Raw genomic sequence first — 576,716 nt, forward strand, 5'->3', positions numbered from 1 at the left:
TCTTCAAAGTCCCTTTTGAGTGTTTCCATGGCCTGAGACCAATTCATATTTTTCTTGGAAGCTTTGAATGTTGGAGCTTTGACTCTGTTATTATCTTCTTCTTCTGAGGGTGTATTCTTGTCTACCTTTCCCCCAAAGAAATTTGTTTTGTTTTGTTTTGTTTTTTTGCGGCGCAATTGGGGTTATGTGACTTGCCCAGGGTCACACAGCTAGTAAGCGTTAAGTGTCTGAGGCCGGATTTGAACTCCACCCCCTCCAAGTCAGCACCTTTGGGCAAAGGCACCTTTGTCCTGTGTAACTTTAAGCTCTCTCCCTTGTAATTCCTTCCTTTCTGCTCTTCCTAAGCTAAAAATAAACATCTTTCAGTCATTTCTGACTCTTCATGACTCCATTTGGAGTTTTCTTGGCAAATATACTGGAGTAGTTTATCATTTCCTTCTCCAGCTCATTTTACATATGAAGAAACTGAGGCAGAAAGGGTAAGTAACTCACTCAGGGTCACACAGCTTATGTCTGAGGTCAGATTTGAACTCAGGTCTTCCTGATTCCAGGGCCAGCACTCTATCCACTGTGCTTACTTAGATGCCACCCAATGCCTTAGGCCTGTACCTGAAGACCTCCTGCCCCCTGCCCCATGTCTTTCTCAGATTGCAACATGTTCCTCATCCCTCTTCTTACAAACCTTGAAACCTGACACAAGGGAGATCACTGACTCTGGAGTCAGTGGACTTGTGTTCAAAACCCACCTCTCATATAACTATGTATATGACCTAGGGTATCATTTAACCTTAGGTCTCATTTCCCTCATCTTATTTGTAGAATGAAGTTGGACTAAGTAGCCTTTGAGTTCCCTTCTAGCTCTAGCTAGGATCCTATGAACTTCTTGAGTTCCCCTTTGCTAAAAACCAAACCTCAAACAGTGCCCTTGATCCTAACCCTTGACATCTCCTCTGGGAACTTGCTACCTTTTACCTTCTTTCATTTTCAGTTTCTCCCTCTTTATTGGCTACTTCCGTTCTGCCTATGAAATATGCTCAGGTTTCACTTGGTCTGCAAAGGCCTTCCTTCCCTGCTAACCCTTCAGGTTATCACCCTATTTTTCTCTTCTATTAATTGATGTATCATCACCCACTCACTCCTCACACCCTACAATCTGTGACTTTGAACTCCATTACTCTACTGAATTTGTTCTCTTCAAGAGAACATCTCCCTTGATCTTTCTGAAGCTCCTTATCAACCAGACCTTTTTGAAACACTCTCCTTCCCCTGGCTTCCATGGCAATGTTCTACTCTGGTTCTCCTTCCTATCTGAGCACTCCTTTACTGGGTTCATCATCTTCCATTTCCTAAGGGTATGTTCCCCAGGGATCTGTTTTGAACCCTTTTTTCTATTTTCAATTCAATTCTGCTTCTGACTCTTACCACCTATGTGACCTTGGGAAAATCAATGGATCTTTCTGGGCCTCAATTTCTCATATCAAAAAGTTATAGCTAAGGAAAAGATGTTCTTGATCTATGATTTTGTGGTCTTTGAATCTAGACATGTCTGGAAATGAAAGCAAGGACAGTGACTAGGACACCTAGTGGAATTACATTCATTCACCTGACTGAGGGACCAAAGCCATCAGTTACTAGGCTAAAGACAAACGTCAAGATCCAAGATGGCAGCCAAGAGTCTAGAGTCAATCCAGGCCTCAATACTAAGTAGTGGAGAAGAAGCCTTGAAATGGTGTCATGAGACCTAGAAGCTACTCTGTTTTCCCATTAACTTGTTATGTGGGGGCAGCTAGATGGCGCAGTGGATAGAGCACTGGCCCTGGATTCAGGTGTACCTGAGTTCAAATCCGGCCTCAGACACTTAACACTTACTAGTTGTGTGACCCTGGGCAAGTCACTTAACCCCAATTGCCTTACCAAAAAAAAAACAACCTTGTTATGTGACCTTTGCTGAGTCACATCCCCTTAGTAGGTCTGTGTTTTCTCATCTTTAAGATGGAGAATTTTTACTAGATTAGGGAATTCTTAACCTCTTTGGGTCAGATTTATTTTTTTCCTTACATTCTCTTTGGTAATATGGGGGAAGCCCTTTTCAGAATAATGTTTTTAATGCCTAAAATAAAGTACATTGGAATACAAAGGGAAGAAAGATTATGATTCATATTATGAACTCTTTATTTTACATTAATTTTAGTTTAATGGCTATATTCTCACTCTCACCAGTAAGTTGATTCCTAAGAGTAAAACTACATTTCTTACTCAGGGTTCTGAGTACCTTCGAGTAGTTGGTAATCGGCTTAAGCCTTCCTTCTGGTTCATTCTTCCCAATATTAATCACCATTTATCTCTTCAATATCATCTAACCAGTGCCTATTAATATTTCTCCAAAATCATCAATAATACTTATTAGCTCTCACATTTAACCAACTGACATCAACTAACTTTTATGAAGAGATATTTACTGAGAAGATATTACAAGAACATACATATACATATATTGCCCTGAACTGGGAGAATACATTGTCTCCTCTACCACTTCAGTTTCTGGGGAGAATGAGTTTAAGTTTAAAATAGTTACCACAAAACATTCGTTCCACCAAGTTTACTTCTGAATGCAGCATAGCTGATGGACAAATAGCTCCCTTGCTTGAAGAAACCAGCATTTCTTCTTCTACTACCAATTTTTTGTTGGGCTCTTTACCACTGATTATTTTCCCCGGGCATAGCTGCTAGCAAATTCTGGTATGAACTCCATTCCCGAACCTTTGAGTTTCAGTCTTTAAGTAAAGTTGATTTTGCCTCATGAGACTTGGCTGCTGACCGACTCTAGTATGGAATTCCCTACTTGAAAAGCTCGCAACATCATAGCAGTCTCCAATAATCTTTCACCTAAGAGCAGAAAGAATAGATACTATAGGGAAAGAAGTAATGGTGTTCCAGATCTTCTCCAGAGTCAAGAGGGGCTGAAATAAAGACCAGAATCCCCTCCCAGATAAACACATCTTCCTCCAATCATCTCTAGGAAAAAGAGACTCAAATTGCTTCCTTTCTATCCCCCCTCAATAAGAATCTTTTGTATGTATGCTCAAACCTGGCTCAGTAGTCCATTGAAGAGGTATCTTCTCCCCAAGCAAGACATGGACAGGAAACAGGCACAGAATCCTTGCATGTGCTATGAAGCAGAATGCCAGGTCCCTCCATTCTACATCATTATATAATTCCCGAAGCAGGTTCACCAAGTCTCTGTGTGCATGCTCCCAGGATGGTGCTTTCATAGGCCAGTCCTCCCTCCACGACATCAGAGTAAAACAAATAAACTACCATACCCTACTTCCTAGATGAAAGGAAGGGGCAGAAAGTCCTGCTCTATAGCCCTGAGGGCAAGATACTAAACAATGACAAGTAGAGTTAGACCGGGAATGCCCACTATCACTACTGTGATAGGCTACACAAGGCAAGCATGGTTAGGTAAGGATAAAGGGTAATGTAGCAAACTATCACTATCACCGGAACAAAGAGTATATGGGAGGGAGTAAGGTATAAGAAAACTGGAAAGGGGAAGCTAGGTGGCGCAGTGGATAGAGCACCGGCCCTAGATTCAGGAGGACCTGAGTTCAAATCTGGCCTCAGACGCTTGACACTTACTAGCTGTGTGACCCTGGGCAAGTCACTTAACCCTCATTGCCCCACAAAAAAAAAAAAAGAAAGAAAGAAACAAGAAAACTGGAAAGATAGGACTGGGTTATGAAGGGCTTTGAATGTGGAACAGAAGAGTTCATATTCGATCATGGAGGCAATAAGGAGCCACTGGAGTTTAGGGGTGACAAGATCAGACCTATGTTTTAGGTAAATCATTTTGGTAGCTGAACGGATGATGGATTGGAGTGGAGTGAACTTTGAGGCGGGCAGATCCACCAACGGGCTATTGCAGTAGTATGGGTGAGAGGTGATGAGGGCCTGCACTAGAGTTGTGACAGTGCCAGAGGAGATAAGGTGGCATATTTGGCAAAAGTTGCAAAGGTGAAATCAACAAGCCTTGGCAGCAGATTGGATTATGGGGAGGGGTGGAGTGAGAGATAGTGAGGAGGCAAGGATGACACTTAGGTTGTGAGCCTGAAAAACTGGGAAGATGGTGTTACTCTTTATAGTAATAGGGAAGGTAGGAGGTGAGAATAATTCAGGGAAAAAGATAATGAGTTCAGCTTTTGACATGTTCAGTTGAAGATGTTTACTGGAATCCAGTGTGAGGTGTCTGAATGGCAGTTGGAGATTTGAAATTGGAGGTCAGCAGAGAGATTGAGGCAGGAAAGGTAGATTTGAGAATCATTGGCATATTGTTGTTTGTCCTTTATGGTTGTTGGAACAGATTGTTCTCATCTGCCCATTCTGCTGGGGGAAGTCATCATATGCTTGGGGTAGACATCCCCCTAACTCATCATTGTATTTGAGGCCTGTTGGTTACCGTCAACCTGGTTTAGCCTGTCTGCCAAGACAGTTTACCAGGGTGTGGCCATTGCACATGCTATAGCTTTTTGGAGCCACAGGTGAGAGTTGAATATCAGTTTGGCAAGCCCTCACACCAGAGATGCCAGTATTCCTTGAACACCCCATACACTTTATAGAGATGGTAATTAAATCCATGGGAGCTGATGAAGTCACCAAATGAAGTAGTAGAGAGGGAGAAGAGAAGACCTAGGAAAGAACTCAGAGGGACACCTATGGTTAGAGCGCAAGATCTGGGGGAAGATCCAGCAAAGGAGACAGAGAAGGAGCAGCCAGATAGGTAGGAGGTAATCCAGGAGAGAGTAGGGTCCTGAAAACCTAGGAGGAAGAAAGGAAGATTATCAAGGAAGAGAGAATTAAGAAGGAGAGAGTGAATCACAGTGTCAGAGGCCACAGAGAGGTCACATAGAATGAGGACTGAGAAAAAGCCATGGGATTTGGTCATTAAGAGATCCTCAGTAAATTTGGAAAGAGCAGTTTTTGTGGAATGATAGTCAGAATCTGGATTTTAAGTCTTTAAGAAGAGTGAGAGGAAAGGAAGCAAAGGCACTTTTTCAAGGAGTTTAGCTCCAAGGTCAGAAGAAATAAAGGATAGCAAGGTTGGAAGGATCAAGTGAGGGTTTTTTGAAGATGCAGGAGCCATGGTATACTTGTAGGCTGAGGGCAAGGAGCCGGTAGGAGGGAGGGATTGGATATAAGTGACAGATTGAGGATGGCGGGAGGGAGCAATCTGTTGGAGCAGACAGGATGGAATGGGATCACTTGAACAAACAGAGGGGTTAGCCTTGGTAAGGACTAAGTCTCATCATGTGAGACAGAGGTGAAGGAGGAGATAGTGGCAGAAAGCATACGACTAATATGAAATGAAGAAGAGGAGAAGAGCTCAGGGTGAAAGGCCTCAACTTTTTCTGTAAAATTTTAGGCAAGAGTCTCAGCTGAGAGAATGGGGGAATAAAAGAGCCATGGTAGCTTTGAGGAGGGATGGAAAGATCTGGAAGAGCCACTGTGGAGAGTGGGATAATACATTGACAAGGGAGATGTAGAAGGATTGCTTAGCAAGAGTGAGGGTCCAGTGGAGACTGTAAACTCAATCTGTAATGGACTCAGAATGGTTGCATGATTTTCTCCACCTTTGTTCAGAAGCACATGTGTAAGAGTAAAGGAGGCAGATGGGAGTGTTCCAAGGCTGAGGCTTGGCATAGAGCAGTTGTTGAGATGATAAGGAGATTAGAGACTCAAGAGAAGAAGACAGAACAGAGCTGAATCAATTCACCAAGGGGTCAAGATAGGGAAAAACACAAAAACATGCCTTTTGGTTTTGTTTTGTTTTGTTTTGCAGGGCAATGAGGGTTAAGTGACTTGCCCAGGGTCACACAGCTAGTAAATGTCAAGCATCTGAGGTTGGATTTGAACTCAGGTCCTCCTGAATCCAGGGCTGGTGCTTTATCCACTGCGCCACCTACCTGACCCCACATGCCCTTTTCTTACATGATCAAATTTGCATTATGGCTCCAGACTTGCCTCTGGAGTTGCCACCTTTCTCTACCAATTTTTCTAGGAAGTTAATATTTCACTCATGGAAATAAACTGCACGAAGAACTCAGAAGGCTGTAATGATTGGGTAGAATAAATAGTAGACAAAATCTACCTCATTAACTTTTTTATTTATTTAAAGTTTGGAGCTCCAAATTCTATCCCTCTCTCATTCCCTCCCTCCCTCCCCTCCCTCTCCCCAAGGCTTCAAGCAATAAGTATAGGTTATACATGTGCAATTATGTAAAACATGACCATATTAGTCATTTTAAATAAAAAAGACTCAAGTAAAAAAAAGAAAGCACAAAATAGCATGCTTCAGTCTGTGTTCAATCAATATAAGTTCTTTCTCTGGAGGTGGATATTATACTTCATCATTAGTCCTTTGGGATTGTCTTGGATCGTTGTTTTGCTGAGAATAGTTGTCATTCACCATTGCTCATATTGCTATAATGCTGTCACTGTGCACAATGTTCTCTTGGTTCTGCTCACTTCACTATACATCAATTCATATGAGTCTTTCCTGGTTTTTCTGAAATCATCCTGCTTGTCCTTTCTTATAGCACAATAATATTACATTACATTCATATACCACATCTTGTTCAGTCATTCCCCAATTGATGGACATTCCTCTGATTTCCAATTCTTAGCCACCACAGAGTTGCTATAAATATTTTTGGTACAATTTTTTTCTTTTCTCTTTTTCACAGCTACTATTGTTAACTTGTTTCTCTCCATCATATTCCCTTCCCCATGATATTTACTCTATTATCTATCTTCTTTCACCCTATCCCACCTCAAAAGGGATTTCCTTCTGACTGCCCCCTCCTCTAATCTGCCTTCTCTTCTTTTACCCCTCCCTCCTTATCTCCTTCCCCTCCTACTTTCCTGCAGGGTTAGATAGATTACTCCAACCAATTGAGTGTCTATGTTATTCCATCCTTGAGTCAACTCTGATGAGATTAAGGTCTTTGAGCCAATTGTGATGAGTGTAAGGCTTATTCACTGCCTATCTTAGATATATTACTCCACCCAATTGAGTGTGTATGTTAATTCCTCCTTGAGCCAACTCTGATGAGATTAAGGTCTTTGAGACTGTTCTGATGAGTGTAAGGTTCATTCATTGCCCTGTTCCTCCCCCATCTCTCTGCCTACTCCATAACCCCTTTCCTGTTTCTTTCACATGGGATTTCACTCCATTCTACCTCTCACCTTCTCTCTCCCCCAGTGCATTCTTCCCACCCCTCTATTTTACCCTAAAGATGTCATCATGGGGCAGCTAGGTGACACAGTGGACAAAGCACCTACCCTGGACCCAGGAGGACTCAAGACCAAATCCGGCCACAGACACAAGACACTCTTCAACTGCATGACCCCAGGAATGTCACCTAACTCCAACCACCCCACAAAAAAAAGATAAACAAAAAATAAATACAGATATCTTTCCTTCATAATCAATTCCCACCTGTGCTCTTTGTCTAAATTTTATTTCTATCATCTGTCCTAATACTGATAAAGTTCTTATGAGTTAGACATATCATCTTCCCATGTAGGAATGTAAACAGTTTAACCTTTTAACATCCTTCTTAATTTCTTTTTCCTGTTTACCTTTTTATGCTTCTCTATAGTCTTGTATTTGAAAGTCAAATTTTCTATTCGGTTCAGGTCTTTTCATGAGGAATATCTGAAAGTCCTCTTTTTCCTTGAAGTCCTATTTTTACTCCTGAAAGATTATAATCAGTTTTGCTGGATAGGTGATTCTTGGTTGTAATCCCAATTCCTTTGCCCTCTGGAATATCATATTCCATGCCCTTTGATCCTTTAATGTAGATCTTGTGCTATCCTGACTGTGGCTCCATAGTACTTGAATTGTTTCTTTTTGGCTGCTTGCAATATTTTCTCCTTGACCTGGGAGTTCTGGAATTTGGCTATAATATTCCTGGGAATTTTCCTTTTAGGATAGTTTTCAGGAGGTGCTTGATGGATTCTTTCCATTTCTATTTTACCTTCTGGTTCTAGAATATCAGGGCAATTTTCCCTGATAATTTCCTCTTTCCTTGATCATGGTTTTCAGATAGTCTAATAATTTTCAAATTATCTCTCCTGGATCTATTTTCCAGGTCAGCTGTTTTTCCAAGGAGATATTTCACATTGCCCTCTATTTTTTTATTCATTTGGATTTGCTTTATTGAGTATTGATTTCTCATAAAGTCATTTGCTTCTGTTTGCTCAATCCTAATTTTTAAGCATTGATTTTCTTCAGAGAGCTTTTGTACCTCCTTTTCCATTTGGCCAATTTGGCTTTTCATGCTGTTGACATTTTTTCATGACCCTCCTGCATCATTCTCATTTCTCTTTCCATTTTTTCCTCTACCTCTCTTACTTTATCTTCAAAGTCCTTTTTGAGCTCCTTTATGTCCTGACACCAATTAATATTTTTCTTGGAAGCTTTGGATGTAGGAACCCTGATGTTGCTATCCTCTTCTAAGGTTGAACCTTGAGATCTTCCTTGTCACTAAAGAAACTTTCTATGGTCCTCACTTTTCTCTGACTGCTCATCTTGCCTATCTTTTACTTGACTCTTAACTCCTTAAAGTGGAGCACTGTTTCCAGGCTGCACTGTCCCAAGTTTCAGGGGGTTCCAGGTGGAATGATTTAAGGAAGGGCAGATTCTTCACTTACCTGGCCTGTTCCCTGGTCCATAGATAACCACAGGCCAATTTGCTAATTAACCTGACACTCTTCACAACAGCTCTTCCAAACCTTTTCAACCCTTCTCAAAACTACTATGGCTTCCCCTTCCCCCACCCTTTCAGCTGAGAATACTGCCTCATATTTTACAGAAGAAAATTGAGACCATTTAAGTTTTGCAAAGTACTTTACATAAATTATCTCATTTGATTCTCACAACTATCCTATGAAGTAGATGCTATTATTTTACATTTTACAGATGAGAAAACTGAGGCACCTAGAGGTCAAATGACTTACTAAGGGTCACATAGCTGGTAAAATATCTGAGGCAGAATTTGACTTTCAGGTCTTCCAGACTTCAAGTGCAAGGCTCTATCCACTGAGTCACCTAGCTGCTAAAGACATTGTGGAGTGGCTGGTTTTTACAGAGAAAGAAATTCTAAAAGAGCAGCATGCATTATTATCACCTTAATTCCTTCAAATAATTTGCGACTTTGTCTGTGTGGGATACCCTTTTTCCTGAACACAGCTACAACCCCTCCCCATTTGTCAAATGAATAGATTAATGAACTTCTGTGGGTACAAGCATTTATCACTCATTGGCTTTTTTCAAATTTAGCTCAGCTGGTCTTTGGACAAGAACCAGCCAGTCTCACTGTAAGGGCTGCATATATGAAACCTTGTCAGCTTTGAGAGTTAACATGTTAGAACGTGAGCTCTGACTAAGACTTTAAGAAATCCAGGGTTATCTCCAAGTCCCAGTTAGACCTTGGAGTAAGTCTTTGGAGGAAGGTCATCGACAACATTAATTGAAAATCTACTGTAGATACCGAAGACAAAAATAGGAATAACACACAATCCCTGCCCTCAAAGAGTTTATAATCCAGGTAGGAACATGGAATAGTCTTGTAAAGTATTGTTAGTATACTCACATAGTCTTAGGCTAATATCCACAGAAGGGAGAAGTGGTTTTCCTCTTTTATTGTATTGGTGGATGTGGGAGTGATTGTATGAAATTTTAGCCTCAGGTCTTTCCTAGTAACAATTAGCAGAGTCATTACCTTGTCCCCACTTTTAACTCCCTGGATCACTTCCTAGTGCTATCATTATGGAGTAGCCCAAAGGGCATGGACTGAGACAATTGCCATAATTACTTTTTTGTGTGTCTATATCTTGTTTCCACAGGTAGCTGTAAGCATTTTGAGGTCAAGGACCATATATTTGGATATCCTTCATAAAGTTCATAGCACAGTAATTTTTATATATAGTTGACACCCAATACATATTTGTCCAGCACTTGAATTGTCATTTGTTTACATGGTGAGAGAAGAGTAGAGATAGAGCAAATCTAGGAAAGAATATGGGAATTGTGAGAAGTTATTATTAATAACCAATAATTTGGGGGGAGAGTCAGAGTTCTCCCCTTCTTCCAAAGTCCTGACTTTGTCTAGTTTTTATTGAATCTCAATCACTGATGAGATTGCACTGACTCTCCTCATCTTGGTTAGACCTAATCCAACCTTGCAAGGAATTTAATCTAGGGTGGGGAAGTCCATTGTGTTCTACTGCAGCTTGGATGGAGACAGATATGTTTGTCTAGATGGCCAAAGGCTGGTGGTGGTCTGAGTAGAAATAATTTCTCTCTCTCCAGGGGTCACTCTCAGCCCCACATTGAAAAGGGTATACATTCTTTGAATTGATAGCCTAAAGCTATGGGTGGTCTGGTATAGAGATACTCAGCCCTTCATTTTAATATAGCCCATCTCCAATCATGTTAACCAATTAAATTTGATTGCTGTTTGATGAACCATCTACTGTTTTGAAGGGACTGTGAGTCTGCCACCATGATTGTCTTTGGTCTGAGAGAGATGGTCAAATGACCATCTTTTTATTAATAACCTGCTGGCCTTATCAATAAAATTATTAAATTACCTAGAAACTATGTCTCTCAACTTTTTAATTGTTACAGAATTAAACATCCATTTCAGGTTGGATTTCATGGGTTGCTATAACCTCTTTATCCTAGAGCCTATAGTCTCCTAGATTGATTGACTTTTTTATTTATGCTTTTCACTTATTCATTCATTCAAGCACTCATTTTTATTTTAATTATACATCTACTATAGGTTGTAAGCATCTACTGTGACTGGCTATGAAGAATCATAATGCTTGGTATTTGCTTAACAAATACTTAATCAATAAAAGGTGCTTAATGCTTGATTGATAAGGGTGGTCTTTGATCCAAGGAGTTTTCTATCTGATAATTATCAATAGTTACTCAAGTCTTTATGGTGATAATACATTCTTCTAACTGATTCTGAGATCTTCAAACTGGGGTGATCTTTAGCCATTGTTCTTTATCTTGTCATAGGCTTCTAGTTCAGTGTTTGGGAAACTCCAAAGGAAAGTGTGGGAGAGAAGTATTTGACTGGCTACAAAACTGAAAATCTACAGAGCTGTTGTGCTTACTTCATTGTTGTATGCCTGTGAAACCTGAACAGTCTATCACCACCATGCCAGAAAACAGAATCACTTCCTTTTGAATTGTCTTAGGAAGATTCCTAAGATTAACTGGAAAGATAGGGTACTGGACATGGAGGTTCTCTCTGGAGCTGAACTGAACTCTCAAGCATTCTAATTCTACTGCAGAGTGCAACTCCAATGGGCTGGCCATGTAGCCTGATTGCAAAATGCACATTTACTTAAAAAGACTATTTTGCAGAACATTTGCTCACACAGAGGCAGAAGAAGTGGTACAAAGACACTCTCAAGGTCTCTCTGAAGAACTTTAGTATTGATTGTGAGATGTGGGAGACACTAGCACAGGATTGCCTTGCATGGAATGCCCCTTCAAAGAAGGCACTGTGTTCCATGAGCAAAGTATAATTGTAGTAGTACAAAGGAAATGTGAGATGTGCAAATCTAGAGATATCTCCAATCCAAGTCTCCAAATGGACTATTTGTGTTCAACCTGTGGTAGGGCCTTCCAAGCTCATATTAGACTGATCAACCACAGTTAAACACATTGTAACCTTGAACCCAACATGGTGATGTCACAGGTTCTTTTTGAATATAAAGGACTAACAACAATAACAATAGGCTTTTAAGTGGAGTGGTCATCAATTTACTTATTTTGGATGGTAAATTCTTCTTTTGTGTAGTCTTCAGCCTTTTGTTTGTTTCCATGCAACCTTGTGATTTTCATGGGTAATTTTCAAACAGACCAACAGATGTTAGCTATATTAACAACACATTCATGTGGTTCTTACTTCAATATACTTCAATCAGACAATGTTTCTCTTACAGTTTTGTGAACTCTTTAATTATGGCTTTCTACATTAATCCTGTCTTTTTTATGTCTAGTACTGTAGATATTAAAAAATAAAATTTTACTAGTACATATTATTGAAGGTACAAACTGTATCCTTAAAATTGACCACATTATAATCCTGAGGCTAAAGTAATAAATTTGTCTGTTGAGTTTGACAAACATACATATATAATAATTATAGAACAAAGTAATTAGTACAAGATTACTACAGCATGAATAGTAAAGACAAAATACCACTACCTTCAGAGAAGGGAGAGGTCATTTCCAGTTGGGGCAAAGGATTCATGGAAAAGGTGCATTGAAAGTTTTACCTTGAGGATAGACAGGATTTCAATAGATAGATGCATGTCCAAGAAAAGAACTGCATTTCCCATGAGACTCCAGGCCTTAAGGAAAACCTTGAAGTTCTCAGGACTTCAATTCCCATGAGACTGTATGTCTACAGAATTGAATGACCCTGTTAGGAGAAGAACGGAGAATTCTTAGAATAATGGAGAGCTAAGTCTGGTGGTACCATGAGGGTAGTCCTTGTAGCTGGGGAGGCTGAGGCTGGTGGATATCTTGAGTGCAAGAGGTCTGAACAATAAGGGCTAAGCTGATTGATTGAAGATTTGCATTGAGTTGGGCACCAATGTCATGAGCCCCTTGGGAGCAAGGGGTCACTAGGCTGTCTAAGGAATGGTGAGGCATCTCAGGTTGGAAAAAGGGAGCTGGTTAAAGCTTCTGTGCTTATCAGTATTTGAGATCTGGACAGTTAGTGGCTGCTCTACTTCCAGCTTAGGCAAGTTAGAGAAACCCAATCTAAAAAAAAAAGATACTGGAGCTACGAGGATAACTTGGTCAAGGTGGTTGAGGACGTCTCAGAATAGTCTGCCAGATGCTAAGAGCAAACTGAGGAGGGAGAGAAAACAAAGGGAAGGTGAGGAGAGGTGAGAAGGAGGGACAGGGGCTGGGAAGAGAGAGGTGATAGATGATTACTTGGATCCCAATTTTATTCCAATTATTATTTTTTAAATTTTTATTTCTTTATTTCTTTAAGTTTTCAACCTTTGTTTAGATAAGATTTCAAATTTCAAATTTTTCTCCCTCCCTCCCTCCCTCCTCTCCCTCCCCCAATTAGTATGTGTGTGTGTGTGTGAGGCAATTGGGGTTAAGTGATTTGCCCAGGGTCACACAGCTAGTAATTGTCAAGCATATGAGGCTGGATTTGAACTCAGGTCCTCCTGAATCCAGGGCTGGTGCTTTATCCACTGTGCCACCTAGCTGACCCTCATATCAGTATTAATCAGTCTGATATGATTTCTTAAGGGTAGTGATTATAAGTTCTGTATATTAGGCCCTTGAGCTGTGAATTGAAGATTGTAAGGTCACTTGCTTAATCACAGGAAACTAACTAGAGGCCCTCCACCCTTGTTTTTCCTTGTTATGGTGACAAAGCCCAGCATGGCAGAGGTGACTAATTTACATGGAAAGCCCCCCAGCTATTTTTGTTGTCCTTCTGTCTGTTGTCATCCCTCTATTGCCCTACACGGGGAGGTGGCCTTGAGCACTTGGCCAATGATTGACCCTGATTGCCAGCCTGTGGCCTACCTTTCTACCAGCCCATTGGCCAATGTAGATGTTTTGACATCTGTTTATCAGCTCAGTCCATGGCTTGGTGGGACCTTCTAAAAAGTCAAGTTAGGTTTGTTAAGGTCTGCTCACTAGCTTGTTTGTCAACCAATGGGATTCTGCATTTTGTGTAGACCCTTCTAGAGGGTCAAGGGCAAAGTCTATCCACCATTAAGACTCTTTATTTTTGTTCTGTTCAACCCGTATTGTCTTGTTATCAAGCACTATAAAACCAAGACCCTGTAGCACCTCATACCTATCATATTGGCTAATATGACAAAAAAGGAAAATAATAAATGGTGGAGAAGATGTGGGAAAATTGGAACACTAATGCATAGCTGATGGAGTTGTGAACTGATCCAACCATTATGGAGCACAATTTGGAACTATGCCCAAAGGGCTAGCTAAGGGGCTCTGCATACCATTTTTTTTTTTTTTTGCGGGGCAATGGGGGTTAAGTGACTTGCCCAGGGTCACACAGCTAGTAAGTGTCAAGTGTCTGAGACTGGATTTGAACTCAGGTACTCCTGAATTCAGGGCCAGTGCTTTATCCACTGCGCCACCTAGCCACCCCCTCTGCATACCCTTTGACCCAGTAATAGAACTACTAGGTCTTTAACCTAAAGAGATAATAAAAAAGGGGAAAGGACCACATGCACAAAAATATAGCAGCTCTCTTTGTGGTAGCAAAGAATTGGAAATTGAGGGGATGCCCATGAACTGGGGAATGGCTGAACAAGTTGTGGCATATGAATATAATGGAATACTATTGTGCTCTAAGAAATGACGAGCAGGCAAATTTCAGAAAAACCTAGAAAGACTTATGTGAACTGATGCTGAATGAAGTGAGAAGAACCAGGAAAACATTGTACACAGTATCAATGACATTGTGTGATGATCAGTTGTGATAGACTTTGTTTTTCTCAGCAATACAGTGATCTAATACATCTCAAAAGGACTCATGATGGGAAATGCTCTCCACATCCAAAAAAGAACTGGAATCTGAATGCAGATTGAACCATACTATTTTTACTTTTTCTTTCTTGATGTTTTCCCTTTTGTTCTGATTCTTCTTTCATAATGTGACTAATGTGGAAATAAGTTTAATGTGATTGTAAATAAATAACCTATATCAGATTGCTTGCTATTTTGGAGGGGGGAGGAAAATTTGGAACTCAAAATCTTATAAAAAGGAATGTTGAAAACTATTTTTTACATGTAACTGGAAAAAAAAATACTAATAAGGAAAAAAAAAACCTAAGACCCTGGAGGAAGTGGACATTTCAGATTGGGAGGATGGTCTGAGGTCCACTTCATTAGAGAGGACCACTGACCCTTTAATATAGTGCCCTTGGCTCAGAGCTCTGTCTCAGTGGTTTTTCTTGCAGACTAGACAATTTTGAAATCCCTGCAGAGAGAGAGCGCGATAAATATCGAGACTTTGCAAAGTGGCAGATGCTTCAAGCAGCTTCATATACTATGAGAATGACTCTTCCCAACTGAGTCTGGCTCCCTCCCAACATTCAAGAGCACGAGGAGAGTGTTTCCTTCACTATTTTTTTTTATTAAGGGGTGCAACCCTAATCTATGGCACACGTATGCGGACAGTGTCTTCCTAATTCTTTGCCAATTGTTTTAGTTCTAATTAGATGTTTTTCTTATAAAAATGCATTTACTGGAGCAGCTAGGTGGCACAGTGGATAGAGCACCAGCCTCGGAGTCAGGAGTACCTGGGTTCAAATCTGGCCTCAGACACTTAACACTTACTAGCTGTGTGACCCTGGGCAAGTCACTTAACCCCAATTGCCTCACTAAAACAAAACAAAACAAAACAAAACAAAACAAAACAAAAAAACCCCAAAAATGCATTTACCTTTCTTAGTCTGCTACTATGGTACAAATTAGTTTAGATGTATTTATAGTCCTAACTGAGAAGCATGGGAATATGAACCCAATAGAGTACACCTTTAGTATCCAAATGCTCCAAATTGAACTCAGGAATCTATGTGAATCAGAACAGAGTTGTAGACAAAGTCAGAAAGGGTGCTGTAGGTGGAAGGAATGAAATGAGCAAAGGTGCAGTGGTAGGAAGGCACAAAGTGTGTTTAGAGAATGGCTGGCCAAGTCTTTGAAGATAGAGATTGATCTTAGACTTCTCTCTAAGGCTACAGGACAATACTTCCAGCTGTCTCCTGGACCCTCCTATATCTTCACTGGCAACTCAAACTTAGCATGGCCTGAACTAAATTGATTTTCCCCATGAAACCTATTTCCTCCTGATTTTTGTGTCAATGGCACCACTCATCTCCTAGTTTTCTTGGGAAACTTCAGTTATCTTTGACTTCCTGTCAGTCTCTCCCCATCCAATTTCACTAAATTCTGTCCTTTCAACCTCCACACTCACTTCTTTTCCCTTCTCTCTATTCCAAGTGCTACCACCATCGTTATCTCTCCTCTGTAGTGTTGCAATGGTCTGAGCTGATACCTTTAACTCATTTTATACACATAACCTGATTTATTTTCCTAAAACCTAGCTTTGACTGTCCCACTTTCTTGCTAAAATTCTTTTAAAGGTTTGTCGTTACTTACTGACATAGTTCACTCTTTAGCCAGCATTCAAGGTCCTCTGTGACTTGGCCTCGACCTACCTTCCCATCACTTCTCATCATGCATCCTACCCTAGGCAGTTCATACTCTCTGCTATTACTTGTACTGTATCTGCTTTGGAGTTCCCCAATTTCATGCTTCTGGCTCACACTGGTTTTTGTAGCTTTACCTATTTAATATGTATCCCTCTTTCAAGGGCCAGGTTAAATATCATCTGCTTCGTAAAACCTTACTTGCCTCTCCCAGCAAGAAATGATCCCTCCTGCCTTTTTTTTTTCTTTTTTTTTCTTTTTAGTGAGGCAATTGGGGTTAAGTGACTTGCCCAGGGTCACACAGCCAGTAAGTGTTAAGTGTCTGAGGCCGGATTTGAACTCAGGTACTCCTGACTCCAGGGCCAGTGCTCCATCCATTGTGCCACCTAGCTGCCCCCTGCCTTTTGAATTAATGTAACATTTTGTACCTCTCATCACATCTCCACATTCTAACCATGTGTTATAGCTTGTGTATGCATTGTCTCCCCCATTGTAGACTCTAAGCTCTTCGAGGGCAGGTTTCATTTCTTAATACAGAGCATTTAACAAATCTTTTTGAATTTTGAATACTCTATCCCTCACCATCTAGCAACTTATTACCTTCTTATTGATTAACCTCCATAATGAGATGGCTGATTTCCATAGAACCTCTAGAAATATTTGTGATATAATAGCTCACCTTGTGGAAAGCACACTGAGGAATCACATTTCTTATTTTTTTAAAAAAGGTTCTTTGCCCTTTCCTTCTCTCTCCCTCTCCCCCCATGCAAAAGAGGGATCCTGGCATAGTGGGGAATGGATGGGGAAAGGGAAGAGGAATGAGTATTTATGTAGCACCTACTATGTGCCAGACACTGTGATAAGCACTTTACAATTATCTTATTGCTCCTCACAACTCTGTGAGATAGGTGATATTACCCCCATTTTACAGATGAAGAAACTGTGTCTAACAGGTTGTCACTTGCCCAGAGTCATATAGCTAGTAAGTGTCTGAGGCCCAATTTAAACTAGATATTCTGGACTCCAGGCCCAGTGCTATATCTACTGTGGCACCCAGCTGTCTCTAGTTACTGACATGGTTATAAAAAGTTCAGGATGTGAACACTTATGGAGCTGGTATTCATGAGGTTACATGCTAACACCTCTGTGGGATTGACTTAAGTAATTTGTGGCACGAATGCCATGTCTGACATTTGCTTCTCTCCTATGCTATTATCCTCTGGATTGTAGCTTATTTCAGATGTGATCATTTCTTTTCTTTTTTGAGGGGCCATGAGGGTTAAGTGACTTGCCCAGGGTCACACAGCTAGTAAGTGTTGTGTCTAAGGTCACATTTGAACTCAGGTCCTCCTGAATCCAGGGTTGGTGCTTTATCCACTGCACCACCTAACTGCTCCAATTGTAGCTATTTCAGACCAAGCCATGCCAATGGGTGTATTCTCTATGTACCACTATGCCTTCCAATCCTAGTTTCTCTTTAATGGTCTTATTTTTGCCCATTAGAATATATGCTCTTTGAGCATAGGAATTGTTTTATTATTGCAATTCTTTTGCTTAGCACAGGGCCTGACAGTCAGCACTTAATAACTGCCCATTCACTCATTCTTTCATTTTCTCTGCTAATTTGTAGGCAGGTGGGCAGAAAATGGCCAGGGGAAAAATTAGGTCCACATGGACCCAAGGACCCTTTTCTTCATATGTTCTTGACAGGTTGTGAAGTCCCTAGACAGTGTGTAAAGCTTTTTTGCTCCACTGATGCAGTCATTGTTTTGATTTTCTCTGTGATCACAGTGACTCTCTATAGTCAAGTGCTCATTTTTTTAGCCTATTTCTTGACATTTAACTTGATGTTAAAGTTGGGCTCTGCTCATCTAGTGGTGGGGAGGCACTGTGTCAAGTTGGGGCTTTTTCATGCTGTTGTTTTTAGAGTTAGTTCTGGGGGTCTGCAAGTTTTCAGTCCTTCCAACATATTATCCTGGGACAGGTGTAGTCACTGCTCTCTGGATCTGTGCACAAACACAAGTAATGTTTTTTGCCATGAAACTGTGACCAGGATCTCTAGTGTGTTAGTGTTCCTCCTCACCCTGTGACTGGGACCTGGAATCAAGTATGGGTAATGCAATAGAGTCCTGCACCCAGTGCCATCAAAGGGTCCCTTGTATTCTTCTGACCAGGTGTTCAATTTTTTTACCATCTATGGGCTGAGAGCTCTAGAAGTAGCTGCTGCAGATTCAGTTGTCCCCAAGGCCTGTTGCTGGCTTGCATTGGGGTGTGAGGTCTCACTGCTGGCTTGCTGGGAAGAATTCATTTTGAGGTATTATTTTAAATTTGTTTGGAGGGGAATTTGGGAGAGGTTAGGCGAGTCCCTGCCATTTTGGCTTCATCTCTACCTCCTCCTGATTTGGTCTTTGTCGTAGCACTAACAAATTCATGGCTAGTTCTAATACCTGAGCTATTATATATCCTTCCAGGGAATGGAGAGAAAAGAGACTCAAAGAGCTGGAGACAAAGGGGTTCAGATAGGAGAGAGGAGGTACAGACATGGATGCCACTTCTTGGAAAGAAAACTGTATCATCATACAGCAGTTGTCTTCCTCCCCACGACATGGAACTTTTCAGTCCCAGGGAAGTAGGGGCAGAGGTGAGTGAAGTGATAAGCTTCTGGGCACTATAATGCACAAAGGGCAAGAGCTGGAGTTCTTGGACCAGTCTAATACTATAAGCAAGTATTAGGTATCTAGTATATGCAAGACACTGTTAGGTGCCAGTGACACAAAGAAAAAAAAAGAGGAAACAAGCCATGGACCTAGTCAAACCAGGGGCCGCAGGAGATGTACAAGAATGTGAGGCAATCACTAGAAGGAGCAAAGCCCCTTCCTTTCACTAGTATTTTAAGTCATGTGAACTTGGCAGATACCTGGGTTTTCTCCTTGTGAGAAGGTCCCCCACCCAGGGTAGGGTTGTGACTATATGGATTGGTAGGGAAGGTGGAGGCCCGTATTCCCTTTTTTCCCCTGGCTTTCTTTACTGTGTGTATAACATGGTTTTATTTCTGTTGTTCACAACTCTAAGGTTGTGGTCAATGTTCATGGTGCTCTGGTGTTTTCATTCACCTTGCCTCTCCTCTTCAACCTTTTGCACAACTACTCCTCTATTGAAATAGTTTCCTCCCTGGTCCTAGTTGACAGGTCACTACTTTTTTCAGTCTTTAAGCTCCCCTTTCTCTTTGTGGGCTCTGATACTGACCTCCTTTCTTGAACCTTTCCAATTCCTCTCTAGGACAGTAAACTGTCCTGGTTAACCTTTTACATCTTTGATAGGTTCCTCCTTTTTGTTGCATACCTTAAGTATAGATACATGTTTCCTAAGGCTCTCTCCAATCACTGAACTTTCTCTTTTGACCATTTCCCCTTTTTCCATACCCTCATAATGTGGATGTTACCTCCCACTTACACTGTCTACAACTTACTTGCATCATTTTTGGCATGTTGCCTCTCCCATTGAAACAAGACCTTCTTTGCATCCCAAGCACTTGGTAAAGTGCCTGGCACATGGTAAGAACTTTATAAGTGTTTATGGCCTAATCCTAAATTTCTATCTCCAAAATTTCAATCCGTATTTCCAGTTGCCATTACTCTGCCATCTTGGCTCCCCCCCCACCTCCTCCTGATTCGGTAGCAGTGGCACTTCAAGCTCAATAAGCAACAGGGAGCTACTTAAGATCTTTCTTCTTTCTTTCTTGCAGGCAATGGGGGTTAAGTGACTTGCCCAGGGTCACATAGCTGGTAAGTGTCAAGTGTCTGAGGCCGGATTTGAACTCAGGTACTCCTGAATCCAGGGCCGGTGCTTTATCCACTGTGCCACCTAGCTGCTCCCTCTTTCTTTCTTTCTTAACAGAGGAATAACAAGGTCAGGCTTGTGTCTTAAGATTATTGGGGCAGCTAGGTGGTGAAGTGGATAAAGCACCAGCCCTGGATTCAGGAGGACCTGAGTTCAAATCTGGCCTCAGACACTTGACACTAGCTTGTGTGACCCTGGGCAAGTCACTTAACTCTCATTGCCCCGCAAAACAAAACAAAACAAAACAAAAGATTATTTAGGTAGCTGTGTGAAGGATGCATTAGAGAGACAAGAGACTGGAGACAGAGAGACTGATCAATGAATCTATCATAATGATTGGAGTAAAAGGCAGTGAAGGCCTGACCTAGGTTGGTGGCAGTCTGTGGAGATAAAATAGAGGACTTGGCAATTAAGTGGATTTGAGAGTGAAGAGGGAAAAGTCAAAGCTGAACTGTCAACCTTGAGAGGCTGGGAATATAATGGTACCATCAATAGTGATACAGAAGTCAGGAAAAGAACCAGGACTAAGTGGAGGGAAATGAATTCAGTTTGGGTCACACTGGAGTGCGAAATTCATCTAGGTGATGTTAAGCAGGCAGTTGGAAATGTAGGACTGGTACGGAGGGAAAGATGTGGCTATATATAAGTATATAAATATAAAATATACATACATACATACATGTATTTTGGAGTCAGGTGCATATATATGTTGTCATGGGAAAGGATTATATGGGCAAAGGAGAAAGTGCAGAGAAGAGGGCCAAGGATAGAATCATGACTGGGGGTGAATAGGTATGTACGACACCTATCATTTTTGGGAAGAAACCAGCAGAGACAAAAGGAATAGGAGAACCAGCAAAGAATTGTATCATGGAGTCAATGGAGGAAGGTATACAGAAAGAAGTAGGATCAATTAATCAACAAGCATCACTGGTCAATAGTATCAAAAGTTGTAGCAAAGTCAAGGTAAATCAATACTGATAAAAGGGACTCAGTTTCCAAGTCCTTTTGATTCTACCTTTACAATAATTCTCCATTTCCATTATCATTCTACTTCTATTTCAGGTCCTTACAACCTCTATAGAATGTCTTCAGCTCCAACCGTGCAATTTCTAGCTATCCTTACAAGTTTGGTTCAAGTGTCACCTTTTCCCAAAGTCAGTCGATACACATTAAGTCCAACGATGAGCTAGGTACTGTGGTAAGCACTGGGGATACAAAGAAAGGCTCTTAAGAAAGCTCAGAGTCGGGGCAGCTAAGTGGCTCAGTGGATAGAGCACCGGCCTTGGATTCAGGAGCACCCGAGTTCAGATCCAACCTCAGACACTTGATACTTACTAGCTGTGTGACCCTGGGCAAGCCACTTAACCCCCATTGCCCTGCAAAAAAACCCAAAAACAAACAAACAAAAAAGAAAGCTCAGAGTCTAACAGGGGAGACAACACTCAATTTTGTAGAGATAAGATATATTAAGGAAAAATTGGAGATAATCCACAAAAGTTTTTTGTGATGCTCATAACTAGAAAAAGTCTTTCACCAGGACTTTCATAATGCTTTATAATTCTCTAATGTACTTTTATATTCTGTTCTGTCTTATCTTTCCACTATACTGTTAATTCTACTGGGGCATGGAATGTATTTTATTCATCTTTGCCTTGCTCATAGGACTTTGCAAATATTAAGTGTTCGATAAATATTTGTTGAGTAAACATACTTGAAAACAAATAATCAGTCATGTTTCTTAAAACTACTGACTGGTTAAAAAACTTAAGTGCTGTTAAAAAAAAAGGGCATTAACACATTTTGTTATTCAGTCTTCTTGCCCAAGGAAGAGATTGGTTGAATTATATATGCTTGAGAAGTTGGGAAAGAGACTTTAATGGTAAACACACCACTGACTTCAAAATGTGGTAAGCAGAGCTGGGAGATTACATGCTTGTGGGGAACAGTTTCCTTAGTCTGTGAGAAAGTAGTGGAGACTTTGGTAAAAGGTATAGTGGACATGTTGCAGGTTCACTCTAGGATGTTTCCTAGAGGTCAGGGGCTTTGAAAAGGTCACACTGTGTGCACACCCTCTATTTCCCCTAACAGTCCAGATGCTTGCCATGAGACAAGAGAAGGTCCTAGTTGCCTTATTTAATGAGACTGGGTGCTATAACATAACTGTATAAAAGAAATCTTAGGTGTTTTAACACTTTTTTCTAAACCTGGGTTTCTTAAACTCTTTCTACTTGTGGCCCCTTTTTGCCTGAGAAATCTTTATGTGGCCCAGGATACATAGGGATATAAAATAGGCATACATCACCTTTTACTGTTGTGAAGTTCTTCATGACCATGTGAGTTAGATTTTCCCCATCCCTTAGTTATAAGAGATTTACTATAGTTATAAGTGACTTGATTAAGATAATAATCAATATATTAACTAAAAAATTGTGATTTATTCTATTTAATATAGATTGCGTAAGGTTAAAAGGTTAAGTCTTTCCCCATATTTCCTAATTTTCCAATATCAAGCATTGGGTAATATCACAAGATCTAGTAGTCAGCAATGCTATATTTTAATAATCACGAGTGACATACTTTTCTATAAAGAGTTCACACTACTGATCAGTGGCCTGACCCACCCTATTGTTATCATAATGCTGTCATTTATAGTCATTTAGATAGTTCCTCATATTTCCTAAGAATATGTTTTAATTTTAGAAGTACAACTAATGATATAATACTGTACAAGTGTAACTTTGGAAGGGTATATAAACCCATGGATTTTGTAATTCTGGGTCTTTCAGGCCCAATGCCTGGATGACCGGATTTATTGGGAAGCTAAAACCCTCTCAATAAACCTATTGGCTTTGTTGCGGGACTAACCCTCTCTCAATAAACCTATTTGCTTCAGCCTGGAAACTTTGTTTTTGTTCTTCTGTCGGACTTAAAAAATTTTCCCGACAACCACCACAGTCACATGACCACATATGGTGCTGTGATCCTTAGTGTAAGAAGCCAGGTTCTAAAGCACCAGTCAGTAGAGCCACTTCTTCCAGGACCATCTGGCCCTTTGGATAATTGTTTCATGGAAGTTTCCTAAAGTATGGGGATAGTGTATTATTGTGGGAAAAGCAATGAATCTGAAACTGGGAGCATTTGGATTTGCTACTTAGCTCTGGTGTGACTATGAGCAAGTCCCTTCCTTTCTCTGAGTCTTGGGGCTCATCTGTAAAATGAAGGGGGTATACCAGTTGATCCCCAAAGCCTCTCCTAACTCTAAATCTATGATCCGAGGACAAATGCTTGTAAAACCACAGATTTGTATAATTCTAAAACTTTCCAGAAGAGCTAGCTGTGGGGAAGACAGATTAAAGAGAATATTCAAAGAAAGATGCTGAAATAAAACATTATCATGTTTCTTCACATATCTCATATGCTGGCTGGTGGCTATAGGGGAATGCAGCCTGTTTTGTTGGCCTCATATTTATAGTCCTTGCTGTTCTCTAGGCTCCCACCTAGTTGTAGCAAATGAGAGGTCTAAGTCAGTGTTTAAATGACAATAGGAACACAGGACAGAACCAAATAAAAGTGTTCGAGCAAGTAGATGATCAATAGATGATTACCATGGTTTGTGGTTTGTTTGTTTTTTTTTGGGGGGGGGGCAATGAGGGTTAAGTGACTTGCCCAGGGTCACACAGCTAGTAAGTGTCAAGTGTCTGAGGCCGGATTTGAACTCAGGTCCTCCTGAATCTAGGACTGGTGCTTTATCCACTGCGCCACCTAGGTGCCCCCTACCATGGTTTTTATTGCAAATCTTCCCCCTTGGAGCGGCTCCTCTGTATCCGGAAAATTTTGAGTTTCCACATGATAGAATACTCCCTAACATTTAGAAACCCTACTCTCTAGGTGCTGGGATGTCAATATTCATCATCTATTTAATTCAAAGGATCCCTGGGATCAAATAAAATGGTTTTGAGGCTACCTTTTATTTAGGCCTGTTTCTGCTTAGATGTGAGGAGTCAGTCTGTCTGAGCTACCTCACGACTGTCATAGGATGAATCTGAAATTCTCAACTAGAGAAAAACATGTGACTTCATAATCTGAAACCCCTAGGATGGGCTGGAATCAAACTAGTCCCCAGGGAAGTTAGGGTGGGCAATAATTGATCTTTTGCCTTAGTGATGTCCGAATTATTTGAAGAACAAGTACTGAAATAGCTAAAGGCATGTGTCAGCATGGAGGAAGCAAGTAATGTACAAATGAAATGATTAGCCCCAGAAGAGATTAGGTACAAATACCAAATTCTTAAAAAAAAAAAAATTCAAAGTTTTTTTTTTCTTTGGTCTGCACACAAATTCCATCTTCTTTACATTGTTCTCCTTTTGCTGGGTTGCTAGCAGGGTTATCTTAAGAATTACAAGTTGCAGGCCATGCAAATGGCAAGGTACATTTTGGGGATAAAATAAGCTGCTGTGTGTGCATGTGTATTTATTGGCAAAGGACTGCACAGAAGAAGTGGTGCTAATTATATCTCATGACCTAACAAAGGAGATGTGGTGGTTATGTAGTGACTGTGAAGAACAATGAATGAATGGCCCATGTCCTCAATTGGTCCTTCTTGTGGAAGACATAGGGGAGGACATGGAGATGAGTTCACAGGATGCCAATGACATAGCTGGACTGCAACCTGTACCCTTGGAGGGAGTCCCTATCACTGAACCACAGTCATTTCCCACTTTTGATTAGAATTCATTTACTGGGGGCATGAAATGATGTGAATCATACTGCAGGAATCATATTTAAATGACATGCCGAGAAACAAGGAAAAATATGATTTCTGAGGTAGTTTCCAAACTGCATGTCATATGTTTTATAAAACTTAAGATTCATTAATAAATGTTATTAGGGGTTTATGGCTATTCTCCTCATTAAAATGCAAAGAACTTTTATATTTGTAAACATTTATTCTTCTGAACTGAAAAAGGCTTGCATCAGCACACATTGTACAGCCTTGCAAATTACACAGAAATTGAAAAAAAGGTTTCTCGTTCTGCAGTGCAATGAATCTTTGATGTCCAGTGATCCGCTGCAAACAATGAAAACAAATTTAAACCATTTAGGAATTTTCTAGCACTTGACAAATGCATTTCCTTAGGGTGACCAAAGATAAGATCCATATGGAGGGGAAGGCAAATAAGTGGCACAGTTATCTGGGGGGCATATGTTTAAGGTTCATCATTTTTACCCTCTGACTTAAAAAAAGAAAAAAGAAAAAGAAAAATAGCAATGCTTTTAGTTTACTTTCTTCCTGTTTAAGAAGGATTCCTATTCCCCTTAGAGAATCTCTCTGCTAAATGGTTTGATTAAAATGAGTTAAGAACATAATTTATTTACAATTAACATTCACATTGTCTGAATATATTGAATAAGGAAAGGACTTTGTGAACAAATTCTATCGTGACTGAAAAACGTATGGTTGGAAATTCAGAGGAACAGGAATCTTCTATGTAAGGATTCTTTTCATTTGCCCACCAAGAAAAAGATAATGAATAGTTTTGGCTCAGATAGTCTACCTCTCGCATCCTTCCCACATCCAAGATGGGTCACAGTGTCCTGGCTGCAAAAAGGATAAGAAATATCGCTTCCAATACAGCTATTTGTTGTGAAGAAAAAATTCACTGTACAATAGAGCTTTGGATCTGATACAAGAATTCAGAAATATAAAACAAAACAACTATAAAAGTTAGCGGCATTTTAACAGCCTCCATCCAAGAAAGCTGCTACTCTGGGTCAGGTTGGTATGATTTCTGGTCATCTGGGGTCAACTGTGTATCTCTCTTTTTGTCCCTCTTCCTGGATCACTGGCCTTTCTTCGAATGCTATCACGCCATGACCAAATGTCCCAGGAGTCTCTATAATGTTAATAGAAGCTCCAAACATCAAGCTAATCAAGGACGGCAGAAGACAGAGGTGTCATAAAGGCTGATGGTCCAGTAGTGGATCAGCTACTGAGAACTTGCCCTTTCTAGGATATGAAAGTCATAGTGCTTCTTGCTTGTCCTCAGCTTAAACTTGTTAACTGAGTTAATTTGTTTCTTCAATGCATTTTGGGCAGCTGAAATGGAGGGGAATGTTGCTAGAACTGTGTATGTGGAGGCCAAGTCACTAGGTTTAGATTGTTCGGTCTTCACTGCACCATCTCCACTGCCACAGTAGAGAGAATGGTGGCGCAGCGGTGTCTGAGACTGGGGATCCCGGAGCCAGCGGATCTTGGCACCAATTTTAAAGAGTTCTCCAAAAAGTTTCTCGGCTTCTACGCGGGTTATCCCATCAGGTAGTTCTGTAATTTCTAAGACCTTTCCAACAGCTGCAATGAGAAAATTATAAAATTAAAGTATATTTGTTGCCAAACATAGAGAAGATTACTGAATACATAGATTCTGATCATGAGAATGATCTGTTTTTCTAGATTAATCAATCATTCACATACATAATACATATATATGTGTGTATATATGCCTATATATCTAAATAATGTTGCAAAGCCAACCAGTGAAAGCCATCATTTTATATCATTAAGTGCTTCTGTACATCATGCTAAAGGTGCTGAACCAGCTGCCCATGTCATTCTTGTCTCAGACGATGCTGTAGACCAGGGACATTTCACTTTTTCTGGGTCATGGATCCCTTTGGCAGTCTAGGGAAACTTGTGGGCCCCTCTCAGAGCCCTTAGGGAAAATAAAATATATAAAATTACAAAGAAGCCCATTATGTTGAGCAAGTTATCAAAATGCAAACAAAACAAAACAAAAAACCACTCAAAACTGAAGTTCATGGATCTCAGGATAAAGACCAAAGGCTGGTAAAGTAGGAGTTGAGGCAGGAGATCTAGAGTCTTGTTCTTTCACTAAATTAAACCAAATGTGACTCTGGACAAGTCATTTATCCTTTCTTGATGTTTCTTTCCTCATCTGTAAAACCCTAATACCATATTGGTCCCTAGCTGAGAAATGAAATCTCTTTGCAAGGGTGAATGTAGTCATATGCTGGAAAATAACACCAATGTTAGACTGAACTCAGGTTTTTACAAGTCAGATTTTGGGGAAAAGAATTGCCTAGTTTTAGACCAACATGGTGATACCCATCCTAATTACTCTAGAAGGATGATTATGAGATAGTGTTTTCTAATGACTGCTTCACCAGGCAGCCAACAGTAGAATTATGCCCAATTGCCCCAAAGTCATCTACCTGCTTCTCCTGCGCCAAGGTCAGTGGAAGCAGCCTTTTTAGCTTGTTTCCTTCCTCGGTTTCCATGTCTGCTTCCAGACTGACACTGAAGAGTGAGAAATAGATCATTACAAATACCAATTTTTCAGAAAAAGTATATGCTCCTAAATGTTTAAAAATAATGCAAACTTAAGGAAGGGTGCAGTAGATCAAATGCAATTTAGATTGTAAATCATTTAGGAAAATAAGAAGTAGCAATTATGTTCTTTCCATTCAAATCGAGGCTTTCCTTCCTGTCCCTGTCTTTGTTGAAGGGCAGTTTCCTTTTCTCATTATTAATGCCCTCCCCAATGATATTTTTCATAGGAGTCTTACTGTGCTCCCAACCACATGGGTAAGACTATGCTTTAAGCAGTTACCTATAAGCAACAAGTTTGCACTGACTCTTCCCCCCCCCCCCCCCCCCCGCTCCCATCCCTGCTACTTTCTGTGACTGATGATACCACTTTTGAGCAAGCTGGCTAGAGTACAGAGATGTTCTAATACAACGACTGGATTCACAATCTCAGTTTCATAAATCCCAAGCTCAAATCAATGGAACAATCTGGGCTAAGCAACTGTCTTCCCCACCTGTTGGCTCGGAATGTGTCCATGCAGAATAGAAGGAGGGTTATATTGCAGTGGTTGACCCAGTAATGGATACCTGGCATCACCTGGAAAGCAATAAGAATATTTTTCTATTTTTTTTTCTTTTTTAAAATTAACTTTCTAATTAGAACGAGGGAAAACTTTTTTTTTTGGTTGTTTTTTGCAGGGCAATGGGGGTTAAGTGACTTGCCCAGGGTCACACAGCTAGTAAGTGTCAAGTGTCTGAGGCTAGATTTGAACTCAGGTACTCCTGAATCCAGGGCTGGTGCTTTATCCACTGTACCACCTAGCCGCCCCCGAAAATATTTTTGCATAAAAAGCACCATAACATTGGAGGAATAAATAAATTAGGGTAAACAAAGAGGGGAAAAATCTTAAGGAAAAGCATGATATAAATGATAATGACAATATAAATGATATAAGAAGTCTTAAAGAATGACATTTTGCATATTGCCTTAGAACAACAGATTCTGAAGAAAAATAAGAAAGGAATTTGTCATAATGTCACACAGACTGTGAGGGCCTCATTTCAGTTTCTGGTAGGAATGGCACACTTTCTAGGGCAGAAAACCCAGAACTGTCTTTCCTCATTTCTAAAAACAATTCTAGGCATGTGATGTGATATATCAAAGAAGATTTTTAAAAGCAACAACACTGATTACTAGTGAGAAAGAACAGGGAGATGGAGAACAATTAAATTAATTCAGGGTCTACTTGATGAATTCTAGAATGACAGAATTTTAGAGCTGGAAGGAACTTCAGTGAATGTCTAGTTTAACTTCTACCTGAAAAGGCAGCCCTGTCATAGCCTGTCTGACAAGTGGCCACCCAGCCTCTGTTCAGAGACCCAGAATGAGGGGAAACCTGCTATCTTGTGAGACAGCCTCGATGGCCTCATCCACTTGGGGTGTGTTCAGTTAGCACGTCTTTGACAACAAGGCTAAATCTGCCTCTCTACAGCTTCTACCTATTGCTCCTGATTCTGTCATGTGTGCACAAACAAAACAACTCTAATTCCTCTTCCATATAGTAGTCCTTTGAATACTTAAAGATGTCAATATGCCCCCTTACCCAAGTCTTCTTTCTCTTTTCTAGGTCAAACATTTCCAGTTCCAGCCATATATCCTCAGATGACATGGACTCAAAGCCCTTAATCATTCTCCTTTGGGGGGGGGGGGCAATGAGGGTTAAGTGACTTGCCCAGGGTCATACAGCTAGTAAGTGGCAAGTGACTGAAGCTGGATTTGAACTCAGGTCCTCCTGACTCCAAGGCCAGTGCTCTATCCATTGCACCACCTGGCTGCCCCCGTAATCATTCTCACTACCATCCTTTAGACACTCTCCAGCTTATTAACATCCTTCCTAAATGTGATGTTCAGAGTACAATCTTCCAAGATAGGTCTAATGAGGGTAGAGTACAGAGGAACGCTTGCCTCCATATTCTTATAAGTATAAGTTATAAGTTACTCTTTTCTTAATGCATCTTTGGGCATTAAAGTAGGTTAGGGGACTAGATTCGGGGTGTTGTTACACTGGAAAATGAGGCCCAGGTGAAACAGGAGAAATGGGAAAAAAAAAACAACCCACTACAAATTATTTGTTCATGATAAACCATAAATTGTCCAAGGCAATAACTACTTGTTCATGCTCAAAGACTTACCTTGTCCAGGTACAAAAGGTCTAGAAAACTGGGGTACGATGGAAAGAGGTGCTAATGTTGGACAGATATTTTTCATATTGGAGAGCTGAGCTGGTGCTGGTGACTGGGCTGGTGAAGTTACCGGGCTACTAAGTTGAGGGCTGTGCTGTAACTAAAATGTGACAAGAAAAGATGTGGAAGGACCAGAAGTTTAGGTAGCGAAAGAGTATCTAAAATATGAGAAAAATTGGCCATAGAGTGTTTATTTTAGGAACATCTCTTTATGTTAGAAATTTTTATAGCAAATGAGATGCTATATAGCATTTTGTAAACTGTGAAGGGCCACATGAAGTAGGTTGCTATTACAATGATCATGCACTTAATGTTACAAAGTAAGCTTCCGAAAGAACAGTGAACACTACACTCACCTGAACGACATTCTCTAAATTGCTAAATTCTACTGCCTTCTGTCCTCTTTGATGATCACAGTAGTATTTGTTTTGTTTCCACTGAGGGGGGGAGTGGGCTCGAGGCTGAGAACTGTTTGGTATATTTAACTGCATCATGACCACTCCTCCACCAGGTGGTGGTACAGCTACAAAGCAGAAGGATGACTCTTAGCATAACATTCATGTTCATGTTTTGCTTACATTAAAAACATCAGGACTACAGCAAAAATGTAAATTACAGTGTACTTAAGTGCCGTTAATTCACTGTAGATGATTAGAACTTTTAACAGCATGTGTTTGAGAGAATAAAATTGATGAAGCAGATAAAAAGTCACCTTTACCCTAAAAAATAGAATGTCTATAATAGTTAAGGTAACTTTAAAGCATGATTCATTATTTTACTGTAAGACCTGACAGCACAACATTAAAAAAAATTCAATTCAGATGAACAAAGATTGAGTTTTGTACAAGGCACTACATTAGGTGCTGTGGCTGCAAAGACAAAAAAATGAAACTGTCTTTACTCTCGATTTAACCAATGTTCATTCATTCACTTAACATTTAAGTATCGATTTTGTGCCAGGAACTGTGCTAGATGCTGAGAACAGGAAGCCAAACGAAAGGGAAACAGGTCCTGCCCTCAAGGAAGTTAGATTCTACTGGGGGAAAATAACATGACCAATGATAAATTCACATAAACAAGTAAATACAATATAACTTCTTTAGGGAGAGGATTTGAGAGCACTAACATCAGTGGTGAGTGGAGAGGCCTCCTGAAGACAAGGACTTCTGAGCTGTGCTTGGAAGGTGCTAGAGATTTGGGAATTGTAGTGGAAGAAAGATAGTATTTTAGACATGGTTAGGATGATGATGTCCTTGACAGAAACAGGGAAGTTAAAGGAAAGGATATAGTTTAGGGGAAAGATAATGTGGTAGGGTTTAGGGTTCTGGACATATTTAGCTTGAACTACTTTTGGGACACAAAGGAGGGAGTGTCCAGCAGGGAACGGATGACCTGTAAAGTTTCATTATTAAATTGCTGTCGAACAGTTACTTGAAAACACATTTTAATAAAATGAACTTGAAATTAAATTTTCTATATGGTCAGTATTAAAGTCATGTTAAATATAGCACCAAGGCCCGTGCTTTTAGCCACTACGCCACCTAGCTGCCTCCCTCCATATGACAATTATAAAATCAGATTTCTTAAAAAAAAAAAAACCAAAAAAAGACCAAACCAAAAACCTGAAATATAGGCATACATGAAGGTTATGGGATAAAATATTTATTGTGAAAAATTAAATTCAAATAAATTTTATTCATTTTTTATTATTTCTTTTTTGTTGTTTTTGGTTTTGTTTTTTTGCAGGGCAGTGAGGGTTAAGTGACTTGCCCACAGTCACACAGCTAGTGTCAAGTGTCTGAGGCCGGCTTTGAACTCAGGTCCTCCTGAATCCAGGGTGGGTGCTTTATCCACTGCACCACCTAGCTGACCCATTTTTTATTATTTCTTGATCATCTCTACTAAAAGAACATTTATATAGGCTGCATTCACACTATATGACAGAGTATCAAAAATTTAAAAAAAGAGATTGAGACTAGTATTTGCATTTCTTATAGCATTCTGTATCTCTTCTGTGTAAGTAGGCTTTCTGTTATTTAACAGCTATTTCTTATTTCTGCCACTAAACTATAAATTCCATGAAGGCAAGAAAAGTAACAGTATCTTATTTCTCTTTATCTCCCTATTATTGCCAAATATGTGCTCCTCTGTCAAGGATTTGCACATAGTAGGTGCTTACAAAATGTATAACAATATCCTGATGCTCTCTACCAAGTCAGCAACATCTACTGGCCTATACTAGCTACTTTGTCTCACTCACCATTTATATACACTCTCTCTAAAACTAACTCTCTTTCTCTCTCTCTCATATATTTGTACATGTGCGTAGAAGAAGAGGGGAGAGGTTTATGCCTACATTTCTGGTCTAAATTTTCCTTCCAAGTACTCATGCTGCTAAGCTATAGAAACAACAATTGTGAATGGTTCCCTTGGAGAGGTTGCTATTCTAGGTGAATATAAAGTTTATCAAAATTGGGTCTGGAAGAATGTTAATGTCAGTTATCAGATATGCTGCATAGAATGGGTACAAAGATAGGCACATTCTTTGTACGAATATGTCATGTATCAAAATATGAGTGGAGTTAAGGTATTAAGACAGATTTAGACAGCATCACTAATAAATTTATACATTTCTCATTATATATTAAAATTAATTCAGCCAATATTTAATAAGCACACTTCCTCTATGTACAGCACTAGGCTAAATGCTAGGGTTAGAAAGATGAAAAAGTCACTGGTCTCAAGAAGTTTATATATCCTTGAATTGGGGAAATATGACATGACATAAGCATAGTACAAGGTATAGTGTGGTAAAAGGAGAGATGCAAAGTACTGTTGGAAAAATTGGAGAGAGAGAGAAAACATTTTCAGTTGAATCAGGGAAAGTTTCTTGGAAGTGATAGTATTTAAGGTGACCTTTAAAGGAAGAGAAAGATCAGTCCTTCAAGAGATGCTAGACATGAGCAATGGGTTTTCTAGAGTTTTAATGCATTCCATTCAATTTTTCTTTTTCAAATGGGAAGAAAAATCCCTAATTGTAGTTATTTAACTATCTTTCCATACCTGCACACTGGTGGCTTTGAAGTTGTTGGGAATTGCACGGTGAAGAGGTTTGAGGAAATTGTATCTGATCTGATCCTAAAGGCTGCAAATAACCTACAGATGAGCTAGGAAAAAAGAATAAGACAAAAGTAGAGATTTTGGTGCTTTTACAAACAAGTAAACATGTTTTAGTTTAAATTAGAAATTCAAATAAAAACTTCTTGAAAGTTAGTTTGCTATAAATGCCAAAGATAAACAACTTTGCTATTCTTCCTCAAACTACAAAGAAAAAATATTATAAAGCACTGGGGAAATTTCATTTATTGTTTCAATATTTTCTTCAAAAAGCAAAACAATTATAAAAACTAAATATTAAAAAGCACTAGACATTGAAATTTAACAGAATATTTCCCCCTTAAACTAAGTTCCCTATAACATATATAGAAAATTACTTTTAACAAAATAATAAGGTAACATAGATTAAAAGAGTTTCCTAAAAATGTTTATCGAGATACACAAGGTGCCCTGGAATAAAAATGACAAATGTATTTCTTTTTTTTTTTTGTATAAACAAATGTATTTCTTAATAAATGGTATGGATTGTCACTGAAATAATTAATAACATAATTCTCATAAGTATATCCTACTGGACAACTAGTAAAAATGATGAAAAATTGTTATATTAAGTGATTTATATACACATTTAAAAAAAAATAGTAATTTCTAGCCAACTGTAACTTCGCTAATTTGAGATCTGTGATAATCTGGTTGTTATTAACCTTTTTTTTTTTTAGTTTCCACTAATTGTATTTAAATTCATACATTTCTCATTATGTATTCAAATTATAGTAAATCCTCATGGTAAGTCCAAATTTACAGTGTAAGCAAATCAGGTAAATTTAAATTATCTAGAATTATTTTCAAGAAATTTTACATACTTCAGAAATACTTTTCTTTATCAACAATGGACTATTTAAAATAATTCTTATTTCAATTTATTAAAGTACCCTAATCTTAACTTGGCAAGTTGAAGTTACTGCATATACCTGAATGACATATAATTGTGCTGTTGTAAAAAAAATTCTATAACAAAAACTTAATTTTCCCCAATTACTGTGCATTAGTGAGTTTTTACTGAACTCTGCCAGTTGCAATCTATTTCCATTCAATAGAAAAACCCAAAGGGAACAGTAAAAGAATCTAAGTGGAGAGTCAAGCAGGTAATTAATTCCATGAGCAAGGGTTCATCTTGACAGAGGACCAAAATATTACCTAATTTGTTTTCTACAAAGACCTTCAGAAGAGTTAGAAAAGGTTAGATAAAAAAGAAAGCAAAGCAATCAACCTTTAAATGACATTCTTGGTGTAAAGTTTTAAGTATTTTGGTTATATACCAGAAAAAGCTGACATTACTGCATATAGGTATGACATCTAACATTTCTTCTCTTGAAGGTGGGAGAGGATGAATAGAAAGGGAGAATGTTTAAAATGTCAAGGTCCAGGTCCCTCAGGGACTTCACATTAAATAAGAAATTAATACAAAACCTTAAGGTTTTATAAAGGTGTTATTTCCTATGAACCCCCCAAAAATCATGTGAGGTGAGTAACACAGAAATCACAAGAGTAAAGTAAGATGGAGAGAAGAATAAGGGATTTGTCCATGGCAGAACAGTCATCACCAGAGGTGGGATTGGAAACTAGGTCTTCCTTGACTCCTAGTCCAGCATTCTTTCCACTCTTAGCTAGGAGTATTCAACTGGATCTAGAGGTTATCAATTTGAATTGTTACCTTCTAAGATACAACTTATTCATGTATGACCACTCTATAAATTAACCACAGGGTAAATTTCATAAAAATTTTGTCCAATGGGCCGGAAGCTTTCTTTACTTTCTCCTGACATCAAAAGGATACTAATGAAGGCCTCAGTCACTCTATCATCCCTTGCCACATCACCCTACCCATCTCCTGGTGAAAATGTCCTTGATGAAATTTTACTCCGGTCTTTTCAAAAGTTGTTTATTTGTTATACAGGACATCCTGAAAGTTATTAAGTTTCCTTCCTGTGCTTTTCTATTGCCTTTTGCACAATACTAATTTTCAGTTATACAAAGACTGTCCATATCTGGCTAAAAGTGGATATTTGTTTCTAATAGTCTGGGGTCCTTAAAGGAACTTTCCAATTTCCTGAAGGCTGGAATCTAGCCTGCTCTGCTCTTCCTATTTTTAAACCTGGGACCAGCTCAGAATCTGCCTTCTGAAAACCTGTTTAGCTAAGTACAGAGAAGAATATCATCAATTTCTATTTTACCTTCTGCTTCTAGAATATCAGGGCAATTTTTGCCGACAATTTCTTGGAAGATAATGTCTAAGCTCTTATTTTGATCATGGTTTTCAGGTAGTCGAATGGTTTTCAAATTATCTCTCCTGGATCTATTTTCTAGGTCAGCTGTTTTTCCAAGGAGATATTTCATATTGCCCTCTATTTTTTCTTTTTCATTTTTTGTTTGTTTGTTTTGGCAGGGCAATGGGGGTTAAGTGACTTGCCCAGGGCCATAAACTAGTGTCAAGTGTCTGAGGCCAGATTTGAACTCAGGTACTCCTGAATCCAGGGCCAGCGCTTTAACCACTGTGCCATCTAGCTTCCACCTGCCCTCTATTTTTTTTTTAAATTAATTTGGATTTGCTTTATGTCTTAATTTCTCATAAAGTCATTAGCTTCTATTTGCTCTAGCCTAATTCTTTTTTTTTTTTAGTGAGGCAATTGGGTTTAAGTGACTTGCCCAGGGCCATACAGCTAGTAAGTGTCAAGTGTCTGAGGCCGGATTTGAACTCAGGTTCTCCTGAATCCACGGCCAGTGCTCTATCCACTGCACCACCTAGCTGCCCCTCTAGCCTAACTCTTAATCAATGATTTTCTTCAGAGAGTTTATGTATCTCCGTTTCCATTTGGCCAATTTGGCTTTTCAAGATGTTGACTTTTTTTCATGACCCTCCAGCATCACTTTCATTTCTCTTTCCATTTTTTCCTCTGCCTCTCTTACTTTGTGTTCAAAGTCCTTTGAGTGCTTCCAAAGCCTGAGATCAATTCACATTTTTCTTGGAAGCTTTGGATGTAGGAGCTTTACTTTGTTATTATCTTCTTCTTCTGGGGGTGTATTTTGATCTACCTAGTCACCAAAGAAGCTTTCAATGGTCTGCTGTTTTTTCTGCCTGCTCATCTTGCCAGGCTATTTCTTGGCTTTTAAGTCCTTCTTAACTGCTTCTGGGATACACTGACCCAAGCTTCAGGGGGTCTCAGGTGGTACGATTAGGTTCATTCTCAGCCTGCCTGGCATGTAAGTAACCATGGGTCTGCTTTCTCTTTAACCCAGAAGCAGAAGTCTGATTGAAATCTCATTCTCAAGCTTGGTGTGCTTGTGCCCCTCCCACACTGGGCAGCTGCCACTCAAATTTGCTTCCTGAGGAACACAACAGTGCTCCTGCCTCTGGTCCAGCAGAGACCCGCACTATTCCCCACTCCAGACAACTGCTGGACCCCCTTACTGGTCCATGAGTCAAATTTCAGAAGCCACGGTCCCTGAAGATTACAAGGCTCCGGAGTTGTAGCCTGCTTGGGGCTGGATCTGCACCATGCACTGTGCTCCTCTCATCGTGTACAGCAGACAATCCCTGCTGCCTATTTAAACCATCTTCTGCTGGAAAATAATCTCACTCTTCTTTTGTGGGTTTGGCTGCTCCATGAGTTGTCTTACAACGTTTTTTTTTGGAGGTATATGGACAGATCTGTTGGGAGCTAGGAGAGTCACAGCCTTTCCTCCTCCATCTTGGCTATGCTCCTACTTTTAGGTTTTTTAAAAAAAGTTTAACTTTTTAATGTATTTTCAAAGTATATGACAGGAAGAGGAATTCTTTCTAATTGATGAGATCCTCTAGATGCCCCTGTTTGCAGATGATATTGTGGTGACCGCATCAAATTCAAGAATTACTAATTCACTTTCTTAATCACTTACCTGAGTTTGGCCTAATTATCCACAAGGGCAAAACCAAGAAGGTAAGGAATAAAGATTGACTATTGTCTTGATAAGTAGCGGGCCTGTTAATACATATACCTTCAATAGGCACTGCAGATAGATAATGAATTGGGCCTAGAAAAGCATAGGTAATTTGTGGATGACCCAAGCACATTCTTTTTCTTTTCTTTTCTTTTTTTTTTGCAGGGCAATGAGGGTTAAGTTACTTGCCCAGGGTCACACAGTTAGTAAGTGTTAAGTGTCTGAGTCCAAATTTGAACTCAGGTCCTCCTGACTCCAGGGCCGGTGCTTTATCCACTGCGCCACTGAGCTGCCTCTACCCAAGCACATTCTTCACAAACCCCAAATTATAAAACACTATTTTTTTATGGTGATGCTCTATGGCTTTGAAATATTGAATACTGTATTCTCCAAATAATCAAAATTGTAGATCATGTAAAGGAGAGGAGAGAGATGCATAGTAGGCATGAAAAATTGGCCAGTGTATTACACACTGTAAGTATACAAGTAAAAGTAAGTACACAAATAACAAGTGAGGTACACAAGAAGTGGCACAAAAGAAAGTAATCAAGGATATGAAAAGGAGGTGGGTAGCCATGTTATTGTTATTGTCTTTGGACTGTCCTGTCCTTTGTTCTTAAAGAGGACCAATGACATCACAAGGGTTACGTCCTGACTTACAACTTAAACTAGATTTAAGTGATGCAGAGCAGGGCAAAGTCATTAGCCTCAGTCTTGCCTCCCTGTGGCAAGAAATGACTCAAGACTGGTGATAGCTGGCTGGCCATGTTCAGAGTGAGGGATGACAAACAGAAAGCCTATATGCTGAACTACTTACTACCCATAAAACACCAAAAGACCTTAACATAGGCCTCCAGTACTTTTGGGCGACCTTTCTGGAGACTTCTGGGAGGGCATGGGCAACAGGCACTCAGAATTATAAGTACTCATAACAATGAGACTATAGACCTAAACAAGTACAGTATAAGTAGTTCAGGTTCATTCTTCTCTATACTATTAATCATTTTTCACTTTAACATTTATTAAATGATCCCTTCTTACTTACCCAGGCTACCACTGCTTGTGTTTAGGTCTTTATCACTGTGCTCTTGAACTAGTATAATAACTTCCTAAGTTATCTTCCTGCTTACAGCATCTCTCCAATCTAACCTACACTAAAGCTTAGGTTTGACCAATGCAATGTCTTTGTACAAGAAATTTCAGAAGCTCCCTAATACAGCTCCAGGATCAGATTAGGTTTCCTTTATAGCATGACTCAGGTATCCTCTCCTACCAAAAGTCTCGTCTGATCCTATTTGTTACTGTTCTCACTCTGTTTACCTATTAGTATACTTTAGTATCCATCAGTAGAACAGAAATTCCTTAAGGGACAGGACAACTTGTGTTTTTATCTTTGCACCTCCAGTGCCCAGCACAATATGCCTTAGATATGGTAGATGCTTAATGAATACTTTTGGAATCAGACCTGATTTTCTTGGTGTGTTATTTCTAATCTATCAAATAGCAAATAGCTTCAGGATTCTGATTCTAGTCTGGGGCACTATTTTATCAATCTATTTCTGGTTTTAATATTAACCAGTTTTGCCATCACTTTGTAACATGTCTGAAATCATATCTGAAAAATTTAACCCATATGCTCTGTTGTGCTTCTGTAATCAGGTCCAGATTTAGGCATATGAATATACTACCTTTATATACAGTGTTACTTTCCACCTCCCTGCCTGCCTTTAATTTCCTGTTTGTGCCTTTTTTTTTTTTTTTTTGGCAGAGCAATGGGGATTAAGTGACTTACTTGCCCAGGGTCACACAGCTAGTAAGTGTCAAGTGTCTGAGGCTGGATTTGAAATCAGGTCCTCCTGAATCCAGGGTCAGTGCTTTATCTACTGGGCCACCTAGCTGCCCCGCTTTTTTTTTTTTTTTTAAAAGAATACTCTTCCAAATCCAGAGTTTGTTTATAAGTTTTATCTCACTAAGTGTCAGTGATTCTTGATGAGGTCAAATTTGTCACCTTGTTAGGATCTATAAGTTTTCTTGTTTATTGTCTAAACTTTGAGTATTTTTATATAAACACATATGGGTCTGAGTTTTTATATTGCCCTTTCCTTGGTTTTTATCTCCTATGAATTTGTGGGTATCTCAACTGTTATTCTTGTTCCTTTTTTATGATTACTGCCTATAGAATCTAGTTTGGGGGCTATAGAGTCAGTCTTTTCCATATTCCTCCCAATTATTTGTTTAAATTTAAAACCCTTTTAAGCTAGTGATAGTCTCTCCGTACTTTGCCTTTATCAGAACCCAGTTGGAATATTGGTTTTAGTGTCCAAAGGACAGGAAATAGGATAATGAAGGGTCTTATGTCAGTGTCATAGGAGCTGTGGCATGGTAAGCCTGCAGAAGAGAAGGGCGGGAGGGACATGGTTGTGTTAATGTCGGTGCATCACTGCCGTATATGAGGGATTGAACTGCTTAGTGTCAGAATGTAGAACCAGGAGAAATGGGAAGTTGTAAAGGAACAAATGCAGACCTAATTTGGGGAAAATTATCCTAACAATTAAGAGTTTTATAGTATAAAGTCAGAATAATACCCAGTATCTCTCTGCATGCAGAAAACTCAATACACACACTCACACACACTTCCTCTTCCTGATCTTATGTCTTTCTTTTCACTTTTCTAGTCCTAGACAACACAAAAATTAGCACCCGTCAGAAATAATTCTGACTGTAAATTGTTTATAGATGATATAGCTTGAGAAAAATATTAAGATTTACCTTGTAGATGAATTGTTCCTTTGTAACCAATTGATAATGACGTAAAAAGTTTTTAGGGAAAAGGATAAAATTGAGTAGTAAAAGCAGAAAATCAGTTATAAATAATTTGTACTTTATCATCTCTCCTGGATGAAGGTATGCACAGAATAACGTTTTAGTTAGATAATAGGCTTCTTAATATATTTCATGTTGTATTTGAGACCAATCAGGCAAATACATTAATATCAACATGTTTTCCCTAGTCACAGAAGTTATTTACAAAACAGTCAATAGAGAAGCTGCCCAAGGGAAATGCCAGACTCCCTGAATGTTGAAATTCTTTGCAGGGCATCTTCATTAAGTCTTTTTCCTCCCTAAATCTAGGTCAGCCAAGCCCAGGGGTGGACTTCCCTAATTGTCCAGGTTATTTATAGCCTGAAGAAATCATTAAAAGAGGGAGAGGGGGAAGTTTGGAAGTTTTCCCTAAACAAATATTAAGCTACCTGGCTACAAAGCATATTTTCTTGCTGTAGTGAAGCATAAATCTCAAAGTCCTATTTTAAACCAACAGTAAGGCAATAGCTTGGTCTTGGAAAAGAACAGTTTTGGTTTTAATTTAAAATCATTTTTTAAAGAATAAGGTATTTAAAAGAATAGACAGGAATATAAATTAACAAGAAAGGCATTTTTAGTAGGGGCAACAGCAGATGTGAACAAAGAAGCTGGACTACATAGAAGAGACATGCAGGACTATAAACAGACTGACTTCATAGAGCAAACTGTTCATGAGGTAGTATAGGTATATAAGTCAAAGTGGAACTGATTAAGATAGACTGTTCAAGTTGAGCAGATTTCTCCAATCAACTTGCTAAAATTTTAAGGTATGGGTCATATTAGGCCTTGATCAAACTGAAGAGTTGCTCAATCAACTGATGTGACACATCAAGCTTCTTTCTAGTGAATGAGTGACTGACTGAAGAATTTGCCACTCTTCTTTGTGGCCTATAAACAGAGGGCTCTCAGCTCTTGAGATCTTGTTCTTCACCTTTTTGAGAGTTTCTAAGCTTGAGCATTAGGTCAGTGGACCTTTTAGAAAGAGAAAATTTTCTGATATAACTTGTTACTAGGAGAAGCAAAAATATAGTTCATATTGTTCCTATTTGGTATTCTACTTGGAGAGTAAAACCAGTAAGTTACCTGGACACTAAAGGTCTGACAAAAATGGAGTTTGCTTATTTAGCAAGCTCCAAAATATTTCAGAGGGAATTACAAGTTTTGGTTGAGGTGTGTGGGACTCGATGGGAAAGAAGGACTCACTAGAATGGCAGATAGTTGTCCTGACAATAACTCCAAGTTCAATTCTCCTCTTGGGGTGCGGGGTGTGTGTGTGTGTGTGTGTGTGTGTGTGTGTGTGTGTGTGTGTGTGTGTGTGGTTGCTAATGTGTTGAACAGTTTGCAATTGTATATTTATTTGTTCATGGATTCCTGTGAGTACTTAGCATCCTATGTTTTTCCTTTTATTGTTTTTTAAAATAATAAACATTTTTATTTGAAGATTTGATTTCCAAATTCTCTCTCTCTGTCCTTTCCTACACCCCTCCCTGTGGCAATAAGCAATCAGATCTAGGTTATACATGTGCAATTATGTAAAACATTGCCATATTATTCATTTTGTATAAGAAAACATGAATAAAAGAAAAAACTGAAAGAAATAAATTGAAAAAGTGAAAAATAGCATAGTTTTGTTTTAGAGACTTTATAGGATCCATACAGGTAAGGAATTAAGCCCTCAGGATGGGACCTGGTTTGTGTGAACCCAGAGCATTTGGCTATGGGTTATAGAGGCATACCAGGTTCATATGATAAAAATTCCTCAAATGAAAGTTTATTGATGGTCTAAAATCCTAGATTTGATTTGTTATCTTTCTAGGCAACTGGGTCTACTTTGATTTACAGGCCCTCAGCAGAGGTAAAATGGAAAAGACCATATAAAACTGAAGCCAGAGAGCAGCTCTTCCCTCAAAGGTATGTTAAGAAGAAAATGTCACCCTGCCTGTTTGTAGGTAAGAAGATATTTTCCAGGCAAGTTTTGTAACTAGAGCCTATGATTAAGGAGCTGGAAATACTTTCATTTCTTTTCAGGTATAACATTTACTGAAAGATCATGAATTATAAAATGAGTTGCTTGTCACTCAACCTGTCTTACTAGAGTTGCTGCAAGGATACCTAAGTGTTTTGTCAAACTGAAAAAGTTATTCCATAATAACAAACAACAATTACACAGCACTTAAAAATTTACAAAGCACTTTACATATATTTTCTCATTTAATCCTCATAATAACTCTGTGAAGTAGGCACAATTGGTGTATTATCCTTATCTGACTGATGAAGTAATTAAGGCTCAGGGATTTAAATGACTTGCCTAAGGTTATAAAGTGAGAGATCTAGGATTCCAATCTGGACCTTGAAGGCCAAATCCAGATTCCTCTCTATTATATGACAGCAGCTTTGCAGTATTATCATTCTCATCGATTGATGGTAATTCTATTTAAAAGGCATAGTTTTTTATATTTTTAAAAAACTGGATATTTTGCTTATTTAAAAACCTAAAATAACTGTCAAGTAAGTATGTCTGGCTGTGAAACTATACTTCTGTAAAAACTAACTGAAGATGAAACATTTTTTGGGAAAAGTTAATGTGGCAGATGACAACATTTTCTATTAGACTAAATTTCTTTTAGAACTGGTTTTCCTTCTAACAGAGGAACAATGGAAACAAAACTGACTTCTCATGAAATAAATGATTCCATTAAACAATTTGCTTTGTAATAATTATTTCAGAGTAGATTAGAAAAGACATGAAAGTAACAGCAAGAGGAGAAATAACTATTCAAGAGAAGAGTTTAAAAGAAAAAGTTAATGAACATTAAGTACCTACTATGTTCGAGACACTGTTAAGAAATGGAACAGAATGGTGGGCACTCTGAAATGATATTTATAAAGATATAAATAGGGGAATAAAAAAAAATCAGAAAATCAGGCCGAGAAAGGAGAAACAAAGAAAACTTTGGTTTATTTTTTTTTACACTGGCTAAGTATTCTATGAAGCTTCTGAAGCCTTCAAAAATAATAGTCACATTCTAATAGCATTTTGCTATTTACTTTGGAGACATTTTTATTAAACATACCACATTATCTTTTGTATTTATAAATCAGAAACCGTGGGCAACAATATATGGATAATAACTACTCTGAAACCTCAAAGGTACATGCATAGAGGTGATCCAGAGGTCTCAATATCTATGCCAGTAGCTCTGATCACTGTTTATGTTTGTTGTCTGAGGACCAAGTTTGGAAGGATTCTTTTTCTTAATCATCATCAATGATCACATTTATATAGCACCTACTGTGTCCAGGCACTGTGCTAATAAGCACTTTACAAACATCTTATCTGATCTTCACATCCCTGGAAGGCACCTGCTATTATTATATCCATCTTACAGATGAGGAACCTGGGGCAACAAAGGTTAATTAACTTGCCCAAGATCACACAGCTAGTAAGTAAGATATCTGAGTATTGAGATTGATTTCAAGTTTTCCTGACTCCAGACCCTGCACTCTATCCACTGCACCACTTAGCTGGTTGGCTCATAAAGTGATGGAAATTCTTTTTTGGCAGTGGGGAAAGATCCACAGCAACCCATGAAATGGATAAAAATAGAAAATGGCTCTCATCTATAAGGCCTTTTACCTCCATAACTGAATTCAATCCAACACATATGCACACACACATCTAGTTTGTGCATAGCACCATGTTGGCTTAAAGGGACAAAAATGAAACAGTTCCTGCCCTCCATGAGCTTATGTTAATATTGAGAGCCGTCATAATGGTGGAATAGTAGAAAAGGGGGCAAACAATGCTAAGAATTTATTCTTATGTCTATATTCTTTTTTTTTTTGGTGATGCATTTGGGGTTAAGTGACTTGCCCAGGGTCACACAGCTAGTAAGTGTCAAGTGTCTGAGGCTGGATTTGAACTCAGGTCCTCCTGAATCCAGGGCCAGTGCTCTATCCACTGCGCCACCTAGCTGCCCCATGTCTATATTCTTTAATTTTATTGTTGGCACATTTACTGTGTGATTTTTATGCAATGACTAATTAGAGATGACATACTATTATCTCCTTTGCCACTGTCACATGGTTTAATGTCAGAAAAGGATACAGTCTCATTAATCAAGAGGCCACTTTAGATGTGTTTGTAACACCCTTTATGCTACAGCCCGTCTTGATCCCCTACTAGTCACACCATCTGCTCAGCCACCTGACTGAAGGAGCACCAGAGCAGAGCCTTCCATTCACCAGGTAGCTGAACTACATGTATTGTTTTTCCCCATTATACTGTGAGCTCCTTAAGAGCAGGGACTTTATTCTTTCTCTATCTTTACCCCTGGCATTTAACACAGTATTTTTGCACATAGTAAGTACTTAACAAGAACCTCTTTTTCCCCATTCATTTGTTCATTTCTTGATAAGCTGTATTATGCATTATGTAATATGTATTACGAAACACATATATATGGCATACCAATGTCATCTGCAAGACATTCTAGAGGAAGATGAAAGATTTTAAGCATTGTTCTTGTTGCTCAGTTGTTTCAGTTGTGTCTGACTGATGGATCTGAAGTGAGGTCTTCCTGACTCAAAGCCCAGTGGCTCTATCCATTGAACCACCTAGCTACCCTAAAAATATAAATTGCCAAGTACATAGCAGATGCCATATAAATGTTTATTCCTTTCTCCCTCTCCCTCCCTGGGTGGATGAAATCCTGCACTCCTACTCTATTACTTCCATGTGTTGTTCAGTTGCGTATAATATGGGGGTTTCTTGGCAAAGAGTGGTTTGACATTTCCATTTCCAGCTCATTTTAGACATGAGGAAACTGAGGCAAACAGGGTTAAGTGTCTTGCCCAGGGTCACACAGATAGTAAGTGTCTGAGGCCAGATTTGAACTAAGGAAGATAAGTATATCCACTGGGCCACCTCACTGCACTGATACCATACAAAACTGTAAAAGTGTCCTTGGGATTAAGGGCTGGGATGATGAAGGTCAGAGTAAGAACCAGCTCAAGTCCAAAGACACAAAGTCTCACAGAAGGGCTAGTGGTTGACTGAATGGAAGCAACAGAGGAGCTAGCTATGTTTTTATTACCTTCCTAATTTAACTTTGACAAGACATATAGAAACAAATTCTAAGGTTTGTGACTGGTTAATTGGAAATGAACAGACACCTTAACATATCCAAAATCATATTTATTTTCTTTATCCCAAACCCTAAATCTTCCAAACCTCCCAATTACTACTGAGGGACCAACTTACTCCCTATTAATCAGGCTTGCAAATGAAGTATCATCCATGACCCCTCACTCACTCTTCCTCTATTTATTGTTGCCAAGGTCTGCAGATTCTACCTTCTATCTTCACAATGCACCTTTTTTCCCAGTCACCTCTCTGGGGCAGGCCCTAATGCCGCGGCCCCCCCGCCCTGGCCGCCCAATCTGGACTGTTGCAGTAGCCTTTTGGCTGGTCTCCCAGTCTCTTGCCTCTCTCCTCTGCAGTCCGTTCTCTGCTCAGAGGCCAAAATGATGTAGGTCTAACCATGGGCCCTCCCTTATTTGAACTCCAGTGATTCCTTATTGCTTCCGGGAACAAATATAAAATCCTCCATTTGGCTTTTAAAGCTCTTCACAACCATGATCCTTGCTACCTTTCCAGATTTCTTATACTTTATTGCCCTCCATGTGCTATATCATATAAGAACACTATAGCTTTCTTACCGTTCTGACACTCCATTTTTTGACCGTACCCTTTCACCAACTGTCTTCCTTGTCTCTACTACATCCCTGTCTTTCCTGGCTCCTTCAAGTATCAGGTCCTATCCCACCTTCTGCAAGAGGCTTTTTATAGCTCCCCCTAATGCTAGTGCCTTCCCTCTGAGATTGCTTCCCACCTACCCTGTACATACCTTCTGTCTACGTAGTTATTTACACATTGTCTCCCTCCACAGGAATAGAAGCTCCTGGAGGGCAGGAACTGTTTTTGCCTTTGTATCCTTAGCACTTAGTACAGTGCCTCGCACACAAGTGCTTAATAAATGCTTGTTTACTAGACTGGACCTGTTGATCATACCTGACTAGAAGAAGGAGGAACAAGATAATAATGAATAATTATGTGTAATTATTACTAAGAGAGAAAGGGGAGTTAGCACACAAAATGGTGGTGGAAAAACTGACTACATAAGAGGTCTGTGTGGCCTCTGGGAGGTTTAATAGGACTAGCAACCAAAGGATTCTTCATTCCTATGATCAATCAGAGTCACATTATATAATTAAACTTCCTGGGATGTATTTTTGGAAGTCTTCAATCAATCAATCAATCAATTAATAAGTAGGGGAAACAAATTCAAAGAAAGAAATAATCTCTACTTGTAAACACCTGGTATTCAACGATATAGGCCAGTGTATAATAATACAAAGTAGTTGACATGGTAGTTATAAGGTAGATGGGAAGGAGGGCACTAACAGTTGTGGGACTCAGGAAGGCTTCATGTAGAAAGTGATACTTGAGCTGCATCCTGACAAAAGAAAGGAAATGTGGAAATGGAATCTAGATATGTACGCTGTGCTGGACCCCGAACTTCTTTCTATAGGAGGGGAAGGATAGAAAACAAAATCAGTGTGGGTTCAAGAACTAACAAAAACAATGAAAAAATATCTGAGGAGAAAATGAACCTGTAGAAATGAGAACCTTCTAAGAGAACTTGAAGATGAAACTGCAAGCAAGAAAAGAAATAGATGAAAAAGGAAAAAAGCTAAGTGGTGATATTTTTCTAGTGATCCGTTTCCATCGAGGCCCACAGTGGAAGCATATCATTTGGATGCTACCCCATAAGTATCTGAGGTGTTCTGTGATTAAGGGGAAATGACACTTAAGATGAAGCCAAGAATAGCTAAGCTGGACTAAAAACATACAAAACAAATCTGTGCTGGAATGGAGACATCTTTAAGGACACTCAAGGATTGAGTTTCAAGTTATCTCAAGAAGAAAATATTCCAAAAAGATAGAAAAGACCAGAGGCTGCTTCTATCACAACAAAGTACCCTGATTATCTAGCCCATGAATGACCCACATCATGCCTTTCTCATCTTAGGAACATGGGTGCAGGTTGTAGAGAGGCAAAATTAGACTTCATATAAGGAAAAATTTACTAATAATTAGTGCTAGTTAAAAATAGCATAGGTTTCTTTTGATGGTGGGAGTACAGTCCCTTTCACTATAATTCTTCAAGCAAAGACAAGCACTTAGCAGAGTTCCTGGCACACAGTAGGTTCTTAATAAATGCTTCCTTTTTTGCCCCATAAAAGTATTTTATTATTTTCCAGTTACATGTAGAGAGTTTTCAACATTTGTTTTTATAAGATTTCTAGTTTCAAATTTTTCTCCCTCCCCATAAATGCTTCCTTTAAAAATATGCCAATCTTAATGGTGCTGTAAAGTCAGAAATAAAAGAAAACACTATGAATATCACTAGGGAGTTTTGACAAAAGTTGAAATGATGATGAATTCCTTCAATGTCGAAACAACAATTTCTAACACAGACTCTAATGGAATAAGTATGTCAATCCTGATTCTACTACCATACTGGAGACAAATGAGCCATTTGTAATCATTAAGACCTGACAACTCTTATCACCTATCATGTCTTAGTTCTGTACTCTGTAAAATAAATGAACACAATACCAGCTGCCCCTCTGGCAAACCCATAGGAATGGCAGGGAAGTAAATGAAACAATATGCAATGTGTTTTCAATTCTTTGGAAGAACAGTTCCTGATCTAATGCATAATTGCTCTTTTTAATGTAGTAGGCTTGCCAAAGAAGCTTCCTCTTTTTCTATACAGCAAAATTTGATCAAGTACCCAACAATCTCCTTTCATATCAATTGTTGGCATATATTATTTTTCTAATTCTATGTAAACAGAATGAGCAAAAGGGAGAGAGTATGTCTGTAATAAACAGATCTTGAAATCAGTTGACACTGATAAAACTAGAGATCCTTGCTGATACAGAAAGGGCAATGAACAGGAAGCTAAAAGAACTTGGTTATTCACCTTAAATTGTTTTGTTGACCAGGTGGGATGACACTATAGTAAACTGGCATTCCTGTGGTAGGCATAGGTCCTTGATTAGATTGATTAGGTATTATAACAGGCTGCTGATAAGTCTGCTGAGGCATTACTTGGGAACCTTGAGGCAGTGAAACCTAAAGTTGGTGGAGGAAAGAAGAAGTCCTTACTTTAGAGAAAGAAAGAAAACAATTTCCTTTTACAAACCCTGCTCTGCTACTTCCCACTTACAAATGTCTGAAGATATGCAGCAGCACCATGGGCCACCCATATTCTTTATAATACCAACAAGGAATTTATTCTTTAACTTATTTGGTTCTTCTTTCCCTTAAAAATGTAAATAAACTACAGTAATAAAAAGACTCAACTAAACTCCTAAATCACCCAACCAAACACAAAACGATATGAAAAATACCCAGGAGCAAAATAATAAACATACAAGCTAAGGTAGTAGAGTAGGGTCAGGATGACAATGTAGAAACCATACTTTTTGCTTTCTCATTATTAGATTCAAATTAAGCACTAAGAAAATTCTTTAACAAAACTTTGGATGTACCAAGTTCCTTAATAATGGGATTTGACCTGTACTTACCTTTCAATAATAAATACAGAATGGGTCAGAAGTCATGAAGTCACAAAAGGGTTTCAATATTTAATGACTCCTTTATTTTTTGTTTTTAATTTAACAATGCCATAGCATCACATACAGTATATATAGGAAATAAATATGTATATATGTATGCATATATATAGGAAATAAAGAAAAAATAATTTTCAGAGTTATTAAAACATCAGACCCCTTCATGATTTTTGGACCACCCTATATATTCATTTAGGCAGGTTTAGACTTCAGGATGACATAGTTTTATCTAGAAAAAATTAAGTAAAATTTCATTACCCATGTTTACTCTCTGGCCATTTTCTTTATTGGCATGTTAAAATGTACACCGCCCCCCCCAAATGCAGACAACTTGTGCTTTAAAATTCCTAGAGTGCAAGGGCTGTGCCTTACTTTTCTTTGAGTTCTTGGTAGCATTTACAGTGCCTACATATAGTAATCACTCAAAAAGGATTTACTAAATTTTCTAGACCATGGTGGATTATTTGGTATTATGCAGTAAAAGATTCTTAGTTATTTTTGCAAACAGTAACTAGGGCTACTAAGGCCTCTCTAAGTTTGATCCTATGTTCAAAAGTGTCATAATTTTAATAGTTCAACCTTGTCATCTAGACTTTTTCCTATGACATGTTTTTGAAATAGAACTAATCCTTCCCAACTGCATTGGAATTTCTTAATTACCTCACCACTAGATAAATTATCCAAAACAAAATTATTGGGCTGATTTTCTACTCTACATAATGTAACATAATCTAATCTTTCAAGAACGAAAGTAATTTAATATATTTAGGTGGCACTTTTGATTGCATCAGATTTAATATTTATGCAAAGATGATCTAAGCAAAATGAAAGACAGCTAAATGATTCATACTATTAGAATAAATTTGTAGCTTAAAGGAAAGGAAAAATAAACTACTAAGAAGGCATTTCACTGCACTTGAGAATGGAATACAATCTACTAGGGGAAAGCAATTTGAAAAAAATAACTTCACAGCTCAGAGTTTTGCTTTCTAAATTTGCTATCAAATTTAGTGGACAAAAGTATTAAGTGCCATAGCTGAAGGGTTTCTATAAGCTACCATTTGTTCATGTGAGGTCTGTCCCCCCCCCCCCCCCCCCCCCCCCCATTAAGTGGTAAGTCAAGAGGACTGAGGACCACTGTGGAGAAAGATAGGAATAGGACAAAGGGAAAAAGCACTCATTGGCTGAAACCAAGACTGGGACATGATTGGTGGAGTGTAACAGGGGCTTTAATTTTGTGAGGGAAAGGAAGGGAAAAAAGGGAGTTAGGGTGGAAAGGAAAGAAGAAAAGGACACTTGTTTCTTACACCTCAAAGTAACCTTTGTTGGCTTTGTTGCTAAGAAGTACAGGTCTTAGTGCCCAACAATAGCCTAATAAAGGCCATTGATCTCATCTGTTTGTTTCATTCCTTTATTTCAATTTTTCAATGTTCCTGTGATTACACATGATATTTCTTACATGTGAAAAATATGTGGCAATATTTAAAAGGATCACAGACAAAGTAAAAATTCTTTTTCTGTTTTACAAGTAACTTTTGGATGAGATTCAATACAGACCCTGTGAGACAGAATTGTTTCCTTGTACATTGTTCATCATCAGAGCTGTGATTTGCTTATGTTGTTATTTTTGCAGGGAATGCTCTTCTATATTCTGTCTTCTGAACTAAGTCCATCATTTCATTTAAGACATCATTACTTTAAGCTGAGGAATTACAATTTCTTGGAAGACTTGCTCAATTCCTAGCTTCTTATATTATAGTGAATATAAATTATTATAATCATCGTCTCTTACACTGCAGGGAAATTCCTTTACATTCATATTCTATGGCTTGTCCAGACATTCCCCAATCCATCAAGTTCCTTGCTAGTATGAAAAGTATTAGTAAAGCTATTTTGGCATAAAATTTGCCTTTTTATTATTAACCTCTTCGGGGCAAATGTTTAGCAGTAGAATCCCTAGGTTAAAGAGTATGGACCTTTCTCTTTCTTAGGATAATTTTGAACTGTTTTCCAAAATGGCCAGACCATTTTACAGTTCAACTAACAGTCTATCTTGTTATGTCTATGTATGTCTATCTTTCCACAAGCCTTCCAACACTGATCACTCCCATACTTTACTATCTCTTTCAATTTACTTTAGAATGAGATGACACCTCAGAGTTGTCTTGATTTATATTTCTCTGATAATTAGTGACTTGGTCCACTCTTTCATAGTCATTAATAACCTGCAATTGTTTTGAGAACTGCTTTTTCATATGGGGCAGGCGGGGGCGCAGTGGATAGAGCACTGGCCCTGAAGTTGGAAGGACCTGAGTTCAAATCTCACCTCAGACACTTAGCTATGTGACCCTGGGCAAGTCACTTAACCCCACTGCTTTAAATATCTGGGGCCATCTCCACTTGTCCTGATATATATCTTTTTTTGTTGTTGTTTTTTGCAGGGCAATGAGGGTTAAGTGACTTGCCCAGGGTCACCACAGCTAGTAAGTATCAAGTGTCTGAGGCCGGATTTGAACTCAGGTCCTCCTGAATCCAAGGCCAGCATTTTATCCACTGCACCACCTAGCTGCCCCCTGATATATATCTTGCCACTGGACCCAGATGGCGAAGTTGGGGACCTTGCATAGCCCTCCCTCACTTAAATCCAATTCACTGCAAGTTATGACCCCTGTGTTATGGTGCTCTTCCAGAATGAAGGAGAAACAACAACAACAGCTTGTTCATAGTTTTTGATTGGGGAATAGCTCTTCAAGTCTCATGTTTCTGATAGTTGCCTATATATTGGATATCAGAACCATATTAAAGATACATGATATGTAGATTTTTTTTTTTGCTTTAGATGCTTCCCTTTTAATGCTTAATGTACTGATTTTATTCATGCAAAAGTTTTTCAAATTCATATATCCAAATCATCTAGGTTATCTTTTATAATTGCTCTAAACCCTTGCTCAGGTAAGAATTTACTCTCTAGGCATAACTGTGAAAGGTACCTGATCTGGTTCTCTTCTAATTTTTAAATGACATGACCTTTAATATTTTTTAAAAATTAATTTATTAAATTGTCAAAAATTTATTTTCTCTCCTTCCCATCTTTCCCATCCATTTGAAAAAACAAAAACCAAAACCTTATCATATAGTCAAGTAAAACCAAATATTATTTATAAATAGAGTAGCAACATTTGTAAAGTCAAAGGTTAAGAGTAATTTTTCTGTCTCCTTTGGATAAAGAGAAAAGTCATTTGAGCTACAGGAATTTTATGGTCTTTTTAAAAGAACTATTAATGAAAATAGTCTACTGTATCCACCATGTTGTGATGATACTTTTGCTAAAAACAAAACAGCACAAAAACAAACGAACAAAAAAATCATAACCTCAACTTTCAGCGTATAAGATAGAGAAGTATGGCCAGACAGCTCATCTGAAAAAAAAAAAAAAGCTGAGAATTTTAGTGGACTACAAGATCAATATGAATCTACAGTATGATATGGCAGCCAAAAAAGTTAATATGAAATCAACCTATATCAAGAGATACACAGGTGAGGGAAGTCCTGTTATACTACTATTAGTAGACTATCATATTTTACTAGTGGTATACTAACATATATATAATATATGTATATATATGGGTAGTATATTATATACTAATTGTCAAGTCTTCTTATATTCTCCCTGATTAGACCACAAATGGAACATGAAATTCAGTTCTGAATTACACTGTTAAATTGAGGACTGTCTAGAAAAGGGCAAGCAGGATGAATGAGGGCCTTGATGTCATGTCATATGAGTATCAGTTGGGGGATGTTAGGCTTGGAAATGAGAGGAAAACCTAGGGGAGACATAATCTCTATCTTCAAGGATCTGAAGGTTTATCATGTGGGAAGATGGATTACTTATTCTGCATGGCTGTAGAATATAGACCTAAGAGCAAGAGGCTTGACATAAGGAAAAAAAACAAAACAAAACCCTTGCAAGTGGAGCTATCCAGATTTGGAATAAGCCATCACTGCCCACTGTGGTTCTCTACTGATTAGAGGGACTCAATAAAGCAAAGGCAGGCTGGGTGTCCACTTGTTAGGTGGGTTGTAGAGGAAACATTGGTTTAGGTGCGGCTTTGTCTAGTTAGCCTTTAGGCTCCCTTCACATGATGAAATTCTAGGATTTTTTTGGCTCTGCCATTCTTAAATCCTACTGCTTTTCCCTTTCAGACATGTCAAAGACTTTGGTAAAGGTCTAAAAAGAAGAATTAGATATCTGCTTGTGTATGCAGTTCACTAAACTGACCAACTTGAGGGAGAAAAAATACATACATCTGCCAGTGAAAGTCTGGTGATAATATTTTCTTTTTCTTTTCTTTTTTTGTGGGACAATGAGGGTTAAGTGACTTGCCCAGGGTCACACAGCTAGTAAGTGTCAAATCTCTGAGGCTGGATTTGAACTCAGGTCTTCCTGAATCCAGGGCCAGTGCTTTATCCACTGCACCACCCAGCTGCCCCTGATAGTATTTTCTAAATTTTAATAACAGAAATGGAAGGACATAGCGAAATGAAAGCTACAATAGATTATTTTCATTAGTAGTTTTTTCAAAAAAAGACCCTAAGACTCCTCCATCTAAAAAAAGATTTTTCACTTTGTCCAAAGAAGACATAAAGATGACTCTTAGCTTTGACTTTACAAGTGCTGTGACTGTATTTTTAAATATTGTTTGGTTTTACTGTTACATTTAAGTTCACTTATCTACTTATCCAAAAGCATAACTGAGTAAGATAGGTAACATACCTGATAAGATGGCACTGAAGGGTATGGGACAATCACACCTTGAATTTGATTTCCAATATTGTTTTGTTGGCCACTGACTAGATTTTGATTTTGGGATGGTTGAACTGCAACTATCCCTTGGTAGTTTTGCTGTTGCTGGCTGGGCATAACCTGGTAACCTGTAACGACACAAGGGATTAAATACTGCTTTAAATTTAAATTCATTACGTATAACTTTACATATCTGTGTCAAATATGTTGTCATAAAATAAAAGCATTTAATTAAGACAGTTCATTGGGTGGTGGAATTTTCTTAAACTCTTCTAAATGTCAGCAATTTAAAAAGTCTATTGTTCAATACCTTGTAAAAAGTTGAAACGTTTTATTTGAAACATTTTGTAATTTTCACCACCATAAGTTAGTGACTAAACCTATAGATCTTCACTCTCAGAAATTGGGTACAGTTCAGTTTTACAGGAAAAAAAAGAGTCCTAGACTTTACACAGGACCACTGTCTCATGATATTTAATGCAAACTGTCATGGTGCTTAATTTTTAATTAAAGGTCAGCTGCAGCAGCAGAGTAAAGAAACATCCTTGATTGCTGAAGTATTGTTTCTGGAAGGAAAGGCTGAACTAAGCTTTGAGAAGATGCACATCTTCTGAAACAGCAGAACAGAAAGTAAGCAAAAACTCTGTCTTCTTTCTAACAAGGAGAAAAATCTGACTGCATTGCCACACTCTTCATCATAATCTATAAGAGAAGCTTTTGCATTTCATCAAGTGTTATCTAATTATTTTTCAGGGTATTTTCTTCACTGCTACTGTGAAAGGTAGGTCTAAAATATAAATCATACTTTAGAGGAAATAGAGGTGGCACAGAAATATTAGGTAAATTGTCCCAAATTACCAAGAGAATATATATTAAAAATCTTCTGCAACAATAAATCCAGAATAGTATTATCTAATGTGGTTCAACTCTGAAGGAAAGAGAAATCCTTTGCTATATTGCATTATTAAGTATCCACTTAACTACATTGTTAATCCAGGTGTTTTTGACAAGACAAGAGGAGTCACAAAGATTCTGTGTTTCAGATATAATACCATCATTGTGGTAGACAGGAAACTTACCACCATTCAGTTATTTTGCTCAGTGATTATCTACTCTAAAGCTATTGGAGTGGGGATTAGGGTAGGGAGAAACAGTCTTAGGAACCAAGAAAAAGGTAAACCAAAATTTGGTGAATGGAATCATAATGAGATTTTATATAATGAAAGCATTTCCATAACAGTTTTATTGAAATGATTTCTGTAACAAACAATCCTTTACAAAAACTGCTTTCTTTGTCCTTATGGATAATTAATCTATGTAAAGGGCTAAATTCTATGATCCTACAAAACTGGTTATATGTTGTTCAGTAAATGTTCTTCCCTTTCAGAATTCACTGTAGAAGAGGAAAAGGGGAAGCAATCTTTCCCCAATTTTTTTGGTTTCACAATTATCTTTCAAACTCCCTTACTCTGTACCACAAACACTCCAAACTGTACATTAACACAATATCATAGATGCAAAAATCTAGGAGAACAAAGAAAGTAATGGTGATGGAAAGGGATGGAGGTAAAGGTGTGCAAGACACTTCCTCGTTTCCCCTATGTTACATATGACTTTTTCACTACCAACCTTAAGCAAAGAAGGCTTGGGCTCAGCCTTCTGAAGACCAGAAATGTCATTTCAAAGCAATATACCCATCACAGACATATCCACTGAAGTAAAAATGAAACAAACAGTAACACACCAGGATGCTCCGTGGAATTCCCGTAAGAGGATTTCACTTCTACAACAATGTCAAAGTACAGTGTTTGTAGAATTACCTGAATATATCATGAAGCAAACACCCAATGTCATTATGGTATTTCATAGGCCAACTCTAACTACCATGAGATACTTGAAGTAACAGCTTTTGATATTAAATCACATTATCTATGCACACACAAAACATATTCAAATTGTATTTGAATTAATGAAAAGAAAATGTGTGTTTTTCAAGACTTTGGCCTAAATGCTGAGACTATTTTTTGCCTTTCTTTGTATTCCCAGTGGTCAGCACAGTGCCTGGAACATAACAGGTACTTAAATATGTTAGTTGATTAGTTATTAGGTGGATAATAAAAGATTATAGGGGTCGCTGTGTGTAAAGCATAGCATAAAGGTCTCAAGAATTTTTTAAAAAAACCACTTTACATATTCACATTATTCACTGCAAAAGTAGTTGGCCCTGGCAATGTAGCAAGACCAAGAAATATGAAATGGACAACCCAGGAACTTTTAATGATGCCCATGCCACGGTATAAGACCTACAGGAAGGCTTCCAGCTCAGTGGGTTTATTTTTTATGGCAGAATACAGACAAAATACATACCAGATTGAAAGGTGAGGCATCTGTCCCATTAAAGCAGTGTTTTAAAATTTCTTATGTGCCATGAACCCCTTTGGAAGTTTGGTGCAGCCTCTGGACCTTCTTTTCTTTTCTTTTTTTTTTCTTTTTTTTTAAATGCTTCAATCTGTATTAGGTTTTTTTGCAGGGCAATGAGGGTTAAGTGACTTGCCCAGGGTCACACAGCTAGTAAGTGTTAAGTGTCTGAGGCCAAATTTGAACTCAGGTCCTTCTGAATCCAGGGCTGGTACTTTATCCACTGCACCACCTAGCTGCCCCCCGGACCTTCCTTTCTGAAGAACATTTCATTGCCTAAATTCATAACTGAAGGCATGTGCATTGTTTCCCCACCCAAGTTCACTAATACCCTGAAATCAGATCCTTGATCAAAAATCTCTTTATTAGAGGGAGTAGCCAGTTTGAAGAAACCACTGACCAGATGAAGAAATGAAAATTATTTACTGGAGACCTTTAGATTTTTAAACAGAAAATGACAAAAATTATAATTCCAGTAAAAATGAGTAAGCATAAGGAAAGGGATGAAATATTTTGGTACAATGGAAACATGTGGTCACTCATGATGAAGTCATTGTAAGTACTTCAGTCTACTAAATATTTATTAGGCACCTTCTCTGTTCATAGTACTTGATATGCTAGGGCTTGGGGGGTGGAATGGGGAAGAAAGGATACCTAAACTAATGGGAGCAAGTAAATAAATGTATTTTGATGACTATAATACAAAATAATAGTCAATTGCATTCAAAAGATAAGAAAAAATGTTTTCTGAGAAGATAATTTATTAATGATTTAGTGAAGACTTGGGGAAGGCTGCATGTAGGAGGTAGTTTATGAGGTAGGCTTTAAAGATGGGCAAGAAGGTAAGACTAACAGATTAAAGGAAGAAAAGATGCTAGTCTTGGTGCAGGGTAGTGTAAGTTAACATGGAAGTGTGGCCATACAGGGACAGAGACTAGTCCAATTTGGTTGGAAGTATAGTGTTACTGGATTGGATTTAGTTTGAGATGAGTCTGGAAGGTGGTTTCCCAATGTTGAGGCCCTTGAATTACAGGCAAAGGAATTTAAACTCTCTTCAAGCAAAAGGAAGCCATTTAATAGTTTTGTTTAGAGGATTACCAAGAAGTTTAAAAGTAGCAAATACTTTAAAGAGTTTCCCAAATAACTCATTATGATACATACTGCTGTATTATCTAAAATTATTGCTACTACTATGCTTTATAACTTAATTTCTATTATATCAGTTTTGGCAGCATTTATTATTAATTAATATTGTATATCAGTAAAGTATTGACCATGGGTCTCCCTAACTTCTCATGGTCTCAGGCCTTCAGCCCTACCTACATTGTCCTAAGAGGAAGAGCATGCACCAAGAGAGAGCATTTAGAGCCAAGAGAGTGGGTAAAGAGGAGGCAAAGAGAGAGTAACCCTAGGGTGGTCAACGGTTTTATTCTCTTTTGATAGAGGTGGGTCATTATACATTGATCAAAGCTGGTTAGCATCATTCAGTTTCACTGGTTGACAGGACTTGAGTATGGTCTAAATTAAAATGAACTTTACTGATAAGGGAAGAGTATGCAAAAGTCCATTATCTAGGTGTGGCTTGATCCCATCAGTTCACTGAGCTAGACAAAATAATCAGTCTCCATTTCATTTATTTCCTTGGGTTTGTCCCAGACAAGATTTGCTGAAGTTCCTCAAGAACTATGCTTTCTGGAGTGGGGGAAGGACTGAAACTGACCTCTGGGTTCCCCCAATATATTCATTAAGTTATTTTCTCACACTGCTTTTGTTGGGATTATTCCTTATCCTCCCTTAGCCACTACCATGTTTAGTCCTCAATCAAGTACATAATTGTCTATTACATTTGTATCTTTTGTGGAGGATTAACTCCAGGAGGACCAAAACTGTTCTTTGTTTTAGCTTTTGCATGCCTAATGCCATTGTATACTAGTAAAATCTCTTGCCTATGGTAGGTACTTAATAAATGCTTGTTGGATTGGAAGGGATGTACCTTACAAATCCTTTTAGCACTTAGTTCATACTATAGCATACACATTTTCTCTTACTTTAAATCTTTTGTTTCATGTATGTTTCATAAAGAGATCCTCCCATATTGATTTTAAACTACTGATTCTTGCATGCTATATTTGTTTGGGAACTAGACCTGTGATTTCTTTGTAGCTCAGAGGATTGTCCCTGCAACATCAAAGGGGTAATATTCTTATCCCACAACCATCCCACAGTATATGCTCTTAGGCTATGTGATTAGCCCCAGGTCCTGAACCCTTTAGGAATGGCTCTGAAACCTTATTCTGGTTTAATAAGGCTAATACATTGACATGCCATCTATAAAATATCATTAATAGCTCCCCTGTGCATCAAAGGGGTATTGCTCAAAAATGAGGTTCCCCACTTTTGATATGGACACGTGATCAGTCTACATGCAGGTTTCATTTCTTAGTGTTTTGTTTTTTTTTTAACAGCCATTTACATATGTTCCCCTCACAGTTGACCCTGTTTCTTCATGGAAATCTAATTTCACATCATTTTGTAAATACCTCTGTGTGCTGTGTCCATTCAAGGGGGTAGAGGGCTTAAGAATTGTATTGGCAGAGAAATTACCCATCATACCAGTGTCACCCCATGGATTTTGAAGTACTAAAGGAATATGGTCAAAAATGGCATTTATAGGCATTTCACGATTTAGAAACTACTTTCTTCCCAACAACCCTGTCAGGGAAGTATGAGTAAAGTGATCATCTGAAAGATTCAATGACTTTCTCAATGCCACCATGACAGATACAAGAGGATAACAACAGGCAGAGATTAGTGCTAGACCCCAGGAGAGAAGGAATCAGCTATGCCCCCTGTACTCAGTGAGCTTATTCATCTTGTGACTCAACTCCACACACATGGTAAGAGTGCTCTAAGGCTGCCATTATTTTTAATGATTCTACAAAATAAAGATTATTTGCTATGAAAATTAGGGTTTTCAGAAGTGATAAATACTTGACTTAAAAAGACAGTCAGTGCCTGGTTTGAATGCAGCCTGTTCTAACAGAAGGACACTGTGGCTTTTCCCACATAACCAATGGTTAAGTGGAACAGTAAAATTTGTCTTGTGAATCACTAAGGATCATCATTATTAAGCTAGTAGCTACAATTATGGTTCTGGCTAGAAAGGCAGTTGCTATGGCTCCCAGCAATAAATAAATAAATAAATAAAATCTGTTTTGAATCAAACTGCTTGTTTTCAACACTGAAACAGTCAATTTAAGACCTAAGTAAGGTTTCAAGTAAATTTTTTTTCACAAGTATTGAAGCTAAAGAAATGATTAAGAAGGGTAGCATTTAGTCTTAGTATTCAAAGATATGAACCAAGCAACTGACAGAGGGTCTGCAGTAAAACACACCAAGTGTTATACAGTGGCACCTATTATATTATAGTTAAAGTTTCTCAGATAACTGTCCAATCACTCTAATGCATCTGTAAGCTAAATAATGTAGGAATTCTTTCCACTGAGACAGACGGCAACCTATCCGTGCCTGTGTATCCTCTACTATTCACCACTTCACCACAGGAGTTCAGTCAATATGCTAGGTACTTATATGATTTCTTAACATTGTATAGATATCAATGAAACAAGCAGGTTGGCCACAGGTTCTTCCTTCCTTTCGCTGTAAGACAGGCACACATTTCTCTCATACTATTATTTACACCATGTCTGTGTAATTCTTCCTTTGCAATGTTTCCTCCAATGCCCTCTGGGTGAGCCTCAACTTTTAATTCTTCTGAGAATTCAGTACTCTAAGATATGTAGCCATACACGTCACTGGAAGAACATTGGTGTTAAAAAGACAGGTTTTTGTTTTAGGGAGGTTAGGATCAGTAAAAGAATTGTGCAATTTCCCAGAAGGAAATGTAGCCTGTCTTCCTTTTTCAGTTTAACTTCAGGACTAGTGTCTAATTGCAGTGTCTGTCCAAGAGACACATACTAATAGGTGACCTCTAGAAGGCAGACTGTTCTTCCAAATATACTGCATCCCTCATTAGAATGTGTGCTCCTTGACAACAGGGACTGTCTTATTTTTCTATGTGTATCTCTAGTGCTTAGCATGGTTTTTTGTATATAACAAGCACTTAACAAATACTTTTCTGTTCACTTATTCATTTGACTGTATATTGTAGTCTGGACAACAGACACTCTTCATCTACTTTTTTTTTCCCTCTGGGGAGACTGAGTGGGTCAAAATCTTCTAAATGACTACAGATTTCTTCAAGTAAAGGGATTTAAAGCAAATCACAAAGAATCATCCAATAGACAGGAATATCTGGAAAGTCTCTGTACCTCTAAGGAATGCTTCACCTTGGTTCTATGTTGGCCCTGCTGCAAAGCAGGGGCAAACACCTTTGGGAAGTATATATTTCTCTGTTTTATGTTTGCTTGATATAAATAATCAAAGAGTTAAACCAAATTATTGCTGTTCTATCTTTTCAAGACTCTGACATATGCATGGGATTATAAATTGCTGAAATAGAGCCTAAAATAGCTTATTGCTCTACCAAATCAAATGCTGAAATTTTGTCTAGATGAAAAAATAGGCTTATAAATGAGATGTTATTGATATCCTTTAAGTCAGTTTTTTTGGCTAATAATGAAGTCTAAGACCCCCCCCCCACCCCATTTCTTTGGTATCTTTCCTTCTTTTATATACTTTGAGAACTGATCTCTCAATTTTGGTGTGTTGAACAGCTTCAGTGTTCATTTGGTCTAATGCAAGTTGTTCTCCCCACCCATTTTCTTTAGTGCCTGAAGAAAACTTTCTCCACCAGCACATCTGGAAATGTAATGCTAGAGTGCAAAATGTGGCACCTTCACTATCCTTGAGGGGGATAAAAGTTTGTTACAGAAATTCTTACAGATCTTTTCCATTATTTTTTTGGGGGGGAAGTCTCATCTCATGCTTATGGGAGGATATTGTTTGTCTGGACAGGTTAAAATGGGAATGCACAGGCCATGAGGAGTACCAGATAACATCAGAAAAAATAAAATTGATTTATATCTTAACATATAGGAAATGACTAATGATGTAAGAGTCATTCCTGGAATCAGCTACTTATGGACAGTCAGAGTACTGACCTGAAGGAGAAACAGTAAAAATTAACACAAAACTAGAAGAAAAAAAAAAAAACAAGAGATGATCTGTACTTATAACTAAATTTTGATCAATTTAAATAAGTTGATGCTGAAAAAATAGAAAATTATTGAGGAAAAACTATTATTTATCAAAATTTTATAGAACTGTGTGAATAAACTTCTCTCATGAGGAGAAAAGGAAAACTGCCTCAATTATCAAACACTTGATTCCCTTTGTTTATAAAATCTAATGAAGATGATTACTTGGTATATACTAAAAGGAAGTTAAATGCAGAAATGCCTCACATGTCACAATAATTAGGAAAAGCATTTTTTTTTAATAGTAAAGTACTATAAACAAAGTAGATGCCTACCCACTGGTAACAAATCCTGGTTTGGGTGCATGAATGCAATAGGACATTTCAACACCACGAAATGATTAATGGAAATAATTCAAAGAAGCATGAGAAGACTAAAATGGACCTATGCAGTGTGAAATAATCAGAAACAGGAAAACAACAAAAATGACAACAATATAAATAAAAATAACAAAAAACCCAAACTGAATTCTAGGTAATTATCATTACCAAGCTTTGCCCTGGAAAACAGGTAAGAAATTGAGTCTCTCTCCTTTCTTTGCAGAGGTAGGGAACTCTGGTGGTGGAACATTTCATATACTATGGATTCTTAACTTGGGGTTTGCGGACTTTTTTTTTTACTAAATATTTTGATAACTGTATTTTACTGTAATTGGTTTCCCTTGTAATTCTGCATTGAAAAGTATTCTTCTGAGAGAGGGTCTGTAGGCTTCAGTAGACTGCCACAGGGATCCATGACACAAAACTGTTTTAAGACTATCTGGCATATATTGTAAACTTGGTTGCTGTGCAGTATATTTTGCTGGATTGCTTTACTTCCCCCCGCCCCCACTTTGGTTGGATACAAGGAAAGTTTGCTGGATAAGTGTATAGAGGTATCTATTTGAAAATGAAGATGATATAAAACCAAAAGAGATTAATAATTTTTTAAATCATGGAAGGTGGGGAAAAATTAAAAACAGCATTACCTTAAAAAAAAAAGAGTATTAAAAAAAAGTTTAAAGAAAGGCTTGTCAGAGACCCAATTAAGCCAAGTCAGCTAACTATTCAAATCAAAGGGAAAAAGAGTCAAGTCCATGTAGCTGCAAAGGTAGAGAGGGAAGGAAGATCCACTGTCAGGGGAGAAAATCTCAAGGTCCTGGAAAGAGTAAAAAGGATAAGAATAAGCATGACACAACATTCCAGAGTAGGAAAAGTATTTCAAGGTTTAAGAGTCTATGAAAACATGCTCTAAGTCTAATCAATCTTAACTTTTTCTTGCTCAAATGTTTTCAAGTTAATATTTGGGGCAGTTTTGTGTGTGATATGCCCAGATTTATACCACTAACCAAATGGGAAACAGGATCCCTTTACAGAAATTTGCTTACAGCCAGTATATCTGGAAAGAATTTACTCAGGAGTGTAAGGACAGGGTAATCTACCCAAGACAGAGCAAAAACATCCAGGCTTTCTGTGAGAGGTCATCAATATTGATATTATTTAACTGTCATTTTCCTTTGTTAAACGACTACAATGTTGAAATAGTATCCTCTTTCTCCTGGTACTTTCACCGACAAGCACAATCAATTCTGCAAAGCTGAGAGAACTGGGACAATACGAATGGATGGCTGAGACGCTTCCCTGGAGGGCTCCAAAGAATATTCTATTTTTAGCTCTATTTCACCTCAACGGAGAAGACAGCAGTAAAGTAATGCAGTATTCAGCAGAAAAGGGCTGAACTGGTTTTTACTTCAGAGATTTAATCTGAAATAACTTCTATCATAACAGAGCACATACTTAATAATTTTAACAGGAAATAATCTGAAAGAGACAGAAAAAATTAAAAAGAATATTTGGCCAAGAAAGTCCTAAATATGAAGTTGTAGATTCACTAGTCAGTGTTAATATTTTTAGAAGAATTGTAATTCACTTGTACAGAAAGATAGTAAGGGCAAGGTTATATGAAAGGCAAAATATTTTACTTACTCCAGGCCTTTTTATTTGGGGTAATGTATTTCACAATAAGGGACTATCTAGGGAATTGTGAATTAGTGTCACTGAGTTTATACATACCTTTCATGGGTCCGTGGACTACCAAGTTTTACTTCTAAATTTTTACTTCAGATTTAAAGTTTTCCTAATTACCATAAAGAGTATAGACCCATTTAACTGATGCGAGATCAATGGGGACTGTTTTGAAGGCCAGAGTGCCCATACTGTCATTAACTCTGCTACTTTTCTCTCATTCCTCCCTGACAAAAATGTCAAAGTACAGGTGACCCCATAAACTGTCAGGCAAATGGCGGGTTATTTCACAGGATAGTTCAGGGTGGTTTGGGGATTCTTACCAGATGCTTTTGATTTAGATTTCAGGTAAAAGACACTTAATGGAAGAAAGAAAAGGGATATTAAAAGAGCTACAGTTATAGTGTAAAGCCCAAATCTGTGCTAATTGCAAAATAGGTGTATAATGGATATTTATTCAATAATCCAGACAATGAAAAACAGGCAGTGACCAAAAGTTGTCTGCAAGTTACCCTGAAAATCAGTTGATACACCCTGGGCATGGAGTGCCTCCCCTAAAAAAACAAAACAAAACCAAGAATTTGGGTCAATTCCTCTTTTTTCACTCGATTCCCCTAGCCTTTTCAAATTAAAGTCTTATACATAAGACTCAACATGCAATAGCTTTGATCAGATAAGAAGTTACAATCATTAATAGGAAATTATAAAAATGATACTACATGGTTAAAACCACAAACTCTTGGGGAAGGGAGAACTTTTAGTTCTTGTAGCCAGTGTTAAAACAAAAAGACTTATCACAATTGCACTGCACGTCTTGAAGGAACCAAGTCACAACAACACATTAAAGTGTGCCACGCTGATCTGGTGTGCTATATTGCAGGGCAATTTGCCTGGCTAGAATTCTATAGCTAGAATAGAAGGGAGAAAGTTGGTATTTCCTAATGAGTCTGACATAAGTAAGACATAAACCATTTTAGGTCACCTTCAAACCCAACTGAATCAGTCTTGAATTACCTTCTAAACCTGCTTTGGAAAAGAAATCAAAGCAACGGCTTTCAGGGATTTTAAAAAAGCAAATTAAATCAGTGGTAATAAAAATTCCAACAGTTGTTTTTGGACTATGTTGAGTTTGATTAAAAGACATTACATGTTAGGAAAACAGCAGAACATATTAATATTTTAATACAGCATTTAAAAAGCAGTGAAATCTGAGTAAAAAGAAGCCAGGAAGCAGCTGAAAAAGAGACCGGTTCACTGTGAGAAATGTAAACCTCTCAGACAGTGCTACGGCCCCGAATCCAACAGCTCACAAATAAGGCCAATTATTCCAAAATATTAAACAAACATGGTTAAATGACAAATTCTTAAAAAATAAGGGTAAAACCAGCTATTTAAAAAACACCCATGGGATTATACACCTAAACACTGATACTATAATTATTTCATGAGGAGAGTTCATTTTTATTATTTACAGAGCTATATTCTGTATAGCAAATTAGAGTTAACTTAGTTATTTCATGGGGGAAGACATCACCTTATAAACAGACTTATGGAAATGGCTTTATATAAAACTACATTTATTACAATGATATATTGATCTGTATTTTGATTTATGACCATATATGTTACATCTCATCTAACAAATCAAGAAATATATCACTCACTAGTTCTAATAGAGACATTATTCTGAAAGGCTTAGAGAAACACAATACATCGTGTGGTGTGTTTTTTCCACATCTAACCTTGCTTTTAGTGGCCTTGATGTGAAACCTTATAACAAAAAAGGACAGCACATTCATTCCCAATATTAAACTGATATTAATCTCTTTTCTATTTCCATAATAGCCTTGGATATCCACTCTTACTGAAATAAATATTTATATGCTCAGATGAAAAACATAGCTGAACAAATCTTTTATATACTATGGGGATTTCTGCATTTCAAAGCTGAGGAATACCAAAATGGGCAGATAATTAGAGATATGTATTACAACTGATCGTTTCCAAAATGGCCTATAGAGATTTAATTTTTTAAGGTTATAATTCTTGATCATGAGCTTAAAAATATCCTTTCCACCATCTATATCTGTGTAAACAAGACAAAATTCATATATATTAATGTTCTCAATATTTTGTCTAAGACTCAAGACACTTTGAACCTTTTTCATATAACCAAATTCCCTCATAGTAACTTGCTTGTCTCCTAGAGATGGAAACAGGCTGTTACATGTCATTATATGGATTGATAACGCAGGGACTAAAGATGGAAAAAAAAAGGCAGGGATGAATGTGCCAAGCTACTTACCATCTTAATCAGACTGTGATGGTGCAGTGTTGGAAAAATCATGTTTTAATAAGTTAAAAATAAACATGAAATATCAATTTTACATATGAAAATGAAAATTAGTAAAATATTACAATTCTTACAATCTATAAAATTTGCAGTAGAACATGTCTTGCTCCTTCTCCAGAACACTGGCTTTTCTAAAAGGGCTCATCATTAGAACATGTGCATATACACACATATACACACACACATACACTCTTCCTCTCCCTCCTTCAAGCTTTTCTTGAAAAATGATCATTGACCAATCATATCAAGTTGAACTCCTCCAACCAAAATTATTCATGGCTATATATCATATAGAAAGACAAAGAATTAATATTGTTTGAAGGGAAACTGCCTGTTATAGAGGTATAAGTTTTGGGAGGTGGCTTTTTTGGTTAACAAGAATAAAATACCTCAATGTGTTCTTTCTTAAGGATATTTTAAAGAGGTTGTTTATTCTTCCTATTCAAAATGCATGAAAGTTTAATCTCTTTAAAGAATGACAGGACTCTAGTATGGAAACTCCTTTGACAAACATAGATATACATGGTAAGGGAATTGTCCATGATCATTTAGTTAATATGTATTAAAAAACAGGACTTACACTTAGGTTTTTCCTGACTCCAGGGCTGGCTATTCATCCACTATGGAGAGAAGAGTACTTTTGTCTGACTATTATAGTGACTTCGTGGGTTTAAAAAAAAAGGAATTGAAAACTACACATCTATAGATTATTTGGCACCACTTCTCTTCCTATCTTTGGATAAAATGTCTACAGCTATACAAAAGTAATTCAATAAAAGCATACACTAATTAAAAAATATTAACTATCAAATATAATATGTTAGAGTTCCAAGAGTTCCCAAGCATGGGTGAAATGATCATTAACCATTAGTACACCTGCAATGAGTGACTAGGAAAATGTACCTATATCATCTGGTGATTACAGAACAGGTAAAGGGCTATGCAAGGTTAGGAGTGAACAACGATGATCAATGAGACACTATCAGAGAGTTCCATTTCTCTAACCAGTCATATGTAGAGAGGCCATATAGAGAGTACTCTGCTGTTTCAGGTGGGCTATGGTAACTTTTTTTTTTTTTTTTAGTGAGGCAATTGGGGTTAAGTGACTTGCCCAGGGTCACACAGCCAGTAAGTGTTAAGTGTCTGAGGCCGGATTTGAACCCAGGTACTCCTGAATCCAGGGCCGGTGTTCTATCCACTGTGCCACCTATCTGCCCCGCTATGGTAACTTTTTAAAAGTCCCATGTGAAACTGAAGAGAAATCAGGGTGAACTACCACAATGTCAACCTCACCTCCTCAGGTCCCATAGGTATTTAAAATGCTACTGTCTCCACCATTCTCCAAGAAAATTACAGTAGGGTGTTGGAACAGCCCTTTAAGAAGCTGACTGAAATTTCCAATTTAAACACTAGAAGAAGAGCTCCTGTGAGAGTCTAGGTTATTGCTATACATCATGTTGAAAAGGAAAAAGGTTGGATTGGGGGTTTCAATAGCATATTGTTTACAGTGTTCTCATATTAAAAGGTGACTAAACTAAAATATAAAATACCGTGTTAAAACACAAGGATATGATTTACTAGGCTGCATTAGTCTTTCAAAGGCAGCCCCTCCTAGGGAGCAACTGCACAAGGCAGATCCTGCAATGTGACCTCTCAGTTTCCATCTTTTTTTTTTTTTTTGGTGAGGCAATTGGGGTTGAGTGACTTGCCTAGGGTCACACAGCTAGTAAGTGTTAAGTGTCTGAGGCCGGATTTGAACTCAGGTCCTCCTGACTCCAGGGCTGGTGCTCTATCCACTGCGCCACCTAGCTGCCCCTCACTGTTTCCATCTTAACCATAAAAATTCTGACCTTCCTGTGCCATTCTGCTAGGCTACAAAGAGGAGCTCTACTCTGCTAGCAGAGGGTTTCATGTCCTGCCACTTCCTGCATTAATATCCTATTACTGGAACCCTTTTTTACATCACCCATAAGGCTACAGGTGATATTTGACAACTGTATCAACCAGCCCCACGGCTTTACTGGGAGAATACTACATTCTTTCACACTGCCAAATGGCTTAACTTAAACACTGAAATGTATTATAACTTGCGAGTTACTATATTAATTATATTTTTTGTTTTTATTTTTATGGCTGAAATAAACAAAGATGAGAAAAGCAACAATAATGGCCAAGACTTGTGAAATAAATGCCACTAACCTGTCTGCTGTGCAGGCTGTGGCAGTGCCTGGTTTGGCTGTGTGTTATAATGGACGGAAGCAACTGGGCGATACTGATGTTGACTGGAGGGATACTGCCCTGGAGCACAGTAACACGCTGGCATCTAAAGCAGAAACATTTACAAAAGTCACATTTTTATATCAATAAATAATTTACTTCATTTCATTTATTATTGAATACCTGAAAGCTCACAGTATGATGGACAATATATAGAAGAAAAATTATTCTGCTATTTGAATAAATATTATAGAAACAAATCTCAAAAGTTAAAAAAAAAATGTTCTTTTACTTCTTACTCCCCCTCTTTTTTGGCCTTTCTGATGCATAATTAAAAGCCAAAGAAATGAGTTAAACAATTTTATCTCTCTCTGAGAACACTCTAGATTCTAGATTTCTTTTGAGCTAACCTGTCCTAACTCTCCAGTACATTCCTTAAAAATAAAAAACAATGAAGAGTCCCTAGGTTCTTCTCTAGAACTTACATGCTTCATGAAGAAGCCCTAGGAATTCTTGATTAGGGTAAAAGGGACTTAGATGAAATGGCTGCTGGTCAAGGAGAAGCTTGAAGGGGCAATTGTAGACTAGATTCATCTCTGCATGACCAGCCTTATGGTTATGACCGGGTGAATGAATAAGCATTTATTAAGCCCTTCTGACATGCTGAATATTTTGTCAAGCACTGGGGAATACAAACAAAAACAGTCCTGGCTCTCAAGGAACTCACACATTGAGGAAGTATAAAAGAGGCTGCATCTGTGGGATGGGCAGGAAGATCTGGAAGGCTTAAGGATTTGATGGCAAGCCCTGGGGTTATGACTAAACAGTCATAAAGCCAACATTTAAGTTCCCTCTGATAGTGTGCCTATGGGTGAAATAAGCAAGGAAGGGAAAACCATGTACCGAATCTTTTCTTATTCAAAGTAGTTTTGAGGTTAAATGTTAAAATTGCTTTTAAATAGTATGAATCAACAAATTCAATCAATATCTCTTTTTTTTTAGACATAGACATGTACATGTGATTATGAAGTAACAAACATGGAACCAATCTCTATTTGCTCATTATATGCACTAAAATATACATAATGACCAAAAGAGATTGACATGTTCCATAATACACATATAATGACAAAGAGAAGAGACTGATTCATATGTATGTTTCATTATATCTATATCTAAATAACAAAGAGATTGATATATAATGGAACAAATTAGCCTACTAAAATAGAGGCGTTCTTAACCTTTCCTGTGTGTCAAAGGCGTCTTTGGCACTCTGGAGAAGCCTATGAACCCCTTCTCAGAATAATGTTTATAAATACATAAAATATAATACATAAGACCACAAAAGAAACCAATTATATTGAAATGTTATCAATATATATATTTTTTGAAACCAAGTTCATCCCCAGGTTAAGAATCCCTTAAAAAAAGAGGAATAGTATCACGCTTACTCCAAGTATGTTGTCTTTCTCTCTGGAATGCATTTTTTATTAGCATTATTTCACTTTTCTAGGAAATAATAATTAAACTAGTGCTTTAACTCCATTTTAGAAAGTTTTAATTTGACCTAAAACATATTTGGCTATAGCTAAGTAAACTGCTATTTAATTTCTGCATGATAGTTGGTTAGAGGGGAAAACAAACCTGTACCTGAGGCGTGGGTTGCTGCACATATCCCTGTTGTTGGAGCATCTGCTGGTTTACAGGATGGCCAGAGGCAGTATAGCCAGTAGTAGGGATTGGTTGGCCAGGTGGGAGGGGTGGTGCTGGAGGAGGGGCTGGTGCCATAATATATCCAGACTGCTGGGATGGCTGAAGGACAACAGTAGATTGGAACATAGTGGCATGAGGGTCAGGAGTGTCAGCAGATGGCTGGCGGACAAGACTCATATGGCTAAACTGGGATCCAAGGTTGTCCTGCTATAGGGGCAAGATTAGAATACATTAAAATAATCATATGCATGCTGATATCAAGAAATTCTAAATACATTTTTTTGAGGAATTGGATTATATGAGTATTTACTAAAGTACTCATAAAGCATACTCCAGTAATTATATATAAATACAACACTGGAAAAATGAAAGGAAAAGTCTAGGATGGGATTAAAATAATTTAGAAGTTGTGCTTATTTTTTTAACATGTTTAGAATAAAATGGAAATTAAAACAAATGCAGAAAACAAAAATTTTTAATCTGAAATTAAAGAAAACTTTTTCAACTGTAGACCTAAATGAAGCCCTAACAATAAAACAAATGATTTTGGTACTGATTTACAATTTAAATTCCGCTGGCATTTAGAGCAAGGGCTCCAAAGGCCACGAAAGAGTACGTATCACTTGACTAGGCATGAAGTATTTTTTAAACTTAAAAACCATGTGCATAATTTCCTTTTTTAATACTCTGCTGCAACCCTCCATGCCAAAATAAAAACAAAGTTTGATGAAGTTTTGCTATCATTTTCTTGAATATTTTGTAAGGTTTCTTCTGAAGCTAAATAATTTATAATACGATAGTACTGATTTATGACACTATAGTAAATTTAAAGCTATGAACAAAGTCATTAACATTAATAACTTTTATGATAAACAGAAACTGTCCTATTTCTGTCTTTCGTAGCATTAGAAAGCACTTAGTGCAGAAGTTGTGTGTCATCTGACAAGTGTTTTACTGAATGACTGATTTAAAGATTAGAACACAGTTGAACTGGTTGGCTTCGAAAACAGAAGTGAAACACACAAATGGGGGTCTATCCTGCCAAGGCAGAATGTGGCAACAAGCTTATTTCCATTACTGAAGACAACACTGAAAATAAGTTGACACTAAAAAGATGACTTAAAAACCAGTAAGTTGAAGCTGAAATAATCAAAAGATAAAATTCATGAACTATATTTGAGATGAATGTAGGTTTGGCAAGGGAAATTCTATATTTAACAGCAGAATAAGTTTGATTGTGGGAAATGAGTTATACCAGTGCACTGTTGGTGGAGCTGTGAATTGGTCCAGCCATTCTGGAAAGCAATTTGGAACTATGTTAATGTCATTGCTTAAAACATTTTTGGAATGCTTCCTATGATTATTACCAACCTTCAGAGTTTTTGGCATACTGTTTATAAAAGCCTCAATTGTTTTATGAGCAAATCATCACTTGAGATTGGATCTGATTTAAAAAATAAACTTGAAGACAAGTATAATAAAATAAACCAGGTGCTTAAGCTGGGCAATATTGTCTTTGGGGAAAAAATATGCAACCATTAAAGTAATGAAAATGACTTTGATATGTGGCTTATAAATTGACTTTGAAGAGTTTTATATGAGGAGTCCTAAAACATTTTGAATGATGATAGCACTTTACAGAATAACTAGACAGACTCATAAGGTGCCTTACAGGGTCAACTGTTATGTGGAACTATGACCTCAGATATGTTGACTAAAAAAAAAATCAATCTCTAAAATTATCAATCATATCTTGTATATCTAGAAGTACTTATATCTATCTATGGCTTAACTTGGGCTGATGCTTCTCAGAACAATAATATCCCACAGAAACATTAGCAATAGTTACTTGATTATTTGCTATTAACACTACAAAAGAGGGCACTGGAGATATCAAAGTCCCAAACCAGAAGAAATCCACAATTTCAATTGCAACTAATGATTGTTAATGGCATGACTGGGAGCAAAATCAAACAAAATCTAACATCTGGGAGGAAATAAGTTTGAAAAGTGCTATTTTATGAGAAGTCTGGAAAAGACTAGATCAACACTCACAAAGTGATTAATGCTGTATTTCAAATATTTAAATTTTGGTCTACAAGAGATCTAGGTACTTCCTAAAGCTCATATATCCTTTATTCTAAAAAGAAACCACTTTTATTTTATGCTAATAACATAGAAAAAACATACAATGGCATTCATTACACATTCACCCACAAAAAAGAATGCAGGAGATGAGTAGAAGATATAATACCACAGTATATTGCTGGGTAGGTGAGACTGGCAGGAGCGGGGATGGGTAAGGGACTGTAGAGTACTGAACAGGCTGTGAAGAAGACTGCAGAGGCCGAGTAGGCTGAAGAAGTAACAGGTTTACAACAAGTGTTAATGTCAGAGTAAAATAAATGCAAAAATGGAAAGTTACTAGCTTTTACAATAACTTAAAAATAATTACAAATTTTCAATTCACTATCAGCATAATACAGAAGGCAAAATACAATACCAAGTGAAAAAAAGGCTACTTAGTAAAAACTTCAGGGAATAACATACAACTTCCCCAAAATCTTTATATTTATACAACTATAATATTTTATCATGATAAAAGTATTTCCAAGACTGTTCATTTTATTCAATAAGTAAGAGATTTAATTAAAATAGGTTATTTATTTAGTAACTGTAATTTCTATTTTTTAAACATCATTTTTGGTTTCAGACATTACTTATTCTTAATTCTTGCCTTGTGGAAGGTGGGCTTTGAATCAAGTTAGAGAATTAAAAAAAAAAAGTCTTTCCTACACTTAACACAAAATTCATGAAAACTATTCAAAGCTTGGGTAAAAATACCTGGAATGCATGATTCTACATTTTAAAGTAGGAATGACTTTAAGTGTTAGCTGCTTTCATATAACAAATGTAATGTGCCACGTGTATTAGGAAAAACAAATTAGATAACTATGATTAAAAAATCCACACCATTTCCAAAGCATATGAAGCATCTTCAAAGAATACTGGATTGTACTTTGCCCCACCTTATAGTTAACCAGTATCTCTCAAAAACTTGAAAGTATGCACATTACCAACCATTCTACCCATTTTACAGATCAAAGAATTAGACTGAGGCAAGTTAAATGTGTAAGAGGCTAAGCCCAAGGAGCCTTATTTCTAGTTCAGTACTCTTTCCACAAGAACACCAAAGTTAAAAAATGCTACTTTTACTTGAAAAGTGTGTAAATAGAATCTCTGTCCTCCAGAAGACACATTTCTGAACATAAGTGCTTAAAAGAAATCCATAATGAACAAGTTTAAGAAATGTGGTTAAGAAAACCATCTGAAAAAGGAAGTTGTCTCAGGATGAGCATAAGCATAAAACAAGAAATAAATTGGTGAAATATATTTTTATCACAAAGGCAATGCACTAAGAATATGTAAACAAAAACCAAACACGACCTCTTTCTAACACTCCAAATCCAACAAACTATTGAGGAGGTTCTCAGAATCAATTTTCAATTAAAATGAAAGGCAGAACTTAAGAGTCTAGCTATGACGCTACAACCAAAATATGAATACTTTGCTGAAGTAACTGGAGAACAGTACTTGCTTGTCCCACAAAATTCTGATACAGAAAAAGAATTATTAGATGACAATATGCCTCAAAGAGAATTAAGTGCCTGACTTTTAAGTGAAGGCTGCTCAAAGGGATCTTAACTCGGACATTCATTTAGACATAGCTTTTCTCCAGACATACTGATCTACTGTCCTACCACCAGAGGAAACAAAAGCTTTAGTTTTTTGGTGATTAAAAATCCCCAAAAAGTAATTAACTAAACACTAAAGTGAGAATTTGAGGTTTGTTTAGTTTGAAATACTAATGGGAAAATTGTTGGCTGGATGTGATTGACTAAGGAAAGGAAAATTCTGACATCACATAGAAACAATAACACTCTATCCTATTCCAAATGACTTTACATTTAAAAGTGGTCTCCTTAACAAATATTACAGTGTGGCTCACCCAAAGCCTTTAGAATTTGTAGGACTGCTAGAAGCCAGTAATCCTAGGGATGAATTATATGACAGTGTGCAATAAAATATTTGTAAAAGTAAAGAGCAAATAATACCCCCAAGTGTATATGAATACTAAATGTCTAGAAAATCTCAATATAATCCCAAGACTAGCCAATGAGATGAGCATCTATGGCTACGGTATTTCATACGCCAAGGAGGGCCTCCACACTCACCAGCTCTATGCCTAACTAACTTCATACATTGTTGAACACTTGCACTCACACCAGGAAAGCCTGTCACAGATTTCATGGCACACCATGGCTTCATCTCGATTACTGCTCTTTAAGGTATCTGTTTTCTGACTGAATTGCTTAATGTGATATATAGAACTATATCTGGTATCTACGACAATTAATGGTCATGGCTTAGAGATATAGACTAAACATGAACAACAACAAATCAGACTCCAGTTTCTTAAAGTTTCCTGCTGGCTTTTACCCCTTCAGCAAATGCTGAGAAATGCTCATATCCAAACAAGGCAAAAATCTGTCTGCTAAACCTCCTAACACAATGCTAAAGTTGTTTTAAAGGCACGCTAAACCATTGAAAATATTGTTTAAAATACTTTTTGGAATTTAGGATAATCTAAAATTAGCACATTGAAAAAAGGACTGCATGATACCAAACGTACAAGTAAACTCCTCTGATACAGGGAGAAGCAGAGGGCTACTGATGGCCAAAATAAAGTAACAGGGCTGATTCTGTTAGTTAGATATCTGGCAAAGCACAGTCTAAGGAAAACTTGTTAATGGCTTCATAGCCAAAATAATTACATATTCTAGCACTATCAGTCTTTGTGAATAGTAGAATAGTTTTTGGTGCCCTTTGCAATATTTAACCTGACTTCCAAACTGCTGAAATAAGTTTCTCTAGCTCCGGTGATTCACATAAAGAGCTTAAAAAAAACATGTGTATTAGTTTTTATAGCACAGAATTAAAAAGAATTCATTTAAAATGTAATTAGCTCTTTTCTATAGGCAAAAGGGGCACAGGAAAATAAAGTTTTATTGGGTTTATTAAAAAAAAACACCCTAGGATGTTCATTCAAATCTAAACTGTGATATATGTCAGATTTTGCAGAAGATTTAGTACAATTCCAACCCAACTCTTCTCTGACAAAGGATATGTAATATTTTGGCAACACAGCAAAAGAACCATAGACTTATGCCTCTAAGTTCTACAAAAGTGTTTTTATGAAATAAAATTTTTATTTGTGTTCCATTACTCTTGAAGGGTCTGGATTTGGCAAATTAGCTAGAGAGTCTTTGGGAATTAAAATTATCAGAATTTCTGAGCCTGTCCAAATGGTTTTTGAGGTAGGGAACAAGGATGACTTCTCATGGTGAGCTGAGCAACTCTACTCAGTTTCTTCTAACTGCTTAATATACCGAATTATAGTAGCAAACTGCTCACTTGTGTTTTCACTCAGCTATGTCTTTGTCATCTTTTTCTCTCCCTTGCAGACACTGTGAAACAGGGTTAAATACTTGTTGAGGATACTGATGGAAAAAAAACCCCACCACTACTTTTTGTGAATTCACTTAACTAAGGAGCACTGAAAGTTTAAAAGTGTGCCTCCTCTGAGAGTAACAGGACATCACTTATAAGTACTTCTGTCATGTGAGCAATTTTTGTGAAGGAGAAAATGGCCCAACAGTTAATGCAGAGTATTAAGTCTTTGCAATACATTAAGTATTGAAATGGAAATAGGGAGTCTTCCAGAAGAGACAGTAGGTTAAGGTTCTAGGAAACCCTCATTTTAATCAGTTAGTGAATCTATCCCCAAATTAACTGGAGGAAGGTAAACATGATATCATGTAAACGAGGGCATGTGCACCTGTGATATAATGTGATTGGCTGCTTGTTGTTGAGATGGTTGGGGAGGAGGAGGTTGCTGTGGAGGTCCAGGCACTTGAGTTCTAACAGGTTGCTGAGTCATGGGAGGGTTATATACGACTGGACTGCCATCAGGATTTATAAAGGGTTGACCTAAAAAAGGAGGAGAAATATATCTTACATTGGAAAAAAAAAGACTTAAAAAAGTATACCAAGTATATTTTCTAACAACACTGGTATTAGAAAAAAGAAATCATTTCAAAAGGTAAATGTTATACTTAGAGGGATGTCATCACATTTATAATCCATTAAGCATGCAGACAATGGCAAAATATTTGTATATTGCATTTAAATTGCATATTGTATTTAAATTAAACATCATTTTAATTATGCTTATTAAAAAGACAAATACTTTATTTTTTACTCTTATTTTTAACTTTTATTTTAAGTCACTTAAATGAGATTATCAAGTTATTTTTAAAGCTAACTTAAAAAACCACACAAACCATCCCAAACCTCCTCTACCTTGCCTTTCCAATTTAAAACTTTAACTGGGTTGTTAAATTATTCAGTATTTAATTAAGAGTAGCACTCACAACACAATTACTTCAAGCAAGTAACAAAATGTTAAATAGTAAAAACCTTAAAATCAATAAGGACCACAACTCCTTTAATTTTCTTATAGAAACACTGTGAACTTCTTGGCATGAATGAAATTAAATGTGTACCAATTGAAAGGCACAGTGCTAGGGGACACAATAAAAAAGAAACAGTCCAAGAATATGCATTCTACTAAGAATATTCAGTATCCCTCTTAAATAATGAGAAGCACTCCTAAAACTGTTCTAGGTAAACTATCGTCGGCTTTCTTTACTAGTCCTGGATATAGCTGGATAGGTTTCAACTTTGGTTCTGTTCTGCTACTTCATTTATTGCTGATGAAATGAGGCACAATTTAAACACCCTACATTAGCCAAAGCAAATATGGGGAAGAAACCCAATGTTCAGTTCAAGATTTGGCATCTACTGAAGTAGATCCTTTCGAAAAGGCTATTGAGTCAGGTCCTTACTGAATGTATCCACCAATTAGATTAGGCAATATAGAGAACACAGATAATTATGACGAGTAACTTAGTCATTTCATTGAATTTCCTATAAAGGGGGTGGTTGCTCTTTTTTCATTTTATGGAGGATCTTTTCCTCATTCCTGTTGGATTAAGATTAAAGTTTATACTAAAGTAACAGAAGCCATGAATTAGAGAATAAAAATCCTCTACAGGAGGAGAATTCCTTTTGTGTCTCCAGCCTCACTACTGAATATTTTTATGAAATAGGAATGCACAGTCGAATAATAAGAATACAGCTATTCTTTCTGGAGATCTGCCCAATCTGTTTTAGCTTCCAGGTTTTCTAGAAAATATCTCTAGTGGAGTATCAGATATAAACTGTGCTAATGATGTAAGCTATTCTCATAGCATAGGAGAGTCACCTTCAGAGAAGGGTATGTTTTAACTGGGAATAACATGCTATTTTTAGTTGATAAAATTTATTTATAATCCAAGTACTATAAAATAGAATCTTACATTCACCTAGCAAGACATTTAAACATTAATTCCTGAAAGGAAAAAAAAATAGGTATAATAAAGATAATACAAATATATTTCTTTTTATAATATTTATTTAGTCAATCCATTTGTATATATTTTATTTCTTTATTGGTTATTCTATAAGGGCTATCTTCTTTTGTACTCTTGTTCAATTTCCAAAAGTATCTACAACAGTTTTTTTTTTTTACCCATTAAATATTAACTAAGTAAAATTAATTTAAAAATAAACGAATACATTAGTCACATATAAACATAAGGTTGTTCTTTTTTTTTTTTTTTTTTGCACGGCAGTGAGGGTTAAGTGACTTGCCCAGGGTCACACAGGAGTGTCAAGTGTCTGAGGCCGATTTTGAACTCAGGTCCTCCTGAATCCAGGGCTAGTGCTTTATCCACTGTGCCACCTAGCTGCCCCAAGCATAAGGTTCTAAGAGATGGAGATAGGGATTAATGAATTATGTGTAGAGCTTGGCAAAACCCCTTAATTATTCTCAGAAAGTAGCAAATGTGCCAATAAAGTATAGCTATAAGAGAATAATGTCTCTCCCACTTAGAAGACTTCATGGTAATTTATGAAGAATGGCAATTAATTATATATACTTTTGTATATATTTTGAGTTAAATTAAATTTTGTCTGGGGGAAAAGTTAGGTACTTTTAGTCAGATTTGATCTAAGGTACTTTGTTTATTCCTAGAGTACAACTTACTCTTCCTACTCTGATCTAAAACATCATTCAAACTAGAAAAAAAAGACGCCATGAAGTTCACAATGGAAAAAAAATTGTTACACACATTTTAATTAAAAAAAAAAAATCAAGGTCTTAAGAGGAAATAATTCATGAAAAATGTAAAGATGGCAAAGACAAACAGAAAAAAAATTCATAAACATGCTTTAACTTATATATAACTCCTGAGTTCTTGACTAAAACATACATCCATATATGGATACCAACCTGTTTGTGGGTTGATCAGAATACTGCCAGGTGGTATGCCTGCTGCTTCCAAGGGAAGCAAAAAGAAGCTAGTGCTAGGAGGTGCAACTTGCCCACTTAGGCCACCATCAAAGGAAAGAGAATTACTAGTGCTGACAGTTGGATAGACGACAGGGGGGCCATGAGGTTGGCTGAGAGCTGTAACTGGAAGAGACTGCTGGATGTGAGAAAGAGAGCCCGTAGATGACCCTACACTATTAGAAGACTCAGAACCTAGGAAAGGAGTAATGAAAAATTGATTTTTTATTTAGATATAGAAATAGCAAAGTCATTTAAAAATGCAGACTTTAAAAATCTATCATATACTTTTAGATAGTATAACATGCAGTTACCATATAAAAACACTTTTGGATTGTCTGTTAAATTATATTCTTTTCTTGAGCAAGTTTATTACAGTAAGTAGAATATGGAAGCTATTTACAATAATAAACTTACATTGCCAAAGCATGCAATTCAAGCAGTCTTCTAATAAAACCGGACACCAAGCAGCCAAAAAGCACATCAAGCAAATTTCCAAAACATAAATTGACATAGTTTACCTTTTTGACAAACACCAAAGGAATGTATATGTTATAATTCCTTTTGTAATAAAAAGCATAACATATTCAAGGGCATAAGAACTTGTAGCTGAAATCTTTTTATGTAACCCAGAACAAAGACTGTTAAATAACATTACATATCCTTTTAAGTTACTAAGAACCGCATTTGGAATTCACATCATCTCCAATAATAGTCAACTCTCTTATTTTCCATGAAAATAATGGACAGGGATGGCATATAAAATGAAATTCAAAGAAACAGTAAGTAAATACTATTAATCATTAGTTTCAACTTTTCCACATTGAAGTTCTAAGTTAACTTCTAAACTAAGTGAATTGAATTTCAATAATTTCTCTATCTTTTGTCTATCTTCTGGCTAAAAATAATCAACAAAGTGGTTAAATAAATGGCAGGCAACTGGATAGGAAAATAGGAATGGCTGTGGATGATCAGCCTCTAAGAAGTGAAAGTTTACAGTACATGGAGAATTAGTATTTTTCTGGACAGTGGCACAATAATTATAGAAATTAAATTATGAAGGGTAGGAATATTGATGTAAAAATAGAAGAACCTCAAAGGTTGAGTCCAACCCCTACATTTTACAGAGAAGGAAACTGAGGTCTAAAGGTACATAGCTGGAGAGTGGCAGAGCTAGGATTTGAATCCAAGTGTCTGCCCCCAAATCTAGTACATTTTCAGGACCCCATTCCAAATCCAGTACTCTTACAGTTATACCATTAAGTAACCATAGTTGTTTAAATGAATAAAACCAAACAATATTTTTAACAGTGGTCACTGTCCTATTAAAAAGATTTTTTTTCCTTTAATGAAAAAAAAATTAAACATTTCTTTTCTTCTGAACCAAAAATTTACAGACATCAGTTCTACAAAACATATAGCATTTTCATGGTTCATTTGCAGGTGATTTATTTACTTTATCTGCAAGTTCAAATTGTGATGGATTTTTTTTTGGCTAACATGTATTTATTGTATAATTAGGTTTCTTATGTACAGAAACTCATCAATCTTAAACAGTATCTTTTCATGTACTCTACCATTAATGTATTTTTATTTGTTTTCTGAAAGAAGAAAAGATAAAATTAGAGAAAAAGTGTTATTCATTAAAAATGAGCAATTTACAGTAAGGACAAAGGTTTTAGAAAAAATTTGTCATCTTCAAATATATGGATCTTCATCTCCAGAACTATATGTTTGGCCTAAACCGAATGTTTATTCAATGCAGACTAATAGCTCTGCTTACTTTTATAGAAATTTTAGTTCAAGAATAAAAGGCACACAAAGGACTTGACAGATATGTGAGTCAATCGAGTTGGCAGACAAAAAAGAGGAGAAACGTATTGTGTAAAAAAACCAAAAAAGACAAGGGAAAAATATTGTTAGAATGCTTTGGCCATTTATAATCTTAGAAATTCTAGTGTGGTTTAAATCCCTACTCTCTACTTACTCCAAGAAAACACATTTTCCAACAACCTTTACTCATTTCAATTTAGATGAAGAAACATAATATAATAAAAACCCAAACAATAATCTTCAGGTTCATCAGAGAACTTAAAAAGAATACTCCCAATATTTGTTATTCAGTTGTTTTGGTCAAGTTTGACTCTGTGACCCTATTTGGGGTCACAAAGATTTGGCAAAGATGCTGGAGTGGTTTGTCATTTCCTTCTCCAGCTCATTTTATAGATGAGGAAACTGAGGCAAACAGGGTTAAGTGACTTGCCCAGGGTTATACAGCTAGTAAGTGCCTGAAACCAGATGTGAACTTGGGTCTTCCTGATTCCAGGCCTTGCATTTTATCAAATGTGCAACTGCACTGCCCCACTACCACTATGGTAGTGAACCAATATGGTCATTACCTTATATTCTAAGCTGAATGACTCAGCTGTACTCAGGCAAGGAGAATGAATTTTCATCAAAGAAGTTTAACTTTACCTCATTCCTTAAAATTAGACCATATAAATATTTTTATTTTGAGAAATATTTTCACTTCTGCCTGTGGTATATGGAATTATTGCTTTCAGGGATATTTACATGCTACCAATAAGCCAAGACATTAAATTACCAAGAAGGTTAGTATTCTGCTCCATAACTCTTTGGAGACACTTATACCTGTTTTTGAAAGCCTGCCTATGCTTTTGCTGCTTCCAGAGCTATCCCCTCTTGTCAGAACTGAAATTCCACTGAAGCTGCTGGCTTTGGTTACAGCTGGCTTCAAATTGCGGAGGGAGCTATCAGAGTCTGTGCTGCTCCAGGGACGGGGCTCAGAGCACCTCAGCTCGTTCTCAGTGCTGCTCTGATGGCTGGTGGCTGATCTTCCAGATGCTTCTTTATTGACTCTGGAATTTAGACAATGAACTTTGAAAACACATATGACCTTTAAAAATGTAGGAAAAGGATGGCAAAACATAAGTGGGGGATTTTAAAGACTATTTCAAACAAGTGTCAAATACCTAAATATCTGGCGTCTTTGCTGTGTACTATTTGCTTCTTCCTCTTGGATTCTGTTGGAATTTTAAGAAGATGTTAGTTGATTACTGTCAGCAGAATTCAGATAATGATAAAAATGAGTGCAAAAATTTACTTACCTCTTGTCAGTAAGATAGCTGTCTGGGGAACACAGGGACTAGAAAAAAAGGATAAATGTAAAATGTTGAGTTATGGCCAACTACATAGTGTATCTATAAAGAAAAAACCTCACAGACTACAAAGAAGCATTCAATTTTTGAAGCTTTTGCCCAATAGCAGTGGTGAGGGTATAAAAGGGTTTTTACAAATGAACAATCAGCACAACTTTCAACATTTTGGATTAGTAAGTTTATATTTAGTTTACATACATCTTGGGCAAATATTCGATCTCTAGCTCTCTGATACTCTTCTTCTCGCTCTTCTATAGATTTGCTTCTTCTGTCATCTTTTAATCGTATTCTCATCTAAATGAAAATAACAGTTGTGAATATTTACTGTGAAAATGACTGAATGCAATAGTCAGAAAAAGGTTCTAATTACAGTTACCTGATTATCATCTTTGTCTAAACTAGAGTTATCTCTTTTAAGGATATAACGTTTCTGAAAGTCTTCACTTTTATCATCCTTGATATGATCGTTAAATTTTTGATCTGGTCTAAAACAGAAAAGAATAAAAAGCATGACAATGTAGGTTAGCATTTAACTAAAAACATTTATAAACTACTTTAAGAAGTTTTCAATTTACAAAGAACTGCTAGGTATAATATTTATTTCTATGAAAAAATTTGTACTCTTACGAGATTCTGGGTTACATTAGAAACTGCTGTTGCAAAGATTAAAATCAGGACTAACTGTAATTGTTTAACAGAGAGGGTATATGTGCCACTGACATTCTATAGAGGTTAAATGACCTATCTTAATGGATAGCTTTCATTTTATCTGATATAATCTTTTTCTACTCTCCTGCTAACTGAGATGTAAAGTTCTTAGTAAACTGTAAAGTATTATATATGTGTGAAAATTATTATTCCAATGCAAAACCAATACTGACATTGCACCATATAAAATAGCCTAAATAACTTGAGAAAACTTGTTAAATGAAACAGGTGAATATAAACTAAATGAGTTAAAATTTTAAAAAGATCCAGTAAGAGAATAACCTTTAAATTCATATAAACATGTCCAGAGATGCAGAAATAATGAAGATAAAAATATTTCCTTAAGTCAACTGAGAAGAGCAATAAGTAGGTTATCTTTAAAATATCAACTTTTTTATAGCTATAAGAATAACAACGCTTTACTATCCTTAGTTATATGATTCTTCAATATACACCTAGGGATAGGCTTCTACTTGTATAAAGTCATATTTTCCTCTTTCCTCATGACTCAGGGATTTTATATTTTAGCAAACATGCCCTAAAGGAAATAAAGTTGAACCATGTGCCTTGAAACTTCTCTAAGAGCAGCTGGATTTCCACCCCAAGTAGCATTAGCAGGCATTTCAGCTAACCTTAAGACTGTCTTACCTCTTTCTTTTACAGGTGCCTGAATTTACTGCCCTGCAATCGCCAACTTCCCGCTCCACTGAGACACCCCAGTGTGCACTGGGTTGTTGACTTCCATAACACCACAGGTTCAACGCTGGAGCGGGGAATCTGCCTATGAGGAAAAGGCAAGTTTGTTTTTATTCATTGGAGTAGGTCTCTAAGGTTTTCTGTTTTAAAACCTCCTTTATATCCCAGAAGATATAAAATAAGAATACAGTGTAACTTCAATGATTTGAAATTTCAGTTAACCACAATTATGGCAATGTTCTCTACTACTTGAAATGCATGATATAAAATTTCAGATTAGTTAATATTTTGGTCTCAAATAAAAAAAAAAAACTAAAACTTTCTAACATAACATATGACATTCAAATGACTGAGGTTACACTGTATTGAAAACCTTAGAGAATCATTAGTCTAAAGGTTAGTCAAAATGCCTGCTAATGAAGATGTGTTTGGGCAACCAGCAACTTTTAGTAAAGTTGGAAGGTATTTGGTTAAAAAAATTGTGGTTCACCTTTAGTTTGACTGCTTTTCAGGCTTATTCCCCTAACTCGTCAATAGATTCTTTCTGTGTTTAAACATGATTGTATTGTCTAACTGATTGAGGTACAAAAAAGTAGTTGGGGAATAGGCAGGAAAAGCACACTAATACACTTTTAGGCTCTAAAGTAAAAAGTAACACCTTTCAAAGCCATCCATACTCCATCAGTTTAGTTCTAATTATGTCATGATTATGAAAAACAATGGAAGATGATTTTTGTTAAGTTCAATCCATACTTATCATAGATGAAGGATTTATTGTAAAGTGAAAAGTGAATTTTCAAAACCCCAATTCAGTACCAGTTAAATAGTTTGAGTGGGTTATAATCCAATGGGACATAGATTAATATAATATAACCGTGGGCCCTGAGATAAAGAAGGATTCAAGGATGTCAGGGAAACAATTTAGAAAAAAAAATCAATGTTTTTAATACTTCTTCAAATCTATTGATGTTTACTACTGTAATATGGATGACTAACTGCCAGCTAGATAAATTGGAAGAATACTGCTAAAGACTTAAATTCGTTGAGCCAACCAAAAAGATATCTTCTGGGCCAGTCTTAAATATGGTCAGTCTGAGAGGATGACATAATCGAAGACCTAGGAGGGTAGCTCTTTCTTTAAAATGTCAATATTCCCTGGCTGCCATTCAGCATCATTGTTGAACTCTTCTGGAAATTCAAGGATTTCTCTTGTGTAAGGGTCCGTTTTTTCCTGAAAATGCACATGCCAGTCAGAAAAAGATAAAGCTTAACTTATAATTAAGCTATTGAGGCATAACACATAGAAAGGATGAACAACAATAATTTGGAATTGTCTGGAAAAGGACTTAAGCTAGTAGTAGAGATGAGGGCTACCAGGGAAGTGGGAGGAAGGATGGGCAAGAACAAAAGATCAGGATAAAACAAATGGATTTTGTCCACCTGATACTTTTGACTAAATGTGTCTGTCTTACACATGCTGATGTATTCTAGCATCTCTGATTCTGGTTCTGCATTTTTTAATTATATACCACATCTATACTTCAAAGATAACATAATTCATCATATAAATTTTTCATTCACCTGCCACATTTAAGTTCAGTTTGGAACAATTTGTACTGGTAAAAAAAACCGGATTTTTTTGTTATTACTATAAAAGGTCATTTAAATGTTAAATTAACTAAACTGATAAAGCACTAGGAGAGGCTTATATGAAAGGTGCTAGAGGAAGAAAGAATTATTCCAGTAATACGCATTAAAACATTTGTCCAAATATACACACAGACACAGAGACACACACTCTTTTAGAACTTACATTCTTGTATTGCTAGTTTTGTTCACTATGACTGATTTCCCACTCTGATCAACATTGTGGTCTAATCCAAAGTAAGCAGCTACTCTATGTAATAGCATCCTATGGTAAGATGTCATTGGGGGGAATTTTTTTCTTGGAGATCTAGAAATAAAAAACAAAAGCAACTTTAGTAAAATAATAAAATTGGTGTTGGCAACTTGATTTCTTTTAAAATTTCAGAACTTACTCATTATTACCAATGAAATCTAAAATTTCTTGTTCTAATTTCAGCAGCATCATTCTGTCCCTGAAAAACAAAACAATTTTCATAAGAAACCTTAAACTGAAGTAATCATAAATGTTACTGAATTTAAAAGATACATGGTTGACATATTTTCTTCTAAGAAATGAATTCTGGGGCTTGATCACCACAGGATTCCACAGTGCTAGCTAGTTTTTCTGAAATAGTTATCTTTAAAAAAATGAAAACCTTAAATCTTATTAATTTCTTAGATAGCCTTGTACCACAGGAAGACTGCAATGAGGCAGAAATAGGATATAAAAATTTCCCTTGCTTTTATAGCTAGGTAAAGATAGCAAAAATAAAAATCCTCACTTATGTTTACAATGTCATCACCCATGGAGCAAGAAACAGACTATGGAATGCCAAGAACAGGAACATTCCTAAGGGAATCAAATGCTAGGGGAACTGAGCATCACAGGACAGTGGCATCAGAAATATTTATTACTTTAGTTAACAGTGATGAAGGGAAAGTAGACTTGGCCCTCATTTTTTTATGAAATCTATACTTTTAACACAGAATTTTAGGTGCTTTTTCTTTTAAAAAACAAAACAAAGACCATGAGAGCCATCCTCTTCAAGCATGTAAAATAAATGAGAACCCTTGGGATCCTGCACAAGCTCTTTCAGACCACTATGTTATCAGTTAGTATGGAGACTGTAAGTCACTTAATGATACCCTAGTGGTCTAAAAAAGCAGCCAGATTCCCAGGGGCCTCACTTTATGTATTGGGAATACAGCACTATAAACATCATTTTGTAGTCACTAGAAAGTTCATGCCTTAAGGCAAAAACTTAATAAAAGATCAGTAACGTTAAAACTGAACATCCTTGGAAAATAGTATAACTCTGTGTGTGTGTGTGTGTGTGTGTGTGTGTGTGTGTGCATGTATAATAGCAAAATTGCAGAAATCTGCCAGATCAACACAGAATAATTCTCTATTTTATGCCTTTTTAAGCTACCAAAGCAAAGTTGATCAATTTTCAAAGATTGAAAGGTCTTACTAAAATCTTTTAATGGGCTATGTTCACTTGTTGTATTGATCCTTTTAATAAAAATTCAGAGGTAATGTCACACTTATATTAGAATGCTTTTGAAACTTCCTGTAGATTTTAAATAGCTCCAAACATTTCCCTGATTTGGGGTAGGATTAATTTCAAATAGGAATATTTCCAAATATAAATCACGATTAAGTCACTGATCTGATCAAGAAGAATATTTAGTACACATTTATTCTCTACATGCAAAAATGGTCTTAAGAGTTAACCTCTTATCATTTTGGAGTAAGAAATGATCTTATACCTAACTTAAAAGTTAAGAAATGTGCTACGACTGAGACTTATCCCTTTCTACTCCCCAACTGTTAACTCTACTTTCCACTGTTAACTGAACAGCAAGAAGCAAGCTTCTCCGGAGATGATCACTATAAAATCAAGTTAAATCAAGAAATATTTATTAAGAACCTAATATGTGCCAAGCCTTGTGCTAAATCAATCACTTGTAATGAAAAATCTCATACATAATTTTCTCCCTCCTAAAACACACTGGAAAGCTAAGATTCTTCTCGGTGGAAAATGAAGTATGAATACTTGGTGGTTTCAATCCCAAAGGAGGATATTTGGCCCTTTCATCTACTTCTATGATATAGAAGGTTATTTTATTCCCTCTCTTTTTAAAAAAGAAGTGTTAGAATTCTGCCTCACGAGGTTTTCACAAATAATGAAGACATTTTCACAAGTAAAAAATCACCTTGTTTTCTCAGGTTTTCCATTTGGCAATGGTATATTTAAAATAGTTTCCTGTGCTTGAGTCTCAAATGCAGGACAGATTAGGTTTTCTTTTGTGGGCTAAAATCTGGAAGGAACTTTGTTTTCATACAAGAATGAAAATGAAATCTACAAGTCCTAACAGTCCTAATTCATATCCAGGTCTGTTACTAGATTAAGTAGGGTCTGGTTTATAACTCCATTGCTTCTCTAATTATGGGTTTTTTTCCTTCTAATTTCTATATGTATTTTTAAGTTTTATAATGTTTATTTCATTGTACTCAGTATTTTTAACATGCTAACACTTGTGTTCAAGGCACAGAGTCTTGTCAAAGGATCACAAATGCTAATTTTACCAAAGAGAACTTTATAAAGGATCTTAATGAATAAACTATTTATGGCTCCTGATGGATATCATCCATTGGTATATCAGAAATACTTCAAAAGATATTCACTGAAAAAAATTATTCAAAATAAAATTTTAAAGTTAGTCATCTAGATCTACATTACCTGTTTATAAAGACGACTAAAAATAATGAATCAGATGCCACTGCAAAGTAAAGCACTGCCTGGGAGTAAATTGCTCACTATTAATGTTGTATCAAATATTTAGTTACTAGGGTTCAAGTCAGTGCCAGAATCAATAATTCATTAGGTGCATGAAGAGTGTGTGTGTGTGTGTATTTTTGAATCATCTGTGCCAAAGCAAAAACATCTGTCTTCTTCCTGCCCATCCAGAAAGACACATGGCCATCCCTCCTCAGTAATAAAAAATGTAAACTAATTTTAACATTTGCCTAACCTATTATAATTAGGATAGTTCTGCTGCTGAAAGAAGAAACTATGTATCACAAAACTTTCTAACAGTAAAGCACTGATGACACTGGAATCACGCAGTATTTCTAATAAACCCTACCATGCTGCTCTTCCATTCTGGAGTAATAAAGTTGAAATAAAAGGTACCAAGTAAAATAAAACTTTTTAAAAATGAGACATTTAATCTTGGGTTCACTTCACTAAATGGAAGCAAAAGGCTATTGTTTTTCTACACAAGGCTAGTTAAGTAGAATTTCTTGGATGTATACAGTGATTTTAAAAATGCACAAATTTTTTTTTGGGGGGGGGTTAGTATGATGTTTAAAATTTCTATGTATGCAATTCCTAGTAAAGTCACTGATAGCCATTTGTGAGTCTTAGGAGTTTCTAAGTTGCTATTGCAAGAGGATTTAGAAAAAAATTTTTGTTGGTTGTTTAAAAATTATGCTTCAGATATATTTCAATTTAAGTCATAATCATTGGATTAAGTTAATTCACTCAGTACCCTAAGGATGAAAAAAATTCAATTTGATAATCTAAAGTGAGAAATGGAAAGCAAAACTTTTTGTGATAAATTTTTTTTTGGGGGGGGGTTGAGGCAATTGGGGTTAAGTGACTTGCCCAGGGTCACACAGCTAGTAAGTGTCAAGGGTCTGAAGCCAGATTTGAACTCAGGTCCTCCTGAATCCAGCATGGCCAGTGCTCTATCCACTGTGCCACCTAGCTGCCCCTTCGTGATAATTTTTAATATTATAAGAAAATATATGCATCCTTTATTTATTACAAATGTTTTAAGGATTAGAAAGAAATTTTTACATCACAAAATTACCCAATATTACACCTTGTGGTTAATGTTAGATCTTAAAATCAGCAGAAGCTGATAATACATCATTAAATTAGAACCATGAAAAATCAGTATTCATGCCTAAATGGAAGGTTTTGCTTTTTTTTTTACAAAGCCAGCAAATTAATAAACCCTTCTGTTTTCCCCCCATAAGATTTAATATTAGCCACAATTTCCTGTCTGATGTTGATAATGGTCATATTTTATATGCTATCCATATTCATCCTTATGCTAATCAATCAACAAGCATTTATTAATGTTATACACCAGACAATTAAATATCTGTATTAATGGAGAAAAGCAGAGATGTGGATAAACCAAAATGAAATGCTATCTGACTTTGAAATGTTTTATGCTTACATTTACATATGGGTGGGTCTGATTTTCTAGGCATTTTGACTTTTGGCTCAATTCTTCCTTTTTGTCCATGTTATAAGTGGATATCACCCCTTAGATAGATGCAAAACACCAAGTTATATAGAACTGTGTTATCTTGCTCTACAAATGTGCCATTTTTCTGACCCATACCTTTCATGGGATGGCAAAAATTATTTGTTTCAAAGGCCTAACCTATTGGGTTTTGGCTATAGATTCAAGTAAAAATAAACAATAACAATCCTATATAGAAAAGTTACTGTAGATGATAAATATGAATGAGAACTTCAAAGGGAGACTATTCAAAAATTACATCTCAAAGAAGATAAGAGTGATATACTGGTATAGATGTCAAATAAAATGTAATTCCACTTTAATATATTCTGAACATCTATGATTTTAAACACTAAACAACTAAAAATGGCAGAAATATTCTCAATTTGATGAAACCATTTACTTAAATAGTTCTTACAACAACCTCAGAATGAAAAACATAAAAGCACTATTTTTAAAATATAAAAGCCAATTTTAAGAAACATGTTACATTTTATAACATTACATTTGATGTAGCAGAGTATATTATGGTAAAACAAAATTCTGTCTTATAATTAATCAAATGTATCAAACAACTAAACTGAGGGTCTAGGTATTATGGTGAAAAATACTATCAAAATACATCTACATAATCTACACACTGAACAGCATTTTAGGTATAGTAAACAAACTGTTTCTAAACCTCATTGAAATCTCTATGCTCATAACAGTCTCAGTAGTCAAGATAGAAAATGCAAGATTATGGTACACTGGAAGTGATTTAATTTAAACCTTTTTATTTATTTTTACCTGGGATTGTTTTTTAATGTATTTACTAAAAATTCATGTAGATCTATGCCAGTTGAATCTGTGTATTCTTGACTGGAATCTAAAAAACAACAACACAAAAACCCAGTATAAAGTTGCTTGAATTATCTTTTTGTCCTTATATACATGATGTTCATCTCAATTTTACTGAATAAAAAGATGTTCCTCTCATAGAAAAACTGATAAACTAGAAAAGGGGAACACTAAAACGAATTTGGAGCAACACAATTCTTCTATTTCCATATAATTTCTGCCAATATTAATTTATATAGCTGCATATTCTAATCTAACAAAAAACAATTTAACATATTTTCTGAAAAATCCTAATACGTACTTACCACTCTCCTCATGCTCAACATGTCTTCCTTAAAAGAAAAATTCCAAATGATTTAGACTTAAAAAATCTCTATTAGAAAAGATAACGTTCAGTTCAGTTTTTGTTTGTTTGTTTGTTTTACTATAGACATAGAATTTTGGTGTAGTGAAGGAATAAGAATTTTAAATGTGGGAAGAAAAAAGTACCTCTAGGTCCATTCTACACTAAAAATAAAACACAAATTTCATCTGGGGTCTATATACCATAACTCGTTGGCCGAAGTGTTTTAAAGTACTTGTGTTGACTTGTTTCTTTTCAACATGTTCAGGCGTCTAAATGTGGACTGGGATTATAAAAACTGGCTATCCTGCTTCAAATACTAGCTGACAGTAATAATGTGTATTTATCACAACAAAGGCACATATAAACCTAAACCCTCTAAAATTTAATCATGAACCAAAATCAGCAGAAAACTCTCAGGGCCTTTTTTTTGCAATTGAACAGAGATTAGCATACTCTGAGGGCTCCAAAATATCAAAGGGTGGCTGTTGTATGTTTCTTGCAAGTAAAAAAGCAAAGTGATAACAGAAACAAAATGTAACAATTGGAGTGACGCCACCTGCTGGAGAGTTACTGTAGGAAAGCTCTGCCATGAGGAGAAGGTGTCTGAGGGCAAGCAAGCCATGTGGTCAGTTCCTTGGCATCAGGAAGTTACGTTTGCTCGTGGGTACTGTCTATCAAAGCTACCAGCCAATCAACTTGAAGAGCCTCCCATTTCTGGGAGGAGGACACGAAGTAGGAAGCAGACGCTGGCAGAGGGGTTCTTCCTCTTTGGGATCAAGACTTCAGCTTGGTGGCAGGACTTCATGTGGGAGGTTAGGAAAGCTAGGATTTCCAAGCTATAACAAATCTGTTCTCAATCTTTCTCTCTCTTTACTATCTTATATCTTTTAATAAACCCTTAAAAACCCAAACTCTTGGTGAATTTATCAGCGATTTTAGCCAGTTTCCCCTCAAAACTGGGGGGGACAGATTAGAACCCACATTTAGTTTTTTAAACAACACAAAAACCAGATTAAAATTAAAATCCTAAGTGGTTCTACACGTTGATGTTGATGATAATTCTTGCTTAAAAAAAAAATTGTACTAAAACACACTTTTGATTAATTTGGTCACCTCTTGTTTCTTTTACACTGATTTCTTTCAGAGTCCTCTTAAAAATGATTTGTTAACAAACTAAACCATTTGATTTTGGCTAATCATTAACTAATATTATGCCTCTTTTGCAAGTGCAGCATAATTTTTTAGAATCATGTCCCATAAAATTCTAATGAGTTTATTAACGGTACCAACATCTTTTTCAAATACAATGTAATCTTGAAAATTTCATTTTATACTTTTAGGGGATCAAATCTCTACAAAATTTTTCTAGCATTAAAGGAATTCTTTGCAAGTATTTTATAAACTGGCCTATGAATTCATGTTCTTGGATTAATGTTTTCTTTAATGTTTCCTACTAGCTTGGACTTCAGCCCAAATTTCTAAGCTAAATGTTAACATTTACTTCAAGTGTTCTTGTAAGGATTTTAAAACATTATACTTAGAAATTTAATATTTTGGGTCATATTTCCCAGTGCTCCTTACAATTTTGTGCATATTTGTTTCTCTTGAACTCGTGCTTCTGATATTAAGATTTGTGCTATAATATTCTGAGAAAGGCACAAAGTATTATGATGATTTTAATGTTTCGAAATGAAGACACCAAAAACCAGGAAACACAATTCACTACCATTCATTACACTGACTGTGGCTCTTAGTGCTGTTGCTATCTTCTTTGTAAAACTTTTTGCTGGATTTGAGTACAGTTAAATTATCTGTAATAATGATTTTTACTACTTACATAACTCATATGGCCTTTGACCTAGCATAAATAAAATAGAACTCAGAAACAAATGAATTGGATTGCAAACCTCTTGATAACATTTTTCTGGGCAACTTATCGCCTTTTTCTTTTTCTGCTTCATCTTTGGAGGGTTTTTCATCTTTTTCAAATGATTGTGTTAACTGGATCTGGATTTTCTCCTGCTGAAAGATGAGATAAGTTTTTTGTTAAAAAATGAACAAGTTTAGCTACTTTATAAATTCTAACTTTTGGGTAATGTAAAAGATTCTGGATACTTAAAAAAAATGCTCTTCTTCTTCTCAGGAAAAGGAGATATACCCTCCCTCCCCCAAGTCAAAATATAAAATAAGCATATAACATTATCAGATATATACAGGTATGCATGAACGATATTAAAGAAGATATTGTAAAATATCTTAGTTTCTAAAGCATCGTAAAACTGTCTATGATAAATTATATATCATGTTCTTGTCAAATTAATGATCTATACAATTTTAACTTCTTAGAATATGTGAACATAGAGCTTTGATTCTATCCACTGTTACTAGAGCACATACAAAAAGATAATTTAAAATACCACTGGTAACAAGGCTACATGGCATAGTAAATAAAGGGCTGATTTTGCACTGAGAAGACCAGGATTCAAGTACCAGCTCTGTCATATATCAGATGCATGATCATGCACAAGTCACTTAATCCTCTTAGTGCCCTAGGCCATATGCTCACACTCTAAGTTGCAGAACAGTGGCCAATCTAACAGAGGTAGAATACATTTTTTTTTGGTGTGTGTGTGTGGCAATGAGGGTTAAGCAACTTGCCCAAGGTCATACAGCTAGTAAGTGCCAAGTGTCTGAGGCTGAATTTGAACTCAGGTCCTTCTGAATCCAGGGCCGGTACTCTATCCACTGTGCCACCTAGCTGCCCTAGAATACATTTTCTTACTAGGAACTTTCTACACCAATAAAATGAGAGTTTTGGACTAAAAATAAATGATTAGAAAATAATTATCAAGTCATATTAATACTCAAAAATGTCTGAGTACTAAATTATCATGTCTATACTTTCAACTGCTTTTTATAGTCCATTTTGGACTAATAGACAAAAAAATCTTATCCAAAGCCAAATATAAGTGATGAATTAACAGCTGTAAGGATTGTCCATATAACTTCTTCCAATTTGAACAGAGAAGAGATATGACTAGAGTTCCACAACATTCTTTTCCTTTTTCACCCCACTTAGTTTGTGACTGATTTTAAATTTTTACCTAATCACCCAACAAGCATTTTTTGAATGCCTACTAAACTTTGGGCTCTGTTAAGTCCTGGAGACACAATGCCTGCTCTTGAGGAGCTTACATTCTATAAGAGGTATGTGTATGTGTACGCAACACAGACACATACAACTACATATTGTAATGATTGGAATGACGCCACCTGCTGGAGACTTACTGTAGAAAAGCTCTGCCATGAAAGGAAAGTCTTTGAGGGCAAGGCCATGCGGCTTTTCTTCGGTGTCAGGAAGTGACGTTCGCTGGTGGGAGGAGAAAGGGGGAGCTGGGCACTCTGTCTCTCTTTTTTTTCCTGGGGACGCTGGTGGAGAAGGGAGCTAGAAATGTGCTCTCCCTTTAATAGATAGGAATCTAGGCCTTTTCTTCTCTCTTTACCAAATTCTTATTCTCCTTAATAAATGCTTAAAAGTCTAACTCTTGCTAAAGCTTATAATTTACTGGCGACCACTCATTACATATTTTAGACAGTTTAGCTAGAATTTTAGCCCTTAATAGATGGCTGACCACGAAGAGGAAAGCTGAACCTCACTCTTCTGATCTTCCAGTTGGGTAAGAAATTTCCCCTACCTTGTTCCTTTAAATCCAAAGTACTGCTGAATTGCGGGTGTTTTTCCCTTTAAATTTTTTCAAATGGACCTTTTAAACTCCCTAATTACCCTATTTTTGAGTTCAGTCCGTTTAACCAGACAAATGGGAGATAAGATCATGTTAATGCTTTGTTTTTGTGGATTTTCTATTTTTATTTTTGTTGGAGGAGCCAGCAAGGTGCTCATCCCCCCCTCTCCCAGCCAAGCTTTTTCAGAGAAAACTCTGATTTCTGTGGCTTTTCCAAGTTCTAACACTAATTGTTGCTCTAATTTTGCATGCCTGGAGGCAACAACCCAACCTTTGGAAGCTTTTAATCCCCTAGCCCCTGGAGGCAAAGTGGGGGAAGAGAATCCAGGCCAGAGTTCAAAATCAAGTCTGATTCAAATTGCCCTGGTCCCTCCCCTCCTCTCCAGACCCCACCTTCTACCCCTCCCTTGGCCAAGCCCCTAGATTCCCCTTCCCAGGAAGTCCAGAGATCTAATGCGCATTCGCAGCTTCAGGCTTAGTCCTTCCCCAGCCTGGCTGTGCTTCTGACTCAACCTTAAAAAGCCCTTTAAATTCCAGATATGCTATTATCCTCAATTTTTAAATCCATATGAGACTTGGATTATGGGAATTTATCATTTAAGACATTAATTGCCTTTATTCTGAGTCATCAGATGCCAGTTGGCCAAGATGCCATCCAATCACAAGAGGAATACATGCAAGAGCAGACACTGAACTGTCACATGAGGGGAGACTTGCATGCAATCAAGGTATGGCCAAGGGAATGGCTACTGACAAATGTTGAGGTTGGATTCTCTTGGTTTAATATTTTATTCTCTTTTCCCCCACAATATTGTACAGATGGCTGGAAGTTTTGATCCCACCCATCTCATTCTTCGCCTGGCTTCTATGCCCCCTCCTATATGCCTGATGCCATGGACATCTCAATCCCATGCATCTGATTAAGTCTGACTCAGTTTCCTCCAATATGTTTGGGGGCATGGACATATATTCCATCCACCTATTTTAAGCCAGTATATATTGCTCAAGTGTGGGAATGCTCATATCCCATCATTTCTCTGTTCTTTTATGGTAACCCCCATAATTATCTCAGGTGTCATGATAAATAGTGTTGAATTTGGCCTTGACATCTGTTACCAGTTATATTAGATCTTAAAAATTTTTCATAATGGCATGAGGATAATTAGGCAGATGATGCAAAAAGTGATAAAACAAAGATAAAACTTATTTTAAAAAATTAATATTGCAGCAATTGTCTTCTCAATTACACTCCATAAGGGGGGACTATAGTAATATTAATTTTAAAGAATGTTTCAATTTTTGTTTTATTACATGTTTCATGTGTAATAACTAAGATTCTGAATTCACTTAGACATGTTTTTGAGACCTTTCATTGTTTGATTTGATTATTGAAAAAGCTATTTTAAAGTTGTGTTAAGCTCAATTTTGTAGGAAATTTTCCTGGCTGATTATTAGCATCCACACATCAACCCCTGAAGACTTCCATTCCACGACTACACCTAGAGGACATCTGAGAAAAGACTTTCAGAGATTTTAAATTAACAGTTTTGTTGTTTTCTTTCTTTCTTTTTCTCCTTCTGTTATAATATACACCATCTGTAACATGTACTCTCTGCAGAGGCCCTCCCTTTGCAAGACCAATGTCAAAGCGTTGAGGACAAAAAAACCGCCCCTCTGGACAAAACTTACCTCTCTCCCTTTTCTATATTGTTATTAACATATTGTTAGTTAGCATAGGTTATTATATTCTGTTATTTTTGACTGTTTCATCAAAGAAACGTCCTGTTTCTTGAGGAAACAAAGGGGGGGACTGTAATGATTGGAATGACGCCACCTGCTGGAGACTTACTGTTGAAAAGCTCCGCCATAAAAGGAAAGTTTTTGAGGGCAAGGCCATGCGGCTTTTCTTTGGTGTCAGGAAGTGATGTTCGCTGGTGGGAGGAAGGGGAAGCCAGGCGGGCACTCTGCCTCTCTTTTTTTTTCCTGGGGACGCTGGTGGAGAAGGGAGCTAGAAATGTGCTCTCCCTTTAATAGATAGGAATCTAGGCCTTTTCTTCTCTCTTTACCAAATTCTTATTCTCCTCAATAAATGCTTAAAAGTCTAACTCTTGCTAAAGCTTATAATTTATTGGCGACCACTCATTACATATTTTAGACAGTTTAGCTAGAATTTTAGCCCTTAACAATATACAGAGTAAGTCTAAACACACATATAAAATAAGTCTAAATAAAAGACAATTTTGGTAGTGGAGACACTAGCAGTTTGGGAGGGAAGAGATAATGAAAGGTCTTTTTTAGGCAGTGCCATCTGGGTCAATCTTTGAATCAACCAAGGGTCCTAAGAGGCTGAGGAGAAGAGAGAGGGTAGTGGTCATGAGAGTGGAGAGGAGGGGATTTTTTAGAGAAATTAATCATGCCTCATCCATTAAATCTTACTTCCTTGTTACCACTGAGGGCACTGCTTTTCTTCTGGCCACCCAGGTTTGCAACCTTGCATCATTCCTAATCTCTCTCTCATTCAGACTATACGTCCTACCTGTTGCCAAATTATGTTCCTAACCTCATAATATCTTTCAAAAATTTCTACTTCTTACGTAGCAACTAACTTGGTACAGGCTCTTAGTATCTCATGCCTGGACTACTGTCACAGCCGTCTGATTGGTCTCCCTTCCTCCAGTCTTCACTCTAATGCATCAACCTCTCTGCTTACAAAATGATGGTCCTATAGTGAAGGTCTGACCATGTCACTCCCCTTTTCAATAAATTGTAGTGACTTCTCACTACCTCCAGTTATCAAATACACAATTCCCTTTGTCTTTTAAAGCTCTTTGTAATATTGTCCTTTTCTGTCTCTCTCATCTTATACTTTGGGCAGCTAAGTGGTGCAGCGGACAGGACACTGATCCTTTAGTTGGGAGGACCTGAGTTCAAATCTCACCTCAGACACTTACTTGTTGTGTGACCCTGGGTAAGTCACTTAACCTTAATTGACTTAAAAAACATCCAGGGTCATATCTCAGGTCATCCTGATATATATCTTGCCACTGGACCCATATGGCTCTGGAAGAGAGAGTGAGCTTGGTGACCTTCCATAGCCCTCCCTCACTTAAATCCAATTCAGCGCAAGTCATGACATCACCCTTATGTCATGGTCCTCTTTGGAAAACAAACAACAATAGCAATCTTACACTGTACTCTACGGACTCTATGGTTCAGCAAGAACCATATTCTTGCTATGTCTCAAGAATGACACTGGATTTCCTGACTTGGAGCCTTTACAATGACCATCCTCTAGGCCTGGGATGCTCTCTCTCCTTATTTCTGCCTATAGGCTTCTTTAGCTTCCTTCAAGACACAGCTCAAACTCCACTCTGCAAGAGGACTTTCCATTCCCTCCCTCTTTCCACCCTACCATGGCCCCCAAGTACTTTCCTCTCTTACATCAGCTTTCATTTCTTCTCTCTCTTTATCCTGCATGTATGTACACAGATACCTGTATAATGTTTATTTTTTTCTTCCATTAGAATGTGGGCTCTTCGAAGGCAGGAACGATGTTTTTTTGTATCCCCAGCACACAGCATAGGGCTTGGCACACAGAAGTACTTAATAAATGTTGGCTGACTAACTAAAGCTAAGTAATTAAGAAGTCAAGTAACTTTTGTCATTACTTTTAAAGCTTTTGAAAACAATTTTACTGTTATGTATTTAACTAGAAGGGGTAGAAGTAGTTTCTTACCAGGAGTTTCCTAATACTAATGAAATCTTAAGCCTAGTGTCTATGCCTAATTAATTAAAAAATAAAAGTATTCAAATTAATTTATATACCATGGGCACTTGGATTCATAGGACAAGGGTTTGAAATCTGGCTTTGCTATTTACCAACTGGACAAGTCATTTACCTTATTTCGATCCCATCCTCCAAAATTGTAAAAAAATGGTTTAGGTGGCACAGTGGATAGAGCACCGGCCCAGGAGTCAGGAGTACCTGAGTTCAAATCCGGCCTCAGACGATTGACACTAGCTGTGTGATCCTGGGCAAGTCACTTAATCCCAATTTCCTCACCAAAAAAAATTAAATAAATAAAATAGAATAAAATAAAATAATGGTTTATTTCCAGATGATTTCTGAAGCCTTTTCTATCTCTAAATCATAAAGCCCTCCATTCTGGAAAGTTGAAGAGGAAATGGCTTCACAGTAAAGAAAAATGATGATGAGAATAGAAACAATTATTCAGGTTACCATTCCTGAAGAGAAAGTTGGGTTATTTTTCATCTGAATTAACTTTGGCTGATCAAATTTCCAGATTTTTTCTTTCTCCAATGAATCAATCCTAAATAGGAAATGGGATTTCTCTCAACTCATAGTAAATGGGATGTTAAAAAAATCAACTTTTTAAAATTCTCATATTGGATCTTCATATCAATAATTCTCTAGACTACTTCCTGCTACTTTCTTCCTCCCATTCTGCCACCTCTACAATTTCCTCACAAATTTATCTAAAATTAAAAGTGGTATGACAAATTCTATGTACTGGTAATTTTCACTAAAATAAACAATATTTTGTTTCTTCTCCCGAGAAGATAGTCACATTTAGATGATTTAACCACTTTATACTTTCCCCTTATTAATTTTTTTGAAGATCATCTATTATGAAATTAGTTCTAGGGCTGATTTTCATAAGACATTCATCTTCTTACATAAAGTAAAACTACCTGTTATTCACCAATAAGCTCATTTTATAACTATAATCCCACCGAATCTAGCAAAAGGAAAAAAAAAAGGTTTTACATGATGACAATCTCTTGTATTCCCTTTAGACTTTTCTACCAAGTATGTGTGCTACATTTTAGTGTCCTAGGAAAATGCAAAGTGTAACTTAGAAGCTTAAACTTAATACTTGAGTGGTTTTAAGTATGATTATAACTGGATTTCTAAGTGCATGAAAACTAGAAGTCTGAAATAACTTCATTAAAATAAGATAGAATAGACATTCCATTATATAGTAAAGTTATTTTTTTTCCTCATAGGTCACAAACCATAAATCTCTTAAATGTATTTGAACTTTTCAAAACTTTAGCTATGCAACCTTTAAAAAAAATCCGTTTTCCAAGACAAGTGAATTAGCAGGAAAATATTTAGAATGGTATCTTTCATAGGTCATGACACTTGGATTCCTTAATGACTTTTTTTAAACATCCTCTACAGGTTCAGTAATAGTTTTCTGTAAATTGTTCCAGAATCAAGAAGAATGAGATTAGGACACAGGTAGAAGTAGGTTTCTCTCTAAGAATGAAGGGCTTTAAGCATTATTGAAAAGGAGTTAGCACCTTTGGAGGAAGTCTGAAACAACACAACGGTCTTCAGATTTATTCAGTCTCATTTGTTTCAACATATGTTTCGAGTTTGATGGAGCATAAGCAAGAAAAATGTCACTTCTGAACAGCAATAAATGTGTTACAATCACACATGCACCCAAATACCCGAGAGATTTTAAAAAAAAAAATCTAAATTTTCACAAGGAACATGTTTATAACAGATTGTGCCAACTAATTTCATTATCTGAAAAACGTCTAAACTTTTTGGTAAAAGGCTTTTGAATAAAGTGAAATAATACCCTAGGAAGTCTCCAGATGGATGTACTTTACTAGTTCAATGGTTTTTATTTCTGAATTTCTTTCTTTCTTGGACAAAGCTCAGATTAGGAATTTGAGAAAATATAACAAATTAAGTAATGTATATTCAATGCTTACTGTGCTGGGGATACAAAGGCCAAAAAGGGAAGAAATGGAAAAAACAAACAAACAAACAAAAAAAACCCAAAACTAAAACAAAGGGAGGCACAACAGCAAAAGAAGGAACAGAAAACTTGTTCCTGTTCTCAAGAAGCTTCTATTCTATAAGGGGATAGCACATATATAGGTAACTAACAACATTTTCTTGAAAAAGCTAATTCACAACCTAGCTTCATATAGGAAGCAGTACAGGAGCTGAGCTTTGGGAAAAAAGAGAAAAAAAAAAGGAGTATAACAAACCAGAAGTAATGGGGATATACTCCAGGTTTGTGGAGACTACTAATACACAGTAGGAGATGGAAGGCTCAATTTGGGACAACAGTTTGGGATGTTGAATGTGCAAAAGTTCAAGGTATAAGAAATAAGTCCAGAAAGGTAGGCTGGAGCCAAATTGTAGAAGGCTTTTAATGCTACACTGAGGAATTTGCATCTTATGCCAGAGGCAACAAGCAGCCACTGACGATTTCTGGAGGAATGATATGGCCAGACCTATGACATAGGAAGATTATTTCCATAGCTATATGGAAGACATACTGAAGAAGAGACTGGTACTTACAGGACCAATTAGGAGCCTGTTACTGTAGCCCATTTGACAAGGGCTTGAAGGAAATAAAGTTGTGTGAGTGAAGAAGTGTGAAGGAAGAACTGTTAAGATAATGTAACTTGATTGTTATAAGATAATGAATTTTCAACCACTTTGCACACATTTCATCCCCATATAGATACACAGATGTCACTATCTTATACAGTAGGCATTGCTTATCCAAGAAAAGGCTTTACTTGCTTTTACTATTCACTACTATAAGCTATAAACTGCATTTTATCATAATTTTATGATAACACAAAAGTAAGTGACATTAGATAATAATGCTCTCTTAGGCTATTAGGTAATGTTTTTATTTAGGGATCAGGTCCACTTACCACTGACTTGAGTGTGACCGACCAAATCATAATCTTTTTAAAGTTATTTCAACGTGTAAAATACTGGTAGAAAATACTCCAGACAAATATAACAAAGGAAGTAAATATAAACCTATCTACTCTAGTGAACGATACCAAATTTTATTTTGAAAAAATATAAATATGCCCTGGTTACCTCAAAGCTCACATCTCATTACAAGAGTAATGTTTCATAGATGGCACAGCCTAGACACGGACAAGAATGGGTAGCTTAATAAGAATGATAAATGACAACAATAATAGCTAGCATTTATATCGCATTTTATCTTCATAAGAACTCTGGGTATTATTCTTATCTTCATTTAATTGATGAGGCAATTGAGGCAGAGAGAGGTTAAGTGACTTGCATTGTGTCATGAACCTAGGAAATGTGTGAAGCTGAATTTGAACTTAGGTCTTTCTGACTTTAGGTCTAGTGCCACCTAGCTACATCTTACTTGTTTCACTCACAGTAGTGATGGATTTGAGATGTCATCTATATTTGTATCCTTTTTGACCAATCATATATATCTGCAGCGTAGACATCTAGTGCTACAGGGATATGTGGTCATGGAATTGGTTATTATTGATCTTATCTGCACTGATCTTTAACCAAATATGATAACCAGTTACAGACAAAACTATGTTTCATCTTATTGCTTAACTGTAGGGAATAGACTTAAAGTCTGTAGATCAAATAATAAAGGAAAAAAGGAAGGCAAGTAGGAAAAATATAGTGGAATGCTTTTTAAAAAAAGAAAGCCTTTAAAATTCTATAGCCTATGTTCCATATAGGAAACTTCCTAAATTTGCTGGCCACTAGATAAGAGGCAGCTTGGTATAATAGCCTGAGAGTCTTGCCTGACAGTCAGGAAGATCTGGGTTCAAGTCCAATTTCTGATATGTACTATGTGTTTTGACCCCAAACATGACATAAAACTCAGCACTCTAGGCCAGTGGTGTCAACATTGTTGATTGGAGGAATGAATGTCAAATTCAAATAGAGGGGTCACTAATTTGTATATAAGGATCCCTGAAAGTGCATACTGACTTAGAAAACCACATATTAACCTTATCTATGTTTTACTGTATTTTAAAAACTTTGTTAAAGATTTTCCAATTAAATTAAAATCTGATTCAGGCCACAATAGGGAAAGCTATAGGCCACCACATGCTGCAGGTCACATATGTGGCACTTTAGCTTTAGGCAACACTTTTAGAACATAAATTACAGAATAATCACAGATCTGCATTGGTAGAGGGAGATTCCTTACTAGGAGCTACCTATAGCAAAGGAACTAAAGACCAAGAATATAAAGGGCTCCTTTAAAAACAGTTCTAATAAAGGCTTAGAGGGTGACATATATAGCTTAGCCAAAGAATACAAATGTCTTTTCCCTCCTTTCTGAATTTAAAAAATGCATCAAATTCTTACCTATTGTGAATACACTGAGCCCAGTGTAGTTTTATTTTTTACCTGTTTTTATGATTACAATAAGTGTTCACATATATTAACTTCTTGTTTATCTTCTCTCCTTCATTGGATGTTAAGGATCTTTGGGGCATGAACTATGATTTTTAGTCTTATACAATTCAACACAGGACCTATATGACAAGCTTAAGAGTGAGACCTCAACAGATTGTGATTCATTTAACATTAGCAGTATCTGGAAAACTCTTAGTGCTGAATAATATACAAAATTACTGCCAGTATTGAATACAATCTAAAAATAATCAATAGTTTTCAAGCTAATCCTCAACTATAGAATAGAGAATAATCAAATTAAGAGAAAGTTCCCAAATTTCATTTTATGTGATAATCTTAACCCCATTCTGCCTGAAACCTAAAGAATAAAATTAGATCTACTAACGAACAGGGAGTAAAAGTACTTCAATTTCCCTATCTATTGGGAGGAGGTGCCAACTAAGTAGTGAAAAGGAAATTACAGGAAAGAGGAGGAAAAAAAAGTCTTAGGCAATTCATAAACTATATCCTCGCCTGCTTGGGAGTGGTGATGGCATGACAGCTTCCAGTTATGGTTTCCATGGGGAGGGAGTTAGATGGGGAAGAGAAAGTATAAGAGGGACAAAATAACCTTAAATGGCGATTAGCTGGGTAGAGTTTGAAAATAATCTCCATCAGCCTATTGGGATGACTTGAGGTAAAGAATTCAAATTTATCTGTAACCCTCAGGAAAACTATAATTCTGGAATTATGATCAATATCTTTGTGCTAGGTGGGGCTACTTTAGATAAACCTATAACTTTGGGTTCTGCATTATACCTCAGCAACTCATATTTTAAAGGAAGCATAGACTTCTGAGTGGGTTAAAATGTAAAGCTATATTATGAGACTTATATGTTTTATCCTATAATTCAATTAACTAGCAATTGATTTAAAAGGGCTAGGAAAGGAAATCCTATGTCTCAATCAAAAATTGTAATTGATAAAATGACAATATTTGATTATAGACAAAATAATCTTTCCCTTTCAATTTAAAATTTACATAATTATAACAAGCATGTCCTATAACCATAACAAAGTATCTAGAGCAGTAAGGAAAACTCAAATAGATATGAGCTGTATATTGACTTATAAAACTACTACTAAACAATCCATGTATGTATTTTTATTTATTTTGTTAAACATTTCCCAATTACATTTTAATGTGGTTTGGGCAGCATGGGGAGTCATATAGCTGCATGCAGCATCAATTTTGACACCTTTGACCTAGAAAACCTACAGTTTTAAAGTTGCAATTATAACTTCATTTGGAAAAAAAGGGAATTCATTTATTATTCAGAATTGCTAAGGAAAGATGTCAGAAATTTTAGCTCAAATCACCAACATATCTAATTTAGTCTCTGACCAACAACAGATTTTTAGCCAAGTAGTTTCTTATTCACAAGTAGATGGATATGTGGCTCCCTGAAAAAAGGGAAATAAATCAACATACTTTCATGAAGAAATCAGTCATTTGGAATTGACTGTGAACTTGTCAAGAGATTTGGGTGACGTGGCCTTGGAAAACAGAATAAAATACTTAAAAGATGAATTATTTAAATTTCATGATTTCTGTATTTTATTTTGCAGTAATAAAAAGGTGAGGAACTTCATGAAGCATAACTGGGGGAAAAAAGTAACAAAAACCCAAACCCACACTATTATAAAAACTGTCTTGTAAAAAAGCCATTTGCCCACTCAGTGGAAGAGGGGGGTGGGGGAAAGAAGTGTTGGTGGTGGTGAATAATGATTTATGGTAGACAAACAGCAAAGGAATTTGAGCTCTTTTGATTCATCTTCATACACTTTCTACAAAAGTGTTGCTGTTATTTTTTTTTTTAATGGAAGGAGAGTAAATATTTGGTGCTTATCACTATTCAACAATTTTTAAAAGCCCAAAGCCAAAACAACAACAAAAATTAAGAATAATTCTTAACTAAATCTGTATAGCTGAAATTTTCATTTAATGTCTTAAAGTATTTCATGGTAGTTTACAACACTTAAAAATCACAATTATACCTCATTTGAGATAACTACTTTTTTCCTCAGAGAAACACTGAACTTTAAGTAGGAAAAGATAGATCCCCACCCCCAACCCACTCCAATTTTCACCAACATTCCATGGTAACAATATCATTTTTGTTTGTTAAAAACAAAACACCATCCTTAGCTTAAAAAAAAAAAGCATTCTCCAGGGAATACATGATTTCTACCATGTCTTCAAATTATATGAATTTTACCTGGTTATCATCCTGTGATATCTCCGCTGTGGGAGGTGGTGGAGATTCTTCACACACTGCAAGGCTCCGAACTAGCTTTAACTTTGAACTTGACTAAAGAGAAGTATTTATAATTAACACTACATTTCACAAAACTAGGGCATATCCAAAGCCTCCTAGGAGGGCTTTTTGTATTTCTTTATAAATAGTTTTTGCCAAATATAAAAGTAGATGAAATGTACACAAAGTTAAATGTATCATTAAGCACCACTAATCCCTTTGTTAAAAGGGAAAACAAGCAGTTGAAGCTTTGAAAATCACACAGCAGCAGCAACGGGTATAATTCTAATTTTTAAAAAAGCTAACAAAACCCAAAGAATGGTAGGAAGCTACTTTCTCTTGCTATGGATAAAAAGCCATCAAAAGTATAAAAGCAAATGCACAAAAGCAGACAACTAGGCAAGACAAAAACCCCAAATAAAACAAAATAAGCTTTCTGCCAAAAACAAAATATGGTAAAACTAAGTTTAATGTAGTTATTTTATGAAAACAAGAATTCATCAAGCATGAAGGAAGGCCCTTGACATGCCAGCACACCCAAGTATTTACTATACCTTTGACCTTTTTCCTGTCTGTCCAAACGACTGCACTGGCCGCTGAATATTGGGTATAAGAGAGGTTTGTATTAAATTTTACATTAAAATAGGAGGAAGGTATTAAATATACAAGTTACTGCAGAAGAACTAGCCATATGTAAAGAATAGCAAAGGAGGAAACCTAATATTGTCAGTAGAAGACTGTTGATTTCTCCAATCAGGTGTATATTTTAGCAAAAGTTTATATTTTCACCCAAAATGGTCTTACAAGTTGGCATTTTCTACCAGTCAATAAATGGTCACATAATAAAAAGCTTCAGAAACATGTTTTTTAATTCAACAATAACTTTTTTAGATGGAAGCACAATAAAAGAATTTGTATTATATAATACATCATGTAATAATTTGGTTAAATTCAGTATAAAAAAATCAACTGAGGAATTTTAAGTAATAGTATATACACTCCAATAGGAACAAAAATGGAAAGCAAAGGGTGGGAAGTTTCCAAATTCCAACCTATGGAGGTAAGGATAAATTTCTACTGAGTCTTGTGAAACTACCTTTAGTATATCACTAATTCATCAGTGATTAACTTTTTTTTTTCATGTGCTAAGTTTTAAAATTGAGGCAGTGAAGAGCACAGGGCAGAATTCTTGTTCTTCCTTTCGGTATGACCAATGCCAAAAGTGGCCGTGACTTTGAATCACATAATTAGAAATCACAATGGCAGTTTCCCTAAGTAATTTGTCTATGGACTACTTACATCAGGATTGAAAATTATTGCTGGGATGTGTAAATATTGGTCTTGAACCTATGCAGTCTGGGGGTTAAGAGTTTGGCAGAGAAACTTCTGAGCAAATTAGAAAAAAAATTACAGTAATTATTTCACATGTATGTACCTCATTTCATATTTAAACTTTAAAGAGAAAAGTCACTACTGTCATTATTTTTTAAGGCAGTTGCTCTTCCTACCAATTCTGTGACTACACCAAGTTTCAGTTTGGGAAATAGCTGAAGATCTAATGGTTCAGAATGAAAAACAAGACAAAACAAAAACCACATAGAATCCAACTTCAAGTTCTTGCAGGTAAGATAATCTAGACCCAAACTTGCAAAATCCAGGGACAAATATGGTACAAAAGCATACAAAGTGCCAAGATAAAAGCACTGAAGTGTGAATTAATCTTTTTTACCCTCAAGAACAGGCAAGGTAGTGTTGTAGACAAAACAAGGATAAGTGGCCTACTTTGAGTCTTAGTTGGCATAATACTTTCATTATCATTATTTACCTCATAATGCTTGCTTGCATTGTTACCACTATCTACCAGGTCATCATGAAGAAAGTGTTTTGCAGATCTTAATGTGCCATATGACTTATTATTAATAACACTTCATTATTTCACTCCAACACACAAATAACAATAAACCTCCTTTTGTAAAAATAGCTATGTCACTAAACTCATTGTTCAATTAGGAGTTGAAATTTATTCCTTAATAATGCTCTTCATTCAGGCAAACCAAATTATATAAAAAATCCTAAATCATCACTGAATTATCCCAGTTTACTTTAGAATAGACTTTCAAGTTGTCCACTGAAATGAAAGGTGGTTTATTTAAGAAATAAATTATATTAAGTGGCTTTAAATAAATGCACACAGGCACACACACAGCATGTGCATAGCAACGTTGCCAAGAAACTGTTTCTATATCAGTTACATTTAGTACCTTCACCCACTCTTCTTATCCTCCTCTTTAATTTATACAAAGATTACTAACTGTTTGAAAGTAACACTTGTATCTAATGTTAGAGGAAAATTGAGGCAGAAATTCGATATCTCAGGATCAGGGTTTAAAAGAATAACTTTTTTTTTTTTAAAAGAAATATATGTTGTTGCTACACTTTATGATTACTGTGCTTATTTAAGCCCCAAGGGAATAAAAAGGGTCAAGAGAATAGAATGGTCTGTACTCTTATTTAACAAAGAAAAGGAAGTAGGAAAAAAAAGAGGGTAACTTCTTATTTTTACTCTTTTACACCGATATAAAAGACACAGCTGGCATGGAAACCATAAACTTAAACAGAGTTGTCCATTCACAAAAATGATTGCATATATTCTTGCTGAAACGATTTGTAGTGACACAAGAAAATATGCAACAAAATAGATTGCTCTATGATACTTAAAGCATAGTAAACTAGCCTGCCTTGGTTTAGATAAATGGCTTTTGTTTCATCTTCTTGGTTACAGGTTCACAAGCCAGGCTATTGCTAAAAATATGAGTGTCCTACATTTCATATCATACTCTGCAGCAAAATTTTAGTGCACCACTTTAACCGTATAACTTAATTTCACTAGTTTAGAGATCAACACTTTTTCTAAAAGCTCTAGGTAAAACTTTTACTTCTCAAGTAATATACTTTGTTTCATATTGTGGTGTGAAGGCAGGAAGTAAACAGTACAAAATATCCTATATTAGACCATAATCTGACGATGCCACAAATTGTTCAGAGTTACTGGTTACAGAAGAGAATAATGACAAGTGTCAGTAAGGAAATGCTGGAGTACAATCAATCTAGCTGGCATTTATTAAACAATGACTTTATGTAAGGCACTGGCCTAAAGCTGGAATCTGGGCTAAGTATATGAAAATACAATCTATAGAAAGCAACAAAGAAATTATGTCATTGTAATTTATTGTGGTACCCTTCAAAAATAGGGGTAAAGAGATAAAAATATATTGTATCAAAAAACTAAAAATTTGTATTTTAATAAAAATCCTGTTCTGTTAAAGGATTTATCATTTAAAATTATGCCAATTTTAAACACATTGATTATCAAGCTAAGAGTATCCTGGCCTGTCTATTACCACTTGGTGGGCAGAGTGACTTTTGAGTCATAGCAACTGGCCATGAGATGAGTTTGTATTGGTGGGTATAAGAATATAGGTAAGAAGTACTTGGGACAGAACCATTAACCAATTAGACTATTGAGGGTCCAGGAATCTAGGAATTCAATGAGGCTAGGACCTATTTATAAGGTTAGCAAGTGGTAGTTTATGTTGTGTTTTCGGAAGATCAGCATGAATTTCTGTGTTGTTTTTGGGTTTTTTTTGGGGGGGAGGGGGGGGCTATGTGGTCTAAAAGGACCACTTTAAGTATTAGCTGGTGTTTTCCCATGGTAGTGTGCCCCAGGGATCTGGTCCTTGTGATATTCATCATTTTTCATCAATGATATGGATGAATCATAGGTGGCATGCTTATAAAATTTGCAGATGACACAAAGCTCGGAGGAATGGTTAACATGATAGATGACATAATTAGAACCAAAAAAACTTGAGAGGCTAGAATGATAGGCTGATTGTAAATAAATAAATAAATATAATAGACCTAAGTTCAAAGTTCTATACTTCTATACTTGAGTTAAAAAACAAAACAAAACCCAAACAAAATCTTCTAAGATGGAGGGAGGCAAACATGGGCTCTGGGTTGTAGTGATTTGTTTGGTAGTGTTCAGTAGCCTGTTTTTGCAGAACCATTCACAGATCCATCTATTTCCAGTTCCAGGCAGAAATTGAATGTAAACAGATTTGTGTATTGTGAGTGCAGGGACTAAATGTTGGTGAAAATCAAAACTGAAGAATGTGCTTTTATTTGGAAGTATAGAGTTAAAGGCTGGCAAGACTTCCAGCTAAGCAAAGTAATTCCAAAGAGACTCAAGGAAGGAATGAAAACAAAAAGAAGAAAAATGGAAAAGAAATTTATATGCAAATTATTATAACTAACCTTTTCCCCCTCCATCAAATACAGTGAAACCACTCCTGAACTTGCTTAAAGGTGACAAAGAAATAGTACTAAAGAGAACATAGATGAAATAAGGAGATGGAATGGATTGAATGTATGTGTTTTATGCTAGAGGTGACACAATTCTGAGGACCTTGATGGATCAATATACAACGAAAGAAAAGATAATAAAAAGCATGAGGTAAAAAAAACTTGAACTAAACATGTTAACATTTCATAACAGTTACTCAAGAGTGGAAAATGTCTTCCCCATTTCAGAACTGATCTAAATGAAGCCAATTTCAAATCCTGTCTCAGACATATCAGCTATATAATTCTAGGCAAGTCACCTAACCCCTCTCAGCTTTAGTTCCCTCATATGTAAAGTAGGGATAATAACAGCACCTACCTCATAAGGTTGTTGTGAAGATAACATATGCTAGATATTTTGCAAACCTTAAAGTGCTATATGTTAGCTATTTTAATTACTATTTTAACTATAATTAATAAAATATAATTATTACAATTATTGTTATAATCATTAGCTATTAGACTAACAATAATAATTAGGATAATTATTCTATTATTTGAAGCAAAGGCCAGGAAAAGAACAAAATGACAAGTTCTAAAAATATGGTCAGAAACATTAACTAGTTAGTTGCTAGAAATAGGAAATTTTGTAGATCTGGAATGGATTCAGTAGATCTTAGTAATCGAAAATATGGTATACACAGTAGGCCCCTTTCAAGTCTTTTAAAGTTACTTCAAAATAAATACAATTTTATTAAAAGATTTCAGACCCCGACAATGCCTCTAATTACAATGATTTCCTATCAATCCCATGATTTTCATTCATAGAAATTACTCTACTTTTATTACAACTTCCATGGACTTATCTGTCCTAATTTCTCCTACTGCTCACCTGGCTTCACTTGCCTCTCCTAATCAGCTGAGACCCCATGGTAAACCATTACAAATGTGTGTACCTTTACTTCACCTTTTGGTTATATTCCTATCAATGAAGTAGATTTTCAATGTTATTCTGTGAGTCTTGTGCATATTTTATTGCATAACTTTCACAGGATTTAAAATGGGTTTTAAAGAGATGAACTTTTGTAGGAGTGGGCAATTTGGGATCTTTGAAAGTACTATACAATTATTTCCCAGCTCAACTCACATTCTTCCTCTTGTTCAATTCTATACTCTAAGAAGCATTCAAAGGGATCGACTGTTTCCGAGCAGCGGAGTTTATATGATATCTATATATGTGCATTGGCAAGCCTAATCTGGAATGGCATTTAGCAAAGACTGAGAAAGTTACTGGGGTAACTACAACTTATTTGGAAGCTGCTGTAATAGTCTGGGTAAAAGGGAGGGAGGAGAGAGATTGCTCAAAGTCCCTTGGTTCTATAATCATGGGATCATAAATCCAGAACTGGAAGGGACCTCAGAGGCCGTTTAATCCAATCCTCTCATTTTATAGATGAGGAAACTGAAATCCTGAAAGCTTAAGTCACCTGATCAAGGTCACCCAGGAGTATTAATTATCCTAGGTGAGATTTGAGCTCATCTTCTGATCCTAAAGCCAGAATTCTTTGCCAAGTCCAACCCCCTAGGTCTCAATTAAAAATAGGACTTGTCAACCAAATGAGGCAGCTAACATCTTTAAATTTATGCTCACCTAGCATGTGGATTATCTAAATGCCTATTTTAAAGAAATAGGCCTAGCACTGAAGAAATTAAAAAACCTCTCTGTTAATTCATTAATGCCTTTGAAAGGTATACAGACAAAATACAGAGAAAAACTAATAAGACGACCAAAACTAGACATTCCTCTATTTTTTCTTTTCATTTAAATAAAAAAAGAAAAAAAGGTAAAGGTAGACAACACTTTAGAAGAATTACTTATACACAATGATATCAACTGAGGCCTACTGGTCTTTCAGATGATTTTTGTATGTCTGCAAACCTCTTTCTTTATATAACATATAAAGTGCTCTCCAAACCTTTAAGCTATCTATACATGTTACTTGTTACTACTACTGTTACATGTTACTTGTTACTACTACTGCTGCAGCAACACACAGCAACCACAACCATCACCACCACTACCAGCTATTCTCATATGATGGAATTCTGATGTAAACTTTAAAAAAAATGTATTGATTTATTTTCACATCACCATTATTTCCAAATATGTTCCTTCCCCATTTCTTTTTTTGTCTGTTTTTTTATGCGGGGCAATGAGGGTTAAGTGACTTGCCCAAGGTCACACAGCTAGTAAGTGTCAAGTGTCTAAGGCCGGATTTGAACTCAGGTTCTCCTGAATCCAGGGCTGGTGCATTATCCACTGTGTCACCTAGCTGCACCTCCCTCTCCCATTTCTTTTAATGAAAAATAAAAAGCAGTTTATCAAAATCAATACATTAAAATCAAGTCTGACAAGATATGCAATATTAGACATTCATAGTTCTCTGACTTCTGCCAAGACTGAAGGAAGGTGAGTTTCTTCTCAGTTCTTTCTTTAGGACCAAGCTTGGTCATTATACTTATATAGCATTTACTTTTATTTGTTCTTTCCATTTACACTGTTTCCCTGGTTCAGCTTATTTCATTTTAAATAAGTTATTTTAAGTCTTCCTGTGTTTCTCTGCAGTTTTCATACCTAATATTCCTTATGGCACAGTGATATTCCATCACATTCATGGTACTACCATTTTCTTAGCCATTCCCCAATTCAAGGGAATATCACGTTTCCAATTCTTTTTTGGAAAAAAAAAAAAGCTGCCGTAAGTATTTTGGCTTATATGGGATCAATCATTATTTTTATCTTTGAATTCCATTGGGTAGTTGCCTAGCAGTAGGATCTCTTGGTCAAAGGTATGAACATTTTAGTCACTTTCTCTGCACAGTTCCAAACTAATTTCCAGAACAGTTGGACCAATGCATGGCTCTACAAGCACAGCAATGTGTCCATCTTTCCACTGCTCCTCCAACACGGATCATTTCTATATTTCTTCACCTTTGCCAATTTGCTGGGTGTGATGTGAAACCTCAGTTGTTTTGATTTGCATTTCTCTTATAAGTGTTACACAACAGTCTTTCATGATATAAAGTTTTAACAAGAAGACAAATAAATCATCTTGTCTCTACCTCCACGAAAAGAAAACATTCCTTAATTTTAAACAATGGTTTTGTCAAATGAAATGCTCCAAATATTATGAGGTAAGTACTTGTTTAGAAACAGAAGAGTTTTTTAAAATTGTATTTATATCTTCTTTTATGAGCCATATACTTACTTTTTCTATCCCTTGTCATAGATTGCAAATGTCATTGCTATAATCAAATAGGAATACACTGAATTATAGATTTTCAACTAGAGATTTAGAGTTGGGATGAATTTTAGAGGTCATTGAGTCTAATTCCTCTTCTTCCTCCTTGTCCCCACCCTCCCCAAACAGATAAGGAAACTGAAGCTAATGTATTTTGAGAATAAGTAGAATAAAATGTGATATATGTTGTTACTCAGGGTACAGGAAAAGTAGGTTTAACTAATGTGGTATTTTTTAAAAATCTGACAAGTACGAAAGCTAGTGTTAAAATCATGATTCTGAGATATTCCTTCTGAATCATTAGAAGATTAAATTATATTTAGTTGTGGGCAAAATATGTTTTATTACATTTAAAATTTGCTATTTCATGAATAGTACTTTACTTTTTCTCACTCTATTTTATCTTTTAAAAAATTTTAAAAATATTTTCTTTTTATTGGTTTTTTTTTTGTTTTTTTTACACTGCCTAGGTTTCCTGTTAACTCTCCTGGACTGCCTTTCCAGAGCCATCCCTTTTAAGAATTTCATTTAAAAAGAAGAGGAAAAGAAATCAGGAAAACTAATAACATGCTGAAAAAATTTTTGACATTTATATACAATGTACCATAGGCATGAACCTCCTATTTCTGCAAAGAATTAAGGAGGAGATATCTTTTGCTATCTCTGGTTTGTGGCCAAGATTGTTCTTTATGCTTTTGCAACATCCAGTGTCAATTGTTTTGTGGTAGTTCTTTCTCTTCCTGTTGTTGCAGTCATTGATGTATATTGTTTTCCTGGTTCTGCTTGGTAAGCTTCTATTAACCAGAATATTTAATTATCCAGGTTCTTCATTCCCTAACTATGCTGGATAAGAGAATATGCTTTATGTGACTTTGGGTTACTTAATCAACACAAGAGTAAGATTAGCCCAGTTATATAATCAAAATTACTAAATTCCTGAGCTAAAATTTTGCTTCATCTATTATAGCATTTGGCAGGGTAAAATAAAATAAAATAAAAAAGAATCTATTGTAAATGTTCCCCAACAGAAGAGTTCAAAGATTTTAAGGTTAAATGTGTCACAAACTTGTAGCATCATACTTGTGTTCTATGAACATCATACACCAAATTATTGTTTCATATAAACTCAGTGAAAAAATTAAATAAAATTTTAAAACCCAAATTAACTACATCAATTATGTCTACAGTAGTCTTCTGAAGCACTATCTCTATCCATGTCCACCTTAAAGTCAATAATTCCATTTTTAGCAACTACCTTGTTTGAATATAACAAATCACTATATGTAGCAATTAGGAATAGTATTGCATAGCTCATTACAAAACATTCTTTTGGATGTGGATGCCTACAGAATTTCACTCTTTCAAACTTTTCTGTGTGACGTTTCATTTGAGAAAACCAAGTTCTAAGAGGGGATGGGAGCTGTAGGCTGATTTCCTCCTTGCCCTATACTATACCAATGGATTATGCTACTGAGGTACTAAGTTCCTGGCCATTTTTCAAGGGCTGCAAAGAGTTAGAAAATAAAACATTCGGTTATGCTGGGCAGGGTAGAATAATATTTCAAATTCTTTTATTTCGTCTTTTGCAAGGAAAATGGTTGACTTAGGTTTCCTTGATTTCAGTTCATCAAGATAAACCCAAGTACCTGTCATTAAAGGTGTGTATAACTGTAATAATTAATTGTGCTGTAGTTGACAATTTGTTTACTAAATGGGGATAGCTAAGTGGAAACAGTTTTTTTCTTTTTTATTTCAAGAGAACAACTTTGACTTTGAACACAGAAACTACAAAAGAACCAGAATCTGCTCTGGGGGAAAAAAGTCAACAATCTTAAAAAAAATTCTCTTTTTAACTTCCTAGAATACTCGTACTTGATTATAACTCATCATCGAGGTGATATACTTATATAAATGCTATAACTTTCTTTGTTGCAGATTAAAAATGTAAAAACATATGTACTTCATTCAGGTATAGTGTCACCCAATAGTGGTATCAGTTTGCCACTTCCACTACTTTCAGACTGAAAGGCTCGTTATCACACTTCTCAATAAACCTTCCACTAAAGTGGCTCAATAAATAGTGTTTTTAAAAGTAACATTTTAGAGAAACTTAAAAAAATAAAATTGCCCAAGGTATGATTTAGTACTGTTTCTCATTTATCTTAATGCATCCTTTATCTACCTATCCTGAATATTAGCTTCAAATCAAGAAGTTCTTTCTGGTGGCTTGCCTTTAACTTTGAGGCAAGCTCAAAGGTACCACAAGTGCCTGGCTAGCTATTTTATCTTTCCATAGCAGTTACGACATTTCTTTTTTAACCAGAGGTGATTTAATTCAGGATAGGATATTCCAATTAAGTAAAGAGGTGGTTTGACTTGCCTTTTCAACCTTTCTATTCTCAGAAAACTCGGGTTAAATAAAAGCTAAGCTTTCAGAAACCAGATACTCTAAGACTGATAAGGAATTGTCAGTCTATTTTTAAAAATGACCAATAATTGTGAATATATAACGATATAACTGGAACAAAGAACTAGCATGCTCATACCAGATGGCTGGCATGGTCAGCAGCAAACTGAAGGGACACACCAGAGGTCTAAATAATGAATATTATATTTCACACGAAAAGAAACAAAAACATTCACTGAACACAATACTTGATGCCACTGGGACAATCCTTCTTACCTGTAAATCAATTTTGCTGTCAATACAACGTTCATTTTTTTCTGCTGAAATCTTCTCATAGTTTTCTGATTTGATAAGATTTTCAACTCTGGTTGCATCTTTCATTTCTGCCTCCAAACCCTTCATTGTATCAGTTCCATCTTTTACAGTAACAGTATCAGACATCCTCATTAGAGAAGGTTATTTTAGAATCCTACAGGAAACTTGAAGCCTTTGAAGGAGGAACAGAATTTTAAAAATTCCTTAAGGTAGAAATTTTCTCCAATTTAAGTGTATCAGAATAACACACACACACACACACACTGTGAACTAATCAAGAAATATTTATCTCTAAGGACATTAGACTAATTCATGTCTAGAATAAATATTTTTTCTCCTATTCAAAGCTTCATGTAGATTTTTATGATTTGGAATTTCTTTCATTATTTTAAATTTCTCTTTTAGTATTTTTTTTACCTGGGGGGGGGAGGGGAGAGAAACCTACTGAAAGGCAAAGCTGCAACAATCCTCATTAAAAAAAACAACACAAAAAACCCCAAACCCCGTAATCAGAGAAATGAAATGGCAACAAAATTTTTATCCAAACTATGTGGTTGTCAAGAAGCAAGTTTCACTGAAGAATCAAGATAATGGAAATTCTAAGCTATCATGAATTAGAAGGGGATAGAATAACAAAAGAACAGTCTTCTACTCATCAAAACAATTCTGAAGTGTATCAAATGATGGTTGTTGTTCTTCAGTCATTTCAGCTGTGTCTGACGCTTTGTGACCCCATGTGGGTTTTCTTAGCAAAGATACTGCAGTGGTCTGCCATTGCCTTCTTTGGCTCATTTTACAGATGAGGAACTGGGGCAAACAGGATTAAGGGCTTTGCCCAGGGTCACACAGTTAATAAGTGTGTGAGAGCAGGAAGATGATTCTTCATGACTTCAGGACCAGCACTCTATCCATTGTGCCACCTAGATGCCCTAATCAAATGGCACTTCAATTTAATTCAACAAATCCTTAGAATAAGTACCTAAGGTATGCAGAGCACAGTGCTAGGCCTTGGGATAGAGACAAAGTTTAGTTAAGACAAGGTCACTGCCTTCATGGAACTTATAGGCCACTATGGGAGATAACACACACAAGTAAGTATTGTGCATAATTACACAAAAGTGCAGGAGAGGGACAAGCAAAGTACTGTTTGAGTTCTGAGAAGGAAAAGGCAATTACTAAAAAAGGAGTAGGAAAAACAGGAAAGGCTTCATGGAGGAGGCATCAAAAGAATGGGTAGTAGGAATTCAATATGTAAAGGCTGGGAGTAAGACATTCTAACACTCCATGGAGCTGGGAAGAGCATCAAGAACTAGAAAATCAGGAGGAGCTTTTAGTTAAAAGTGGGAACACTAAAGAAAGGACTGTAGTAAATCTTAATTCAGAGGTCGATAGTATGAAATGTTATTGTGAGGTCAGAGGAGCAGGATTTTTAAAAGGCCATTGGATTTGGTGATTTGGAGGACAGTGACAATTTTTAGGCAGGAGTTGAAGTTCAATGTTGGGGATGAAAGCCAGATCTCGAATCTGATTAATCTGTCAACAAGCATTTGTTAAGCACTTAAGCTCTGCCAGTCCCTGGGCTAAGCTCTGAGGATACAAAGAATGGCAGAAATACAGTTCCTGCTCTCAAGGAGCTCACATTGGAATTAGGAAGACAACAGGTAAATTAATAATAATTATATCACTTTAAGGTTTGCAAAGTGCTTTAGAAATACCATCCCATTCTCAATAATACAATGATCCAAGACAATCCCAAAGGACTACTAATGAAACATACTATCCACCTCCAAAGAAAGAAATTATATTGATGGAACAGACTGAAGCATGCTATTTTTAACTTTCATTTTTTTCTTTTAATCAAGTTTTCTTGTACAAAATGACAAATATGGTAATGTTTTACATAATCATCCACGTATAACCCATTTCTGACTGCTGTCTCGGGGAGGGGAAAGGAAAGGAGGGAAAGATGGATAAAAATTGGAACCCCAAACTATAAATATAAATGTTCATTATTTAAAAAAAAATCATCTCATTTTTTCCTCACCGCGGCTTGGAAGGCATGTATGTATGTACAAGATGTATACTGTATAAATAGTAGGTTATCTTACAAGAAAGGCAGTAAGGGGGTCTTGAGGACTGGAACACAATGATGACTAAGACAGGCCTCTTGCAAAAAGTGGGATTTGAGCTGAGTCGTAATGGAGGCAGAGATGGAAGGTGCATTTCAGACAGCCACTTAAAAGGCACAGAGGTCAGAAGATGCTGTGTTACATCTGACGAAAAACAAAAAGGCTGGGGTCGCTAGATTGTAGAGGACACTGAAGGGAGAAAAGAGTAAGAAGGCTGGAAAATGAGGAAGGGACAATGTTGTGAAAGGTTTTAAATACCAGAGGATTTTGTATTTGATGCTAGAGGTAGTAGGGAGCTACTCAAGTTTATTGAATAGAGGGGAGATCTTTGTTTTAGGACGATTGTTTTGGCAACTGAGAGGTAATGGATTAGAGTGGAGAGAGACTTAAGGCAAGAGCAGTCCCAAATGCTAATGGTAATAGTTCGAGCATAAGATAATGAAAGTTTGAAGCAGATTGCTTGCTATCTGAGGAGATATATTTGAGCAAGGCTGTTAAAGTAGAAATGGCAAAATTTGGCAATAAATTGGACATGTGGGGACTCACTCAGGATGTGAGTCTAGGTGGCTGGGAGGATGATGATAACCTTAACAGTAATAAGGAAGTTGGAAAGAGGAAAGAATTTTGGGAGAGAGATAAGTTCAGTTTTGGACATGTTGAATTTAAGATGTCTGCTGCACATCCAGTTTGAGATGGTTAATACAGGCAATTGGAAATGTGTTAATACAGGTAGGTCAGGAAAGAAAGTGGACCTAGATAAGAGATCTGCACAGAGATAACTGAATGCATGGGAGCTGAGGAAAGCACCAAGTAAAACAGCCTAGAAAAAAAGAAGAGAGGAAGGCCCAACAAAGAGTCCCCAGGGAACAATATGGTTAATGTGTGAGTCCTGGCTAAAGATTCAGCAAAGGAAACAGAGAAGGAATGGAACAAGTAGAAGAAAACCCAGGACAGAGCAGTGACAAAAACATTTAGATAAAGGAAAGTTATCAAGGACATGTGGGTGAGCCTCATTATCAATGGTTATTGAGTGGTTAAGAAGATTGAGAAAAGGCCATTAAATTTGGTAACCAAGAGTTTGATGGACAGGGGAAGAAAGTGGCAGAGTAAGAACATAAAGTTTGTTAAGTAAAAAATAAAGTTAAAATTTTTAAAAAAGGGGGCAGCTAGGCACAGTGGATAGAGCACCGGCCCTGGATTCAGGAGGACCTGAGTTCAAATCCGGCCTTAGACACTTAACAATTACTAGCTGTATGATCCTAGGCAAGTCACTTAACCCCAACTGCCTCACCAAAAAAAAAAATTAAAAAAGATAGTATTGGTAACTTTGGAGAGAGCAGTTTCAGTTGAATATAGTCAGAAGCTAAAATGCAGAGGAATTAGAAAAGAGGGAGAGGAGAGGAGAGGACATGGAGGTAACCTAGTATAGAAATCCCATGGTAGCAATTCCCCAAGGTTGAGGAAAGAGCAGAAGCTCAGGAGCATGAGGGAGGTTAGGATGGTGACTGACAATTATTAAAATGGTAGGACTTTGGTCATGGTTGGATATGGAAGCAAATGAAGTGTTGATTAAGTGTTCAACTGTGAAAACCTTAAAAAAAAATTAAGGCTGAATATATTCTCCATAGAGATCTGGAAAATCTAAGATTTCTTTCCTTTGGAAAAAGAAGTTTGTATAAAAATTAATTTAAGTTGAGAAATCAAAAAATCCATTTAACTCTCAGTAGCAAATCAAGCAGAAACAGATTTTTAGAGTCAGAAGTAATCGAACTGAAAATTTGCCTTCCTTAAACTAACATTTTTTCTAGTTAACTGACTTACACTTGAAAATGATCCAAAAGACAAGCAAACAATACTGATGATATAATGAAAGAGGGAAACAAATATTTTATTTTTAAAATCTTATATCTTAAAGATTTTCTTTAATTTATATTTAAGATTTTAAAACAAAAGTAGTGGACAATGTAGTACACCAACACATATTTTGGGGATTTAGGGAGGTGAGATATTATTACCTGATGTGTGCTATAGATTTGGGATTGTGGTCTTCCACAAAAATAAAAGAAAATAATCCAAGGTTCCTTTTCACAGTTGTCAGCCAGGATGTCAGTTGTATTGAACCATCTGGAATCTGGTAGGAGGAGTCCCATGTCCTTGTCAACAGTGTAGAGTCCTGGACTGAAGTGGACTTTCTTGGATCATATATATCATCACTTTTATTGGCCTAAAATAAAAAACAAAACAAAAACATAGTTAAAATTCACTATAGTAGGGCAGCTAGGTGGTGCAGTGGATAGAGCACCGGCCCTGAATTCAGGATGACCCGAGTTCAAATCCGGCCTCATACCCTTGACACTAACTAGCTGTGTGACCCTGGGCAAGTCACTTAACCCCATTTGCCTCACCAAACAAAAAACAAAAAAAAATTCACCATAGTAGCTTCTATAGCAATATATCTAAAGCAGTGGCTCTTCTTCTTCTTTTTTTTTTGTATTATGGACCTATTTGGAAGTCAGGAGAAGCTTATGGATCCTTTTCTCAGAATAATGTTGTTAAATATATAAAATAAAATATCTCTGATTACAAAGGAAACCAATTGTATTTAAATTCAGTTATCAAAATATATTTTAAAATCCCCAAACAATTTCACAGACATCAGATTAAGAACCCTTGATTTAATAGAACTGGAACACTTCAGAGTAATTTATACTTTTACCATCATTTGTTAGAGATCACATAATTTTTCTGTTTAAAATCATAAAGTATTCCTTATTATGAACTATAATTTCACTGAGAAAATTTCAAAGCTTTAGATAGAAGTTTAAGATATAAGTTTTAAAAAGATCCATGGTATTTGATAACTCTTGAGGACATGAGTAAAAGAATCATATTTTTAAAGGCCCACCTAAAAGCCAGTAACTAGAGGGTTAACAAAGGACACTATAAAACTAGGATATAATGTTCAGTCAGAATTCAACTAGCATATATTTGACCAGTGGTGTATAATACTCTTTTCTAATTACCCCAAAGTCACTCTGATCGCCATATTTTCAAGGCTTATTCAATATAAGTAACTGGTTTTAAATAGGCTGCCAAAAAGTCAGTAGTATTTATATCTGCATTCCTTTGAGAACTTTGATGAGTTTATGTATACATAAAGTCCTGGGCAATCAAGCTGAAAAGCTCTTTAAAACACAGCTGAAGTATCAGTAATCAAAATAAAAATATAACAAAACATGAAATTTAGCACTGAATAATTCACAAATAATTTTTACTGTCTCAAAAGCATCATGAAATGGAAAAGTCCAAGGACCAGCAATATTTTAAAATCAATCTCTACTTTTCAAATTGTTAACACTGAAATACAGAAGAGAATAAAAACAATTAGGAGTTTATAGGTATAAAGAGTATCATTTTGAACTTTTTTCTGCCTCAATGAAAAATTTAATGATGACTTCCTTATATAAAATATACAAGCTTTGTTTTATATCATATGCTTAATATAAAATGGGCAAATAGCAGAATTTTGTGGGATTAAAGTCAAGTCAGTTGATATAAATACAGAGGTGAAAGATTTAATCCCCAGTTGCTACCAAGAGGCAGCCTGACAGTGGACAGAAAGCCTGGCTCAGAGGCAAGAGGCTCTGGGTTCAAGCAATACCTTTCTCACATACTAGCAGTGAAACCCATGGCAACTCTCAGATTATAAACTGGAAATGTAATCTTCTTCCCAGAAATTCCTTATATGGCAAAGTCTAGTTTTAAAAGTTATGAAAAATTAGAATGTTCTTTTCTAAAACAAAAACAAAAACTTTTATACTGTTAGAAAACGATCATCTGTTTTTAGCTTTCTCATAATTTATTAACAGGGAAAACGCATTTTTTACCTAAATTTTTCTACTGCCTTTTATGATTTAAGTTTTAAGCTTTTGTTTTTGTGATTATCAAGCACATTTATTAAAGTTTGTGTGTTAGGTGGACGTAAGATGTATAAATGCATGGTATGATCTAAAGAACATTAAATAGAATATGGAAACCTGAGTTCTAGTGGTGGACTGTGCACTTGAACCTGAGGTTTTCAAAACTGTTTAGACTTCTTTCCATGTTTAGATATAACTAACTTATGTGTTAGTTAAAAATCCAAATAGAACAGGTACAAAATGACCTACTTGAATAAGTTACTATCTTTGAAAAAAAGTGAATGAATAAAAAGTAAAGACAACTGCCTCTTATTATCATCATTTCTTAGACAGGGTTTTTTTTTTAATCATGAAAGTATTTTATTATTTTCCAGTTACATGTAAAGATAGTTTTCAACATTTGTTTTCATAAGATTTTTAGTTCCAAATTTTTCTCCCTCCTTCTCTTCCCTCCCCAAGACAGAAAGCAATCCAATATAGGTTATTTATGTACAATTACATTAAACATATTTCTTTGACAAGTTTGACAAGGATAAATAATAGCTGCACAAAGCAATCCAAAAGAACGCTGAATGTGCTTCAGTTAGCAAAAGTAAACTCCTTCACAACCAGAGAGACAGACCACATTCAAGAGCAACACAGGCATACACACAACTTCATTTGTAAAACACTGCAGAGCAGGTAAGTCCTATAAAATAGGGTAAAGAAAAAGCCTTCAGGGAACATGGAGTGAGACCCAATTCAGCCAAATATATCATCCCAAGACCATTTAGAAATGAAACTAGGAGAACAAAGAGATTCCAAATGAAGTATACCAGCTACAATTTTTTCATCAAAGACAGTGCAAATACATTTGTACCTTAACATCAGTTATATTCATCTCTTGAATGAGGGGGTTAGATTAGATGGCCCCAAAGACTTCTTCCAGCTTCAAATCTATGATCCTAAGTGGAAATAGCATTTAAATTCAGTAGTAACTCTTATCACTCAATGACCAACCACAATTCCAATAGACTCATACTAAAACACGTTATCCACCTCTAGAAAGAGAAATGATGGATGGAGAATGCAGGTTGAAGCACATTTTTTTTTCCAAATTTTTTTTTTTAACATAGGCAATGAGGAAAATTTGTTTTGCACCTCTATACATATTTGTAATGGGTTTTATTTTTCTTGCCAACTCAATGGATAAGGGAGAGAATTTAGAACTGGGGAAAAAAAAAGGAAATTGCAGTTAAGACATGTAGAATACAAACCTGACCAAAATCTAGACAAATCATAGAAAAAAATCTGTGTTGGATAAATTTTAGATATACTCAGGGAATAATTTTCAAGATATTTTAAAAGGCAAAGACTACAAAATAATTGAAAATTTCAAAGATGGTATGATCGAAATAAGATAATTAAGAAGACCTGTAGCTATAGACTCATTTAATTATGAAGGGTATTGTACTTGTGGAGGATATGAAGGAAGACAGAATTTTAGCAAATGACTTTTTATAGGAGGTTACATATTCACAAGTGCACCAAATTGAGTATTATTTGGTTTGATGGAGCAAAATCCAAAACCTCAAACAAGGTATCTTCTCAATAATTTTATGACCATACAGATAAATTAGTTATATGGTAGGTACTCTGATAATATCACATGTAGTATGAAAGAAGAACAATATACTCGCCACTAGTGTTCTCATCACTATAAAGGAGGATCAAAAAAATCTATAGTTCAAATGTGTAGCAGAAGACTCTTAACATATGGTCATTCAGCTGCCACCAGAGAAGGGGAACTGGCTACTTTCTTCTGTCTTCTCTTCTCCGGGCTAAATATAACCATTTCTTTCAATCACTATTCATATGACCTCATGGTTCTTTACCATACTGGTTCTCTTGCTATGCTTTCCAGATTATTAATGTCCTTTCTATAATATAGTGTCAAGAAGTGAACATAATACTGCAGATGTGGTCAGGTGAGGACAAAAGCAGTACAATGATTCCAACCTGTAATCTAGGTCACTCTATTATTGTTATCTATATTAGCTTTTTTCCCCCTGCCACATCAGAATGCTGATTCATATTAAGTGTGTAATTGACCAAAACTCTGAGATTCTTATAAGATAAATTGTTATTTAGTCATGCTTCCACATCCTATACTTCTCAGGTAAAGTTCTTGAACCAAGTAGGACACTTTAAATTTCAAATTACTCGATTTGGTTCAAAGTTCTAGTCTGCCAAGATTTTTTTCTAGAGTTTAACTCTGCCATTAACTATAATCTCTATCAGATTTCTGTCAGCTGCAAATCAATAAGGATGCCATCTATAACTTTATCAAAGTTAATGGTATAAATATTAAACGGCACCAGGTCAAGCATAACACTTGGTCAAGCATATGAATATGCAACTGGGATTCTTCTAAGATGACACTGAACCTTTAATGATTATTTGAGAGTCTGGTCTTTAAAACACTGCAGAATCTAACTGACCACCATTTACCTGACATCCACCTTCCTTTCTATAAGACTTCACAAAACACATTATCAAATTCATTGCTAAAATTTAGATAAAAAATATTCAGAGAATTCCTCTGATCTACCAACTGAATAACTGATTCAAAAGCAGAAATGAAGTTAATCTGGCATGACCTGTTCTTGATTAAACTTTTCTTTGTGGGGGAAAGAAGTATTTTTCACTTCCTTTTTAAGAGGCTCAATAACCATCATCTAAGTAATATATTCTAAAGTTTTGCCAAGAATTAAAATCAAAGTCACTGGCCTAGAGCCTAGTGATTATATTTTTAGAAATCTTGGAAAGAAAAAAAAAACAGGCAACATTTATTGTTCTTGAGTATAGCAGAACCTCATCCATCATCTGACATCTTTGCTAAGTCAACCCTCAGTGATCTCTAAATCACATCTTTCAGTTCTCACAGTAGGATATAACTCATCTGGGCAAGTGACTCAGCAAGGTCAGCTAGGTGCTCTACTATTATCTCCTTTCTTTGGGTATCAGTTCCCTAATTAGTTACTTTTGTTCTTATTTTTCTATTCTTCCTAGGTAATAGCTCTGCCTTCTTTCAGTTATTATTATTATTATTCCATCTATTCTAAGCATTATCCTACTCTTTCCCGTAATATAGCTACACCCCCATCCTCCTGTTGTCCTTAGTTTTCCTCATCAGCCTCTATTCATTGTCAGCTTTGGTACTCCTGAGATTTTGGTATTGATCCTTTGTTGGCTGTCTTTCATTCCATATTCTTTTTCTTTTTTTTTTCCCCAGTTTAAGTTGGCTAGTGTATGTCCTGAGAATCTGTAATTGCAGAATTATTTCTGTCTTCAAAATTTCATTTGTGAATGTATTTCATCCCTTAAAGGCTGACTTACCCTGTAGTGAGTGAGATCCTAAGAATCCTTTCTCTAAACCCTTTGAAATCTGCCTACCTAAAATGTTAGGGTTCACAAAAGGATATGCCTTTCTTCTCTTTTATAAAAAAATTCTAAGATGAAATAATCACTTCTCCCCAAGGTTCCCATCATCTCTACTCTAGCAATCAGTTCCTTTCAGTTGTTGTGAATCAAATTCAGCACAGATTCCGCCCCCCCCCCCATGTATATTGGCCTTGCTACAATGCCCTCTGGACCCTACATACTGCTAACTGACTACAAAAGACTCCTGGGTTTTGTCATCAACCCTGCTATTGCACCCTACTGACCATCAGACCTTTTTAACCTCCCTGCAGCTGAATTTTTCTAAATATGTTATCTTCTCTGATTAGAATGTGAGCTTCTTACAAGCAGGGACTGTCTTGCTTTTTATTTGTATCCCCAGAATTTTAGACAGGGCTTGGCACAAAGTATTTAATAAATGCTCTTCAGTTCCATTCTTTTTCCTTGTCAGCTCCTCTGCCTTCTCAAAGATGAAATTATCAATAAGGCAAGTTAGGAAATTATTCACTGTTCTGTTTTTGGCAGTGTGCCAGATTCAGCAGATGTCCAGATAATTCAGGTCTCTCACCACTACTATATGTTCCTCAAGCTTGCCTCACCATTCTCCCTTTTCAGTTGGGAACATAACATCATATTCATTCATTCATTCATTCTTTCTTTCTTTCTTTTTTTTTTTTTTAATTTTTTGATGAGGCAATTGGGGTTAAGTGACTTGCCCAGGGTTACACAGCTAGTAAGTGTCTGAGGCCACCTTTGAACTCAGGTCCTCCTGAATCCAGGCTGGTGCTCTATCCACTGCGCCACCTAGCTGCCCCTTAGCATCATATTTTACTGAGAAAATGGAAACTTTGCTCTGAGCTCTGCTCTAGAAAGGATAAGTAGTGGAGGAGATAAGAGTGCTGGACAGAGTATGGAAGGTTTCAAATCTTACCTCTGATATTTTTTTGACTCTGGAAAGTCAATATCTTGGGCCTTATCTATAACTTAAGGGATTAGACTGAATGACTTTTAAGGTCCCCAGTAGCTATAAATCTGATTCCTTTTTCTATATTTAAAAAACCCTTGGAAGCAGCTAGGGTGGCACAGTGGATAAAACACCAGCCCTAGATTCAGGAGGACCTGAGTTCAAATCCAGACTGCAATCACTACCCTGCAAACCAAAACAAAAAAACAAACAAAACCCTTGACATCATCTCCCTTTCTCTTATTCTTCACTCCAGACTGATCAAGAAGTGACCCTGTATATGTACCTTGATCTTAATTCCATCTTCTGCAGAAAAAAATTCCCTCCCTAATCTTCAGCCATGTGTTTCCTATTTGCTGGTTCATTTCCTTCTGCCTATAAACACAAGTGAATATCCCCAGAAAGACTGCCCCCCAAAAAAACCCCACAACACTTACAACAACAAACAAATTTCACTAGATTCAACCATTCCCACAGGCTATTGGCCTATATGTTTTCTCCCAATCAGTCAGATTTATAGAAAAAGCTGTTTACCATCTGTTTTTACTTCTTACTCTTTTCTCAACCCTTTGAAAATCTGGCATCTGACCTCATCACTCAAATTAAAATGCTCTCTCCAAACTTACCAATTATCTTTTAAATTAGCTAAAACTTATAAAAGTGCTTTGCAAACCCTTAAATAAATGCTTCCTTCTCCTCCTCCTCCTCATTATTGGAGTTGTTAAATTGCCAAATCTGTTGGCTTTTTAAGGGTCCTCATCCTTCTTGACTTTTATGCAGACCTCTCAACACAGCTGGTTATCTTCTACTCCAGGATACTCTCACCTCTTTAAGTTGTCATGATACTCTCCTTTAGTTTACCTCTTACTTATCCGATAATTTATTTTCAATCTCCTTTTGCTGGTCCATTACTGGTATCCTATCCCTGAATTGTAGGGATATCCTAAGGCTTTGTCCTGAGTCCTCTTATTTTCTTTCTTAGTTAGTGACCTCATCATGTGCCATGGATTTAATTCTCAGCTCCATATAGATGACTATCAAATTTACATATTGAGCCCTAGTCTCTCTCTTGAACTCCAACTGCATATCTTAACTGCCTAATGGATATTTCAAATGGATGTCAGGTAGGCATTTTAAACTCTCTATATGAAACTTAAATTTATTATTTTCTTTCCACCCCCCTACCTACCCTTATTGAACATCTCTTTTTTGATCAAGGCCATCAGTATTCTTCCAGATTTAGAACTGGGATATCATCCTTCACTCTTCACTTTCTCTCCCATTATATATCTAACCAGGTGCCAAATCTTGCAATTTCCATCTTCACAAAATCTCTCACATGTCTCTAACTCACGCAACTGCCACATTAGTTCAGGCTCTTATCACCTCTCCTAGACTATATACAACAGCTTCCTAATTAGTCTTCATGCCTCAGGTCTCTTCTTATTCCAAAAGATTTTATACATTCCTACTAAAGCGATTTTCCTACAACACAGATTTGACTCTACCTCTACCCTACTCAATAAACTCCAATGGCTCCCTGCAGCTTTTAGGATCCAACTTAAACCCTTCTATTTGACTTTTTTTTTTTTTTTTGCGGGGCAATGGGGGTTAAGTGACTTGCCCAGGGTCACACAGCTAGTAAGTGTCAAGTGTCTGGGGCCGGATTTGAACTCAGGTACTCCTGAATCCAGGGCTGGTGCTTTATCCACTGTGCCACCTAGCTGCCCCCCTATTTGACTTTTAATACAAAGTCATCGTGAACTATATCTTTAGTCCTGTTTTATTACCATTCTCTCTTCCTAAACTCCATATTGTAGCCAGACTAGCCTTATTCTTCACACAAGGCATTCTGTCTCCTGTCTTCATGCTTTTCTTTAAACTGGTTATTATACCTTATGCCTGGAATGTCTTCCTTGTCTCCCACCTAAACTCCACCCAAGGCCTTGGAGAGTGGATTCTTGCCCAAGTTAAAAAAAAAAATTTAGATCCCTCAGCAAGGATTGGAAAAAATGGAAAGAAGAGGGAAAGAGTAGGACTAGCTAAAAAATATTTGCATGGATTTGGATTGATGTGCAGAAACAAAAACTCCCCAATCCCAAATCCCCAAAAATGTACAAATGAAATATGGGTGGAAAAAAGAAAATACTATTTTTAAAGTGTCTAAAAATAAAAATTTAAAGGAAATGTAAAAAAAAAACTTTACTTGAAATCCCATCACATTATTATTATTCACATTTTGGTAACTATTTGGAACATGCTACTTCAAATTCTAACTTTCTGAAAATCACAGCAGTTGTATAATGCAACATTTAATAGTTAGAAACATCTAAAATAATTTATAATATAAAATACATGTGTAGACCACAATATTTTCCAATGGAATAACTAAAAATCTAAATATATACTTTATCATAATGAAACAAAACTGCACCCCAACTTCCAATTTTATTCATTAAAAAAAAACACAGGAAAGCTATGACTGTACATAATAAATTAACTGAATTGTTACATTATCAAAGTTAATGTTCATTCATATTGAGTTGGAAATACTTGCAAATCCTCTGTTCCCTGCACAAGATCTCGAGTTGTTATTCTGAACTGTTCATGCAGTGAACACAAAATATATAGTTATGAATTACATTAAAATTTAATTCTATTCTATTCTTGATATGTAATTAGTAGATTTTTGGTTGAGTATATTTGATATTGGTTAATAACTGACAGAATTTCATGTCATTTTCGGTGACATCGATTTTACAAAGTACAACAAAAATAACAGACAATAATAAGATGGAAGAAGATAAAAACATTTGCAACATAGCTCAGAACCACTGCTAGGCTCTGGTAATTTTCACAGCCTTCCTCTCCTTCCTCTCAATGCTCTCTCAGATCTTGGTTCTCTTCAAATCTCAGCTCACACGCTATGTTCAACTTCCTCTAGCAGCTAGTGCCCTCCCTACCAAACCAGAGATAGAATGGAAAATTCCAGAGCACACAAAGTATTTCATTTTGGTCTTAGAATTTCTTAGAATTTAGCATAATACCTGGCAATACGGGTGCTTAATAAATAATTTCTGACTGGACTGATCGTGTCTCTGTGTATGCTGGTTGTCTATATTCTTTCTTTTTTTTTTTTGGGGGGGGGGGGGAGAATGAGGGTTAAGTGACTTGCCCAGGGTCACAGGGCTAGTAAGTATCAAGTGTCTGAGGCTGGATTTGAACTCAGGTCCTCCTGAATCCAGGGCTGGTGCTTTATCCACTGCATGACCTACCTTTTCCCATGGTTGTCTATATTCTAAACTCATCTCTTTTCTCTCTCTGTCCAAGTCATCTTTTACAGAGGCTGAATTAATGAGCAATGTATATATCTGCACCTAATATATATATATATATATGTATATATATATATATATATGTATATATATGTATATATATATAAAATTAAACTTTGAAATCACATTTTCCCAAACTTTTTTTTTTACCCAACTCCATACATTTTCCCATATTAAATAAATTTAAATGTCATTCTAATAATAATACTAGAGCCATCACAATAGAATTCAGGATACTTTATATAAAGAAAATTCAAAGCACAAACCCAACACGTCACCTCCTTTCTCTCTAAGAGTAAAAATGGATACAATCAATATAATTGGCCTAGCTAAGTGTCTCTGGAGAAAGGCAAAGAAAAGTGTTTACTTTCTAAATCAGAAATGGTGGAGATTAAGCATTCTAAGAATCAATTATTTCTTAGTCACTTGAAAAAGAATCAATCATTTAAACAAGAATTTAAGAATCAATATTTAATAATGATAATTGCCTATGTTCTCAAGTTTTAATGGTCAGTCAACAAACATTTATCGAATACTCACAGGGAACATAGCAATGTCATAGAAGACTGGAACATGCCAAATAATAGACAACTTCTGAGACACTTGCAAGCTAAAAAGTGGGGCAAAACAAACATATCTCTAAACAAATATAGCAACTCCCTGAAAAGAAGCAAAAATCATGATAGTGAGACTACTGACTAAAGACTATGAAGGTGTCATTAAGGAAATTTCTGAGTTGAGGATCTACTAATAGAAAAAAGGAAACTGTTCCATGTATAGAAGACCATCTGAAAGATGGTGGAAAGATGGAGAAGGCTAAGAACAGCACCACAGGCAACACAGGGGTAGGATCTACTTTCTCACCATCCATTTTATTCTCAGCTTTAAAAAATCTGACCTCTGTCCTGATATTGTCCTTAAACTTCCTTCTCAAAGGTCAGTGGCCAAACCCAAGGTCAGTCTTTATTATCCTTGATGGCTATGGTGCATCACATATTATTGACCTCTAACTTTTCAATATGATCCTGAATCAGGATACCAGCCTCCTGTTCGTAACAATATTGACAAAAACAGCAATAATAGTAAGAAGAATATGCGTATAATACATTAAATGTTATAAAGTGTTATTCCCTTAGGTATTATAAATCCCCATTTTACAAACAAAGAAATTGAAGGTAAGAATAAATGAAAAAAGCACTTATTAAGCATTCACTAGGACGCTAAGTTCTGGGGATGCAAAAAGAAAAAGCGAGACAGTCTTTGCTTTTCAAGAGCCCATATTTTAACAGGGGAGAAAACACATACAGTAAAGCTTTATTTAATTACTTTATTATATCTTCCTAAAATCTCAAGAATCTGTTCTTAAATATCGACTGCCAACACCCCATTACATAACAGACTTCAACTTCCACCACTTCCAAAGTACTATAATCTTTCTGCTTCTAGATTCTGTCCTTGTGTATAAATCTCATTTTCCTCTTCTGCTCAATAGCTACAATGTTGCCTAATGATTTAAGTTCATTTACCTTAGCCTTAGCCCTTCATGTTTTGGTCCTGCAGAGTTTGGCACCACCATAACTTTTTAGCCTTACCTCATGTTACTATCTTCTATGTTCTAAGACCAGCTAAACCAGGCTTCATGGTCTGGACTGCACCATGTATACATCTGACATTATTCTTTGTTCACTTTACTCCCTATGCCTACAATGTGTCCTCCCCACTTCTACCTGTTAAATTCCTACTAATTTTTTAAAGTCCAACTGAAAAAACCCCCCCTTTATGAAGTTTGAATTCCACCCAGTTTGCAATTTCCATACTTGGTTTGCAGTTCTCTTATGCCCTTACACAAATAAATAGGATAAAAAACAATGCATCCTGCCTACTGGAGTATAAATTCCATAAAGGAAGTGGTTATGTCTTATCTAAATTGTATATTGACTAACATTTAGCACAATATTCTACAACTAGTAAATACCTAATGTTATTTTTTAAGGTTACTTTATTAAAACTTGATTTGGATTCAGAAGGACGTGAGTTCAAATCTGGCCTCAGACACTTGACACTTACTAGCTGTGTGACCCTGGGCAAGTCACTTAACCCTCATTGTCTCACACACACACACACAAAAAACAACCAAAAAACCCCTAAAACCAAAACTTGATTTGGATCAGTAATGTTAGAAAGCTATTGATTAACTGCCAATAGTACAGTGGCCAATAGTGAGAAATGATTATTAATATTAATAATGGATTTCTTGGGGGGACCTAGAGATCAGTTTTTCAGTCCTTTCTCTACCCCCCCCCCCCCAATCCAGAACTCTGGAAAGTCCAGTATTCCTTGACCAGGGATAAACCCAAGGAAACAAAAGAAATGGAGAATGATTCTTTTGTTTAGCTCAGTGAAGGACTGATGGGATCAAACCACACCTAGATGATGGATTTTGTCTTAAGCAACTTGAGCATTCTTTTCCCTGATGTCATCTGTGGACCACTTTCAAATCATGTCAAGCAATGGAATTGAATGATGCTAACCAATTAACTTTGATCAATGTATTATAACATGCTTTGAAAGAGGACATAAAGCCTCAGAGGATGCCATTAGAGGTCTTTTTTGGATTCTAGAGACTCTGGCTTTCAGGTCTTCTGGGTCTTTGAGTGTTTTTCTCCTGCTCCAGCGTACTGCCATGCTGAAGCTCTCTCCCTGCTTTCTCTACCACGTAGCCAGAGACCATGAGAACTTAGGGAGACATGCGGCCAATCGTTTACTGGTATACAATATTAACAAATTAAAATATGCTTACCCCAAACGGGTATCTATAGCAATTGTAATTATTTCAAAAAACACACAATTCAAAGAACCAGGCATAAACAATAATTTTAGCTGCAGAGTAAAGACTAATTTAAAAGTAGGAAAGCCTAGAACAAAGCTTCTTAAACTGTGGGTTGTGAATCATGTAACTGAATGTGGAGGTAGCAACAATTTGGCAACAGTAAAAGGTTATGCAAACCTATTTTATATACCTGTATACCCAAGACGGTGTAAAAATTTCTTGGGCAAAAAGGGGAGGCAAGTGAAAAATGTTTAAGAAGCTCTGACCTAAGGGGCAGCTAGGTGACGCAGTTGATAGAGCGCAGGCCCTGGATTCAGGAGGACCTGAATTCAAATGTGACCTTGACACTTGATATTTACTAGCTGTGTGACCCTGGGCAAGTCACTTAACCCCAATTGCCTTACTAAAAAAGCTCTGACCTAGAAGACCAGCAAGATAGCTGTTTTAGCCATGGCCAGTGGTGAGGACCAAGAATAGGGAGAGTTGCTCTCCTCAATTTCATCATATATCTTTTGGGAGTATTACAGCAAAAAATGTAGATTTATCTTAGTATTTATATAGTCCAGAAAGCCCCAGCTATCAGCTATGAGGAATATCCTTGCTGTAAACACAGTTCAAATCCAACTTTAGCTTTGACTATGGAACTTCAGTAACTTCTCACTCCTATATCATCTTCAAGATGCTAGCTATTATCATTTCTTCTTTACTCTTCCCTAAATGTTAATCAAGCTGTATCCTCTGTCATTTATTCTCATTTTATCACTGGCATACACTAACGCAGTTCTGCACATTCCATGTCCAAACTTTGCTTAGGAAGGAGATCTGTTGTCCTCTGCTCCAAAATTCTTCATTCATTACTGCTGAAGGCACTATCATCCCCCACTTTCCCAGGTTTATAACCCCAGGGTCCTCCTCAACTTCACACTTTCATTTACCTCTATTAACTCAGTTATGGCCAAATTTCATCTTTTTTTACTTTCACAACTTTTCTGGTGTATGTCCTCTATTCTCCACTAGTCTCTGGCTCAGATCTTCATCACCTCTTGCTTGGGCTAATACAATAGCATTCTAACTGGACACCCCTTACTTAATGACTTTCTCCTCTAATGCATCCTAAGTGATTTTCCTAAAACTTAGGTTTGGCCATTCTACCATCCTGATCAGTAAACTCTAGTGGTTTGCTATTTACCTAACGGGTCAAATCTACATTTTTCTTTTGGACAGTTAAAGCTCTTTAAAACCCGATCGCTTCCCACCTTTCCAGTCTTCTGACATTTTCCTCTACTTTATAATACAGCTAAATAAGTCTCCTGACTCTTTCTCATATATGACCTTCCACCTTCCATCTCTAAGCCTTTGTACTGGCCATCTTCCATCAATGGAATGCGACATTGCTTGCTTTTCCCCAAACTCATCTCAGATGCTACCTTTGGCAGAAGCCCCTCCCAGTCCCACAATCACATGAGCCTTCCCTTTTAATGTTACTTTTCTACTCAGTAGCTACTATGAATAGATCTTTATGCTCATTTACATATTTTCCTCACCATTAGTACATTGAGAGGATGACCTTTTTTTTTTTTTTTTTGGTGTTTTCACCTTTCTTTGTATCTCCTATGCTTAGCTATAGAGACAGTGCCACGCATAGAGAATGTGGTCTTTTTCTTGTGTACCCATCCCTTCTAGCTATTATCTTTTATATCTCTTCCCTTTTGTGACTAAACACCTTGAGAAGGCCATCTATATTTGGTAACTACACTTTTCTAACTCTCCTTAACTTGACACTACTCTTCCCAAAGTTCACAATGATTTCCTAATTTCCAAATCTGACAGATGGCTTTTCTCAGTCTTCATCCTTCTTTACTTCTGCAGTCTCTGAAGCTGCTCATCACTAACTTCTACCCGATTCTCTCCTCTCTTAGTTTTTGTGACATTGTTCTTTCCTGGTTCTACTCCTTCCTGTCTGAGAGCTTTCTCAGTCTCCTTTGCTGGAACATCATCCAGGTCATATCAGCTAGTCATTGGTGACTCCAGGCTCTTACATGGGCTCTCTTCTCTTCTTTTTTTTGTAACTTAGGTGCCATCCTCAACTCTTTACTATCAGTCCCACCCATTCCACTTTGTTGTCAAGTTCTATTTTTGAAACATTTATTATATACTGTCCCTCCTCTGACACAAAATGCTGCCCAGGTGCAGGCCCTCATCACCTCTTATGCCTGGATTATTATGATAACTTTCTGGTTTATCTTGGCAAGAGACTGGATACGAGGAGTGAGAGTAAGTGAGGAGTCGGGGATGATACCTAGGTTGTGAGTCTGGGTGACTGGGAGGATACTGGTAACCTCGACAGAAATGTGAAGACAGTGATTTCAGTTTTGAACATATTGAGTTTAAGAAGTCTGTGGGAGGGGGGGCAGCTAGGTGGCGCAGTGGATAAAGCACTGGCCTTGGATTCAGGAGTACCTGAGTTCAAATCCAGCCTCAGACACTTGACACTTACTAGCTGTGTGACCCTGGGCAAGTCACTTAACCCTCATTGCCCTGCAAAACAAATAAAATAAAATAAAATAAAAAAAGAAGTCTATGGGAGGGGCAGCTAGGTGGTACGGTGGATAGAGCACTGGCCCTGGAGTCAGGAGTACCTGAGTTCAAATCCGGCCTCAGACACTTAACACTTACTAGCTGTGTGACTCTGGGCAAGTCGCTTAACGCCAATTGCCTCACTAAAAAAAAAATGTCAGTCTAAAGAAGTCTATGGGACATTGAGATGCTCAAGAGGCAGTTTAAGATGTGAGAATGGAGACCAGAAAAACTGGATAAAGAGATCAGAGAATCATCTACAAGAAAATGATAACTGAATCCACAGAAGTGTCTAGGAACATGAAGCAAGAAGAAGAGGGAGAAGAGGGGCAGAACAGGGCCAAGGAGGGCCAGGACAGAAACTAAGGGGACCCCATGCTTGTTGGGCACAACCTGAATGAAAGTCCAGCAAAGGAGACTGTGATGAAACTGTCCTTTTTCAAAGCTGACCCATCACATAATTACAGTTATATAGTTAATTGAAAAGATTTCTCCTTATCATGTGGTTAGTGAACTGGAGCCAACAAAAGAATGTCTAAATAATCTCCAGTCTCTCCAAGGCACTTCCATTATACGTCATCATGACTTTCCCAGAAGTTGGCTCTGTGGCCTCTTTCATCTGGAAGAGTAGCATCAGAAGCACTCTTTGCATGTGTCAAATCCCTGTCACATAAGATAAAATCATATGTTAAGAAATTTTCCAGCCTTAACCCTTTTTGGTCCCTATATAAATCGGCTTTAAGCAAACTTTCTATACAATCTATTTGATATAAAAGGAAATAAATTCTAGACTTTACTATGAATATGCATATAAGAAAAGAAATTAAGTAATTTCAACAGAATAATGTAATTATTTGCCAAACATTCCCTGTGTCCCCCTCTGAAAAGCTTCTTAATATAACCGGGAGTACTTGTAGCCTTAGAGAGTTCTGTGATATTTCTCATAAAACCATAATGTTTTCTCGTTCCCTCAGAGAACCTGTTCTTTCAAAATGTCTAATATACAATATTCTTTGCCTTTTTGTTACTGACGCTACTAAAGTAACTATTTCCTTGGGCTTATCACACACTTGTCTGATTTTTCAGACATGTCACAAGATCACAATGAAATCCAGCTGAGTGCCCTAAACTACATTTTATTATTGCAGACTCTCAACCAAATTCCATATTGGTCACCTGGTAACCATACCTTATCCATTTGCAGATTTCCTCAGTTGCATTTCATATTTCATCAGAATTTAAGAGTTCACATCTTTTGTTTTGTTAACTCAGAGAGAAGTCTGATATGTTCTCTCTATTTTCCTCTAATTCTCATACCAAAGATGTTTTCCTAATGAATATGGTCATTTTGAAAACAAAAAAAATTATTAGCTAGATTTTGGCAGGTAACAATATTATTCTATATTTCTGTTAATAGTCACTGAATTCCTTCTGCCTTTCTTCCTTGCAATTGTCTTACTTCATCTCAATATGTTGTACATTTTTAGATTCTGGGATGTCATAGATCAGTGACATGTTCAGCTTTGTAAAGCTGTTACTTAGAAGTATTATTTTAATGCCAGTAGACTGAATAACTTTAGGATCCCAGAGTGATGATATCCTCTTAATATTTGATGAAAAGCATGCTTTGGAGGGAATAATTTCTGATTTCCAGAACACATGAAAAAACGCAACAATTTTTTGTGGTAGTTTAGTTTGCATATATCTCAGTTATTTCTGATCACAGCCTTAATTTGATGCTACATTCATGGCCTCTTTTTTGGGGGGTGGGGGGAAGGGAGGGGACACAGAGCAATAAGGGTTAAGTGACTTGCCCAGGGTCACATAGCTAGTTAAATGACAAGTGTCTGAGGCTGGATTCAAACTCAGGTCCTCCTGAATCCAAAGCCAGTGCTTTCTTTATCCACTGTGCCATCTAGCTGCCCCTCCATGGCCTCTTTTACATACTCCTCCTAAAAGATTTGTTGGCTGTGGTCATGGACATTTATTTCCTTATTCATTGCTATTCATTAACACCATTCAAAAAATACAGCAGGTCAGTTTTCAGGTTTGCCTACAGCTCAAAAAAAAAAAAAAAAAAGAGGCTGCAGTTACCATGACTCAAGCTAATGCCCGATTTGGGGTTTTGACAGGCTTAGATAAGTCCAAAAACACTGGCTAAATCTTTTGAGATCCTTGCACTTCAGACAACTGCTTAGAAATTGGTATGATCTGCTGGCCTCAAGTAGCTTTTACTGAGAACTTTAAATGAATTTAAATTGTCTTTTGAATAAAGTATTCCTTTGCAGATCTGTCAAATGAGCTGGGAGAGATTGAGGTGGAGCCAAGATGGCAGAGGAAAGGCAGTGAGCTCCCGAACTCATAACACAATTGCTCCAAAAAATATACAAATAACACCATAGGAAAATGCCTGGAGCAGCAAAACTCACAGAAGAATGTGCTGAAATCATCTTCTAACCAAGAACAGCTTGGAAGGTCAGAAGGAGGGAGCTGCTATGCTGAGACAGGGGTGGAGCCCAACCTCACAGTCACCCTGACACAGATCCAGTCCCAGGAAGGCCTCACCAGGGAAGGAGAGCCCCAAAGCCTCTGAATCAGTTGAAGCGCCAGTGTCGTCTGGAACTAAGCTCATGGTCTGATGAGTAGGCTGAGCCCCAGCCAGGGGGGAAACTACAGGGGTTCATGCTGGTGCTAAGGGAGAACTTGGATTTTACAACCCTGCTGAGAACCAGGAGGTAGGCTCAAGTAGCAGTGGACCAGGTGGGGAAGGGGCACAGGCTCATCAGAGCTAACAACCACAACACACAAAGCTGGTTGATTAGCAAGTTGGTCTGGGGTCATCTAAGGACCAGGGAACAGGCTGGGCGAGGGAAGAACCTGATTCTCCTTAAATCATACCACCTGGGACTTCTTAAGCTTGGGATACTGCAGCTTGGAAACAGTGCCCCACTTTAAGGAGCTAAAAGTCAAGTAAAAGAAACCCAAGATGAGCCGACAGGGAAAGATGAGGACCACAGAAAGTTTCTTCAGTAACAAGGAAGACCAAGGGGTACCCTCAGAGGAAGATGTCAACATCAGGGCCCCTATATCTCAAGCTTCCAAGAAAAATATGAATTGGTCTCAGGCCATAGAGGTGCTCAAAAAGGACTTTGAAGATAAAGTTAGAGAGGTAGAGGAAAAAATGGAAAGAGAAATGAGGGTGATGCAGGAAAGACATCAGAAAAACGTCAACAGCTTGAAAAGTCAAATTGGCCAAATGGAAAAGGAGGTACAAAAGCTCTCTGATGAAAACAACTGCCTAAGAACGAGGATTGAACAAATGGAAGCCAGTGACTTTATGAGAAACCAAGACACAATAAAGCAAATCCAAATGATTAAAAAAATAAAGAACAATGTGAAATATCTTCTGGGAAAAACTGCTGACCTGGAAAATAGATCCAGGAGAGATCATTTGAAAATTATTAGTCTACCTGAAAACCATGATCAAGGAAAGAGCTCAGACACCATCTTCCAAGCTATTCTCAGAGAAAATTGCCCAGAAATTCTAGAAGAAGCAGCTAAAATAGAAATTGAAAGAATCCACTGATCACCTCCAGAAAGATATCCCAAAAGGAAAACTCCTAGGAATATCATAGCCAAATTCCAGAGCTCTCAGGTCAAGGAGAAAATATTGCAAGCTGCCAAAAAGAAAGAATTCAAGTACTGTGGAGCTCCAGTCAGGATAGCACAAGATCTAGCAGCTTCTACATTAAAGGATTGGAGGGCATGGAATATGATATTCCACAGGGCAAAGGAAATGGGATTACAAACAAGCAAAACTCAGCATAATCTTTCAGCAGAAAAAATGGGACTCTAATGAAAAAGAAGACTTTCAGATATTTGTGATGAAAAGACCTGAACTGAATGGCAAATTTGACTTTCAAATACAAGACCCTAGAGAACCATAAAAAATTGGAGCTGGGGGACATACCTGGGGTAGTACAGTGAGTGACTGTCTTGTGTCTGAGGCCGGGTTTTGGCTGGGATCCCCCTGGGTCCAGGGGTGATGCTTTATCCACAGTGTCACTTAGCTAGGTAGGTGATGACATCTTTAGGGTTAAATTGAGGGGTGAAGGGAATTCATTGGGGGGAGGGCGAAGGGCAGAGGTGAAATCCTACATGAAAGAAACAGGAAAAGGCTTATGGAGTGGGGGAAGAGATGGGAGAGGAGCAGGGCAGTAAATGAATTTTATACTCAACAGAAAAGGTTCAAAGACCTTAAACTCATCAGAGCTGCCTTAAGGAGGGACTAACAAACACACCCAACTGGGTGGCATAATCTATTTAATCTGGGCAGTAAATGAGCCTAACACTCATCAGAACTGGCTCAAAGACCTCAAGCTCATTAGAATTGGCTCAAAGAGGGAATAATGTGCACACTCAATTGGGTGGAGTAATCTCTATAACCCTGCAGGAAAATAGGAGGGGAAAGGGATAAAGAGAGAGGAACAAAGGAAGGGCAGAGTGGAGGAGGGGACAGACAGAAGCAAAGCCCTTTTGAAGAGTGATAGGATGAAAGAAGATGGATAATAGAATAAATATCATGGGGAAGGGAATAGGATGGAAGGGAAACAGTTAACAGTAGTGAAAAAGAGAAAAGGGGGAAAATTGTACAAAAAATATTTATAGCAACTCTTGGTGGAGGCTAAGAATTGAGAATCAAGGGAATGTCCATCAGTTGAGGAATGATGGAAAAAGCTGTGCTATATGATTGTAGTGGAATGGTCTTGTGCTACAGGAAATGACAAACAGGATGATCCCAGAAAAACCTAGAAAGACTAATGAACATCGATGTATAGTGAAGTGAGCAGAGCTGGGAGGACATTGTGCATAGTGACAGCAATATTGTTCAATGAGCAATTGTGAATGACAACTACTCTTAGCAGTGCTATGATCCAAGGCAATCCCAAGGAACTAATGAGGAAGCTTACTATGCACCCCTATAGAAAGAACTGATAAAAAGCACACTTGTGGATTGTACATATATAACCTGGTTGCCATCTTGTGGAGGGGGGAGGAAAAGGAGGGAGGGAGAAAAATCTGGAACTCAATCTTATGAAAATGAATGTTGAAATGTACCCTTACATGTAACTGGAAAATAAAATAAATGTTTGTTGCTGAAAAAAAAAAAACAAAAAACAATTAAAAAAAAGAGCTGGAGAAGGGAAAAAAAAATTCCCTTGTTTATGATCCTGACTACCTGGCAGCTAGGTGGAGCAATTAATAGGACTTGGAATCAGCAAGACTCCTCTTCATGAGTTCACTTACTAGCTGTGTGACCCTGGGCAAATCACTTAACCCTATTGGCCTCAGTTTCCTCATTTGTAAAATGAGTTATAGAAGGAAATGGCAAATCACTTTAGTATCTTTCCCAAGAAAACCCCAAATGGGACCATGAAGTCGCAAGTAAAACAACTGAACAACAATAACCCAGACAACAGAATGATTCAGCAATTCAAAGTTAAATAAATAAATAAAAAGACAAACTAGTTGGAAGTATTGTGGAGTTCAATCTACTGTTGAATGATTGAATTTTGTTATTACATGATTGTTATTGTGCATATTCAACTACTGACAACTCTTTCATTACAATTTAAACCAAATTCCTCTAATGCTATGTACTTAGTGAAAGAGGATGATAACCATTCCATATAATAATTGATTCTATCTACGGGCATTCCTTGTTTTATTGTATTTTGCAGATATTATATTGTTTACAAATTGAAGTTTGTGGCAACCCTGTGTCAAGCAATTCTATTGATGCCAATTTTCTAACAGTATGTGCTCATATCATGTCTCTTTGTCACATTTTAGTAATTCTCACAATATTTCAAAATATTTCATTATTTTTATATTTGTTATGGTTAGCTGTAATCAGTGATCTTTCATGCTACCATTGTAATTGTTTTGGGGCACCCATTTACAAAAGGAAACTTAATTGACAAATATATATATTTTGACTGCCCTACTAAGTTTCTCTGTCTTCCTTCTCTTCAGTCTTCACTATTCTGAGATACAGTATTGAAATTAGGCCAGTTAATAACTCCATTGTTCTCTTATTTTAAGAAATTGCCACAGCTTCCCCAGCCTCTCAGTAACCATACCCCTAATCAGTCAGCAGCCACCAACAAGACATAAGATCCACCACCAACAAAAAAGATTATGACTTGCTGAAGACTCAGATTATGGCTAGCATTTATTTTGGCAATAAACTGTTTTTAAATTAAGGTATGTACATTTTTTAGACATAATACTATTGCATACTTAATAGACTATAGCATAGTATAAACCTAATTTTTATAGCCACTGGGAAACCAAAAAATTATTCACTCACTTTACTGAAATATTCACTTTATTGAGGTCATCTGAAACCAAACCCACAAAATCTGAGGTATACCTATAGTTTCTTTAATCTTCTTTACAGTAATTTTAACTTTTCTGAATTCTCTCCAGTTTTTCCATGCTCCTTTTAAGGTGTGAACTTCACAACAACATAAAGTATTCTAAGGTTGCCTGATAATAAAACAGTACCAAACTTATTAAGAGTTGGTATTCCACATCTTTGTCTATTTATTTAAATTAAGAAATATTCCCCACAGAAAAAGGATATTATGGTCACAGCAAAATCTTGTCCTCAAGAATGAAATGGGGGCAGCTAGGTGGCACAGTGGATAAAGCATTGGGCCTGGATTCAGGAGTATCTGAGTTCAAATCCAGCCTCAGACACTCGACCCTAGCTGTGTGACCCTGGGCAAGTCACTTAACCCCCGTTGCCCCTCCAAAAAAAAAAAAAAAAAAAAAGAATGAAATGACTAAGGGGTGGAGCCAAGATGGAGGAAAAGCAGTGACTCACCTGAGCTCTTCCCAAAACCTCTCCAAAAACCTTTAAATAAGGTCATAAGACAATTCCTGGAGTAGCAGAACTCACAAAAGGGCAGGGTGAAATAATTTTCCAGCCAGACAACTTAGAAGGTCAACAAAAAAAGTCTGTTGTACCAGGGTGAAAGTGGAGTGCAGTTTACTGAAAGGGTGCAGATTGGGCCCTACCAAGACAGAAGACAGCCTTGGGAACCACTGAATCAGCAATTGCAATGACTGTTTCTGGAACTCTCAGCTCACAGATGGTAAGGGGGTAGAACAAGGATCAGAAAGGATAATACAGGGGTCTCTCTCCTGGCACTTGGGGCAGACTGGGGGTGACTTTGTTGCTTTTCCCATACTCAGATCCTAGATGGCAGGCCCAAGGCAGGGAGGAGCACTAACACACAAGATCTTGCAGTCACAGTGGAACAGACCCTCATTACAGTTCCAGGGCAGAAAAGAAGGCTTGTAGTCACTCACAGACCAAAGCACAAGCCAGGAGAATGTAAACACACTTCTATTTAGATCACAGCACACTGGAGTAACTGAACACTTACAGGTCCCTAGAAGTATCTCTGAAAATAGCTGTACACAACCTCTGAAGTTTGGGACAGTGCACCCTCCACGCTGGAAGCAGAGTCCTACTTTAACAAAGAGTAAAAAGTCAAAAAATAAGCTGGGAAAATAAACAAACAACAGAAAAAAAAATCTGACCATAGAAAGTTACTATGGTAACAAAGAAGATCAAAACATACAATCAGAAGAAGATAACAAAGTTAAAAAAAAAAGTCCTATATCCAAAGCCTCTAAGAAAAATATGATTTGGTTTTAGGTCATGGAAGGGCTCGAAAAGAACTTTGAAAACCAAGTAAGAGAGGTAGAGGAAAAATTAGGAAGAGAAATGAGATACAAGAAAATCACAAAAAAAAAGTCAATAGTTTGGAAAAGGACACCCCCCCAAAACCCCTAAACCTAAAGAAAATAACACCTTAAAACACAGGGTAGGCCAAATGGTAAAAGAGGTAAAAAAGCCTATGAGAAAAACAATGCTTTGAAAAGCAGAATTAGCCAAATGAAAAAGGAGGTACATAAAGCTCTATGAAGAAAATAACTCCTTAAAAATTAGGATTGAGCAAATGGAAGCTAATGACTTTATGAGAAATTAAGAAACAATAAAACAAAACCAAAAGACTGAGAAAATAAATGACAATGTGAAATATTTCAATGGAAAAACAACTGACCTGGAAAATAGATGCAGGGGAGATATTTTTTAAATTATTAGACTACCTAAAAACTATGATCAAAAAAAGGAGCCTAGATACCATCTTTCAAGAAATTATCAAGGAAATCTGCACTGATATTCTAGAACCAGAGGGTAAAATAGACATTGAAAGATTCTACTTATCACCTCCTGAAAGAGATTCCAAAATGAAAACTCCCAGGAATATTAGAGCTAATATTCCAGGGCTCCAAAGTCAAGGAGAAAATATTGCAAGTAGCCAGAAAGAAATAATTCAAGTACCATGGAGCTACAGTCAGGATAACACAAGATTTAGCAGGTTCCACATTAAAGGACGACAGGATTTGGAATATGATATTCCAGAGGGCACAGGTACTAGGATTACAAACGAGAATTACCTACCCAGCAAAACTGAGTATAATCCTTCAGGGGGAAAGAGGGGCATTCAAAGAAAGAAAGGACTTTCAGACATTCTTGATGAAAAGACCAAAGCTGATCAGAAAATCTGACTTTCATATACGAGATTCAAGAAAAGCATAAAATGGTAAACAGGAAAATGAAGTAATAAGGGATTGGAAAAGGTTAAATTGTTTATATTTCTACATGGGAAGATGATACTTGTAACTAATAAGAACTTTATCATTATTAGGGCAGTTGGAAAGAGTATATATAGACAGAGGGCACAGGTATCAGTTGAATATGAAGAGAGGATATCTAAAACAAAATAAAGAGGTGAGAGAATGCACAAGGAGAAAGGGAAAGGGAGAGATAGAATGGGGTAAATAAATCACCTCACATAAAAGAAGCAAGAAAAAGCTTATACAGTAGAGTAGAACATGGGGGACATGAGGAAGAAGGCGTGAACCTTATTCTCATCAGAACTGGCTCAAAAAAGGAATAACATATACACTTAATTGGTTATAGGAATCTATCTTACCCGGCAGGAAGGGAGGAGGGGAAGGGGATAAGGGGTGTGTGTGTGTGTGTGTGTGTGTGTGTGTGTGTGTGTGTGTGTGTGTATTAGAAGGGAGGGCAGATTTGGGAAGGAATAATTAAGAAGCAAAACACTTTTGAGGAGGGACATGGTGAAAAAAGAGATTAGAATAAATGAGAGGAGGGAACAGAGGGAAATAGTTAGCAATAGTAACTGTGAAAAAATTTTGAAGCTAGTCTCTCTGATAAAGGTCTCATTTCTCAAGCATATGGAGAACTGAGTCAAATTTATAAACAAGAGCCATTCTCCAATTGATAAATGATAAAAAGATATGACCTATTTTTAGATGAAGTGATCAAAGCTATATATAGCCATATAAAATAATGCTCTACCTCACTATTGGAGAGATTAAAATTAAAACAATTCTGAGGTACAACCCCATACCTATTAGTTTAGCTAATAGGATAAAAGAAGAAAATGACAAATATTGGAGGGGATGTGGGAAAAATGAGACATTAGTGCACGGCTGGTGGAGATATTAAGTGATTCAACCATTCTGTAGAGCGATTTGGAACTATGCCCAAACAGCTATAAAACCATGCATACTCTTTAATGTCTATATCCACAAAGTAATACAAAACAAAAAGGAAAAGGACCTATAACTACAAAAATATTGATAGCAGCTCTTTTCTGGTGGCAAAGAATTTGAAATTGAGGGAATGCCCATTGATTGGGGAATGGCTGAACAAATTGTGGTGATTATGATGGAATACTATTGTGCTACAAAAAATGATGAGCAGGATGCTCTCAGAAAAACCCAGAAAGACTCACATGAGCTGATGCAAAGTGAAATGTACTATGTACAAAGTAACAGCAATAATGTAAAATAATCAGCTGTGAATGACTTGGCTGTTCTCAGAAATGCAATGATACAGGACAACCCTGAAGGACTTAAGATGAAAAAAATATACACATACATACATATATATGTATATATATAAAAACTTTCTTTGTTTTCCTTAAGTTTTTTGTCTGTTTTCTTTCACATGACTAAAATGGAAATGTTTTGCATACTACTTATGTATAACCTATATTGAATATCTTGCCTTCTCAAAGGGGTGGGGGAGGAAAGGAAGGAATTTGGAACCCAACGTTTTAAAAATGGATATTAAAAATTGTTTTTACATGTAATTGGGGAAAATAAAATATTACAAAAAAAGAAAAAAAATAATGAATTGACTAAGGAGTAGAAGGCTTAATTAAGCATTTGAAATAGCTTCCACTGAGTCCAAAAGCCAGACCACAAAGAGGGAGGAGTTGCTTTTCCCCAGAACAGAGAGGCTGGAGGAGTATGCTAGCATAGCCAAAACAAAGGCAAAGAAACCATGCTCACCTATATCCATGCTATATCTGTGCTGAGTATCCTTTCTATGCTAGTTAAATAGATCTCCATTTGTTAACTATTAAGGTAGTCTACGAGTGTCAAATTCCAATCTGATTCTGTACACTAGACTGGTTAGTAGTCCTACCTTACAAGAGGTGGCAATAGTTAACAGAATTGCAGAGAATGGTCTTAGGGAAATGTAGGGGAGGGAATTGCAGAGGAAGGTAAGTGGATGGCTTTCCTTCTTTGAATAGCTTATGAAATCCCTCACAGCCCCAGGGAAGATTAAAAAGTAAAATGTGTATACCTCAAAGAGATAAAAGAAAGAGGAAAAGGTGATATATAAAAAATATTTATGGCACATTATTTTGTGGTGGTAAAGGACTGGAAACTATGGGGGTATCTATCAATTGAATGGCTGAAGAGATGTAATGGAATACTATTGTGTTGTAAGAATTGATGAAGGGGACAGTTTCACAGAATTGGGGGAAGACTAGTCTAAACGAATACAGAAGCAAGTGGGCAGGCCCAGAGGAATAATTTATACAGTAACACTGTAAAGTCAAACAACTTTGGAAGACTTAAGAATTCTGACCAACACAATGAATAGTCATGATTTCAGAGGACTTATCTTGAAACATGCTATCCACACCCCCCACAGCATGGCAGTAGACCCAAGAGTGAAACAAATTTATGTTTTTGGGCATGGCCAATGCAAGAATTTGTTTTGCTTACCTATACATATTTGTTACACGTGTTTTGTTTTTCTTTCTTCTTCATTGGGGAAGGGGGTACATAGGAAAGAAAGAAAATAGATTTTTATTGAGAAAAATTAAATTTTAAAAAGATGATGATTCAGTAAGGAGAATAAGATGAGAAACTTTTTTGTCTTGGAAAATTATGCTATGCTAAATATGCAGTATAGTTCTCATCTCTTGACTGAGAAGTAACAAATGCAAGATGTAAAATGAGGCATATATTTGCTTTGCTTGACTACGCATATTTATTACAAGGATTATTTTCTGTTTCTTTTTTGTTGTTATTGTTCAATGGAGGTGGGAGAGAAAATGAATGCTTATAACTGAAACAAGAAAACAAAATGTAAAAAAGATTGGTGATGTAAAAACGAGATAAAAATTGACTTAAAAACCACAATAAATAGCAATTAATTTCTAAGAATAAAAACACAGATATAGACATAACACACAAAAACATGCCCTGAGGATAAATGCTATAAACACTAATTCGTGAATTTTAATACTTTTCATATTTGGGAATGGAAGAGATCACTAGGGTCACTAACTTGTGGTAAGCTTTGGCTATCCATAAAGACTGGGATTCTCATTGTCTGAGAACTGCACTGAAGGTACTGCTTGGGACTTGTAATATATGAGGTCACTGGGAAACAGACCACAAGGACTTTGCTGGGATTATGGTGCAAGGTACTAGGGGAAGCTTGATCCTCCCAAGAAGCCCCAAGGTCTTTCTAGAATTAGGATAATGGATAAATGTGCCCAAAATAGCTTGTTTGATTTGCTAGGGAGGGGGAGAGTAAATGCATGTTTAGAAAGCAGAAAGAAAGTTTCCATTTTTGCTCTAGTGAACTGTAGATCTCTTTCTCTCTAGAATTTCCAGTGAGAGATGGTTGTAGAGCCACAGTAGAGCAGGGCCTGAGTCCCAGCCCCAGCCCCAGCCCCAGCAAAGGGGTACGGCAGTAACAGCACCTCTACAGTACTTGGCTTGGCATAGGGGAAAGAACATGGGCCTGTGGGGTATAAGTGCCATTTGTGGTGCTTGACTTGGTACAGGGAGGTAAGTGGCAGAATTAGGAGTATTTCAGTCTTGACACAGCTAACATATTCAAGCGTAAAAGGACCTCTAAAAGACTTTTAAGACCTGGCCATTAACAGCTGGGGTGTGTTAGGAGCAATATTTGCCATGGAGGCTGGGCTAGTTTTTCCTCAAAAGATAATGAAGCCAAAAAAATAAATAAATAAAGATAATGAAGCCATCCTTGAGACTTAATTAACTATGGGCACAAAGACTTGGTCAGTTGACATAGCTTCCAGGCATCTTAAATACAAAAATCACCTCAGGAAGAGGCAAGAATTATGCTTCCTTCAGACTTCTGACCAAAAGAACAACACTGCCAACACTGGGACACGGAAGCTATGTCCAAATGAATTTATGTCGTATTCTTCTTCTATATCCTTTATCTGCTATAGTTAACGAAACCTGTTTTTGATAATTATTAAATGGTCAATGTCTCATTTCATTATAATGATGAACCCAAGATTCTATTCAGAATCGGGTTCAGCTAACTGCCGTTGCTAAGTTATACACAGCAGTTAGCATCTTAGGAAAGTCCCTAAAAGCCCAGTTAAACAACAACATGCACTAAGTATAGCTCTTTAGAGGTAGGTGAAATATCATTGTACAGTTGATAGAAAGTGGGCCTGGCAGTAAGGAAGACATGGTAGATTCAAGTCTAGCCTCCTATTACATAATGACTATGATTCTGGGCAAGTTATTTAATCACCTGGGCAAGTGACTCTAAGGCCTGAAGTTTCAGAGCAGTTGCTCATTTCTGCCAGGAATTTCAGATATCAAAGATACCACAGTTCTAGTCCAAAAACAAAGCACACTACTACTGGTACCCATGGTATCAAAAATATTATTCTGATGCATGATGATGTTTCTGTGGGAGAATGTTTTCAGAGATCCAAAAGAAGATGCCAGGAACACATCTGTTGCTACAGCAGGATCAGGAACTTCTACTTGCCTTAAAACTGCCACCTGCTGGCCATTGACTCCAAGTGGTCCGTGGATGAGGGGTAGGGTTCCTGCCAGTCTTTAGATTGCAGGCAAAGTCCCTTGTCACCCCATTCTTTTCTTTTTTGGTTCTCCTTCCTTAAAACTGTCACCACTGGCTCCTTTTGACCATAGTTTTTCACCTTTCTGATCCCATTTCTGCAACAGACCCAGCCATCTCATAAGCCACTTTCTCTTTTTAAAGAGTAGATATGCTTATTTACCTTACACTTCTCAAATGGGAAAAAAATGAGAGAAAAAAAGGGGAAAAAAAAAAGCACGTAAGACTCAAAAAGCTTTTAAAAATTTCTTCCTTCCTTTTTTCCTGTCACTCAGACCCTACAGCAGAACGTATACAGTACTAAATCTTGTTAAATATTGGGTCTTGTACCTGCTATCTTGAACATTCAATCTCAGTCTCTAGAGTAGGTGTTCTAAAAACGGGTTTTGGTCCCACTGGCAGTCTGATGAAATCTACAGATCTCTTCTGCTATTTATTATTTCTGAATGTTTTCCAAAAAATTCATAATTGGAGGAGATGTTCAATTTCAGCTAGAAATTAATGAAAAGAAAGATTAAGCATAATCTGTTAAATTTACAAGTATAAAATGATGACTAGGCTTAACCATACCTTGGTATAAACTATTTTTAAATTGTTTCTTCTAAGTGAAATGTGTGTGTGAAAGATAGGAACTAAGGACGACTTCTCTACCACTCTAGCTAGGATCTCTAAGGCAAGATAAGGAAGGGGCTGTAGAACATTTCTCACTCCTCCTCTGGTTTCCTTATGAGAAGCTCTCCTTCCTATATATTCTGAAAGTAGGAGCAGGGCACATAAAGTCTCTTTGGCACCTTCACCTCCGTTTTGATTTATTCTTTTTTTTTATTTCTCTCTCTAACTGAAGAACTGGAGAAAGAAATGCAAACGACTCCAGTATCTTTGCCAAGAAAACACCAAATGGAGTCACAAGGAGCTGGACATAACGGCAACAACTGAACAAAAGACTGAAGAGTTGAAAAGGCTTTGAGTATAGATCCATTGAAGGACTGTACACCTATAGTCTAAGGACCAAAAGTTTAGTTAAGTGTTTTTTTGGGGGGGCGGGGGCGGGCAATGAGGGTTAAGTGACTTGCCCAGGGTCACACAGCTAGTTAAGTGTCAAGTGTCTGAGCCCGGATTTGAATTCAGGTCCTCCTGAATCCAGGGTCTGTGCTTTATCCACTATACCACCTAGCTGCCCCCATTTAGTTAAGTTTTGTTTTGTTTTGGGTGAGGCAATTGGGGTTAAGTGACTTGCTCAGGGTCACACAGCTGGTAAGTGTTAAGTGTCTGAGGCCATATCTGAACTCAGGTCCTCCTGACTCCAGGGCTAGTGCTCTATCCACTGTGCCACCTAGCTGCCCCATTTAGTCAAGTTTTAAAACACTTATCACCAAGCTAGCTGCAATGTCTGATTTTTTTGGTCTATAACTCCCAAAGACCACCTAGTAATGTAAAGAGAGGCTGCAATCTGCAGTGGAATATTTATACCAACAAAATACTGGAAACTCAAAGTAAGTATTCAAGCATTCCATGTTTAAATATAATAAACATAATAAAAGATTGAAAACTCAGGTCACTACCTTCTCATTTTAATTTTTTTTTTTTAGTGAGGCAATTGGGGTTAAGTGACTTGCCCATGGTCACGCAGCTAGTAAGTGTTAAGTGTCTGAGGTCGGATTTGAACTCAGGTACTCCTGACTCCAGGGCTGGTGCTCTATCCACTGCGCCACCTAGCTGCCCCATACCTTCTAATTTTAAACATTCAATTTTCAATCACTCTAGTAGCATGATGCTACTATGAAGATCCTAGCTTTTTAAGTCAGGTTTGTGTTATACAAAGGAAAAAATGAACAGGAAAAGCTGCATTTGATAAGTATCTAAAAAAATAATCTAGACAAGGGAAAACAGAGGAAGGGAAGGCAGGTAGTATTCCTATGTAAAAACCAAAGATTATCTCAGAAAATATTTTCTTCTTATTAATCTCCTACTCCCTTAATAATAGCACCTACCATGATTCACTTACACAATTTACTCTTCCTAAATTTTTTTTTAAGTGAGGTTTTGTTTTGTTTTTGGTGAGGCAATTGGGGTTAAGTGACTTGCCCAGGGTCACACAGCTAGCTAGTAAGTGTTAAGTGTCTGAGGCCAGATTGGAACTCAGGTATTCCTGACTCCAGGGCTGGTGCTCTGTCCACTACGCCACCTAGCTGCCCCTACTCTTCCTAAATTTAACTGTTATCTTAGACTTTTATTTTTGGTATAATGAAATCTCATTGCTTAGGAATGATACTTTAAATTCCCTTTATATTCATCCATTTTCAACATCAAATGTATATTCTATATAGAATACTGTTAAGTGCTTGAAGATATAAAAAAAGTAGATAAAACACCGTCCTTGCCCTCTCGTAGTATTTGACGTAAGAGTACAAAGTAATATATAAGAGATGAAAAATAAACGGTAATTTCTGAACAGGGGAAGAAAATGATTGATGAGGGGATCTGGGAAAGCCCACTAGAAGAGGAAACATTTGAATTGTGCTTTAAATGACAGGAAGTGTTTCCACAGGTAGAAAGGAGTGTGGGGTATTGCAAGCAACAGCATGAATAGAGGCACAAAAGATAAAAATGGGATTTTTGTGAAAAAGCAGTTCAATTTGGAAGAAGTATACAATATACATGAGGAAATAGATTGCAGTAGAAAGGTAAAATGGAATTCTAGACTTTTGAACTCTGAGAGACAAAAGGAAAGCAATAAAAGTTTTGGAGCAAATGAATGAAATATTAAAATTAAAAACAAAAAGTGATAAACCTGGCAAAAGTGCAAAAGAAAAAAGGGGGGATGGGAGAGTAAGACTATAGATAGGAACAGTGGGGTTAGAAAATTATTGTAACCATTTGTGCAAATGGTAATTAGGGCTTACACTGTAACTGTGGTAGTGATGATAAAGAACATGGCTGGTTGTTTGTCCTTCTTTCCCAAAGAAGCCTATGACATCAGGGGGATGTCATGATTTGCACTGAATTAGATTTAAATGAGGAAAGGTTGTCCAAGGTCACCAATGTCACTCTATCCTCCAGAGCCACCCCTGTCTAGTGGCAAGATAAAAAGATATCAAGATTACTGGAGATGGCCCTGGATGTTTAAGGCAATTGGGGTTAAGTGAATTGCCCAGGGTCACACAGCTAATAAATGTCTGAGGTAAGAGTTGAACTCAGATCCTCCTGACTTCAGGGCCAGTGATCTATCCAACTGACAATGTGGGCAGAAGGAAAATTTAAAAGTATTAAGATTTTGAACATTAGAGGATGGTCAAATGTTGGCTCAATGGCAAAAATGGTCAGCGAGCAGGTTGTTGAGGAAAGATTAAATGAACTGTTGCATTTGAAGTGCCACTGAAAAGTCTAGGTATAGGCAGATTCCTGGCCATGCAGTTCTTAAGCATGGATGGAAGCACAGACAATGATAATACACATTTGGGAGGAGTCTGTGGGGAAATAAGCTAATACTGTGGAAGTAAATGAGAATACCAAAGGAGAGAGGGCAGTGCCAGAGAAGACGGCCCCTGACAGAACTTTGGGGAACACCAAAATTAAGACTATCACCATTCATCAAACGTCTGTCATTAATCTAATTTAACCAAACTACATAAAAACAATATTTTCACAAGTTAAATAATATTTTTTCCTGCAGATAAATTTAAATACTCAGATAATGGCAACAATTTTTATTGTAAGAAAAATTAATTGCTTAATTTGGTTGCAATATGGTATTGTCTTTTAAAAATCCTGAAAAGAAACTAAGAAAATATTGCTCATTAATCCTTCTTTCTAGACCTGATTTAAAGGGTCCATTTACGTCTTTCTGAGATCAAAACAGATCACCACCAATATATCCTAGCAGTTGTGCAACATTATTATCAACACTTTGTAGAAGTAAAAACAAATGGTTCAGCTACTTGTTCAAGGTCTAAGTCTATATCACTTGCTATCCTAGGACTAGAATAATACTTGTGTCTTTTTGCCTTATTTCATTTATTCAGACTAATAAAAATGTTACATTCTAAAGCTTTAAAATATAGCCTTTATTTTCAACCAATAAAGAAATACTGCATTGTAGTTGCCAGGGAGAAAAGTTGTATTATATATTTGGAAGTGTTAAGCCTTAACAAGTTTATCCCAAATACACCAAAAATTGTGAAGCCTATTTATATTTTTAGCAAAAAGACTTATCAGCTACCCACCCACCTACAGTGGGTAGGCTAATTAAAAAAAAAACAAACACATCACAACTAAGAGAACATATTCATCTCCTTGCACCTTTTGCCTCAAAAATATATATTTTTTAAATAGCAAGGAAAATAGACTTCACAGGTGATAGTAGTTGCATATGAAGGACAACTTGACATGACTTCTGATTTACAAGACTTTAGATATTTTAACAGGATTTCCTTCTCATACCACATTTTATTATTACATTATTTTAGATCTCTCTACTTGGAATGATCCTTTGAACCAAAATAACTGAGGTTGAAAGTCCTGGGTTAGACTTTAAAAATAGAGAACAAAAAATTTTCCAAGGTCAATGGAAAAATAAAATCATAAAAGTCTTCTGTTTCTCTGTAGAAGAAATAAAGGCTATATTGATTTTTTTTTAAACCACCCAACACAATGATGTGACTGATCAGCCATTATACTAATGCTTACTTGAACAGAGATAGCTGTGTGGGACTTAATAATAATTTCAGCTACGATGGAAGAGAAATATGCATGATAGTGGCTGATTAGCAGTTAGTACATTCATGCCATCAAGCTGTATGACACATAAGCTTGCCTATATATCATTGCTGGTTATATTTCTGAAATTTCTTATTTCTATCAAATGAATCAAAGAGTGTCTATGCAGTACCTACTATGTATTAGGAAATGTGTCCTACACCCATTTGCTAAGACCCTGGAGCTCGCTAGTGTTGTATTTAGTTTTCAGGTTATAATAACCTCTTGAAATATAACTTGTGTATATTGATATGCATATCATAAACTCTATTTGCTATTTAAAGGAATTCATATCCAAGTTCATTTTCCCTTTCCAGGCTTATTATACATTATTCCCTTTCACGTACTGGTCTCCTTGCCATTCCTCACACACAACATTCAACCTCTCATTTCTGTGTTTCTGCACCATCTCTTCTTCCCTGTGCCCTCTCTCCTTATCTCCACCTCTTAGAACCCTGGCTTCCTTCAAAGCTCACCTCAAGTGCCACCTGCCATGTGAGGCTGCTGGTGTCTCACAACTCAAAGTATCTTGTACTCATTCTGCATAAATTTACCAAGGGATCCATCATAGGTTCAGAGCTGGAAAGTCAAGGCCATCTAACTCCAATTTTCTCATTTTACAGAAAAGAAAAACTGAGGTACAAAGAGGTATGACCTGACTGCATACAATCATTAAGTGTCAGAGGTAGAATCAGAACCCAGGTATTTCTGACTCCAAGTCCCATACCCTACTATGCCTTACTGTCAATCATTATAGATAAGTATGTTTCTCTTGATAAAATGTAAGCTTCTGGAGGGTAGATACTGTTTATTTTTGTCTTTCTATCTTCTGAATCTAGCTCTGTGCCTACAACCCCTGACTGGTTGATATATATTTTATTTAATGAAGAAATTGAAAAAAAAAATTTTGGGGAAAACCCAGCAAAACCTAATTCTATTTTCTTTTTCTAATTTTTTTCTGTCCCTATCTCTTTCTTTTCTTTTCTTTGTTAGGAAAAGATTTTGTATTTTTGACAGTAGAATCTTATCCCACTAGAACTCTCCTGCCTAAAGTTTAAAAACCAGTTACTGGTGTCTAAGTTGCTGTTACAGGGATCAGCCCATGTTTCTCATTAGAAGGGGATTTATCAAAGCTTTTCAATCACTCCTAAAGCAGAGCCAGGACCTAGAAGGAAGCACACATAGATCCTACCCAATAGGATTTTTCTGGCTAGTACAAGTTTTAGACAAGAACTTAGACTGTGATGGCATGGTGGTCCAATGATTTAATTCATGAAACTTGCTGGTGATCATTTAATTGCACAGGGTGTTTTTGTTTTGTTTTCAAATGCTCATTTGATCATTTAAAACTCAGAATGTGGTAGAAAAAAAAAAATGAAGAGTCTATAGTACCATACCTAAGGATGGGTTTGTATTTCTTATCCTTTTGAAAAAAACAGAAGCAGCTTTCAAGTCTTCAAATATCCCTGACACAAAGTCTTGCCAAAAAGTATAAAAAGACGAACCTACCTAGTAATTCCATGGGAATTTTTTGTTTGGTAATTAGGAAGGTCTGCCTAGGATATTTTATCCCCAGACTTCTTTCACTACTACTTCTTTGGACCCCAGAGCCTCTGAATAATCTTACCCAGGATCTGGTATATTCCTTCTGGCACAAGAGTGAGGGTGGAGTAAGAGGAGCTATCTGGGAGAGCCAATAAGGTCTTATGGGTGAAGACAGATTGGTCGAAGAGGGCATGGTGTACAGGAAACCTTACCTCTGCTCTCACAGAAGAATGTACTTAAAGCTTAAATGAGAAGACTGAATACTTCCTCCAAAAGCTGTACCGTGCTTAGAAGAAAAAGCCCAAGTGTCTCTAGCTAGGCATGCTTCAAGAAAAGGCAATATACATTAAGCCCTTTTCAACTCTCAGTTTCTCTCAGATTTTTAATCATTGTGTGTCCTTACTTGAAAGATTTGTTAAAAGGCTCAAATGAGATAAATTATGTGAAAACATATTGTAGCTATATTATACATATTTTTGTTTATGATAAAAAATTTCTGTTAGTATCCCCACCAGCTAAAATCTTTAGAACCCTATTACCCAAATCTTAGGATTCTATGTTAGTCCATTTTTAAATTAAAAGAGTCACTTTTCTCACTTATGCCAATCTAAAACACAAGTATGGGCTGATGCATACAGACAACTGGTCTTTTTCTGTATCTTCTCTCTAACTCTGCAGCAAATGACACGAAATAGCCAAGCTGTTTAAGTGGGTGTCAGAGAAAGAATCGTTTGAAGAATAAAGAAGGAAAGGATCTGCACGAAAGAGAGGGTTCTATTTTTAGCATTCTAGAGGGTTTAATAAAGGAAAGTAGTACTTATATAACAGGTGGAATTGTTGGCAAGCCTGGGAATTTTTTTTTTTTTAAACAGAGCTCCTTCTAGGAGACCAATGCCACTTTGAAGCTTTTAATGCTGTATAGTATAAGGTCTGTTATTAAGTAATATCCCAACATACATCTACAGAAATCTATCAGACTGTCTGCAATAATTGCTCCATAGAAATCTAGGCTAGGTGATCTATTTTAAGACACGATTACTTTCAAAGGAAAAAAATAAAACAATTTCACAACTAGAAGAGTTATCTATTTTCCTATGCTTTTATTTATTTAAAAAAATCATAAAATCCCAATTTTATGAGCTTGTTATAAAGAGTAACTAAAATAATCTAAACATTCTAAAAGATTGGTGTTAAGTAACACATTACATACTAAGTAGAATGTCTTATAGAAAAAAAGACTTAATTTCACTACAATAAATTCAACACTTTCTCCTTTTTCTCTTTCTACACTGTCAACCCTATTCTTCTGAATGAGCATTCAATTAAAAATGAAAATAAATTAAAAAAAAAAAGCCCAAACCTTACATATGTCAATCAGACCCATGAGGAGACCCTGGGTTCTAGTCCTAGCTCTTTCAATAACTGTTAGGTCCCTTCAACCATCTGAACCTGAGCTTCCATAAGTAGAAACCACTAAGTTTAATTTCATTTTGAGGTCCCCTTCAAATTAAAACATAACTCAATTCGAATCTCAAAAAATTCAGATTTTCTTTTTGGCTAAAATCATGTGGGATTTAAGAATAACTTTAACATGTTTTAGCATTCTAAGATTTCTTTTCTGAAAACAGTAGATGGAGTTAAAATATCACAGGACAATAAATCTAGAGCTGGAAGGGACCTGAGAGGCCAGATAGTACAACTTCTTCACTTGGGTATGAATATTAAACCCAAAACAATGATTTAATTTGTTATATTTTAAACATCATTTCTTATGTGAAATTAAACACAGGCCTCTCAGATTTTATGTGGCGTTTTACGTGTAATTAGTAAAGACATAGGCCTTTAAAATGTATCTGTTCAAATGATTTCTCAATTCATTGCCACACAGGATTCTAATTTATCTAATCCATACTTTTTAATATACTTTTTACTGATGTGAACTGAAAGCACAAGAGTTGGCAAAATGGCATCAATATTCTATTTTACAGTAAACAGTCAGAGGGTTTGTTTGATTTCTTCCCAAGTCAATCTTAAGACAGAATCTTAAAGTACCAGAACACCTGGTGTTTGCATTCTAAATATATTACAATCCATAAATGTGCAAACTAAGAATAAATTACATTTAATTTTAATTTCTTACAAGAAATGCTTTCTCCAAAGATCTAGAAATTATTCTTCAATTTAAAAATTTCCAATGAACAAACTTATGTTTGTATCTAAAAATTGATGTTTCCAATCTATTAGAAATCTATGTAATCCTCTTAATATTCAGAAACTTGCTAGTGTACAAAACCCACACTTTTAAAATATAATTACATAATGTAATTATTTACACTGTTTCTTTGGGGAATAGTTTTATATAATCTGTGCCAATTTGTAACCATTTTCACTAGGCTACCAAATTTCTGCATAGCAAGTATGTCTCCAGAATGAACCACATCTACTATTTCTGAAGAAAAAAAAAATGAATTTGGCATAAGTCTGAAAACAAATAATATGTGTGTATGTTCAGTGAAAGTAAAGAGAGGGGAAAAAAAAAGGAAAGAAGCCAGAGGAAGGGGAGAGAAAGACAAAGACAGAGGGAGAGAAAGGACATTCATTTTGGGGACGAAAGCATAATCTGATATTTTTTTCTCAGTGTTAAAATATCAAATCCAGGTAGGCATAAAACTAGGAGTTAAAAGAGATGCCACCCTAGCACTGAATTTAGAACCTTAAAATTCCCTAACCATTTGGGATTTTTTTTTTTGGGGGGGGGGGGGAGAATAGCTAAAAGCATTAGTTGGGAATGAAAATAGTCACAAAAGGTAAAAGATACTTAGTTTTGCTTAAGGATCCTTACTATAATTTCTCTAACCTGTACCCTGTTCCCACTTCAACTCTCCACCTCTGAAAGCAATTTAAATCTTAATATTAAAATAAGAGCTTCACAAAAATAAACTTTTTATTTAAAATACGATGCTTATTTTTGAATTTAGATAGAAATATAAATTTACCCCAGGCAAAAGCAAATGATTTTGGAGCAAATGTTCAAGAAGCTTACAAAATAGTAATCAGTTACATTAATAACATTCATTGCTTTTAGATAATTATTCTTACCTGTAGTTTCCATTTTCAAAGTATCATATAAAAAGATCAACAGATAATTATCAAGACAATTGCCAAAAGAGTTTTTGGCTGCATAATTAAAACAAGATGCTTTTAATATTACTGTAGCACTTAAATTAGCATTATTTCTCTTTGAGAAATGACATTTGGTTATGCTAATTAAAGCAATAATACATCTAGGTTTTGTTCTATTAGAAGAACTTTAAAAATTACCCTTTTCCCATAAGAAAATGACATAATGGATTCTGAAGCTAATAGTATTGGTTTCCTAATTTCAAAAGGAAAATATATCATTCTTCTGCACGCTGGATTCATTCTACAGTGAAAGAAAAGATAAAGTACCCCTCTACAGCTTTAAATATATCCAGCATGCCCTCTCTCCTTTTTAAAAAGATGAATTTGAAAAAAGTCCCTTTCCAGAAAGAATACATTTATTCTACTGATCAAAGATTCTCCCAACATAGATACATACAGACACACACAGATACACAGACTCCACTTTTCCGACCCAATAAAACAAAAGAAAACCCTAAGCAAGAACTATAGTTATCCTTTCCATTAGTGGAATGTAAGGAGCCAAGTAAATCTTTTTTAGAAACATGTATCATTTACCAAACCGAAAGGAAAATTAATCTTTTTTTCTATAATTCTCAATTTAAGCAAATGTGTCTTTGTAAAAAGACCTCTCACAAAAATGTTGAGATTTTTGGCATAATGATTTAACAACACATATTCATGTACTTGGCAAAAAATGAGGGTATTAACCAGATGGAATAAATTCTTCACATTTTTTCTGTTTTCCTATTTTTCTGTAGAGAATATATTAGAGGATACATACCTTCATCCTACTGGCATATACTTCATCAATGGTGAGTTACTGAAGATGTACTTGCCATACTACCTTTATACTAATATTTTGCATTGCTAGTCTAAAGAGGATGCAGAATAGATCCTCTCAGCTGATCAGTCAGGCATTTGTAGGTACCTGCTAGAGCAGTCTGTTAAGGCACTTGGTGAAGCCTCAGAGACAATAGAAAATCAACAGCTGTATGTTGTGATGTCAGTAACACTCTAGCCAGTCACTACCCAGAAAAACTGAAATGCATCAGAAGCTATATTGAGCTCTTCATTAGCAATTCAGTAGCAAGTGATGCAAAATCCTGTGAAACTGTGAATTTGAAATGGCTGTAGGGATTTTTGATCATTATCTCTATTAAAATTCCTTTAACAAATTCCGTTTAACACAGTTAGACACCCCCAGTTCTCCACCACAGAAGAAAAGTTGAGAAAATGCTATTTTTTCCTTAATTCCTCACAGAACAAAATGTAGGGAATTAATGCATGGAATTTATTTGTTTTAAAATGTAATTCTAGTCTCTATTTTTAATATTATTTAAAGTGTAAAGTAAAGGTGACAGTAATTGCAGTAGCTTATAATAGGTTAAAAGAAAAAAATGCAGTGACAGTTTAATTCCTTAGTTTTTAACTTGCCTTCACTAAAAATCAATCTTTCTTGCTCACTTGGGCAAAAACATTACTTCTTGAAACCAACAGATGGAGATATCACTGGAGCAGACTTCTGATGACATTTTTGCCTCATGTCAGGGACTTGCTGCCTGTATTAGCTCAGTGGGAGATTTAAAAAGAATGGAATCAACCATATAATGAATTAAAATAATGATGTTAAAGAACTATGAGCAGACCAAACAAAAAGCAAAATATTAAAAAATAACAGTATAAGTAGTTATAACATGGAATTTTAAATAAGAAAAATTCCCCTTCTGATTCTGGAGCCTGAATTCTATATATTTACTTTGCTATTAGTTTAAGACATTATTGTTGTTGTTGTTATAAGAAGAACTCACATTTGCATAGTGCTTTTTAACCCCAGTGATGCAGGCAGAGACTTCAAAGGTGCTTTATTTCCCTTTGTGATACAGGGATTGTTCTTATCTGCCTCACGGGGATGCTATAGGGATTTAATCAGATAATGCTTATCAAGTGCTAGAGGTACTTGAAAGATATGTATGATACTAGCCAGAATTATGTTAGCTCCAGAAAAATCCTCCTTTCACTAAAAGGTCAAGTCCTTTAGGGTCTGAATGTGATTATAGCCTAGAAGAACTTGATAGTTTTATATAGTAACTTGTAGCCATCTGGCTAGCATGGCTGCACCAAGAAAACAAACCCCATATATACTTATACATATGTGTACACACATAATATTTTTTCTAATATTATACAAGAAAAAGTTTTGGCATTATGACTCAAAAAGATTTTTAATCAGTTTCAAAAACAGGAGCGAGTCTGGTTTTACAGATAGTTGCAAAGAAAATCTGTATCACCCCACAAAAATAACACCAGCCATTCTCATATCAAGAAAATAATAAAACATTTAAAAGTGAATTAGCTGGGGCAGCTAGGTGGTGCAGTGGCTAAAGCACCTCCTCTGGATTCAATAGGACCGAGATCAAATCCTGAGTCAAACACTTGACACTTACTAGCTGTCACTGAACCCTCATTGCCCCCCCCCCCCAAGTGAGTTAGCCTCTTGATGTCTAGGATTACTACTAAGAGTGATTTAAACTTTTATTATAATCCCCAATTTTCCAAACACAATTTCTTATTATGTCCTGAACTTAATTAGGACTGACTTGAAAAGGGAAAAACTTGACAATGAACTCTATTACCCCAAAGGGGATTTTTAAGCTACCTGACTCCCTAACTTGTCACAGCATAACTTCTAGATGGTAACACCTAGACTAGAAAGTATAAAGGAAGCAAAAATATTTTTCTTACATGACATTAGAAGAAAACTTGTGAGCAAACTGGCCATTTTCATGACAAACAATAATTGAAATTTATATTATGATACTGGTAAATGGAGGTCTTAAGAGGCCACATATAGCACAGTGGGCCAGCAGCAGAATCAATGTCCAGGAACTGAAATACTGACTGATATATGACCACAGGTAAGTCCCAACCTCTTACTGCCACAGGCAACTCTCTTAAGACTATAAACCAAGTCAACAATCTATAGGTGTGGAAGGTTTGCATAGTGGAAGTCATGCACCCACCTGGATGAAATTACAGAATGACAAGCTAACTTGTTTATATATTTTGGGCAAAGATGAACTTCTCAGTTCCACCAGTCTGGGAAATTCAGAACCTTATAGGCATCTAAGTCATGTAATTACATTTTTCCTGGACTTTAGGGAAAGAGAAATAAATAAAATCAAACCTCATTAATTCAGACTATTTTTGAGAAAGTAGGTGGAATTAATGCAAAGTTTGAATTATAGAATATTTTAAAAGAAAAGTGGTTCTATTATTCAAGTAGAGGAATTCTGCCCTATCTGAGGAGGAGTTAGTTCTAGAGTCTTGTGAATAACAGAAATCTGAATATTGCAGTTTTGGTAGGAAGAAAAAAGACCTGAATTATGAACCAAACTATGAAGTCTTAATTAAAATATCTCTGCAGCATTCTTTTCTGACTGCTTGCAAAACTGGATGCAGATGGACCAACTACCACAATATAGGATTTTTTAAAAAGTTTAAAATCAGAAAGTATATATCCTTTAGAGAACAGACAATAAGTTATAGACAAGCAGCTGATCTGCATCAGAAGGAATTCACCACACTAATGAATTCAAAGATCTGGAAACTCGTCGTCCATCTTCCCCTACCCACCATATATATAGACAATTGTATATATACACTTTAATGAAGACATAAGAATACAAGAACTGAAAATCATTCTTTTTGTAGAAGAGCGATTGCTTTCTAAAAGCATCAGACAATATGTTAAGCATCTCTTAGCATGACGAAGAAAAAAAATAAACTAACACTATAAATTCTGAATTAGTACAAGGTAAATCAATAAAGTTTTATTTTGTATGTTTTTAGTTGCACCTACACATCCTAGCCCTTTTATTTCTCAGCTCCTTTCTCTAGGGTCTACAAAGTTTTTTGGTTTTGTTTGTTTGTTTTTTAGCAACAAACATTTATTTTTATTTTCCAGTTACATGTAGGGGTAGTTTTCAATATTCATTTGCATAAGATTTAGAGTTCCAAATTTTTCTCCCTCCCTCCCTCCCCCCTCCACAAGATGGCAACCAGGTTATATATGTACAATCCACAAGTGTGCTTTTTATCAGTTCTTTCTATAGGGGTGCATAGTAAGCTTCCTCATTAGTTCCTTGGGATTGTCTAGGGTCATTGCACTGCTGAGAATAGTTAAGTCATTTACAATTGCTCATTGAACAATATTGCTGTCACTATGCACAATGTCCTCCCAGCTCTGCTCACTTCATTATACATCGATGTTCATTAGTCTTTCTAGGTTTTTCTGGGATCATCCTGTTTGTCATTTCCTGTAGCACAAGACCATTCCACTACAATCACATAGCACAGCTTTTTCCATCATTCCTCAACTGATGGACATTCCCTTGATTCTCAATTCTTAGCCTCCACCAAGAGTTGCTATAAATATTTTTTGTACAATTTTCCCCCTTTTCTCTTTTTCACTACTGTTAACTGTTTCCCTTCCATCCTATTCCCTTCCCCATGATATTTATTCTATTATCCATCTTCTTTCATCCTATCACTCTTCAAAAGGGCTTTGCTTCTGTCTGTCCTCTCCCCCACTCTGCCCTTCCTTCTTTTGCCCCTCTCTCTTTATCCCCTTCACCTATTTTCCTGCAGGGTTATAGAGATTACTCCACCCAATTGAGTGTGCACATTATTCCCTCCTTGAGCCAATTCTAATGAGTTTGAGGTCTTTGAGCCAGTTCTGATGAGTGTTAGGCTCATTTACTGCCCAGATTAAATAGATTATGCCACCCAGTTGGGTGTGTTTGTTAGTCCCTCCTTAAGGCAGCTCTGATGAGTTTAAGGTCTTTGAACCTTTTCTGTTGAGTATAAAATTCATTTACTGCCCTGCTCCTCTCCCATCTCTTCCCCCACTCCATAAGCCTTTTCCTGTTTCTTTCATGTAGGATTTCACCTCTGCCCTTCGCCCTCCCCCCAATGAATTCCCTTCACCCCTCAATTTAACCCTAAAGATGTCATCACCTACCTAGCTAAGTGACACTGTGGATAAAGCATCACCCCTGGACCCAGGGGGATCCCAGCCAAAACCCGGCCTCAGACACAAGACAGTCACTCACTGTACTACCCCAGGTATGTCCCCCAGCTCCAATTTTTTATGGTTCTCTAGGGTCTTGTATTTGAAAGTCAAATTTGCCATTCAGTTCAGGTCTTTTCATCACAAATATCTGAAAGTCTTCTTTTTCATTAGAGTCCCATTTTTTCTGCTGAAAGATTATGCTGAGTTTTGCTTGTTTGTAATCCCATTTCCTTTGCCCTGTGGAATATCATATTCCATGCCCTCCAATCCTTTAATGTAGAAGCTGCTAGATCTTGTGCTATCCTGACTGGAGCTCCACAGTACTTGAATTCTTTCTTTTTGGCAGCTTGCAATATTTTCTCCTTGACCTGAGAGCTCTGGAATTTGGCTATGATATTCCTAGGAGTTTTCCTTTTGGGATATCTTTCTGGAGGTGATCAGTGGATTCTTTCAATTTCTATTTTAGCTGCTTCTTCTAGAATTTCTGGGCAATTTTCTCTGAGAATAGCTTGGAAGATGGTGTCTGAGCTCTTTCCTTGATCATGGTTTTCAGGTAGACTAATAATTTTCAAATGATCTCTCCTGGATCTATTTTCCAGGTCAGCAGTTTTTCCCAGAAGATATTTCACATTGTTCTTTATTTTTTTAATCATTTGGATTTGCTTTATTGTGTCTTGGTTTCTCATAAAGTCACTGGCTTCCATTTGTTCAATCCTCGTTCTTAGGCAGTTGTTTTCATCAGAGAGCTTTTGTACCTCCTTTTCCATTTGGCCAATTTGACTTTTCAAGCTGTTGACGTTTTTCTGATGTCTTTCCTGCATCACCCTCATTTCTCTTTCCATTTTTTCCTCTACCTCTCTAACTTTATCTTCAAAGTCCTTTTTGAGCACCTCTATGGCCTGAGACCAATTCATATTTTTCTTGGAAGCTTGAGATATAGGGGCCCTGATGTTGACATCTTCCTCTGAGGGTACCCCTTGGTCTTCCTTGTTACTGAAGAAACTTTCTGTGGTCCTCATCTTTCCCTGTCGGCTCATCTTGGGTTTCTTTTACTTGACTTTTAGCTCCTTAAAGTGGGGCACTGTTTCCAAGCTGCAGTATCCCAAGCTTAAGAAGTCCCAGGTGGTATGATTTAAGGAGAATCAGGTTCTTCCCTCGCCCAGCCTGTTCCCTGGTCCTTAGATGACCCCAGACCAACTTGCTAATCAACCAGCTTTGTGTGTTGTGGTTGTTAGCTCTGATGAGCCTGTGCCCCTTCCCCACCTGGTCCACTGCTACTTGAGCCTACCTCCTGGTTCTCAGCAGGGTTGTAAAATCCAAGTTCTCCCTTAGCACCAGCATGAACCCCTGTAGTTTCCCCCCTGGCTGGGGCTCAGCCCACTCACCAGACTGTGAACTTAATTTCAGACAACACTGGCGCTTCAACTGATTCAGAGGGTTTGGGGTTCACCTTCCCTGGTGAGGCCTTCCTGGGACTGGATCTGTGTCAGGGTGATGGTGGGGTTGGGCTCCACCCCTGTCTCAGCACAGCAGCTCCCTCCTTCTGACCTTGCAAGCTGTTCTTGGTTAGAAGATGATTTCAGCACATTCTTCTGTGAGTTTTGCTTCTCCAGGCATTTTCCTATGGTGTTATTTGGATGTTTTTTGGAGTGATCATGTCATGAGTTAGGGAGCTCACTGCCTTTCCTCGTCTACAAAATTTTTTGACATTTACCCCTCTCACTAAAACATTTTTTTGAACCCTGCCCCCCCACTTGTAAATTTTATATATGTGCCACTGTACTAATGATTATGTACATTATAAAACTTGGACAAAACTAGATATTTTAAAAGGATGAGAAGATGAAACAATATTTGATGCTAGAGTCAATAAAGAATCACTGGAATTTTTAAAGTTGGGGACTTACATGAAATAGAAATACTTAGCAAAATCACTTACCCAGCTGAGTACAAAACTCATTCCAAAGGGGAGAGATGAGGCAGGAAGATCAATAAGGAAAGTATTGCAATGGTTCATGCAACAGGTGATAAAGGCCTGAATTTAGGTGGTGGAGAACAGATGTGAGAAAATGAAGGTAGAAACCATAATTTGGAAACCCACTGAATATGTAGAGTGTAGGGGTTGAAAATGACACCAAGGATATGAAAATCTTTGTGACTAAAAAAATGATTTCTTCTCTCCTTCTGTGTCCCCACAAAACTAATAGGGAAATTCAGAAGTTGGGTGGATTTGGGGTGAAATACAATGATAGTTGTGATTCAGATTGTAACCTATATACTGTCAGTTCATTCTGTTTGACTCACTCTGTCCCACCCAAAATGAAAGGTCTACTTAAGGCTCTGCCCCTAAGACAGTACCACATAGGCTACCCCCAGTCACTGAAATGACTGGGAGCAGAATTTTCTCAATGGTACTTGCAGCTGCTGGGGGGTAGCAGTTAGTTTAGTTTATAACTACCCTAAGGTGCCACACCTGGCTCAAAAGGGTTGGGTGTGGGTATGTGGGAGGGGGCAGGGGAGGACGATGGAAGTTAGTACAACTGAGGGAGTAGGAAAAAGGCAAAAGTAGATGTGGTTGTATGGGGGACAAGTCTACCTCAAGGAGAGTAGAGAGCAACTTGTCTTTCCACCCTCCAAAATGGTTTATCACACACACACCCTTGGGGGGGGTTCCCCTTTTTTATAAATAGAAGTAATATACTAGTCCATGTGAGTTATAGGTTATAAAATTATCTACATATAACTAAAGAATACACTGATTTGTCCATGACAGGAAATTCTAATTAAAATCAAGCATTTTTATTCATTTGGAAAACAGTACTTAATATGTTTTTTTTTTTTTTTGCTGGGCAATGGGGGTTAAGTGACTTGCCCAGGGTCACACAGCTACTAAGTCAAGTGTCTGAGGCCGGATTTGAACTCAGGTACTCCTGAATCCAAGGCCGGCTCTTTATCCACTGCGCCACCTAGCTGCCCCTTAATATGTTTTTGTAAAGTTAAGGCAATAGTGAACATATTTCCTTAGCCAACCTGGTTTTCTAATTCTGTTATTCACACATGGCACTGCTTCTCCTGTTTCCTTGCCTTTGCCCTCAATGCAACCAATGTGTCTTAGATGGTTTTAACTTCTGGTGGGCAGCTAGGTGACCCAGTGAATAGAGCACTGGCCCTGAAGTCAGGAGGACTTGAGTTAGAATTTCACCTCAGACACTAGCTGTGTGACTCTTGGCAAGTCACTTAATCCAAATTGCCTTAAACATCCAGAGCCATCTCCAGTCATCCTGACATATATCTTGCCACTGGACCCAGATGGCTGTGGAGGAGAGTGAGGTTGGTGACCTTGCACAGCCCTCCCTCACTTAAATCCAATTCACTGCAAGTCATGACATCACCCTCATGTCATGGTCCTCTTTGGGAATGAAGGACCAACATCAACAATTTGTGGTGGTAAAAAAACCCAAAAACCTCCTAGTCAGCTTCCTGGTGCGGAGCTTCTCCAGAAATGTGAATAGCCTGGACATTGGACCCTGACAAAAATGGTCAGCAAATCTCTATTCTGAGCCTTTCCATCTTGCTAGGAACTTCTACCCCACTGGAAAACTCTTTGAGAACTGAAAGTGCTTCATTGGAATAATTCTTTCATATAAGCATGAAATAAGTTTCACCCAAATTTGGAATTAGTAGGATCCAGTTGGATCAAATTGTGCTAACAAGTTAGGCTTTGGTATGTGCTCCTGAGTAGGAGGATAAAACAGCCAGGGGTGTGAGTGTGTGTGTGTGTGTGGGGGGGGGGGTAATGAGGATTAAGTGACTTGCCCAGGGTTACACAGCTACTAAGTGTCAAGTGTCTGAGGCTGGATTTGAACTCAGGTCCTCCTGAATGCAGGGCCGGTGCTTTATCCACTGCACCACCTAGCTGCCCCCATGTTATATATTTTCAACCTATAAAACAATGTCTCGTCCCTTGTGGAAAACTGCTGTGCAAAAAATGACAGAATTAACTGTCCTGATATGTCCAAAGGTATAAATTACTTCATTAGCTACTGAAACAAGTAATTCCATATAAATAAAAATGAACTTTTCTGAATTTGCAGAAAAATGCAAGTATCTGAACTTGAAAATAACAGTTGGGGCCAGTCTTCATTAACTTTAATTAAAAGCAACATTTGTCCTGAATTAAAAGGGACAAACCCACACCAGTCTAGTTGAATAGAACAGAAAGGTGGGAATAATTGAGGTGTGAATCTAATTCCCAGCTCTGCCATTCTTGCAACCTTGGAAGAGTCACTTTTATATGGGTTTCTGTATAAAACAGGGACAAAAATGCTTGCCTGAGTTTTGAGTTTATTAGGGGGCAACATAGTACAGGGTGGGCCAAAAGTCACAATGTCTCAATAACTTTTTGAAAATGATTTTTTCTTTATTTTTCGCCATTTAAAAGATTTGATTTTTCACATGTAACATAAATTCATTCCTATGTATATGGTATATGAAGCTACAGTATTGTAAATTAAAAACAAAAAATAAAGGAGTTATTAAATATTGAAACCCCTTTGTGACTTTTGGCCCACCACTGCCACTAGAGTTAGGAGACCTGGGTTCTAACTTCCAAAACTCTGATGCTACTGTGGGTAAAGTGGAGTTAGTTCCTTTGTCTGCAAATGAGTGGTTGTATAAGAAAAGCTTTCTGAGATCATCTCTGTAAAATTCTATAAATATAACGATACTTACAAAAACAACCTTCCCCCCTACCCACACCACTGCTAACCTTTTTTGTTCGTCATGGACCTCTTTGGTGGGGTGGTAAATCTTATGGTTCTCTTCTCAGAATATTTTTAAACACATAAAATACAGTTTTATAAAAGACACTAATTCTATTGAATCATCATTTATCCATCCATCTATCTGTCCATCCACCTATCCATCCACAAGTTCAAGTGTTAGCTAAAATCCACCTTTTTGTAGGAAGCTTTTCTGGATTTTCCTTAATCTTAGTGTCTTCCCTTTAAAATTACTGCCAATTATCCTTTATTATGTCTTGGTTGTACATAATTGTTGCATGTTGTCTCCTTCATTAGAATATGAGTTCCTTGAGAGCAAGAACTGGCCCCCCGCCCCCCCTTTTGGTATATTCAGTGCTTAGTACAGTGCCTATAACACATAGTAGGCACTTAAAAATTTTTTCTTTTAACGAAATTGTCTAGGTGTGCCAAAAGGGCCTATCTAGCCATGGAATTATGCCTGGAAAGTTTCAGGTTGGAAGCATAGCCAACTCTGAACTAACCTTTTGTACCTATCACTTCACTGAGGGACTCTAGATCCCAAATTACAGGCTATAATTGGATGCTATAGAGGATGCACATAGGACAGGGTTGTTCTTTTAGATGAATGGGAGATCACACCCTTGTGATTCCAGTTGATTCAAGAATGTGTCTCCTGGAATAATGCCAAATATTTGTTGAGAAAAAAGAGAATCAGTTGGAATTTCCATGGAATTTTCTGGCTTTTACAAACCTCCTAGTTTGAGAGTACACAAAAATCAGATAAGGATCTAGTTATAGTACAGAATAAGATTTAGTGGGTTCAACAAAGCATAGAAAAGTATACTCTCCAAGTACTGGAAGCAATTAGTATATAGTTTCAGAACATCTATATCTTTTAAAATCAACTTTTCTTTTCAATCAATGAAAATCCACCTTCTTTCCCTCCCATTTAGAAAGAAAGAAAAACATACATTCTCCCTCCATTACAAATATGTACAGTCAAGCAAAACAAATTCCTGCATTGGCCATGTTCCATTTGCCCTGAGTTCACTGCCTCTCTGTCATGAGGTGGGTAGCATGTTTCATGATAAATCTTCTGGAATTATGATTGGTCACTGCATTGAAAAGAGTTCCTAAATTTTTCAAATTTGTTTTGTCTTTACAAATTGTTGTTATTGTATAAATTGTTTTCCTGATTTGACTTATTTCATTCTGCATGAGTTCATACACCATCTGCCCAGGTTTCTTTGAAATCACATACTTTTCTTACAGCACACTAGTACTCTGAGATATTCATATACCAAAATTTGCTCAGTCATTCCCTAACTGATGGGTATTCCTTCCACTTTCAATGTTTTGCCACAACTAAAAGAGCTATAAACATTTTTGTACATACAGGTCCTTTGCCTCTTAGATCTCTTTATGGTCATTTTTTTTTATGTTTATGGCTTAAGGGGTTATACTATCTGAAATTTTAGAAGTTCCAATTGTTCTTTATTTGGATCATCTTGATTTCTGTGACCTTTAAGAATTTCCATAGCCTTCTGGCAACTCTTGAGGAGACTGAAGGAATGGATTCAAGTATATCTGAACACCAGGTTTTTGTCTCTAACCACTACATAGCTTTTTCTATAACCCCACCAATATAACCTGTCACATATTCAGGGCAGTATTTCAACATGATGGTTTAGTACACTGTTAAGAAGGAAATTTTCCTCCTTTACATGTGACTTTACATGTGAAATGAAGAGTGTTGCCTATTTCTACTAAACTAACTAGAGTACTATATTTTGCTATTAACTAAAAAGAGGATGCAAAATGAAAGCCTAGGCTTAAAGAACATTGAGAGCAACCTCTTCCTCATAGTGTCTTCTGACACTATTTTCTTTTGTCTAATGATGAAGTATCCTTGCCAAAGTTAACCCTTCTATTTGTTCAACTGATCCCATCCAACCCCAACTGCTCCAACACCTTGCCCTTTCTGTAATCCCCACCCTACCCCTTATTTTTCCATCTCTGCCTATCTGCCAGCTCATTTCCTACTGCCTATAAGCATGTTTGTCTCCCCTTCCTCAAAAAATCCTCACTTGTTTCTTTCATCCCTGCTATCATCCCAAATCTGTTTCTGCCCTTTATAGCTAAATTCCTTGAAAAGGCTATCTACAATAGATGCCTCCACTTTCTCTTCTCTCATTCTTTTCTTAATTTCTTATAATCTGGCTTCCGGCCTTATCACCACACCAAAAGCCATCTCTTCAATGTTACTAATGATCCCTTATTGCCAAATCCAATGGCCTTTTCTCAATCATTCTACTTGCCTTTCACACTGTTGATCATGCTCTCCCCCCCTTTGTTACTTAGATTTTCAAGAAACTGCTCTCTCCTGGTTCTCCTCCTGAACCTGATCTGTCTCCTTCTCAGTTTTCTTTGCTGGATCCTCACACAGATTATATTCTCTAGTCTTGATATCTTACAGGGTTCTGTCCTGGGCCCTCTTTTTCCTCCCTACTACTTTACATGGTGATCTCATCGGCTCTTATAGATTTACTTACTATTTCTATTCTGATAATTCTCAAATCTACCTATTCTGCCCCAAACTATGCTGACCTCTAACCTCATATCTCCAACTACCTTTCAGGCATCTAGAACTGGATATCCAGTAAGACATCTTAAACTCAACATGTCTAAAATCGAACTCATTGTCTTTCCCCCTAAATATTGTTACACACAACCACAGCCTGCCCCCCCCCCCCAACTACTTTAGAGGGTAACACCATCCATACAGCCACTTAGGTTTACAACTCAGGAGTCATCCTCATCTCCTCACTATCTCTCACTCTGCATATCCAATCTATTTGCTAAGGTTTGTAGATTTCACTTTTGCAACAGCTCTCAAATTTGCCTCCTTATCTCTTCTGACACTGTCAACAATCTGGTATATAGGTCCATATCACCTCATGCCTGGACTACTGCAATAGCCTTCTAGTGGGGTCTGCCTGCAGCAGGTCTCTCTCCATGTCAATCCAGCATCCATTTAGACAGCAAACATATTCCTAGAGCAAAGTTCTGAGCACATTGCAACCCCCTCCCTCCAACCCCTAATCAATTCCAGTGTTTCCTTATCACTTCTAGGATAAAATACAAAATGCTGTGTTTGGCATTCACAGCCCTTCACAACCTATTCCCCTCCTCCCTTTCTAGTCTTCTTACACCTTACTCCCCCATCACATACTCTTCAATCCAGTGACACTGGCCTCCTGGCTGTTCCAAGAACAAGACACTCCATCTCTTGGCGCTGGGCATTTTCTCTGGCTGTCCCATATGCCTCACTCTTCCATTCTACTTACTTACATCCCTGGTTTTCTTCAAGTACCAACTAAATCCCATCTTCCACAGGAAGCCTTTTGCAACCCTTCTTAATTGTAGTGCTTTCTCTCAATTATTTCCTTTTTATCCTGTATATAGATTGTTTGTTTAATTTGTTCACATGTTGTCTTTCCCATTAAAGTGTAAGCTCCTTGAGGGCAGAAGCTGTCTTTTGCTTCTTTTTATATTCCCAGCACTTAGGACAGTGCCTGGCACAAACGCAGGTACTTAATATTTATGTACTGATTATGGATTCAGTCTGAAAGATTATGATTTACACATTGAAATGTTCCATTTGCAAAAATTCAGAGTCAGCAGTGTAAATACATAAATAAGTTCAACCCAAAGAGAATAGTATTGCATGGAATTTACAGAACTGGACTACCTCATAGAACATGTTCAAAAGATAACGAAGCAGAATCTATTTGACTTATAGAATATTTAATTGCTAAATTCTGAAGGAGAAAGGAAGATATGAGTAGAGACAAAAAAAGATTGTTAAAAACAATATGAAGGCCATTAGGAAGGAACTTTACATGAAAAATTGAAGATAATTACAAGCAGTATTTCTGGTGCCAATTTTACTAACATACTCTGGAAAGATGCCAGTGAATAAGTAAATGGGTTTCCCTGAAAATGTTTAAAAAAAATCTTGTAAGGTTAAGTTCTTTGGGTAACAAACTTCCTTATCTGATGGAAAATCTGAACTACATACATACATACACAGATACAGATATATAAAAAATTTCAGTAGATGTACCTAATTAAATTTTAAGTTGCTTCATTGTTTCAACAAACAGTAAGTGCTCCTTAGATAGAGAATGCTGTGTAAGATGTACTGGGAGTACAAAGTTTAGATAAGCCAAGGAGTACTCAGGGAGCTGATAGTCAAATAGGGTAGGTAAGACAATTAGAGACAATAATAATAAGGCATGCAAAAAAACCCCGTGATTTCACAATAATTGCAATGGATTGAGGAGTGAATGGGCAATAAATTAGAGGCAGAATATAGACTTTTCCTCCTTTTCTATTCTTCCCCCTTGGGGGAGGGAGAAAAAATTTGACAGTGAAATAATTCATGATTATGTAGCATTTTCATCTGAACAATTTTATGATAAAAAAAAATATGTGGAATTATGCTAAAAAAAAGTCAGTAAGCTGTAAATACCCTCTGACCTGGTAATACTGCTACTGTACATATGCTCCAAGTAGCTGAAAGGCAGAAGGAAAAGCCTCATACACACAAAAATATTTAGAGAAGCACTTTATGTAGCAAATGTTGGAAACTGAGTACCAACCAAATGATTGGGGAATGGCTAGACAAACTATGTTGTTAAAGGAATGCAAGGGGGGCAGCTAGGTGGCGAAGTGGATAGAACACTGGCTCTGGAGTCAGGAGTACCTGAGTTCAAATTCGGCCTCAGACACTTAACTCTTACTAGCTGTGTGACCCTGGGCAAGTCATTTAGCCCTCAATTGCCTCATTAAAAAAAAAAAGGAATGCAAGGAATATTATTATGCTTTAAGAAAGGACAAATATGAAAAATTCAAAGAACTGTGAGAAGATTTTTACAAACTGATGAAGAATAATATAAGCAGAATAATTTGCCTGATGACTAGAATAATGCAAAGGAAAACAACAATGAAAGCCTTCAGGACTCAGAAGTGATAATCAATGATTTTGAAAGACTAATGGTAAAGTGTGCTCCCTGCTTTTTGCCAAAGAGTAGTGTAGAATGAGGTATACATTTTCATATATGATCAAGGTGTTGATTTGCTTGACTATAATTATTTATTACAAGGGAGGGTTCTATTGAGGCAGGGGTTGTCAAGAGTGACAGTAATTGGGGGGGGGGGCGGAGTGGGAAGCATAAATAACACATTAAATACCAAAACCAAAAAATAGTAGATAGGATAAGGTCAAGGAAGAGGAGAAAAAAAAGGTATACTATCATTACCATCTTCCATAAAAAAAATACAGTATTATGGCCAATGAAAACCTAATTAATAGCTCTCTTTTTATTAGTTTGATTCTTCCAGTATAGGAAAGTTAATTATTTTGATCAGGATAATTTCTTAAGTAAAATAAGATGATAAACTGAAGACTAAATATTCCCTTTAGTATATGTGTTTTCCAGCTTTAAGCACATTCATCACACACCAACATGATGGATGAAGTTGAATCAGTAAATAGGAGTACCCTACTAATGAAAGACAATATTCTTTAGTTCATCTTTGCAAAACAAAGACATGTATGAACAAAAAGTTAATTTGTAGTAATAATAACATTTAGTAAAGATTTATATCTCTATTCTGAATCCAAAATTACATTAAGAAATAGAGGTATATAAAAGTAGTATAAGGCAGCACTGGAAGTTGGCCAACTGCATTTCCATCATTGGAGAACAGAAATTTTGAGGGTACTTCTTTATTTATACTTCCTTTTTTTTTTTTTTTTGGCAAGGCAATGAGGGTTAAGTGACTTGCCCAGAGTCACACAGCTAGTAAGTGTCAAGTGTCTGAGGCCGGATTGGAACTCAGGTCCTCCTGAATCCAGGGCCAGTGCTTTATCCATTGTGCCACCTAGCTGCCCTGAGGGTATTTCTAATATTAATATCTGATATTAATGTGTTTTCCCCCATATCTGATGATGAGACAACCATTTTTTTAGAGATGTTATAGGAGGCTCTTCACAGCTGTATTAATAGTTTTATTCTTTTCTTATCTCCAAACAAATGGCAACTATGCCCGTTTCCACAAGAAGGCAACTAACTTATGTAGAACTAATTCGAAGGCCTCTTCACTATGACTTAGAATGGATGACAGAATTGGTTACTGAAGTAATATGTTATCTCTTCCATCTCTAGTTAAGAAATAGTTTCGGTCATCGTTTATTATAAACCTACTAGATATAAGGAACTGTGCTAAGTAGTGAGGATAGAAAGTCAACTCTAAAACAGCACCTGCCCTATACCAACTTACATTCTTCTGTGGAGATAGAATATGTAAACAGATAAACATACAGTTTAAACAATAATTTGAAGAAGGAGGCTTGCTTCCTGTAGAAGACTACACAGGACTTGAGCCTTGAATAAACGAATGAATTCTAAGTGGTTGCATTGATGAGGCAGTGCTTTCCAGGCACATACAGGTGGTAATGGAAGTTAAAGTTTGGCCAACTTCAAGCATTCTAGTTTACCTGAAACAGAAGTCTGGGAAGGGAAGTAATGTGAAATAAGACTAAGAAAGTAGACTAAAGCCAGATTGTGAAAGGATTTCAATACCAAGCTGATATATAAATTTTGGTCCCAACACAACAGGAAGAGAAGAATTGTGCTCTAGAAAGATTATATAAGCATACACATGCATTCACACATCTCTGTGTATGTATATGGCATGTGCATATATGTATGAGCATGTATATACTGTATGTATATGTGTATTTATGCATGCATGTCTATGAGATTGGAAAAGGTAGGATACTAGAGGCAAGAGTCCAATTTGGACAACAGTCCAGATGAAAGATTATGAGGGCCTCAACTAAGTTGACTTGATGAATGAGATCATAGACCTAGTGTTTGAAGGATCATGGGATTTAAAATCTAAAACTGGAAGGAACTTTAGAAGCCATTTAGTTCAACCGTCTCATTTTGCAGAGGTGGAAATTGAGGCTGAGGGAGATCATGTAACTCTTAAATTCATATGAGTACTGGAGAGGAGAAGCAAATGGTCAGCAGTGTCAAACACTGGAGAAACACTGAGAAGGATGAGGACTGAGATTATGATGGGGCTAGGATGATGAGCAAGCCAAATAAGGTAGACTTTTATAGAGGTAAATATAAAGTCTACACTTAGGTTAAAAACATGACATTTACAAGTACAAGACAAGGGAGGCCTAAGGCATTAACAGCTCCTTTAAAGAAGCATTTAGAGATTTTAGAGACCTGTAAGGTTAATTAGTGTCAACAGTGTAACATGGCAGCCATAAAAGTTAATGTACTCTTAGCTGCATCAAGAAAGGCATAGTATGAGAGCAGAGGTGGTAATAGTATTCTATAGAACCCTGGCCTGGTAAAACCACATTTGTGGTTTAGGCACAAATTAGGTACCACATTTTAGCATGTTCATAGAAAAGTTGAGAAGCATTCACAAGATGAGGATGTTGATGGCCTTTGAGACTGGCATAAAATAAACAACTGAAGAAAGACATTAAATAATTTTCTTCAGGTCTAATCAAAAGCTTCACCTAAAAGTATTTATTATCATTTAGTGTACATTTTACCACCTTATGCACAAGGGTATCAGGAGAATTCAAAATATCACATGATACTACTGAACATATACACTGGATTTGACATGAGAGAACCTAAGTGAGAATCTTAGCTTTGTTATTTGATGCTTAAGTTACTCTGGGAAAAAACAATTACTGTGTGGGCCTCTAGATCCCCATCTGTAAAATGGAAGGTTTACACTGGATGACCTTGAGGTCTCTTCCAACTCTACAGCTCTGATCCTATAACATGGGGATATTTTGCCTTGAAAAAAAAAAAAATATGGCAGCAGAAACACCTTAGCTCTCTCCAGTTTTTCTTATGTCTCCCCGCAGAGGACAGAATTAAGAACATTGGTGTCTTTTTTTTTTTTCCTGGTAGGGCAATGAGGGTTAAGTGACTTGCCCAGAGTCACACAGCTAGTAAGTGCCAAGTGTCTGAGGCTGGATTTGAACTCAGGTCCTACTGAATCCAGGGCCAGTGCTCTATCCACTGAGCCACCTAGCTGCCCCCAGAATTAAGAACACTGGGTAGAAGCAGAAGAGAGGAAGATTTTGTCTTGACTCAAGAAAGATATTTGCTCATTAATTATTGTTGTTTGTTTCCTTCTCAAGAGGACCATCACACTGAGGAGGTGATGTCATGACCTTGCCATGAATTGGATTTAAGTGTGGCAAGGTTGTGCAAAGTTACCAGCCTCACTCCCTCTTCTGGAGCGATCTGAGTGCAGTGGCAAGATATATATCAGGATGACAGGAGATGGTCCTAGATGCAGTGGGAGACCTTGCCTTTTTAAGCTAAAGTCTTTCCCAGGTTTCGGTTTGCCTGAAGCAATGTCCATTCAGGGATTAAGGTCAGGTAAGAAACAGGCAAAGAATGGCCTCTTTCACCTAGGTAAAAGGAACAATAAATAATCAAATAAAGATACCCCCTTCCCCCAAATAAAAAGACAACTGATCGAATAAATAAATAAATAAGCAACACAAATAAAGGGAGGGGGGAAGACTGTTAGGATTTCTGGCCAAAATAGAAAGAATTACGATTTACACCTACTGTGAGCTATCAAGAGGCCAAACAGTGGCCAAATGAGGCCTGGGATCTACTGTTGGCCAATCAAATAGAGTCAGAGTTATTTGGGTTTAAGGCATGGTCCTTAAAAGAAATCTAGCCAGTAAACCCCTAGAAATCTTGTGAGGTTTCAGTAATCACTCACTGCTGCTCATGAGCAATGTCTTGGCTGAGTGTCTTCAAGTGAAGGCTTTGGACAAATGTTTGGGCTACACCCATAGTGAATATAAAGAACAAGTAAGACAGGAAGAAGAACCAGAAATCAGCCTGGGCAAGAAGGGCCATTTCCTGATCAGAGACTGGAATAAAGGAGGAAATGGCTGGGGATGACGTCAAGGGATTAAGATGAGGAGGAAGAGAGAAGAGGGCTTCAATTTTTTAGTCAAGTATGATTATGTTACGGAGAGGGGAGGGTTTACTGTGGGTGGCTTGAGAAAAGAAGAAAAAGTCTAGAACACTGGCTGGGAAGAAAGGGATAGAAAATCTGTGACGAGCAAAAGGACTGCTCTGCTTTAGTGAGGACCTGGCTGAAATTAGATAACACAACCTGTAGTGGATGCAAACAACTCAGGTCAACAGCACATAAATAGGAGTGAAAGAGACAGATGGTGGGAATAACCCAGGGATCAGGTTTGGCAAGATGTGAATAGTGAGAGGACAAGAGAGGAAGGGCTTTTAGAGGAGCAGATGGGCATAAGGTAGAACTGGTTTACTAAGGGGTCAAGACTGAGAAAGAAGGAGAATGTAAGGCACTGAGTGGAAAAAAGGGAGTGGGTATTTTCTTTTTAATTTAGTACCCTAACATTCATGAAATCATGAAGACTTTCATTAAAAAGTTGAATTTGGAATAGGAAAAAGATTCTGTAGAAAAATGTGTAAAAGCACAGCCTGCAAATAAAAGCAACTGAAATCTATGCTATCACTGGGTGGGAAACTTGATGATTTGGTCAGTGCAAAAACCCCACACTTCATATTGAATTTCTTTACAAAAGACATGAGCCAGCTGCAAGCTAAATGATACATAAAAGCAGTCAAATTTCTACAGACTCTGCCTATCATATCTAATGGGTATATCATGTCATTTAAGCCTATGTGTTTCCCCATCTCTTTAATTTAGCAAATTAGAAATTTGCCTACTTGTCCCTCATCATTCATTAGATATTCATTTGCACAAATATGGTGGTCTTTGAAAAATTAGGCTACATTAACTTTGAGAGGTGTCAAAAATGCTTAAGCATCTATCTTATTACACTGTCTTTTAACTATACCACCATGTCATACATAATGAGATTACATACAGATAAAATGAGCATATACTTAATCAAATGACACTGATTATAACTCTTTAATATCAGTGACACTAGATAAAAGATAATACTTGAATCTCACTTCTGCCAATACTTTCAACCCAAAAATTCACTAGAGCTGGTGAGTTGAAACACTACACTGATTTGAATTTCTAGTGCCTTTTATTCTATCCAGACTAGGGAAATACAGGAATATGTGCTGAGGATGGCTGAAGCATGCTGGCAAGTTAGGTGCATTGGACAGCTGGCTTTGGATATATCTTGCATACATAAAGAAAGGCAGACACCATTTCTATTCTCAAATACCTTGGTACTTTGTTCTCTTGCTACTTACACTTTAAATATAATCAAAGCCCCAATAGCAGACAAATTACTTTCTCAATCTTCTGCCCAAATCATTAAATTTTCTGTCACTGAAGGGAAATGGGTAAATAGTTATGAAGTGAGGAAACTGCATAGGTCTAGAGGAGGTATACGATTAGGAGAATCCAGTAATGTAAAATAGCTCTGGGATCCCTCAGTGCACTCTGAATGTAAGTGTATATTATACAATTTTAGTTATTGGTGGGGGGAGACAGTCCAAACTTCAGTGAATGCAGCAGAAATTCAAGTGTTACACAAAACCAATGATTTTGTAATACTCCAGAAATTAGAGGAAAAACAAATGTTGGCTAAGGGAAGAGATGGAAGAGGTATAAAGCAATTTGAGAAAACCTGCATGATTTAGAAACTTTAGTTGTAAGATATGGACATTTTTTTCCCCTACAGAAATCTTAAAAATCTTAAATTTATTTTTCTTAGTATAGAATACATTAAAAAAAGAATTTAAAGTTATTATTTCATATCTTCTATCATATTAAATGGGTCCATCCTAATCTCACACACACACACAAATCACACACACATCATTTGTGGTACTATAAGTATGTGTACACATATGCAAAAATGTATGTGTGTATACAAATATGAAGCTATGTGTATATATTTATATGTGTGTGACAGGGTATTAAAAGTATATATGCACACACATACATAAATATACACATGCAAATAATTAACAAACATGGGAAAGGAATAAATATTTTTAAGAGCTCACTATGTGCCAGGCACTGGGCTAAGTACTTTACAAATATATCATTTGATCCTCAAAACAACCCTGAGAGGAAAGAGCTATTTTATCCCCATTTTACAGTTGAGGAAATTGCAGGAGATGGAAGCTCTTAAGTGACTTGCCCAGGGTCACAGAGCTAGGAAATGTATGAGGCTGGGTTTGCACTTGGGTCTTCTTGGCTGTGGAACCAATTCCCTAGCCATGTACCACCCAGCTGGTTCAGTGGCATGGACAATCTATTCTTTTGTTTTAATTTATACGGTTATTCAGAAATATTCACAATTCAGTCAGCAAAGTCTATGAAATACTGCCCCATCCCATAAAAAACCCCCCAACAATCCCATACATATTTTTTCAAGATAGCTGTTTTAAAAAAGCATGCAGGGGGGCAGCTAGGTGGCGCAGTGGATAGAGTACTGGCCCTGGAGTCAGGAGTACTTGAGTTCAAATCTGGCCTCAGACACTTAACACTTACTAGCTGTGTGACCCTGGGCAAGTCACTTAACCCCAACTGCCTCACTTAAAAAAAAAAAAGCATGCAGGACTAAAAAAGTGGCTTTGCACTCTTATATCCAGATTAGGGATGTCTGGACTACTGAGACCAAATTAAGTGTTCGGTAAAATGTTGGTCTGATATGCCTTCAAGTTGATCCTAATGTAAACAAACGGGCATCTCTAATTCAGAAGGAAAAGATTAGAGCAAGAACATGACCTTAATTGTCCACATCCAAGTTAACATTAATATCCTTGATAGCAAAATCGGGGACTTTAAATTCAATTAATCCATAAGCGAAATATACCAAAATTCTCTGCCAGACATAAAGATACTGTTATATCCATCTGACTTAGTTTGTAGTTTGTAAAATGAAAATGATAGGCAACCCAGCCATTGGGAACTGTTGTAGAACAAAGGATGGTAGCAACAAATTAAATTTTAAAATAATTTCTCTGGATGCTCTCAGACTCATCTTTGCTTCCCTTCAATTCCAAGGATCTTGACAATTTAATTTAGAACTGTTCTAAAAGTATAGAATTAAATACCTGAACTTGTAACCTATGTTTTCAAGTATATTATAAATGCATCTTTAAAAAAAGTAATCCCTACATAGAGTACTGCAGAATAAATAGCATGCCATTCATTTTTCCCAAGGCCTGACTCAGCCATCATTTAAATAGGATCCTTGCCTAGAAGGGTTCTTGCTTCCCAGTGACTAAAGTAGTTGCAAAACATGTATTTTCACCTGTTCTATTCTATTTATAGACATGAAAAACGGGTTATAACACTGTTCTTTAAATAAAATAGTACTGTGCTAGCCCCTATTAAAAACAAGAGTTAAGCCACTATCTGTGTATTAGCTAAAATATGCAGAATAGGTTTAAATAATCTGATAGTTAAACTAGAAACTCTCCTTAATGTTTAAGTGTACCTTATTTTAGAAGTAAACAGTCCAGTTAGAAATAAGGTAATAGAATAAGAAATATTTCGCTCTGTATATATTCTAAAAAATCAATACAAATTATCTTACCTATCTGGGTACAACATACTATCTATACGAGCCATCTGATCCTTTAGAAGGGTCACATTTTAGATGAAAGAAGTTGTATTCATCTTAATCATCTTTAGTATAACTGAGGGTTCTTTTTTCCCCTTAACAATATTTTATTTTGAGGGAAGCTAAGCACTGGCCCAGGATTCAGGAGGACCTGAGTTCAAATCCGGCCTCAGACAATTTACACTTACTATCAGTGTGACCTTGGACAAATCACTTAACCCTGCACTTTTTGCCCTGGAAAAAAAAAAAAGTATTTAATTTTTTTCCAATTACACATAAGGATAGTTTTCAACATTCGTTTTGATAAGATTTTGACTTTCAAATTTTTCTCCCTCCCTTGCCTCCTCTTTCCCCAAGACAGCAAGCAATCTGATATAGGTCATATATGTACAATCAAATTAACAAATTAATCAATCAAATCAATTAATCAAATAAACAAATTAAACATATGTACAATAAAATTAAACATTAGTCAGGTTGTGAAAGAAGAATCAGAACAAAAGGGAAAAACCTCAAGAAAGAAAAAAAAATCACAAAAGAAAAAGTAAAAAAATAGTATAGTTCAATCTGCATTCAGATTCCACAGTTCTTTTTTTTTGGATATGGAGAGCATTTCCTATCATGAGTCCTTTGGAAATGTCTTGGATCATTGTACAGCTGATCATCACACAATGTTGTTGTTACTATGTACAATGTTTTCCTGGTTCTGTTTACCTTACTCATCAGCAGTCCGTTTAAGTCTATGTTTTTCTGAAATCTGCCTGCTCATCGTTTCTTATAGCACAATAGTATTCCATCACAATCATATGCCACAACTTATTCAGCCATTCCCCAATTAATGGGCATCCTCTCAATTCTTTGCCACCACAAAGAGAGCTGCTAAAAAATATTTTTGTACATGTGGGTCCTTTTCCCTTTTTTATGATTTCTTTGGGATACAGACCTAAGAGTGGTATTACTGGGTCACAGGGTATGCATAGCCCATATCCCTTTGGGCAAAGTTCCAAAGTGATCTCCAGAATGGTTGGATCAGTTCACAATTCCACCAACAATGCATTAGTGTTCCAATTTTCTCACATCTCTAACGTTTATCATTTTCCTTCTTTGTCATATTAGCCAATCTGACAGGTGTGAGGTGGTACCTCAGAGTTGTATTAATTTGCATTTCTCTAATCAATAGTGATTTAGAACATTTTTTCATATGGCAAGACATAGCTTTGATTTCTTCATCTGAAAGCTGCCTGTTCATATCCTTTGACCATTTCTCAACTGGGGAATAGAATGATTTGTATTCTTATAAATTTGATTCAGTTCCTTATATATTTTAGAAATGAGGCCTTTATCCTAAGTGAGGGTTCTTAACCTGGAATCTATAAATCCATTTGGGAAAGATGTCAAAGAGACAGGTCTTTAGATGACAGGGGGACAGGACTAGATTGGGGAAAAAATTACATCATTATTTCAATATAATTGCTTTCCTTTGTGATTCAATGTATTTTTTACGCATTTAAAAACATTATTCTGAGAAGGGTTTCACAGGTATCCCCAGACAGCCAAAGGGGTCTATGAGATACGCAAAGGGTAAAACCCCTGGTCCAAAGCAAAGTTGAAGGGGGGGGGGGGACTTTTTTTAGAGGTGGTTGTTTTCATAAAAAAATGTTAATTTATGAACGGTTGGAAGGGGAAAAAAACCCTGTAACTGCAAGAAATATAGGATCAGTTTAGGGTATTTTTTTTTTTAAGCTTTAAAAATCAAACTAAAGCACAGCTTCAAAGACAGTAACAGACAGGCTAACTATAGGACTAGATGACTAAGATAAAGTAGCTCTTTGTGAGAAAAGCATATAGAGGAATCAAGTTGTCTAACTGCACACCTCAGCAAGAGGCTAACACTACAAATGCCAAATATAGCTTCAAACCAAAGGGCAGCCTTTTGTACTTTTAGATCACATCTACACACATAGAAAGCCATAACCATTTGTAGTGTCATCTTGGAATCACAAGGACAAGGCTCTGTATACCTGTTCAAATTTTCTCTCACCTCAAGCTTAAAGCAAAATAAAATGGGGGGAAAAAAGTGATAGTATTGGTGAGTTTTATACATTACTAACATTTAAAAGCAATGAATTGTGCTGTGTGCCAAAATGGTATAAATTAGGATATTTCTTTCATCTCTGGTGTACTTTAAGGAATACTCATTTCATCTAAGTAACCTACATGGATTATGGATGCTTTCACCAATACAATTACCCACCCATGTCTTCCTTTCCCCCCCTTTCTTCCTTACCGTTTGTGCATGTGGTTTTAAATTTTTACTGATGCCTTTTGCTTTTATATCACATTTATTTGCTAATGTATTCCTTTTCCTACCCAGTACAAATTCATTTTGAACAATAACAAAAAAAACAACACCAATTCAACTACTATATCAGTCATGTTAGCACTGACATCATCTTATTACTATAGCCTTCCTTGTTTCAATAAAAGGAAAGACATTCATCTTTTCTTTTCTCTAGTGCCAAACATGGTCATTATAATTACACAATGTTCATTTTTTGTTTTATTCTTCTTTCAAGTCATTGAGCATTTATGAAGCATTTACAATGTGCCCGGCCCCTAAGTTAAGTTCTGGGGTCACAAATGAAGAAAAAACAATCCCTGCTCTCAAGAAGTTCAGAGTCTTTCCATTTAGATTGTTGTAGTCAGTAAATAAACATTAGCAACTACAATGTTTCAGGCTCAGTGCTAAGTGCTCAGGTTACAAAGACAAAAGTAAAATGGTTCCAGCTCAAGGACCCAAGAAGACTAACCAAATATAAGAAAATAGACAGAGTACATTACAAAGTGAATACAAAGTAGTGTGGCAGGGCACTAGCAGCAGAGGGGATGAGGAAAGTTTTTATAAAGAAGGTGAGCAAAGCATTAAAGGCAATCAAGGACTCTGAGGTGGAAGGAGGGTGAATGTTTCAAGCTAAGAGAATTGTTGTGAGGATCAAATGAGAGAATACTTGTAAAGTGCTTATTAACACTTTACATAGCATGTACTATTATAATCGATGATGATGATACCAGCCAAAGCAAAAGTGTGAAGAAGGGAGATGGAGTATTGTCTGTGAGGAACATCATATGTATCAATATGGCTTGATCGACAAGTTGGTAGAAAGGAAGGGGCCAGGTTTTGAGAAACATTTAAAAATGTTTGACAAAGGAGTTTACATTTCATCCTGAAGGTAATGGGGGAGGGAGATGAGGAGAGAGGTGTGTAGCTGACGTAGTCAGACCTATGTCTTAGGAAAATCACTTTGAAGTTCTGTGGAGGTTAGATTGGCATGAGGAGAGATTTGATGCTAGGAGGCCAAAGAGGAGGCTACTCAGTAGTTCAGGAGAAGTGATGAAGGAACCTAAGCTAGATATGGATTATGATGGTTTTCTGTTTCTGTTTACTTTCCTCTGCATATGTTTATGTATGTTTTCCTGAATTCTTGTAATTTCTTGTAGCACAATAATGTTCAATCATACCTCTATTATATTTATCTGTCACAATTAGCTATTCCTCAACTGAGGGGCATTATGGTGCTGATATGAATATTTTGGTATATATAGGACCTCTCTTTGATCCTGTATTACCTTTTTTTCTCTAGATACTATAATAAAAACACAAAAACCCATTGTATAAGAAATTTAGAGATATAGTGATGTTAGTACATAAGATAGCTATAGGTGATATCTTAGAGTCAGCAAGACCTAGGTACAGTATGGCAGTGTGACCTTGGCAGCTGTGGCTCAGTGCACTGAGTCATGAAGACCTGAATTCAAATATTGCCTCAAAAACTTACTAGCTGTATGATTCTGAGCAAATCACTTAATCTCTTGTTTGTCTTGGTTTCTTCAAATGCAAAATGGGGTAAATGATACCTCAGGTTTGTTGTGAAAATTCATTGAGTTATTTGTAAAAGTGGTTAGCACAAGGCCTGGTACATAGTGGACATTATATAAATGCTAGCTATTGGAGGCAGCTAGGTGGTGCAGTGGATAAAGCACCAGCCCTGGATTCAGGAGGACCTGAGTTCAAATCCAGCCTCAGACACTTGACACATACTAGCTGTGTGACCCTGGGCAAGTCACTTAGCCCTCATTGCCCTGCACAAAAACAAACAAAAATAAATGCTAGCTATTGTTATTATTGTTACCATTACATATGATTAGAGTACTAAGTTTTTGAATATATGTAATGAGAAAATACAATAGTTCATAATAAGGAAGTGCTTGGGTGAAAAACTGGAGTAGAAGATGACTGTCACATCACCACAGAGGAAATAACTGGAGAGAATGATTTCTAAGAATAAAATTACTCCTTTTTCACATGGTGGATGATCTAGATCGGCAAAGTACCATTGGTAATTAACTGAGATAAAGAAAAATATTGCTCCTTAAAAGATCTTGCCATTGAGCTGCTAGCTTGAGAAAGAGAGACAATATCAGGAGTGCAAAGGACAGACCATCATTCCTGGCCTAATCAATCTTTGTTGCTGCTGAGCCTGTTCTTTATAATACCAATTAGCAATAATTGGGATTTGGATTTCAATTCATTAGGAATTAAGCCATCAGCTCACTTGACAAAGGCCTTCTAAGCTATCAGATAATAATTATTTCTGATCAGGACCACATTAAACGTGGTCATTTTAAGGAACAACAGTAATTCTAAGGTTAAAAGTCTGACAAGGTCTTGTCTTGTCTTGTCTGAATGGCTGGATTTGTAACTAAAAGGGAAAAAATACAAAAAAGAGAGTAGGTGTAAGAACAAAAAGGGCTTTTAAAAAGAGGTTTTTTTTGTGGAGGCTTAAGACAGAACATTGCAGCAGACACAGTCAGACTTGTTTGAAGTGTTGCTTAGTCTTGCTGAATTGCTCTCCTCTTCTTTGTTATATATTTGTTACAAGGATTGAATAAGGAATATTTATTAAGCAACTACAATGTTCCAGGCACTGTAGTTAGGCCCTTACAAAAAATGAAAACTCCTGTTCTCAAGGAGTAATATAATCCATTAGAAGAAATACAATGTATTTATGATAGGAGGGCAGTAATAGTTGGGGGTGATTAGAAATGGTACTTCAAATGAGCCTTGAAAGAATACAGGGAATCTCTGAAGCAAAAGTAAGGGAATGTATTCCAGATATGAGGGATGGCTAGGACAAAGCCACTGAGATGGGAAATAGAATGTCTTCAGTGTGGAATAGAAAGGTCAATCTTCTTCTTGTTGTTTGTCCTTCATGAGGGTGATGTCATGACTTGCACTGAATTGGATTTAAGTGAGGAACACCAACTCAAAGTCGTCAACCTCACTCTCTCCTCTGGAGTCATCTGGGATCTGGGTACAGTGGCGATACACACACACACACACACACACACACACAACCAACCCCCCAGGTTGACTGGAGATGGCCCTGGATGTTTTGTGTGTGTGTGTGTGTGTGTTTTTTTTTCCCCCAATAAAGCATTTGGGGTTAAGTGACTTGCCCAGGGTGACACAGGTAAGTGTCTAAGACAGGTAAGTGTCTTAGGTGAGATTTGAACTCAGGTCTGCCTGACTCCAGGGTCAGTGTCTCTATCTACTTGCTCCACCTAGCTGCCCTAAAGGCCAATCTAGTGTGGGAGGGAGACCAATGTATAATGCATATGTAAGAAATTGGAGCAAGGCTCAGAAAGGCTATTAAATGCTATTTTATTCTAAAGATAATACAGAGCCACTATGGTTTGAGTAGGGCAAAGGTAGTCAGCCAGCCAACAAACATTTATTTTTTTATTTCCTGATTAACATTTATTAAGGGCTTTCTATATGCTAGGCACTATACTAAGGTGAACATAAAAAGAGGCAAAAAACAGTCTTTGTCTTCAGGGTGCTCAGAATCTAATTAAGGAGGCAACATGCAAACAAATATATGCAAATAATCAATATACAGAATAAACGGGAAATAATTCACAGAGAAAAGGCAGTAGAATTAAGAGAGTTTAGGAAAGGCTTCCTGTAAAAGATGGGATTTTAGTTGAAACTTGAAAGAAACCAGGCAAGTAGAGGGATAACATTCCAGCCATAGGAGTCTGCTAGAGAAAATGCCCTGAGCCAAGAGGTGGAGGGTCTTGTTTGTGAAAGGGAGCTATTCCAGACAACCTTCTTAAGAAGTTTAGCCAGAAAGAGTAGAGGAATTATATTAAAATAGTTGGCAGGGATAGAAGAAACAAGTGAGCCTTATTTGAGGAGGGAAACATGGACATGTTTTTAGGCAGTATGGAAGAAGTTAGTAGTAGTCAGGCAAAGTTTTTTGGATTTTTTTTTTGCGGGGCAATGGGGGTTAAGTGACTTGCCCAGGGTCACACAGCTAGTAAGTTTCAAGTGTCTGAGGCTGGATTTGAACTCAGGTACTACTGAATCCAGGGTCGGTGCTTTATCCACTGCGCCACCTAGCTGCCCCAGGGAAAGTTTAAAAGATAAATGATAGAGCAGATGTGACAGAGGGAGGCAATATATTGGAGGAGATGGAATAGGATTGCTTAGGCAGGTACAGTGAGACCTGTGCTTAGGGACAATCGCTTTAGGCAGCTTTGTTGAGGATATATTGTAGTAGTGAGATTCTTGAGGCAAGGAGACCAATTAGGAGGTTATTACAAAAATCCAGATGAGAAGTAGTGAAGGTCTGAACTAGAGTGATGGTTGTGTGAGTAGAGAGAGGGCACTTAGGCAAGAGATGTTTTGGAGAAACTGACTGGACATGTCAGGAGAGTGAGAGTGAGGAATCAAAGATAATGCTGAGATTGCACATCTAGTAGAATGGAAGAACCATGACGTTTTAAGAGGTGCAGGTTTGAGTGGAAATAATGAGTTCTGTTTAGGACATACTGAATTTGGGGACAGATAAGAGAGAATAGAAATAAAGACTGGACCTCTGCTGTCACTGGTATAGGCAATGAATGAAAATGGAAAATCCTTCTACTAATCAAGGTTGTCACTTTTATATAGTCTTAAAGAGTTGTCTAGAACAACTGTTAAGTGACTTACTCAGCACAACAAAGTCAGAATCAGAATTTGAACTCACATCTTCCTGGCTCCAAGGCTGGTTCTCTATCTACTATGCCACACAGCCTTTTTCATAAGAGATAAAAGAAAGAAAAGAAAAGAGAAGAGTGCCTAGGACAGAGCCTGAGGGAGTGGCGGTGACCTGCAGTTAGGAAGTATGACTTTGGTGATCAACTAGCGAGATACTGAGGAGTAGCCAGATCTGTAGGAAGCAAACCAAGAAAGAGAACAGTCTCACAAAAACTCAAAAGGAAGAGAATATTCAGGAGAAGATGGTCAGCAGTATCAAATGCTTTGGAGAGGTCAAGCAGGATGAAGCATGTGAACAGGCTAGATTTGGTAAATAAAAGCTCATTTCTACCTTTGGAGAGCAGTTTTATCTGAGTGATCAGATTAGAAGCCAGACTACAAAGGATAGAGTAGGGAGTAAGAGTAAAGGAAGTGCAGGCAAGGAGTGTAGAGAGCTTTTTATAGTTTAGCTGAGAAAGAGAAGAAAAAGATGTAGGATAATAGTATGAGAAGATAATTTCTGGGGGTGGGGGGTGTTTTTGATCTGGAGGAGAAAGACATGTTTGAAGGCACCAAGGAAGTAACCAGTAGACTGGGGGGAAACTGAAGATGGCTGTTCGAGGCTTCCAAATCCTAAGAAAAAATTTTAAAAAGTCTTCCCTTGACTTTTCTACCTCATTCAAATACTACCCCATCCCCTTGTCTATTTCATAACAAAACTTTTTGAAAAAAAGTTGTTCACACCTGTTGGGAAAAGTATAGTTAACATGGCTAATACTCTTTTATACAAAAATCATTCCTGTGCCCATAAATCTTAAGTGGTACCCTAATGTCTACCAAGTAAAATTTCAACTTCATCTGCATGCAAGGCCAGCTATAATCAAAGCATCATAATACTTAGAGCAGGAGAGAGAATTAATTAGATTTTAAAAGCATTTATTAAGCACTTAGTATACAAGTAGGGCACTGGGGATACACAGACAAAAACAAAATATTGCCTACCCTCAAAACTCTTGCATTCTCCTGGGAGAATTAATATATTCATATTATAACAACAATTTTTAAAAAGGTAAGGATAATTTGTAGCTACATAGAATGAAAAACAACAGAAGCGAGCATATAACAAATAAATTGTTACTCTTTGAAAGAAATAGATACTTTAAATCACAATGTAATTAGGGCCCTGAACAAGTCAACTCAGCTCTTCCACATTACCTCAAAACTGAAAGAAATGAGCTAAATAAAGTAAAAGAACAATTCAAAGAGAACTGAAATTCCAAAAAAGAAAACCTCACAAGTAAAGAAGTCCTAATACAATGAAAAAATATTTTGAGGCTGAATAAAGTGAGGATAAACTAACAGAAGAGAATAATGTTTTTATAACAACTAGCTCCCTAGAAATTAGAATGGAACCATCAGAACCTAGAGTTCTTGAGCTCAATAAAAAAGTTAAATGAAGTTTATAAAGAGGGAAATTAGATGTCTTTAAGAATTAGAAAAGACAAATGGAAGCATCTGTTTTGGAACTAAAGGTAAAAAAATTCAATAAAGTAGTGGACATGGTGAAAAAAAACAGAACAGCAGGTCAAAGACGAAAATGTTAAGATTCAACAAATATTAGAGCCCAGTCAAAAGACAGCAAAATTAGAACATGTGAGGTAGGTATCTACATACCAGGAAACTGACCTTGAAGGAGAGTGCAATAAGAGAATCTGAAAATCAGTGGGCTCCTAGGAAAAACAAAAAACAAACAATCCCCCCCAAATCTTGAATACCATATTGCAGGGGGTCATGTCATCAAAGAAAATTATCTGAAAATATTGAACCTAAAGAGCTTAATACAGATTGTCAGAACTAAGAAGCCACTTGAGAGAAAGCCACAAGTTCAACTCATTCCAAGATATAATCACTAAGCTTTAAAATTAAATAAAGAGTCCTAAAAAGTGACAGGAAGAAGTTATTCAAATATCAAGAAGTATCAGTCCAAATTACTCAGGACCACTCACTGAAAACAATAAATGAAATGAAAAAACAACAACTCTGTTGTGAAAAAGCAAAGACAAGCAGGCTGCAAACAAAGGATAATATCCTCCAACCCATATTCTTATGCACAAAAAAGTGGCTTTTACCCAAATTAACTTCCAATCATTCCTTCTAAGAAAGCCTGACTGTGAAACCATAAAGGCAAATAAATCCACATAGCCTGAAATAGCTATGTGAGGATTCAATGTTGATATGCTTCAGGAAGATAAATCCCATATTGTCTAAGAGAAACCAAAGAAACAAAAGAAAGACCAGTATGCAATAATCTCATGAAAGATGATCACACAGAGGTGATCCAAAGTAATAAAGAGTGGGAGAAATGAAACGATTTGGGGTTTCTTGACATCAGCACCACAGGTGGGATGATGGGAGAAAAGAAATCATCATCCATACTCTGATTTAGGCAAAAAAAAAAGTATCAAAAAGACTTCATCAGTTCAAATAGAATCAAAGAATTTAGGGCTGCATAAGTGAGGAGGCAACAGTACATATCTGAAAGCAGAGAAGAGTTGGCGGTGGAGGAGAAGCAGGTACTTTTAAAAATTAAAAGGCAAGATCCAGTGATCTGGGAAGAAACATATAGAAGTAAATGAGAACAGACTGATTCAAGCAAAACTTGCTTCAGATAATAAATGCTGATTTTTAAAAGGAAATTTTAAAATGAGATTTGATGAAGGGAAAAACAAGCTTAACAATTATAAGCTCGACTATTAAGGGGCTCTGAAAGCCAAAATCCAACAAGGAATTGACAGTTATAAAATTAAGAGTTATTACCAAATAGACAAGAAAAGGGATATGAACAGGCAGTTTTCAAGAAGAACTACAAACTAATAGCTGTGTGAATTCTTAAAAGTAATTATATGGGGCAGCTAGGTGGCGCAGTGGATAGAGCACCGGCCCTGGAGTCAGGAGTACCTGAGTTCAAATCCGGCCTCAGACACTTAACACTTACTAGCTGTGTGACCCTGGGCAAGTCACTTAACCCCAATTGCCTCACCAAAAAAAAAAAAAAGTATTTATGAATCAGACAAATGGAAATTAAAACAGCTCTGAGGTAGCATCTCACAGTAATCAAATTGGTAAAGATGGTAAAAGATGGGGAAAAAAAGGCATATTACCTTGTGGTAGAGCTGTGAATTGGTCCAACTGTTTTGGGAAACAAATTATGCCAAGAGCCAGAGACTACATCTCTTTGAACCAGAGACCTCATTAACTAGGATCAAACCCCATAGAGGATGATGACAAGAAGACATTAAAATGCAATAAATTAAAATAAAATTCACAACAACATTTTTGTGATGTCAAAAAGCTGGAAATAAATCATGTGCCAAAAATTTGGGGAATGGTTGAAAAAATTTATGGTATATGAATGCAATGGAAATAGTATATTATAATGAATGATGAATATGAATTCAGAGAATCATGGGAAAGTTTGTATGAAGGGGTTCAGAGGGAAGAAAGCAAGGTCAGAAAACCAATATAGGTACCACACTATCAAAGTTGAAACACAAATCCTTTCCCTTAATCTGTGAACTTTTCAAAGTGTAAAGTGATATTTTATCAATAGTAATTTAACTATTCAGTGATCTTACTTCATGGTTTTCAGGGAATGACCTTTACAGGTAGGAAGCAGAAAGGTTTGCATTTTTATTGGCAAATGTAAATATTGTGTTAAAACAAAATGTGATAAAAAAGAGATAAAGAAAAACCTGTGCTTGTATTTCCAGTGCTTGGTACAATACCTAGCACATAGAAAGCCCTAAACAGATGGATGTTGACTAGATTTTATTTTATTTTTTATTTTGTGTTCAATTCCACATTCTCTGTGTGTGCACACATTATGTATAAACATATATGTATGTATATTTGTATAAATATGTATCTATATATATACATATTTATTTACTGTTAGCATTATTAACTTTCAAATAGAAAAGTTATTTGCTTTTGGTAACAAAGTCCACAACAAATTCTGTCTCCTCCAGGAAGTCTTTATAGATCTTCCACTTGGTCATTACCTTCTTTAGCTCACACTTGGCTTGTAACTTTCCAGTGCACTTATGGATTATATTTTTGTGTGTCATATCTCCATACCTGATTATCGGCTATATTAAAGCAAGAACTGTGCAAGGTGGCATAGTGGAGTGAGCACAGAACCTGGGAGTCAGGAAGTCCTGAGTTCAAATCTTGCCTCAGAGATATGCCAGCTGAGAACCTGGGCAAGTCACTGAACTTTTCTCATCTTCCGTTTTCTCATCTGTAAATGGGACTACTGGTAACATGTCCCTCACAGAGTTCTTGTGAGAAACAAATGAGATTTTTATATATATATATATATATATATATGAAATCTCATTTTGCATGTCTAGTATTACTGAGTATGTTTGCATGTTATTGAAAACCTAGAGCTAGATTTTGTTTATACTCTAATTAATCAATAGTTATTGCATGTACAGAATGGATAAGTTTACATTGATCATAAATTGAAAAGAACAAAATTAGAAATTTTCTTTAAAGGAGCTAGTTTTTTACTTTTATAGACAACATTTTGTTTTGTCATAGTATTTGTACAATAAATGTACAAAAGCGCCCCTGCAATGTACATTTCCTGAAAAAGAATGAAGCAAAACCAGCTAAGAATAACTGGGATTGACAGTACCACTCTCATTCTACAACTTTAATAAATTGGTACAGGCATTGTGCATTGTACTTGACCAAAATTTTGCTGCCTTTCAATGTTGTTTTCATTTATATTTTTGTACTCATTAAATATATTGTTTGAGAGCAGGCTTTCTTCATTTTGCATAACTTGATATAAATATTCCCACATTTTCCCAAATAAATGAAAAAAAATTCATCGAGGGCTTCCCATATGCTAAGCATCAGGGACACAAATACAAAAATAAAGACCTTCCCTCCCTCAAACTTTCCCCCATTCTAGTGGAAGAAACAATATATTTGTTAAGAGTAGTGGCCAGGAAGAGGTATTGTTTGTCCTTTGTTCTGAAAGAGGACCATGACATCACTCCGATGTCATGAATTGTACTGAATTGGGTTCAAGTGAGGCACAGCTGTGCAAGGTCACCAACCTCACTCTCTCCTCCAGAGCTATCTGGGTCCAGTGGCAAGTCCGAATGACCTGGAGATGGCCCCAGATGTTTTTTAAAGCAATTGACTTAAGTGACTTGCCTGGGGTCACACAGCTATTAAGTGTCTGAGATGAGATTTGAACTCAGGTACTACCAGCTTCAGGGTCATCCACTATGCCACCTAGCTGCCCCTGGGCAGGGAGAGGCATTTTGGTTTTTTAGTCACAAGGATGGTGAGTGGAGACACATGAAAGAAGATTGACATATCCTTGCTGTAGTTCTAACAGTACTGATTCAAATGTGATTGCAAAATTGGACAGAGGAGGGTTCGTGGCAGCAAGGCAGTTGGTGAAAACTTGGTCAGGGAATAAAGAATGAAGCATGGCTGAGGACCAAGTAAGGCCCTCACCAATCAGAAAGCCCTGGTCCCAGGGAGGAAGTTCATTGCTTAAAGGGTTAAGTTCCTGTTAAAGTCATATACTACAATTTGAGAGTTAAGTGTTAAGGAATCAGGATTCCTTAAGGGCATATTTCAATAATGTTTTAAATAGGTTGAATTGCAGGGGTCATAAGAGCCATGAATATAGGTCTGAGAAGTCACAAGGTCCCTACCAGATGATTTTGCCCTCTTGCCAGAGGTTTCTTTGATAAAACCAGAAGGTCTGAAAGGGCAATTTGTGAAAATGAAAAGAGAAAGCTTGAAGAAAACTTGGGTTAATATGTTTCCAACTGAAGAAGGTATTTGGTGTCCTTCCTAGCTCTAGTGATTGGATGAGATAATGTAAAATGCATTACAGTTATTAAAGCACTATATGAAGGTGAGCTATTAGTACTGTTCTGACTTGCATTCCTAGAAGGTAACTTCTTTACCCTGATTTTACATATTTATTAAGGAACTTTATGAATTTAATTTATAGAAACAGGAGCTATAAAATACTTTGGAGCCTGTCTTTCAAGATTCACCCAGGGATTATGGGAATCTGACTATAAAACATTTTTTTTTCCAGAAAGAAAGACAGAGCTAAATAATTGAAGAAATATTCACTGCTTAGGGTAAGTCAAACAAACATAATAAAAATGAAAATACTGCCCAAATGAATTTACTTATTCAACACTGTGGCAAACTCCCAAAAGAATATTTTTAAAGAGCTAGAAAAAAATTATCAAAATCCATATGTAGGAACAAAAGGTCAAGCATTTCAAGGGTAATAATGAAAAAAAGGGAGAAGGATAGAGATTTATCATTACCAGATCTCAAACTGTACCACGAAGCAATAATCATTAAAATGATTTAGTGTTGGGTAAAAAAGTTGATCAATGGAACAGATTAAGTATGTACATACAGAAACAAACACAGTAGGAACATGTTTGATAAACCCAAAGATCCCAAGTCCTGAGGAAGGATTCATTATTTGACAAAACCTACAAGAAAATCTGTACAGCAATCTAGTAATAAATTACTTTTAGATGAACACCTACAACAGATACCCTAAGCCTCAAATGGATACATGACTTAGATATCATCAACAACAAATTAGAAGTGGAAGAAACTACCTTTTAAAACCGTAGAGTGGTAAAGAATTTGCCTCAATGAGTGACAGGCTCTAATTTGTACAACTGAAATGTTTTATACTATGAATTTAATGTATTAAAAATTAGAAGGAAAACAGGTAACTGAAAAAAAATCTTTGCACAATTTTCTCAGATAAAGGTATAATTTTATGATATCTAAGAAACTGATTCCAATTTCTAAGAGTAGGAGCCATTCCTTAATAGATAAACAGTCAAGGGACTTAACAGGCAGTTTTCAATGAAAAAAAAATCCAAATGATGAATAATGATATGAAAAAATGATCCATATCTGTATGTTTTGGTTCTACCTCACACCCATCAAGATAAACAAAGATAACAAGAAAGAAAGAAAGAAAGAAAGAAAGAAAGAAAGAAAGAAAGAAAGAAAGAAAGAAAGAAAGAAAGAAAGAAAGAAAGAAAGAAAGAAAGAAAAAGAACTATAGGAGGCATTGTGGGAGGACAGGCACACTGAGGCTTTGATAGAAAAATTGTAAAATGGTCTAGGGTTTCTTGAAAGCACTTTGGAAATATACCCCCAAATTTACTAAACTGTGTGTCCTTTTTGAACCAGCAATACCACTACTAGAAATAATATACTCCAAAGAAATAAAAGAGAGGGAAATGACCCATGCTTACAAAAATTTCTTAAAAGAACTTTTTGTTAAAGAACTAGAAACTCAGGGGATGTACATTAATTGGGGAATAGCTGAATAAATTACAGTAAATGACTATAATACAATATAATTTCACTGTAAGAAATTACTAAAAGTACAGATTCAAAGAAACTTGGAAAGACATGTATGAACTGATGCAATGTGAAGTTAGTATAGCCAAGAGAACAATTTATAAAATGACTACAATTCTGTAAAGAACAAAATGCCTTAAGAACTCTGATCAGTATAATGAACTATCAATGAAGAAGCATGGTTGTTTCATTTCTTGGCAGAGGAATGATGGAATGTAGGCACAGAATGGGATATATTTTCATATATGACCAGTACAGTAAAAATTTGTTTTGCTTGTGCATACTTGATACAAGGAACGGCTCTTATGGAAGGAGGGGAGGGATACTATAAGAAGTGAGGGATAGGGGCAGCTAGATGGCGCAGTGGTTAAAGCACCGGCCTTGGATTCAGGAGTACCTGAGTTCAAATCCGGCCTCAGACACTTGACACTTACTAGCTGTGTGACCCTGGGCAAGTCACTTAACCCCCATTGCCCTGCAAAAAAAAAAAAAAAAAAGAAGTGAGGGATAGTAATAAAGACATTTAAAAAAAAAAAGAGCCTGAAACATTCTAAAAAGTACAAAAAGAGTAGAAGAAAGTTTAAAAAGAGAAAAAAGAGGAGTGTTTGTAGTACCATGTTAAATTTGGTGTGTACTTTAAAAAAAAATCCGTATATTATAAGTGTTTCATAGGGAATTATTTTTCCTATGGAATTTTTCTTTCCTTTGTAGATGAAAATGTTCATGACCATTAGATTCAGAGTGAGTGTGTGTGTGTGTGTGTGCGCGCGTGCGCGCACATGCATGCATAAAGAGAAAGCCTCAGAGAATACCTTTTCTCATCTGAGATCTTTAAATCACACTTACGAGGCTGAGGGAGTCAGGAAAAAAGGTAAGTTCACACACACAAACACACATTTGGCAGCTCTATAGGTTCACTTTCTTCCATCTAATTTCCTAATTCACCCTTTTCCATTTAACTTCCCAGATGCTACACCTCTATCTTTGTAAGCAGCATACCAGCACTAACTTTCCTATTGTAACCATCAGCTTCTACACTTTTAGTTGTTGATTTCTCTTTTCCTCCCAGTTCCTACTGAGGTCCTTCTTCAAGTTTTAGTCTTTTATCTCTTCTTATTCTCTCTCCATAAGACAGTGACATTTATTCAGTGACTAAAATAACAGAAAGGAAAAAGGGTTTTAGGACCCTTATCAATGCAATAATCAATTATAACTTCTGAAGTCTGATGGTGAAGCAAAATGTCCACCTTTTGACAGAGAAGTGATGGACAACCATGCAGAATGAGACATAAGAAGCAAGTGCTATGTTAATTTCTTTTTTTTTTTTTTTTGGTGAGGCAATTGGGGTTAAGTGACTTGCCCAAGGTCACACAGCTAGTAAGTGTTAAGTGTCTGAGGCTGGATTTGAACTCAGGTACTCCTGACTCCAGGGCCAGTGCTCTATCCACTGCGACACCTAGCTGCCCCATGTTAATTTCTTATAATAATGGTGTAAGGACTTTCTTCTTATTAGTCTAGGAGACATAACTGAAAAAGAGGCAGTTTGGAGAAGGGGAAACTCTGGACCTACAGGTCCCTCATTATTTTCTGAACCCCAATATTACAGTGAGCCACCCAATTAACTCCCCATACTCAATTTGGCCCAGACAATGGGATGAAGAAAGGAGTTAGTGAATACTGATAGCAGTGGAAGAAAACAGTGTCAATAGAACTTAAAAAAAAAAAACACAAAAGAGAGCAGAAGGCAGTTCATAAAACAGACCTGATGGAGTTTGTCAAACTGGATATACGCTAAAAAAACCCCAAACTATACGTAATCATTCATAATTAAAATCTTATTTTATACAATCCCCGAGTTCATCTTTGCATAGGAAATGTCCATATTTGTTGATGTTTATGTTCCTGATGGAAAAAAGAAATTTTCTAAGGATTCTCTCCACTTATACTGTCTTGCTTGGAAATTTCAGCCATCCTCATGACTTCAGCTCTTATCTTAAGGTGAAAAAAGCGAACTCCTAAAAAATATAAATTTAGCCCTAACTGCTCTCTAGGTCACCATGCCACTTGCTGGCTGTGTGAACACCGAGTTATAGTTAGTTTTCTTATATGTAAAATGAGGTGGTTGAACTAGGATGACAGGAATAGGTCGCAGATTTTAGAGCTGCAATATACCACAGAAGTTAATCTTGTCCAACATTCTCAGTTTTATAGATGAGCAAAGTGAGGATCAGAGAGGTTAAGTTTCCTGTTAAATATGAGGTATGTAGTAAATGGAGAGAGAGGCTAGAATTCCAAACCCAGGTCCTGGTGCTTTTCTACTGCATCATTCTCTATGGTCTCATTATCTCTATGGGTCTATAATCCCCACTGCTTACTGAAAGATTTTATTTTGATGTATAATTGTTTCTTCAAATTCATACACAAGTCTAAAATACATATACAACACCATATTTAGGTGACAACAAACCAATTTGGTTGAAGCACAGAGTATAGTGGTATTCAGTAATGTGAATGAAATAAGGCTGAAAATGTAGGGTGCACCTACATTGTGACGACCATAAAAGGCATGAAATCATTTGTTATGCAATCTGGAGAAGCAAAAATAGTGGAGAAGACTGACCTATGTGTAAGAAAGATGATTTTGGTAGGGGCATGAAGGACAGATTACAGTACAAGAAAAATAAGAATTGGGAAACACCTGTTGAGAGACTCTTTTAGTAGGCTAAGTAGAGGTCAACAAGGATGAATAATAGATGATCTTTAAGGTCCCCTTCAGTCCTAATAATCTATGTCTCTTGTCTCAAACACATTTTTCTTGGGCTATCCAAACTCTAGGCATTCTTCAATGCCTTTCTTGTTCTCAAGTTTCATCTCGTCTGTGAAACATTTCCTAATAACTCCAAGCCAAAAATGATCAAACTGAACTTTTATAGCACTCATTTGACTATTTGCTATTATTGCTGGCTTTCTTTTGGAGAGGGAGGGGACAGGGCAATGAGGGTTAAGTGACTTGCCCAGGGTCATACAGCTAGTAAGTGTCAAGTGGATTTGAACTCAGGTCCTCCTGAATCCAAGGCTGGTGCTTTATTCACTGTGCCACCTAGCTGCCCCCTATCGCTGGCTTTTTAAAAAAAAAGTGTGCATTTTTCTCTACAGCTTTTGCAAAGAGGCAGCAGTCGTATATAAGACAGTTAACTTTTAATCATACACCTTCAAGTTACCTATTTGTGGACTGTCCTATGAGCAATCTGTTATTCTGTTGAATGTTGGCTTCTTCTGATAGTTCAGCACAACTCCCCTTCCCTCCCTACTCCCCTGAAAATTCAAATGATCTGTGCTCATTTTAATATCATCTTAAGAAAAACATAAGAAAGCATATCTAATCCAACTTAAAAAATGATAATTTAAATGAAAATTTAAAGTTTTGAATTCAAAATTCTATCCCTCCTTCCCTTCCCTGAGGTGGCAAGCCACCAGAAATAAGTCATACATGTACAATTATGTAAAACATTATATTAGTAATTTTGTACAAGAAAACTTGAATAAAAGAAAAAAATGAAAGAGTGAAAAAATAGCATGCTTCAGTCTGTGTTCAATCAATATCAATTCTTTCTTTGGAGGTGGATAGCATGCTTCATCATTAACAGGAGAATTGTCTTGGATCATTGTATGCTAAGGATATTTAAGTCATTCACAATTCTTCAAAGACTATTGCTGTTACCTGTGTACAATGTTCTCTTGGTTCTGCTCACTTCACTTGTATCAGTTGATAAGTTTTTCCAGGTCTTTCTAAAATTGTTGTTTGTCTTTTCTAATACCATCACAATCATATACCACAGTTTATTTAACCATTCCCCAATTGATGGGCATTCCTTTGATTTCCAATTCTTAGCCACCACAAAAAGAGCTGCTATAAATACTTTTTGTACAAATAGGTCTTTTCCTCTTTTTTGGGATGTCCTTGAGATATAAACCTAGCAGTGGTATTGTTGGATCAAAGGGTATGCACATCTAATCCATTTTTTAAAAAAATCTTAAAGTCAGAGATTTCTTGTTTATTATTTGGGGGTAGTTGTGACAGTATTTTGATGCTTCATTATGGCATAGTCATGACCCTAGGTTCTCAAAGGTTATGGCAATGCAAAATAAGTTCTGATAGTGCCTATAGCAACCTGAAAAGGATTCAAATAAGGGTCTTGTGACAACCAGCCTAGCTAATTTTAAGAAGACTTAACACCAGAGGTTTGGATACCAAGTGCTAAATAATGATTCTGGCTGTAATATTGCATTAAATACAAGGAGACATGATTTGCTGATGTAGAACAAGTACCCTTAATAATTGATTGAGTGTTCTTTGCTCCTTTTTTCCATTAACACCAGCATTTGGAAATTGAGGGAGAGGGGGGAGAGAGTGAAAGGGGTTTGGGGATGGGACATGGTATTAAGAAGTGAAAATCATGAATCACATCCTTATGTATATTGCTTACTTATTGTATTCTCTGGTCATCAGAAGTACTCCTGTTTCTAGACAACTATTTCCCAAATGAGTAGTATTGGTCATAAGTAGGTGTCAACCCCCTGGGGGGGAGCCCCAACACCACAAACTCAGTGTCTCCTGAACAGATTAAAATGTAATTGGGAAATAAAATAAAAATACAATATAAGAACATAATGTTAATTTGTGGTTTTCTAAGTCAATAGAGATTCAAATTTCAGTTTTGATATTTACTATCTGTGTCATGGTGGAAGTCACCTCACTTTTCTGGGCCTAATTTGTAAAATAGGAAGAGTGGGCTATATGATGCGGGCACATTCCATCTCCAAATCCTACAGTTTTAGTGTTTGTTGTCAGTACGCTAAAAGGTACTCAAAGTGCCTTGAAAAGTAGATAAATGATAGATCATACATAACAAAGTAAGCATTTCAGTTCCTCGATTTTGGACACAACAGAGTGAAGATAAAAATGTAAGGTTTCTAAAAAATTTAAATATCGCTGGAATATTGAGAAAGCTGTATTCCATTTGTCATAGCTTTCCACAAATATAACAAATTATTTATGAGTCTTTGCTATAATAATTATGAAAGAAAAAGTACCAATACCTGTAAAGCAAAATTCAGAGTAAACTATTCAATATTATACATTCTTACATACAGCAAAACCTAAATTATTCAGGATTGCAAAAAACCAAGGTTTTTTACATATGTGAACTAGCCAGATGAAAGTTACTTCTAAGTGACAAAAATGGTTTTATCATTCGACATGCATTACACACTTTCCCTTGATTGCTGACAGTATTTAGAACCTAATTTAACTTTTTCTCAATTCAGTTATTAGTATACAATTATGGTACAACATTCTACTGTGCCCCAGTGCTACAAAGTCTACTGATCTAGATAGGCTGTTTCCCTCTGCACTTCATGGTGCTAGATTATGCTGTGGCTTTTTGTTTCCTTGAACATCATATTCCAGCTCCTGTCTCTGCCTTAGCATTGACCAACCCTTATACATGGAACATCCTCACCTATACCTCTTAGTTTTTCTGCCTAGGACTAGCTTTCAGGACTAGCTGATATCCCACCTTCTGAAAAATGTCTTTCCTGGTCACTCCACTATTAGTGCCTTTTCTTTTGAGTTACTTTTCATCTATGCTATCTTGTATATATCTATTAATGTACATATTGTTTCTCTTAAATGTAAGCTCCTTGAGGGCATGGGCTATTTTTGCCATTATGACATCCCCAGCAGGCAGCATGGCATCAGGTATTTAATAAATGCTTGTGACTGACTGATAAAGCTATTGGTTGCCACTTTTTGCTGCTGCTAATATACCTATTTCTATGCTCCTCATCCTCTTCTAATGTAGTTTTACTGATAGGTACTCTGGAGGGTCTTGAATATTTTCCAGTGTTGTTTCTAGCTTTCCCTTTTCCCTTCAAACTCCCAACACTCAATCTTATACCCTCTTTTTAAGACTACCTTACTTCCTATTCAATTTCAACTCTCCTCCAATGTGCTCATCTACAATCTATCTTTGTTTCTCCAGTCTCGAAAAAAGGTGACCCTCCCATTTCTGTTTAGTCAATAAACATATATTAAATGCTTACTACATGTCAGGTGCTGTGCTAGGCCATAGGGATACACTAAGAAGCTGCCATCAAGAAGCTCACAATGGGGGAAATAAGCAAACAAAATATGTACAAACTACAGAGAGAAGGCCCTACAATTAAGAGGAATTGGGAAAGACTTCCTGCAAAAGATGGGATTTCAGCTGAAACTTAAAGGAATCAAGGAAGCAGAGAGGCGGCAGAGCATTCCAGGAATGAGGGACAGCCAAACAAAATGTGTGCAAATGAGACAGCGAGTCTAGTTTGAAGAACAGGGAGCAGTCACTGGATTGAACAGGGTATCGGAGGGAGTAAAGATTTAAGAAGACTGGAAAGGCTGGGGAAGGGGGTTGGTTATGAAAGGCTTTGATTACTACACAGATGATTTTATATTTGATCCTGGAGGCAGTAGGTAGTCACTGGAGTATACTGAGTTAAGGAGGTAACACGATAAGACCTGCACTTTAGGTAAATCACTTTAGCAGCTGAATGGAGGATGGATTGGTATGGGGAGAGAGTAGAGGCAGGCAGAGACACCAGCAGCCTATTGTAATATCCTGCTACACTCACAAGGTACCTCCCCTTGCCCTTCACTGACCAACATTTAGAGAAAGAATAGTCCACAGTCCCTGCCTTCAATATTTCATCATTCACTCACTTCATCCTTTGTGATTTGGCTTGTATTCCAACCACTGCAATGAAACTGCTCTCAAAAGTGACTAAAGACAGTCTTATCACCAAATCTTGGTTTCAGACTACCTCCTCTTTGACCTCACTGTAGCAATTGAGGTTCTTAACCTATTTTGTGTCTTGGACCTCTCGAATAGTCTGGAGAAGGTTATGGACTCATCAGAATGTTTTAAACACACAAAATAAAAAGCAAAATGAAAGAAAGCAAAGTTGGGGTGAAAATTAAAATATAATTTTTCCCCCATCCACATTTACCAATTTCCTGAAATCTATTCATGAACCCTGAAGGAGGCGGCAGACCCCAAATTAAAAACCCTTGCCTACGGGTTTCTACTTATATTGACCCATATATTTCTAGTGTGTTTTGAAATCTCTCCAATAAATGTCTATGAAAACTTAGAGGAGGTTGAAATTAACATAGTAGATGTTTGTGTTAGTAAATTTTGGACAAAAAAAGAGGTGCTACTTATGAGAGTGAAATAATTACTCTGCTCTTGACACGAACAAATAACCTTTATCTCTGAACTGAGAATGGAACCATCAGGAAATCTTGGTAGGTTATTATCAACAGGAAAAAAAAAAAAAACAAAGATATATTAAAACCGTGATGTGGGGTACTGGGAAACCCTTGCACCAGAGATAAGATGGAAAAAATATTTCCCTTTAAAATTATTGTGGTAAACATTGAGATCCTCAGTTTTCATATCCAAGCTAAACAATCAATGGAGACACAGACACAACTGACCAAGATATGTAATGTTTTTATTGCTTTACAGTTTGATTTTTAAAAACACTGAAACATTGGCATTACTTGGTATTGAAGACTTTTTTTAGAATTAAAAATAGCTTTAGAGCCAGAACCTAACATGAAAACCTCAATTAGGAAGAGGATAAGACAGAAGAAATTATTTATCAATAAAACAACTGTCATACAAAGCCTTGCTTCGATGCATTAATATTTGACACAGTAAGAATTCTACTACTCCATGACCATCACATTAAGTGTTTTCCCATGTCCTTTCCCTTACATATCACATGAACACCAAAGATGAAATTCTGAAATTATAACATGTGTAATGTAAAATAGTATGTGGAAATTAATAGAAATAAAAATGTCATTATAATGCTTTTTACAAAACTGTGTGTGGTTCAAGCAAATCTTTTACTGTTTCCAGGTTAAGGCCTGCATTTTGTGTTAAGGTATGTTTGAAATTAATAAAGATTAGAAACTATTTCAACATAAGATGAAGGTTTTTACATTTCATTAAACAAATTTACCATTAAAAGAGCAGGACAAAAAGGAAGGTTCAAAATTATAATGACAAAAGAATTCTTAATAAAACAAGGAAGAAATCTCAATCCCTCTACTCAATGAAATAATACTTGGAAAGCACTTAATACCCTGTGGCTAACAAAGAGTAGGTAATAAATGCTTGTTCCCATTCCCCCAGTCCCTACCTCCAAGGTGTAACAAACTAATAAAAACTGGCAAATGGATAAACATTGGTTGAATTACTGAGGCTGTTCAAATAAAACAATTAAATTACAGTGCTGTTACTTAGCAGTCATATAGCTTGGCTTATATACAATTATATCCAACTGCTTTTATAAATTCTTAGTCCTATATTGAAGCTATTCATAGCCCTTTAATAATTACTATGCAGTTTTGGTTTTTTAGGGTTTTTTTGCAGGGCAATGGGGGTTAAGTGACTTGCGCAGGGTCACACAGCTAGTAAGTGTCAAGTGTCTGAGACTGGATTTGAACTTAAGGTACTCCTGAATCCAGGGCCGGTGCTTTATCCACTGAAATAGGAGGAAAAGCTGGAAAAATGTATTTTACATATTTCTGAAAATTAAAGATTCTAAAACACAAGATTAACACCTTTCATCATTCATTGTTCTCAAGCTTTTTCCCCACTACCTTAATTGTTATTATAGATTTAGCTTTCAAATGAACTGAAGTGAATATGGTAGCAGATCTAGGTAATGCACACACAAATACCTGAGTTGAGCAAGGTGCAACATATAAAGCCCAAACCTAAACTTTACTTATAACCCAAAGAAGACATTTGAATCTTGGCATCCTGTTACATTTTCCTCAAGCCGTTTACTTGCTATGAACTTTTGACCATAGTGCTTAAAGATTTAGATCTGGAAGAGACCTCAGGGACTATGTAGTCCAAACCCCTTATTTTACAGATGAGGAAAGTGAGGCCTGGAGAGATTGACTGATTTGGCCAAGGCCACAACATATTAAATGCAGAGCTGACAGTAGAAGCTAGGTTCTCTTACTTCAAATCCTAAGCAATGGCTTCTAAAAATTTATACATGCAAATACTTAACAAAAGAAATAAAGATATATTAATATTTTTTAAATGGACACATGTAGGATATAACTTATTCTGTCTTATAGGAGTGTGGTACATTACAAAGAGCTCTGCCTGTGGAATCAGAGGAAGAGGTGAGATCCCTTCTCACATGCTTTCTATTGATATGACCTTAGGCAAGTCAACTGGAAAATATGTAAATTAGAGGTCGAGATTCCTTCTAGCTACAGAGTTATAAATGTAAAGTAGGTGCCATTCTTGACTTCTGTCTCTCACCTCCCATATCCAATCAATTGCCAAGGCCTGATTTTATTTTTGCAACATCTTTTGCCCCCTTCTCTCCTCTGACACTGCCACCATTCTGGTGTAGACCCTCATTACCTAGTCTGTCTCACAGGTTTCAGTCTCACATAAAAAAACTGCATATTGACCTAGAAAACCTCAAATTAACATTATCTATGTTGCACTGTATTCTTATTTTTTTTTTTTACTCCTAAACCCATTTGGATTTTTCTTGGCAAAGATGCTGGAGTGGTTTGCCATTTCCTCTTCCAACTCACTTTACAGATGAAGAAACGGAGACAAACAGGGTCAAGAGACTTGCCCAAGTTCACAGGGCCAATAAGCATTATGAGGCCTGATTCAACTCAGGAAGAGGAGTCTCCAGGCCTGCCTCTTGTTTAGTTGTAGATTAAAAGTTTTAAATAAAAATTTTCTATTCACAAATTGCTCATTTCTGCCTATATTGATCTTCACCCAAATGCCCTCTACTGGTTCCTGAATTTCTTTACATGAATAATTAGGATATAAAATACTACTCTACTCTGCCTTTATCCCCCCTACTTTTATCTATCCTGTTGTGTTTTTTCCCCCAATAAGGTATATTTTTTGCATAGTCATATTTCAGGCCTAAATCCCAATCACTTCACATTTTGCATCTTGGAGATTTCCTATGAGCGTTAATTTAGCTTCTTTCATCAGGATTTCTAACCTTGCTCATTAATCCATTCTTAAATCCATTCTGAGATATATTAGGTTAAAGGTTTACTAGATGGTGAATTTGGGGGCATATCTACTAATATTCTTCACGTTTCAAAGCAGCTATTCTATGATATCTAATTCTTTTGCTTTTCAGTTTGAAATCCTTTAGCAAAACTAACCAAGAAACACATTTTTACCAACCCTTGTTAGATCCACCCCATACTACCTATACATTCTAGAAATGATCCCTTCCAACTTACATTATATATCTTGTAAATGGTTATTGCTACTTCCCTATGTTTATGGATTCAAGCAGAGATACTGATGCTTCTAAGTTGGAAGGAGATCAAAAGCTGGAAAGCTAACAATGTCAAGGGCATTAGCAAACAAACAAAAAAGTGTATGTGCTGGGATTGGGGTTCTGAGTCTTTAATCAGAATAGCCATGATTAATAGAAAGTAAATCTTATTAATTTGTGTATAATAGGTGAAATATATGAGTTGTGCGGTACTTTTTAAAAGCATCTTCTTTTTATCCAGATAAAAAGTGTATAACTTCAAAACCACCTTAATTTACTGCCTGACCAATCTCTGCTAAAGAGGTCACTTAAACAATGTTGCCTCCATCAAAATAAAACTTATTTCAAAAGTAAGAGAAAGGAAAGAGGATAAACTAAGGGAGGGAAGATCACAGAATTATATACTATGGATGTATACTTATATTTTAAAATTTAAAGATGATATCCCTTATAATTGACATAGGTTTAAAAAAAGCAGCCCTCATAGTTCTCTACTCAGTTACTTAACTAGTTTGGTCTTTACAAAGTTGTTAGAAAAGACATACAAGTTGTTACAGATGTCCTCCTTGCTTGTTGTTTGCCCTTCCTTCTCAAAGGGGACCATGACATCACCCTGATGTCATGACTTGCAGTGAACTGGATTTAAGTGAGGGAGGTGCAAATTCACCAACCTCACTCTCTCCTCCAGAGCCATCTGGGTCCAGTGGCAAGATATACATCAGGATGACTAGAGATGGCTCCAGATGTTTTTTTTAAGGCAATTGGGGTTAAGTGACTTGCCCAGGATCACATAGCTAGTAAGTATCTGAGATGAGATTTGAACTCAGGTCCTCCTAACTCCAAGGCCAGTGCTGCCTAGCTGCTCCAGATGTCCTATTAAAACCCTCTGAATTGTAACAATTCACTCCCAGGTCCTCCAGTTTTCTTATTTAATAATACCCTTGGAAAACATGCAGCTAGATCATGCAGTAGATAGAGTGCTGGGCCTGGAATCAGTTCAAATCCAGCCTCAGATACTTCCTAGCTGTGTGATCCTGGACAATTCATTTAACTCTATTGGCCTCAGTTCCTCATCTGTAAAGTGAGCTGGAGAAGTAAATGGCAAACCACTCCAGTATCTACCAAATGGGGTTATGAAGAGTTGGACAAGACTGAAAAATGACTTGGCCACAATGAATTACAAAAGTTTTTAAAGGGCTACCTCTTTCTTCTCCACTAAAATGTTAGCCCTACAGTATTATATATATGGTCCCTTCCAAGTGGTCATATACATTTCTTTCTCAGTTTCTTTTGGGTCTTGTGTTTGTATTTCAAAGTTCCTGCTTAGGTCTGATCTGTTCTTCAGAATTGCTTGAAAATTCTCTGCACCTTTAAAGATATAACCCCAATATTAAACATGGAAAGGTAAGTTAGTCTTACTTCTAAGCTTATGACTTTTGCTGTTTGGAATATTGTATTTCACGATCTCAAATTTGTAGTAGAAGCTGCCAAGGCTTGTACGATCCTGACTATGGTTCCTTTGTACTTAGACATCTTCTTTCTAGATGTTTGCAGCATATTGTCTTTGAAGTAGAAGCTCTGGTTTTTGGCTGACATTCCTGAGATTTTTCCTTCAGGAAGTGATTAGTATATCCTTTCTATCTTTACTTTGCCCTTAAGGTTGTGAAAGATAAGGCCAATTTTCATTTAGTATTTCTTGAAATAAAGTATCCAGGCCTTTTGTCTTAAAGAAAAAGCAAGGCTTTCAGTGAGACAAATGATTCTTAAATTATCTACTGACATTTTCCAAATAAGTTGTTTTTGACAGCAGATTGTACATTTTCTTTCAATCTTTCATTTTGTTTTAATACTTCTTGCTGTCTCTGTTACTGGTTTCTATTTAGTCTGTACATACTAGTTTTCAAGGATTCTATTTCTTGGTTAAGGTTTAAAACTTTCTCTTCAAAAATATTTATTCTCCTTCCTATTTTTTCTCTAGAACTTTTATTTCACTTTTTACATCTTGCTTCATTTCTCCTACATATTCATGTAGACCTTGTAGAAAATCCAATTTTTCCTTTAAGTCTCTATTTACAATTTTTATGGTATTACACTAATTCTAGGCCAGATTGGGGGCATTTCTAAATCAGCAATAATTTCTTCTTTTGGATAGGTCAATCTGTCTTGCTTGGTCTTGCCTGGGGTACCTGCATCCTTGCATTCAAATCTACCTTTTTGGCTTAGCATCCCCACTTTTGAGGTTCTAAGCTCTGGATCTTCAGGGTTCTTATGGAATCTCAGAACAGAATGCTAGGGACATCAGAGGTCCTGGGCACCTCTGCTATTTATCTTCTTCTCAGACCAGATTGGTCTCTATTAGTTCTAGTGGCTTTCAATGTCCCTAGTGTGAGTTTCTGACAACCCTTTTTGGAAGCGCCCTCTATTCCTTCTGCCTCTGGACACAGAACCTTACACACTATACATGTCTGGCCTGTTCAAGATGGTGCTGAGAAGTTAGTGGTTTGTTGGCCTACATTGGTTTCACTAGAGCCCTCCTCTGTGAGGTCTCCCTCTCTCACCTGCCCCCCAAGTTACTGGAATTCACTCCTTCATTAACTTACTAGAATTCTAGTATGTTTAGTTAGACAGTGTTTTATTCCCCGCCTCCCTACCCTCTCCAATGGAATATAAATTCCTTTATGGAGGCAGAGTAGTGCAGTGGGAAAAGTGCTGGATTTACAATCAGGGGTCTTGGGTTAAAATCCCAGGTCTGCTATTTACTATCTATGTGAGTTAGGTTAAGTTACTTCAACTCTCCCAGGTCTCAGTTTATTCATTTGTAAAATATCCTCTAAGGTCTTTTCTAAGCTCCCAGACTATGATTCCGTGAGGGAAGAGTTTCAGGTCTGTCTTTGTATCTATAGTATTCGGCATACCATCTGGCATGTAATATGCACTTAATAAAAAGTTTCTATGGGGCAGCTAGGTGGCGCAGTGGATAAAGCTCTGGCCCTGGATTCAGGAGGACCTGAGTTCAAATCCAAACTCAGACACTTGACACTTACTAGCTGTATGACCCTGGGCAAGTCACTTAACCCTCATTGCCCAGCAAAAAAAATAATAATAATAAATTAAAAAATAAAAAGTTTCTGAAATTGAGTTAAGTTGAAAGATGGAAGCAGTCCTGTTATTATGATGTATCTATCTCTTCTTTTTAGTAAACAAATTCAAAATGTTTTCTGTTTTAAAAAGCATAATAGGGGCAGCTAGGTGGCGCAGTGGATAGAGCACCAGCCCTGGATTGAGGACCTGAGTTCAAATGTGGCCTCAGACACTTAATTACTAGCTGTGTGATACTGGGCAAGTCACAACCCCAATTGCCTCAAAAAAAAAAAAACAACCCAAACAAACAAACAAAAGAAAACCCAAACCAAAACAAAAAAGCATAATAAAGATCCATAAGTAGAAACAAAAAATAAGTCTTTTCTTTGAGCTCAAATGAACTCTTTGGGAACATGCTTATTCTTCCTTTTTTTTTGTACATAGATACATTTTGTTTCAACATAAGATACATCCCAGAAAATACTGAAATAGTCCTGCCCCCAACCAGTAACTTCCTTGAAATTTTGAACCAAGCACCTAATAGTCTGAACTGAAATAAATGTAACTACTCTTCATTTTCAGTCACTAATTGTTAAAAAATGTGTCTAAGGGGCAGCTAGGTGGCCCAGTGGATAGCACACTGGCCCTGGGGTCAGGAGGACCTGAGTTCAAATCCTGCCCTGACATCTGACACTAGCTGTGTATCCCTGGGCAAATCACTTTAACCCGACTGCGTTGCTGAAAAAAACCAAAACCAAAAACCCAGAACCAATCAAACAAAAAAAGAAAGTGTTCTGTCATATTTGTCTCTTGTATCTGACCTCGGTCTTAATAACTTCATACTGCAATCTTGTTTACTTTATAAGTAGTCATTACATATATTTTTTGGATACTGCTTTTTCATAGTGCATTACTGTCATATGCCTGGCCATGTTTCTCTAAGTTCCCCATATTCTTCATTCCTTATGGTACAATAATACTGTATCCATGAATAATATGGAATAAATAAGATTTTTTTGGAGGTTGTCAATAACCTCCTTGTGGATAATAGCCCAGTAATGGGATCTTGGAATCAGGTAGTATGAACAATTTAATAACTTATCTTCCAAAATTACAAGTTGTTTTCCAGAGTAGCTAAATAAATTCACAGCTTCAACATCACTGAATTAGTGGGCTTGTCTCCTCAAAGCTTCTTCAACTTTGGATTTTTACCATCTGTTATTGTCTTTGCCAATCTGATGGATGTGATATGACACCTCAGAGTTGTTTTAGTTTTTTTCCCCTCTGATTAGTGACACTGAACAATTTTCACATGGTTGTTGATAGTTTGCATTTCCTTTTCTGAAAATTTCCTGTCCTTTGAATACTTGGGGAAGAGTTCTAATAACACATTATGTCAATTTCTTATTAATTAGGCATATCAAACTTTCCTAGGAGTTTTAATACCAATAATTTTTCCCAATCAAAATCCTTTTTTTCTGACAATCTGCACTGATCTGTATTGTTCAAATGTAATTACATTTTGATAATCAACACTTAAAAATTCTTTCCTCTAGTTATGAATTCTTTATCTATAGTTATCTCTGGTGATCCTTTCCATTATTCTTCCTATGAGAAACTATCTGGTTATGGAAATAAATATAAGCAGGATGAAATAAGGGTCTTTAAATATTTTAGGAAACCATTTAAATTAATTAACAACTGGGACTTGGGAAACAAAAATTATTTCCCAGACATATTTAGGAATCTTGTTCTTGCTGATAGTAGCAGCATGGCAGAGTGGTTAAGAAGCCAGCCTCGAAACTGGGAAGATTCTTGATTCAAGTACGACTTTTGACATACAATGGGGGCAGCTGGGTAGCGCAGTGGATGGAGCACCAGCCTTGGTTTCAGAAGGACCTGAGTTTGAATCTAGCCTCAGACACTTAACAATTATCAGCTGTGTGACCCTAGGAAAGTCACTTAACCCCAATTGCCTCACCCCGCGCGCCCCCCCCCCCCAAATAGGAGAGACATACAATAGCTGTGTGATTCTCAGAAGGTATTAACTCTTAGTGAAATCACAGGTCCATATCCAATCTTATTATTAATTACATTAAGATGTTCTTAAGCACATGTAAAGACTTTAAAAAACATCCATTTTTTGAAGTCTATTTTAGCTTACACAGATTTACAAATAAATATAATTTACCTACATGTTTATTTTCCCTATTTGGCTAATGAATGAACTTGAAATTTTTTTTAAAACCTCCTTACAGCATAATAGTTGATCTTCCTTAGTTTTCTCAGGTTCTCATTTCCATTTTCTATTTCAACAAGTTAGTGGAGATAAACACATTATGGCAAAAAACAAATGGTTATTTTGCCCAATTCTAGGAAAATTGACAAGAGAAATCCAGACCTTGGTCTTAAGATTTCAAAAGCCAACCATAAAAATTTTAATGAGCATGGTATTAGCAACCAGCAACCTCTTACTTGTTGCTATGCCTATTATGAGACAGCAGTAGACTTGAGGTGTACCTGTGACATAAATCTACCTTTTTGGGGCATAATTAATGGCAGTGTTGTGGTGGGATGGAATAATGATCTTATTTTAATAGATTTAATTACCTCTTTGGCCCCATTCCACCTTTCTACTGGTTGGAATTCATTCTGGGGGGTGGAAGTGGAGTGACTGAGGTTTTATTTGTTTCCAACTTAGACGCTGGTTTACAGATTGCAATTAAGCCCTTTTATTGCTATTCAGATTTTGATATAAGGACCCCCCCCCAATCTTTATATCCAAGGAAATTTATCAACAGAAGAACACAAAACACCTCATTACAAACCAATCTCCAGTATAACAAAATCAATGAACCCATGTTTGTCTTTGTCTTCAGAGTGCCTATCTAATAGCAAGCACTCAATAAACAGTATGACAAATGTTATAGGGAGGCTTTTAACTAAGCTGCTTCTTCCATGTGCAGGACTATCTTATCGATTCTCTACACTTCATAAAAAAATTCTGTTTAGTAGGTTGGTATAGTAGCCTCATTTCACAAGAACAGGGAGAGAATATTAAGTTACAGCCAAACAGGTCAATTTAAACTTTTGAGCGATCTCTGATCTCATTAATATGAGTATTTGCTCCACTTGTACAGATTTCATTGTATCCATATCACCTCATTTGATGTAATTCTTGTCTATGCCTCCCAAATATCCTCCACCAAGAACTTATCCAAAGTGTAAGAGGACTTCCTTTCAGCCTTTTCACATTTAATGAACATTAATGCAATCCTTGAACAGCTATCCCTCATTGTCACTACATGACTATCTCACCTATCATTTATTTGCTAGATATGTTCTATTTCACCTTTTGTGTGCAAGTTATTTTTGGTAATATACTGAAGCCCACTTGTACTCATGTCTATCTTCACTGACCTTTGAATTATCTCTCATTCTGATTTTTCAAAGATTGTTGTGCCCTATCATACAAGAAAAATATTGGTATTAAAAAGATCAGTTTGTATATTAGGGGATAGCTTTCCATTACTCAAAGTACTAGAATTTCCCAAATGCAAATCAGTCTGCTCCTATCACAATTTTGGATCCACTTCACTGTTCTGCTGCAGTGTCTATCCAAGAAACGTATGCTTACTCAAAACCAGAACAATAAAAGGTATTCCTTTTCTGTACAGACCACCACAACCCAAGTTTTTTGAATAGCAGTGCATCTCATTTGAGAGTGATCTGGGGTTTATGGCAATCAGCATAATGTCATTTGATATGAGGAATATTCAGAAGACTTCACCACCTATGATGAACCCTCTTTCTTCTGGACTCTGCCTATCTTTCCCATCATCTGTGCTGGACCAGGACCTCTTCATCTCCTTGCTTTTAGTTTTGTTAATTTAGAATGTTTAAAGTAATTGAAAACACATTGATAAAGGCTATTTACAAATAGCAGAAACAGCAGAAATGCAACCTTCTGAAGTTAAAGGTAAATGTAAAGGCCTGGTAAAATACAGTTAGCATTTGGGATTTCATTTAAACTTTTCGGTTTAACAGTACATGAATCTTTTGAGGCTTTTGGTATATGCTGACCCAATAAAATTAATTATCTATTCCTAAAAATAATCCAGGAGGCAGCTAGATGGAGCAGTGGATAAAGCACTGGCCCTGAATTCAGGAGAACCTGAGTTCAAATCCGGTCTCAGATACTTGACATACTAGCTGTGTGACCCTGGGCAAGTCACTTAACCCTCACTTCCCCACCCCCCCCAAAAATCTGCATACTGTAGAGAAGAAAATTAAAGATAAAGGGAGAACTTATACATAATATAACTAAATGTTATCTAAAATATAAGATGTGCAAGAAAATACAAAGTGTGTTTTTGGAATCTTAGAGCAGAGGGAGAAGTTAATGCTAAGGAAAATAAGAATCACCATTTCTTCAAAGGAGTACCACTTCCTTCTGCCTCCTATTTTTTTCTTTATGGATCTCAATCACCAATTATTTTACTTTAGGGGCAACCTTATGAGTGGTCATAATGATTTCAAAGGCCCTTTTACCCCTTTTCTCCAACTATACTTGGTTACTTATCCCTACTATTGCTTTAAGGGGGTCTTTAAGATTATTTTATAATAAATCTTTTATATTTCAATTAGAGACAAAACACACAAAATGTCTCATCAAGGTAACATACTAACTCAATTGCTCTTGTGCAAGGAGTTAGTCCATCAACTAGGAAATAAAAATGAATGATTGTATATTCTTTGCATTCTTTTTTTTTTTTCGGGGCAATGGGGGTTAAGTGAATTGCCCAGGGTCACACAGCTAGTGTCAAGTGTCTGAGGCCAGACTTGAACTCAGGTCCTCCAGAATCCAGGGTCAGTGTTTTATCCACTGTGCCACCTAGCTGCCCTACTTTGCATTCTTTAAGATAGGGTTAGAACTCATGAGGGTACTCATCCTGTTCAGCCATTCTTCTTGAAGGGGAAAAAAGGGAGGAGGGATTGTGACTCGGCATATATGAAGTGGCGAAGCAGTTGAAAAAAGGGGACAGAAAAAGGAAGCCTTGGAGATGACCTCAGTTTTAACTAAAAGTTGGCTCTGTATACCTTTAACAGTGTATATATAAATACAGCAAAGCAGAATTGCAATAGCTCAAAAGAAACATGAGATGCGCAAATTTAGAGACCTCTCTACTCCAAATATTCATATGAACTATTTGTGCTCAATCAGTGGTAGAGCCTTCAGAGCTTTTAATAGGTTGATTAGCCACAGTTGGACACACTGTACCTTGACCCCAAAATAGTGATGTCATTTTCGTCCTCTTCAAGCATTCAGGGTAACAACCAACTGCAACAAATCTTCCCAGAGGTATTGTTCTTTAATGCAGCTACAAACATTCACTATTATAATCATTAAGCTGTATTCTGTGTACTATAACACTGCTTCCAATGAATGAAGGATTTTGAAAAACCAAATTCTAATTTAAGACACATATGTCCAGAAATTTATTGATGCATGGACCCTCCCCTCCACACACACACACACACACACACACACACACACACACACACACACACACACACACATATATTTGGGGGGGAGGGGCAGATTGGATGGTGGGAGATGTGTTAGCCCAGGTAGTAAAATAAAATAAATGCAAATTTATCTAAAAGGGAACTGGGACAGTACACAGTAAAATGGTAGGATACAACTGCTCATTATATACACAGCAACAAGGATAACAGTACAACCATACCCAGCCTACAGATTGAAATACTACATCTCTACTACTGGGTAAATTTTAAGGTGACATCACGTAACTATATATAAGTCTTAGAAGCTGTAATTTCAAATTTCTGGCTTCAAGGAGAGGTAAGGATAAAAAATACAAATGACTGTAGTTTTTTCTTGATTATGGGGATAGTTATGTACAGAAGCAATGTTTAGCCAAAGCTACAGCAACAAATCATTGCAACTTGTCTAATTCAGTCCTTATGAAAAAGGAACAAGCCTAAGCTACAGGATATTACAGGTTCACTTTTTCTGAACAAGTAGTGTTTAAAATAAAGGAGCTCACATAAAAGACAAGAGTTATAAATTTAAAGGCTACAGGAGGCACAGAGATGAAACCAAATGAGAGATAAAAACATAAGTGCCAGAAGCTGGCAGGAAGGAAGAAGATGGAAAATTAGTGGATGGCAAAAATAAGACTAACTTGCAAGGAGAAAGAGCCAGAACATCAAGGGACAAAACGTGGGATGGAGGGAAGACACTTTTGGAATAGGAAAGGAAGAAATGACTTTGAAACAGAATTAAATAACTAACCACTGTGCTCAATTCTCTGAGCCAATGTTCTAATTTAATTACTTTTGTAAAAAAAAAAAAAAAGAAAAAAAAGGAAAAAAGACTTACCAAGTATAGGTAAAATTTACTTCCATAAGAAGTATGGTCTAACAATAACCTACTGATTTAATTACACAGGTATTTGTACATATATAGAAAAAAAGTTAGAATTCACTGGAATTAACAGTTTATTTTATTTTATTTTTTAAACGGGCAATGGGGTTAAGCGACTTGCCCAGGGTCACACAGCTAGTAAGTGTTAAGTGTCTGAGGCTGGATTTGAACTCAGGAACTCCTGAATCCAGGGCCGGTGCTTTATCCACTGCACCACCTAGCCGCTCCTAACAGTTTATTTTTAAAGGTAATTACCAAAGAACTGACATGAATCCTTCTTTATGAAACAACTTATTTGAATTTTTAATGTCTCACCAACTTACAGTTATTCATATGTACAGGTGTCATTCTAAAGATGGGGCATATTGTTTTGTGGTTTGTAATTCCTCGTAATACCCAGAATTATTTGCAATAAAGATATAAGATCTGCCTAGAAGCTTCACTTAAGAGTTGAATAATAGTGATTACGGTTTCTAATGACCCTATAAAAAGGTCAATATTTTAAAAAGCTTTTAATATGTAAGTATTCCTAATATTATTACTTGGAAAAGACTGTTAACTACAGTTATATTATTGAACTCAACATATAGCACAAAGGGCATTAACAAGTGTTAGTAAAGAAAACACTTTTCCCTTTCCCTTCCAAAAATTATCAAAGTTTATTTCAGTACTAAGATGTATTCTGAGTTGTTACCACCAAATTAAAAAACCTGCCTAAGAGAACATTCAATTACATGGGGGGGGGGGGGCCACAACATAAAAGAGACTATCACCTACTACAGCACAGAATCCAAACACTGTCCAAAGGAATGTTTCTTTGAGTATCAAAAAAGGCATGGCTAACATGGTCCAGTTGACAGTTACTCTTTTTTTTTGGGGGGGGGGGGGCGGGGAACAATGAGGGTTAAGTGACTTGCCCAGAGTCACACGGCTAGTAAATGTCAAGTGTCTGAGACCACATTTGAACTCAGGTCCTCCTGAATCCAGGGCCAGTGCTTTATCCAATGAGCCACCTAGCTGCCCCCCAGTTGACAGTTATTCTAATGATACCTTTTTACTAAGGCTTCAATCAAGGTTGGAAATTGATTGTTCAGAATGTCCAGAGGAGAAAACCCCACAACTTTGGTGTAGTTTTTATGTTTTCTTACAAATTTGATAATGATGGCTTTAAAAAATAATTATAAATGGCCTATAAGCAAGACATATTAGAACTATGCCTAAAAGATGCATTACCAAACTTCTGTAAAGTTGGCAGTATTTTGTTTATGCTTCTGAAATAAATTAATTTGAATATATACTTAGATTCACATAAGTTATTGACTTACCTTCCTACTTTGTCTGTAAAATGAAGTACTGGACATGGATATAAAATTATTATATAGTATGATTGTGGAAATCAATAGATACAACCTTAAACCTAAACAAGAATGAGAGAATATCACTGTAGTGAAGTTATCATAGCCCAATATGTCTTATATTATTGTTATTCCATCTATAGATGGTTCTTAGAATAAAAGCCCTTGGAGGGCAGAGATAATATATGATCTTTGTAAGCCTCAGAGGTATTCAGAAAATGCCTTGCACATTAAGCTTTGACAGGTTAAAAGTACACTAAGACTTTTGAAACAATCTATATTTGTGGAATGAGCATCCTACTAAAAGCACTGTATTTGAAGTCAAAGGGAACCAGTTTAAATCTTACTGCCTATATGACCTTGATCAAGTCACTTCTTAAAATTTTAGTTTTGTGTTTTAGTAGAGAGATTATTGGATTTGGAGTTAGTAAAACCGGGATTTGAGTGCCTCAGAAACCTGTGTGACACTGGGCCCCTGGGAGCCTGTTTCCTTAAGTAATGGGGATGATAGTACCTATACAGTACAGGGTTGTTATAAGGATCAAGTGAGATAATGTGTGTAAAATGTCTTACAACTCTTAGAAATTTAAAGAGATGTCAGCTATTATGATTACTTATCTATAAAATGAGGCAGTTTGATTAAATAATCCCTTCCAACGCTGTATTCCTTGATGTTATGAATAGTTATTATTTTATTCTCTACCAAAACTATATATTTCTTATAAGAACCTAAGGTTGAATTTAATTAAATTAAAGTATGACTGGTCTTAATGCTGTTATTCAGTGGTCAAACAGAAGCAAGCATCAGCACCAAAAGGCATTTCCTAAGATCAAATTAGTTATGTCCAATCCTCTAAAATAAATAAAAGATGTCTGATCTATTTCCTATGTAATTTTTCTTTTTAAAAATGACAAAGTTGTGAGTCAAACTGTACTTTCTTTTCAACAGTCACACTATAAGTAAAATGACCAATCACAGTTCTGATAGTATAACCACTACATGGGTGTGACTAAGTAAACCTACTTAGTCTGTAGGCTGATCCTAGCATATGTTTATTACCTTTTTTTCATAATTAAGGCAACTGGTATCTAAAAGCATCAATAGTTTAACCAAAGAACAATCTACTGATGTATACTGATTATCCACCAACTTTTTCTAGACTAAGCTGTTCCTACGGATAGAGTAGTTGGTGGCAACAAAGTAGAGACAAGTAAGATTAGGAAGGGGTCCTGGAATTAAAACAGACCACCAAAGACCACCTCTGTGGTGCTAAGGATAGCTACCAGATGCCAAAAGAAAATGCTACTTCATCCAATCCCCAAGTCTGGGGACTCAAGGAATTAGTCAAAATGCAACAAGCATTTAGAACAGTAGGTGCTTAATAAATGTTTACTATTATCGACAATAAACTAAAAATACAACCATACAAATATTTAGTTGATTCTATTATCACAGCAAGAGAAAGTAAAATTCGATTATGTAAACTACTCTCCCTTACATTTGGATAAAGAGTATAGAATCACTTTTTGTACTGTACTTTCAGTCCATCCAACATAACTTTATGTGAGCTTTTAGAGTTTGACGATATTTTCCAATTTTTTAAAGTTTCATTTTCCTAGAAAGTTTTATTTTTTTAAATGGCTATTGACCCAAAGCTCTAAACTTACATTGAGAAGCACCTTTTCAGTGTTTTATTAGAAACTTTAAAACAAGCCAATCACAGAAAAGGAAAATTGATTTATTTGTAATTCAGGTAGCTTCAGACAGAAAACCACCTTTGGGTCAAAGGACTAGAGAGAACTTTAGGTGGAAAAAAAAAATAAACCAACCCCAAACACCCCAAAGCTAATTTTCTCGACCACTTCCTTCAAACACACCAGCAGCAGAAGGAGAAAAGCCCTCGCTAGGGGTATTTGACACTGACAGCGACGCTCAACTTGCTCTTACATATACCCAACCTGCTCTAGTGCTTCTTAGGGCAGAAAGATGAACAGAAAAGATTTCACTAGTAGTCCCAGTGCCCTCCTTAAAAAGGGAGGGGGGAGAGAGGAGAGAGGAAGAGGGAGAGGGAGGGAGTGGTAGAGTGAGAGGGAGAGACAGAGACAGTGAGACAGAAGAGAGAGAATGTATGGAGTAACGTTCAACATTTTTCCCCTTCAAAGTAGTGTGACAAGTGCTTATCATTTGCCATAAACCTATAAACGCAAAAAAAAAATTATTTTCCCTAAAACAAATAAAAAGCCTCCCACAGTCCCGTGAGGCCGCTGCTGCTGCGGCTGCCCGGGCCCCGAGAGTCGGGGTGCACAGCCACGGGCCCCCCACAGAGACATCGGCGTCTCTCGGGCCTGCTGTTTCTGTTCTCCGAGTCCTCGGGGACGCAGCAGCAGCTACAGCAGCTACAGTAGCTACAGCAGCTGCAGCCGCCGCCGCCGCCATGGCAGGGACACAGGCATTACAGACGGAGCTACCCCCGTGCTTCCTCCACTAGGCCTATGGGGATACGGTCTTCACATGGCCCCGGGCAGGGGGGGAGGGTGAAAGGGGAGGGGGGGGGAGGGCTAAAGACGGCCCAATGTTCGGCGGCCTGCGGGGGAGGGGGCGAGTCTTTCGAACCCCGCCGGTCGGGTCCCCGGGACCTTGGTCCGCACAGCTGGGACCCCCCCCCCGACACACCCCCTCCCCCCCATCGCCTCCTCGACCAAGCACCTTCTCCGTTAGAACGACCGGTTGGCGGCGGGGGGAGGGAGGAGCGGTATACCGGGGAGCTGAAGCGGGGGATGGAGGTGGCGGGGGGTGGCTGGGGGTGGTGGTGGTGGAAATGTCTCTTACCCGAGTTACTGAGGAGGAGGAGGAGGAGGAGGCGGTCGGAGCGCGGCGCAGCAGGGAGACAGCGGGGTTGGGTGGGCGCGACTGGGAGTCACACGGGAGAGAATTAACCCCATCACCAGCCCCGGACACCGGCTCCAGCGGCTACCGCTGCTAAAGAAGACCCGCCCACCACCACCACGCACTAGCCCCCGTCCACCTCCTCCAAGGGGAAGCCGGCCAATTGTTGGTCGGAGAGCTGAGGAAAGACACCAACCCCCACCAATCAATTCTCGGAACCCGCCCCTTTCTATTCCCTCCCCCCCCAACCCTCCTGTGCCCCTCCCGGGCCGCGGTCTAGCTAAGTGCCAACCCTACTTCAGCCCCGGAGAAAAAAAAGAACCAATCAGCTTCAGGGATCTCCGCTTGAGGGACGCGGCCATTGGCCAATCCCTGGGTCGCTCTGGGTGGAAAAGGCTTTTCCTTCTTCATTTGTAACGAGGCCACCTTTTCCCACGAGTGGGACCCTGAGGCTCAGGAATGTGGCGGGGCTAGGGTGAGATATCATTCTCGAGTCTCAAAAAAAGGTTCGTTAGCTCGTGTGATTTTTTACGGTTAGAGATGAGGTCCTTGAGCTCTAAGAGGGGGCTTATTAGGAGCGCCAGTCCTCTGAGCTTTCACCACCTGGCTTTAATAGCAAAGGGCGACGGTTCCCCCACCTTTCCTGCACACCTCTTAGCGGGGAAACGACAACTCCCATCATGACCTGCAACATTCTTACAAGTTATTCTTCCTTTACCTTCCGCTGAGCATCATGGGAATTGCAGTTTCCAGGAGGGGCTTGCGACCTTGGCCAATGGGAAAGGAGAAAGCATGGGTGCGGGAAGACAGTAACCCTCCCCCACCCCGCTCTTTCTCAGGTGTGGTTAGGTTGTATCGCGGACTTTTCCTTTCCATCCTTTCTCCTAGATGCGTGAGGCTGATAGAAGGAAAGTTGTCTCAGGAGATATTCTCGGAAAGAAGACTGGGGGTTGTACTCTTCCCCCCTTTCCTTTCGCCGCTCCTCTTTAACGTCACTTCCGCTAAGGGGTGGGCTCACGTTCCCAAACCCGTGGCGGGAGACTGAGCTTCTGTGTCTCCCCCCCCCCCCCCGCCCCCGCCAGGTGTGGGCCTGAGTTCAGCGTGGTGGGCAGATCTCCTCCTCCTCTGCTGCCGCCCAGGTTTGGAAGGGGATTTTGGAGGCTTAGTAGGGAATATGGGGGAAGAGTGTCTCACTGTTCTCCGGGAGAAGGAAGAAAGCGGGGCGGGGGCAGGATTGCTATGGCTTGTTGCGCAGTAGAGTGTATTGGACCTGGAGTCGGGAGGACCTAAGTTCAAATCCAGCCCCAGACCCTTACTACCTATGTGATTCTGGGCAAGTCACTTAACCTGGCCGCCTCAGTTCCCTCAACTGTAAAATGGGGATAATAATATCACCGATTTCAGAGGTTGCTGTCAAGATAAAATAAGATATTTGTAAAGCGTTTTGCAAGCCTTAAAGCAATATAAATACTTGCTATTTCCCCTTTAGACTTGTCACACATAATATATGTTTTTCTACCCTACTGGCCTGTCAATCAAACATTTATTAAATATTACTGTCAGCTAGGTAGTTTTCGGGTACTGTACAGAAAAAAACCAAAAGTACCCTGGCAAAAACATATTCCTTGCCAATGAGGGACTTACATTTGATCCTCACAGGAATCCTGGAAGTTAGGCACTGTTATTGTTTCCCATTTTATGATTGAAAAAAACTGAGGCAGTTTAAATGACTTGGCTAAGGTCACAGATCTTAGCATCTTCCTGATTCTAAGCCTGGCCCTCCATCCAACTGTCTCCACATTTAAAACATGTGTGTGTGTATACATACATACATATATATACACACACTTATGTACACATACACAAATATATATATATATAACAGTGTTGTAGAAAGTACATAGTGTTCTACAGGTATTATTTTGCCTGAGGTCAATGTATGTAGCCAGCTGTCTTTGAGTGTGAATTGTCAGATAAGTCCAAAACAAAGTAATTTTGTATACAGCATAACAACAGTGGAAAGAGGTCTGTGCCTGTGGAGTGCCAGAGTTCATGGACATGCTATCTCTGCCACTTACTACCTGTCCAGCCTTGGGCAAGCCAGTTGTCTTGTGTGGAAAATGAAGGTGTTGGACTTGATGAACACTAAGATTTCTCTCAGCTCCCCTAAAATTTTTACGTGGGTGAAGTAGGTTAATGTGAACCTGAGACATATTTGAAGGAGAAAAGCTACAAAAATACAAGATGTAGTTTGAGGATAGGATGAAAGTCTTTGTCATGGTAAGGAAGGGCCTGGTGGTGGTTTGACTCAGCTGTTTGACCCTTAGGACTTCTTCAGTTTTAAGCTAACTGCTGTCTCCTTGAGACAGCCTAGAAGATGGGGTGTACCTAAACTGTTGTTTTTTAATATCAGACATCTTTTCTGCCCTTCATCTTATGATGCATCTGGGGAGAGAAAACTAACACTGGAATCTTCTCCCTTTTTCACATTCCATTAATTTTTGAGACTTTCATCGTGTTTTTTGTGTTTACTACTTTCACTTTGTGGTATCTTACCCCAAACGTTTCTGCTACATACCTTCTGCTTTTGTACCTTGATCCAGGCTAGCATTTATTTTCATTTCCTTCATGTTTCATAATTGCCATAGATTGTAGACTTCTGAATTGAAAGTAAGAACTCTTATTTCTGTAGTATTGTAACTTCCATATGCAATGTTGCACTCAGATACCTCAGTGGTATTTATATAGTAACTCACGATGGACTTTAAGCTCATACCTAACTGATGTGATGTAAACCTATTTAAATATTTTCCTGTTAGTTCATCAAGGCAGAGGATGTTGAGTATTCAATCTCCTAGGACATTGATTGTTGAGTAAACTAAAATTAAAGACTTTTAGAACTGGAATGAACCCAAGATATCAAATATTTTCAGTTTATAGATGCAGTCTCTAAGCTTCTTGTCTTAAGGATCAATCAATAGGGAAGGGAGAAAAATATGTCTATTTTTATGCCAATCCAGAGTTCTTGAAATAGTGACCAAGGCATGAGATTGTCAGGCAGTTTCTACATCCTGAATTAGTGTCAGTATAGCTGCATCAATTTGAGAATACTTTGGGTAACAGCCTCACACCATCCTTCTGATAGAATACTATATAAGATGTATTATTCTTTACTTACTGCTGTTGTAATTGAGACAATAACTTTCCCACAAGTCGTAGTTAAAAGAGATAAGCCTTGACATGGTACTTATTCTCAGTATTCTTCCCACACTCATTATTTACATCTTTAATTTTTAAAAATATGGAATGCTATACAAATGTAATATGTTCTAGAATGTTCATCTGGAAAATGAGAGTGAAATAGTATGATTATTTATTTATTTATTTATTTTAGTGAAGCAGTTGGGGTTAAGTGACTTGCCCAGGGTCACACAGCTAGTAAGTGTTAAAGTGTCTGAGGTCGCATTTGAACTCAGGTACTCCTGACTCCAGGACTGGTGCTCTATCCACTGCGCCACCTAGCTGCCCCCCAGTATGATTTTTATAGTCCTTTTGGTTCTCATTTCAGCCTAGTAAGCATTTATTATTATTGTGTTAGGCACAATGTTAGAAAAAGGAGACAGTCTCTTCCTTCGAGGATCTTGCCTTTCTTTTGTATATATACTTATAATTCATGTAGAAAATATTAAAAACAGATATAAAATAAAGCGGGGAGGTGTAGGTATTGCCAACTAAGAGAATTAGGAAAGGCTTCAAGTAGAAAAGGCTATTTGAGCTGAAATTTGAAGGAAACTAGGGATTCCAAGAAGTAGAGATAAGGAGGAAGTGTGTTTCAAGCATGCTGGGCATGGAAATGGAAGATGGAAGGTTCTGTGAGGAACAGCAAGAAAGTCAGTGTAGCTAGACCATAGAGGGCATGAAGGGATTTAATATATAAGAAGTCTGGAAAGGTAGATTGTAGCCAATTTATGAAGGACTTTAAAAGCCAAACCAAAGGCTTTGTATTTAGTTCTAGAAGTAAGGAGTCATGAGTTTTTTGAGGAGAAGAATGATGTGGTCAAACCCGTACTTTAAGAAAATCACTGTGTAGAGGGTGCACTGGAGAAGGGAGAGATTTGAGGCTGGGAAACAAGTTTGATGATATTTCAGTCATCTGGGCAGGAAGTGATGAGGGCCTGAAATATAGGGAGAAAGCCATTTTAGACATATGCAAGGGATACTAAGAGACAGGATGGTCAAGATTTTGCAGTTAATTCAATAGAGGTGGTGGTGGTGAGAGCTATTTGAGACAAATAACTCCAAAGTTGTTAATGTGTGATAGAATGATGGTGTCCTCGTTAGAAAAAAAAGTTTATCAAGAATAGGGCTCGCCATTTTTAATTTGGTGTCCTTTTTGGATAAGGTTCCAAGGAAAGTAGATTGGGAGGATGCCTACCTCCCTCCCTTCTTCCCTCTGTCTGTCCCTCCCTCTCTTTCTCTATAGATATATATCTATAGCTATATTCAGAGAAAGAGAGCATGAGAAAGAAATATAGTACACTTTGTGAACTCTGACCAGATGACCAAAGAGCCACAGCAGCTCTGCAACTGATGTTAACTCTAAAAAAACCCAGAGAACTCACACAGGTTATCAAAACCAGTTAACTCAAAAGAATAAAACAAAATAAAACCAAAGAGATAGCAGTGTTGATAAGCTAAAAGCTTTCTTTATTCTGTTGGAGGAGGGAACCTAGACATATATGTGCCAGCTCCTCCCCCCCCCCCCCAGTAGGAGACCCACTTTAATGTAAACAAATCTCAATACTTATACCAATGGCTGTGCCGTGAACTGTAGCTCTGCTAGTGAGGGGTAACAGTAACAATGAGACAGGTTTGATTTGTAGCAGGATTTCATGACTGGAACATAGGTGCATACTATAGGTGCTTGTCCAAGCTCAGAGACCACCTGATGCTGGTGTGAAACAATTCTGGGTTTTTGCTGGGGCTGAGATCAAGGGATTGTTTTTATGCCAACCTCAGGGCACTGCTTGCTTGCTGGGCCTTAAGTTCTGCAAAATAGGGTGTCTCCTAATAGTAAATAGAGAGGAGTAAAAAGAGAGAGGATGGTCTAGACTTGGGGATCCCAACAACCTATATTTCAGAAAATCATTTGACAGTATCTCTCATGTTATCTTTGTGGAAAAATATACGCTAGGTAATATTATCTAGCACATATGTGGATTTGAAACTGATTGTGTGACTGGACACCAAAAATAGACTTTAGTGAGTCTTTGTAAGCTTAGAGGGAGGTCCCTAGTGGTATGCCCCAGGGATGTCTTCTTGGCCTTGCACAGTTTGATATATTTATCAATGACTTGGATGAAAGCAAAGATAGGATAATTATTTATTTTAAATTTTGGGCAAGCCTTTATTAGTAAATTAGAAACTGAATTATATTTCATTTCTCAGTCTTTTTTTCATTTATTTAGAATTTTATTTTTCCCCAATTACATATAAAAACAATTTAAATATCCGTTTTTAAAACTTTGTGCTCCAAATTCTCTCCTTTCCTCCCTCTCCTCACCCTTCTTAAGAAGGCAAACTATTCAATATAAGGTATCCATGTGTAGTCATGTAAAACATTTCTATGTTATATTAGGTTGTGAAAGAAGACAGGCAAAAAACTCAGGAAAAATAAACTGAAAAAAATATGCTTCAATCTCTATTCAGACACCATCAGTTCTTTCTCTGGAGATGGGTCACATTTTTCATTATATTGTATTGCTGAGAATAGTAAAGTAATTCACAGATGATCATCTTACAATATTACTGTTACTTTGTATAGAATAAATTTCACTTTGCATCAGCTCAAGTAAATCTTTCCAGGTTTTTCTGAGAGTATCCTGCTCATCATTTCTTATAGCACAGTAGTGTTCCATCATAATCACATCCTTCAATTTGTTCAGCCATTCCCCAATTGATGGGCATCTCCTCAATTTTGAATTCTTTGCAACAGAAAAGAGCTGCCATAATTTTTTTTTTTTAACATGTAGGCCCTTTAACTCTTTGGGTTTTATCTCTTTTAGGATACCAACCTTGTAGTGGTATTGCTAGGTCAAAGAGTATGCATGGTTTTATAGTCATTTTTATGGCCATAGTTCCAAATTGCTCTACACAATGTTTGAATCAGTTTATAACTCCACAAACAGTGCATCAATGTCTCATTTTCCCTATATCTCCTATAACATTTGTCATTTCCTTTTGCTGTCCTATTATCCAGTCCTGTAGGTATGAGGTAGTACTCCAGAATTGTTTTACTTACATCTTTCTAATCAATAGTGAGTTAGAGCATTTTTTTAATATGGCTATAGATAGTGTAAAAAATTATTAATAAGTATATCTAATCTGAAAAAATTATATGGTTGGATTTATGAAAAATTATGACTATATGAAAAATTAGAAGTTTAGAAAAATTATAATTGGGCCATAAGTCCCTTCATGGTCACCATTCAAATGTAGAAATATTTTGACTTGCTTGGCTAATTTGGGGGGACTAATCTGTGGATGACTAATCTGGGGACTTTTGACTAACTGGCTGACTGCTATTAATTTAATGTGGGCCATTTATAAAGTTCCACCACACTGCTCCACTCCCAAAATTGATAAGCAAAATATTAAGAAGCCTCTTAACTAAATAATCAAAGCAGAGTTTATTTATGAGATACTATTTAAAATTAAGAATATAGGGAAATAAAATGTACAACCTGACTGCGTTCTAGGTCTCTTTCCACCTGCCTGGAACTTTTTTTAATACAATTAGGGCCTTAACTGCCTCTTGCCTTAGGGTATGTTCCACTTTCCCTGCTCAGCTACTTTCTAACTCCGAGCCCCTTTCACTTTGTAAAGCCCCCTGCTTCTAACTTTCCTCTCCTTAGTGCCACCGCTGAACCTCTGTGTTTCCCTCTCACCGACCTCTTCTTCCATTCTCTTAGTGCTCCAGTGTCCTTCTCTGTCTTGTCAGCCCCCTTAATGTCTCTAGTCTCCGGAGTCCTCCTTAATCTTGTCCTTCGGCTTCCCCCTCTCACTTCTAGTCCTTTAGCCTTCCCCTGTCTCTTAGTTCTCCAGCCTTTCTGCTCTCTTAATCTCGTCCTCGCCCCTAAGTCTGACTCCCAGATCTATATATATTTTCCTTTTCTCCACTCAAATCTCGGGGCTTTTTGCACCCCCATACACACCAAGCTAATCCGCCAGCCAGGGCTGCGGCTGGGGGGACGGGGACACTCCAGTGTCTCGTGTATACCATACCCAGGGCTCCAGGGGTCTGTGCCCCCTGCTGCGCACCTGGGACCTTGGCAAGGGCTACGGCAGAGCCTGGCCTAAACAAACCCAGGATCTCTCGGATAGATTTGTTCCGGGCGGAGGGAGCTGGGGATCCCTCCCCCCAGTTGTCTGACCTGGCGACTTGTACAGCCCACAGGGCTTTTTGGCTCAGCTGAAGTGGAGGGGGAGGGGCACCAGCACCTCCCACACAGAAGAGACCCTGAGGGCCTAAGGCTTTCTAATCTCAGCCTAAAGGTAGGGTCCCCAAATCAAAATAAATTTCCACCATAGCTTTGATTATTTCATCTGAAAACAGGTCATATCTTTTGATCCTTTATCAGTTGGGAAATGGCTCTTTAATAAATTTGACTCGGTTTTCTATATTTTTGAGAAATAAGGTCTTTATCAGACAAACGTGCTTCAAAAATTTTTCACAGTTGCTATTGCTGTTTCCCTCCTTCCTCACCATGACATTTACTCTATTCTCTGTCTCCTTTCACCCTGTCCCTCAAAAGTGTTTTGCTTCTGGCTGCCCCCTACCCCAATTTGTTCTCCCTTCTGTCATACCCCCTCCCCGCTTCCTACTTTACTACAGGGTAAGATAGATTTCTATACCCAATTGAGTGTGGGTGTTATTCCCTCTTTGAGCCAATTCTGATGAGAGTAAGGTTCACTCACTTCCTGGCCCCTCCTCCATCTTCCCCTCTACTGTATAAGCTTTTTCTTGATTCTTTTATGTGAGATATTTCCACCTCTCCCTTTCTCCCAGTGCATTCCTTTCTCACCCCATAATTTTATTTTCTTAAAGATATTATCCCTTCATATTCAACTCACACCTGTGCCCTCTGTCTAAATATACTTCATTCAGCTGTCCTAATAATTAGAAAGTTTTATGAGCTCCAAGTATCATCTTTCCATGTAGGAATGTAAACAGTTTAACCTTTTAATATCCCTTATATCTTTTTCCTGTTTACCTTTTTATCCTTCTCTTGAGTCTTGTATTTAAAAGTTAAATTTTCTTTTCTTTTCTTTTTTTTGGTGAGGCAATTGGGGTTAAGTGACTTGCCTAAGGTCACACAGCTAGTGTTAAGTGTCTGAGGCCGGATTTGAACTCAGGTCCTCCTGACTCAAGGGCCGGTGTTCTATCCACTGCACCACCTAGCTGCCCCCTTGAAAGTTAAATTTTCTATTCAAGGGGGCAGCTAGGTGGCGCAGTGGATAAAGCACCCTGGATTCAGGAGGACCTGAGTTCAAATCCGGCCTCAGACACTTAACACTTACTAGCTGTGTGACCCTGGGCAAGTCACTTAACCCTCATTGCCCCACCAAAAAAAAAAAGAAAGAAAGAAAGAAAAAAAGAAATTTTCTATTTAGCTCAGGTCTTTTCATCAGGAATGCCTGAAAGTCCTCTCTTTCATTTCCATTTTCCCCCCAAAGGATTATACTCACTTTTGCTGGGTAGGTGATTTTTGGTTGTAATCGCAATTCCTTTGCCCTCTGGAATATCATATTCTAAGCTCTCTGATCCTTTAATGTAGAAGCTGCTAAATCTTATGTTATCCTGACTGTGGCTCCACAGTACTTGAATTGTTTCTTTCTGGATTCTTGCAATATTTTCTCCTTGACCTGTGAGCTCTGGAATTTGGCTATAATATTCCTGGGGATTTTCATTTTGGGTTTTCTTTAAGGAGGTGATTGGTGGAGTCTTTTAATTTCTATTTTACCTTCTGGTTATAGAATATCAGAGCAATTTTCCCTGACAATTTCTTGGAAGATGATGTTTAGGCTTTTTTTTTTATCATGGCTTTCAAGTAGTCCAATACTTTTCCGATTACCTCTTTTGGATCTATGGTCCAGGTCAGTTGTTTTTCCAGTGAGATATTTCACATTACCTTCTATTTTTTTTTTATTCTTTTGGTTTCGATTTATTGTTTCTTGATTTCTCATAAAGTCATTAGCTTCTGTTTCCTTAATCCTAATTTTTAAGGAGCTATTTTCTTCAGAGAGCTTTTGTATCTCCTTTTCCATTTGGCCAATTAGGCTTTTTAAGGCATTCTTTTCTTCATTAGTTTTTTTGTACCTCTTTTACCATTGGGCCTAGTCTGTTTTTTAAGGTTTTATTTTCTTGAGTATTTTTTTGTGTTTCTTATACCAAGCTGTTGACTTTTTTTTCATGATTTCCTTGAATCACTCTCATCTCTTTCCATTTTTTCTTTTACCTTTCTTTTTTAAGTGAGGCAATTGGGGTTAAGTGACTTGCCTAGGGTCACACAGCTAGTAAGTATTAAGTGTCTGATGCCAGATTTGAACTCAGGTACTCCTGACTCCAGGGCTGGTGCTCTATCCACTGCGCCACCTAGCTGCCCCTCTTCTACCTTTCTTAATTTTCGAAGTCTTTTTGTGGCCTGAGACCAATTCATGTTTTTCTTGGAAGTTCTGGATGTAGGAACTTTGACTTTGTTATCTTCTTCTTTGGGTATATTTTGATCTTCCTTGTCACCATAGAAACTTTTTAGGGTCAGAATTTTTTTTCTGTTTGCTCATTTTCCCAGCCTGTTTTTTTTTTTTTTTTACTTTTAATTCTTTGTTAAAGTGGGGCACTGCCTCCAGGATGGAGGATGCAATGTCCCAATCTTCAGGGGTTTGTGCAGGAATTTGTAAGTTTTTGGTTCTTCTCAGGTGGTATGATTTAAGGAGAGGTATGTTTACTACTCTTCTGGCCTGTGCAACCACAATTTACAAGCAACCACAGACCTGCTTTTCTGCCCTGGAGCTATGAACAGAGCCCAGCTTCACTGTGGCTGCAAGCTCTAGTGTCCTTGTGCTCCTCCCTGGCCTGGAATGGCCATCTAAGACTGTGACCTGGATCTGAGTATGGGCAAAACAACAGAGTCCTGCGTCAGTGCTGGCAAAGAGCCCCCTGTAATCTCCTTCTGGCCAGTTGTTTGACTCCATTACCATCTGTGGGCTAAGAGTTCCAGAAGCAGTTGCTGGTGGTGCTGATTCAGTGGCTCCCAAGGCATTGCTCCTGGTTTGCTAGGGCTAGGTTTGCTCCTGTGCTGTACTGCTCTCTACTTTCACCCCGGTACAATAGACCTTTCCTGCTGATCTTCTAAGTTGTCTTTGACTGGAAAACTATTTCACCCTGTCCTTTTGTGGATCCTCCTGCTCCAGGAATTGGCTTATGGCATTATTTGAAGGTATTTGGAGGGGTTTTGGGGAGAGCTCAGGCAAGTCACTGCCTTTCCTATGTCATCTTGGCTCCATCCCCCCTACATAGGATATTTATTACTTTTACAGATGATGCAAATTTGGGAGGATTAACTATCAGGTCAGGTAGCAGTTATACAAAAAAGGTCATGAAAAGTTAGAATAAGACAAAATAATTAATAAGATGGAATTTAATGGGGCTAAATATAAAGTCCTACATTTAGGTTTGAAAAAGAATTTACAGGGGCAACTAGGTGGTACAGTGGATAGAGCACCGGCCCTGGAGTCAGGAGGACCTGAGTTCAAATCCAGCTTCAGACACTTAACACTTACTAGCTGTGTGACCCTAGGCAAGTCACTTAACCCCAATTGCCTCACCAAAAAAAAAAAAGAAAGAAAAAGAAAAAGACTTTACAATTACAAATGAGGAGGTATAGGTAGTCATCAGTGAGCATGAAAAAAGATATGTGGTTTTTACTGAATCACAAGTCAGTTGTACAAGACAGTGGCAGGAAAAACCAATGAGATCTCAGACTGTGAGATGGTGTCTCCATCATACATTCCTACCATACTCTGCAAAAGTTAGGCTACAACTGTGTTATCTCCGAGTGCTACATTTTAGGTAAAGTAGCATAACAAGTTCATGTACATCTATGATAAAGGTCCTTGAACTTTCAAAATACCTTTGGCAACCTGATGAGGTTTATGACCACTTCTCAGAATGTTTTTGTGACTTCATTAATAATTGAAGGAAATGCTAAGTTTTGTTCAGAAGTTATTGAAATTAAAGATGTAGTTTTCCCCCCTCCCCCATTTAAGTTCATTGAAAACCTGAAATATAATCCTGATCTAGAATAAGTAGGCTGGGTAGAGAACTGGATACCATACCATACCATACCAAAATCATTTAAAGGACATTTTAATGTTTAGCCTGGAGAAGAGAAGAATTTGGGGAGTTGTAGCTGCAGGTGTTTGAAGGGTTGTCATGTGGAAGAGTTATTTACCTTTGCCTCCAGAGGCAAAATTAATCTCTAAGTAAGGAAAAACTTTTAAATTATTGGTTTCCCAAAGTGGAATGGAGTGCCTCAGGAAGAACCAAATTTCATTCTTACTTATAGTAGTCTTCAAGCTAAAGATGGAGTATCTTTTGCTAGGCATGTTGTAGAGATTCTTGTTGATCTCCAGGATTCTGATAGTGGCTTGAAGCTGGATATTAGATTCTATCCAGTAGGCAGTAGTATAAGGGAAGGACTCATTAGGGGATGGATCACAAAATAATCTAGGTATGAATTAATAAGAGCTTGTTTTGGGGTGGGACCACTTGGAATTTGAAAAGGAAAGGATTTCAGAAGTAATAGAATACCATAAGAAGTCAAATGGGGAGTTAATGTGTTTGAGTTAATAGGGGTATAATTTAATGGCCCTGAGGCAGCTAGGTGGTACAGTGGATAAAGCACCTGCCCTGGATTCAGGAGGACCTGAGTTCAAATCCAGCCTCAGACACTTGACACCAGCTGTGTGACCCTGGGGAAGTCACTTAACCCTCATTGCCCTGCCAAAAAAGAAAGAAAAAATAATAATTTAATGGCCCTGTAGTCTTGGTCAAGTTACTTTCTCATTCTAGGCCTCAGTTTCCTTACCTGTAAAATAGACGTATACTTCAGTTGCTTGCCTCATAGAATTGATTTGAAGAAAATGATTTGTGAACTAAATTACTATAGAAACATGAGCAATTTTTATTCTATCTAGAAACTACACAACTTTATGAGACATTTTGATGAAGGTAATGGTTCAGGATCATCTATTCTATAGATATAAATTTCTTTTTATTGTTGTTCCGTCATGTCTGACTCTACATGACACCATTTGGAGTTTTCTCGGCAAAGATACTGGAGTGGTTTGCCATTTCCTTCTCTAGTTCATTTTGCAGATGAGGAAACTAAGACAAACAAGGTACATGACTTGCCAACAATTAGTAAGTGTCTGAGGCCAGATTTGAACTCTGTTCTTCCTGATTCCAGGGCTGGTACTCTATCTACTCTGCCATCTAATTGCCCCTAAATTTCTTTAGTACAGTTTTGTAAAATGGAATTAATCAAAAAAGCCATAACATTAGACTTAGAGATCTTGTACTAAGGAACAGTTGTGACAACTTCTTTTTTGATGCATGGATTACCTTTCTTTGCATTTAGTACATGTAAGTGACTTTGTATTTATGTGTGTGTGTGTGTGTGTATCTATATCTATAGTGTGAGTATGTAAGATGTATGTATATGTATATTTGTGTATGTGTATATTTATATATGTATATATATGTATAGTTCTCTTTCTTTAATGAGATTTTAAATACCTCGAGGGCAAGGACCATGTCTCACTTCTTTAACCAGTACTTCACCTTGAACATAGCAGGAGCTCAATAAATGTTAATTGATTTATTGATATTTGATTTCCTTCAGGCAATAATCCAAATTGGATAACTTATTCCCTTATATGATTTTTAAATCATACTGAATTTATTGTTGTAAGAAAATTTTCAATACTGTTATTCTTGAAGAAGAAACAAAAACCACTTGATTAGCCAACTTTCTTCTAGAAAAAAAATTAAGGAATATATATATATATGTGTCAATAACTAAGGCATTTGAAATAAAGCAGAAAATATCTTGTCTTTTAGTGATCTTTCCTGAATATTGGTGTTTATATGTAGATAAATTGATATTTGTATGTAGTATGGAGAATCACTCTCATTCCACACCTTGTAAATATTAAGAGCTATTACAAATCACTTATTAGTGGTGCCAACTCTCTGAGGAATGATATGGTCTTTAAGGCTATCTATTGTGATAAAATTACTCTGAAGTAGTTGGAGCTACTAGAGCCTGACAGAAAAGGAGCCATATCAGTTGCCACAATTCTGGAATGCTTTCAGTGTCAAGTTGCAGTTGGGACTGTCAGGTTTCCCACCTGCAACAATCTCAGCAATGAAAACAGTGAGTGTTAAGTATCAAATAGTTTGGCTGGAATCAAAGATCAAATTACTCTAGGCTAATGGGAAGTTACTTTTTAGTTATTGTGAATTTTTCGATGTGTAATCCAGATTTTAACCTCTGTACTTCATGTAGGTTTTCCTCATCTGGCTTCAATGGAGACAAAAATAAATCAACTGTTAATAGGCTGTTTGATTTTCTGTGCCAGGCCTGCATCTTGATTCTCTGCATAGCTTTTTGTGGTGACTCAGCTCCTTCAGGAATTTTCTTATATGCCTGTATAAATCCTGACAATTGTCTGAATTGGTGCTTCTGGGGCCATGCTACTTTAATGTTCTTCAAGCTGAAAGTGAATATTTAGTAACTCAACCTTAAAGTATATATTAGACATGACAAGCTCAACATTTTGATGACTGATTGTCATATCTTTAGCCCCTGCAGTTTGAGCCATTATCTTGGTATTCTGTTTGTTTGGTGTTTTTTTTCAGAGTGGGGGGAGTAGTCGAAAAATAAATAGTGGTAGATCAAAACTATGAAGAGTGATTATGGACCACTGTGCTTGAGAGCTCTGGCCATTCTTTAATTATTCCTTGTCATGCTATATTAGAATATTGAGCTGCACATTGAAAGACCTGGATTCCAATCCTGCTTTTGTCAGCATTTTAACAGTCAGGCTTACACAGGTCATTCAAGCTGTTTCAGTATCTTCATCTGTAAATCACCTTGTTGGGCTTCCTTCTCTAAAGTTCTAAGACTTCACTAGTTCTGTGGAGTGCCATAGGTTGCTCATAAGCTTTAATGGTATTGCTGATTAATCATTTGCAAGATGGGAGATTGCATGCCAGCAGAATGAAAATTTAGAAGATTTTCTTTTATTCTAATAATTATTCTTACTAGGGGGAAAGTGCTTAAATGATTGTTGACTTTAAATGTCTTCCTTTGAACAAACATCTTTTCTTTTGCTCAAAATTTGAAGAATTAAAAAAAAAACAAACCAGGGGCAGCTAGGTGGCACAGTGGATAGAGCACCGGCCCTGGAGTCAGGAGTACCTGAGTTCAAATGTGGACTCAGACACTTGACACTTACTAACTGTGTGACCCTGGGCAAGTCACTTAACCCTGATTGCCTCACCAAAAAAAAAAAAGGAAAAAAAAAAACCCAGAGATAACATGTAATTTGTGACTTAATAAGTAAAAAAAAGCAACAACTCAAACCAGAACATTTTAATGATTAAGGTGGGTATAGAAAAAATAAATATTCCTGAAGTAGGAACAACTATGTTTGTACTTAGCAAATTTTTAATAATTGTCCTATTTTACCTGGGTGGGACATTGTCAGTAGAGCTTGATTTACACTAAAAGATTACACTGTAATATTAGGAGTACAGCTTTATTTCAGCCCCCAGCTCCCAAATTAAATAGCTATGCCTACTCATTTACACTATTGTTTTTTCATTCTGAAAGCAAAATAACTTTTTATTCTGTTCTTTTTGTTTGTTTGTTTGTTTGTTTTTCTTTGTTTTAGTAGGGCAGTGAGGGTTAAGTGACTTGCCCAGGGTCACACAGCTAGTTAAGTGTCAAGTGTCTGAGGCTGGATTTGAACTCAGGTCCTCCTGAATCCAAGGCCAGTGCTTTATCCACTGCACCATCTAGCTGCCCCTATTCTGTTCTTAATAGCAAATACTAATTGATGTCAGAGATGAGGATTCACACTTTCACTTACTATTTAAACCTTTCAGTTAATATCCAGCCAGTTGTTATGCAAAAAAGTGTGAATTTTAGAAATAAATATAACACAAAAAGGCATTTTTATATAGTGGAAGAACACTTTGGAAATCAGAAGTCCTAGCTCACGCTAACTAGTTGTGTGACTTTGAAAAAAGTCATTTGCTGTCAGTTTCCTTAGCTATAAAATTCAGGTAATGAAAGGTGTGATGAGTAAAATCTAATATGTGTGGTCACCTTTAGGTTATTGTCATAATGTTATTGTGAACATAATCTGTTGTAAATTATTGTGTAAAATACTGTAGAAATGAGATATTATCTTCTCATATGATGTTTATAGGACATGATAAGGTAATGAATCTTTACTACTGATTTTTATAAACTTTCAACTTAGCTATTTGCTAAGCAGGTGGTATCAAGCAGAAGTTCATAATGAATACATAAACCAAAATATTTTATGCTCATTTCATATTTCTGCATTTTAGGAATCTTGGTAGAGAATGCTATCTGTGCCTCTGCCTCCTTGCTTCCTCAATGGTAGAAGAAGACCACTTGTTAATAAAACTAACTTTTACTTAGTTTTACATTGTTAACTTATATCATACCCCTTCCTGTGAAATAGCTATATGTAATCTTTAAAGTATACCAGAATCACTTGACAAAAGGAGAGAGGAAAGTTCTGAGTTGAGGCTAGCAAGTACAAGGCAGTGCTCTGGCTAAGTTTTACTTGTGTGAGGGCCAAAATTTGATATACAGAGCGTTATTTGGGTGACTCGCCTTAATATTGGGGTCCCGGAAATATGAGGGACCTTTTTAGGTTTAACTTCCCCTCTGAATTGCCCTTTTTAGATATTTCTCCCAGGCCAATAAGAAAGGAGCCTCTAAGCTTTAGTTGACAAAAGGATCAGATTTTATTACTTGGGAATTAATTAAACAACAAAAGTAAAACTAATAAAAATAAAAGATAAGGAAATAGGAAAATAGAAATACAGAGAAATGCTCTTAACTCTAAACTTAGCTTAAGCTGATTCAAAGGAATTTAGGGTTTTCAGTAAGTAACTCACCAACCTGAACAACCCGCCAGTCTAAAGTTGCTCGTGTGCCACCAGGACCTCAGTCCCCAGCTTTCTAGAAGTGCCTCAAGAGCTTAGCATTCCGGAAGTGCCCTTTAACCTTCCTTCAGGGAGCGTTCAATCTTTTCTCCCCCAAAAGGGGAGGTCCTTCAAAAGCTGTCTATACCACAAATAATTTTTACCACACTTGGTACTACCCAAGAGCACTGAAAAATGACAAATTTATCTTTTGAGGGTGAAATACTTAATGACCATCTTCTCAGGTTTAATAGAAAATAAAATGTTTAGAACAGGAACCTGGCTTTTAAAATTGCGTCCATACAAAAAGGGAAAAAAGAAACCAACTATGATGAATCTATTCTTTTTTATGTCATTTCAAATTGCTAGAGTTTACATTTTTTACAAGTTTGGTTTTTTCATAATTTCACCCAATAGCACTTAGCATTATGACTAAACACCCTGAAAGCACTGTTACCAAACCCTAGAAATAATACTAGGAATCAGCATGTTGGGGGCTCTTTGAAAAATAGTAGTAGTAGTAGAAGAGGAAGCAGACCTCTTATTTGATTATATTTTTATTCTGTACTTAAACACCAAAAAAAGGGGGCATATCCATATACATAGTCAAATAGAGAAAGAGGATTATACAGAAAACTGCAGATTTTTATCATGTACAACTTGCTTTAAAAACAAAAAAGTTTATAAATTCAACCTGTGCCATTAAAAGCTATCCTGATTATACTTTCTGTTCTCTGCATTAAAAAAAAAAATGCCTCAGTGTCTGTCCTTTCTTTCTTTTTGTTACCTACCCCTGTCCTCTCAGCTTCCCCTGCCCTCTTCTCTCCCCTCCTCCCTACCCCCATTGGAAAAAAGAAAAGGCCAGCTCTCGTGACAAATAATGCAGTGGGGCAAAACAAGTTCCCACATTAGCTGTGTTTGAAAATGTATGTTTTGTTCTGCATCTTGAGTACATCATTTATCTGTCACATGGTGGGTAGAATGCTTCATCATTGGTTAGTCAGTAAGCATTAAATGCCTACTATGTTTAAGGCAACATATAGTGCTTAAGACTTACAAAGTTGTTTGTCTTGACTATGTTATCATTACTGTACTGATTGTTCTCCTGGTTTTGCTCACTTCACTCTACATCCTTCATACATGGTCACCACTCCTATTTGCTAGAGTTCTAAAAGCTGTATCCATAGCAATGATACAGTGTGGATTAAGATTTTGTGGTTTCTGAATGAATTGATCACTATGATATTCAGACATAGCCATTTCTTCTTACCACTGAAAGTGGGTTCATTTGAAACTCCATTTCATAGGATTTCCTCAACATTATTTTGACACTATCACTAGCTGCCTGTAGCATCCATAACTTACTTATCCAATGAAGCTTTTGACATTTAAAAATTCATTAAGCAATTTTATACAGTCCAAATAATTCTTTTAATGTCAGACACGGTTTTTGAAAGGGTTGGTTGTTGTTTTTTTCTTACTATAAGCCTGAAATTTTCTTTGGATAAATTCTGTTGTCTTGCCAACATTCATATAAACTTTAAAGATTTTTAGCTCACTGTATTCATTTCTATGTCATCTGTGGCTAAAGCGTTGGTACAGAGTAAACACAGTTGTTTTTCCTCTCCATTAATAACAGTTATTGTGAATCACACTGATAAATATAGAGGATCATTTTTTCTGGATTTGAGATTTTTGCTTTTTGTTTCTGTATTTCTGTTATTTCAGTTGACCCTCTTATTTTTGTTTGGAGTATTTTTTAGTTGTGCTACATAGTTTTCTTTCCAAACTGCTTATGTAATTATCCATTATGAAGTTATTGTTTTGTTTTTTTTAATTATATAAAATTTAAATATGACATTTTATTTAGAAAACTTTATATTTCTATTTTTAAATGTTCAGTTTTGGGGGGAAACCAGCTTATTTTCTTGTATTTACCAAAATGAATAACATTGAGAAATAGAATAGATATGGTATATCTAACTTCTACACAAAGATTATTTATCTTCATGCACTTCAAATGGTGGAAAGTATACAACTCACTGTGTTATGAATTTATTACTACTGACACAGTTTCAAATTGTGCTTTTATTGAGTAATTACTCACATGTGGCTTTGCACACAACATATCAATTGTTTGATATTATTTGATGTTCTATTCATTATCATTTGGAGACAGTTTGCCATGTTAATTTCAGTCATATTAAATGAGATTTCATTTTTTGTTAAAAAACGGAATATTCATAGAATTGTTGCTCAGTCACTTCTGATTCTGTGATCCCATTTGTGGGTTTTTTGGGCAGATACTGGAGTGGTTTGCCATTTTTTTCTCCACTTCATTTTTACAGATGAGGAACTGAGGCAAACAGGGTTAAGCGACTTGCCCAGGGTCACACAGCTAGTAAGTGTCTGAAGCCAGACCTGAACTCAGAAAGATGATATTCCTGACTCCAGGCCCAGCCCTTTATCCACTAAAGCCACCTAGTTGCCCCACTCATAGAGTAGTTGTACTTAAATATCCAGTAATTTTGACCATTGCTCCATGCTTCCTAGGACTGTGTATTCTAGAATTCAGAAAACTCTATATGGTTAGTCATGCAAGTAATGATATCTCAATATATACATAAAGTAATTGAAGTTTGGAGATGTTCAGTGGCTTGCATAAGGTCACAAACAAGTGATAGAAAGTAGATATGAACTCAGGTGATTTACACTATGTGTAATTGTTACATGGTGCTCTACATGCAAAGGTATCTCCAGAATGTCCTCTACTACCACTGAGCTGAAGATATCAATGTAGTACAGGGCTAAGCTGGAGAGACAGAGACAGAGACAGGGAGAGAGAGAGAGATTGAGATTGAAGCATTTTAGTAGCTCAACAGTTAATGCTTGAAATACCTTTAGCAGGACATCTGCATATCCCCCCAGGATTCCTGGGTCCATCCAGGGAACAAGTGGTATACTAGGATTATGCAGATGTGAGGGAAAATAACTAGACAAGGGACCTCAGACCCCTTTAGTTGTGCTGCCTTGACAACGAGATCATGCCTGACACCTTCTCTTCTTGGCTTGTACTTGTTAGCTCTGTGCTTGCAGTTTTGTGAGGACTGATCTCACTGACCCTCTTATATAAATCTGCCATCTGGGAAAAGGCCCAACTTGGGCAGAAAGACTGATTTACTCTCAGGATCATAGATTTAGAGTTGGAAGGAATCTTAGAGGTCATCTAGTCAAACCCTCTCATTTTATGGATGAGGAAATTGAGGCCCAAGATAAGAACCTGCCCAAGGTCACACAGGTAATTGGCAGAGCCATGATTTGGACATAGGCCCTCTGACTCCAAAGCCAGGCTTTCCCGCCATAATATTCTGTCTCTGGAGCAATAATTGTACCCGTTCTCTCTCTATTCTTTGTGTTCTGCTCTGTTGATTTCCTATAATACTAATCTCATTACTTGGTCCTCCACATCATAATGCCTTTCTTGGTCAATCTTGTTAATAATGGTAATTATGATAATTATTCAGATTTAAGTAGTGCTTTAGGATTTACAGCTTTCCTCACAAAACCCCCGATGTATAGATAGTGCAAGAATTATGGTTCTTGTCGTTATTCAGTCATTTTCAGTCATCTCCAATTCTTCATGACCTCCTTTGGAATTTTCTTGGCAGAGATTGGAGTGATCTGCCATTCTCTTCTCTAGTTCATTTTGTAGATGAGGAAACTGAGGCAAATAGAGTTAAGTGACTTGTCCTGGATCATATAGCTAGTAAGTATCCGAGGCCAAATTTGAATTCAGAAAGATGGGTGTTCCTACTTTAGGCCTTGGACTCTACCCACTATATCACCTAGCTGCTGCTTCTTTATGGTAATGATAATGATGATAATGATGATAATAATGAATAATATTAGCATTTATTTATCACTTTAAGTTTTGCAAAATGCTTTTAGTAATAATAGCTAGCTAGCTTTTATCTAACTTTAAGGTCTGATAAGTGCTTAGAGGTATCTCATTTTGTCTTTACAACCTTGTGAGAGATAGATGCTACTATTATCCTATTTTATAGATGAGGAAACTGAGATATACAAAAATTGTCTTACCTCCCTACCACTACTCCTCCTCCCATACATACATACATACACACACACACACACACACACACACACACACACACACACACACACCAATGACCACACGCAACTTGTGAGTCTAAGATGAAATTTGAACTCAGGTCTTCTTGATTCCAGGTCCAGCATTCTATCTACTGTGCACCTGATTCTTAGGTTAAGTGATTTGCCAGTGGTCTTATAGCTAAATATCAGCACCAGGACTGCAAGCATTAGATAAGGTCTTTGAAAGGAAAGGGAGGGGCAACTAAGTGGTGCAGTGGATAGAGCACTGGCCCTGGATTCAGGAGGACCTGAGTTCAAATCCAGACTCAGACATTTGACACTTACTAGCTGTGTGACCCTGGGCAAGTCACTTAACCCCAATTGCCTCACCAAAAAAAAAAAAAAAAGGAAAGGGAATAAGAAAAATGTTGCATGTTGGAGGGGTTGTGGAGAAACTGGAACACTAATCCATTGTTGGTGGAGTTGTGAACTGATCCAACCATTCTGGTGAGCAGTTCAAAACTACGCCCAAAGGGCTACCAAAGTATGCATACCAGTGTTCGGTTTATATCCCAAAGACATCCAAAAAAAGAGAAAAGGACCTATTTTACAAAAATATTCATAGCAGCTCTTTTTGTGGTGGCTAAGAATGGGAAATCAAAAGGATGTCCATCAATTGGGGAATGACTAGACAAGCTATGGTATATGATTGTAATGAAATATTATTGTGATATAAGAAATGACAGGCAGGATGATTTCAGAAAAAACCTGGAAAGACTTGTATGAACTGATTTGTAGTGAAGTGAACAGAACAGGGGAGCATTGTACACAGTAACAGCAGTATTGTATGATGGAAGAACTGTGAATGACTTGGCTGTTCTCAACAATACAATGATCCAAGATAATCCCAAAGGAATAATGATGAAGCATACTTTCCACCTCTAAAGAAACAACTGATATTGATTGAACACAGACTGAAGCATGCTTATTTTCACTTTCTTTCATCTTTTCCCTTATTAGACTTTTCTCATACAAAATTACTAATATGGCAATGTTTTACATAACTGTACATCTATAACCTATATCTGTTTGCCACCTCAGGGAGGGGGGAAGGGAGGGAGAGAGGGAGGGATAGAATTTCTTTTTAAAATTTTTTTTATTTAGCATTTTATTTTCCCAAATTACATGTAAAAACGATTTTTAACATCCGTTTAAAAAGCTTTGAGTTCCAATTCTCTCCCTTCCTCCCCAACCCTCCTTTGAGAAGGCAAACAATTCAGTATAAGTTATACATGTGTAGTCTTGCAAAACATTAAGCGATAGAATTTAGAACTCAAAACTTTAAATAACAATCTTTATTTTTAAAAAAGGAAAGGAAAGGGAATAATGTATATAACATAACCAACCCCCCTCCCCCCAAACCCCTAAAGTACCATACAATCACAAGCTATTCTTGTCTAACCTCTCTTCTCTCCTATGCCTAATTGGAGACTTCATCATTTCCCTTTTTTTAGTTGTGTGCCTGCTTTTTAGTTGTCTTAAGATATTCAAGGCTGATCCTAATTCTCTTAGTACAAAAGTAGATAAAGCAGAGCCTTTTATCCTTTCAGCAATCCATAACTTAAAAAGAAATTTCCTTTTCAATTGAATCTTAGATTTTCACACACTTTTTGCTTTGGTCTATCTAAATTATATGATAAATTTGACCCTTTTTTCTCTTTGATTTATAGATAGAAGTTTAGTTAAGTAATGAAACCAAAGTGAAGACATTAGGTCATATGTTTATGATCAGAGAAATACTTGCTTTTCAGGTATCTACATGTGCTTTTCTTAAATATTTCTTCAACTCCCATAAAAAGGTTTAATCCATATAAATTTGTATAATGTGTATATATTAAGAACATACATATCAATACAAGTATCATGATTTTAGAGGCTTAATGATGAAACATTATTGACCTCCTGACAGAGGTAATAGATTTAGAGTATAGTTAGATATATAGATATGTATGTATATGTATATATGTGTGTGTGTGTATTAGTATTTAGACAATGTGATTTTTACTCGTCTATGCATATTTATTACAAGCTGCTTTTCTTTTCAATTTTTTTCAGTGGGGTGGGAAGTGAGAGGGAGATTAAATAGAGTTCTGTTAATTAAAAAGTTATTAAATGTACCTTCAGGAGAGATAACTATTGTTTGGCTTGATTCTTTTGTTTCAAGAGACCCACCTTTCATGAATGGGAATAATATGTAAAAGTCTGTAACTCTATAGATATATTTTGTATTTTATACCTATTTATCCATATATTACCTAGAAATACATTTTTAGGTTTCTGTACAGTTTTATTATTAGATAGAAAAGGAAATTTGGCTTTAATGACATTATTTTGCAACCAGTTGTTTTAGATTGAGTTATCTGCCAGGGTACATAAAGTGGTACATAACTTAAAGCTGCTATTTGAAGACTTAATTGTTGAAACATTCAAACGTTATAGTGTTCATAGTATTAGTACAGAGCACAACAGAATCAAATTAAGGTAATATTTTTCGTATAATGCATTGAACATTTTAATGTAGTTATAGGCAATATCAGTTTTATTGCAGAAAATGAAGGGTTAGGTGATCTAAAAGTGATTTTGTTGCCTTCTTTTTCTTCTGTCATTTGGTAACTAAATTTTTATCTGGAAATCAAATGATGTAGGCTATGTTAATTAGAGTTGATGTTAATTTATCTGATTAAAAAAAGAATTAATTTCAGTATTTTAAAATAAACCTCTATAATTCTGAAGTAATTTAATGAATATACATCAGACATTAGTATCTTGCATAGCATAATTCTTTAAATACAGATTTGTCCCAATTTAAGAAAATCAGATTCAGGAACACAACCTTACAAAACACATAAATTAAAGTGTTAGAGAATAACAGTTTGCTTTACACAAGGATTTCACCTTAAAAACAAGCTCATATAATGCATATATACACATACATTGAATAATTTCATTTAAATACATTTAGTTTATGTGTACCTTTTCTGGAATAAGGTGTGATGTAGATTTGTATCATTTGGCTTGCTATTGCATCCCCCATAGCAGCTTGTCTTTTCTCTTCAAACCATCCCATACCATCTCCTCATGCATCCTCCTCTGCATAGGACTTTGTTTTTATACTTCCCTGAAAAGATAGAGGCCATTCAGCATAAATTCTTTCTTTTCAGTTCAGTACCTTAAAAGCCTCCAGCAAACCCATAGTTCTTTTTGTCTCTCTCTCTGAAGAAGAGGCAGACCTTTTCCCTGCTAAGATCTTGAATCCCAGAAATCAAAGAAATAGGAAAAAGTCCCATCTATACAAAAATATTTATACCAGCTTCTTTTATGATGCAAAAAAACTTGAAAAGCCCTCCATTGAAAAATGACTGATTAAGTTGTGGCATTATGAATGTCATGGAATACTATTGTGCTGTAACAAATTAGGAAATGTTCAGTTGTACCCTAACCCTTGTTGACCCCATTCGGGATTTTCTTGGCAACCATTTCCTTCTCTAGCTCATTTTACAGATGAGGAAACTGAGGCAGATGGTTATGTGACTTGCCCAGAGTCACACAGCTAGTAAGTGTCTGAGACCAGATTTAACTTAGGAAGATGAATCTTCCTGAATTCAGGCCAAGCACTCTATCCACTTTGGCCACCTAGCTGCCCAAATGAGGAAATAGCTTATATCAAAGAGATATAGAAAGACTTAAACTGATACAGAGTGAAATAAGCAGAACTAGTTTTATAAACAAAACAAAACAAAAGAAACCAATGTAAAGACAACTTTGAAAGTTCTAAAAACCATGATCAGTACAATGACCACCCCTGATTTTAGATGAGTAAAGATGAAACATTATTAGAGATGATGAATTTAGAATGCAGAAGGAGACCTGTGTATATTCATATATATTTGCATTTAGCCGATGTAAAGAATCTGTTTTGCTTGTCTATGCATATTTGTTACAAAGAAATTTTTGTGGTTTTTTTTCCCCTCCAGTGGAATAGGGGAGTAAGAGGAAGACTAAATAGACTTCTGTTAATTAAACTCTTTCAGGCGAGTCCCCTTTATTCCCCTCTCTTCCTCTGCCCCACGTCTTTATGTTTTCTGGCTTCTTCCTTGCTGCAATGTTTTTAAATGACTAGACAGTCCTTTAAAAAAAAAAAAAAAACCTTCACTTGACCATGCTGTATTCTCAAGCTTTTGCTGGAGAAATCTCTTTGCTTTCATAGCCAAATTCACAGAAGTCAAGTCTTTGCTTCTACTTCATCTCCTCACTTTTTATTTCCTTCTTGTCTGACTTCCAACTCTATCACTCTACTCAATGAATTTGGTACCTGGCTCACACTTTTGCTCTCTACTCCAACTCCTACCCTCATAATAGGAGACCTCATACATGTTGATTCTCCTTCCATGACCTAGTTCTCCACCTCACATAAGCCAAAGATGGTTATACCTTTGATCTTGCCATCAATCACAAATGTACCATCTCCATGTTCAAGAATTGTGAAGTCTCCTTATCTAATGATAATCTGTTGATTTTTCACCACTCCCTCTTGCCTTCCCTTACCAAACCCTACTCTTTGCTATGTGACCTCCAATGCCTTGACCCTTCAATTCTCTCCCAGCTTATCTCCCCTTCAGTAGCCACTCTTTCCTCTTTTCTCTATCTTGACCTCTTGGTGAACCAATTCAACTTTACTACAGTGTCCTCTCTTGAATTCCTAGCTCCCTTATAATTTCATAGATTAAGCTCTGCCAAGCCTCAAGCCTTCTGACTGGGTCCACTACAGATTGATGTTACAAAACTTCTACTGGGCCCTCATTGCTGCTGAATAGTTCTTGTATACTTGCAGTATCAACTCACTATCACACTCTCTGAAGTGCTTCTTTTAGAACTTTTCATCCCTCTTCAAACCTCCCATGGCTTTTCCTCCCCCAATGCTCTTAGCTAAGATACTTACAATTGAGACCATTCACCATGAGTTTCCTCTTTTCCTCTTCTTCATCTGTCACTCAGATGCCTTCTGCCATTTTCTCCTCCATTATTATTGTCTTACATGTTGAGGTGACTTTAAATCTTATTAAGGCTAATTACCTCTACTTAAGTGATTTCATTCTATCCCATTTCCTCCAGCAAAGTGTCTCCTTCGTCATTCCCACTCTTTCTCTTATTTTCAATCTTTCCCTGTGTATTGGCTCCTTCTTTGTTGCCTGCAAACATGCCCATGTTCCCCTATCTTCAAAAAATCCTCACTTGATCCTTCCATCCCTGCTGTCATCCTATATCTCTTCTTTCCTTTATACCTAAACTTCTGAAAAGGCTGTATACAATAAATGTCTCCCTTTTTGCCTCCTCTCCCTTCTTAACCCTTTATAATCTGGCTTCTCCCTTATTCTACCAAAACTGCTCTCTGCAAAGTTACCAATGATCTCTTAGTTACCAAATCCATTGGTTTCTTCTCAATCCTAGTTTTCCTTGACCTCTCTGCAAGCCTTTAAAACTGTTCATCACCCTCTTCTTGGTACTCTCTTCTCTCTACATTTTCTGGATACTATTCTCTCTTTTGGCTTCCACCTACCTGTCTGACCTCATTCACCTTTGCTGAATTGTCATCCAGATCATGTCCTTTATAGGTGTCACTCTGGTTTCTGTCTTGGGTCCCCTTCTCTTCTCCCTTTATACTACTTTACTTTGTGATCTCATCAGCTCCCATAAAATTAATTATCATCCCTATGCTGATTACCTTTCCTCCCCTATTCTTTCTGCTGCTCTCATCTCCAACTGCTTTTCAGACATTTTGAACAGGATGTAAAGTAGACATCTTAAATTCAACATGTCCAAAACAGAACTCATTTCCCCTTAAATCCTGTCCCTCCTCCCCTTCCCTGTTGCTGTAGTGGTGTCTCCATCTTCTCAGTTCCCTAGGCTTGAAGCTTAGGAGTCATTCTCAACTCCTCACTCTCTCTTACCTCCCATATGCAATCTGTTGCCAATGCCTGTCAATTTCACTTTTGCAATGTTTCTTGAATATGGCCTGTTCTCTCCTTTGATACTGCCACTACTCTAGTGCAGGCCCTCATCACCTCATGCCTAGACTATTGCAGTGGGTAGCTCCACTCCAATCTATCCATTCAGCCACTAACATGATTTTCCAGATTTGATTATTTTGCCCCCCCTCCCCACTCAATAAATCCCAGTGACTCTATTGCTTCTATGATCAAATGCAAAATCCTATTGAGCATTCTTTGTCTCTTCTAACCTACCCTTCCTTCAACCTTCTAGACTTCTTACACCTTATTCCTTGCCACATACTCTTCAGTCCAGTGACTCTCCATCTCTAAGCTCTGGGCATTTTCTCTGGAACACTCTCATTTTCACCTCCTGGTTTCCCTGACTTCAGACCCCATTTTTTACCCTATAGGAAGCCTTTCCCAGTACCTCTTAATAGTGCCCATTGGATTGTGAGCTCCTTTAGGGAAAGGACTGTCTTTTGCCTCTTTTTGTAATTCCTATCACTTAGCAGGATGTATGGCACATATTAGGTGCTTAATAAATATTTGTAGATCACTGAAACCATTCTCTTCAGTTACCAGTCGCCTGTCTACCTGATCCTCAATCTCTTCTGCATAACATCACCCATGTCCTGCTTTTTGGCCCCTTTTTTCTTTCTATAGCCTCTCATTTGGTGACCTCACTGGCACTTACTGGTTTAATTATTATCCCTATGCAGGGGATACCCTACCTCCTCCATCCTATAGACATCTCAAACTCAACACATCCAAAACCAGACTTTGCCCATAACCCACTTCTCTTCTGAACTTTCCAATTTGTATCAAGGATACTTCTGTTTTTCTACTCAGCCAGGTTTACAACCTTGGAGTCATCTTTGACTTCACACTCTTCCTTCTTTCTTTCCCTATTAAATTATAATCAGTTGCCAAGTCTTGCCACATCTTAACTCCACATCATTTCTAACAAGTTCATGTCCTTCTTACTTCTTACCAGGACAATAATTTTTCTTTCTGATTCCAGTCTCCTTCCTTTCTAATGCATCCTCCATCTAGCTGCCAAATTTAATGTTCCTGAAGCATGTCCATTGCATTAAAATAAAATAAATATTTTTATTTTGGTATATTTAAGCCATTCACAATCTAGCTATTGTTTTTTCATGTTTTAATTTTCTTTATTATTCAAAAAAATATCCTTTTTATTTACTTTTTTGACTTTGTGCCTGTGCCTTCAATACCTTCACAACAATTTTCTGCTCCTCAATCAGGAAAACACGCTTGATCATGTCATGGACACATTTAACACACATGGAGCCATCATAAGCCCTGCTGACATGCTTTTTGGTCTTTGATAGCCTCATGAGAACTTTAGGTCTCACTGCACGAACACCTTGAAGTCTTCCTAAGCATACACCACAGGGTGATTTTGGTGCTTTTCCAACTTTCTTAGTATAAAGGTAAACAATTTTGTTACCTGGGGTTCATGACAGCCAAGTTTTGTTGGAAGTTGTATTGTAGGACAACCTATGGTGATATGTCAGATGCTGAACCATTTTAAATTTCTGGTGGGTCTGTCACCGGAAGAGGGAAGAGGAAGTGTCTATTGGTTATTTTTTTTTTAAGTTTTATTAATGCTCTTTTTTTTAATAATGTCACCATCACTTTACAGGGACATCTCCCATAAAATCCTTGAAAACAAATATATTCATAATATATACATATCAACACATTGAGCAGATCTGAAAATATACATCTTATTCTGTATCTGTAGTCCACTACCACTTTGCTAAAAGGTAAATGCATGTGAGAGACATGCATTGGTCACTGCATTAATCAGAGTTCTGAAGTCTCAGAGTGGTTTTCATGCACTTTATTGCCATTCTGTTTACTTTGCTCTTCATTAGTTCATACTATTCTTCCTACATTTCTCTGAATTCTTCATATTTGTCATTGTAATACCACATTGCTAGTATATTGCAAACATATACCATAGTTTGTGTAACTGTTCCCCATTTGGTGGACTCCCTTCTGTCCGATAATTTTTCTATTACAAAAAAAATTGTTGCTAGTAATCTTTTTGTATATATGATATTTTTTCATCTGTCTTTGACTTCTGGGTATATATATATGCCTTTTGATATTGCTAGTCAAAGGGTATTACCAATTATGGTTAAGTGACTTTTTTCATAATCCCTTCTAGGTTTGGACCAATTCATAGCCCTTCCAACAGAATATTAATGTGTCTTCTCACAACATTATTTTCATGTGAAATTTTGGTGTTGTCTTAATTTGCTTTTCTTTTATTAGTGATTTATTTAATTGAATTAATAGTGAACTGATCATTGAATTTTGAACTAATATGTTAGTTTGTTAATTAAAAAATTATTAATTAATTTGTTCTCAATGCTGTTTAAGTTACCAAATGTTTATCAAGTCCCTCTTATGTGCATGAAAATGTGATTTGTGTAACCCTCAAAACCCTATGTAGTACTGTTCATTCATATATGTTTCAATAGAATATAACCAAATATATAGTGTAGCAAGGGTTTTTGTAACAGGTTTTAGTGATTAAAGAAAACCTAGACATTTAATTATGTGTTTGAAGGTTTGAATGAGGTTTTGTGATAGTAATAAACCCTATGTTAATAGAAATTATTTGTTATCATCATGACTATATTTTATTTTCCAATATGCCTAATTCTTATCACAATTTGAAATTTTATTTTTAGGCTCAACATGAACAACATATCTAGTACTCAAGAATCTCTTATGCCTAAAAATTCTTGTTTGAAAAGTGTGTTTGAAGATCAGCTGTTATTTTTACCAGAAAAATTAAGAGCAAGACTACTTCCTTTCCAGAAGGATGGTATTACCTTTGCATTGAAAAGAGATGGCAGGTAAAAAAATTCAGCCTTGATAGCTTTAAAATGTAAACTTATACATATGTAACCTATATCAGATTGCTTTCTGTCTTTGGGAGGGGAGAGGGAAGGGAGGGAGGGAGAAAAATTTGGAACTATAAATCTTATGAAAACAAATGTTGAAGACTATCTTTACATGTAACTGGAAAATAATACTTTTATGACAAAAATATTTTTAATGTAAATTTATAATAAATATTGCTCTGAATTATACAGACACCTTGTTTTGCAAATAATTTCCGAGAATGACAGAATGACATAATTTAAGGGGATACCAGTGGACATTTTAGTTTAATAAAAAATCCTTTCTACAAATTTCTAAAAAGTGTTCATCCAGCCTGTGTTTGACGACCTCCTGTTAGGAAAATCCATTTCTCCCATTAGGCAGTCCAGTCTACTTTAGACTGCTCCAGTTTTTTCCTTAAATTTAATCTAAATCTACTCTTCAGCCACCTGCATCAGTTTCTCCTCATTTTCCTCTTTAGGGCTAACCAAGTCAAACCTGATCATTTGTCTCTCTAATTTCCTTATTCAGAGTAAACATTATCAGCCCCTTTAGACACTCTTTGAATGGCATATTCTTCAGTCATCTCATCATTCTGGTCATCCACAGCTTCATAGCATCATAGAATTAGACATTTGGATGAAACCTCAGTGTTCATCTAGTTTAATGTCTTTTAATAAGAATCTCAACTGTATTATATACCCCACAAGTGGGCCTCTAGGGAGAGGGAAACCTCCCATCCTCAAGTCAGCCCATTTCATTTTTGGCTACTTGTAACTGTTAATACATTTTTCTTGATATCAAGCTAAATTTTACATCCTTGAAATTTCTACCCCATTGTTCCTGGTTCTTTCCTCTGAAGCCATAAAGAACAAAAATAATCCCTCCATGACATCATAACCCTTCAGTTCCTTGAAGATAACTATTCTCCCCTGTTCCCAATTTTTTTCTTTTTGCAGGCTGAGCATGCTCAATTCCTAAACTGGCATATCGTCTGGGCCCTTTACCATTCTAGTTGCCCTTCTCTGAGTACTGCCCAATATCCTTTAACTTGGTAGTCTAGAAATGAACACAGTTAAATGAGGCTTGATCACGACAGAGTACAGTGTTCTAGTTCTTGGAAGCTGTGGTTCTCTTAATGTAGTCCAAGATCTCATTAATTTTTTAATTTTTAATTTTTGTGGAGCAATGAGGGTTAAGTGACTTGCCCAAGGTCATACAGCTAGTAAGTGTCAAGTGTCTGAGGCTGGATTTGAATTCAGGTCCTCCTGAATCCAAGGCCAGTGCTTTATCCACTGTACCACCTAGCTGCCCCGAGTCTCCATATCTTTTTCAGGACAACTGCTATCTAACAATGCCTCCCCCATTTATCCTTTTTGAATTTCATTTTATTCAATTCAACCATGTTCTAGCCTATTGGGGTCTTTTTAGATCCTGACTCCATATCTTAGTGTGTTAAGGATCCTTCTTGATTTGTATTATCAACACACTTGAGGGTCATGCTATTCATGCTTTTAGTCAAGTCATTGATAAAAATGTGGATCAGCACAGGGTCAGTAACAGATCCCTGGATATTCCACAGGATACCTCCTGTCAGTCACATTGACACAGAACTATTAAACTTTTTGAGTTTGGTCATCCAAGCAATTCTAAATCCATCTCATTGTATTACTATCTAATGCATATCCCTCCATCTTCACAAAAATAGTATGAGGTAATTTATCAAAGAAAAGTTTTAAATCTAGGTAAACTATGTCTATAGTGTTTTCATCCACTGGTTTAATTCTTTCAAAATGGGAAAAAAAAAGTCTGGCAGGACCAGTCCTTAATGAACCCTTGCTGGCTCTTTATCACCCCCTTGTGGAGTACACTGCCTTGTCTATGTTCATTCTCAAATACAGCTGCAAAAACCAGTTTCCCAGCCGTGTTCTGACCTAAGGAAACTAATTCCTCTTTTCTTTTGAGCTCATATCCTTTCATTACCACATAGGACAGTGTTAGCTTTTTTTGCTGTCAGGACACAATGTTGTCTCATATACAACTCAGAGTGAACTAAATCTTCCTTTCTATTTTTATTCCCTGTCCTTTACTTGTGAAGTTGATTTTTTTTAACAGACAGGTAGATTTTTACTTTTATCCCTATTAAATTTAATCTTTCTAACACTCAATCCATTGCTACAACCCTTCCAGATTTTTTTCAGCTCCTATTATCCAAGATGTTAGCTTTCTCTCCAAGATTTTGTCATCTGCAAAACTGACAAACATGCTTTACCTAATGTGTTTTTAAAATTATTTGCTACTACTGTACTTTATAAATTAATTGATTGCTATTTACATATTAATGGCTATTATACCAGTTTTGGTAGTAAGCATTTATTATTCATGAATATTATATATCAGTAAAATATTGACCATGTTTCTCCCTAACTTCTCATCATCTCAGGCCTTCATAACTACATAGTCCTAAGAGGAAGAACACGCACCAAGAGAAAGCATTCCAACCCAAGGGAGTGGGTAAAGAGAGGGCTAAGAGGGCAACCCTGGTGTGGCCAAGGGTTTTATCCTCTTTAGATAGAGCCTAATTGATCTAAGCTAATTGGTTAGTATCATTCAGTTCCATCAATTGACATGATTTGAGGGTGGTCTAAATTTAAAATGAACTCAAGAAAGTATGCAAAAGAAGGGCAAATTCCAGTGTCTTGGTGTCGTTCTTCACTTAGCTAAAAAAAAAAAGAATCAGTGTCCATTTCTTTTGTTCCCTTGGGTTTAACCCAGACGAGATTTGCTGAAGTTTGTCCAGAACTGGACTTTCTGGAGTGTAGGGGGGTGGGGTGGGAGAAAGGACAGAAACTGGTCTTTGGGTTCCCCCAAGGAATTCATTATGAATAATTATTTCCTCACACTAACTTCATCCCAGTAACTGGTAAGAAGGTTGGATATCACTGGGTCCAGGACAGATTCCCATGGTCTCCACTATAGATAACCTTCAGATTGTCAGTAACCTATTATTGTCTCAACCTCCTAACTGTAGCCTTATCTCTCCATTTTGTCTACAGGATAGCATGAGACATTGTGTTCAATATTTTATTGAAATTCTGGCATAGTTTATCTGAAACACTCTACTTTTCTTCCAGTCTAATAATCCTTTCAAAAAATAAAATGTTAGGCTAGCAAGGAGTCCTTGAAGAAAGTGTGCTGATTCTTTTTGTGATCATCTCACTGATTCCCTTTCTAAGTATTTACAAACATTCTTTTAATAGAGTTTCTTATTTTTATACTGGGAGTAGAAGGGTTAAGTTACTGGACCTTAGATTACAGACTTGAGCACCTTCATTTGTTTGAAAGTCAAGGCAACATTGGCACCCCTCAGAAAATTATGAACTATCCCTGGTTGTCTCTTCTTCCCCTGATTATTACTTTATAAGTCCTTACCTCATGATATTTATGGCTCTACATCATCGTTGCTCTTAGTACAAGAAGCAGGTTCCTTCTGGGATGGTCCACATTCTCCCCTCCACCTAGAACACTATACCTGTTTCATAGCTCTACATGTTCAGTGGACTTCTGTACTGCATTCTCTACTATAGCCTTATGGTACTTGTTAGAACTCCTCCTGTCATTTTACTTCCACTTCATTCTCCTTGATAATTGGAAATAGGTAAAAATATGTGTCTCTATCCCGTTAGTTTCCTACTGTAGGAGGTAGGCCTTGCACTTTGTGCCTACATGGGTATTTTTAGCTACTAGCAGAAACACAAACTTAGCCCAGTCTTTGGAGTTCACTACAAAATTCTTCTTGTCTACCATACTTCCTTCAAGGAAGATAACAGTCTTTTGTCTTTTTCATAACTCTCATAGGTAATTGTTGTGTCAGTCCTTATTTCTATAGGCCTCTGAGTGGGACTGATTTATCTAGGGCTTCTATGGTGATGAGATGACTTAATTTACTTAGGTGCCTTTAAATGGTAGTTATCATAATCCTGTTATTCCTTGGTACAAACTGAAGTAGATCTTCAAGCAGAAATCCAATTATCCAATTAGTTCCTACCTACCTTATTTCACCTTCACACTCAACTCTAAGTGTCTCTTATATGTCTCTGGCCCCTAGGCTCTCTGTTCCCTTCTCTGTTCCCCTAGAGGAAGCACCCCTGAGGTTTAATTAACTTAGGAAACAGAAGGCTACAAGATGTAATCCAGTTATCTAATTAGTTCTGCCCCTACTATAGCACATTATTGTGGGTCTTAAGATATTTCCTTGTAGTTATCTGATATTTGTTGTCCTATTTTACATCCTTTTATAATTTCTGTATAATTTTTTTCTTGCAAGGTATAAGAAAGTCAGGGAAGCCAAGAGGTAGAAGTGAGGAGGGGAAACATTCCAGGATATTATTAGTGATAATTAATCCTTTTCAGATAGGTTCAGGTTTGCTATTTTCTCTAGTGTTTAGGTATGTATTATAATGAAAATCTCCCAAGAGGTCACACATGACTTTTGTGTTTTGGTAGATTTTGAACCTTTGGAAAGTGTCAACTCTGGAAACAAATGACCAGATAGTCATAGAAGTTATGCAACAAGTTAACTCTGAAGATATCAAAGAGCTCACACAGATTACTATAACCACAGTTAACTTTGAAATAAAAACAAAATGAGACCAAAGAGCTGACAGTGGTCATAAACCAAAAGCTTTGTTTATTCTGTTGGATAAGGGAAACTAGACACATGTGCCGGGGTCACCTCTGATACCAAGGAGACCCATTTTAGCGTGGACAAATCTCAATACATATATTTGTGGCCACATAGTGAGCTGTAACCCTGACAGTGAGGGGTAACAGCAAAAATAAGAAAAGTTTGATTCAGAGCAGGACTTCGTGACCCAATAACATAGGTATTTCAGGTGCTTGTCTGAGCTCAGAGATCACCTGGTGCTGGTGTGAAACAAATCTGGGATTTTGCTGTGGCTGAGTTTATCCAGAAAGTGAGTGAAAAGGATTGTTTTTATGCCGAGCTAAGGGCATAGCTTGCTTGCTGGGCCTTAGCTCTGGAAAACAAGGTGTCTCCTCATAGTAAAAAGAGAAGAGGAAAAAGAAAGGGGTAGTTTTGGCATGGGGATCCTGACAAAAGAAATAGGTGTGTATTCATGTGCGTGTTTATATGTGTACCTATATGTATGTGTACATACATATTTTTATTTATATACACATATTCCATGGAAAAACTGATAGCATTTGTCTTTTTTTCTTAATAATACATATTTTTATTTATAGTTTTGAGTTCCAAATTTTATTCCTCCTGGGGCAGGTAGGTGGCACAGTGGATAGAGCACCAGCCCTGGAGTCAGGAGTACCTGAGTTCAAATCCTGCCTCAGACATTTAACACTTACTAGCTATGTGACCCTGGGCAAGTCACTTAACCCCAATTGCCTCAGTAAAAAAAAAAATTATTCCTCCATCCCCTCCCCCTTCCTGAAGCTATAAGCAACCAGATGTGGGTATACATGTGTAATTATGTAAAAGATTACCATGTTAGTCATTTTGTAAAGAAAACTTGAATAAAAGAAAACATGAAAGAAAGTGAAAAATAGCATGCTTTAGTTTGTGTTCAAACCATATCAGTTCTTTCTTTGAAGGTGGATAGTATGCTTCATCATTAGTCCTCTGAGATTGTATTGCTGAGAATGGTTAAGTCACTCAGTTCTTCATCAATCAATATTGCTGTCTCTGTGCACATTCTCTTGGTTCTGCTCTCTTCACTATGCATCAGTTCATGTAAATCTTTCCAGGCCTTTCAGAAATCATCCTGTTTGTCATTTCTTTTTTTTTTTTTAAGTGAGGCAATTGGGGTTAAGTGACTTGCCCAGGGTCACACAGCTGGTAAGTGTTAAGTGTCGGAGGTTGGATTTGAACTCAGGTACTCCTGACTCCAGGGCCGGTGCTTTATTCACTGCGCCACCTAGCTGCCCCTGTCATTTCTTATAGCACAATAATATTCTACCACCATCATATACCACAGCTTGTTTAGTCATTCCCCAGTTGATGGGCATTCCTTTGATTTCCAATTCTTAGCCACCACAAAAAAGAGCTGCTATTAATATTTTTGTACAAATAGGTCTTTTTCTCTTTTTGGGAATGTCTTTGGATATAAACCTAGCCAGTAGTATTGTTGGATCAAAAGGTATGTGCAGTTTTATAGCCCTTTGGGCATAGTTCCAAATTGTTCTCCAGAATGGTTGGATGACTTCACAGCTCTACCAAGAGTGCATTAGCTTCCCAGTTTCCCCACATCCCCTCCAACATCCAATATTTTCCTTTTTTGTTATGTTTTCCACTTTGATAGGTAAGAGGTGATACCTCAGAGTTGTTTTAATTTGCATTTCTCTGATCAGTAGTGACCTAGAGCATTTTTTCATATGATTATAGATAGCTTTGATTTCTTTGTCTAAAAACTACCTGTTCATATCCTTTGACCATTTCTTAATTGGGAAATGTCTTGTATTTTTATTAATTTGACTCAATTTTCTATATATTTGGGAAATGAGGCCTTTATCAGAGATACTTGTTTCAAAAATTCTCGGTTTTCTGCTTCCCTTATAATCTTGGTTACATTAGTTTTGTTTATGCAAAAACTTAAATTTTATACAATCAAAATTATCTATTTTACATTTTGTTTTGCTCTCTATATTTTCTTTTGTCCTAAATTCTTCCTCTGTCCACAAATCTGACAAATAGATTCCATGCTTTTTTTTTTTTGGCAGGGGGGAGGGGCAGGGCAATATGAGGATTGGGTGACTTGCCCAGGGTCACACAGCTAGTAAGTGTCAAGTGTCTGAGGCTGGATTTGAACTCAGGTAGTCCTGAATCCAGGGTTAGTGCTTTATTCCCTGCCACCTAGCTGCCCCTCCATGCTTTCTTAATTTGCTTATGGTATCACCCTTTATGTATAAATCATAACGTTTGTCTTAATTGCCCTAAATGCCAATTTAAGAATTTCTTAAACTGAAAAGAGAGAAGGACTTGCCAAAGAGTAAGTTAAGGTAGCTTTTCCAATTCTTAAGGTTTTGTGAAATTTTTAAAAATCATATAATTCATTTAAGGAAATATATGTCTTCACTGCATAATTTCTTAACAGAAGAATACTAAATGAATTTCTCAAAACAATGATTCACTTTGGTAGAATGATGTGAAAGTCCACTCTATAATAAACTTCATGGAAATGGACTGTCATAATACTTTTACTGTGCACTGGTTTTTATTAGAAATTACATTTTTAGATTTCTTAAGCTTGTTATCACTAGACAATTAGTTTCCCAAAATTGGAGCAGCTAGGTGGTATAGTAGTTAAAGCACGGGGCTTGGAGTCTTGGAAGACCTGAATTAAAATTTGACCTCAGACATGATCTGTACATTACTTAGCCTCTGTTTCCTTTTCTATAAAATACCACCTACCCTCCACGTTTTTGTGAGAATCAAATGAGATATTAATTGTAATTTACTTAATGCAGTACCTATCACATAGTAACATGTAAATGTTAAGTATAATAATTGTTGTTATTATTCCCTCATATAACAAAATATAGATAAAGATTATCTTATAGTAGCTAGATTCCTCTTGTGCACCTCTGTAAAGAAGAATCAGAAGTCATTTTCTTACCCCTTCTCCTTGGCCAAGTTTGGTAATTGCCATTAATTGTGGCATTTAATTTTGGTTTATTTTTGTTCCTTCATTTTGTGTTGGGGTCATTGTTTCTATTGTTTTCCTAGTTCTTTTGATTTCATTCTGTATCAGTTCATACATGTCTTTCATGTTCCTCTGAATTCTTCATTTTATAGCACAGTAATATTTATTTTCTTTCATATGCCACATTTCATTTGGCTGATCCCTATTTAATAGGCACCTACTTTATTTCCAGTTCTTTGCTACAACAAAAAATGCTGCTATTAACATTTTTGTCTTATGTGCAACCTTCTGTCTTTTCCCTCTTTGGGGAATATGGCTAACAATGGGATCTCTTGGTTCAAAGGGTGTGGAAAGGGATTCTGTCAACAAGAATTTATTAAGTGCCTACTTAATGCATCATGCCAGGCATTATGCTAAGCACTAGGAATACAAAAAAAAAAAAGACAGTTCCTACCCTCAAGGAGCTTATAGTCTAGTGGGGAAGACAACATACAAACAAATATTTTACAAACAAAATATATACAGGATAAGTAGGAAATAATCAGCAGGGTAAAGGCACAAGAATTATGAGCAATAGGGAATAGAGATGAGGAGAGAGAGAGCATTCCAGGTATGATGTACAGCCAGACAAAATGCATGGAACCAAGAAATGGAATGTCTATTTCTCAGAATAGACAGGGCGCTAAAAAGTATTTGATGGGGGTGGGGGTGGGGTATAAACTGTAAGAAGACTAAACAAGTTTAGGTGCAGGTTATGAAAGCACTTGACATTTAAATCACTTTTGTAGCATAATTCCATATTGCTTTCCATAGTCTTAGAGCAGAGTATCAGAGGCACAATGGAGAGAATGCAATGCCTGCAGTCAGAAAGACCTGAATTCATATCCCACCTCAGATACTTAGTAGCTGTGTGACCCTGGACAAGTCAATTAAATAAATAAATAAATTTGTAAAATGGTGATGATAATAAAAGCACCTACCTCCTAAAGTTAGGATCAAATGAAATAATAATTCTAAAGCACTTAGCATATTACCTGGCATATTGTGGTTGCTATATTTTTTTTAAAAGAGGTGTCCACATCTTTACACAGCTCTTTCAACTTTATGTGTTTTTGTCCCCTCTCCTAATTCCCTGGGCGTGAGATGAAATTTCAGAGTTGATTTATATTTCATTTACAATCTTTAAATTTCAGTTTATTCTTTGCGAATCATATTTAATTTATATGACAAAAATAACCATTGAGAAATTCTAAGGGACAATAGTAAAGGATCTTAACAGGGAGTTGTATGCAGAGAAGAAAAAATAGACTGGTCATTTGGCAAAAGCCAGAAGTGTTGTTGTTATTTGGTTGTTTTCATTTGTGTCCAACTCTTTGTGACCCCATTTGGTGTTTTCTTGGAAAAGATACTGGAGTGGTTTACCATTTTCTTTTTCCAGGTCATTTTACACATGAGGAAACTGAGGCCAACAGGGTTAAGTGACTTGCCCAGGGTCATAAAGCTAGTAAGTATCTGAGGCAGGATTTGTACTCAGAAAGATGAGTCTTTTTGACTCCAGGCCCAGCACTCCATCCACTGAACCACCTAGCTATGCAAAAGTATATATGGACAATTAGAGGATTCTGTTGTTATCTTCTTGATGTCAGGAGAGACTGAGAAGGGTCTCCTGTGCATTTCCACTTCTTTTTTAAATAAACATTTTTATTTAAAAGTTTTGAGTTCCAGATTCTATCCCTCTTTCTCTCCCCCCTCCCTGAGGTAGTAAGGAATCAGACATAGGTAATACATGTGCAGTTATGTAAAACATTACCATATTAGTCCTTTTGCATAAGGAGACTTGAATAAAAGGGAAAAAATGAAAGAAAGAAAGTGAAAAATAACATTCTTCAGTCTATTCAACCAATATCAGTTCTTTCTTTGAAGGTGGATAGCATGCTTCATCATTAGTCCTTTGGGATTGTCTTAGATCATTGTATTGAAGAGAACAGTTGTCATTCACAGTTCTTAATGAATATTGCAGTCACTGTGCACAATGTTCTTCTGGTACTATTCACTTCTCTTCATGTAGGCCTTTCCAGGTTTTTTTAAAATCATCCTGCTACTCATTTCTTATAGCACAATAATATTCCATGATAATCATATACCACAGCTTGTTCAGCAATTCCCCAATTGATGGGCATCCCTTTGATTTCCAATTCTTAGCTACCATAAAAAGAACTGCTGTAAATATTTTTGTACAGATAGGTCTTTTTCTCTTTTTTTGGATGTCTTTCTCCTGTGCATTTCTTGGACCTGCCAACTTTTGATAGAACATGATTCTTGTGAATCTTAAATAATGAGCAGGAATGAAGGGGTTGTCATCTGCATCATTGCACACAACTCTTGAATTGATGAGATCACAAATCCATTTGATTAGATTCAGACCAATCCTAGGATCATAGAGCTGGAGCTAGAAGGGACAGAAGAGTTCAAGTCGAGCCCCTCCTTGTATAGATGGAAGACACTGATCTTCAGGATGCTTAGAATTCTTGGCTGTTTCCCATGTACTATGCTGACTCCTTGGGCCTCGTACTCTTAGATTTTAATACAGTTTTAAATTTTAGAGCCCTGTATAAGCTCCACTGAAGAAAATTCTGTCTGTTTAGAGGGCAAAAATATGTTAATTTTGAATATGCAAATTTTTCCAAAAGTAGTGATGTTAATAAATTTTAAGGTCTTAATTTCCATATTTCCTTTTCAGTATTTCTTAAGTCCACCTAATTTTGAAAATCAAATTAGATAAAGCCATTCTGTTTTTCTCCTGGTGTTTTGAACTAGAAGTAGCTTGATCTGACAATTGTATTCAAGGCTATTTTATTCTTTTCTGCCTTACCAACAGAAAGAAATGAGACAGTTCCTAGGTACAGAAATTGGGTAATGACAGGCACCCATCTACCAAAATTTAACATTCCTTTTAATATAGACACTAAATATAAAAATACTTCCTAAAACTACTAATAGTTTCTTGGTGTGTCACTTTTATGTCATTTATACATCTTCCATAGGTAGTTACTCGAAATCATGTTTAAATGCCTCTATCATTTAAAACCCTTTGTTTCCAATTTATCTTTCCAAACTGATTTCACATCATTGCTCCTCATACACTCTATGTTCATCAGACTGGCTTCCTTCCTGCCTATCTCTCTCTCTCTCTCTCTCTGGGGGGTTTTCAGACTGTTCTCAGTGTAGAGGGGTACTGCCCCTGCTTTCCTTTTGTCTCTTAGGATCTCTTGCTTCTTTCAAGGCTCAGTTCAAAGCCCACCTCCTCCATGAGACTTTTCCTGATTCCTCCACTCCCACTTGTTGGTACCATTCTTCCTAATTATATTGTATTTACTTTTCATATATTTTTGTATTTTCATAGCTATATATTTGTTCTGTTTCTCCAGTTGGTCCTTACGGGATTATTTTATTTTTTATCCCCAGACAGGTAGTAATGGTAATAATACTACTACTACTAATAGCTCACATCTATATAGTCCTACTATGTACTAGGTACTGTGTTAATTGCTTTTGAATTATTATCTCATTTGATCCGCACAACACCCCTGGATGTTATCCTCATTTTACAGATGAGGAAACTGAGGCCGATAGGTTAAGTGATTTGCTTGGGGACACACAGATAGTGTATGAGGCAGGATTCGAAGTCAGATTGTCCCGACTCTGAATCTGGCATTCTGTCTACTTTGGTACCTTGTAAGTTCTTAATAAATGCAAGTTGAATGAGTAAATCATATGATGTATTCAAGAATGTTTTAATGATATTTTAAAAATAGAATGATTTAGGTGGTGTTTTTGGTCTTAGATGAGTATGGAGAATATTTCATGGTTCAGTATGACTAAATATTTAGTTTGGTATTTAAGCTGTAAATTTCAAGAGAAATAAAAAGTGATGTAATATGTATTTAGGAAAAAACAGTCTTTTTGTTTGTTTGTTTCCCTCTGTCCTATTCCCTTCCCCATGATGTTTACTCTATTTTCTATCTTCTTTCAAGCTGTCCCTCCTCAAAAGGGATTCTGACTACCCCCTCTCCCCATCTGCCCTCCATTCTTTTATCCCTCCCTTCTTATCCTCTTCCCCTCCTACTTTCCTGCAGGGTTAGATAGATTACTCCACCTAGTTGATTGTGTATATTATTCCCTCCCTGAGCCAACTCTGATGAGATGAAGGTCTTTGAGCCAATTCTGATGAGTATAAGGCTCATTCACTGCCTATTTTAGATTACTCCACCCAATTGGGTGTGTATATTAATCCCTCTATGAGCCAACTCTGATGAGATTAAGGGCTTTGAGCCTATTATGAGTATAAGGTTCATTTACTGCCCAGTTCCTCCCCCATCTCTCCCCCCCCCCACTCCATAAACCTTTTTTCTGTTTCTTTCATGTGGGATTTCACTCCATGCTACCTCTGCCCTTCCTCCTCCCCCAGTGCATTCCTTCCACCCCTCAATTTTACCCTAAAGATGTCATCATGGGGCAGCTAGGTGACACAGTGGACAAAGCACCCACCCTGGACCCAGGAGGACCTAAGCCCAAATCCAGCCTCAGATTCAAGACACTCACCCACTGCATGACCCCAGGCATGTCACCCAACTCCAAACACCCCACCAAAAAAAAGATAAAAAAATAAACACTTTACAGGTATCCTCCCTTCCTAATCACTTCCCACCTGTGCCCTCTGTCTAAATTTATTTCTTTTATCTGCCCTAATACTGAGAAAGTTCTTATGAATTAGATGTATCCTCTTCCCATGTCGGAATTTAAATAGTTTAACCTTTAAACATCCCTCCTAATTTCTTTTTCCTGTTTACCTTTTTATTCTCCTCTAACATCTTGTATTTGAAAGTCAAATTTTCTATTCAATTCAGGTCCTTTCATCACAAATACTTGAAAGTCCTCTTTTTCATTGAAGTCCCATCCTCCCCCCCCCCAAAGATTAAACTCAATTTTTAAAAAAATGTTATTTATCTATTTATTTGTTTGTTTATTTATTTTTATTATACTCATTTTTGCTGTATAGATGATTCTTGGTTGTTATCCAAATTCCTTTGCCCTCTGGAATATCATATTCCATGCCCTCTGATCCTTTGTAGAAGCTGCTAAATCTTGTGCTATCCTGACTGTGGCTCCACAGTACTTGAATTGTTTCTTTTTGGCAGCTTGCAATATTTTTTCCTTGACCTGGGAGCTCTGGAATTTGGCTATAATATTACTGGGAGTTTTCATTTTGGGATCTCTTGCAGGGGGTGATCGATCAATGGATTCTTTCAGTTTCTCTTTTACCTTTTGGTTCTAAACTATCAGGGCCATTTTCCCTGACAATTTCTTCTTTACTTGATCATGGTTTTCAGATAGTCTAATAATTTTCAAATTACCTCTCCTGGATCACTTTTCTAGGTCAGCTGTTTTTCCAAGGAGATATTTCACATTGCCCTCTATTTTTTTATTCATTTGGATTTGCTTTATTGTGTCTTGATTTCTCATAAAGTCATTTGCTTCTGTTTGTTCAATCCTAATTTTTAAGCAGTGATTTTCTTCAGAGAGCTTTTGTGCCTCCTTTACCATTTGGCCAATTTGGCTTTTCATGCTGTTGACATTTTTTCATAATCCTCCTGCATCACTCTCATTTCTCTTTCCATTTTTTCCTCTACCTCTCTTATGCTATCCTTTTTGAGCTCTCTATGTCCTGAGACCAATTCATATTTTTCTTGGAAGCTTTGGATGTAGGAGCCCTGACATTGCTATTCTCTTCTGAGGGTGCACCTTGATCTTCTTTGTCACTAAAGAAATTTTCTATGCTCCTCAACTTTCTCTGTCTGTTCATCTTGCCTATCTTTTACTTGACTTTTAACTCCTTAAAGTGGGATACTGTTTCCAGGCTGCAATGTCCCAAGCTTCAGGGGGTCCCAGGTGGTATGATTTAAGAAGGGGCAGGTTCTTCACTGGCCTGGCCTGTTCCCTGGTCCATAGATAACCCCAGGCCAGCTTGCTAATTAATCAGACAGCACAAGTTTTTTGTGCTGTGGTTGTTAGCTCTGACAAGCCTGCGCTCCTCCCCAATCTGTGCTGCCACCACCACTCAAGCCTACTTCCTGGTTCTCAGCAGGTGTGAAAAAAAAACAAATTCTGCCTCAGCACTGGTAGAGACCCCTGTAATCTCCCCCCCTGCCAAGAGCTCAGCCCTCTCACCATACTGTGAGCTTAATTCCAGGCAACACTGGTGTTGCAGCTGATTCAGAGGTTCTTGGGGGTCTCTTTCCCTTCCTTCACCTGCCTGGGACTGGATCTGTGTCAGCATGACCTCAGGGTTGGCCTCCACTCCTGCCCCAGCACAGGAGCCCCCTCCTGCCGACCTTCTAATCTGTCTTTGGCTGGAAAATTATCTCGGCTCATTCTTTTGTGGGGTTTGCTGCTCCAGGAATTATCCAATGGCATTATTTGGAGGTTTTTTGGAGCCATCATGTCATGAGTTCTGAGAGTTTACTGCCTTTCCTCCCAGGAATAACCAGTCTTATGCTAGTTTTCTAATGCATACCATTTTCATCTAGATATTTTAAGACGTCATTGTCTGGTTTTTCCAAAAGTAGCGGGTTTGTTAAATTTTAGTCTATGAATTTCTACACTTCTTTCTCAATATTTCTTTAGTCCCCCTGATATAAAGTTAGGACATACTAGACAGGTATAATGTTTAAGGAGTCATTTCTAAGTTAAGTGATTTAAGTCAGGGAGGCAGGGCTAGAGATCACCTGAAGGAGCAAAATGACATACAAGGTAAGATCTCACAGAAAAAGAGATTTTTTCATCATATTCAAAGGACGTAATGGAAAGAGTATAAGAAATAGGAATTTTTTTTTAGTAAATTTTCTTGGAAAAATGATTGTATAGGCTAGATTTTTTCATAGACCATTTGAATGCCTCTGTTTTTCTTGTGATTCTATTTTGTACTAAATTTTAATATTCTCCCCCAAATATATAAATCCTACTTAAATGATTGAAGTTTATTTACAATCAAGTCATGTTTAGATTTTTATGGTTTCCTAGAGGCAAGGAGAAAAAAGAATTTATTTCATGTTAAAGAATATGTTATAGTGTTATTTATGATATATGTTATGATTTATAAGATAAAGTTCAAAATCTGTATAAGTCATTCAAAGCCCATATTTCTAACGATTCATATATGTGATTCTTTAGGCATAATTCTACTTGGGCCTACTCTATCCAGACTTCCATCCTAGCACACAAAGCTCTTTCTCTGTCTCATCTGAAATCAGCATGTTTTCATTGCACATTTACCAATTAATGTCTGCTGATATTTAACAAACTTTTATGGAGTATATATCATATCAGGTCTGTTCAAGGCAGTCATCTCATCCATTCTCACATGGCTGCTCTCTTAGACTTCATCCAGTTTCCAGAAACTCATCATCCTGCAAGATCACATCAACTCAGATACTTCCTCAGGGCAACCCCACCTGACCCCCCACCCCCACTCAAGTTCTCCCTTCTTCTGACCTTCCAATTTTGAGGGGGTAAAGAGTGGACATTGTATAACTCCTTCTTGTTCATGTAAGAAGGGCTCCCAGGACAGCAATCTCATCATTTCTTCATTTGCTGGACTTCATTGTGTTTCTGTAGAGCCCACTCTCTACCTTTTTTCAGCTTCTGTTTTACATTATCTTCCCTTTTTAGATTGTGAGTTTTTTGAGAGTAGGAATTGTTTACCTTTCTTTGTATCCCATGCTTAGCATAGTACCTGGCCCATAGAAGGTACTTAATCAGTATTTATTGACTGACTGACTTATGATTTTACTTTTGCTTTTTGCATGGAACCAACTAGTGTCCTGGACTAAACCTGTAATTTCCTCATGGGTAGGAATTCTAAATCTTTGCAGTGTCTTTATAAAATGTAATTCACTTAGTAGGGACTCTAATCAATATTCAGTGATGGAACAGCATATACTGATAAATTCATGGATATATACATATATCTAATTCATTTTTAAGTTAACATATTTCTTGATATCTTTTTTTAAATATTACTTTCATTTCCAAATTTCTCCCTCCCCTCCCTCTCCCAGTAAATCATCCCTTATAACAAAAATTAAAGAAGAAAGAAAGTGAAGTAGTTTGGCAAAATCAACTAACAGATTGATGATATCTAACAATATGCCCAACATTTCACACTCATCATTACCTACTTAGATGAAAAATGGAGGTATGTTTTCCTAATTTTCTGGCACCAAGATTGGTAAATATAATTACACAGCTTTCCATTTTCTTTTATTCTTTTCATTTAGATTGTTCTCGTTATTGTATGTGTGCATATAAAATATATGTCTATATGTGTGTGCATGTATATATGTATACATTTATGTGTGTATATATGTATGCATTTATATATATATCCTTTTTCTCTTTACACACTCACACACACACACACCTATATATAGATCAATTTTTAGAGCACTGGTTCTGGAGTCAGGAAGAGCTAAGTTCAAATCCACTTTCAGACACTTACTAGCTGTGCGACCCTAGGAAAATCATTTAACCCTGTTTACCTCATTTTCCTCATCTGTAAAATGAGCTGGAGAAGGAAATGGCAAATCACTACAGTATCTTTGTCCCCCAAATGGGATCACGAAGAGTTGAACATGATTGAAACAACTAGAAAAAAAAGAAACAAACACACACACACACACAGAGTTTTCCTTGTTCTTACTTCACTCTGCATCAGTTAATATAAGTCTTTGCAAACTTCTTTGAATTCTTCATATTCATCTTTTCTTATAGCTCAATAATATTCCATTAGTTTTAGGTACCACATTCTATGTTTTCCTTCATCAATGGGTATCTATCTACTTTGTTTTTTGTTTTGTTTTTTAAAGTGCTGTTGTGAATATTTTGGTAAATATGGGGCCTTTCTTTCTTTGAATTCTTTCGAGTATATTCCTAGTAGTGCAATTTCTGGGTCAAAGTGTATGGACATCTTCATGTCTTAATAATTCCAAATTGCTTTCTAGAGTGATTGGACCGATTCCCATCTCCACCTATACCTTATTAGTGTCCCTTTATTTCCACCATCATCAACTATATCTATCTTTTATCATCTTTGGCAATTTGCTGGTTGTAGCATGATATATATATAGCTTAAAAAGCCCTTATACAAATTCTCAGAAGCATTACATTCAGGCCTTCAGGATGGGAAAATATAATATTTTCTCCTTGACTTTTTTTTATTTACTTCAAATAAAATGTTAAAAAAAATCCTCCCTATGTTACTATTACAACAAATGATAATAATGGGATTTGAAACAGCCATGCCAATGAAATTTCACCACTAGGCATATATCCCAAGGAAGTCAGTGACAAAAAGAAAGGCTCCATATATATCAAAATATTTATAGTAACACTTTTTGTGGTAGCAAAAAATCTGAAAACTAAACAGATGCCCATCAACTGGAGAATGACTAGATTAATTATAGTGCATAAATTTGTGGAATATCACTGTTCTATAAAGATGACTAATATGATGAATACAAAGAAGCATGGAAAGACTTACATGAACTAATGTGAAGTGAAATGAACACAACTGAGAATACAGTACAGGCAATGACTAAAAAAAAATAAATGGGAAGAACAGTAGCTACAAAGTAGTAAGACAACCCTAGTCCTAAGAAAGCAATATGTAAAGATACTTTCTACTACTCTTTTTGCAGATGGGTATGGTCCGTCTTGGGTGTGGAATTGCATATGTCAAATTTTTTTTTTATTGATATATTGATCAGTTTTGCTAAATTTCTTATCTTTAAAAAAAAGAATTCTTTGTTATGTGGGATGACTCTCTGGGAGGAGGAGGAGGGATACAGGGGGTCATTTAGGCAATGTAAATATGGAAATTTTTAATAACATTTATTTTAAAATATTTATGGCATTTAAATTGGAAAATGTGTTTCTTATCATGATTATTTTAATATGATCTCTCTCATAGGTCATGCCTAAAAAAAGTATTATTTTCTTTCATAAGTCTTAGAATAGCAATCCTTTTACATTATTTCTACAGAAGGAAGAGAACTAGATTGCACTTTTTTCTTTTAAATGAAAGTCTTTCTTGGTGATTTGTATTTTCTAAAGGCATAACTAGAAGATAACCTAATTTTTTTCATTCTTTTCTTACATGCAAATTGAATGGTTTTCTGTCATGTCACTCGTTTTTATATACTGCTTCTGTAATGTTCCAGTTCCTGTTTGTTTGGCAAAATAGATTGACTTCTTGCATCAGTGAATAGATATGTTGAAATACTTCTTGTTGTAAGTATAAGAAGGTCATATCTAAAATTGTTTCATTTTTAAATCATGTATCATTGTACTTATCTCAAACTCTTGTAATTTAGAAAGTAGTCTCTTGACTAATGTATCAGTTTACATGAAAACATTTTTGGTTATTGTATTGCCATGTTTGAAAGATTACCATTAGAACAACAGTTACCAAGAATCAATTACCTGAGCTACCCCAGAGCCTCAGTTTACTCATCATGAAAAAAAAAATCCTGCTTTTGAAATGTTTAACTTACATCTTACATTCCTATTTAAATGAAACTAAGTTTTCTTGACATCTGACAGTTTTTTTTTTTTAAATAAGTGCACACATTTGTGAAGCAAAGTGTTTTCATTGGGATTCTTTGTACTGTGCATGAGTGGAACTGTGATTAAAGGGTTAAGAAATGAGTTCTGCTGCCCTGGCACACACTGCCATCTAAGGGCCAGCAAGGAAGACTGCTACGTAGTGTCATAGCCTCTGTAAGGATATGAACCAATGATTTGACAATGAACCCTTGGTTCTGGACTTGCAAGGTTCACCAGAATAATATGTTGGTCTTCTTAATGATCCAGAATTAGAAAGTGTGACAACAGCATACTTTAAAAATTCAGCATATTCTCTACTATTCTACCTTTCTCCTTTTCTAAACATTTGGGTTGTCATAGTACATCCTGAAAATTCTGTTAGATGCTTTTTCCCTTCTGGGCCCTACTATTATTTGCACTGGTAATTGGGTCTGATAAAGAAATATTGAATGGGCAGATAGTAATTAACTTTTTCATTTTTAGGAATCAATACACCAAGTAAGACTGTTCCAAACAGCAGCACAAAGTATACATATGGTTTAGGGGGAAAAAATCCTAACTAAACTGAGAAACTGGTGTGCTAAAAAGGAATATTAATTTTATTCTTCATTAGAATTTTTTAAATTGTTTTTTGTTGTTCAGTTGTTAACCCTTCTTTGACATTGTTACCAATCAGACACCAGCATAATGAAGAGCTTAATCATTTTTACATAGACCTGCTGTCTCTTATCCTATTCTTGAATATTGATATAGATAGCCCAGTTATTGGGTTAATGGATGCATCTTTCTCAAAGTGCTTTACAGTGCAGGCAGTGATATGTAGAACATACTGCAGTGAAAGCATTTGTAGCAGGGAAGCTAGGTGGCACAGTAGATAGAGCACTGGGCTTGTAATTAAGAAGACTCATTTTCATGAGTTCAAATCTGGCCTCAGACACTTAATATTTATTTAATCCTTGTTTGCCTCAATTTCTCATCTGCAAAATGAGCTGGAGAAGGAAATAGCAAACCGTACCCCAAAATGGGATCATGAAGAGTCAGACAAGACTGAAAGGACTGAACAACAATAACAACAGTGCATGTTTCTGTCAGATGAGCTGTTGCCTTAAACATTTTACCATTAGCCTACAGGCCACATTTTTCCTATTCTACTTAGAAAAGTGACTTCTTTGTGATGGTAGAGAGCTTTTTGAGATCTATCTAATTTTATAATTTTATGATATAGAGATTTGAACTTAAAACTCCTTTATAATGATTTTTTTAAAACTCAATGTTTTTCTCTTAACATTTTATCTCAGTCCTCTGATAACTCATAGTAATAACACTGATACTTGTATAGTGCTTTTAAGTTTGCAGAGCACTGATTTTACATTATCTTATGCTCACAAAAACTTTGTGAATTAGGTGTGTGCGTGGGTTTAATCCCCATTTTACACATGAGAACTGAGAATCAGAGAGATTAATTGTATATCCCATGTTTACACATCTCTGATACATGGTTTCAGATGTAGAATCTGAGCCCTTGTCCCTCCTCACTCAGAATGCTATACTCTTTCCACTATTCCACTGTGACTCTTATACTTGAGTAGAGATATTTGGAGGTTCTTTCAGGATACAACAATGGGGCACAAGTTCCATCATGTTCAACCAAATTGGGAATACTTCCAGGGTGGATGTTTAAGTTGGTTTTATGTATGTTTTGGGGCAGCAGGACTAGCTTAGGCCAGTTTTTAGTAGCTTATCACCACAGTGATAGATGTTATACTTACTTAGCATTTTAAAATGCCTATTATGTGTCAGGCTAAACTTCAGGAATATAAAGAAAGGCAAATAAACTCCCAGTTCCTAATGTCAAGAAACGTATAGGCTAATGGTGAGAAAACATTCAAAGAACTATGTAGAAAAATGTATGTGTACCTGTGTGCGCGCGTGCGCGCGTGCCTGTGTGTGTGTGCATGCATGCTAAATAGGAGATAGCCAACAAAAGGAAGATACTAGTACTAAGGTAGAGCAGGAAATGCTTCTTGTACCAGGTGAGATTTTAGCTGAGACCTGAAGAATTCAGGGAGGCCAAGAGGCAGAGATGGGAAAGGAGAGAATTCCAGGATTGGAGGAGAGCCAGTGAAAAATGCCTGGAGTCAGGAGGTAGAATATCTTGTGCAAGAAACTGAATTTTCTTTAGGAAATAGCAAAACTCCTTCAAAATTCCTCCAAACCCACCTTTTTAATAGCAATATCCTATTACATGACTATAATACATGGAACACTAGTTTCCAAATAACTGAAAATCAGTATCTTACAAAGGACAATATTCCTTTGTACATAATGGGGGTAAACTGACTACAAAGTATAACATGAATAATTATGAACTGAATAAAAGAAGATTATCAAAGAAATGTAAGTTTGCCTTCAACTACCTATGACCGTGTTAAACTGAATGTCCTATTGGCGTCTCAAAGTCAACACGTTCAAAAGAGAAGTTCCCAAAAACCTACACCTCTTATAAACTTTGCTATTTTTTTGAGGTTACTGTTATACCTCTCATTATCAAGATTCACAATCTTAACACTGTCTTTGACTTCTCATTGTCCCTCCCCTAACATATCCCATCAGTTATCATGTTATCATTTCTACCTGCACAACATCTCCCAAAATACAACCCTTTTTCTGTATTCACATAACTACCACTTCCTCATTAGCTCTCTCTTGGTCTATTTTGAGAGCATCCCGATTGGTCATCCTACTTCACATCTTTCTCCATTCCAGTTTGTCCTCCACGTGGCTCCCTTCTTGGAGTTTAAGGCAGATCAAATACCATTTCAATGACTACAGAGAAGTTTTGATTGGCTCGTCTTAAGGGAGGAAAGCAATATATGAAATGACAATATCCAACTTGGGCCAAAAGAAGAGATTTCAGAATATATTCTTCTTTGCAAATGTCAGGAATCATTGGTATTGAATGCAGTATGTAATAGTGGACTTGGTTTTTGTGTTGGCTCATTTAATTAAATTCTTCCCTCCCTCTGTCCCTTCTTCCCCGCCTTCCCTCCCTCCCTTTCTTCTTTCCTCCTTCCCTTCCTTCTTTATCAGCCGGGTAAGGGAAAAAGAAGGGATTTAGTGGGACGCAAAGGTGAGGGAAAAACAGAAGTTATTGGTAGCATTTCAAAAATAACATTACAGTAAGTGCCATTACAGGAAAAAAAATCTCTGTATAAAACATTGTTTTATTATTTACAGGTAATATTTAATACTTCAGAGAGTTCCTTAGTTTTGTGGTAATAGAATCTGACCTGAACAGAGAATTCATCTCATAGTCCTTTAGAAATGAGATGTTTGATATGCTCTGGGGAAATGTCAATCATTCTTACTTTCTTCTTGGACGCTTAGCATGTAACTGACCCAGGAAATCCTGAGAATAAAACCCTACCATCAGAAAACAAACTTGACCTAGCCCAGTTGTTAAGTTACTACCCAGTTGATGATTTTTTTCAGTTAACAGAATATGACTATATTGTAAAATTTCATTTTTTAAAAAATGTACTTTATTAAAATATAAAGAAAATGCTGAAGTAAAATGTTGGTAAGATTAATTGGGTGGTAAGTAATTTGTTACTGAAACAACAGTAATTCGGTTGTTTGTGCATTTTATAAAATGTATAAATGTACCAAGTTCACATTTTCTTTAAATAACTCATGGTAAGATGTTATATCTAAAGTGTTGGCTTGTGAGTAGGAGGGAAATTATATGTTGCAGTGTTATATAAAACTGACTCACATGAGTGGGTGAAAATCCCAAGAATACCAGGACACCCACACTAGAAGAAGCAATATGTGCTGTTTCTCTATACAGTATGTTCTAGCAAGCTGCTTAATGGAGCTGTATTCATTAAAGAAAACTCTGTAATTCCTTTCATAGCTTTGTTGCTTATCCTCTTTATCAATCAGTGAAATCTTCCTTACTCCTTTTACCTTTTCTTCCTTCCTCTTACCTGTTTTTCCTATCTACAGAGCATTTTTGAATATTTGTTATTTAATTTTTTTCAAATTATATAGTTTGTATAAATACAGATAGAATCACATTTTAAATTATCATTATGCTTTTATATATTGTTAGTTATTAAGATCTCAGATTATGATGCTTAATAAATTGCAAAGCATTATACATACATGTTCTCATTTTATCTTTATAACAATGTATTATAATTTCTGTTATATTGATGCAAAAATTTATGAACATTTAAAAATGTGACTTCTATATCTTGACCAGCAAATACTATCTTTACCTGACTTCTTTAATACTTCCTTTTATTTTTCCTCCTTTTCTGACTTCTGCTTAGTTTTGGTTCAGTGACTTATTCCTGCCCCATAATTGTTGTATCCCAAGATTCTGTCCCCAGCCCTCTTCTTTTTTCTTATTACATTTTTTAACTTTGTAATCTTACTGACTTTTCTGGCTTATGTTATCTCCTGTAGACAGGACTTTAAGACTTGTGTTTCTAACTGCTTTCTATCTATTCCAGATTAGATCTCTTCCCTAGTACCTTACATTCAATGTATTTGAAACTGAAATCATCTTTACTCAATCTTTCCTAACTTCTTTATGTTGATGCTGTGAGTCACATAGCCTCAAAACCTCAAAGATATCTTTGGCACCTCTTTCAGTCAGGTTTATTAGGATGATTTTAGCAGCATGAACACTGGTTTGGAGAAGGGAGAAATAAAGTCCTGGACAAATAAATAAGTAAGGTGGTAACACTGTGAGTAGAGAGGAGATATGGATATGAGCAATACTGTGGCAAAGGATAGGATCTGAGAAATGATGGAGATGGGAGTCAAAGATGGTGGTTTCTGAACCTAGATTAGAAAGGAAGTGATTAGAAAAATAGTGATGCTATTAACAGAAATACAGTTTGATTCAACTAACATTTATTAAGCACCTACTGTGTGCAAGGCACTATGTACATTTACTAGGACTCTTTGGAACAATTCTTGCCCTCAAGGCATTACTTTTTTTTTTTTTTTTTTTTTGCGGGGCAATGGGGTGACTTGCCCACGGTCACACAGCTAGTAAGTGTCAAGTGTCTGAGGCCGGATTTGAACTCAGGTACTCCTGAATCCAGGGCCGGTGCTTTATCCACTGCACCATCTAGCTGCCCCCTACATTCTTTTTTTTTTTTTTTAGTGAGGCAATTGGGGTTAAGTGACTTGCCCACGGTCACACAGCTAGTAAGTGTTAAGTGTCTGAGGCCAGATTTGAACTCAGGTACCCCTGGCTCCAGGGCCGGTGCTCTAGCCACTGCGCCACCTAGCTGCCATAAGGCATTACATTCTAATGGGAAATTGGGATGAGGGACAAGTACTTGGGGGGAATGATGAATTCAGTTTGGGGCATGATGAGTTGAAAATTTTTGAATGGAGAGGTCAGCACAAACTTGAAGAGGCATGCCTGAACCTCAGTAAAGAGACTGGTCGGAACTGAGAGTCATCTGCTTAGATGTAATCATTGAAAACAATGGGTATAGATAAGATCAATAAAATATACCCTGTTCAATTCCTCATATTAATCCAGGATTTTACTCTTCCAGCCACCCACAATCTTTTTTTCATACACATTTCTTGTCTCTTCCTTTTCTTTAGCTCACTTTTAGAAACCTTTAACTTTTTGTTATGCACTGAGTAGCAACCAGTCTCCTTATCTGATTCCAGCCTACTTTTCTAGCTTTATCTTGTTTTCTCTTGTGAATTTTAAAAAAACATTTCATTAAAACTCTTCTTTGTGGCATTCATACCCCTTCCCCCTCCATTTTCTGTTCTCCCTCTACCAAAATTTTAAAAAAATTCTTCTTTGTAGTAAATAAACTTATTTAAGAAAAACAAATCCACACAGTAACCATGTGCAAAAAAGTATGCCTCATTCCTCACCTCTAATCTGTCATCTCTGTCAAGAGGTGGCAACTGTGTTTTATCATATATCCCCTAGAATTGTGTTTGGTCACTGCATCAATTAGAATTCTTAAAAGTTTCAAAGATGTTTTTTTTAATACTAGTATAGTTATTATATTAATGGTTTTCTTGGTTCTGTTCAGTTCATTCCGTTTCTTTTTAAACGTTTTCTGAATTGGTCCCTTTTAAAATTTATTTTACTCTTTCAGATTAGGTTTCCCTATCTCACCCTGGATGGAAGTATATAGGCTGCTCATGGGCCTGGTCCATCAGCATGGGAACTTTGACCTACTGTCTCCAACTGGGACTGATTGGCCCCTCCTTAGACAATCTGGAATTGATGCCAGACTTTGTGCAGACAATTGATTGGTGTAGTTCCCTTCTGCTCAGAAGTCCTGTGTTGAGTAGATCCAAGCAAGAGCCTCAGCTTCCCTGATAGCAGAGATCATACATGCCTGGCCCTTTTTTTACTATTTCAAAAAGTATAATAATATTCTCCTGCAGTTTGGTTTTTCCCCAATTGCAGCAAACATGTATTTTGTGCTTAGTACCAGGCACTGTGGTAAGTGCTGAGGGTGTCAAGTGGAGGACAGAACATTATATAGCATAATTCTGTACTATATACACGCAGAATAGATGGAATGCAGTCTTAGATGGAAGGCAACTGAAACAAGAGGACGAAGAAAGGCCTACTGTAGAGGGTGGGATTTAAGCTAAATCTTGAAGCTCAGACCATGTCTCTCTTCTACTCACTAATTCCATTGTTGCCCTATCACATCTAAATAGCAAATGCAGACTTTTCTGTTTTCTATTTAAAACCCTTCACCGCCTTCACAACTTAACTTTTCAGGCTTCTTATATGTTAAGTTAAATTCAGGAACACTATCGTTTAGGCAAACTGGACTTCTTGGAGCTCCTCAAACATTATACCCTTTATTCTGTATCTGTGCCTAGAAAATACTCTCTTCTCACATCTGCTGCTTAGAATCCCTAGTTTCCTTCAAAGATCAACCCAGGAGTTGTCATATACATGAGGTTTTTCTTGTTCACCATCTGCTGGTGCCTTTCTTCCCACAATTATTTAGTATTTATTTTGTAAACAAACATGGACTAGTTGGGTGCTTATAATTGTTGATTCATTGATGACCTATAGGGGAATTTACTACCTCCTTAGGCTACCCATTCCACTTTTGGAAGACTAATCCTCAGAAAGTTTCTTTTTATTTTCACATGAAGCCCAAATTTGCCTCTTTGTAACTTCCATCCTTTTTCCTTTGCTTTCGTATGACAGTCCTGCAAGTTCTTAAAGGCAATTATCCAGCTTTCCTTTTAAAGATCTTCCTTTAAAAAAAACCAAAACTTTTTGTATTCTTTACTTGCTTTCTTCACCTCATTCTGAGTTTCAACATTACTGAAAAACTAATCTTATAATTCTGTTACATTAGTATTCATTCTTAGTTACTTTTTCTCACTTCCATCCTCCCTGCGTGGTGTTTTTTTCAGTCTAAGTTATTTTGTGAGTTTCTTATGCCTCCACATAAATCTCTTGAGATAATTATCTTTCTTCTTCATGGAAATTATTTCCTTTATTGCTTCAGAATTTAATTCTTGGCACCTTCCTATTTTTCATAGTCAGATTTTCCCCTAATGAATCTTAGTTCATAGGGCCTCCCAATTTCTAGATACTTTGAATTCTTATATCTAAAATCTACATAGTTCATGATAGACTATTCCAGACTCTCCTCTCCCTTTTTTACTAAAAAATATATTTTCCCCCAATTACATGTTAAAAATTTTTTAAACTTTTTAAAAAAAGTTTTGAGTTCTAAATTCTATCCCTCCCTTCCTGCCTTCCTTCTTTTTCCCCCTCCCTGAGACAGTAAGCAAGCAGATATAGGTTATGCATGTACAGTTATGTAAAACATTGCCATATTAGTCATTATGTACAAGAAAACTTGAATAAAAGAAAAGGAATGGAAGAAAGTGAAAAATAGCATACTTCAGTCTGTATTCAAACTATCAGTTCTTTCTCTGGAGGCATATAGTATGCTTCATCATTAGTCCTTTGGGATTGTCTTGGATCCTTGTATTGCTAGGAATAGCTAGGTCATTCACAGTTCTTCATCATACAGTATTGCTGTTACTTTATACAACTTTCGCCTGGTTCTGTTCAATTTGCATCAGTTCATATGAGTCTTTCCAGTTTTTTTCTGAAATCATCCTGCTTGCCATTTCTTATAGTGCAATAGTAATTCCATCACAATCATATACCACAGCTTGTTTAGCCATTCTCCAATTGATGGGCATCCCTTTGATTTCCACTTCTTAGCTACCCCAAAAAGAGCTGTTTTAAATATTTTTGTAGAAATAGGTCCTTTCCCTTTTTTTGCATATCTTTGGGATATAAACCTAACAGTGGTATTTCTAGATCAAAGGGTATGTGCAGTTTTATAGCCCTTTGAGCATAGTTCCAAATTGCTCTCCAGAATGGTTGGGTCAGTTTACAGCTCTATCAACAGTGCATTAGTGTCCCAGTTTTCCCATATCCCCTCTGTTATGGATTTGGGACATATCAAGGAATTTGGGATTATTAAAGTTTAAACTGGCCAGCTAAACTAAAGGAGAGACACACCTTGAGAAGCAAGGGAGATAAACCCATTAGGTGTGGCCGCTGCCTGATTGGTGCCAGAGGACAGAAATAACTACAGAAGTGGGGGACCACCACTTCTCACTCAAGCTTTCCCCACTTCCAAAGGGAGCTTTCCATTGCCTTCTGTTTGAGGAGAAATGTTCTTCAGAGAATCATGTCTCTAAACCATTTTCTTTGTCTCTCTTGGTTTCTTTCTCTAGTGCCTAAATAAAAGATTATTTTATTCTAATTGGATTTGTGTGCAAGAGGGTGTAATTCTTTAAAGAAGAATACCCAAGGACCCACCACCACCAAAATCCCCTGAGACACTCCAGCATCCATCATTTTCCTTTTTTGTTATGTTAAACAGTCTGATAGGTGTGAGGTGGTACCTCAGAGTTGTTTTAATTTGCATTTCTCTAATCAGTAGTGATTCTGCGCATTTTTTCATATGACTGTATATAGCTTTGATTTCTTTGTCTGAAAACTGCCTGATCATATCCTTTGACCATTTATCAACTGGAGAATGACTTGTGTTTTTATAAATTTGACTCAGTTCTCTATATATTTGAGAATTACACACACATAAAACTCTTTAAGAGTTGTGATATTGTGGGGGTAGCTAGGTGGCGCAGTGGATAAAGTACTGGCCCTGGATTCAGGAGGACCTGAGTTCAAATCCAGCCTCAGACACTTGACACTAGCTGTGTGACGCTGGGCAAGTCACTTAACCCTCATTGCCCTGCCTCCCCCCCCCCCCAAAAAAAAAAAAAGTTGTGATATTGGTCTTTTACCCCATCAGTTTCTGGCAATCAATATGAGAATATGATTGTACTTGAGAATCATATCTAAAATATAATTTTCCCTTGTTTAGTTCCTCCTCATTTTGAAGGAAGAAGTTATTTAGTCCAGTTAAACAATATATTAAACTTATTCATTTCTGGAAAATTAGCAAGGTGACCACAGGAAGACATAATATTAATGGGACTTTAAGAAGAAAGGCACATTAATGGAGCCTAAATTTGCTTCTTTGCAGCTTCTTTCTTTTGCCCCTGGGTCTGTCCTATTGGCCCAAGCAGAACACTGCTGGTGCTGTAAATTGGTCCAACTATTCTCTAAAACAGTTTGAAATTATTTATTAAAAAATATCTAAAATGTCCATACTGTCTCTGACCCTGAGATGTTTCTATAGATTTCCATGCCAAGAATGTCCAAGACAGAATGGAGAATCTAGCATATACCAAAATATATATAGCAGCACTTTTTGCTAGTGAAGAACTGGAAACAAAGTAGGTTCCCATTGGTTGGGGAATGCCCCCTTTGTCCCAAATTGTGGAATATAACTACATAAATAGGATTTTATTGTGCATTTAGAAATTATGAATATGTCCCCACTTGAGAAATGGTCAAAGGATATGAACAGGCAGTTTTCAGATGAAGAAATGAAAACTGTGTCACAAGTAAAATTATATGTGGTCGCCTTATTTCTGTCCCAAGTTTAGGGAAAATTAGCTGGGGTTTCTAATATATTTGTTATTTATAAATTAGAAGCTTTAGCACCAGTTTGGGGCATTAAGCATTTATTAAAGCAGACCAAATATTAGTAAAGAGAGAACACTTGACTCAGAAAAATAGGAAAGCCTAGCTAGGAAATAGAAGAGGACAAGATGCCGCTACCACCTCTGAGTCTCAGGCCAAAGGAGGAAGTCTCTGTGCCTCCCTGGGAGGAAGCTTTGTGCAGGTCCTGACAAGAGAGAAAGTTCTTACACACTGCTTCAAGCTAATTGGTTCACTGGACTTGAGGGTGGTCTGTGAGTAGAATGTGCTGAGGTCAGAGTTCAGATAACACACCCCCTGAGGGCCAGGCTCTAAGGTAGGTGTGGTTTCAATCAAGTCAACATTAAGTGAGTTAATCAGCAAAGTCAATCCAATCAATCCCAATATTTTCCTCTCAAGCTGGGCCTTTGGGTGTCCCAAAACCCATTATTTTCTCACAGCTGTATACAGCCCTATGAAAAAATGTTCTGTCACTAAATGCAAATTAAAACTACTTTGAGGTAACACTTCACACCTATCCAGTTGGCTAATATGACAAAAAAGGAAAATGATAAATGTTGTTGAAGATGTGGGAAAATTGGAACACTAATTCATTGTTGGTGGAGTTGTGAACTGATCCAACTATCCTGGAGAACAATTTGGAACCATGCCCAAAAGGCTATAAAACTGAGTGGCTTGTCTTTGTCATAACTATACCATCTTTTCTGCCCATTATAGCTCAACAATATTCTTTCCCTCTGGTTCCTAGATTTCCTCAGATGGTTTGTATCTTAATATTCCATGTTTTCCCCATCATTCCCCTTTTTGCCTGTTCTCTTCCTTGTGAATAAGAAAAACACTTCCCAATCCATTTCCCAGTTTTGTCTCATCCCAGGAAGTCTTAATGATATCTGTGAGATTAAATTTGCACCCTTATATTAGAACCTCTTGTTCATCTTTCTTCTGGCCTAAAACTTTGAACATTTTTATGTAGACATTCAAGGTTATGAGTTTTAATACTTATTTCTTTCTTGGATTTTGTCTTTTATGTACTTTTGGGCATCTCAGTTGTACTTCCTACTCTATAATGTCTTGATTGCTTACTATACATAGATCATTTTCTTTCCCTGCCTTTTCAGTTTAAAGACCATTTGATTAGATTTACAAGCCCCTGGGCAAATAGATTCTTTTCTTAATTTTAAATTTGTTAGTCTGAGGGGCGGCTAGGTGGTGCAGTGGATAGAGCACCGGCCCTGGAGTCAGGAGTACCTGAGTTCAAATCTGGCCTCAGACACTTAACACTAGCTGTGTGACCCTGGGCAAGTCACTTAACCCCAATTGCCTCACTTAAAAAAAAAAAATTTGTTAGTCTGAACTTGACTGACACAGAAACAAATATCTCCATATACAAAGAATAAAGAGAATTGTATCTAAAATTGAAAATCTTTCATTGTTTAGCAACTTCTCCTCGCTCATATAACTTGTTTTGAAGAGAGTGAGAAATGTCATAGTATTCAGAGTCAAAAGACTAGGGTTACATTCAAACCCTTCTGCTTAGCACTTGCATTACCATCCACACCGCTCACTACATCTGAGGCCCCTCATTCACAAGCTGTGGGTGTTAGACCATACAATCAGTCTTTTCCTCCTTCAAGGCCTTCTTTTTCTTCCTCTCCCTGCCCCTTCACACCTATGGTGTTATTTGGATGTTTTTTGGAGCGATCGTGTTCTGAGTTCGAGAGCTCACTGCCTTTCCTCCATGATCTTGGCTCCCTATAACACAACTTAAGTGTTATTTTCAGCTCTTTACTGTCTCTCATCCCCACATCTAATCTACTTGCCAAGGCAAATAGTGTCAGGGAGATACTGGCACAGGACCACCCAGCACAGGGTGCCCTCATCAAAGAAGGTGCTGTGCTCTGTGAGCAAATCAGAGCTGAAGTAGCTCAAAACCATGAGATGTGCACATTTAGAGAATCCACCCCTAATGCTCACACTATTTGTTTCCTACCTGTAGTCAAGCAGTCAGAGCTCATGTTGGTCTGATCAGCCACAGCTGGTCATGCTGTCATTTGACTCTAACATAGTGATGCCATTTTGGTCCTCTCTGAGAATGAAGGGCAACAAATGACCAACTTTGTGACATTTCTCCCATACATTCTCCTCTGCTCCACAGAGAAGGCACTCTACCTCTCCAGTCCAGGCATTCTCTCTGGCTGTCTCCCAATCCTGGAATGCCCTCCCTCCTCATCTCTGCCTCCTGGCTTCCTTCAAGGCCCAGCTAAAATCCTGCCTTCCACAGGAAGCTTTTCCCAGTTCCTCTTCATTCAAGTGCCTTTCTCCATCTGATAACTATTTCCTATTTATCTTGTTTATGTGTTGTTTTGTACAAATATATTTGCATGTTGTCTCCCCCATTAGATGCTGAGCTTCTCCAGGGCAGAAATTATCTTTTTCCTTTCTTTGTATCTCCAGAATTTAGCCTAATGCCTGGTACTTAGTAGATGCTTAATAAATGCTTATTGACTTCACGACCAAATGAACCTTCCCTTCCTGTTGCCTCCTAATAAGACTCCTAATAAGTTCTCTTATTTTATTCTTAGTGACCACTAAGACAAGTTAAAAATCCTTATTTTGGGGGGGCAGCTAGATGGCACAGTGGATAGAGCACTGGCCCTGGAGTCAGGAGTACCAATTGTTTTGGGGTTAAGTGACTTGCCTAGGGTCACACAGCTAGTAAGTGTTAAGTGTTAAGTGTCTGAGGTCGAATTTGAACTCAGGTACTCCTGACTCCAGGGCTGGTGCTCTATCCACTGCGCTACCTAGCTGCCCCTAAAAATTCTAAAAGGAAATTATTTGTTTACCCAATTTGAGTTATTTTGTATACCTTTTGACATGTCCTTGTCCCTTTGCCCTCTGCTTTCTTCCCTAGGAATGATTCACATTTTTCCCTTTTGCTGAAAATCTGTGTTTTCATTAGCTTTTGTTGGATGTCATTTGAGTGAAAATGAATTTCCTTTGACTTGGAAAATATCCTATTTAAGCCTTTTCTTTGATTTGTAGTGAATGAACAATATAGTTTTGAATAATTCAGAATGTTTCACTAAATATGTAAAGTGTCTCTTCTTGCTCTCTTTTAAGATTTGTTTTTTAATGTTGAATATCTGGAGGTTGGCCACAACATTTCTAGTTTATATGAACTTGGATTATTTCTTAGTTGGAAGTTGGCAGTTTCCATCTGTCTATATTTTGTCCTCTGTTTTCTGGACTTCTGGGAAGTTTCATTGTATTATTTTCTGACATGGTATTCTGGCCTTTTATTAAACCATATTTTTCTGGGAAATTAAGAATCCTCGGATTCTCATTCTATTCTTCCTTCAAATTTAATTACTTCAACTCATGGAAATCTTAAATATTCTTTTGTTGTTAATGTATTTTGATTTTTTGTTATGATACTTTTTATCTCTGCTTTTTTTTTTTTTTTTTAGTGAGGCAATTGGGGTTAAGTGACTTGCCCAGGGTCACACAGCTAGTTAAGTGTTAAGTGTCTGAGGCCGGATCTGAACTCAGGTACTCCTGATTCCAGGGCCGGTGCTCTATCCACTGTGCCATCTAGCTGCCCCTTATCTCTGCATTTTTGAATTCTCAATCTTCTGATCACTTTCAGAGAATCATTTTCTTTTTTTTGAAAGTTTCAAACATTCTATAGTGTCTGATCTTTTTAGCAATTTGAATTCTTATTGAAAATAATTTTTCAGATTTCAGTTATTTCTTACTATTTCTTTTATTGATTCTCTAAACCAATTTGGGCAAGTCACTTAACTTTAATTGCCTTAAAACATCCAGGGCCATATCCAGTCATCCTGATATATATCTTGCCAGTGGACCCAGCTGGCTGTGCAGGAGAGAGTGAGGCTGATAACCTTGCATAACCCTCCCTCAATTAAATCCAATTCAGTGCAAGACATGACATGGGGGGATGTCATGGTCCTCTTTAAGAACAAAGGACAAACAACAACAACAAGCCAATCTGAAGGTTTTTGCAGTTTCATGATCATATCAGTTATTATTAATATTTTGGTATTTTCCTTCTCTCTTGCATTGCTCATATCTACTTCTTTTACTTCACAGTATTTATGCATTGTGTTGGGGCCTCCTTTTTTTTGATTCTGTACTTTTACACTCTCCTGTTTTTTCCATGAGTTTTTCTTCATGGTTTGTTATTTCCTACCTCTTCTTTGCCATCACTTTCGTTCTTGGGGGTAGGGGTGGGGGGCGGGCAATGTGGGTTAAGTGACTTGCCCAGGGTCACACAGCTAGTAAATGTCAAGTATCTGAGGCAAGATTTGAACTCAGGTCCTCCTGAATCCTGGTCTGGTGCTTTATCCACTGTTCCACCTAGCTGCCCCCCATCACTTTCATTCTTTTATATTTCTTGAATTTGTTCTCTCTCTTTTTTGCTCTCTTCCCTACCACTCTCCCACCCCCCCTTTCCCTTTTTCTTTTTGTAATGAGTAGGAGACCTGGTCTTAGACATAACATCTTACTCAACTATCTAGCTGGAATTGCAAGTCCATGTTACTTTAGAGATACTCTGGAGTAACCTCATCAAATTCCTTATTCGGATGCTTTCTACAATTTCAATTATATGCTTTCTTCATATTCTCTTGGATTAGATTTTCAATCTATAGGTAACTTCCTCCAAGATCTCTTTTATTTTAGCTGCCAACTGTAAAATTTAGATTTATCTTAACTACAAATAAAAGGTAATAGATATTTAAAATCTTTGTAAGAATGACAAAGGGCAATATCTCATTTCTGTAACTTTCTGAAAGCAACACATTATCTTTGTCCTTAATATATTTCATATAGAGTAGTTAAATCTAGTTCATTAAAAAGTTCTTTTATAAAAACTTGCACTTATATTTTGAATGTGACCTTTTTAGAAATATTTTTTCTAATTCAAGTTCCACTTGTACTATTAATACATTGTATTGTATCTCTGACAGTTTTATTGCATTATTTTATTTCCATTTTAGCATTTTTATAGATGGCCATTTATTTAAAATTTTCACTAAGAATGCCATTTCATCCTTGAAAATTTTTCTACAGTGATGGGTTTGTTTGAGTGGACCACATGGCTTAATATTATCATTTTAACAACCTAAATTAATTATATAACATTAATATCTTTTATCTCCAGTCATTAAATTAAATGCTTTTCCCAAATAATTTTCAAGAAATAATCATTTTAAAGTGTTCTAAGAGAGCAAATGTTCCTTTCATAGAATTGCCATTTAAAATTTTTTTATTACAAAGAATGGCTCTCTGCCTCTTTCTATCTTACCAGTTTTTTGTTTTTTTTTACAAGGCAATGAGAGGTTACACAGCTAGTGTCAAGTGTCTGAGGCCGGATTTGAACTGAGGTACTCCTGAATTCAGGGCCAGTGCTTTGTCCACTGCGCCACCTAGCTTCCCCTGATCTTACCAGTCTTATATAGCATTCTCCTTCATATTTGATAGAGGCCTACTTGTTGTCCCTCACTCACTATTTGGGTGCCCACATCTTTGTACATTTTTCCTTGAATGCTGTCTCCCTTCTCAATTCTGCCTCTTAGAATCTTTGACTTCGACTTTAAAGAGTTAGCTCAAAAACCAACTTCTGTAGAATCCTTTTCCTGGTCCTCAATTCTCGTGCCTTCCCTTCCATTTAACTCTTTATTTATCTTCAGTCTAACTCTTTATGTATTTTGTATATACTTATTTATTTTCAGATTATCTTCCTCATTAGGATATATTCTCCTTGTTGGCATGGACCATTTGCTTTCTGAATCTAATATAGTGTTTGGCACATAGTAAATGCTTAATATATTCTGATTAATTGATCTATTAATACATCTTGGACTTTATAATTTAAGCCTTATTTTAATATATTTTGGTGAATCTTTTAAATGAGTTTTTAAAAAAATATTTACCATACGTTTTTCATTGTGCATTTTATAATTGAACTTTTTCCTCAGATGTTCCTAATTCTCAAAATCAGTTAATCATAAACTTTAAAAATACTGCTTTAGTGTCTTGAAAAATATATATATATATATATATATTTTAATATCTTAGTTAAGTTTCTTAACTTACTCTAAGTACTTTGGTTTTCTTAAGGACATATTTTCATGGGAAAAACTTAGAGAATTAATTTCTTTGGAAACTCTCTAAAATATGAGATCAGGTTATACTTAATAGCAAGAGAGGTTTAACTGCTTGAAAAACAGAATGTGGAAAGAGCTAAAATAAAGAACAACTGTGCTTCTAATACTGAGAATTTTACAAATCTCAGGAAACCTGTTAGACCTCTTGATTTAGAATATTCATTCTCTATTTTTGCTACAGTTTACATTTTATTACTTGCGCATTGTCCAAAACATATCATGTATTTATCTAAATATCTACAACTTCTCTAAAATAAGTTTTCTTTAAAATAATAAGCATATAAATAGTGCTTCACACTGTCAAGTATTTTGCTTGTATTATCTCATTTGATCTTGTTCAGTATTACATGTGTAAGTTATTAGTCCTATTTTACAAATGAGGAAACAGAGGCCAGAGGTGAACAAACTTGACCATGATAATAATACAATGAATAAGTGTCAGAGGCCAAATTTGAATTCAAATCTTCCTGACTTGAAGCCTGACACTTTTTCCACTAAAGAACCAGTCCTTTTCTAGATGCATGTATGTACACAAAAAATAGATTTGCACATTCACACACACATGTTTCTATAGAAACAGGATCTTATTGAGATGGTGACTCGTTCATTCTCTGAGTCTGTCAGGTTATGCTTTATGCTTTCCATTATGTGAGTTAAAATGTGATGTAATATTGTCTTCTGGCCTTGAGCATTAGTGGCATATCTGACTCTTTTGTGGAAAGTTCAGAAGTTCAGTCCGCTTCAGTTCAGAAATGAATATTGTAAACAAGAATGTTGGTAATCCGTGAGAATAGATCATCATAGTAACATGGGCAAATTGGATCTAATGTTTGTTTGTTATGTTCCTTTTAGTTTCTTTTGCATGTTTTCTCAAGATAATATGGCCTAGTTGGGTCACATACTAATCTCTTTATAGACTACATTTCCCCTCCATTGTTTTTGGTTGTTTTATGAGTGATACTGCTTATAATCTTTTGCCAAGTTTCTCTATAATGTTTTGCCAGTGATATTCTTGCCCGTGATTGAACTTAGCTGCCTTGATGGATTTCCACTTTTCAAGGAGATCAGATGTTTGCCTCACTGTACGCTTTCTTGCTGTAGCATGTTTCACATGAGTCGGTCTTCTCTAAGAAATGGCAATAATTAGCATTAATAATTAATTTTTGTTTTTATCCATTACATACATGTTCTCATAGGGCGTATAGGTATTCAGAGAAGACTCTTTTGTGATGCTGAACATCCTGTTCAGGGCTGCTTTCCACCTTTGGTGTCCAACTGGTCACCCAGCTCTTACCTATGGCTCCAAGAAGCTTTAGCATCACAGTGGCCACACCCCAGTAAACTGTTTTGGCACATGGGCTAAACCAGGTTGAAGATAAACAAGAAGTCTCAGAGTTGTTGGTGAGTCGGTGGAATATCTACCCCAAGCATGTGAAGACTTTCCCCAAAGGAATGGACAGATGAGAATAATTTGTTCCAACGGCCATGAAGGTAGCTGAAGCAGGCATTGTGGAGCACCTAGAACTTGGTTAGACCTTGAGGATGCCAAAGTCATCTGCTGCATCCAACTGTCTTAACTTAATTGTCTCAACTTTTGTCTCACCACTGGACTCCTAAAACTCTGTAAGAGAAAGTGAGGCCAATGACTTTCTACAACTCTGCCTCACTTAAATCTAATTTATGTGCATGTCAAAAGACATCACACATACCATTTTGCTGTTTTTACCTACCTCAAAGACCTGTGGTAAGGGGCAATTGACAAAGCAGCAGGTGCAGATATAGTAGGAGCTGCAGTCACACCTCTGCACAGAGGCAGCCCAGGCTATAGGGTCATCTTCTCACTGGACCAAAGCAGCAGTGTGATTTGTCAGTCTCCTGAGTATCTAAGCAGTCTTTTTGAAGGACTATACTACTCACCTCTTGGTGTGAGGAAGGAGCTAGAAAAGGTGCTCTAAAAACTGTCTGCTTCACCCAACCTAACCCTGGCCTATTTGCAAAGGCAGGCATAGATCCTACCTGAGGTTGAAACACACAAAAAAGGTACAAAAACTTTTCCAGAGATAATTTCACTCACCATTGTTATATGGAATATGTCCATACATATGGACAGTATGAAATCCAGTGGATGAAACACTGCAAGTTTTTGGTACATCAAAGGTGGTGTGATCTTGGGGGAGGTATGCATACTACTTTCCTTGTCTACACACTGATTTTCACTCACAAAGAGCCCCTGATCCACTGCAGCCACAATCACTTGCACTCTCTTTGTCTTGGAACTGTGACCAGAGCCATTCTGTCCTTGTCACTGACTCCCAGCACTCTTCTCCACCCTGGAACTGCACCCCAGAACTGTTTATGGACAACAGAGTTGCCTGTCAGTTCCAGCAAAGGGTATCCTGTAATCTCCTTCTTTTCCTTTTTTTTTTTTAAGTAAACATTTTTATTTGAAGTTCTGAGTTCCAAATTCTATCCCTCCTTCCTTCCATTCCTTCCTCCGTCCCTGAGGCATTAAGCATTCAGATATTGGTTATACACATGCAATTATTTAAAACATTGCCATATTAGTAATTTTGTATAAGAAAAATCAAATAAAAGAAAGTGAAAAATTGCATGTTTCAGTCTGTGTTTAATCAATATCAGTTCTTTCTTTGGAGGTGGATAGTATGCTTCATCATTAGTCCTTTGGGATTATCTTGGATCCTTGTATTGCTGAGAATAGTTAAGTCATTCACAGTCCTTCATCAAACAATATCTCTATCTCTGTGCACAACATTCTCCTGGTTCTGCTCACTTCACTATACATCAGTTCATATAAGTCTTTCCAGGCCTTTGTGAAATCATCCTACCTATTATTTATTATATTCCATCACAATCATATACCACAACTTGTTTGGCCATACCCCAATTGATGGGCATTCCTTTGTTTTCCAGTTCTTAGCCATCACAAAAAAGAGCTACTATAAATATTTTTGTACAAATAGATCTTTTTCTCTTTTTGGAGATGTCTTTGGGATATGAACTTAGTAGTGATATTGCTGGATCAAAGGGTATTCACAGTTTTATAGCCCTTTGGGCATGGTTCCAAGTTGCTCTCCACAATGGTTGAATCTGTTCACAACTCCACCAACAGTGGATTAGCATCCCAGTGTCTCCACATCCCCTCCAACATCCAACATTTTCCTTTTTTGTTATATTTGCCACTGATAGATATGATGTGATACCTCAGAGTTGTTTTACTTTGCATTTCTCTGATCAATAGTGATTTAGAGCATTTTTTCATATGACTATAGATAGCTTTTATTTCTTTGTCTGAAAACTGCCTGCTCATACCCTTTGACCATTAATCAATTGGGGAATGACTTGTATTTTTATTAATTTGATTCAGTTCTCTATATATTTGAGAAATGAGGCCTTTATCAGTGATACTTATTACAAAAATTTTCTCCCAGTTTTCTGCATTCCTTATAATTTTGGTTACATTGGGGGTTTTTGTGCAAAAGCTTTTTAATTTTATATAATCAAAATTATTTTATATTTTGTAATGCTCTCTATATTTTCTTTGGTCATAAATTCTTCCGTTTTCCATAAATCCGACAGACACACTATTCTGTGCTTTCTTAATTTGCTTATGGTATCATCTCTTTATGTGTAAATCATGTACCCATTTTGACTTTATTTTAGTGTATGGTGTGAGATGTTGGTCTATACCTAGTTTCGGCCATATTGTTTTCCAGTTTTTTCATATAATGAGTTTTTATTCTAAAAGCTTGGATCTTTGGGTTTATTATATACTAGATTACTGTAGTCATTTACTATAGTATAATTTTTACCTATTCTATTCCACTGATCCACTGTTCTATTTCTTAGTCAGTACTTGATTGTTTTGATAATTACTGCTTTATAATACAGTTTGAGATCTGGTAGTGCTAGACCACCTTCTTTTACATGTTTTCCATTAACTTCCTTGATATCCTTGAGCTTCTGTTGTTCCAAATGAATTTTGTTATTATTTTTTCTAGATCTATAAAATATTTTTGTTAGTTTGATTGGCATGGCACTAAATAGATTAATTTATCTAGGATTGCCATTTTTGTTATGTTGACTCAGCCTACCCATGAGCAATTAATATTTTTCCAGTTGTTTAGATCTGATTTCATTTGTATGAACAGTGTTTTTTAGTTATGTTCATAGTTCCTGGGTTTGTCTTGGCAGGTAGGGTTCCAGGTATTTTATATTATTTATAGATATTTAAAATGGAATTTCTTTTTCTACCTCTTGCTGCTGGACCTTGTTAGTTATATATAGAAATGCTGGTGATTTCTGTAGGTTTATTTTATATCCTGCAATTTTGCTAAAGTTGTTAATAATTTCAAGTAGTTTTTAGATGATTTTCTAGGATTATCTAAGTATAACATCATATCTGCAGAGTGATAGTTTTGTTTCCTCATTACCTATTCTAATTCCTTTAACTTCTCTTTCACCTCTAATTGCTATAGATAACATTTTTAGTACAATATTAAATAATAGCAGTCATAAGGGGCATATGTTGATATGGTCAACTATTCTGATAGTTTTCCTAATACTAAACCAGCCTTCTGTTCCCAGTAGAAATCTCACCTGTTTGTAATATATGATCCTTGTGATATATTGCTGTAATCTCTTTGCTAGTATTTTATTTAGAATTTTTGCATCCCATATTCATCAAAGAAATTGGTTTATAATTAAAGTTTGGTAGAATTTGTTTGTGATTTCATCTGTTCCTGGGAATTTTTTCTTAGGAAGTCCATTGAAAACTTGTTCAATTTCTTTTCCTAAATTTGGGTCATTGAAGTATTTTATTTCTTCTGTAAATTTCGGTAATTTATATTTTTGTAGATATTCATCCATTTCATTTAGATTGTCAAATTTATTGGCATCTAATTGAACTGCTGCTGCTACTGTGGCAGCTACCCCCAGACAAGACAGATCTTTCCTACTGGGCTTATAAGCTGGTTCCTTGATCTGGAACAATTCAGAAATGGTTAGCTAGTTATTTGGAGGGGAAATTTGGGAGGACTTCAGAGGGTTCCTTCCTCACTCCGCCATCTTGGCACTGGTAGTTTGTAATCTCTTTTGTACTAGTTGTCTGACCCTGTTACCATCTGAGCTGAAAGTTCCCAAACCTGGTAGCTGCTGCTGCAATGGCTGCTCTCTGGATAGACCTCCACCCCATTGTTACAGCCTTTTCCTGCTGACCTCTTAATTCTTTGTAGGCCAGAAAAATGTTTCATCTCAACTTTTTGTTGTCATTGCTGCTCCAATATTGGATTTGAGGCATTGTTTTAAAGTTGTTTGTTAGGGGGATGTTGGGAGAGTTCAGTTTGGTAACTTTCTTTGGTCTGCCATCTTGACTCCTCCACAATGTAGTGTCTTAACAACAACAAAGTTGAAAATTGTATAGCTCTTTGAGGTTTGGAAAATGCTTTACCTTTCTTCTCATTTGATTCTCACTACCATATTCTAATGCTCCTAATTTTTTTTTTTTTTTGGTGAGGCAATTGGGGTTAAGTGACTTGCCCAGGGTCACACAACTAGTAAGTGTTAAGTGTCTGAGGCCGGATTTGAACTCAGGTCCTCCTGAATCCAGGGCTGGTGCTCTATCCGCTGCACCAACTAGCTGCCCCTAATGCTCCTAAAATTCTAAAACCCAAAATATCCCCATTTATTAATATCTTAAATTTCCATTATATCTCTCTATTCTACCAAATCACTATTGCATGAATCATTTCCTCTAGTTTTTTTGGGGGGGTTGGTTTTGTTTTTACCTCCAAAACAGAAATTTACTTCCTCCCTTTGCTTAAGCCTGTACTTTGTCATTACTGTGATTACCATTACCATATTATTCCCTGTTTTCACAGAATCACAGAAGCTCAGATTTGAAAAATACCATGGAACTAATTTATTTCAAATTATACCTGGAGAAAACTACAAGCTGAGGAGTTATTTATCCATTCCTTGAAGGAATCTAATGAGATACCCATTACCACCAAAATAGCTCACTTAGCTTTTGGATAGCTTTAATTGTTAAGTTCTTTAGTATAACAAGTATATATTTCCTTTTTGCCATTTTCATTCAGTGCTTCTTGTATTACTCTTTAGAGCCAATGAGAACAAATACATGTGTGTGTGTATATGTGTGTGTGTGTGTGTATACACACATACATACACATATACTCTTCCACACATTAACCCTTCAAAGACCACCATCATATCTTGCCTTGTCTCCTATTTTTTTAGACCAAACATCCTAGTTCCTTTAACTAATGCTCCTAGTCTTGATCTCAGGGCTATTCAGCATCCTGGTTGTCCTCCAATGGGTGTTCTCTAGCTTATCAATGACTTTCCCCAAAAATGACACCCTCAGTCAAACACAGTACTTCTGATGAGTTCTGACTAAGCAATAATAGAAAAATAATGGCACCCTCTCCCTAGTGCTAGGCACAGTGACTATCTTAGATCACATTAGTTCTCTTTTTCTGAGTCTTCACATTTCAGGCAATCGAAAAGTATTTATGAAGTACCTGCTGTGTGCCACACACTGTTCTAGGTGCTGGAACTGGACCAGATGACTAAGTCCCTTTCTGCTCCAGATCTTATGAACTCTGCCTTTTGAGACTCTAACAATAAGAAGATGATCAGAAACAGAGGTTTTGAGGTATGGAAGAGATAATCAAAGGATCATTGATTTAGCATTAGAAGGGACCTTAAAGGTCAACTAGCCTAGACCACTCATTTTATAAATAATGAAAAAACTGAAGCTAACAAGGCACTTATCTGGGGAGAGGCCATATGTATGTATGTGTGTGTGTGTGTGTGTGTATTTTTTTAATTAATAAAGTATTTTTTTTCCCGTTACATGTAAAGATAGTTCTCAACTTTTGTTTATACAAGCTTTCCAATTTCAGTTTTTTCTCCCTCCCTCCCCTCCCTCTCCCCTCCCCTAGACAGCAGGTAATCTGATATAGGTTATATATATATATATAGAGAGAGAGAGAGAGAGCCATAAAACAAACAGTTGTATACAAACTAGTATATGTATGTGTGTATATGTGTGTATGTGTTTGTGTAGAGAGAGAGAGAGAGAGAGAGCGCGTACCATAAAACAGTTGTATACAAACTAGTTATAAGATGTTGTGTTATTTTTAGAGTTGGGGAGAAAGGTACTAGCAGCCAAGCCTTTTCTAAGGCTTCATACAGAAAGTAGCACATGAAAGGAGTCTTCAGGGAAACGAAGAATTCTGAGAGTCAGAGGTGAGAAGAGGATACATTCTAGGCAAGAAGATCAGGGGTAGAAAAAAGTAAAAAGGAGCAGTTATCTCATAAAAATGGGTTGTGGGGGGCAGCTAGATGGTGCAGTGGTTAAAGCGCTGGCCCTGGATTCAGGAGTACCTGAGTTCAAATCAGGCCTCAGACACTTGACACTTACTAGCTGTGTGATCCTGGGCAAGTCACTTAACCTCCATTGCCCCACCAAAAACAAAAAAAAAAACAAAAAAAAAAACGGGCCGTGAAAGGAAGAACATGTTGCCTCTCTGGAAACATGTGGAGGGCTGGTAATGTTAGAACCTTACTCTCATCTGGGTTGAAGAGAAAACAAAGTGTACATCTGAAGAGATTTAGAAGTCTTCTGAACTTCTAGAGGGATGACAAAACTGTGTGTGTAAAAATAAGAGGGTGGTGGAGAAGATAAGGGAGGGAATTTTCAAGGATGGGCAAAATAAGGAATAAGGGGAATGGGAAAAAATAAAATAACTATGATAGGGTAAAAAGAGAGGCTGAGATGAAAATGATTAAAAATAAGACGGGGAAATTCACAAACAGTAATTAGACTTTTGTCACATCTATCCAATTGATAAATGTCCCCAATTGATAAATGATCAAAGGATCTGAATAGTCAGTTTTCCAATGAAGAAATCAAAACAGTTTATAGTCATAGAAAAAATTATCTAAATCATTATTGATTAGAGAAATGCAGATTAAAACAACCTCAATATCTGATTTGAAATCCGGCCTCAGACACTTAACACTCACTAGCTGTGTGACCTTGGGCAAGTCACTTAACCCCAATTGCTCTGCAAAAAAAAACCCCAACAACAACAACAAAAACCAAACCCTAACAACCTTAAGATATCATTTTACACCTACTAAATTAGCTAAAATGATAGAAGGGGAAAGTGATCAATGTTGGAGGGGATGTGGAAAAATTGGGATACTGACTCATTGTTGGTAGAATCATAAAACTATGCAACCATTTTAGAGAACAATTTGAATTATGCCAAAAGAGTCATTAAAACGCCTATACCCGTTTGAGCCAGCAATACCATTACTTGACCAGTTTACAAAGATGATAAGGAAAAAAGGAAAATAACCTATATGTTCTAAAATGTTTATAGCAGTTCTCTTTGTGTTGGCAAAGAATTGTAAATAGCAGAGATGACCATTATTTGAGGTGTGAGAATATTATCAGGGGCCCCCTGCTGAGTAAGCAAATTTAGTTTTGCTGTCACAGGGGAATGGCTAGACAAGTTGTGGTATATGATTTTGATGTAATACTACTATTATACTACTATAAGACATGATGAGCTCACTGTTTTTTAAAAACCATGGAAAGACTTGCATGAAACAGTGAAGAGCAATATGAGAAGAACCAAGAAAACATTGTATACAGAAGTAACAGTATTGTTTTAAGAATGACCTTGAGCAAATAAATTATTTTGTCTATTATAAATACACAAATTAAGTATAAAGGACATATTTATGTGAGGGCCAAAATTTGATATACGGAGCGTTAATTGTGTGACTCGCCTAAATATTGGGGTCCCAGAAATATGAGGGACCTTTAAGTTCACCCTCCCCTCTGAACTGCCCTTTTAGATATTTCTCCCAGGCCAATAAGGAGCCTTACAACTTTAATTCACAGAAGGATCAGATTTTATTACTTGGGAATTAATTAAATAACAAAGGTGAAACTAATAAAAATCAAAAATAAGGAAATAGGAAAAAGAAATACAGATAAATACTCTTTTTTTTTTTTAATTTATTTTTTGCGGAGCAATGGGGGTTAAGTGACCCGCCCAGGGTCACACGGCTAGTAAGTGTCAAGTGTCTGAGGCTGGATTTGAACTCAGGTACTCCTGAATCCAGAGCAGGTGCTTTATCCGCTGAGCTACCTAGCTGCCCCCAGATAAATACTCTTAATTCTAAACTTAGCCTATGCAATCCCCAGATCATTTCCAATTAAGCTAATTCAAAGGAATTTAGGGTTTTCTGTTGTTCACTCACCAAAACCTGGAACATCTACAGTTGCTTGCGCCACCAGAAGAACAGAAGCCAGAGAGAGAGAGAGCTCGCATTCCGGAAGTGCCCCCACTTCCCTTCAGGGAGCATTCAATCTTTCCTCCCCCAAAAGGGGAGGTCCTTCAAAAACTGCCTATGGAGAGTTCTCCTTCTGACCTCAGTAGCATATGTAACTTCAGAGTGGGCCAGGTGTGGCCCCTCCCAAATGAGTCAGCTAAAACTCCAATAATTTCTACCACAAATAATTTTTACCACACTTAAAAAGATACTATCTCCACACACACACATGTTTGTGTCTAATGGTAGCCATATCTAGGATAGGGGGAGGAGGGAAAAAAAAATTTTCCATGATATTTTTGTTGTATATTTGAAAGGGATAGCAAGTTCTCTATGGTAGATTTGCAGTTTCATGTACAATCGTCTTTTTTTTTTTTAATCTTGTGGAAATGCTTGGTTTATTCCATAAATTAAGAATAATTTTTTTTTAAACAATTGGGGGTCAGAACAGCCAAGTTAAAGACATAAATACAGGCCTTTGAGTGCCATGTGTGAGGAACACTTTGGTTAAGCCTTAAACACACTTTGTAAATGTTAGCTATTATTGTTATCATTATACCATGGGGTGTTTGAAGGAGAATAATGTCTAACAGGACTGGAAAGGTAGGTTGGGGAACTTGCAGTCTGTTAAAACCTTCAGATTTTTTTCACAAAAATTCTCTAACCATCTCTTCCTCATCTTTGTATTCCTTGATCCAGTGCTTTATTGTGCTTTGTTTTTCTCTTTTCACATTTTCAACATATTGTTAATCAGTTTAACAAGGTACTGTCCTCCCTGAAATCTCTTACTTTATTGCCCTCCTGATATTTAGGTATTGCTAATTTTCAATTCTGGATCATCCTGTACCATCTGCTTTGTTCATTTTTATTCCTGAGCTTTTGAACACTGCTGTAGAAAATTAGAAAATTGTACTGAGTAAAACTACAAATTCATGATATCTCATCATTTCTGATGGATGTTATATACCACACCATTGCTGTTGTAAGCCTCCTCTTTCCTCGAGCCCTCAACGCTACCCCCATACCTCTTTTCACTCTAAGCAGATGACTTAGTTTGACCTCTTTACTGTGGTGACTAAGGCTTTAATTAAGGTGATTAAGGCTATTGTGAGTTCCTTATTAGCACAGCATATTGAATAAAATGCTCGATTTGGAATTAGGAAAACCCTGATACATATCCTTCCACTCAGAATTAGTACCTATGTAGTCATGGACAAATCATCCTCCCTACACTGTCTCGTTGTCATTTGTACAACGAAGGAAATGAACTTGGTGATTTCTAATGTCTTTTCTAGCCTTAGTACTTTGATCTCTTGATAATTTCATTGATACTTCAGAATTTTCCAACATCTTTATCCATCCTCTCCTCCTTTGTTTAAATCTCCATGGGTGAAAATTGTAAGATTTTGAGTGGGAATGAATAGTGGTAATCATCTGTTGAACCATTTTTCTTTTATGTATGAAGAAACTCTGTCCCAAAGTGGCTAAATAGCTTCCTTATTTAAGGTTACTTATGCAGTAATTGTTTTATTATTTATTATTTTGATTTTTCAGGTCCTTAGCAAACACTAAAAGAAATGAGCATTTTAAATATACAAATAGGATATAAAAGAGGATTAAATGTGAAATCTTGAATCTCTATTTTGTACTGATTGCTTTTTATGAAGTATGTCTATTACATATCAGAAGCTATTACTTTCAAAACTTTCATGGGTTTTTTTGGGTGCTTCTTCCTCAATAAAGTTGGTAGAATTGATTTCTTTTTGTACTGAAAAGCAATAGAAGATGGTATTTCATGTAATACTTGGTCATCTGGACTTGTGCTCCTCATGCTTAATATAAGCAAGAAGACTATCATAGGAATGTTTTTAACTGAGCATCTCTTGTAGATCATCTCTGAAGAACTTGTCATAATTCTCCAGACTAAGTTAATAAATTGATGACTTGAATAAAAATTTAGGATTAGTAGGGAACAGTGGAGGGGGAAGATCTATTGGAAAAGATGTTTTATGATTAAGAAGGAAAGAAAACCAAAGTTTTACAGATTCCATAGATGATTCACACCTATTTATCTTGAATCATTTTTTTGTAGAAGAATCAGAAGGTGCTAGATATGGCAAATCCTGAAATATTTTGTGGAAGGAAGGATGGATGGAAAAGAAATTAATTTCTTATAGATTCAAATCAACACATTACTGATTTTGGAGTTGTGTTAGAATAATTTATTAGTTAGATATTAATTTGTTATGGGAAAGATATGAAAAAAATAGAGAACACTGTATACAATTATAATGGAGTTTGGGATTCCAAACTAACTTAATCAAATGAGTTATTAGTGATGATAAAGCAAAACACATTGACATAGACATCTTATTTTTGAAAAGTTCAAAGCAGACTTTATGATAAATAAGCCAAAAGAGCCTAGAATCAATCATTTAGCAAATACCTTTCCTTGACAAACAGAGGGTGACAGTAAGGGAAATACTGGTTTTAGGATTTAAAATCATTTGTAAAGGGTTATGGAAGGGGAAAAAAAAAAGATTATGGAAGGGGGGGCAGCTAGATGGCACAGTGGATAAAGCACTGGCCCTGGATTCAGGAGGACCTGAGTTCAAATTCAGCCTCAAGACACTTGATACTTACTAGCTGTGTGACCCTGGGCAAGTCACTTAACCCTCATTGCCCTCCAAAAAAAAAGAAGATTGTGGAGGAAGATGGTTAAAGATTACAATCAATATCACCTCACAGTAAAGAGTGGTAGAAGGGAAAATGAAGGTATAAAATTGCCTTCCATGTGAGCCATGGAAATAAGTAGATTAAAAAATGGAACCAGTCTATTGGAATTTCCTGAAATCTAACTTTAATTATAAATCACAGTTGAAAATGTTATATTGGAACCTAAAACTTCATTCTGTGTTACATGAGGAAGTTGAAATGGCACCAAGAATGATGCACTCAGAAAGAACAGCTGGATCAGATTTGGGAATCACTGAGAATTTCATTTATAAGTTATCTAAAAGGAGGAAAATAGCAAATTCTTAGGAACAAGAATGGCTGGTTTGGACTATTGAGAAGATATCACTAGCCACTAGTCAATCCAATTTTAACTTTTTCACTCCAGCCGAAAATTTTAATACTAGAAATATTTATTTTAAAAAGTGAAATATGAAATTTCATATACACATCCAAATAATGCTTAGCACTTGCAGGTATTTGAGAATATTAAAATAAACTCAGAACTCCATTTTGCTCTATTTTGCTTAGCAATCATTAACTAGCACTAATACTTCAATATACAAAAAAGAACAAAAATAAGATTTTATGTAAAATTGTGAAAAAAAATTAAAAGTATTTGAGAACAGATGACACAAATGGTGCAACTTTGTTACTACTTACTCTGGCAAGTAAAATTAAATATGGTCACCTTATTTCTGTCCTAAGTTTGGGGAAAATTAGCTGGGGTTTCTAATATATTTGTTACTTATAAATTAGAAGCTTTAGCACCAGTTTTGGGGCATTAAGCATTTATTAAAGTATATTAGATATTAGTAAAGAGAGTGGAGTTCAGAAGCCCTACATACCTAGGATAGAAGAGTCAGAACAAGGTGCCCTCACTACCTCAGATTCTCATGCCAAAAAGAGAAAGTTTCTGTGCCTGTGAGAGTGGAAGCTACCCCTGGGTCCAGAAGAGAGGCGGCCCCTACACACTACTCCAAGCTGATTGGCTAGCATCGCCCAAATCCATTGGTTCACTGGACTTGAGGGCGATCCATGAGCAGACCCTGCAGAGGTCAGAGAACCCACTCTCCCTGAGGGCCAGGCTCTGAGGTAGGTGTGGTTTCAATCAAGTCAACTTCAAGTGAGTCAATCAGCTAAGTCAATCCAATCAATTTTAATATAATCCCCTTGAAGGGGGGGGCCCCTCTGGGCATCCAAACCCCATTATTTTCTCATATTACTGTAAGAATATTTTAAACTAACGCCTAATTTGGGGGGACTAATCTAATTGCAGTGCCTAATCTGACTGGAGGACTAATCTGGGGACTTTTGACTGGCTGGCTATCTGACTGCTATTAATTTCCTAAGCCAATCTGTTCGGGCCTTTTAAAAATTTCTCCACACTTGCTCTGCTCCCAATTTGATAAGCAAAAGATTAAGAAGCCTCTTAATTAAATAATCAAAGCAGAATTTATTTATAAAAATCAATGTAAACGATAAGAGTTAAGAAATGCAAATTATACAACCTGTCTGCTTTTAATATAATAAGGGCTGTTGCTGCCTCTTGCCTTACTTAGAATATGCTCCAGCAGATAAAAAAAAAAAAAGAATATGCTCCAGCTTTCTCCAACTTACACTCTTTCTCCACTCTAGCTCCCCTGCTTCACTTTCACTGCTCAGCTCCTTTCTTCTAACTCCAAGCCCCTTTCACTTTGTCGACCCTCCTGAAAAGCCCCTTAGCGTCCTCACCTCTGTTGCCAACCCCCTGGCATCTCTGTATTGTAGCCCTTCCTCACTTTCTCCAACCTCTCTTTCTCCCTTTCTCTATCCTCTGGAGTCCCTTCTGTTCTCTCAATCTTCCGGCCTCCCTCTTCACTGTCTTCTCCCCTGTATATTTGTTCCTTCTCTCCCCTCAAACCTCGGGCTCCCTGTGCTCCTGCACACACCAAGCTAATCTGCCGGCCACACTAGGGCTGTGCCCAGTGGGGCTTGAGGGGCCCATGTCCCCTGCTGCATGCCTGGGACCTCTGCATGGGCTATGCTAGGGCCTGGCAGGACAAGCTTGGGATCTCTGGGGCAGCTCCCCTCAGGGCGTAGGGAGCTGGGGCTTTTTCCCCCAGCTGTCTTACCTGGTGTCCCATAAAGCTCACAGGGCTTTTTGGCTCAGCTGAAGCGGAGGGGGAGGGGCACCAGCCCCTCTTGCACAGAAAAGACCCCTGAGGGCCTAAGGCTTTTTAATCTCAGCCCAAAGTCAGGGCCCCCAGATCAAAATAAATTTCCACATTACACGGCCCTGGGCTTTATTAGTTTTGTCACTATGCATCAAACCTGAAGCATTACACATTGCCAAGTCAGTTTGGGAAACATGCAGATAGAATATATCCATCTGCTAGTCTGGCCCTGGAAGTTCCTTTTACTTCTTAGACATGGATACTCTGTGTGTTACTGAGACCTCATAAACCATTTAGTCCAACCTTCTCTTTTTACAGATGAAGAAACTGAGACTTAGGGAGATGAAGTTAGATAACCTCAAGGTCACACATGTTGTCTACATCAGAGGTAGAATTTGATCCGAGGTCCAGAAACTTTTGTTGTCACATTCTGTACTTCTAGTCCATCACCAGTCTGCTAAGTGATGGGAAACTTGATTCATCATCAGTCTACTAGAGTCATAATTGATCATTTCATTAATCAGAATCCCTAAGTCTTTCAGAGGTTTTGTTTTTTTTCCTTTAAGATGATGAAGTCATTTATTAAAAGATTGTCCTTCTGATTCTACTCCCTTCACTTAGCATCAGTTCATATAAGGCTTCTCAGGTTTCTCTGATACCTTTTCTTCAGTATGATAATAGTTACATTCATATACCATAATTTGTTCATACATTCTCCAACTGATACTTACTTTGTTTTCAATTCTATTACAGCAAAAATTGCTGCCCTAAATTTTTTATACATATAGCTCATTTTCTATTTATTGGATTTCTGGGGAATAGATGCTGCTTATTGTTGTTGAGTTGTTTCAGTCATATTTGACTCTAATCACATTGGGGTTTTCTTTGCAGAGATATCGGAGTGGTTTGCCATTTCCTTCTCCAGCTCATTTTACAGATGCAGAATTGAAGCCAAGAGGGTTAAGTGGCTGACCCAGGGTCAGACAACTTTAAGTTTCTGAGGCTGGATTCGAACTCAGAAAAATGAGTCTTCCTGACTCCAGGCCCAGCACTCTATCCACTGTGCCACCCAGCTGCCCTATATGTATGCTTAGCAATGATATTGCTGGATCAGACAGTATGTACAGTATAGTAACTTCTTGGGTATATTGCTTTCCAAAGTAGTTGGACCACCCTAGAGCTTCACTAATAGTCTGTTAGTTGGTCTGTCCTCCTATAGCCCCTGCAACAATCTCCATTTTCCCTTTTTGTCATCTTTGACAGTTTGAGGGGTGTATATTAAAACCTAAGAATTATTTGGATCATTCTTTTATACTTTGGTTGATAGCTTGTATTTCTTCCTTTAAGAAATGCCTGGGGTGGCTGGGTGGCGCAGTGGGTAGAGCACCGGTCCTGGAGTCAGGAGTACCTGAGTTCAAATGGGGCCTCAGACACTTAACACTTACTAGCTGTGTGACCCTGGGCAAGTCACTTAACCCCAATTGCCTCACTTTAAAAAAAAAGAAAGAAAGAAATGCCTGTTTTTGTCATTTGATATGAACATCAGACCTTTATGAGAAAAATAATCAATAAAAATTTTACCCCCAGTTAACTGCTTCCCTTCCAATTTTCACCTCATTGCTTTTTTTTCTTTTTCTTTTTTTTTTTTTGTCTAAGGGCTTTTTAATTTTATGTAATCAAAATTGTCTTTTTTATTTCCTGTGATATTTTTGGTCCATAACTTTTCTTCATTTATAGTTGTCAAAGGTATTCCTTTTCCTTAAGAGCCAGTGGTAATTTCACTACAGATAATTGTAAATGTTTTAGTATTTAATTTTATGTGATTGAAAATTTAGCCCCTGGGTTGTTTACATTTACATTCATGTTTTTAGTTTTTGGAAAACCATCACTTTAGCTCTCATTTTACAGATAAGGGAAGCTAGCACCACACATACAGCTATTTAATAACAAGACTAGAATTGAACCTAAACTTTTTGATTCCCATGAGCCCTGTGCTTATTCTACTACATCTAGTACCTCCCATTTATACTAATTTATCATCATCTAAGTAGGACCATTTTTTAAAAAGATACCTAAGAGTAACAAATTATATTGCAGAAATGCTAATATAAGAAAAATGTACTGGTGTTTGCTCTTAGGACATTGATGACATCTGTTTGAGGTGCCAGGCTATGATATTTTTATCAGAGGTACACTACTCCCTTACATCCTGATTGTCTGAAATATCCAGAAGCCTTTAGATAAAGAAGATAGTTAAATGAAATTATCTTTTTTTTTTTTTTTAGTGAGGCAATTGGGGGTTAAGTGACTTGCCCAGGGTCACACAGCTAGTAAGTGTTAAGTGTCTGAGGCCATATTTGAACTCAGGTACTCCTGACTCCAGGGCTGGTGCTCTATCCACTGTGCCACCTAGTTGCCCCTAAATGAAATAACTTTAAAAGGTTTTAGATGGTGCTAACTCAAAACTATCAGAAATCAAAAATCTTTGAATTATACATCATTTCAAATATCCTGTAGATAATTGATCATCCTTGAATTTAAATATCAGATATAATAGAAAAATGAGAAACCATATTTGCAGCACACTGTCAGAACTGACTTGCAGAACAGCCACAGTACATTAAACAGGAAGGGAAGAGGGAAATGTAATGTATGGCCATATCAAATAGGGTTAAGTGACTTGCTCAGGGTCACACAATAGTAAGTGCCTGAGGCCAGATTTGAACTCCAGGTCTGTCAAATACAGACTGTTGCTAAACTGATGTCTTGGCTGCTTTGACTATGAATATCCAGCTTCATCTTTATTGCTTTCTTGGTTTGCTTTTCAAAACTAGATTTGTGCATGTGTCTTAACCTTTATAGATTTGACCCTCACACCTTCATTTTTTCTCTGGGCCCTTCTGATTCTCTAGCCTTCTTTCTTTATCATATCCCTGTATCCCTCCTATTTTAGAATATGCTTTTGCCACCATGCTTTAGCATCCTCATCCTGGAAGAGATCTTTCTCCCTATGTCCCCTGTCTTAGATTTGTCAGTTTCTACTCCAAGCCTCCATTTTAAGGAAGGGCCCAGATATTTACTTCTCCCTTCCTTTCATTGTGCCCCCTTACCCCACACCTTCACTTTTGTTTGTTTTGGTTTTTTGGTTTTTTTGGCAGGGCAGTGAGGGTTAAGGGACTTGCCCAGGGTCACACAGCTAGTAAGTGTCAAGTGTCTGAGGCTAGATTTGAACTCAGGTCCTCCTGAATCCAGGGCCAGTGTTTTATCCACTGCACCACGTAGCTGCCCCTACATCTTCACTTTTTTTTTTAGTTAGGTAATTGGTGTTAAGTGACTTGCTCAGGGTCACAAAGCTAATAAGTGTTAAATGTCTGAGGCCAGATTTGAACTCAGGTACTCCTGACTCCAGGGCCAGTGCTCTCTCCACTGCGCCTTCTAGCTGCCCCACTTTTGACTTTCTTTTATGTATTGTCTTTTCCCATGAGAATAAAAGCTCCTTAGGGGAAGGGACTCTCTATTTTCTGGTATTTGTATTTTCAGATCTTAGCATTGTGCCCAGTGTAAGTACTTAATAAATGCTATTTGATTTAACTTGGGAAGATTTGACGTGTAGGGAATTCTTAATTGGAGAGGAATACAACTAAGGTATTTAGATCTTCATGACCCTAGGTTCAACACTCTTCACTATGCCATCTAACTACCTTAAAAGAGATGGTTTCAGAGAAATCCAAGAAGACTTATATGGACTGATGAAAAGTGAAATGAGTAGAAGTAAGAGAACAATTTATATGACAACAATATTTTCTGAGATATTTAATATTTTGTTTTCCTCAATTACATTTTAAAACAATTTATGACACTCATTTTTTAAAATTTTGAGGTCCAAATTTTCTCCCTTCTTCCCTTCCTTCCCTTCTCTTTGAGAAGGCAAGCAATTTGGTGTAGATTATACATGTGCAGTCATGCAAAACACATTTCCATTAGTCATGTTGCAAAAGAAAATAACCCCCCCCCCAAAAAAAGGGAAAGTTTAAAAAAGTATGCTTCAATCTTCACTCAGACTCCATCAGTTATTTCTCTGCAGGTGAATAGCATTTTTCATCATAAGGTCCATCAGAATTGTCTTGGATCATTGCTGTATTTGTAAAGGTGGAGAATGGAGGGATGAGGAACACTGCCTTTATTGTCAGATTTTTTCTTTTAGATTTATGGTTGATTTTGCTGAATTTTTTCTTTTAGACAGTTTTAAAAGTTTATTATTTTTAATAATTATTTTAATTAATTATTTTCCTTTGTTTTATGACATAACTTTCTAAGAGGGGACAGGTAAAATGTAGGTAATGTAAAAACAAAAAATAATAATCTGACTCATATGCCATTCATGTGCATGTGATATATATTTCATATGCTTCTCTGATTGTAGAGATCAAAGAGGCTTGATCGTTGTGTACCATGATTCAAAAGATATAGCATCTCTCTGTGTTAAATCTCTGAATGTCAGAACAAGAACGTATCATTTATATCATTGTTGAGGAATATTACTGTGTTCCTTTGATAGATATGAGTTATAAAAAAGGTTACTGATTATTGATTATGGGAAAGATTTTCTGATAAATATGAATCAATAAATTCTTTTAAATATAGAGTATGTTTTTAATCAACTCATACAAAATGTTTTCTAGAAAAAATTGATACTCTTCAGTTTTATTTTCTATAATTTATTAGACTTTGGAATAAAAATAGCAAACATGTTAAATTTATGCATCAAAAATATGGCTACTAAAACACTGAAATGTAAATGTCTTGTAAATGGATGATTAATGTAGCGAACTCAAAGGTTTTTGAAAATTACTGAAATAAAGAGCTTCTTTCTAATGTCTACAGTCAAAACTAGATAAATTACAATTGAAGTAATTAACAATGAACATGAAACAAAGAAACATTAATCATTTCTTGTAATTTCATTAAAAACTAAGTGGCTTGTAAATTCAGATAGAATTGTATAGCAATTGGGCAAACCAAAGCACGACCAGCAAATATGAAATGAAGTCCTGAATTAGTATACGTATGTATATTAATTGTCAGTATAACTCCTATGATTGATTATTTTTCATCTCCTTATAAATTAATTTTTGCTACCACGTATCAGTGTTATTATGGGTATGTTAAACTTTCCCACATAGCAAATGTTAATGAATTGATAGACTTTTATATTTACTTATATTATTATACTGCAAATAGCACTAATTTCATTACTTAAGCTAGAACTTGTTTCCAATAATAAATTGCCACAAAATATTAGACAAAACATTCTTAGAGACAAAGAACAAGAAAAGGATGAACTATCATAGCCCCTTTCTGATAGCTAAATTTTAAGAAATTCTCTTCTTGACTTATTGATTTCATCGAGGGTACCCCATCCTTTCAATCATTTTGATAACTTCTGGGATATCCGTGATTCTCACTCCTCTATATATCTAAGCAGTTGCCAAGTCTTATAGATTCTACCTGAGAAGATTTAACTGATTTTAATTGATCCCATATACAATTAATTGCTTTTGTCCTGTAATAGCTGAAGTCATGATTCTTTGTTTCTGAACTTAGTTCAGAGATTCAGCTGACCTGTAGTGGGTTGTTTAAAAATCTAGCTCTCGGGGCAGCTAGGTGGCACAGTGTTAGAGCACCGACCCTGGAGTCAGGAGTGCCTGAGTCAATCCGGCCTCAGACACTTAACACTTTACTAGCTGTGTGACCCTGGGCAAGTCACTTAACCCAATTGCCTCACTTAAAAAAAAAAAAACTCTAGCTCTCCTGATCACTGATTATTCTTGTCTAATGGGATTTAGCTGACCTTGGAGCATGCTTGTGAATGACAGGGAGTCATTTCTAACATTTTTATCCCACTAAGCTATCCTTCAAGGATGTTTGATTTGGTGTCCAAAAGTCTGACCTCCGTCTTGTACCTGGACTCTCAGAGAGAACAAGGGGTTGTTATTGCCCCTTATTACCAGACTTTCAACCAATCATATTGTTCCCTTTGCTATTACTTTAAAATTCTCATGTATATAAAATATCTAACAATTTCTCAACAAAATAAAGACAATTCATTCTGTAATCCATATTCTACCTATTAACCAAATTGATAGTCCTAAAACACAAATGTTACCATGTCACTCCCTTGTAGATTGATAGAATGGAAAGAGCTTTGGTTCTGAAGCTACATAATGTCATTTTGAATGCACCTTTGCCACTCCATACCAGTGTGAGATTTGACAAGTCACTTCATGTCTCTGGGCCTCGGTTTCCTCTTCTATAGAATTAAAGGGTTGGACTAAATGACTTCTCAGGTCCCTTCAAGCTCTAAATCTATAATCTTCTTATTTTTTATCTCCCTATTTCCTCTAGGAACAAATGCAAAGTCCTTTCTTTGTCATTTAAAGCCATTCATATTGCTTTCAACATACCTTTCCAGGCTTATTTTTACATGACTTTGTGTCACATAGTCTTTGGTCTAGAAAAATAGACTTCTTGCTCTTTCTCACAAATGACACTTCATCTCCTGACTCAAAGAATATCTCAGAGACACATAGTAGGACTCAATAGGCTGCATTATATTACCAACAAAGAACTGAATGGAAAAGCTGAGAGAATATGCTGGAGAGATGTCCAGACCAGAAAAGATGGTATAATTGAGCAATCCAGGGCATCTAGATGGTGCAGTGGATAGGGTGCCAGTCCTGGAGTGAAGAAGATTCATTTTTCTGATTCAAATCTGACCTCAGACAATAGCTTTGTGACCCTGGGCAAGTCATTTAACCATTTGCCTCAGTTTCATTATCTGTAAAATGGGTTGGAGAAGGAAATGGCAAACCAGTTGTAATGATTGGAATGACGCCACCTGCTGGAGACTTACTGTAGGAAAGCTCTGCCATGAGGAGAAGGCATATGAGGGCAAGTCATGCGGCTTTTCTTTGGCGTCAGGAAGTGATGTTTGCTTGTGGAAGGAAGAAGGGGCAAGGCTGGCTCTCTCAGGCTCTTTCTTTCGCTAGGACTCTCGTGGAGAAGGGAGGAGGAGAACTGTAGCTCCCAGAGATAGATAGCTGAATCTGGGCCTCTTTCTCTCTGCATCAAATTCTTATTCTCCTTAATAAATGCTTAAAAGTCTGACTCTTGCTAAGGCTTATAATTTATTGGTGACCACCCATTAGATTTTAGACAGACTAGCTAGAATTTTAGCCCCTTACACAGTCTAGTATCTTTGCCAAGAAATCCCGAATGGGGTCATGAAGAATCAGACATGATTGAAAAACAACTGAACAAGAACAAATTTAGCATGGCAAGCTACAGCTGATGGATATCCCATGTGTTCAACTGGTATCCATACAATTGTCCACTGATCTAGAGAAAAGTCCATTGTATTGATCCTGCATGTGGAATATACAGAAAGACATGGAGGAGATTCGCATTTGTGAAAGGTATAATAGGGCAAGATCTATTTTATCAAAGGAAGTACACACTTTGATGAAATCAGAGATTATAGATTCACTGAATTAACAAAGAAGGTTTTAATTCAATAAATAGACAAAGAATCCTTTTTCGTAGTCTAGACTTCACAGTTAAGCCTTCTACATTGTTTTCAAGAGAGCAGGTGTTGAACTTATATAGGTCATAAATAGCAAGAGTAAGCAAACTGATACACACTAAAGTCAAAGAAGGTTGATTTATGAACCAAGTTTTTAAATCAAATTTAATGATTAAAGTTAGTTGAATCAATAATTTCAGTAAAGTAGGACATAAAATAAATCCACATAAATCATCAGCATTCATATATATACATATGTATATATATTCATATATATACATATTATATATATTCATATATATATACATATGTATATATATTCATATATATACATATGTATATATGTATTTCTCACAAACAAAAACTCTGTATGAAGAGACAGTAAAAAAAAAAATACGCTTCTAAAATAACTCTAGATAGTATAAAAATACCTGGGAGTACACCTGCCAAAACAAACTTAGGAACTATATAAACAGAATAATAAAGAGCTTTTTATACAAATAAAATCAGATTTAAATAATTGAAGAGATATTAATTTTTCATGGGTTGGCAAGGTCAATATAATAAAGACAATTTTACCCAAACTAATTTATATATTTGTTGCTGTCCCAATTAAATTACAAAAAAATTATTTCACTGAATTATAAAAATAATAACAAAATTCATTTGGAAAAACAAAAAGTCAACAATATCAAAGGAAATAATGAAAAAAAGATAAAGTAAGGAGGTTTAGCAGTACCAGATCTTAAACTGTATTATAAGGCAGTAATTATTAAAAACTATCAAAAACTTGGCTAAGAAATAGAAGGTAGATCAGTAGAGTAGACATACAGTTTATAGCAGCAAATAATCATAATTGCATTGTATTTGACAAATGTAAAGACTTAAGTTTTGGGGATGGGAATTCATTATTTGGCAAAAATTGTTTGGAAAACCAGAATGCACTATGGTAGAAACTTGCATGGACCAATTTCTCACACCATTTACCAAGATATGGTCAGAATGTATGTATGACTTTAGATATTAAGAGAGATTTTATAAGAAAATTGGAAGAATGTGGAACATATTGCTTTTCAGACTTAACAAAGTTAGATGTAAAATGAATAATTTTGATTACATTAAATTAAAAAGGTTTTGAACAAATAATACAAAATACAGTCAGCATTAGAGGAAAGTAGAAAATCAGGGAAAATTTTTTATACACAGTTTATCAGATAAAGATCTCATGTCAAAATATATAAGAACTTTGTCAAATCTATAAGAAGTCATTCCCCAATTGATAAATGGTCAAAGGATATGAACAGGCAGTTTTCCAAAGAAGAAATCAGAACCATTTATAGTCATATAAAAATGCTCTGAATCATTATTGATTGAAGAATTGCAAATTAAAATAACCTTGAGATGTCATTTTATACCTACCAGATTGACTAAAATGATAGAAGGGAAAAGTGACAAATGTTGGAGGGGATGTGGGAAAATTGGGACACTAATTCATTGTTGGTGGAATCATAAAATGATCTAATCATTTTGTATAACAATTTGGAATTATGCCCAAAGAGTTATTAAACTACCTATACCCTTTGAGTCCACAATACCAATGCTTGATCTATTTGCAAAGATGATTAGGAAAAAGGAAAATAACCTTTATGTTGTAAAATGTTTATAGCAGTTCTCTTTGTGGTGGCAAAGAACTGTAAATGGCAGGGATGCCCATCAATGGGCAATGGCTGAACAAGTTGTGGTATATGATTTGTGAAGGAATACTACTATACTATAAGAAATGATGAGCTCAGTGATTTTAAAAAACCGTGGAAAGACTTGCATGAAATAATTAGGTGCAAAATGAGCAGAACCAAGAGAGCATTGTATACAGTAATAGCAGTATTTTTTAGGAATGACTTTGAACAAATAAATTATTTTGTCTATTATAAATACCCAAATTAATTCTAAAGGCCATATGAAAAAAGATAGTATATCTAGAGAAAGAATTGATAAATAGAAATACATATAAAATAAATTTTATCATCGACATATAGGTGTGTGTATATATATACATATACATATATACATATACATATATATATACACACATACATACATATATATGCCTATTTGTGTCTAATGTCTGGTTGGGGAGAAAAAAAGAAAAATATTTAATGGGAATTTTGTTCTATATTTGAAAGGAATAGCAAGTTGTGCATAGTAGATTTAGTGTTTTGTGCACAATCTTCTCTTTTATTGCACTGTTATGGAAATGCTTTTATTCCATAAATTTAAAAAATTAAAAAATTGACTCATACCTTAACTTTATAATCTAATTAGCCGATCACTATATTTTCTTCCCACAAGGAGAGAAAGGAGCTGGATGATCAAAAAGGATATATTATATTAAATCTGAAATCTTCCTTCACCGAGGTGATTAGATAGCACAGTATCTAGAGTGCTGGGCCTAGAGTCAAGAAAACCTGAGTTCAAATACAACCTTAGATAATAAGTGGCTATGTGAACCCTGGGTAAGTAATTTAACCAGTTTGCCCCTGTCTCTCAACTCTAAAATGGGGGTAATAATAACATCTACGTCTCACAGTTGTCATTAGGATCAAATGAGAAACTATTTGTAAAGTACTTAGCACAGTGCCTAGCACATAGTAGGCACTTAAATGCTTCTTCTGACTTCCCAAAACCCTTGGACAATTTTTAGTTAGTTTCCTTTTTATAACTAAGTTGTCCAATCTCTTTAGAGTCTCTGTGCATCTCATTCATGAAGCTTTATAGTATACCTGTGATTGATAAAACCAGCACATTGTCATCCATAAACAGGAGAATCTGGAGGAGCTCAACATCGATGATGAATCTCTCTTCCATTTTAGCTTTGATCTAGACATCCTTTTATGTATTTGGTCCTGAGGATACAGACAAAAATGAAACCTTTCCTTCCCCCAAGGAGCTTACATTCTATAGTGGGGGACAGCATGTACATAAATCATTATAGTTCTGCCTTTGGTCTATGCCTCCAACTTCTTGCACTTAAGTGTCCTGTGCGATGACAGATATGACCTTGTGACTTCCCTACTAAATCAACTCTAGTGGCTTGCTATATCCTCTAGGACAGGGCTTCTTAAACTTTTTCCACTCACAACCCCTTTTTGCCCTAGAAATTTTTATATGACTCCAGTATATAGGTATATAAAATAGGTATACATAACCTTTGGGGGGAGCAATGAAGGTTAAGTGACTTGCCCAGGGTCACACAGCTAGTAAGTGTTAAGTGTCTGAGGCCTGCTTTGAACTGAGGTCCTCCTGAATCCAGGGCCTGTGCCTTATCCACTGCACCACCTAGCTGACCCCCATAACCTTTTACTGTTGCCAAATTTTCCACAATCGCCCTCATTCAGTTATGTGACCCCATATGAGGTCATGACCCACAGTTTAAGAGGCTAAGTCATAGGACAAAAGCTTTTTTTTTTTTTTGGTGGGGCAATGGGGTTTAAGTGACTTGCCCAGGATCACACACCAAGTAAGTGTCAAGTGTCTGAGGCTGGATTTGAACTCAGGTCCTCTTGAATCCTGGGCTGGTACTTTATCCATGGCCACCACCTAGCTGCCCTACAAAGCTTTTAAAGCCCTTGTCAACCTAGTTCCCATGTTATCTTTCCATTGCCACACCCTACTCCCACTCCCACTCCCACCTCCACCCTGGACTCTGCAGTCTAGCCAAACTTAAAGTCTTTCTCTCTGTTGCTTACAAAAGATGCTCCATCTCCTGTTCATCTGTCTCTGCACTAGCTGGTTCACATGCCTCGAGTACATTTCCTTTTCATCTACATTTCATAAGACCCTCCCTTCCCGTTGTTGTTGTTGTTTGCCCTTTATTCTCAAAGGGGACCATGTCATCAACCTCATTCTCTCCTGCAGAGACATCTGGGTCCAGTGGCAAGATATATATATAAGGATGACTGGAGATGACCCCAGATAGGGTTAAGTGACTTGCCCAGTGTCACAGCTAATATTTGAGGTGAGATTTAAACTCCACTCCTCCCAACTTCAGGGCCAGTGCTCTATCCACTGTACCATCTAGCTGCCCCCTCCCTTCCTGTAAAAGAAAAATGAGTCACCATATTCTGCATCAAAACTTCCCCTCCATGTTACCTTTTATTTAATAACTTGATGTATTCATTCACTTTGTATTTTATATTTTTGTATTTGTACTTTTCTTTCTCCATTAGAGTATGAGCCACTTGGGGTAGCTAGGTGGCATAGTGGATAAAGCACTGGCCCTGGATTCAGGAGTACCCGAGTTCAAATCCAACCTCAGACACTTGACACTAGCTGTGTGACCCTGGGCAAGTCACTTAACCCTCATTGCCCTGCAAAAAAAAAATAAAAAACAAAAAAGAGAGAGGGGACAAAAGAAGGGAGGGCAGATTGGGGGAGGGGACAGACAGAAGCAAATCCCTTTAAAAGAATATAAACTCCCATTTGCCTCAAAAAACAAACAAACAAAAAACCAAAACTAAAAGAATATAAGCCACTCATGAGTAGGGATTGTTTCTTTTTTCTTTTTTTTTTTTTTGTACTTGTGTCTCTAGTTTCTAGCACAGTGTTGGGTACCTCATAGTTATTTACTAATGCTTATTGATTAATAAACATTTTGCATCTTTCCAAGTATGTACCTATTGCCTACTTCAATAGATTGTAAGTTCCTTGAGGACCTAGACTCCCATTTTATTTGATAACATAATTATAGCCCTTTGCAAGCTTTGAAATGCTACAGTAGATGCTGGCTATTATATCTATTCCCAGTGTCTAACTTAGTGCTTCTCACATGGATTGATTTATTGACTGTAATAGCAATGTGTCTGCTGACTTTTAATTTTGGTTACAGATAAGTAAAACTTTAAATCATGTTGAATTAAAGCATTAGAATTGATTTATTGAGTTATATTGGATACTAATAGAGCAGAAGGGACTGTTGTATTAATAAACCTCTAAAATTAGAAATAGGAGACTTTTTAAGTAGGGACACCTTGTATGTTTTTGGCTAATACACTATAAGTTTACTTAATTTACATTTTTAAACCAGCATTACTTAGATTATCAGTTATGCTTATTTTTTTGTGTAAAATTATTGACTACCTTGTGGTTGAACAAATTCAGTTTTCCTTGTTTTTCTCTCATTTTCCCCTAGGATTTTTACCCCCTCCATCTCACAGACAGTTCTGGTATAATGTCAAGAACCTAAGCCTTTATTGCCAGATATTAGTTAGGAAAGTGGGGTAGGTCACCTCTCTGAGCCCCAATATATACATAAAGAGAATTCACTTTGTTCTAGATTGCCAGCTAATTAGTGGCAGAGCTGTGATTAGAACTCTGGTCTCCTGATATTCTTTCTACTACACCATGTTACCTCCTAAGAATATGGTATATTTCTTAAGAATTTGGGGTTGTTTTTTTTGTTTGTTTTGTTTTAAGAATGGAGTTCTTTTATTTGTTTACTTTCCTTGGATATCCAAATGAAAAGTTGGAGCTAGTCCTATGAATCTTATAGGAAAGGAGGGGGGGGTTGCCTGTTTTCCTGTGCTTTTTTTCCTTTTTAAAAAACTTTCTAGGGGGTGGCTAGGTGGCGCAGTGGATAAAGCACCGGCCCTGGATTCAGGAGTACCTGAGTTCAAATCCGGCCTCAGACACTTGACATTTACTAGCTGTGTGACCCTGGGCAAGTCACTTAACCCCCATTTACCACCCACCCGAAAAAAAAAAAAGGGAAAAAAAAACTTTCTAAATCGTTTCTGACATAAAGAACACTCATCAATCTTATTTTTCACATAAATGAATTGTTATAGTTAAGCTAAAGTTAGAATTGAGGACTTTTTCCTCTAAAGTAACTGTCAGATGCTTTTTTAACTTTTGGTTTCAAAATTCCAGTTTGTTATTGGATTTAATCCATTCAGGCAGTATTACATAGAAAGAATATTGAACTTGGAGCTATGGAAAACCTATGTTCACATTCCTCCTTTGACACTTAATAGCTCTATGCACATCAGCTAGCCTTTTAACCTTGTTATTCCTTAAGTTTCCTCATCAGCAAAATGAGAATAAGAGTATATGCAATACTTACCTCAGGGTAGTAGTCTTATGTAAATCACTTTGTAAAACATAAAGTGTTATATAAATATCAGTTATTATTGTTATAAAAACTAAGCAAGTGAACAAATTCCTAACCTGTAATTTGTGTTAGAAGGTACTTTTACAGTGTTGTTGTAGCATTTGAAAGAGAGGTTACATTGGCAAGTAAGGAAATATGGGACCATATGTAGATAAGTCTAGGGAGCATTTCCTTCCATTAGTATATATTATAATTTTTCTTTATTTCTTTAGTAGGTTTCCTAATATTCTTATGGAAGAGGACATATTTTTCCCAGTGATGTGTTTAGATAACCATGTGTAGTCCTGTTACTCTTTTCTATTCTTTGTGCTCCCTTTGATTTATTTTACTCTTCCTCCTTAGTGTACACATAGTAGGTAGTGAATTCTTGACTTTCCTTCCCTTTTTTCTCTTTCTTTGTATCCCCCTGCCGCTTAGCACAATACTTGGTGAATAGTAAGTACTTAATAAATGCTTTTTAATCAATTGATTAGTATCATCCATCTTCATGCCTTTGGTGTAAAGTTAATGCCAACAGTATACCTAAAATCTATGTTTCATTGGTAGGAGAACTTTCAGTAACACAGATTACATCCATTGAATTGTCTGAACCTGAGAGGTTAAGTAATTTTACCCAGAGTCATATAGCAAATAAAGAGGCAGGGATTGAATCTTTATCTTCTTGACTCTCTCCCAGCAATCTTTTTTTTTTTTTTTGGACGGGGCAATAGGGGTTAAGTGACTTGCCCAGGGTCACACAGCTAGTAAGTGTCAAGTGTCTGAGGCTGGATTTGAACTCAGGTCTTCCTGAATCCAGATTGGGTGCTTTATCCACTGCACCACCCAGCTGCCCCCAGCACTCTTTTTACTTTGCTTTGCTGCCTCCAGATTTGCTGTTACTAAAAGTATAATGGTTTTGAGCTTTACAAAGCACTTAAAAGTACACTTAAAGAATAATCCTTTAGTGTAGGCCATAGTAGGACTGTTGTTCACATTTTACATGGGAGGGAACTTATGGGGAATTTAAAGATTTAATTAAATTTACAGAGCCCATAAATATTGAGACCAGACTCTGGCCTAGCTCTTCTGCCTCTTAGACTAGTGCTCTTTTTTACCCATATCACACACACTGCTTATTCATGGATAAATTTACATCAATAAGAAGAAATAGAGAAGGGGGGAGTGGGGGGGGGACTTAAAAAAAGTAACTCTTTACTACAAATGATTTCACTATTTAGTAATATGTACACCTTGGATTTAGACATTTGTGGCATGTATGTACCCTTTAATATTCGTTGAAGAACCAATCTAGATGCCTTTAAGGTTAAAAATTAGCCAGCTACTTTTACATAGCTTTTGAAGGTTTCCCTACCTTGTAGGTAGATCATTGTTGCCATGCTTGTGAGAGGACTGTGTGAAGCATTAGGTCTGACTCACCCATACTCCCGCATAGCCATGTGCATTTGGCAGTTGGAGAGACATACAGAATCAAAATTGCCTTGTGTTTCCTTGAAAACACATAAGTACCTTCTTCTGGCTTTCACTTAATTGGTCAAGACTGCTCTATGAAACTACCCTAATTTGAGAAATTCTGAAAAATCATAATTTTAAAGTATGATAGATTCTAAAAATTAAAAATAATAATTTTTTTTATTTTTATTTTTTCCAGGTGTATGATTGCTGATGAGTAAGTGATGTTTGTTGTTCTGGTGTCTTATATCAACATCATAATTGTAAATGTTATAAATATTATTTAAGAACTGATGAATTATATCATAGTATTTCTCATACTGTTTCATAGAATCTTATTGTACAACGCAATTTTTATTTTTATTTTTATTTTTATTTTTTTTGTGGGGCAATTGGGGTTAAGTGACTTGCCCAGGGTCACACAGCTAGTAAGTGTTAAGTGTCTGAGGTCGGATTTGAACTCAAGTCCTCCTGAATCCAGGGCTGGTGCTCTATGCACTGCGCCACCCAGCTGCCCCTGTACAACACAATTTAAATAGGGGTTCTAAGAGAAAATGTTGATACTGTCATTTCCCTTCAAAATTACTAACTGTAAAATTATATATGGCAACCCACATGTAGAGGATCAGAATCTAGGTTCAAATCTCAGCTCTGCTACTTGCCATTTGTGTGACCTTGGACAAACCATTTGACCACTCTAAATCTAGATCTTGATTTTCTCTTTAAAATCAAGAAGTTGTGCTAGATAAATTCTAAGGTGCCTTCCAGCTTTCCAATTAAAGCAGGGTTTCTTAAGGTAGGCTCTGTGAAATTGTTTCTTTTTTTATATTTTGATAGATGCACTTCCACATAATTGGTTTTCTCTGTAATCCCATGAATTTCATTGTATGAATTTAAAACATTGTTCTGAGAAGTGAACTCTATAGACTTCCCTAGAATGCCAAAGGGGTCCATGGCACAAAAAAGGATTAAGAATCTTTCCTACAAAGGATCTGTGATGAGAAATACTTATTTCATGTACCAATTTTTCCAAAATGAAAATGAGCTTAATTTCTTCTGTTTTGCTCCAAAATTATGTATCCCCATGCTTCTTTCTCCATCAACATTTTTGGACAGTGTCACAATATTTCAAGACCAAAAGTGTTTAGTAGACAAGTTAGAGAAACATTTAATTAGTATATGACATGGAGTTTTAAAAGAAGACTGAAATAAAAAGAAAGAAAAAAAGCCTTTCATTTATATTAAAATATTTCTTAGAAGTTGAACTGTGAGCTTTACTTGAAAGGTCATTTTAAATTGTTTCTTATATATAAGATATAGTGAAATGCCATCAAGAACGTCATGTTTTCTTAAAATAGATTGGACCTCTATCTGCTGTTGTAGATATTTTTACAACCATAAACAGTTTGCCAAATTGATGTGACACCTCTTTTTAGATGGATTTTGCAAGTAAAAATGGAATTTTCAGAGCTTGTTATGAGAAGTTATTATGCTTTTTACATGTCTCATAGAAATGTAAATTCATTATTTTCTAATTCCAGATTGGATTCTAAATTTTACTGAGAAACCTGGTGATGCTTTTGATTACTCCATTAAGAACAATAGTGATACTTTTCTCTTGTACATTTCAAAATGCATTGAAAATAAAGAGGAATAGAATCTGAGTTTGTTATGAATATGTAGAACCTGTGTCACAAATAAATTTAGTATCATAGAGTCACTTGTCCATTAATCTCAACTTTTTTTTTAAACCATTACTATGTCTTCAAGGTCTCTGCTATTTAATAATGATTAGATGAATTTTACAAAATAGCTCATAAATAAACAAGTCAACAAGAGGTTTTTTTTTAATCTTTCTGTAGTATTAGTTGCTGTTGAACTTCCTCTTTTTATTAGTTACCCCTCTCCCAGGGATTTTCATGACACTACTTTTTACTGATTTCTTATTCTAAGTGGTTGCTCCTCAGAGTTCTTTTCTGATTGTTATCCTTGCCTTACCCCCCCACACAAACACTTTTGTATGAATGTATCCCAAGGCTTCTTCCTAGCACTTTTCTTTTTCTAGCTGATTTCATTAGCTCCTGTAGATTCACTCTTTATCTATATGCCAACTGTTTTGTCTCTCTGTCTCTCTGTCATCTCTCTCTCTCTCTCTCTCTCTCTCTCTCTCTCCATTTCCATTGTCACATATCGCCATTTGCCTATTGGATATTTCAGACATTGCAGGATGACCTTTAAGTATCTGAAATTCATCTTGTCCAAAATAGAACTCTTATCTTTCTCTCTTCTTAACTTTCTATTACCACTCCCAATGCTGGTACCCTCCTTACCTAAATTACCTGGTCTTTATTTTTTATTTTTCTTCATGTACATAGATGTATACTTGTTGAATGACTAATAGAATATAAGCTCCTTGACAGTAAACATTTTTGGTTTTGTATTTCTGGAGCTTTGTATGTAACCTAATGCATAGCTGGTGCTTGGTAAATGCTTGTTAATGTTTAATTGATGGGTTCTAATACTAACTTTTTTTTTTGGCATTTAAGGCTGTTTACAATCTGGTTCTAGCCTACCTTTCCAGGCTTGTTCTCCTTTTTTCCATTTTGAGTGCTCTCTGGGCTAGCTAAACCTTTATTCCCTGCCACAAATCTCTCCCCACTGTAGCCCAAAGTGATCTTCCAAAAGCATAGCTCCACTGGTTTTATAGTTCCCTCCCCTGTACATTTCCAAACTTTTTACACTTTATTTATTCCAATGTGCCCTCTTCAATCCAGTGACACCGACTTCCTTGCTGTTCTTCTCATAAGGTACTTCTTTTCCTGACTCAGCATTAACTGGCTGACCCATGTGCATGGAATGTTCTTTCTCCTCATTACTGCCTCTTTGGCTCTCTAGCTTCTTTTAAGTCTCAGTTAAATTCTTACCTATAAGAAGCCTTTGTTGTTGTCATTTCTGACTCTTCATGACCCCATTTGGAATTTTCTCAGCAAAGATGCTGGAGTGATTTGCTGTTTCTTTCTCCAGCTTGTTGTGCAGAGGAGGAAACTGATACAAAAAGAGTTGTGACTTGCCCAGGGTCACAGAGCTAGTGTCTGTGGCCAAATTTGAATTCAGGAAGATGAGTCTTCCTGACTCCAGGCCCTCTGGACTCTATTCCCTCTGCCACCTAGCTTCCAAGATATAACTGAAGAGAAAGCATAAAAATGAAATGACTACATAGTAGTTATGTGAAACCTCTTTTGTTCTTTGTTTTATTTCTAAAGATTATGGCATGTAGTTTTATCCTTTTATTTGAGCTCTTTTATGTAGCATTATCACTTTAAAGTTTGCAAGACACTTTACAAATATTATCTCATTTTTATCCTCACAACAACTCTGGGAGATATGTGCTGTTGTTATTACCCCTGTTTTACAGATGAGGGGGGATAGACAAAGAGGTTAAATACTTTGCCCAGGGTCACACAACTAGGAAGTGTCTGAAATTGGATTGTAACTCAGTTCTTCCTGATTCCAGGTTTAGTATTTTATCCTCTGTGCCAACTAGCTGCTTCATTTTCCTTAAATCAAAGTAGGAAAAACAGCTTATAAATTTGAAAGTCATATTTTTAAAAAGAAATTACAGCAGGATATGTTTTGATGTAATGAATTTGTGACTCATTAAACTGCTAAGAGGATTACTAAATTATTTCCACAGCTCTTATTGAACCTATGTTTTAGACAATTTAAATACTCTGAACATTCTGCAGTTCAACTGTCTACTTTAATCTTTCTTCCTTAGCTTTTAGAACCAGAGTTCCTCTTTTTTTACCAGTATTACTCCACTTTTTTTTTTTACTATTTTTTCCACTATGATCATTTAGTAATTCATTCATTCTTGATAAGATCGTAATCCATCTACTTTACTACATATAAGACAGTCATTACTTTTTAATTTCCATTATGGGATTAGTTTTGATTAACCCAATTCTTCCAATAGTCTAATGAAATTGAAAGATAGTTCTGGTTTCACTTATAGTATTGTACTTCAAATAACCAATGGACCTGAAATCTTATTATAAAATTAATTTTGGCAATCCTAGCTTGAATAATTTTAATTACTACCATTTTATTTTTTCTTGGTTAAGCATAATTATTGTTTCATAGGCAATATTATGAATATAAAAAAGTCATTGTATATTTGTATTTCATGTATATAATAATAAATCCAAATGCTCTAGTCAAAACTTAACCATGGCATTCTACCTTTTCCATTTTTATGACGATTGTTATTGAATGGCTCTTTGCTTAATTTACTCATCTTTTCTTCTAGTTTTTCAGTAATTGAGGATAAATTCATATTAAATGAAACTAAATCTTTTGCCAGTTTCTTTAGTGATTGGGATTTTTAAAAACATCTTTTTATCTTATTTTAGGAATTTTTGTATTGAATCAATATTGTTAAATATATCAATAAGATTTTATCATAGGATTATAGATTTAGAGCTAGAAGGTACTTTAAAGGCCATGGAGTCCAGTCTCCTCATTTTACAGATGAGGTAACTGAAACTGAGAGAGGTAAAGTGCCTTACTAGGGGTCATACAGTAATAAGTGTCTGAGGTGGGATTTGAAACAAAATCTTCCTGGCTCCAAATCCTTTGCCTAAATTAAAGAAACTTTATTCTGGACTAAGAAAGGCACTGTATACCAAATCATTTTAGTAATCTGTATTTAGCATTTTATAGCAAAATCATAAAATTGACCTTGGGTTGTTTTTTGTTGTTGTTGTTGGGGGGTGTGTGTGTGTGTGTGTGTGTGTGTGTGTGTGTGTGTGTGTGTGTGTGTGTTTGTGTGTGGCAATGAGGGTTAAGTGACTTGCCCAAGGTCACACAGCTAGTGTCAAGTGTCTAAGGCTGGATTTGAACTCAGGTCCTCCTGAATCCAAGGCCAGTGCTTTATCTACTGTGCCACCTAGCTGCTCAAATTGCCCTTGTTTTAAATTTCTTTTCTATGCTCTCTGTTACCACTGCCTTGAGATTTCTCTCTTCTGGCTTCCCTAGTTCCCTCATGAAAATTCCATTCTTCAGATCTCTGTTGACTTTAAGTTAAATCCAGAGTCCATTTCTATAATTTTATCCTCTTGAAAGTAGTGACTTGATGGTTGTGACCCTCAGAGTCTGAATGCAGTACACTTCAGAAGTTATTTTTCCAACCTGTACCTGTATAGGAATTCCTACATACTATTCCCAATAAGGGATCCTCCTGTCCTGTCCTGTCCTGTCCTGTCCTGTCTTGTCCTCTCCTCTCCTCTCCTCTCCTCTCCTCTCCTCTCCTCTCCTCTCCTCTCCTCTCCTCTCCTCTCCTCTCCTCTCCTCTCCTCTCCTCTCCTCTCCTCTCCTCTCCTCTCCTCTCCTCTCCTCTCCTCTCCTCTCCTCTCCTCTCCACTTTACTTCTGGTAAAGTGAAACCTACTACTTCCCAAGGCTTCTTTAGCATACGAAAGTATGGCAACTTTGAAGATTTCCAAGCAGAAATGAGTTTGAGTGGCCCTTGACAAAACTGTGAAGTAGCAGAAGTTTACTCTTGATTTTCTCCTGCTTCTACTTTGAACAAACCTTTCCTCTCCTTTGTCCTTACCGACACCCTTCCTTTGTCCTACTCTCATTTAATTTGGAAAGAACTAATTCTTCCTAAGCTTTTTACTTTGTATTTACTTCATATATTTTATGGACTTTTATATATTATATTTTCATGTTATTTCCCCCAATAGAATGTAAAGCTCTTTGAGGTCAGACACTTTTTTTTGTCTTTGCATTTCTAGTACAGTGCCTGGAACTTAGTAGATGCTTAATGAATAATGGTTGGTTGATTGATTTCAAAACTATGTAATCACTTAGTACACATTTCCATCTTTTCAACCATAATGGCATAGGAGACTATCAGACCTATACTTTGCTGAAATACTGATTAACTGTATCTATAGCATTCCCTCATCTATCTTTGCCAATAAAAGCAGAAGCAAACTTAGAGTTGAACAGCTCTGAGTGCCTTCTCTTTGTTAGCAGTTATCATTCAGCCTCCACCCAGACAGCATTCTTATCTTTTCATCTTTTTTCCCTTTTTAACTCCATATATCTTTAAAATCCCTTTTTGTCATCATTGACTTTTCTGACCAGCTTCACCTCATTCTGAATTCCAGCATGTCAAACACTGTTCTTGTAGGAACCTGCTGTGTTGTTGTAGGTATCCTCCATTGCCTACCCTTGTTTCTGTTGTCAGAATAGAGCTTTTAAAAATCTATGTTCATCATTCAATTCCCTTTGTGTCAGAAAGTGTTCTTAGAAAACTTTAATTTTTTATTCATGATAATTTTTTTATAATTCACATTTATTTGGAGTTTTAAGGCTTACAAATCTTTTCATATAGTTAGTTTAGCATTTATTAAGTGCCGAGGATTAAAAAAACAACAACAAGTAAAAACATGTATTCCTACCCTGAAAAAGTTTACATTCTCATGAGGGAGACAACATGTAAATTATTACATGAAAGATATATGTAGGATGGATAAAAAGTTATCTCAGAGGGATGACACTTGAAGGGAGCAGAACCAGGAAGGACACAAAATGGAATTCAAGCTGAATTTTCCCCTGAAAGAAGCCAGGAACCCAGTAGTCAGAAGTAAGGATATAGAACATTTCTGGCATGAGCTGACTGGTATAAATGTCATGAAGATGAAGTGTGAGAAACAATATTGCTGGATTGTAGAGTATGTGGAGGAGACTACATTGTGGGAAGACTGGAAAGGTAGGAATTGGCAAGGTTGTGAAGGGCTTTAAATTCCAAATTTTATATGTGATCTTGGGGGTAATAAGGAGCCATCTCTGAACCCTTAAAATTCTAATCACCTAAAATTCAGATTACATGTCAATTTATTCTTAGTTTTCCTCTTCTCCACCATAATTTCTACAATGGAGTACTCCTCTCCCTGTGAGAATCTGTTAGAATAGAATTTCCACTTCTTGATTCCTCTATCTTGAAGAGGTAGCCTTCAGGCTATCAATACTGCTATTCTATAGGTTTAAAGTCATCTCTGGGTACTATGTTTTAAGAAGGACATTGACTAGCTGGAGCACATTCAAGAGTAGGGTGATTAAGATGTGGAAGGGTTGAAGACTGCCATATGATGTACGGAATTGGGGGTGTTTACCTTGGATCAAAGAATATTTAAGTTGGATATAATATAATAATCAGTTTTCAAATATTTGAATTACTTATGGGGAAAGATTAAATTTTTCTGCTTGGCCTTGAATGTAGAGCTGTAAGTAATGGTAGTTGAAGAAAGGAAGCTACAAACAGTTGTAGAGAGACAGTTTTACCTTGATGTAAAGAATAATTTCTTTGCATTGTGGTTCTTTGAAAGTAGAATGGGTGGATTCAGGAAATAGTGGGTTCCTTTTCATTGGAATTTTCAAGTGGTTTCAAGTGGACATTGAGTGATTACTTGAGGAAAATGTGGTAGAAAGAATTCTTTTTGAGATACTTGGGATGAGGTAAGATATTTAGGAACCCTAAAAGTCAGTCTCCTAATAAAAGGATTGCTATTTTTTAAATCCTGAATTTCTATTTGTTGAAGCTTTGCCTATCACTTACTTCTCTCTGTACAGCTAATTAGTATTTAGAAATACAAAAATGGGGGGCAGCTAGGTGGCACAGTGGATAGAGCACTGGCCCTGGAGTCAGGAGGACTTGAATTCAAATCCAGCCTCAGACACTTAACACTTACTAGCTGTGTGACCCTGGGCAAGCCACTTAACCCCAATTGCCTCACCAAAAAAAAACAAAAAATGGAAGCAAAATGTCTTTTTTATTGAAGATTTCGCATTAATTGTGATTACATATTGGAATATTCCTTTTTAGGAAATTCTATTATAATTTTAATCCAAAGTACTTTTAACCTAGTGGGTACAGAAATTTCTACATATTTAAATGACTTCAACTTTGTCATTGCTTTTATAATTGAGTTTTAACTTTTCTTTTTGTAAATCTATTTAGAATTCTGAAATAGAATTAAACCTTTTAAAGGTTTAATTTCTAAGGAGTCAATGAAAAATATGCCAGTTTCATAAAGTTTGGAAAAAGTCAACTAGTTTATGCTTTACACTTATTATTTATTTATTTATTTATTTTTGGTGAGGCAGTTGGGGTTAAGTGACTTGCCTAGAGTCACACAGCTAGTAAGTGTTAAGTGTCTGAGGTCAGATTTGAGCTCAGGTCCTCCTGAATCCAGGGCCAGTGCTCTATCCACTGCACCACCTAGCTACCCCCACACTTATTTTTGAAAAACCTCAAAACACCTTGTCACAATCATCATTTGTCATTGTATACTTGTTTTCATAAAATTACAAAATCTGCTTAATTTGCTTGTCTCCCTGCTCCTGAATTTTATGTAATGGAGAGCAGAGAACAAGTTTTGCCTAAACACCATAGAAATAAAGCTGGCAACTAAATGTTATAAAGTAATGATTTATATCCTGCTTGTTTCTGAATACCAGCACTAAGCTTGCAGGAATTAAATAATATACAAACAGTGAAAGTTTGAAAAATATTTCTAAGTGAAAATAAAATACTATAACTACAACCTACAAAAAAGCACAAGTTTGGCTTATACTTTTGCCACTTGAAATGCCTTTCCCAAACTTCATCTCTGATATTTAATCTCTTCTTGTTCTTCAAGGCCCAACTCAAGGTCTCTCTTATCAATGAAGTATTTCTTGACCTGCTCAACTAAAATGATTATTTCCCTCTTCCCTGGAGGCATGACATTTAGAAGGTATTCTTTAGAGAGGTCTGTAGAGGCACATTACATGAAATTTGGAAGGAGTTTTATAGTCCTTTGATGGCTGGTGGTGAACATGAGTTAAAATCTGGCCTCATATTTACTAGCTTTGTGACCCTAAAAAGTCATTTTACCTTTGTTTGCCTCAGGTTCGTTATTTGTAAAATGATGGTAATAATTGCACTTACTTCCCAGGGTTGTTGTAAGGATCAAATGAGGTAATAATTATAAAGTGTCTAACACATTGCTTAATCTGTTCTGATAAATCAATTTAACCAGTACCAAATTCTTAAAAAATTCTCCAATTTAGTGATAATTATAAAAATGCAATTTAAAGTAACTTTGAATTTCAACCCGTTACCGTCAGATTGGCAAATTTGATAAAAAGCAAAAATGGCAGTTTTGGAGGGGGTTCCAGAAAAATGGGCACATCACTGAATTCTTGGTGGAGCTATGACTTGGTCAATTTGAATTTATTAAGCTGTGTACGTCCTTTGATTCACTGATTCTACTACTAGGTCTAGAACCCAGTAAACAAAAGAGGAAAAGGTCCTCCTATATGTGTAAAAATATTTCTCTGATTTGTGAAATGACTGAAGAAAATATGAAATTAATAGAATGCTATTGTGTTAAAAGAAATTATGGAGAAGATCATTTCAGAGGAACCTGGGAAGGCATTACATAACTGATGCATAGTACAGTTAGAAGAACCAGGAGAACAGTTTATACAATTACAGAAATATTGTAAAAATGAACAATTTTGAAACTGCTAAGTGTAATAAACAACTACTGAAAGAGAAAAATGTTGAATGAGAGGCACATTTTGGGATATAGTCAATATGAGTATTGCTTTTGCTTGACTGTTTCATATTTGCAACAAAGGTTTTGTTTTTATTTTATTTTTCTCCTTGACAGAGGGAGAGAGGGTGGAGATAGAAGTGTAAGGGAGAAGAAAAAATAAATGCTCAATAGTTTAATTTTTTTAAGAAGAAAATAATCCAACACTAGGTTTTGCTGCCGTCGTTTTATCATTCAGTCAGTCAACTAGCATTAAATGCTTCCAGGCATTGTGCTAAGAGATGGGGATACAGAGATTAAAAATGAACCATTTTCTACTTTGATTAATTGTCGTTTTCCTTCTGACTAGTATCAGTATTAAAAATGTCTGTCTGATTTTTCTGAACTGACATCATAATATCAGCATTTGTAGCTCCTTGATTTTCTGGAAGTCTTTTTAGAAAGCCGTTTCAAATATGTCAACCAACCCTCAGTTGTACTGAATTTTCCATCCTTTGATTCCTCACATTGTTCCTGTTATTGTGTCTTCACAAAAGCTCAAAGCCTCAAAGCTTTGACTTGAATGGTCGTCAGGCTCACAGAACTCAGTTTGATACTGAATCTACAACCTTAAAAGCATTAACAACTACTTTATGAGGATTGCTATCCATTACACATTATGTAGTGTGGGAGGACACGGCTTTTACTGACCATTTTAATAGACTGAGTATGAGCTTTGACTGTCAAACCTAGAGGTTGAATTTTAAACAAGTGTGCTGGAATCTGTGCATCTAAATGAATTATCACCTCGGTATACTTCAGTTGTCTCAAATATGTTTTGCTTTTGAAATGGCCTGGAGAGCCAGCTTACTACCACCATGAGAAATATCAGACATTTCATTAAAGGACATTTTTTTCTTGGACCATTACATTGTCTGCTTTCTCATTTACTCCTCCTCCCTGTTGCTTTGAGACAGCAGCCTGAGAACTCCCAGAAGTATGGAGATGTGGGGGTAGGGGTTGGAGGGAAAGTTTTGAGAAGCAGAAGGATCTCATCCTGGCCTGAAGCTGGAAGCTCCTAGAAAACCTTACTTGAAGGCAGATGGACTGAAGATTATTTGTGTACTGCCAGTCTGTCAGCAGTAACATGGGGCTAATTGGCCAAGTGCAGCAAATTGCTGTAAGTCAAACAAATGTAAGTTGGAGACTATCTGTACTTTTTAGTATTTTACATTTCTTTAAATTTTGAAATTTTCTTTCATGATTTGACTTTTTTTTCCTCCAAATCATCTCCTTGGGTAATTTCTGTGGGTACTGCTTGTCCCTGGTGACTCCACCCCAGATATCTCTTTTCTATGACTCCTTTTTATGTAAATTCAATTTTAAAAATTGATTTTAAAAGTATTTATTAAGTGCTTACTATATGTCAAACACTGTGAATACAAATAGAAAAGTGAGAAAGTCCCTGCTCTAGAGAAGCTTATATAATAAGCAAAAATAGTACATACGGTGACTAGGAAAGGGTTCTGGGGTTTGGAAAGTCACATTAATAGTGAGCAAACTAATAGGGGAATTGACACACCTTTTCCTTTAGTTTATGGTATTACAGATTTGATTAAGATAACAGATCTGGGGGGCAGCTAGGTGGCGCAGTGGACAGAGCACCAGCCCCAGAGTCAGGAGTACCTGAGTTCAAATCCGGCCTCAGACATTTCACACTTACTAGCTGTGTGACCCTGGGCAAGTCACTTAACCCCCATTGCCTCACTAAAAAAAAAAAAAAAAGATAACAGATCTGGAAAGGGTTGGGGAGAAGGAACAGGGTAGTAGGTAAAATGGTAGTTCTCTTGGTAGTAGGAAAAATGGAATGTTCCAATGGTGCAAAAAGCAAAGAAGGAAAAAGGGAAGGTAAGAAAATATTGTCCAGTGTGGAATATCAAGGGCTGAGGAATAGTTGGTATGGTGTTTGTTGCCCTACAACTCCAGGAGAAATACCAGGATCAGAACAGAGGTCTATACACAACATTTGTCAATATGACCAAGGCCTTTGATACTGTCGGCTATGATGACTTGTGGAAGATCTTGGTAAAATTTGGACGCCAGAAGGCGCCTTCAGTATTGTACACCAGTGCTTCCACAGCATGCTTTCCAGTTCCACGACAGCATGGTTCCACAGTTCTGGATAATGGATGATGCTCTCACTCTTTCCTAGTCTATACTGTAGTGAAACAGGGTTATATGCTTGCTTCCAATGCTTTTTAGTGGGATGTTTTCTGCAGTGTTTTCAGACACTCTCAATGAAGATGAAAATAGCACCAAGGTCAGCTACTGTACCAATGGTAAATTATTTCACTTGAAAAGACTACAAGCTGAGACTAAAGTGGAGGGAGAGCTGATGTGTAACTTTTTGTTCACAGATGATTATGAACCCAGTGCTGCATTCTGAGGCTGGGATGCAGCATAGTATGGATCTATTCTCTCCCACTTGTGCGAATTTTGGCCTGACAATTAATAGCAAGAAAACAGGTTCTTCATCAACCAACACCATCTATATGTGGAACCATTGATTACAGCAAATAGAGAGATTTTGAATGCTGTGGATAGGTTCACTTAACTTGGTAATATACTTTCCAGGGATGTACATGTAGATAGATGATGAGGGTGACACATGCATTGCTAGACCTAGCTCAGTGTTTCGGAGACCCTGAAGGAAAATGTGGGAGAGAAGAGGTATTAGGCTGCCTACCAAACTGAAGGTTTACAGAGCCATTGTGCTGACCTTGTTGTCGTATGCCTGTAAAACCTGGAAAGTATGCCAGTGTCATGCCAGAAACCTTAATCGCTTCAATTTGAATTGTCTTAGGAATAGTTTGAAGATCACCTGGCAAGATCAGGTACTGTACACTCAGATCCTTTCTCAAGCTGAACTGCCAAGCATTTCAAACTCAACTGTAGAGAGCATAACTCTGATCAGCTTACCACAATGTTCAAATGCTAAAAGTACATTTGCCTAGAAGACTCTTTTACAGAGAACTCAAACAAAGTAAGTACTTATACAGAGTAATACAAGGACACTCTCAAGGTCTTTCTAAAGAACTTTGGAATCAATTATGAGACATGGGAGACACAGTTACAGGACTGCCCGGCATGGTGTCCTAGCATGAAAGAAGGTGCTGTGCTCTATGAGCAAAGTAGAATAGCAGTAGCTCAAAAGAAACATGAGATGCATAAATTTAGAGACATCGCCACTGCAAATGTTCATATGAACTATTTGTGTCTAACCCGTGGTAGAGCCTTCTGAGCTCATAATGATCTGATCAGCCACAGTTGGACACAATGAATCTTGACCCCAGCATAGTAATGTCATTTTAGTACTCTTCTAGCATGAAGGACAAAAATCAGCCAACTGTTATAGGTTAGAAAGCAAGGTCCAGTGGACCAGAAGGTATAGCAGCAGGTAGGGCAATATCGTTAACACAGTTTGGTGTTTTCCATTTGTTAGGATATGTTTTGGGAAGGCATGCCTACAGAAGCTGATGGTACCATCCTAGGCACTGTGACTATTTAAATTGATTCCAGGTGAAACTTTGAATATGTATGCCCATCAAGTAGGCTTTCCTTAAGTATAAATAACTGAAATTATAAATAGCCAGTTATTCCCTCTTCATAAAAATCTAATTCTTTATTAACAGTATGAATTAGATAATATTAAAATGCTTCAGAAAATTATACACAAATTAGAGCTAGTTTTAAAGTACAAATACCTAAGTACAAACTAATACTCTTGTCACTAAAGTCAACTGTTAGTCTCAGTATTCAATATTAAAATGGATCTGTGATCTCTATAATTTGAACATTCACTCTAAACTCAAAAGTTCACTTCAAAGGCATCTGCCTGTTCAGTTTTTGAGACTTTTTCTGTGTCTCTCTGTAAGTTTGCATCAGGAGGTCTACCCACTGTGCTGGTATCCTGCCTTGTTTTCTTCAGACACTGTGAAGATACTAGAGGATCACTCTAATTATGTTTCATTCCCAACCTTCCAACTTATTATTTATTTATTTTGTGTGTATGAGGCAATTGGGGTTAAGTGACTTGCCCAGGATCACACAGCTAATAAATTGTTAAGTGTCTGAGGCCAGATTTGAACTCAGATCCTCCTGAATCCAGGGCTGGTGCTCTATCCACTATGCCACCTAGCTGCTTCCCCCAAAACTTATTATTTACAATTTATTTTGAGCTTGATTCCTCTCCAAACCACCCCTCCCACTCCCCCACCCTGCCATGAAGTTTGTTGTTATCTTAAACTCAGATCTTTTCTGAAGGTCAACAGCCCTGGTTCTCAGCTATAATAGGGAAGACTGGAGGAAAAAGGTTTGATTCCGTTTTCTTCAGCAGCCATTTATTAAATACTTACTGTGCGGAAGGCTCAGACCTAGAAACTAGAGATGAAAAGACAATGAAAATCCGTACCTGCTCTCAAGGAGCTTTATTTAATACATATAAACAGAACAATTTGCATCTCTTATTAGTTTTTGGTACATGGTGCAGCTACGTTAATTACATCTATAATTGGTCAGTGCTTGTTGATCGATTTTTAAAAATCCATCTATATGTTTTTTGTATTTGATGTTCTCCAAAATATTTTCTATAGTGCCCAAGAGTATTGTGTTCAATTCAGGAAACATTTATTATGCATACAAGACAGGAGTCAAAAATAGTTCCTTCCCTCTAGGAATCTGCATTCTACTCAGAGATACATATAGAGAAGCAAGATAATTCCAGGAAGGAGAGAGCACAGGCAGGTGGGGAAATGAGGAAAGGCATCTGAACTGTGCTAAGAAGGAAGTTAAGTTTGCTAAGAATCTCAGGTGAGGAAGGAGCACATTCCAGACTAAGGGAATAGCCCATGGAAAAGCCCCTTACCTTGACACTGTGTGTATCTCTCTGCTTCAAATATGTTTCTCTCTTTTTTTTTTCCAAATATGTTCCTTGTAAACAACATATTGTAGGATTTGGGGCTTTAATCCATTCTGCTATCCACTTCCATTTAATGGGTGAGTTCAGAGCTTACTATTTAATAATGGTATGGCATGTATATAGTGCTTTAACCTTTAAAAAGCACATTTGTTTCTCACATTAACTCTATAGCTGTAGGTAATTATAGGCCTTATCATGCCCTCCCCCTTTTTTTTTTAAGATGAGAAGACTGAGGCTCAGTAGCTTAAGTGACTTGTCTAAGACTTAAAAAAAAACAATAGAAAATGAACAAATTTAAAATCCCTAATTAAACCAAAGCCTAATTAAACCCAATTGGAAATCTTGAAAATCAAAGGAGATTAATAAAACTGAAAGTAAGAAAACCATTGAACTAATAAAACTAGAAGCCGGTTGTATGAAAAAAAAAACAATTAAATAGATAAGCCATTGGTAAATTTGATCAAAAAGAGGAAAGAAGATTACTAAATTACTAGTATCAAAAATGAAAGGGGTGGGACAGCTAGGTGGTACAGTGGATAGAGCACCAGCCCTGGATTCAGGAGGACCCAAGTTCAAATCTAGTATCAGACACTTAACATTTACTAGCTGTGTTACCCTGGGCAAGTCACTTAACCCCAATTGCCTCACTGAGAAAAAAAAAAGGGGCGAACTCACCACCAATCAAGAGGAAAATAGGATAATTGTTAGGAACTTGGCCCAAGTAGATGCCAATAAATTTGATAATCTAAATGAAATGGATGCAAAAAAAGCCATTGCAAAATACAATATCTGTTCCTATTAAAAACACTACAGAGCAACAGGATTAATGCAGAAATAGGATTAATGTTATTATGTGTATATATATGTGTGTATATATATCTATCTATATGTATATGTATAGAGATATATAGATATAACCTATATCAGATTACCTGCTGTCTAGGGGAGGGGGGAGGGAGGGGAGGGAGGGAGAAAAATCTGAAATTGTAAAGCTTGTATAAACAAAAGTTGAGAACTATCTTTACATGTAACGGAAAAAATAAAATACCTTATACATAAAAAAAACACTACAGAGCATAGGAATAACGAGATCTTACCTTAAAATGATAAGTAATATTATCTAAAATCAGCAGTGAGCATTATCTGTTTTTTGGTTCTTTGTTTTGTTGTGTGGGGCAATGAGGGTTAAGTGACTTGTCCAGGGTCACACAGCTGATAAGTGTCAAGTGTCTGAGGCCTGGTTTGAACTCAGGTCCTCTTGAATCCAGGGCTGGTGCTTTATCCACTGCACTACCTAGCTGCCCCTATTGTAATCATTATCTGTAATGGGGATAAGGTAGAAGCTTTCCCAGTACAATCAGGGATGAAGCAATGATGTCCATTATCACCTCTATTATTTAACATTGTACTAGAAATGTTAGCTATAATAAGAAATGGCAAGCAGAATGATTTCAGAAAGGCTTGGAAAGACTTGTATGAACTCATGTACCATGAAGTGAGCAGAACCAAGAGAACATTGTGCACATTGACAGCAGTATTGTTTGATGAAGAACTGTGAATGACTTAACTTTTCTCAACAATACAATGATCCAAAACAATCCCAGAGGACTATTTATGAAACATACTATTCAACTCCAAAGAAAGAACCAATATTGATGGAACACAGACTGAAGCATATAATTTTTTGCTTTCTTTCATTTTCTTTCTTTTATTCAAGTTATCTTGTACAAAATTATTAATATGGTAATGTTTTACATAATTGTACATGTATAACCCATATCTGATGCCTACTGCCTCAGGGAGGGGGATGGAGAGGAAGGGAAGGAGGGATAAAAACTATAAATAAAAGTATTTATTACTAGAAAAAATGTTAGCTATAACAATAAGAAAAGAAAAAGAAATGAAAGGAATTACAACAGGCAGTAAAGAAACAAAACTACCACTCTTTGTAGATGATGTAATTTTTTACTTAGAAAATCCTAGAGAATCAACTAAAAAATATTTGAAATTATTAACAACTTTAGCAAAGTTGCAGAATACAAAATAAACTCACAGAAGCCATCAGCATTTCTATATATTACCAACAAAGTCCAGAAACAACAGATAGAAAAATTCCATTTAAAGTAACTGTAGATAATATAAAATTCTTGGGAGCTTACCTGCCAAGAAAAACCCAGGAACAGAACTATAAAACACTTTTATACAAATAAAGCACATCTAAATAATTAGAAAAATATTAATTGCTCATGGGTAGGCTGAGCCAATATAATAAAAATGATGTGCTACCTCTGTTTATTTATTTAGTGCCATAACAATCAAACTATCAAAGAATATTTTATAGACATAGAAAAAATAACAAAATTCATCTGGAAGAACAGCTCAAGGATGTGAAGGGGAATCGGTGAAATAAAATGCAAAAGAAGGTACTCTAATGGTATGATATCCTAAACTGTATTATAAAGCAGTAATTATCAAAACATGGTACTGGGGGCAGCTAGGTGGCGCAGTGGATAAAGCAACGGCCCTGGATTCAGGAGTACCTGAGTTCAAATTCGGCCTCAGACACTTGATACCTACTAGCTGTGTGACCCTGGGCAAATCACTTAACCCTTATTGCCGCCCCCCCACACACACACACAAAAAAGACCACACACAAAAACGAAACAATATGGTACTTCTTAAGAAATAGAGAGGTAGGTCAGTGGGATAAAATAGGTACAAATTACACTATGGTAAATGACTATAGTAACCTAGTTTATGATAAACCTAAAGATCCAAGCTTTTTTGACAAAAACTGCTGGGAAAACTGGAAAACAGTATGGCAGAAACTAAGTATAGATTGACATCTCACACTGTATACTTGAATAGGGTCAAAATGGGTACATGATTTATACATAAAGGGTGATACCATGAGGAAATTATGGGAACATGGAATAGTTTATCTGTCAGATTTATGAACAAGGGAAGAATTTAAGACCAAAGGAAATAATAGAGAAATACAAAATGTAAAATAGATAATTTTGATTATATAAAATTTAAAAAGCTTTTTTTCCCCTCTCCCCCCCACCTCCCCACCACAGGGCAGTAAGGGTTAAATGACTTGCCTAGGGTCACACAGCTAGTAGGTGCCAACTGTCTGAGGCTGGATTTGAACTTAGGTTCTCCTGAATCTAGGGCTGGTGCTTTATCCACTGCGCCACCTAGCTGTCCCCATAATGAAAATTTTTGCACAAACAAAACTAATTCAACCAAGATTGTAAGGAAAGCAGAAAACAGGGAAATAATTTTTTGTTTTGTTTTGTTTTGTTTTTTTGCAGGGCAATTGTGGTTAAGTGACTTGCCCAGGGTCATACAGCTAGTAAGTGTTAAGTGTCTGAGGCTGGATTTGAACTCAGGTCCTCCTGACTCTAGCGCCAGTACTCTATCCACTGTGCCACCTAGCTGCCCCCCAGTACTATATTGTTTTGATAATTACTGCTTTATAATACAGTTTAGGATATCATACTATTAGAGCACCTTCTTTTGCATTTTATTTCACTGATTCCCTTCATATCCTTGAGCTGTTCTTCCAGATGAATTTTGTTATTTTTTCTAAGAAGTTGTGGTGTATGAATGTAATGGAATACTGTTGTGCTGTAAGAAACAATGAGCAGGAGGAGTTCAGAGAAACCTGGAAGGACTTACATGAAGTGATGCTGACTGAGAGGAGCAGAACTAGGAGAACATTGTACACAGTAACAGCAACATTGTGTGATGAAGAATGGTTATAGACTTGGCTCTTCTTAGTAGTGCAATGATCCAAAACCGTTTCAAAGAACTCATGATAGAAAATGTTCTCAACATCTAGAAAAAAGAACTGTGAATTATGAATGCAGATTGAACCATTCTGTTTCTACTTTTGAGCTGTTTTTCCCTTCTTTTTTGAAGTTTTTCCCTTGTGCTCTGATTCTTCTTTCGCAAGAGGACTAATGTAGAAATATGTTTAATGTGATTGTACGTATACAACCTTTATCAGACTGCTTTCCATCTTGGGGAGAAGGGAGAGAAGGGAGTGTGGGGAAAAAAATTTGTAACTAAAAATCCTGTGAAAACAAATGTTGAAAACTATCCTAATATGTAACTGGAAAATAATAAAATACTTTAAAAAAAACCAAACAAAACTGTGTATACCCTTTGATTCAGTAACACCACTGCTAGGTTTATATCCAAAGACATTCCCAAAAAGAGAAAAATACCTATTTGTACAAAAATATTAATAACAGTTCTTTTTTGTGGTGGATAAGAATTGGAAATCAAAGGAATGCCTTTCAATTGGGGAATGACTAAACAAGCTGTGGTATATGATGGTGGTGGAATATTGTTGTGGTATAAGAAATGACAAGCCAGATGATATCAGAAAGGCCTGGAAAGTCTTAAATGAACTGATGTATAGTGAAGTGAGCAGAACGTTGTACACAGTGACAGCAATATTGATTGATGAAGAACTGTAAGTGACTTAACTATTCTCAGCAATATAATGATCCAAGACAATCCTAAAGGACTAATGATGAAGCATACTATCCACCTCCAAAGAAAGAACTGATATTGGGCAGCTAGGTGGTGCAGTGGATAGAGCACCAGCCCTGGAGCCAGGAGTACCTGAGTTCAAATCTGGCCTCAGATACTTAACACTTACTAGCTATGTGACCCTGGGCAAGTCACTTGACCCCAAATGCCTCACTAAAAAAAAAAAGAACTGATATTGATTGAAAACATACTAAAATGTCACTTTTTTTCTTTTATTCAAGTTTTCTTATACAAAATGATTAATATGGTAATGTTTTACATAATTACATATGTATAACCTATATCTGATTGCTTCCTGCCTCAGGGAGAAGAGAGGGGAGAGAGGAAAGGAAGGATAGAATTTGGAACTCAAAACTTTAAATAAAATGTTTATTATTATTTTAAAAATTAAACAGTGAGCCCACTATTTAAAGCATATTTAAAACATAATCCAGTTTATGTAATTTATTACACAACTTTTTGTGAACAAATCTATTTTGTATAGCAAATGTATCTTGTTGACATAATTATTGATTTATTTTGTCCATATTTCATAAGACAGCATTTGAGGTCTTTGGGTTAATAGACTAACTAGCTTCTGCTTTTGATGTTGTCTTCACTCCTACTTTTCTGAAGATTATGGTTTGTGTACACTGCTTACCCATTGTTCTTAACACTTCTAGCTAAAGTAAATTCTGATTTATACCATATTTGAAATATACTTAGATGGTGATTGTGAATAATCTTTAGAGTGAATTATAAATGTTCGGTTGGTTTTGTTTTTCCAATGAAAAATTTGCTCAGGTTTCCAAACCCAAGTGATTAAAAGTGATCTTTAATAGCTAATTACAATAGCTAACATGTAGCCCTTTACAATTTATAAAGCATTTTACATATATTATTTTGGTCCTTACAATAACTCTGTGATGTAGATGTTATTGTTATCCTCTTTTTACAGATCAGGAAACTGAGGCTTAGAGAGGTTAAGTAATTTGACTAAGATCACACAACTAATAAATATCTGGAGCATAATTTGAATTCAGGTCTTTCTTTTTGTTAGTTTTTACCAAATAAATTATTTTCATTTAATTCAACTCATAAGAAGCATAGAGACTATAAAATTTCTGTTATATAAAAATAGCCAGATTCTCTAATATAGTGATCACTACAACTTAAGTTTAATAAACAAGTCTATTTGAAAATGTTCTATTTGCTATTAAAACAGTCACTTTACATAGCCTAATATGATTTCAGCTGAATAATTATCCTGAGAATTGTGCTGTTTTATATAATTTTAAAATGTATATATTTTTTCTTTTTTAGTGATTTTTGTGCGTTTTTTTTCTCATTTTTTCTTCAGATGGGTCTAGGAAAAACAATTCAAGCAGTTGCCATAGCTTATTTTTACAAAAATGAATGGCCTCTTTTAATAGTTGTTCCTTCATCTCTGAGATACCCTTGGGCAGAGGAGATTGAGAAATGGATTCCTGAACTAGGACCAGAAGACATAATTATTATTCAGAATAAAACTGATTTTGGGTAAGAACAACTTAAACATTTTTCAACATTCACTAAGTATATACATTTCAAAAAGTTTACTAAATGTCTTTGAGTAACTTATAAAATTAATATGGAGCTTTTGCATTCCTTATCTAATCATCGCGGACAACTGTCTTTACTTTGTAATTCAGGTAAAAAAATTTCTAAGCTACTTGTTCTTTATGACTGAGAGTTTTATTTAGCAACTATTGATGAACATATGTAGTTAATTTAAGTATTTATGCAGTAAGGCTTACAAATATTTCTAGTATTTAAAGGTTATTTTATTTATTTTACTTTATTACAAAACCTTTTTTCCTAATTTTATTTTTCATCCATTTATATTGTCCATTTGTGAATAATTTGGCTTAATGCTTAAGTAAATAAAGTAGCCATGCAAATTAATACATTTCCAGAGCCTATATGGAAACTTATACTTTTCCCAAATTTATATGCCTGGTTTCTTGGGGAATATTAAAAAATGATAATAACAAAAGCATTGTAGAAATATATGGAACTAGTTGAAATTTAACAACATAAATATGCATTTCACTATGAAGTCAAAGAGCTTTTAAAGTTATATACAGGGCTGAAAGATTATCGCAAATAGAATTAAAAACAAAATTAAAACACATAGTTTGCTGTTTTCCGTATAATTGGTTAGTAATTTTTTTAAAAATTGGTACTAAGACTTGAAAGATTGTAGAATTTTGATTATTTCTAGCCAACATCAGTTATATTTACTGTTAAACATGTATCAGTGTCTTTTTTCTTCTTAGTCATATTGGGTCACATAACCACATGATTATATACTATAATGCGTGGTTTTTTTTTTGAGGGGCGGTGTTTGTTTGTTTTAGTTTCAGCATTTGTTCTCATAAGATTTCTAGTTCCAATTTTTTCTCTCTTCCTCCCTTTCCTCCCCCCTCGCCAAGACAGCAAGCAATCTGATATGTACTATAATGTTTAAAGAAAAGATGATGCTGATTTTATTTGATTCACATGTAGATTATTCTCCCTCTAGATATGCCTTGGTTGTATATGAAGTCACTATTTAAAATTTCTTCTGCATTTTGTTTCCTAAGAAGTCACTATTTAAAATTTCTTCTGCATTTTGTTTCCTAAGTAGAAAGAGAAAAGTCACAAACCCCCTTACTATAGCCAGTCAGAACTCAAAAATTCTGATTATCTTGTTGCCATTGATAATTATGTGTTCTACTTTGTCTCTTAGAAATTAGAGAGCTGAATAATATCATCTGTTGTTAGTTTTCATTGTTATTCATAAAGAAAAAATGTTGAAGTAATATCTGTCATTTAGAGTTAGCAATTATCAATGCACAGCTATAGTATTCTTCTGTTTTCTTAGTAACAGAAAATAAAATAGAAGTGAACTTTTATTCTCATTATGAAGTAATATTTTATATTTGTGATTAAATGAATAGATTAACAATATTTCCCAGGAATAATCTTTATATTATAAGAATTTCACTTATTGAATATTATTACTTTTCAGCTGCAGTTTAAGCAATTAATAAAACTTCCAGTTTTAGATTCTTTTTTTCTTAGACTAGAGATACATGGTCTTCATAATTTTTTTTTAAATAGTATTATAGTATATTCTCTTATCTTTTTCTCTTCCCCTTTATCCCTCTTCCCTCTAACAATAGTTATATTTCCCATGATAAATTGGCAACTGACCTTTTTTTTAAAACCTCTATTTTCTTTCCTAGGAGAATATCGACCAGCAAAGTGACAGTTCTAGGTTATGGTCTCTTAACCACAGATGCAAAGCTTCTGATAGATACTCTGTACAAACAGAACTTCAGAGTCGTCATCATAGATGAATCACACTATATGAAGTCCAGAAATGCATCCCGAAGCAAGATTTTGTTGCCATTAGTACAAAATTCTACAAGAGCCATTCTTCTTACAGGGACTCCAGCTTTGGGAAGACCTGAAGAGGTATTAAAAGTAGTCATTTTAGCATGTGTTTTATTCAGGAAAGTTAATTGCTGTTTTGTAACATCTGTTTTCCAATTTAGATACTTTACATACACAGAGAGAGTTCCTTAATAATTTTTCTAGAGAGCTAATAATGATTAAAAGGTGTCTTATAGTGAACATGCTCTAATAGATTTAGCATGTAGACCTAAACAATATGTACAAGCAAACATTTATTGTACCTACTTTAAGGCATTGTATCTAGGTACTGAAGATAACAACAATAACACAAATTCGTGGGGTTTTTTTTTTACTTGTCTTCAAGGATTATACATTCTACAGATGGATTGAGGTGAAGGCAAGAGTGGGGATGGGGCATGAGGGAAATGGGTTTTACATACATAGGTAACATACAAGATAATTTATGGAAGGAGAAATTACCGACAAACCACCAGGTTACAGTAGATTTCCTGGAAGATATGATTTCTTACTTTAATTATGAAATACTTTAAAGATTGGGGGGGGCGGGGCAGGGCAATGAGGGTTAAGTGATTTGCCCAGGGTCACAGTTAGTACGTATCAAGTGTCTGAGGTCGGATTTGAACTCAGGTCCTCCGGAATTCAGGGCCAGTGCTTTATCCACTGCACCACCTGGCTGCCCTCACATTGAAGATTTTAAAAGGCAGAAAATGCATCCAGACACTAGCCAGCCTATGTGAAGGGGTAGAGAAAGAGGGTGAGATGCTGAGTTTGAGGAGCAACAAATATTCAGCTTTACCTGGAACATGAGTGAGTAAATACCCTGGGAAGTTGGAGCCATTTTATGGAGCACCCTAAGTACTTGGTAGGAGAGTTGTTATTTATTTTAGAAGTAAGCAAGCTACTCAGATTTTTTGAGCAGGAAAGTGACATAGTCATGAGATACCTGTGCTTTAGGAAGATAAGTATATAGAGGCAATGTTAGAGACATGAAAGCAGGGAGATTAATTCAGATGCTATGACAATGATTATAGGAGCGATGACAAAGTTTTGAGCTAGAGGAATAGCCGTGTGAATGAGAAGAATGGCTGAGACAAAAGAGATTTTGTAGAGGGCGATTCAGTAGTATTTGACCCCTAACAGAATATGGTGCGGGAAGAAGAGGAGAGGAAAAACAACGGTGACTCTTAACATTTCCAGGCGGGGTGACTAGAAGAATGGTTATGTCATCAACAGAAGTAAAAAGGCTTAGAGGAGGAGAGCAGCTTTGGCACACTCTTTCTGGGTTTTCCTGAATACTCCCTTCTCTAATTGACTCTTCCTTCTCAGTCTCCTTTGCTGGGTATTCATCTATGTCATACCCAAAACCCAAAGTTCTCTACTGTACCCTCTTCTTCTTTTTCTATAAATTATCTCACTTGCTGATCTCATCCCGTGGGTTCAGTTATCACCTTTTTGCTGATGATTCCAAGATGTATATATCCAGCCTATGTCTCTCAGAATGGCCACATGTGAAAGGGACAGAACCTTGCGTGTGCCAGGCATGCACGCACACGTTTTTGTAGAAACAACCTATCTTATCTAATCTCCCCAGATTCTCCTGAGTTCTAGTACATATCACTAATTGTCTGCTGGAAATTTCAAACTAGACATCTGTTAGACATCTCAAATTCACCATGTCCAGAACAGAATGCATTGTCTGCCCTGCCCCTCCTCCCCTCTGCCATCCTGCCAGTTACTCAAGATCACAATTTCATTGATATTCTTGGATCCTTTATTCTTGCTCAGCCTACATAGCTAGTCACAGCCAAACAGTACCATTTTTTTCTCCACAACTTCTTTCAACTCATGTAGTCACCATTCTAGTTCAAACTCCCTATCAAGTCTCTATGCACTCTAATCCATTTTCCATATAGGTGCTGAAGGAATGACCCTGACCATAGGTCTAGCAATAACTCTCCTTCAACCCTGCCCACCCCCACACCCCCACCTTCGATAGTTCCCTATTACCTCTAGGATCAAATATGTTGTACTCTCTTAGTTATTGAAAGCTCTTCACCTGGCTGTTTCCTCCATCAGTCTTCTTACATAGAACTTCCATGCATTCTACAGGTCTTTGTGATGCATTTCACACACAATTTTCCATCTCCTGACTCCATGCCTTTGCAATGGCTGTCCCCCCATGTCTGCTGTGCTCTTCCTCCAGAGTCTGCCTCTTAGAAGCCCTGGCTTCCATCAAGATTCCATATTCTACAGGAGGCCTTTCCTGGTGTGTCTGGTGAATACAGCCTTCCCCTCTAAAGCTCCATTTCATCTACTTAATATGTAGGAATTTATATACATGTTGGCTTTTCCATTAAACTGTAAATTCCTTGAGGGCAAGAACTTTCTTCCCCATTTCTTTGTATCTACAGTACTTTGCATAGTGCCTGGAACACAATAAGTCCTTAATAATTGCTGATTGATTGATTGAAGAGTAAAGATGATGAGTTCTGTTTTGTTCATGTTGAATTTGAGATACTAATAGTTGTTGATAGATCATTGGAGCTTAGGGAGAGAGGAGAGTTTCATGGATTTGGGAATCATCTACATAGAGATGGCAATTGTGAGTGATTCAATCTTCAAACATGTATTAAGGGCATATTATATACCAGGTATATTGCAAAGTTCCATTCTAATGGAGATAACATACAAAAAAATTGGATATAAAAATATTATGTACTGTATAATAAAACCAAACTTTTAAAAAGGCAAGTATTGCAGTTATTGCTCATCCTGTAAATACTTAGAGATTTCTTTGTAGTAGTATTCCATTTTGCCAAAAGCTTTTTTTTTTCTATCTAGATCAGCCAAAGAATAAATATAAACCAAGAATATGAAGCACTATATATGTGTTTGGAATATCTCAGGGTATCTATGAGTATTCATTATAATTGAAAAACAGTCTATAGTTTGTACTAATTGTAGGATTAAAACTTTTGGGGGTTTTGGTCAAAAAGACTTTAAGTGATAGAAATATTTTTCTCTCAATTTTTAGTGAAGTATTCACACTTCATGAAGCATTTAAAAGCATGAAGCTAAAAGTCATTTTAGTTTCCACTTTTGATATATTAGGATAAATTAATCTGTAAGAGAAAGTGAATTTGTTTAGTGATTGAAAAAATGTTGTTTGATCCTAACTGAGGTGAGATAGCAGTGTCATAGCCTGTAAGTATGAGTTACACATCAAGATTACATGGATCAAAGATTTTTTCAGACATCAGTGTCTTGGAGAACAATACTGTTATTGCTATACAGGGTGCCTGGAAACAGAAGCTAATGTATATGTTAAAAGGGGGTGGGGCTCAAAGGAAGGGTAATGAGTGAAGGATAATAACTTTGGAACATAACTGAGTTTGGGATGATAGTGGATGAGAAGGTAAGGGGCAGGACTGCAAGTGTTCAGGCTCCTATGATCTCTTACTAAAGAGATTCTGTGGAGTAAGAAATGATGAGCAGGAGGATTTCAGAGAAATCTGGAAGGACTTACATGAACTGATGCTGAGTGAGATGAGCAGAACCAGGAGAACATTGTATACAGCATCAACAACATAGTGTGTTGATCAACTGTGATAGACTTGACTCTTCTCAGCAATATGATAGTCTAAGATAGTTCCAAAGGACTCATGATGGAAAATGCTCTCCAAATCCAGAAAAGAGAACTGTGAAATTTAGATGCAGATTGAACCATAGTATTTCTCTCTTTTTTGTTTTTCTTTTTTGAGGTTTTTCCCTTTTGTTCTGATTCTTCTTTCACAGCATGACTAATGCAGAAATATTTTTAATGTTGTGATGTTTAAAATCTAAATTGTGGTCGCCTTAAATTAGAAGCTTCAGCACCAGTCTTTGGGCATTAAACATTTATTAAAGCATACAGGTATTAACATGGAGTTCAGAAAGTTAAGAAAAGGTCTATCTAGCCTAGAGTTCCAGCCTGGTTGGGTTCTTCCTCAAGTCCTCCTCCACCAGCCTGCTTTAATCAGAAACTCCCCAGCAAGCTGATTGTGGAAGCTTTTTATAGGTCTGGAACAGAGGGGGTCGTTACACACTGCTTCAAGCTGATTGGTTGGCATCATCCAAATCCATTGGTTCTGAAGGTGTTCTCAAGTGGAGTTCAGTCTAGCTTCTGAGAACAATACCTTCATATGGGTTAGCCAGGTGTGATTACAATCCAGTTAACTTGAAGTAGGCTAATCAGCAGTCAATCAATCAGTCTAGATTAATCTGCTATCTGCTAAATCCCATTATTTCATTACAATGTGATTGTACATATATAACCCATATCAGATTGCTTGCTGTCTTGGGGAGAGTGGAGGGGAGAAAAATTTGGAACTAGAAATCTTGTTTAAAAAATGTTGAAAACTATTTCTTCATGTAACTAGAAAATAAAAATAATAAAATACAAAAAATAAAAATAAAAGAGAGATGCTGTGGGGAATACGATCTTTTCTTCAGGCTATTTATTGTTGAAACTTCTATGGCTATGAGCCCCCTGGAAGGTCATTGGCAGAGACCCCTGGGCACCTTCCCCTCCTCCCACAGATGTCTCAAAAGTGTCTTTCAGGCATAAATGAGCCTCTGACTTGTTAGTTATCATTGGTAGAGTTGGGGATAATATATTCCTTTACTTTTTCCCTAACTTTTCCCAAACAATTTTCCATCCTAGGATCTACTACAACTCTTTCAAAACTAAAAATTGGCTCTATTACAAACATCCTGTGATCAGGAAAAGGCCTTATTTCTGGACTTGACATAAAACCAGTCTCATATATCCTACCTTTTACTTCAAGGACTCAACTCAGGGCTTGAGCCTTAGACCTAAATACCTATATATCAGAACCCAAAGTAGCACCTGTGTCTTACTAGCTTTTTAAACTCTAGGATCAGTGCCCCAGATCCCTCACCTCTGGGACCAGAGCATTTAGCAACAGGCCCATCACCTTTAAGGAACCATCATAGGATTAGAAATTCCAGACCTCTTGTGACCACACCTTTTCTTTGACATTCTCTTTGCCAAGATCTTTCTCTCTAGGTTTTGATGGCAGTTAGGTACCGGCTCCCTTGTAATTTTCCCTCTATTTTCAAGACTCTGTAAACCCTTGCCCCTAGCTAGGGGACTTCAGTATCAACATCAGTGCTCCCTCATATACCTTGGCTTTTCAGGTCCTCAACATCTGTGACCTATTTCTTCACTGTACATTCGCCATACACAAAGGGAATATCACACCCTTGATTTCATCATCCGTCACCTGCAGTTGTTCCACTTCCAGGAGCAAGAATACTGAAATTCTTCTGTCTGACATAATTTCATTAGCATCTTCTCTTTGCCTCATTCTGCCTAAATCTTTTCATCCTCACCGTGACCTCCAGTCCCTCAATCTCTCAGGATTCTCTTCTCCTGAAATTACTGAATGGTGAAGCGGGGAGTCATAGAACCATGTTGACGAGATCTACTACAGATTTATGTGATCTGATGTCAACTGGGCCTTTCTGGCAGCAATGTAATTCTTTTACTATTCCCTAATTAATTTTCTGTATCACTACCCCCTATTCTAAACCTCTCTTTTCCCCTTATGCATCCCTTACCACTCTCCCAGCCCTCTGTGTCATCATCACAGTAGAATACTTTGCCTGATACTGTACTGAGAAAATAGAGACCATTAATCTTGACCTTCCTCTTCTCCCTAATCTATATCTCATGATTCCTTGACATCTTTGCCTTTTCTCTCTTCCTTTACTCTCTGATGAAGATGTTAGTCCTTAGGGGCAGCTAGGTGGCACAGTGGATAGAATACTAGCCCTGGAGTCAGGAGGACCTGAGTTCAAATCCAGCCTCAGACACTTGATGCTTATTAGCTGTGTGACCCTGGACAAGTCACTTAACCCCAATTGCCTCACCCCCCCCAAAAAAAAATGTTAGTCCTTTTTTCCCTTTTCTTCTTGCTAAGGTCAGTCCCACTACGTGTGTTCTTGATTCTACACTTTCCTATCTCCTACTGTAGATTTTCCCCATAATCATTATCCCAAGACACATTTTTAATTTCTCATTATTTATTGGCTCCTTCCTGGCTGCTTTTAAAAATCCCTGGGTCTTCTTGTCATTAGAAAACCTTCACTTGATCCTACTGTGCTTCTAAGCTATCTTCCATTTCACAACCAGATTTCTGGAAAAAGCCTGTACTCTCATTGCCTCCTCTCATTCACTTCTCAGCCATTTGCATTCTGGCTTCCAACCCCATCACTCAAATGAATCTACCTTTTCCAAAGTTAGCCTTTTGATAATCCTAATCCTTGTTCAATGCAGCATTTACCACTATTGACCACCTTCTTCTGTGTAGGAGAGTGGTCTCCTATTCCCTATGTTTTCATAATGATACACTCTCTCCTGGTTCTTCTCCTCAGTCTTCTCTGGTATCATACCATCCATATCTTGGCCTCTTACTGTAGGTATATCCAAAGGCTCTGTGCTCTACCCTATTCTTTACCTTTGCTTTCTGTCCTTGTAAGATCATCAGCTCTCATAGACTTAATTATCATCTCATCACAAATGTATAGGGCCCCCAGATCTGTATATCCTGTAGTCTATATAGCCCTAGTCTCTCACTTGTGCCCCAGTGCCATATCACCAGATGCCTATTGGACATTTCAAACTCTTGTCCCATAGTCATTTCAAACTCAACATGTCTAAAACCAAACTCATTCTTTTTCTCCTTAAACATATACCTCTTTTCTAACATCTCTATTTCTGTCGGGGAACTATTGTGCTTAACAGCTGCCCAGGTTAGCCACCTATCAGCAACCCCCATCCCTAACTAGTTTTACATATCCAATAAATTGCCAAGTTTTGACTTTCACATTTCTTGTGTTTGTCTCCTCCTTTCTACCCACATGGGGCTCCTACCCTAGATCTGGGTCTCATCACCTCTTACCTGGGTTATTGCAATAGCCTATCTCAAGTTGGGAGACCATCTTCCACACAGCTACCAAAGTGATTTTCCTACAGTTAAGTTTTTACCATGTTACTCCCCTCCTCAATAAACTCCACTGGCTCCCTATTATTTCTTTTTTTTTTTTTTTTGGCGGGGCAATGGGGGTTAAGTGACTTGCCCAGGGTCACACAGCTAGTAAGTGTCAAGTGTCTGAGGCCGGATTTGAACTCAGGTACTCCTGAATCCAAGCCAATCCTGCGCCACCTAGCCACCCCCCCCATTATTTCTAAGATCAAATACAAATTCCTTTGTTTGACATTTAAAACGTTTTATATTTTGTCTCCAGGATACCTTTCCAGACTTTACATATTTCTCTCCTTCATGTACTCTATGGTCCAGTCAAACTAGCTTTCTTGATATTTTTCCCATGCAACATTCCATCTCTAGTGTCCATATGTTTACATAGGTTGCCCAAGATATACTCGATTCTCACCTCTGATTCTTAGTATTCCTGCCCAACTTCCTTCCAAGCTCAGCTCACATGCTAACTCCTTCCTACAAGAAGCCTTTCTTGATATTCCTCAGCTCTTAATGCATTTCCCTGAAATTGATCTGTATTTGTTTTGTGTATATCCTACATATGTGTACATGCCCCACCAACCCATCCAATAGAATGTAAGTTCCTTGAGGGCAGGAATGGTTTTATTTTGTCTTTGTATCTCTAGTGCCTGGGACATAAAGTAGTATCACATAGTAGATGGTTGCTAATAGACTGCTGCTAGAATGCCATTTATTTTCAGTTGATGAAGAAAAATGTTTAAGTTATTGTTTGAAGAGATTTTAAAATCCTATTAATGTAATATGCTTAAAATAATTTATGTTACATTAAATATGTATGCATATATTAAAGTATTTTTGTTGTTGTTTTTAGCTTTTTATGCAGATTGATGCTCTTTTCCCAAAACAGTTTGGAACATGGACTGAATATGCAAAAAGATACTGTAATGCTCATATCAGGTACCTACTCTTAAATCTCTCTCTCTCTCTCTCCCCCTCCCCCTCTCCCCCCACCCTCTTACTCCCTTTTTGTCTCTCTTTTCCCTCTCTTTCTTATAAATGTATGTTTTACATTGTATGTCTATGCATGTGTGTGTGTATAAAATACACACACTCTTATAGATACACATGCTGTGGGCATTGGGTTTTTGTACTGTTATACTCCAGAGCATTCAACTATAGACCGAGTTATACAGTTGCTTCTAGGATAGAGCACATTTATTAGTGGCTTTCACATTGGTGTGAGTTGTTGAATAATGCAGTAAGTTACAAATAAAAGTGGTAATATTCATTGTATTCCTGTATTCCAGCTTTGCCCTTTTAAGTAAAATAAAATTAATCAAAAAAAAAATTGTAGAGTTTCTTGGTCTATTGCTGAGTGTATCAGGAGATTGTAATTCCATAATTCCAGTTCAGGTGGTTATGGGTTGACTCAAAGTTTTTAATTAGTTTCTCTAGATGCTGAATGACTTTATTTAATGAAATAAGTTTGTGGTGATAAATTCAAATGAGTACTGACTTGGCCACTATAATAATTAATTCCTTCTCTAGGTTTTGGGGTTTTTTGGGGGCAGGGCAATGAGGATTAAGTGACTTGCCCAGGGTCACCCAGCTAGTTAAGTGTCAAGTGTCTGAGGCTGGATTTGAACTCAGGTACTCCTGAATCCAGGGCCAGTGCTAAATAACAGTAGTTTTTTTTAACTACACAATTCGAAAACTGTCTTTCCTCTCAAGTTCAAAAATCAGCAATCATCCCTTAAAATCAGTTGATTTCCCACTGTATAATCATTTGGCACCATTCTAGACACTGTAAGGAAGGTTAAGGTTACTATTGGGGGGGGGGGAGTGAGGCAATTGGGGTTAAGTGACTTGCCCAGGGTCACACAGCTAGTAAGTATTAAGTGTCTGAGGCCGGATTTGAACTCAGGTCCTCCTGAATCTAGGACCAGTGCTCTATCCATTGCTCCACCTAGCTGCCCCAAGGTTACTATTATATTGACCATAAATGCCTGACCATAATAACAAATAATATGTCAAATGTTGATGAATAGGATGTTTTCTGTTTTTCTTATACCATTTTGGTGATGGTCACAATTGTTTTGCCCTTCTTGGACACTAAAATTCAATGCAAACATATCCTCAAAGCAGCAATTCTCAAACTTTTTTTCTTAGACCTCTTATACTTTTTTTTTTTTTGGCGTGGGGCAGTGAGGGTTAAGTGACTTGCCCAGGGTCACATAGCTAGTATGTGTCAAGTGTCAGAGGGGCAAGATTTGAACTCAGGTCTTCCTGAATCCAGGGCCGACGCTTTATCCACTGCGCCACCTAACTGCCCCGAGACCTATTTATGCTCTTTAAAATTATTGAGGTACCTCAAATATCTTTTGTTTGTATAGGTTTAATGTAACAGTATTTACTATATTAGAAATTAAACTGGGGCAGCTAGGTGGTGTAGTGGATAGAGCACCAGCCCTGGATTCAGGACTACCTGAGTTCAAATCCAGCCTCAGACACTTAATACTTACTAGCTATGTGACCCTGGGCAAGTCACTTAACCCCAATTGCCTCACCAAAAAAAAAAAAAAAAAAGAAGAAAGAAATTAAACTGATGAAATATTAAAACATTTATTTATTTAAAGTTAACATTAATAAACCCTTCATATGATAACATTTTAATGAAAATAACTAAATTTCCCAAACAGAAAAAAAAATTAAGTGAGAAGAATGTCACTGCTTCACTTTTTTTCTTCTAATTCCTTTAATGTCTGGCTTAATAGAAGACAGCTATATTTGCATATCTGCTTTTGCATTCAATCATTTTATGATATGTTGCTTTGATTAAAGAATATGAAGAAAATCTTGCCTCACATATGCATAGTTGGAAAAACAAAGAGTATTTTAATAGGCAAATAATGTCTTGGTTTCATTATAAAAATAGTTTTGACCTCTTAAGACCCCCAAGGGTTCACAGTTCACACTTTAAGAATTGCTAGTCTACAAAGACTCTCAAGTTTATTTTTGAGTTTCTAATTGATAGTTCAGAGCCCTTCATTTTAAAAGTATTATGATTTTTTTCTCAAATTTTAATTCATATGCCACATTTCTTCTCACTTTCACAAACTCATAAGTTTTTTTCTATCATTTTTCTCCATTGTCTTTGCTCTTTGCTACTTGGGAGAATTTAATGTCATCTGATAATTTGCACATTCCCTCCTCCAGATCATTTATTAAAATGTTAAATAAGACTGAACCTACCAATGATTTCCGAGGAATCAAGCCCTTTAAATTTCTCCTTTCACAGAAGTATCACTTATCCCTATCATTTGTTTCCTGTCTGTAGCACAGTTCCATATCCATGACAGGGAAGCCTCCTCCTCAGTCTCATTGTGACTGAATCATTATTTTAATTTTTGGTATGGAACCTTGTGAAAAAGGTTTTAGAAAGGTCAAGTAAATCTCTAATTTTCTCCTTTATTTACCGCTCAAAGAATTATATTGTTAGCCAAGCAAATTCTACCTTGTTCCTTTAGCAAGCATTTGTTAATAACTTCCACTGACCTGCCTTTGAGGAGGTTATACTTTGGAGAGTATTCTACTTGGGGGGTTGGGGAAAGGGAATCGATGATAATATATGTAGTAAGGCAGGGAGAGAGCAGCAATTCTGTGTGGTTGGGTTTTTTGGTCTTTTTTTTTTTTAATTGAAAAGGTAAGGCACAAATTTGCTCTAGTCCAACACAGCTTGGTTTTTCATGTCTCAGCCTCATCACTGAACTAAAACTATTCTCTCCAAAGTTACCAATGATCTCTTAACTGGTAAATCTGATGGCCTTTTCTCAGTTCTCATCGTTCTTGTCTTATCTTGCAGCCTTCATCAGTGTTGACCGTCCTCTTTTCCTTTATGCCCTTTTTAGATTTTGTGACTTTTTTTTCTCCTGGTCATCATATTCCTCAATAGCTGATGATATGGTCTGCCTCTCTTCTTGTTCCTCCTTCTTTCTTGGTCTCTTTTCCCAGGTCAGGCCCACTACCACAATTGTGGGCTTTCTCTTCTTTCTCTACAGTATCTCACTCAGTCATTTCAGTGCCCTGGGCTCAGTTATTATCCCTTTGCAGATGATTCTCAAATGTAATCCTCTATAACCCTCGCTTCTTTTCTGCCTGCCCTCTATAGTCTTACATCATTAACTGCCAGATTTCCTGAATTGGAGATACTTGAATCTGTGCATTGTTTCTCTGATAGCATATCAGACCCTTGAGTGCAAAGCCTATTCCATTTTTTACTTTGTATGTTCAGTACCAAGCACAGGACTTAGCATGTAGTAGATGCTTAATAAATGTTTATTGCTTAAATCGTCCAGACTTTTTATTTCCCCCTTAGTCTAGAACAGTGGTCTCCTCATAAAAGGTAACAAATGAAGAACAAATGAATTTTGACCCTCTGTTCCTTGGTTCTATCCTCCTAGTGTACTGCACTTTGAGCTGAAAAAAACTGACTTTTCCTATGGCCAGTAGCCACTGAACACACATGCAATGACTACTTGCTTTCATAAGCTACATAATGATTCATGTCCTTCCTATCCACAGAGGAAGCTGTTGAAAAAAAGATGTGGGCTTATGAAAAGTAAAACAAACCAAACCTTTCTTTAAAAAAAAAAATTGCACATGCAATAAACAAAACATTCTCCTTAAACTGAGGGTCAGGGTCCTATGCTATAAATACAGAGGAGGAAAAGATCACTAGATAGCTATCAGCTGCATAGGGGAGGGAAGGATGATGTAGGTCTTCATGGAAAAGTTAGTAATATTTAAGCTGGGCCTTTAAGGCTGTAGAAAGGAAGAGAACATTTAAGGCCTAGGAAACAGTGTAAGCAAAAGCAGCAAAGTGAAAAAGTGTGTTGCTTCTTCACAAGGTAGAGAACAGTCCAGTTTAGCTGGGGTAGAGGGAGGCATGTGAGGTTTACCTGGAAAGCTCAGTTAGGGCCAGGTTACACAGGGGCTGGATTAGCAGAAAAAAACATTTATATTTCATTCGGTAGGTTGTGGAGAGACTCTTCTGTTTTTGAGCAGTGGAGTGGAATGATTAGAATTGTGCCTTAATAAGATTAATCTAGTACTTTTGTGTTTAATGGATCAAAACAGAGTTTGCAAGCCATGGGTTATGGCAGTGGTGAGCGGAAGGATGAGGTCTGACATGAGAGCTAATTAAGGAGAATTGATCATTCTTGCTTATGTATAACTAGTAGAGTTAACATTTGATATGACATTGAAAAGGATGAGATTCTTGTAACCAGATTGCATTGAGAGATAGCTGTGAAGAACTTTTAGCACTTCATTGTGAAAATGATTTCACATTAAATCTTCTTTGGAGCAATTTTCCTTCAATTTTTTTTTCAGGTATTTTGGTAAAAGAGCTCAGTGGGATTCCAGAGGTGCATCAAATCTAGGTGAACTTCATCAGCTATTAAGTAATATAATGATCAGAAGATTAAAGACTGAAGTTTTAACTCAGATACCTCCTAAAATTAGACAACGTATCCCATTTGATCTTCCATCTGCAGCAGCTAAGGTGAGGATCCTTTGCTTGTTGGCAAATCATTTCCTAAGTTATTTTTAAAAATCTGCATTTTAAAAAATATTTGCTGAAATAAAAAGCTGCTTACCTGAAATAGTTGTAATTAACTAAGGCATCATTTCCCAAACTATATTGTTACAGTAGAATCCAGCTGTTCAAAGTGAATAGGTGCTCCATGAGGAAATTTCAATCATGGAACTATCATTGAAACACCAAATTATTAAACATAAAATTACGTCTTAAAAACATTGGATGTTGGGGCAGCTAGGTGACACAGTGGATAGAGCACTGGCCCTGGAGTCAGGAGTACCTGAGTTAAAACCTGGCCTCAGACACTTGACACTTACTAGCTGTGTGACCTTGGGCAAGTCACTTAACCCCAACTGCCTCACCCCCCCCCCAAAAAAAAAAGAAACATTGAATGCTGGATTTTTTCATAAATAAAACTAGGTTGAATTATACTACTTTACTCTAAAATCTCCATCCCCAACCTTTATCTTGGTGGCATCCTGTGCTCTCTGGACCAGTGTTGATGAGTGTTGTCAAGCCCAGAAGTGTTTCAGGGCCAGATGAGTCTAGGGAATACTAAATTAGAGAAAATGAACTGATTTTTTTGTGTCCTTTTGGTACAAGAAGGCTGAAAAGAACCTTAATTACAGCTTTTAAGCATGTAGAGAATCAGTATATAGTGATAAATAATCTTTCTCTTTTTCCTCTGATGACAGAATCAGAATAATATTGCAGCAAGAAGTATTTATCTTGAACATTAAGGAAAGATTTATTTCCTCACCCCATTTGTGAAATACTGAAATTAATTATTAATGGTGGTTGTGGAGTCTTCTTCTCTGGAGATTTTTGAAGGCAGGGTAATACACTATCTACTTGTATAATTTGAGTATAGTCCTGCCTCAGAGATCTGCTTCCAGCTCTGTTACCTCCCTATGAAATGTGCTAATCATCGCACTAGAAAACCAAAAATAAATTACATTGAAACCTCATATGCACTTACATCTGAAGAATTTAGTTTTCATATTGTTAAATCTGCTTAAATCTGGGCTTATATAAGAGGCTTTTTGACAGAAACTGCATCATCTTCCAATCTCAGTAGATTGATGCCAAACATTTTTCCAGCATTCTTTCTAAAATAAGAATAAAGTGACTTTATATTCAGTTATTCCAACACTGTAAAAGAAAATATAATTGAAGAAAGTCAATATCTGATTCTACTGCATTTTTTAAAAATTAAGTAACATTCCCCAAGTCTTTATGCATGTTTAAATAAAACTATATCTTGCTGTAAAAGTAACTCGTTACCATATATTTTTTCTATGCCCTCCTTTCTTATATAATTAGATTTTTTCTTCTTGCTTTGCAAATTGTTTCTCCTTAAGAGAAAGCTCTTTGTGTTTGATTTATGATGTTAGCAAAGTGCTTTATTTTCACCCACAGCTTGTCATTGGTTTCTATAATTGGTAGGAGCATGTGACTGACCTACCTCTGCATTGACGTTTTTGTATGAGCAGGCTGGTATCTTTGGGAATTTTCTCTTCTCTCCCTACCTTTCTGTAGCAGAAAAAAGTAGGACATGATTCACAGTTGCATTAATTGTTCTGCCCTTTATACCGTATTTCTAAACATTGTTCTTTCCTCCCACATAGGAATTGAATACTAGCTTTGAAGAGTGGGAGAAATTAATGAGGGCTCCACATTCAGGCACCACTGATACTGGGAGCCACTTTTTCCAAGTCATGGGGTTGATGACCCGCATGTTTAAACAAACAGCTATTGCCAAGGTATTGTTATTGAAATTTCTGTGAAATCCCATTTCATTCTTGATGAAGATTATTTTAAATAATTTAGTTAATTTAATATCTTATTTTTAAGACTGCCCCCTGTCATCCTTCTGGTCTACTTCACCCCTATTATATTATGCTTTTCCCTCCACTCATGCTGAACCTTACAAAAAAACCTTACTATCTTCTGTTCTGGTGGTTTTATTTTATCTTTATGCCAGATTGTCTTAATTAAATGTAGGCATTATCTTCAGTTTTAAATATATATAGGTATATGTTTATATACATACACACATATACCCACATTATGTGTATACATAGATACACACATATACATGTATACACATATGTATACACACACACACCTCACTTTACTTACTTTTTTATTGTAAATGAATTTATTTAAATCTGCAAGTTGTGATTATAGAGTCATAGACCTGGAGACAACTTAGCCTGGAGTTCAGCTAGGTCAATGGTATCAAACTCATCTAGAAACAGATCCCTGCAGGCTGCACATTGATATAGAAAACTACAAATGAATAGTATCTGTGTTGTATTTTATTTTTATTTATTTTGTTAAACATTTCTCAATTATATTTTAATCTAGTTTGGGATACATTTGGTAGTTTTGCAGGCCTCGAGTTTGACAACCTCTGCTCTAATCCACCCTTTTTCTTTCACAAATGAGGAAAGTAAGATTGAGAGATGTGAAGTGATTTCTGCAATATTAACAGTAGCCAAGCTGGGAACTAAGTCTAAGCCTTCTGACTCATAGTCCATGGCATTACATCATGCCGGATTCTACGTTAGGACAGTGGGATGTTTTTTTTCTCCATTATACTGGAATTTATCATTCTAAATGAATCACAGAATGTCACATACATCCAGTGATAGAAGAGGTGTAAGAAGTCATCTTAGCTCGTATAATCCTTACCTAAGCATCATTTCCTTTCATAAAAGTTACAAGGAGGATATTGTCTAACTTGTAATGACTACCTCATAAAGTAAGCCCATTTAATTTTAGCTTTCTAGTTAGCAGTATCTTTGGTTTTGAGGTGAAATCTGTCTCCCTTGTAATTTACAGTCATTTATTCTACTTTTTCCTGCCTTGACTATGTTGAATAAGTCTAATTCTTCTCTGGGACAATCTTGGAAGTAGCTGAAAACAGCCTTTATCCACTCTCAACAAATCTTCTCTTCTCCAAGCTAATAAGTTCTGGTATCTTTGATCATCCTTTATGCAAATTATGATTTCAAGTCCTTGTATCATATTGGTCTCCCCTTCAGAATGAACTCTAGCTCTTCAGTCTCTCTCTCTTATGGTGGAGTGCTTAGAACTCCATACACTATCTTGTATGTGCATTTACTATTACAGATTACAGTGGAATTATAACAGTTTTCTGAACACTATGCTTCTTTTAATTCAATCCAAGATCACCTAAAATACTAGCTCTGAGAGAGAAAAACCTGGATTCTAATTCTGCCTCTGATACAGCCTGTGGGTATGACACCTCTCAGTACACCAGAAAACTCTCAGAGACTATAAGTTGCAGAACAGTTTTTTATCTGCATTAGTCAAAAGAGTTTCCTCACTAGGGTTTCCCTATGCAAATAAAGTCACAGATCCCCAGCTCTTTTGTCCACCCACTTTTGCTTTCAAGTCACAGTCAGATAAATCCCTAAATCTTTTTCTTTATCAGCTACAACTTAATCATTTTTTTTTTTTTTAGTGAGGCAATTGGGGTTAAGTGACTTGCCTAGGGTCACACAGCTAGTAAGTGTTAAGTGTCTGAGGTCAGATTTGAACTCAGGTACTCCTGACTCCAGGGCCGGTGCTCTATCCACTGCGCCATCTAGCTGCCCCACAACTTAATCATTTTAAGAAAGACCCCAGCCATCCTCATTCATTTTCCTCACCCAACTCCTTTTTTAGTTTCCCCTTTATGTGTTATCTTCCCCCATCAGAATGTAACCTCCTTGAGAGTAGGGATTATCTCAGTTTCTTGTATTTGTATTTCCAGGGCATAGCTTAGTGCCTGGTACATCAGAAGCACTTAATAAATGCTTTATCTGTCTCCTTCATCTCGATTCGCCCCCATTTCTCCAATCTAATTAGAAATGATCTCTCTTTATTTGAACCTCAAATAGTATTTTGTATGTACTGATCCATACATTCTTTATATTTCCTCCATTTTCCATTATAATTATTGGATAATTACTGCATATTTATGCACATTTTAAACCTTTGTTAAACTGTGTGTTTTGTTAGTGAGAAGGTTAAGTCTTGTTTATCTCTTCTCCTTGCACAGTGGTTTGCAAGTAGATCTATCTCATCTGTGCAGGTACTCAGTACAGATTCTAACCCATCTATCATTCCTCATTCTGGATGATTATTGTCCATGTTCTTCCATAGTTTTTTCACAGAGATCAACCCATTATGTGGAAAGCCATCCTCTAGGTCCTTTTATATTTCAAAGGTGCCAGTTAGCAGGGCCCTTAACTTCTCCACCTATTGTCTCTTGCTTACATGGCATGCCTGGCCAACTTTCTTTTCCCATCATACAGTTTCTCAGTGGTATCCCTTAAACCACTTATTTGAATGAAGGACATCAACATACAGCAGCTTTCTTGTGCTCACCTGGGTCTCTCCCTTGCCTTTTGCATCAATTTAAATTTAAATTGTTTTTGAGTTTCTCACAGTGATACAAGATTTGCAACGAAAGAACACGTAAAGAATATAATGTATTGTAGAAAATCATTTAAATGAGTAAATGGATATTATAATGAATAAAAAAAGCAGTTATTAAGAGTTTATTTACTTGGTGCAAAGTACTATGCTAAGCGTTAGGAGATAGAAAGCCAAAAAAAGTCCCATGCTCATTTTCCAGTGAATGCAACAATAGATATAGAAGGTTTCAATTGTGTAATTTAAGATTCTAAATGTGGATTCTAATCTGTTCCCCCAGTTTGGGGGGAAACTGACTAAAATCACTGATAAAACAAGTTTAGGTTTTTAAGGGTTTATTGAAAAATAGAAAGAGAAAGATTGAGAACAGAATTCCAACAGCCTGGCATTCCTATCTTTCCTCAAATTTCCTGTGAAGTCCTCTGCCGCCACCACCACCATCCAGTCAGGAACCCAAAAGAGACCGAGCTCTCCGCGCAGGCTCTCTTTCCTCCTTCCTGTCCCCTCCCAGAAAATAGGAGGCTCCTCAAGTTGATTGGCTGGTAGCCTTGCTAGACAGCACCCATGAGCAAACTTTACTTCCTAACGCCAAGGAGAAGCTACATGGCCTTGCCCTCTGAGGCATTTTCCTCATGGTGGAGCTTTCCTATAGTAAGTCTCCAGTAGGTGGCATCATTCCAATCTTTACACAATTACAAGTCAAATGGAAAGGTTCCACAGAAAGGGTACAGCAACAAAAAAGTTGGTAATACATCTTTTAAAATGTCATTTCCACTGATAAAATCCTATCAATTTCTGATTTTTAATCATTTGACAGTGCCAAGAATCTCGGTGGCAAGAACTTTTTTTTCTGTATCTTCAGTAGCTGTGGCTCTAACAATTGTGAAAGCCTTCCCATTCCTTTTTCGTATTTTTACCAAGGATACTTTCAATATGAATATAAATCATTCTTATAAAGATGAGAAAGTATACTCTGTATTACTAATATTCTCTCTTGACTTTTTGATAGTATTTACATCATCCATTCTCTTGCTGTTTTCTGAGATCTTGTAAAAACACTCTTCAGTGCAGTCTGTGTTGTGTTACCACCAGCATGGCTTTTCTTGGTTTGTACTGAGCTTGGTCTAGCCCTTCTTCCTAATTTTATCTTCCCAAATGTCATTTCTACTTTTAACATATTACTTTAGTGACTAAGGTATCAGATCTCCTCTGTCACTGTTGATGAAAATACATTTTTATAGTAACATTGCTATATTATTCTGTTTTATGTCTATATGTTTCCCTCATACATGTTAATTTTAGGAATACTGTAGGATGATATAGCTTATTTGGCTCACAGACCAGTCTTTCTTAAGATTTATTTTCAATTCTGTTCCTTTACACCATTTTATTAGGCAATATTCCTTTTAATTATTTATCATCTTCCATTGTAAAATGTTGGACATAAGTTAATAGTCTAAACCACTGTTGCCTCTTGGTTTACATTTCCTTTCTCTGTAGCAAGGAGTTCAAGTTTTGGCTGACTGGGAAAATTTAGAGGTTCCTTTAGACTCCCTACTCACATGAATGAGCTCAAAGTATTGCAACATCTATAATATAATTATGTATATACTCATTTTAATTTTTTGTCTTTTTTCTTCCCTTTTTTTAACCTAGTTTCAACCTGGCATTCTGATTAACTAGTACAATTGAGATAATAATTAGCTAAATCTTATAAAGTAGCCATTGTTTCAAGTGCTTAACTTCTGAAAATGTTACTCCGAGTTTGCTCCAAAAGTTTTTTTCCACTTATTTTTTTTTTTACTTCTTTTTAAAAACCATATTATTCTTCATGTTTTTTACAGGATCCCTTGCTAAACTATGTTGTTTCTCTTAACCAAAAACTGTTCTAAAACTTGGCCTTTTCTCTGGGAATTATTCCGTCTTCTTGATTTTTTTAAACACTATCCAGCTTATCAGTTCCCTTCTTAAAATTTAAAATGTGGTTCCCAGAATTGAACCCAGTGTGCTAGATCTGGTCTGCCTTCATTTATACATTATTATGTGTCTAAAGACGAAAGTCTTTGTCAGAGTGCTGCGTCGCCTCCACTGATACTCATCGGTAGCTACCAGTTGGACATCGTAAGCCAGTTCTCGTATCTTGGCTCTATTGTCAGTGACAATTTGTCACTTGATTCTGAGATCAATCAGAGGATTGGGAAAGCTACTTCAAACATGTCTAAGCTTGCCAAGCTTGTCTGGGCAAACAGTAAACTGACAAGACGAACCAAATTTGCTGTCTATAGAGCATGCATCCTGAGTACCTTACTGTATGGCAGTGAGACATGGACTACATACACTAGACAAGAGAAGAAGCTTAACAGCTTCCACATGCGCTGCCATCAGTGCATCCTTGGCCTATCTTGGTCAGATAGGATCACCGACACAGAAGTGCTCCAATGTGTGCAAATTCTGAGCATCTACAGGCTACTGAAACAAAGACGGCTGCACAGGCTTGGTCATGTGCACCACATGCAAGACAGGCGCATTCCTAAAGACCTACTCTATGGCGAGTTAGCCTCAGGTCAAAGACCTGCTGGACGCCCCCAGCTTCACTACAGAGATGTATGCAAGCAGGACTTGAGGGCTCTGGGAATAGACACTGGCAGCTGGGAGGAGATGGCCAAGGACCTCGCCCGATGGAGTTCAGTACTCAGGAGCAGCTTTTGCTAAGCTGAGATGGGCCTCTAAGCTCTGGAGGAAGAAAAACGAATGAGACCCTATGGGGAACAGAGAGCTCAGTTTTCTGATGTCCTTGTTGTGGCAGGGGCTGCGGCTCCCGGATGGGACTGCATCGTTCACGACTGGTGGAAGCCTACTCCCGCAGTACCCATTGGTTTTAGAAAATGCATTTCTGAAAAATTGGAACAAGTTGCTCTTGTGAAGCCTAACAGCAAGAGATCATTTAATACATTTTACTTGATAACAATAGCACCATGACAGGAACCATAAAATTTCATAAGATTTTTCATAGAAAATTTCATAGAAGGTTTTCCATGTTATGTGATGTTTAAAATCTAAATTGTGGTCACCTTAAATCAGAAGCTTCAGCTCCAGTCTAGTCTAGAGTTCCAGCCTGGTTGGGTTCTTCCTGAAGTCCTCCTTCATGAGCCTGCTTTAATCAGGAACACCCTAGCAAGCTGTTTGTGGAAGCTTTTTTATAGATCTAGAACAGAGGCGGTCCTTACACTGCTTCAAGGTGATTGGTTGGCATCATCCAAATCCATTGTCTTTGAAGGTGTTCTCAAGTTGAGTTCACGGTCTAGTTTCTGAGAACAGTACCTTCTTAAGGGATAGCCAGGCGTGATTACAATCCAATTAAGTTGAAGTAGGCTTAATCAGCAGTCAATCACTCTCACTTGATTCAATCAGTATATATTAATCTCCAGGTGGGTCTTTGAGTATCTGCTAAATCCCATTATTTCATCACAGTTAGTTCCTTTCATTTTGCAAATTTGATTCAGGCATAAATAAAAATAATATTCAGATATTTAAAACTTTGTCATACTATAAAAGCAAGATAACATTTCCCTTATTTAGTTGTGTCCTTAGGTAAATCTGAGGTTACAAGTGCTGCCTACAGTTCACAGATTAGAACAAGTGTATTATATCAGATGGACTGAAACCTTCCTAGTTGGGAAAAAATAGTCCTGAAAGGCTCATTATGATTTGAGTTCTTGATTTCTCCACTTTTTAAAAACTTTAAATATTTTATCCTTTAGCAAATATGGCAAGCTCAAGTATGATAGCTTTAAGTGTTTTTCTCCCCTTATATTCCTAAATTATTTATTTGAAACTTTTTCTTTATTCTCTAGTTTAACACAATGTAGTGGAAAGGAGCAGTAAAATGGAAGCCAGAAGATATGGTTTTTGCTTCCAGTTTTGCCCCCAAACTCATTATTTGATATTAGGCAAGTAACATATCTTTTTGCAAGCCAGTGATGGTGGTGGGCAGCATGAAAAGGTCTTATTTCACTCTCAGGACTCTGGTGGCTCTGGCAGCCCATATTGCTGCTCTAAACCCATTTTTCCCATAGAAACATTTTATTATATGTTGGTTATATTATATATAACTCATTGTACTCTGTCATACATAATGGATTAAATAGGTGATTTGTCTTGGCCTTAGTCATTAACCCCTATATTGTTTCTTTGGGGAAATTCTTTCCCCCCAAACAATTTTTATGCAGACTTTTGGAACACAGTTTGTTCATAAATTGTAAATTGTCTCCATTCCCAATCTTTTCATCAGCTTATTGAATCAAATTACATTTCTAATAGAACACAAGCTGTATGGAGACAGAGAGCTTGTCTTAATCTTTGTTTTTCAGATAGCACTGAGCAAAGCTCCAGCCAAATATAATAAGCATTAAATAAAAATTTTTGAATGAATGAATTAATGTTAATAAATTTTAAAATAGCTTTAAGCCTAATAATGCCATCCTATCTTAAATAACTACAACTCATTCAATGTCCTGCTTTTAGTTCATTTTGGAAATTCTTAATTAATGAAAATAGGAAAAGAAAATTGATTGTAAGAGAAGAATGTTTTTTCAAGTGTGTGGTGAACATATTGAAGTATAAAGATATAATTACTAAAAAAACATTTTTTTGAGGTTTTCAAGAGATGCTACTCTGCCGGAGAGGGAATATATTGCAGAGATAAGTGCTTGCCTTTCGGTCAGGTGGGAGAGAGCTGGTTTGAATTGTCTTTAACCTTTCCTACCCTGTGATCATATGTAAAGTCACTTACTATCTCTCAAGGTCATTTTCTTCACCCGAAAAATGGGGATAATGCTGTTGTACTGATCTCTTGGAGTTGTAAAAATCAAATGAGCTGATGATGTATGTTATAGGTTTTGCACATTTTAGTGCACTATACTTATTGATGGCAACTATTAATTTTAATGCATAATAAGTAACAAAAACAAAAATTCTATTATTTTAATAATTAAATTAAGTTACTAGTAGAATAATGTTCCCTGTAATATTGCACTAAATTAATATGAAAAATCTTTTTTCTTGTCTTATATTCTGAATCACTGAATAAGTCTTGCTTTCATGTGTATGGCTAATTTAACAATGATCATAAATTGTCATTATAGAATCATAGACCTGAAAAGGACCTCAGGGATTATTTGTTTCCTTTCCTTTTCTCCAGCCAGCCTTGTCTATTAAAGTCTAAATAAATGGCTTTCCAGTCTGTTTTTCTAGCTCTCCAAGGAGATTTCTGTATCTCATTATCTTTTTCCCCACTTCTCTTCTCTATTACCTTACAATACCTTTCAGACAGAGGGAAGCTCAATAGTACTAATAGTCTTACTAACATTATTACAGTATTAGTTATTAACTGTTCTAGACTCTGGCAATTATGATAAAGATATAACAGCTCTCATTTCTGAAAATTTATGCCTCTGTCTCATAAGATTGTTGAACAGATCGCAAAGTAAGTTCTTTTACATCTTAGGAGCAAAAATACTATTAATATGGTTTATCTTTATTTTTATTGTTATTAACTTTGGAATTTACCCACTAATATTTGTTCAATATAGGATCATGATAAATAATAATGCTACAAATGATAAATAGATATGCAACTTAACATATAAATACAAAGAATGAGACAGTCCCAATTACCTAGAAACTTTCATTCTAATGGATCATAAAAGAATATATACTATATATTCCCGTAAAATAAAAAAAATCAGTGGAGGAAAAATGAGGTCATGGAAAGCTTGGTGTTACAGTCAACTAAAGCAGGAAATGCCAAGACAAAAACCAAAAAATAGAGAAGATCTTTTATTTCTTAGACACATTATTTTGCTCATCAATGATGGTGGAGAGATTACATTTAAACTCTAATAGCTGGGGCAGCTAGGTGGTGCAGCGGATAGAGCACCAGCCCTGGAGTCAGGAGGACCTGAGTTCAAATCCGGCCTCAGACACTTGACACTTACTAGCTGTGTGACCCTGGGCAAGTCACTTAACCCCAATTGCCTTGCCCCCCCCCCAAAATAAACTCTAATAGCTAAGCCTCCAATGTCCTGCATCAAAAAAATAGCAGTGATACAGAAGATAATAAAGATGGGAAAAACTGCTGACCCAGACCAATTGTTCACTGAGGAAGTCTGTGAGGGAGAAGATTCATTATTACCCTGTCAGCAACCAGTTTTTCCTTGTTGGTCAGAATCAGGTCCAAAATAGCCATTCCACTTGTTACCAAATCCACCTTATAAAGAATGAAATAATTATTTAAGGCATCAGTAATTTATCAGTTCTGCTTTTAGAAGAAAGAGACCTCTCATAAATGTCCAAGCAGTTGAAGGCCCCCATCTCAAGTAGATCATAAGTTTTATGTTTGATTTGTATTTCTTTCTCCTAATCAGGTGGTCTGTGATGTATACTCAAAACAAAATCCTTCTTTTTCAACACCCACTAATACTTGTCCACATGACTACTACCATGTTTTCCCCTCCTCTATCTCCCACACTCCCAATTGCTAGATTTCCTTACTTGAGTATCTCTTAATCTCTACCGGTGTTCTTCTTACAGGTGCCTATTGTAATCATGAGTCCCATCTCACTAAGTTTCAATAATAGCTTATGAGGTCAGTTTTGCCTCTACATTAGAATTCTAATTCAGTTTATTACTCATGCTTTGTGTATTTGTGTGTAAATATATGAGGCCATGAATTAATTTTACTGCTTGCATTCTTCTATGGTCATATAATTTAGAACTAAAGGAGCCATTAAGCATAATCTAGTCCAATCCCTACAGATGAGAGAACTGAGACCCACAGGGGTTAAGTCATGCAGGTAGTAAGTAGCAGAGTTGCAATTTGAACTGGACATTGTTTACTGTGAATTACTTGTTTTCTTTACTGATTTTTTAAAAAATTATACTTATAACTTTTGATGGTATTTAACTTAGAAGATACATGTAGACAGTTTTCTCCCTTTCCCATTTTTTTTGCTTCAGAGACCTCTGGCTCAGATTCATTTTATATATATATATTTACCCATGCTCATTAAGGGCACTACACTCCTGCCCTAAATCATTCCTATTTTTAAAAAGTCTATAACAATAATAATTTACAATTTTCTAGCCCTTATGTCTCAGGCACTGTGCTAAACACTTTATAATTATTATCTCATTAGATCTAGCAAAATAAAAAGAAAGACAATCCCTCCCCTCAAAGAGCTTACAATGTAATGGAAAATAGCACACAAAAACAAGCTGAAAAGCAGGGGGAAAGGGAGCAGAAGGAAGGGGATGGATGAGGAGAAGGGAACCAGCATGGGAGAATGATGGAAAAAGCAGAGGATCTCCTGGGAAGTGTATAGTATAGACTGTATAGTATAGAACCATTAAAAAAATAAAGCCTGAATTTTCTTGACATTCTGTGCCTGGGGTCCCTCTTCCCCTTTCTGGATTGCTCTGGGAAGTGGGGAGATGACTTGCTGGAGCCTATGGCTCTGCCCACTCTTCTTCAAGCTCTGCCTTCTCTAGGAACACTTATTTACATAGCCACTATGGTCTTTTTTTCTTTACTTTCCTGTTATATTCCTTTGACTTCATTTTTCCTCATTAGGATTCCTCTGCCCAGTCACATTCTTTTCCTTCCTCCATTGACACTGGTGTCTACCCTCTCCTCCTGGATATTCTGAATTTTTATGACACTACCCTCTTCTGTTTTACCTTCCACTTGTCTGAGCACTCCTCACTGCTAGTTCATCATCTCATGTTGTGTGCATGAGCGCGTGTATGCATGAGCGCGTGTATGCATGAGCGCATGTGTGCATGAGCGCGTGTGTGTGTGTGTGTGTGTGTGTGTGGTCCCCTGTGTTCTGTCCTGGGCCTTCTCCTCTCTCATTTCTCTCTCTTGGTAAACATCATAAACTTCAATAATTTTAGTTGTCTTCTATGTAGATGATTTACAAATCTGTATATCCAGCCCTCAACTCTCCTCTAAGCTTGTTTCATATCATCAACTACCTGTTGGAAATTTTTTCAAACTAAATGTCTAGGAGACATTTCAAACTCAACAGGAGCAAAATATAACTCACTGTCTCAGTCTCAATCATACCCCACTTCTAAACTCCCCTGTGTTTGTCGAAGCTACCATCATTTTTTCAGTTACCCAAGATCATTTTTTTTTTTTGGTGAGGCAATTGGGGTTAAGTGACTTGCCTAGGGTCACACAGCTAGTAAATGTTAAGTGTCTGAGGCCAGATTTGAACTCAGGTCCTCCTGACTCCAGGGCCAGTGCTCTATCTACTGTACCACCTAGCTTCCCCAGTTACCCAAGATCATAACCTCACATTTATCCTTGACTCCTCTTCCTTCCTTATTCTACAAACTCAATCATTTGTGAGATCTTGCTTTTTCTACCACTACATTTCTGGCATCTGATCCCTTCTCTCTTACTCTCATATCTAGCACCTTAATTGAGGTTCTTGCCACCTCTCACCTAGATTATTGCAGTAACTTGACTTATACAAGTGCTGCCTCTTGTCTTTCACCACTACAATTCATCCTGTGTGCTGCCAAAGTAATTAAGCATAGGTCTGACCATGTTACTTACTTCTCTACTGTCAGAAATTAAAATAGCTTTGACATGGTTCCATTCTTTATATTTGCATTCCTAGTGTCTAAGGTGATGTCTGGCACACAGTAGGCACTTAAATAGTGTAGGCCTCTACCAGTTGCGGACAACCAGGGATCAGTGCCTTGAAGAGCCACAGGCCACAGCGTGGCTGTGCAGTCCGATACAGGAGCCGCAGCACCTGAGTGACTTATAACTGGTAACTGCCGCATCCCTTGTTGTATCTACCCCATGAGAAGTAGCTGGAGTGTCCTCTCCAGGGCGCTGGCCTGGGCCGATCAATTGAAAAACAAGCTGTTGCCCATACAGCAGGTTTTCCCTCTCCGGGACATTAGTGGATCCAAAGGAGAGACAGAGCCAATACAGTTTGGCACCAGTGCCGCAGCAGGAGTTGCCAGAGGGATGTGATGTCCAACATCCAACTGCCTAAGGGACTCCTGATTTTTCTTCGGGGTTAACGCCCGAAGCCTTTCCCATATATGGGTATAGCTGCAAGGCAGCAGAGGTTTAAAATCAGGGTTTCCTTCCCCTAGGTCGATTGCCTGCCAAGGCTAACAAGCCCCACCTGCCCGAAGCGACTGGTTTTTAAGGCGCCCGTGACTCGACTTTGCCCCTTCTCCTGTTAGTGGAAACAGTTCTGCCACGAGAAAGCCAGGAGTTGGGCTTCGGTTGTCAGAGGCTATTTGAGACTCACGCTATTGGAGCATTTTATAGAGAGTGGGAGCTTATCCCCACTCCCACCCCAGCATGACAAACCTTTGGAACCAACAATGTAGGAGGAGGAGATGGAAGGCAAAGAGGAGGAGGAGGCGGAGCAGGAGCAGGAGCAGGAGCAGGAGCAGGAGCAGGAGCAGGAGCAGGAGCAGGAGCAGGAGCAGGAGCAGGAGCAGGAGCAGGAGCAGGAGCAGGAGCAGGAGCAGCAGCAGGAGCAGCAGCAGGAGCAGCAGCAGCAGCAGCAGCAGCAGCAGCAGCAGCAGCAAAAGGCAGGAGAGAGAAGAAACCCCACGCCAGTGGGGCCCACCGAAGACCGCCTTCTGGTGTCAGTTCCTGCCCTCAACCCTTCCTTCGAAGGAACATGAGAAGCTCGGCTCACTCAATCTTCGCTCACTTGCTTGCTTGCTCTTCTCTTGGAGGAGAGGGTCACAGACACCACTGCCCCGCTCCCCCCTCAGTTGGGTGGGTCCCACCACCGAAGCTCCCAGAGCCCGAATGTTCGTTTATTGTTTGATTTTTCCCTTTGAAATACTTTTTTTCCCCAAGGAAGACTATAGTTTCCCTTTTATAACCTGAAGAGTAGAGGTATTCTTCTAGCTCATTCACCTTCTCTAATATGAAGGTCACTGCAACACTCTTCTTGTTCTTTATATTTGCAGAAAGAAAAATCCTAAATTCCTCACTCATTTTTATTGGTATTTTACAAGGATAACTCATAGTCAGTCACTCCCTTTGCTCTCCCTTTTGCTTGTATTGGTGACTCCGTTATCATGAATTCCTTAGCAAAGCTTTATTTACAGTAGAAAGCCTACCATTTTCTCATAAGATAATACTAGCTTGCTCAGCTGCCTTTGATTGTCAATTAGCAGCTTCTTACCAAAACCCCAGTGTAAACAGAAGCTTCTCATAACTATTCTCTTTGAGAGGTCTCAAGTAGCCTCTAAGTACCAGCCATTTTGTTCCTCTTCCTGGCTCTTCTGTTCTCTCCTGCATATCAGATTCTTTAGCTCCTCTTGGAGAATGGGCAAGAAACTTATCTGTGGGGGTGGGAGTTAAAACAGAAAGGCTGGTGGTGCATGAGTATGTCATTGATGAATTTGGTTTTTGGACTGTATGAGTATTTCATGCCTGTGGCCATGCTTGGTGAACAGCCCTTAAATCAAAATTAAACAAATTGCATGGGTTGGTTCTTAATGAGACAAGATTCAGAAGTGTTAGTTTGAAAGATGAACTCTGCCAGTAGCTAACTCTGAACTCGGGCAAGTTATCTAAGTTGGTTTCCACTAGTCCTTACTTTCCTCATCTGTAAAATGAGTGGGTTGGACTAGATCTCTAAGGACCGAAATTTCCATTTTAACAGTCTTTGAATACATTAATTTCAGCTGCATGTTGTAATAGATTCTGAAGCATTACATGAAAATGATGTTTTAGGAACATTTTCCCAGGAATGTGAGGAGACAAGGCTAGAGTATAAATAATGACTGTTAGGCTTTTAATTCCACCTTAAGGAGCTTGGACTGTATGGGGATGGCACTATGGAGCCAGTCATAGGGTTTTTTAATAGTTGGGTATATTATTAGAACTTTGTTTTAGGAAAATTAACTTGACCATAGGGTTTTGGATGGAATGAAGCCGAGGGATCACTGAAGAGACCATGGCCATAGGCATGGTAAAAAGTATTAAAGTCATGAGCCAAGATCAGGGTAGTGATAGAAAGGTGAGCACACATGCAAGAGATGTCACTGTGCTAAAATTGACAAGACTCACTGGTTGAATATGGATGTATAGACTAGAGTCAAATATAACTAAACTGTTCAGCCTAAGTAATGGGAAAGATGATTTTGTATAAACAGAAATGGGGAATTTAGGAGAAGGGGCTTAGAGGAGGAGAATAATAAATTAAGTCTGGAAACCTTTTGAGTTTGATTGATCAGCAATAAATACAGATGAATTTTTTTCTTCATTATAAATTGTTTCTCTTAGTTCTTTTCATCTTTCATTATGGTATATCTGTAGCATGCTCATAAAGTATGCACAATTACATGTAGCAAGATGAAATGAAATACCTTTATATACCTTATAATTTTCAGGTAAAATGCCCTCCTTGTGGTAGGTGTTTTCATATATAGATCTTTGTATGCAGACAGATTATATTAATATACATATATGCAGGTGTATTTGGAATGTGTCACATGCTATATATGTATTACAAGACCAGATACATTTATTAAGTGCCTACTCTGTGACAGGTACTGTGCTAAGCAATGGGGATATAAATAAGAAAAAGCATGGCAGCCCCTGCCCTCAAGGAGCTTATAATTTAATGGGAGAAGACAACACACACAAGGAAGCTGAATAGGAATGGGGTTAGGGGAGAAAGTATATTTTAACATTAATTTTTAAAAGTTTGAGTTCCAGATTTTCTCCTTCCCTCTAGTCCTTCCCCTACTCATTCAGAAAGCAAGCAATATGATACCCATTATACATGTGAAGTTATGCTAAACATATTTCCTTATTAGCTGTGTTGCAAAAGAAAGAAAAAATATGCTTCAATTTTCACCCAAAGGTCATCAGTCCTCTCTCTGGAAGTGGATAGCATTTTTTCATCATGAGTCCTTTGGAATGGTCTTAGATCATTGTATTGATCAGAGCAGTTAAGTCTTTCACAGTTGATCATTGTTTAAATATTTTTTTTAAATCTCACAATAATTTTTTGCCTGGATTCATTTTCTTTTAGTTAAAAACATGTAATTTCCCTAATGCTATTTATACAATGGGCATGTTTTTCTGAAGAATTGTACCAATGTAAAACGATTACAAAGTTCACATAAATTAATTTTTAGAATAGGCCTGACCTCTCAAGAAATTTTTCGTGTATATTTGAGAAAACATGGCTGGATTTTCTTTATAACAATTTTCATGAGATTAATTATATGTTGTTTTTTAAATTTAGGCAGGTGCGGTAAAGGATTATATTAAAATGATGCTTCAGAATGATTCACTTAAATTTCTAGTTTTTGCTCACCATTTAAGCATGCTTCAAGCTTGTACAGAAGCAGCTATAGAAAGCAAGGTATGTTTAGTTTTCACATAAACTACTTTTATGTTCTTCTAATGCAGATTATTTATGAATAAGTTTGTTTTAGTTTACCTTAAGGAGAAAATTATGCTAAATTGTGATCCTTGATCACTGGAAATTTAGTCCCTGTTATTTATAGATTTTTATATTGCTTTTTGACAATTCATATCACTTTGAATTCTCTTTCATTTCAATTCATTTAACCTTTGTTAAATAACTACTATCTGCAGGATGGTATGTTAGATGTAAAAGGTAAGAAGATGACTATCTTCCCAATCCTCCAGGAGGTTATTGTCTAGTAAAGGGAAAACAATATGTATACTCATAAATATAACGCAGCTTAATTGTGATAGATGCGGAGAAAAGATCCCAAAGAGGTTCTTTAGGAAATTTTGAGGAGATTTGGAAAAGATGACTAGGAGTTCTCATATCAGCAGAGCCCAAGTTCTGAAAGGTTTCAAATTGGAAGGACTTTAATTATGGGCCCAGTGACAAAATATGTGTATGTGATTCAGGGACCAGCCTAAATTCAGAGACTTATCACCAGACTAGGCATGTTATGGTGAATTGTTTAACTCTAACCACTCCACAAACTGCCTACCACATTGTAGAGAAGTTATACTATGCTTTGTAGAAGGGATTAGCCACACCAATAGACTTGTTCCTTGAAATATAAGGTAGTAGGGACTGCTTGAAGAGACCATAACAAAAGTTTAATCCAATATAATGGCAGATTGAATAAAGGAAAGGATAAAAGAGAGAAAGAATGAATGAGATCTGTTAAGTGCTTTATGTCAAGTAGGCACTATACTAAGCACTGGGAATAAAAATACAAGGGAAAATAAAGACAATTCCTACCTTCAAGGAGCTTACATTCTATTGGTAGAAGACAGCACATAAAAGGGAGTTGGAAAGGGAATTGGGAGGAGGTACCTGCACAGGGGCAATGTGAAAAAGTCCAGAAATTTAGAAGTAGACCAGAGGGAGGCATGAGAATAGCTATCTTGGATACTTCTCAAATAGCGTTTACGGAAAGGACCTTGCCAATCAGAGGAGGTGGGAGAGGTATCTTCCAAAGGGAGAAAGTTTCTAGGATGGATATGGAGAGGACCAGAAAGTCAGGAGTGGACTGAGAGATGAATGAATGTGGCTGGTTTAGGCACTTCTTCAAATGGTGGTTCCCAGGAGAATCTCATCAATCACAGGAAGGAACAGAGGCTCTTCAATGGTGAGAGGGCTCTTGGGGTAGAGCTGGAGAAGTTCAGAGAGCCTCAGAGTAGAGAGAGGAATGAGAAATGTTGTACAGATGAAGCCAACAGAATGTGGCCACTATTTGTACATGAGAGTTGTGAAAAACATAAGAGTCCAGAATGGACTTAGACTAAGTAATTAGACTTGGGGGCTAATGAAGAGGGAAGAGTCAGAAAAGATGCCAATATTATGACTCTGAGTGTCACTGGGAAGATGTCAGCACTTGTGTTAGAAATAGGGAAATTTGGAAGATGGGCAGGTTTAAGTTGAGATACCATTTTGGCAAATTGACTTGAATTATAGAATGGACATATGAGTGGAGATTCAGCAGGCACTTGGCTGAATGTATACATTTGGGAGTCATCTATGTAGAAATCATATATAAATATATGTGAGCTATGAACTATGTTAAGTTTATAAAGTATTAGAAAAATGTTTATCTCACTGTGAAGTAGTCCTTCAAAAATTTACCCTGACTTTGCTATTTTCCTTATAAATCTTAGGTTCGTTACATTAGAATAGATGGAAGTGTTCCTTCTTCAGAAAGGGTATATCTGGTCAATCAGTTTCAGAAGGATCCTGACACTCGAGTAGCTGTCCTAAGCATTCAGGCTGCTGGACAGGTAAGACAAAATGTGAAGCTAACAGAACTTATTTGCCACTGGAGAATAACTTAGTACTGCTCTTTAGTTACAAACAATAATAACAACATCAAATCCATGAAAGAAGATTGTACTTAAAGTCAGGAGAGACCTATATGTTAATTCTGCTTCCTTCACCTACTAGCCATGTGTTTTTAGCAAGTCACCTAACCTTTCTCATTTGTAAAACGAAAATGATACCCTGTACCTAGTATCTAAAACACAGGGTTTGTGAAGATAAGTAAGGTGATAGATATCTGAGCATAATGAAAATCTTAAAGACTTTAAGTTTCAACAATTATTGTTAGTATTCGTGTTATATTAAAAGGTGGTCAGTAGGGGGTAGCTGGGTAGGGCAATGGATAAAGCACTGGCCCTGGAGTCAGGAGGACCTGAGTTCAAATCTGGCCTCAGACACTTGACACTTACTAGCTGTGTGACCCTGGCCAAGTCACTTAACCCTCATTGTCCCCCCCCCCCAAAAGATGGTCGATAACACCATAAAAACAAGGAGGTTTGTGGAAACAACTGTGGGAAAGTCACTATGTACATCTTTTGGATTTGGGGTAACAATTGGTAAATAATGGAAGTTTACAAATATATAGAATCATACCTATGTGTGTGTGTATGTGACATTGGCTCTTGTCTTTAGGGAAGATAAAATATAATACACATTCATAGTAATCCAGTATTTAGAAGTATAGTTAGGAAATAATTATGGCCCCAGTTAAAGAACAGAACAGAACTCTTGAATAGTAGATAGAAGTTGATCTCACAGCCCCGTACTAGTGTTGCAAGTGAAATTCAACAGATGTAGAGTAAGGCATGTTTTCTCCCAGCAAGATAACATTTTATTCACAGGTCACGAATCCTGAGAATAAGATGGGTCGATGGCTGCCTTGGTTTCTAGCCAAAGACCTCAGTCCAAAGGACAGCTCTCCTTTTATAGGTTTTGGGGAGTACAGAACAAAGAACAAAACAGGGTAGGTGACGTGCAGTGACATGTGGTTGAGGGAAGCATGGTTACATAGATGAGACATGGGAACAATATGATTGTTTGGAGGTTGGGAACGGGGGCTGGCAACAATCTCCCTCCTTTCCCTCCTGTGACTAAGAAGTGTTCATTGTTTGAAACCACTTATAAGTTAGTTGCCCGGACTCCTTTGGATGGCAAACCACACATCTTTGAAGGATTGCTTGGTGGTGTAAAGATATTAGGCCTGATTTCCATTGATGCCAAGTTGTATTCCCCTGGGTCGGCAAAATTCCTTGGAACAAGAATAGAATGGTGATTAGCAAGAGAACTGGATTTCTAAATTTAACTCATTACAGGCCAGCTGAATTCTGTACTAAGTTCAGAGACCAAGAACCATGACTTAAGCTGTTATAGACCAAAATAAATCAACTGTAAATAGGATCAATAAAAATGACACAAAATCAATTTAATCTTTTCACTAGGAAGGGTCAATCTTTCCCATGTGGCTCCCACTGAGTTCTCATGCTACAAAAAGAGATACCAAGTAATGTAAGAACAGGGTTGACCATAGATGTTTATGAGAAATAATATTAAATCTGGCAAATTTGTTATTTTTTTCTTTACTTTCTCTGATGTCATCTTACCAAGAGTTGAATGACCTGAGTCATGTATCCTTGAACTTCATTTTAATATAACCCACTTCCAGTCATGTCAGCCAATTAGATTTGATTGCTATGTGAAGGACCTTCTACAATTGGAAGGGTATATGAACCAAGACCCTGCCGCCATTAAGGATCTTTTGGTCTGAGAGAGACAGCCAATACACCTCCTTTTATTAATAACCTGCCAGCCTATTAATAAAATGATTAAATTACCCAGAAACTATGTCTCTCATATTTTTAATCATAACAAAGTATATAAAACTATTACTTGCTCTGGACAAATGGAAAAATGATTATAGCATAAAAAGTAAATCACACACAATTATCTAATAAAATAGGTTAAAATTTCTTATCAAAATATAATGGCATTACACACAAATATATAAGTCACTTAGGGGTGTGTGTGTGTGTGTGTGTGTGTGTGTGTGTGTGTGTGTGTGTGTGTGTGGTTGTAAAAATAATATATACATATCTACCTATTCATTCCAGACCTCTGGATTCACTGGTTTGTGGAGCTCATGGTGAGAAGTTGCTTATATAATTGAAGCTTGGTAGCTTCTCTGGAATTTATAACCTTAGAGAATTGCTTGAGGCTTTGAGAAGTTAAATGTGCCCAGGTTCGTACTGTCAGTAGGGATCAGAAGGGAGAACTGAACCTAGGTTTTCGCATGTTTAAAGGTACCTCTCTACCTGCTCCATCATGCTGCCTTCCTACCTATATAGTCCCTTTATATGAGTATAATGGGGCTTTGCTACATTCCCAGATTACCTATGGTGGGGACATTCATGTGGGAGATGCCAGTCTGCTTTGGTCTGTTGTATATCTGAGTGTTGCCCCTTTTCCATTTGCTGCATGGCCACCTGCATCTTTAAATCTACTGAACTGAAGCACAATTAGTTCTCTTGCAAGTAGCATCCCAGTGTGAAGGTCTTATTCAGGCACAGTGGGGGTGCCATGCAGTGAGGTTGGAGGAGGAATGTCTTCCTCTCCTACTAGACAAGATGGCTTTGAGAAATGAGCTTGGGATTTTGGTCTGTTTTGTTTGTCCTTTTCAGTTCTAGAGGGTGTCTGGAGGCTGAGAAATGGGAAACCTAGAGTGTTACAATAAGCCTAGCAAGGTGCAGGCCAAATCCTTCAGCCTAGCTAGATAACAGAATCTATCTCCTCCCAAGGCTCCTTTGTAAGCTTGGCTTGGGCTAGACCCAGATGAAGAGATTTGATGGAATCTCTCAAGGAGAACTTGCCCTTTTGGAGTGGGGGAAGGGGTGAGAAAGGACAAAGAAGGGGAGATCTCTGGTTCCCCCAAGATGTTGATTATTGATAATTATTTCTCACAACTTTGAGAGGCCAAATAAATTTGCAGACAACACCCCAAGTTGATGGATTATGGAATCAGAGTCTTAACAGATCTATGTGGACTAGAATTTGGAGCCAAATCTAGCAAAATGAAATTTAATAAAGATAAATGCAAAATCCCACACTTGGGTTAAAGAACAAAATCCAGCTTTACATGTACAAGAGGCACAGCTAGAAAAATCTGCGAGCTTTAGTAGACTTAAAACTCAACATGAGTTAATATTGTTATACAGCAGCCAAAGATGCTAATTAATGATGCCAGGCTGTGTTAAGATAGGGTTTGTGCTCCAGACTATGGAAATAATAGTCTTCTAGAACTATAGCATTGGCAGTCCAGAGCTTGGTCCATTCAGAATACCGTTGTTTTTTTGTTTGTTTTTTTGCGGGGCAATGGGGGTTAAGTGATTTGCCCAGGGTCACACAGCTAGTAAGTGTCAAGTGTCTGAGGCCGGATTTGAACTCAGGTCCTCCTGAATCCAGGGCCGGTGCTTTATCCACTGCACCACCTAGCTGCCCCCAGAATACCATTATTTTAAGAAGGACATTGACAAGTTGGAAAGTATCAAAAGAAAGATAACCAGAGTTGTATAGGGCTTTGATATCATGCCAAAGATTGGTTAAAGAATATAGGGATGAGGGGCAGCTAGATGGCACAGTGGATAAGGCACAGGCCCTGGATTCAGGAGGACCCAAGTTCAAATATGGCCTCAGACACTTGACATTTAGTTGCTGTGTGACCCTGGGCAAGTCACTTAACCCTCATTGCCCTGCAAAAAAAAAAAATTAAATTAAATTTTTTTTTTTAATTTAAAAAAAGAATATAGGGATGGGGGCAGCTAGGTGGCACAGTGGATAAAGCACTGGCCCTGGATTCAGGAGGACATGAGTTCAATTCCGGCCTCAGACACTTAACACTTACTTACTAGCTGTGTGACCCTGGACAAGTTACTTAACCCTCATTGCCTTGCCCCCCCAAAAAAGTGTGTGTGTGTGTGTGTGTGTGTGTGTGTGAGACACACATACATACATATATGAATGTAGGGATGTGTAATCTGGAGAAGAGAAACTTTGGGGGTAGCAGGAAGTAGACCTGTCACAAAAGCTATCTTCAAGGAATTTGAAGGGCTTTTATGTGGAAGAGGGATTCAATTGGTTGGTTGGTCTTGGCCCCAGAGGACAAAATTAAGAGCACTGGGTGTGGAGAGTGTAGAGAAGTAAATTTTAAGTTTACTCTAAGGAAGCTGTACCAAAGTAGAATCAACTGCTTTGGAGGTGAGTTACTAGCAGAAAGTGATTCTTAGTAACGTACCTATAAGATTTGGTGAACTCTCTGAAACATTGTCATGGATTTTGTATATTCCATATGGTTCTTAAAATGAAAGTCAAGTTTTTAATCTATAAACCTCAAATTCAAACAACATCATTTGAAAATTTGTGTTTGTGTTTTTGTGTTTTGGGGGTTTTTGGGGTTTTTTTTTTGTGGTACTGAGCAATTTTGATTTCCTTCCAAATGTTTTTGCCATTCCTATATAATATGCCTGTATCTTAGCCATAAGAGAATCACCATTTCTTTTGCTTTTATTGCTTAGGGTTTAACTTTCACTGCAGCAACTCATGTCATATTTGCTGAGTTATATTGGGATCCAGGACACATAAAGCAAGCAGAAGACCGTGCTCACCGAATTGGACAGTGCAGTTCTGTTAATATCCACTATCTTATTGCTAATGGAACACTGGACTCTCTGATGTGGGGGATGTTGAACCGCAAGGTAAACTACAGCTAAGTTACTGATTTATTTTGTTACAAATAGTATCCTTCATGAATATGAGGCTTAAAAAAAAAATGTTGCCCTCCAGAGGAGTCTCAAGCAAACCAAGATGATTATAAGTAGATAGGGGGGCAGCTAGGTGGCACAGTGGGTAGAGCACCAGCCCTGGAGTCAGGAGTACCTGAGTTCAAATCCAGCCTCAGAGACTTAACACTTACTAGCTGTGTGACCTTGGGCAAGTCACTTAACCCCAATTGCCTCACTAAAAAAAAAAAAAGAAAGATAAGTAGATAGGGAGTTAAAAAATTACTTCCAGAGGTATACCACACTCTGAATTCCTGTGATGCTAATTAACATACTATCACTTATAGTGAAACTGTGGCATGCCAGTTTATTTACATCTGTTCTCCACTGAGATTCTTTCAACAGCACAGTAAAGGCTTTTAAGGGGTTATGTTCCTCTCTGAGTGTACTCTCTCCTTTGGAAGGGTTGTTTCTTTGGCCCTGCTTCTCATTTGGGATGAAGATCAGCATGTGTACCAGCACCCTCATGCCTGTTCTTGAAATGGGGGAAGGGAATCATCTCAGTTTAGCTAACTTAATGCTCCTTCCCTAATCCAGTCCAGTCCAGCATACAATTGTTAAACCCTTAATATCTGAAAGTTAGGAGTCAGTATGGCCAAGGGGATTCAGTTCTGGATTTGGAGTCAGGAATACCTAGATTTATGGCATGGCTACTACTCCTGCTGGATGACTAGGCACAAGCCACTGAACCTTTCTGAGGTTCAAAATATTTTAGATGGGGAGGGATTTGCATTTGTGGAAGGAGCTCCTAGACCAACAGAAGCAAAGTGACATTGATAGTGACATTTATGGGTGTCAGTCAGCAAGCATTTATTAAGCACTTAATATGTGCCAGGCATTATGCCAGGCAACTAGGCAGTGTAATAGATAGAACACTGGGCCTGGAGTTGGAAAAACCTGAGTTCAAATGTGTTCTCAGACCCTCACTGGCTGGAAGATTAGATAATAACAACACCTACCTTTTTCAGGGTTGTCGGGAGGATCAAATGAGATAATATTCTTAGCACAGTGCCTAGCACATAGTAAGCACTATATATATATATATTTTTTTGGTGAGGCAATTGGAGTTAAGTGACTTGCCTAGGGTCACACAGCGACTAAGTGTTAAGTGTCTGAGGCCAGATTTGAACTCAGGTCCTCCTGAATCCAGGGCTGGTGCTCTATCCACTGCATCACCTAGCTGTCCCAGGCACTATATACTTTTTTACTTTCCTGAGTAAAGAAAGGCAAAAATATGGTGCCTTATGTCAAAAAGCTCACATTCTAATGAAGAGATAAGATATAGATGTCTATGTATGATTTTATATATATGGTATAAGATATATATAGAGATATATAGATATATATATATGATACGTATAAGATGTGTGTGTGTTTATGGAAGGTAGAAAATGTAAACAGATACATGATCATTTAAGAAAGACGATAATAACTAGAGGATCTAGAATTTTTTTTAGTAAGGGGATGATGTGATCAAATCTGTATTTTAGGAATAACAATTTGGGAATTATGAAGGGTGGATTGAAAAGAGATAAACAGGTATGTGAACCAGCTGGGAGGCTCTTGAAGTAGTCTAAGAAAGAGAAGATGAAAGCTTGCACACAGATAGGAGCTTTGGAAGTAGAGAAGGGAACAGGTATGGCAGATGTCAGGTAGGTAAGACTTGACACCTGATTTTGGGAGTTTAAGAGAGAAGAGCCCTGGGTGACTAGAAATTTTACCCTCAACAGAAATAGGAAATTTTGGAAGAGAAACAAATTTTAGGGGAAATGTAATCAGTTCCTTATTTGACACATCCAAGAGAGTGTCACATAAGCCAAAGGAAGAGAAGGTATCAGGAAAGAGAAAGCTGCACAGAGGTCAGGTCAATGACCATGGAGAAAAAAGTACTGGATTTAGTAGTAGAGTTCTCTGATAACCTCAAAGGAATTAGTCATGGCACTTTTTCAAAAATATAGATCCTCTGCAGGAATCCTCTTCTGATGGTTTCTTTCATCTTAGCTTAGAGATGACAAGTTCTCTTAGACTGGAAAAGCTTTAAGTATGGGGCTGTACATATTTATTGGGAAGCACTCCTCTGTAGAATGCAGGCTACCACGTGATGGGGGGTTTTGGACACAACTCAAGAAGGCCTAGATCTAGAGGTGTCCTGAGATCTAGAAATATTCTGAACTGCATTCTGGAAAAGTGACCACACTGATGAAGTTAAAGATGGTTGAAGGTAAGGGTGCAAACATTCAAAAAGATCTAAAATAGAATAGCATGAAAAGTCTTCTATTCTTATGAAATTAAAAAAAAACTTTTAAATAATCTTATTGTTGTTCTTTGAGACCTTTTATTTATCAAATATAGATACTGCGTATTTTAATTATTTTGAAAAACGTTACAGATCATGTTATTAATATGAAAGCACAAAGTCTTTCATGATCTACAATATCTGATTTAAGTGATAAAGTTAAGATTTCATTACCTGTCACAGCTAAAATTAGGTGTGAAGCTGAAAAACTCATCTGTTTCTCAATCCTGCAGGCTATCGTTACTGGTAGCACATTGAATGGTAGGAAAGAAAAACTAGAGGCAGAAGAAGATGATAAAGAAAAGTGGAATTTCCTGAAATTTGCTGAAGCTTGGACTCCAAATGAAAATTTTGAAGAAATCAAAAATGAAGTTCTCTTCACCCATGTAAGGTTACCTGAACCTTTTTAAAAACTCTTTCCTCACATCTGTAATGAAATCACAGCCACTTTGCAATAGTTTTCAAAATAAGATGGGGCTTTCAATTATCTATGTAACTGAAGAAGTTCAGTTGTTTTTCAGTTATGTCCAACTCTTTGTGACCCCATTTGAGGTTTTCTTGGTGAAGATACTGGAGTAATTTTTCATTTCCTTCTTGGGCTCATTTTACAAATGAGGAAACTGAAGCAAATCAGAGTTAAGTGACTTGCCTAGGATCACACAGCTAGTAAGTCTATGGGGCCAGATTTGAACTCATGAAGATGAGTCTTCTCGACTCCAGGCCTGGCCTTCTATCCACTATGCCACCTAGTTGCTAAATAGGCTTCAAATATTGATAAAAGGGAGCAAATAATACCAAAAATTTCTGTTGGTATAGAAGGCACTCACTCACTTGCCAAAAAAGATGGCTCTCAAATACCACTGTTATTTACTTAGATCATTTTCCTGAAACTGTGTTCCATGAAACCCTGTGTTCTCTTGGCAGCAGATAAAAGTTCTGTGATAAAAATTTAAAGCTAGCAGCCACTTTCCCTCAAAAATATTAAAAACAAAATTATATTTAAATAAAAAATAATTTCTACATATATTTTTATTATGAAAATGATTTTAATTTCCTTCTATATTCCCCCAAATTTCCCCAATCTCCTTTTATTTTAGGAATATTTGGTACCCCCACTCCACTTCAGTCAGCCCTCTGACCCTAAATTATCACTTTGGATTCTGATAATATATTTCAAGCTTAGATCATTAAAACTGTGTGGAATCTGACTCTTTCCAGATTTTATTTAGCAAGAAGTGTACTCATTAGATATAATTATTCTAGGCTCAGAAATATGGTAGCCAAGGAAATGGTGTAGGAAATAGCTCTGAGTCCCACATGGTCATTCCACCAAGTAAATTGTAAGGAAATCATCAGAGAAAATTAAGACATAGTAGGATGAGGCAGCAGTGCAGCTGTTTGGGTAAGAATGGAAATTGTAAGCAGGGGATCATCATTTCTCCTGTTCAGAAAATCAGTATTTGAATCATCATCAGGAGTGGTAGATTCTAATATAAAATAATCTAAAGTTAACTATAAACATTAAGGTTGTGCCTGTGTAATGCCAAAAAAGACTACCAATTCAGTTTAAGTAATTAAAAGAATCAAAGCTGTTTGTTTGGTATGGAATGTTTTTAAGTCCTAGTTGATTTTTCCCTGTTTGATGGGAACTGAATATTTTTTTTATAAATCTCTGAAGTAACACCTTGTCAGTTTCCCACCCCTCACCCCCCCCTTCCAATGGCACATAACATAGGGTTGTCAAAATTTTTTCATGTACTGGGATCTTATTGTCATTCTTGTCTCTTATTCTGTCACTTCTTGTGTACAGTTGGGGGAGAAGGGCAAAGAAGAAAGGAACAAGCATTTATTAAGTGCCTGCCAGGCACTGTGCTAAGTGCTTTACAAATATTATCTCATTTGATCAGTTGCCAAGTCTTGTTGATTTTACCTCAACGATTATCTTTCTCTTCTGTCCCTTTTCTCTGCTCACAGCTTAGTACAGGCATTCCTCACTTCTTATCTAGACTCGTGCAGTGGCATCCTAATTGGTCACCTGTTTTCCAGTCTTTCTCCTCTCCCTCTTCTACACAGATGCCAAAATGATATTTCCAAATTGAATTGTTAAATTGGACTGATGTGGGTTTTTCTGGGAGTTTTCAGCTGTGGGTATTTTTTTTGAAGGCAGTCTTTTAATTTTAATTGATATTTCCTTTTCTGTATTCTGAAGTTTTCTTGTATTATTTCTTGAATAATGGTGTTCAGGTTTTTTGACTTGCATTCTTCTACAAGATCCATAATCTTTAGATTGTCTCTGCACATTCTGTCTGCAAGATCAATATGTTTTGCTTGAATTGAAACCATGTTTTCTTTTAAAGTTATTGCTTTTCTTTTTTCAAGATCATCCTTCATTTCTGTGATTTTGCATTCCCAATCAGTTGTCCTTTCTTCTGTTTCTTTGATGAGCCTTGGCAAGACTGATTCAAGTTTTTCTATCCTACCAATTATTTTTGCTATATAGTCCATTAATTCTGCTTTCATCATTCTTATTTCTCTTTTAATCCACTCTGAAACAGCTTGTTGCAGTTCTGTGTTCTCAAATCCCACAGGGTCCTCTGTCTCATCCAGTTGAACCTTTTTCTGTAGTATTTGTCCACAAACTTACTCACTTGATATGGAAGCCATATTTCTTTTTGCTTTTAACATTTTCCCTGTTGATTTGTATGCTTATGCTCAAGTCTTTGAGTTGTCTTCCTCCTGAAATTTTTGGTAATTTCTGTCTCTTTTCCCTCTTATTTTCCTCTATTACTCATTTTCTGACTCCCTCTACTCTCATGGTGGTTCCCCTGGGAGATGGATCTCAAAGCATCTCAGCCTCTTTCCACATTGGGTAATTCACAGTTCACCCGTCCAGGTCTCTGCTCCAATTCACTTTTGGGGAGACAGAACTAGGGGCATCTAGGTGGCACGATGGATAAAGCACCGGTCTCGGATTCAGGAGGACCTAAGTTTAAATCTGAATTCAGACACTTGACACTTACTAGCTATGTGACCCTGGGCAAGTCACTTAACCCTCGTTGCCCCACACACACACAAAAAAGAAATACAGAGAGAGAGAGAGAGAGAGAATGAGGAGATAGAACTGACCACAGCCAGATGTTGAGCTCTTTCCCTCAGGCCTAGAGGAGTACTACACACACTATGTCTGATCCCATTTCACCTCTTCATCAGTTCTTTGCCCCAGCAGTACAGAACACTTCCATAGTAGTGCGACTGCAGCTGGCATTGATTTCTGTAGTTTGGAATTGTATCTCTGTGGCTTTGAGAAGAGGAGGTCAGGAGTTAGGTTGTGGGATTGAACAGACACATGCTCTGCCCTATTCCCTCTGTTCCTCCAATGTTATGCAGAGATCTTTTGTGGAATAGAATGCTGCAGCAGCTCTGGCCACTGGGGCCACCAGCAAACTTCTGCAGCCTGGAGCCCAGATCTCCAAGGCACTGGAAAAAGCTCTCTTTCTGTAGGGATTTGAGGGCAAGGTTGGGTTTTATTTTAAGGTCTTGGGTCAGTTAGTACACCCTTGCTACAGGTAGCCCAGCAGATGTTGGGGTAGAGAGTGCTGAGATAGCTCAAGGCAGGTAACATTTCATGTTTGTTGTTTATTTTTTAAGCCTTTTTGGGTTCCTGGTGTCCTAGACATTGGAGACAGCTGAAATTGCTTTATCTTTGGCACATACTTTCTCTTTTGGAGAGCTTTGAGAGGTTGTGAGTATAAGAGAAAATGTCTAGACTACTATCTTGTTGGCCATGTGACTAGAAATTGATCAATCTGTCTACCAAGATGCAGTATATGTGATATAATGAGTCAATAATGAAATCATAAATAAAATCCAAAACACCATTCCTGCATACCGAAGGTCCCAATAGATTTTTCAATTTGTTAAACCTTTTGTAACACTTTAGTTAATGAATTGATAAATTTACTAGGTAATCTTGCTTTTGTACTGAATCCTGATTATGAGACCTCAGATCATTGTGGATTCAAATATTGTGGATCCGAACAAAATATGAGTATTGTCTCCTGGGTCATCTTTAAATATAATAGAAATAAATCAGTTTTGTTAATGGATTATAATATTTCTCTAACTACCATATTTTTACTCTCAAAGAAAATTAGCTTTCTATTGTGCAAAAATTGACTATTCTTATAATGCAACAGACTGTCAAAGATTTGTCTACATAACACCAAACATTTGAATTTGACTGGAAAATACTTTCAGTTACCTGCTTTTGAGGGGAAATCACAGCTGTTTTCATAAATTAAATAACTGAATATATTCTTCCATGTGTATCTTTTCAAAATCAATTCTTATGAGCATTTTTGGATATGTTTTTAAAAGGTGGTTTAGTTGCAAAGAGGAAAGGGCTTGTAGATATTAAAGAACTAAATAAACATGAACTATTAAATATTCTACTTTCTATGTGAGTAAATATTTCACAGTCACCTATTTATAAGGATATAGTTTTAATGAACCGAAAGTCATTCTATTAGAAGCATAGTGTTGATGTATCAAGATATTAATGGTTTTTCATCAGAGTTGTCATTTGAAAGGAATCTGTCATATAATGAGATCAGTCCCTTTTGTTTGTATATTTTTGTTCAGCCACAACCATAGTAATCTGTCAAATGCTTGTCTTGCTTTTATTGGTTTTACTAGATTTCCTTTTGCTCTCCTCCAGTTTTAATACCTTATGTTTATCTTTACCATTGCCAAGAGAATCATCTCAGAACAATAGTTTACTGTAGTGTAAAACAGAGCAAAAAGATTAGGTCCTTTAACCTTTCAGAAAAAATACACCATCTTAAGCATTTTACAGTTTTTATTCCCAGCATTTTAAACAAAAAGCAATATTGAATAAATGAAAAGCAAAGCAATAACTTAGTTGCCAACTGTATAAATGAAGGGAGAAAAATGCAGTTCTCTTTCTCATGTTCAGTCTGCCACATGGACACATTCTCTTAACCATATTTCATTGTTGCCAAAGAAGCTCATACTGAAAATTAATATTTTGCCACATTTAAATAACACTTTAAATTTTAAAATAATCTTCATTTTATTTTTTTTGTTTGACAGTTTAAAAGTCATTTAAAATAGTTATTTCTAAGAACATAACAGGACTCAATTAGCTAGAGTCTTCTATTCATACCATTTGGCATCCTAAAAAACTATTTCTATTTAAAAATAATATAGTTACATTTTTAGCTTAATATTGCTGTTAATTACCAAAAATATGTTGGCTCATATAAGATTTATTTGATTAACCTACATTGCTCCCTTCCATATACTCCCTGTTGATTGTGGACTAAATGGATCATGGGCAGTTAGGTGACACAATGGATAGAGCACTGGCCCTGAAGTTGGGAGGATCTAAGTTCAAATCTGACCTCAGACACTTAGTAACTAAGTGACCCTGGGAAAGTCACCTAACTCCAGTCGCCTTAAACATATGGGGCTGTCTCAAGTTGTCCTGATATATATCTTGCCACTGGAACCAGATGGCTTTGGAGAAGAGAGTGAGGCTGGTGACTTTGCACAGCCCTCCTTCACTTAAGTCCAATTCACTGAAAGTCATGACATCACCTCCCAATGTCATGGTCCTCTTTGGGAATGAAGGACAAACAACAACAAGAAGTGGATCACAGGGGGCAGCTAGGTGGCACAGCGGATAAAGCACTGGCCTTGGATTCAGGAGTACCTGAGTTCAAATCCGGCCTCAGACACTTGACTTACTAGCTGTGTGACCCTGGGCAAGTCACTTAACCCCCATTGCCCAGCAAAAAAAAAAAAAAAGAAGAAGTGGATCACAAAATAAAGTTAATATTTTTAATACAGATTGAATTGACCATTTATTGGACACCTACCATGTTCTAAGAATTGTACTTGGTACTGGGTATACAAAGATACAAAATTAAAGTTTCTTCTCAAGAAGTTTACAAACAGGTAAATACAGTAATGCAGGTATATGTATAAGTATCATACATGGTAGAATAGGATAATAGCAAAGTAAAGATCTTTTAAAATGTTATAAGAAATTTGAAGAGTATAAACTAATTTACAAATGGGCCACTCAGAAAAGATATCATGATGTAGTGGGTGTCTGAGGTAGGCCTTGAAGGGAGAAAAGAATAAGGGAGAAACATACTTTAAGCATCAGGAGCTACATGCATAAATAAGTGGAGGTAGAGGATGGGAACTGGGATATCTGGGATGACTGGAAAAATCTTGCTTGGGGAGTTGTGTTTAAACAAACAAACAAAAAAATAACCAACCCTTGAAAATTCAGGTTGAAGCCAGACTGTAAAAGACCTTAATTCCCAGCCTAATGAATTTGTATTTTGTCTTCTAGGTAATAAGGAGACGGTGATGGTTTTTAGGTATAACGGGAAGGAGGGGGAAGGGATGGGAGAATGTTTTTTAAAAGTTGAGTAAGGGGCAGCTAGGTGGCGCAGTGGATAAAGCACTGGCCTTGGATTCAGGAGTACCTGAGTTCAAATCTGGCCTCAGACACTTGACACTTACTAGCTGTGTGACCCTGGGCAAGTCACTTAACCCTCATTGCCCCACAAAAAAAAAAAAAAAAAGTTGAGTAAGGGGGGCAGCTAGGTGGCGCAGTGGATAAAGCACAGACCCTGGATTCAGGAGAACCTGAGTTCAAATCTGGCCTCAGACACTTGACACTTACTAGCTGTGTGACCCTGGGCAAGTCACTTAACCCCCATTGCCCCACCAAAAAACAAAACAAAACAAAAAAGTTGAGCAAGATTGTTTTGGCCATCATGTGAAGGGAGTATCAGAGAGGGTAAAAATTGAAGGAGGGGAGTTCAGTTTGGAAGCTATGGCAATAGCCTAGGCCAGAACTGATGAGGCACTGAGTCAGCATGATTGCCGTGTAAATGAAGAGGACAAGACAGAAATATTGAGTTTGAAATGATAATGGGACATCCAGGTAGACCCTTAGCAATGTGACCTTGAAACCTCAAGTGGAGAGGTGAAGCTTGGAGATGTAGATTTCAAGCCATTTCTCTAGAATTAAAGACATTGAAGTGAATGAGATAACCAAAGTCAAGGGGAAAAAAAGTGAATAGAGAACCTAGGGCAGAGTCTGGAGAGAGAGGTAAACCAAGGGACTAAGGAACAATGTTACCAACAATGGAGAATATAAGGAAGCAGTAAAACCAGGAGAAAGCAGCATCTTAGAAGCCAGAGGAGGAGGGAAGGGCACAGGGGGAGAGGTAGGGAGAGGCTGGCAGCATACGTTGCCACAGAAATATTAATTAGGGCAGTTGAAAACTGAGAAAAACTCACTGGTCCTTAGAGACCTTGTAGAAAACAGTTTCATTAGAGGGGGCACATTGGGAAACAGGACCTCAAGGTGTTAAGGAGACATCGAGCAAGTATAGGATACTGTCTGTAGAAGTTTAGTAGTGAAGAGAAAGAGGGGAATGGTAGTAACAAGGGCAGGATTTTTTTTTTAAGGATAAGAGAGAATAAGCATTTTTATAGCCAGTAGGGAATAAGATAGGGGGAAGTTAGGTGGAGGGTTTAAGTAGGGAGAAAGGGAGTAATCTGTAGCACTAACCCTCAGAGAAGAGGGAGGACAGTCCAAGCAAGGCTACAAGGGGAAAGTTAGCTTTAGCAAGGAAAAGGCCATTATATCATCTGAGACTAGAAGGGAAAAAAATATAGAATGGGTGAGCATATACAAAAGTTTTGAGCTCTAGAAGTTGAGAAGTCTGCTTAAACTATTAGAAGTTTTAGACATGTAAATTTAAACATGACTTTCTTTTTTTTTTTTTTAAACATGACTTTCAATTTAGGTATATTTCTCTTGCAGGACTTGTAGTTCTGGAACATTGGGTGAGGTAGATTAAACTGTCTTTCTCTAGTCTACTGGATAATATTTGCGAGGGGAGCTTCATTTATTTTTTTTTCAAGTAATAAACATTTTTATTTAGAGTTTTGAGTTCCATATTTTATCCTTCCTTCCCTCTGCCCTCCCTGAGGCAGGAAGCAATTGATATGGGTTATACATATATGATTATGTAAAATATTACCATATTAATCATTTTGTACAAGAAAACTTGAATAAAAGAAAAAAATGAAAGAAAATGAAAAAAAAATCATGCTTCAGTCTGTGTTCCATCAATATCAGTTCTTTCTTTGGAGGTGGATAGTATTTTTCATCAATAGTACTTACTTTGGGATTGTTTTGGATCATTGTATTGTTGAGAATAGTTAAGTGATTCGCAGTTCTTCCTCAAACAATATTGCTGTCTCTGTACACAACGTTCTCTTGGTTCTACTCACTTCACTATATATCTGTTCATACAAGTCTCTCCAGGTCTTTTTGAAATCATCCTGCTTGTCGTTTCTTATAGCACAATAATATTCCATCACCATCATATATTACTGCTTATTCAGCCATTCCCCTTTGATTTTGCTGGATAGTATTGATGTCCTCCAGCATCTCGTAAGTTGATTTGTAGGGCTACTTAAGTTTAGTATTTTTATTAGTGATCCTAGATCCTCTCTTTACATTATCTTAATTGTCTACCTGCTAGGGTGGGGATTATTGTTAACTGTGCTTATCTTAGGGGCCACCAAAATGAATAGATTAATTTTATGGAAAAAAAATTTAAAACCAGAAATACAATAAAAACCATTACATTGAAATGGGATCCATCCTTCAGTAAATTGTAACCAGATAACCTTTACTGAACATCTGTTTCTTTAGCTATTTTTCATATCTTCTTTTTTAATTGATAAATTTTAACATGATAGGCCAGCCAATAGTTAAACAAAACAAAAAAATGTGATAGCAAATGTTTATACATGTAATTGTATCTTTTGTTATTTACAGTTCAGTAAGAGACAGGAAAACTGATGCTTTTTCTTTTTTCATTAAGTTTTATTGATATGTTTCATTTTTTATATGTCATTTCCTCTTAGGCCAGGGCTTCTTAAACTTTTTCATCTTGTGACCCCTTTTTGCCCAAGAAATTTTTATGCGACCCTGGGTATATAGGTATATAAAATAAAGATACATAATCTTTTACTGTTGCCAAATTTTTCACTTCCCCACATTCAGTTATATGACTCCATGTGGGGTGGCAACCTACAGTTTAAGAAGCCAGGTCTTAGATCCACTCCCTTTACTTGATCTTGGAAACATGGCTAAGCAAAACTGACCTCCAGAACCACCACAAGTTATTTGGACACCTTTCATTTTTTACATTAGTCATTTTCTATTGAACTTTTCTTTGTAACAGAGAAAAACAGCAAAACAAAGCCAACCACAGAAGATAGCCTATCCACAATTAATAACACTACTAATACTAGCTGTCATTGTATTGCAATTTGAAGCTTGCATCATGCCTTATATGTATGCAGATTACCATTTAATCCTCATAACAACCCTGTGAGGTAGGAATTATTATATCCCCATTTTACAGCTAAGGAAACCAAGGATCAGAGACATTGAGTGATTTACCAGGGTTCCATAACTAGCATCTGAGGTAGGAATAAAATCCGTATGTTTCTAATTCCAAATCCTGTGCTCTCTCCTTTACACAACAGAGGTGTTAAACTGCCTGCCCTTGGGCTACATCTTGTAGCACTCCCCAGACCAAATTAATCTCATAAGATTCACTCTCTTTATATCTTATCCCTCCAAAACCTATTTATCCCCTTCTTAAGGCCGCCAATATTTTCTCAGGATGTTATGTCTTCTCTGATTTCATTTACTTTCCTCCCCAGTCTCAACCCTATCATTAACCTATTCAACATCACACTGTTCTCTTCTCTAGACTATCTAGAAAATATCTGTTCTCTAGAATGTCCCTTGTCCTATATATTGCTGTTTGCCTGATGCCAAACCCTAGTTCTAAATTATTCACATTTTCTACCTCCTCTGCCCCTACCCATGTATTGCTGAATATAGATGACTTGGTATATTACATATTTATATAATACAACATCAACTGGGCTTTCACTGTAGGAAGGCAATCCTTTTATTTCTAATTAATTCCCTATCTTACTCCCCACAGAAGCAGTTCCAAACTTTCTTTCCTCTTCAATCCCCCTCCTCCTACTCTTTTTGCTAAAGATCCATACTTTACTGAGAAAATGTCATTATTCACTGTTGGAGTCTTCTCTCCTCCTCTTTATCTTACAAACCCTTGACACCATTGCCCATTATTTCCTTCTTTACTACAGTCTCTGAGAAGGTGGCATTTCTCCTTCCAAGGACAACCCCTGTACGCATACTATTGATCCTCTTCCCTCCTTTCTTCTTCATCAGATTGTCTACACTGTCATCCTCCTATCTCTAATTTTTCATCTCTCCCTATCTCTGGGTTCTTTCCCTTCTGTCTATAAAAATGCCCAAGTCTCTCCCATCTCTAAAATTCTTTCACTAGGTCTTACCATCCCTGGGGCAGCTATATGGCACAGTAGATAGAGCACTGGCCCTGAAGTTGGGAGGACTTGAGTTTAAATCTCACCTCAGACACTAGCTGTGTGACCCTGGGCAAGTCACTTAACCCTGATTGCCACAAAAACATCCGGGCCATCTCTCATCATCCTGATGTATATCTTGGCACTGGACTCAGCTCTGGAGGGTTTAGAATGAGGTTGGTGACTTTACATAGCCTTCCCTCACTTAAATCCAATTCATTACAAGTCATGACATCACCTGATGTCATGGTCCTCTTCAAGAATGAAGGAAAACAGCAACACCACTCCTCCCTGGCACACACTTCATGCTTATTGCCTCTTGGCCTACTAGTTATCATCCTATATGTTGCCTCAATTTCTCAGTCAAACTTTGAAAAACATCATCTATACTCAGCATCTCCACATCCTTTTCTCTCACTTTTCTTAATCATATGTAATTTGATTGCAACCTCATTACTCAGCTGAACCTACTCACTCCCAAGTTACCAAAGATCTCTTAATCATCAAATCTAATTGTCTTTTTCATTCTTCTTCCTTTTAGACACTTCAGTGTTTGACAGTGTTCACTATACTTTGCTCCTGGATATTTTTCTTTTCTTTGGGATTTTCAGCGTTGCTTTCCTTATGCTTGAGAGTGCATTTTCAAGTCTCTTGTTGGCTCATCCATCCATGTTACTTCTCTTGACTGAGTGCACCCCAGGGACCTATCCTGGGAGCTCTTCTCTCATTTGGTGACTTCATTTTCCCCAATCTCTATGAAGCTGATTCTCAAATCTACATTTTCAACCCTAGTCTCTCTTAAATTCCAGTCTTATATCACTAAGTTTCTGTTGGACATTTCAAACTGGATATCATATAGGCTCCTCAAATAGAACTCATTGTCTTTTTTCCCCAAAATGTATTCATCTTCCTTACTTGCCTATTATTGTGAAAGCCACCATCATCCTTCCAGGCATCCAGGTGTCCTCCCTGATGCCTCACTCCCATTATAAATATTCATTCAGTTGCCAGATATTGTCACTTCTGTCTCCACAAATCTCTCATATGTCCCTTTCTTAACAATTACACCACATTTCTACCATAATTCAGACCCTCATCACCTTTCTCTTGTTCAATTACAATAGCCTCCTAATTGGTCTCTGTCCCAACTAACTGCTTATCGTCCTTGATTTCCTTGAAGACTCACCTCAATTGCTACTTTCCTCAACAAGGCCTTTCCTGGTCCCCTTGGATACTAATGCCTTCCCATCCAAGGTTACTTTGTGTTCTTTTTGTGAGTCTTGTATGAGCTTATACAAGTGCAAGTCCCTCAATAGAACATTAGCACCTTGAGGCCATGACCTGTGTCTTATTGGTCTTTGAACCCACAGAACATGGCCCAGTGCCTGGCAGCATAGTAGAGCCTTACTAAGTGCTTCTTGACTGATTGTAGCCATTATCAGCTATCTAAACTAACATCTTCTGTATATATCTTTAAAATAGATGGTTTTTGTACCCCACACTTCTTCCTCCTTGATAGAGAGGCAATAGACTCAGTACAGATTTGGGTGGGATTAAGGGGATCTGTGTGCATGTGCACATGTATAAATAAATATATGCCTTGTCTATATATTTAATATATTAAATAAAACAATGGCCTTGTCCATATACATGTATGTGGACATGGCCAGTTCAGGAATCTATTTTCCTTGACCATGCATGTTTGTAACAAGATGTTTTGTTTGTTTTGCTTTCTCCATTGGGGCAGGGGAAGGAGAGAAGATGGGAGAGAAAAAATGCAGAACTGAAAAAAAATAATTTTAAAAGACAAATTCACTATGCATGAATATTGGATTATTTGGATAATTCCCTTTTTTTCTTCATCTGAGTCATTTCTTTTTCTTTCTTCTTTTTTTTTTTTTTTTTTGGCCTTCATATTTTTCATTCTTGAGAACTGCCTATCCATCTTGGGTCAAATTCCCTATAGAATTTTAAGTCATCGAATAAATTTATCCCTTTTATGAACTCTGAATTCTTTGAATCTAGGGTAGATGTCAGACTACTCTTTACTTGTGTTGTGTCTACTCTCCCAATATTACCTTCATTTCTTTTTTTTTTTTTCACACTTAACACTTACTAGCTGTGTGACCCTGGGCAAGTCACTTAACCCCAATTGCCTTACTTAAAAAAAAAAAAAGAGATCCAGAGGGGGCAGCTAGGTGGCAAAGTAGATAAAGCACCAGCCCTGGATTCAGGAGTACCTGAGTTCAAATCAGGCCTCAGACACTTGACACTTAACTAGCTGTGTGACCCTGGGCAAGTCACTTAACCCTCAATGCCCTGCAAAAAAAAAACCCAAACAAACAAAAAAATGAGATCCAGAATAGCAGTTCTTGTTGCTTCCTCACAGAAGATCACTGAATTATAGTTAAAGTTAAAAGGACCTTGGAGCCCATCAAGCTAGCCTTCCTAATTAACAGATGAGGAAATTTAGGCATAAGAGTAGTTAAGTGACCCACCTAGGATCACACAGCTATTGAGTATCTGAAACAGGATTTTAATCCAACTATTTTTATTCTAGGTGCCTTAATTTACTCCCATGCCAGAAGTATCCCATTACCTTAAGTTAAGAGCTTGTCTGCTACCCTGATTTTTTTTTTTTTTTTTTGGTGAGGCATTTGGGGTTAAGTGACTTGCCCAGGGTCACACAGCTAGTAAGTGTTAAGTGTCTGAGGCCAGATTTGAACCCAGGTCCTCCTGAATCCAGGGCTGGTGCTCTATCCACTGCGCCACCTTGCTGCCCCTGCTACCCTGATTTTGACAGATTCATAGAGTTGTAGGTTATCAAACCCAATTCCTGCATACTATAGTTGAGAAAATTGAGGTAGAGACATTAAGTGACTTACCCAGGGTCATCTAACTAGTTAGTGTCTTGAGGCAGGATTTGAACTCCACATCCAGTACCCTAGCTGCCTTGGGGGTGGGGGGGATAGGGGGTAGGAGTAGGGAAAGGGAGAGAAAGAGAAAGCACACTAGCTCAAGAAGATGACTATGTAGTAGAAAGTCCCCATTATGCTTTCATACTACCTTCATGATCTCTTTCATGGACTTCTGGTGGTCTGTAATATACTCCCCATGACTATATTGCTTCTGTTTCTCTTTCCTTTGATCCTTTTCCAAAAGCTTCCCCTTTCTAGTTCCTAGATGGCCTCACAGGAATATATCTTGTTAATATAATGTGTGAATACATACCCTTTTTCACTTATTTTGTTCCACTTGTAAAAGGTTCACTCTGCTGTAGCCAAAATATATAATCACTAATCCCATACCACCAGATATCAGTAATGCCTGTGCAGCTGCATCTTCTTCCTTGCATTAAGTATGTTTGCTACTTATATCTTGGACATCTGTGTTTAAACCTGAGACTAGAGGTTTTATTGCTGGTTATCTTGAATATTGTCTCCTGTGAATTGTCCTTTCTAGTAATAGGTTATGCCTGCAACTCAGTGTAATTATGTGACTTGGTAAAAAATATAGGGAGTTTTCTCCTTCCCCCTTCATTTTCAGTTTAAAGTGCTCTTGATCTTGTAGGAAAATAAGATGTAAACATTTGTATTTATTTCCCTTATGTATAAATGTCTAGAAATGACTGATGTTACTTTGTTATTTTTTCATTTGGTTGACAGCATGAGTTGTTGCCATAGGATTATTTTTCATATTAACATCTTTCTTTAAGAATCTTCAATAATATGCTTGGACTCAAACTGATTTACTGCCCCTTTGTGTTACGCCGGCACAGTTTCTCTTCTGTCATCCCCAGCTATCAGGATTGATGTAACAGACTTCATTTCTTCTGCTCATCTCATGAGTGGTTGCCTTTGCTCTGCTTTGCTTCTCACTCTGGCTATCTTATGCTAAACTCTGTAGAATAAAAGCTTAGTCAATTTGGAATAAATGCTAAATAAGTACACCCTTTACCCAGGCAGATTAATCTGTAATATCATTATTTGCCCTATTTTAAAAGTATTATAATTTTGTGACAAACCGGGGAAGGGGAATCATTAACTAGTAAGAGATGTTTTTGTCTTTCTTTTCATAACAGTAAGACATACTAGCATATACACCATCCTTTATTCTATTGACACAGTATTTCTTTTTCTGTACAGACTCATGACTTCATTACCATTGGGAACTCCTAGTATGGAATATTCCTCCACTGCTACTAATCAGCAGCTTGGCTTTAATTTCCACTTGGATTATTTTCAAAGACATCAAGAAGAGCAGTGACTTGCTCATGATCACGGAACAAGTTTATGTCAGACAATTAAGGCAAAAAATTTAGATGTTCTGACCATATTCACTGTTCTTTTTTTTTCTTTTTTTTTTTCCAGAGCAACAAGGTAAAGTGACCCGCCCAGGGCCACACAGCTAAGTAAGTGTCAGGTGTCTGAGGCCAGATTTGAAGTCAGGTCCTCCTGAATCCAAGACCAGTGCCCTATCCACTGCACCACCCAGCCACCCCCACTCATTTTAGTGAGAATTTCTCTAAAGCCAGATATTTTGTTCCAATAGACAGGAAAACACTGACTCTTCTTAGTGTTTTGATCTCACATTTAAGAATGTGAGATCATCTCTTAAAATAATTCCCTACCTTTTCCCTCTTGCTAATTGTAACACACGATTGTCAAGATTTCCTTGACAATTCATGGACTCAGAGCTAAGCCCACTTAAAAGTGAACCCTTTTTCTAAGATTGCCAAGAAGCCTATGATGAAGGTCAAGTTACTGATGCTTTTCAGCTAATGGTCGCCTCTTGACCAGAGTATTATATCTTAAAGTGCTGTCTCTGTTACATCATTCACTGTTGTTCATCATCATATGAATTTGGAGGCAGGCAGTGCAGTGAAAGAGCCCTGGGTCTGGAGGACCTCACTTTAAATTGTGGCTGTGCCACTTACTAGCTGGGTCAACGTGGGCAAGTTAACTTAAACTCAGTGGTCCTCAGTTCCTGATCTTTAAAATGATGACTTTGGATTAGATGGGCTCTGAGGCCCCTTCCAACTCTTAATCTAGAATCCCATGAATTATTGACATTGCTGCTAATGAATCTCTGCCTCTTCTTCCTAGGATATAATGGCATTTTTACTATATTCTGTTAGTTTCTGCACATCCAAACTTTCATCCTATTCAAGCCTCAGTTTCCTATCATATATGTCTTACATAGCAGTATGGGTCCAAAATATCTCCAGTATTCTGATGGCACAATAGACTGCAGGAAAATCCCCATAGTGGCAGATGTAAGCATCAGTATCTGATTACTGTCAATCATTGCTACCCTTCACTCTAAACTGCCCTCCAGCATATGAAGCAGAGTGTCTCAAGTGGCAACTTCCTAAATTAGATGTTGTTTAAATAGGAAAGGAAGTTCTTCTAAAAATGATTTGATAGCTTACTGAGACTGACTGAAAATGCTTGCTTTTTTTAAGACAGTAAGAATCCTATAGCGAAAATGTATTTTGTTATTATTTTAATAAATCCTGAGCAAGCATTTGGTAGAGAGTAGAATTTTTAAAAACGTCAAACTTTGTCAAAGAAAAAAACTTCCTAAGTGTGGAATAAGGAAACAGAATCTCATACTCAGCTTATATGACAGTGGTTTTTTGGGGTTTTTTTTTCCCCTTAGCAGAGATTCCATTTATCATTTTACCAGGAATAGAAATTTTAACTCCAACCTGTTCTGTTAGCTCCTCTGGAAGATATCATGAAATATGTATGCAATAAAATCTCATTAATTTGGAATAATTGAAGGGAAGACCAGTATGAGGTTGCTGAAAATCTGAATTTAGAATATGTTTTAAAGAATGTGGGGTTTTTTTTTAATTCTTTCAAGTCAAGTCAACAAGCATTAATTAAACAACTATTGCACTGTGCTAAATGCTACAGATACATAGAAGGGGAAAAACAAAGGTCTTATTGCATACATATTTTATGATATCTTCCTGATGAGGTAAAAGACCAGGTTGGAATTAAAATTTCTATTCCTGGTAAAATGATAAATGGAATCTCTGGTTTAAAAGATTTGATTGCTCTTTTGGAGCTTACAATCTATTGGAAGACACAGCATGCAAACACCTTTGTACAAACAAGATATATATAGATAAATAGGAGATAAAAAGACACTAGTTTTGGGTTAGCTAGGTGGCACAGTGGATAAAGCACCGGCCCTGAATTCAGGAGGACCTGAGTTCAAATCCAGCCTCAGACACTTGATACTTACTAGCTATGTGACCCTGGGCAAGTCACTTCACCCCAATTGCCTCACTAAAAAAAAAAATACATATGTAAAAGACACTAGCTTTGGGGGAAAAAACTTCTCGCAGAAGGTGGGATTTTAGCTAGGATTTAAAGGAATCTGGAGAAACTAGTAGGTATAGGGGGGAAAAAGGAGAGAACTCCAAAAATGGAGAGTGTGTGAAAAAGCATGAAGTTAGGAGAAGAATGTCTTGTGCAAAGGACAGAAAGGAAGTCAGATGACAGGATGCAAAAATATGCATGTATGTGGGAGTTTAGTGTAAGAATATTGGAAAGATGGGGCAGCTAGGTGGTGCAGTGGATAAAGCACTGGCCCTAGATTCAGGAAGACCTAAGTTCAAATCCAGCCTCAGACACTTGATACTTCCTAGCTGTGTGACCCTGGGCAAGTCACTTAACCTTCATTGCCCCGCTCCCCAAAATTTTTTATATGAAGTATTCCCTCCAGTGATGCAAATCACAATCAATCTATACCTTCCCATCTTTTGTGACTTTATTCCCTGTCCTTCTTTGGTCCACCCACCATGCTGGGTGGACTGCTTTTCCTGACATCATTAGGATACCAATGCAGCTTTCAGGCTGTCGATTAGCTTTCCCCTCACTCTTGCTCAGCATCTTCTTTTTTGTTCACACATTTCTTTGATAACATCCTTTATAGCCCTTCTGCAGCATAATTCCTCCTTTGTAACGTGTTATACCATTCTTATGCCCTTTGGGTGATCATCGACTTTAGTTTTCTAAGACTAGTGTTCTATGACTCACAGCCATGCAGCATCACTGGAAGAATATTGGTATACAAATAATAGACCTTTATTTCAAGGAGAAACTGGAATTTATTACAAGAATTTCATTGTTTCCAAAGGCAAATGTTTCCAGCCTGCTCTCTTAACCATGTCACTTAAACCAAGTCAGTGGAAAGTTGGCCTACCAAAATACTTATAGTTTTACTAGAAATAGCTGATACTAAATGGGCACTCAAAATTGCTGTAGATTTTCAGGCAGTTTCGTCCTTTCCCTTCATCTCTCTTAAATATAATACATTATCTTTGATTATCCATTTATTGTCTTTCCTTTTCAGGACCAAACTAGTTTAGCCTATTTACTACTACTTTTCTTTTTTCTCTTTTCAATTAGAAATGTGTATTTTATGTCCTTTTCTAAGATTTATTATTCAGTTAAAAGTCCTGCATTTGAAATACTTTTTCTATATCCCTCTTCTAACCTTCTTTCTTTTGTTAAAACTCAGCTGAAATTATCTTTCCCAACTTATTCAGTTCCCTTGATTATACTCTTTTGTTTTATATTTTCATGTAAATTTTGAAACTTTTCCAGCTGATTTGAATGTGTTTGAATAGCATATGAAAAAGAGCTACACAAGGTAAAGGTTCTGTATTATTTTGGGAGAGCCTGTGGTAATATATGTCATAATTTCACCAGTATAGAAATAACCTGAATCTCTTTGCCTAGCAACACTGGAAAGGCAAACTAAGTTCATTATGGAAATTTTCTTCATATGCTCTTCTTTGAGAGGTAATGTAGCATAATAGATAGAAAGCTAACCTCAAGGCCAGGAAGACCTGAATTCAAGTCCTGCCCCAGATATAGATTGGCTTTGTAATGCTATACAAGTCACTCAGTGAGCTAGGGCCAGTGGTGTCAAATTCAAACACAAAAGGGCACCACTAAACTATATTTGAGGATCCTTGCTGTTTAATACTGACTTTTAGAAAATCACATTTTAACATTATCTATATTTCTAAAATTAATTTTGTTACATATTCCTAATTACGTTTGATCTAGTTCCAGCAGCATTCAGCAGTGTTGTGTCAGCCTGCAGGCCCCATGTTTGATACCTCTGGGCAATTCTCTAAGACTATACATTTACAGGAAGGTGACTTGATGCATCTGAGAGTTCCAATGAAGTTACAGCTGCAATTCCTGTCTCTGTGCTGTGAAGCTTTTTGTTAGCATCATCTATGGGACAGACATTGATAAACTGGAATGTATCCAGAGGAGGATGTGACCAGCTCGGTGTAGTAGTTGGAGATCAATCCATTAGGATCAGTGGAAGGAATTGGATACATTTAGCCTGGGAAAAGGCTTCATGGGGTCATTGTGTCTCTCTTTGAGTACCCGAAGGATTATCCAGTGGAAGAAAAATTAAACTTGCCCTATATCAGATTACCTGCTGTCTAGGGGAGGGGGGGAGGGAGGGGGAGGGAGGGAGAAAAATCTGTAATTGTAAAGCACGTATAAACAAAAGTTGAGAACTATCTTTACATGTAACAGAAAAAATAAAATACCTCATACATTAAAAAAAAAAGAAATAATAAAAATTAAACTTGCTCTCCTTGGTCTCAAAAGGTCAAACTAGGAACAGTGAGCAGGAGTTGCCCAGAGGCATTTTTTCAGCTTGATGTAAAAAAACCCCTTCTAATTAGAACTTTCCAAAATAATAATAACAACAGTAATAATAATAGGTAGCATCTATATTAGCTTTTTAAGATTTGTACAGTCTTTTACACATGTTACTATCTCATTTGATCCTCACCAAAAACCCTGAGTTAGGTGCTATTGTTATTCCCATTAAGAGTCCATGGGCCATCTTAGGAGGTGGTAGGTTTCCCCCACCTGGTTGTCTTCAATCAGAGGCTGGATAACTACTTGTTATGGATATTAGAGAGAACCTTGGTCTGATATGCTTGGATTATGTGCTCTCTGGGGTCCCTTCATACTCCAGGATTCTTTGATTCTATAATGACCTCTCAGTACAACTTGGGCTTACACAACTCTACCTAAATATGAGTTCAGTAAATGAATCACTCGTGCTGAGGCAGTATGGCATGGTAGAAAGAACAGTAGAATTGTTGCCAATGAACCTTGACTCCTGTCCTGGTTCTGCCATCTATTACCTGTGTAACCTGAGTGATATCATATGGTTTCTCATTCTTTAAAATAAAGATGCTTTCCAGCTCTAAATTCTATGAACTTTTGAATAATTAATTGTGCTAGTGGGTATCCATCACCTTTCAAATGGGAAGATGATTCTTACACTTGCAAAGGGGAAAAAATGGTTAATGAGGCATACTGCTATAGCCATTCATAGGAGTATAGCATTTTTTTAAAAATAAGAAAATAAACTTTCCTACTCCTGAATTGCCTTAACATTTATGAAAACAAATCACCTTCAAGTAAAAAACATTAATATGATTGCCACAAATCTTTGGGCACAGTGTTTCTTCCTAGTTTGAACATGAAAGCATTTTTCTTGGTTATATTATTGACTTGAGATTTTGAAGTAGACAATTCCTGCACATTTATCAAGGCCTTTCTCTGACAAAAAAGCAGCAGAGAGAATTCCTAAGCAAGATATTTTAAATTTTCATAACATAAGTGTTCTTGTGGTGTTCTAATATGTTAGAAAAGATACTAAGATCTTTTAAATTACCTCTTTCACCAAGGAATCATAAAATTAATTTAATTCAAAGGATAAAGTTTTAAATCTTGCTAATAAGAAAAAATATATTTATTAAACCCTTTTATTTAACCAAAGATTGTTACAACCCTGAATTATCTATCTGTTTTTCCTAGTTTGAAAAAGAAAAACAGCATGATATTCGAGCCTTCTTTTCACCAAAACATAATAAGAAAAGACACACAATGGCATCCTGTGATGAATCAAGCATATCCCAGGAAAAAGATACTGAGAAAGCCTTGGATTGTAGAAATATAACTACGAGGAATGCCATTGACTATGGAAGTGATTTTGAACCTGAAGCTAAAAGATGGAAATCAGTGGCCACTCAGAACAATTCCATTCAAAAAGAGAAAAAAACATCCTGCTCTAGTTCAACAAATGCTGAATTTATAAAAGAAACAATTCAGGAGACAAAGTCTAATTCAACCAACATATCCCTCCCTGGAAAAAATTGGCAGTGTGGTCTCTGCACCTATGTTAATAGTTCATTATTGCCTTATTGTGAAATGTGTGAGACCCCTCAAGGCAGTGCTGGTGAGTAGAGGTGGGGGGAGAATTGTGTTTACTTCTAAATAGAGCAGAGACCCTATTGCTTTTAGAGAATACAGCTTATCAAAGCTCAGTGAGACTGCTTGGTGACTGACTTGAGCCTGGAATACTACAATAAGACCTTCACATAGTGAAGACCCTGTGAATTTATCCTCTTTGGGAATGTGAAAAGCTCCCATTTCTGTCAAGAATGTATATCCCCAAGTGTCTGTGACATGGCATTAATTTGGCACAAATGGACATTTCTGATTAATGTCAGCAGGATGCGAATTCAATGGGCAGGAATAGAAGCTCTGTTGCCATGGCAGCAAATATGCCTTATAGTCAGAGACCTGCTGTTTTCTTCTCTTTTGTAGATGTTATGATTTTAAAGGGAAATTATAGATTTTTATGTTCTAAATAGCTAAATAATTCTCTGGAGTTTCTTTGCTTCCTAAGTCCGTGAGGTGCAGTATTTTTTTTTTGCATGGTAAATAATAAAAATTCCCCCAGGTTTCATTTGTTTAAAGAATCTAACTGGATTGTCTGTTTTAGTAATATATTATATTTTTAAAAGCAAAAAGTGATTTTAAAGCAGAAATAAAGATGTCCTAAACTGCTGACTGTGTATATTTTTATACCAGGATCAATCATTTTCTGTTGTGTAGTTTGGGGGATGGTTGGGCGTAACCATCCCCCAAACTATGAAGAATGCCATTAATGTTCCTTTTGTTTCATAATTTTAAAGCACATTTTTATGATTGTTGAAACTGCCAGTTGACAGCATTGGAAAATGAAATACAAATTTTATTTATGAATTCTAATAATCATACAACTGATTTATCTGGCACTTTGGGGTTTCAGAGCTCTTGACATTAACCAATGAGTCAGCTACTTGGGTTGTTATAGTCTGAGTTGCTCTCTGTCCTTCCCTCCAGGGTCTCTTAGTTCTGATCCAAAGCTAAATGCAATCTGTAGCAAAGGCTTTACTCTTTCAGTTCTTGGTGTTCCTGCCAAAATTGACAAAGTCTGCCATCTGGGTAGTTGTATTTGTAATGTGGACACCTGTTGTCTGCAAACTAAATTGGAACCACAAGCTCATTTCACAGACCATCCCTATAGCAATTAGCATGATTTCATTCAACTCCCAACTGTTATAAACATAAAAATAAAGTACTCTTTGCCTGTAAAATAATTTCTGAGCACATGAAGTATATAAGATAAATGACTCAGCAGCATAATTTGGAATTTAATATTGGTTAATAGTTTCTTATTTTTTTCTCTTGTGCTGTCAAAAGTCAATTCTGAAATTGCCTCTTGAATGATAAGGTCATGGGCAGATTGTCTCACTTACATTTGAACAACATTTTTAATGACTTTTCACTAACATTATCGGCATAATTAAAGATGGAAAAAAGAATGTTCATATTAGTAGTGATCGTGTCATTATATAAAAATTATAATAATTAGTTTAATGAAGGTTAAGTTACTGTTTAGTGAAGTGATTCCCACTGCCTGCCGGTTTTTTGACACCCCAGGATATCTCCAATTAACTCAAGGGGTATCATGGAAAAAATAATTTAAAAACAAAATTAATTTTAATTTTCTTTCATTTAAAAAATACATGCCATATGGCACATTTGGAAGGGGACAGCTGTTAGCAAATCAAACAGTAGAAAGGTGTCACGATTCTAGAAAGGTTGGGAATCACTTGTTCAGTGCATTATAAGTAATTTGGCATAATTTGCATTCAGTTCTAATGTTTAAGTCATTATTGCTTAAACTTCCATCTGTGCCAAGGTCTTTCTGAAGTTACAAATAAATGAAGTTATAAATATATTTTTTCACTTTCAAGAAACTGTTGATAACTTTTATTTAGTTTTTAGTTCTTTTAGAAGCAGTGTTGCTTATAGCAACAAAAGCATTAGATTAAGAGTAGAATTAAGTCTCTACCTAGGCAGTTAACAACTGTGTGATCCTGAACAAGTCATATCACTAAGCCTTAGTTTTCTCTCGTTTTTTGTTTTGTTTTGTTTGTGAGGCAGTTGGGGCTAAGTGACTTGCCCAGGGTCACTCAGCTAGTGTCAAGTGTCTGAGTCTGGATTTGAACTCAGGTCCTCCTGATTCTAGGGCCGGTGCTCTATCCACTGCACCACCTAGCTGCCCCTGCCTTAGTTTTCTCTTCTGTGAAATGAATATATTGCTTTGTATTATCTACTTAGAGTATTGTGAGGAATAAATGAAATAAATTATGTCATATATTGTGAATATTGTCAACATACCACATAAATGTGAACTATTATTTTTGTCATTTGTAGTACCGAGGGATATTTACCTTAGAAAATAGAAAACTACATGGAGCTTTAAAACAACTTTCCATTTTTTGAAAGACCTCTTATGTGAAAGAGGTTAGATTTATTATATATCATATTTGAGGCCAGATCTAAGGTCACATTTCTACTCTTTATAAAAACTTTATAACACTCAAAAGCTCTGCAACAATGGAATAGACTTTATTAGTTTCCTGTTTAGGAGAGACTAGGTTACCACTCATCAGGAATATTGAAGAAGAGATTTTGTAGTGGGCAGGATTTTGAGCTTAATGACGACATTAAGGGTCTTTCTGACTATAAGATGCTGTGATTCTCTACGGCTTAGAATAAAGTAAGTAACAGGATTGCTTTTTTCTATATTTTTTAATATCCCATTCCAGCACAATGGTTGAACACAGTAAACATTTAGTAAATGCTTATTGATGAATTTTAATTGATTTCTCATTTCTGTAATTGTAGTATATTTGAACAAGCAACAAATAGATGATCCCAACTGTATCCAGGATGAAAAAGGAAATCAGGTAAATGAGTCCCAGAAAATCAACATCTTGCAAGTTGGAGCCAACCCTTCCTGTTTGCAGCAAGCCCTTGAAAAGTCAGCAGTGGAACAGTTTGTCAATAGCAAGGAAGAACAAGCTAAAGGTGAAAATGAAGACAAAGGAGATGGACTAAAACCCCCAAAAGGTAAGTGTTTCCATTCATATTTTAGTCTATAAGAAAACAAATACGAGTGATGTGGTACCCTGAAAAAGAGTCTTGACTCTAAGTCAGAGGATCTGATTTTGAATCCTGGCTCTGCCATTTCTGTGTATCCTTGGGCCAGTCTTATAGCTTCTGGGCCTTAGTTTCCTCATTTTTAAAAATAAGATGGTTGGTTGGACTAGGTGATCTCCAAAGTTCCCAGGATTTAATTGTTTTCTTTCTTCTAATTCTTTTTTTTTTTTTTGGTGAGGCAATTGGGGTTAAGTGACTTGCCCAAGGTCACACAACTAGTAAGTGTCAAGTGTTGGAGGCCAGATTTGAACTCAGGTCCTCCTGACTCCAGGGTCAGTGCTCTGTTCATTGCACCACCTAGCTGCCCCTCACTGTACCACCTAGCTGCCCCTATATCTTGAGATCCTAAAGGGCTATCTAAGTTAATTTTGCTGGTGGTGATGGTGATGATAAAATCTGATTAATGGCATTTAATCCTTCCACATAAATGAAGCTAATAAATTGTTAAAGGATCCACAGCCAGTTATTTTCCCCTATTCCACCCAAATGCAATCTCTTCTGACAATTGGTTTTCTTATTAATATTTGGTATATCAATTTGGACAACTGATAGGTATTATATATAATTATATAAGGCATATTTTTGAAGTTGAGTATTCCAATTGTGCTCTGTTAAGATATACAGCAAATAACAGTATGTCTCAAGGTAATGTAGAGGAGACTATAAAATATTTTGTCTATTCATTTGTTTGGATGACTCCTTCCAATATCTCTAACTATATGTGTGTATAAACATATATATATATATATATACATACACACACACATACATATGTATATACACATATGTATATACATGGTGGGTAGCAAGCAACAAACAACCAAATATCAGTGTCAAATCTGGGCCAGCTGGCAAGGATTGGCAACATTATGGGAATCAGTGTTTTTAAGATATGTTACTATATAGTATGTATGTAACTTTGGTAGCTTTTACAGAATGTCATCCTTGATAGGATCACCTAAAATTGTTAAAATGAGTTAATAATATATTACCTACATGTTGGCTAATAAATTGTTAAAGGATCTATAGCCAGTTATTTTCCCAACTCCACCCAAAAAAATCCAAATGGATTCATTCTGACAATTGAAGTTTTCTTATTGATGTTTGGTATATCAGTTTGGACAGTTGATAAGTATTATATATTGTTATATATGGCATTTTTAAAAGTTGACTATTCCAGTTGTGCTCTATACATTAACAGAAACCTAGTTTTTCTTTCATTTTACTCTCTAAACCTTCCCCTGCTTCTAATTTCTGTCTTTTCATTGTGATCATTGTATTCCAAGTCCCACATGTTTATAACTTTGGAGTCACACTTGACTCTGCCCTATCCTCCATCCTACAATCTAATCAGTCAACAAGTCCTTAATAGTAGTTCTTTCATATCCATACCCTCCTGCACACTTCTACTATAATCACCCCCCGTCTATGCTTTCATTTCTCTCCCAGTCATACTCATTTGAACTAGACTTCATTATGCTTCCTGGATGGGTCCCTTCTTCCCTCCCTCCCCAAGTTTTTCAGCTTCCTTTTGTGTGTTGTCTTTCCTCCTTAAATATGAGCTCTTTGAGAGTAGAGAGTCTTGATTTTTTTTATATTTGTATCCCTAGCCCTTAGTACTTCTATTGACTGACTTTTATACCTTCTCATCCATTCGTTTAACCTTTGAGGTGTTCCTTTTGCCTCTAGTCTTTCCACTCTAACCTATCCTCCAAAATGTTCCCACTTAACTCTTAAGGCACTATTATGATCATGTCCATCATACTCAGACTTCTCCCATCCATCCCCTTCTCTGTTGAAATACTTCCCTTTAGAGCTTAATTCAGATGCTAGCTCCTCATAAAGCTATTGCTGAATTTTCTTTCCCACCCCACCACTGAAAGTGTTTCCGTCCTCTACTTGGTCATAGCTCTTTGCCCCTATCCCTTTGATCATTTTTTTTTTTGTATAGGTTTCATATACCGCCTTACACCATTAAGTTCCTTAGAAATGGTCTCACAGATGAAGATTGAGAGGTGGAAGGGATTTTGAAGATCATCTAACCTAACGTCCTCATTTTAAAGATCAGGAAACTGAATCTAGAGAGTTCTAATGACAAAGTTATGCAGTGGCAGAGATGGAGTTCAAACTCATATCCTGTGGCTACAAATTCATCCCTTTTTCCATTATGCCACACCTTGAGGGCAGGAAGGAACTGTTATTTTCATATTTCTGTCCCCAGTTCCTAGTACTGCCTTGCATGTAGCAAATACTTATTGCATGTTTAATTGAACTGAACTGAACTGACCTCGTTTAGCTCTAATAACTTTAATGGCCATTAAATAGGCAGCATGTACTTGGCATAAGAATACTATTATGTATCTCTTTTTTTTTCTTATTTCAAGGTTAAAAACAAATGAAACCAAAGTTCTAAAGCTTCTAACATAACAGAGCAATAGCTTGGATCAGGAGAATAATGTTCATCTGGGAATGGATATCTAATCATTTCAGTTTGTTGTTCATTATTATGAGTCTTCATTTAATCTCAGTTTCCCCATCTATGTATTAAGAATAATGAATTCTTTTCTTTCATTAGAAATCAGATGCTTTCACCGAGGCTTGCAAATTCTTTTCAGAAGTCACTTAACCTACAGAAAGTTAGTTCATCCAGTAAAATGTATATGCCCCCTTTGACTAGTAGGATAAGAAAACATCAGCATCTATCTGCAACAACGCTGAATTCTTCTACTAACAAGAACAACAAACAATATGTGTTTGGCATTATGTGCCAGACCTTGTGCTAAGCTCTGAGGATACAAAGAAAGGCAAAAATAGTCCTTGTCCTCAAGTAGCTCAGAGTGCATTGGGGGAGACAACATGCAAACAACAATGTGCATACACGATATATTCATTGTAAATGGGGGTAATCTCAGAGGAAGGGACCAGAGTGTGCCTCTTGCAGAAGATGAGACTTGAGCCAAATCTTGAAGGAACACAGGAGGCAGAAGTGAAAGGGAAAACATTCCTGGTATGGGGGCAGCCAGTGAAAAGGCAAAGAATCAGGAGGCCAAGAAGGTCACTCTAAAAACAACTTTGAAAGGTATAAGAACAAAAAAAAAAAAAAAAAAAAAAAAGAAAAGAAAAAAGGGGCAGCTAGATGGCGCAGTGGTTAAAGCACCGGCCCTGGATTCAGGAGTACCTGAGTTCAAATCCGGCCTCAGACACCTGACACTTACTAGCTGTGTGACCCTGGGCAAGTCACTTAACCCCCATTGCCTGCAAAAAAAAAAAAAAAGAAAAGAAAGGTATAAGAACTATGATTAATTCATGGTTCCAGAGGCCCAATGATGATAATGGAATTAGGATGTATAATGAAACGTGTATGTTTGTGTATATGTATTTTTTATACAGCCATTGTTTTGCTTGACTAAACATACTTGTTACCCCCCAAAAAATTGCTTTTCTTTTCTTTTTCTTAATGGAGTAGGAGGTGAAAGAAAGAAAAAATAGATTTCTGTCAATTTAAAAAAAAAGTGAGATTAGGAGTTTGCTCCAGATGTAAAATATTGCGTGTAATTTCAGATGAGATCACTGCCTTATTAGTTTTGCTTAATTATTTTGCTCTGTTTTAAGAGATCTCTTACAGAGGAGGAATAATCTGTAAATGTTTGTAATATAAAACAAAACATATCAACCAAACTTTTTTTTAAGCTAACAAGATTTTATATTTGATCCTAGAAATAATTCAGAGGCACCAGATTTTATTGAGTGGGGAGATGGCATGGTTAGACTTGCCCTTTCAGAAATCCTTTTGACAGCTGACTAAATAATGGACAGGAGTGGGGAGAGAGACTTGAGGCAGGGGCACCAACAAGAAAGCTATTGCAATAGTCCAAGTATGAAGTGAAGAGGAACTGCCTCAGAGCAGGGACTGTGTACATGAGGTGTTGTGAAAGCTAAGAACGCCAAGGCCTGGCAACAGATTAGATATGGGGGATGGGTACAAGAGATCAAGATTGCAAGTATGGGTGACTGTGAGGATAGTCATGCCCTCACCAGTAATATGGAAGTTAGAAAGAAGAACATTTTGGGGAGAGAGAGAGAGAGAGAGAGAGAGAGAGAGAGAGAGAGAGATGATAAATTCTGGTTTTCGACATGTTGAGTTTGAGATATCACAGATTCCTGTGAAATATGAGCAAAAATTAAAATTGAAGAAAGACAGAATGTAAAGAAAATTATTACTACTACTACTAGTTCACAATCATTAGAATTAATATAGCACTTACTATGCAGCTGGCACTGTGCTAATCTCTTTACAATTATTATCTCATTTAGTCCTTACAACAGCTCTGCAAGGTAGCTGCTCTTTGTTTGCCCTTTTTTTTTTTTTAACGGGGTAGTGGGGGTTATGTGACTTGCCCAGGGTCACACAGCTAGTAAGTGTCAAGTGTCCGAGGCTGGATTTGAACTAAGGTCCTCCTGAATCCAGGGCAGGTGCTTTATGCACTGCTCCACCTAGCTGCCCCTATTTGCCCGTTTTTGAGATAAGGAAACTGAGACAAACAGAATTTAAGTGCATTGCCCAGGCTAACCCAGCTAATAATTGTCTGAGGCCAGTTTTGAACTCAGTGTTCCTGTTTCCAGGCCTGGCATTCTTTCCCCACTGAACTGATCCTGTGAACTGCCTGTTTTCCATATGTCCACTGTGTTTTTCTGTAGGTGTGTACACCTAGACCAGTGTAGTGCACATTTTTATGACTGCATTAACATTTTCATGACACTAGGTTGCTGTTTAATACATTGCCTCAGAAAATCAACAAACATTAATACTAGAAGGGACCTTAGAAAGAGATCATCTAGTCTGTCAGAACTGTAATGTTTTCTAACTGGCATCTTAGTGACATGGAAGAACTGAAGCATCTCCCCGAATGTTTATACTTTGGATCTATTCTTTATTGCCTCTTAAACCTGGCTATTAAATCCCACTTCTTGGTGGCATCAGACAAAATAATATGTTTCCAAATGAGTGACAGCTACAGATATAAATATCAACAGGTGTGGAATTATTCTGATTCTTTTTTCAAAGTACAATTTATAATTTTCATAGCATTAAATATATTTATTAATCCTTATCAATTCTGTTTTTTAAATGGGCAGGGATGTATATAAAAAGATAATTAATTACATGTACTTATTGCCTAACTGAACAGCAAGCAAATAGAATTGGGACTACCAATTAACTTCAGAGGTCACTTGAAGTAACTGATGAGCAGGAATTTCTAGTTGTGTTCATGGGTTCCTGGGTTTGTCTTGGCAAGTAGACTCCCAAGTATTTTATATTATCTACCGTTACTTTAAATGGAATTTCTCTTTCTATCTCTTGCTGTTGGACTTTGTTGGTCATGTATAGAAATGCTGATAATTTATGTGGATTTATTTTACATCCTGCTACTTTGCTAAAGTTGTTAATTGTTTCAAGTAATTTTTGAGTTGATTCTCTAGGATTCTCTAAGTATACCATCATATCATCTGCAAAGAGTGATAGTTTTGTTTCCTCCTTGCCTATTCTAATTCCTTTCATTCCTTTCTCTTCTCTGATTGCTAAAGCTAACATTTCTAGGACAATATTAAATAATAGGGGTGATAATGGACATCCCTGTTTCACCCCTGATCTTATTGGGAAAGCCTCTAATTTATCTCCATTGCATATAATGCTTGCCAATGGTTTTAGGTAGATACTGTTTATTATTTTAAGGAAAGTTCCACCTATTCCTAAACTCTCTAGTGTTTTTATTAGGAATAGGTGCTGTATTTTATCAAAAGCTTTCTCTGCATCTATTGAGATAATCATATGATTTTGGTTGGTTTTCTTATTGATGTGGTTGATTATGTTAATAGTTTTCCTAATGTTGAACCAGCCCTATGAGCAGGAATTTCTAACAGGGAGTCTGTGAAAATGTATTTCTTTAATATTTTGATAACTGAACTTCAGTATAATTGGTTTCTTTTGTAATCTTAAGTATTTTATTTTGTTCATTTAAGAACATTATTCTGAGAAAAGGTCCATAGACCCTTCCAGACTGCCAGAGGAGTCTGTTGCACAAAAAAAGGTGAAGAACATTTGCTCTAGAGTTCCCTGCAATTTTTAAAGAGAAAAGTAATAGAGGGCTTTGAAAAAAAAAATTTATTACTTTCCCTACCTATCTCCTTCTGCATAATTTTTGGTTCCCTGAGATAGTCTATATTTCAAAATGTTTTCATTAATACCGTGTAGACCATCTCATTTTAAAACTTCCCTAGGAGAAACATTGTGAAGTCTCTATTTTTTTTAAATTCTGTGTATATATATTTAAATGTACATGTATATATATGTATAATACCAATATGTATACTTATTTTTTAAATAATATTTTATTTTCCCTGAATTACATGTAAAAAGAGTTTTTAATATTCATTTTTTAAAATCTGAGTTCCAAAATTTTCTCTCTCCCTCCATTATTTTCTCCCTCCCCAAGATAATAAGAAATTTGATAGAGGTTATACATGTTCAGTTATGTAAAACATATTACCATATTAGTTGTGTTGTGAAAAAAGACACAGACCCTAAGGAAAAAAACAAACTATACACAAAAATCTAGAAAGTGAAAAATAGTATGCTTCTATCTACATTTAGACCCTATCACTTTATTCTCTGTAGGTGGATGGCATTTTTTATCATGAGTCTTTTGTAATTGCCTTAAATTATTGCATTGTCGAGAATAGTTGTTATTCACTTTTGGTCCTTATACAATATTGCTGTTAACTATGTACAATGTTCTCCTGGTTCTGCTCACTTATGTTTGCATTAATTCATATAAGTCTTTCCAGGCTTTTCTGAAATCCACCTTCTTGTCATTTCTTACAACAGAGTAATATCCCATTACAATCATATACCACAGTTTGTTCAGCCATTCCCCAACTGATAGTCATCTCCTCAATTTCTAATTCTTTGCCACTACAAAAAGAGCAGCTTTAAATGTTTTTGTATAAATAGGTCCTTTCCCCTTTTATTTTTATCTTTATAGACCAACCAATGGTATTGCTGGAACAAGGGGTATGCACAGTTTGATTTCTCTTTGAGCATTGTTCCAAATTTCAAATTTCTCCAGCATGGGTTAGATCAGTTCATAGCTTCACCAACAGTGCATTGGTGTCCCAATTGTCCCACATCCCCTCAAACATTTCTCATTTTCCTTTTCTGTCATATTAGCCAATCGAATAGGCAAGAGGTGGTACCTCAGAGTTCTTTTAATGTGCATTTTTCTAATCAATAATAATTTCAGTCATCTTTTCACATGACTAGAGATAGCTTTGATTTCTTTATATGAAAATAGCCTGTTCATATTCCTTGACCATTTATCAGTTGGGGAATGACCCAGTTCTCTATATATTTGATGTTAGGCCTTCAGCAGAGACACTGGTTATAAAAAATGTTTCCCAGCCTTCTGCTTTCCTTCTAATGTTGGCTGCATTGGCTCTGTTGGTGCAAAACCTTTTAAATTTAATATAATCACTGTAATAGGTCTTTCATGCCTCTTCATATGAGATAATTCACTCCACTCTACCTCTTCCTTTTCCTCTTCTCCCAGTGTAATCTTATTTCTCACCCCTTAATTTTTTAATATCATCCCATCAAAGTCAATTCATAACCATACCCTCTATGTATACTCCTTTTAACTACCCTAATAATAGTATAGTTCTTAAGAGTTGAATAACTTATGTTCTCTTTACTGTTTACCTGTTTATGTTTCTCTTGAGTTTTGCATTTGAAAATCAAATTTTTTGTTTATCTCTGGTCTTTTTATTAGGAATGTTTGGAATTCCTCTATTTCTTTCAATGTCCAATATTTCTTCTCATAAGAAAATAATGAGCTTTGCCAATGCCCAAAGGCCCCAGCTGAGATTGATTTGGACTGATTGGATTGACTGAGAATTGACTGACTTAGCTGATTAACATACTTTGAAATTGACTTGATTGAAACCACACCTGTCTGACCCTGAAGAGGGTGTGTTCTCAAAGATTGTGGACTTTGACCTCAACACGGGACCATCCTCAAGTCCCATGAATCAATGAACTTGAATGCTATCAGCCAATTAGCTTGGAGCAGTGTGTAGGCACTGCCTCTCTTCTGGACCCGCAGGTAGCTTCCACTCTGACGGGCACAGGAACTTCCTCTCTTTGGCCTGAGACTCATAGGTGAAGGCATCTCTTTTTCTCTTCTCTCTCCTGTAGATCCTTGCTAGGCTTTCCTATCTTTTTGACCCAGGTGTTCTCTTTTTACTAATACCTGGTATGCTTTAATAAATGCTTAATGTCCAAAACTGGTACTAAAACTTCTAATTTATAAGTAAACCCTAGGTAGTTTTCCCTACACTTGGGACAGGAATATGTCAACCACAGCTAACTATTTTTATTTTCCCCATTATACCACGTTTCACTCCTGTTAGACAAATCTTCAAATACCATTTACTTTTTCTTTATAGAACAGTTGAAGAATTCGGACGCTTTGCCTGTATATGATATCCTAATGTTTTGTGCCAGTAAAAATACAGACAGAATTCACCTCTATACTAAGGTAAGCTTTGCTGGGATATTTAGCAATTTTTTGGTCTTACTTCATTACACAATTTAACAAATTTGCCTGATACGCTTTCTAGTATACCATCAATAGGTCTGTGTTTATATTATTTGACCCTTCAAGGTTTACAAAGGGTTTGAAATTTAAAATGTCTTTTAAGTACGATGACAACCCTTTGAGAAAAAGCACTGCAGTTTTTGCTATGCTTTTTGTGCAGATAAGGAAACTGAGGTTCAGAGCAGTTAAGTTATTCGTCTGTGGTAACATAACTGGTAAGTGCCAGAGGTGGGATTAGGACCCAGGCACCCCCTTCAATTCTAGCCCTCTTTTCAGTACATAATGTTGCCTCAGATACTCTTCTTTCCCCTGGTCCTACTCTCAAATTCTTGCCTTAAAATGAGACAAATGTTCTCAAACTACCTACTGTTATTACTCTGTGTATTTAGGTGATCTTTTGTCAGGAACAACACACTAATACTATGGAAGCTTCCTGTTTAGTTGTAGATCTCAAATTAACAACTAATTGTAAATGCAATACCTTCCTAACAATTTGGTTCATTTTGCTTTTTATTAGCCACATATTGGAATTATAAAATTTTAAATTGATGATCTATAATAGGACATTATAGCTGGCATGAAATTCAGTTGCAGCTTGTTTTCTTTTGCTTTGATCTCATATCTTTATTTTTACCAACTTAGAAAATTTTGACTAACATTTAGTAAACTAACAGCAAGAGGTAGTGTAGCATAGTAGACAGGCAACCTTGGAGGACCTGAATTCCAGTACTTCTTCTAAAAGACTGGGTGACTGTAGGCAAATCATTTAACCGCTTAGTGCTCCAGGCACTTCATTAAGTCCAAGGAGTTCCCTGTATCATTGAAATCACATATTCCTTTTCTTTTTGATCATAATACTGCTGTATCTGGCATCATAAGCATCCTTTTAAGAAAATTGCTAATTTTTTTAATATTACCTCTCATTTCTAATGTATCCTTCCCCTATCCAGAGAGTTATCCCTTATAACAAAAAATAAGAAGAGACTGAAAAATTTCAGCAAAATTAATCAGCTTATCAACCAAATATTATATGTGGTATTGGCACTGATTGTTTACTACTTATGCAAAGAAAGAAGAGCAATGTTTTCTCATATCTTTCTCTTTGGGTTCAAGTTTTATCATAATTTAATAGCATTCAGTTTCATTTGTTTTGTTGGTTTTTTCCCCATTGTTGTAGTTACCATATATATTTGTCTTCACGTGCTTATCAGTTTGCATCATATTCATCATTTCTTGAGGTACAATAATATTCCGTAAAATTCATGGATAATAATATTCCATAAAATTACAACTTGTTTTGCCTTTACTTAATCAATGGGTATCTATTTGGTTTCCAGTTCTTTGCTACTGCAAAAAGTGCTGCCATAAATATTTTGGTAGATACAGAACATTTTTATCCTTGACCTCCTTAGGGTATATATTCCCAGCAGTAGGATTTTAGGGTCTGGACTTTCCAGTCACTTTCTTAGCATAATTCTAGATTACTTTCCAAAATGGTTGGAACAATTCACAGCTCCCCAATAACATATACTAATTAGTATGCTTGTCTTTTCATAACTTTTCCAGCATTCCTATCTTTTGATAATTTTGCTAGATATGAGGTAAAACTTCAGAGTGTTTGTGATTTCTGTTTCTCAATATTGGTGATTTGAAACATTTTTCATGTCTGTTAATAGTTGAGTTCTTAATAGTTAACAATTCTTTTGTTAATAGTAGTAGTTTATAGTTCTTTTGAGAATTCTCTGTTCATATCTATCAGACTTTTGATTTTATATAGTTGTGTTAGTTCTGTGAATATTTAGATATCAACCTTTACTAAAAACATGTGGTGTTGGGGTACATAAATATTGTGCATTTCCTATGTTTTCTGATTTTTTTCAACGTGATCAATAATATTGTTTTCCCCTCCTTTTCTTTACAAATTGCTACTTAATCTATGGTATGGTTCTCAGGGATGGGATAAAATAAAAGATAATAATAAAAACTTTTTTTTAAGATTTATTACAAGAAATGTGATGCAGTATCAACAACATTATATGTTGATCAACTGTCATAGACTTGACTCTTCTCAGCAATACAATGGTCCAAGATAGTTCCAAAGGACTCATGATGGAAAATGCTCTCCATATCCAGAAAAAAAGAACTGTGGCATCTAGACGCAGATTGAACCATATTATTTCTATTTTTTTGTTTTTCTTTTTTGAGGTTTTTCCCCTTTTGCTCTGATTCTTCTTTCACAGCATGACTAATATAGAAATATATTTAATATGATTGTACATGTATAACATATCAGATTGCTTGCTGTTTTGGGAAGGGGAAGGGAGAGGAGGGAGGGAGAAAAATTTGAAACTAGAAATCTTACAAAAACATGTTGAAAACTATTTCTACATGTAACTAGAAAATAATAAAATACTTTTATGACTTAAAAGAAAAAGAAATGTGATGAATAGGTTTTTCCCCCTCCCATCTCATGTCTGTTGTATTCATTTTGTTGTAAAAATGTTTTAGTTTCATATTATCAAAATCATTTTATTTTTTGTGACACTTCTGTTTGATTAAGAGTGCTCTTCATAGCTTTAGCCGTGAAAGGTTCTTGATCTGGTTCTCTTTCAACTTTTTATATGGTATGGCTAATATTCAGGTGGTGTATGCATTTTGTTCTTGTTGTGGTGGATGGTGTAAAATGTTGATCTAAAACTAATTTCTGTCAAGTTGCCTTCCACTTTCCCCAGAAATTCTTGTAAAATAAGGAAATCTTCTGCAATTAATATATGTTCTCCATGAGGTTATCAAACATCAGGTTATTGTGTTCTGTTTTTATCTGACTCTTCTTTATCAACTGAGTTTCAGAGATCTGCTTTTCTATTTTGTTTTTTAACAATACCAAGTCATTTTGATGATTACACTTTTATAGGATAAATTGAAGTATACAAATACTATTCTCTCTTCATTTTTCTCATTTTTTCCATGAGATTCTATAGCTTTTGTTCTTTGAGTTAATCTTACTAATTCATATTCTTGTCTCAGATTTCATGTGCTAACTTACATGTCTGGTCTAAAAATTTACATAGCACTTTCTCAGTTAAAATAGCATTACTGAGGTGGAAGGGGGTAAAGTATATCGCATAAAAGAAACAAGAAAAAGCTTATACAGTGGAGGGGAAGGTGGGGGAGGTGCTGGGGAAGTGAGTGAACCTTGCTCTCATCATAACTGGCTCAAAGAAGGAATAACATACTCAAATGAGTATAGTAATATATCTTACCCTGCAGGAAAGTAAGAGGGGAGGGGTGACAGGAGCACACATCAGATGTCCAACTCTGGGCCAGTTACTGCATTTTTCAGTTTCTTAGGAGCCCAAATCAATATAGTGATCCAAGACAACTCTTAAGGACTTATGAAAAATGCAGTCTATCTCCAGAGAAAGTACTGATAGTATCTGAATACAGATTGAAGCATAATTTTTTTTACTGTTATCTTTCACAACCTGACTAATGTGGAAATGTTTTGCATGACTTTATATGTATAACTTACATTGAATTGCTTGTGTTCTTAAGGTGGGGGTGGGAAGGGAGGGAGGAAGAGAATTTGGAACACACAGTTTTAAAAACTGACATTAAAATTGTTTTTACATTTAATTTGGGGGAAAAATTCTAAATTTAAAAAATAGTGTCAAGAGGGTTAAAGTTAAAGTTAAGAATTAGACTTTTTACTTTCATGTTGGAAGTAGATTGAAGTAGATTACTTTTTGATCCAGCAATACTGCTACTAGGTCTGTATCCCAAAGAGATAAAAAACAAAGGGATGGGGTGGGGAGAAGGACCCACATGCACAAAATATTTATAGGTGATCTTTTTGTGGTGACAAAGAATCGGAAAATGAGGAGATGCCCATAAATTGGGGAATGGCTGAACAAATTGTGTATATGACTGTAATGAAATACTATTGTGCTATAAGAAAAGATAAACAAGGTGGTTTCAGAAAAAAACTTGGAAAGTCTTACATGATCTGATGCAAAGTGAAGTGAGAAGAACCAGCAGACCATTACAGTGACAACAATATTGTACAATAAGCAACTGTGAATGATCCAATGATCCAAGACAGTTCCAAAGGCCTCGTGATGAAGAATACTATTTGCCTCCAGAGAAAGAACGGATGGATGGAATCTGAATGTAGATCAAAGAATACTATTTTTTACTTTCTTTATTTTTTGGGGGGGGTTGATTTGTGTGTTTTTTCCACAACATGACTGATATGGGGGGGGAAGGGTTCGTGGTTTGTTCATTCAAAAAAAATAGCCTTACTAGTATTATTTCTTTTACTTTTGCCATTTTTGGGGGTGGGGCAATGAGGGTTAAGTGACTTGCCCAGGGTCACACAGCTAGTAAGTATCTAGTGTCTGAGGCCAGATTTAAGCCCAGGTCCTCCTGAACCCAGGGCCGGCATTTTATCCACTGTGCCACCTAGCTGCCCCTACTTTTGCCATTTTCAACAGCTTCACCATGGAGATACTAAGAGCAAGTAGGGCAGATGGGTACACTTAGGTGGGGAAATTTGTACCCCAATATAAACCCACAGTTTTCCCCTTTGTATGGGGTTCCTTACTGGGCATTGAGCTCTGAGATCAGTTGCACAGAGCTGTTCATTAGTGCTACTACTTTTTTTCTGAGTATGGTTTCAAAACTGCCAAAGGACATCCTGAATTCAAATCCCCTCTAGCATATGCTCCACAACTCTGGGCTTATCTTCTAGTGCCCTAGGCAGCTTCTTTAGTTGTATAGTTCCATACAATTAGTCTAAATTGCAGAATCAGTTGCTGGTCATAATTTTTAGAAGCAGTTTCCTCGCTGGGAGCTCCTTAACTTGAGATCTGGACAGAAAAGGAAAGTACCTATCACAAAAGCTTGTTGTGAAAATCAAATAAATTAATGTATAGAAAGCATTTTGCAAAATGTAAAGGCTACATTTAAATGTTCATAGACTCAGAGGTTTAGATCTAGAAAGGACTTTAGATGTCACAAAGTTCAGCCTCCCATTTTATAGATAAGGGCATTGATGCCCAGAGAAATTAAGTAAGTTGCCCAGTATCTGAAGGTAAGATTCAAACCCAGGTTGCCCTGACTCCTATTTCTGGTACTTTATCCATGATGCCAGGCTGCCCTACACAAGCATAATTTTTTTCAAATACACACCAGAAAGAATTATTCAGATATGTAACATATTCTGGTTTTGATTATTCTTTGCATAATCAGTTTTCATATACACAAGTTTTCCTTTATTAAAAAAATACCACTACTGTTTTTCAACTAACTTCCCTACCATGTGGAATAGATATCTTTTAATCATTTAAATTTTTGAAGTCCATTTATATGATGATTAAGAACTAAGTACCGGGGTAGCTAGGTGGCACAGTGGATAGAGCACTGGCCCTGGATTCAGGAGTACCTGAGTTCAAATCCGGCTTCAGACACTTGACACTTACTAGCTGTGTGACCCTGGGAAAGTCGCTTAACCCCAGTTGCCTTGGAAAAAAAAAAAAAGAGAGAAAGAAAGAAAGAACTAAGTACCAATCTGATTTGGTCTTTAGTTGGTTAGAAATTTTAGTGTTCCACTCTCATTTGTCAGTATTGCATAATATATGCATTATAAATCATCTCTAAAGTCCAAAATCTTTTCCTTCTCATGGCTGTGAAGAAAATACTTTGTAAAGAGTAAAATATTATATAAGTTGATTGTTTTGGTTATGTCATTAGAATTGTTATGTCAGCTAATTATCAAATAGAAGTTGTAATGAAGGCAAAATTTTCATAAACACCTTTTTATTCTTCAGACTAGAGGAGGGCTATTCTCTGCGCTCTCCCTCTTTTAGTGACAGTCTTTCCTATCACTCGTCCAGGAATGAAATGCAAGAATCCTTTAGTGGTCAATCCCACACAGACCCAACTTTAAAAAAAAAAAAGTACCTTTTCCCCTTCTCAAATTTGGCCCACACTGAATACTTCCTGGCAATTATTATAATAGTGATAGCACTTCTACAACACTTTCAAGTTTACAAAATGCTTTATTCTTCAGGCTATTGTCCCCACTTCTATTTGAGGATAAGGAATCAATAATAGGCTATCATGTTATGCTTTTGAATGATGATAGAAAATAACTCACTTTATTGAATACAAAATCCTCTTGTGTATATGATCCCATTTCATCCTAATTACATTCTGTCAGATAAATAATCTAGGCATTATTATTTTACTGAAAAAGAAATGAGTTAAGTAACGTGCCAAAGGTCAGCCTGTCCTGTGCCTAAGCTGCAAAGCTGGTACTTGTACCCAGTTGAACACAAGATGGCAGGGCTTCTAACTCCAAATTCAGTTTCCAGTTAACTTTCCTCTATCAATAATGCTTATCTCATAGAAGTCTGCATATGAAAGTTTCAAGTTTTTGTCTGCATTTAATTTAAAGAATGGAATAATATTCTTATGCTGTTGAATCCCTTTATTTTGCCACATTTTCCCCAGATAGTGTCAAAGAAGAATGGGTATTGGACCACTGATTCCATTGACCTAGGGAACACCTGGTCGAGGAAGCTCCCTGTACCTTAAGAACTGCCTAAGAACCTGAAAAATGCAGTAACTGGCCCAGAGTTGGACATCTTATGTGTGCTAGAGAAGGGATTTGAACTCAGGTCTTCCCTACTTCACGTTCAGCTCTCTAGTATTATGCCCTCCTGCCTCTCATGTCAAAGAGCAGAGTATAAAATTATACATGAGCTGCCAGAATAGCATTCCTTTCATAAGTATTGGTGTGGATTTGCTGGTATAGACATAGTGTTCAATATGGACCCCAGTTTCGCCACCTTGGTTCAGGAAACCATCATTCCTTATGGCCTCTTCTTCCTGGAGCCCTGTCTAAAATAGGTTTATATTAGTTTATCCTTTGGGTTACTGCTGGAAATGTTATGCCACATTGTAATGCCAGATCAAAACAAAGAGATGCTTAATGCCCAGGAACAAAAATTGACTAATATTTTTCTCCCACTCTATAATCAGGATGGTGAACAAATGAACTGCAATTTCATTCCTTTGGATGTAAAATTAGACCTCTGGGAAGATTTACCAGCATGTTTTCAACTGAAACAAAACCGTTCACTGGTAAGAATAGTAGTCCTAAACAGTCATCTAAATACACTTTATGTTTAATCATTTTAACAATCCTTTTGAGTTTAATAAATGTAGAGCAGTTTGTGACACTCTTGCAGATTCTAATTGTTGGCTGCATTTTCATCAGTTCAGGCACATTATTAATTACCACTGATGCTAATAATAAACACAAAATCTGTTTCTTTGGCAAATGATCACACCTACAGTGACTGTTTCTGTGGAAAGAATCATCTTCACATCGTTTTATTTCTCATTTACAGGATTAGCAACTGTGGTGTTTGTCTCTGACAGAATCACATTTTATCTTAAAGGTTAGGCTCTAACAGTGATACATTGTGAGAGTGGGAGAAATTTCATGTTGGGTGACTCTCAATTAATTGTAAGGATCATCTAAGTGCAACTTCAGGCTGGGTGCAGCCCAGAAAGGCCTTCAGTCTGATCTGTGGCTGCATTTATCTTTCTTGTAAAGAGAGGTTAGCTTGCATTGGTAACTGATCCCAGCATGCAGGACAGTGCTTTGTAAGTTATAAAGTATCCAGTATAATGACAATCTGTATGGGGACAATATGGGGTTTTTTTTACCCTTTGAATGAAAATGGCATATTGCCCCCTGGACTATATAGTTGACAGTGGCTACACATCTGTCTTAAAAGAGAAAATAGTTGTGATATCTTCTCTTTGATGGCTTTTCTATTCATGCCTCTCAAATTTTTAGCAAATAACCAATTTTGTCCTGGTAATTGTTGACTAAAATGCGGGTGGTGTCCCCAGCACTATTTTCCCCCTTATCTGTTTGATGGCTTTTTTATTTGAAGAGTATTTCAATCTAGGTGCAACAAGGCTATTAAAATTCTAACTCACTGGTAAATATAACATTGTTAAATATTAGCTCTATGAAAATTACAACACTGCTTTGACCATTTTTGACCTGGCCATTGCAAAGTATGTATTCAAATAACTGGAATAGATTTGAATGAGCATCCTATATTGGGGAGCTAGTGACAGGATTGTAAATTTAGAACTAAAAGTGACCTAAGGGTCATGTAATACCAGCCCTTCATTCTACAGATAAGGAAAGCAAAGTCCTGTGTACAGAAGTGACTGTCATTACTGATTCCCAGACTTGTTGTGTCCATAAATTTACCTTTAGAAAACTCTTACGGTCAATGCGACTTTTGTGTCATAGAGCTGGCTTTGGAAAATTCCCCTCAAATATATTTAATTATATAAATCCATCATCATTGCACTCAAAGTATTATTTGAAGATAACATTAAAGTATTGGTTTTCCAGTGCTTCGTGGGGCCAGGTTGCTTAAGAAGAATCATTACTTGGTATTTACTGGGCTTATGCTATGCTCATCTGCTCTTTTCAATGTCTCATTCTCTGCCAGATTTTGAAGTTTGTGCGAGAGTGGAGTAGTCTCACAGCCATGAAACAAAGAATTATCAGGAGAAGTGGACATATCTTTTGTAGCCCTGTTCTGGCTTTGGAAGAGATAACAAAGCAACAGACGAAACAAAATAGTACCAAAAGGTATGAATTTTACCCTCCTTTCTCTCTCCCTTTTTGTGAATATCTCCATAGGAGTAACCAGTAATATAATACAAAGTTGTACATTAATAACTTTTGTTGTTATTTGGCTGTTTCAGTCGTGTCCGTCTCTTTGTGACCCCATTTGGGGTTTTCTTGGCAAAGATGCTAGAGTGATTTGCCATTTCTTTCACCACCTCATTTTACAGATGAGGAACTGAGGCTAACAGAGTTAAGTGACTTGCACAGGGTAACACAGCTAGTAAGTGTCTGAGGTCACATTTGAACTCAGGAAGAGGGGTCTTCCTGACTCCAGGCCCAGCACTCTATCCACTGTAGCCCCTAGCTGCCACAGCAGCTTATTTCATAATTATATAATTGGATACTTTATAAATTTTCTCAGAAACAATAGAAGAGGGCAGCCTGCCTGGTTCTTGATCACAGTGAAATCCATTCAAGCAACACTACCTATGCCCAAAGATTGATGATAACAGCTCACATCTCTATAGGGCTTTCCCCAAGACAACCCTGTGAATTAGAGACTACATGTACTGTTCTCCCCATTTTACCCATGAGAAAACAGTCTAAGAAAGGTTAAGTTACTTAGCCATGGTAACACAGCTGATAAGAGTTAGGATCTGAATCCAAATGTTCCCTGACTACATGTCTAGCACTCTACCCATTCTACTCCGTTGTCTCCATTGTTGTGAGGATCAAATGAAATAGTCTTTGTAAAACGCTTTGCATCCCTTAAAACACTATGTAGTGGGCAGCTAGGTGGTGTAGTGGATAAAGCACCAGCCCTGGATTCAGGAGGACCTGAGTTCAAATCCAGCCTCAGACACTTGACACTTACTAGCTGTGTGACCCTGGGCAAGTCACTTAACCCTCATTGCCCCACCCCCAAAAAACCCAACACTATGTAAAGGTCAGCTAAGGATATCACTTTTTCAGTTTTATTCTCTTGTATGGCCTTGGGAGAGTGGGTTAAGGGAGTAATAAAGGGATTTCTTTGCCACAGTGAAGGCCCGTTTTAGAGCTGATAACATAGACCGGTAGTGGACTTGTTCAGCACAGTTGTGTGACATCTAGCACCGCTTGGCCACATGTGAGTAGAGGTGAAGTGATGGGTGTCAGCAGGGTTTTGACTTGGAACAGCCCAAGGGGCTCCTTCGCCAAAGTTGCCTTTTAGCTACTCCACCAGCAGAGATCAGTGACTTAGTGTCCTGCTTTTGAAATATTGCTGACTCCTTTATAAATATAAAATTTGTTTGTTACATTTCAGTATATTTAGGACCCATGATTTTGTTTGTGTGGATTGCAACTCATTTTTAATTTATAGTCTTACAGAGTTGCGTAAGTCTCAAAGAGGTTAAATGACTTGCTCTTGGTCACATCACTAAAAAATATCAGAGGAGAGATTTAAACCCAGGTCTTCCTGAGTATCCCACATTCTGCCCTCTAACCACATGACCTTAGTTGATTTAACTCTTTTTTTTTTTTTTTTTTTTTTTTTAGTGAGGCAATTGGGGTTAAGTGACTTGCCCAGGGTCACACAGCTAGTAAGTGTTAAGTGTCTGGGCCCGGATTTGAACTCAGGTACTCCTGAGTCCAGGGCCGGTGCTCTATCCACTGCGCCACCTAGCTGCCCCGATTTAACTCTTAATAATCTAGATTCAGTGTTTTCAGTGTTATATATTTTTCCTTTCTCAAGTGTTGTTCTAAAATCTTATTTATTTCTATTTGCTATTTATTTTCATTGCTTACTTGTTCTTAACTTTGCCCTGTGTCATTTCTGAAAGCTTAAGTCTTTTCCTGTGCTATATTTTCCTAAATTTTTTCCACTGCCACATGGCTCAAACATGTAGTAACTCTAAGTCTAGGGCTCTCTCTAACTTCTGTGAAGACCTTCAGATTCTCTGATTTGATCTAATTCTTATGATTTTTCAGATGTTTATTCATGGAACTCTTGTAGAAAATATAAATTACTACATTTCCCAAGCCTCTGAATAGATTCTTTTATACCTATTTAAGTCACTGAATTCAGTTTTCAAGCTTTATAAACCTTGAATAAAACCTGAAGAAAAGCTTAATGATATCCTTTTTCCTCCCAAAATTCAGAAATCTTTCTATTATCAACAAGAGATATTTTTAATTTATTTGTATGGCAAAATATGACAGAGAAGTGCTACTCTGGGGGATAAAAAACTGAATCAATGGAGAAAATTAAGATAAAGAAAGAGTTGAATTTAGGGAACCCTAGAGGAACCCATTACGATTTGATTTTGATGAGATTATTATTAATTTGTTGGACTCATAAGGTATGGTAGTACTCCAAATTACATTAAAATGTATAAGTTTCAAGTAATTTTCAGAAAGGAAAAAAAAAATCTGAGATGTAAACTACCCAGAGAAACTAGGACATGCTAATTAAAAGGAATTAATTGGGTAATTGCATTCCACCTACTTAAATTCCCCTGTTGCTTTAATTGAAAATAACATTCTTCTTCATTTCCGGTCTCTAAACTGTTGTGTGGTATCAAAAGTGCTGGGTAATAAGTTTCTGAATCCTGTTTTCAAGGGTGGCTGTATTTTAATGAAAGGTACAATGAGCCCTATATGTGCTGAGAATTATGGAAATGACCTTCACGTTTTCTGAAGACAGAATTCAAATCAGTAAATTAAAAAAGGAACTAAATAGTATAATATAACTTATTAATACCCCCATTACATTTGATTACTGGTGAAGCTTAAAAAGGAAGGTCAAGAAGTAAAGTTAAATGCTGTTTCTTACTAATACCCCTACCCTTTTTGTTTTTCTAAATGAACATTTGGCAAAAAGATATAAATGGTGTTTGTATATCGTAGGTGTAAAATCATGCAACAGATAGTTTGGAAGGAAAAGAGTGTATACATATATATATATATATATGTGTGTGTGTGTATATATATGTGTATATATATATGTATATATATGTGTGTATATATATACACACACACATACATATATATATACACATACACATGTGTGTATTTATACATAATGCATGTATACATGCTTGCTTGTATACATATATACACACACACATATGTCTATATTTAAACCCCCTTAATGGAGATCTGTTAACAATGTAGATTCTATTTTCGAATTTAGTACCGGTAATATTCTGCCTTATGTTTTTCTATCAGTGGTATTGCAAGGATAATCTAAACATGATAGGGAAAAGTATATATTTGTTTTATTTTATTATTATAAAAGAGAAAAAAAATCTAAGTAACATTCCATTGTTCCAGATACATAACTAAAGAAGATGTTGCAGCAGCTGCTGTGAAGAAGGTGCAGAGTGATGGGGGTAGCATCCGTGTGATCACAAAGGAATCCAGGTTTTCCTCTAAAAAACAAACCTCTTCAGCTGTAGAAACAGGGGAAACTACTATGAAGTAGGTTTTTAAAGCTAATAACATACATGATCACCATCATACCTTGCCATTTGTGTAGAGTTCTTCAGAGTAATTTTATAGAAGTTAGCTCATTTGAGCCTTATACCCTGTATGAGGAGCTGAGGTAGATGTCGTTATCCCCTTTTCAGCAATTTAAAAAGTAATCGGAAAATATATTTTGTTCTTTTTATTCTAATATATGAGCAGATGAGTAGATGTGTTCAGTTTCTAACTTGAGTACAATAAACTCTCAGTCATTTACAAATAGACTGGTAGTCATTGGCACAGCTTACTTTAAAATTTTTATTAATATTGCTACCTACTGTACTTAATTGTTTTATTGCTATGAAGAGGAACTTTGCTTCTTTTAAGAGCTGAAAGAGAAGGCTTTTTAAACCAAAAGGAGGAAGAGGAGGAAGGAAGGAAGGAAGGAAGGAAGGAAGGAAGGAAGGAAGGAAGGAAGGAAGGAAGGAAGGAAGGAAGGAAGGAAGGAAACCCTGTCTTTGGAAGGTTTGAACTAGAAAATATAGTTTCTAAATTTCTTTTCATACCCCATAGTTTTTACTTATAATAGTGTTGTAGCATTTTATCACATTATTATGCAAAAGTTTACTCAACCATTTCACAAATTATTGAATATTTAGGTTGCTTCCAGTTCATTGCAATTACACATAATTATAAGGTTCAAAGGTTTATCTTTGTGACTTATTATTTCTATTGCCAGAGTCCTCCAAAAAGATTCTACCCATTTGCAGTTCTACCAGCAATGTATGAGTATACATTTCTCCAAAATATGTGCAGTTATTTTTTTCTATTATTATTTTTCTAATTTGTTAAGTGTGGCATGTGAACCAGAAAATTTAGGGAGAATTTGAGTTTGACTTTAATGTTGGCTAATGCTATGCATCAGTATAAAAGAAGAGAGTCTTTTTCTATATGAAGAAGGAAAACAGGGGCCAGAAAGGGAAACTGGAAGTTTTTTTCTGTCTTAATCCTTTTCATAATTTGATTTGAAATATTTTAATTCCCAGAATACCCAAAACACTTAATAATTTTCAAATACAAATAGAAGCAACTTCTAAAGCTAAAAATTAAATTTTAAACATTATTATTTTACACTGCTTTACCTTTCTTGGTACAGATAATGGAAGAATGGCTATAGATTGTACCACTGGATAACTAACACAGTGCCTGGCACATTTTTAATAAATGCTAGCTCACTGACTATGTCAAGAACCTTGAGTTTCACATAGATTTATTAATTCAGACATTCCTCTACTATAATATGGAATACTAATTAGAGTTATAATATTTCAATATATCTGGGGTTTCACAAATGCAGGTGCCAAATAAGACTACTATATAACAGACATAATAATAACATTGTTATTATTTTTAACATTTACATAATGCTTACTATGTGCCAGGCACTGTGCTCAATTCACTACCAAATTATGATCTCATTTGATCTTCATAACCTTCTCTCTGATGGTTTATTCATTCATGAAGCCTACATTTATTTATTAGCACCTACTGTGTGCAAGGTACTGTGACAGGTGTTAGGGGTACAGAGTCAAAAATACAGCAGCCTCACCCCTTACAAAGGGAATGTGTGACATATATAGATATTAATAAATACAATACAGATGCAAAATAAATAAAAAATAAAATCAAGAGATGGCACTAATAACTGGAGGCATTGGTACAGTGATCTTGGAGAAGAAGGCATTTGAGCTGAACTTTGAAGGGAAGAGTTAAGGGTCCAGGAGACAGATGAAGGAGACAGCCTATGGAAAGACAGGAAGGCAAAACACAGACTATTTCCTACAAGTATCAGCAAGTAGATTAATTTGGCTGGAATGTTGAGTATGTGAGAAAGAAGCATATAAGTCCACAGAGAGAGCCTGTAGCCAACCAAAGAAGGTCTTTGCATGCTAAGCAGGTGTTTGTATTTTTATCTTAAATAGGCAGTAGGGAATCATTAAAGCTTCTTGGGCAGTGACATGGTCAGAGCAATATAGATTCCAACCCCTCCACAGCTTATTTGACTGTTACTACACCATCCCCAAAATGCATCACCTGGCTAACCTCAATGAACCTATCCAGGCTTCTGTGGGCCTGACCTTGAATGCCCCACAGAGTCCATTACCAGCCTTTATAGCTTGCTAAGGCTTGACAGAACTCTTCTTAGCTGGTAGAGCCTTGGGGAAGTGAGGGTTCAGCCATCTCTGTAGGATAAGGAGTCAGCCAAGTAGCACTTTAGAGGGAAGATGAGAGTTCTAGCTGAACAGCATGTGTTCAGTTGAAAGAAATTTCTAAAAGTTTCTCTGACTTCTGCATTCTAGCCGAGTCCAGGATGATCTCACCACACAACCTTCTACATCTAAGGGATTTTTGCAAGCTGTAGATATTGAAGGAAATCCACTTTGTCTCCACTGTCAACAACCTACTTGCCAATCTGGCCAACAGCACAAAGTGAACGCTTGGGATTCACGGTTTTGTTCTCAGAAATGTCAGGAGGAGTTTTGGATTCGATCAAATAACAGCTACCTACGTTCTAAAGTATTTGAAATAGAGCATGGTGTCTGTCAGCTGTGTAATCTGAATGCCCAGGAACTCTTCCTTTCTCTCAGAGATGCTCCTAAAAATCAACGGAAGAATCTCCTGCAAACCACTTGGATCTCAAAGCTCTCCATAGAACAGGTAAAACATAAAAATACTGTATTCCTGGGGTGGAGATGGGGGGCAGCCAGGGTAGGGGGTTGGGGGGGGAGGGAGTCAGCTTAGTTCTCATTGGCAGCATTTTGAAATACAAAGTTGTTGGAGCAAGAAAACCTCTGAAAGCTCAAAGTGCAAAGTATTATACTAAGAGCATGACTGGGTTTCTGCTCTGTTATAAAATGGAAACATGGAAAAATGGCTTATTTTTGATACATTATTGTCATAGTTCATTTAGATTTCTGGTCAGATTTCTGAGGTCTAATATGAAACTAATATGAAATTTCAGTTGAGAACATAATTTAAAATTTTTATTGTGTGTGGCTATGTGTATGGCCAGAAAGTGTTTACTCTTTCATGAACCACCCATCGATAGCTAAAATGTTGGTAGTTTTTTTTTTCCAGGTTTCTTTTCTTTTCTTTTCTTTTTTTTTTTTTTTGGTGAGGCAATTGGGGTTAAGTGACTTGTCCAGGATCACACAGCTAGTAAGCGTCAAGGGTCTGAGAACGGATTTGAACTCAGGTCCTCCTGAATCCAGGGTCGGTGCTCTATCCACTGTGCCACCTAGCTGCCCCCAGGTTTCTTTTTAAAAGCATACATTTTCATTTACTTACTAATATTGAATTTTAAATGGATTTATTAATAAGCATTTCTCAACAGAAAGATTAGGACACTGAGAACCAGTAAAATATTTCAGCTAGAATTTTTGGCCTTCTAGGTCTCTGAAAAACATGACTCAGTTGAGGAGGAGGGTCCTGGCAGATCTGCTGTAGGAGTGTCAGTCTAGTTTTCTCTCTTGCCTTAATTCAGAGGCTTCCAGTATACACCAAAGGAAAGCAACTTGAAAATAACTGCAAAATAGCATCAAAAAGTCCAAAAATCATGTCAAATAAATTATTTTGCAGCTGACAGAATACAGGTTAAAAGCTTCTGGTCACGTAGTAGCCCTAATCAGGCAAAGTGTCTAAGGAGAAGCAGCTTCCAGAGGCATCTAGCTGACAAAGTGGATAGAGCACTGGACCTGGATTCAAGAAGACCTAAGTTCAAATCCAGCCTCAGGCCCTTGGCAAGTCATTGAACATTTTTCAGCCTCAGTTTCCTCATCTAGAAGATGATGTTAATAGCAACCATTTGCTAGGGTTGTTGTGAGGATAAAATGAGACCTTTATAAAGCATTTTGCTCACCGTAAAATGTGAGCATTTGCTGGCCATTATCATTTCATTTTATTTGGAGGAAACTGTAGATGACATTCTAATCCAATTTTAGATGACACATGCCTGGGAGTGATGGCTAAAATCTCAATACTCCAGAATTATGGGCAAATATAATAACATCTTAATAGGGATAAATGCGAAGTCATATAATTGGGCCCAAGGACATCAACTTGTACAAGTGGAGGATAGGGAAGCTATAGCTTGGGAGTAATTAAGTTTAAAAAGACCTGGTAATTTGGTGGACTGCAGTCTCAGTGTGAATCAGAAGTATGAAATGACAGGCAAAAAAGCAAGCACTATATTATGATGGATATTCCCCCCTGCTCCAGGCCACCCAGCCCTTATCCCCTGCCTTTCTGCAAGTGCCATCTTTCCATTTTGCCCTCCTGGCTTTTTCCTCCCTCCCATTCCTGCCCCTACCAGGAAGTCCCAGAGTATTGGAAAGGCTGGCTTGAAAGATGACTTAGATTTGTTATGCTTGGCTCTAGAAAGGACAACGAAACCCAGTAGTCAAGAATGAAAGGGAGTCACATTCCAGCTCAATATGGGGGAAACTTCATTAGATCACTCAAAAAATAGAACGAAACCCCCCTGGAGTTAAAGCATTCTTTATGGGTTTTTGTTGTTGTTGTTGTTTGTTTATTTGTTTGGGGTTTTTTTGTGGGGCAATGAGGGTTAAGTGACTTGCCCAGGGTCACACAGCTAGTAAGTGTCAAGTGTCTGAAGCCAGATTTGAACCCAGGTACTCCTGAATCCAGGGCTGGTGCTTTATCCACTGCACCACCTAGCTGCCCCCTAAAGCATTCCTTATTATCCCTGGACTTCTTTAAGCAAAGTGGGTACAACTCTTGTCAACAGTGTTCAAGTAGGTCTAGTAGGGGCTGAGATCATTCCTTCCTACTCTCAGGTTCAAAGAGTCTGACTCTCTGGCTAGTATGAAGAACTGTCTAAAACAGGAGCATATCAGTTAGCAGTAAGTGAACACCTTGAGATTAGAAGGTGCTATCTAAATGGATGCTGCTCACAACAAGGAAATGTGGATCAGGGAGCTGAAGTCAAAGGCCAGACAGATTTTTTTAAAGGAAAAAAAAGCCATTTTGCTGAGAACCACAATACCATCCTTTGTGTTTGCTTCTGATACTACCACAACACACACACACAAGATTGGACATCTGACGTGTGTGTGTGTGTGTGTGTGTGTGTGTGTGTGTGTGTGTGTGTGTGTGTGTGTGTGAGTGACATGCCTTCTGACAGAATTTGAAAATGTTAGTGTGGCAAATAATGGAAGACTATAACACTATAGCTGAATATTTTACTGATTCACCTCAGGTGTACTACCTAGGCTCATTATGGCCAAACCATTATTGATCAAGTCATTGCCCAGTTCAGCAACAGTGATATAGTTTCTTATGGGCACTTCACAGCTATGCCAAAGCGTTTCGTGGCTGCCAAAATGGCAGATTTTGCTCATTTTAGTTTCTTCCTGGCTCAGGAAGAAGAAAAGAAAAACTACCTTTAATAGCCATCTTAGTTATATTTAAACATCACTGCTGTGCTCTGGCTTAGATTTGCCACCCCAGGCGAGATGTTAATATCGCACTCTATTTCCATGTAGGTCACTGTTGGTTAAATAGAAAGTGTGTATCTATGGCATGGTCTAAATAGAGGTTATTTTAAATGAGAAATTCAGTATATTTTAAACAAGGATACTAAAGAGATTTGGATTAATAAAGATGAGGTTCTAGCACATATAACTTTGTAAGTCGACCTTCCTGGGTTTCCCAGTAAATAACATACCTCTGAATTTATCTTACAGATGGCTAGAATTGAGGCCACTTTTACTTCTCTTGAAAACTATTAAGGTTTAAACTGTCATTGATAAAACAGCAAAGGCATTTAGGTCAGCAATTAAAAACTGCTTTGGTCAGTTATATGCAAAAGCACTTAATTTCCAATCTGTTCCTTTCTTTTCTAAGAATTTTGCTTCAATAAGTATGTAAACTAACTCAAAGGTGCAGTTGCAAGTGATTTTTCCAATCTGTCGGGAGTCTGATACTTTATACTTGCTTGTAAATTCTATCAAAATGAGTTAGGTGAAAAAAAATCCTTCTTTCAACAACAGATTTCTTATTGCCTACAAGGAATAAACCAAATTGCTAACCCTGAGGTTTTTTTTCTCTGCACAATAAAAGCTATAAAAAGCCACAGTAATGTATTTTCCCTAGGATTTTGCTGTATAAACATGATTGCACAATGCCAAGCCAACAATTACTCTAGTGTATGGTGTATAGCTGAAAAGTGCTGATGTGTTATGTTTTTATTGCAGTTAAATGAGATGATGATAAACCCCGTAGAAGGGCAGTTCTGGCAGGTGGATCACATTCGACCAGTCTACAGTGGAGGAGGGCAGTGCTCTCTGGAAAACCTTCAAACTCTTTGTACAGTTTGTCATAAGGAGGTCAGTCCAGGTTTACACCTATCTTTACCTCTCTACCCCAGGGAAGTCAAAATATCATTTGGAACATATTTCTGCAAACTTATGAGGAAGAATCTGTATTCAAGGTGATTAATCTGGTCTAGATGAGAAATGATACTGTTTGATTCTATCCGTCACCCAGTACAGTAAACTGCACCTGGTGGACTTTAAGATATGGTGCTCATTCTCCGTAACAGATAGACCAAAGAATGCTAACATAGACCAAAGTAAAGTAAGCTTTGAGATAGATCTTCTGGTCTAGACCACCCTTCATTTGAAAGATGAAGAAACAGAAACCCAGCTAGATGGAGTAATGACCCAGTGAGCGATGCAGGGCTAGAGCTACAGGCACCGTTTACCCAGTTCAGTGCTCTGGGCACTGCCCTGTTCAAGCCCTTCCTGCAAGAGAAGCACTTCCCTTTTCGTGTGTTTTAGGAAAAAGGCATTATTCCTGGCTCTTGTGATGATTTCTGCAACCCTTCTCAGTAATTCTCTCTAATTGAGACACAGGTGGGCTCTCAGAGTCAGATTACCCACAACAAGCCAGAGGATAGGTTAACATGTGACCAGACAACATCATAAGTTCAACCTCAGTTGTCCATTGAGAAATACAAACAAGCAGATCCCCAAAGGTATTCCAGTCTCCACAAATACAACAAGCTCTGCAAGAAGGACAAACAAGAGGAAAAGAAAGGGGCTGGCGCCAAATGTAGCTGGGCTAGTCTCCTCTAAAAGTGTGACTCCATAGAGATCTCAGACTTGTTTAGAGCCACCGTGTCACTATTCACAGTGATGTCTAAGAAGACTCTCCTATCCTAGTAAGTTGAGAGAGCTAGTAGTTCTAACAAACAGCAAGGTTATATATTGGTCCTTCTCTAAACTCAGAGTAGCTGCATTAGCTTGGGATCTTGGGGTAGGAGGAATTACAGAGCTATTGTAAACATCTCTGGTTTTCTGCCCTAAATGGTATTCTTTGGACTTAAGCCCTAATAGATTTGACTAAGAACAATACTCAGGTGTCATTATCACCTATGGGAGAAAGCACATGCCTCACAGATCTCGTAGTATTGGACAAAGACCCTTAAGTTAGAAATTATATGAATGTGGTATCTACTTATATCTGAGACCAAGGAAAAGCCTAGTAATCTTGTCATTTTCATCATTAAAGTTTTCTTAGGCACTGAAAAGCACATAGTATGTTTTACTGACAAGAGTATAAGTCAAGTTAAACTGATGGTTCTCAGGGGCAATTAGTTAAACTGTAAAGTTAAAGGGAAAAAAGGAAGGGGTATGATTTATCCATTAGCACAGATTTCAGAGGCAAGTTCAGTTCAAAAAATAATAATAGCTTACACTATATAACATGTTATGGTTGATACTTCCCATAATATTTCACATACATTAACTGGTTTGCTACTTTCAACAACTCTTTGAGGTCATTCAAGCACCAACTTTATATCTGAGAGAAGAGAATGCCACAGAAATCCAATCAATTAATCAATTATTTGTTGTGTTCCAAGCCCTGTCCTCAGTGCAGGGGATGCAAGGATATAGAATAAAACAATCCCTCCTCACAAGGGACATTCTGATGAAGAATACATGTAAATAAAAATATAGACAGCGTACATGTAAAGTTGACTGATACAAATATGTGCAGAGTCATTAAACACAAGGTAGCTTGGGAGAGAGGGCAGTAGCAGTATGGAGGATCAGAAAAGACCTGAAGAAAATGGCACTTGAATGGAATATTCAAAAGCAGAGAGGGACCGTGTGAACAGAGGCAAAGAGGAAATGCATTCCAGGAATGATGGGTGGCCGGTGTGGGCACAGAGACAGGAAAGGAGTGGCATAGTGAGGTACAGAGACAAGCCTCATCTGACTAGATTGCGGAGACAGAGTAATGTCTGGTGAGGCTGAAAACATGGCTTGGGGGGCAGGTTGTGAAGGGCTTTAAAAGCTAAATGAGGAATTTATATTTTATCTGAGAGGCAAGAGGAGGTCACTGGAGTTGGTGGAGTAGGAGAACCACTGGTCGGCTTTGCTTTTGGCAACGACATGTAGAATGAACTATAGTGATGAGAGACTTGAGTCAGGGAAAACAATATCATTGCAGCAGTCTAGGTGAAATAGGATGAGGACCTGAAGTAAGCAGGTGTCTATGTGAGTAGAGCAAAATGGTTGGATGTGAGAATTTGCAGGTAACAGATGAAGGTAGAACTGGCATAATTTAGCAGCTGATTGCTTCTGTGAAGTGAGAAAGAGTAAGGAGTCCGAGATAATTCTAAGATTACAAACCTGGATGTCTGGAAGAATGTTGATGCCTTCAACAGAAATAGGAACATTTGGAAGAGGACAAGATTGGGTGTGGGTTGAGACTTGAGTTTAGTTTTAACCATCATTGGGTTTAAAATGTCTCTGGGCTATCCAGTAGACAGTTGATGGTATGTGACCAAAGCTCAGGGGAAATTGGAAAAGAATATATAGACTGAGATTCACCTGCATAAAGATGATGGTTAAACTCTTGAAATCTGATGGGGTAACTTAGAGGAAGCATGAAGGGAATAAGAAGGCAGAGGACAACCTTGGGGAGGGGTCACTACATGGCAAATGAGCCAGGAAGGGCGCTTGAGAAGCACCAGTCATGTAGGCAGAAGGCAGCTAAGAGAGAGCAGTGTCCCTGAGAGACGGGGCGGGGGGCGGGGGGGGGGGGGCAGCACAGAGGTCAAGAAGGATGAGGACTGAAAAAGGATGCTTAGATGTGCCACTTTGGAGAGAGTGACTTCGGTGGAGCAGGGCCAAATGTCAAAGGAGAAGGAGGAGAATCAGCAGAGATGGGCAGTAAAACTGAGAGAGTGAGGAGAGACATAGGGCAGGAGCTGAGGGGATGGGAGGGTTTAGCAAAGTGCTTTTTGTTTGTTTTCAAGGCTGGAGAAGACTTGGACACAACTGAGAGTAATAGGAAAGAAACCTGTTGATAAGAAGCTGAACATTCAAGGAGGGAGGGGGTAGGAGAGGAGGTCATTGAAGTTGTATTCTTATGGAGAAGATAAGAGGAGGTGGCACCAAGGGCACTTGACTGTAAAGGGTTGTTGGCCTTGGCGAAGTCATACAGCTTAGTATGGGGCAGGTCTGGGGATGGGGCTTTATGGATGTGCATGCTGTTGTTTTGGATAAAAAGGATCCCTTCATAAGCTTTAGTCTTCCCTATAGAAAGAGTTGTAGATGTTAAGTTCAGTGAACAAAATGAGGCAGGATGATGTAAGATATTTGACCGTGTCTTTCTAAGAGAGTCCTAAACCATCCATGCTCCCATCAGAAATGGAACACAAAGCATCCTGGACTTGGATTCAGAAAACTTGGGTTAAAGGATAGGCTGCTTAAAAACACATCTTGAGTAACCTACATTTGGTCAGAAGTTTTTATTCGTTTGGTTTCAGACTGCCTTTTGGAGTTCCTTACTGATTGTATTTTACCTATGTTTAAGGTTAGGACCACAATCTTTTCTGTGTAGTTAATGTGCATTTAAATCAACTGTGTAGATTACTAGTATGATTTTTCACATAAACCATGAACCTATCTGGTGAGAGAAAGAAAGTATATGCAATTGTGGGCTTGAAGAAAATGCTGCTTTTTTTCCTTTCCATTATTACCTTTTTGTTGAGTTTTCCTAAGAAATTTTGTGAAAGAGTAATGAGTTGAACACAGTTTAACAGAAAGAACTATTGGATTGGACTAATTATCAAGAAATTTGGTTTCCTGTTCTAGCTATGCCACTAACTAGTTGGGCAAGACAGTCTCTCTGGACTTACTATATAAAATCATCAGATAGAAACCTTTCATATATAAAAGCAGCCCAGCAATCAACAAGTATTTATTGAGGTGATGCAAGATATTTGATCATCTCAAAAGGGCCCTTCCAGCATTGACAGTCTGCAATTCTTTGACAGCATCCTAAATTCTTCCTGTTAACTGTGGCCTTGATAATTAGTTGTTGCTACTGGTCACTTTATGTAGCAGGTCCAGAAAATAGGAAATGGGTATGGATATCTTTCCTCCTGAACTCTGATAGAGATTCCATATTTCTTCTGAGGATGCAACAAGGGCAGCCACCCCTGTGCCTCAATGTTAATTCAGCCTGCTCCTAGAATAATAATAATTTATAACTTAATTATCTGGAGACACCCAGGGCCCCTCTTTTCTGCAGATGGAAGGAAACATTCAAAAGCTGTTTTTTCCCCAAGTTAAGTTGCCTACCACATTCTCTCTCCCTCTCCCCGCCCCTCTCACTCACACACACACACCACATTCAATGTATTTACTCTAGGTGTTTCTATTTTAGCTCCTTGTGTATGCTTAAATAAGGTGCTGGGGAATAAGACAACAATAATGCATTTTTTCAGACTGAGAGACAGACCCCCAGTAGTTTTTGAGCCTGTTGCAGGTCTTATTGACACACTTCTTTATTAAGAGAGCCAGGGCATGCTCTGATTTACATGTATGTATCTGTTTTTAACTTTCAGAAAACTGCTCAACAAGCCAAAGAAAGAAGCCAGGCAAAAAGGAAATCTTTAGCTTCAAAGCATGGATCCGACATCACAAGATTTTTTATAAAGAAGTAAAATGCGAGCATTTAGCTGGAGCTTAAATGGATCAAATATAAAGGAATGGGAACTTGTAGATTTTTTTTTATTGTTCATATTTACCATTTTTAAAACTTGTAAAAGGTTAATCAAGAATTTCCAGGATTTTCTCTGCCACCATGGCATGAACTGTGTCAGTGTTACAGAGGGTTCACAACAGTTGTGTCAAGGCACATTCAACTAGAGGTATTTTGCCATAAGACACTGAGTATGATGGCAAAAATGACATCACAGAGTGCTAAATCTCCTTGATGTTGGGTTCATTCAGGATTGCATCCATGTTTCAGTGAGGTTTTTTAACCTGCCTTTTTCTATGAGTTCCAAATTACTACATCACACAGATTGATTTTGTGTTTTTTTTTTTAATCTACTTTGATACGTTTGAACTGGTACTAGGATTGGTGTTGGCATTGGAATGTTCTGGCTATCAGATAGCTTGCAGCCCAAAAAATATCTCTTTGCTAATATCATGCTTATTCAGAAATCCTGGGTCAGTCACTAAAATTATGCTGAGTATGCAGGAAGTGACCCATATTCCTGAAATGTCTCCAACTTCGTTTCTTACATTATGCATTTTGTGGTTTGGTTAACTTGACTTATTGACAGTAAATGTGCATTTGAAAATAAGCTAATGTATAGGCGGCAGCCAGGTGGCACAGTGGATATAGCACCGGCCCTGGATTCAGCTGGACCTGAGTTCAAATCTGGCCTCAGACACTTGACACTTAGTAGCTGTGTGACCCTGGGCAAGTCACTTAACCCTCATTGCCCCTCCCCTCCCCCCAAAAAATACACGAAAAGAAAATCAACTAATGTAAATACCATTTTTATGGGCAACTTGGTGTTTCTAGGTAAATCTGCTAATAAAGTTATTTCAAAATCAGCTTTCCATTTTAAAAGGAACACATTACTTAAAGACTTCATTTGATTGGTTTCTGAAATGCCTAAAAATAAAATTACCATCATTGAAATATTCTTCAGCATCCATCAGACAGGTAGGCTTTTCATCATGTCTAGTTTATCGTGAGATTAAACCAAAGGCACAGCAAGAATCATCAGGACCAGTTAAGAAGTAAGAACTACCTAAAGAACAACTTTAAAGGATTCAGTTAACAATAGGGAACTACTGAAAAACGGTACATCTGTTTGGTTATGTACCAAACTAGCCTAAAGATCTCCCAATTGTTTTTTTGTTTATCTTTGCAAAATAGAGGTCTTTGATAGAAAAGTGGCACAGGATAAGATTTCTTTATAGAATTGTGTCAAGTAGTACATAACTCATTCACTGGTTTAGTTTAGTGTTTTGTAAAGTAAGTCGTGTTTCTTTAGGCCTTCTCTCCTTTTTTCTGTATGAACTGTTGGCAGACTTCTACCTCTGTAGTTGGATCACTTCAAGGTTAATGTAGGATTTGGCATAGTTGGTATTTCAGAAACATGAGAGACTATAATCAGAGCCCAGCATGCTTTATTTCCTGTATCATAGCATGGTAGCAAGTTAAAAGTTTGGTAGCTATAGATCCCACCTGAGCAGTCTACTTACTCTGTGCCTGCAAACTAAGACATTAATCATAAGGGGAAAGACATATGAATTTAGGAAGTAGAGCAGATTGAGAAGAACTGAGCCAAGAGCATCTCCATTCCAGGTTTCAAAATGTTGACCATTCAAAAAGTTTTACAAGATTAAATGACATCAGCAAGCATCGCCCATGCAAGGTATTTACAAGCCCATATTCTTCCTGTCATTCACAACTTAACCTTGAATAATGGAGTCCCATCTTTTTCCAGGATGAAGTATTTAGCTCTTCTGAAGCATATTGAGGTTAAGGTTTTTGAGGCAGAAATCCAAGAGTTAAAATAGATCTGATATCAAAGGCTTCACACTACAGATCTCTGCAGGAGAGTTTTTAGAAATTTTTCTTTCTCAAGGGCACTTGCAAAATGGAGCCATCAACTAAGGAGATAAAAATGGAGGTCCAAACCAAAGCACAAAGAAGAATGCTAACCCAAACAGTGCATTCCTCTAGCAACACCAATAATCCAAAGGTGAGTCCTCAGAAGAAGAGTTGCTAAAATATAAGAAATCCAGAGTGGATACTTACTAGCTGTGTGACCCTGGGCAAGTCACTTAACCCTCATTGTCCTGCCAAAAAAAGAAAGAAATCCAGAGTGAATGGAAATTGATGACTGAGAAAAACGGTTCCCCAAATCTGAAAAGACATAGGAATGTTATGAAGTCCAAGTTATCCTTCCCAAACCAAAATAATCTAATGACTGAATTGGGAATTTTCATGCTGGAAATGAAATCAAAGATCTGGTATATTATAACCAAGAACTATAATTATGTTGTTAGATGCAGGCTTTCTTTTTACATTGAACTTTAGTGGCAGAGCTCTTTGATACTTTCATTACTTCATAATGAGTTTTCCATCACAGGGTCTCAAGCAGGTCCAGACCAGGTATCAGTCTATCTTTTCTTGCATTAACCCAGTTCATGTTATATTTAGTAACACAGATCTCTACACAGATTTTGGTAACACATGAAGATGCCATGGCAGACAGATTCATTTGGAAATTAAAAAAAAAAAACTGACTCAACAATCATTGCAGTTAAATGTGCAATCCTCAGGTATTTCTGTTAATAACAATCAGCTTTTACTACGTTCCTCCCCATAAATGTGGATGGCACAGATTTTCTGCTTGTTTATTGTTAATAAATTGAATTTTCTCTGATCTTTGAGTATCTTATCTGCTCTCACATCATTGCCATTTTAAGAATTATTTCTTTTAAAAATACATCAAATCTTTGAAATTAAATGTCAAAGAAATTGGTGTTCTTAGGCAGTCCTAAATAAAATTTAAAATTCCTGTTTACTAATAGGATATAGAATTCATGGATAGCAGACATTCTAATCTATGGAAATAATCTCATTTTCTTTTGGGTGTCTCCAACTCAATATACTGTTCTTTTGGACTGGAAAATTACAAACTACTAATCACTGCAAAAATCCATTTAAATATCCAACTACCAGAAAATGCCTTATACTACATCAATTTTTCAAGTTGTTTTAAACTGTTGAGGATGTTTTTCCACATTGCTTGTGTTCTTATTTACTATGAACCAATTTTATCAATGTGGCAAAGCATTCTGGGTTCAGATTACCCTCCTGTACTACACTGTTCTTCTCATTCTCTGAAGTCACTGATTGTATCTGTGATAGTTTTTGTTTTTGTGGTTTTTTATTTTTGGTTTTGGTTGTGTATAGTGGCTGTGTTCCTGTCACTTTAATATAATGTAAATTAAATTCCAAAACTTTAAAGGTAACATGATTCATTCTTCATTTGCACTTCACAGTTTCTGTATATCTGGTTTCTCTGCAACCAGATTTCACCATAAGACTTTCAAAAACTCCAAATGCCAGTATCCACATTTCAAAAGGAATAGGAATCAGTTTGAGCAGCCTCAATTAAGGCCTTTGTAACTGGCAGGGGAGGGGGAATCATTTGGCTTTTTGATTCATCCTACTGAATAATGCATAGAATCATGGTCTCTTAGAGTTGGAAGGAACCAGAGATGACACTTAGCCCAACTTTCTACTCAACCTAGGAACCTCTTCTACAACATCCCCAATAAGTAGTCTCTAGACTCTGCTGAACCCCTCTAGTGACAAGGAACTCACCATTTTATTTTGATCCAAGTTTTCCAAAATCCATTCTATCCACTTTTAGATCCTGCTACTTAGTACCATGAGCAGCTAGGTGGCACACACAGTGAATAGAGTGCAAATCTGGCCTCAGACACTTAGTAGTTGTTGGCAAGTCACTTAACCCGGTTTGCTTCAGTTCCCTCATGTGTAAAATGAGCTAGAAAAGGCAGTTGCAAACCACTTCAGTCTCTTTGCTAGGAAAACCCCAAATGGAGTCATGAAGAGTGGGAGGACAGGACTGAAACCACTGAATGATGATTTAGTACAGTACCTGTAGCTAATACACTTCCATACCATACCTCAGCTACAGTCTCACCCTGCAACCTCCCGAAGGGCCTGGGCCCTCCTCACCCTGGAACATTCCTCCACCATGCTGGTAACCTTCTCCACTAGTGAATTCCTCGTGCTACTGCATTTGGGGGCGTGACCCAGGCAGCCAGGCCTGTCCACCTTCATTATCTACCTGGCTATGCTTCTGACTTTGCAGACTTCAACACACCTTTTTATTCCCCTCCCTTTTGTGTATTGTCTTTCCCCATTAGAATGCAAGCTCTTTGAGGACAGGAATTGCCTTTCTTTTTACTTGTATTTATGTCCCTGGTATAGTGGCTGGCACATAGTGTTTGATAAACTCTTCCTAATGGGAGTTCTTCATGACAGTGTTCAAGTTTCTTCTCTACTGTGTCTTGACATGTTTGATACGTATTGACTGGTCTTTATTGGCGCCTTTGATTATAGAATGTTCTATTCTACAAGATAGCAGCAGCCCTGAAACAGATCTGTGTTAAATATCCTGATAAAGCATAACTTACCTGTACTAGCAGGAGTAATCTAACATGAAAAATCCATTCGTGTTTCCGAGTTTCATCTAGATTTTTAAGGAAGAATACCTTCTTGCCCTACAACAATGACTCAGACATCTCTGATAGAGTTTGAGTCGGGTGTCTTTGGAACTAATGGATTTGGTGAGGATCAAAAGAGAAAAACATTTATGTTTTGCTAAATTCTAAGCTAAGTAGGAAAAAATTCAGTGACTTGGCATTGCAAAAAATAACTTCCCTGAGAAATGAAAACTGATGTCATTTTCTTAACCTTTTACTGTCTACTTAAGTGCTGTTTGCATAGTGTTCATTGTCCTTAAAAATGAATACAGCAGCTTATTAGTAGTAACAATAGCTGACAGAGCACTTTACATACATTTTGGCATTTGATCCTGCAACTGATCATTTTGGGGACCAGCCCCGTGATTTGGGTGGTACAAGCAACTCCTCGTGAAGATTGGTGCCAGTGGGAGAAGGGGATTGGAACTGGGCAGGAAGGCCACAGGTATGATGAATGTTGCAGGGCCGGGAGGCCCCAGGCACAGAGGGAGGTTGTGGGGTGAGACCGCAGCTGAGGCATGATGTGGATGCACATTAGCTGCCGGTGCTGCGCTAAAACAGTAGGCAGTCTTAGAACCATAGAGTCCAGGGGAGGCATTGAGAGATTTGGTGACTTGCCCAGTCAAATCACCAGTATAGGTCACAGACAGGACTTGAACCCAGGAATTCTGGACTCTATGGGCAACTTGCTTTCTTTTTTAACTGGATTTTCATTTATAGCTTTTGTTTCTACATCACCTATATCTCCCAATGTGTATCACTCCCTTGCCCTGTCCTAGAAAAACACTCCTTATAACAGAAGAAAAGAAGAAAAAAAAAACATTTTAAAGAGTCTGAGATCTGTAGTGCTCCACATTCAACACCCCTCCCCTCCCCCCACTTCTACAAAGAGGGAGAGAGGTATCTCTTTCTTTCTTTGGGGCCAAGCTTAGTCTTCATATTCACAGCATTCTTTACCGTTATAATGTAGTAGCCATTGTGTGTGTTGTTTTCCTGGTTCTCCTTTATTTTTGCCACAATTTGTTTAACCACTGCCCATTTGATGACCCCATTTGTCTCCAGTTCTTTACTAATACAAAAAGTGTCTGGTGTATATGGGGTATTTTAGTGTCTATGAGGCACTGTTTTTATCCTTCATCTATTTGGGGTAAATGAGGCTGCCTTTTATCCATTGTTTCTTATCTGGGAGGTGAGTATGGGTATTACTATGCTCAGGTGGATCACCTTGCTAATAAATGATCGACAGGATTCAGATCCAGGGTCCAGGCATAAGGCAGGACTGCAGTTTCAAAAACATTTAGAAATTGGCTGAAATAATTTTAAACTGTCTCACAGATCTCGAGCACACAGCTCTGAGGTATTGAGTGTTTGGCTAAACTGTCAGGACAAAAACCTCAAAGGCCCATGGGAGAGTGGGGAAGAGGCTGAGGAACCTTTCTCCCGGACCAGGCCCAGCAGGGCTGTCACGCTCTGCTGGTAAGGAGCCTGCTGCTTCCACAGAGAATAATGGGCCCGACAAGAACTTAGACCCCATTTTGCAGCCACTGAAGAAGTCCTGTTACATTGATGGGGATTCCTGGTGTGAAGGTAGATGCACAAAGAAAAGCTATTTTTATTATAGCTTATTGAGAAAGTTCCTATGCCATTTTTATTGGAGTGGACAGCTGAAGCTGTCTATTCTGTTATTAAAAATAATAGAAAATGTATTCGGCATTCATTTTGTTTTATTCTTTTGACAATGTTTTGAATACCTACTATACATGCATCTGTTTAGAGAAGGCTTATAAAGACATTTCTCCCTTAAGAATCTTAAAATTACAGGGCAGCTAGGTGGCGCAGTGGATAAAGCACTGGCCCTGGAGTCAGGAGTACCTGAGTTCAAATCCAGCCTCAGACACTTGATACTTACTAGCTGTGTGACCCTAGGCAAGTCACTTAACCCCAATTGCCCGCAAAAAAAAAAAAAAGAGAGAGAATCTTATAATTAGGGGGCAGCTAGGTGGCACAGTGGATAAAGCACCAGCCCTGGATTCAGGAGGACCTGAGTTCAAATCTGGCCTCAGACACTTGACACTTATTAGCTGTATGACCCTGGGCAAGTCACTTAACCCTCATTGTCCCACCCCCTCTCCCCCAAAAAGAATCTTAATTATCAGTTGAGTTGTCTCACATCACCTTGTGTGGCCTATTGTTAATAAGCTACTAACCTATCTCTTGGCCTCCAGGCGATCCTATTTTCCCTCCTACCCTGACAGAAATGTTCTCTGTCCTGAAAATTTATAAAGAAGCTTCAGTATATTTCCCTATCACCTTTTCTCTTGTCACATGTACACATATTCATTTGGCAGAAGTTGTTGCTAGGCAAGAAAATCCACGTCTCTAGTTAAGCAGCTGTCTTTCAGACTTGTTCCAGGCAAAAATTGTGGAAAATGGAAGCTCAGCCCTATTTCTTTTTGTTAATTGCTTCATTCAGCACCACCTTTCTCTCTGTTCTAATTCTCCCCTGGCTTTTGAACATAATGCTTTCATTCCCATGAGTCTAACAGAAGCTGCTAGACATCTAAACTGCTAAGAGGCTCACCCCTCTGGGGAAGCTAAAAGGAAAGTGTTTGTTACAGCCACTTGGAGAAAAACAAAGGACAAACCATCAATTCAGCTATTTCCCAGCAAGTATGGCACATACTCTTCATTGTGTTCAACTGATTTGCTGTCTGTGCTGCCCCATTTATCGGCAGGTAGCAGCCAGTCAAGCAATGAGATCACTCATCAAGGAGTAAATGGGAGATGGCCTACATCCTAACTGTTGCCATCATTTTAATGTTACTTTCATTACAAATAATCACCTTGCCTCTGGTAGTGTGAATTGTGTTGGGAAAAGATTGAACCAAGTCATCATATGTAGATGGTTCCTTCTGCAAAAAGGGTAGGGAAGAGGAGGCATTTAGAGCTGTCCCAAAGTCAACTGGACTGCCTCAAAATGCCAGCACTCTCAATGTGTCCACTAGAGCAGGGCTTCTTAAACTTTTTCTACTCGTGAACCGTTTTTTCCTGAGAAATTTTTATGCGACCCCAGATATATAAAATAGGTATACATAACCTTTTACTGTTGCCAAATTTTTCACGACGCTCACATAAAGTTATATGACCCATGTGGGGTCACGACCCACAATTGAAGAAGCTAGATGTTAAAGTACCAAGCAAAGGCTGGATGACCACTTGTCAGATATATTGGATTGGATTTCCTTTTATATAAGGGTTGGACTAAATGACTACCTAAGAACCTTCTACTCTAAAGTTCTGTTATTCTGTGATTTAATTGTTCTCCCACAAAACACTATAAACATGGAAAACTGTGTGATGCCCTACCAAAAAGGTCTTTATTTTGCATGTTTATTTTTAGTGAGTCCTAAGATTCCATTTGTAATTTTCTATGTCAATTAATTAAAGAAGGTTACAGAATTTTGCCAGTGTCTTTGAGCTAAAGCCTCCAATGAAAATCCATTGCTAGTCCCTACCATTCCATTAAAAGGAGAATGAGGGGCAGCTAGGTGGCGCAGTGGATAAAGCACCAGCCCTGGATTCGGGAGGACCTGAGTTCAAATCCGGCCTCAGACACTTGACACATACTAGCTGTGTGACCCTGGGCAAGTCACTTAACCCCCATTGCCCCACCAAAAAAAAAAAAAAAAAAGAGAATGAAAAAGGTATTATTACCTCCATGATGGAATTAAGAAATTGAAGCCTGGTATCCCAAGTTGACCACTACCCTATGGCTGAGCCAGCTTGCAGTATTGCTTCAGAATTTTCTCTCTCTGCTGGGTTATTAGAATTGTTTTTCACAGCAGCATGATGAAAACAGTCCAAAGCAGTCAGAATTAATCATAAGCATTGCCTACCCTTCTGAGTGCAACGTGTTCCATTAACTCAGTGGGTCAGTTCTTTCTTTAAAGTCAGGAAAAACCCTTAGAGCTCCATACTGAGGCTATTGAGATCATCCAAGCAGAATAATTCCTCTTCCTTTGCCCAAGACACTTCTTGAGTGGGAACCATCCTCATTTAAGAGGCCAGGGCATGTTACTTACTGACTGGCTTCCAAAAGGTCTGGAAGAAAATGGATTGAAAGTTCTTAGTAGGTTTGGGAAAATGCTGCAGTCTTTATTTAAGATAACTTGTTGCCCGCCTGAAGTTTTTATTTTCCTTGCTGTTTAAAAACCTAATTTGATCCATTCACTTGGACCTCCAAGGCTCTGTGTAAGCCTACCATCTTACATCCTTCATTGTCTTTTTTTTTTTTTTGTGGGCCAATGAGGGTTAAGTGACTTGCCCAAGGTCACACAGCTAGTAAGTGTCAAGTGTCTGAGGCTGGATTTGAACTCAGGTCCTCCTGAATCCAAGGCCAGTGCTTTATCCACTGTGCCACCTAGCTGCCCCTATCCTTCATTGTCAAAGAAATATTTTCACTTTCCAAGAGTGTCTGCTGACTTCTACAAAGATTAAGAAATTTTTTTTTCCATTGAGGAGTTTCACTGATTAATGCCTTTCCTCTGCTGGTCTGTGATGGCTTTTGAGGCAACTTTTCATGAAAATTACAAAAAATAATTATCATCATATATATATTTTTTTTTTAGTGAGGCAATTGGGGTTAAGTGACTTGCCCAAGGTCACACAGCTAGTAAGTGTTAAGTCTCTGAGGCCGGATTTGAATTCAGGTACTCCTGAATCTAGGGCCTGTGCTCTATCCACTTCGCCACCTAGCTGCCCCTCATATAATATTTTTAACATATCCATGCCATGTTATAGAGATGACATTGAAAAGGGAAAAGGACCCACATGTACAAAAATATTTATAGCAGCTCTTTTTGTGGTGGCAAGGAATTGGAATTTGAAGGGATGCCCATCAACTGGGGAATGGCTAGACAAGTTGTGGTATATGAATGTAATGGAATACTATTGTGCTGTAAGAAATGATGAGCAGGAGTCCAGAGAAACCTGGAGGGTCTTGCATGGACTGATGATGAGTGAGATCAGCAGAACCAGGAGAACATTGTGCACAGTATCATCAACATTGTGTGTTGATCAACTGTGATAGACTTGATTCTTCTCACCAATCCAATGGTATAAAAGATGACATTGAGCCAGACAGCAAGGAAAACTGGCCCAGAGCTTATTCTTTTGAGTGTTGGCAGGATGATGGTAAAGTAGACCGACTGAAATAAGCAGGCACATAAAACCATGGTGGAATGAAATGAATGTGCTAATAACAGCTGACATTCACATAATGCTTTAATGTTGTAAAGTTCTTTACATGGATTATCTTAGTTGATGCTCTTAGCAGTCCTGACATCTAGGTACCCTAAGGACATTGTGACTCAAAGAAAAAGTTTAAATGGCTTGCCCGGGATCACAGAGCTAAGTGGAAAGCAGGATTTGAATTCAGGTTCTTTCCTGACTGCAGGTCTAGCCCTGCTAAGGTAAAGGAGATAAAAAGATGAGGAGACTGAGGCTCCCATACATAAGGTTTCTCATTGCATGACTCCCACACTTAAAAAAGTCTCTATGTTTGGCCCCATCCTCATTGCTTCCCTGCTAGTGGGCTCTCCAACCAAGGCAAAGCAAGGAAGAGGCAATGATATATAGGCTGAAAGAGAGTCATCCTCCATTACCCCGTGTGTCCAATCAGTTGCCAGGTCTCGTTAATTCCCTACATCTCTTGGACAGCCAACCCCTTTTCCACTCATAAACACAAACTTCTTGCTTTCTCCCCAATTCCTCTCTTTTTCTGGCACCATAATCCTTCCAGTTACTTTGGAGTCATTTTTTTCCTTTGCCTTCTTCCTCTCCTCATCCCACACATCCAGTCATTTGCCAACTCCTGTAGATTCTCTTTCATTTCTTTTCCACTTCCCCTGCAACTACCCTAATTAGGGCACGCATTGCCAGAACTCGTTCAGTGTTTGGGAGGCTTTGAAGGAAAGTGTGGGAGAGAAGAGGTATTAGGCTGCCTACCAAACTGAAAGTCTACAGGAGCCATTGGTGCTGACCTCATTGTTACATGCCTGTGAAACCTGGACAATATACCAGCATCATGCCAGGAAATTGAATTGTTTCTATTTGAATTGTCTTAGGAAGACTCTGAAGATCACCTGGCAGGATAAGATACCAGACACTGAGGTCCTTCCTCATGTTGAACTACTAAGCATGTTAATACTCTACTGCAAAGAGTACAACTCTGATGGGCTGACCACATAGCCTGAATGTCAAATGAATGTTTGCCTAAAAGGCTATTTTATGGGGAATGCACACAAGGCAGGCACTCACATGATGATCCAAAGAAGCAACACAAGGCCACTCTCAAGGTCTCTCTGAAGAACTTCAGAATCGATTGTGAGATGTAGGAGACAGCAGCACAGGAGCTCCCAGCATCAACGAAGGCATTGTGCTCTGTGAGCAAAGCAGAATTGCAATAACTCAAAAGAACGTGAGAGGGGCAGCTAGGTGGCGCAGTGGATAGAGCACTGGCCCTGGAGTCAGGAGTACCTGAGTTCAAATCTGGCCTCAGACACTTAACATTTACTAGCTGTGTGACCCTGGGCAAGTCACTTAACCCCAATTGCCTCACTAAAAAAAAAAAAAAAAAAAAAAAAAAGAACGTGAGATACACAAATTTAGAGACATTTCCACTCCAGGTGTTCACATGGAATATTTGTGCCTGGCCTATGGTAGAGCCTTCCAAGCTCATATTGGTCAAATCAGCCACAGTCGGACATGCTGTACACTCCAACATAGTGGTATCATTTTGGTCCTCTTCTAGAATAAAGGATAAACACCACCACCATCCCCCCCAGGCCTGCGGTAATAACCTCCGACCTGTCTCATCATCTCCAGTCCATTCTCTCTCTAATCCCTCTTTCATATTGCCACCCAATATTTTTCTCTGTGAACCATACTTTTTATGCATTTTATCTACTCCAAAAATGTCAGAGTAGGTATCTGGATATATCTACTTATCCAAGAATCCAGACAAGGGGTTTCCCATGTAAAGTCAAGGCTCTTCAGATTTGCCTGCTGTCTCAAGGCCACAGAAGTCACCACATTCATATCCTGCTGACAGTTCCATATGCAGGTGAGGGGAGCCCCAGTTGTGGGCTGTATCCTTACTGAGTATTCTTACTATGCTATGTTTAAGTCGACCTTCTGTCAACTCTTAAATAAGCTACATTTGCGTCATTTCATTCCAATATCAGACCCACTACAGCAGTCTTCCAGGAGAAGCTGCATGGGCTCTTGTCATGGATATTGCTGAGAGGATTCCTTCTTCTGAGGTGCCTCCAGCTCTGAGTTTCTAAGAGTTTCATTCTGTGGCTACAAGAAGAACATAGAGACTCAAAAATGCACATGTGCATGTGCTCTGTTTCCCTATTGCCTTGAGTCATATAACCTGTTCTTATATTTCAACTAGGTTATAAATCCTTCAAGCTTGGGGACTATAATGCTTTTAATTCTGGTGCAGGACAGGACACACAGTGGGCTAAGCACCCCCTGTTGAATTGAATCATTTCCATGGTTCATCTAAGGTACAGTTCTAAGGCCCTATCTGAGGAAGCTTTCCCTGGATTTCACCTGAAGATGGCCACTAACCTTGTAGAGACTGTGTTATGTTTTCTTATCAGTTGTACACAGGCTTCCAGAAGCTTTCCTTTGACCGCATCTTTCTCAGAGAGCCAATAAACAAATGGAATAAATGGAACTTGGGGTGCCAACCATTTATTAAGTAACTGCTGTGTACCAGGCATTGTTCTAAGTGCTAGGGATACAAGGAAAGGCAAATATCATGATCCCTTCCTTTCCTCAAGGCATTCACATAATAATGGGGGATATGTGCAAACAACTATGTACAAGTAAACTATATGCAGAATAAATTGGAAACAACAGAGAAAGACTAGCACTGAGGTAGACAAGGAAAGGCCTCTTATCGAAGGTAAAATTTTGTCAGGGCCTTAAAGGAAGCCAGGAAATAAGGAGGGAGAGAATTCTAAGTATGGGAGACCATCAGTGAAAATGCAGGGAGTCAAGAAATCCAAGTATCTTGTGCAAGGAACAACAAGGAGACCAGTGTGTCACAGGATCACGGAGTACATGCAAGGAACTAAGGTATTAAAGGCTTTGAATGCCAACCAGGATCTTATATTTGATTGTGGAAGTAATAGGGAGCCACTAGGGTTTATCCTACAGTAGGGGAGAGCAGGGTAGGGGAGAGAATAATGTGCTTCCAGAAAATCACTTTGACAGCTGAGTAGAAGCTGGACTGGAGTGGATTTGAGGCAGGAAGTCTAAGCAAAAGGCTGTTACAATAGTCCGGGAGTGAGGTGCTAAAGGAGACATGCACAAGGCATTATTAAAATAGAATCTGGGAGCAGCTAGGTGGTGCAGTGGATAGAGCACCGGCCCTGGAGTCAGGAGGACCTGAGTTCAAATCCGGCCTCAGACACTTGACACTTACTGGCTTTGTGACCCTGGGCAAGTCACTTAACCCCCATTACCCTGCAAAAAAGAGAGAGAGAGAGAGAGAGAGAGAGAGAGAGAGAGAGAGAGAATCCTGGGACTAGTAGAATATAAACTCTTTGACAGCAAAATAGAATCTGGAAACAAATTGGATATGAGAGCATGGGGATGACCCCTAGGCAGCGACTTTGGATGGTTGGAAGGATGGTGGGAACCTTAACAATTTTAGAGAAGTTAGGAAGAAAGGAGGACTTGGACCGGGAGGAGAAATAATGAGTTCAGTTTAGAGGCCCTGCTCTCAAAGTGTTTATATTCTATTGTGGAGCAAGGAAGGGTTTTTTTTTGTCAGCACAAAATACATACAAGGTAATATGAGGAGAGGGGAAAAGCCACTAACAAGTTGGGGTCTCAGGAAAGGCCTTGTTTTGGGGATGGCAGCAGATGAACTGATCATTTAAGGAAGGTAGGAATTATGTTTTTAAATGAATGCCTCTGACGTGAAGTCTATCCTTATTAGACTGTGAACTCCTTGTGAGTAGGGACTGCCTGGATTTTTTTTTTTTAATTTGTATTTCCAGTGTTCAGCACTGTGCCTGTTATATAGTAAGCACTTAATAAATGCTGTTTCATTCATTCAGTCACTTTAGAATGACTTCTTAGAGCTTAAGATGACACTACTTTCCCCAGAATTGTCTTCCCCAGTTTATTGGTTTCATTTAAGACTTAGGTTAAGCATCACCCTTCTGCAGGAATCTTTTCTTGGTCCTTCACCCCTATCCCAACCCAAGTTCCTAGTGCCTTGCTTTCCAAGATTGCCTTGTATTTTATATGTCTTATATAAACCTATGCAAGTACATGTGGTCTCTCCCATTAGAATGTAAGATGCCTGAAGGCAAAAACTGTTTTGCTTTTGTCTTTGTATCTTCAACACTTAGCACAATGCTTGGTATGTAGTAGATGCCTAATAAATGCTTTTTGATTGATATTAAGCAACTCAGATCATTGTTGTTTGTTGTTGTTCAGTCATTTCAGTTGTATTTGACTCTGTGACCCCATTTGGGGTTTTCTTGGCAAAGATACCGGAATAATTTGCTATTTCCTTCTTCAGTTCATTTTACAAATAAGGAACTGAGGCAAAAAAAGTGACTTGCCCAGGGTCACACAGCTAGTAAATGTCTACGGCCATATTTTTAACTCAGAAAGATGAGTCTTCCTGACTTCAGCCCAACACTCTACCCACTGTGCCACCTAGCTGCCCTTCTCAAAACACTGAAAAAGAAAATTAAAAGTGGCCCCAGACTTCTTACTCAGCTGCTAAGATTTTGAAACATTTTCTGAAAAGTCTTGCCCCTTCATCATCCCTATGAAAGAGGTCAGGAAGGCATTTATCCCCTTCCCAATCCTCTAAATAACTTCCCTGGGTAGACAGGGAGCTTTCTCCATAGACGTTCAGTATGAGCCAGAAAGGAGAAAACTTGGCCCTTTCCCTACTATCTTTTTTTCCCCTATGACATTATTATTTCGGTCCCAGAATAGTTCAGAACATTTGGGAAATTCACACTCTAAAAATATTTCTTTTCTTCATCCAGGCAAGATAATGCAAAAGAATGACAGTGTGTTACTAAGAATGTGGTTCCCTTGTTATGTAACCTGGACAAAAATAAAGAGTGTACTTGGCCAAAAATAGGGCCAAAAAAGACAAATGTGAATAATGAAAAGCAATATTGACCACTCATTATTTACTTAAACTTTTATTTGGCTAAAGAACTTTATAAAAAAAACCAAACAGATCAATATTATATCATTTGTTATTCAGATCTAAGTAGCTCCTTATATCACTTTTCTGGTAAATGTTTAAATTAAGTAAACATAGTAGTTTTTTTGGAATGGGGTGACCAGGGAAGCCATGTTACAAGAAGCTACCTCCTCTTTTTTTTTTTTTTAAACTGGAAAACTTTTTACTGTAGCTGAAGCAGGATAGCTGGATGCATTTACATGATTCCAGTTTTGTTGGCAACATCCGGAACATCATAGTCTGGAACAAGTAGGACATTGTCCTTCTTTCCATCAGGCTAAATCAGTGTGTTGACTTGAGCCACATGGCTTCTTACCACCTGCTTGATGTGATGCTTATTGGCTTTGACATCCAAAATGAAGATGAGGGTGGTGTTGTCCTCGATGTTCTCCAGTCAGACTCAGTGATCAAGGGAAACTTCATTATGACATAGTGATCAACTTGTTTCTCCAAGGGGCACTTTTTTGAGGGTTTTTGGGCTACCTTCAAAGTCTTAGAGTCTTGAGTCACTGGAAGGTGGGAAACATTTGAATCTTTTTTGTGGCTATGGAAATCCTTCAGCACCACTTTCTTGGGGTTCAAGACCATGGTCTGGGCTTCTGCCCCAGGGGGAGAACCACTTCCTACTTTGCTTCTGGCACCATCTTGGCTGAAAGGGATTTCGCTTTTTTTTTTTTAAGCTTAAAATCCACAGACTTTTTCTTGCTGCAAATATTTTTTAATTTAGTCTTTTCAACTAAGAAAAATTTATTTTTCTTTCCCTCTTGCCCTCTCCCCCTTTTAGTGGAGAAAAAAAACCTTGTAAAAATATGCCAGCCAGATTGGCCATGTCCAAAATATGTCTCAGTCTGTATCCTGAGTCAGGAAGTGGATAACATGTTTCATCAGTTGTCTTCTGGAATCACGGATGATCATTAGATTGATCAGTTCTCAAGTTCTTTTAAGTTGGTTGCTTTTGCAATATCATTAACATATAAATTAGTTTCCATTGGTTTGCCACTACAAGTAATTGTGTTTATGAGTCCTTTTTCTCTGTGGAGTATAGGCCTGGTAGCAGTATTACCAGGCTACTGGAGTTTAGGATTAATTCCTAGTGCCGTGATTTGATGTTGCCTAAGGAACACATACTGTTGTTCCATTATGTGTCTAAAACAAATTCAAGCTAACCTGAAACACCTTGGAATCATCATCAGAAAACATCACTGAGTGCCTTCTGTGTGTGACACCATACTGGAATTGAACTGCTTTAGACAGGACACTGAGATTCAAGATATAGTCCCTGTCCTCAGGGGTCTCAAATCTGCTGCTCCAGAGTCTTATACCTGTGCTTGATGGGGCTGACTTTACTGTTCTCTAAGTAAGTATGTAGCTTTGAGGTGTCCAGTCCCTTTCTACACTAAATACCATTTCTAGCTACCTATTTAAGTTGTTTCATGAATGTGGTAAAATAATGGAATTTGGCAGACTGATTGGGATGGGCCACTCTTGTCCTGTCCTGAGTGATGTATGCTGCTGTCAGAAGGAGAAACCACACTCTGATCGAGTTTGAAGGACCTCCCTTTTTGGGGTAGGGAGAGTAAACACTCACTGAGGGGAGCACACTTTCTTTCCAGTCGTGTGAGTTGCGTGAGCAGGCAGAAAGAAGTTCTTTCTTGGCAGTTTGTCCTGTGGGCCCTGACTGCAAATCTGTTTCCCATTGAAGCTACGGACTCCAAGTGGTGAGTTAACATACGAGCCCTGCTCTTTTGAATTAGCTGAACTGGAAGCGAGTTTGGTGACTTAGGTTAGAGTTAGGGGGATTATCCATTTTTCTTTTTCCCTATTCCCTTGTCTTTGATTTAATTAATTTCACCTTTGCTGTTTATTTTATTCCCATTAATAAAACCTGATTCGTTTGTGGAAAAGAGGTTGTTAGGCTCCTTTCTTATTGGCCTGGGAGAAATATCTAAAAAGGCAGTTTGGAGGGGAGGGAGCTTTGGACCTAGAGGTCCCTCATTATTTCCAGGACCCCAATATTACGGTGAGCCACTCAATTAACTCTCCCTATATTAAATTTGGCCCTCACATGCAGTAATATCAGGCAAAAAAAAAAATTAAGTAATGCAAAGGAAGAGAATAGGGAAAGGGGAAGAAACTCATTACTTTGGCCAAATAGATCTCCAGTTGTTTCATTTGTGTTTTCCCAACTCTTTAATTCTCAACCTAGCCTAGTTCTTAAACTGTCTTTTAAGTAATGTAAATACCATATATGTAATATGGTCGTAGCCGTGTGTCCCGGGCATAGAAATCCTCAATGATCCCACCCTACTCCTTCATCTTGGAGGCTGTGGCCTTGGTCAGATTGATTCCTTTTCCTATACTGTTTCCATGATTTGAACCATGGACTGGAGCATGATAGACTTGGGAAACCTTTTTTCAAATCTCTAGTTTACCTGTGTGATCATGGGCACCTTTCTGGGTCTGTTTCTGTATCAGCAAAGTGAGGGGGGTTGAACCACATGACTTCTAAGACCCCTTTCAGCTCTAAATTTATGATCTTAGATTAATGGAGAACCTACTATGAGAAGTGCATGACATTATAAGTTTCTTAAGGATGGGATCCCCATTTTGTACAATGTGTATAGGTACCCAGAGTGCCTAGCCCGGCAATATTTGTTGATAAATTCATCGAAGTGTTTTCACATATAATTATGGTGCTATTCAAATTTAATGTATTATAGGGGAATCAACTTTGATTTCCCTACTATACATCATAGATACACAATTAAAAAAAATTTAAGTAATGTGAGCCTAAGAACCCTACTAATTAATACAGTGCCTCCCATTGATAAATGCTTGTTGACTAATTAACACTATCCTGGCCAAAGTGTGGATGTTTTGCTTGGCTCTTCTTGTTACAAGGGAAGGCTTTTGGGGGGGGGGGGGTATGGTAGGGGCATATGAGAGGAAGGATATGGGGAATATGTGTGATTGTGATGCAAAAAACAAAAAAGGAAAATACTTAGATGAAATATTTTAAAGATATTCAGAGAAACATGGGGCAGCTAGGTGGCACAGTGGATAAAGCACCGGCCCTGGATTCAGGAGTACCTGAGCTCAAATCCGGCCTCAGACACTTGACACTTACTAGCTGTGTGACCCTGGGCGAGTCACTTAACCCCAACTGCCTCACCAAAAAAACAAAAACAACAATAACAACAACAAGATATTCAGAGAAACAGAAGGAAATTCAGGTGGGGACACAAACATGCAGGGCAATGTCCTACTGCCATCTTAAATTTAATACTTTTTAAAGACCTGATCCATATGTAATAGAGCAGAGGTATTAAACATGCATCAGCTCCCAAATGTGGCCAAGACAGATTGAAATGTAGCTCCTATCTGATTTTAATATGTTAATGTATTTAAATTCTCACACACACACTCACACACACTCAGTTTTCTAAGTAAGTTTAAATTTGAGGCCCACAGGGATCCTTATGTATGGTTTAGTGGCTACCATTTCTATGTGAGTGTGACACCACTGGTATAGAGTTTCACAGTTTCAGAGACAATCTTTTTTTTTCCCTATTCTTTGTAAATGGGACTATTCATGTTTGTTGATATGTCTTTTTTTTTTAAGCAAACATTCCACATACTACCCGTGATTCTAGGGGAACAAAAGTGGTCTTTGCTATTTTGTTTTTGTTTTTTTTAATTAAGACCAAGGTGTAAATTTAGCTGCTGGAAGACTGCTTCCCATTCCCCTTTTGGGTCTATCAATGAGAAACTACAAAGAAAAAGCAGTTTCTAGCCTTGGATTTCCTTTATCATGTAGAATCCTAAAGTTGGAAGCAATTTCATTAGCATCTTTCCCAAGATGGTACAATTCCTAACATATAATTACTGTATTCTTATTATGCTTATCAAGAAAGGAGTTTCTTTAATCTCCCTGAGTAATATCTCAGAGGCTTATTTGAGTACTAAGTTCTCTATTTCCCATGATTGGAAATGAAGGGAAGGATTATTACACCATGGTTGTTGGCCTAGGGGAGGATTTCAGGTTACACATCGGGGAAGCAATGAGGCTGTACATAAAAAAGAAGTGTTAGCAAAGACTGCAGCTTTTCTGATGGCTTTTTCTGAGCTCAGGAATAATGCTATGTTCCCCTCCTCCCCAAAACGCCCACTTCAAAGGCCTCCCTTCTCAATTCTATCCTTAGGTAAGTTCTTTCTAACTGCCCCCAAATCACTTCTATAGTTTAAATGGAGATAGAGCAGAACAGAATCATACAGAGATGTGGAGCCTGAATTGGGCAGTCTCTGTAAAGTAATGCTTTAAAAACTTATTTCTGTCCTCCCATCTCCTTAACCAAGCTCAATAACCCAATACGAGATTTGGGGTGTTTTTAAAAAATTGTTTTTGCCTTCTTGATAGTCTTCCCCTCCAACCCATTTGTGGCTCTACCCTTACCTTTACATTACCTTGTGACTCTTGTGAGCTCATCCCTGACAGCCAGTTGGCATTAGAAAAGCAGATATTTATTACCCTTACGGTTGATCATTACTTGTTCACAGCAAGAACTTTACCAGCAATTTGGCATGACTTCTGTGAGATCTCAGTAAACACAGCTGTACTCACTGATGGGAAGAAAAAAAAAAAGCTGTTGAAAGCCAGGTATAGGACTGATCTTGAGAAAAAATATTGTGCAGATCTTAAGATTCTTCTTAAATGTGAGTTGTTACAGTCTCTTAGAGGCAGCCAAGTGGCACAGTGGATGAAGTGCTAGACCTGGAATCCAGAAGACCTGAGTTTTCAGATCCAGCCTCAGACTCTTGCTAGCTGTGTGACCCTGGACAAGTCACTTGATTTGTCTGTTTTCATATCTATTAGATAATAATAGTGCTTATGTCTCAGTTGTTGTGCAGATAAAATGAAATATTCGTACTTTGCAAACTTATATAAATGCTTATGATTAGAAGTTCAAAAGCTGTAGTGCTGGAGAGAATGGGAGGAGAGGTGGGATTCTATTTCTCTTAACATCCTTACTTTGCACACCAAAGGACATTGGATAACAGTTTTATCACAGAAAGGAATCTTAGAAGTAATTACTAAGACACAGAGAAGTAAAATGTCTTGCCCCCGGTAAGGGTCAAACTGACGTGCTCTCACACCATAGCCTGCATTCTTACTCCTGTTAGGTTGCCTCGAGTTTATCAGAGACTGTCTAGTCCAACCATAGCATTTTATTCTCCTATAGATTTTGTTTCTGGGGAACTAGTTATTAAAAAACAATCAGTACCGGGGCAGCTAGGTGGCGCAGTGGATAGAGCACCGGCCCTGGAGTCAGGAGGACCTGAGTTCAAACCCAGCCGCAGACACTTAACACTTACTAGCTGTGTGACCCTGGGCAAGTCACTTAACCCCCACTGCCCTGCAAAACAAAAACAAAACAAAAAACAATCAGTACTCATGTGAGTGCTAACAAAAGTTAGGGATAAGAGATCAAAGAAAACTGCTTTTAATGAATGACAGGTCATCAGTGTACCAACAGTAAACCTCTTCTCTGTTATCATATCTTCCCCTACTCCCATGGCCACGTCCAGTGGCTCATTCCCGGTGGCCACCCATTAAATGCTTGATGACTTGCTGAAGGAGCATTTGAATGCTGAGAAGAGGTAGGTTGTTTTTTTCTTATAAAAAATAACACCTTTTTAATTAGGTGCTTAGAATTAGGGCTAAAATCACCTTAGCTAAACCATAGGAGTTGTTTTTTTTTTTAATCATCATCTTATTCTGGGATATGACTAAATAAAAAAATGTACAAGCTTAATAAATTATCTCTAGGTCAAGTTTTTGTGCAGAAACCTTTTTTTCTGAATTGACTGAGGGGACAATTTTGCAAATATATGCCCAAGTTGTTTGTCCTTTGTTCTCTAAGAAAACCATGATAGATGTCATAACTTGCAATGGATTGGATTTAAGTGAAGGCCTGTGAAAATCACCAGCCTCACTTTCTCCTCCAGTGCCATTTGGGTCCAGTGGCAAGATATATTATCAGGACAACTGGAGATGGCCCTGGATATTTAAGGCAATTGGGCTTAAGTGACTTGCCCAGGGTCACAGAGCTGGTAAGTGTCTGAGGTCAAATTTGAACTCAGGTTCTCCCAACTTCAGGGCTAGCGCTGTATCCACTGAGCCACCTAGTTGCCCCAAGTAAAGAACTAAGAAAGGGGAAGAATGCTCTAAGATGGCATTTGGGTATCCATTTCGATCCATTTAAATGAGTACTTACTATGGGCGGGGCATTGTGCTAGCTGCTGGGGATACAAGGATAACATGAAAAAGGAAGAGTCAGTTTGGGCAAATTTCATAAAACTGTTCTCAGCTGCCAACTCACCACCTGCCCCCTAGTCCCCGCTTTGTTGATGCTGGCTGTGCTGGGCAGGGAAGAGGTGAAGGCCTTGCTCGCTGGCCTGCTCTGTTGCTGGGTCTCTCTCAGTGAGCATTGTTGTAAGGGTGACCCTAAAGCAACCTTCTTCTTCAGTTTACTCTTTACACTAAGAAGCTGCTGCCAGGAAACCTTTCTGGGGATTGGTGAGGCTTTCTTTTAGAAGCTTTGTCTATGAGTACCTGGTGAAGCAATGACAAGTTGCCTAAGAGCTACACTTTTGGCAAGAGAGTGATGCTAATGTAAAGGAGCATTATTTTGACATTTCCGGATTCAGTCAAATTCACACTCCCAAGCTGACAGTGAGTCAAGAGCTGGAGAAATTCTGGCACTTCTTATTTCCAAAAACTAATCTAAGAGACTCTGAAATCTTCCAGTTCAAAGGAGAGTCCAAAGAGTTTAAAACAAACAAAAACAACAGACATTTCAGACCCATTCCTAAAATCCTTTGTCAGAAAGACAACTTAAGAACAGCACTCAGAGCATCTGTAGGGGAGGAAAAGTGATGCATATGGCTACTTGCTGACAATGAACAGAATGCAAAGGGGCTCTGGGCTTGGCTTTGGTTTAGGCTCAACATTTTTTCACAGGTTAGCTCTTTAACCCATCTGTTCTTCTTTAGGTACCTAGCAGTACTGTTGATTGGTATTATGAATACTAGCAATAGCATCAGTATCAGTATTTTCCCGCCAAGTGCTCAATTTGCTTCCATTTTCTTCTTCCTCCCATCCTTAGTAATTCCCACTGGGAACATATGTATACATGAATCATGGAAATAAATAATAAGAGCTTTAAAAGAAAGTCTAAACTCAAAAGATTTTTATGTATTTTAACCAAGCGAAAGTATACAGGAACAGGTCTAGTTACTATTCCCAATATCCAGTAACTTTTCAATATGCTTTGCAAAAATTGGCATTGGGTCAAATACCTCCCTACTGAACATTTGCAAATATAATGAAACTGAGGCAGAATAGAGTTAAGTAAAATGCCTATCAAAAAGGGGAAATTAAAAAGAAATTTTTTTTTAAAAGGGGGAAAAGTTAAGTCTTTGGAGGGCATACTCCTAAATCCTGTTAAACTTCTCTGCCTTTAATTCCATCTCTCAAAGTCCTAATCAGGAGAACAATTCATCTACTTTTCAAGTCTCTCTAGTAATTATTTTGGCTTTTAATGTTCAATGATTCGGACTTAAGCCTATTTAGTAACTGATTTACCAAGCCTTGCCAAATAATTATCTGTTGAGGTTGAATTCAAGAAAGTTTATCAAGTACCTACTATGTGCAGTATATTGTAGACTCATACAAAGATAAAATAAGACCGTACTTAACTTTTTTTTTTTTAAAGTGGGGCAATTGGGGTTGTGACTTGCCCAGGGTTACACAGCTAAGTGTTAAGTGTCTGAGGCTGAATTTGAACACAGGTACTCCTGATTCCAGGGCCAGTGCTCTATCCACTGTACCACCTAGCTGCCCCAGTACTTACCTTCAACCAGCTTATAAAAAAAAAAAACCACAAAAAAACCCTACAACCTAATAATGGGTATGAGAAATAGAGAGAGAATATAGAGGTTGTAAGGACGTAGAACTATCAGATAGTGATATGAGATTTGAGATGATTTAAAGCTATGAGAGGGCAAGAGGAGGTATGGGGACAGAGAGCACTTTTGGGGGCTCAAAATATGGGCTACCTCTGTGTCTTCAGACAATTCATTTAAAACTCCCTGAGCCTCAGTTCTCTCATTTGTAAAATGAAGCCACTCATCTAGATGGCTTCTGAGGTACCTTCCAACTATGTCTATGTCTATGAACCTATCAAGGATTTCAAGAGGCAAAAATTGTGTGTCTGTGTGTGTTGACTTGGGACAGAAGGGGACTAGGGAGGCTGATTTACAAAGGCACTGAGGCTGGAAAGGAAAGGATAAGATCAGGCAATGGCTTATAAGAAAAAATATCATTTGAAGGGTTTTAAAGAACCTTTAATCATTTTGTCTACTCCCTAGCTTGAGGCAGGATAGCATTTTGCCCATCCCAAACTGATGTCTCCTTTCTGATTTTCAAAAACTTCAAAGGAACATAGTTTCACAACTTCCCTTAGTTATTTCATTATCTAACTGTCTTCACTGTTCAACATGAATTTCTCACATTCATTACATTTATCTTCCTTTGGGGACTTCAGAGGAAATGATGAGTAGTTAAATGCCACTAGAAAAAAAATAAAATTCTTCAATTTTGTCATTTTCAGCCAGTTCTTCAGTTCATCTTTTACATCTCTCAACTTTTTTTTCCCCATCCTTTTCAAGTTATGAAGCCAAAAACCCTACATAATCCTCCAGCTTTGGGGAAAGCACTGAGTTAGTAAGCAGAAGATGGGGGCTTAAAGATAAGCTCTATCATTTAATAACTGAGAAAACTTAAGCAAGGTCCTTAATTCTTGAGCCTTGATTACAGAGATTTACTAGCACACAGGACTATTATGAGAAAACGGATTGGTAAATTTGAGAGTGCTATGTAAAGTGGAGTTATTATGTAAATATGAGGTACTGCTGGGATATTACCAGTAGTTCTTGGAAGACAAAGAATCTTTCTACCTTTAGCAATGGGGTATGTAGAAGATGGAAAATTGGCATTCCTTATAATCAACTGTGTCAAATTGAAATTTTTGTACATATAAAATAGGTTAAAAAAGAAAAAAGTTAAGAATAGCAGTCCTCTAAAACCTATGTGAATTGATATAAAGTGAAGTAAGTGGGAAGAACAGGGAGATCACTGTGCACAGTAACAATTATTTTGTAATGACAATCAACAGGGAAAGACTTGGCTACTCTGTTCAATAAAATGATTCAAGATAATTCCAAAGGACCCATTATGAATAAACACTATTCACCTCCAGAGAGAGAACTGATTAACTCAGTGAAAATTAAAGTATATTTTTTCCTTTCTTTATTTTTCTTGCTTGGGGGGAAATATGGCTAATATGGAAATATATCTTACATGATTTCCCATGTATAATTGATGTAAATTTTGTTTGCCTTCTCAGTGGGTGTGAGCAGGAGAGAATTTGAAACTCAATATTTAAAAAAGAAAAAAATGTTTGAAATAATTTTTAAAAAAAGAAAAAGAATAGCAACCATCTCTGAAGTCTTCAGCTCATATTACTTTGTGAAAAGAAAACTGACCAAGCTCAGGAAAATGGCTTACAATTTTGATTTACTTATTACTTTATAGGCCCCTCTACTTAAATAAAAACTGAGTGAGAGATATACTAAAAATACTGAAGAGCCTTCGCACACTGAATAAAGGTGATGATGAAATGTAGATTTAGCCTTTGCGGATGTCAGTGATGTATTCTGCCTTTGTTTCAAATGAAAAGCAAAAAATACCAAAAATACCCTCTATATCTTAAATAATTCTATTAATTTAAGCTGAATTGCTATTCTTAAAGATACATTTGAAGTTTCATATGTTTGCTATAAAGGATTACATTATGAATTTGGAGACTTTGCAATTTTAGGGCCACAAATAAATTGAAGGTACATGCAGCATAATATTCTGAAATACAAGAAAGATGTCCGAGCATCGCATATCCCATACAGTTTCACTTTATCCCAACAGACCCCCCCAAAATATTGCTTTAAAATAATTTTATTCATGACTTAAGCATATACATTCAAATTTTACTGACTGCATGATCTTTTCCATATACCAGGTTACATTCACAGCATGTGTTCTATCCTTGCTCCATGAAATATACTGCCAAGACAGCAATGAGAAAACAAGGGCACACAGTACAGCAAGGGGCAGTGAAGACACAACTACAAGTAGGTATTTTACACAAAGTTTTGGCCTGGATCACATTTTAGTACATTAGTACAGTATCAAAAAGTTGGAGGCTACATTTAAAGCTATTTGCAATGGAGTTTAAGATATAGTTACCAGAAAGCATCCATTTAGGGCAAAGTTCTACGGAAAAATAGAGCAACTACATGAAATGCTGAGGTTAAAAAAACACCACCCCAACAAAACATCACAGCAAGAGTTAACTAATGTAATCAAGATTTCCACTGAATGATTGTATGAACAAGAGATTAAGCAGTTTTAAAATATCCATGAAGATTTTTTGGAATGAAAACAACCAAGATATTCGGAAATCTGAGTAAATTCCCTATTTTTGATACTTGATAGTAATAAATACAATTATCTAGTGTTTACATTTATGCTGAGCATGGGGGGTAAAGCTTGTTCTTGTAAGAACAGTCATGAAAAGGAACAGAATGTGTACTCTATCCTTTCCAGTTTGAGCTCCTGAACTGAACCTGGCTACCTCAGTTCTTTAAATAAGCTAGATCAGGGCTGTCTCTTTGGGCAGAAATCTCTCAATCCATTTAAGCATTTAAAATGCTTGGCTGCCTCTTGACATCTCCTCTGTTCCCACCAGGATACATCATAACCACAGCTTGATGCAGGTGAATCTTTCAGATGCTGGTTTAATTCCCTGAAAGGTGATTCTTGATCATTCAACAGAACAGTGTCCTCTCCACGCCGTCTGTCACTTGCTGGCACAATCTCCCTCCCTCTCAAAGAAGAAGAGTTTAGCATTACCTCTGAAGACATCGATAAGATAATTCTTTTAAAAAAATAATCAGAAGAATGAGGTATCAGCTGAAAAGGCTCCTGCAAGTCTGAAGTCCTCCTTGGTGAGAACACTGTACATGCGCTGGGGAAGAGCTTTGGAGTAGGGCGCAGGCCGGGGAACGGTGGTACGCAAAATAAGTTCCCGGCCCGCAGGGGCTGGGAAGTCTGACCCTGAGTTCTGCCTCCGTTCTTCAGAAGAGCTTGTCCTTTTCAGTTCCTCCTCCACTGGAGCCACGCTTGCAGCCTTAAATAGAATCAGATGCGAAATTCAGAAGGGAATCAAAGGCTGGACTCAGAATTTTTTAAAAGGGCAGATGATTCAACATGATAGTAGACACTGAAATGTTTCACATTACTCATTGATGCATTCAGCTATGCTATGGTTACTGACTAGCACAACACAAAAGCTTGAAGTATGGCAAGAGCCTAAGAGTATAAAGAAATTAGAGGAAAACAAGGAGATTCTGTAAAGAGATGGGCAGGTTCAGTTCTCTGAAGGAGCAAGAGTCATGGAACTGTACCTTTCTTGAGTTTCTGTGTGGCTAGCCACTCTAACAGCACTTCTCCCATGAACTCTGGAAGTCTGTTACCCCATACCCCTGGACAATATGAGGATTCCCTAAGGAAACTACTATAGACAGAAATTGAGCCCTGTCCCTTCAAAGCCCAGGCCTCTTCTTTCTGAGGTCCAAACTCATCAGGGAGAATTTAATTTGTTTGTAGGGGTCTTTCACATATGTGGTCCATAAGTGAGTGATGGCAGCTACTAAAGTATAACCCTATAAAAGTTCTGAGTGTTAGGGGGATATGCTTCTTTCATGGGCTATGCATTTAGTTATATTCTTCCAGTTTGAACTTAAGTCTCCTGTACTTTAAAATAATCTACCACCACAAGAAAAATGACTTTTGAATTAAAAAAAGAGAGACAAAAATCACAATATAACAGGACACCCAGAAGCAAATATTTGAGACTTCTAAAGAAGTAGTTGGCTGTGTGACCTTGGGCAAATGTCCCTTAATCTCCCAGTACCTTTGCCCTCAAAACTCTATAAGCCTCAAAATTACAGAATAGTTGTCAATCTGTACTGGTAGGGGGAATTTCCTCACACCAATGACATCACAGGTCCGGACTCAGAGAAAAAGAGAAGTGATTAGTCTTAATGACCTATATGAAGTTAGAGGAATGGAAAGGAAGAGTATGAGGGACAAAGGCTATTTGTTACCTCATCAGAAGATTCAGTCAGCTTGAGAAAGGGTGAGAAAAGAAACAGTGATGAAAGAGAAACAAGCAAGATGGTTTATAAGGGATAAACGAGAAATTTCATGATTGTTTCAGAGGCAGCATGCACTGTATTCAGGAATATTCCTGTCAAAAGAATATTGGGACAAACAAGAGTACACCACACACACATACACTTTATACAAAGGGTGTCAAATAGAATAGAAACATTCTATTTCATGTTTACTCCATGCATCTGACAGCCCAACAGGGGTAGGGAAAGTTAGGAATTAATGTTGGCTAATTAAGAATTGGATAATAAAAGATCTAGTTTTTGCACTGGATGAGCACAGCTGAGAAATTAAGTATTTGTGACTCAGGAAATTCACATCTCTTGAATTTTAAAAGCTACTTTAACTTAATGTTAAAGAACTTTAGCAAGACTCAAGAAAAAGGAAGTTGTTGGGATTCATTTTCAGAATGCATGAACACATACCAGAATTATTATTCTCAATAAGAAACAATGTGACAAACTTTATTTAAATTTTACCATTTTTAGGAAAAGGGTAAAATTATACATAAACACTGCTGTGTGGATAAGAAAGGTTAGTGAAGCTGTAAAAGCCCTTCCTGAAATCTGGTCACTTAAGTGATACTTTTAAAAACTCAAGAGTTGTAACAGTCTAAATTCAACTTTAAAGCAACACAAATTATTTATCAATTGTTAAAAGAAAAATAGTTGTATGAATAAGCTTAAGCTCTAAATTTGAAAATGTACTAACCCGATACTTATGATTCTGACTCATAATTCTCAGAGCATTCACTACAAACTAAAAATTTCTCTTTACATCATGCAATGCATACAAGATTCCACAAAAAAACATAATCCATAGGATTTTTTAAATGCCTAAGAATGCAAATGCTGTTTTTCAAAGCAGCAAGAGGACATATTGCAAAATATTTAAGAGAAAAAAACAAACGCTGGAAACAACTAGAGAAAACGCTCATGTCCTTCTGGTCAGCATGCTCAGAAAAGTCTAGCTAAGCATAAATTGGCCGTGTGCCAAAATAACAATAATAATGATAAATTAAACATAAGCTGCTATTGTTTTCTAGGACCCTGCTTTACAAGGATACATGAAACTCTCAATTTCTATTCTGAGATTTTGAAATTTAGGGAATTCACCCCTAAGTAATCATGTTTTTCAACTTTTGCTAACTTCATTCTAAATAACAAGTTATACATGATCTTGGATATTTAAAATAAAAATGTGGTATTAAATAGATAATAAAGAATTTAAAAAATATTTTAATAATATAAAAATATTAAGGTTTCTTCTGATTTAACTGTGGGAAAAGTCAAAGTTGTATCATTTGCTATCAAGGGTCATTCCTAGGAAGGTGACATGTACTTGGCACATATTTTAGTCTCCTTTTTCCTAAGTATCACCAAGACTCAAAAGACTGGCCCTGATATAAGGGTCACCTCTGGGAGGATGGCAGCTGTTTAAAATATAAAAATATCTTTTCTGTCAAGCACTCAACAAAGAAAGTGAGAGAAAACCTATGTCAAGTATTATCATCATCAATTCAATATTAACATATTTAAAGCTCAGTAGTTTTAAGAGTATCAAGAGGTACTCTCTAATGTTTAATGCTATAGTTTTGAAATTTGGCTTCCTTTGGGTTACTTTGGTAGGGGAGAAATGAAAGGGACTCTGATCTGTGATTTCATTGGTGTAGAGAGCCCCAGTGAGCAAATTCCCTCTACCAATGCAGAATGGCAATTCCTTTGCATCTTACAATCTTGCAGAGTTGCCTGGGGAGCTAAGAAGTAAAGTGACTAGTCTGAGGTCCCATACAAAATGTGGGTCAGATGCTGCTCTCGGACCCAAGTCTTCCTGACCTGAGGACAGCTTTCTATCTACTGTACCACCCATTTGGCTTCCCTCTGACCACCATACTAGAAAACTGTTTTCTGTTCTTAAACAAAATAAATAATATACATGGTAAATCATAAATACCACCAATTTATACACAGCCCATTACCATTCTTAAACATTCTTTCCTTTCCAAGAAGCAGATGACTAAGTTTAATATTGAAATTTACTATTTAACTCATTTCCTAAAATTTTTGTTGATAGCTTTATTAGAATTTAAAAGTTGTAGGGAAAACTATATTATGGTCTAGACTGCAATGTCTAGTGACCAAGGGACTAAATGTTAGTTTCTTCTAGTAATACTGAGTCTGTGCCCTTTTTATCCATGATGATCCACCAAGTACTAAACATGTTTATTTTTACAAAGTAGGCCAATACAGTAGGCAACTGGAGTAAGTTTTTATAGGAGCTAGTGGCTCTGTGCGTGCGTGTGCGCACGCGCGCGCACACACACACACACACACACACACACACACACTCACACAGCTACAGAAATCTCTTTGCACCCAATCACAGCTAATGCACAGATTCAGAAACAGATAAGTTGCTAGATAGCTGACGTCATTCAGAAGGCAGAAATGTTTTTCCATAAACGATTTAGAGGTTTGAAAAGGCCTACAGCACAGTAAATAAACAATCTTGCATACCCTTTGAGCATTCACAAACAGCTTATGGATGATACTCCCAGCATGTCCTCTTCCTGCACCAATGACTGACACTTCAGGCTGCTCCAAGAGGCAACTCACAAACCTGCATGAAACAAACCATGAAAGCATGGAAGGCAAACAGTTCAGTTCACAGTTGTGTCAATCTTCCGAGATTAATTTTCTTGACAAGAAGACCTCAAATGGATACAGCAAAATCCACCAAAACTAGAATAGAAATCTTGTCACCAGTAGAGACTGGCATTTTAAATTAAAATTGAAATCAATCTATATAATCTTAATGCTTTTTTGATAACTCATAAAACTTGAAAAAAACTAGCTTTATTCAAGTTCAAGGATAAATATTCAATATATTCTTTCAGAATAGCAGCTTGGAAAATTATACACTAAAATATTAGTTCAATTTTTAAGATGATAACTAAGTTTTATTTGTCTAGAATAGAAAAGCTTCATCTCTCCAGTTCTCACTTTTTTCTCAGGAGAGGGTGGTTTTGTGGGGTTTTTTACATCTCTTATTGGGCAAAGTCTCAATTGTAAATTGCACCATTATGTGCATGTGTCATGGTGCTCCCAAAAATATATCACAGATAATGTATGGTGGAACTAATGAAGAGTCATCAGAGGCACAAAACCACCAGACACGCACCATCTGTTCACTAATTCACATACTGCTGCTTGGAGATGAATTGCTTGATAGGAACCTACTCTTTTTACTGACAAGGAAGGTATCAAGGGCAAGGTAGTTTCCTGAACTTCATTCAATAAAAGACTTAATATAAACTCGAGCCAGGAACACATGTAAAGCTCTATCAAATGCTCAAAATCACAGAATTTGAGTTTGAGGTGACCTTCAAACAGGTCAGTTGGTCCAAACTATGCCCCAAAGGAATCCTCAGTAAAATCTCTGTAGTCACAAGGAGTTCCTAGTTCTTGGCTATAATAGCCTGCTAATATTGTAATATTTTCAAATAATATTTCATAGACACAGACTCATAATAGTAAAAATGGAAAGGACCCTAGAAATTATCAAATCTAATTCCTTCATTATATAGATAAGAAAAGTGATGCTCACAGTAATTGACCCAAGGACACAAAGCTTGTTAGCAGCAGAGCTAAATATAGAAATCTCTCATCCTATCAAATGATATCTCCATTCATGGGAGAGTTCACTGAAATAGGATTTGTTGCTTTCACCATCAGCACTCATATATAATACAGACAAGTCCACATAGTCCTTACCTTTCTAGATCTTCCCTTTCCTCATCTTGTTCACATTTCTCAGTTCCAAACTTGGCTTTCAATGAACGTGCTCTGGCAATAGTAGCTTCCACGTTAGTAATCTGATGGATGATTTCCTGTACATTGGAAAGAAGAAATGTATACATAGGAACAAAACAAGAAGCAAAACCTCCTTTAAAAATTAATATATTCGGGGCAGCTAGGTGGCACAGTGGATAAAGCACCAGCCCTGGATTCAGGAGGACCTGAGTTTAAACCTGGTCTCAGACACTTGACACTTACTAGCTGTGTGACCCTGGGCAAGTCACTTAACCCCCATTGCCTCGCCAAAAAAATAAAATAAAATAAAAATGACTATATTGTGAACAGATCCAACCATTCTAGAGAACAATTTGTAACTATGCCTAAAGAACAATCAAATTGTGCATACCCTTTGATCCAGCAATACCACCACTAGATCCGTATCACAAAGAAATTTAAAAACAGGGGAGCAGTGGGAGGGGAAAGACAAAAAATATTTATAGCAGCTCTTTTTTTGGTGGTAGAGAATTGGAAATTGAGATGTCCATCAATTAAAGAATGGCTAAATATGTTGTGGTATATGAATGTAATAGCACTATAGTGCTATAAAAAATGATAAGCAGGACTGATTCAAAGTGGAGTGAGCAGAACCAGGAAAACATTGTACAAAGTACAAGCAACATTGTATGATGAACAATTGTTAATAACAGATATTTTTAGCAATACAATGATCCAAGGCAATCCCAAAGGATTCATGATGAAAAATGCTATTCATATCCAGAAAAAGAACTGATGGAGTCTGAATGCAGGTCAAAGCATATATTATTTTCACTTTCTCTGTGTGTGTGTGTGTGTGTGTCTTTTTCTTCTTTCACAACATAACTAATATGGAAATAGGTTCTACATGACTGTATATATAACCTATATCAAATTGCTTAAGCTCTCAGGGAGGAGGTGAAGGAGGGAGAGAGAAAATTTGGAATTCAAAAAAATTTTTTTAAATGAACCTTAAGATTTGCTTTTACATGTAATTGGGAACAATAAAATACTTTTTGTTTTTGTTTGTTTGTTTGTTTGTTTTTTTAGTGAGGCAATTGGGGTTCAGTGACTTGCCCAGGGTCATACAGCTAGTAAGTATTAAGTGTCTGAGGCCGGATTTGAACTCAGGTACTCCTGATTCCAGGGCTGGTGCTCTATCCACTGTGCCACCTAGCTGCCCCCTAAAATACTTAAAAAAAAGAAAAAAGTATTTTATTATTTTCTAGTTACATGTAAGGATAGTTTTCAACATTTGTTTTCATAGGATTTTTAGTTCCAAATTTTCCTCCCACCCTTTCTTCCCTCCCTCTTACCCAAGATAGAAAGCAATGTGATATTGTTTATATATGTACAATCACATTAAACATATTTCTGCATTAGTCATATTGTGAAAGAAGAATCAGAGCACAAGGGAAAAACTTCAAAAAAGAAGGAAAAAAACCCCAAAAATGGTCCAATAGGAGAGACAGTATGGTTCAATCTGCATTCATAATCCATAGTTCTTTTTTCTGGATGTTGAGAACATTTTCTATCATGAGTTCTTTGAAAGTGTTTTGGATCGTTGCACTGCTAAGAATAGCCAAGTCTATCACTATTCTTCATCACACAATGTTGCTGTTACTGTGTACAATGTTCTCCTAGTTCTGCTCCTCTCAGTCAGCATCAGTTCATGTAAGTGCTTCCAGGTTTCTCTGAACTCCTCCTGTTCATCGTTTCTTACAGTGCAATAGTATTCCATTACATTCATATACCACAACTTGTTTAGCCATTCCCCAATTGAAGGGCATTCCCTTGATTTCCAATTCTTTGCCACCTCAAAGAGAGCTGCTATAAATATTTTTGTACATGTTGGTGCTTTTTCCTCTTAGGGATGCTGACCCAGTAGTGGTACCACTGGGTCAAAGGGTATGAACAGTCCTATAGCCCTTTGGGCATAGTTACAGATAAAATACTTTAAAAAAATTACCATAAAGCAAAGAAGGTACTTGGCAAGGAAATATGACTACATGGGCACTTACCTCCAATTTCTTGTCTTCTGGATTGGGGAATCGTAAAACTTTACTGGAATGGGATATTATCTGCTTTATGATTTTCTTAACTGAAGAAATGTTTTCCAGAATTTCTGTTTTTTAAAAATGCCACTCGTTAAATAAGTCAAAAATATATCTTAATTTTGAAAAATGCACAATTAACCAATCAAATGAGTGACTTACCTTCCTCCTTTACTTTGAGTACAGCTGCATGGATCACACAAGGTAAGAGATGCCTTGCAAGATCTGCAGGTTTCTGGACTGCCAAGTAGTGCAGCACCTGAAGAAAATGTGCAAAGTGAATAACACTAACTATTGCTATGGTTGGAGTGTGCAGGCATGTTTGACCCAGCTTCCCCCATTTGTGTTCATAATATGCAAGACAATAAATTTCTTAGTAAAGAAATATTAAACTCATTTCACAAATACCTAAGACTGTAAACCAAAATTAATTACAAATGTAAAAGTATGAACATTCCAAAATATTTTCCAGCCTACAAATGGGGCATGTATATAGGCCCCATAGTAAAAAGGTGAAAACAAATATATGAAAAAACTCTAACATTCTTTTTTACTAAGTGAGAATAAATTGTGAGACAATGAGTAGTGACTTCCAACACTAGAATACAGCCATGAAGATAAATGAAAAGGTACACCTTGGCTTAATTGTATGCATTTGTTGCCAAATGTATCCCTTATCATTTGCTCAGTTTGCAGTTAATTTTAATGCTTACATTCCAAAAGTAAAAATAAAAAAAAAAATCTCCTTCATATCCTTAAATAAGCTACTTTGGGGAGAAGTTGTTTGGAATTTGACATTTTGCTCCTCAAGTTCTCGAGCTAAGATTCAAATACTGCAAAAAACATCTTAATATTCTGGAAAAATAGGTGCTATCATCAATTACCTTTTCTGCTTCGCGAGTGTCATCAAATAGTCTCCTCTGCCGTCGAGCTGGAACTGGCTTAGCTGTTTCCCAGGCCTCTACCCACATATTGCTAGGAATCTTCATTCGGGCACTCAATTCTCCTTTGAGAATCACATTACCTTTTTCATCAACCACTTCCTCTTCAATATAATCCCGAGGTGAATACCACCTCACAAAATCCTCCAAGACGCAGCCAGGATTGGCTGCCTAGAATGAAACCCAGCCCCCCCAAAAAATCTTTTTTAAAAAAAATCCACACAATCAAAATTTAAAACCAACAGTCACTAATATTGACTTTGCAAAAATAGCTCTTTCGCCAAGAGCCTGTTTATTATTTATACCATTAAATTATGTGAGGTAAATTGGGGTTTTTACTTAGAATAAGTCAGGTGCTAAAACACTAGATTTTATCTGTGCTGTCCAGTATTACACACAAAAAAGAAAGAAAAAGAAAAGAAAAAAGGAAAACATTTCTATTTGATAAGTTGAGGAATCACAACTCAACATAAACTGAAAATAACTGTAGGAATCCATGTTAAGTAAACTCAGTTTAAAATTATAATCTACCACTGAATCATTTAAAAAACATTCAAAACACTTAAGTAAAATTTTAAAATATAGAAGATCACAGAATAACAATAAAAAGTAGGCATTTCCCCCTGCTTCATATTAACGTTCATTCCTTCATAATAAGTCAATATTGGTAGTACAATAAATTTTGGCTACTCTCAAAATTATTTTATTCTGTCACCAAGGCCTGACACTTCATATACCCAATTACCATTCACATAAACTGTTCTAGGACTGAAATGGAACTTAAACTGTAATTTCTCAAATTTAAGAAAACCAAATTGAGTAGTTAAAAAGCTTTCTCCACTGAATAAATCTAAAGAATTAGTAATTATATGTAAAGCAAGTGTATTTTGGAGCCTAAAGAGGAAGTGAGGGCAACATGTTATTTATATAATACCGCTTCAACTATATGTTGCAAACCTGCCAACAACAAAATGTTGATGTAAAAGCACAGATGCATTTTTTGCTAAAACTTGCATCAATATATTAATTTAAGGACTAAAGCTCCTCCATCAATTTCAAACTATATATTTGACATTTTAAAAAACTGTTCCCCAGTATAGTATATTTAAGAAATGAAAGAGGCAACATGATGTGCTGAGTTAGGACCTAGGACAGTTAATGTTATGGTTAGAAAGGACCTTAACAAACGAGCCATTTCACAGATGAAGAAATGGAGGCCCAGAAAAGTAAAAAAGGCCTTGTCTGTGGCCATCTAGGCAGAAAGTAGCAGAGCCAGGAATGAAGCCCAGGATTCCCAACTCCAAATTAAGTGCTCTGTATACTATAACCCTCAGATGCCCATTGGGAATGAATCCTGGAGAAGTCCATGTCACTCATCATCTTAATCAATTTCTACCTATAAAAGAGGTTTTTTATTGCTGTGATGCTCACCACATCCCCTAGAAGCCTCTTTTGTTGGCACCCAGGTGACATGTTCCCATGGCTTCCATATCCTCACAGGAGGGTTTATCTTAAGCTAAAGGGAAAACTAAACAAAGGACCTATGAGACAAACGTAGATAAACCAGGGAAAATGAGCGTTTTGGAATCTTCTAAGAGCAGACCACTTTCACCTTGTGAGTGACTGTATTTTAATTTTGGTTTTCACCTTCTTGGAACTTATCTGTTAATACTTTGAGTGCAGAGCTATTTGCTATTGTTGGTATTTCAGTGTGGTACTTCCAAACAGGAAGAATAAAGCAGAGAATAGTAAAGTGAGGGAAAAAACAAAAAAGGTGACATTTTCTAATTTAGATCTGAGCTCTAAGAGGGATTCAGACCCCAGTTAATGGATAACTTTAGACTTGAGTCGTTATTGATACAAGTCAGGGCCTAGGTTCTCGTTACCCACATTAATCAGGACTCATAACAAGAACATAAAGAGGCAGGTCATAGAGACCTTAACTATAACAATGATACACAGACAGGGTACAGAAATTCTAACTGATAAATAAAAATATTTTGAAACTAGGCATGGGAATGAAATAAGAAAAAGCCAAATTTGTCCCCAGATTCACCTTATGATGTATAAAGCCCCAAAACACACCTCCACAGAAAAAAGTACCCGCCTTGGGGGTTGGCTCAAACCCCCAGGAACTCCAAATTAGGATAAGCCCTCTCCTGTACCTCCCTAAGGAGGAGATTATTATAATGAGACTGATAATCAATTTATCCATACTATAAATATAGCTGTCTTTCCTTTCCCTATTCAAGAGACATCTCCGGGATGTTCTCCCTGTGGTCACCCACAGTATTGCAATAAAACTTGGGAAACTGAGTCACTTAGTCATGATTAATTTGCTATCCCACATCAAAATGATTTGCATTATCATTTTTATGTATTTAATTTGAATAGAATTGCACATATGTTTGGAAGCAGAGTACTTTATTGCACAAACGAAAGGAGGAAATTGACAGATTCACATATGAAAATGTTTCCATTTTTAACTTTTAAGTAATTATTTGAAGGATGGTATAGTTCTTTTTGTAAATCTTATGAAATAGATTTGAGTGTCTCCTTTGAGGAGGAGGGGTAGAGCTACAAATAAAATCAAAGTCCCTAAGGAAAATAAAATAACTATTCAAGCTTTTGGGCTACTTCGGGGGGCTGACTTACAGCTTCATCCTAGAAATGCTGAAAATAGTCCACAGAATGCTACCCATGGGGTGTACCTTAAAAGATTCCATATCTGAGAGCAAACAGGCGCTCTGCATGCGGGCCCGGAGGTGAGCACCTTCTGCAGATGTCCCCAATTTAGCCAGGACCTCGGACTGCTCTTCTAGCAGATCTTCTGTCATAGGGGCTGGTTCCTGGGAAGTACAAAAGGCCAGAATTGCAAACAGCTTCCCTCTACAGAACACTCCCTCTGGAAGAGGACCATAAAAATAGAATAAAGACAATTATTTTACCGCTAACAAGATTCAATTTCTAATAGAAGTAAAAGAGATGAAAGCTTTATTATACTGTCTTCAAAAACAACAAACTAGGTACAAGGGTAAATGTGATTTTAACTCTCCAAATAAGATAATGGAGATCTACTCTAAGGATATCTGCATTTAAAAGGTAGAAAACAATGTCCAGAGGCAAACATTTTACTGCCTGTTAAGATGAAAGAGCTAAAGTAAAAAATATTATTGTGCATGACTAATCTAGATTAGACTATTGCAAATAATTCCTAATATGATCAACTAAAAGATGAATGTTTTGAAAGAGTGAAATAAGTATATACATATATCTGCATAAAAGCAAATGGCTCTTTCCCAACTCAAATCCCCCAAATAAGTAGGATCTGAGGCCAGAAGGACAAGTCTTTGGCTCAGCCCAGTTTCAAGAATATTATAATTAATGTCCCCTTGAGAAGAATTTTTTTTGTTGGTTTTTAAGGTGAGAGAAAAATTAAGTGCTTCCTAAGCATATACAAAAAGGCTGCAAAAGCAAATCTCAGGGGAAAAAGAACAATGCCACAGTCATTAAGAAGGAGACTTAACAACAGAAATTTCTAGGTAACTGTTCAAAGGCATTTAAGGAGAATTCATTGAGAGTCAATTCATTCAAGTTCCAGACCTGAAAGATGCAAGGTTATGGATCTAATGAATTACTACAACCTATTTGCTCTTTTAGGGACAAGAATGTTGAAATTTCTATTATGAGGCAACCAATGCAGATACAAAGAAAAAAATGAAAACAATTCCTTCCCTCAAAGAGCTTTAGTGCACACATGAGTATACACAAGATAATATACACAAAATGAAAACAAGGTTGTTTGGGGAGGAGTCCTAGAAGCTATGGGGATCAGGAAAGACTTTATGAAAAGGTAATGCTTGCAAAGCAAGGGGGATGGGGGCAAGGCGTCTGAAAGATATTAGGAAAAATGAGGAGGTGCATTCCTGGAATGAGATATACTCTGTGCAGTCATAGAACTGAGAGATATAGTAACATATGATACAGCAGGGAAACCAATTTGGCTTGAATACTCAATGTGAGGATTACAGCAAAGTGTAAGAAGACTGGAAAGGTAGGAATAACGTAATGGCCGTAAACCATAGCTCACAAATTTCTGTCAGGAGACAAAAATTTTAAAATTACATCAACACTTCTCTCTTCAATCAAACCAAATAAAATTTGTGCTTGACTTGCTGTCATACACAAATGTTACATTTCTGACTAAACTTCCATGTTCGTTAAATCTGAAAATGCCTTATCTGATCATGGTCTGCTGTCATTCCGATTATTCTTCTGCCAGCATCCTCAAATCATGTTCTTTGACCTCACCATGACCTACAATTCCTCTACCCCTTAGTTCTTTCCCACACCATCTTCTTTCCTCCCCCTTTCCCCATCTTGACTCCTTGGTGAACCAGTTCAACTTACTCTTATCTTGAGTCCCTTGACCCCTTACCCTATTGATGAACTTGCCCTGCCAAGCCCTTGCCTTGGGATTACAAAATCAGGCCAACTGGGTCAACTACAAATTTATGTTACATAATCCTAACTGGGCATTCACTGCGGGAAGGCAATTCTTTATCACCAACTTAACTGATTCACTATCCCACTCACCACAATGGCTTTTCCAGGCTTTTTCATTTCTCCCTCCCCCCAGTTTCTCACCTGAGAAACTTGCCTCATATTTCTCTGAAAAAATAAGGCCTTTTTCAGAGAGCCCTTTTTTCTCCCCCTTCCTTGTTTCACATCACTCAGATGACTTCTATCTTCTCCTTCACTGCCATTACATACAAAGACAAGCCCTTGATGAGCCCAAGTGATCCCATTTCATCTAATTTTTTACAGCTGATTGCTCCCTCTATATGACCTCTACTCTCTCATTAAGCTTCAATCTCTCCCTGAAGACTAGTTTAAAGCTTCTTAAAACTGTGACCCCACATGGAGTTGTGTAACTGAATATAGGGACTGCAAAAAATTTGCAGTAAATATTTGCTTTATATACCTATTTTATACACGTGTGTATACCTGGGGTCATGTAAAAATTTCTCTGGTGAAAAGGGGTCGAGAGTTGAAAAAGTTTCAGAAGCCCTGGTCTAGTTTACCTCTCTACTGATAACAAGCCTACCCATGTCTCTCCACCTCCTCAAAAAACCCTCACTTGATCCATCTGTCCCTGCCAGCTACTGTCCTATACCTTTCCTTCATTTTGTGTATAAACTCCTTGAGAAATCTACAATCAGTGCTTTTTTTCTTTTCTAACACTCTTCTTAACTCCCTACAGTTTGGCTTCTGACATCATTATTCACCCCTCTCCAAAGCACCAACCATCTTTTTTTTTTTAAGTGAGGCAATTGGGGTTAAGTGACTTGCCCAAGGTCACACAGCTAGAAAGTGTTAAGTGTCTGAGGCCAGATTTGAACTCAGGTACTCCTGACTCCAGAGCCAGCACTCTATCCACTGTGCCACCTAGCTGCCCCCGCCAACCATCTCTTAATGGACAAATCCATTGGCCTTTTCTCAGTCTTTATCCTTCTTGACCTGTTGGTAGCCTCTGACACTACTGCCCTCTTTTCCTTGATACTTTCTTCTTTCTAGGTTTTCAGCACACTACTACTCTATCTTGGTTCTCCTCTTCCTATCTATCAGATGACTCCTCAGTTTCCTTTAATGGAGTTTTACCTATGTCATTCATTCCTGCTAATCGTGGGTGTCCTTAAGGCTCTGTTCTGGACACTATTCTCCATCTGTACTATTTCACTTGGTGATCTCATCAGCTCCCATGGATTCAAGATCATCTGTGCACTGATTCTCAGATCTACCCATTTAGCCCAAATGTCTTTCCTCACCTTAGATTCACATCTCCAACTGTACATGCTGAACCAGATGTACCACAGACATCTTACATTCCACTGTCCAAAACTGAACTTCTGCCCCTTCCCTTCAAACTTTCCCCTCTTCCTAATTTCCCCATTACTGTGGAAGGCACCACCAAATCTTCTGTCATCCAGGCTCACAATCCAGGTGCCATTCTCAATTCATCGCTCTCACTTGCCACATCCAACCTATCAATTCTACCTTTGTAATATCTCTCCCTTCTCTCCTCTGACACTGATATCTCTCTGGTACAGGCCCTCATTGCTTCATGTCTGGACTCCTGCAATATCCTGTGTCTCCCTGCCTCAAGTCTCTCTTCACTTCAGTACATAATCCTCAATGGCCAAGATGATCTTCCTAAAATGCAGGTCGCCCTTCTGTTCAATAAATTCTAGTAGCCTCCTAACTTCCAGGATCAAATAAAAACAATTCTCTATTTTTGAATGAGTTAACATATGTAAAGCACTTTGCAAACTTTAATATTGGTTAAGACTAGTTACTGTTATTATTTGGCATTCAAAGCCCTTTTTAACCTAGCTCCCTCCCTCCCTTTCCAGTCTTCTTACACCTTACTCCACACTCCATCCCCATCTACTCTGTGCCTCCTTGATGGTTCCTTGCACAAGACACTCCCTCTCTTGGTTGACTGCATTCTCTCTCTCTTTTTTTTTTGGTGAGGCAATTGGGGTTAAGTGACTTGCCCAGAGTCACACAGCTAGTAAGTGTCAAGTGTCTGAGGCTGGATTTGAACTCAGGTCCTCCTGAATCCAGGGCCAGTGCTCTATCCACTGTGCCACCTAGCTATACTGGTTTACTGCATTCTCAATGGTTGTGCCCTAACTGGAATTTTTTTTCCTCTTCAGCTCTAACTCTTGGTTTCCCTCTTTCTTCAAGTCCAGCTAAAATCCCACCTTCCTCAAGAAGCCTTTCCCAATTCCCCATTAGTGTCTTCCCTTGTAATGATCTTCAATTTTTTTTTTTTTTTTGGTGAGGCAATTGGGGTTAAGTGACTTGCCCAGGGTCGCACAGCTAGTAAGTGTTAAGTGTCTGAGGCCGGATTTGAACTCAGGTAGTCCTGAATCCAGGGCTGGTGCTCTAACCACTGTGCCACCTAGCTGCCCCAAAGATCTCCAATCTATCCTGTATATATCTTGTTTGTACATAATTTTTTTTTTGTTTCCCCATCAGACTATTAATTCCTTGAGAGGAGGGACTGTTTTTTTGCCTTCCTCTGTACCTCCAGTGCTTAGCATGGTGCCTTGTACATAGTTAAGTGCTTAATAAATGCTTATTGACTCTACTAAACCTCTTGTCTCTACATTCCCTGAGCCCATATTGGCACCTAAAAATCCTGTATTGCACAATTTCCATGCATATGTTAGCATTCTCACACTAAGGAATTTTACACTGGGCCTTAGCAGAAAATCAAGATTAAACATAACACTTGACATTCAAGTGTATAATATGATGACACAAAGATAAAATACAAGTAGGATCCAAGAGAGCTGTGAAACCTGCCCTGCTGTTTCTCTGCTGTTTCTCAAATCCCCCCAAAGAGAAAAAGACCTATTTGTACAAAAATATTTATAGCAGCTCTTTTTGTGGTGGCTAAGAATTGGAAATCAAAGGAATGCCCATCAATTGGGGAATGGATAAACAAAATGTGGTATATGATGGTGATGGAATATTATTGTGCTATAAGAAATAATAAGTAGGATGACTTCAGAAAGGCCTGGAAAGATATGTATGAAATGATGTATTGGGAAGTGAGCAGAACCAAGAGAACGTTGTACATAGAGACAGCAATATTGTTTGATGAAGAACTGTGAACGACTTGACGTTTACACAAGACAATCCCAAAGGACTATTGATGAAACATACTGTCCACCTCCAAAGAAAGAACTGATATTGATGGAACAGACTGAAGCTATTTTTCACTTTCCTTCATTTTTTTTCTTTCAATCAAGTTTTCTTGTACAAGATGACAAATACTTTGCATAATCATAAAAAAGTGAAAAAAAGATGATTATATCTTTTCAAATTAAAAAAAAAAAGCAGTCTTTCTCAAGAATCTTAGTTCCACAGTTATGGCACAACTATATGCCTTGGTGTCCCACCTCTTTGTGAGGAGGAGCCACAAGGTGGATGGTACAGATAAAACGTCTTTTGTTGAACTTCTCAGTGAAAAATTCAGCCAACCTTGGTTAGGGAGGTAAAACAGCGAAGGAGGTACAAATGGCAGCCACCTTGGGAATCCTGCTTGAACAGCTCAGAGGTTTACTATCAAGGGGAACCCCTTATCCGAAGGATTTATGGAAAGACTGAATGTCCTATTCTGGCTCTGTGGCAAAAATCTTAAATTTCTATATTACTATACCTACTTGAGTATGTATGTTCGTCCTTCTTTGAGCCAATTCTGATGATATTGAGATTCACTCACTCCAATTCCTTTCCCCTCTTCCCCTCCCCTCCATAAGCTTTTTTCTTGTTTCCTTCATGTGAATTACCTCTCCTCAGGCCATCTCTCCTCTTTCCCCTCCCCCAGTGTATTTCTCCTACACCTCAATCCTATTTTAAAGATGTCATCATGGGTTAGTTAGGTGGCACAGTGGACAACGCACCAGCCCTGGACCCAGGAGGCCCCAAGCCCAAATCCGGCCCCAGACATAAGACACCCCACCCTGTCTGCCCCACAAAGAACAAAACATAAATGCTTTACAGATATCATCCCTTTGTATTCAGTTCAGACCTGTATCCTCTGTGAATTCCTTACTGAGAGAGTTCTTATGAGTTCGAAGTATTATCCTACCATGTGGGAATATAAACAGTTTGATCTTTTAATATCCCTCATGAAATCTTTTTTCCTGTTTACCTTTTTATGCTTCTCCAGGGTCCTGTATTTGAAAGTCAAATTTTCTATTGAGTTCAGGTCTTTTCATAACAAATGCCTGAAAGTCCTCTTTCTCATTGAAAATCCATTTTTTTCCTCTGAAAGATGATGCTTAGTTTTTCTGGGTATGTGATTTTTGGCTGTAGTCCCAGTTCCTTTGCCCTCTGGAATATCATATTACATGCCCTCTGGTCCTTTAATGTAGAAGCTGCTAGATCTTGCTTTATCCTTATTGGAGCTCCACAGTATTTGAATTCCTTTTTTTCTAGCTGCTTGCAATATTTTCTCCTTGACCTGGGAGTTCTGGAATTTGGCTACAATATTCCTGGAGGTTTTCCTTTTGGGATCTCTTTCAGGAGGTGATCAGTGGGATTCTTTCAATTTCTATTTTAGCTTCTGCTTCTAGAATATCAGGGCAATTTTCCCTCACAATCTCTTGGAGGATGGTGTCTAAGCTCTTGTTTTGGTCATGGTTTTCAGGCAGTCCAATGATTTTCAAATTATCTCTCCTAGATTTATTTTCCAGGTTGGCTGTTTTTCCAAGGAGATATTTCACACTGCCCTCTATTTTTCATTCAGTTGGATTTGCTTTACTGTGTCTTGGTTTCTCATAAGGTCACTAGCTTCCATTTGTTCAATCCTAATTCTTAGGCAATTATTTTCGTCAGACAGTATTTTAATCTCCTTTTCCATTTGGTTTTTCAAACTGTTGACTTTTTTCTCATGACTCTCCTGCATTGCTCTCATTTCTCTTTCTGTTCCTTCCTCTCTTTCTCTACATCTTCATTCTATTTTTCCTACTTTCTCTTCAAAGTCCCTTTTGAGAGCTTCCATAGCCTGAGACCAGTTCATATTTTTCTTAGGAGCTTTGGATGTTGGAGCTTTGACCCTGTTATTATCTTCTTCTTCTGAGGTTGTATTGTGGTCTACCTTTCCCCCAAAGAAGTGTTCGATGGTCCTCTGCTTTCTCTGTCTACTCATCCTGGCTTACTATTTCTTGGCTTTTTACTTCTTCTTAAAGTGTAGCACTGCTTCCAGGACACACTGTTCATGCTACAGCATGGCCCAGGGGGTGATTGGGCTTCTTCTCAGCCTGCCTGGCTTGTGAGTAATCACAGCTGCTTTCTCTTTGACCCGGAAATAGAAGTCTGATTGAACTCTGATTCTCTATGGTTGGAAGCTTGGTGTGCTTTTGCCCCTCCCCTATTGGGCCACCACTACTCGATTCAGCCCAGTGGTTCAGACCCAGGGCGCTTTGCCCCAACTCCAATAGATACTGCCTCCACTTCACCCCGGCCTACCGCCGAACACCCTCACCAGTCCATGATCAGAGCCTCAGAAGCTGCTAGTGCTGAAGACTCTGACCAGCACTGGAAGCACTGTCCCTGGCTGGGTCTCGACTGTGCGCTGAGCTGTTCAGCCTGATAAGTAGGTGATTGGAATTGCCCTCTTTTGCATAGAAATAGTCTCATTCTGTTCTTACGTGCATTAGGCTGTTCTGGGGTTGTTTTTTTTTTACCACATTATTTGGGCATGAGTGAATGGGTTTATCTGGAGCTTGTGGGAGAGTCAAAAATCTTAAATTTCTAAACAGCTAACAGGTATTTAAATGCCTGCCCTAAACTATATATAAATAAATAAAAAAAACAGGAGACAGGGGATCAAATCTCATGGGAAATAATAAGAAAAGGTATAGATTAAAGATCATTACCAATCATATTATATTATATTATAAAGCAACAGTCATCAAAACTTTAGTATTGATTAAAAAATAAAGTTGATCAGGGCAGCTAGGTGGCACAGTGGATAGAGCACCGGCCCTGGATTCAGGAGTACCTGAGTTCAAATCCAGCCTCAGACACTTAACACTTAACTAGCTGTGTAACCCTGGGCAAGTCACTTAACCCCAATTGCCTCACTAAAAAAGTAAATAAATAAATAAATAAATGAAGTTGATCAATGGAATAGACTGGATAAGCAAGAAAAAGAAAAAAGGGGAAGGACTCCCTTTTTGACAAGGACTAAGAAAAAAAATGGAAAAAAATTTGGGAGAAATTAATATTAGGCCAACATTTTATACTATATCCCACAATAAAATCAAAATGGATACATAACCTAAATTAAATATAAAAGAATTCACCACAAAGAAATCAGAATAGGATAGAATGAAGTACCTTTCACATTTATAGCTGGGGATAGAGGGGGGATAGACAGGAAAATGATTAACCAAATAAGGAACAGAGAATTTTTTTTAATACAAGGAAATATTTCAAAACAGAAATTCTGACTACATAAAATTAAAAACTTTTGCACAAATAAGATCAATGAAGACAGAAGAGAAACAGGGGGTATGGAAAAATATTTGCATTGACCACTGCCAATAAAAATCTGATATTAAACTACACAAAGAACTAAAGCAAATACATAACTTATGCCAAAAGCCATTCTCCAATAGTTAAATGGTCGGTCAAAGGATATGAACAGTTTTCAAAAGAAGGAATGATAAAGATAAATGACCAAATGAAAATATGTTTCAAATCACTAATCACAAAATAAAAGTAAATTTAAAACAACCTTGAAGGTACAACTTATTCTATTTGTAACTTGACAAAGATGAAAGGTAATGGGAATAGTCAAAGTTAGAAGGAGCTATGGAAGGAAAGATACCCTCATGGACTCGTGGTAGAGCTGTGGAGTGGTCTAACTTAAGCAAGAAAAATGACTTAACTGTTGTAACATTTTGATGCTGTGATTCTACTAGCAAGAGATTCAATATATACCAAAATTTTCATAGCAGCACTTTGCGGTTAGCAGTGAACTATGAAAAAAATATGGGTGCCCACTTACTGGGGAACAGATGAAAAAATCATGACATCTGAATGCAATGAAGTATTACTGAGAAATGACAAATATGAGGAATTCAGAGAAGTTTGGGAAATGTGTATGTAATGATCCAGAACAAAATAAGCTGAATCAAATAAACAATATGTAAAATGACTTAACAATATAAATAAATAAAAAGGAAAGAGAATTTGAGTAAAGGGAAAAAAAATGAAGGTCCTTGGAAAAGATAACAAAACCTACCTTGTTCTTCATGCACAGCAGTGAGAAATACCATTACGGAATATAGTATACTATCAGAAAGGATTTCTGTATTGGATGTGGGTGCTTTTAAATTTGTTCTAAGGGAAGGCTCAAATGGGAAAGGGGTACATGTACACAAAATATATACAGAGTAGATGGAAGGTAACTTAAGAGAGGAAGGCATTTGCACTTGGAGGGAAGGGTCTTCTGTAAAAGGCAGGATTTGAGCTTAGTCTTGAAGAAAGCCAGAGGCAGTGGAGAAGGCATACAAATATTCTAGGCATGACAGCCAGTGCAAAAGAATGCAGACAAAGCTTGGAGTATCATGTGAGAAGAAATAGCAAGTTAGCCAGTATAATTAGGTTAAAAAAAATGCATGGAAGAGAGTAAAGTGGAAGACTTGAAACAAAAGAAAGGAGAGACTGTAAATGGCTTTAAATGCCACAACAAAACAGGATTTTCTATTTGATCCTGGAAGTAAAAAGGAGCCAGAGGTGAAGGAAGCACAGTGGAGAGGAGAGAAGGTGATGTGACATGGTCAGACCTAAGCTTTAGAAAAATCACTTTGACAGCTGAAAGAAGGATTAGAACATGAAGAAATGTGAGGTGGGGAGATGAGGTAGAAGACTGCTATAATAGACCAGGTAAGAGAGATGAGAGCCAGAACTTGGATGGTGTCTAGTTGAATGAACAGAAAGGGCCCTATTCAGGAGATGTTGTGATGGTAGACACCATAATATTTAATAATGGTTTGAGTATGTAAGGTGAGAATGAGAAGTTGAAGTATTTGAGGTCATGGGTGACCAATAGGGTGTGGGACCCTTAATAGTAAAAGTCAAGTTAGAAAAAGCAAAGGGTTTGAGGGGAGAGAAAATTAGTTCTCTTTTTGGTGTTATTTAATTTGAAATGTCCAAAAGGTATGTATGGTGATGTACGGTTACAGCTCAGGAAATCATCAAAATATGTATCAAAGAACTATAAACATATATATGTACTGCTTTTTGGCCAGAGTTAATCTTAAGTCTTTAAAGTTTTTTTTCAAATTCTGATTAAGTGAAAGAGGACATCTTAATTAAAATTCATACTTTTCTATATTATAACTATTATCCCAAGGCTTTCACTATCCAGTCAACTGCCTAGTTTTTTACATTTTCACACCTGTGTCCAAACTATCTCATAGCCTCCATGCTACTTTCTTCTGTCCCAAATTACAAAAAAGAAACAAGAATAATTTTTGTTAAGGGTGCAGGTCATTTCTCGTTCTAAAATTCTGAAATGGCTTATAATTGCATTCTGAATTAGGCTGGAACTTTAATCATAAATCTGAAGGCCTCCCAACAATTTCCATTATTTATTTTCCCTTTCCATCACTTTTTACCTGACACTTTAATCTTCAGCAACATTCTAGAAATGTCTCTCTGGTTCCAAATCTGGATTGGTCCTTTAAGACATGTTTTAAATTTATTTTCCTTTTTTGAGTTTATACATATTATTCAAAAAGAAAGGATGGATCCATTGCCTACCTGTGTTACTGGAATGTAGAGAGGTTCACCGGTATGTAGCAATGTAAGTTTTCCATGTTGATGTAGGCGTCCTTCTGGCTTTAAACTTGACAATTCTTTGGCCCCTCCTTTCTTTCCACTCTCTTGTCCATTTCCCTTTAGTTCCTCTGTATCACTTAAGCATTCAAAATATTCTTCTTCACTGTCACTCCAGGAATCCCAAGATTTTCCCACCTCTCCCTTTTCCTTATCTGTATCTTTTAGATGATCCTGCCCAGAGGTGTCTCCTGCTTTCCCAGAATCCCCTGCAGAAGCACTAGAAGCATAATCAGAAAGAGTGGACTTTTTCCCTTCATCGCGGGCTCTCTTCCTTTCAATACAACAATTTAACATCTAGGGAAAAGGGAAACAACATTTAAATTTTTCTTAAAAATATATGTTTGTTTAGCTCTCAGCCTCCAAGATATTTTTTTTTCTCTATCCCTTCCATATATTCTGAAAACAATGTCAAGGTTGACAGGGAGCATGAGGCAATAAGCAGTACAATGACCTAATTTTTTACCAGAACACATTCTTTAATAAAATCATTAATTAACACACTGGTTAGAAGATATTTACCTGAAGTTTTTGATGTAGCAAACAACATCTCAGGTCTGGGACTCCATTAGCTAATCTAAGGAAAGACAGCAAAGACAAAAGAACATATTTATAATTTTACTAAAACTATTACTGAATTATGCATTTTTCACAGAATCATAAATTTTTAGTCATATTTAGGAAAAAAACAAGCAAGAAACATTTTAGGTGACAAGAGGACTACATGAGTTAGTGGAGCCTGAAACCTTGGGAAGAGTTACATTTCCAACTCCTGCTACATCCCTGTCTCCATACTACTTAAGCAAACACAAAGCTTCAGTACTCCTCGGCAAACTAGAAAATTCCAAGGTTTAGGATCTCAAGTGAAATTCTTTAGCTTAGTCACCAAACCCAGCAGTAATGGAAAGTTGTTCCACAATTTACCTTCCTAGAATGAATCACTACAAGCATATAGTTGATTCTCAATTATCAGAGAGAAGATCAGAAGGGGGGGAGGGAAGGCCTGCACTTCCTTTCTACCACTCACACAGGTCTCAGGGTTACCACAGGGACCCTAAAACACCAACTCACAACTATGATTCTTGACAAGTGACTAGATCACAGGGCTACCTGCCCTTATCCTAACAGGTCTGAAGATCAGCTTTCCTTGCTGGATCTCAAGGCAAAGAACAGCAATGGACCCAGAATAAGACAAGGTCCCGTTCAGAGTGCCATTTATGCAAGCAATTGAATGTGAACCAAATATTCTCCTTTGTTCCATTATTACCCTTCTCCAATCCTTCCTCCACAAAGATGACAAAATAATCTTCCCCAAGCCCTGCTGCTCTAAAAAAAATTTCATGAGTTCTATGTGACAGGCACTATGCTAAGTGTTAGGGATACAATTAATAAAGACAGTCCCTGCCTTCAAGCTTACAACTGAATGGAACAAGAATTTAGATAAAATATAAATTCCTTAGCCTAGCATTTAAGGCTCTCAAAAATCTGGCTCCAGCTTATCTCCAGTTTTATTCATACTAAGTCTATCTGGTCCAGCCAAATCAGACTATAGCTGTTTCCTAAACTCCATAGTCCATCTTTTACCTCCATGCCTCCCCTCAGGTGGTTCCCCTATATCTTAGAATGTACCTCTACCTCTGTTCTACCTCCCAGAATCCTTCAGTTTCTTCAAGACTCAGCTCAGTAACCACTTCCTCCTATTTGTTAAAGGTTCTCTCTCCTCAAATCATCATAGATTATGGGTTTTTTGGGTACATTCTATGCCTCCCTTTCCACCCCCTTCAGTAAAATAGAAGTTTCTTGAAGGGAGCAGCTTTTAAAAAATGTTTGTATCATTAGTGCCTAAAATATAATAGGCACTTAATAAATGTTTATTTAAGTATCTCTGGGTTATCCATTATTTTAGATCACTCATGCCATGGCCACTCATCTTTATCATGAAGCCAATTATACAAGACAATTTATAAATGAAACCAACTATACATGATCATACACATCCTAAATCTGTATACTAGTTATTTTCCTCACACTAGATGATTAGTGTTGGGATTTTTGAATGGAAGTTCAAACCAAAAATGCTAAAATATGAAATCCTAAAAAGATGTTTTAAACAAAAATCAATATTACTTCTTGTTTATATAAGAGACTATCATTCATTTCAATTAAAAAGAGATTTACTAAACATATATGCAGAAAGAAAAACAAAACAGTTCCTATTCTCAAGGAATTTACAATCCTGGTAGGATTTAACATGTAAAAAGCAGTATACACAAGATTATTTGAGAAGGAAGAGAACACTTAAAACATGGGGGTGGGGAGTGAGTCAGGAATGGCCTTCCCAGAAGAGTTGGTACCTAAGATGAACCTTGAGGGAAGCTAAAAATTCTAAGATTCACAAGTAAGGAAGGCAGGCACTCCAGGTATGAGAAACAGCATGTGTAAAGGCATAAAAATGGGAGACGAAATGTCAAGTTCAGGGAACAAATGCCAGGCTAGTTTAGCTGAGGTGTGACATATGAAGGAGAATGATATAAAATAAATTTTAAAAGGTGAGAGCCATGTTATGGAGGGCTTCAAATGTCAGGAAATAGAGTCTTTGAGGCAATAAGGAGCAAATGAAAATTACTAAGGAGAGAAGTGACATGATCCGATCTGTGTGTTAAGGAATATTAATTAAGCCACTGTGTGATGGCTGGAGAAGAGTTACTGGAAACACTGAAACCAATTAAGAGGCCGTTACAGTAGTCTAGGTAAAAGGTGATTAAAATGGGAAATCAGATGATGGCCATGGGGTGCAATAAAAAAGGATAGAAGAGATTTCGTGGAATCAAACAGAAATCAGATCAGGATGGGGAGGGAGGCAAGGAAGAGAAAGTGAGGGGAAGAGAAAAGTAAATAATGACATTAAGGTTGGGCCCTCAACAGAAATAGGCATATCTAAGTGAAGGATTGTGTTTTGGGGAAGATAATCAGTTGTTCTGGATAATGTTAAGTTGAGATACCAGTCAATGACACAATGAGGTGTGCAGGGAATTGTCTTCGTGTAGAGAACTGACAATGCAGGACTGAAATTTAGGAAAAAAAAATCAGTGATAGATATATAGATTTGGGAACAGAAGTATTTACCCTGGAACCAGAAAGTTGTTTTCCCATCTGAAACGCATTTCAAGGACAAATTCTTGCCAGAGATGTGCCACGCCTTTCACCCCTCCATGGTAGAAATTGATCATACAAAGACATAAAGCCAGTTTGTATGTCAGACTGTCAGAAGGTGCAGATTTGAATTGATTGTAAAGATTCTAAATGTAAAAATGAAAACAAAAAATTTCTTAAAAGCACATATAAAGTATAATAAGCATGAATTAAAGGTTCATTGATTAAAACTTTGACCAAACTAGCATTTACAAGATAGCTAATACACAATAACCTAGCTAATTTATACTTGAGACATATGTATATATGTGTTTATATTATAATATACTTTATTATATATAGATATAAACCTGACATATCCTTGAGATAGGTAAGTCCTAGCTATGAAGAACTGGATGTTCCATCTCTTATTTCATTATGAAGTTTTCTATTTACTTTCTAGCATCTAAGAATAAAGACAATTGTGCAGAAACATTTACTTTCACAAAACATTAAAATAAGAAAAAATTGAGCCTTGAATAAATATGAGATGCTATTTTTTCACTGATGGTAAAATTCTCTCCACCTATAAAATGTATCCATGCCAATTTTATGTAATAAAGGACTCTTATTTCAACTAAAGCATGAGAATTTTCTTGTGGAACTGTATAATAATAAGACAATTTTAAAATATAAAAATTCTTTTAGAAATTTAGGATGGAGAGTGTGTCTCTCCTGGGACTTTCACTGTATCATAACACCACAGATTTAGAGCTAGAAGGGACCCTAGAGGCCACTGACTCCCCCTTCTTCCACCCCTTAATTTTATAGATAAGGAAACTTAGGCACATAGAAGTTAAATGGCTTAACCCAGAATTACACAGCCAGTATAGCTAGAAATTCAAGTTGCAAAAATGCTTTATAATTCAGTCTGTTTAAGTTTATTGCACTTTTAATAATGAGCCCCTAAATTAACTTACATATTCTTCATTATCTGATGAAGGATTATGGTTGCCTGTTGAAGTAAATCCATCTGCTGGTTTATCAGAAGCAGCATCAGGGAATAGGAACTTAAAGGGAGAAAGAAAACAGTGCTTTTAGATTAAATTTTTGGCATTTCATTTCCCATTTCTTCAAGTTTTTACTCACATAAACTAATTTTTGCTGTTTGACTTTTCCTGAATTAAGAAGTAAAATGTTAGAGGGTTCTTATTACATTACATTAACTGGTCTTCTACAACTACTTTTTTTTTTTTTGGCAAGGCAATGAGGGTTAAGTGACTTGCCCAGGGTCACACAGCTAGTAAGTGTCAAGTGACTGAGGCTGGATTTGAACTCAGGTCCTCCTGAATCCAGGTCCAGTGCTTTATCCACTGTGCCACCAAGCTGCCCCACAACTACTCTTATAGAAATGTATTTTTTTCTCTGACAGTATAATAATAACAACTCACATTTATATAGTGATTTAAGGTTTATCTTGTACTTTTGAAATATTATCTTATTTTATTTTCACAACAACCCCTAGACAGTGGTTAAGTGATCTAGTAAGCACCTGAGGCCAAATCTGAACTCAGGTTTTCCTAACTAACTCCAGGTCCAGTACTCTATCTACTGTGCAACCTAGCTGTCCTAAAAAAATAAAAGATATATATTTCTTCATTAGCGTATGAAACATTTGAAAATCAGATGCTTTTTCAGGAGTAAGGATATCCCCTTAGATTTGTTTGTTAGCTGAACAGAAAGTAGACCTAAAATCTTTTCAATTAAGTTTCTATCTTGTAAGAGACCATTGTTTTAAAAGAACATTAATTATGTGATTGGCTGAACTGACTGGATCCTTACAATGCTTATATTCAGAAACAAAGCACTAACAAACAAGGCTAATATCTATAGCCATATGATGCTCTAAAATCACTACTGAATGGAAAAATGCAAATTAAAACAATTCTGAGGTACGAACTCATACCTTTTAGATTAGCTAAAAGGACAAAAGAAGGAAAATGACAAATGTTGAATGGGATGTGGGGAAAATAAGATATTAATGCACTGCAGGTGGAGTTGCAACTAATTTAATCATTCTGTAGAGCAATTTGGAACTATGCCCAAAGGGCTCTAAAACCATGCAAACCCATTGACCTAGCAATACCACAACTAGGTCTGTAATCAAAAAGAGATTTAAAAAAAAACATGGGAAAAGGACCTATATGTATAAATATATTTAAGCAGCTCTTTTCTAGTGACAAAGAATTAGAAATTGAGGGGGGGCCAATCAATTGAAGAGTGGCTGAAAAATTGTGTTATGTGATTTAATGGAATACTATTGTGCTATAATAAATTACAAGCAGGATGCTATCAGAAAAACCCGAACAGACTTACATGAACTGATGCAAAGTGAAATGTCCTGTGTAGAAAATAAGAGCAATACTGTAAGATGATCAGCTGTGAATGACTTAGCTATTCTCAGCAATAAAATGATCAAAGCCAACTCTGAAGGACATATGATGAAAAATGCTATCCACTTCCAGAGAAAGAACTGTGGTATCTGAATACATATTGAAGCATACTTTTTTAATGTTCTTAATTTTTCTTGAGGTTTTTTTTTTTGGTGGGGGGGGGGTCTATGTTTTATTTCACAACATGACTAATATGGAAATTTGTTTTGCATGACATACATTTATGACCTATATCAAATTGCTTGCCTACTCAATGAGGGAGGTGGGGAGGAGGAAGGGAGAGAATTTGGAACTCAAAAATTTTAAAAATGAATGTTAAAAATTGTTTTTACATGTAATTGGGGATAAATAAAATACTTTATAAAAGAAAAGAAACAAAGCTAAGTACTAACCAGGTTCAAACAAGAGGACTAAAGCACATTATGCTGTGAAAGCTCCATTATCCTTTCTTTTCCAAGAGAAAAAAGGGCTAAGGAGCCCCCAGGAGCAATGACAAGGAATAATTCTCCCTAAAAGCCACTGAAGCTCCTAGGTCCTACTTGTCTATTGCTTGGGTATGTCTTCTGAATGTTTTCTCAGAAAATCATCCTCAAGTATAAAATGCAAGCTTTATAAAGTAGCATAATATAAACACTATTTAAGTACCAGTGAAGTACTATATAAGTACTACACAAGAAGTTACTAGCATTTGTATGCTAGCATAATAATATTTTTGAAAAGACTACCACGTACTTACCAAGAGAATAGCATTGAGGACATCGTTATTCAACGGTGACTCTTCTACACCCCTGTGCTTTCGAATCTTCTTCTTTGCACTGTGTACCATATTTGTAACTGATAACTTATGGATTGGAACTGGTGCTGGTTCTGTCAGCTTTGACAGTGCATGAGTTATATCGACAGTTTCTACCCCAAAAAAACCCAAATTAGCATAAATTATAATGTGCATCAGGGTAGGTTGAAAGGGTAAATAAAATGTATGATTATAAAAAGTACTTTAGTCATTCTTCAAAGGTTAGAAAATGCTAAATCAATTGCTTAAGCTTTCTATGTAAGCATGTGGGATTTCAAAGCTCTCACATAATTTTCCTTACTTCGTGTTACATGCAATCCCAATGAATCCTTAATTCATAATACTTTCATTTTAAATATATCCTAAACTTTTTATGTGAAGGCATGATTAAATATTCTTGTAGTCCCCCAAATCAAGCTTCTCAGCTTTAGGGCATAAACTTAGAGAGAAAAAGTTGAGCCATAGAATGTTAAAAGTTTGAGGAACTTGGAAGTCATCTAGTTCAACACCTACCTGAAGCAAGAATCCTTTTTAAAATGCCCCTCGATCTCTGGCCATGCTAATTACTTAGACACCCCTATGTGTGGAGAACTCAAAACATTCTAATTCTGGAGAGTTCTATTTGTTAGGAATTTCCTTATGTTAAATTTCAATCTTCTTCCCTAGAACTTCCCTAAATAATCCTAGTTCTGTCCTCCAGGCTAGGCAGAACAAGTCTAATTCTTCTTCCACAATACAACCTTTGAAATATTTGCAGACCGGGTTTTTTTCTTTTTCTTTAGGTCTAGTTCTTTAAACCAATCACTGTATGACCTGATTGTAATTTTCCTCACATTCCTGATTACCTTCTTTTGAACATGCTCATTTTGTTTAATATTTTGTCAAAAATATAGTGTCTAGAACTGAATGCAAGACTTCTGACCTCCCTCAGTTCATGACAATATACTATGATCAGGTACCTAAAATAGCATTAGCTTTTTTGGCTGCTATGTCACACTGGTGCCATGTACCAAGTTTTTAGTTGAACATTTTCACATAAACCATCTAGTCCTGTGTCTTACACATCATGAATTTGTATAGTAGATTTTATTAACCTAAGCACAGAATTTTACATTTATTCCTATAAATTTCCTCTTATTAAAGCTGTCTCATTATTCTAGCTATTCAGAAACTTTTTGGATCCCAATTCTGTTATTCAATGCATTAACTAGCATTCCCCACCTTTTACACAGATTTTCAACATAGGCCATCTATGTCTCTATCTTTTGATAAAACTCTTGAAAAGAAGAGAAGAGATAATCAGAGCTCTCTAACTCTGTACTACACATATTCCCAATTCAAATCCAAGAACATTTATTAAGCACTTACAATGTACGTGGCATTGTATAAGGAGCTAGGAGCAAGAAAGACAAAACCAACAATCCCTGAGTCAGGAAGGCAGGATCATGTAAACAAATTAAAGATGGGGAGTGGTCTGCATATAGATGATAAAGGAGCCCACAGGAGTTGATGAGATCATCAAGGAAGGAAGTGAATAAAGCAAAGAGGCCCAGTCAGAGCCTTAAGGGACATTCCTGTAGGAGGCAGGAGATGAATGATGAACCCACAGAGGAGACTGAGAAGGAATAGTCAGATAACTACAACTACCAAGGCTGAGCAATATTGCAGAAATCTAGTGAGGAGGTGGTGGTTGACAGTTTCAAAAGTTCTAGAGGTCAAGAAGGAAGACAGAAGTTTTTGCAGCTCAAAGAGCAAAGTATCAATATTTGGTAGGGTCATGTTCATATACCCTAACTTATTCAGCCATTCCCTAGTAACAAGAAGAATGTTGGATACTGCAATTGATTCATCAATTTATATCTTTGGATCTAAACTAGTTATGAATCTCCCAGTTGTAATACTATTCGATCTCCATCTCCCAATTTGTTCATATGGCTAGTGTGGAAGACATTTTAAAAAGGCTTTGCTAGAATTCAGGTATATTACATGGTGATGGCATTTCCTTTAACTTCTAGTGTAATAATCCTGTCAAAACTGGTAGCTTTTATTCCAATGAAAGTTACTTTTTCAAATATACAAAAAAAATAAACTAAATAGAAAGATGCCAAGGTATCAAAATTTCTTAAAGAAAAACAACAGAAGCTGGAATTTGACTAATATAAAATTGTTTACCTCTCCCTTCTTCTTCAAATGTAGATCTTCCAAGAATTTCATCTGTTGATTCCTTTCGCCGGCAAATTTTAAAGAATTCAGTAACAAAATCTCCTATGAAGAAAAATTTGATTAATTAAAAAAAAAATTAATCAGAAAGAAACTTTTTTCAATTATAGTGCTCAAAAGTGACAAAATAGGGGGCGGCTAGGTGGCACAGTGGATAAAGCACCGGCTGTGGATTCAGGAGTACCTGAGTTCAAATCCGGCCTCAGACATTTGACACTTACTGGCTGTGTGACCCTGGGCAAGTCACTTAACCCCCATTGCCCCGTCAAAAAAAAAAAAAAGTGCCAAAATGTACACGTGGAAACAAAGGTAACAAATAACACCTTTCTTCCCCACTACCACCCTGAATCCCACCCTAATCCCTTACCAAAGCAAAAGAGCTTCCCCAACACACTTAGAGATGGAATTTAGTTGCTGCTCCATCCAAACTGGTGCTCTGTGTGAGGCCTTATAGGAGGTAGTGCCTGGGCAGAACTTTGAAGAAAGCTAGAGGTTTCAAGAGGCAGAGATGAACTAGTTTTGATTCCAAGGGGTTAGATGAGGGCATTGTTTATAACAATAATTTGTTTTGTTTTGGTGGAGAATATACATATAAAGAACAGGCATAACCTTTATCTAACACAAATGCCTTACTTTATAGTCAGAATGCAGAACCAAGAAAATTTCAGGGATGCCAAAAGTAACATTTCAACAAGGAAAAATTATTTGTTTATCAGACACACATATTAGTGACCCATCTGGCTATCTCCTCAAACTGTACTCATGGTTTGAGTCCCCCAGAGGGCAAATACTCTCACAGATTTCAAGGTATATTTTGGTATATGCCTCCAGCACATATATCATAAAACTATGTTTCACAAATGTCCACGTTTGAGCTTACCTTTAAAAGTTGGTCAGTGGACAAAATTAGTTCGAAAGCATTTATTACCATGGCATAATGAGAACGGTAGCTAAAAATATTGTATCCATAAACCTTGCCATGCACTTTCCCACAAAGACACACATTATACATTGGAAGAGTAGACCCAAATTTAAGAATAAAATGGTAGTGAGGCACCCATGAAGGGAATGCATGTGGTCAAAGCAAGTCATATTTTTGGTGCTATAGATCCCTTCTTTTCTCATGGAGTCCTCATGGTGTTCTTTGGACACTGGATCTCTGCTGGCAGGTCACCCAACTAGCTACACTAAGATGAGTCTATTCTCAAGTCTGTTTCTCTTCACAATTCAACTCTCATCTGCCAGGGCTACTTTTCTTTTGAATACTTATTCAGTTGTCTTCTCTACTGCCAGAGGTCTCCATCTCTGAAGTTGATTCTTGCACTCAATGCTACTACTCTATATCCATTTCTATTTGAGAATGTGTGTCTCTAATCCCTGGATTGACCTATTTTTTTTTTCTTTTTTATGCTCCAAACTGCTCCCTGATAAGGATGTGGTATCTCCTATTGTTGTATGTAATGGCAAGTGAAAGAACTCTCTCTCCACAAATTCTCCTTTTCCCTAAATTTGTACTTTGTCTTATGAGTTCTACTTGCAGACAGCAAGACTATTAGCTTCCTCCTATTTTATATTGTCTACTGTTACTTTAAGTGAAATTTCTCTATACTCATTCCTTTTTAGAGATAGATGGTACTTAGATCTTTAACTTTAAACTTTCTGAAGCTTAGGAGGAAGCTAATAGTCAATGTCACTTTCCTTTTCTGTGTTTCTACTGCCCTAAACACACGCACATTTATTTCTAGAGCATCCTCCATTGTTTCAGAACTACCTTCACTCAAAACAGTTCTGCTGTCTGCAAGTAGACCTAGTTTAAAAAGATTTTAGTACTCAGAAATCTACACATACACACATAAGTTTGTGGGTATGATTTGCATTTTAAAAGATTTATCATAAGATTCCTTCTAGTAATTTTGAATGATTTAATGTATAAAAATTTTACTTATACCCCAGTTATCTGCTAAAACATACTGTATAAAGTGATATTCAATGTATTTTTAAAAGTATGCTTTAGAGTTCCTAGTATATTTAGCAATGATTAAAAATTCAAATTTCAATTAGTAATTATGTAAAGAAGTATGAACACCTAAAAGAAAGGAATATAACTATAAGATCAGAAAGAGCATCAGAAGTAATTAAATGGAAAAAGAATGAGCAGAGATTCCTTGAAGAACAACCTCAAATGGTTAAGGAACTCGAAGCAATTGAACATGAATTAGCACTGAAAGAAAAATGATAAGGCCAAATAAAAGAAAAGCTTTATAAAGTTTTAATAGTCTTAAAATAACAGGAGGAAACTAAAGAAAAATTTTAAATATTTCAAAATATTGGAAAGAAAAAACACAATAAAAATAGAAAATCTCAAAATATATATCCAAGTAATCAATAACAGACTCTTAGTGGACAACATAATTATATATATATGATGCAAAGCAGGTAAAATAATAACTCAAAAAATATTTTAATTATGCAAATTATTGAAAAACACATAGAACCAAGTGATAGACCAAGAAAAAAAATCAAAATATAGTAATAATAAGGTTGCTGTCAAGGCAGAAAATTTAAGGGAAAAAAATACATAAGAATCTGAGCATCATATTATAGAAAATAAAAGAAAATTTCCCAGAACTGGTGAAAGCATGTGGCACAAAATTAAAGCAGGAAGAATTAGGGGAACATGGAATATTTTATTTCCCATGTCCAGGTCTATGGACAAGGGAAGATTTTATGACCAAACAAGAGATAGAGAGCATTACAGGCTATAAAATGGATAATTGTGGTTACATTCGATCAAAAAGGTTTTGCAGAAACAAAAAGAATGCAGCCAAGATTAGCAGGAAACGGGGGACAAATTTTTACAACAACTTTCTCTGATAAAGGCCTCATTTCTCAAATACACAGAGAATTGAGTCAAATTGCTAAGAATATGAGTCATTCCCCAACTGACAGTCAAAGGTTATGACGAGGCAATTTTCAAAAGAAACCAAAGCTAACTATAGTCATATGAAAACAATGCTCTTAATCATACTGATTAAAGAAATAAACAAATCTGGGTACTGCTTCAGATGGACTAATATGACAGAAAGGAAAAATGATAAATGTTGGAGAGGATATGGAAAAATAGTAACACTATTGGTAGAGTTGTAAACTACTCCAATCATCCTAAGAGCTAGTTAGAACTATGTCCAAAGACTATAAAACTGTGCATACCCTTTTACCCAGCAATACCAATATTAGGTCTATATCCTACAAAGATCAATGAAAAGGAGCAATTTGTACTCCCAAAAATACATACAAACATCTTTTTGTGGTAGTAAAGACTTGGAAATTATGGGGGTGCCCATCAATAGGAGAATGGCTGAACAAGCTGTGGTTGTAATGGAATACTCTTGTCCTATAAGAAATGATGAGCAATATACTCTTTTTTTTTTTGGTTAGGCAATTGGGGTTAAGTGACTTGCCCAGAGTCACACAGCTAGTAAGTGTTAAATGTCTGAGGCCAGATTTGAACTTAGGCCTTCCTGAATCCAGGGCCAGTGCTCTATCCACTGTGCCACCTAGCTGCCCCAGCAATATGCTTTCAAAAAAACCTGGAAAGACATACAAGAACTGATACAAAGTAAAGTGAGCAGAAACACAGTACACAGTAATAGCAATACTGTACGATGATCAACTGTGAATGACTTAGCTGTTCTCAACAATACAATGATCCAAGACAATTCTGAAGGACTTATAAAAACCCTATCCACTTCCAGGGAAAGAACCAATGGAATTTGAATGCAGACCAAAGCATGGTTTTTTTTGGTATTTTAATTGGGGGATAGAGGGTGGGGAGTGCTTTTTTTTGGTTTTGTTTTGTTTTTGCAGTGTGGCCAATATGGAAATATGTTTTGTGTGGCTGCAAGTGTATAATCTATATCTAATTGCCTGCCGTCTCAGAGAGGGGGTAGGAGAGGAAGGGAGGGAAGGAGAGAGAGAATTTAGAACTCAAAATTTTAAAAAACAAAGAGCAAAAATTGTTTTTACATGTAATTTGGAAAAAAAAATTAAATATAAAAAATTTAAGTGGATAGAGCACCGGCCCTGGAGTCAGGAGTACCTGAGTTCAAATCCAGTCTCAGACACTTAACACTTACTAGCTGTGTGACCCTGGGCAAGTCACTTAACCCCAAATGCCTCACTAAAAAAAAAAAAAAATTGCTGGGATTACAAGTGTAAAATAAAATAGTCCCTGACCTCAAGGTACTTGGACATTATGACATTATTAGGGGAAACAATATATACCTACCCACAAATAGCCATAAGATATACATTAAAAAATATGCAAAATGAATATAAAGAAAAAAAGAACACTAGCAGATGAAGGGGGTGGGGAAAGATCATGTAGAAGGTGTTGTCGCAACAGAGCTTTGAAGGCAGATAAGAGATGGAAATGCATTTGTTCCAGCATGGAGGATGGGCCATGCAGAAGCATGAATACAATAGATGACACATCATGTGTAAGGAAAAGCAAGAAGCCTAGTTTGGCTAGAGCACAGAGGGCATAGAGGGAAATAAGTTTGTAGATGTAGGCTCATGTTAGGCTGTGAAGGATTTTTAAAGGGAAGCTTATACTTAAACAGCTCAGGTTTAAACTGTAACCAGGTGGCACAGTGAATAGAGTGCAATGCTTGGAGTGAGGAAGACTCATGTTCAAATCTGGCCTCAGACACTGACTAGCTGTATGACCCCAGGCAAGTCACTTAATCCTGTTTGCCTCAGTTTCCTAACCTGTAAAATGAGCTGGTAACTTTGCCAAGAAATGGGGTCACAAAGAATTGGACACAACTGAAATGAGTGAACAGCAACAGCAAAAAATTTAAACAAGAGGAACTTATGTTTGATCCTAGAGGCATGCAGAAGCCATTGGAATACAGTGAGCAAATAGATAAGAAGTACAACAAAAAATTCATCAAATATTTTGGAACTAGCCTATCAAATCATACAGCATAAATTAAGGAAGAAGGATAGAGAAAATCAAGGATATAGGAGTCATCTTAGATTAAGATTATGTTGAAAATATAATGAAAATACTAATATTACAGATTTAATGCATTACAATAAAACATAGCAATGGGTTATTTCAAAGATTTAGATAGTCATAAAATTAATATGGAAAAACAAATACACAAGGATATAAAATATGAGAGAGAAAACCAATTCAAAGGATCATCAGATGTCAAAATGTACTAAATGGGCTAGGTGGCACAGTGGTCCTGGATTCAGAAGGATCTGAGTTCAAATCCAGCCTAAGACATTTGACACTAGCTTGTGACCCTGGGCAAGTCATTTAACCCTCATTGCCCTGCAAAACAAACAAACAAACAAACCAAAAAAGCAAAAGCAAAATGTACTATACAGGAATAATCACAATAATTCTATGGATTTTAGGGGAAAAAAAAAGAAGCATATAGCATAATGGATAGAGAGCTGACTTCAAAGCTTGGTAGATGTGGGCTCAAGCTCTACTTCTAATGCATACTGATTTTGGTGTTGGGCAAATCTCTTATCCTCTCACTGCCCCAGGAAACTCTCTAAAAGTCTAAAAGTTGCAGAACTAGGGGTGGCTAGGTGGTGCAGTGGATAAAGCACTGGCCCTGGATTCAGGAGTACCTGAGTTCAAATCCGGCCTCAGACACTTAGCACTTACTAGCTGTCTCACTAAAAAAAAAAAAAAAAGAAAAAAAAAGTTGCAGAACTATCATGGATCTACACTGATACAGAAAGTTTCCACACCAGGAGTTCCCACACCTACAAAATCATATCTCCTAGTCAAAATGCTGGAAAAAGAATAGAGAAAAAGCAAGGCAATCTAAATTTAAAAGATGCATCACAATGAAAAATGGGATATATTTGTCTCAACTTTGGGGAAGAAAGGCATTTTTGTCAACCAAACAGAAGAAATTATTGGAGACAAAAATCAATGAGCTGGACAAAACAGAGGTAAAAATGTTTTTGTACGGAAAAAAGCAGTATCTCTAAAGTTAAAAGAAATTATTGGAAACAAATAATTAAATATATATTAGACAAATATTTTACATCCAGAATCTATAAGGAAGTGATATTTACACACACACACACACACACACACATATACTGTTTCTAAAACTAATAATATATTTCTCATAGGAACAATAATCAAAGGAAAAGGAAAAGAACAGATAAATGTCAAAGGAGGAATTACAAATAATCACATTAAAATATAATCAAATTTTCAAATATTCAAAGAAATGCAAATCAAGATGATCTTAAGATATCACTTTCCACCCACTAGAACTGCAAAAATAGCAACAAATTACAAAATGCAATGTTGGTGGGGCTACAGGTAAATAGATATTCTGTTATAATGCTCGTGGGACTGTGACTGATATAATAAACATTTTGGAGAGTAACATGGGTATATATAATCAGAGTGAAATGTATCCTTTTTTTTTTTTTTTAAAGTGAGGCAAATGGGGTTAAGTGACTTGCCCAGGGTCACACAGCTAGTAAGTGTTAAGTGTCTGAGGCCGGATTTGAACTCAGGTACTCCTGATTCCAGGGCCGGTGCTCTATCCACTGCGCCACCTAGCTGCCCCCTAAAACGTATCCTTTTGACCCAGCAATTGTACTGTTAGGACTTTATTCCAAAATATTAAAAAAAAAAATTAAAGAAATGACTCTATATAAAAATACAGGAATCTGTACAAAAAATGTATCATTTCTGTATTTGTAGCAAAAACTTAGAATCTCTATGTCCAATCCCGTATTGGTACATTAATGTAATGGAATATTGTAGGACCATAAAAAGGACAAGTATAAAGCATATGAGGAAATGTGGAAAAAATATATCAAGTAATAGAAAGAGAGCTCAACCAGGCCAGAACGCTAAAGACATTGACGACAACCATATATAAGAAAACAAAAAGGAAAGAAAACTAAAGAAGCAGAACCTCAGACACAAAAGCATTTTCTGCTTGTTTGTTCTTTTTAAATTCATTTGGTTCTCCTTTGTTAAAAGCTAAGGATATATGTAAGGTCTTATTCTTTATCTTGTGTTTATTTAACTGTCATTTTAAGTGCTTATTAAAATAACTATAATTTAAAAAAACCAACAGAATGGCTAGAATTTGACTAGTTCAAAAAAGGAACCAAAGGTTATTCTAAGGTTCTAGGTTTAGAAGATGGAAGAAGAGTGAGGGGAAATATTCAAGAAAAAAAAACAACAGTTCTTCTTACCTAGCAAACATTGGGGATTGTCAGCTTTTCGAACCCTCACAGACCAATGAGGAGCTTGAATAGGATCCAGATCCCTAAAAACCATACAAATATACTAATTATGATTATTTTACGAGTTCTAAAAACATATCCAAATTCAGTTTAATGACATATTAAGTAGAAAAAATGAGCATGCTAATAATCTTCTTAACTTCACTATTAATCTAAAATACATGCCATTTGGCTAAGAAAAGGGAAAAAAATGTGACATAAACATGCTTAATTAAAAGGTTAAAAAACTGTATTAAAAAGTATAGTGAAATTATGGTATAGTTGAGAAGGGCTGGACTTAAAGTTAGAAAGACATTGACTCAAATCCCATTTTTAAGACTAGCTGATCATAGGCAAATCATTGAATTTTTCTGAACTTCAAACAACTCTGAGACTCAGAATTTTAGATGGTTAGAATGTACATCTACCTAGAATTCCCACACTGATAAAATCACAGGTCTTTGATGTCATGAGGTAAGAAAAACATAACCCATTGTAATCAGGATAGCCAGTGTGAAATTACATATCTGAATAATTCACATCATATCATATTTTAAGGTTTACAAGCATATTTTCATCCCAACAACCCTCAGGGATGAAATGTATTATATAGCTAAGGAAGCAGAGGCTCCTTGAGGTGAAATGAGTTGCTCACAGTCCCATGGCTAGTAAGCAGCAGAGCCAGGATGTGAATCTAGGTCTTTGGAACTGAAATCCAAAAATAACTGTTCTTTGTACTACCACTATATCTCCTTTGATGACTTATCATTGTTAAGGATGACCAAAAAAACAGAGTGAGACAATCAGGTCTGCCCAGTAATATCTTGGATGTCACAGTTTTATATTGCTATCTATCAAAAGAAGGTATTCCACTTCTTCATGCTTTGAAAAAGGTACCAGTCACTGGAACAAATTATCTTGTTCTTTGAGCATATTCTTCCCAAATAATCCCTTCCATAATTTTCAACTAGTTTTTACATCATCAGACTAGAAGTTACATGTTTTATCATAGAACTCCATATATGCCTTGATACTATTCCAAAACATTTTAATAATTACTGTCACTTCATGTTATCTTTGTGTAACCTTGATTTGGTTTTAGGCAATTTCTCCCTCCAAAACAAATTCAGTTTTCATGAATAATTAATTTTTCATGCTTAACAGCTCCATGACATGCCTAGTGTGGAACTCTTCTCATGAAACGAGGGTCATTCTCTGGGCTAGTTTTTTCACCCCCATCTCTTCCCAAACTGGCAGTCTGGCTTTCTAGAGAAGAACCACTAACATGTAGTTAGGTTTAAACTCCCTTAAGGTCCTAAGGATAACCCTGTTATAGGAGAATATAACACTCTACTCACCTGTAAACCTTTTTTAGTCCCCAACCATGCAATTGTATTTACACAAAACCAGCCACTTAAAATAATGACACCATTAAATTTTAAACATAACTACTTTAAAATAAGGCAAAATCAATCATAATCAATATATAACATTCAATATAGAAGCAAAACAGGAATAATCAACATATCAGTTGACAATTATCTTCCCATAAATCTTCCAAAATTTCTACTTCCAAATAATCTGCCTTATTTTGCTAGAGTTCACCCTCGTTATTTTTTCCCATTTTTTTAGAATTTTATTTTTCCCCAATTACATGTAAAAACAATGTTAACGCCCATTTTAAAAACTTTGTGTTCCAAATTATCTTCCTCCCCACCCCATAAAAATGCAAGTAGTTCAATAAAAGATATACATATGTGATCATGCAAAACATTGCCACATTAGACAGGTTGTGAAAGAAAATAGACAAAAAAACCTTAAGAAAAAGAAACTAAAAAAAAAAATGCTTTAATCTGTATTCAAACACCATCAGTTCTTTCTCTGGATATGGATCACATTTTTCATAAGTCCTTCAGAGTTGTCTTGGATCATTGCATTGCTGAAAATAGCCAAGTCATTCACAGCAGATCATCTTACAATATTGCTGTTACTTTGTATACAGAACATCTCACTTTGCATCAGCTCACGTAAGTCTTTCCAGGTTTTTCTGAGCATATCCTCCTCATCATTTCTTACAGCACAATAGTGTTCCACCATAATCATGAGAATTGTTTAGCTATTTATTTAGCCATTCCCCAATTGATGGGCATCTCCTCAATTTTGAGTTCTTTGCACCAGAAAAGGGCTGCTATAAATATTTTTTGTACATATAGGTCCTTTAACTTTTTGGTTTTTATCTCTTTTTTTATACTGACCTAGTAGTGGTATTACTAGGTCAAAGAATATGCATGGTTTTATAGCCATTTTTATGGCCATAGTTCCAAATTTCTCTACACAATGTTTGAATCAGTTTACAACTCCACCAACAGTACATCAATGTCTCATTTTCCTCATATCCCTTACAACATTTGTCATTTTCCTCCACTGTCCTATTATCCAATCAAATAGGTATGAGGTAGTACCCCAGAACTGTTTTGACTTGCATCTTTCTTTTCAATAGTGAATTAGAGCATTTTTTCATATGGCTATAGGTAGCTTTGATTATTTCATCTGAAAACTGTTCATATCTTTTGATCATTTATCAATTGGGTAATGTTATTTTTTTTAAACATTGTTTTGATAGCAGTCAGTACTCAGTCTGTTCCATTTCTTTATTCCTGTGATTTCACTTTGACAGGCTCATCTCCTTTTTAGATTATATATTTCTTATATTTTATCTTTTTATACTACAGTCATCACTGATAATACTCTGCAGCCTTATGCTCACCACATGCTTCTATATCCCCTTTGATTTTGATTCTTCAGAGATTATCATACTTCATGACTTATAGTCATATGGTATCAAAAGGAAAACATAGTTTTGCTTTGTTTTTTAAAAGACCCTTTGTGTCAGGGAGCAATCTGGCATTGATAAAAGCATTTTGTGGCTTCCCAAATGCAATCCCACCTGTTTCCCTGCTCCTATTCTACTCTGGGCTCAGTGTATTATTTATATTTAGTACCTGTTCAAGATATTTGTACTTATGGACTAGTTTAATGGGTTGCCCATCCAACTCCTTCTCATAAATTATGTATTGTGCATTTTTATCCACTTGGCTTTTCCTCTATGGACTATTAAACTGATCTCTTATGAATGGCTACACATCCAACTGAGAAGGTTCTATAGTACTTTGAATTTTGATATCATCAGCAAAACGTATCCATAAAGAGAAGCATCTAAGAATCTTTCTTTCCATTTGGATTCTGCATCGGGCATCTTCCATGACAGTGGAAAACACCTTTTGCAAGCATGTCTTGTTTGATTTGTGTTACTGAATAATGACAGTTAGGGAATCGTTGAACAATGTTATCTGGTGACTACACTGACTTGATCAATTTTAAAGTAAAGATACTGTAGAAAAATGAACTGGTAAACATATATAGCAATTCACTTTAATATTAAAGCATTTAGTCTTAATTCATTAATATGAACACACTTACGAGTAAACATCATTATCCACAATGATTCCTTCAGTAAGGTGAGGCCATGTAGTTGCTAAATGGAGCTCACTAAAATAAACAAAAAAAGTGAACAAACAAGGGCCATACAACATTTCAAATTTAGCACTGTAAGCTACTGAATGATTACAGTCATTAAATTTGTTCTTTTCAGATTCGCCCTTTGGTCTAAATTCCCATATATTTTATCCGTTATTATCTAAGGAGAATTCTTCCTAGTTTCTGGATGGATGTATGCAAAATCTTGAGAAAAGTAGAGTGGAGGAAGTTTAGAAAAATCACCTAACCTACAACATGCTGCCTCTCCCATTTATTTAAAAGGGATCAAAAATCTGCCTTTTTACTTCTTATAGTATCTACTTCCTTTTCCCATTATGTTTCCCCCTTCTTTCACCTTAATCACTACTTCTCTATTGTCACTGTTATTTCTCAACCTCATCTCACATTCAAAAGAAAACAACTTTTCAGAAATTATTCCTTTCACTACTACTAAAATAATATCGGTCACTCTGCATACCACTAAAGAATATATAATTCTTTGGTTAAGTGAACCCACTAGGCCTGCCTTTTCTAGCACATATCCAAATGTATTTAAGAGAACTTCAAATCTGTTTACATGTCTATATGGCTTGTCAAAGGCATAATCACTGAACAGTTATAGAGATTTATTACATATTAAGCAATAACTTCTCAATAATCACAGAAAAGCCATTATAACCAGTCTTCCACCATTCCCAGGACATTATTCATTCCAGTAGGTGGCAGTATCACTCAGAGAAAAATCTAAAGACTGATTTAAAAAACTGGTTTAGGGCTATAACTTAAATGGTGAAGATAAAATTTTACCTAATTGGATCTTCACAGGCACCAAATGGTAACTTCCCAAATTCTAAGCCTCCAACTTCTCCTCCAACGATAGCATCTATATCTGTTTTTAGGAAAACAAAACAAAACAACCCCAAATATTGTCCATAATATGGAATTTACTGAGTATAGAAAGATAGGAAGCCTAGGCAATATAAATTAAGTCTTGATTATTTAGGTGTATATGACAACCTAAAATTAAACCCAGGTCTATAAATACATTAGGCTACAGAACTATAATATAACCCAAATCTAAACTGTTTGAGATTTGCTGAAAAGAGCAAATCCAACAATTTGGTAATGAAAACAAGGAGGAAGAAGAGGAAGCCTTGGGTATGGGGGAGTCAGATGGAGAAATTGTTAACCAGAAGGACCTGCCCTGGCCAGGCTCCCAATTCAGGGTGAGGAAGGGAAGTCAGGAGACAGGCAGAAAGTTCAGTAGTGGTCCAGTAGCAAGAGTGTTGGAGTATTGGACTCCTAAGCTAGTGAAGAAAGTTCATGGACCTCAAAAGATGCAAACACTACTCATCTAATCACTTATTACATGCCTACTATGAGGCAACATGGTTAAGTGGAAAAAGTACTAATCCAGCTCCAATGTCTATTACTTATGGAATCCTGGGGAAATAGCTTAAACTCTGAACCTTTTTCTTCATTTGTAATAAGGATAAATATTTGTATTTCCACAGAAGTTACTCAAAAATATACAAAAAGACTCAAAGAGAAAATCTGGTGCTGTGAGAAGGGACAAGCTCCTTCCCTTCTTTGAGCTTAAATTTCCTTATTTGTAAATTGGCCAGGGTATATATTGTCGGATGGGTATTAGCAGATTAGATTTCAAGTCCCTTTGCTACCTTGGGCAAATTGTATGACCTGGTGTGAGTGATAAAGGGAAAGTGGGAAAGAACATGAAATTTGGAATCAGAGTGTCAGGTTCAAATTTAAACTTTTCTATTTATTAGCTATGTGACTTTGGGCAAATCATATAATTTCTCTGGATCTCAGTTTCTTGGGATCTCTGAAGTGTTTTCCAATTCTAAATCCAATGAGTCTACTTGCTTACTATGTTGTCAATGTTACTTTTGAAAAATAAATGAATTTTCTGTACACTAAACTTTTTAAAGAGCAAAGGTCTATTTTCACTCTTTATTCTACAAAACAGAATATTTAATTACATAGTACTTTCTAAGTAAACTGCTAACATGAAACAGAGAAAAGTTTAGGAAGGAAGGAAATAAGCAGTTATTACATGTCTACAATATACAAGGCTCTGTGGTGCTAAGTGCTTTATAATATCTCATTTTATCCTCATAACAACCCTGGGTTATGGGTGCTATTATTTTTGGGGGGGGGGGGGCAGGGCAATGAGGGTTAAGTGACTTGCCCAGGGTCACACAGCTAGTAAGTGTCAAGTGTCTGAGGCCACATTTGAACTCAGATCCTCCTGAATCCAGGGCTGGTGCTTTATCCACTGCGCCACCTAGCTGCCCCACTATTATTTTTTTTAAAGCAATAAACATTTTTACTTAGTTTAGGGTTCCAATTTTTATTGCTTGTTCCCTCCCTTCCCTTCTTCCCTAAGGTGGTAAGCAATCAGATATGGGTTATACATGTATGATTATGTAAAACATTACCATATTAGTAATTTTGTACAAAAAAACTTGAATAAAAGAAAAAAATGAAAGAAAATGAAAAATAGCATGCTTCAGTCTGTGTTCCATCAATATCAGTTCTTTCTTTGGAGGTGGATAGTATGTTTCATCAGTAGTCCTTTGGGATTGTCTTGGATCACTGTATTGTTGAGAATAGTTGTCTTTCACAGTTCTTTATCAAACAATATTGCTGTCTCTGTGCACAGCATTCTCTTGGTTCTGCTCACTTCACTATATATCAGTTCATACAAGTCTTTCCAGGCCTTTCTGAAATCATCCTGCTTTTCATTTCTTATAGAACAATAATATTCCATCACCATCATATACCACAGCTTTTTTAGTTATTCCCCAACTGATGGGCATTCCTTTGATTTCCAGTTCTTAGCCACCACAAAAAGAGCTGTTACGAACATTTTTGTACAAATATTAAAATAAAACAAAACCAAGACCTAGCACTATATATAATGGGAACAAACTAAAAGTCTTTTCAATAAGATTGGAGTAAAACACAGATTCCATTATCATGACTCTTATTTGATATAGTGCTGGAAATCCTAGCTAACATGCTGTGAAAAGAAAAACAATTAGATAATAGAAAAAGAGGTAACAAAATTATTGCTTCTTGTAGATGATAAGATGGTTTACTTGGAGAATCCTAGAGAGTCAAATAAAAAACTTACTGGAAAAAACTGACAACTTCAGCAAGTTGTAGTGTATAAAATAAGTTCACATAAATCATTAGCAATTGTGATTACCAACATAACTCAGCAGGAAGAAATAGAATGAGAAATTCCATTTCAAATGACCACAGAATGTATAAGAGAATCTACTTGCCAAAACACACACAGGAATTATATGAATACAACTATAAAACCCTGTTTATACAAATAAAGACAGATCTAATTAATTGGGAAAAGAGCAATTGTTTATGGGGAGTCTATGCCAATATAATCAAAATGACAACACTATCTAAATTAATTTACTTGTTTAGTGTCATACCAATCAAACTACCAATGTATTACATTATAGAGCTAGGGAAAAATAATAAAATTCATCTGTAAGAACAAAAAGTCATAGGAACCTCAAGGGAAATAGTGAAAAACCTCATTCTTCTTGACTTCTCTATGGTACTAGATACTGTGGGCAATGCTTTCCTTCTGGATATTTTCTTCTTCCTCAGTTTTTTATGACATTGTTCTCTTCTGGCTCTCCTTCCTCTCTTTAAACTCTTTCTTCATGAGCACATGAGCTTCTTTAAATATCACCTCTGTGCAAAAATGATTCCTCTAGCTCTCATCTCTCCCTTGATCTCCAGTCCCTCAACACCACATGCCTCCTGGACATTTCAAACTACTGTAGATGTCTTGTATGCAATTAAATTCAACATGTCTAAAACAGAATTCCTATATTTTCCCCCAAAATTCACCCCTCTTTTTAATTTCCCTATTTCTATCAAAGGAACACTATCCTTTAGGCACCATTTGGTTCCCATATCTAGTTGTTTTTAATTCTATAACAAACCTCATGTTCTTCTCCTTCTCTATAGTCACACACCCACCACCACAGCTCAGGCCTTAATAATTTCACTATTGCAATAATCTCCTAATTGGGCTTCCTGTCTCCCTTCTCTCTCTTCTCAAATCCATCTTCCACAAAGCTGTCAAAATTATTTTCCTACAGCTTAAGTCTGACTGTGCCACTCTCCTGAATGATAAAACTCCAGTGTTTCCATACTGCCTTTCCAACCATATTAGATACTACTTTCCTGCACACACTCTATAATCCAGCCAAACTGACCTTTTTACTATTCCTCACACATGACACTCAAATTTCTTTGAGCCTCTGCACAAACTATCCTCAATGGCTGTTCTGCTTTATCTCCATCTTTTAGAATCTCTAATTTCATAGTTTAGCAGAAGGATTACAAAAACGTAGGGCATAAAAACTTTCAAAGACCAACTATTAAAGTCATATTTATGAAATTTTCTTATTGTCATTAAGTACATATGTATCTGTTTTCTTTCTTGAGGTAATATTTGTAAAGCACTTAACAGAGAAAGCTTGGCACATGATGCTATATAAATGCTTGTTCTCTTCCTTTCCCCTTTATGATTTTATCACCTCCTCAAACTTTACATTTCACAAATAAGATCTTCTACACATCTGTTCTTTGTGAGTATGGCTTCTCTTATGTCTAATTTTAGAATACAATTTTAATCATTTACTGCATGCCAGTTTAAAGCAGGAGGGTGATTTCTATATAAAATTAGCTTCCAAAGACAGACTGTCAAATATATGGTAAAAATGTCACCCCCATTTAAAAACAACAGAACTTTTGAAGAAAAAAAGGATGAAAGTGATAAAGAATACAGTGAAATGAGATATATTACATAAAATATTACAAATATGCATTATTTAAGAAAAAATTCTTATAATAAAATTTTGGCAGAATGAATATTATTTCCTTTTATATTAATATATTAAGATAATTTAAACATTATCAAACAAAAAGTTATCTTTTTTTACCTGGTGGTTGTTGAGGCCAAAAGTACTGTAGCCAGTCCTGAAGTACATAAGTAAACCGAATAGCTATGCTAACTGGAGGCAATGGTGTTAAAGGACATCCCTGGAAAATTAATGCAAAAATAGGTATCATGTAAATAACATCATATATAATTGTGAAATAAATGACTTATCCCTGTGAAGATGACTTCTTATATCCATAAGTAATATTTTAAATTTAATCCTATTAAATTTTCATTTTATTAAATTTAGTCCAATGTTTTAGCCTGTTGACATCACTTTCTATTGTAACTCTATTCCCAAGTATGTTAGTGGTATCTCCAACCTTTTCTGTAATCTTCAAATCTGACAGAGCTGCCATTTACATATATATATATATATATATATATATATATATATATATATATATATATATATATATATAAAATTACACACACACACACACACACACACACACACACACACACACACACACACACACATATATATATATATATATATATAATTTTTTGGTGGGCAATGAGGGTTAAGTGACTTGCCCAGGGTCACAAAGCCAGTAAGTGTCAAGTGTCTGAAGCCATATTTGAACTCAGATCCTCCTAAATCCAGGGCCAGTGCTTTATCCACTATGCCACATAGCTGCCCCCCATTTAACATCTTGCACTGATGAAAATATTCAACAACAGTAAAGGATAAAGCACAGATCAAGGGGCACAGGAACACTCCACTATAAAACTCAAGAAACCAGTAATGGCTCCTCTCTAAGCATAGCCAACTCAAAAGGTTCAGAATCCATCTAGCTATCATCTAGCTTCTATAGCTATCAGTTTGCTAAAATCCAGGCAAACTGTTTACAACAACACCCTGTTCTGCTAATTTAGTAGCTGTTAAAATTAATGAAAAATATTAGTCTGGCCACTGGCCCTGGATTCAGGAGAACCTGAGTTCAAATCTGGCCTCAGACACTTGACACTTACTAGCTGTATGACCCTGGGCAAGTCACTTAACCCCAATTGCCTCACCAAAAAAACCCAAAACAAAACAAAAAATATTAGTCTGGCATGACCTGTTTTTGATGAAGTCATGCTGACTACAGAATCCATTCTCCACCCCCCCACCTTTTAAAAAAAATTCTGGAAAACTAGAACATTTGCCCTTCTCCAGTCCTGTACTGGAGGACCTATTTTCCACAATCTTTCACTGACAGTAGTAACATAACACTGGGCCCAATAAATAATAATCCTTTTCCTGGCTAAACTACTCACTTTGCCTACTTTCCTTGTGGTTTCATTAGTCAGCAGCAGTTCACTAATCAAGATCCAATCACTTGAGTATTTAAAAGAAAAATACTACAATATCTAGTAATAACAAAATAAGCTCTACCAGTAGTAAGATATGGTATCCTACTCCCACTCCTACCCCCAGGAAATAATTCATTCCATTCATAATAAAATCTGAATTTTCAAACTGAAGCAAGCAAATAACAACACACACACATATATCATTTTAAGGTCAAAGGCTGAGTAGTGAACAGAGAACTGGACTTCAACCTAAGAAGACTCAGGTTCAAGTCCTAATATCTACTGGTTGTGTAACCCTGGACAAGTCATTTAAACTCTATGTTTTAGGTTACTCTCTAAAACTATAAGTTGCAAAGCTGCGGATCTGCATTAATAAAAGTAATTTTTTTCATCTGATAGTTCTCTCTAGTAATGAAAAATCACAGGTCCAGTTATAATCCCTAACCTTTTAGGTGTAAAAGGTACTTTTTTTGTTTTGTTTTGCGGGGCAATGGGGGTTAAGTGACTTGCCCAGGGTCACACAGCTAGTAAGTGTCAAGTGTCTGAGGCCGGATTTGAACTCAGGTCCTCCTGAATCCAGGGCCGGTGCTCTACCACTGTGCCACCTAGCTGCCCCCCTTATAGTGTTATTATGAAGAAAGTACCTTTTAGGTCACAAGACTAGTAAGGGTCATAACTGGGATGTAAATCTACTTCTTTCTGAATCCAAGTCCATTACAGCAAGATGGCCTCTTACATCGCATATAAGCTCCTTATCTAGCTTTGTATGCTTCTCTGTTAAATATGTAAAATACCCAGAAAAAAAGGGGGGAAAAACAGAGTTGAAAGCTAACAGCGGAAAGCTTAGATGCCTAAGCATAAAACACATTCCTATGTTTTAGACATGACCAGAGCCAAGGGAAGATCAGAGGGTCAAGAGGGATTACTACTGCAGAAGTGAACTGCCAAGAGGGAACACAAGCATAAGATTTCTTTTGTGCCAAACCAACCAACAGTGAGGCTATCATGGCAACCTTTGTCCATGTCAAAAATTTCCAGATATTGGGAGTTTGGCCACAGGGCATTCTTACAATTTTATAATAGAAATTAATACAAAAATAACAACTACACAAATTAACTTTATAGTCAATCTTATTTAACTGGGGGACAGAGGGAATAGGGGGAACTGCAATATGCAGAAAGATCAGAAATTGGACTTATCTTAAAAATAGATTTTTAAAAAATCATACATAGAGTAGATATTTAGTTTTGTTAAATGGTCTTTCAATGCAGTCTTGTGGGATTTTAATAGCAAAAAGCTAATTTATCACAACAGTCAATTTGATGTTGAATGAAATGAAGACTCATTTTAAAAATCAATATGCTTCACTATATAATGTGAAACCATTACAAGGTTCAAGAGCAAGTAGGCTGGTTTTACTTAACTATTTAAAAATTTTTTAAAAGTCAAATCAAAGCAAGCCTGCTATCTCATAACCCCACGTTGAGACTAAATAACAAGTCACCAGCACAGAAAACAGTGTATTCTATATTTTAGATACAAGTCTGCCAGAAACAATTGTATTTAATCCAACATTTTCTAAGAATTTCTAGACTGATGGACATCTAGACATCTAAAGAGATGTCCAAAATTACATACTCTTCCTATTCCCTGTGTACATGACTCTCTCCCCCAAGATGACTTGAGGACTTTGGACTTAGGACTTTGGAGTTCATCTAATCTCACTTATTTTATAGTTAAGACAAAGAGAAGTTAATTGTTTAGGGTGAGGGAGAGACAATATGGTGGGAAATTTGGTTCACTTTTTTCATATCTATGATATTTTTAAAAGACAAAAATAAACATGAATTTATTCATAAATAAACATTGTTTTCCTCTTATCGATATTCCTGATAAGTTATCAAAATAGAACTTTAGTATCTTATTATCCTCTTTAGGCTACAATATGCTTGGATTATATCAAAATAGAATCACAACTTCACTTGGTAAAATTTGACAAATGATGAAGAGGTAGTCTTAGAAAAAAACATGGCAAGATCTATATGAACTGATGCAAAGTAAACTAAGAAGAACACGTAGAACACAGTAACAGCAATATTGTAAAGGTGATCAACTATGCAACTCTGATCAATGCAATGATCCAAGACAGTTTCAAAGGATTTTTGATGAAAAATGTTTTTTCTGAAACTACCTCTTCATCATTTGTCATTTCTTACAGCACAATAGTATTCCAACATAATCACATGCCACAACTTACTCTGCCATTCCTCAATTAATGGGCATCCCCTCAATTTCCAATTCTTTGTCACTATAAAAAGACCTGCTATAAATATTTTTGTACATATAGATTTTTTCCCCCTTTTTCTCTGATCTCTTTAAGATCCAAACCTAGTAGTGGTGATACTGGTTCAAAGGGTATGCATAGTTTTGTAGCCCTTTGGGTATGGTACCAAATTATTCTCCAGAATGGTTGGAACAGTTCACAATTCCACCAACAATGCATTAATGTTCCTATTTTTCCACATCCCCTCAAGTATTTGTCATTTTCATTTTCTATCAGCAGAGTTGTTATAATTTACAATTCTCTAGTCAATAGTGATTTCAAACATCTTCCCATATAACTATAGTTTTATATCTTCTTCTGAAAACTCTCTATTCATATCCTTGGACCATTTATCAATTTATTAGAGAAACTTGCAATAATTTCCCCCTCAGTTTCCTGCTTTCCTTCTAATCTTAGAAGCACTGGTAATGTACTAAAAATTATCCATTTTACTTCCTGTGATCCTGTCTCTTGTTTGTTCATAAACTTTTCCCTCAACCATAGAGCTGACAGGTAAAAATTTCCATGTTCCCTAATCTGTTTATGATATTACCTTGTATGTCTACATCATGTACCCATTTTGACCTTATCTTGGTATACAGTGTGAGATGTTGATCCATATCTACTTTCTGCCAAACTGCTTTCTAGCTTTCCCAGAAATTTTTGTCAAATAGTGAGTTCTTACTCCCAAATCTTGAATCTTTGGGTTTATCAAACATTATATTATTATGGTAGCTTACTACCATGCACTGTGTACCTAATTTCTTAGCCAGTACTGGATTGCTTTGATGATAACCACTCTGTAATACAATTTGTTCTTTTTTCTTTTTTTGTGTGTGTGAGGCAATTGGGGTTAAGTGACTTGCCCAGGGTCACACAGCTAGCAAGTGTTAAGTGTCTGAGGCTGGATTTGAACTCAGGTCCTCCTGAATCCAGGGCCAGTGCTCTATCCACTACACCACCTAGGTGCCCCCTCTAATACAATTTGAAATCTGGTGCTGCTAGGCTGCTGCATTCTTTCACCTTTTTTTCATCGATTCCCTCGATATTCTTGACCTTTTGTTCTTCCAGGTGAAGTGGAGTGCACTATTAATATTTTTTCTTTGACAGTCCTGTCCAGCTTTACATTCTGTGAGATATATTGAAATGCCCCTTAATCCAGATGACTATTTATATGACTCTAAACAAGTCACTTAAACCCTCTAAGAAGTTTCCTTATTTGAAAAATGAAAGTGCCATAGGAAGATAATTACACTTTGAGTCAAAAGGACTGGGATCAAGTCCTGCCTCTACCACCTACTATGTTACCTTAGGCCAAGTACTTGTGTTTTCTGGGTCTCAATTTCTCTGCAAAATGAGGTTAAAAATATTTGTTACCAGGGCAGCTAGGTGGCACGGTGGATAAAGCACCGACCCTGGAATAAGGAGGACCTGAGTTCAAATCCAGCCTCACACACTTGACACTTACTAGCTGTGTGACCCTGGGAAAGTCACTTTAACCCTCAAAGAAAAGAAAAAAAATTAAAAAAAATATATATATATTTGTTACCACCTACCACACAGTCCTGTCATAAGGACTGATTGAAAGAAGAGATGTGCTCTCTTTGAAATTATGACAAAAAGAATTGAAGCAAAGTAGAAAAAAAACCCACTAATCATAAGAATACACTGAATGGGGACTTTCATTGGCAAAAGGATAAAATTTTACTAGATTTAGATTAAGTCAGACTTCAGTGTCTACTTGCTCCTAAAAAAATGGTCTCTAGTCTGGGAAGAAGAGAGCTGAATCAGAAAAGTCAATATGCATACATCTTTTAGCCTTCAACCTCTACTGACAAAGGAATTTCAATAAGACTGTGTTTTTGATTGGAAGGGGAGAGAAAGAGGTCAGGTAAGCATTAATATAATCTTTCAATGTAATTGATTTGCATGTAATTATCCTTGCTGGGAAGAACAAAGAATAATAGGGTAGCAACACCTAAAAAATTGTAGTTTCAAATTTTCCCAAAGTATTAAGTTGTATTTCAGGCAAAAAGAGAGGTTCTAGAAAATAAAATTCCTTCTCAGATTAAACTCCCTAAAATATACATCTAGAAGGAATCTTTTTTTTTTTGGGTGGGGGGGGAGCAGGGCAATGAGGGTTAAGTGACTTGCCCAGGATCACACAGCTAGTTAAGTGTCAAGGGTCTCAGGCTGGATTTGAACTCAGGTCCTCCTGAATCCAAGGCCAGCGCTTTATCCACTGCACCACCTAGCTGCCCCCTACAAGGAATCTTAATACCACTACTATAAAATACAGGGCCTCACATTATCTAATGGCAATATTTTATGAAGTTTTAAGCCTAATAACAAAATTGTCTAAAAGGGCTATCCTATAAGTTCCATTAAAAAAACTTTGGGGCAGCTAGGTGGTGCAGTGGATAGAGAACCAGCCCTGGATTTAGGAGTTCCTGAGTTCAAATCTGACCTCAGACACATGACACTTACTAGCTGTGTGACCCTGGGCAAGTCACTTAACCCTCATTGCCCTGCAAAAATAAATACATAAATAAATGAATAAAAAATAAAACTTTTAACATTCCTACAATCCAAATCAATGTAATCAGACACAGCATTCAATAAAAGCCAAAAATTAAAATAACATGCATCACCAGAATCTAAGGCAACGTTTCCTCCAAAGTGTGCTTCTAAAAATCAGTTAAAACTCCCTATTCACTGGTATCTCCTAACAAGTATGACATCCCATGGCCCAATCTCCTTCTTCCTAGAGTGGCCAGAGGCTACCTTCTCGAACTCTGTCTGACCCACTCTTTCAAAGCCGTATGGCTTTCAAAGCATATTATCTTCTTTACAAAGCAACAGAGATACCTCCACTACACTCCGTTTAAACTTTTTCCTTTTCTTTATAATGGTTTGAGTCAGAATGAGTAACCCAGAAATGCATTTGGGCCATCAGTCTCTGTTGTTTTTTTTTTTTAAAGGAAAGAAAAGAAACTATCCTTTTTTTGATAGAAAATTAATGTGAGTTACAAAGGAGGTTAAAAAAAAAGGACATCAAAGTCAGTAGCATAGCATAAAACCATCTGGAAATCATTCATCTAGAGTGGCTACTGAAAAATATAATTGGCAATTGGCATTTCTCTTCATACTAGCATCTTTTTTAAAAGGATAGTAAAACATTTGTTATCCTAAATAAAAAAAGCACATAAGTAATTATGCAAATATAGTATTACCAAACTTTTAAAAAGCAATTATTTGTGACATCAGGAATACTTTTTTTGGGGGGGTGCGGGCAATGAAGGTTAAGTGACTTGCCCTGGGTCACACAGCTAGCAAGTGGCAAGTGTCTGAGGCCGGATTTGAACTCAGGTCGTCCTGAATCCAGGGCCAGGGCTTTAATCCACTGAGCCACCTAGCTGCCCCCCAGGAATATTTTTAATAGCATCTTAATAGTAAATGAAATTATTTACTTTTATCTGGATTCCAAAACACAATCTCCACTTACTATTTTTGATTTGAAGATATCCAACAGCCCTGATAAGTGGGTATACTGATTTGGCACTTTGCGAAGATGAACCATTTCAAAGTCAGTTCGAACTCCTGGACCCTGACATTCTCCTACATACATTCTTCGCCATTTTTGATGTATCTGCACGAAGAGTGGCACCTGACTAGAGAAAATGTTTAGGTGATTAGCTCACGGGTTATAAGATTTTAAAATTATTTGCTATTGTAAGTTCCTAGACATATTGTTTTTCCTTCTCTACACAAAGCCAGTTTTCTCCTAGTGAATCAAAGATTAATTAATCAATCAAGGATTTATTAAGGGCCTATTATGTACCAGGCATAATAGTAATTTCTTCCTTTCACAATTCATAATGAAAACCTTAAGAAAAACTTATATTAAAGGATTTTAGAAACTTCTACCTACCAGCCTGTATTTCCCAAAGCAATAGAAACAGAACTCAGAAGAAGATTGCATTTGGATTCACTAAGAACAGCATCATTATTTACAGCTGGGGCAATTACTACAAATTCACGCAGTCCATACCTAAAAGACAAATTTGAAGAAAAATTATATCAGAAGAAAATATTAGAATGCAACGGTTTCTTGATATTAGCAAGATATATTTAAGAAAAGGTATACACATTTCACTACAAAAATGTAAAGATGAGGATTGATTACATAAGAGATCTGAAGTTTTAAACAGCAATTTAACATGTAAAAGGTTGAATTTCCTTTGTTTCTTATTCACAGAAAAATTATTATTTGTTTATGACTGAATTTATAAATTAGGGACAAAGGAAACACTGAGACAAAGTCTGCCCTTGGAGATGCAGAAAGTATTAAGATGTGGCCAGTTATGATCAGAAAACATTGAAAAAGTCTGATGATATAACAGAAGGACTAAGAGATTAAGGAATTAAGGTTCCAGAAATGGTGAGGAAAAAAAGGCACAGTGATGTTTTGAAAATGCTTTAAATCACTAATTTTTAAAAATGCAAATTAAAACAACTCTGAGGGGGGCAGCTAGGTGGCCCAGTGTATAGAGCAACGGCCCTGGAGTCAGGAGTACCTGGGTTCAAATCCGGCCTCAGACACTTAACACTTACTAGCTGTGTGACCCTGGGCAAGTCACTTAACCCCAATTGCCTCACTAAAAAACAAACAAACAAACAAAAAAAACCAACTCTGAGGCCACAAGCTAATACTTGTTTCAGGCTGAATTCAAACTCAGGTCTCCCTGACTCCAAATCCAACATTATATTCATTAAACCACCTAGGTATTTCTTAATTATTTCTTAATTGCCAAATCTTATGGAAATTTCTTAATCCTTATCCTTCTTGACTTCTTTTGTTGCTTCTGACACTGTCAATATTCTTCCCTTCCTGGAAACTCCTCTCTAGGTTTTGTGACACTGCCATTCTCTAGTTTTCTTCTCACCTATATAACCATTCCTTCTCAGTCTCCTTTACTGGATCTTCATCTAAATCACATTCATTAACCATGGGTGTCCTACAAGTCTCTGACCTGGGTTCTCTTATCATTTTTCTCTATGATTTCTTGTTTGGTGGTCTTGTTAGCTTCTCTTCACAACTTTCCTTTAACAATTGAGAGTATTACTACCCACCTAGTCACTTAGGTTCAAAACCTTGGTGTTATCAACAATTCCTCAGTTTCACTCACCTCAATATCCAACCTGTTGAAAAATCCTGCTGTTTCTATCTTCACAACACCCATTATGTCCACTCACAAAGCCACTACTACCCTACTACTGGCTCTCATAAGGTCTTGCCAGTACAATTGCAATAGCTTTCCATTTTGTCTTCCTGCCAAACCACATCCCTCTTCCCCCATTGATAAACTCCAATGACAACCAATTACCTTCAAGTCAGTTTGGCAATGAAAGCCTTTCCTACCTTTCCAGTCTTACACTTACTTTGCTTCACTCTTTGATACAGCTCTACTGATTTATTTGTTGTTCCTTACACACAATACTCCATCTGTTTTCCAGTGGCTATTCCCTATAACTAGAATTCTCTTTCTTCCTCCTCACCTCTGCTTCCTAGCTTCTCTGACTTCCTTCAACATTCAGCTTAAATTTCACCTCCTGCAGAAGACTTTTTTTGCACATACCCTCTCCCCTTGCTGCTAGTATCCTCCCCTCAGAGATCACCTTCCATTTAAACTGTATAAATTTTGTATTTGCATAGTTATTAGCATATAATTTGTCCTATTAGAATGTGAACTCCTGGAGAGAAGAGGTCTTTTTGCCTCTTGTATTCTCAGAGCTTGGTATCGTTCCTAAATAAATCACTAAATAAATGTTTTCTGACTGATTGGCTAACCAATATTTTCATGTTAAATCATACTCAAAAAACTTCTTTCACATTCAGTTCCAAATAAAGAGTATCAAATGTTCTCTGAGTTATCTCTGAAATATAATAATAATTATATACTGCTCTGAATTATGTACCTCAAAATATCAAAAAGTCAATTGAATAAAATTTACACATACCATCTTACCAGGCAATGAGCTCTAGGAGGAAAGTCATTGTTCATGCATAGCAAATCTTGCATAGACTGTGGAATAGCATCTGTGAGAACATGTAATTGTTAAAAAGTCAGTATCTTTTCACTGCAAAGGAAAAACCTACTAAACATTTAGAGAAAATGCATTATTTATCTAGTTTTACATCTGTTTAAAATTATGTCATTTTAAATATTTTGAGAGAACCTAAAGTCCTCAAGGGCAAGGGCCTTCATTTTTTTCTTTGTATCCCTAGGGCCTGGCACAAAGTAGGCACTTTATTGCTGAATTGATGGACAAAACTAGATTACACAACAAAGAGGCACACTATCCCTAAAGCCTATCTACTCTAGTCCATTGCTTTTCAAACTTTTTGGTCTCGGGACTCCTTATATACTCTTAAAAATTACTGAGGACTCCAAAGAGCTTGTGTTTATCTGGATTATATCTATTGATATTTAACATATTACAACATATTAAAAATTAATATTTAACACATTCAAAATTAAAAATAATTTAAAATATATATTAAATCTTGTTAAAATAGCAACAATAATAATAAACCCACTGTGTTAACATAAATAATACTGAAAATGAAATTATATGCAAATAATTTGAAACTATATAAAAAATGAAAAATAATTATTTTCCAAAACAAAAGTAGTTTTAAAAAGTAGCATTGTTTTACATATTTTTACAAATCTGTTTAATGTCTGATTTAGCAGAAGACTGCTGGATTCTTCTATCTGTTTCTGCATTCAATCTGTTTGCGATGTTACTTTGGACAAAGAAAATCTAGCCTCATATAAATATGTAGTTGAAAAATAGAGAAGTACTTTAATTTGTAAATAATACCTTAGTATTATTATGAAAATAGTTTTGACTTCAAAGACCCCTTGAAAGAGTCAGGTTCCCTATGGACCACCCTTGAAAACTGCTACTCTAATCCAAAGCTTCTTAAACTGTGGATCTCCACACCATATGGGGTCATGCAACTGAATGTGGGGGTCACAAAAAATTTGGCAACAGTAAAAGGTTATGGATACCTACTTTATATACCTATATACCCAGGGTCATGTAAAAATTTCTCAGACAAAAATGGTTTGTGGGTGAAAAAAGTTTAAGAAGTCCTGCTGTAGTCTACTGCCTCTGTGCCTAATCCTCAGCAAGCAGTGGCTCATTGCCATTTCTCCTAGAATGCTTCTCTATTGAACACTGTTTCTGTGCAAATTAAAAATTCTGCTTAAAGATTCACTAATACCATGAAGTTTTCCCAAATTATTCTTTTCTGGCTCTGGTCATTTAAGTACTAATAACTAACAGTCTATCCTTCCACTTCTTTCCATGTATCCTTTATGTTAAATCATTTATTTAGGTTTTGCTCTTCATGTTCAAAGATAACACTACTGGTCGTAAGTACCATATACATGTTGCTAAAAAAAGACCAATAGGGGCAGCTAGGTGGCGCAGTGGATAAAGCACCGGCCCTGGATTCAGGAGGACCCGAGTTCAAAGCCGGCCTCAGACACTTGACACTTACTAGCTGTGTGATCTTGGGCAAGTCACTTAACCCTCATTGCCCCATGCAACCAAAAAAAAAAAAAAGACCAATATATCATCAGTAGTCTTTTCCTTCCTGTAAAAAGTAAACGACAAACCTATCTCCTTTTATGAGTAGCTATCCCATCTATTTTGTAACTCTGCATCCAGAATACACTTGAAGAACATTTAAAATCTGGCATTCTGCAAATGAGCAGCAACTCCTCTAAACTGGAGAGTTTTTGGTTTCTCAAGCTGTTCTGATAAAGGAATTTAGAAGATATTGGCCCACAATACTTTACTTTTATCTAGAAGTTAGCAATTTTCCTGCAACTCCCAGCATTGACTGCATCTAGAACTGGTAACTTGCAGGGACATTACTGAGGTTGTAAAGCATGCCTATGTAAATACCATTTTACAAAAACATACCATAGACTATTCCCTGCCCTTATCTTCTATGCTACAACCTTCCTTCCCTGCTGGTCTCACAAACATGTCTGCTATCAAATACTCTTCTTGCACTCTTACTACCCTGGCCTAAAAACACTTTCATAAAGCAGCACCATATGCCTATGACACACTTCCTTGTAATGTCTTCTATCATTAAACAGAGCTCTGAAAATGATACCTTCTTCCATAAAGTATTTCTGCACTGATCACAATAAAGCAAATAGCTTCACGTCCCTGCAATCTGGACAAAGAAGTCCCACTAACATTTTTTGATTACCAACCAATTACCTACATACCTTTGCCTATAGCTCTCAATTGTACTTATCTCTCAAACATAATTTACTGTCCAATCATGCCTTTTAAAAAAATCTTGTTGGTCTGATTTGACATGTGTATTAAATACACAAACTATAAATATATATGAATATATATTAGATATAATGCTATATATACAAATATATAGGCATATATATCTGTATATATACAAGTATATAGGTACACATCTGTATATGTATACACACATGTACACATACACACATATCTATATATACATATATACATACACATATACATATGATCCATGGATATCCATCCATCCATCCTAGATCATAAATCTGGGAAGCCAGTAATCCTCAGTATAAGTCTTCCTATACTGCACCTTTAACATTTAGCAAATGTTTTTGATGGTGATGAAAAAGCAAACACGTTAAAATATGGGGGAATGGAGAACGAGGTATGGGGAAAGTAAAAGGTCACAGGTTACATCATTCATTTCAACACAAAAATAGGATAAAATGCTCAAAGCCTATAATAAATTTTCCCACCTTGGTTTGACTGAAAAGCATTTGAATTTTATTACATTTTTTCTGTTTATTTTCCTCAGGAAGATAGTGACATTTATGAGATCCTTGTAGGTTTAATAAGCTGTTTATTCAAATCAGAAATAACTTCTTAATTCTCTGGCATTTGGGAGGACTATCCTCAACAGAAAATTTCTTATTTAAAAAATGATACAGTTTTATTATGAAAAGCATAGATTTCAGACGTGTTATAGCTATTAAAAACTTCTAAGAAATACTTTCACTTAAAATACTTTAAAAGTTCATAATGAAATAAGTTATTTTTTATAATTAATTTCTAAATAGGAAGTTAAAAAATACAGTAAAAGTTATCTACCTTCTAATACTTCTTCTTTTCCTTCTTTATCACTGGATTCTTGCACAAGAAAATGATGAGTGATAGAAAACTTGAAGTCAGCAAAGGAAATTTCATCTGATTTTTCTTCCCATGTGCCACTAGTAAATATACCCTGCATTTAAAAATAAAATTATTCAACTTTTCCCATACTTTATCATTTCTATTTTGTATATAATGATCATCAGAATTTTTTCTTCCTCTCCCATACAAAACTCTAAAGCATGCCTCAATTTGAGGAGGAGAAGGGGAGAAGGGAGGGAAAAAAGAAAGTTCAAATTTACAAGAACAATAAATTAAAGGGTGACTATGTTGTCAAAAAAAACCCAAGTTATTCTAAGACTTTTTTCCCATTTCATCAATTTTATTTTTAGTTTTAAAAATTTTTGTTGAAATAATTTGTTTTGACACCAGATTCATTTCTAAATATATCCTCCCCTCCTAAATCCAGCAAACCACCCTCATAACAAATAATTTTTAAATTAAAAAAAAATAGTTCAGTAAAATCAATCTACAAATAAACAATCTGATAATTCATGCAGTAATCTATATCCAGAGTTCTCCACCTCAGCAAAGAAGGTATATTTCTCAAGCATTCTGCAGGTCCAAGCTTCTTGGCCATTAGAATTAAAGGTCGGGGCGGCTAGGTGGCTCAGTGGAGAAAGCATCGGCCCTGGATTCAGGAGGACCTGAGTTCAAATGTGACCTCAGACACTTGACACTTACTAGCTGTGAGATGCTGGACAAGTTACTTAACCTTCATTGCCCCCCCCTTCCCCCCCCCAAAAGTATTAAAGGTCAGTCTCAGATTGGTTTTGTTATTGTTTTTATTTCCAGTCACTCTCTAGTACTAAGATGTCAGATTTACAAGAATTTGATTTATACTAGTTTTAAGCATATATATATCATAAAAAATGATGTCAATTAGTTAGTAAAATCTTTCATACCAAGAAAAGTCTATGACACTTGACAATGAAGATTAAAAGCAGAACCTCTATCAGATTACATCTATAATCTACCTTATCTACTTTTTTAGCCTTATCATTTAAGCATTGCTTTGAGTTCATTCTATACTCCAAAATGGACTACTAGCTTTTCCCAAATCTAATTCTGTACTCCTGGCCTCCCTGCTTTAATATAAGCCTTCTAACATTCCTAGTACCCATTCCTTTCTCCCCATTTCACCTAATAAAAGTTAAAGTACCACCTTCCATGAAACCTTCTTTGATTTTCTTTTTTATTTATATTTTTTTCTTTGATTTTCTAAACTGAAAATGATCTCTACCTTCTCAAATCTTCCTATAACACTTTAGTCTCTCCTTTTCCCTAATCACATTCTTTTTTGTGTGTATATGTACTATCATATTTTTGTGTATATAGTATATCCTTACCCCACCCCCAACTCTCTATTTGATTATAAGCTTCTATTTTGTAAAACAGACACACTTCCATCTTTCATCTTCGTATTTTTAGAGCCTAGCAGGATGCAAAACACATGTTATTCTTAGTAAATGTTTATTGAATCGAAGAATCGGACACAAAGAAATAATACTAAAACTAGTCTTGCTTATATAGATAACATCATTATCTAAACTTAAAGAAAATAAATATTCACTGTCTCAGAAAATTCTCAATACAGTTCTCTAAATTCGTATTCCCAGATGGCACTGTATTACTTACATTGAGCCCCCCAAAACTACAAATGACTCTCCTGCAAAATTTCACAGCAATAAAAATGACATCTTAGTGATCCTACTACTAGAACTATAGCTGTAGGAAATTATTTTTAAGCAAAAGAAAGACTTGGTGGCATAAAAAAAATTCATAGCAGCTTTATTTATAATGGCAAAAATCTGGAATGATTGGAAAATGGCAGAACTGTGATCTTTCATCTCTCTCATGCAACCCCTTCTCTCTACTCAAAAAACCAACTTAATTCAGGCTTTCTTCACTTCTCAAACTACATTACAGCAACAGCCTCCTGCCTGGCCTCCTTGACTCAAGTCTCTCACCATTACAGTCCCTCCTACATCCTGCTGCCAATGTGGTTTTCGTTAAGTATATATAGAACCTTGTCACTCCTCTGCTTAGTAAATTCCAGAGGCTCCCTAACTGCATTTAGGATAAAATTTTGGTTGCTTCACAACCTGGCCATAACCTATCTTTCCCACCTTGTTATATTACTCCCCTTCCCATGCTTTGCAATTCAGCCAAATTAGTGTTCTCTTTGTTCTACCCATGATCCTCCATCTACCATCTTCCTGTTTTTGCCTTGGCCAAGTCACATGATTGAAATGTACTACCTCCAGACCTTTCTCTCACAAAATCCTTCTTTTCCTTCAAGGCACAAGTCAAGCAATATTTACTACAGGAGCCATTTCCTGACTGGCTTACTCAAATACCAGTACCTTCCCTTCCAAACTGCCCTTTATTTTAACTCATTTATATTTATTCTCTATATACTTACATATGTATTAGTTGTTTCCATTAGAAAGTAAGCTTCTTGAAAGTAGGTATTCTTTCATTCTATTTGCATTCCCTGTGCCTAACACATAGTAGGTGATTACTAAATACTTTCTTATTATTGCGCTATAAGAAATGACAAGCGGGATGACTTCAGAAAGGCCTGGAAAGACATGTATGAAATGATGTATAGTGAAGTGAGCAGAACCAAGAGAACACTGTGCACAGACACAGCAATATTGTTTGATAAAGAACTGTGAATGACTTAACTATTCTCAATAATACAATGATCCAAGACAATCCAAAAGGACTATTGATGAAACATACTATCCACCTCCAAAGAAAGAACTGATATTGATGGAATGGACTGAAGCATGTTATTTTTCACTTTTTTTCATTTTTCCTATTAATCAAGTTCTCTTATACAAAATGACAAATATGGTAATGTTTTACATAATCATACATGTATACCCCAAATTGGATTCCTTGCCACCTCAGGGAGGTGGTAAGGGAGGGAGGGAAAGAGGGATAAAAATTGGAACCCAAAACTATAAATAAAAATGTTGATTACATTTAAAAATAAAATAAAATACTATAAAAACAAACAATAAATTCTTCCTTATTAATTAATATCAATCTGATAGAATATTATTGAAGTATAAGAAATTAAAAATGGGAATACAAATATGAAAAGATATATGAAGTGGTGCAGTGAAGAATCTGACAAGACTGTATATACTGATTAAAATTAAATTAATAATAATAGCAACAAAATCTGCAAAACAGGAAAAAAGATCAAGAAAAATAAAAGCATTTTCATGACTTTTTCACTAATTGTAAATAATTTTTGATTTATGCTCTTATAATAATTTAAAAATTATTATTCTTAAGCTTAAGGTAAACTAATTCAGAAACAATTTTGAGACAAGGTCTAACCACTCATGCTAAAAACAAAGTGAATTAAAATTACATATTGCTCATATTGTGATATTCAAATGTATAGGAAACCCACTGAATAAGTTCTACCTATTCTGCAGACAGATAATAAAATCAGCAAGAATGGAGAGTGAAGAGTTTGAGCTCAATTGCATTTTGGAAATTATACAGGGTTTTCAATGACTACAAGCTGCTAGCTGTTGCAAAAGTTTATAACACCAATATATTCCTGATGAAGCTACAAGGCTGAAAATCATGTAACATTATAGTCTCTGGAGAATTACGATCACAAGTAACACAAATGGCAATGTATTAACAAGGACAAAGATAAACTATGTCTCAGGGTTTGTTTTTTTCCTCCCTCAATTTTTACCCAGTGCACATAAAGATACACAGAAATATAAAATTCACTCAGAACCAGACAGATACAACATACAGGATACATTCAAAATAAGTACCAAATGATTTGCAGGAAGAAAGACCAACAGCAGCAAGAGCCAGGAAGACCTCCTGAAGGAGGGAACACTTGAGCTTGAAAGAGAATGAGACTTCTACAGAAGGCATACAGACTGGAGCAAGAGTACAGAGCAATTCAAATGCCAAAAGAGTTCATATTTTATCTTAGAGACAATAAGAACTCTGAAATCTATTGAGTAAGGGAGTAGCATGGCTAGACCTTTGCTTTAGGAATATTTATTTGAGAATCCTTAAGTGGAGCAGAGACTTGAGAAGGATTAAGAACAGTTGGGGGGGGGGGGGGCAGTGGTTAAAGCGCTGGTCCTGGATTCAGGAGTACCTGAGTTCAAATCCGGCCTCAGACACTTGACACTTACTAGCTGTGTGACCCTGGGCAAGTCACTTAACCCCCATTGCCCCACCAAAATAAGAAAAAAGAACAGTTCAGGGGCTTCTCTCTGAAGGTGATCTAGATGTGCCAGGCTAACAGGGCTCTCTTCCTGCAAATACTTCCAGAGCCTTTTGAGTTTTTCTTTACCATTTTCATTGGCTACCTCTTGTCATACCATTATTCAACAAAAGTCAGTTGTTCCCTATTACCTCTAAAATAAAAGTCATCTGTTAGGCATTTAAAGCCCAGAACAATCTAGTTCTAACTTAGCTTTCCATGCTTATGACACATAATTCATTTTTACCTACTCTTCAGTTCTGTCAAACTGACCTTATTATTTCTTGCATACAACAACACTCCATCAGCCTGTGCTTTTGCAGAGAATGCTATCATTAACGCTAGTAATGTGCTCCTTCCCACCTCTGATTCATAGTAGCTTTAGTTTCCTTCAAATCTTAGTTCTGGTAACACCTCTTACATGCCTTTCCTGATTCCCTCGACTACTAACTAGGTCCTCTCAAAATTATATTGTAGTTATATATATATATATATATATAAATATAATTGTCTCTCCCCACCAAAATGTAAGTTCCTTAAGGTTATGAACTCCTCCTTCTTCTTCCTTCTTTCCTTTCCTGTCTTTTTTGTATCATTCAGGACCCAAAACAGTGCCTGGAACTTATTAAGCACTTAACAGAAGTCTTTATTTGATCCTACAGGCAATAGTAACTAAAGGCTACTGAGCAGGGAAATTATGGAGTCATAACGTATTTTAGAAATATCACTCAGGTAGTTGTGTGAAGTTCTGCCACTTGAGTTCAATCAAAATAAGGCTCTTTCACATGACAGATCTTTAAATAAAGATAGCTATAATGTTTAAATCTATTATCCTATGGCATTCTTAGGTCTTTCAGTATGTTAGCTTTTCTAGTTCCGTAAAAGCCCCAGATTTCTTTTCACATAAACTACCTCCTACTTATAAAATTCATTTTCTGAATGTAAGTATAAGACTTTACTAAATTTCATCTTATTAAATAAGACTCAGTTGATATAGACTGGCATCTAATGTGTTAACTATTCCATTTGGATTTAAATCATTTGCAAACCTTGTATGACATACTTTTATTTAAATAATTGATAATAATGTTCAATAGAGCTTGGCAAAGCACAAGCCTTAAGGCATTCCACTAGAGACTTCTTGCAAACTGACATCAGAACATTAATGACTACCCTTTGAGACTGGTCATTCAACCAGTTCCAGATCCACCTAATGGAATTATTATTCAGCATAGACCTCATGTCTATTTTGTCCATAAGTAAAGCATAACTTTTTCAAATGCTTTGTTAAAATCTAGGTAAACTGGGACTGCTAGGTGGTGCAGTAGAAAAAGCACAGGCCCTGGATTCAGGAGCTGTGTGACCCTGGGCAAGTCACTTAACCCTCATTGCCTTGCACCCCCCCCCAAATTAAATCAAACCAAATCTAGGTAAACGATACCTACAACACTCCCCTGATCTACCAGTCTAGTAACTGTGAAGAAAAAAAAGGAAATGAGTCTGGCATGATCTGTTCTTAAAGAAGCCATGCTGATTTGTTGTAATCACTATTTCTTTTTCTACATGTTCACAAATATTGGTGTGGTACAAGATTCACAGCTGCATTTTGCAATCCTTTTTTTCCTTTGTATGTGAAAATGTATATCTTATTTGGTGTTCATTAACCCAGAATAAAAAAAAAAGAGTGACAAAGGAAACCACTTTTATGATTTAAAAAACATTTTTAAGGATTTAAAACTGGCAGGTCCTTTGTGGTTCTTGTCCTTTATTTAACATATAAAGATGTTCTGGGGGAAAAAAGTGGCAGCATCCTGTACTTCAAGAAATAATGAATTATCATCTAGGAAAAAGTCCTGTTATTTAATCCCCCCCAAAAAATACAACATATTGACTGGACTCCCTCTTGAATATTAAAGGAGGTGACCATATATAGGCTCTTTTTAAAAAGGTATTTTATTATTTTCCAGTTACATATAAGGACAGTTTTCAATATTTGTTTTCACAGGATTTTTAGTTCCAAATTTTTTTCTCTCTCCCTCCTACCCAAGACGAAAAGCAGTCTGATATAGGTTGTATATGTACAATCACATTAAACATATTTCTACATTACTCACATATATAGACTCTTGAAAGCTAATTAAGAGGTATGCTATCTTTCTACAGCATATACTGAAAATATGGCAGAGTTTATGAGATCACCTCATATATTCATACATTTCTGTTGCTAACTCATACTAATTGTGCCTCCTGCAAGTTTAAAACTAGCTAAGACTTTTGGGATACCCTGTATTCTTAGAATGTGAGAACAAGAAAGGATTTTACCCAATCTAACACTCATTTTATATCTACTAAAATCCTCATTTCATTGAATGCAGAGTATATGAAAGGTAGTGTGTCACAGTGGAAATAGCACTTAACTTGTAGTGAGAATTGGTTTTGAAGTCCAGCTCTGCACACATATTATGACCATTAGTTAAGTCACTTTGCTTCTCTAAACTTTGTTTTTCCTCAACTGTAAAATGGGAAAGATTCTTAGACTTTCTTCTCATGGGGTTACTGTGGGTGGGGGGAAGCACTCTATAAACCTCAAAGCACAGTATAAATATTAATATTTATACCAACAAATTTATACCAACAAATGTATTCTCAAAAGGCTGAGAAAGCAATGAAGGGAGCTACTATTCTAGACTTAATTCTGAGCAAGAAAAGAATTGATTCACAAACTAGAAATAAAGGGATCTGGGAAAATTGATTGTCATCTTCAAGTTCATAAAAGTCTAGAAACAAAATATTTAAGAACATGTAAGCTTGACTTTAGGAAAAGTAATTTAAAAAAAATGTATAGCCATGAAAAAGAGATGGCCATTACCATGACTAAATACTTTAAAAGGGAACACAACTTAAGAAAAATTGCTCAAGATGAAATTTTGACAATATGATCAATATAATTACAAGTGATCCTGAGGGGAAAAAACAACATAGATATACAATGAAATCAAGAACATATAACTGAGAACAATTTTTTTAAAAAGCATAAACCTGCAAGAATAGTGTCCAAAAAAGATAAAGCCTAAAATAAGCTGAGGCCTGTGAAAAATGTTCAAATTAGCAAAAAGTGTTTTTTAAAAGGCATATTTGGGGCATCTAGGTGGTACAGGGGATAAAGCACTTGCCCTGGATTCAGGAGGACCTGAGTTCAAATCCAGCCTCAGACACTTGACACTTACTAGCTGTGTGACTCTGGGCAAGTCACTTAACCCTTACTGCCCACAAAAAAAAAGACAAAGATAATAATAAAATAAAATAAAAGGCATATTCAATACATGAAGAGAAAGAAGGAAGGCCCAATGCTCAGGGAAAGTGGTGCAATGTTATGAGAACACAGAAGAAAACACAAATAACTAAATTCCCATTTTATTTGTTAAACCAAGAGAATCGTCTTCAAACTCTAAAGGGCTGAAAGAAATTGTGGCCCAAGGTAGGTAAGGAAATAATAGAGCATCACTTGGCTGCCAGTCTCTAATCTGTCCTTTACACAGTTGCCAAAAATGATCACCTTATCCATATCACTTCCCCTGCTTAAAAATTTTCAGTGGCTCTAGGATGAAACATAACCTCTTTAGCTATACATTTAAGACCCTTCACAATATAGCTCCAACATCCTGTTTTAGCCTTATTTACCTTACAACTAAAATGAACCTTCCAAACTTGTCCCATTAATTAGCCTAAGCCTTTTTCCCCATGTCCAGAATGCACTCTTTCTCCATTTCTGTCATTAAGAATAATTTCTCTTTAAAGTTTAACACAAATTCCATGTGCTCTGATAATCTGATTGCTGCAACTGAAAGTACTGTCTCCTTTCTAAAATTTTCACTTTGTTGAGCTCTCTCATTTAATGCATTAAAACAAACTTTATGTGACACAGTATCTATATTATGTATAGTGTTTATACCCTTCTCCCAGAAAACATAAGCTCCATGAAAGGATATTATTATGTCAAGGGCTTAGAATATGATCTTCCAGCGAGTAAAAGCTAAGATTACAGCCAAGAATCAAAACTGAGTATAATCCTTCAGGTGAAAAAAAAAAAAAAAGGATATTCAATGAAATAGAGGGCTTTCAAGCATTCCTGATGAAAAGACCAGAGCTGAATAGAACTATGACTTTCAAATACAAGACTTAAAAGAAATATAAAAAGGTAAATGGATTCAATAAGCTTAAACTGTTTACATCTCTACATGGGAAAATGATACTCATAACTCCTAAAAATATTCTCATTATTGGTACAGTTAGAAGTGTACATAAACAGAGGGCATGAGTGTGAGTTGAATATGATAGGATGATTATCTTAAAAAATAAAATTAAGGGGTGAGAAAGAAGAATGCATTGGGAAAAGGGGAAAGGGACTGGTAGAAGGGGGTAAATTATCTGACATAACAGAGTCCTGAAAGAGATTTTACAGTGAAGGCGAAGATAGGGGAAGAGGGAGATGGGAGGAAGGAATGTGAACCTTATTCTCATTAGAATATGCTCAAAGAGGGAATATCATACACACTCAGTTGGGCGTAGAAATGTATCTTACCAAACAGGAAAATAGGAGGGGAAGGGGAAAAGGGGTGGGGAGTAGGCTGATAGAAGGGAGGGCAGAATGGGGGAGGGACAAGTCAGGAGCAAAATACTTTTGAGAACTGACAGGGTAATAGGAGAGAGAGAGTAGGATAAACAGGGAGAAAATAAAATAGAGGGAAATACATAGTTATTAATGTGAAAAGAATATACAGCAAATTTCTCTGATAATGGCTTCATTTCTCAAATATTCAGAAAACCAAAACAAATTTATAGAACTAAGAGTCATTCCTCAATTGATAAATGGTCAAAGGATATGAACAGTTTCCAGACAAGTGATCAAAGCTATCTATAGTCATATAAAAAAATGCTCTAAATCATTATTGATTAGAGAAATGCCAATTAAAGCAACTCTGAGCCACAACCACACACCTATTAGACTGGCTAATATGACAGAAAAAGAAAAAGACAAATGTTGGAGGTGATATGAGAAAATTGAGACACTATTGCACTGTTGGTGAAGTTGTGAATTAATTCAACCTTTTTTTTTTTTTTTTTTTAGTGAGGCAATTGGGGTTAAGTGACTTGCCTAGGGTCACACAGCTAGTAAGTGTTAAGTGTCTGAGGCTGCATTTGAACCCAGGTACTCCTGACTCCAGGGCCAGTGCTCTATCCACTAAGCCACCTAGCTGCCCCAATTCAACCTTTTAAACTGCAATTTAGAACTATGCCCAAAGGGCTATAAAACTATGTATACCCTTTGATGCAGCAATACTACTACTAGGTCTGTATCCCAAAGAGATAAAAAACAAAAATATGCACAAAAATATTTATAGCAACTTCTAGTGGGTGGCAAAGAACTGGAAATTGAGGAGATACCCATCAATTGGAGAATAGCTGAGCAAGTTGTTGTATATGATTGTGATTGAATACTACTATTGTGCTATAAGAAATGACGAGCAGGATGCTCTCAGAAAAATCTGGAAAGAAATGACATTAACAGCAATATTGTATGATGATCTACTATGAATAACATAGCTATTCTCAGCAATACAGTGATCTAAGACAAATATGAAGGCCTTATGATGAAAGGTGTTGTCCATCTCCAGAAAAAGAACTGGTGGAATCTACATGAAAATTGAAGATACTTTTTTTTTACTTTGGGGGTATGGGGGGTGGTGGTGTTGTCTGTGCTTCTTCTTCACAGCATGACTTATGTGAAATGCGTTTCACATGACTAGTCATGTATAGCCTAGGTCAAATTGCTTGCTTTCTCAATTTAGGGGAGAAGGGATGGTGGTGAAAGAGGGAAGAAAATATGGAACTCAAAATCTGATTTTTAAAAAAAAGAAATCCATCAAAACTGTTTTTACATGTAATTGGTGAAAAATATATTAATTTTTTTAAAAAATGTACTATGTCATTTAAAAATTTTTGTATCCCCACTGCCTAGCAATGTCTTACCAATTATAGGCACATAATAAATGTTTATTTAATCATTTAAATCAGTGCTAATCTTTAAGTCTAAATCTATCATTTCAGTCTAGTTACCAAAAAAAAAAATACACATGTAAATACAAAATTGATCACTAACCTCTGAAAAATCATGTTAAATGAAACAAGTCCCAAGAGGATAGAGAAAGGCTAATATTTAAAAGTGGTGATTAAAAAAAAAGTGGTGATAAAGAACTCAGAATTACAGCCTGGTGAACCTCCTAATGTATTCTAAAATATATCAAATAATATGTCCCTAAATATCCTAAAAATAAACAAATAGCTTATTAAAGAGATCGTGAGTACTTAGAAAAAGCAAACAGAAATCACAGGGAACCAGCATAGGTACAAAACAAGTGTTATACCAAAGTAACCTCATATCGTTGTCAGTTTTTAACAAGGTTACTAGTATGGTAGATCACCAAAATGCCAGATATATATACTACATCCTAGTTTTTACAAAGGTATTTAACAGTCTCCACAAGCTAACTACAACCTACCTTTCTAATCTTACCTCACATTACTTCTTCTTATACTTCATGTTTTTTTTTTTTTTTTAGTGAGGCAATTGGGGTTAAGTGACTTGCCTAGGGTCACACAGCTAGTAAGTGTTAAGTGTCTGAGGCCGGATTTGAACTCAGGTACTCCTGACTCCAGGGCCGGTGCTCTATCCACTGTGCCATCTAGCTGCCCCTATACTTCATGTTTTAACCAAAGGAGATTCCCTCCCCCATTCTTATTCTGTACTTTCTCTATGCCTTTGTATGTTTTTCCCCAAAGAGAGAATAGGCAGTATTCATCTGCTGAAATCCCTGCCTTTGAGGCTCAATTCAGCCTTTCTCTCTTAGGTTTCTGATCAGTGTGTTCAATTACCCATTAGACATCTATGCCTGAATATGCCCCACTAGCATCTTGAACGAATCATATTAAAGCCAATTATTTTTCTCCAAACCTATTCCTTCTTATGACTTAGGTATTGCTGTTAGTGGTACCACAATTCATCATCTCCTTTGTTTACCTTTGACTCTTCCTTCTCCCTCATCTCCAAAGATCAGTAATTTCTCAAGTCCTATCTATTCTTTTTTTTTTTTTTTTTGGCAGAGCAATGGGGGTTAAGTGACTTGCCCAGGGTCAGACAGCTAGTGTCAAGTGTCTGAGGCCACAGTTAAACTCAGGGCCTCCTGAATCCAGGGCTGGTGCTTTATCCACTGCGCCCCCTAGCAGCCCCAGTCCTGTCTATTCTTACACCATTGTCTAATACACACTTTGACTAGCACTTGCATAGATTACTGTAACAATCTAACCTGTTTCTAGCCTACATTCCCTCCTCCAATCCAAGGACTCCAAGATTATGAACCCAAGCTACTTGGAAGAATGGTGGTACCTTCTAGAGAAAAACACAAGTTTGGAAGACAGGAGGGCATAAGGGGAAAGACAAGTTCTAACTGGGCCACACTGAGTTAAGGTATTTATTGAAGAGCTGAGGAGAGATGGTAATGCAGGGTTTGAGGTTATGAAACATTAGAGCTGCAAATTGAGGCAAACTGATCTCATAGGAGCTGATGAGATCACCAAGGAAAAGTCTAGAGCCTAAAGGCTAAGATGGGTAAAAAACCATTAAAGATGTCTGAGAGGGACCAACTGGTCTGAAAGATAGGAGGAAAAATAGGAGAGAATAGTGTCAAAAGAGTTGTTATTTGCCCTTCCTTCTTGAAGAGGACTATGGGATGATATGACTTGCAGCCAACTGGATTTAAATGAGGGAGGGCTTTGCAAGGTCATCACTCTCTCCTCCAGAGCCATGTGGCTCCAGTGACAAGATACATATCAGAATAACTGGAGATGGCCTTGGATTTTTAAGGCAATCGCAGTTAAGTGACTTGCCCAGGGTCACACAGCTATTAATTGTCTGAGGCAAATTTTGAACTCAGGTCCTCCCAACTTCCAGGCCAATGCTCTATCCACTACACGACCTAGCTGCCCCAGAATGTCAAAAGGTGCAGATGTCCAGAAAGTTGAGATCTGAGAAAGGGCTGTTGGAGTTGGTAAAGAGAATACTAACAACCTTAGAAAGAGCATTTTTAAGTAGATTGGTGGTTAAAAACCTAACTATAAGGGGTGAGTTTAAAGTGACTAGTAGTGAGAAAGTGGAAGCAGAGAGTGGAAGCAACTTTTTTCTAGGAGCTTGGCAGTGAAAGGGGAGAGAGAAATAGGATGACATTTGAGGAAAGGGAACAGTCAAGTGAGGGTTTTTTTAAGGTTAAAGGAGGCATGTTCAGGGGGGACAAGAAATAGTGTCTGGAGCAGAGATATTTGATGATGGCAATTAACAGGAAAGAAGACTAAAGGGAGGGAGCAGACTGTGAAAGCCTCAAGGCTAGACTAAGATTTTAGACTTTATCCTATTAGACATCTAGGTCAACAGTTTCTGAGCTGGGGACAGAGACATGATGAAAACAGCTTATCAGGAAGATTAAACAGTGATGTACTAGATGAATTGGGAAGCGAGAGAACAGAAGTGGAAAACCCAGTTTAGAGGCTTCTTTCATAGTCTAGGCAAGGGGCAGCTAGATGGCACAGTGGATAGAGTATCAGCCCTGGAGTCAGGAGGACCTGAGTTCAAATCCAGCCTCAGACACTTAACACTTACTGGCTGTGTGACCCTGGGCAAGTCACTTAACCCCAATTGCCTCATAAAAAACAAAAGCAAACAACAAAAAAAAACCATAGCCTAGGCAAAAAATTTTTGTGATAGCAAAGAAATGGAAACAATGTAGATGTCCATTATCTGGGGAATGGCTAAACAAATTATTGTACATTAATATAATGATAGTGTTGTACCATAAGAAACAATGACTGGAGAATTCAGAGAAGTATGGGAAGACTTATGTAAAGAAATAAAGATTCAAGTATCAGAACTGAAAAAAATAACATACACAATGAAAATAAAAATGGAAAGACACCCCCCCCCCCGAAAAAGAAATGAAATGGGGCAGCTAAGTGGTGCAGTGGATAGAGCACCGGCCCTGGAGTCAGGAGGACCTGAGGTCAAATCTGGCCTCAGACACTTAACACTTACCAGCTGTGTGACCCTGGGCAAGTCACTTAACCCCAATTGCCTCACTTAAAAAAAATGAAATGAAATTATATACAATAATAATGGTCGAGCTTCACCCCACAGATGAAAAAATGCTTCTCCTTTTCTCTTTTAGAGGTGGGGGGCTATGGATGGGGACCATATCAAATACTGGTAGACTCAAGTGACAAGCTGGTTAAGTTTGTTGACCTATTTTTTGTTACAAATGATAGATCACTGGATAAGAGAGTAGGGAAGAATATATTCAGAGATGGGGCAATATGAAAATGAAAGATATCAATGAAAATTTTAAAAATAATCCAGGCATTGGTTAATAAAGATTAGAATTAAGACATCATAAAAGGCCTTCTACCACTCTAAGTTAGCTCCTAAATGTCACCTTATTGTCAGTAACATTTCTACATAATTTTCCATTTTTGTTGTTTGGTCAATAGCTGTGTCCAAGTCTTTGTAACCCCATTTGGGGTTTTCTTGGCCAAGATACTGGAGTGGTTTATTTCCTTTCCAGCTCATTTTACATATGAGACAACTGAGGCAAACAGGGTTAAGTGACTTGCCTAGGGTCACACAGTTAAATGTCTTGAGGCTGGATTTGAACTCAGGAAGATGAGCCCTGGTACTCTAGCCACTAGGCCACCTAGCTGCCCCTTTAATTTCCCATAGCATAAACAAAAAATAGCTTAACAGAAAATTATCAAGGCCTGAGTAACAGCAATAATTACAGAAATGATGACAAAGTCAAAGGAAACTAGGTCCTTAGAAGCAGAGTCTAGAGCTTGGATAGCTAGAGCACACTAAGAGGACAAAAGCATCAATTGTGGATGTACTTAAGTAGGTCAAAATGATGAAAGCACTTCAGACCACTATCTAGAAATAGAAGGGACCTTAGTTATCATCAATCTAGTTTAGCAGTTCTCAAACGTTTTGATCTCAGGACCCCTCTACACTCTTAAAAGTGACTGAGGACCCCAAAGAGCTTATGTTTATGTGGGTTATATCTATTGATACTTACCATATTAGAAATTTTAATAACAACTCATGACCCCCATGAAAGGCTCTCACCTTTTAAGAATCACTGATTTAGTCCAACCTCTTTATCTCTCATAGATGAAAAAACTGGTACAGAGGAAAAGTGACTTGCACAAGGTTAAACTGGTATTAAGAAAGAGAATAATCCAGGGCAGCTAGATGGCGCAGTGGATAGAGCACTGGCCCTGGAGTCAGGAGTACCTGAGTTCAAATCTGGCCTCAGACACTTAACCCTAGCTGTGTGACCCTTGGGCAAGTCACTTAACCCCAATTGCCTCACTAAACAAAACAAAACCAAAAAAAACAGAATAATCAAATCACATATTTGGAACAGGTTACATGGCTAGAGCCAAAGAGTTACCACGAATGGTTCAACTTGGAAGGTCTTTTTGTAGATCTTCAAACTAGATTACAATTTGTCTGGGCATGTTATATATAGAACATCTGTGCAAGTATGGGTTGGAATAAACTGCCCCTTATAACTCTAAGCTTCTTTAATTTGACAATTTCTAAGGTTCTTTCCCAGTTTCAAATCCTATCATCCCAAGACTATTTGATAGCCTCTGTACCTCAAATTACTTCTCATTATGGTCTCAATTTTTTATTTCATTTTGTTACATGTGAAAATTTCTATCAGATTTATTGGGGTTAACCAGAGGTTGGCACTATTATTAAATTCTCTCCTGAAGTTAAGTAGCTAACATATATCACACCTTTCTGTAAATTGGTTTTATCAGAAAGCTTTCCTTCTAACAACTAAAAGAAATCATCAGCCCCAAGAAAATGGCATTTTGAGCGGAAGAGTAATAATTTGAGAAAGAAAAAAGATTACAGTAGCTAGAGCAGGGGAAGACTCAAGCTGCAACTGAATTAAATTTTGATAAGAGTGAATCTTGCTACTGGGAAAAAGGAAGAAAGCTTTTCTTCTCTTTCTTCTCCTCTGTTCCACATGGCTACCCTTTAACTAACTTCAAAAATACTGTGTCCTGAAAGTTCATCAGAAAATCAGCTATTTGAAATTTGGACTTTCTCTAAGTTAAGTTCTCAGTTCAGGCTACAAAATTCTATTTAGCTCATGTAGCTAAATATAATATAGTACTAATATTACTGTAAAAACCAAGTATCTTTTATAATAAAGTTACTACAAGTATTTAAGTAATCATTAAGTATTTCCAACTTGTAATTCTTTTTTTTAGGCTTTATTGTTTTGATTTTACCTTTACAAATTAATCCCACATTCTGAGAGTTCTCTTATAACAAAGTAAAATTAAGTAAAACTAGTGATAAAGTGATCTTATTTGAAAATGTACACATTTTTATATTAGAAACAACCCCCAACCTTTCTGATTTTTAATTAAAACAAATCTATTTCCCCCCTCACTTCCCTACCCCATTAAAAATTTTTTTCTAATAAGCAGTCATGCAAAACAAATTCCTTCAATAGCACTATGTGCGTCTGTCTCTCTCCTATACTATAAATCTGTTACCTCTCTATAATGTATTATGTTTCATCATCAGCTCTGAAGTAATGAAAGTTCTTTATACTGACCATAGTTCTTATAGCTTTCAATGTTGTTTATTTTAGTAGTATTGTTATTGTATAAATTCTTCTCCTGGTTCTGCTCATTTCATTCATCAGTTTATAAGTCTTCAAAATTGTTCATTTTTATAATATTGATGTTATAATATGAATTAGTCTTTTGCTTATTTCACTCTGCATCAGCTCACAAAAATCTAAGTCTTTTAAAAATTACCACTTTCATCATTTCTTACACAACAGCACCCCAACATATTCACATAGCACAATTTGGCCAATCCTGAATTGATGAGCAACCTGTTTCCAGTTTTTGCCAGAAAAAAAGAGCTATTATATTTTTGTACATAAAGGATTTCTTCTTTATGTGATCACTTTTGAGTAGAGGTCTATCAGTGATATAGATGAAACAAAGGATGTGCACTCTTTAGTAACTTTTTGTGTATAATTACAAATTGTTTTTTTCGGAATAGTTATAGCCTAGTATAATGGAATCCACCAACAGTGCATTCATGTGTGCTTGCCTGTAGTCCTTCCAAAATTTATAATTTTCCTTTTTTGTCATTGTTACCACTCTGATAGGTAGGAGGTAGAACCTCAGAATTGCTTTAATTTGCATTTCTCTATTAGTGATTTGAAGTTATTTTTTCATATAGCTACTGTCTGGGTTTCTGTCCTTGAATTCATAGCCTTATTCCATTTATCAATTGAGGAGTGGCTCTTGTTCTCATATATTTGAATATGTTTCTTTTTTTAAAATTTTTTTAAATTTTAAATTTTTATTTTTTTGCAGGGCAATGGGGGTTAAGTGACTTGCCCAGGGTCACACAGCTAGTAAGTGTCATGTGTCTGAGGCCGGATTTGAACTCAGGTCTTCCTGAATCCAGGGCTGGTGCTCTATCCACTGTGCCGCCTAGCCACCCCCTGAATATGTTTCTTAGGTAATCTCGGAAATGAGACTTTTATCAGAGAAACTTGCTAAAGATATTTTTTTCCTAGTTCCCTTTCAATATTAGCTTTCTTAGATTTGTTTGTACAAAACTTTTCAGTTCTATGTAATCATAATTATGCATTTTATCTGCGATCCTCTCAAACCTTTGGTTATGAACTTTTCTCCTATTCAAAGATCTAATAGATAACTTTCCCCTTTTTTATAACTTTCCCCTAATTTATAATGTGACCTTTCATGTATCCATTTGGAGCTTATAAGTGTGAGGTATTATTGGTCTAAATCTAAATACTGCTGTCTAATTTTCCCAGCAGTTTTTGTCAAAAAGTGAGTCTGGGGTCTTTGTATTTAGGTATGTACTAGAGTATTAGATACATTTGTTTCTGTATGTGGTACACTTTTAATCAGTATCAGTATTTTAAATAATTATTGCTTTGTAGAATAGTTTGATGCAACGAACACGAGCTTGGACAGAATTTGGAAGACAAGAGAGGACAGAAGTGCCTGGAATGCTATATAGTCCATGGAATGACAAAAGGCATGTCTGACGACAACATGTATAGGTTGATAGCTGGCACTGCTCCCTTTCCATTTCTTTTCATTATTTCTCTTGATATTCTTGACTTTTTAAGTACATATAAATGTTATTACTTTTCTTAGTTCTACGTCTGAAGTAATTCTTTGGTAGTGTGGTATGGCACTGAATAAGTAAAATAATTTAGGTAATATTGTCATTTTCAAGTTATGTCTTTCTATAAATGATTGTATTTACATAGATCTTACATTTACCTTGGAAATTAAGACTCCCAAGTTTTGTGTGTATGTGTGTGTGTGTGTGTGTGTGTGTGTGTGTGTGTAAAATTTTAAACCAAGTTTCCCTTTTTACCTCTTTCTGCTGGTCTTTATTGGTATTATACAGAAATGCTGGTGATTTGTGTGGATTTCCATTATATTATACAAGTCTGAAGAAGTTATTATTTCAATTAATTTTAGCTGAGCATTTGGTACTCTTTAAGGACTCCATCTTTATCTGCTAAAAATGATAATTATGTTATCATTTTTACCTATGGTTATTCTCTCATTTTCTTTTCCTTGTCTTATTGCAATAATTAGCATTTCTTGTACTATATCAAACAGAAGAAGTGACAAGGGACATCCTTATTTCACATGTGACCTTATTGGAAAGGATTGTAACTTATCATCATTAAAAATAAAATAGCTTTTTATTTTATATATACATACACACACATTATACATATACATACACACACATACACTAGAAAACAAAATCCAATAGTATGCTATTTATAATTAACATACTTGAAACACAAAGATCCATAGAATTAAAATAATGGATTGGAGCAAAATCTATTATGCCTCAGATGAACACAAAAAAAGCAGGGGTGGCAATTATGATCTCACGACAAAGCAACAACAACAACAAAAAGACCTAATTAGGAGATAAAGAAAGAAATTACATTTAGCTGAAAGGTAACAAATGCACACATATATCAAAGGTAACAAATGCACACATATATACATATACACAAAGACACACGCAAAATTTATTTCAATATCTAATTTACAGTGTCCCTAAATGTCTTAGTGCCAATTTAAGCATTAATAGCTTAACAAACTTTAAAAAGCTTCTTTTCTTATTATTATAGCCAGTAATTCTACTACTATATCAAATAGAAGTGATTTTGAAAGGCATCCTTGTTTCACCCCTGAATTTAGTGGAAAGGATTTTCATCTTACCTCTGTTCCAAATAATGGTATCTCGTGATTTTAAGTTTAAATAGCTGTAAACTGCACTAAGATTTTTGGGAAACCTTGTATATGTACCCAAAGGCATAGTTTCTATATACTTAAACACTTGCCTCCTTACTATTCATACAAAATAAAATATTACACTTCCAGACTCTAGACATTTTCAATAGATGTCTCTCATGCATGGAATGCCCTCTCTCCCCTCTGCCTCTTGCTTTCCCTGGCTTGCTTCAAGTCCCAGCTAAAATGCCATCTTCTATAGAAAGTATTTCCTCATTCCCCTTAATTCAAGTGGATTCCCTCTGTTAATCACCTCCAATTTATCCTCTATGTAGCTTATTTGTACAAAGTTTGTTTGCATGTTATTTTCCCAAATAGATTATGAGATCCTTAAGAAGAGATACTGTCGGGGCGGCTAGGTGGCGCAGTGGATAAAGCACCAGCCCTGGAGTCAGGAGTACCTGAGTTCAAATCCGACCTCAGACACTTAACACTCACCAGCTGTGTGACCCTGGGCAAGTCACTTAACCCCAAATGCCTCACTTAAAAAAAAAAAAGAAGAGATACTGTCTTTTTCCTTTCTTTGTATCCCCAATGCTTAGCACAGTGCTAGCACATAGTAGCTGCTTGATGATTTAAAAACTAAATGAATTAAAATGAGAAATAGACAGAAATAGATAGTACAATAATGTAGGAACTCAATTTACCCCTATCAGCCCTAGATACATCTAACCAAAACAGAAAGAAGTTAGGCACCTGAATAGAATCTTAGGAAAACTGGACATATGATAGACAGACCTCTTGTGATTACTGAATGGAAACAGAAAGGAGCATATATATTCTCAGCTGTGTATGGCACTTTTACAAAAACATGTCTTGGGGCAGCTAGGTGGTGCAGTGAATAGAGCACCGCCTCTGGAGTCAGGAGGACCTGAGTTCAAATCCAGCCTCAGACACTTGACACTTACTAGCTGTGTGACCCTGGGCAAATCATTTAACCCCAACTGCCTCACCAAAAACAAAACAAAACAAAAAAACCCAAACATGTCTTAAGACATCAAAAGCTCAAATGTAGAAAAGTGGAAATATTCTCATTCTTTACTGATTACAATGCAGTAAAAAAAAAAAAGCTAACTTAAAAAGCTAGAAAAAGAATAATTTTTAAATCCCCAATTAAATACTAAATTAGAAATCCTGAAAATGAAAGGAAAAATGAATAGAATTGAAAGCAAGAAAACTATAGAATTAATCAATAAAACTAAGAACTGGTTTTATGAAAAAAAAAAAAAAAACAAAAAATAGATAAACCATTGGTTAATTTGATTAAAAAAAAAAGAAAAAAGAAAACCAAATTACCAGTATCAAAAATGAAAGGAGTGATTTCACCATCAATGAAATGGAAATTAAAGCAATAATTAGGAACCATTTTGCCTAACTGTATGCCAATAAATTTGACAATCTAAATGAAATGGATAAATATTTACAAAAATATAATTTGCCCAGGTTAACTGAAGAGGAAGAAAAATCCTTAAATAAACCCATATTAGAAAAAGAAATTGAACAAGCCATTAATGAACTCCCTAAGAAAAAATCTCCAGGGCCAGGTGGGTTTACAAGTAAATTCTACCAAATATTTAAAGAATAATTAATTCCATTATATAAATTATTTGGAAAAATAGGTGAAGGAGTCCTACCAAATTCCTTTTATGACACAAATATGGTGTTGATACCAAAACCAAGCAGAGACAAAACAGAAAAAAAAAATTTTTAGACCAATTTCCCTAGTGACTATTGACGCAAAAATCTTAAATAAGATATTAGCAAGGAGATTTCAGTAAGTGATCACCAGGCTAATACATTATAACCAGGTGGGATTTATACCAGGAATGCAGGGCTAGTTCAACATTAGGAAAACCATCAACATGATCAACCATATCAATAAGAAAACTAACCAAAATCACATGATTATCTCAATAGATGCAAAGAAAGCTTTTAACAAAATAAAGTACCCATTCCTAATAAAAACACTAGAGAGCTTAGGAATAGGTGGAGCTTTCCTTAAAATAAAAAAGCAGTTATCTATCTAAAACCATCAGGGAGCATTATATGTAATGGAGATAAGTTAGAGGCCTTCCCAATAAGATCAGGGGTTTAACAGGGATGTCCATTATCACCTCTATTATTTAATATTGTACTAGAAATGTTAGCTTTAGCAATGAGAAGAAAAAGGAATTAAAGCAATTAGAATAAGCAAGAAGAAAACAAAACTATCACTCTTTGCAGATGATGTGATGGTATACTTAGAGAATCCTAGAGAATCAACTAAAAAGTTACTTGAAACAATTAACAACTTTAGCACAGTTGCAGGATATAAAATAAATCCACATAAATCATTAGCATTTCTATACATGACCAACAAAGTCCAGCAGCAAGAGATAGAAAGAGAAATTCCATTTAAAGTAACAGTAGACAATATAAAATACTTGGGAGTCTACTTGCCAAGACAAACGCAGGAACTCTATGAACACAATTACAAAACACTTTTCATACAAATCAAATCAGATCTAAATAACTGGAAAAATACCAATTGTTCATGGACAGGCTGAGCTAACAGAATAAAAATTCTACCTAAATTAATTTACTTATTCAGTGCCATACCAATCAGACTACCTAAAAATGATTTTACAGAGCTAGAAAAAATAACAAAATTCATCTGGAAAAACAAAAAGTCAAGAATATCAAGGGAAATAATGAAAAAAATAAATGCACAGGAAGGTGGGTTAGCTGTACCAAATATGAAGCTCTACTATAAAGCAGCAGTGATCAAACTATTTGGTACTAAGAAATAGAGTTGAATAATAATGGAATAGGTTAGGCACAGGAGACATAGTAGTAAATGACTTTAGTAATATACTGTTTGATAAACCCAAAGACTCCAGCTTCTGGGACAGGAACTCAGTATTTGACAAAACTGCTGTGAAAACTGGAAGATAGTATGGCAGAAACTAGGCATAGACCAACATCTTACACCTTATACTAAAATAAGGTCAAAATGGGTACATGATTTAGACATAAAAGGTGATACCATAGGTAAATTAGGAAAGGAAGGAATAGTTTACCTCTCAGATCTTTGAAAAGGAGAACATTTTATGACCAAACAATAGAGAATATTATGAAATACAAAATGGATGATTACGATTACATTAAATTAAAGTTTTTGTACAAACAGAAGCAATGCATCCAAAATTAGAGGGGAGGCAGAAAGCTGGGAAACAATTTTTACAGCCAGTATTTCTGATAAAAGCCTCCTTTCTAAAATATATAGGAAACTAAATCAAATTTATAAGAATGCAAACCATTCTCCAATTGAGAAATGGTCAAAGGATATGAACAGGCAGTTTTCTGATGAAGAAGTCAAAGCTACCTATTGCCATATGAAAAAATGCTCTAAATCACTATTGATTAGAGAGATGCAAATTAAAACAACTCTGAGGAACCACCTCACACCTATCAGATTGGCTAATATGACAAAAAATGAAAATAGTAAATGTTGGAGCTGTGGAGAAATTGGAACACTAATGCATTGTTGGTGGAGCTGTGAACTGATCCAACCATTCTGGAGAGCAATTTGGAATTATGCCCAAAGGGCTATAAAGCTGTGCATACCCTTTGACCCAACAATACCTCTATTAGGTCTTTTTCCCAAAGAGATCATAACAAAGGGAAAAGGAGCCACATGTACAAAAATATTTATAGCTGCTCTTTTTGTGGTGGCAAGGAATTGGAAATTGAGGGGATGCCTATCAATTGGGGAACAGCTGAACAAATTGTGGTATATGAATGTAATGGAATACTATTGTGCTGTAAGAAACAATGTGCAGGCAGATTTCAGAGAAACCTGGAAGGACTTACATGAACTGATGCTGAGTGAGATGAGCAGAACCAGAAGAACATTGTACACAGTATCAACAAAATTATGTGTTGATCAACTGTGATAGACTTGATTCTTCTCAGCAATACAATGGTCCAAGATAGTTCCAAAGGACTCATGATGGAAAATGCTCTCCAAATCCAGAAAAACAAAAAGAACTATGGAATCTAGATGCAGATTGAACCATACTATTTCTATTGTTTTTGTGGTGGTTGTTTTTCTTTTTTGAGGTTCTTCCTTTTTGCTCTGATTCTTTTCTCATAACATGACTAATGCAGAAATATGTTTAATGTGATTGTACATATATTACCTATATCAGATTACTTGCTGTCTTGGGGAAGAGGGAGGGAGAAAAATTTGAAACTAGAAATCTTATAAAAATAAATGTTGAAAACTATTTCTACATGTAACTGGAAAATAATAAAATACTTTTATGGAAAAAATGCACTAAATAAAAAGCCACTGAAAAAAGTATTAAAAAGCAATTGGAGGGGCGGCTAGGTGGCACAGTGGATAAAGCACCGGCCCTGGATTCAGGAGTGCCTGAGTTCAAATCCGGCCTCAGACACTTGACACTTAACTAGCTGTGTGACCCTGGGCAAGTCACTTAACCCCCGTTGCCCCACGCAAAAAAAAAAAAAAAAAACAATTGGAGGGGCAGCTAGATGGCACAGTGGATAGAGCACCGGCCCTGGAATCAGGAGTACCTGAGTTCAAATCTGGCCGCAGACACTTAACACTTACCAGCTGTGTGACCCTGGGCAAGTCACTTAACCCCAACTGCCTCACTAAAAAAAAAAAAATTAAAAAAAAAAAGCAATTGGAGACTAAATAATTTAATGCTAAAGAATTATTGGCCAAAGAAAAACCAGAGAATATTTCATTAAAGATAATGACAACAATTACAGAACTCTCCAAAATTTTGAGGATGTAGCCAAAGCAGTCCTTAGGGGGGGAATTTCTATCTCCATGTGCTTTTAATAACAAAAAAGAGAGGAAAAACCACATAAATGAATTGAGAATGTAACTAGAAAACTAACAAATTTAAAAAACCCAATAAAAAAATCAAAATACTGAAAGTTTAATTAAAAAACAAAATGTTTAAATATCCACTGAATAAAAATACTTTTTTTAAAGGAAAAAAGTAATAAAATAGACAGTTAATTTGAAGAAAACCAAATTTTACTAGTATCAAAAATGAAAACAAAGAATTCACAACAAATGAAGAGAAAAATAAAAGATTATGGAACTATTCTGTCCAACTATATTTCAACAAAATCAACAACTTTAATGAAATAAATGTGTATTTATAAAAAAGTTTAAACACCCAAATTAATAGAAAAGAAATTGAATTTAAACAACCCAATTTCAGAGGAATAAAATAAACAATAAATGAACTTCCAAAAAAAGAAAAAAAACAAAACCAAAACCACAGATTCAGAAGTGAACATTGAACATATAGAACATTCAAAGCATTTATCCTAATAATACATAAATTGTTTGCAAAAATGGCATAAGAAGGAATCCTACCAAATTCTTTCTATGATACAGATATGGCCTTTATTCATAAACCAGGGAGAATTAATGCTGAAAAAGAACTATAGATTTATAATGGACATTGCAAAATTTTGAATAAAATATTAGCTAAAGAGGTTAAAACAATGTATCAGAAAGATTATACACTATGACCAGGATGGATTTATATTAGGAATTCAGGGTTAATGTAATATTAAGAAAACTATGAACTTAGTGATATGAATAACAAGACAATCAAAAAATGATTAGGGGCAGCTAGGTGGCACAATGGATAGAGCACTGGCCCTGGAATCAGGAGTACCTGAGTTCAAATCCAGCCTTAGACACTTGACACTTACTAGCTGTGTGACCCTGGGCAAGTCACTTAACCCCAATTGCCTCACTAAAAAAAAAAAAGATTAGATCAACTGATGAAGACAAAGCTTTTGACAATACAAAATCCATTTCTACTACAGTCAACAACTTTCAATTTCAGAATCATACTTCTTTCTACTATAGTCTCAGCTATTAGAGCTAGGATTCCTCCAGTTCCAGGTAGCTTTCATGGAAAGATAAAGTAGGGGGAATACAGAGATATCACTAATAAGCCTATACACTGAAAAGATCAAAGGAGGCAAAAGACATATACATACAAAAATAGAGCCGCTTCTTTTTTTTGTGGCAAAGACCTGGAAATTAAGGGGGGTTTTGGAACTCAAAAAGAAAATGGCAAACTATTCCAGTATCCTTGCCAAGAAAACTTCATAGACAGCATGGTCCACGGGGTCATGAAGAGTTGGAATGACTAAATAACAACTATGATTTGTTGTTGTTTTTTTGTTTTTTAGTAAGGCAACTGGGGTTAAGTGACTTGCCCAGGGTCACACAGCTAGTAAGTGTTAAGTGTCTGAGGCCAGATTTGAACTCAGGTACTCCTGAATCCAGGGCCAGTGCTCTATCCACTATGCCACCTAGCTGCCCCCAACAACTATGATTTGGAGAATGGACAAAGTGTGGTACAAGAATGTAATGGAATAGCATTGTGCTATAAGAAATGAATCTACAATTCTAGAGAAACATGGGGAGATTTTTATCAACTGATTCAGTCAAGTGAACATAACCCGGAGGAAGGGGATTCATACTAGAAAACGTGGTAAAAATTAGCAATTTTTAAAGGCTTAAGAACACAGATCAATGCAAAAATCAATCATGATTCCAGATGACTGCTGATGAAGAATGCTGCCCATCTCATGACAGAGGTGATGGAATAATATAGAAAATAAGACATATTTTTAGAGATGGTCAATATGGGAATTTGTTTTGCTTAAAGAATTGTTACAAAGGTTTCCTCATCCCACCCCAATAAGAGTACAGACGTTGAAGGAGAAGAAAACAAAAGCTTGATAATTGACAATTTTTCAATTAAAAAAAGAGGGAAGAGTAAGAAACCACAAGCTTTAGATATGTGTCACTGTAGGGTATAGCAGCTAGGGATCAGGTACTTGGGTGACTGAGAAAGTGGAAGGTAAGAGGGAGGCTTTCACAAGCTGTGGTGAAAGGGAGGAGAAATAAAGCTATATTAATATTAGTCAATTTTGACAATAGGCCAGGATCAGCTCTAGTCACTAGTGAGTGTGAAAGTAGATAGCTCCAATAGGAGTTGGGTCAACTTTGTCAGGGAAAGAGGAAGGGAAAGGAAATAGACAGGAACAGGGAAAGGAGTTTTTTTGTTTAAACCAGTCAGACAGGTGAAATTCCTAGGTAGGTTAGTTGTTCTTTTGTATGAAATGTTTTAAGTTACAGACTGCTTGTATTACCAATACTATAATTTCATTTATGTTATGGGTGAAACAGATTTTTGTGGCCTAGCCTAAATATAATTTTTAACATTGGAAAAATTTTCTCATATTCCAAAAAACTCTCTCACATATGGAATCAGATAATTTGAAAGTTGGAAGGGATTACAGTGGCCATCTAGTAGAATAAAAGCATTAATAAGTTAGAGACTGACCTAAATAGAAAATTAGTATAATTTTCTTATTCCTAAACTAAACAAAATGTGGAAAATGAAAGCCAAAAATGGAAAATAAAAGTCATAAGGAAATAAAGCATTACCTACCAATATTTTTTTTTTAAGTGAGGCAATGGGGGTTAAGTGACTTGCCCAGGGTCACACAGCTAGTAAGTGTTAAGTGTCTGAGGCCAGATTTGAACTCAGGTACTCCTGAATCCAGGGCCAATGCTTTAACCACTGCGCCATCTAGCTGCCCCATACCAATATTTTTTAATGAAATCAAAATGCAAAAATGCTTCATCATAAAATGCTCATTTTAAAATGCACCTTACCAAGCAGGATTTGTCACTTTTTAGAGCATGTTTTGGAAAAAGAAAATAACCTTGATTAGCTCTCTCACTTTTCAAAAATTTAAGTGTCTATTATATATAGTTGGCCTGCCTTTGAAGAACACCTTGAGAAATTATCAAGAACCTATATGAATGAAAAGGGAGGTAGACTAGTCATGTAAGGAGAACGAGATAGCCTAAGTAGTATACTGAGAAATGAAAATAATCAGAGGAAAGCCACCAGCATATTACTTCAATGAACTCTGATAGATTTATGGAAAAGCAAGAATTCATTCATTTTTTATTTCAAAAAGCATTGATTAAGCACCTACAGTATGTGGGGTACTGTGCTACTAGGAAAACAAACACAAAAAAATAAAGCTGCCAAAAATCAACCGGCAATTACAATCTTCATAGGTGAAAGACACTGAAATCACAAATGCTGATTCATCATCATGATAGAATCCATTAATTTTTAAGTGATTAATCAGACACTTAAACATTAGGCCAAAAAAAAAAAAAAGCCCCAAAGTAAGGTAGTTCCTGAAGGTTAAATTGTGTCCTGTAGTAATTTAATTTACTCCTCTACAGGCATTAATTATTTTGGGCACCAGAGCAACAGCTGTCAAACTTAAATTATACTTTAGATCAGTACGATATCTAATCTCTACCACCAACTGTTTAGTCCTCCACAGTGGTTCTCAGAAGTCCTGACCTCAAATCCTAACTTGGTCAATTACTACCTTGTAGCTTTAGACATTACTTCATCTCTGTGACAATTTCCTCATAGGTAAAATGAGGGGGTTGAGCTGGATCATCTTAAGGTACATGGCCCCAAAACATGGAAGAGGAGCTGAGAGAGGAACAAGAAGAGGGAAGGTGAAAAAGGTCTCAGACCTGAAAAGTACCATACAGAAGAAAATCTATTTAAACAGCTAAAATATCTACAGAAACACTAAGCAGTTTTATTTTGTAAAAGTTCATTAATATTTATATACCAATTTTTTTGAAAAGAAGTATTTTAAATACAATGTTAAAGGAAATACTTAAGATTACAAAGGCAGTTTCTCTAAATTATGTTTTGCTATATAAGAATTTTATAACTGTTTATAATATGTAACATTTACGGCTATCAAACTTTAAATAATAATGTTAGTAGCTAATAAAGCACTATGTGCCAAGTACTGGGCTATTAAGTGCTTTAAAACTATTATCTCATTTGATCCTCAAAGCAATATGCTATTATCGTCTCCACTTTCCAGATGAGGAAACTGAGGCAAAGAGGTGTTATAAATGATTTGCCTGGGGTCACACATCTAATAAGTGAAGTGAAATTTAATCTTAGGTCTTCCTGACTCCAGGCCCACAGTGCTGCCTATGTGCCACAAATCCATTACAAATAGACGCGCTCAAGTTTTTCTCTGAAATTAACTTGCTAAAGCTTTAGTTGCTATGTAAAAGGAAGAGTAAAACAAATAAAAATGATGACAAAATCAGTTTACTCAATTTGCACAAAAGAAGTATTCTTTAAAAAGCTCTGTTTAACTTAATCCTGCTGTCCCTTTGATTTTCATTATCTCTGCTTCTGATAGATCTTCAGGTTTTTCTAGCCTCCAATTCTCTACTTAATGATACACTATCCACATCAAATGGACCATAAACCAACATCAAATACCCTTGTAGATTATAGTTACAGGAATAAAAATTTATTTTGTAATGCAATTAATCATTATGCTCCTGATTTTTCTATTATATCACTTACTTGGGGTTTTCTCAAAACAAGGTAAACCTGTAATTCAAATTTATTTTTAATTTGTCATTGATTTCTACGAGATTCTAAATTCTACGGTAAAAATGACACAATGCACTTAATGGGCATGAAAAATATGAACTCATGTTAATACTTTTTAATTCATCTTATCATTATAATGATAATTATTTTCTTCCTTTAAGGTTTTTCAGTTGGATTTAAAAGGCAGAAACATTGACTCAACCATAGCTGATTCTTTTACATGCTTCAAATTTAACAGCACATAATTACTTTCAACTTAAAGAAATGTGTATGTATACATGTGTATATTACATATACATGTATAAAATCATGTAGCTATCAGGTTGAATCTCTAATGGTTCATTTCAATTTACCCAGAGCCATATGTACATCATTCTGGATGAATGAGATTATCCTTTTTGAGAGGAAAATCCCAAAGTTTCCCTTAGAGAATTTTACTAGCACTTAAACTTAATCTTTGAATAATCTTTTTTCTTTTCTGAATAATCTTTTATCTAGCCTTTCTAACCTATCTTTAAATTCATTCTCAATGGGGACAAGACAAGCTCTAGAACCTGACTTACTAGTAGCCTTTCTCCATTAGGCCTTCCTTTTCAAGCCATTAATGAACTTAATGACTCCTTTCTGAAACTTGAGTTTTACATTACCCTCTCAATTTATGAAGCCCAGACCAAGTCTCAGTAGTATAAGCAACTAAATTGGTATTCTTAAACTTTTTTTGTGTCATGGACCCTTTCTCACAATTGTTTAATAAAAAAATTTCCTAATTGAAGGAAAGGCTAAATTTCAGCTAGAAGTCAATGAAAACAGAATGACCCTCCCCCCCCACCCCCCCCCCCCACCCCTTAAAGTTCCAGAAGCTATGAAATCTATCCACAGACTCCTACAGATCCTAGGTCAAGAATCTTTGGTCTAGGGGGCAGCTATGTGGCACAGTGGATAAAGCACCGGCCCTGTATTCAGGAGGACCTGAGTTCAAATCCAGCCTCAGACACTTGACACTTACTAGCTGTGTGACCCTGGGCAAGTCACTTAACCCTCATTTCTCCCGCAAAAAAGCCCCCCCCAAAACTAAAAAATTTTGGTCTAAATATAAATAGTATTGAGCATAATTAAAGAGCCTTACAAATGTCCTGCTTGTTTTTCTCTGCTTTTGCTTATTAGTGAAGAATAAGTCTATTTTTCACACCTTGGTCATATGTAATTTAACCTCTTTTGCTGGCACACACTTAAAACTTTCTGCATATGTTTAAATAGTTAAAATGTAGTATTAGATTTATGTTTCAGAGTTTTAAGGAAAATTTTCAATTTATCCCAGAATTTGAAGACACTCATTATGGCACACCACTTTACTCTATCCAAATCTTGCTTCCAAATGGTCAAGTCTTAAAATTATTTAAAACTCTTAAGTATTTTTTGTTCCAGTTCATGTGGAAACAGAGAAATTACAGCATTTAAAGCTTTCAAAGAGTTTTACAACATCATAAAGCAATAGTCCTGATATGAGGTACTGAAATAACTTCATAAACAAAACATGTATGTTAATTTCTTACATTTAAGCTATTTGCCCAAAAAGTTAAGCATATAAAGTACTCCAATCTACTTACAGAAGGAAATCTATCTGAAGTTCAAATAGCTAAAATCTCCATGGAGATACCAAGCAATTTTCTTTTTAAAAAGTTTAAATCGTCTTTATGTTATTATAATTTTTCATAAGAACAAATATATATTAAACACTATACTAAAAAGGTAGTACTTACGGTCAGAGAGGCCATCTTCTTTAAATTCTACTAGATAAGCATTTTATAATATACTTTTTTCACTACAGAACTCAGTTTTTAATTCTCATTCTCAAATATACACATAAGAGAGGAAAGACAAGTACTATTCTCTACACTATAAAAGTCAGAAAAAACCGAAGTGGACAAAAGTGTCACCTCCAAACTCGTGGCGGTGGTAGTGGTGGTAGTGGTGGTAGTGGTGGTGGAGGTGGCAGCTAGAATGTATACAGAGCTTTAAGGTTTGCAAGGCATTTAACATATTGTATTTCATTTGATTCTCACAACTCTGTGACTTATGTGCCACTATTCTCCCAATTTTATAAAAGAAGAAATTTAGTTAACTTGCCCAGGATTAAAGATCTAAATAGAATCAAAACAGTCAATGAGTAAATAGTCAAGCAAACAGCTCAGTTCTAAAACTGCCAAGTGCCTTTATTTAATTAAATTAATGAAAGCACTCTGAAGAATGTATTCCTAATATCCAGTAAAGAAGAATGGAAAAGCTTTACTATTTTTCTCTACATTGAGAGTTAAAGAAGAAAAAAAATCACCCACAAACTCTTGCATTCTGTAGAAAACTTTATTTTTAAAATATTTCACAAGCACTTAACATGTATTTTTTGGCTAGAGATTTAAATATTCCTGTAATCAATTTCCATTAGATAATGTTTAGAAACCACATAGAACTTTAAACAGCTTAAACTTTAACGATACAAAGGATTATTTTGGCAAATGACAATTGAGAAAGGTTTTTTTTTAATACAGCAAATAGCAAATCTGACCTTTTCAAGTGGCTTTCCCAAAGAGTTTCCAATTAGTTTCCAGTCATTCAAGACTTCTTCAACTTTTGAAATAAACCTAGGAGGGGAAAAAAAATACTTTCCAAACATGTCAACCCAGAATACTTTATTCTGCTTTTAAAAGAGAAAGAATTCTTAAATTAAGACACCATTTAGTTACCTGAAAAAAGAGGCTAATCTTGTTATCCCGACTAAAGGATGAGGAAAATGGGGCATAAAGATGTCAAACAAATTCCTTAAATCATTCATTCTTAGGCCCTTGGTTTCTAGTACATTGCTTAGCCTACCTAGGGTACACCTTTCTCATAGAAATAAAAATAAAAGGATAATCCATTTATCTTTTCAGGAACCAATAATCAATTTACTGAGATCACCCTTATTAGTCTCTCTCAGCTTCATAATTAACCTTAGTGTTATTTTGTGTTTGTATATGTGTGTGTAGTCAGTTGCCACATCTTCTGTTTCTACTGCCACATTTTCTTGCATCTATTTTCCTCTCACTATTCACACAGACACTAGGACCTCATCACTTCTAGCCTGGATTAATGCAACAGACTAATTAGTTTTCTTTCCTCAAGTCTTCCCCTACTCCAGTATGTACTCCACAAGTCATTCTATTTCATTCCCCTACCCAAGCTCCAAAGATTCCTAATTTCCTCTGGGATGAAATATAAACTCCAGTTGGGCTTCTAAAAACCTTTTATCAATCTGGCTATCTCTTCCCATTCTACAGTCTAGCCAAACAGGCCCTCTCAGTTCCTTACAAAGCTAATTTCAATTTAAATTGTATGACTAGGATTTAAACACTTAACTAATCTCAATTATCTATAGAATAAGCAGATCTCCAAGCACAATATCAGCAATAACAACAGACAGAGCTCACAATACCCAAAGATGGTAGTAAATAAATATACTTTATAGAACTGGAGCCAAATGATAATTATGAAGAATAAGATTAGGGGAAAAGTAAGTGCTTTCATAGATGAAGAGCTGCAAAAAGTTAAATCTAAAAGCTGATGCTTAGAAAAAATGTTTTTTAAATTGAACGTGTATGATGTAATATAATGCAATACTACAATGATTCAGAATCTATTGTTGAGAAGAACACAGGAGAATTGAACAAAATTATAATTTAAGACATCCAGTGTCCTACTTCAGTGAACTCTGCATGTGTGTGTACACACATACATATGATTGCATTTCTGCTGTCAAGCAACACTGAATGACAAATTCTAGGTTACAGTTTGTCACCTGAATGTGGTTAACTCCTTGTGAAAAAATTATTAGTTATGATTAAAAGATTTAATAAAGACTATCATGCTTGAAAATAAAAATAATGAAAAGTAAATCAGAATTAATAGAATGGAAATCAATATAGTAATAGTAAAAATTAGCAGTTTTTAATCTAGTAGTTTTTAAGTTTCTGAAAAATGTAAACGATAAATTTCAAAAAATAAGGGTTATTTGAAAAAATGAGAAATGATTTCCTCAGAAGTTCTTTCACAGAAAGAAGGTATGTGCCTCTATTTAACCTTTAAAAAAATACACATTGGACAATCAATCAAGCATTAAGTGTCTACAGGGTTTGAAGCACTATGCTAAATTCTAGGGTATAGGACAAAAAGCTAAGCAACATAGAAATTTTAAAAGGAAAATCACTCAAAATTTAATCTCTAAGGACTGAAAAATTACTTTCCTTCTTAATGTGCATGTATTTCCTAAATATTTTACAACTTCAATTTTATGCTGTTTCACCATAAAAACCAAAAGCAAATTTCCCACTATAAGCTCATAATTTAATGTCCATACTTTTAAGACAGGGTTAGTTTTTTCTATGAGTCCCCAAATTGTCTAACAACCACCAAAGGCCAATTGATGGTATATTTGCGTGAGGGAAATATTTCCACTGTTTTTAAATGACAAGTGATTTCCATTTCTAAATTTTTATCTCCAGATCAGGACAAATCAGCATAGATATTCCATAAATTTTTAAAAACTCAACTTAAAATCTTTCCTTCCTCTAGTCCTTCACCAAAAGTTTACTTTCTTGCTTATAACATTTTTCCAACAGTGGAACCACCATTCAAGTCATGAAACCTTGGGCTTCATCTTTGAGTCCTTATACTTTTTTTTTTTTTTAGTGAGGCAATTGAGGTTAAGTGACTTGCCCAGGGTCACACAGCTAGTAAGTGTTAAGTGTCTGAGGCCAGATTTGAACTCAGGTACTCCTGACTCCAGGGCCAGTGCTCTATCCACCTAGCTGCCCCGAGTCCTTATACTTTTAGTTCCTATGTCTAATCTCTAAACAAACCTCAACTTAATTCACAAACATTTAAAGTACCTGCTTTGTGTCAAACACTGTTCCAGGCACTGGGGAATATAAAGATAAAAATTAAAGTCCCAACACTCAAGAAATTAATATTCTTTTGGAGGGAAATACATTTCACACTAGTCATTTATCCTTCCACCAGCCTGATATAACCTGATTATGACAACCTCTTGCAAATGGTGCCCCTGCGTCTCGAGTTCCTTTATTCCTCCAATGTAACCTTCATAACACTGCAAAATCATCTTCTGGTAACACCTTTTTCATGATATCACTGAACAGATCAACTTGTAAAGACTCCTCATTGCCTATATTCTTTAGATGGTTTTAAAAACCCTTCTATAATCTGGTTCTACCCTATCCAACTTTATCACTTCTCTTCAATACAGATAACTTCTGTTACAATAAAACAAGTGTCTCTATTATGCCAACTCCCCAAATTTCACCTCCTCTGCCTATCCAAGTCTCATCTTCTTAAGTTTTTTCTAATCACTGCAGTACATAATCATTGTTTTTGCACTTCTACTGAGTACTCCATAGCATAAACCTACTGCAGTTTCTCCTTCCTTAAATGTCTACATCATGATGTATAAGTGACAGTGGATTTTTTTTTTCCAAAGTGCAAAAATGCCCCAGCAGATTCTACCCAAACTGGTAAAGCAAGAACTGGCAGGGTAGGAGACTGGGGACAGCAATAATGACATTAAGTTTTTCTGTTATCTAAGTAATTAGCCTGAATAAATTCAGAAACTTATCCTCAGGTTGTTCAAAAGGTAATGACTTTTTCAGACTTTTTTAGCCACAACAATTTTTAAATACCATCTGTTAAATCATAGATGGGTTATGTCCTACATTAGTAAAATGGGAAATGTTTTTATTTTACTCTTATTTTTCCAAATACATCATAAACTCTCGATTCCATAGACCATGTTTTGGCATCTTTTACTCCCCACCACATTATTTAGTGTGGGTTGGGTGTACTACAAGAATTCAATAAATAAGTGATCTTTCTTACTTCAATTTGGAGGCATCCTATACAACCATTCTAGCAAGTATCTTTTGCATTTGATTCTTTTCTCTGTACTTTTCACCCTCTTTCCTAACAATTCATGAAAGGTTGCATCAGAATAAAAACTGAAAGCATGACAGGCCAAAAAAAACCTTTTTATACATAACAGGGAAAAGAGAAATTCCCTAACTTGAACCAAAGCTATTCACAAAACCAACTTTCCAAATGTTTCAATAACAGGAGTTAGGTCCCCACAAATGTTTATTGGGGTTTGACATTAGTAAAAGCAAAAGGAGCAGCAGCAACAGAACAGACAAAGGGTACTTTATCCATAGCTGCATGACAACTTGAAATCAAAGGAAAGCATTCAGCAAGCAAGACTGCAGGATTTTTTAAAGGTCATTCTGAATCCCCTGAAAGGGAAGAGAAAAAAAAAAAATCCAACAGTCATCTGAAGGAAGTCCACCTGGTCCTGTAAAGGGCACACCAAAAGGAAACAATAATAATTATTTAAGCTTTACGAAATACTTTCTTCACAAAAATTCTGTGAGGCAGGTAGTATGAGAATTAATAGCCCCATTTTATAGATGAGGAAACTGAGGTGCAGTAACCGGCTCAGGTCACTTGAACTAAGAGTCCAGCATTGAGTTTTGAATGAAAAAGAAAATAGCCACAGGGCAATTTATGAAGCTGCAGTTTCAGGAGTTAAAACGAGGAAAGCAAAGGAATAATTGAGAAGCTGGAGGTAAGCAAGAGGGATCATCACAAGGGGAAGGTAGATTTAGGGCTCCAAGGAATCTTAAAAGGCATCTAGTTAACACCTCAATTTAGCAGATAAAACAACAGAGGAGTTAAGGGACTTGCCCCAGGTCATGCAAGTAACGAATAGCAGCCAAGGATTCCAAACAGGAACTTCCTTCAAACTCCAAGTCCACTTCCCCGAAATCAAGAAGGGAAAGTGGAGGCTGGAAGAGACGGGGGCAGAGTTAGAGGGGGTAGGCAGGAGGAAGGAAGAGTAGCCTGGGATGGGGAGGGGTACGGAGGAGGGTCAGGAGGGGAGGAGGGCTGGGAAGGAGGGGAGGGGGTAGCCAAAGGAGGGAAATAGCCGGGGGGGGGGGGGGTAGAGAGAGGAGTGGCAAGGCGGGGAGGGGAAAAGACCAGAGAAGAGGAAGGCCAGAAAGGGGGAAGGGGGGGGGTGGGGAATGACCAGGAAGAAGACTAGAGAAGGGATAGGGAGAGGACGGCCGGGGGGTGGGAGGTGGAGGAAGGGGATGGCCTGGGGGGGGGGCAGGCAGCGCGGACTAGGCTAGATAGGAGCAAGCAGGACCCCGAAAGGGCCGGGGGTACGACAGACGCGAGGCCCGGTCCCGCGGTGAGGCGGCAGTGGGGCTGGGGTCTCCCTTAGCCGCCCGAGGGATTGGGGGCCCTGGGGCGGCGCGGGGGGTTGGGGGAGCACCGCTGGAGGAAGCCGCGGGGTCGGGCCAGGAACCACTCACCTTTCCCACTCGGAGGCGGTGGTGAAGTCCGTGATTTCAAACACCTCAGACTCGGGCTACGGAAAGAAAAAGACAGAGAAAGGTTGAGCTCTGAGAAGCTGACACAGCTCGGGGAGCTCGGGGAAGGAGAGAAGACCGAGACAAGGGTGCTAGAGGCCTCACCTCACTGTCGGCCGCCATCTTGGGGAAGCTGTCCGGCGCCGGGCGGGGGAGGGGAAGGGGAGGGAGTGGGCGCAAAGGCTGCTGGGAAGGGGCGGGGCGAGTGGGCAGGAGGCGAGGACGGATCGGGAAGAGAACAGGGCCAACCTTTTTTTTTCTGCTAATTAACAGTTTGGAAAAGAGCTGCGTTGTGGCCAGATGGATGAGCTTGCTATGAAAACTACTACTCAGGGCTGGAGGCCCGGAGAGGCTTAATTAGAGCTTTCTCTGGCTGCCCCCAGTCACTTGTTTTTGAAGGGATTGGAGATCTCAGGGCCTCTCAGACCTGTGCCTATAATTTCCTGATCCTGGATGGAGGAAAGAAACTTCAGCTGGAGATTTGCTGGGGAGGGGAGTGTGGAAGAAAAGATAAGGGAGGAAACCTGATAAGGCCGTGATAAAAAAGAAATAGTTGTGTTCATTTATATATGTGCCCGACATATAGCAAGTACTTCATAAATGCTTTTTAGTGCTTGTTTAATGAATTAATTAAAGGACTCTTTTAAGTTTTGGAAGTGGAAGGAATCATCCGGTCCAACCCGTCCCTGTGGCATGAGGAAACTGAAGGGAAATGCTCCTGACAGCCTGTGTGACGTGGGCATGTCGCTCATTTGTCTTCAGTTTCTTCATACTGTAAAATGAGGGGGTTGAACAGGTAGCATTTATTACCTTTGAAGTACTATTTTATTGACAAGAATTTGCTATTACCGCAAGCTTAAAATTGTGTCAGGGTTTCTGGGACATACAAATAATAAAACCTGGTGCCTGTACGCAGCTGATTTGCTAGTAAATGTTTAAAAAACAACTTTCCAAAACCCCAGGACACACTTTTAAGTTGAATCTGCATGATTAACATTTTCTCCATCACTTTCTTAAATCCAGACAATAAAATAAACTCTGATTTGTAGTGTTTGATGATTTCCAGATATAAATAAATGCTTACCCTGAAAACAATTGACTCTATATACACCTGTTCTACACCCAAGACACTTCTAACTTTGCTTTGGAAATGCCTATTTGTATTGGAAACTGCTAGAAGCTGTACAGAGAAAATTGGTCTACAATTATTCCACCTAGAAACAATGAGTCAATTCAGTTAAAAAAAAATGGTCAAACCAGTTACTTGGTGTCATTTGGACTAAACAGGGAACTAGTTCACTGAACTTTTCACTTTTTTTTAATAGTTTTGTGTTATGATATCATAGAATTGAAGAAATAGTTTAAATACCTACTATGTGCCAGGTACTGTGCTAGGCTTTCGAGATTCAAATACAAAGAATTAAACAACCACTCCTCTCAAATAGCTCACTTGATGGCCTGTTACATCGGGCTCTCTCTCTCTCTCTCCACCCCTCCTAGTTCATTGTTGGTATGTGAAACATGTATCCTCTTTCCCCACTCTTAGGTTCAGGCAGGCCACATCTACCTTTTAAATTTCTAGAGTACTCTGAAGGATTATGGGTGTTTCTCTGTTACTGGTTCAAATTCCCACTGGCTGTGTTCCCTCCCCCCAACCCCCACTTTAGGGTGCCAATGACAAGCATCATGGTTCCATTTAACCCACTTCACATTGGATTCACTTTTACAATTGGATATTTACTTCACAGTTAATAGTAACAAATGTACAAACATTTCTCCTAATACTGGGGGCATAATCCCCATTTTGGTGGTTGAGAAGGAAGTTTAAACTCAATTTAAAGAGCATTGGTCAAACCAGATTTGAATCCAAAGCCAGCATCTCTCCTGGCTTCTACTGTGCTAAAGTTATGGACCTTTGCTCCTTAGGGTGTTGCTGCTAGGCTAGCTACTACACCTAAAATGGATTCCTGTATCCCTTTGGTCCAAGCTCTAGGCTCAGATCAGAGACTCTATTTCCTGTGCCTAGAAAGAAAACAAGTGACCAAAAGGCCAAATCCTGGGTCCATCTGGGGAGGAGCTATATGGAGGAGCCTTGGGAAAGGTGAGAAGGCTGCACAGATTTTCCCCTTTCATTATTGTTCTTTCACAGGCAACCATTAGTGAAGAAATCACCTTACTTCCTCAGACACAAATCCACCCCAAACCCTGCTGCTCCTGACTCAGGCCCCTTTGAAGATGCCAGCAATTCTGACTACAGCCGTTGGAAAAGGCTCCTACAAACATATGGCATGCCAACCAGAAACAGTTGCAGAATGTCTATTCATGCTCGTCTTCATGATTCTCTGAGGCAGTTTCCTAACATTTTCCATGTGGACAGCATTGTCTCAGCAAACTGATTCGGTCTAGATTTCCATTATACACATCTAGAATCTGTCCTATACAACAGAGTCACTTGTTTATATGAAAGAGGGCTAGGATTGTTGTTGGGTTTTTTGTTTTGTTTTGTTTTGAGGGGGGAAATGTGTGGTTTTAGTTGGTCTGATTGATTTTCCATCTCTCATGTGTGATATTTAAAATCTAAATTGTGGTCACCTTAAATTAGAAGCTTTAGCACTAGTCCTTGGGCATTAAACATTTTTTAAAGCATACAGATATTCCTATGGAGTTCAGAAAGTTAAGAAAAAAGCCTATTTAGCCTGGTCTGGTTCTTCCTCAAGTCCTCTGCCACAAGCCTGCTTTAATCACAAACTCTTTCCAGCAAACTGATTGTGGAAGCTTTTTATAGGTCTGGAACAGAGGTGGTCCTTACACACTGCTTCAAGCTGATTGGTTGGCATCATCCAAATCCATTGGTTCTGAAGGTGTTCTCAAGGTGTGATTACAATCCAGTTAACTTGAAGTAGGCTAATCAGCAGTTAATCACTCTCACTTGATTCAATCAGTATAGATTAATCTCCAGGTGGGTCTTTGAGTATCTGCTAAATCCCATTATTTCATCACATTCCCCCCTTTGTTTCTTCTAGGAACAGGTGTTCCTTGTTGAAACAGTAAAAAATAGCTTTGCCAGTCATCAAATCAAACAATGAAAGTTCTTAAAAACGTGAATTGAGAAGACAAGAATTTTTTTAAATCTTCATTTCATCACCTTTTGTATCATCTGCCTAATTATCCTCATGCCATTATGAGAAATTTTAAAATCTAATATAATTGGTAACAGATGTCAAGGCCAAATCCAACACTGTATTTATCATGACATCTGAGATAATTATGGGGATTACCATTGAGCAATATATATAGCACATGCAGTATGCTAGGCTTAAAATAGGTGGATGGGATATACGTCCATGCCACTGAACATATTGGAGGAAACTGATTCAGGCTTAATGAGATGCATGGGATTGAGATGTCCATGGCATCAGGCATATTGTAGGGGAATAGAAGCCAGATGTAGAATGAGATGGGTGGGATGAAAACTTCCAGCCATCTGTGCAGTACCTGGACTTCATAAGTGTCTCCCCTTCTGTGAGAGTTCAATGCCTGCTCTTGTATGTATTCCTCTCATGGGTAAAGGAAATTAATGTCTTAAATGGTAAATTCCCATAATCCAAGTCTCATATGGATTTTAAAATTTGAGGATAATAATGATAGCAAAAAATGTGAAATGATCACAAAAACTGTGAATTTGCTTTGAGTCAGAATATAAGTTACAATGTACAATGATTCCAAATAATTTTTTTTGCAAAAATAGTATTTCTAGAATTAATTTACACTTGTCATAGTAATCAATTTACCAAGGAAATACTTTATATAATTTGATCAAATAATCAGTTGGAAAAACAAAACACAATATTAAAAGAATGAAAATCTCTATGAAAACAAACTCATACTATTAATTTTAAAATGTAGATACAATGGCATAAAAAGGAAACATTTATGTAACATATGAACTGATATTATTTCTCTGAGTGAATTTAGAGCATTTTTTATTTCGATATCTAAAATCGCCACATCTCATATTAATATCTTGCTGTCTATTTCTGCATTTTGGCAAAACATGAGATTTATGAATTATGGAAACTTATCATCTCAGAGACTAACTGCTCATACAATGAGTTTGATATAGGCCCTGTAGAGAATATATGTACAACAGCAGAAGAGACAGGTACATGTAAGTCCATGGTTTGCTTATGATGGTGACTATGTAGAGCACAATTACTAGGCACAGTCCGGTTTCATCCTCTCTCCCTCCTAATATAACCTAACTTAACTGAACTTATTTTTCTTTTTGTCTCACTTAGTTGAACTCACCTGTGGCCTAGCATAATCACTGGCCATCTCGGAACCATAAGATATGGTATGATAATCTTTCCATAACATTTTCAGGTGTCATGAACACATACTAAATTTGGCTTTGATCCAGACACATGGTGGTAAAAAGTGTTATTGATTGCATAACTACCTCAACCCTCTATTAGAAGTCTAAGGATATAAAGGAGGGAATGTAATGGAATTTATTAATTTGATCATTGACAATGCTATGCTAAGGTTGAGTAAAAATGAAGCAATTCAAACAGTTAAAGAAGAGAATCCAGCTTTCCAGACCAGAGTCCAGAATCCAGTTTTCCAGACCAGAATCCAGTTTCCTCCTGATGACATCTTACCACTTCAAGGAGACAAGAGAACTCAGAGACTTTATATGAACAGTTTTGTTTTGTTAGTTTTTACTATCTCCTTTCTGTTATTATATGCCATCTGTAACATGTACTCTCTGCAGAGGCCCTCCCTTTGCAAGACCAATGTCAAAGTGTCAGTTCATGAGGACAAAAAACCACCCCTCTGGACAAAACTTTCCTCTCTTCCTTTTCTATATTGTTATTAACATATTATTAGCATAGATTATTCTATTCTGTTATTTTTGACTGTTCCATGAAGGAAACGTTCCATTTCTTGAGGAAGCAAAGGGGGGGAATATGGTAAAAAGTGAAAGCTTTTAACAGTCAGGATAACTGAAGGACGCCAGTTTTTGAAGGACCACCCTTTCAGGGAGGAGACCATGATGAACCGCCCGTGCATCTGCTAAGCACTCCACTTCTGGGGTGCAAGCTTAAAAGCAAGGAAAGAACGGAAGTTGGTCTCTTTTTTGCTCGCTGGCTCGCTCGGCACACAGACGCTGACTCAGGTTCGACAGTGTGGTCTTTGGTGATTGGCCTGGTCCTCCGTAATAGCACGTGCTTGACACAGTTCTCAGCCTCAGAGGTGGCCTTGGGTTTTTTGGTGAGTTCTATACGGAATATAGACTAAGCTTAGATCTAAGACTATTTATTTGTATTTCTACTTTTCTATCTCTCTAGTCAACATTACCTTGTTTTGTTGGCTAATTAATTCCCAAACAATAAAAGCTCTAACTAAAGCTCAGAGGCTTCTTTCACTTACTGGTCTGGGAGATATATAAGGGAAAGGTTTAATGCTCTTGTATCCAATTTTGAATCGCACACATGTCAAAAGCAGGGGTTACTTTCACTGTGACTGCTACCCTGAACAGCTATTCCATCAAGATCCAGGAACTCCAGGCACCCTCTCCAGTCACCTACAGCTCAATACTTGCCTTATCCCTATCAAGTACCTTTCATATTCCTGTAGAATCCTACATGGGCTCCAGAAATCAACAGTAAAAGTATGTGAGGAGGGAATCAATAATTCAGATAGAAAAAAATAGGGATTTTAGTGAACTGAAAGCTCAATATGAGTCAAGAGTATGATACAATAGCCAAAAGAGCTAATACAGTCTTAGGCTGCATTAATAGCAACATGGTTTTCAGAGCAAGGGAAGTTTTAACTCCACTATACTTTTCTTTATGAAATATGTTCTCCAAAGAATTAAATTTAAAAGACACCTAAAAAGCAATAGAGAGATGCACTGTGGGTATTAGTAGCTTGAAACAGGTAATTTTTCTTCTTTTTTAAAAAATTTATTCATTAAAAAAAACAAACAAAAGTATTTTATTATTTCCAGATACATGTAGAAATAATTTTCAACATTTGTTTTTATAAGATTTCAGTTTCAAATTTTTCTCCCCCCCTCCTCTATCTCCTCCCTTCCCTTAGATAGCAGGCAATCTGATATAGGTTATATATATAATAACATTAAACATATTTCTGCATTAGTCATGTTATAAGAGAAGAATCAGAGCAAAAAGGGAAAACCTCAAAAAAGAAAAACAACAGCACCCAAACCAAAAGAAATAGTACGGTCCAATTAGCATCCATATTCCACAGTTCTTTTTTTTTTTTCTGGATTTGGAGAGCCTTTTCCATCATGAGTCCTTTGGAACTTTCTTGTACTGTTGTATTGGTGAGAAGAATCTAGTCTATCACAGTTGATCAACACATAATATTGTTGATACTGTGTACAATGTTCTTCTGGTTCTGCTCATCTCACTCAGCATCAGTTCATGTAAGTCCTTCCAGATTTCTCTGAAATCTGCTTGCTCATCATTTCTTACAGTATAATAGTATTCCATTACATTCATATACCACAACTTGTTCAGCTATTCCCCAGTTGATAGGCATCCCCTCAATTTCCAATTCCTTACCACCACAAAAAGAGCAGCTATAAATATTTTTGTACATGTGGGTCCTTTTCCCTTTTTAATGATCTCTTTGGGAAAAAGACCTAATAGTGGTATTGCTGGGTCAAAGGGTATGCACAGGTTTATAGCCCTTTGGGCATAGTTCCAAATTGCTCTCCAGAATGGTTGGATCAGTTCACAGCTCCACCAACAATGCATTAGTGTTCCAATTTTTCCACAGCTTCTCCAACATTCATTATTTTCCTTTTTTGTCATATTAGCTAATCTGATAGGTGTGAGGTGGTACCTCAGAGTTGTTTTAATTTACATCTCTCTAATCAATAGTGATTTAGAGCATTTTTTCATATGGCAATAGATAGCTTTGATTTCTTCATCTGAAAACTGCCTGTTCATATCCTTTGACCATTTCTCAATTGAGGAATGACTTGGGTTCTTATAAATTTGATTTAGTTCCCTTTATATTTTAGAAATGAGGCCTTTATCAGAAGTACTGGCCATAAAAATTGTTTCTCAGCTTTCTGCCTCCCTTCTAATTTTGGATGCATTGCTTCTGTTTGTACAAAACCTTTTTAATTTAATGTAATCAAAATCATCCATTTTGTATTTCATAATATTCTCTATCTCTTGTTTGGTCATAGAATGTTCTCCTTTCCAAAGATCTGAGAGGTGGACTATTCCTTCCCCTCCTAATGTACCTATGGTATCACCTTTTATGTCTAAATCATGTACCCATTTTGACCTTATTTTAGTATAAGGTGTAAGATGTTGGTCTATGCCTAGTTTCTGCCATACTGTCTTCCAGTTTTCCCCAGCAGTTTTTGTCAAATACTGAGTTCCTATCCCAGAAGCTGGAGTCTTTGGGTTTATCAAACAGTACATTACTAAAGTCATTTACTACTGTGTCTCCTGTGCCTAGCCTATTCCATTGATCCTCCACTCTATTTCTTAGTCAATACCAAATAGTTTTGATGACTGTTGCTTTATAGTAGAGTTTCAGATTTGGTACAGCTAACCCACCTTCCTGTGCATTTTTTTTTCATTATTTCCCTTGATATTCTTGACTTTTTGTTTTTCCAGATGAATTTTGTTATTATTTTTTCTAGCTCTGTAAAATACTTTTTAGGCAGTCTGATTGGTATGGCACTGAATAAGTAAATTAATTTAGGTAGAATTGTCATTTTTATTATATTAGCTTGGCCTATCCATGAGCAGTTAATATTTTTCCAATTATTAAGATCTGATTTGATTTGTATGAAAAATGTTTTGTAATTGTGTTCATAGAGTTCCTGGGTTTGTCTTAGCAAGTAGACTCCCAAGTATTTTATATTGTCTACTGTTACTTTAAATGGAATTTCTCTTTCTACCTCTTGCTGCTGACCTTTGTTGGTCACGTATAGAAATGCTGATGATTTATGTGGATTTATTTTATATCCTGCAACAGGTAATTTTTCAAGAGGGGCAGTGAAAAAGATATTACCAATGAGATATATAACTAGAAAAGACAGGTGTATTGGTCAAGTAGCAAAAATAAGACAATACTAATGATGGTCTCTGTGCTCTATTGGTATCCACACAATATCAAGAGAGCTAGAGAAAGGCCAGAAATATGTTTTATGGACCCCACATATGCAGGATTTACAGAACAAAATGGACTAGATAAGAAGATGTGGATAGATTGCAGTCTGACTTACTGGAGGGAGAAACAAATAGCCAACATCTATTTATTTATTTGTTTGTTTGTTTGTTTATCTTTTAAAAAAATTTTTTTTTGGTGGGGCAGTGAGGGTTAAGTGACTTGCCCAGGGTCACACAGCTAGTAAGTGTCAAGTGTCTGAGGCCAGGTTTTGAACTCAGGTCCTCCTGAATTCAAGGCCAGTGCTTGACTCACTATGCCACCTAGCTGCCCTCATAGTCAACACTTATTAAGCATCTACTGTGTGCCAAACATTGTGCTAGGTGCTGGCAATACAAAGAAACATAAAAGACAATTCTTGATCTCAAGAAGCTCACAGTCTAAGATGGGAGACAACAGGTAAACAAATATGTACAAGCAAGATAACCCACAGAGGAAAGACATTAGAATGAAGAGGGATTGATTGGGAAAGGCTTCCTATTGAAAATGGGATTTTAGCTGTGATGAGATCACAAATTCAATTCAATTAAACAAATATTTATTAAGCAGTTACTGTGAAGGTCCATGTCATACAATGATTGGCTGAAGGATTTTGAAATGATTAGGCTGTAAAAGAGATTATCCAGTGGCAACAGGATAGTTCTCTTCAAAGGCTTGAAAGGCTGTCATGTGGAAGTAGAAATGCTTCAGTCCCTGGAGGGCAGAACCAGAAGTAATGGTTAGAAGTTACAAAGACACCCATTTAGATTCCTTTTGGGGTTGGGGGTGGGGTCGGGAATTCTAACAATTAGAACTTTAAAACTGGAATGGATTTCCTCAAGAAGTGGTAGGTTCTTCTTCCTTAGAGGTCTTCAAGCAGAAGCTTGATAATGACTTTTTGAGTATGTCATAGTTAGAATTCCCTTTGTATTTGGGTTGGATTGGATGGGCTGGGAGGCTCCATTCTGCAGGGCATTTTCTAGGGGTGCAAAGACAAAAACAGAACCATCTCTGCCCTCAAGACTTCTTGTTTCAAATGTATCTGACTACATCCAAAATATTCTGTTCTCTTCTAGGTACCATATCTTAGAAAGGTTATTGAAAAGTTAAAGTACATACTGTAGAGAAAAATAGAGAAGGCCCCAGGGGAATGGGAAGGGGTGGTGGTGGTGGGGGGGGGGAATTGGGAAATTATGCCAGATAAGGAACTTTTAAAGGAAATGATGGTGTTTAGCCTAGAAAAGATAAGATGGATGATCACATTGTCTTAAAATATTTGAAGGGTTATCATCTGGACTTCTTTTACTTGATACCAGGGCACATAACCAGGAGTAATAGGCTTAAACTGCAGAAAGGTAGATTTTGACTAGATATGTGTTGTTAACAATTAAAGATGAAGGGCAACTAGGTGGTGCAGTGGATGGAGCACCAGCCCTGGAGTCAGAAGGATATGAGTTCAAATCCGGCTTCAGACACTTGACAATTTACTAGCTGCATGACCCTGGGCAAGTCACTTAACCCCAATTGCCTCATAAAAAAAACCCCAAAAACAAAACAAAAAAAATTAAAGATGGTGGAGAATGTCAGGGGCTACATCAACTGACTGATTTCTCCACTTCCCAGTACTGAAGGTCTTTGTTGTATAGGGCATTCCAGCCCAGGGTGGATTGGACTATCTTCCAATTTTGAAATTCTATCATTCTATAACTATAACAGAATGAATAACATAAGAATATGTTGTTTTTCTTCTAGGGGTGTGATCTTATTTTCTTCAAACCTCAGTCACATAGGACAGCCCTTATTTCAACTAAAAGAATGAAAGCTTGTTTATTCTGGGAGACTCATGTCTGTAAGCCATGTATACATCATGAGTGTATATAATGATGAGAGGAAAAGTGCTGGTAATGGCAAGCATAGAACATCACAAAAAATGAAATAGACTGAAACAGAATAACAGACAGGAAACTAAAGGTCATTTCATAACCAGCTGCATACAGTCAGATTGACAACTAATTAGTGGAAAAATAAAAATCAGTACTGAATGGGAAGGATAAAGATAGATAGATGGATGGATAGATGAATGAAAAAGCATTTATTAAGTGATTATTATGTGTTAAGCACTATGCTAAGTGTTGAGAACATAGAAAAAAAATGAAATTTGCCTTCTTCAAGGAGATCATTCTGTAAGAGAGGGAATTGACACAAATAAAATAATTAAGCTGCAGACAGTGGCAGACAGTGAAGCCTGGAGATCCTTAGAGTATACCAGAAGGTCAGATAATAGTGGTCAAGGGTCTGAAGGGCACAGTGGCTAGACAAATACCAACACCTAGAAAATGTTAGAACCCAGTGCCAGAGAAGGAGGAAATTTATTTTGCTTGACTATGCATATTTGTTGCAAGGATTTTCTTCTTTTCCAGTTGAGGGCGAAGCTTAGGGATCTGGTTCCTCCCTCTTCCCCTTCCCGGAAAAGAAAAGAGAACAGAAGGAAGCACAGATGATATATATTGAATTTATTCTATATTTTAAAAGAAAAGCAAGCTCCACATAACTGAGTTACACAGTTTCATGTAAAATCCTTGCTTTCTGTTCTACAATATATGTGGAGATGCTCATGTTATTTGTTGGTTGTTAAGTTCAGAATTAAAATTAAATTTAAAAAAAGAAGAAAGTAGCAGAGAAGGTGGTAAGGCTTGGTGGTGTTCCATCTCACTGGAAGGCTTATAGTTGGTACAACTCATCCAAGTAATATGAACATCCATATTGTTTTTCCTACCCTGCTGTCCAGATAGAATCTAAGTGTCCAGGATAAGGGGAGGGACAAATGAAAGCCAAGGGGCAGGGTAACTCGCCTTCCCCCATTTGTTCGCAGCCATTGGTCGGGTGGTTGTCATTTCAACCTTCTTATCTTTATCAAATCTTTATAAGAATGAGACTAGCCAGCCTTGATGTAAACATAAGAAGAAAATAGACAATCTTCTAAAGATAATTTCCTATAACAGATCATATCTTCATTGAATGGATAGAGCATACAAAAGCATCTAGATCTAGATCTATCTATCTAGTGTGCTGATTATAAGAAGCATAGGATGTGGTAGAATAAAAGAAAAAGCTCTACCTTAAGGGGGTGTCTTCTGTGAAAAGGTAAAAATCATACAAAATTCTGTATTTTATGCTACCACAGAGAAAACTTTGTGCAGCAATCTACTGAATATTAACATAAATCAAAGCATAAAATTAAGAAACATCTTCCTCTTCAATGCATTTGTCAATGTCACAGAAGCAGCAAAGTGTAGTGGAGAGCATTATATTTGGTTCAGAAGACCTGGGTTTGAATCCTGATTCTGTTATTTCTACTTGTCTTAACTCGGAGAGGTCAATTAATTTCTTTGGTCTTTAGTTTCTTCATCTGTAAAATGAGCATTTTGGACTAGGTCTCTAACCTTTTCCCCAGCTCTAACTCCAAGGTCCTGTGCAAAATACAAAAGAAAAAAAAAGAATTCCTTATCCATGTTCTGGTTCTCCAGATATTCCCAAGTACTTATGACATTGTGCTAATATACACAGGATCTTCTCAGTGAGATCCACATTTACTCAAAAGAGAACAGTCTAGTCATCTACATTGGAAAAATAAAGTGGTTGAAGAATGCATATTGCCAACAATATGACATCCATTTGGGTGGGTAGTCCACTGAATTAGTCTACCTGCATATGCAAATATCTAGATTATATATTTCAGTACGATGGACTCATTCTCCCAGAATGACAATACTCTCCTTAGGCTTCTTGGGGCCCCCCTGAGAGGCCAGCTATCAGTTACTGCCTTCATTTTGGTGAGGTCTCTCCACTGTTAACTGCCAGTGATTAGCTCCCAGATTCATTTAACCAATTAACATTTATTGGCTTTTATAAAGGAAAATTTATGGGAAAGATATATCAAGAACAGAATGTACATTTTCCCTACTACCTGGGGACAGTCCCCTATACTATCTTTTTTTTTGGGGGGGGCAATGAGGGTTAAGTGACTTGCCCAGGGTCACACATCTAGTGTCAAGTGTCTGAGGTTGAATTTGAACTCAGGTCCTCCTGAATCCAGGGCCAATGCTCTATCCACTGCACCACCTAGCTGCCTCCCTCCATACTATCTTGATCACTATGGAGAGTGAACTCAGACAATGCAGTTTTCATATAGAATTGGTTCCACCAAGTTCACTTTCAAATATAACATAGCTGCTGGAGGAATTTGAGTCTCAACTGCCACTCAGATGGTCAATCCATACTTCACTTCTTACTGTCTGGCTTCTAGCAAATACTGGATGTCTGCTATTTCACTTCCCTGACCTTTCAAAGCCACATGGTTGTATTCATCTCTAATCTCCACCTACAATCTGGAAAGAATAGACACAACATAGACAGAAGCAATAACAAAGCCATGTACTAATGGGCCCCATGGTTCTATTTGGGAGATAAGGGCTAGTCCTTGCTTCCTCAAAGTCAGGAAGAAATAAAAATGAGATAATAGATATAACCTGGCTAGTGCCTTTTGAATGTGTCCTACTGGATGCCCATAAGTTGGGAATGACTGAACAAATTATGGTATGTGAATGTAATGGAAAAGTATTGTGCTGTAAGAAATGATGAAGGGGAACATTTCAGAAAAACCTGCAAAGACTTATGTGACTTTCATATCTCAATTCTGCCATTTCAATTCAACAATACAATTAAATAAATATTTATTATATGCTTAGTTTGGGTAAGGTGCAAAACAACTGACACTAGGGACACAAAATACACAAAGAAAAAATAGAATAGTTCCTTCACCACAAAGATCTTACATTCTATGGAACTCAAAAGTACAAGCTGCTCTTGGTTACCAAAAACTATCTTTTTAACACCAATTTTATTCTCCTGATTGATGGCTGCAAATGATGAAACACCATGATTTCTGGAAAAATCAAAATGTGCAGATGATCCAAACCTGTGGAGAGAAACCTGATAGGTACAAGTAAGTTGCAACGTATTATTAATGATGGCTTATATATGAGGTGCTTGAAAATAAAAGGAACATTTATGACCAGAAAAGGAGGTGGCCCAGTCATATAACAAGAATGAGAAATAGGGGCAGCTAGGTGGCACAATGGATTCAGGAGGACATGAGTTCAAATCCAGCCTCAGAAACTTGACACTAGCTGTGTGACCCTTGGCAAGTCACTTAACCCTCATTGTCCCACAAAAATTAAAAAAAGAAAAAGAAAAAAAAAAGAATGAGAAATAGCAGCTGAATAGCCAGAATGCTACACTGATATCCAGAATATATTAAAAGAACCAGGGAAGTCCTTCAGTGCACAGTCCCTGAAGGATTTATAGAAATAACTAGTGATAATAATAGCTAGCATCTATGTTGCACTTTGAAGTTTGCAAAGCACTTTATAAATATTATCACATTTCTATCCTCACGACAATCCTGGGAGGTAGGTGCTATTGTGATCCACATTTTACAGAAGAAGAAACTGAGGCATAAAGAGATTAAGTGACTCGCCCAGGGTCACACAGCTTGTAAGTGTCTGAGGTTGAATTTAAATTCGGGACTTCCAGTTTCAAAGTCAAACACTCTACATTGTGCCACCTAGCTTCATATGTAAGAATAAGAATAAGGCATTGGGGGCAGCTAGGTGGCACAGTGGATAAAGCACCAGCCCTGGATTCAGGAGGACCTGAATTCAAATGTGGTCTCAGACACTTGATACTTATTAGCTGTGTGACCCTGGGCAAGTCACTTAACCCTCATTGCCCTTGGTGCTCCCCCTCCCTCCCAAAGGCAAGAATAAGGCATGGAAGGATTGCAACATATAATGGAGGAAGAGAATACACACCAGTGAGATCAGAGACCCATAGGCTAGAATAGGGATTGGACCTGTGATTTCATTGGTATAGGGTATTCCCCCAAGAGGAAACTCCCTCTGCTAATGAAGGTTAGCATTTTCTAGGCCACTTAAAGTCTTAAAGAATTGCCTCTTGCCCAGCATGTCAGAAGTAGGTTAGGAACCCATTTTTCCTTACTCCAAAACCATTTTTCTATTTACTATATCAGGCAATCTCTTGGAAATACCCAAGTTCAAATGCTTCCTCCTGTAATCATTAGTTGTATGACCATGGGCAAGTAACTTCCCCTCTCCATGGAAGTCAGAGGCAGGATGTGAATCCATATCTTCTTGGCTCCAACTGTCTTGTCTACTACATCACAGCCTTTCACTTGATCTATTGAAGTATCTAAATAAGTATTTTTCCTTAATTTTAAATTCTAATTAAATTAAGAAAATACTTTGAAAACTTTAAAGTACTATACAAATATAAGGTATTATTATTATTATTATTATTATCATTGCCACTACTTCCTATTCTGCTTATTATGGAAAACTTTCAGTAACTGACAAACTAGGAAACCAAATGATCACTGAGGCTTTGAGGTGTGAAGCTGTTTCAGACTTACCAAGTTGCTAGGTAAAGCTTTCTTACAAGTATATTTTGGGCTTCTTATCTCCTCCCTAGAGGAATTTTCAAATAAGTTATTTGTTGCAGCAAATATGAAGCTAGGATGCTAATGATGTAAAGGACTCCAGGGAGAAACATTTTTATTAGATTTGCACTTTCCTTGGCTTGCCTTGAAGCAGGAATTTTCTCTCTTCCCCTATGGCCTCATGCCCTACTTTACTGTATGTCCAAAGGCATGAACTTTTTAAGACCAATGAGCTTCCTCTGTAACAGAATTTTCAGTTATTTCAAGGTGCTAAAAAAAAAAAAGTGGCTAAGAAGACTATTTCCACTCACAGGCAATTTAAGTGATTAGGAGGCTGGAAAAACCACCTCCTTGTTCCACCCTAGAGGGATGGATGATTTAACAGTTTAATTAGGTCTTATGGAAAGAGCAAACATTATTTGTGAAGGCAGCAGTTAAACCAACATCATTTGCCTTGGCTGCCTATGCATTAAGATCTCTCTTATAGCTGTTGATAGGAGAAAAGTTGCAGTAGTGGTTGGCCTCTTTTTGGGTATAGAGTATTTATAAGATAGCCCTTCTTATTTAATCACAATTAAGCTATGAGTGGCACATTTCATGTAGAATTTGAGATTCATGCCTGGTTCACTCCTGGAAAAAAAAAAGCGCAACATTTTTCCAAAGTAAGCATTTTGAAGCATTTCAGTTTAGAGTTTTATTCCAGTTTGTAATCCGGTCTGTGTGCTTATTTTGACATTCTGTCAAAAAGCTGCCATTTCAGTGCAAGGTTGCAATTAAATGATTGTTTTAAGACCTATCTATACTTTCTGTTTACTTTATTATTATATTGCTTTTTATGTCTGTGATATTATTTTCCTATTTTAATTAAAACTACATTCTTGCTCTTAAATCATCTTAAGTCAAGTCATATTTTTGGTAATAGAGACCAACTCTGCTAGGAAAACAGGTACTAGAAATTCTGGAATAATTGATGCATATCACTACAGTTTGACTGTAACTGACAGAAAGAAAAATGTGTTTCTGGATGAATGAATAACCCAGGGAATAGGGGGTCTTATTGACTCTGAGCCCTTCAGACCATTACAGAGAAGGGCTTAGAATCTAGCCTTAGAATCTAGGTCAAAGTATCTCCAGGAGACTGGGGGCAGTTTTTAGACCAAAGATATCTTAGATCAGTCCTGTATGGATTGGAATTCTTATGAGGCTCTCAAGCTTAACTTAGCTTCCTGGGTGACCTGCAGTTTACTTATAGGGACACGATATCTTTGATATGAGAAAGATCTTAAAATATCTCTATTAAGTCCATCCCCTTCATTTTATAGATAAGGAAACTAAGGCCCACTGAAGTAAGTGCCTTGTTAAGAAGTGTTTTGACTGAGGGGCAGCTAGGTGGCACAGTGGATAAAGCACCAGCTCTGGATTCAGGAGTACCTGAGTTCAAATCCAGCCGCAGACACTTGACACTTACTAGCTGTGTGACCCTGGGCAAGTCACTTAACCCCCATTGCCCCGAAAAAAAAAAAAAAGAAGTGTTTTGACTGAAACCCAAGTATCCTAATTTTCAGTCCATTGATATTTGCTCTAATAGTTCTCAAGCTTTTTGGTCTCAAAATCTTTTTAAACTCTTAAAAACTATTGAAGAATCACTTCTTGGCCTTTTGACTAAGATCAAGTGTAGTAAAAACTATGGAAGACCCCAAAGAGCTTTTGTTTATTATAAACGCTATATCTACTGACATTTACCATATTAGAAATTAAAATGTCTAAGTATTATTATGAAAATAGTTTTCATCTTACTGTCCAACCCCCACCAAAAAACAAAATGGATCTCAAGGACTCTTAGGAATCCCCATACTACCCATTGCTCTATAGTACCTTGCTACATCTAATCCTGAGCCTGATCTAATCCAGATGTATACCTCTGAAGCTGGGAGGTGACAGGAATTTGAAATATGGTGAAGACTGTGTAGGTAGAGAGAAGGGGTGATATATCAGAGACGTGAAGGTAGAATTGACAGGGTTTGGCAATGGATTGGATATGTGGGAAGGATGAGAGTGAGGAGTAGAAGATGACATTGCAGTTATGAATGGGCACATAGTGATAACTTCAATAGTTAGTAAGGAAGTTGGGAAGAGGGGAGCGTTGGGGACAAGGATAATGAATTCTATTTTGGATATGTTGAGTTTGAGAAAATAATCAGTATTGTGGGACTATAGGACTTTTTTTTTTTTTTAAGTGAGGCAATTGGGGTTAAGTGACTTGCCCAGGGTCACACAGCTAGTAAGTATTAAGCGTCTGAGGCAGTATTTGAACTCAGGTACTCCCGACTCCAGGGCTGGTGCTCTATCCACTGCACCACCTAGCTGCCCCGACTATAGGACTTATAATTCAAAATTTTCAATAAGTACTTCATGGTGTGGGATTGTAGCTCAGGAGGCACACTAGGGCTGAATATAAATAGATCTGGAAGACATCTGCAAAGATATGATTACTGAACCCATGAAGATAAGATCACCAAGTGTCATAGTACAGAGATAAAAAGAAAAAACCTGACCCTGGATTCAGGAGGACCTGAGTTCAAATCCAACCTCAGACACTTGACACTTACTAGCTGTGTGACCCTGGGCAAGTCACTTAACCCTCATTGCTTTGAAAAAGAAAAAGGCCAGAGTCCTAGACATGACCTAGATGAAAATCCATCAAAAGATATAGAAGCCTACCCCCCTCCCCCCCAAAAAAAAGATATAGAAGAAGAAATCAGACAAGAAGAAGACCCTGAGAGAGAAGTATCACAAAAACCTAGAAAGAGAGTTTCTAGGAAGTGAAAGTGATTGATAGTGTCAAGGGCTGCAAAAATTCAAGAAATATCAAGAAGATCAAGAAATTGACATTAATTTTAGAAATTAAGAGATCATTGGCAATTTTGGAGAGAGTAGCTTTAATTGTATAACAGTGACATCTCTAGTCCCCACTGCCTTTGATTATTAGCCTTTGATTTAATTTCTAATTTGATCTAATTTCTCCTCCATCTTCTTCTTCTCCAACTTTTTATGTGCCTTCCCATTCTGTAATTTTGTGCCACAAAAGATTGATTCATCAATAGGTTGTCTTTTAAGGTTTAGCATGTGATGTTTTAGACCTTATCCCCCACCATCACTTTCATTTGACTTCTGCTTTCACCTTTGTCTCCTTGTATACTTTTAGAAATATCTTAATATTCCCTCTGTTGTTATTTTGTTGTTATTGTTCTTGATTGTTGTATTTGTTCTCTAGGGTGTTTGAAAATCACATAATTTGCTCAGGTTTGGTTTTCTTTCCAGGAATGTTTTGAATGCCTCTTTTTTTTTTTTTTGAATGTCCATCTTTCTTCATTAATGGTTAGCTTCAGGTTTTGCATGTCAGCCTGGATTTCATCTTGAGCCCCTTTCCTCTTCAGAACATATTATTCCATCCCCTCAGGATGTTTCTAAAGGATGTAGAATAGTTTTGTGGTATTCAAATTTACTTTCCTTTATATTTGCAGCATAGGTTTTTATTTTGTTTTGTTTTTTCCTGGAGGCTGTATTCAGATGTTCTGGACAGTTTTCTTGCATTATGGTATTTAGGTTTTTTGATTTATCATGTTCCTCTGGGAGACCTATACTCCTTAAATTGTCTCTGGATCCTGTCTTCAAGATCAATGTTTTGCTTGTATGGAAAATGTTTTCTTTGAACATTATTGGTTTTTGCTTCTTTTTTTTCCAGATTGCTCATCACTTCCTGATATTTCCATTCCTAACAGTTATTCTCTCTTTTGTTTCTTTAGTGAGATTTTCCATTATGGATTCAAATTTTTCTATTCTGCTAATTATTTCTGTTATGGAGACTATCAATTTTGCTCTCACAATTCTTATTTCTCCTTTATGTCAGTCAGAAATTTTGTGAAGTGTTTCCATGCTCTCTTTGGGAACCCAGAGGATTCTCTGTCTCATCAGGGATTGATTCTTTTTCCTTTGTCTTGCAATATTTATTCATAGATGTCTAGGGTTTTGTTTTTTGTTTTGCATTTTAGTTAATCTGGGAGTTATCTTCTTATTCTTTTTGTTTGTTTGTTTTGTTTTTGTTCTTGTTTTTGTGGGGGCAATGGAGATTAAGTGACTTGCCCAGGGTCACACAGCTAGTAAGTGTCAAGTTGTCTGAGGCCGGATTTAAACTCAGGTACTCCTGAATCCAGGGCCGGTGCTTTATCTGCTGTGCCACCTAGCTGCCCCCTATCTTCTTATTCTTAATAATATAACAGAATATTATTATCCCTGTTGGTTTCTCTGCTTATACTCAAGGTCTTCAATTGAGTTTTCTTCCTCATGAGATTTTTGGCTATTTCAGTCTTTTTTCTTATATTTCTTTTGTGAGAATTGGACACCCCCTGCTGGGAGGGACATTGTGAGCTCTGGCCTGAAAAGAAATCATGTGACTTTAACATCCAGAAGTGACATGTGCCAACCCGTGGATCCTGTCAATCAGAGCTACCAACCAATTAGCTTGGAGCTATGTGTGTGTGTGGACAGTCTGGTTTCCTGTTTCACAGGAGGCTTCTGGGAGGAGTGAGTCCTTTTTGTTGCTAGACAGGGGCTTGGCAGCAGAGACAGGCAGGATAGGGAGAGCAGGCAAATCTCATACTTTATCCATGTGTTTCTCTTTACTAACCCCTAATATATTTTAATAAATACTTAATGCCCAAAGATTGGTGCTATATGTTTTCTAATTTAAGGTGACCACTCATTAGATTTAAGACATCATAGCTAGAATTTTAGGCCCTTACACTTTATAGCTCACTTTTCTCACTCCTTTCCCTTTGATAAACATTTCCCTAGAGGCTGGACCTTAAAGCTATCTCAACCTTCTCCTATACTGGGCAGACCCACATATAGGGAAGAACAGGTATCATTTCATTCCTCTCCCAGAGTTCTTTTTTTTGTTTTGTTTTATGGGGCAATGGGGGTTAAGTGACGCCCAGGGCCACACAGCTAGTAAGTGTCAAGTGTCTGAGGCCGGATTTGAACTCACTTACTCCTGAATCCAGGGCCGATGCTCTATCCACTGTGCCACCTAGCTGCCCCCCCCCCCCGAGTTCTTTAGTACCTTTGGTTCCATTCTCTACCAATTGTATTCCCCCAATTTTAGGGATTTTCTGTGTACCAGTTCCATTTAGCCACTTGACAGTCAAATTAGCTTTAAGAAAGGATCATTTACTTTAAAGATATAATAAGAAGACATATACTAACACCTCCTCTTATACTCATTGCTCCGTAAGAAAAAAGAAAAAGAAAGAAAACTTTGAGCAAATAAGTCATTTTGACTATTATAAATACCCAAACATATAAAGGAAGACACTATCTGCATCCAGAAGAAGAATTGATAAATCGAAGTATATATAGAATAATTTTACATATATACATACACACACATATATATATATATATACATATACATATTTGTGTCAAATGGTAACCATCTCTAGGGCAAAGGAGGGGAAAGGGAAGAAAAATAAAGGAAAAATATACATGATAATTTCATTAATATTTAAAAGAAATAGCAAGTTGTATATGACAGATTTGCAGTTTCCTCTGTAATCACCTTTTTTTTTTTTTTTTAGTGAGGCAATTGGGGTTAAGTGACTTGCCCAGGGTCACACAGCTAGTAAGTGTTAAGTGTCTGATGCTGGCTTTGAACTCAGGTACTCCTGACTCCAGGGCCAGTGCTCTATCTACTGCGCCACCTAGCTGCCCCTGTAATCACCTTTTAAAAAAATTATACTGTTATAGAAATGCTTGTTTTATTTAATAAATTTAAAATTCAACAAAAAATTTTAAAAAGACAATCCCTGCTTTCAAGGAGCTTCCAGTGTAATGGAGGAGACAACAAGCAAACAGCTATGTACAAACAAGATATGCACAAGATAAATTGAAGAGAAGTATCAAAGAGAAAACCCTAAAGTTAAGGAGGACTGAGAAAGGTCTCTTGTAGAAGTCGAGACTTTAGCTGAGACTTGAAGGAAACAAGGAGGCAGAGATGAGGAGGGAGAGAGTTCCAGGCATGGAGGAACACCAGTGAAGATACCCAGAGTAGGGGGCAGGTGGGTGGTGAAGTGGATAAAGCACCAGCCCTGGATTCAGGAGGACCTGAGTTCAAATGTGGTTTCAGACACTTGATACTTATTAGCTGTGTGACCCTGGGCAAGTCACTTAACCCTCGTTGCTCTGCAACAACAACAACAACAACAACAAACCAAAGAAAATACCCAGAGTAAGATGAGTCTCTTGTGTGGGGGAAGAGCAAGGAGGCCACTGTCTCAGGATTGCAGAGTACTTGGAGGGAAGTAAGGTGTAAGGAAACTGGAAAGGTAGGAAGCAATCAAGTTGTGAAAAGTCTTAAAAACCAAGCAGAGGATTTTATATTTGATCCTAGAGGAGTAGGGAACCCCAGAGTTTTCTGAGTAGGGGGTGACATGGTCAGACTTGAGCTTTGAGGAAATTATTTTGATAACTGAGTAGAGGATAGACTGAAGTGGAAAGATCCTTAAGGGAGGGAAACCAATCAGCAGACTATGGCAAAAGTCCAGGCATGAGGCGATAGAAGTCTGTATGAGTATGGTGATAGTGGCAGAGGAGAGAAAGAGCTGTATAATGGAAATAGCAGCAATAAGAGTTGGCAGCAGATTGGCTTCAGGGGGTGAGAAAAAGAGAGACATTGAGGATGTTACCTAGAGTGAATAGGAGGACAATAGTGTCCTAAATAGTCATAGGGAAGTTAGTAAGAGGTGAGGGCTTTAGAGGGAAAGATGAGTTCAGTTTTAGACATGTTGAGTTTAAGATGTCTATTGGACATCCAGTTTGTAAGGTCAGTAGACATTTGGAAATATAAAACTGGAGGTCAGCAGTGAAGATGACCAATTTAATGGGAATTAGAGGTGATCTAGTCCAACCTATTCTTTTTACAAATGAGGAAACAAAGGTCCACAGAGTTTGCTCAAGGTCACCTGGGTTGTAAGTAGTAGAGCTGGAATTGGACTTCAGTTCTGACCCCAAAACAAGTGTACTTTCCATTGTATCACAGTGTTTCCCAGACAGCCTCTGATTTCTTCCCTCATTGTTTGTTTAGGAAGACATCCCCTTCAGGCTGGGACAGATAGGTTTACTCAATCCTCAGGAGGGTACTAATATATAGTTTCCTCTTCTTTCAGACTTGATTCATATCTTACTTACATTGGCCTTTGCCAAGCACTGGCTAGTCATCTCTAGCTAGTTGATAGGGTCTACTTAGAGCCCATTTCCTTAGTTTTCCATCATTCCTGCTTTTATGTTCTCCTGGGTGTCCAACTATCTCTCTTATTGGCAACAGGTGGTTGTGATATATCATCTTTGCAGGTCCTCAGCTGTTTTCTAGGGAATACAATCCATGAACTTGGTTTTGTTTTTTTTTTTTGGAGGCAATTGGGGGTTAAGTGACTTTCCCAGGGTCACACGGCTAATAAGTTTCAAGTGTCTGAGGCCAGATTTGAACTCAGGTACTCCTGAGTCCAAGGCCAGTGCTTTATCCACTACGCCACCTAGCTGCCCCACCATGAACTTATTTTAAAAATATTTTGATGACTATATTTCAAGATAATTGCTTTTCATTTGAATTCTATGCATTTTCTCTTATGCATTTATATGAGAAAGATGTCCATAGGTTTCACCAGACTGTCAAAGGGGTTCATGACACAAAAAGGTTAAGAACCTACACTCTAGGGCTATTTTGTACAATGACAGATAATCCAATTTTACCCCAATCTACAATTCTTTTATGGGGTAGTTCTCCACTAATCCATTTTCTTGTGTTTTTCATGGGCACTAAGATTCATATGCATATTTTATCCCCTAATTGGAGTTCCTGCGATCAAACTCAAATATCATACCATTTCTTTTTTCTCCTCGAACTATTCCAAATGGAGAGCACAGAGTGGTTTTTTGAACTGCTACTTTCTATGATAGATTCTAAATTACAGACAAGTCAAACTACTGTTCCCCAGTCTCATCCTACTGTCCCCCATCTTTATGCATTCAAAGAAGCTGTTCTCCATGCTTATATCCTATTCCCTCCGCAAGTCTGGCTGTTGAAATCATTCTCTTTCTTCAAATTCAAGCCTAGATGCCAGCTACTCTATGAAGATGTCTTTGATCACTACCTCCCTGGCTAAAAATGGTCTCTTTCAAATTTTTCAAAGGATTTTGGACATTTCCTTTGCACTTCCCATATTTTACCTTGTATCATTCTTTTTTTTTTTCTTTTTTCTTTTGGTGAGGCAATTGGGGATAAGTGACTTGCTCAGGATCACACAGCTAGTAAGTGTTAAGTGTCCGAGGTCGGATTTGAACTCAGGTCCTCCTGAATCCAGGGCCAGTGCTCTATCCATTGCGCCACCTAGTTGTCCCATTGTATCATTCTTAATTGTATGTATGTCTGAACTTTCTTCTTTATTGCACCAATAGAGTATAACTTCCTTGGGATCAAATATTCTTTCCTTTTTCATTTTTTTATCCTTACCACCTAGCACAGGGTTTGTACAGAGTAGTTGTTCAATAAATGTTTGTTGAATAAACAGATTGTAGTTCAGCTGGAAAACTGATCATTTCTGAGGTGGGCAAAATAAATGAAACACCTCTTCCTTCAAAAGCAACAAGGGGAGAGGAGGCCAGGATTTTATGCTTTCTCTGTGAGAGATGGAATCAGATCTGTGGGAAGTGAAGTATATGGAGAACTTCTGTGTAAAATTGAGTGCTACCAAACCCACGAGAGACACAGTCTCATTAAAAATAGGAAGACAAGGGACAGTGAGGTGGTGCAGTAGATAGAGCACTGGCCCTGGATTCAGGAGGACCTGAGTTCAAATCTGGCCTCAGACACTTGACACTTATTAGCTGTGTGACCCTGGGCAAGTCACTTAACCCTCATTGCCCTGCAAAAAAAAAAATTTTTTTTAAAAGGAAGACATACTTTTTGTAGGCATAATATGGCAGCCTCATGGCCATATGTGGCCACCAGAGGGAGATCTTGACCACTGCCTTCCTTCTTGTTTCCTTTGTCTTTCTAGTATATTGATCTATATGTTTCTCTTTCACTGTGTTTTAGAACCATAGACTGTTTCAGTTAGAAGGGACCTTATAATCTATTCCAATCATACCACTTTATAGATGAGAAAGATGAAGTGACTTATAGGTTTAGTTCAAAGCAAATTTCCTGATTCCTAGTACTGTAGTCTTTCTTTTATATCACAATGCCTTAGCTGACATAAGTACTTTTTCTCTTTGCCATATTTTCTTCTATTAAAATGGAAATACCTGATATCACCTGATATTGGATAGTAGTTACACACGCATATTTCTTTTCTTTTGTTTTGCGGGGCAATGAGGGTTAAGTGACTTGCCCAGGGTCACACAGCTAGTATGTGTCAAGTATCTGAGGTCAGATTTAAACTCAGGTTCTCCTGAATCCAGGGCCGGTGCCTTATCCACTGCATCACCTAGCTGGCCCCCACACATATATTTAAAAGACACTATGTTTATTGTTTGTTTAGTAGTCACATTTCCCCCAAATCTAATAAAAAGTAAATGGAAAGGGGCAGCTAAGTGGTGCAGTAGATAAGGCACTGGCCCTAGAGTCAGGAGGACCTGAGTTCAAATCTGACCTCAGACACTTGACACTTACGAGCTGTATGACTTTGGGCAAGTCACTTAACCCCAATTGCCTAACCAAAAAAAACACCCCAAAACAAAAAAAAACAAACAAAAGGTAAATGGACATATATGAACTCACTATCCAGACAGTCATCAAATGCATCATATCAGGTTTAGGAAGGTAGGAGATTTTCAGTTTTCTAGATTTAGCTAGGCTTACAACTAAAGGGGAAAACTGGTCCACAAGGACCCCTGGGCTAATCAATAAAATCAGATTTTGAAAGGTCATATCTGAGATTTGGAGATGAAAATACATAACAAAGGAGACATTTTTTTTAAAGAAGGTGACAGAACCCTTGTGAGATTTAAAATTGGATATATGAGCATTAAACTCCCCCTTTTAACTTTTCCCTTATCTATCTATATCTATCTATCTATCTATATCTATCTATCTATCTATCTATCTATCTATCTATCTATCTATCTATCTATCTATCTATCTATCTATCTATCTATCTATCTACCTATCTATCTCTATCTCTATATATTTCTCAGACCACTAACAAAAAGAAGCCTCTGAGCTTTAATCAGTGAGGGATTAGTTTTTATTGCTTGGGAATTAATTAGACAAGAAAAGGTGATACCAATTAGGGAAATAGGGAAGTAGAAATACAAATGAATAATCTTAGATCTAAGCTTAGTATATTTTCCTTTATAAAACTCACCAAATCGCAAACTGCCCACCAGGCCGAGAACCAGCACACCCAAAGCCGAACACAAACCGCATGCCCCACCATGGCTAAGTTGAAAGCCAGAGAGAGAGAAAGCGAACTTCCGATCCTCCCTCAGTTTTAAGCTGGCATGCTGGAAGTTCATTGCGGTCTCCTCCCCAAAAGGGCGGTCCTTCAAAAGCCACTTCAGTAGCATGCACTCAAATCTCAGATGATTCAGCTAAAACTTCCGGTTTTTACCACACCCTATAAGAATAGTATTAGAAAAGATAAAATTCAATGTGAGCTGAAGCTTGTGATTAATGCTAAAGACAACAAGAAAGGTTTTAAAGGACAAGAAAAAGATGAAGGAAAGGATTAGATGCTTGTTTAGATTAAATAGAAAATGACAAGAGATAATGGAGAAAAGATGGCACTTCTCAGCTTCATAGTTTGCTTCTGTTTTTTTTTTTTTTCTACCCAGGAGAATGATCTGATTTGGGAGAGGAGGCCAATAAATACACAACATGTGAGAAGATGATGAGAAACAGTATAACTTTCTTCAAAGATCTCTACTTACCAAGGCCAGAAGAACTAGTACTGTGATTGCTAAGCTGTTATTGGTGATCTTTGAGGAATTTTTTCAAAGATGAGAAGTGCCACAGAATGGCAGATGAGCAGATGTGCAAATTTTTAAAGAGAGGAAGAAGATGGACACTTCAAACTATAGGATAGTGAACTTGACAACAATTGCTTGTAGAATTCTAGAATGCATCATTAAGAGAATGAATTCTGAGTTCTTATTTAAGGCTATTAGTTCATGGAAGTGACCATTGATCCCTAAAGGTCTAGGTCAGCAGAGTAAAAGCTATGACAAGTCCTATGACTTTAGGAAGGCCATTATCTAGAAGGGGCTACTCTAGCTAAATTGGAAAATCACATCTCCAGATTAGAACATAGAATCCTAGAATCTCAGAGTTGAAAGAACCCTCAGAAGCCATTCAGTCTAAATCAAGAAAAAGAATATCCTCCACAAAATGCCCAAAGAGTTGTCATTCAGTCTCTACTTAAAGACCTTTATGATGGGATCCATAATATTTATCAATTATTTTTAAATATCTCCCTTATCCAAGTGTTATAGTTAAAGCTAGATGCAAAGAGAATTCCCACCACCTTATACCCAGAGGAGCCATGCCTATCAGCAGCCAGCAGTGATGACAGGACTAGTGGAGCAAGGCCGAGCAGAAGGCACATAAGACTAGAATGAAGCGACACCCAGTGGTGCTATATTAGACCAGGTGGGATAGCAGCAGCTGTGGTGTCAAAGGTACAAGTTGCTCTCCAAATGTGTACTCTATGTCTGTATTTCTATGGGTGTTTCCTACATTTTGCCATTCTTCCTCAGAAGGTATATGTATTTGATAGAGAGCATGCCTCAGCTTTCTTGGGGAAATGTGTTATTGCTACTTCTCTTACTATGCTTTTTCATTAAATGCTTTTGCTTTTAACTAGTTGAATCTTTTGGCTGACTAGTAAACACATCATTGAGGGTTCATGAGGTATGGTGTTTTGAGTGGTTATGTACCCACTTTGAATCTGTGGTACTCTGCTGAGGAAGGATAATTGTCACCATTAACATTTCAGTTCAGGTTCCACCTACTCCATGAAGGCATTTTTTTTTATTCCACTACTTGTTAGTGATTTCTTCCTTTCTGACTTAATGCACCAATCTAGGGGAAGCTAGGTGGTATAGTAGAGCACTAGCCCTGAAGTTGGGAGAACCTGATTTCAAATCTCACATCAGACACTTACTAGCTGTGTGATCCTGGGCAGGTCGCTTAACCCCAATTGCCTTAAATATCTGAGGCCATATATAGTCATCTTAATATCTATCTTGCCACTGGACCCAGAAGTTTCTTTAGGAAAGAGTGAGGTTGGTGACCTTTCACAGTCCTCCCTCACTTGAATCCAATTCAGTGCAAGTCATGATATTATGCAAAATCATGGTCCTCTTTGAGAAGGAAGGACAAACAACAACAACAACAATGTATCCATCTTATATCACCTCCCACACTCTAACCTACAAAAGAGTACAAGTTACTTGGGGGAAGGCACTGTTATATTTTTATCTTTGTTGCTCCAGTATCTAACATAATGTTTTGCATATAGTAGTGTGTAAGTAATATTTATTGAATTAAGTTTTTGGTAAAAATTCCTTCATATATTTTTTTGTTTCATTATCTGAGGAAGAGATGGCCCTTCTTATTGTCAAGACAAAGCCTTCTACTTGTGCCCTAGATCTATTGTCCCCTTTCCATCTCTTCTAGGCAGTAGCTGGTTTGAGCATTCCCTCTATTGTCTTCATTATCTTCCTACCTACTGGCTCATTTCCTACACTTATACTCTGGTTTCCCTTTCTTTAAAAAAAAACTTTACTTAATCCCAGTTTCCCCTCTATTAATGTCTCTTCTCTTTTTCACAAACACCTGAAAAAAGTAGCCTATTCCAGTTGTTTCTACTTTTTCACCTCTCTGTTTACTTCTCAATCCCTTACAATTAGGCTTTTGATTCTCTCTACCACATTGCTGATTCCATTTTGAACATATTGAGTTTGAGGTGCCTATGCATCATGCAGGAATATGAAGTATAAGGGATGTCAAGGAGCCTACAATGGGATCATGAATTTCTTTAGAAAAATAGGACACTAGATCCTCTTCTGGGTGGATGTGTAGGGTTGGAGAGAAAGAAGATTTGAAATAACCACAGTGTGATAATCTATCAGTAAAACTATTATGCATATGCTTCAAAGATCAAGAAAAGAAGGGAAGGGGCAGCTAGATGGTGCAATGGTTAAAGCACCGGCCCTGGATTCAGGAGTACCTGAGTTCAAATCTGGCCTTAGACACTTGACACTTACTAGCTGTGTGACCCTGGGCAAGTCACTTAACCCCCATTGCCTGCAAAAAAAAAAGAAAAAGAAAAGAAAAGAAGGGAAAGTCTCATATATAGAAAAAAATCTTATAGCTGTATTTTTTGTTATAGCATAGAATTGGAAATTTAATGGTTATACATCAATTGGGGAGTAGCTGAACAAATTATGCTCTATAAATGTAATGGAATATTATTGTACCATAAAAAATTACAAAAGGGACAGATTCAGAGAAACTGTATGATTTGTATGAACAGATGCATAATAAAGTGAGGAGAACCAAGAGATCTATTTATACAATTACTACAACATCATAAAGAAAAATAACTGTGAAAGTCTTTAAAACTGATTAATGGAATGACTTACAATGACTCCAAGAGACCAATGATGTATGCTACCTACCTCCTGTCAGAAAAATAGTGTACAAGAGATGCAGCACAAGACATATACTTTTAGACATGCCCAAGTATGATTTGTTTTGCTTGACTATGTCTTTTTGTTTTAATGGAGGTTTAAGAAAATTTAAGGACAATTGAAGGGGAGAGAAGGAAGTTAGTAATAATGATAAAA

The 576,716-nt window shown here is 36.9% G+C and overlaps 3 protein-coding genes across 15 annotated transcripts; 1 reads left to right on the forward strand and 2 right to left on the reverse strand.

Moving 5' to 3' along the window:
- Positions 1-25,368: 25,368 nt before the first annotated feature.
- R3HDM1 (R3H domain containing 1) lies at positions 25,369-217,277 on the reverse strand. Of its 11 annotated transcripts, XM_043990825.1 has the most exons (28): positions 156,741-156,955; positions 144,358-144,396; positions 118,113-118,321; positions 113,930-114,140; positions 104,155-104,196; positions 103,562-103,654; positions 91,250-91,364; positions 88,946-89,024; positions 84,247-84,306; positions 84,021-84,161; positions 81,180-81,288; positions 81,002-81,097; positions 80,753-80,790; positions 80,618-80,668; positions 80,277-80,503; positions 77,568-77,819; positions 75,012-75,163; positions 71,367-71,468; positions 69,044-69,319; positions 67,382-67,505; positions 53,160-53,317; positions 47,728-47,879; positions 32,780-32,883; positions 30,073-30,239; positions 29,666-29,816; positions 27,988-28,070; positions 27,379-27,463; positions 25,369-26,497 (listed from the first exon to the last, which is right to left on the reverse strand). In XM_043990825.1, exons 4-28 carry the CDS (start codon positions 114,098-114,100, stop codon positions 26,136-26,138), a joined length of 3,390 nt encoding a protein of 1,129 aa, XP_043846760.1. In that variant the 5' UTR covers positions 114,101-114,140; positions 118,113-118,321; positions 144,358-144,396; positions 156,741-156,955; the 3' UTR covers positions 25,369-26,135. The 11 variants fall into 11 exon arrangements, with proteins under 11 accessions (XP_043846760.1, XP_043846759.1, XP_043846762.1 ...); XM_043990824.1 differs by lacking the exons at positions 144,358-144,396; positions 156,741-156,955 and adding an exon at positions 217,118-217,277; XM_043990827.1 differs by lacking the exon at positions 144,358-144,396 and having other exon boundaries at positions 71,370-71,468; positions 156,741-156,956.
- Positions 217,278-218,208: 931 nt separating this feature from the next.
- ZRANB3 (zinc finger RANBP2-type containing 3) lies at positions 218,209-428,433 on the forward strand. The gene is made up of 20 exons (XM_043997541.1): positions 218,209-218,313; positions 246,373-246,540; positions 331,175-331,353; positions 333,084-333,315; positions 341,173-341,258; positions 345,693-345,864; positions 347,529-347,663; positions 362,661-362,780; positions 364,541-364,660; positions 369,263-369,442; positions 372,056-372,208; positions 392,198-392,618; positions 395,405-395,629; positions 404,222-404,313; positions 411,418-411,519; positions 412,920-413,062; positions 416,354-416,500; positions 418,846-419,203; positions 422,761-422,892; positions 427,431-428,433. The coding sequence occupies exons 3-20, from the start codon at positions 331,175-331,177 to the stop codon at positions 427,527-427,529; spliced, it is 3,096 nt and encodes a 1,031-aa protein (XP_043853476.1). The 5' UTR covers positions 218,209-218,313; positions 246,373-246,540; the 3' UTR covers positions 427,530-428,433.
- Positions 428,434-452,488: 24,055 nt separating this feature from the next.
- On the reverse strand, positions 452,489-548,250 carry RAB3GAP1 (RAB3 GTPase activating protein catalytic subunit 1). 3 transcript variants are annotated; one of them, XM_043992025.1, is made up of 25 exons: positions 548,198-548,250; positions 548,036-548,091; positions 543,187-543,262; positions 512,283-512,415; positions 509,106-509,184; positions 507,016-507,135; positions 506,590-506,755; positions 499,463-499,562; positions 495,267-495,348; positions 494,403-494,471; positions 490,893-490,966; positions 483,588-483,680; positions 481,359-481,528; positions 479,150-479,239; positions 478,164-478,336; positions 475,560-475,614; positions 474,963-475,334; positions 464,321-464,458; positions 461,553-461,780; positions 460,831-460,927; positions 460,636-460,739; positions 458,558-458,673; positions 457,301-457,403; positions 454,718-454,738; positions 452,489-453,738 (listed from the first exon to the last, which is right to left on the reverse strand). In XM_043992025.1, the coding sequence occupies exons 1-25, from the start codon at positions 548,213-548,215 to the stop codon at positions 453,502-453,504; spliced, it is 2,970 nt and encodes a 989-aa protein (XP_043847960.1). In that variant the 5' UTR covers positions 548,216-548,250; the 3' UTR covers positions 452,489-453,501. The 3 variants fall into 3 exon arrangements, with proteins under 3 accessions (XP_043847960.1, XP_043847961.1, XP_043847962.1); XM_043992026.1 differs by lacking the exon at positions 454,718-454,738 and having other exon boundaries at positions 548,198-548,247; XM_043992027.1 differs by lacking the exons at positions 543,187-543,262; positions 548,036-548,091; positions 548,198-548,250 and having other exon boundaries at positions 509,114-509,184.
- Positions 548,251-576,716: the final 28,466 nt, after the last annotated feature.

This window comes from Dromiciops gliroides, chromosome 3 (assembly GCF_019393635.1).
Source record: "Dromiciops gliroides isolate mDroGli1 chromosome 3, mDroGli1.pri, whole genome shotgun sequence".
Taxonomy (NCBI): domain Eukaryota; kingdom Metazoa; phylum Chordata; class Mammalia; order Microbiotheria; family Microbiotheriidae; genus Dromiciops; species Dromiciops gliroides.

Coding starts and splice junctions, on each gene's coding strand:
- R3HDM1 (XM_043990824.1), bottom strand. CDS start 114,100: ATGAGGATGTCTGATACTGTTACTGTAAAAGATGGAACTGATACAATG. Junction 84,162..84,246: donor GATTTCATTGGTAATAATGA/GTAAGTTCTGAA, acceptor TTTTATTTCTAG/ATCTCCAAGAAAAAAATTCC. Junction 29,817..30,072: donor ATTTAGAGAATGTCGTTCAG/GTGAGTGTAGTG, acceptor GTCACATTTTAG/TTACAGCACAGCCCTCAACT.
- ZRANB3 (XM_043997541.1), top strand. CDS start 331,175: ATGGGTCTAGGAAAAACAATTCAAGCAGTTGCCATAGCTTATTTTTAC. Junction 341,259..345,692: donor TACTGTAATGCTCATATCAG/GTACCTACTCTT, acceptor TTTTTTTTTCAG/GTATTTTGGTAAAAGAGCTC. Junction 411,520..412,919: donor TGAAACAAAACCGTTCACTG/GTAAGAATAGTA, acceptor ATTCTCTGCCAG/ATTTTGAAGTTTGTGCGAGA.
- RAB3GAP1 (XM_043992025.1), bottom strand. Junction 507,136..509,105: donor GCTCATTGCCTGGTAAGATG/GTATGTGTAAAT, acceptor TTTGTCTTTTAG/GTATGGACTGCGTGAATTTG. Junction 481,529..483,587: donor ATTTGAAGAAGAAGGGAGAG/GTAAACAATTTT, acceptor TTTTTGGGGTAG/AAACTGTCGATATAACTCAT.